The 426,414-nt window shown below is 42.4% G+C and overlaps 3 protein-coding genes across 3 annotated transcripts; 2 read left to right on the forward strand and 1 right to left on the reverse strand.

Annotated features, from left to right (window-relative positions):
• Nucleotides 1–51,057: 51,057 nt before the first annotated feature.
• LOC134528413 (dnaJ homolog subfamily C member 9) lies at nt 51,058–60,213 on the forward strand. Its single transcript, XM_063362013.1, has 5 exons — nt 51,058–51,275; nt 54,638–54,790; nt 56,119–56,226; nt 58,527–58,738; nt 59,516–60,213. Exons 1-5 carry the CDS (start codon nt 51,185–51,187, stop codon nt 59,735–59,737), a joined length of 786 nt encoding a protein of 261 aa, XP_063218083.1. The 5' UTR covers nt 51,058–51,184; the 3' UTR covers nt 59,738–60,213.
• A 9,523-nt stretch (nt 60,214–69,736) lies between these two features.
• Nucleotides 69,737–280,668, reverse strand: LOC134528630 (indian hedgehog protein). The gene is made up of 4 exons (XM_063362386.1): nt 280,366–280,668; nt 98,073–98,334; nt 69,899–70,431; nt 69,737–69,823 (listed from the first exon to the last, which is right to left on the reverse strand). The coding sequence occupies exons 1-4, from the start codon at nt 280,648–280,650 to the stop codon at nt 69,737–69,739; spliced, it is 1,167 nt and encodes a 388-aa protein (XP_063218456.1). The 5' UTR covers nt 280,651–280,668.
• A 205-nt stretch (nt 280,669–280,873) lies between these two features.
• On the forward strand, nt 280,874–298,598 carry LOC134528414 (uncharacterized). The gene is made up of 3 exons (XM_063362014.1): nt 280,874–281,266; nt 285,459–285,631; nt 298,266–298,598. The coding sequence occupies exons 1-3, from the start codon at nt 281,221–281,223 to the stop codon at nt 298,434–298,436; spliced, it is 390 nt and encodes a 129-aa protein (XP_063218084.1). The 5' UTR covers nt 280,874–281,220; the 3' UTR covers nt 298,437–298,598.
• Nucleotides 298,599–426,414: the final 127,816 nt, after the last annotated feature.

Consider the following 426,414-nt stretch of genomic DNA (forward strand, 5'->3'; position numbering starts at 1 on the left):
CTCTGCTGCCGCACTCGGACCAATCAGGCTCCTAGCAGCAGCTGGTGAGGGAGTGTGTCTCCAGGGGGTTGGAGAGGGGGAACAATAAAGCTGAGCCGGTGATGTTTTGTTCGGGGCGACTTGCGAGCCTCGCTCCTTCTCCGAGAGAGAGAGAGAGAGAGAGAGAGAGAGAGAGAGAGAGAGAGAGAGAGAGAGAACCAGGAACAGGGCCGAGACGACGAGCTGCGCCCTCTCGGGAGAACAATGCGCTCGCGCCACTCAGGGGGTCTCTGATAGACGCGAGAGATCTGCAGACACGCGGAGGTCGGAGGTGGGCACGGCGTGTTCCAGAGTTCGGCGCCGGGCTCCGAGACGCCCGCCCCAGACGGGAAGCCTTCTTTTCACAGACGAGAGATCCCAACTCCCGATCGTGCATCTTCGGTTGTTTTTTTTTTTTTTTTTTTGGTTCATTGTTAATAAATATGGCGGTGTTGATAAAAGGATACTAATGGTTAGAGACCGGAAAAATTCGCGGATTCATTCGGCGATAGGCTAGAAGTCAAATGCGTATACCTTTTAGATGATTTTGCTGTTGGCTTACTGTTCATCTGTACGAATCTCTACCAATTATAAATCTCCAAACCAAAGAAGGATCGAATCACAGACAAACCAGCTGAGACGACTTACAAGTCAGCAGCCAAATGAACTGGCGTTATTTGCCCGAGTCGCCTAAACCGCGAATTTTTCCGGTCCATACTAATGGTCAATTAGGTTAGGTTAGCTACATTATAAATACTTTAAAACATTGTGGGCGTTTGATTTGGTTAGGATACCTACATAAAAGATACGGGAAAAAAAAGCATGAACTTCGGGGAACTTCGGGTTTTGGATCTCTCGTCTGTGAAAAGGCTTCCCAAAGGGGCGGGGGTCCGCAGGATCTTGCGAGCCACACTGTATGTCCTGCTGTGAGACCTCTCACCAGTCGCCAGCCATGTTCCTGGCCGTCGCGATCATCACAGGAGCCACGACATCCTCCACGCCGGACTCAACTGCTGCACAGATGACCTCGACGTATCAGAGAGCGCATTGGTAGAGACCGGAAAAATTCGCGGATTCATTTCACGGTATGCTAGAATCCAAACAACTGTATCTTTATATTGCTTCTGTGATTGTCTCACAGTTAGAGACCTGAAAAATTCGCTGATCCATTTCGTGAAATGCTACATTTCAAATAATTATACCTTAGTGCTGCTTCTGCCATTGGTTCACTGCTAATCTGGAGTAATGAGGACCAATTAGAGACCCTCACTCGTAGAAGTTTCGAATCACAGGCTGCCCAGTCGAGACAACTCACAAGTCAACAGCCAATGAACAGTTGGCATTTGCTCGAGTGCGTAGAGGATAGTGGAGTCTACCCTGGAAGTCATTGAACCCGCGAATTTTTCCGGTCTCTACTCACAGTTTATCTGAAGGACTATGAGCCAATGGAAAACCTTCAACCAAAAAAGTATCGAATCGCAAGCGACCTAGTTGACGGGTGTCACGAGTCAATAGCCAATGAGCAGGTGGCATTTGCCTGAGTGCGTAGGGGATTGTGGAGTCTATCCTAGAGGTCGTCGAAAACGCGAATTTTTCCAGTCTCTACTCATTGGATGACACTGAAGTCAGAGAATTCCCACGACTTTAACTTTTAAACTTAAAGCTTTGAAATGTGCAAACATGTAACTCTTTAGTAGCTTGGCTTCTGGGTTTTAGCCGTGTCCTAGGCGAATAATTAACCGACGTTTCGGTCGACATTGCAGTCGCCATCATCAGGGAGCAGTTACCTACTGTAGGTACTGTAGCTACTAAATATGCAATGTCGACCGAAACGTCAGTGAATTATTCGCCTAGGACACGGCTACAACCCAGAAGCCAAGCTACTTCAGACAGTGGGCGTGAAAGCCTGCGAACATTATTTAACTCTTTAAACATAGGCGCACGTAACTAATTGTTTACGATAAAGCCACTTTGCTTAGTCTCCCGTTATAATAAAATCCCCTTACCACCTGATACTATTTTAAAATAAAATTGTTTCTCACACTTAATTCTATAGGACAACTCCAATGTCTACACATGTAGATTTAAGTAATGGTTTGCTATGAGAAAATGAAAAAACTGAACACTTTATGTTTTGGTTTTTCATTTAATTATTTTTAATACTTTGTTCTTGAGTCAGTTGTTATATTTTGTTTAAAAAAATCAAGTCATGAATAAATTTATATTAATGTCATTTAATACACAAAACACACATGTCAAGTTTGTGCGAATGATGTGCTTTCAGTAACACGTGTGTAAACTGGCATTTAATATAGAGTACTTGGAAACACAATTTCTTTATGCCGCTTCGGGCTATAATAAGGAGATAAATTATTGTAGCCTGATAAGTATTACAATAATAGTTCCAAAATAGTCTCCCTGTAGTCTTATGTAACTAAGTTGCTGTGATTTTCTAATTCTTTTTTCTCTTAGAAGGGAGAGATCCGGACCCACAGAAAAACACCCCCCTCCTCCCTTCCCCCGCGTAATTACACTCTGCACTGCAGTGTTTGAAATTCACATTTTAAACTTAAACCCACCGGGGACGGATTTTGTTATAAGTATATGTTTTTCGCATGATGACAAACGTATCATTATCTCAGTACGAACGCCAATTCAATATATTTTTTACATCGTGAAGCCTTCGACATGACCAGATACTGGCGGGTGTTTTCTGAGTGCTAGTCCATCATCTTAAAACCTTTCGAATGAGTATATGAACGTTTTAGGGCCAATGGAAAATTTTAAATAAAAATGGTAAATTTCGGTGAATAAACATTGTTTCGTTGCTAAGTAAGATTATTTATTTTGTATTACACATCATGTGCTAGTGATTTTGTTTTTAAATTTCGCATTTTTTTTAAATTTTTTTTTAAATTTCTGTCATCGAGGAAGTTTGACTACCCCTTGCGTAAGCTTAGATTCTCAAGTGATCCGCTTTAACCTTTGTTTCATGTCTGCGCCTAAGGGTGACCAGGCAAGTGTTGCGTGCGTCGATGTTGTCCTTACTGCGCCCTTGCTTCTGTTTGGGTAGCAATTATAGTAATAACTCGAGGTGGACTGGCCTTAGAAAGAATACCATCTCCGATTGTATAAAACCTACACTATTAAAAATGTTCACCTTATATTACGAAGAAAGATGGTTACAAATTTATCCAGGGATATTCATAAACTAACGGCTATCTTCGTAAATTTACGAAAACTAAGTTTACTTCCTTTGAACACGAATCTAAAAGAATGTTTTGGTATGTTAACAAAATATGTTAACAAAACATTCAAAAAATGATTAGATCTACAGCAAGAACAGTGTTATTTTGTCCACATTTGTTTGGAACAAAACATACAACTCGAAAGTCGAAAAACGGCGTAGTTCTACGAAGATTCAGTTATATGAAATTATGAAGAAGTCTTTCTTTTGAATCAGTTAAATTTTTTAGTTGAAAATTGTGTGTATACTTCTATGATTTTCTTTTCTTTGTTTTTCGATTATTTGAAAAAAATAAATAATTTGACTATAAGGAGCATAAGTATAAAATAGCATTAATGTGTTAGCCAGAAATGTCGAGGGTTTTAACATTCGCTAGGGAACCATAGAGCATCGTGATGTTGGGATATATGATCGCCGCGCTCTGTTTCGAGGAAACTGTGGTCCCAAAATGGCGGCGATCAGCTGTCGTTAAAACTATGAGCGCCATTTTGTTTAGCAGCTGGTGCCGTTAAGCTGTATCTCACGGCACGGGTGGTGCGACGCTGTCGGAAGTGGAAATAAAAAAAAGGGGGGTACTTTACCTCGAGAGAATGAGGCACTTCCTCCCCTCCACACCCCCTCTCTCTCTCTCTCTCTCTCTCTCTTCCCATCTCTCTCTTCCCATCCCTCTCTGTTTCTTCCTCACACACACACACATCACGTCCTACTTCGCTCTCCAATCTCATCCATAGAACCAGGATAAACACGCTGATGATGTGAGAGGATTTAGTTCCGACCCTTTTTTTTTTTATCTTTTTTTACCTTAGTGCTGCTTCTGCGATCAGGCTGAAGCTGTTCATCCGGAGGACTGCAGAGCCAATGGGGAACCCTCAACCAAAGAAGTGACAAACCAAGGGCGTTCCAGTCGAGATACAGTCACAAGTCAGCAGCCAATGAGCAGGCCGCATTTTCCCCAGTATTTAAGATGACTGGGGTGCCTATCTTACATAATTCACCGAACCCGCAAATAAATTACCCTTGTAATTAATAACGAGCAGGATTTTTTTCCAACCGGTTAATAAAATATAAAAAATACATATAAAAGATAAATCGCCGATACAAAACAACTGGACAAACTGAGAGTGCTTACTTCTGCCATATTAAGTGCACCAGCTTTTCAGGAACGATGCCAAGATCATGAAGCTTTACCTAAATTCACAAAAATCCATGAAAACTTCAAGACGTATAGGCTTCGGCCTGAGACGCACCTAGATCCCTCCCTAGCCCGGACCCCTCCAAAATACACTTAGTTTTTATTTAGGTTAAAAAAAATCGCGTGTTTGAAGTCCTGGAAATTCGTCCCCGAATTTATTTCCGCTCGGTAACAAAGTTATCGAACACCAAACGGTCTCGTCGAACAAGGATATTGCTTTTCACACGGACCGAATGCGAACTGCAGATGAAAAGGCTGCCCCTGGTGAATACCATATTGAATTCCAGCGTTGGAATTGTTTCAATTCACGTCCCTGTTTCATGCTGGAAGATTAAAATGAAGGAGGGGGGGGCCTTGTATGCATGTCTAATCAAAAGATTAATCTGTTGCAAAACAAAATGACATTTTAGAGATCTTGCCTATGGCGGGACCTCAAATATTTGCTTTATTTTCCGCGGCCAGTTTGAATACGTATTAAAAACGACATATATTTGGTTCTCGAGTATTTCGAAACGTCCCTTACACGCTCAGCCAATATCGTGCCAACGAGGTCACATGACTAGAGACTGGAAAAATTCGCGAGTACGATGACCTCTAGGATAGACTCCACAATCCCCTACGCACTCAGGCAAATGCCATCTGCTCATTGACTATTGACTCGTGACACCTGTCAACTGGGACGCTTGCGATTCGATACTGTTTTGGTTGAAGGTTTTTCATTGGCTCAAAGTCCTTCATATAAACGGTAAGCCAATCACAGAAGCAATATAAAAATACAGTTGTTTGGATTATAGCATATCGTGAAATGAACCAGCGAATTTTTCCGGTCTCTACACATGACCAATCTCGTGCTACCTGGTCGAAACGTAAGGCCCCCGCCTACCCGGTGTGCAGTGCTTCAGGAAGAACAACGAGATTTGAAAACTACTCCAGATACCCGAGTGGGGGTCTGATTACGATAAACTTTTAAGAATTCCCTGAGGGCCAGAAAAGTAGTTTTCGTTCCGGATTAAGTTTTTAAACTGTATTTTTAGAAGAGTTAAAATGGCTAAAAGGCTTGTTTTCAGAGTAATTTTTTTAGGCCTAAAAACAACCGGTACAGATTCTTGAAAGCACTTAAGGGACTTTCGTTACACCTTTATCTTCATTTCTCCGCCACATGATGTTACGGTCACCGCTCAAATCTCGTAGTTGGCACAATGCACGACGGGAAGAATGAGCTCTTATTATTAGAGACCTGCAAAATTCGCGGTTTCCATCGCCTTCAGGATAGACTGCACATACCCCTGTACACTCGGGAAAATAACGCAAGTTCATTGGCTGCCGACTTGTAAGTCGTCTCAGCTAGTTTGTCTCTGATTCGATCCTTCTTTGGTTGCGAGTTTATAACTGGTTGAGATTCGTCCAGATGAACAGTAAGCCAATAGAAAAATTATGTAAGAGGTATGTGGGTTTGAATTCTAGCCTATCACCGAATGAATCCGCGAATTTTGCAGGTCTCTACTTATTATCCCGTCTGACAAACACAGATAAAGCCCTGAGAAGGCGGGGCCCTTAAACGTCGAAGCCGCCAATGAGCGAACGACTTGACCGCGGGTGTGTACAATGCCGTGGTGTCAGTAACTAGCGCCGATTTTGTAAATGTCAGGCTATGCCGTGGCTGAACTGTTTCGTGGAAATCACCCGTCTCTACGCAGAATAATTACTGGAGAAATATCTCCAACTAGCATTAAATTCTGTAACTTTCCACCTAGGGTCTTCCAGCATTCCTTACTTTTTAATGTTTGTGTGACTGGACCGTCATTAATTTGGCTTGCCTTGTAAGATCTTCGATCATACGTAGAGACTGGAAAATTTCGCGCTTTTGATGACCTCTAGGATAGACTCCACAATCCCCTACGCACTCAGGCAAATGCCACTTTCTCATTGACTATTGACTCGGAACACCTGTCAACTAGGACGCTTGCGATTCGATACTTTTTTGGTAGAAGGTTTTCCATTGGCTCATAGTTAGAGACCTGCAAAATTCGCGGATTCATTCGGTGATAGGCTAGAATTAAAACACATATACCTCTTAGATAATTTTGCCATTGGCTTACTGTTCATCTGGACGAATCTCAACCAGCTATAAACCCTCAACCAAAGAAGGATCGAATCACAGACAAACCAGCTGAGACGACTTACAAGTCGGCAGCCAATGAACTTGCGTTATTTGCCCGAGTGTACAGGGGTATGTGCAGTCTATCCTGAAGGCCATCGAAACCGCGAATTTTGCAGGTCTCTACTCATAGTGCTTCAGATAAACTGTGAGTCAATCACAGAAGCAATATAAAGATACAGTTGTTTGGATTCTAGCATACTGTGAAATGAATCCGCGAATTGTTCCGGTCTCTAATCATACGGAGTACCCTGACTGATGAGGTCGAGTCAGAAGAGGACATGTCTTCTAGCAGATGCGGTGAATAGTGGACAAGTTGTCCGGCGCCCGAGTATTTTTTTCAGAACTGTGTGACGTCTCTAGCTGCGGGAAAAACATAACAGGTTGGCCCAGCGGATTGGCTAGGGGTGGGGGGGATTTATCCCCCTTTCCTCCGGAATCATTAAAATGATATTCCCAACCGCCCCCCCCCCCTCATGGAAAAGAAATTCTACGTACGCTCTAGGGAAATGTATATTTTTTTCTTACGAAAAGATTTCCAAACAAGTGTGTGTTAAAACATTATAATAATAATAATAATAATAATTTATTTCCCCTTTTTTTACACTTTGTTAACAATATTCACTTAATCAACCAGGAAATTTATCACTCACGAAAGCAAGCTTGTATGTGAGTGAATCTAGTCACTTAAAATTGCATGCTATATTATGACGATTGCAAACATTTGTAAATGTATTAATAACTGAGAAATAAATAATATATAAAATGTAACCTAAGAAACCTTACATTATTTTTATAAAGATGAAAGTTAAAAAGAGAAATTTATTACAATTCAAAACGTTGTAGCATCGTCTGAGTTTCGTGTTTGGCTGGGTTTATTTCAGGTACTCGTCGACTGTCAGCACTCCGCAGTCACAGCAAACGCCCGAAGAAGGCAATGGCTTCTCTTGCGAGCGGCAGCCAATCACAAGGAGGAAATCGCTGGTGCGGGTATACCTTGTTGCAGTCTAATAGGCGTTCAGATTTTCTTTTCGCTGAAAATGCCTGCCCCTAGTGATAAGCTGGTGAGGCGCTGTACTGATGTTCGTTTGTTTCATGTGTTATATATAGAGACCGGAAAAATTCGCGGTATTATTTCGCGATAGGCTAGAATTTAAATACGCATACCTTTAAGCTGCTTTTGCTATTGGCTTACTGTTAATTACTGTTAATTTTGAAGACTATGGGCCAATGGGAAATCCTCAACTAAGAAAGTGCCGAATCACAGGCAAATCAGTTCAGACGACTCACAAGTCGGCAGCCAATGAACTTGCGTTATCTGCCCGAGTATGCTGATGACTGTGTATTCTATCCTGAAGGTCATTGAAACTGCGAATTTTTCCATTCCCTAGTTACGTCACGACACTCGCCATCCCAAGTCTGCATGCTCGCTGCAGGGCACACGCGGAGCACAGAGTACTCGGGCTGAGCAGTGTTACCTGAGAGTGGACGACTCGGGCAAGTGGCGACGCCGGCGGAGTGCGAGCTACTGGCGCCTGGACCGCACTGGAGGGAGGGCGTCGCGACGCCGACCCCCCTCCACCCGGCGCATGCGCGCGGCGCGCCTCGCCTGTTGACTCCCGCCCGGGGCGCGGCCACTGACACGCCTGCCAACATCGAGAACTGCCTTTTAAATAAAAATAAAACGTTTGAAATTTCTTAAGCATAGTATCTTAAATGTTATCTTTGAAAGATTTGTGCAATGGGAGTGCATGACTTGATGTAAGCTTTTGGACATACGCCATTGCTAAGCACATGTATGTCTGTAGAAGAAAACTACAAAAAACCCAAAAGACAAAAATACAAATTATGCAAAAAAAAAATTGCTTTTGACAACAGCACAACAGAAATTTTTTTGCTTAATTTGTGTTTTTGTATTTTGGGTTTTTTGTAGTTTTCTTCTACAGACATACATGTGCTTAGCAATGGCGTATGTCCAAAAGCTTACATCAAGTCTGTAACTTAAATAAAAAATGTAATTTCACAAACATTCTTATTTCAGAATTTATTGAATGGTTGTATTAACGTAGTGGCATATTGAACTTGATTGTAAAATATTATACTTTAGAATGATTTTTAGCGATGTTGAATTATCTTGGTAGCAATAAAATAAGAATGTCTGCCATGTGTAAGTGTGATTATTTTTTGCTATATAAACTGAGATTATGGTTTTCAACATTCATACTTTATAGCTATGCAGTTTTTAATCTTTAAAACAAAATATATAAAACATTTAGGCATAATGTTTTGGTTTACTCCGTATTGCAAAATAGGTCATTTTAAAAATTATTTTAGTGAATATTCCCGTCAACAAACGACCACAAACAAAATCAAGGTTGCCAACATTTACTTTAGAAACGTTAACAACTTTTAAGTTGTTGGGTTGCCTATAAATACTGATTTACAAAGAAAATAAGAGCTTTAGTTAAAGCTTTGAGTCGCGACACTATCTTCCTTGCTTTGTTGTCTGGCTTCCACGCACTTTGCTCATGTCTACGAACATGTGTATTTCTCGCGAAATAATCTGATCGCTCATTTGACTGCAAAATATTTGCCGGGCCAATCAGGACGCGTTTTGCTTCAGCAGCTCGTCTTCGCACTTAAGCCATCTGCTAGCGTGGCGTAATTTATGTTTAAAAGATATCAATTTCTCGTTAAGTGTCCGGTGTTTTCAATGATTATATACACGCTAACACGTATTGCCCATAACTAGGGGCAGGCAATTATTGCGAAAAAAATATGAACTCTTATTAGACTGCAACAAGATATACCCGCACCACCTGCTTATTCCATGTGATTGGCGGCCGTTTGTGAGAGAAGTCGTTGCCTTGTTTGACCGAGCCACTCAGGACGCGTTTGCTTCCGCATTTACTCACGCTCATTGGTGTTTGTGACAGTCGACATGACTCCTGAAAGCAACTCACACAATCACGGAACACATACGATGCTGGAGTGTCTTAACTTTCAGCTGGCCTCGGTAATATTTTCGCGAAATATGCATGGCCCTACGCATCAGTCGTCTAGCTTCGACACTCACATGCCGGCAACAGAGGATCAGACTGTACTTGGCTGAACAAACGAGTCCTTGCCGACATGGAACTGAATAAAGTCTGCTGGGTCAATGACCTCTGGCACGGACTTCACAGCAAGTCTGTACTTGAGCGAATGACACCAGGTTATTTGCCGCTCACTTGAGAAGCAACTCAAGTTCGATCATTCTTTGATTGCATCACGTTGGCTCAGAGTAGCGGCGAAGTTAGCTTGGTTTTAATTATGACTAGAGACCGGAAAAATTCGTCGATTCATTCGGCGATAGGCTAGAAGTCAAATACATATACCTTTTAGATGATTTTGCTATTGGCTTACTGTTCATCTGTACGAATCTCAACCAATTATAAACCCTCAACCAAAGAAGGATCGAATCACAGACAAACCAGCTGAGACGACTCACAAGTCAGCAGCCAATGAACTGGCGTTATTTGCCCAAGTGTACAGGGGAATGTGCAGTCTATCCTGAAGGCTATTGAAACCGCAAATTTTTCGGTCCCTAATTATAACTAGGACCATGCATTTTTCGCGAAAATATTTCCAGACCAGCTGTGTGTTAAAACTTTGTAGCATTGTTTGTGATACGTGGTTGGCTGGGGTTATTTCTACTGTCAGCGCACCAATCACAGCCGTCCAGTGCGGAAGCAAACTCGTCCTGAATGGCCCGGCCGAACAGGGCGATGGCTTCTTTTGCAGACAACCGCCAATCATAAGGGAACAATCGCTAACACGGGTATACCTTATTGCAGTCTAATCAGCGATCAGATTATTTCACGAAAAGTACATGCCCCTTATTATAACCTATCGCTAGAGACCGGAAAAATTCGCGGTTTCAATGGTCTTCAGGATAGACTGCACATTCCCCTGTACACTCGGGCAAATAACGCCTGTTCATTGGCTGCTGACTTGTAAGTCGTCTCTGCTGGTTTGTCTGTGATTCGATCCTTCTTTGGTTGAGGGTTTATAATTGGTTGAGTTTCGTCTATATGAACAGTAAGCCAATAGCAAAATCATTTAAAAGGTATATGTATTTGACTTCTAGCCTATCGCCGAATTAATCAGCGAATTTTTACGGTCTCTACCTATCGCACAATGACTCTCCGGATGTTTCATCTCTTTACTTGCTGGCTCCAATTTGGCTAAACATAGTTTCGCTTTAACCTGAGAGAATAAGAATGTCACTATCCTGCATATAAATAACTTAGTCATTTAAAAAAATAATAATCCAAACCATAAATCTCGATAGACTTCAACACACTGGTTTCAGGTCTTCAACGTTTATTTCTTGACAGGCTGTTCCCGCTGCCCATGACCTAACCGCTGATACTGAGCTTTATGTGCTACTGAACATCCGTGATTCGCTTGAAAATAGCCACGATTACATTGGCGCCAACGCCTATTTTTAACTATGCCCTTCCGTGCCAGAAATGAGGATAAACAGTAAACAACACAGCTATTACTTCAGGATACTAATATCCTCACACTTCGCATCCAAGCACTGATTTAAACAACGAAAATGTATAAAATTGGTTTTTTTTTTAGAGTTATTTTCATGTAAGCTACATACAATTTCAAAATTATTTAGATACATGTAGCATGTGGTTATATGTATAACCGCGTCGTTAAATTGTTGGTTTGACGCGAGACTACAAATCCTAACATAAATAAGGCGCCCATAAATATAACTCCATTAAAAATGACCTTGATGAGTTCATGGCATTCAACTCTTCTTCAATGAGATATATTTGTTTTCCTTCTGAGGCATCACGCATCTGTTGGCGATCATCTCATGCTAGCTATTCACATGCGGTCCTTCATAAACACATACACACAACTGTCACAGCTCCCCCATACAGCACACAGAATGTTTCTGCAGCATCACAGAAGTGTGTATGGTTCGTCCATGTGTGGCTCAGAGTTGCATGAACCTAACGCACAAATGACATCCAGAATTTATCGTCTCTCTAATTGCTAGAGACCGGAAAAATTCGCGAATTCATTTCGCGGTAGGTGAAAATTCAAATACCTATATCTTTGGGTTGATTATGCTGTTGGCTCACAGTTTAACTAGAGGACTCTGGGCCAATGAAAGACCATCAGCCAAAGAATCATCAAAACACAAGGCTACCCAGTCGAGACGTATCACAAGTTAACAGCCAATGATCAGGTAGTATTTTCCCCAGCAAGCAGGGATTTTGGAAGCTAGCCTAGAGGTCATTGAATCCGCGAATTTTTCCAGTCCCTACTAATTTCTGGCTCCGACTGGCGTAAAATATTTTCACTTTAGTTTAACTGAACGATTTAAACTGAATGATTTATTTTTAAATGGGATGTGGCTGTGTAATGGACACGGCCGTGTGTTGTACGTGAATACGTGTACGTAACAGGTAATATGTAGGGACCGGAAAAATTCGCGGTTTCAATAGCCTTCAGGATAGACTGCACGTTCCCCTGTACACTTGGGCAAATAACGCCAGTTCATTGGCTGCTGACTTGTGAGTGGTCTCAGCTGGTTTGTCTGTGATTCGATCTTTTTTTGGTTTAGGGTTTATAATTGGTTGAGATTCGTACAGATGAACAGTAATCCAATAGCAAAATCATCTAAAAGGTATATGTATTTGACTTCTAGCCTATCGCCGAATGAATCCGCGAATTTTTCCGGACTCTAGTAATATGTTCTATACAATATATAAAATACGCTATTTTATGTAGGTTATATTCATGTTTGAACAATAAGAAGTCATTCGGGTTTCCATGTTTTGTTTATGATAGCAACTATTTTTTTTATTTTAACACCGTATATAGGTATTAACTGTAGCTATTTTACACTATTTTTTTATTAATTAAATCGATAGATTTTGACGAGAGCTGACGATTGAAACCAAAATGAACGTCGTAGCTTCTCCGAGTCAAAAGTTATACTAAACGGAAATCTCGAAACGCAGCAAAATGACCTCACAATGGCGGCGCTTCCCCCTCCACCGCGAGCGATGCGTCACAGTCCACACTTATCGTAACGAATTCTTTGATCCTTTAGCTATCCAGTGGTGCAATTAAATTCTGGATGGAGATTATAGATATGTAGCTGCAACACCAAACAGTATCCCTCAATTTTGTTATTGCCTCCCACTATGGAAGCAATTTTAAATACGTATTCACGTTAAAAATATTACCATCTAAACGATAAGCTTGTGGTTCGCGGAACAGTTCTGATTTCTCGATGGGACTGTACATAGATACTTGTAGAGTGGATTTGGGTGCGCCTCGGAAAGATCTTGCATGAGGTAAACCGTTCACAAAGGCGTTATTGTGTTTACGCTGGAGTCTTACAGCCACCACATTGAGTCGTAAAACATTCTTTGTCCGTGGAAGAAACACGCCCCGCGGCCATGTAAACAAAGGCGATAGCACTCTGCGCTAGAGTTACGACACGGCTAGGGGAGATACACGTGACATTCTACAGCGATGTTTTAAACTACTTTTTTTCCCAAACAATCTTAAAACGACTGAAGCAATAATTATTTTTTTTAAAAGATCCATTACGCATTATGTTAACTACTGTCTGACCTTTTGACGTGACAACATCTAATAAAACGATGAACGCCAGCTGCACGCACGAAAAAGTGTCCCGTTACGCACATTGTTCCGTTACTCTGTGTCCCGTTACGCTCATTGTTCCGTTACGCTGTGTCCCGCTACGCTCATTGCTCCGTTACGCTGTGTTCTGTTACGCTGTCGGCGAGTGCAGTAATAATAGGTTATGTTACAATTGACTAAAAAATTATGGTGATTCATATAATTGATGATAGATATTTGATTACAATTTATTTATATAAAAACTTGTTCAATTATATTTAAACTGTATAGCTAAACGCCAGTTTTTAAAATTAATTACAAGTCATCTACACGTGAACTGTTTCGTCGACTGTTTATAAAGTGAAGTGAAAAGTTAATGTTGTTTTCATTGCTTATTACAAGAACAATTTTGGCAATAAAGGTTAATTATTCTTGCATTTTAAAAATCTGATTACTAGTACAATTTCAAGTATTTATTATTTTATTATTAAAATGAAAATTATTCAATTTTATTCATAAAAGTATGCAATCATTTCATCAATGTGATGTTATGACGTCACGTTAAACTATCGTTCGTAAACCGACTTTACAGACTACCAACTTTTTTGAAAAGATCCATTACGCATTATGTTAACTACTGTCTGACCTGTTTATTTCACGTTCTGTTTTGGCCGTTCGTTGAACCCCAAATCCGTACTGTGCATTCAAATCATAAAATTGCATACATGCATAGCTGTCCACATATGGAGGTTTTTTGAAGTGCTCGGATAAGCTGGGATTCCATATATCGTAGAAGCATGCATTTTTCGCGAGGTGAATTTCTATAAGGCACATTGTCTTCTGTTACAACACCAATTACAACCATCCAGTGCGGGAGCAAACGCGTCCTAAGTGACTCGGTCGAATAAGGCAATTGTTTCTCACGCGGAAGCCGTCAATTGCAAAGTAAAAACCTCTGTCTGGTGCGGGTAAACATGCCGCTAAGTATATGTATACAGCGTACAATAACATGAAACTATCGGCATTCGTACAAGTACAGCCTATCTGATACAGAACAACTCTGAGTTGAATATCTCTGTCCAGCTGAAACTGATAGATACTTAATTAGAGAACGGACAAAAAAAAATTGCTAATTCATTTCACGATAGGCTGAAATTTAAATACGTGCACCATTCTGCTGATTCAGCCATTTTCCCGTAGTTTAAATGGAGGTCTCTGTGCCAATGAGAGACTGTCAACTAGGGAACTATCGAATCACAAGCTACCCAGTGGAAAAGCCTCACAAGTCAGCAGCCAATGAACACCAGCAGAGTTGGAGGAGACTAGAGTCCATAAAACCCGCAAATGTTTCCAATCTCTGCAGATAATGCATCTTGAGAGTGTGCTGAGGCAGAGTAGTGAGCTCTGTCTGAGCGGATATCACTACGCACCACTCCACCAGTCAGTGACAGAGTTCAGCAACAAGTAACAAAACTGTGTACTGCAGCACTTATTCCTAGGTTTATTTTCACGATAATTTAAACTCCAGTCACTTTCATGTTATAAAAAATATTTCAATTGGGACATATGTGTTTCCACAGCAACTGAAGGGTCCAATCACATTCAGGTCATGCTGGACAGAAGCCAATAAACAAGTGACTCAAGTTCGAGCGAACACAACGCTGTGAAGTCTAGTTTGCAGGTCATTGTACCCGCCATATCTACAAGTCTCTATTAATATATAGTCAAACAGATTGTCCACGAGTTAATGACTAAATAGACTGACTGTAAGTACTTGTTTGCTATGCGTTATAATGTTTGACGCGAATGTACGTCTGTCTGCGATAGGCCGGCCAGTATAGGTGGCCTGCGACAGAGTCGTAAAAATGGCGCGTTTTGGAATGGACATAACGACAGCAGAGCGAATCTTCGAAGTTGGGTTGGGCCACCGGTTATATTACACGTCCCTCGGGTCCGTGGGAGCAGTGATCTACTTCGCTCAGTAAACAGAGAGGAGAGTGTTCAGAGTGTTTGGAAAGGCCATCATGAATAAACCATGAGGCTGTGTTGAAGGAGTTGAAACAATCTGTCTGGAAGGAATATGATCTCACTGGGAAAAGCCTCCATCTAGAGAGAGTGAAAATTTTTTGGAATTTTTTTTGATTTAGTGTTGCGATAAACTTGAAGCATTTGGACCAAACCAATTATCTGACACGTCCACAAACATCTGTATGCATCCATATAAATTCAAAATCGCACGCAGCACATGTCACAACTTTGAGAAAGTCTTCAAAATTTAAAAACCGGTTGTTTTAGCCCAAGCGTGCAGTGCAATTCTATAAAAATTACAGACCTGGCAGAGTTCCAGCGGCCGCCTAGTGCTTCTCCGTGGTTAACTATCCGGCTTTGAAAGGACTTAACTTTTATTATTGAGTTCTACATATCGTCGACGAGCTCGTTGGAGATGGACACTCAGGAGTCACAAACCAAATATGTTTGAGGACGGCATAAACCATCCGGACAAAACCACGGAAAACTGATATCAATATGGCCGCACCTGGACTCAAACCTAGGACTCCGAAGTGCAAGTCCAGTGTCCTGCCATGCGCCATCTTGCTCCGTAGTTCTGTCGGCATGCCCTCGCGCAAAGCTGAGCAGTTTACTGATAGGTCTTTTCACAGATGACCCTGCCCCATACCACGGACATTTTAACTGATTGTTTGTAGGCCTACACATCCAGCTGTCAGCAGTTTATGTAAGCAGTTCCTGTCTGAGCGTCTTATTAAAAGTGAATGATTAAATTTGGCAGTCCCTAATAATAGATTTTGTATAGAGGGGGTATGCTCGTTACTCATTTCCGTAACGGTCTTTGAAGCACGCGGAGTATCGGCAGGTGGTGAGACTCGCTTAGTGTAACTGAGGCCGTAACGGGATATGGGGGCTCACAAAAAAAATTGGTTGCCTGTAAAGTCGGTTTACGGACAATAGTTTAACGTGACAACGTCATAACAAAACATTGATGATATGATTGCATGCTTTTATGAATAAAATTGAATCATTTTTATTGAATTATCACTATTTTGCATGGATACAAAGGAGGAGTGAAATGAAATCTACAATTGAATTGACAAATTTACTTTTATTTGCACTCATTAATTCAAATGTGTTTATTACTTAAACGAAGAGATTATTTTAACTATAACTTTTATACATGTTTGCTATTTAACTTCTTCCAATCTGTGTTATTCTGTTAAGGATAGGACGATGATAGGAAAAGTAGGAAACGAATGGGAGTGTTTCCAGTTTAACGTTCCTCGAAAAAGTCAAATCGATGGTTGTTCCAATCGAGTGGAAGAGAGATAGATGCGGCGCAAGCGTACAATGAGCGTAACGGGACACAGTGTAACGGGACAATATGCGTTACTGGACACTTTTTCGTGCGTGCAGCCGGCGTTCATCAATTTATTAGACGTTGTCACGTCAAAAATACTGTAAATAAAATTTTAAAAAACACAATAATAGAAATTTAAGCACTGCACACCCATGCCTCAGCTGGATGTACTGCGTATTTCGTAACTCTAGTTTTTTAAGATACTAATTTTTTTCTTCTTGATTTTCTAAATGCTGACTGGCGGCCGAGTGCGTCAGTGTAGCCACTCACTAAAAGGGGCACAAAATACAAAGCGGACCTCGAGTCTTAGTGCACAACCCCCCCGCAGGGTAGACTCTTTTCCACTCTGTCCGACCCTTCATCCAGACCATCCCCTGTCTCCTGTATTCTCCTGCACTTGATGCGCGCAGATTTCGCCCTGTATTCCCTGTGTCCGTGCAGGTTTTAGTGTTCAGAGTAAGTCATCGCTAGGGACCGGAAAAACTCGCGGTTTCAATAGCCTTCAGGATAGACTGCACATTCCCCTGTACACTCGGGCAAATAAACACCAGTTCATTGGCTGCTGACTTGTGAGTCGTCTCACAGCTGGTTTAGTCTGTGATTCGATCCTTCTTTGGTTGAGGGTTAACAATTGGTTGAGATTCGTACAGATGAACAGTAAACCAATAGCAAAATCATCTAAAAGGTATATGTATTTGACTTCTAGCCTATCGCCGAATGAATACGCGAATTTTTCCGGTCTCTAGTCATCGCTGCCGTGGGCTGGCCAATCCCCGCACAAAGGACACGACGCATGCGACCCTCTCCCGGCGCGGCTGGGCGTACAGACGCCCCTAGGTCCCTCCCCGGACCCTAACCGGACAAAACTACGGACGCGACCATGATGTAAAGAAGAGGAGGTGAAACCGTGCGCAGGTTTTCCCCCTCCACGCGCTCCCTCGCTACGTCACCTTGGTTGTAGCCAGCGCTCTTCTTCCAGGCGCTTCCCATCCATTTCATCTGCGTCTCGTGCGAACGTAGTTTTATGTGGTTGAAATACGAAATTGTGCAGTGTTCGGATGTCACAATCATTTCAAAAAGACTCGAGATTCTGGCATAAAATATTTTTCTTTTCCAAAAAATGAAGATGTTTGCAATAAGTGGGTGAACGTATGCAAAAGGAAGGACACATTCTTTGTTAGCAGAGGTAAGTTTAAAAAAACGTGATTTTAAGTAGAAATGTCACTTGTATTATAATACGAGTATTTATTTTTAATTTTTTATACGTTTAACTGTAGGTTAATATTAGGTCAAGGAATATATTTCGTGCAAAATACTGAGTTTTTATCTATAATAATAAAGTCTTTCGCGGTAAAAAAGTTATTTATTGAATTAATTTATTAAAAATGAAATTTCAATGAATTAATAAAAACTCAAATCAATTGTTTTTAAAATGTTTGTGTGTTCGGGCATCAGCGAGAACTACAAAATTTATTTCAATTTAACTTTTTTTCTTGTTTTTTATAGAACTAACCTAAACACTAGGTTGTGTAGTATTAATAAAGGGGGAAAATATTTTTTTATTATTATAATATATATTATATAAAAATTACTATCACATTATATAATATGTTGAGTTGATATTAGTCAGCTTAAAAACATTCGACTAATATACAGTATTTGTACCTAAAATTTTTGTAATGCCTGCAAACTGTTTTTTGGTTGAAGATTGTAGAGATATTTGGTTTAATAATATATTTTAAATATATTTTTTAAATATACTTTCTATCATTATTTATCCTTTTGTTTATTGTTTGTAACTAAATAAAATTAAAATTAGTAAATAAATCAAAAGCGCTTATGTTTATGTAAATTACAAATACGTATTCATAGAAACTTTGTTTTGTGTCAGATGCATTTTTTTGGTAATATGTTTGTATTATTCTTTGTCGCCTGCATCCTGAATGTTTATTATATCTATGTTATTAATATTCATAATAAATATTTTCGAAGTATATTCATTCCAATTCCCACTACCATTCTGTGTTTACAAGACCCAATCAACATTTTGAAATGATGAAACAGCAGAAAAATATTGCTTCGTTGATTTTATCATTAATATAAACCCCGTGTTTGGATGTTAATACATATATTTAAACTGTATGTTCTAAATGCATGCTATACAATGTACATAGCAAAGTAATTTTACGCTTCGTGGTAACTCTTACTATTCAAACGATTGTAAATGAACAGTCTGTGCGTGGTATTGCCGTAAGCGCGCTGCGTGTGGACCGGGCGGTGCGACCAAGGTGACGTAGTGCGCAGTGGAGGACGCGTTTGGGCGGCCGGATGGTTTCACCTCCTCTTCTTTACATCATGGACGCGACCATCGCAGAGCGCCGTGGCGCTGCAAGTGTACTCGGCCTCTGCGCTACACCCGGACACTCGCTCGCCTCTCTGTGCCAACCGAATCTGCTCTTGACGTGACAACGTCTAATAAATCGATGAACGCCGGCTGCACGCATGAAAAAGTGTCCCGTAACGCGCATTGTCCCGTAACGCTGTTTCCGTTACGCTCATTGTACGCTTGTGCCGCATCTATCTCTCTTCCACTCGATTGGAACAACCATCGATTTTATTTTTTCGAGGCACATTAAACTTGAAACACTCCCATTCGTTTCCTACTTTTCCTATCATCGTCCTATCCTTAACAGAATAACACAGATTGGAAGAAGTTAAATAGCAAACAATCTAAAAGTTATAGTTAAAATAATATCTCCGTTAAAGTAATAAACATATTTGAATTAATGAGTGCAAATAAAAGTAAATTTATCAATTAAATTGTAGATTTAATTTCACTCCTTCTTTGTATCCGTATAAAATATTGATAATTCAATAAAAATAATTCAATTTTATTCATAAAAGTATGCAATCATTTCATCAATGTTTTGTTATGACGTTGTCACGTTAAACTATCGTCCGTAAACTGACTTTACAGACAACCACTTTTTTTATTTATTATGCTTATTCAGGAAGCTATTCAGGTAACGGTTTACAAATAAACAACCAAACTTCAGTTGAATAGTCTACCGCCACATATCAATGTCATCATGAATAGCAAGTTAATTCAACTGTCTCTTGGCCCGTTTCTAAACGTGTTACAGACACAAATAACACTGGCACGGCCGCACTGATAAATCTTTTCTGCAGCAAGTTTACGAGGAAGCAGTACCCAAACTCCAGTGTTGGAATGGAGCAATTGTAATAAGTAGAGACCTGCAAAATTCGCGGTTTCCATCGCCTTCAGGATAGACTGCACATACCCCTGTACACTCGGGAAAATAACGCAAGTTCATTGGCTGCCGACTTGTAAGTCGTCTCAGCTAGTTTGTCTCTGATTCGATCCTTCTTTGGTTGCGAGTTTATAACTGGTTGAGATTCGTCCAGATGAACAGTAAGCCAATAGAAAAATTATGTAAGAGGTATGTGGGTTTGAATTCTAGCCTATCACCGAATGAATCCGCGAATTTTGCAGGTCTCTAGTAATAAGGTACCCATGTATCCGTTAACTTAGCTAATTGACAGTATTTATGTTCCTACAGTATAAATACCGGTGTAATTAAAATTAATGCTGCTGGATTTTTAAAAAATTGGTTGTCTGTAAAGTCGGATTACGGACGATAGTTTAACGTGACGTCATAACAAAACATTGATGAACTGATTGCATACTTTATGAATAAAATTGAATCATTTTTATTGTAATAATAAAAGAATAAATACTTGAAATTATACTAAGTAATCAGATTATTAAAACGCAAGAATAATGAACCTTTATTGCCGAAATTTTTGTTGTAATAAGCAATGAAAACCACATTATTTTTTCACTTCACTTTATAAACAGTCGAGTTGAAGAGAGATAGATGCGGCGCAAGCGTACAATGAGCGTAACGGGACACAGCGTAACGGAACAATGTGCGTAACGGGACACTTATTCGTGCGTGCAGCTGGCGTTCATTGATTTATTAGACGTTGTCACGTCAAAAATAATAATAGTTTGATATCAAACAAACAACCAATTGTTGTAGCATTACAATAACTTTTTGACGTGATAACGTCTTATAAATCGATGGACGCCGGCTGCACGCACGAAAAAGCAGGACTCATTGTCAAGTTCCGCCTGAGCCCTGCGTGCAAGAACCGGCCAACCACCGTGCGAGAAAATCTTCTATAATATCAAACAGGTTAAATGGGCCTTTTAAAAGCAGCAATTTAAAAAAATTGATTTAACTGTCCAATTTCTTCATTTCAAATTAACAATTTACTGACATTGATTTGATTTCCGTTTATTTCTATAACTAATTGTTCGTGATTATATTTCAACAAATTGTTTAAATTAAATTTGCAAAAACTGTGAATAATATTTGAAAATTAAAAAGTGTGCAATTCTTCATCAATGTTTTCTTATGACGTTATCACGTAAAATTATCGTCCGTAAACCGACTTTACAGACAAACCCCCCCCCCTTTTTTTTTCATTTTTAAAAATAAAAATAAATATGTTCGTGTGTAAACCCTGTGTTAGGATCGTCCGCGTGCAAGGCCCGGTCCAAACAGCACGCACAAGATGGCCGCCACGGGAGCCGGCGGTAAGTCTCGGCGGCTCAGCGCGCGCGGATTGGGACTGGAATTACAGCTAACGAGCCTGATGGAGCCGGGGGGGAAGGGAGGTCTGCCGCTCCGTGTTTGTGGCCGGCTGCGCGTCTCTCTCCTCCCTTTCTGCCTTTACCCCTCGCCCTGCCTCTCTGTGCCAACCGAACCTGCTTTTTTTTACTCTTTCTCGTTCGCCTGCAAACAAAACAAAGCACACTAGAAGCGTGTTTCCCTTTTCCCGAGTGCCTGGAATAGTGTAGGCTGAGCCTAGAGACGCAGTTATGCACTATACGCAGAGGTGCCCCCCCCCCCAACACTATGACTCACCCCCCCCCCTAACCTAATGTTGCCCCCCCCCCCCCCCCGAAAATTTTTATGCCATTTTCTCAATGATTTACTCAATTATTTTATATTATACTTTTTTAGTATTATATTTTATCACATTTTGCATTAATTAAAACTGATTTTCTAATAATAATTTTGGTCATATCAGGTAATATTTCCATCCTGAACCGACAGATGCCAAACTGCTTTTGTTGAGGAAAGTGCGGGGTTGCCAATTTGATTTACAAGATCCCTTTCAATTATCAAAGCACCAGAAACGTATTTTCACATTAGAAGCTATAATTATGTAAATAATATTTTTTTTCTCGTCTTTTAACCCCCCCCCCCCCTGAAATATTAATGACGCAGTCTGCGTCGTTACCCCCCCTTGTGGGCACCCCTGCTATACGTAAAATTCACTAGAATCATATAGCTACACGGTTAAAAAAACTGTATGATTGAAGTTCAGTTATTGAATATAGGTTAAAATAATTATAATACAACAAGAAGACTAGCTAAGTGCTACATTTCGTGTGTGTCATTGTACGAAGGTGGAGAAAAAAAGTTAAGAAATTTCTGGAACGATAAATAAACAATAATTTTTATAGTAAAAAAAAGGTTACTTATGAAACATGACGGAAAGGAAAGATGAACTGAATGAAATGTGAGATAAGTGATGATCGGATAAAGGGATAGAAAAAGGAAAAGATCCTGGTTGATGTTTGGCCAGACCATGAGACCCTTGCCAAGAGGAGAGTTTTATATTGTTGCATTGCTAAGAAAACTATTTTAGTTGGACTACAAATAAATTAGTTTAACTTACTTCGTTGTGGTATGATGAACAAAAATTATTCAATTTTTTATTTCGCCAGCGATTATAAATTTAATTTGTAACTCTTAAAACGTATCTAGTCTTTTGCTATTTAAGAACAACGTGGATACGGAATCACACTAAACTTGACAAATCTTCGTTACGACACAGAATTTCTCACCTCCGAGATCCGCCTGAAATGTAGCAACGTTGCAGGTATGAATGAAGTATCTGAACCTCCCCGGGGCATATCACCCACCCTAGCAAAGCCAACACAGCCTCTCAGCATCGATTACCACCCTGACTGGGCTACGCATGTGAAACCAGATTAAGAGACACCAGCCACAGTGCTCACCCGAATTGAATAGCCATGGACGCCCACCACAGTGCCATGAATGTATATAGTTTAATATTAGAGCCATGTTTATGTACAGTGAAAGACAATTAGTTACTATGAATGTGTGTATAATATATAGTGTAAATATGTTCTAGGTATAGACTCAATACAAAAACATTGAGCTAAAAGAGGCTCCAAAAACATTGCTAAAGTTTTTTTTAAAATTTCCTTTAATTTAAATATATTATTTACGATAACCATATCAGATATATATATATAATCTAAATTAGGTAAAAGAGCACTGAGTGCTGGAATGCCATGTTGTAATAACAATATCTGTAAAGTGTAAAAAGTGTGTCAATAAAAACCTATTTAATTGAAATTGATAGCCACAAAGGGAGTGATGCTGTTACTCTAGTTTCGAAGGTAGGGACTGGATAGTTGGTTTTTGAAATTATAGTTGTATGATCACAGTTTTAAAAAAAAAATTCCCGCCATATTTAAACCTAATGCAAACTAGATATTCTAAAATAAATTATCGCAAAGCTATATGTATTATTATTATTATTATTAAAATTACTGGAATCTTGTATATGACTGAAATCTCACGATCCCGTTTGAAAAGAACATTCTCAACATGAAAGTTTGTATTCACTGCGTCCATCACCTTCTCACTTTTACCGCTACAGCAGCAGAAAGTACCCTCATCAAACGTGACAGTATGTTGAATATCCAGCAATAGCCCTAACGATAAGCACTGTCTTAACTGGCCATGTGACATAAACAAGATTTTTTTTTTTTTTTTTTTTTTTTTTTTTTTTTTTTTTTTTTAAAGAAATCACAAGGCTAGTCGGGAAAGTTTGCTTGTTGCTGACTTGTGAGTCGTCTCGCCTCTTTCGGTGGTAGAGGTTTTCTCATTGGCCCAGTGTCGTCCAGATGAACAGCGATCGGCTTAAAGGTACCTACATATGAAGGGTCATTTCGCGATAGGCTGGAAGCAATGGCGGTTCCAGGAAGACCTCTCGGGCAGGGCTCTCACACACAGGAGGATGCAGTTAATAATCATGGCATTGCCCTTGGGATATTCACAAAATATATCGTCTCAAATACTGAAATTTAGTATTTTCGTACAAATTTTGATTGAAAGAAGAGTTTAGCACACTAACGAAAGTATTTAAGTTAACATTAATATTCCCCACAAAGATATAAGAAGTAAAATTTGGGCTCGGGCGTTCGCCCCCTACGCCCTTCCTCTGGAGCCGCGCTTGGCCGCCTACCTGGGCACACATACGGTGTGCAGAGCTTCAGGAAAAACAACGCGATTTCAAAACTACTCAAGATATCCGCGTGGGGCCTATTTACGAATAGCACTTAAGAGTTCGCTGAGGACCGAAAAGTACTTTTAATTTCGGATTAAGTTTTTAAACTGTATTTTTAGAAGCGTTAAAATGCCTAAAACGCGTGTTTTCAGAGTAATTTTTAGGCATAAAACAGTCAGTACAGATTCTTGAAAGCACTTAAGGGGATTGCATAACACCTTTATCTTCATTTCTCCGCCATATAATGTTACGGTCACCGCTCAAATTTCACAGTTATCCTGTGACGACGAGAAGACTGCGCGCCAGTTCAGAGGCGACACCGCGCTAGAAGCACCAGCGAGTGTCGCGCTTATCATCCCGCCTCACTAACACACGTACACCCCTGACGAGGCGGGCCCCTTAAGGCTGCTCTTGCTAACCAGTTGAGACGACTCACAAACCAGGAGGCTATGAACAGTGCATTATACAGAGGACTGTGTAGTCTGCCCATGATGGGGAAGCTGCAGCCTGAAGCAGGGTGGAGGGATTCGCAGTAACGCCGGCCTCTATGAGGGCTATTCCTGTCCTGGAGGGGGGAGGCGAGACGCCCGGCGCAAATAGCACAGCCCATTATCTGCGCCATTCCGCCTTCCAGCGACAGAGATTACCACAGCCATGCTTCCGGGGCGCCGACACAGCCTGTCGCCTCGCTGGCTCTCCTGATTTACCGCCGGGAAACTTGCAGCTGCAGTTGGTTTTATTTATTTATTTACTTATTCACTTTTTGATCTGTAGATCTCATATGGAGGTAAGAACTCCGGGACATAGAACAAGTCAATTAATACAAATATATACATATATACATATATAAGTACAAACATACTGTACAACCACAAAAATTTTCCATGACAAACAGTACAAAACTGCAATGGCGTGTGTCCAAAAAAAACTGCAACAAATCAAATTTTACAAACATTGTATAACCTTTAAAATTCATCAGGACTTTCAAGTATTCATTGGAATTGGATCACAGTGGCACTAAATATTAGTACACAGTTGTTGTGTACTAAATATTACAGAGTACTGTTACATTTCAAAAGTAAGAAACAGAAAAGTAAAAAAAAGCATGGGTACATAAGAAATGGTATAAACTCAAATCTAAGGCTAAGAGCGAACAGTTAGTTTACAAAACTCAATATTTTTTTCCTCTTTTTGTGAAAGATTTAAATAAGGTTTACCAGAGTTTAGTTTTCTTGTCTGTTATTAGATCAAATAATTCTATCAGAGAGTAGGAAGGATGTTCTAATAGAACTTGTTCCCTGATCGGCTCTCATGTTGCCAACACTTGAAATTCAACGTATATTATTACCGAGCGTGATAAACGAAACAAGAAGTTACATGTAGACATTAATATACAAATCAAGAAGTACAAAAATTCAGCTATATATGGGGGATTTTTTTTTTTGTAAATGTAGATGGTGATGCAAAAACATCATGAATTATGTACATGCTTATTTTGAATCAACACGTTTTGTAAGTCAAGCGTGCAAACTTCCATCCAGCTCGAAATAAAACTGTAGATTTGTATGAGTGATATTTGCTACTGTATAAAATAATGTGCTAAGCTATGTATTTAAAAGTAGTTCTAAAAAGTTCCGGTAGTGGGAATCGAACCCAATAATCAAACTAACGCGTGTAATCAAATATGTAACCCTAGGATTACAACGTATTTTTAAAGTAGATTTTATTTATATTCCGTGACTATGGCAAACATTTGTTTGGCTCGCCTATACGCTTGGTCTCCTATGTTCACAAAAAGCGACACACGGTAGGCTTGTACAGCAGAAACGCGCATGAGCATTAGACTCCAACCTGTTCACGCGCCAAACGAAAAAAAAATTAAAAAAAAAAAGGTTGTCTGTAAAGTCGGTTTACGGACGATAGTTTAACATGACGTCATAAAAAACATTAATGATATGATTGCATACTTTTATGAATAAAATTGAATCATTTTTATTGAATTATCACTATTTTGTATGGATACAAAGAAGGAGTGAAATTAAATTTACAATTTAATTGATAAATTTACTTTTATTTGCACTCATTAATTCAAAAATGTTTATTACGTTAACGAAGAGTTTATTTTAACTATAACTTTTATACATGTTTCTATTTAACTTCTTCCAATCTGTGTTATTCTGTTAAGGATATGACGATGATAGGAAAAGTAGGAAACGAATGGGAGTGTTCCAAGTTTAATGTGCCTCGAAAAAGTCAAATCGATGGTTGTTCCAATCGAGTGGAAGAGAGATAGATGCGGCGCAAGCGTACAATGAGCGTAACGGGACAATGTGCGTTACGGGACACTTTTTCGTTCGTGCAGCCGGCGTTCATCGATTTATTAGACGTTGTCACGTCAAAGAAATATCAAATTGTATATGTAGACATCTTCATGTGCGGTCCACTGACAGTTACATATAAATTTAAACTTGTGGTTTTAAATATTGTATGTACAAAAGAAAAAATTTATAAAATGGATGATGAAAAATAACAAATATTTTTGCAAAACCCCGCGCCCCCGGAGAAACCCCCGGAATGCCCACCGCATGGGGAGCCCTAGAAAAGAAACGGGCTCCCCATTTGGAAGCCACCCTAGAAGGTTTTTTGTTTCCACCCACCGTTTCTTTGGTAGCCTGACTTGTTGCAAGGGAGTGTATTCCTATCAGACAAATGCCACCATTTGCCTGAGACAATCCGCCTTGGAGGAGCCGGGGCGCGAACCCGGGTCCTACAAGTCACAAGGCAGGCGCTCTACCCCAGAGCCAGAGTGGTAGAGCGGTGACCTGCAGTCTTCTTAACAATAACACCGCGGTCACTGCAGTTTGGTTTATCATTCACACGCAGTGGCGTAGCCAGGATTTCTGTATGGGGGGTGTTAAGAAGCATGGCCCCCCGTATTAAAGCGGGTCCGGGGGTCCTCCGCCGGGAAAATTTGGGTTTTAAGGTGTAAAATAGTGTTATTTTAGCAGTTTCCGGTACTTAGATTTAAATATTGTAATGGTAAAATTTTTATTAATTTTAATATGAAATTTGTTTGAGTCATGAATAAGAAATGAATTAAAGATTTGGTTCTAAGGGGGGGGGGGTTGAACCCATAACCCCCCCCCCCCCCACCCTGGCTACGGCCCTGTTCACACGTGCTTACTTTTGGCAGTTGATTTGAGAAGCAATCATGAACCTGTGTGAGCGAGCGTTTTAGTATTCGCCAGTGATGTGTAACATCTAACCTCTGTAACGAGTGAATGTATGTGTCCTCATGTTGCAAATACACTTCTTATACGGAACTCTTGACACGAAATTTAACCTAGAATACTTTAAAATAATGTTGAGCGTGTTAATATATACGCAAAATGTGTTTCCAACTTTATTTCTGGATGCGAATCACATTTAGTTTCCACGCCCGCCGCTAGAATTCGCTGTCGGAGCAGCTACGTCGTACATCAAATCATTCCATTTGTAGAACTAAATTTTAAACCACATAATGTAATAATATATCAATAAAAAATATTACCCACATTGATAAAGATTACTAAGCAGTAAATTTTATGAAGTTTTCCTTACAATCCTCCATAGATGGCAGCACCTGGTTACATATTTCCGTTGAGTTCTCGAAGCTTCGCCTACCAAATGCCGTATGCCGAGAGCTAAGATGTAGACATAAAACAAGCATAGGCTACTTGCCGTTTCATGAGTACATTCTTTTAAAAAAGGAACTGTTTTGGCAGATCAAGATAAAGACAAATTGAAGGTGACGCGATTCTACTTAGGTGCCTGAAATAAATAGCCACATAGATATCCAACATTTTAGAAGCACAAGAAAATGGCAAATAAAAGAACGTTAAACGATTTGGTTTTTGTATAAATACGTGGTACGTGTTATCTCTTTAAATTAACTGTACATTTGATTCCTGTTATAAGTAACATGTACGAGATTATTATGACTATGACAATAAGGGGTTTTAAGCTGTGTAGTAAGCATTTAAATTAATTAAGCATTGGTCCTGAATTTGCAGAAAATGTTTTTATAAGCGTCTTAAAAATTAAGACTTACTTATTTTCTGTTGGAATCTTGGCTGTTTAGGTACTTATCATTTAAATATCTTAAAAATATGTGCGATATTTGTAAAGAAACCTTACTGTTCTCTTACAATAATTTACAATTAAGTGTTTATATTTTGAATGCATATACACAATAAAAAAACGTGTTTATAATCTAGTTCCTAATGTCTGTAATGCTTGAAAGTATTTTAATTTTTATAACACACTTCTGTAGAATATATAGAATTCAAGTTGCAAATTCTACAAAATAAATAGGATATTAGAGTTTTGCGATTTCTAAAAACGGAAATCTCATTATAAGTATAAATTAAACAAAATTATGCTTGTCTAGTTCCCAAATATATTAAATGAGTAAAATTACTTTGAGGTTGTAAGTTCTTGCAATTTTAAAATTTTGCGCATTGTGATACATTTTACACCACAAGAATCCCTCGTACTGAAACGTGTATTTTATACTTTTTACCACAAAAAAAGTATATTGGCATGGAAACAATTTAACAGTGTGTAATGTAAGCATCGTACTGAGCCAATCATGGAGCTGGGCGAAAGGTGCAAAATATACACTTATCCAAACATCAAGAATGTGAACATAGGATATACTCGAGGACATCAATTAATGTAATGATCTACAGGCTCTGCTACCAAGATGCTCCTTTCTAATTTCATAGGAACATAAGGAAGAATTTACAAATGCTATAAAACTTGGCGTCTGGCGCTTACAATAAAATATTTAAATAAAAATGCATGTATTAAGTCTCTTTAGAGCTAACAAACTCCTACAAAATTCAACAGCTAAAGATTAACAGCCAATCTTCAAAGACCAGTAGTGAATGGGAAATTATAATTACGTATACACTAAAAATCTTTATTGCTTGAGCCATAAACAAGCAACAGAAGAGGACACCGTCTCCCCTCCTTCTCTTTACTTTCCCTCCAATGCTCCTCTAGTGCTATGACGTCTTTATTTGTGTGTGTGTATGTGTGTGCCGCCCTCTCTTAGGAACAAGTACGGGTGTTACCCACCTCTTTGGCTCTTTCGTCGTCAGTCTCTGCAGTAATGCGTTTCAGTTAGTGTGATTAACGTAACGGTAAATGCATCTTTAGGGATCACGTCTTTGTCACATTTATGAATAAATATTTTATAGTGCAGCTTGAAAGCATTTGTTGCTCTGAATCTCAAACCTTATCAAAAAAAATTGGTTTTCTGTATAAGTCGGTTTACGGACGATAGTTTAACGTGACAACGTCATAACAAAACATTGATGAAATGATTGCATACATTTATGAATAAAATTGAATCATTTTTATTGAATTATCACTATTTTGTATGGATACACAGAAGGAGTGAAATGAAATCCACAATTTAATTGATAAATTTGCTTTTATTTGCACTCATTAATTCAAATATGTTTATTACTTTAACGAACAGATTATTTTAACTATAACTTTTATACATGTTTGCTATTTAACTTCTTCCAAACTGTGTTATTCTGTTAAGAATAGGACGATGATAGGAAAAGTAGGAAACGAATGGGAGTGTTTCCAGTTTAACGTGCCTCGAAAAAGTCAAATCGATGGTTATTCCAATCGAGTGGAAGAGAGATAGATGCGGCGCAAGCGTACAATGAGCGTAACGGGACACAGCGTAACGGGATAATGTGCGTAACGGGGCACTTTTTCGTGCGTGCAGCCGGTGTTCATCGATGTATTAGACGTTGTCACGTCAAAAATTAAAATTAAAAATCATTTACCGAATGATTTGAAACGTTTTATGTCTTCTTTTGATTTGCTTTAATTCACTGATTCTCCTCACACTGTGCTGTACAAGTAACCGAACTTGACGTTACATCATTGTCTCGTCGTTTGTCGCGGGGACTCCTCGAGTAGTAGCTTTGAATATATATTCAAAGGTAGTAGTGCCGGGACGCTACTCAACAACTATGTACTAATATTTAGTGCCACTATGATCCAATTGCAATGAATACTTGAGAGTCCTGATGAATTTTAAAAGTTAGTCTATGTTTGTCAAATTTGATTTATTGCAGTTTTTTGGACATACGCCATTGCAGTTTTGTACTGTTTGTCATGGAAAAATTCCGAAGATAAAAATAAAATAAAAATATGAAGATAAAAAAATCACAGATAACAAGACTTAATCAGCTGATGTCAGACAAACGGAACCAACGTTGAAACTAAAAAGTAGTATGGACAGCACAAGGACGACAGTACGGGCAAAAATTGTTGAACATATAAATATCATACAGCACATAAATCCGTTGAATTTTACCTTCGGAATTTTTCCTTAACAAACATATCAGATTCCTTTGTGTATGATTCCATAATTAGTCAATCATTAGCATAGCATCCCCAGTGGCTGCAACACATGGCCCCACAAGGGTGGGGCTGGGTGGACCCCTGGGTCCAGGACCCGTTTATTTTTATCTCAGCGTGTGAAAATATATACATACTCCCTGTGGTTATTTTAAAGTAAAATAATTTAATAAATAAAGCTTAGCTTGAACTCATAAAATAGTAACCATGATTTTACCCTGAATTTTCAGTTTAATTAACATTCTATGAAGAGTGTAGGTAAGAAATAACCATGCAATTATAATGTAGCACATGACTGTAAAATTGTAGGGATGGAGGGGGGGGGGGGTCGTTTCCGATCCTGGGTCCAGGACCCGTGATCGAATGTGGAGGCCATGCTGCAACAGCTGGGGGAGGCCACTACCTGGGAAGCATCTACTTCCTCCCAGCCATGTGGTGATGTCGTGTGAACTGTCTCACAGGGTTCATCACTTTAAGCTAGTTTGCCACCTCAGCAATCACTATCGACCATTTTCACATCAGAAAATGGCAGAACATCACATTAACGTGCCTGGACATGAGACAAGTCCCAGGCCCGGCCACTCATAATGGTTCAGTCCAAGTGACTTTAACAGTATCGCCCGCACTGAAGCACTATGCTAGTGAATCTTGAACTTTCCAAAAGGTCAAAAGACACTATTGTGGGCAGCCCGCTCATAACATTGACATTTTTAATTGTGCGATGTTCGCTTCAGTGCACTTTGTAATCACCCACACATAAACTGCACTTTAATGACATTTTTAATCTTGCAACATTTTCTTCAGTGCTCTTATTTAAAATAACCATCGCATCACCTGTGCTTCAGTGACATTTTTAATTACACTTGAGTGTGCTTTGTAACAATCCACTCATTACCTGCATTTAAGTTAAAATAGTTTTTGGTAACATGCACCTCAGTGACCTTTGTAATTACATACAATGTATACTTTCATAGATCTATGGACTCCACCCATTATGCAAGAATCTGTAAGGCTAGCAGGTGCCTTTTGCAGACGGATATTCGCGGAGCACCTGTATGCTATATAATGTGTATGGATCAGCTCCAAACATGCATGCAGAAATGTTCACATCACATAGGATTATTTACGAGTGTTACTGTATAATTAGTATTCTCATTATAGATACAACACTCTGGGGTAACGCTGTTTAGCCAGAACAGTTTTTCCCCAACCCCTGAGTTCACAAAATGTTTCATTGCTCTGGTGCCATTGAATTTCCACCTTAACTGACATCTACAGACAAGCAATGGGCGAAAAGACTACTTAATTATATTATCAAAAGTGCAGACAAACTGATCCCTTAGGCATTATTTTAAAATATAATTAGTGGTTCCACATATCTTTTGATTTCAAATACATTTATGGAACTGAAAGACATCATATTGGTTTCAACATTTTTTATACCTTGATGTCCTGTCATTTCCTACCATGATGTTGTTCCTGTGAATAGTTCCTGAGGGCGCGAACTAGCTTCAACTGATAGGTCCTGCTAGCTCGTTCGCAGGTTCTGGGTGTGACGTCGCCACGTAGGTGGCAGGAAGCAGGTGTATAATTTGCAGAGGTCTCCCCGGCTGTTGCAGCCACCAGGGAAGCGATATTAACTGGTTGTCTAAATACTGAATTATAGCAGCTGTGTTTCTGCTATGATTGTTTTTATTAGTACCTACGAAACATGTACACAACGTCACCTTAAACATGGCTTGTCTTACGACCGAAACCTAGATTCGGCACGACATGTATGCTTGATGTTTGTGACCGGGATAGCTCATTGTAACTAATATTTCTTAAGTGAGGGGCCTCTGGCCTTAAATCATAGTTAGTTGCACAGACACCAGTGATGCGCTGTCCTGAATTGAAAGTGTTTGAAAAAAAGTATTGGCACCAAGGTGACCCTTCTCATACGTGCTTTGACTGCTCACTTACACTACAAAGGAACTTATATACGATGGCTACTTCCACAGTAGCGCACATTGTGGACCAACAAAACTGTAAATAACATGACTGAATAATTAAAACCACCACTCGTAGAGTGGTTAACTAATTATGTAAAATAGAGTGACTAATTGGTGTAGCATTAAACCTAAGTTGGTTAAGATGCCATATGGGCTACAAAAAGATCGAGGCCCGAAATTCGTTGGGTCGTGTTAATTATAAACTTGAATTCATAAAAGGTTAATCTGTGTGTTTGGGAAGGGGGGGGGGGGGTTCTAGCCGTGGAGCCGATGAAAGGTGATGGTACACTCACTCTGTGATGATGAAGATTTATTATGATGATGATGACAGTGTTGCAATGTGAAGGGCTCAATTATGTGTTGACGTGGCCAGCTTCTGTGATCAAGGAAGTCGAACTGCCCAAGCTCATATTCGCAGCCCACCACTAGGAGATAGCTTCTCAAGCAAATATTCTGGATGAAAAAGGAAATGTCAAGCAATGATTTGGGTGTGACCATGCTTATCCAGAAAGTTGTTATATTTATGTACATAATTAATGTGGTAAAAAACTTATCTAAATTAAAATGATTATATAAAGTTACAATTTATTATCAAGTACAGTTATGTCACTGGTTGATTTCCGCTTGGGTGGCAGTCGATTCCTCAGTGGTATCGATCATATATGGTGCTGCACCACTCTACACCTGTGCTGCCCTGGACTCGTTCGCTTTCCCCTCCTTTCAAAAACCTCCATGCACACATGGGCAGCGAGATATTATAACAGCCTGTGCGACCGATGAGTGTCGTCAAAATTTACAATTATTCGATGTTTAGTGTCTTCATTAAGGAAGAGCTCAAACATTAAGAGTCTTTTCATTCACAGAAACAAAGTGTCTGTTGTCATTATTATGACAATTGTAGTTATTTGTGATGCAAGCAAGTCTCCTGCAGAGTGTGGATACATGGTAGACGTCTTTCGGTAGCATCTTTCTTATATATTGTTGTCCGGCGCCAGCTCTTTCGGCAAGAGAACCATCCTACAAAAAGGTGAGCCGTGGACCATTTGGCCCATGTAGCTTATCGAGGAATGTCACCCTGTCTGGTGAATGGTGCTACTAGGTGGAACCCTCACTGACCCATGGTTGCAAGCCCATGTGTACACCCTTAGCTAAATTAGACAATTAGTGGATACTCACTTGGACAGGATAACGATTGGGGGGTAAACAGATCTCACACATCATGAAGTAGTCACATTCAGCTTTAATGCAGCACCTACATGTACTGATGTCCTGTCGCCTTCTATTGCTGATGAAGTTGATGAGTTTTGCCATAGGCGCCAACTAGCAGTTTATACGAGCCTGCATATTGTTCGCTGGTGATTTACTTTAAAGAACTTGCCAAGATCTGCTGGTCACATAAGTGTGGTGCATGCTCGCATGCCTTACGGTGTAAGACAAAGTACTAAGGAGGGGGTTAGTCCCCTCCACCCCTGCTTGGTTCAAAAAGCACATGGCGATATGTGCGCATAGCTTCCGAAAAAAGAAAATAGGATAAAAACAATATTAAGAATTATTGCATTGTCTGGGGACTAGTCCCTAATGTTGTTGAATTAATTAAGAATAAGAGAATTAAAAATATACACCAGATCTCTCTTTGAAAATAAGAATAAGAATTATGACAGAATAACGCCCTGGAAACCTGTATAAGCAAGCTAAAAGGATATGAATTATTATATAATATAAACTGTATTATATTATATAATATATATATATATGTGTGTTAAAAATATAATCATGTGTGCAATAAATATAAATAAACTACTCTTGCAAACCTTATAAAAAGGATTATATCCAGAGTAGTCTTTAAGTAAACATACATAATCTATAATATGATTATTTTCTATAAAGCTACAAGATAATCTGTTGTTGCGGTGTTGCCGGCTACTCAGGGGTTCGATAGAGGGGGTTCGTGCCGCGTGGCCGAGGGATCTAGTCTCACCAGAAACAACAAGTCCAAATGAAGTTTCTGGGTCCTTTATACACATCAATGTATACACTTTACATAGGGCTACCGTGGACCCGCCTGTGGCAATCTCGATTAGGGCATTGCCCGGTTCTGCGCGCTTCTGTTTTGTTAAATACGGGGCATCCCGCCCGTGCCGATATAGACCCTTTCTTACTAGAGACGACGCTAAACACGGCTGATGTAGCCTGATGAAAAATGATGGGGAAAACATCACAAGATCTGTATGTCCCTATTACGGTAAAACTCCACTGACATAGTCTCTAGGATTAAACAAAGAAACAATAACTTGACATCGAACCAAGTGCCTACCTAGCTCCCTACAGGCCGTTATGACGAGGCAACGCCCCTCCTGCCAGTTATGCGTGAGCGGTGCAGTGTAGCTATGGCCGGGAGGGGGGGGGGTGTGTGTAGGGGCCAGTTAGGCGCAGTGGTACCAACGAGTACGACAGTACTTCCCGGCGACGAGGGTGATGTGTTTTCTTTTTCAGCAGACAATTTATGTATCGCAGAAGAGAGACTGAATTTGTATGGATATTTTTACTTTTATTTGAAGGGTCTTGTTCTGATTGTGCACTGGGCGACTTAGGTTCCGCCCCGCCTGCGACACGTCACGAGCTCCGTGGGGGACGGTGAGGGGAGGGGGAGACGTGTAAGGAAGGGTAGCGCCGCGTGCGGGCGGCGGCACGCGGCAATCGCGAGCGAGTCACGGGCCCGGTCGGTCACGGGAGTAAAGAGGTCGCGGTTTATTTCCCAGCGCGGGTAAGCATAGTCATTCAGCGTCGTTGGTCAGGACGAGGATAGGCCTGTTGCTAGATGCGCGGAACTGCGTGGCATCGCCAGTAAAATCTCGGCTGTCATAATTAATTTTGTATACAAATATAGGTTGTGAAAACCGCGATTGGCCCTCGTGGCGCGGGCGTCCTAACAGACAGTCACGAGTCAGACGCGAGAGACACGCCTCGCAACCCACAGAGATTTGGAGCATATCCTGAACATAGTGTAGCCAGTAGACTTCGTGTCAGAGCCAGTAGCGCATTGATTTGCAGTGCGGCACAGATCGGTGTGGCACAGCTCACGGAGCCGGGCTTCCCCCTAAGACGTGCACAGGCGGGGACGGGGTCAGGCCCATGAATCAGGGTCGGTGTGTTAATAAACCAGCAGTCGCCCATTGAACTTGGACGTTGTGATGTCGTGATTCGAGCTGATCCCCTTATTGGTTGTGTAGGTTCTTGGGCTAGCTCAGTTGGGGGTGGGTTTCGGGCCGCGTGTCAGTTAAGAGGATCTAGCCGGCTAATAATGAAACAACATAGGGTTTCGTGGCACTCACTCTTTTTATTGGCCACTATTTGCACTGGCACGGGGCTATCGCAGTTCCCGCCTACGACCGTTCTTAGGTGAGGCCTGACTACACGAGAATTTCCCCTTACACGGCCGCCTATGGGAAGTAGTAGGCGCCGGCGTCGCGGCGCTAACCAATGGCGTTTGTTCCAAACCGGCAGGGCTTTGATTTCTTGCCCTATAGCGACTACCGGCAAGCACTACCTGCGGACACAGTTTCTGAATTGTCCCATTAATATGGCGAGGTCTCGTCCATGACACAATGGTACTATTTTATCCTAGGCAATGCACGACTTTACAAGCGAATAAAGATATATATATACATACATACGAGAGGAAAGGAAAAAATTATGAAACGCTAATAAAAAAAACTAAACTATTTCCAATAAGGCGACCCCTTGGCAATAGTTGGCATACTAATCTCCATAGTTCCGAACTGCCTGACACAACTCGAAGACTGTTGCTGATCTATTCCCCGCGTCACTGTGGTTAAGCCCGGAGGCCTCTATGCTCACCCGTTTCACTCGTCTTGGCGAGAGCTCGCGGCCGTCACGTCTCTGCCCCGCGGTTCTCCAGACGCGACTCCCGACTCTCCTCGCGCCGACCCCCTCCCCGCGCGCATCTCGTCCAGCACCTCACGTCCTCGTGGACGGGAACCCGCGACTTGTTCACCCCGTGCATATTAAAATACATGTTATTTACCCTTCTAATTTAAATTATACATGATGGATGATATTATAGTTTTTACAATAAAAATTATGTCCTGCTGAAAGAAAAGAAAATATACATAAAAAACTACGTCGGAGGGACACTGGTTTATTGAAGGTGGCACCACTGGCTCCCGCACACGCCCGCGCACAGAAGAAGGCGGTGACGCGCCATAACGGCCTGTAGGAGCTAGGGTGGCCTCTGGGTCGACGTCAAATGCCCCCCCCTCCCACAAGGACATTATGCGCGTCAACGTCTCTTAGTCGCATCTGCCGTTGCACTCGTGATCGTGGAAACGGGAGGGTAGGGAGTGTCTTGGCCTCTGGTGTGTATCTTGTGCGGGTGTCTCGCGAAGGGTGGCAGTAAACTCATGACACTGAGTCGGGATCCTGTGTTCGTGTGGTGGCTTGCCTTTGGTAGGTTATTGCACTGAAATTCCCGTAAGTAGGTGGGTACCCGCCGTATCCTCCTAGGTCGGGAGTTTTCCCCAGATTCGCTTCTGGAAAGTGAGGGGCTGAGTGAACGGTTGGGGCCTAATGACCTGCCCTTTCCCCACATCGTTATGGTTGGGATGGCAGACCACCCCGAAGATCCTGGTTCACCTGTCGGGACCCCAATCAGTTCTTCCTCCATCCCCTCTGTGTCCCCCCGTTCGGTTTCTGAGTCTGGTGCGGTGACGGTCATAATGAACGACGAGTCCGCCAGACTCATATTGGGGGGCCAGAGAGGGGTGTCTGGGTCTTCCCCCTCCTCGTCCTCCCCGTCCGTGTCCGGTTCCGTGATGAACTGTATCACGTTTGTGTCGGCGGTCGTTTCGTCTGGTTCCCCAAATGTCCTGGCTGGTTCCATTACGCTCTCTTCTGCCCCTCCTGTCTCCGTTCCTTTCATGGCTGCCCCTGTGTCGGCTGCCGGTCGCGTCTCTGTGACGTCTCCTCGTTCTTTCTGTCCCGCCATGTCCTCGTCCCACCTTCCGTCCATGTCACGGCTGGCTTGGTTTGCGTCGGTGACTGGTGTAGAGGCAGGTCCCTCTCCCCTGTCCGTGTCCCTTGGAGCTTGTCTCTCTCCCGCGGCTAGGCGCAGTTGGTCTCTGTGAATTTTTGCGGGCCTCCCGCTTGGTGTACGTATCTGTGGCCCCCGCCTGTCGCAGAACGGTCCTGGGGCCCGCCCATTTCGGGGCTAGACCTGCACAAAAGTTCTTTGCCCTTGACGACAGAGGATGCTGTCGGACGTACACTTGGTCCCCGGGGTTCAGAGTAGGGGGAGGTCTAGTGGACAGTGGTGTCGTCTGCTGTAGATAGGCCTCCTGTCTCCGCCTAGCCCTCTCCTGCATTCTGGTCAGCTTGGTATTGAGACATTCGCCCCACCCGGCTTCTGTGGCTGCCGCCTCTACCCGGCATTCTCCTGGCAGCGCCAGGTTCCGCCCCATGACCAGCTCCGCCGGCGAGTAGCCCGTGGCGGCACTCGTACGACGCCTCAGACAGTATAAGAGGTTCGGCAAATGGGTATCCCATTTTGAATGGTCCTCTCCCAACCGGAGACAGAGCTGAGCCTTTATCTCTTGGTTCCGTCTCTCGGTTGGGTTGGCCCTCGGGTGATACGTCGGCGTCGTGTGGTGGCTCACCCCCCACCTTCTGCAGGCCTGTTTCCAGCGGGCTCCCGTGAACTGACTTCCGTTTTCCGATAGGAGCACCGCTGGGTACCCGAAACGAGGGGCTACCTCTCCGTCGATCAGCGCTATCAACGTTCCCGACCGGACGTTGGAGACCGGATAGGCCTCGACCCATCTGGTGAACAGGTCTGTTAGTACTACAAGGAAGCGCTTGCCTTTGCTGCTGCGGGGATAGGGCCCCATGATATCTAGAGCTAGTGTGTGGAATGGGTGCTGCGGGCGGCGAGGTCGCTGTTGCTCCTCGCCGTCTGTCCTCCGGGCCTTGCCCTGCTGGCAAGTGTGGCAGCGTCGGACGTATTCCCGGACATCGTGTCCCATGCCGGGCCAGTGGAAGGAGACCCTGATTGCCTCCGCGGTTTGTTCGGCCCCGGGGTGGCCTGCTAGCTGGTGGTCATGGAAATAACCCAGTATGGCCGCGCGGGCCCCCTTCGGGGCGTGAGTCCGCCAAGCGTCCCCACCTCCCGGCACCCACGTCTGCAGGACCCCATCCACGCAGCGCTGGTCCGGTACCACCTGATTCCCGCCTCCACGGCGGCCTTCGAGACGTCGTCCCCCCGCTGAACCCGCTGCACGGCGCTAATCAGCTGGGAGAGAGTGCCCACTGCCTCGGGTTCAGTGACTGGTTCCTCCTGTGTTACCGCGTACAATGCCGCGGGCCCCACATGGTCTCCCGTGACGGGTGCCCGCCCTGACGGAGGAAGCAGATCATCCCACGTGCCCTCGTCCTCAAAGATGATCTCTGGGTTAGGATGTCGTGACAGTTCATCGGCAAGTTGGTTAGTCCTCCCTGGCACGTGTTCCACTGTGAATGCAAATTTTTGGAGGGTCACAGCCCACCGGGTAAATTTACTCTTCCTCCCTTGCATCGAGTTCAACCATTTTAAGCACTGATTGTCCGTCCTAAGAGTAAACTCCCGCCCTTCCAGATGGTGTTGGTACCGCTTGACAGCCCACACCACTGCCAAGCACTCCTGTTCATTCACATCGTAGTTCCGGGCGGCCGGCCCGAATTTGGCGCTGGAATACTCCATCACGCATCGCTCGCCATTGGGTCCGACCTGGTACAACACGGCCCCCATACCTACTTGACTCGCGTCCGTTTGTAGGTACAGGGGTTCGCCCGGCACCAGCTGTGCGAGGGTGTGACTGTCCTTGAACAAGCGCTTGACAGCAGCCAGGGCACGGTCAGCCTCCGCGGTCCACCTGTATTTTGTTTTGGGGGATAGCAAGTCCATCATGGGGGCCATCACCGCTGCGAAGTCCGGTATGAAGGACCGCAGCCAGTTCAGGAGCCCCATGAGTCTTTGCAGCTGTTTTCTCGTCCGTGGAGCCGCCTTGGACGCGATCAGGTCCAGGTGCTCCGGGAGAGGGCGGCACCCCTTCTCACTGACGACATGTCCCAGGAATCTGATCTCCGTTGCCCCGATATGGCACTTGTGCGGGGCGCAGGTCAGCCCGTGTCTGGCCAGCCGTTCGAGGACCAATGGCAGGTGATGCGCATGGTCCTCCCACGTCCGTGACCAGATGATCACGTCGTCCAGATAGGCCATGACGAAGTCGCCCACGAACCCATCCAGGACGCAGACCATCATGGCCTGGAACGTCGAGGGGGCGTCCATCAGCCCAAACGGCATGGCTCGGAACTGAAACCTGCGTCCGTCCGGGGCCGTGAACGCGGTCTTAGGATGGTCTTCCTGCCTGACGGGGACTTGCCAATACCCGGACCTTAGATCGAGTGACGTAAATATTCGGGGGTACCCCAAGCCTGCCAATGCGTCTGCAATGTTTATCAGTGGTGGTGGGGCGGGTATGGTGACAGAGTTCACGGGTTTGAAGTTCACACAGAACCTCAAGGGCCCGTCCTTCTTCTTAGCCATGACGATTTGGCTATTGTACGGAGATTCACTAGCTTCTATTACTCCGTTCCGGAGCATTTCGGTTATCTGTTCCTGCACTACCTGACGGTCTTTGAGTCCAAACTCCCGCGGCTTTACGTATATATGGGACTGTGTGGCTTTGTAGGGATGGCATGTTCCGTCACCGTTGTCCGCCGCAGCATGTCTGTGGCCGCGAACACTAACGGCTGCTGTGACAACACGCCCTCGAACAACCCTGTGTAATTTGGTGGCACGTCGTGAGTGAGGTCTGCCAGCTGGACCTGTGGTGAGGGAGGAACAGGGCCCACCCGGCCCACGCCGTACAGCGTTCGGCGCCCCTGACGGCCCACGTGCAACTTACTGTCCTTGATGTCAATGGCGGCGTTCTCCTGGACCAGCCAAGGCAGGCCCAGGATCAACTCCTCCCGCAGTCCACGCATCACCAGGGCGCTAGTCCGACTGGATAAGTCACGAACACCAATGGTTACCTGTGCGCGTCCAGACGTGGACGCGCTTGTCCCCTCCGTTGCGAGTTGCACCTCGTCCTCGTGTGGCTCCAAGTCCTCGTCCGGCACCAGGTGGGCGGCGACAAAGGAGTGGGTCGCCGCCGTGTCCACCAACGCGTGGACGGGACGGCCGTTCAGGAGCACTGGCACCCGGAGCAGCGCCGCCTGGTCCGCGCCCAGCTGTCCCAGCTGTGCTGGAGGAGCCCCCTGCTCCTCTGGTGGTGACCTGTCCCCTGCTGTTGGACTGCTACTGGCTCCCCCGTCTGCTGTGGCGTCCGTGCTGCGGTTCCCGTGGTGCCTCGTGTCTCTTCCGAGCTGCCCAGTGGGGCTGTCACTTTTGGCGGGCGACGTCCCTGTCTTCCCCTCGTCCATGTGGCTGGTGTCATGGCGGGCGTCGTTGGGCTGACTCGTCCTCGGGCTCGGTGAGGTCTTTTCTGTCATGTTGTCCGGGTTCGTATCTAGGAGGCAGTGGCCGACTCTGTCCCTGCCCCCTATTGTCCGTTTCCCGGATGGCGTCCTTCCCTTTCCATCCTCCTCCACAACTCCGCCTTGGTTGGACACTCCGCGTGCCAGTGATACTCCGAGCTGCGGCAATACTGACACCTGGGTGGACGGTTGTCACTTGTCCGCTGATTCGTACTCCGCTCCTCTGACCGTGTTCTGGTCTCCCGCGTGTGTCCCCCTGTCGTCCTCTGCCCTTGTGGTGTGGTCCCGCCCCTGTATCGGACCAATGTCATTGCATCCTCGGGTGCCACAGTCTCTTGTGACATCACTGGTGTCATCCTCGGCTCCCATCGTGACTCTCTTGCCCAGAGTTCCCTCCTACTTGCTGCCAAGTCCATTTCAGTCTCCCGGGCCAGCTCCACGAACTCGGATACCTCTAGGTCCACGGCCCGTCGCAGAAAAGGGCGTAGCGACGGCAACAACTGTTCGCATATTACGGGCATGACCTCGCTCACTGTTCTCTCCGGCCCCACTCGCCGGTGCAACCGCACCTTCCTATAGATAAATGATTCGGCGCTCTCCCCTGCGGCCTGTGGTACACTGTAGAGTTGTCGCTGACACTCGGCTCGTGCCAGTGGTCCGTTGAACCGCCTCTCTAGTGCTCGCTCGAATTCTCCCCACTCGGATAGATAGTCCCCCGTGTCCGTCCACCATTTCGCCGCCCGGCCCCGTAACTGGCCACACACTCTCGTCACTCAGTCCCTTCGTGGCACTCCCCTAAGCCTGTCCACACACGTGGCTACAAACGCACTCGGATCTTCGTGCGGTTCTCCCGCAAACTCCGGTAATGGGCTAGCCACCTCGACCACTCGCATCACTGTAATCGGATGACCATGACCTATGGGCTCTCTAACGCCCTCGTCGCGGTGACCTGGTAAATGACTCCCCGGTTGTCTGTCATTACTCTCCCCGCTACTCTTCACGTCCGCTAGTCCCCATGGGCATTCGCACGAAAGGTCCTGTCCGTGTCTCCCCCTGAACGGAAGTCCACACCCTACACACGTGTCCATCCCCCTCGCCTTTGTCTCATCCGGTCCCTCCATTTTTCCGGTCGTCACACGGCTTCACTTGGTTATCCGATCCTTCTCGGCTCGGTCGGCGAACTCGCCTCTCGGCGCGCGATAAGCCTCAGCGTGATACCGCGCGAATTCGAGCCCGGCGTGGGTCGCGCCGCCTTATCTCTCTCCCGCGTGAACCTGATCCCGGCGTGGATGCGTCTCCTTTATCTCTTTCCCGCGCCGCTCCTTCCGCCTGCCTCCGCCGCTCCGCCGCGCCAGTCAGCTCCCGCGCCGTTCGCGTGACGTAACTCGCGCTACGTCGCACGTTACTCCAGTCCGTATAATGTCCGTGATGTCCTTTCCGCCCACTTTGTCCGTGTTCTTGGCAACCCGCACTTTGCCCAATTACGCCCTTTGAGACAAAATTTCGAAAGTTTGAAAGTTTTCGAAAAATTTGAAAGTTTTGAAAATTTGAAAGTTTGAAAATGCGTTGCCACCTAGTTGGGCGCCACTTGTCGTGATTCGGGCTGATCCCCTTATTGGTTGTGTAGGTTCTTGGGCTAGCTCAGTTGGGGGTGGGTTTCGGGCCGCGTGGCAGTTAAGAGGATCTAGCCTGCTAATAATGAAACTACATAGGGTTTCGTGGCACTCACTCTTTTTATTGGCCACTATTTGCACTGGCACGGGGCTATCGCAGTTCCCGCCTACGACCGTTCTTAGGTGAGGCCTGACTACACGAGAATTTCCCCTTACACGGCCGCCTATGGGAAGTAGTAGGCGCCGGCGTCGCGGCGCTAACCGATGGCGTTTGTTCCAAACCGGCAGGGCTTTGATTTCTTGCCCTATAGCGACTACCGGCAAGCACTACCTGCGGACACAGTTTCTGAATTGTCCCATTAATATGGCGAGGTCTCGTCCATGACACAATGGTACTATTTTATCCTAGGCAATGCACGACTATACAAGCGAATAAAGATATATATATACATACATACGAGAGGAAAGGAAAAAATTATGAAACGCTAATAAAAAAAAAACTAAACTATTTCCAATAAGGCGACCCCTTGGCAATAGTTGGCATACTAATCTCCATAGTTCCGAACTGCCTGACACAACTCGAAGACTGTTGCTGATCTATTCCCCGCGTCACTGTGGTTAAGCCCGGAGGCCTCTATGCTCACCCGTTTCACTCGTCTTGGCGAGAGCTCGCGGCCGTCACGTCTCTGCCCCGCGGTTCTCCAGACGCGACTCCCGACTCTCCTCGCGCCGACCCCCTCCCCGCGCGCGTCTCGTCCAGCACCTCACGTCCTCGTGGACGGGAACCCGCGACTTGTTCACCCCGTGCATATTAAAATACATGTTATTTACCCTTCTAATTTAAATTATACATGATGGATGATATTATAGTTTTTACAATAAAAATTATGTCCTGCTGAAAGAAAAGAAAATATACATAAAAAACTACGTCGGAGGGACACTGGTTTATTGAAGGTGGCACCACTGGCTCCCGCACACGCCCACGCACAGAAGAAGGCGGTGACGCGCCATAACAGCCTGTAGGAGCTAGGGTGGCCTCTGGGTTGACGTCAGTGATTACGAGCACCAGGTTAGCTTCCCCCGGAGGCCACGAGGCCGGAACCCCCCTCTACCTCGAGCAGTCGGGCAGCTGCACCTTTCCCGGGGAATAGCCTGGACGACGACAAACTTATGTACTGCCGTCGTCCGGGTTCTCGTGTTCGAGATCCGGCGTGGTTCCTAGCGGGAAGGCTGGTTTTTTAACGAAAGTGTGTCCGGGAGGACGCCAGTTTAGCTCTGTGTCTAACCACGAGTTGGGTCGTTGGGTGCGAATGCCCCTGCATGGCCTTCTAGGACCGGCGGCGGTGGACGTTGTTGTAGGAATCCCTGGCTATTGATACGTTATGGGCCCTACACAGCATAACACGTTGATTCCTGACTGGGTTAGGGAAGTTCACACAATAACATACACGTGTTCGGTTTTGCACTGTCGTATACATGTCACGCACAGAGTGTGTGGAGTGGACGTTTAATTAAACGAATAGTTACACTTGCAGTTTACAGTTACACGATGAACATTAAATTTCCCTACAAAAATTACACTAAATTAAACTGGGCGCTCTGATGCGCTGTCACTAATATTAAATCCTCATGCTAGTCGAGGTTAAGAGGGAGGTCGATTGGAGAAGGCCAATCCTGTAAATTGCGAAACGGCGATACCCGGGTCCACCTGTGTGGGCCGCAGCTCGCTATTAAATTTTTTATATAAGTCTTTACATCGTTGTTGCCGGTGCCTGTTCACTCGGCGATTATCCAAAAGTCTTTGGTGGCGGGAGTCGGCCCGTGCCGTATGTTGCACTGCCCCACATAATGCTTTGTGCAGGGAGTTTAAGTTTAAGCGGCGGGTTAGGCCCTACACCGTAAAAAGGACCGGGTGCGCACAGGGAGTATAAGCACAAAAAGGTTTTGAAGAATGACTATAATTAGCAGTAGGTAGTGAATTTCGGTGGAGACGAAAGATCAGGACTCCCCGTGGGACGCACGTCCGCCCCGGTCCGTGAGTCGCTCGGTACTGGCATTTGCCCTTGGCGTGAGGGGAGGCCTCAGCGTCCTCTCGCACCAAAGTTTCTAAAGTTCCATTATTCGTAAATTATTAAATTAACAAGAGATTGAAAGTGGCTCTAAATTCATGCATAAAATAATAAAGATTAACCAAATAACTGATACTCTCTAAGAATTGGATTTAACAAGTTGACATTAATTAAGTTTGAATAATGTGAGTCACACTGGAGACTGTTCGTCACTTGTTGACTGCTCCAGTGGCGAGTTATACACAAAAAATGGGGACGTCATTATTACGTAGCTGTCGCCCGGGTTCTCGTGTTCGAGACTCAGCGGTGTTCCTAGCGGGAAGGCTGTTTTCTTGCAGGGAAACATGTCCGGGAGGGCGCCAGGCTAACTCGGTGATTAGCCACTAGGTGGGTCGTGAGGTACGAACGCCCCTGCGTGGCCCACTATGAACGGCGGCGGTGCTCGTAATGTTAGTGGTCTCTAATGCCTGCTGTACCACTGGCCCTACACAGCATAGGACGCTGATCTCTGACTGGATTGGGGAGGTTCACAAATAACGTACACGGCTTTGCACTGTCGTATACACGTCGCGCACGGAGTGTGCGGAGTGGACGTTTAATTACGCTGGCATTTACACTTGCAATTACAGTCACATGATTTCCCTACATAATACATTATACACTGGGCGATCTGACGCACCGTCACTCAAGTTACGTCCTCACGCCATTCGAGGTTGAGGGAGAGAGTTTGATTGGAGTTGGCCAATCCCGTAATTTGTGAACGGCGACGCGCGGGCCCACCTGTGTAGACCGCGGCTCGCTATTAAATTAATTAAAGTCTTCGATTAGATGTGGCCAGAGCCTGTGCACTCGGCAGTTAACTGAAAGTCTGGTATGGCGGGAGACGGCCCGTGCCGTATATTGCACTGCCCCGCGTAATGCGTTGTGCGGGGCGTGTTATGTTGACGCGGCTGAGATGGGCCCTACACAGGAAAAGGACCGGGCGCACACGGGGAGTATTTAAAAAAGGTTTCGAAGTTTGACTATAGTTACCAGATGGAAGTTCAGTGAAGACAAGGATGCTGGCTCCCCGTGGGACGTGCGTCCGTCCTCGTCCGCGAGTCGCTCTGTACTGGCGTCTGGCCCTGGCGCGAGGGGAGGGGTGAGCAAACTGTCGCGCCAGAGTTTCTAAAGTTCCGTTATTCGTAAAAAATTATATTAATAACAAAATGTAAGTGGTTATAAATTCACACAATAAAACTTAATAATTAACTATATATATATATATATATATATATATATATATATATATATATATATATATATATATCTCTTATATATAAAATTCTCCTGTCACAGTTTTCGTTGCCATACTCCTCCGAAACGGCTTGACCGATTTTGATGAAATTTTTTGTGCTTATCCGGTATCTATGAGAATCGGCCAACATCTATTTTTCATCCCCCTAAATGTTAGGGGTAGTCCACCCCTAAATTTTTTTTTATTTCCAGTTTTTGGTAGGAAATCACCATGGCAACGGCTGTTGCTTTGTTGATGCTTCATTCGTCTCTATGGCAACGGCTATTTCATTGTTAGTGCAGTCCTCATCACCGTTGAAATTTTGCAAGTACTTTAAATATCAAAAATTGCCCTTTTTTTCAAGTATATATATTTTACAGACTTGAAACTTCACAGTAATGTTCCTTATGTTACGCAGGATGACATTTTCAGAAAATTAGATCCCATTGGATGTTAAAACCAGGCAACAGTGGGTACTTTGTCTGCATGAGAACAGGATTTTGCATGTTCATGCCTTCTGCGTCACCATGGCAACGGGCATCGCGCGGCAGTGGCGTACCCTCAAGGAGGGGCATGTATAATGAGCGGCGCAAGAGTGATCTGCATGTAGACTGCCGTAGCGAAGTACGGGTACATCAGTTGTACGTTGCGTGCACGAGTCGGGAAACCATCGGTACATTATACAGCATTGTAATAAATTTTCACTGAATTTTTTTTATTTACCATTACTGTAAATGGGAGATGTGGCTTTATTTTTTTCCATTAGTATAGCCGTGCGTAGCTAGTATATATATATATGACGTCGTCCGACCGACGACCATCCCTAAGCCCGACCTGCAACCGCCAGTATACTCTCCCGCTAACGGAACGCACCCCTGGCCGTGGCCCACCCGAGCCACCGAGCCGAACGGCCAAACCAGACATTATTATTATAAAGCACACTAAATCCGAGTGGACTAGAGACGAACCACACCCATTCCCCCTCAAACAATTAATTACGAATTTTGCGACCTTAAAGTCTCTTCCAGACGCAGTCATTTAGTTTTTAACGTAATGAGGTCAAGCTTGGCGCGGCAGGTGCCTTCGCGCTGACCACAAACCCGCAAGGGAAACTTCGCCAAGTTTAGTGGCGGTGCGTGTACCACCCCAGTGGGCACGGCACCCGCGTAGAAACAATCGCTTACGGGACTGGCCGACTCCAGTCACCCACAAACTCTGTGTGCCACGTCAATTGTGCGCGCCTAATTTTCATTAAGTGTACTTTGTTAACGTAACTTTGCGCCACGTCATTTGGGCGCGCCTAATTTTCATTAAGTGTACTTTGTTAACGTAACTTTGCGCCACGTCATTTGTGCGCGCCTAATTTTCATTAAGTGTACTTTGTTAATGTAACTTTGCGCCACGTCATCTGTGCGCGCCTCTCTTGCATCAAGTGTACTTGACCTGCATACTGTTACCCGAGAAACCAGTGCCACGAAACATTGAACATGTACCGTCCTGCACCCCGCAACGGACAAGTAGCCCTCAGGGGCATGTCTGTGCTCAGTAATTGTATGGTGTGACGTCAATCCCTTGAATAAAGGCACGTTGCTACTACGGCAATCCCACGCATTCTTCTTTAACGTAAATTCCCAAGCAATACCGCCGACGGTTCTAGCGGACCACGCTGGGGCAACGAACCACGAACCCCCATTGGTTAGACACCGAGCTAGCCTGGCGCCCTCCCGGAACATAAAACGTTAACCAGACCAGCCACCCCGCTAGAACTCGCGCCCGGACTCGAACACGAGACCGCAGCCGATGGCATATATATATATATATATATATATATATATATATATATATATATATATACATTAGAAATTAGATGTATCAAGTTTATATGAAATAAGTTTGAATAATCAGAGTCACACTGGAGACTGTTCGTCGCTTGATGACTACTCCAGTGGCGAATGATATATTATAATTTGGGGCGGTTTTAAATAAGTCACATTAAGTCACATACTACGCTATTGAAATCAGGCTGAAGGCCACAAGGGGAGCACTCACAGCTATTTGACTAAAAAACCACACGTTAGTGACCCGGGCACTCCTACGTCGCACTTGTGTTGCACGAGGTTGCTAATTTAAAGTGGCATATTCTTTAATGTGTATTGAATTTACCGTGTACGGGACTCGGTTTGTCTTGCTGATTAAATTAAGGGCGTTGATTATACCTATGTTCCGCGGCGCTCGCCTGACTCGGGTGGGCAATGGCTAGGGGCGCGTTCCGTTAGCGGGGTCGGATACTGGCGGTTGCAGGTCGGGCTTTAGGGTGGCCTTCGGTCGGACGACGTCAACGTCACACACTACTCTAATTAATTTAGGCTGAAGACCGCAATGGGAGCACTCACAAATGTATTACCATAAATTCACACGTGAGTAACCCGGGCACTTGTACATCGCACTTCCCTTGGACGGGGTTTTTAATTAAATGTGATGTTACCATTAAATTATGTTTAATTTAAAATGCACAGGGATCGCGGTGGCTGGTTAATTAGGGCATTGTCTCTGATTATACCTGATGTTCCGGTGCTCGCCTAACATGGGTGGGCCATGGCTAGGGGTGCGTTCCGTTAGCGGGGTCGGATACTGGCGGTTGCAGGTCGGGCTTTAGGGTGGCCTTCGGTCGGACGAGGTCAGTACAATGACTCACGTCCAACCCGATGACTGACAAACTATACGAAACAGAGACTGGGGAGACACATAGGCGTGCGCAAGGTAGGTGCCACAGGTGCCTTGGCACCACCATTAGGGTTAACGTTATTTTATTTTTTACAAGCAGAAATAATACATATTTACAAAAAAAACATATTATTTCCAAAAAAATATGTTTTCAAATCGTGTCGAGTTACAGATATGTGCTCATAACACTATCAGTATATCAATCGAACCAACTATACACACGGAAACAAGCCAGGTGCAATTACTTGTGTTGTACACGCGGGCCGCGGCTGCGAAACTTCTGAAATGTAATACTTCTCCTAGTTCACCTCGAATTACATAGAATGCGCGCTCGGTGTCCACTGTTCACTCCACTCGGCAGGCGCACGGAATAATAGCCGCCGTCCGCCAGGTAGCACTACTGTGCAGTGTTTACTCTAACTGTTTACTCATCAGTTTACTGTTCTAATGAGTACACGAGTACAGCCTGTGTTTGTTACGATGATCACTTTATCATTTATCATTTTATTTTCACTAGTTGACAGGTGTTATGGTTAGTTAATTGCTGTATATATATGTCTGTATGATGTATAAATGGGTGATTAAAATTGAAAAGCCTGATCCCGAAAAGGATTACTCGATGACTTATATGCAGTGGCCGACAAAACATTTTTGTTGTATTCCAAAAGTTAAACTTTTTGCCTACTCTTATTTGTGTATTTTTATTATTTTAATATTTTACATATTTGAGGTATGTTACAAAAACTCCCTTGATTTGTTGATTTTAAAACTTAACATTTGAGAATGTTTTTTCTAGCATTTATTTCGCGTCTTCAGAAAACATGTAAGTACGGTTTTTCAAAGCCACCAGCATGAATTCCGTGCAAACAATTAGTGCAATTTACTTTATGGCTCAACAAAGCTTAAAACTGTAAATAGTTTAATAGTTTTCCTGGCGATTATAACGTTCAAAGCCATAATTTGTCATAAAAAATGTTAAAATTTTTACATCTGTGTATTTAATGTTTTTGTTCGGAAACACCTTAAATAGCACCATTTTGCGCTTTCAAATCCAAATTTTTCCGGGGGAGGACCCCCGGACTTACCCGCTTTAGGCTCGGGTCCGTGAATGACAGGGCTGTTGTGTAATCTGGCACCACCACTACTGAAGTCCTGCACACGCCTATGGGGAGACACATATGAAAACTATGCTAGCGACGGCTAGCTTACAGCTCAATAGTTCACGATTCACAAGACTCGCATTGAAACTTGAACGAAAAATTTATATTTCTAAAACGCGACTGAAACTATGCCTATCTCCCGCACGACACAACTCACGACTACTATTGACGTCGCGCACGGTCAAGTCCTCTTTGAATTCGAACTCTCTCACCACCAGAGTGGAGCGACGCCTCTCCTGTGACCGTAGCCTCTCATGCCAGGAAGACGACTCACTCTCCCACCCCGCCCCGCGCGCCCGCGCGCCCGCGTCTCCCCCCTCCACCGCGAGCCCGCAGGACACGCGGATTGGCCACAGGTGGAGACTTCGGCCTAGGCACCCGGTCAACAATACAACTATAAAAATTAAGTAAAAATTTAAATGAAAATTATTTATAATTAATTAAAAACAAAATATATACAATAAAATAAAAATCAAATCCCTGAAAGAACCACACACACGTCGCACTGCACCACACTCTTGTAGCATCACTATGCAAGAGATGGCGCTGACGAGGCATAACGGCCTGAAGGAGCTGGGGAGACACTTGGGTCGACGTCATTATGATGTTTACTAGTCAGTTAAGGCAAGTCATTGATGGGAGCTCCATGAGCCTAGGTCTGACCTCGATAGTGGGTGGCACAGGACTGAAGCGAGGGTTACAAGGACGCAGCTTCCACTCTGTGGGAGTGTAAGTCGCATCAACACATATCACTAACTTAAATCTTAATATCTGTCAGTTTGTATCTGAGTGTCTGTAATAGAACATATTAATTAAATTTGAGTTTATACTGCAGTTCATATTGTTTAAAAGTTTTCAAGCAAAGTAATTAAATCAGAAGATGGGTGGCGGCTGGCAGTGACGTCACGGAGGCCACTGCAACAGTGGTGGACATTATTAAGACCCAGTCTTTTGCTTACTGCCCTGAGAAATACATCAATCACAAAAAAAAATCACAATATCTCTACAGGGAAAAAAATATTTGTAGCCACTAGCCCCTTTTGACAATTTACTTGTTTATAATTTTACATTATTTGCTTAAAATATACCAAATGTTTGAAACTTATCAAGAATCATAAATCTGAAATCAAGATGGCGTTTTCTGCATCCAGTACTTTTCTAATTTATTATATTGTAGTAATAGTGATTATTAAGTCTTTGTGCTTTCATTCTATGCTTGAATAACAATTATTTGGCGGGTAATCTGTCAGGTGTTTATTCGTAAACATATTTAGGAAGTTGGAAGACAATAAATTTTTAAGTCTGTCAAAATTTCAACTTTGTATAATGTCGTTACTTGAGTTATGTGAAAAATATTTTGGTAGTAAAGATTTATATGATGTACTTGGAATCTCAAAAAGTGCGAGTGCGAAGGAAGGTAAATTCTCACGTTATAATTCTGTTTTTAAAAATTTGAGAGTCTAAAGAAAATGTTCTTCCTGGACTTCATATTAGTGTCCATATTAATGTTCTAAAAGATAAATGTTATCTCTTAGGTTATGATGGATCAAAGTATATGTGCTATTATGTTATTGAATTCACAAAAAAAAAGTTTGTTTGGGATTGATAACGTTGCTTGAGTTTAATTCGTTGAAAAGCAATGTTTTTATTTTCTCTACTTCATATTACAAGTGTTTTTTTATCAAATACAATACAGCAGTGGGTCTTATAAAAAAATACAAAATCAGAAATACTTATATATACAATTTTTACTTGTATAGTTTCATCTAATCATTGTTTTAATCATAATTGTGGTATTTGAATTGCTTTACCGTTAATTTATCGTTTCCTTGGTTTTGTAGGTTAGGTTAACCACATTTAAAAACAAAAAGTTCATTTTCAAACGGTCGGTTAGGTTTGAATGGCTGCATTTCAAATAGGTATTGTATGTATGTCAGCTATAGTAATTATGTTTTAAATATTTAAATGTATTAAATATGTTTTAATGATGGGTAAGGTGCACTTCATCCTCAGGAACAAGTAGGATGGGCAAAACAGGTTCAGCGGCTGGTGAGTAAGGGTAGAAGGGTGCTGGGGCTGCTTGGCAGGACCATGCAGGGGGCAGGTGGGAGGGTAAGGGAGAAGGCATTTGCCACGTTTGTCAGGCCAGTGATGAAGTATGCGGCTGTGATCTGGGACCCTTACCTATAGCTGGAGAAGGTGCAGCGTATAGCAGCGAGGTGGGTGACGGGTATGTGGAAGAGAAGGGAAGGGCAAACGGGGGAAATGCATGGTCCGACTAAGATGATTAAGGAGTTGGGGTGGGAAGCATTACAAAGGAGGAGAAGAGTGGAAATGTTAGTTAGACTGTATAAGATGATAAAGTGAGAGGGGGTCTGGTTGGCAGCGGGGAGCTAGGATACACAGGTGGGTACAAAGGGCGGAAATATCGTGGGTGGAAGCTCCAGAGAGAACGGAGGCGAACGCTTTCCTTGGAAGGAGAAGGAGGGAGTGTAATGGGCTGAAAGAAGGAATGCTATGAGTGAGAGATGCAAAGGATCTTGAGAAGAAACACTAAAAAAAAAGGGGGGGGGGTAAGTGAGTAAAAGGTAGAGGACTTCTTGCTACCGTGTAACAGCCCAACTGCGAGCAGAACCTAACTAATCTAATAAAAATGTATCTGATACAACTCAAGAAAACTTTAATTTTTGCAAGAGTCAGAACCACATGCCAAAATCTAACCACGGTAACATAAGGATCACCAATACTACGGAGTAAGATGACCATGAATACTTTGCCTGGCTCACTAACATTTGTTGGGGAAAAAAATAAGTAATGCCTATACTGTAACTGGTGAAATATTTTTTAACTAGTATGCGATATAACAAATTAACACAGTAACTTATCCGTAAAATCATTTAATTGTGAACCATGAACATTATGTAGTAAAAGAAAAATATATTTTCCTCAAGAACGTGCAACTCTGACAACCATTTTAAAACTGAAATAATATGAAATATATAGTTATAAATTCCAATGGTACCATATTATATACATTAATGAATGTTCTAGTATAATTTTAAAGCTATTTGTTAAACCTACATTTAAAGAAAATTAAAATAATGGGGAAAAAAATTTTTGTATGATACTGTTCACTAAGAAAATGCCATAAAAGCCAGTAGAAAATTATTTTGTAAATTCCAATATGTCATATTAATACTTACTGAGGATAGTCCTTTCAAACCCCAGGATTTAGCTGACTGAAATTCTTTCTTGAGAGTCATCAACTTCCTCTGTCCCTCCACTATTTCTCCTCCTTCATTCTGTGCCTTTCTTCTCTCCTACACTCCTTTAACTATCAGTTCTTTCTACCTTCTCCTTGGTAGCTGTGAGTGTAATTAACTAACTTACTAATACCATTGAAGTCATCAAGCAAAAAAGATATTGAAGTAAGAAAGGCACTCTATTAATGTTTACCGTACTGTGAGTCATATATTTCTGGCTTTTACAAATAAAAAATTTTCAACACCATATATGACAACCAAAAGAAATCTCTAACATGAAGTATGTATTTATAAATACTTTACATAAAATACTGTTTAAAACAAGTCAATATCCACTCTGTCTGCAAACAAATTTAAATTGCATTCTTTATTTTTTATAGATCTAATGATAATGTTTCAGTTAATTTTCATTCTTGTTACTCCATATTCACCTGACTGTCGGGAGTTATCTAAACTGGGTGAGTTCACATTACGAGGGTTCGTAGGTCGTAGCTAAGAAACTTACTGGCACGGGTACTACTACCAGGTTACGACAGCCATTCTTCACACAGCGTAACCCGCCGTGAGGTGGAGGCCTGGTCTCGTACTCGCTTCATTCAGCTGTGAGTATCCGCACTCGCTCCCGCTTCTGCCCGCGATGCTCCCAGTTCCAGTGGGTCCGCCCACTCCAGAGGGGCCGTGTTGTCGCGGCCACCAGATAATTTTGGTTCCTAAGCACTGATGCCTCTTCTGGGTTTCAGTCCCCTGTCGGACTCTCTCGAACTTTACAAGACCATGCTGATTCATCAGCTTCTCACGGGGATGCCTCAACGCTGTTGCCACATGCACGTTGAGAGCGTTACCATCTTCATGTCGTCGTGCAAAACACGTACAGGCTCTACTCAAAGCGTGGTATTGAAGTGGTCGGTGAACTTCGCGCCGCGCAGCGAGCAATGGCGCTCCTTCCCTTCCTCCTTTTCTCCCTCCCTGCGTCTAATGCTGTGCTTGACTTCCCCTCCTGAGGTGTCCGCGCATGCGCGTGGCGCCTTCGGTTTTACTTAAAACTGCGTGTATTGCCTTGATGGCTCTTCTTGTTGGTTAGCAAATCATGTAGATAGGTTGTTATAGCCAGTCGGTGCTGGTATTTACTGAATTCAGTATGTAGGTCAGTTAGTTAATGTTAAAGTATGAGGATCTAACATGAGGCTTTTGCCCACAATTAAAACGAAATGTGTTAATTTAAATACTTGCTGATTTAACTTTTGCATCTTAACTATCCTTGGCTATTATTAATTGGATCACACTTTTGAACACTGTTTACTCAGCTCATAGTATTATATTATTTTTTAAGGATTGTGTTATACGCAGTTCAAGGTTCTCGTGAAATTACTTCACCTGCTGACACTTTCCTATGAAGCTCACGGAAGCCTTCAGTATCATGCGGAGAACTGTGTCACGGTTCCAATCCAGTCACTACTCCAATCTGCGTCTCGGCTCTTGTTTTGAAGACGGCCCTGTGAGCAGGCGTGTGTTGCAGTGCGGAAGGCGTACCACAGGATGTCCCTGCGGGTGCACCCGGACCGGGTGGACGAGGCCCAGAAGGCGGAGGCCACAGAGAAGTTCAAGGTGCTGGGCAAGCTGCACTCCATCCTCAGCGACAAGGAGAAGAGGAGACTGTACGACGACACGGGTGGGTGTTGGCCGCGGGGCTGCGGTCGGGGTTTGTGATGGCCGCGTGGCCAGGCCAGGTTGATCTTCCGCTTCTAGGAAGAGTGGCGCCTAGAAACATGTTCCTCCTTCAACTTAAGTATGGATATTGCGTTTTGTGTCATTACCTACTCGAGACCGAAAAAATTCGCAGATTCATTTCACGATACGATAGAATCCAAACAACTGTACCTTTATATTGCTTCTGTGATTGGCTCACAGTTTGTCTGAAGGACCTTGAGCCAATGGAAAACCCTTCAACAAAAAAAGTATCGTATCGCAAGCGTCCCAGTTGACAGGTGTCACGAGTCAATAGCCAATGAGCAGGCGGCATTTGCCCGAGTGTGTAGGGGATGGTGGAGTCTATCCTGGAGGTCATACAAAGTGCGAATTTTTCCAGTCTCTAGTCATTACTTATATTTTATGACAGTTCTTACAGATTTTGCACCACATAAAAGTTGCAAATTACTTTTTGTTGTTCATTTGTGCGACATGCATTGTAAATGATATCTGCTATTTATAAAAACTTAGACAAATATAACTATATTTTTAAAATTTTTGTTTCCACATTTTGATAATGTGTAATAGTAGTATTTTTTTTGAAATAGCCTATTTATAAAACATATCTGGAATGATAAAAGAAAAATAATCCAAATGGCGTGTTTGGAGCAAGTGCCTCAATTGCTGTCATTTGCCAAACTTAAGTTGACATTAATTTTACTTCGACAATAAAACAACTTAAGCATAAATTACATTAAAAAAATAAAGGTGGGATGTTGATGGCTATTTCATTTTCTGAAAGGTTTTTAAAAAATAATTTGTCAAAAGACTAGAAAACTGACGAACACTAGATCACAGCTTAAGGTGGGAACATAACCAAATTGTGAAACGCTGAAGCACCTTGAACCCGACAGCCAATTGGAAGAGGTTCGCTGCTGGAAGGACGACGTGGCTTTAATCATCTCTGGGAAAACATATACATGTATTTTAACAGATACATTAATATTGAAATAATGAATAATTCTAATGCTACATTTATAACTTTCCCTTAAATTATGAACATATCGCTGGACTGATTCATCACCTCAAACTATATTTTCACCATTCTCTTTTTAAATGACCCCATTTGCCACAGGTTTAGTAAAGAAACACGTACTCGACAAAGGTGTTGAAATTATTAACCATTATAACACTAGAGAAAATTTTTCTCAAGATTTTTGCCACTGCAAATTAATAATAATTATTATTATTAGGTTTTGGAGTAAGATATCATTACAACTTGTACAACAAAATTTAAACTTGGTTTCTCAGGAGATTTGTCGGAGTGTGACGAGACGCGGGACTGGAGCGAGTATTGGACCATCATCTTCCAGAAGATCACGATAGAAGACATCAACAACTACGAGAAGAAGTACAAAGGTATGTATTTTTTTATACACTGTTAAGATTTAATCTACATTTTTTTTTGTTGAAATTGCAGCTTTCTTGCCTTGTTCACAAGATGTGTATTTAGCTTTGCCTACTCCAAAATTATTGGGTTTCTTTTACAATTTTTTTAATAGTATATCATGTTTACATTTGTAAATAAATTATAATTTTTTTATAATTTTACTCACAATATACACAAATATTTTGTTTTCAATTGCAAACATTTATTACTAACTTGTGTATGAACTAAACATAAATGTCATGTTTATGATAACTTGATAACAGACATGCTCGGTTGCAGAGCTGACAGAAGTAATCTAGTCAGTAAGACAAAACTAAACAGGCAAACAACTTTAAACAACTTGACAAAAGCATAATTGGTGAACCCAGTGGGCTTTTGTGAAACGGGTGTAGCTTCTGTGACCCAAAGTCATTTTCTGTCTTCATGCACTCTCACTTTCTTATTGCACTTTACGACATCTAAAAACTACCTAAATGTACAGTGTTTTAGCTATGCTTGATGTGTAACCTACACTTCACAGTTATACATCTTCATTTCGAAGCTTGCTTCCTATCTATACCACTTTCATATTAGAATTTACATATGTGGAATCCATAACGAAATTGCTGCAGTTTGTCATTCTTTGAGACATTTGCTAATACAAGATAATCCTGTTATAGCGAGCACGGTAATAGCGAGAACACAGCTATAATGAGGTCTTTTTGAGGAATTTACAGCGTGATCGCGTGAAGCGCGCCTTGGTTATTTTTCTGCTTTAGCTTCACCCCTCTCGCTCGTCACTAGACATCTTGCCGTTGACACCTGTCACATTCTTCAGCCTTGCAGTCGCCACCTAAGTGCGTGGCTTTAAAAATAGAATCCTGTCCTTTCTTTCTTCCGTTCTTTCTTTCTTTTATCAAACTTCCGCTTGGCTTCATGGCCAAGGTATGCTCGACTCGAATAAACCAAGCCTTTGAATACTATACATATACTTGTACGCATTTCTTATTATTTAGAAAATAGACAAAATCTATTTTTTCTTGCCATTAAACAACAATGCACACTTTTTTTTATATAAATGCTCTTAATTAATTTGTTGGGACATTTTCATTAACGAATAATAACATTGTTTATAACTTTGTTAGGCCAAAAACGTCAGAGCCGTCTTTATGCTTGTTGCTAATTGATCGCGTTAATAATACACAAATATTTATAAACTTGTTTGTAATTATTTCAGTCGTGACACGTTTGCAAAAACGTAACGTTATTTATTTTACTATCGGACAAATAGTAGGCACTACCGTAGTTATTTCCGAATCGCTAGGACAGTTATCTTGTAACTTTTGTTTCAGTCAACTGTTGGGGTATCTGTCCGGGAAGGGGGTGGTGATGGTTTGAGTTTAATCCCAAATTTATTTTCTAAAAAAGTTTACAGGTTTCTTTAAATGAAAAAAGTATAGTTTTCCAGCAACTAATTCGTTTGGGGCGTACGTACGTTGCAGCACTCCTGCTTTTTTGTAAGGAATTAAATCGTCGCGCTATACTAGCGCCACCTGTTAACAACATCCCGAACCAACATGGCCGCCAGCAGACAGCCCGCATCGACAATAGATAGCAGGAAAATGCTGTGTCGGCCGCGGGCCAAGTCGAGTAATCGATTGCGGGCTGAGATGCTATACTTACGTGGCTTGGTAGGGTATTCTGGTTATTTTGACGTGATCGGTGATAGCATCCGTACTTGTGGGGTATCGTTTTAAAGAGAATTCACACATCTGCTCACAGAAATTAAGATTTCGTTAATATAACCTGTTATTTTCCAATTATACAGGTTTAAACACAATTTTTATGCTATTTTCTGTTAATTTTTATTTTTTGGGGGCCGAAATCTGTCCAATTCGGTTATAGCGAGGACACGGTTATAGCGAGGGTCAAACCCGGAACCGTGACACCTCGCTATAACGGGACTCTAGTGTATTATTGTCTTAAATATTGTCATGCCTAGTCCTTTTCATAAAAAAAGATTTTTCCAATACTGATGTTTGAAACTAGACTAGGGCAAAACCAATTCAGGAATACCTACGAATTACTGGAGTACATTGCAAATGCCATGCAAGTATTGAGAATGCCCTGCATGCATTAAACGCACATTAAATAGTAACTGTGATACAATCACCTATGTTCTATGTATTGTTCCACCATATCACACGTGCAATTTCTGAACAAAAGTGGCCCAGCGTAGTGCGCGTGGTGTCCGTTACGTGTGTGACGAACTGCGGTGTCGCGGGCGCAGGCTCGGAGGAGGAGCGGAGCGACCTGAAGAGGGCGTACCTGAACGGCAAGGGAGACATGGACTTCATCTACGAGGCGGTGCCGTTCTCCAGCACGGACGAGGAGCCGCGGCTGCGCGGCATCCTGCAAGAGCTGATCGACGCCGGCGAGGTGCCCGCGTACAGGGTGTTCACCCACGAGCCCGCCCGGAAGAAGGAGCGGCGCAAGAGGAAGGTGAGAGGTCAGGCGGCCTAACGTCACAATAGTCAGAGACCTGAGGCTGCTGAGCGGGTTGACGCGACTGTCTCGTGCAACTCTCTTGTTACGCCCGGATGTTTCGCGAGTGGGAAATGTGGCGGTCATCATTTCTGTTAGTCTGTGGGTTTTCCTCCTGGTACCCACACCGATTCATTCTGACAATACCACCCCGTTCTCATCTTGTCTCCTCTCTCTGTCCCATAGTGACCCGTAAGTCAAGAATATGTTAGGCTCACTTTCATTTTGCGTGTCTCTTGTGGTCTGTCCACTACTAGCATTATACTACATCCTCTGTGATTGGAGACAAGTTTGTTTTACTTTACTTTAAACAATACAACTCACGTTAACTAATTTGGCCTCAGACGGCGAAGAGCTTATTCAGCTCTTCACTGGCCAGATAACAATGTGGTTGTTATCCTGAAAAGCAAGGGGTTTTTTTTTTTACCCATGGGGAAAAAAAATGTACGCTCACTGTAATTTTATGTATTTTCGAATGAAAATTTTTTCTCTTAACACCACCGTGTCTATATTTGGTACTAAGTCTTATCACTTTTGAAGACCTTGTCTGTCGTCATAGTCGCTGCTAGGGCTGGGCCAGTACCAGTGTTTGCTGCTTCTCGATACCTGCATTGTGTAGCTGGTACTCTGTGCTAAACAAGGCCAGGTGCCGTGCCATGCAACAGAGAAGCCGTACTGCCGGCCGTGGTTAGTGTTTGATCCCTGGGCGTCACGTGGTGCGCGGTGTTGCGGCAGATGGAGAAGGAAGCGCGCGAGGCGGCGGAGATGTCACGCGACCTGGGGCTCGGCGAGCGAGACACGGACCTGCAGGCGATGATCCAGACGAGGCACTCGCAGCGCGCGGCCGAGATGGACTCCTTCCTGGACGCGCTCGCTGCCAAGTACGCCGCGCCCAAGGGCAAGGCCGCGCCCAGAGGCAAGGTGACGCCCGACAAGCGGGGCAGGAGGAGCAAGTAGTCTCTCGACACGGTGGCATGCCGGAGAGGCGCGGCCGCCACCCGCACGGACGCGGTCGTCATCACCGAGTGGATTGTTGAACTGCTCTCGTGGACAAGACATTTTTTGATGATGTTCAATATTTTTGTAGCATGTGTTTTGGTGTATTAAATAGGTTCACTGTGTATATAATACAGTGCTCATCTGTAATATAAACAAGGATGTGCCAATCAAATACTCATCAAATCATTAATATTCGATATTCGAGGAAAAAGATTTGAAGAAAGTTATTAGAGGAAATGAAGTAGATTAAAAAAATCAACCCTGATAACCTCTGAAGTTTACTAGTTCAATTTTTTGATATCTATCGTCTTACCACTCCTCAAGATATTGTACTTTTAACATGCAATTATATAAATAAAATTGTAATGTGTATTGTTTCTGGAAATCTGTTTATAAATGAAACATATAAAGCGTTGAATTTGTCACCACCAAAATTGATAATTTTTATTTTTTGTTTATTATTTTATTTGTAGCCCTTGAGTAGTAGATTCGGATTTGAGGGTCGTATACAATGTGCTCTTTGGGATTTGGATTTGAGATTCTGATTTAAGAAGATTGGGATTCAACCCTTCACAAATAAAAAACTTGCCTAATTTCAAAATAGTCATTGCCAGATATATGTGGGACTTCCAGGGTTGAGTTTTAGGTAAGCTGTGAATGTATTATTAGAGACCGGAATACAAATAGTTATACCTCAGTGCTGCCTCTGCTATTGGCTCACAACTCACCTGGATGACGCTGGGCCAATGAGAAACACCCGACCAAAGCTTTATCGAATCACAGGCTGCTACGTTGGGACGCCTCACAAGACAGCAGCCAATGAGTGGGTGACATTTGACCGAGTGTACGTAGAACTGTGGAGTTCATCCTGCAGGCCATTGAACCCGCGAATTTTTCCAGTCCCTATGTATTATATTTCATAAAAAAAATTAAGTTTGTTTAGTGTGTCACAGATAACCCTTTCTCATCAAATTCATGTGATTGCAAAAAGATAAAAATAGCATTTTTTTTAATATATAAATTTTCGAAGAATATTATGTCTAATGTTCTGTTTCTTTTGCAAATTGCTAACAGTCATTCACGTGAATGAACTTTGAACATTTAAAAAATATTTCAGCATTTGCAAATCCAGAAGCTTAGAAGCTTTTTATTTTTCCCCAAAGAATGCCATTTTAACCAGAGTAAGTCGTTATCAGGAAGCAAGGTGGGACTTCATCCATGAGATCCACCTCTGTGTATGGTGTACACTCTGTTTAGTTTGACAAAACTCGTGTGATTTTTATGTGGAAACTACTCATTCTGCGAGTCAGAAACCACAACTTCGGCACCACACTGGGAGCAGTAGTTAGATGTTTAAAAAACAATTTGAATTTTACTAACTTAACTCAAAACAACATATGTAATAATTACCTTGCTCTCCCACCAATGGGACATCCAAAAAGTAAATACCTGTGTCAAGTAAACAAATATGAAGATGACAGTCGAACTAGGGCTCAGCCGCAAATACCTCTAAATATTTTTGTATGCTTACTAAGGAAAGTTAATATTTACGGATCTTTTTATAAACGAAGTAGGCAGAGAAACAATTTCATAATTTTGTAAGCTATAATGATCTAACAATCCTACTAATCATTTTATAATCAAACTAAATCTATTACAAAGCATTAAATTGTGAAAGTCCACAAAATTACTTTTTAAAACTCAAAGATAAATTTTAAAAATAATATAGAACTGAATACAAAGCTAATGACTGGCATTCCTCTCAAAGAAATTACAAAAAAAAATTATTTTAAGTAAAAAAAAAGTTCCAGTTCTGTGTATAAGTACACCATGTGGATACTTCAACACATAGCCGGCATACTGTATGCGGAACCCACTGTTTCTCTTGGTAACGTAATCTCATTCCGAAGTAAGCATAATAGGCTTTTTTACAAAGCCCGTTATTTTTAATCTTTGCTTAAATATTGTATATTGTCCACAAATATACCAAAATACATTTGGATTGTTTTTGCAACTCCGAGGAGCCATAGTTACAGATTTAATAAAACAACCTTTTATTACACTTTTTTTTGCAGTTTAAACCACTATGATTAGTCATAGACTACATAAAACTTTTTTTATACTTATTTTCACAGGGGAAAGGTAGGTTAGTAACAATAGACTATAGGATGGGAATCCTTCATTTCACAGACGAGAGAGCCACACCTGATGTTCCCTGAAGTTCATGCTCGCTTTTTTCCCCCCCGTTCTATCTCATTGTATAAACCGGTGTGGCATTAAATTTTGTGGTCAATTAGGATAGGTTAGCTACATTATAAATACTTTTAAACATTGTGGATGGTTCGTTATATAAGGTAAGTATAGCTACATTAAAAATACTGTAAAATCATTTTATAGTTGCTTAGCAAATAACTTTTTAATGTAGCTATCCAGGGCTAGGAAACCGTTTACATGATTTCACAGTATCTTTAATGTAGCTATCCTAACCAAATCAACCGTCTACAATGTTTTGAAGTATTTATAATGTAGCTAACCTAACCTTTTACAATGAACAAAAAAAACCGAAGATGCACAATGGGGCGTTTGGCTCCCTCGTCTGTGAAAAGAAGGCTTGCCCTATAGGATGATTGGTCATAGAGTATAGAATAGAAATATAGATCATGGAATCAATTTTGAAAAAAAAAAATTGAATTTACCGATCTAACGAACTATTATATATTTATCTATATGCAAAAAGAATGTGACGTGATACGTTAAAACAAAGTTTATATTTGCTATATACATACCAACATCTACATGGTTGTGATAAATTTATTTAAAATCTTTTTCATCGCAGACCTGTGTAATTTATAGTGTTATTTAAATTTTTAATTTGATTGAATCTATACTTCAACTGTATATTTATAAAAAAAAACACTAGTCCTTTTATTATTTTATAACTATTAAATATTTGTATGTAAAATTAAAGTTAATTTTTTATTACCAGGAATCGACCAAAACAACTGAGAAGCGAGATGTTGAACACACAGTCGATAAATCGATATAAACTAAATTGCGATCTATCTTAGAAGTCTAACCTCGATGTTATCGAAAAAGAAAACAACTGTTTTGCAGACGGTAACATCCAACGAAAACAAAGCTACTTTGAAAAGTGCAGTTTCTCCGAAATGACAATAATTATAAGTAAATTACCGTGACTGCAGAAATGTTTAAAACTCATCTGCCGTGAGATACCTAGACTAATTTAAAGATACAGCACAAAAAATTCCAGGTGTTTTTTTAAAAAATCCCTGACTTTTCCCTGACATTTCTCTGACACTCAAAATTCCCTGACAATTCCCGGTTTTCCCGGTCGCTAGACACCCTGTAGGTATATATTAGTTACGCACAGGGCATTCAAGAGAAACTAAGAGCCTGGATGCAAATAATTTTGACTGATTCCTTCCCCATTGCTTAATGTACTAGCTACTGTTTATCAAACCCCACAATTAAAAAAAAATCTTAAGATTGTAAATGTTACTTTAGCTATAACTATAAATGTGATCTGCACATATTACATAACTTGTAAGCTTTCCAACGAACTCTCAGGGTAAACACACACATTAAAAAAATTCTGTACTCTCTGGGGGTTATTCCTCCCCCCCCCCCCCCCCCCCCTTCTGTTAGCTCTGGTTACACGGGAATGTTTAAGATGAAGTCAATTTTAATTTAATTTAATTTAATTTTAGTAACTTGAGAGGCAGCATGGTTTAATTAATGACAAAAATTTAGAAAATATATTTTGCCAACAATATGCATTGCCATAAGTTTTCCAACATCGGAGCTCTTTAAACCAGAGAAACCATTGAAAGTAGTTCAATGCAACAACTTTACACTTTTTTTTTTTATGAAACCAAATAAGGTTAATGGAAGATTCTGACAATTCACTCTCTGAGTTCTAGCGACTCTGGCAAGAATTTGTGTTCTGACATACTTGGAAAATTGTTACGAGACTGAATTTGTGTGAAAAAATGCAACAATCATCCTTACATAAATTTAACCATTTTTTTTCTATTTAACCAAAATCAGGAACAGGTGTAGGATGCCCTAAATATACACAATATTTTTACTAGATCAAGACATTAACAGGGATATTTTCCTCTCCATTAAGACGCCCTGACTATAGAGCAAAATAGTTGGGAGTGACTATACCAGACAACTTTTTTGCAGGCTCAATGACGTGGAAAATGTAGTGTTATCTAGGTTTGTTAAAGGCATGAAATAAAAACACTTTTCATTCACGGAATGGCATTTGTATTTACATTATATAGTTATGTAGAATTTACGTACATGTATTGCCATTTAATTATAATTTAAGACAGTAATTACATAACATTTTTGATTCATACAAAAATACAAACTTATCATCTGACATATTCTACAGACACCTATACATAAAATACAATTACAGGCATTAATGGCAGTGAGTGCCCGCTTGCAAACGTTTGCCTCACCACTTAAGGCACAATACAAAAAGCAAGCAAATACTGTACATTTTAAATTAAACACAAAATTACTATACAATACTGAAGCTTCGGATGGCACAGGTACACCCAAGACAAAGAGCGGGAGAAATAAAGAGCATAAACTAACCAGGCAATGCACAAAGTAATGTTTATTGTAAATGGAAATAAAAAAAATTCTCAATTACAATAGCTAAATAGCTAGCAAAGCTGACACATTCTGTCATAATAGTTTTACTATGTAAGTATACCTTAAAGTGTTTGTGGCTGTATAGTAGCAAATAAAAATCATAAATAAGATTCTATTAGAAATTTTTTTGTACAAGTTACCAGCGCTGATTCAAAGTGAGCAACCAAAAAGTAGTCCCTTGCTCCCTATCATGGTAATTTGTAGCAAATGTTTCAAAGAAAAACATAGAAAATTGGTTAAGCCTGTTTTTGATTTATCTTCAATAGTGTATGGCATTTCAGAATACATATTGTATAACACAGTTTTTTATTACTTTTCTTAAATTTAATGGGGCTACTTTTTTATGACTTATTCCATCTTATGTAAGACCATGTACGTATCTATTTTTACAAGCACAGACCACAAAATTTTGCAAAGTCCTTGGTTATTTTCATCGGACAACTGATTATTTCTAATGTTCTGGATGTATTTGCCCTACTAATGAAGCTAGCAGTATAGCAGCAACTCATTGAACTCAGCTTAACCACCAGGGCACCAACTCAGGTTTTTGAGACAGTCTAGGGGGTCTGGGGGCAAAACGAATTGTCAGGTCTCCTCCCCATTACTTAATATACAATTTTTCAAAACCCCAATTTAAAAAATCTAAACCCTAACAGTAGGTAAAGGTGATCTGCACATTTCACATGACGTATAAGGTTTCCAATGGATTCTATTAGCAATAGACTCATAATTTTTGACACATACATTTAAATAATATTTCAAAACTTGATTAGACTCCCTGGGGCCCTGGCACATCCGGGCCAATCTTTCTCTGTAGCCCTGGCTGAGAGTGTGCAGTAGCCCTGGCTGAGAGTGTGCAGTAGCCCTGGCTGAGAGTGTGCAGTAGCCCTGGCTGAGAGTGTGCAGTAGCCCTGGCTGAGAGTGTGCAGTAGCCCTGGCTGAGAGTGTGCAGTCTCTGGAAGTCAGCAGCTGCAGAAGGAATTCGCAACATTTTGCATACTCTATTTGTATCAATGGAATGTGTGTGGAATGATTCAACTGAGTCCGAGAATTCTAATTTGTGTAGTTTTTGCAAATGTAACTTAAATGCTAACAGGTCTGGAAGAATTCTTCAAGTACTTGACTAAAAAAACAAGTTTTCAAGACACTGAACTAGTAAAGCATTTGTTATGTGTCTACTTTTTCTAATATTTTAAGCAATTAAACTACGGCTCCTAAAGTAATTTCTGTGTAGACTCTTAGCTTTAATAAAAATTTTGTCGCACTTTGTAATAATCCACAATTAAATCACAGAAAAGTATTTTTCTAACAATTAAATGATTCATATTACCTATTACCTTCATATAAATACTCTACAAGATAGTTTACACTTTAAGGCACATTGAGGCATGTAAGGTACATAACTTTGCATCTTCACTTTTTTTTGTATTTTTGCAATTTCAGTTTTTATGCACTTTTCATAACATTTTTATACCTGATGTGTAGTTACAATTTATTGGTAAACAAATCTCACAATAACCACAGCATACAAAAAAAAAACTGCCAACAATTATTTTTCAATGGAAACCCTAATTTCAGTCTATTACGCAAAGCTGCTAAACTTATTTCAAGCCAAGTAACTTATTTTGGCCAAAGTAATTAAACATTTTGTGAATGCACCAAATTATAACTACATTTATAGATTATTTATGTGATTAAATAGGGGTTTAGAAAATTATCATTTTTGTTGGTAAACTGTCTGTTGTTGCATTTGTACAGAGCAGCAACACACGTTGTAAAATATTTTTATTAACAGTATTTATAGGTGTGTGCTTACATATACACAGAACTAACTGAAACATTTTACTTTATTTTACATTTTTATGCTCCAAAACAGTTGTTTATTTTCAGTAGTGCCATGGTTCAACTCCTACATATTGTGTTCTCTATGCAGCATCAAGATGGATATGTACATTTAAAACATATTTTCGAATCTTTATTATTGTTTGTTTAACTTTTGTTTAATGTTTTAAATAACACATTTTTTTTTTAAATGTCTAATTATTATTTAATTCCAAATTTATTGATATTTTTGTTTATTTGAAAAATGTTTGTTTTTTAGGTTACATAGCTACCATTGAAATAATGCCATGGTAACAAAACTTTTTTGAAGGCTTACCTATTGTTGCAATTTTTAAATTATTTAGAAGATTCCCATGATTCATAATGGCAAGTTGAAGTTTAAATTTGTTGCTTGTGAAATCAACTAGTTTATATAGTTTTTGTAGTACGTTCAGGTTGTACTGTAATATTAATTCTTTTCCTAGTAAGCTAAGTGTGTTATGGTAAGGTTAATATCCGATTATATTAACATCTAGGACTGAAACATTTAGAGTCAGTAAGTGATCTTGATTTTGACTAGTGAACTTAGCCATTTTGAACCAACTATTGGTGAGTCAAAAAAATCTGCATACCCAAGCTATCAAGTTTTAAACCATTTAAAGTATCAATACCTACTGTATTGGTTATTAAACTGAAAGTTTTTGAACTTAACTCACATTTAAGTATAATTTGGAAACAGTAATTTTCTTATATCTGGAAACTGATAGTTGGATAAATATGGACGAGGAAGTTAATGGGTGTGGAAAACTATAGGTCCTGAAGGCAGAACATTATGCTAAATCAGAGTTTAGTAAACAAACAAATTTTATTACAATATACGAACTCTGAGAAACTTATTAATTTGTATCACAACCAATTGCCTTATGTTTCCCTCGTGTACAAAACTTTTGTTTTTCAAATTTCCAATCTAACCTATTACAGCTAATTATTATTTTTGATCCACTATATTACCACAGATAGAGATTAAATTATTTCTAGGTAATGTGAATTAAGTGTCATTGTTTTGTTTATTGAGATTGATCTGATTGTATTTTGTATCAAATAGTTGTTATGTATGTCTAATGAATTAACATTTATAGTTTGGTATTATTAAATATTCTTGAGCCCATTATTTTGTTTTTATTTGACATTTATATAACATAATTTGTCTATCTAAAATCCCAATAAAATTTAAAGTTATAGTTTCACTAGAGATTTTTAATGTGGTTAGGGTAATATGTCTTTGTGTGTTGCATGCAATTAGTATGGATTATGCACAAACTGGCTTGTGAATAAATAAACTTATACTAATTTTGTGACATTTATGTCAATACACATAAAAGTTGGTCAAATGTGTGCATAAAAAGTAATGAAGCCTAATTATTTTACTGAATGTTTCACAAGAATATGACAACTTTTACAATGTCTCTTCATGAAAAATAAATTAATATAAATGTGTGTCATATTTGCAGTGGGTGTCTAGTTGTGCTTACAAGAACATGAGAAATTCAAAAAAACATTTTGAACTTCCGAAGGCAACTGTAAAGAATTCAGACAAAATTACCCTAGGACTACTTTTCATGAAGCACTTTCAAAAGTGCAAGTTAATGTTCATGTCAATTTTGCAGGTTGTATCTATGTTAAATTTTACAAAGTTGTGACCATAATATACATACAGAGCTTATTTATACCTGCATTTTATAATAATAGGGATACTGATAAAAACTCTGAAGTTTGGCAATACTAAACTGTATTTAGGTTAATTGTTTTCAAGAGATTTAACTGGTCTTCTGGGCAGCGAACTATCACAACATTAAATGGTTGTAACAAAACTATATGTCTATGCAGTTACAAGATGGCAACATAAACTTTTGTTTCTGTTTGTTTTAACCAACATTTTGAAAAATTTTGCACGGTGTCGATACAAATTTTTAGAATAACTCATAAATTTTCCATGATGGTAAACTGCCGTATTATGTTTTTAAAAATAATAATTGTATTTATATAAACACCTTTAAAATTGTATAAATACTAAATCAAACAAAAAAAGTTTAATTTTTTCCTCAAAAACAAAAAAAAAAACTAATAAAGTTTGAAAAACTATCTGCAAATTGGTTTACTGAAAAAATGCAAACATTATTTATATATTATATTAATTCTCTTTTTAACCAATTACTTGTATTATTGTTTAGAATCCATAAATTTTCTCACAGTTAGCAAGTAGACAATTGTACACCCATGCTGTTTAGAACTTCAACTTTTTAATATGTACACATTTATATAAAATGACTGAAACAAATTCAACAACTTTAGAGAATTTACCAAAATAATATACAACTTATAAGTTAAATTTAAACAAATTCAGTTAGTAATTTTGTTTCCAAAATAAGAAGTAAAAGACATATATTATTCTTTATATAAAGGAACACAAGGCAGTAAATATGAACTCTATATTAAGCTATACTTGGTAGGTACATGTTCTTGGCATCACCATGAATATGCTACAAATTTCAGACACTCATGTGTGTTCAAGCATGTGAAAAACACTTACGGCACGCAAATAGAAAGTATTTTTTAATAATTATTCAAAGTGAACATTTTAGTTATTTGCTTGTGGCAAACAAAATATGCAAATATTTGTCATTATGACATCAATGATGTAATCAAGAAAGTTTTGATATATTTACAAATATTTAATCTATTACAAAATGTTTAAATAACCCTAATAAATATTTTCTTTTTATCAATCTAGCATTGTTCCAAGACAAGAAGAAAAATTGACTTCTGCATTAGGAATTCCTGTGGACTGACATTTTGTAATTTATTTCATTAGCATAACTCTGTAAGTACTTGAGCAGAAGAAGAATATTGTCTTTTTTGGAAAATATTTTTTTAGCTTTTAGCTATGCCGCAAGGTATCAGTCTACTCTCATGTCGCATGTTAGTGATCGGTCCGGAGTCCAGGACTCAAAACTACCCTTTCTCGGAAGCATCACAAACAGTTCATACAAAGTGCAGGGCAACCGAAGGCTTGATGACCGTCGCACACGCTCTGCAGTAAGGCCAACGAAGACGAGCACTGTGGTTTTATATTTTCCTCCAAACAGCAAAAGACCTAAACAGATCTCAGAAGTTAATCATTGGACAGGCCTGAGCTATACTTGGGTTTCGTTAAAGGACGGGAAGAAGAAGTCACCAAGCCTCCTGCACAGCCTGTGCGCAGTGTACACCTGTTTGAAGTCCAAGTCGCTGGTCAGCAGCGAATGCAGGGTAAGTTTCCTGCGCCATTGTCCCGCGGGGGAAGGACCTTGAATATCACGTCAACTAGGTACGAATTATTCTTTAACAAGTAATAATTCAAGTGTTCGTGAACCAGAGTCACATCACTAGGAACGTCCGGCGGCACTACCGGTAGAACATGTCCGCGGGCAGCAGCAGCTGCGCCGTGCGGTAGAGCGCGCGCACGTACCAGTGCACGCCCACCGGGGAGGCGGCGGCGGCGGCGGCCGGGGGCGGGCCCGCGGGGTCACGCCAGCACGCCACGGGCGCCGCCACCACCCGCGCCAGCCTCAGCGCGGCGTCCCGCAGGTTGTAGGCGAGGCGCAGCGGCGCGAGCGCCAGGTGCGCCACGGCCTGGCTGCGCACGACGGCGTAGCACGACGCCAGCACGCCGTCCACGACGAGCGTGCCGTGGCGCGTGAGCGGCGCGTAGACGCCGCGCGCCAGCACGGGCTCCGCGGCCACCACGGCGTCGGGTCGCGGGTCTCCGCCCCCGGGCCCCAGCGCCAGCACCTCGTCGCCGGGCCGGAGCGCGCCGGCGAACACGTGGCAGCCCCCCGGCGCCGCCAGCAGGTGCGCCGGGGTCAGCGTCACGTTGCGGCCCGACGCCGTGGACAGGCGCACGAACTGGCGCCGCGGCGCCGGGTCGCGGTCCAGGAAGGCCAGCACCTCGCTGAACACCGGCTCGCCCGACGCCGCGTGGGCCGCCAGCACGAGCTGGCCCAGGCGCAGCTGGGACAGCGGCGAGGTGCGGCCGCCGGGCAGCGCCACCGTCGCGTCTCCCGGGAAGCAGCCGCCCGACTTGGCCGCCTGCGAGGACTCTGCAACACCGCGCACCCACACTCTGCACACTCTGCACACTCTGCACTCTCTGCACACTCTGCACTCTCTGCACTCTCTGCACACTCTGCACACTCTGCACACTCTGCACACTCTGCACTCTCTGCACACTCTGCCGTGTACTTCATCAGTGGCGGCCGGTTTCAGCTACTCTCTTCAGAATGTCAACATCAGTTACGTACTCAATTTTAATGGCCAGCTGTAAAATGTCACGAAAATAATCATATTTACGAACAAACCTGTGACTTTTCAACTGCTAGATGAAAAAAAGTAAATATCTACTGATTGAATTAGAAGCAAACTAATAACACGCAGGGAAGGTGTCGTGATAATTTGACTGGAATGTCCTTTAAGGAACAGCAATGGCAATATAATGAACCCACTAACCAGGGCCGGCGCGTCCCTATAGGCGAACTAGGCAACCGCCTAGGGGGCCAAGTAGCTGGGGGCGGCGCAGCACGACACATAAATAGATGAAAATGGATTTTTGTAACAGTTTGGAATGCTTATATTGATATAAGTAATTATTTAAAGTCCACGGTGACCTGTTTATGATTTGTATTAAGAAAAAAAGTAAAAAAAAAAACACAAGCCTGCTTACATTTGATTGTTGACAAAATCTTAGGCTTACGTGATGTATTTTGAGGCAAGGAAAAAAATTTTGGGGGGGTGTCCGGCCGGGGGGGTGGGGGGGGCATTAAGGTTTTTTCGCTTAGGGCGCCAATTTACCTTGCACCGGCCCAGCCACTAACATGTGTGACCGAACCTTGACCTGCGGTGGCAACAGGTCCTTCAAGCAGGACTGGAGAACCACTCTGAGCCCTCCAGGACACATCGCCAGGATGTTCCAATGAATGTCGCACCTTCAGTTTGCCTACTGAGCCAACACACTATGTACAATAGCCGCAAAAATACAATCTCTGAATGATTCTTGCAGCGAGGAACATTTCTTTAACGTATTTTTTGACATAATTTTTTTTAAATCTATGGCCGCTAAAAGTGCTATCAACTCAGTAATACTGGCGTTAAATTCGTTGAAATACTCACCTATCCTTATTCAGCTGCCTTAAGTCGTTCAAGCAGGGCTACATAAGGGTTTTCCGCAAGTTTTAATTTAAACCTATGATTTTAAAACTTATTAATAGCTGAAGTCAGGTTCTCGACGTATTACCGCTGGCATTGGCGCAAACTCGGCGGGTGGAATAGGGGGGAGGGGCTCCGAGAATGAAGAAGCCTCTCCCAGTGGAGACAATAGTCACTGTGAAGCACGTAATAATAATAATTGAAGGAAAACGTCTAGAATGTTATAAAGTGTTCCGCTCACTGTACGCATGTGGGCCTGGTGCGATGACACTTGTTGATCTCTAGGGCGCAGATGAGCAGGCTACCTGGTGGGCTGGCGGGCAGAGTGCAGTGACCTAGCTGACCCCGGGTGCCCTCTGGGGCACGAGGGCAGTGTCTCGGCAGCCTTGCTTGTTTCGCGGGAGCTCGGCTTTGTCCCGCCACTGTGTCAGTGTGACAATGGCGGGCCGGGACAACTCGGGGACAACGGGACCCCGGCAGCTAGGCGCGATGGGATTAAGGCGCGGGCCAGCCTCACTTGCCTGGACGGACAGCTGGCACGCCCCCGTTTCCCTTACCCCCCCCTACCACCCCCCCCCCCCCACACACACACACACCTGCACACCACCTCCCATCGACAGCTTGCAATCATCACGGATTTGGTACAAATACCTGTTTACAAAAATTTCGGTGCAATTTTTTGAAATAAATTTTTCACCACTGTAGCCATTAAACACGCATTTTCATAAATTTAAATGATTTAAATCGGTTCGTTAGCTAGCAAGTTATGACATTTTAATGATTTATAAAAATTAAAATTTTTGGTACATTTCATAATGTGGAAAAAGTTTACACGTTATATATTTTTTTTTGGTATCTCAGTGCTTTATTAATTTATTCAAGTTCCTCTGTATGTGAATTTTAAAAAACGAATAAAAATAATATAAAAAATAAATTTTTATTCATTTTTAAAATAAATTTGAAAGAAACTTTTTAAAATCACTTGCCTAAAATTTGCCAACATATATATATATATATATATATATATATATATATATATATATATATATATATATATATACATATTTTAACGTGTATTATATATAAAATTTATATTAGCCATAAAAAATTAGCCAGCAAAACGGGGTTTTCGGTGTTAATTATTCTCTTTTGTGCTCAAGAAAGTGCATCAAACCCGGTCTCACTGATTCTGTTAGTATGAAGAAAAATAGTTTTTCTTTTACTGTGGGCAAATTTTTCATAAACCAAATTTTTCATAAAAATGATTTTTATAACTTGTGCAAATTTATTTTTTAAATTTTTTTTAGAATAAATATCTAGAGGTACATTAAAAAATATACATAACACTGATATACCAGTAAAACTAAACTTTCTAAACTTTTCTAAAATCTATACAATTTTTATAACTTGCACACTAATAAACGGATTCCAATAATTTAACATGATGGAAAATGTGTATACGAATACAGCGTCGGGAAAATTTTAACTAAATAATGCATCAAATATAAGAGAACAGGAACATTTTTAACAATTTTCGTAATGGTCATGCATAGAGACCGGAAAAAATCGCGGATTCCTTTCGAGACAGGCTGGAATCCAAACTCGTTTAGCTTAATGCTGCGTCAGTGATTGGACCGCAATTTACCTGAAGGACTCTGAGCCAATGGCAAACACTCAACAAAAGAAGTATCGAATCATAAGAATCGCAGTAAACAGGTGTCCCGAGTCAATAGCCAATGACCAGGTGATGGTTGCCCGAGTACATAGAGAATCGTGGAGTCTATCCTAGTGGTCATTGAAACCGCGAGTTTTTCCAGTCCCTAATCATGCACCATGGACGGGTACTGTATCAATTGAAATATTTCTCGCCAGAACTTCACTACCAAGAATAAACTATCGTGCAGACGCTCTGTGACAGATGCAATGGACCCTGGTGGGGGGGAGGGGGGAGAATTGAGGGAATGAATACCACTTCTAACCCCTTCCTCCCCTCAAGACAAACCGTTCTCTTCGTAAGGTTACGTTTTCTTCTCTTCACGAGCTTCTGGTTCACCATTGAAACAGCGTGTTCTAGCCTTCCTCACAGTTGGTGACGGGCGAAGGGCACAAACCTTACACTGACGCCTGACAGCTGGCCACATCTCGGGCAGACAACACACGAGCTCCAGCCGGCTCGCACTGCAACCGTCCTGGACACAGCCTCTTTGCTGCTCACTGTCGAGCAACAGATTGTTCCGACCTTCGGCCGGAATTCTCACGGTCCGCTCCCACATAATGCGCCCTAACAGGGTAGGGTGGGAGAAACTTCCAGTTCGATTATTAGAGACCGGAAAACATTCGCGGATTCATTTCACGATATGCTAGAATCCAAACAACTGTACCTTTACATTGCTTATGTGATTGGCTTTCAGTTTATCTGAAGGACTTTGAGCCAATGGAAAACCTTCAACCAAAAAAGTATCGAATCGCAAGCGTCCCAGTCGACGGGTGCCACGAGTCAATAGCCAATGAGCAAGTGGCATTTGCCCGAGTGTGTAGGGGGTTGTGGAGTCTATCCTAGAGGTCATCGAAAGCGCGAATTTTTTCCAGTCTCTATCGATTATACAATCCAGAGCAATAATAATTTAAACAGAAGTGTGAGGGATCGCTCCCTGTTGTTTGATCGGGAAGGTGTTAGAGCTTGAGCCATGACCCCAGAGGATAGGGCTACCCAGCATAGTCGTCTCCTCAGCCCCTTTACCACACTCAGCTGACCAGACAGTTGGCTGTGTCCTGAGCCCTGAGACTTTATCAGCGCTGCCGGCGCCTTCCTTCATCTCCCACGTCGAGTAACAAGACGACTGCGTGTCCCAGGTAAGGTCGCGGGGGTGGCGAGGAGATACCGCAGTGGTTTACCACTGCCTCTCGCAGTGTGGAGGTCAGGAGACGACACAACACACCCTCCTGCACCCGGTAACCAGAGACTTCCCGGCCGAGAACTGAACTGGACCTCCGGCTCCGACGAATGTGCCGATAGCTCGGGCAAGAGGGCGAATTCAGGAACTTAAAAACTCTTGCTCGAACTTATTTATTCATTTAAGTCCTGATTTGTACAATGACGCATTCCTCACAAGCAAAAAAAAATACGTCATTACGTTAGTCTGTTGGTAAGTTTGCTTTCTCTTGTCACTTGCGATGTGAAACATGACGTGAATTAGTATGATCCTTGCATTACGGCACACATGGGCGAAAATGTGTAGGATCTCCGGATATGGAAAAATAAGAGGGGGGATAACGTATTTTATTCCTATTTAAAAAGTTACTGTTTTGAGAGCTCAACCGAGCCCCCTCAGTCATTAGTCGACGTGTGTGGTATTTGCATTGCGTGGACTGAATTGTATGGAGTTGGCTGTATCTAACGACGGAAATTAGAATTCTTACTTCTTAACCACCAAGAGGCGTGGCCAAGCAACACTTCCGCGATGTTTCACGTGTCGCAGTTTGAAGCGGAAAGTAACTTCAACGACCGCGTCACAACAGGCTTTGTCCCGGGATGCGGTGCCTCTTGGGCGGTTATTTACTACCGTTTATGGCACCGCGGCCGAGCGCATGGTTTTACGACACCTCCACCCGGGGGGAGGCCTCTCGGGTTAATTTATGGCGCTTGAGGTAGGTCCCGACTTAATTCATCACATTAGGGCGAGGTTAGAGTCGGTCTCGCGGCGCCCACTGCCCGGCTGGGAGTCCCCGCTGTGGCCGTGTGCCGAGCGGCGCGGCGCCGGCCTGTCCTGCGACACGCCTGCCGCTAGCTCTTCCTCGGGCAGCACCCGCCATGTTGGGAGTCCCCGCTGTGGCCGTGTGCCGAGCGGCGCGGCGCCGGCCTGTCCTGCGACACGCCTGCCGCTAGCTCTTCTTCGGGCCGCACCCGCCATGTTGGGAGTCCCCGCTGTGGCCGTGTGCCGAGCGGCGCGGCGCTGGCCTGTCCTGCGACACGCCTGCCGCTAGCTCTTCTTCGGGCCGCACCCGCCATGTTGGGAGTCCCCGCTGTGGCCGTGTGCCGAGCGGCGCGGCGCTGGCCTGTCCTGCGACACGCCTGCCGCTAGCTCTTCCTCGGGCCGCACCCGCCATGTTGGGAGTCCCCGCTGTGGCCGTGTGCCGAGCGGCGCGGCGCTGGCCTGTCCTGCGACACGCCTGCCGCTAGCTCTTCTTCGGGCCGCACCCGCCATGTTGGGAGTCCCCGCTGTGGCCGTGTGCCGAGCGGCGCAGTGCTGGCCTGTCCTGCGACACGCCTGCCGCTAGCTCTTCCTCGGGCCGCACCCGCCATGTTGGGAGTCCCCGCTGTGGCCGTGTGCCGAGCGGCGCGGCGCCGGCCTGTCCTGCGACACGCCTGCCGCTAGCTCTTCCTCGGGCCGCACCCGCCATGTTGGGAGTCCCCGCTGTGGCCGTGTGCCGAGCGGCGCGGCGCCGGCCTGTCCTGCGACACGCCTGCCGCTAGCTCTTCCTCGGGCCGCACCCGCCATGTTGGGAGTCCCCGCTGTGGCTGTGTGCCGAGCGGCGCAGCGCCGGCCTGTCCTGCGACACGCCTGCCGCTAGCTCTTCTTCGGGCCGCACCCGCCATGTTGGGAGTCCCCGCTGTGGCCGTGTGCCGAGCGGCGCGGCGCCGGCCTGTCCTGCGACACGCCTGCCGCTAGCTCTTCTTCGGGCCGCACCCGCCATGTTGGGAGTCCCCGCTGTGGCCGTGTGCCGAGCGGCGCGGCGCCGGCCTGTCCTGCGACACGCCTGCCGCTAGCTCTTCTTCGGGCCGCACCCGCCATGTTGGGAGTCCCCGCTGTGGCCGTGTGCCGAGCGGCGCGGCGCCGGCCTGTCCTGCGACACGCCTGCCGCTAGCTCTTCCTCGGGCCGCACCCGCAACGCTGGTTGCATGTCTTTGTAAGAAAAAGTACCGAAAATAACGCGAGCTACCAGAACAAATACAAAAAAAAAATATCTAACATTTCATACTCGCCAATGATGTGTAAACATCTAACTCTTGTGTTCTCATACTGCAAATAAACTTATAGTACCAAAATCGAACATTAAATTTAACGTATAATTCTTCAAATAATGCCTAGCATGATAAATATACAAATTTTTTTAACATTATTTCTTGACAATTATCACATGTAGTTTTCGCAACTGCCATATAATTCCCTTCCGCAGTTGCTACGGCGACTATTAAATCATTCGATTTTCAGAGCGAAATGTTAAACCAGATAATAAAACGACTACGATAAAGGTTTTTAAAAAAATTGAATAAAATTTTAAATCCCGGATACGTACCTGAATTTCGGCATGAAATTACAATACTGTCCATCTGGTTAACATTTATCAAACAGTTAACACTTTAAAGTTTCCTTACACGATGGATGACTTTAATTATTAAAGCATAGTTGTACTATTATACTTTTTTGAATACCTAGGTATTCATGGATATTCATTTCCTTATAAATTTAATTTATTTTATTTTAAGTTAAAATAAAGGCTATAGCCCTACATAATATGAAATAATGGATACAATTGACTGAAATAAGTATTTAATAATTTTAAATGAATAAGATAAACAAATAAAATGTATTCATATATATTTGCCTAAAGCACAATTTGAATAATTCAGTAATCTATTTTTTTTTAACTGTCATAAGAAAATATAGAAACTTAAAAAAAAAAAACCTTATAATTTATTAGCCAGGAAAATTGTGTTCGAACGAACATGGCGTCTTTCATTTTGTTGTTTCTCTAAATCATTATGAACGTTGCGCTATGTTTCAGGTATTTTACAAACTAAGTTGCAGTCAAATAGATTCCGGCTTTGGATTTGATTTTCGACAAGGACTTTTATTACAATTCTGTCCATCTTGTTGAAATGTATTAAACATTTAATTCTATAAAGTTTTCGCACACGTTATAAGTTATACTTAAATGGCATTACTAAAAAAAAAAGCGTTAATGCCTGAACATTTTAAAACACACACAATACTAAGCATATGTTTGTACATTTCATTTTGCTTAAACGACTGAAATCAGTCTTCAAATACTTCCTACAAACAAACATTAACCATACTGAGCTGATTCATAATTATTATGCTGTTATGCTGTAATGTTATCAAAAAAATAAAAACAGAAATCCCCAGTGGCGAGATTTGAACTGCGACCCTTTATGTTATCAAGTGCACGCTATACCAATAGGCCTAAGCTATCGGGAAATTTTGAGTTGTGGAAGAATAGTATGTATTATCAACAATGTAAGACCATTTTATAACGTATTGTCAAATATGGAAATACTTTTTTACTATGACTGTTTTATGTAGTTTACCAAATATATTCGAGAGTATTTTCACTATCATAAAGTTTCATTTGGCACAACAATACTTTTAGTATGTACCCTAATTATTTACAAAAGTGACCTTATACGGGTTTATGTTTCCTTACATGGATTCGCCATTTTCGTCCCACATTCCGTTCCATTGTCACGAAATTACTCCCACGATCCACGAAATGGCATACACTGGGAGCTGAGATGTTTTACACTTCAAAAACGTTTATATAAACCAGCTGCTTGAATCTGTGTAAGAATGTGCGAGTGACTGGTTTTAATGTACTAGCGCCTTTTTTTTTTCTGGTTTTCATACTATTTGCTGTATGTTTTATTACTTTCCTTTTTATGTATGTCTATGCTTAATTTTTAATTACTTTACATTAGTTATGGTTGAATCTTTTGTAGTAGTTAATATTTGAACATTAAGTTAAAATTTTAACTTGTTCTCTTAATATTTAGTCAACATCTGCTTATATCATGCTTAATTTTTAATATTCCACTATTTTATGTAATTGCAGAAAAGTGGTTAAGTGTAAGAAAAGGCGTAACGCCTTAACTTCGCCACCAATAAAGACGATAAATAAATAAATAAATAAATAAGAAAAAAAATTACCGTTAAGAATATTTGCTTGACTTTTTACAAACATCAGAGAACTCGTGAAATTATTCCAGTGCCCAAACTACAATACCCAACGTTATAGTAGTTAAGACTCAGTCTCACAATTCACGTTTTTTTTCATTGTTGATTTTTGTGGGGCTTTATCGAAAATATAAACACAATACCAAACTTGCATTTATTGTTCTGCAACAAATATTATAAACATAGATTAGCTAAGTGTAATATTATGTGTGTTAAAAGACACAAGTGTTGCTTGCTGTTTCACACCCGTGACATTGCACTAAGTGAATATCAGTTTAAACATTTTGGCAAAACAACAAATGCAAGGAAGGTATAGAATTAAAAATTTATAAATACGTCCTTAAATAAATAACTGGCGAAAAAAAAATCAACTAAGGGTGTAAGCTGAGCCTCAATGGTTGGTAGTGGGCCCATTTAATTTGTTTTATCTGTTATTGTAAAATAATATAAGATATCAGTGCATGAATCACAAATATTTAAACTAAACGATTCGTGTTATATAGTCAGTAGTAGAGACCGGAAAAATTCTCGGGTTCATTTCATGTATGCTATGATCCAAACAACTGTATCTTTATATTGCTTCTGTGATTGACTCACAGTTTATCTGAAGGACTTTCAGCCAATGAAAAACCTCCAACCAAAAAAGTATCGAATCGCAAGCGTCCCAGTTGACAGGTGTCACGAGTCAATAGCCATAATGAGCAGGAGATATTTTCCTGAGTGTGTAGGGGATTGTGGAGTTTATCCTAGAGGTCATCGAAATCGCGAATTTTTCCAGTCTCTAGTCAGTAGTTAAGACTCATCGCCACAGCTGGGCCGAACGGCACCCTTGTAAAGAGGCAGCGGCGGGATTAGTGTTCATTGTCACGGGACGTCCTACTGCTCTCCAGGAGCTAACTGTACCAGCCAGGGTGACTGACCCGCCTTTCTTTCCAACTGGCCAATAGGGATGCTGCAGTTCAAGGATGAGCGAATATTAATTAAAAAAAAAAATGGGGTGTCCCTGTGTCATGGACACGGCCGTGTGTTGTACGTGAACACGTGTACGTAACAGGTAATATTTTCTATACAAAATATAAAAAAGGTTTTTATTTTATTTTAACACCATATATATTCACTGTAACTATTTCACACTAATGTTTTATATATGCAATCGATAGGTTTTGAAGAAAGCTGACGATTGAAACTTACTTCTCAGAGTAAAAAAATTATACTAAATGGAAATCTCGGAACGCAGCAAAATGACCTCAAAATGAAGTGCGCTTCCCCCTCCACCGCGCGCGATGCGTCACAGTCCTCACTTAGCGTAACAAATTCTTTGATCCTTTAGCTATCCAGTGGTGTAATTAAATTTTGGATGGAGATGATAGATATGTAGCTGCAACACCAAACCTTTGAATATATATACTGTATAGAAGTCGCGAGTGGATAGGATTTACTCTACGTTTTTCAGAAGCGTATGATGAGCAGCTTGGGAACTTCACCGCTGCAGTGCGCTGCCGTAACGCCCTGTATAGTCTTAGTTGTTATTTACACGTTAGAGCGCAGCACTGTCGCCCGCTGTCATTCCCCGCACCCCTCATCCATCATTCACTGCAGCTCAAGGTCGTTCAACGGGAGGGGGAAGGGGTGTTTGAAGAGTTCGACACTTGTTCGCTAGGGACCACCACAAGTCGATGCCCTAGAGATGGTGGCGATTGCGGCGGTGAATTAACCAAGTACCTCAAAACCGTATTAGAAATTTTAACCTGGGCTGGCGACTTCTATACAGTATATATATTCAAAGACCAAACTGTATCCCCCAATTTTGTTATCATTCGTTTTTTGAATTTTCTCCCACCATGGAAGCAATTTTAAAGACGTATTCACGTCAAAACTATTATCCAAAATATTATACAACAATTAATTCTGATTTTAAAAATTCATGCTCATTATGTATGTGTGTAACAGATACAACAATTCATAGAGATGACAATAAAACTCTGCCTACAAATATGGATTTGGTTGCGGGGGCCCAGGAAGGGGGGGGGGGATTGTAGAGGCCCCTCAGGATTTTCGATGAGTGTTAATTGGTGGTCCGAGAGAACACCGGGTCACTGAGGGACAGAGTGCTAAGAAAAAAAAAGGTTGTCTCAATACAGCCACGAAGGCGTATCGACATGTCCCACCTACGAAGTGTCGGCACTGATTTGTATTTTATCATGCTCTGGGGCCATGCCATAAGTGTTAACGCCGACCTCTGTAACATCGGCCTTTGAGTGGACACGAGATGGTTTGGAACTGAATCATAAGCCCGTCTGTCATTTTCGCCAGAATCCAAATAATAATTAATAACTGATATGCTATATTATTCATAAATTGAACCTCCAGCAGCCAAGTTTAACGAGTGGCCTTTTTTTTTAAAAAAAAAATTCGATTGTTTTATTTGTGTCTGATAGCGCAACCACAGTCTTGTGATGTTACTCTGAGTCTGGCCGGGGCAAAGACAAGAACAGTTCGAAGGACGTAACAGCAGTTATACTTCGAGAAGAGCGGGGAACAGGTGACTTATAAGCAATAACACCAGTCGGGTCGGCCCGGGATGACGCGAAGTGTCACAACCACTCCAGTCGGTTCCAGAAAGACTATCAGGGGTATAAAAGCGGCGACGCCGGCCTCCGCGGGAGTTCCAAGAGTTCCAGCAACAGGCGAGTGGAGTGAAGTGCGAGTTAAGCATTTCAATATATATACTGTATAGAAGTCGCGAGTGGATAGGATTTACTCTACGTTTTTCAGGAGTGTATGATGAGCAGCTTGGGAACTTCACCGCTGCAGGGCGCTGCTGTAACGCCCTGTATAGTCTTAGGTTGTTATTTACACGTTAGAGCGCAGCACTGTCGCCCGCTGTCATTCCCCGCACCCCCCACCCATCATTCACTGCAGCTCAAGGTCGTTTAACGGGAGGGGGAAGGGGTGTTTGAAGAGTTCGACACTTGTCCGCTAGGGACCACCACAAGTCGATGCCCTAGAGATGGTGGCGATTGCGGCGGTGAATTAACCAACTACCACAAAACGTATTAGAAATTTTAACCTGGGCTGGCGACTTCTATACAGTATATATATTCAAAGGTTAAGCGAAGAGGGCGCGAGATGCCCCCCCCCCCCCTCCTTTTTGAAAGCGGAGCGTGTGTGTGTGGACAGGTGCGAGGTATGGGGCGAACCACTGTTGAGCCTGGCTCCAGAGAGGAGTGCGAACTGTGGACTAAACAGATATTTAGTGATTTATGAACATACATTACGTGTGGTGATTTAATCAGTAATGTAAAGATTAGTAGTAAATAAAATTGTATAAAAATTAATTGGGCTATCTTACGAACCCGTTTTCCCCACTCGTAACAATATTTTAAGACACTTCTCAGCATAATATAAGATATGTTGTTTACTAAAATATTAGTTGCTGGGATTGGATATCATCCGAATAAAATTAACTAATATGAAACAATTACTCTGAAAGAAAAAAAAAGGTTAAACACGAAGTGATGTACGAACACGATCGTGAGAAAGGTCACGGAAAATGGCAAGAGAATTTCAAACTTCGAAAAATAGAGGGAACCTGTAAAAATTTTAATGGTTACGTTGTACATCGATGGAGAAATATTTAGTGAGGCCCTTCTGGTGTACTACAAGGAAATGTTAGTTAGGTGTACACACCTGACCTCGAACATCATTATGAACTCTGAAAGCCGTACGAAATGCTACCGCCGTCTGGCCGGCGCTATTTATAGCCGATAGGTCGGGTCGCCTCGGGACGTGACCCAGTCACTTAACTTGCACCCTTATGGCAAGAGTTTTTAAGTACGTTACAATGTTTTCCAACTGTACATCTGCCCTCGGACATCGTAACGAATTCTGCCCGCTGTACGTCTGGCCGGCGCTATTTATAGCCGAGTGACCGGGTCGCCTCGGGACGTGACCCGGTCACTTAACTGCCTGCGTCCCCGATGGCAAGAGTTTTTAAGTACGTTACAATGTTTTCCAACTGTACATTTGCCCTCCTCGGACATCGTAATGAATTCTGCCAGCTGTAAGTCTGGCCGGCGCTATTTATAGACGAGTGACCGGGTCGCTTCGGGACGTGACCCGGTCACTTAACTGCCTGCGTCCCTGATGGCAAGAGTTTTTAAGTACGTTACAATGTTTTCCAACTGTACATATGCCCTCCTCGGACATCGTAATGAATTCTGCCAGCTGTACGTCTGGCCGGCGCTATTTATAGCCGAGTGACCGGGTCGCCTCGGGACGTGACCCTGTCACTTAACTGCCTGCGTCCCTGATGGCAAGAGTTTTTAAGTACGTTACAATGTTTTCCAACTGTACATATGCCCTCCACGGACATCGTAATGAATTCTGCCAGCTGTACGTCTGGCCGGCGCTATTTATAGACGAGTGACCGGGTCGCCTCGGGACTTGACCCGGTCACTTAACTGCCTGCGTCCCTGATGGCAAGAGTTTTTAAGTACGTTACAATGTTTTCCAACTGTACATCTGCCCTCCTCGGACATCGTAATGAATTCTGCCAGCTGTACGTCTGGCCGGCGCTATTTATAGCCGAGTGACCGGGTCGCCTCGGGACGTGACCCGGTCACTTAACTGCCTGCGTCCCTGATGGCAAGAGTTTTTAAGTACGTTACATGTTTTCCAACTGTACATCTGCCCTCCTCGGACATCGTAATGAATTCTGCCCGCTGTACGTCTGGCCGGCGCTATTTATAGCCGAGTGACCGGGTCGCCTCGGGACGTGACCCGGTCACCTGACTGCCTCTGTCTCTGATGGCAAGAGTTTTTAAGTACGTTACAAATTTTTCCAACTGTACATCTGCCCTCCTCGGACATCGTAATGAATTCTGCCAGCTGTACGTCTGGCCGGCGCTATTTATAGCCGAGTGACCGGGTCGCCTCGGGACGTGACCCGGTCACTTAACTGCCTGCGTCCCTGATGGCAAGAGTTTTTAAGTACGTTACAATGTTTTCCAACTGTACATCTGCCCTCCTCGGACATCGTAATGAATTCTGCCCGCTGTACGTCTGGCCGGCGCTATTTATAGCCGAGTGACCGGGTCGCCTCGGGACGTGACCCGGTCACCTGACTGCCTCTGTCTCTGATGGCAAGAGTTTTTAAGTACGTTACAAATTTTTCCAACTGTACATCTGCCCTCCTCGGACATCGTAATGAATTCTGCCAGCGATACGTCTGGCCGGCGCTATTTATAGCCGAGTGACCGGGTCGCCTCGGGACGTGACCCGGTCACCTGACTGCCTCTGTCTCTGATGGCAAGAGTTTTTAAGTACGTTACAAATTTTTCCAACTGTACATCTGCCCTCCTCGGACATCGTAATGAATTCTGCCAGCTGTACGTCTGGCCGGCGCTATTTATAGCCGAGTGACCGGGTCGCCTCGGGACGTGACCCGGTCACCTGACTGCCTCTGTCTCTGATGGCAAGAGTTTTTAAGTACGTTACAAATTTTTCCAACTGTACATCTGCCCTCCTCGGACATCGTAATGAATTCTGCCAGCTGTACGTCTGGCCGGCGCTATTTATAGCCGAGTGACCGGGTCGCCTCGGGACGTGACACGGTCACCTGACTGCCTCTATCTATGATGGCAAGAGTTTTTAAGTACGTTACAATGTTTTCCAACTGTTCATCTGCCCTCCTCGGACATCGGAATGAATTCTGCCCGCTGTACGTCTGGCCGGCGCTATTTATAGCCGAGTGACCGGGTCGCCTCGGGACGTGACCCGGTCACCTGACTGCCTCTGTCTCTGATGGCAAGAGTTTTTAAGTACGTTACAAATTTTTCCAACTGTACATCTGCCCTCCTCGGACATCGTAATGAATTCTGCCCGCTGTAGGTACGTCTGGCCGGCGCTATTTATAGCCGAGTGACCGGGTCGCCTCTGGACGTGACCCGGTCACCGGGCTAATTGTCCGCGGGCCTAATGGCTTGCTCGACGCGGCCGTGAGCGGGTGTTCCGCGGCGCGGCTGGTCGCGAGGTGACGCGCCGTGATTTACAGCGCACACAGAGTCCGCCCGGTCGCGGCCGGTCGCACGCTGTATTTATCATCCTCGCAATAAATCTCCGCGCCCCGTGTCACGCTCGCACCTTCGTCGGGACGCGTTTCGCTCGACGTGGGAAAACAATAAACTAAACACGTTAACTGCCGCTTTTCTTTTGAGGTTTCGGTCTTCAGGGCACAGAGGGAATTGAGGCATGTACCGTAACGTAATAAATCTCGGAAAGCACCGCGCAGACGTCAGGGTGGCGGGTCACAACAGCCATCAGCCTGGCTGGGACGTCCGACGCGGTCCCACGCTCATTTGCAGAAACTGTAGGCTGGAATTTAATTATTCGTCACTAACTTGCCATAAGCAAAGCCCACGGGACGTGTCACGTGACTTTGCATCTTTCCGCGGACGTCAAAACTGTTCAAGTTATACTAGTGGGATCAGTTTATGAAAAGCATTTAAGAATACGCTTAGGGAGGATGAATAGTTGTTTCAGTGTATGTATTTCGTTTTTGAACTGTATTTTTAGAAGAGAAAACAGCTAAAACGCGTGTTTTCAGAATAATTTTTTAACCACGAGACATCCGGTACATATTCTTGAAAGCACTTACGGATCTTGCATTAAAAATCTATCTTCATTTCTCTGGCATATGTTATGATTACCGCTCAGATATAATGCGCGCCAGGCCACAGCCTTGCGCTTAGAGGCTATACCGCGCTGTAAGCACCAGCGAGAGTCGCACTAACCATCCCGCCTCACTAACACAAATGCACCGCCCACTAGGCGGGACCCTTCAACAATGTCTTTACTTAGACGACCTCAGGCCAATTGAGAACATGTAGCCGGGGGTGCGGCAGGCAATGAACATTGTTACGAGACACTAGTGTAAAGTTCGTCAGCTAGCCCGCGCGCTTGCATGCGGGTGGGGCGCGGTCCATTACCACTACACGCCTAATCGTATTAGCAACGGCGCCTCTCTCCCCCCTCCTGCACCCCCAACAACGAGAGGGTTCGGCACGTTCCCAGAGCCCCACCTGCGTGTAGTGGCGTGACTAGTACGCCACTGATCTGGTAGCTTCGGGTGTCAAGTCGACCCTGATTTCGCGACACTTCTAAGGGGCGCGAGACCATTCCAGAAGAGGCCTGAGAGGTATGAAAATGGCGACGCCAGCCTCCGAGGCAGTGAGGTGAAGAGGGCGAGCAATAGCAGCCGACGAGAGACTGGCCTCGCGTGCGGAGACTCGTGCATCGGGACTGTGCTGAGTGCGACGGACCAGAGAGCAGTGCGAGGCGGTGTGTTGGGACACAGGTACTTTATGATTACTCGCTATGAGTAGGGACCGGAAAAATTCGCGGATTCATTCGGCGATAGGCTAGAAGACAAATACGTATACCTTTTAGATGATTTTGCTATTGGATTACTGTTCATCTGTACGATTCTCAACCAATTATATACCTCCAACCGAAGAAGGATCGAATCACAGACAAACCAGCTGAGACGACTTACAAGTCAGCAGCCAATGAACTGGCGTTACTTGCCCCAGTGTACAGGGGAATGTGCAGTCTATCCTGAAGGCCGTCGAAACCGCGAATTTTTCCGGTCCCTAGTTATAACTGGGGTGGTGCTTAACTAGGTGCTTCGATGCAGTTAGTTAATGTCTGCAACAAGTATTACTAGAGACCGAAAAAAATTGTAAAATTAAGTTACATAAACACTTGATCTGCTTGCGCTATTGGCTCACTGTTTATCTGGAGGGCCTCTATGCCTATAGTAGGGACATGCATTTTTCATAATAAAATATCATAGCGCCTATTAGACTGCAACAATATATACCAGCACCAACAATTTCTTCCTTGTGATTGGCGGCCGTCTGCGAGAGAGGTCTATGCTTTATTTGACCGACCCACTCAGGACGCGTTAGCTTCTACACTGACTCACTATGATTGGTGCTGTAACAGTAGACATGCACCTGAAAGAATCCCACCTAATCACGGAACACATACGATGCTACAGTGTTTTAACCTTCAACTGGCCTCGGTATCTTTATCGCGAAATTTGCATGGCCCTACCAATGAGGAAACTCTCAACCAAAGGAGTATTGAGTCGCAGGCAAACCAGGTGAGACGACAGCAGTTTCAATGACCTGCAGGATAGAATACACAGTCCTCAGCATACTCGGGCAGATAACGCCAGTTCATTGGCTGCTGACTTGTGAGTCGTCTGAACTGATTTGCCTGTAATTCGGCACTTCCTTGGTTGAGGATTTCTCATCGGCCCGGAGTCGTCAAAATTAACAGTAAGCCAATAGCAAAAGCACCTTAAAGGTATGTGTATTTAAATTCTAGCCTATCGCTATCGCGAAATGAATCCGGTCTCTATAAATTGCTAAGTCCTGTCAAAACTATTTGTTCCAACGAAGTGTTTAGTAGACTACGTTGATCCACGACATGGCTAGTTGTAACGAGCCAGTATTGATCCTAGACGGCGATAGGTGCCCTGGGACGCAAGCAGTGTTCCGCGGCGGACAGAGCGTCCATTGTTATCCGCCCAGGCACACAAAGGAGGAAGAGGTATACCGACGAGAGGGGAGGGGAATTCCCACAAACAACGCAACGCCCTGCACCGATCACGAAGGGGTTCTCCCTTCCCCCTCGCCCAGCAAGTGGACCCCGGGAGAAGACGCCAATAAATCTGACGGGCGCTGGCTCGAGTGCAGCGCAGCCATTGGTCGGCGGGCGCGAACCCGGCAATCTTAGCCTGAGTTATCTCCCGACCGCGCTGCGGGTGTGAGTGCTCTAATTGCCAATCCCGCCGCGCGGGGCAGGCCGGTCGCCGCGCCCTCCCCTCCCTTCCCCTCTCCCCCTTATATCACTCCCCCCCCCCCCCTCCTAGTACTGGCTGTGGTGTCCATGGAGGAAGGAGGCAAGGTCGTGCTTGGAGGACACACGCATGCTCCGGGGTCCGCGCGCCTTTTCGTCGCCATCCTTCCGTACCTGTCGCTGAGCGACACAACAAAGACACTTGCAGTTTTTTTTTTTCAAATCAATTAAGTGCGACGCTCACCTAGCGCACAGTCTTCTCGTCTCGTGCGCAGGGCAGCCTTTGGAAGCGATATCCATGACATCATGTGGCGGGGAAGTGAAGATAAAGGTGCAATGCAAGTCCCTCGAGTGCTTTCAAGTGTCTTTACCGGGCGTTTCGTGTCCAAAACTCATTATGAATGTCCTCGTTTGGGCAATGCTTCACGCTTACAAAAATACAGTTTTAAAACGTTTAAATGGATTTTCTTAAACATACAACGCTCGGATATCATGAGCAGTAATGGTGTGGTGCCCGGGTAGGCGGGGGCCTTAAGTATCTTCGTTACGTCACTTGATACCATTGTGTCCACGCTTTTAACCAGCGGGTTTCTCAACTTAACAAAAAAAAAGTATCTCCGTGTTGCACGAAGGCAGGTATTCAGGTGTGTATGACGAGAATTGTGACTCGTAGGATTACCCACGCATGACTATCCACACTGATTTATTGCAATTGTGTTCTTTTTTAATTAAATTAATTTTGTTCCGTAGAGCGTAGTTAGTGTCTCCTGCGACACAGAGGCCAGACGAGCTTCCCTCAGATGCCGTCACAAGGGAAGTGCAGTTGAAGTGAACATGATTCACCGGAGATTTTCTGTCAGATGCTGTCGCGTGCAAACTCCATCCTAGCAACAGGATGTTAGTGATTCACTTTAAATTTCCACACCACGTTTAAAATTTACATATACCCATACATAGGTATACAGAAGCCAGAATTCAAGCAACCAACTTCAGCTGTAGGTCCACCACGAAAAAAAAACCAGTAGAATGCATTACGACTTATATGTAGAGACCTAAAACTAATTCGCGCATTCATCTCGCGACAGGCTGGAACCCAAATAAGTTTGCCTTTTTACTGCTTCATTGATATGGGCTACAGTTTATAGGAAGTACTCTGTGCCAACGAAAAACCTCCAACAAAAGAAGTATCAAACCACGAGCATATCCCCAGTTGTCGCGCTCCAGCTGCCAGCCTGGTCGGTCGAGCTCCCTCTGCGATACAATCAAGATGCCGAACCCGCACCGAAGGACAGAGGGGGGGGGGGGGAAATACCGCGGCCACAAGCACCTCGAGCAACGCGACCCAAGTCTAGAGGCAGACTTCGGAGCCGATTCGTCGCCGAACCACATGCGGTGCAGCTCGCCTGTCGACTTCTTGGCGAGGAGGTACGAGGGCGACATGCCACAGCACTTCGGTTCTCTGGCGTTCTGCATCGGGCTCTCGTGGGACGGCGATCTGAAGCCGAAACAACTAACACCAGCTGATCGACGAGGAGTACCTCGATCGTCCTGACGAAGAATATCGGCATGAAGGAGTGGTATTCACGATACCTACTTCACCAGGCTCCACCGAAGCACTGACACACCTAACAGAGTCTGGCTACTTGAAGAAACTCTACGAGGTACACGACTCCAGGTACCGCATAGGGAAACTCATCCCGGCCGTCTTCATACCGACAGACCCGGAATTTGAGTACATCCCCTGGGAGATGTACAGCACTGTGGTGGCTTGCGAAGAGAGGGCCCGGGTGCAGCGCAACTTCAACGCTGACCAGTCGTCTCTCTCCAGCGAGACCACGCAGGCCAGCCAGTCCGCTCCAGAGCTGCAGCACTGCAGCACGCAGACGGACCAACCAGCAGGGCTCCGACACACCTCGTGTCAGACGCCCGCCCCAGCAGAGTGGAAACACTCTGGCACACAAACCGCCGTTCTCACGGCAATTAAAGGCACCATCACTGACGTCACAGCACCACAACAACAGCTGCAGACGCCTAGAGCCCGCCCAACGACTCAGGCTGCCCCTGCCAAGAAGAGGGAGGCGGCCACAGCTGCGCGGGAGACACGAGTTCCGCCTGCTGAAGATGGACGCCGGCAGCCTCCGCAACCGAAGAGAGTGCCCCTAGGTCCACACTGGCGATGATGAAATCCCTGTCAGTAGGACGAGAGTCTGCTTGGAATTGCTTCATTAAGCAAATATTCTGAGCCAGCATCCCCAGTTGACACGTGACACGAGTCAGTAGCCAATGGGCAGGTGTAATTCGTCCAGAAGAGACTAATGGAGGTCCTGACTGCCACAGATGCGCCTACTGGAGGTCCTGCCTCCCCCAGAGGCGCAAACTGGAAGTCCTGATTCCCCCTGAAGCGCCTACTGGAGGTCTTATCTCCCCCAGAGGTGCATACAGGAAATCCTGATTCCCCCTGAAGCGCCTACTGTAGGTCCTGACTCCCCCTGAGGCGCCTACTGGAGGTCCTGACTCCCCCAGAGGTGCCTACTGAAGGGCCTGACTCTCCTTGAAGCGCCTACTGGATGTCCTGACCCCCTGAAACGCCTACTGGAGGTCCTATCTCCCCCATAGGTGCCTACTGGAGGTCCTGACTCCCCCTGAAGTGCCTACTGAAAGTCCTGACCCCCTGAAGCGCCTACTGGAGGTCCTGACTCCCCCTGAAACGCCTACTGGAGGTCCTGACTCCCCCAGAGGTGCCTACTGAAGGGCCTGACTCTCCTTGAAGCGCCTACTGGAGGTCCTGACTCCCCCTGAAGCGCCTACTAGAGGTCCTGACTCCCCCAGAGGTGCCTACTGAAGGGCCTGACTCCCTTAAGCGCCTACTGGAGGTCCTCACTCCCCCTGAAGCGCCTACTGGAGGCCCTGACTCCCCCAGAGGTGCCTACTGAAGGGCCTGACTCTCCTTGAAGCGCCTAATGGAGGTCCTGACTCCCCCTGAAGCGCCTACTGGAGGTCCTGACTCCCCCAGAGGTGACTACTGAAGGGCCTGGCTCTCCCTGAAGCGCCTACTGGAGGTCCTCACTCCCCCTGAAGCGCCTACTGGAGGTCCTGACTCCCCCTGAAACGCCTACTGGAGGTCCTGACTCCCCCAGAGGTGCCTACTGAAGGGCCTGACTCTCCCTTAAGCGCCTACTGGAGGTCCTGACTCCCCCAGAGGTGCCTACTGAAGGGCCTGACTCTCCCTTAAGCGCCTACTGGAGGTCCTGACTCCCACTGAAGCGCCTACTGGAGGTCCTGACTCCCCCTGAAACGCCTACTGGAGGTCCTGACTCCCCAGAGGTGCCTACTGAAGGGCCTGACTCTCCTTGAAGCGCCTACTGGAGGTCCTGACTCCCCCTGAAGCGCCTACTGGAGGTCCTGACTCCCCCTGAGGCGCCTACTGGAGGTCCTGACTCCCCCAGAGGTGCCTACTGAAGGGCCTGACTCTCCTTGAAGCGCCTACTGGAGGTCATGACTCACCCTGAAGCGCCTACTGGAGGTCCTGACTCCCCCAGAGGTGCCTACTGAAGGGCCTGACTCTCCTTGAAGCGCCTACTGGAGGTCATGACTCACCCTGAAGCGCCTACTGGAGGTCCTGACTCCCCCTGAGGCGCCTACTGGAGGTCCTGACTCCCCCAGAGGTGCCTATTCGACGTACTAACCCCCCGAGGAGCCTACTGTAGGTCCTGACTCACCCAGTGGTACATAATGGAGGTCCTGACTCCCCCTGAAGCGCCTACTGGAGGTTCTGACTCCCCCTGGAGCGCCTTCTGTAGTTCCTGACTCCCCCAGAGACGTCTACTGAAGGGCCTGACTCCCCCAGAGGTGCCTACTGAAGGGCCTTACTACCCCAGATGTGCAGGGGTTCTGGACGCTTCTAGGGCGCTCCTCTTGTGTACTGGCCAAAGCTGGTTTCAGTGCTCAGGACGTCTATGCCATTCGATTTTAATGGTAACCATAACATTATTTGGCGAGAAATGATGTTAAAGGTGTATGCAAGTCCATTGAATGCTTTCAAGGTACTGCACCAAGCGTTTTATTTCTAATTTTTTTCCTCAAAGCACAACGTTTCAGCAATTTTCACTTTTCTAAAAATACGGTTTAAAACAAAATACGGAAACTGACCTATTCATCCACCCTCAGCGTTTTCTTAAAAGACACCACTCGGATACCCTGTTAGAAATGATAACCTTTAATTTACGAAGACCGTTGGTTAAAGTTATCCAGGGGACTTCTACAATTTGCGGTTATTTTGTAGATTTACGAGTACTAAGTTATTGATTTTGAATATAAATCCTTAAATCCTCAAAATTAATCTCGGTATGCTAGTAAAAAAATTCAACACTATTATTTTTTTTATGAGTGTGTTCACTCTAAATTACAGAACTCGAAAGGCGAAGCATGCCTAGTTTCTATAAAGATTCAACTGAACTGAATTACGAAGAATTCTTTGGTTTATTTGAGGTGAATACGCATGTTGAAGAGTCCTTAAATGTACTGTAACTTCTAAGAGTATATGTTAAACAGTTTTCAAATCGCGTGGTTTTTTTTTTCTGGAGCTCTACACACCCTATTCGCGCCCAGGTATACGTAGCTCTTGACTCGTCGAATGTGTTTGCAATTTGGTTTGTTATAACAGACTTGGCGTGAATGCGTGTGCGTCTTAAAAAACAAACCATGTGACCTAATCGCAGAGGCCACAACAAGAGGCTCGGAGTTTGACTTGTTAAATGTGTCCAAAGGAGTGTCTGAAGGGACTGTACCGCGCCGAGCGCAGGCGGCCGCAGGGCTCTTGGGCGGTTGTTGCCCCGCGAGCCCGCCCTGTGTCTGCATGCTAACTGTCCCGCCATTACCCGGCATTAAGAGCCGCCTATCTGCTGGTATCTGGCCGCCTATCGGCCCGCGAGATCCAGGGGGGTGGAGGGGGGACGAACAAGCTCTCCGCCGAGCGAGGAACCCGGCCGTGATTTACCGACGGCCGCACGGAGACCTCCCCCCCACCCCCTCCCCAGCTGCTGCAGGGACACTCGGGTCCTCCTACACGACAGAGCCCTTGCCCGGCCTGGTACAGTCCGCTCCGCTCGCAACCAGCAGCTCGGCTCCCGGGTTCCCTGGTTGGCCACACAACTTCAACCAAGCGAAGGGATTAATGGCCAAAACAAGAACGAAAGCACCGTCTAACGCCCTTCCTGATTCACATACAATCATAGTAAATGAGCCTCGAAGGACTCAAGCTACTTCACAGTTGCTTGTAAGGAAACAAAGAGGGTTCCATGCAAATAGCTTTATTTTTTCTGATAACAGGTCATAACGCATGCTGCAGCCACATAGATCACATCTGCACAGCAGACACAAAGTAAATCGTATGAACAATTGAAATCTTAAGCCCTCTTCTAAAGAACCTCGGTAGGTAAACTGCTACCCTTGAAGACGGTGACTGCTAGGTCAACCGAAACGTCGCTCTCGCATTTGAACGCGGACAGAACCCAGAAGCCAAGCACCTTCACACTGCGATCCTGATAAAAAAATTTTTGTACGTAGGAAAAAGCGTCGAACGGATGTTACAAACTGCCATATTGCAAAGAAAGATATTCCGGGTCGTTGTCTGGCAACGGCGCGGTTTGATTGGCCGCACTTTCACTGGCACGTGAACCGACTGGACATCTTTGGACGTATCACTAACATAGAAAACCCAGACCTACAAATAAAGTATGAATATATGTACAAGACACAGAAATTGTTAGATATTTTAAAAAAATACATTTCAAGCAAATATGAATTCAGAAAAACTATTTAAAAACTCGGAAAAGCAACTTAAAATAGAAAAAGAAAATGTAACAACTGCAAAATTACTGGTAGGGGACAAAATATTTTGGACGACACAAATAAAACAAAACACAGTACAGTTTGTAGTGGAAGACTTGGTATGAACAATGAGGACACGACAGTCGTAAGACTACTGTGTTCGCCTGTGTGGGTCGTACAGAGCTGTTCATCCATTGTCAGTAGTTTTTTCGTTATTTTATCATCGGTTATTTTATCATGTTTCATCGTCGGTTTATTATTTTGAGCCAATTTTTACTGGTGGTTTTGTAGGGTTTTACTGGCTTCATTCCTTCTTCGGAATCCCACGTGTTTTCACTTATGTAGCCTACTTTTGACATTTGCTACCCTTGGCTTGTCTCCCGTGTCCAGTACAGTCACGGACGGAAAAGGCGAGCGCACTCGTGGAGCAGGAAGACTCAAGTCCCGCACGGGAATGTTCGGCGGCGAGTGTACCTACTCCTGGAGCGCGGGGGCAGAGGGGCGGGGCTACCTGCTGCTCGAAGAAACGATCTTGTACGAAAAACTGCTCAAAGCACAACTCAAAATTAACCTGCACTAATTACTGTCGTTTGCATTTATTATACTAGCACGTTTTATAAACTTTAAGAATTTTTTTTATTTAAAGAACATCTGATGAATACATTTTATTAATAAATACTAAAAAAAAATATAGTACTTATTTTATTATTATTTTCGTTAATTTTATCCTGATATATCATTCTTCCACCCACACTGACAACTTTATGGTGTTTTGGGTTTTGCCATCCAACCAATAAAAAATGGCCAACCTGACTGTTGGTTACCATGGTCAAGAGTATACTCCACTTCAAGGACATTTTGGCGCAGCTCGTGTGTTTGCGTGTTGCCTGAGAGCTAAGGTTATATCCTTCTTTGCTTTATTTCAACCGCTCAATTGTTCTGACCATGTCTGTACATGTTTTTGGTCTCCGTTCAAATGCTGTGCGATATTTCTCGAAGACCTTCTCCTTAATGGCGCTCGCCGCTGGCGAAGACTGCTGTACGAACCTAACCTCGCTGGCAGCTCGCGCCTGACTTCTGGGTAGTTAGCGGGAGCCAACCAAAGAAACTCTACAAGCCTCTGATCGTACAGTTTCTGTTGGTAGGCCATTGGTTCAGAGAACCTTGGAGTGACCCCAACTAACAGAACCACAGTCATTTCGCGCCCTCCTATCACTCCAGGATTCAACTCACCTGTATCATAAATAATCAGTCCGGTTTAGTAAACAAATTCAGAAGAAGCTGTCCACTCTCGGGTCGAAATGCACAACATTGGATAGCTCCTTCTGGTACTTGTTTACTGCTGGCTTAGCTCATCCAGCCCGTGTCAAAACAACTGTAGGCAAGTCACATGGGTAAAGCATTGGTGTCATTGTTTTCAGTCTACTTTTCTGCCGTAAACAATCTGCTAAATCCTCGAGCTCCTACTAGTTTCAGACGTAACAAAAATAAGCGTTTGTAGTTTAAATTGTGAATTTGCTTGCCCGCGGAATTTCCAGGTCAATACGATCTGGGAGGGGGGAGGTATCCGTGTACCTACTTATTCAGTTACCTCTAGGATAGACTTTGCAATCTATGTGTACTCGGGTGAATGCCACCTGTTCATTGGATCCTGACTCGTGAGACGTCTTAACTTGGTTCATCCGTGATTCGGAACTGCCTTAGGCAAGAATTTCTCATAGCTCAGAGTCCCCAGGACGGCGCATAGAACAAGGAGGGATACAGAAGTGCGTCTCTTTAAACAGTGGAAACTGAAACCAATTTTTTTGCGCGACATATAACGCTGTCTGTTGGGTGGGCCCATAACGACTAAAAAAAAAAACTGTTTTATAATGAAAAATATCGTGTTCTTTATAAGTGAGTACGAGATGCAGTATTTCTGGTATGCCACACCACAAAATATGTGGCTACCAAAATTAAGTGAATTAATTTTCATTGGTTTGTTTGCCTGCTGCATTTTATCACAATCGATGTAGCTGTGTTGGTAACATGTTATAAATGCTACCATCTAGCGGGTCGGTCCAAAACTACTTCGCAAACCGAAGCTCGGCAGTTAGCGTGGAGGTGCGACCAGCCGCGAAGTGGCTCAGATCAATCGCTCAATGAAGCAACCCCCAGCAGCCATTGCTGACTGACCAACAGGGATATCATCATCGCCAGTAGCGGACCAGGGGCCGAGAACCCGAACTGGGCATCGAACCCCGAGGTCCCGCTGAATGCGGCCCCCTTACCTCCTGTTTAGTACCTATAAATAATAAGTTTCGACGGGGATTGTTAAACAACTGACTTTGAAAAATTCGCTGCGAAGCTTGGTGACACACAAACGGCCTGAGTTAAATTTAAATTTAGATTTCGAGGGAAATGAATTTATTTTTACGTTGAACTCGTGTGTTGTCCAGCGGGTCGTTACCACAACGCCGAAATACCACAACGCCGAACGTACAATAACGCCGAATGCCAAATTGACCGCAACGCCGACAGCTAGAAAACTGCTGTGTACCACAACGCCTAAATACAGTACCGCCGAAAAATGTTGCTGCGCCACAGGAGCAAAATGAAAAATAACTGAATGAATTTGTGTGTGTTTCTTAAATGTATCTTAACGCCGAAATACCACAACCTAACCTAACCTAGGCTAGCCTAACCTAACATAACCTTACCTAACCTAACCTTTGTGGCAGTCCTGCAATGACAATTTTCGGCATTAATGTATTTCGGCGTTGTGGTACACAACAGTTTTCTAGCTGTCGGCGTTGTAGTCAATTTGTAGAGAACGAAAAAATTCGCGAATTCATTTCGCGGTAGTTGAAAATTCAAATACCTATACCCTTGGGTTGATTATGCTGTTGGCTCACAGTTTAACTAGAGGACTCTGGGCCAATGAGGGACCATCAGCCAAAGAATCATCAAAACACAAGGCTACCCAGTCGAGACGTGTCACAAGTTAACAGCCAATGAACAGGTAGTAAGTATTTTCCCCAGCAAGCAGAGGATTTTGGAAGCTAGCCTAGAGGTCATTGAATCCGCGAATTTTTTCCAGTCCCTATCAATTTGGTATTCGGCGTTATGGATTTCGGCGTTATTGTACGTTCGGCGTTGTGGTATTTCGGCGTTGTGGTGCGTCCCCCTCTCTCGAACTACCGCCGAGCGCGGACCGCTGATTGCGTTCCTCCGGGTGCGCCGGTGGAGGAGGAGTAGGGGAGGAGGGGGCGCGAGATTAGCCTCGGCTCCGGCAAATTGAATTCCGGGCAAGATGGCGGCGCGGCGAGCTAACGACGGCGTCAAGCACAGGAGCCCGCGAACACGTGTTGCGGCGGTTACGATCTCGTCCCGATCAGGGGGGGGGGGGGACGGAGTGGCTCGCGGGGGAACTATAATTAGCCCCGAGCACGTCACGCCCTGGTATTCTCGACCAATCTCCTCCCGGCCCGGCGACACGCTCTCCAGCTTCAAAACTCGCTATCACGGAATTGGGCAGGGGAAAAAAAAATAAATAAACGACCACTGGAGCTGTTTCGCGTGATTTGAAACACGATTAGTTTGCGACCGGGCGCCCCGGGAACAGAGAGCTTTAATTACAAGCTGCCGATAATTTGAGACAGGCTGCAAGCGATTAAAACAAACTATGAAGTCGTACATCAGCGCTTGTTTGATCAGCAGCCTGTAAACTGCGCCGGTACTCGGTGTTTTATTATTAAGAGCCGAGGCTACGAAGCGATTAAGTGTTGAAAAAAAAGATTACGCTACATTTCTTTTTTCAAATTCAAAACTTATTTTTTTATTAGTTAAAGGCACGATAGGGCTATTTTAAACATAAAAATAAAGCGATATTATCTAAGGTTGTAATAATAATGATTAGAAGTGAACCCAAGGGAACGACATCCCTCACCTGAGACATAAGTAGAGACCCGAAAAATTCGCGGGTTCATTTCGTGTTACGCTAAAATAAAAATAATTATACCTTAGTGCTGCTTCTGTCATTGGTTCACTGTTAATCTGGAGGACTGAGGGCCAATTAGGGACCCTCACTCATAGAAGTGTCGAATCACAGGCCACCCAGTCGAGACGACTAACAAGTCAGCAGCCAACGAAACAGTTGGCATTTGCCCGAGTGTGTAGAGGATATTGGAGTCTATCCTGGAGGTCATTGAACCCGCGAATTTTTCGGGTCTCTAGACATAAGACACCTGAATGAACTAAAGGAAAATATAAAAGGATAAGGGTGGGCATGCCCAGACAGGGGGTAGCGTGCTTCTTGCACCGATCAGGGAAACACAAAGATGGGAACTTAAGTCGAGCAGTACAAGTATAACAGCACGGTGTAGTCCAATCATTGGACACTGTGCGAGTCACGTCCAGGTGATCAGGACTCTTGCCGATGACTCCCAAACGGTCGCAAACATGGCCACCGAGCACCCTACCTTAAAACGGTCAGAACCAAATTAAACTAAGCGTTGCACGTCTGAACAAGAGTGCATTAAGCTTAGCAAAAAAAAATGATCCACGAGAGAAAATTCCAAGACTTTAGCTGGGAATCGAACACTGGAGTTTCGAAATCCGATAGTCGTAAATCCTAAAAATTCGACCAAACGGCAGGAGTTTGCCTGTATCTGCGTCTGGCCCTTGGGTGTGTGCAACCTGGAGCCACGTGTCAGGTGGGATGAAGGTAAGGAGATGGTATGGTGAAGGTGAGGTGAAGGTGGGATGATGGTGGAGTGAAGGCATGGAGAAGGTGTGATGACGGTGGAGAGTGAAGGTAAGGAGATGGTATGGTGAAGGTGAGATGATGGCGGAGTGAAGGTACGGTAAAGGCGGTAGCAGGCGCTCACCGGACTTGACGGAGCAGTGAATGTGCGCGCGGCTCTCGTAGTACACCCAGTCGAAGCCCGCCTCGACGGCCAGGCGGGCCAGCATGCCGTACTTGGAGCGGTCGCGGTCCGACGTGGTGATGTCGACGGCGCGACCCTCGTAGTGCAGCGAGTCTGCGGCGTGGTGGGACTCCTCGTCCCAGCCCTCCGTCACCCTCAGTCGCACCCCCGGCCACTGGTTCATCACCGAGATGGCCAGCGTGTTGAGCTTCTCCTTGCACCGCTGCAACAGTCACCACGCATCCCTGTACCTGCGGCCGCCGTATCCACACATCCCTTTACCTGCGGCAGCTGTATCCACACATCCCTGTACCTGCGGCCACTGTATCCACACATCCCTGTACCTGCGGCCACTGTATCCACTCATCCCTGTACCTGCGGCCACTGTATTCACACATCCCTGTACCTGCGGCCACTGTATCCACTCATCCCTGTACCTGCGGCCGCCGTATCCACACATCCCTGTACCTGCGGCCACTGTATCCACACATCCCTGTACCTGCGGCCACTGTATCCACACATCCCTGTACCTGCGGCCACTGTATCCACACATTCCTGTACCTGCGGCCACTGTATCCACACATCCCTGTACCTGCAGCCACTGTATCCACTCATCCCTGTACCTGCGGCCACTGTATCCACACATCCCTGTACCTGCGGCCGCCGTATCCACACATCCCTGTACCTGCGGCCACCGTATCCACACATCCCTGTACCTGCGGCCACTGTATCCACACATCCCTGTACCTGCGGCCACTGTATCCACACATCCCTGTACCTGCGGCCGCCGTATCCACACATCCCTGTACCTGCGGCCACTGTATCCACACATCCCTGTACCTGCAGCCACCGTATCCACACATCCCTGTACCTGCGGCCACTGTATCCACACATCCCTGTACCTGCAGCCACTGTATCCACTCATCCCTGTACCTGCAGCCACTGTATCCACACATCCCTGTACCTGCGGCCGCCGTATCCACACATCCCTGTACCTGCGGCCACCGTATCCACACATCCCTGTACCTGCGGCCACCGTATCCACACATCCCTGTACCTGCGGCCACTGTATCCACACATCCCTGTACCTGCGGCCACTGTATCCACATCCCTGTACCTGCAGCCACTGTATCCACTCATCCCTGTACCTGCGGCCACTGTATCCACACATCCCTGTACCTGCGGCCGCCGTATCCACACATCCCTGTACCTGCGGCCACCGTATCCACACATCCCTGTACCTGCGGCCACTGTATCCACACATCCCTGTACCTGCGGCCACTGTATCCACACATCCCTGTACCTGCAGCCACTGTATCCACTCATCCCTGTACCTGCGGCCACTGTATCCACACATCCCTGTACCTGCGGCCGCCGTATCCACACATCCCTGTACCTGCGGCCACCGTATCCACACATCCCTGTACCTGCGGCCACTGTATCCACACATCCCTGTACCTGCAGCCACTGTATCCACTCATCCCTGTACCTGCGGCCACTGTATCCACACATCCCTGTACCTGCGGCCGCCGTATCCACACATCCCTGTACCTGCGGCCACCGTATCCACACATCCCTGTACCTGCGGCCACTGTATCCACACATCTCTGTACCTGCAGCCACTGTATCCACACATCCCTGTACCTGCGGCCACTGTATCCACACATCCCTGTACCTGCAGCCACTGTATCTACTTTTCCCTGAATCTACGGCCATTTTATCTATACATACCCGTACCTATAGCTATAGTTTCCATTCTTCCCTGTATCTACATCTACAGTAGCCACACTCACCCTATCTACAGCTACATTTGATACACTTCTTAAAGTCTCCATAACTTCACGGTTTTATTTGACTGCCATGACAGACTACAGTCTTTAAATGCTTTCAAGCTGTTTAAGTACCAGTAATTGCTTGGACGATGCATTTATGACGAAAAGCTTTCCAGATCAGCTATGTCTTTAAACCTAGTAGCATATTCCTTGTTTCGTGGTTGGTTGTTTTTAGTCCAGGTACGTCTCTACTGTCAGCACACCAATCACAGTCATCCAGTGCAGAAGCAAACTTGTCCTGAATGGCCCGGCGAACCTTATTGCTAGAGACCCGTAAATTTCGCGGATTCCTCTGGCCTCAGGATAGAATTCAAAGTTATAGGTGTGCTCGACCCAAGTTTACTTTCCCCTTGGTTGATTTCTTAGCGAGAACATTTTTATCCTTGTTATTTGGCACTACCTGATTCGCTTACTTCTCTCCTAGCTGGACATTGTTGGCTCACGGTCGTAGAGGGGCGTGTCCAGATAACTGCGGTCCAATCATGATCACAGTGCGACAGTGTGGAGGTTTGCATTCTAGCTTGCGACTAAATGAATGCGCGCAAATATCCGTGGCTCTACTTATTGCAGCCAAATGAGCGATCTGATAAATAATTTTTTTTCACTTAAAATACATGCAGTTATGAATGGAATCTCCTTCGATACAGGTGGGCGCAGATATAGCGCGGACTGGTTGTGGTTCGGCGAGCGACACAAGAATGCGCCGCTGTCGGCCCAGCATCACCTAGCAGGAGGCCACAAGTGCAGAGCCACGGAGGAAAACACGAGGGAGAGGAACGTGTGTGGCAGCCGCTGCGTCACACCGCGTAAACCCGTCAAGTCGGCAGGACGGCTCGTCTGCCCAGCTAACGAGGCCTGCCCGCGGCGACGTAACGCGGCGGTCGCCCGCTGTAATGGCTCCCCGACATGCATCCCGGCCGCGCGGGAGGCGAGCTCCGCGTATGCAGCGAGCGCTACAGGCGTGTCGTGCGAGTTGCCTGCACCACGGGCGTTTCCCTGGCGTCGTGGTTGAAGCGCGAGTGAATCTGAATCCGACCGACAGAACTCCGACCGCAGGATCACTACATGAAACTATACTATGCTGACTTTTCGGTGTAAAGTCCTTCTCGAAATTGGTATACCTCTTTGAAGTTTGGGGCTGATCAACTTTTTTAATGTAAAAAAAAATAAAGTATTTCGTATACAACACAGAGCTTCTGGAGAATGTTCAATTGAACAAAAGTAGTATACCAATGCCGGTTCTGGTGCAGTTTGTTTCTTATGGGTTAACAATTCGGTGGCTCGGTGGACGTAAGGGTTCGGCCATGTTCAGGCGCGTGCGACGCACGACGCCTATGATCGGGTAAGCTAGAGTGAGCTAGTGTCGCCTGTGAGGCTCACCACCGTCGTCGGCCGCCATGTTTTATATGCCTTGAAAGTTTTTAAATAAGTTTATATTATCTCTGAGGCAGGTGTATTCGAACCCACCACCTTTAGCGTCCCAGCGCGAAGCAGCGCCTTTTTTTTGTAAACCATCGTCAATCATGATAAGTTTTTATATAACTTCTCATTGTACTATTTCTCGATTTTTCTAACACCACAAAATATTGTATACTGGCAGAATTATTAAATTTGTAGTCATTCTGACAGATAAAAAACAAACAAAGCCTAATAACACTAATTATTACTTTACACGCGAAACTATTTGTAACAATCAGTCAGCATTAATAATATGACATTCCATAAATAGGGGCAGGAATTTTTCGCGAAAAAATCTGAACGCCTATCAGACTGCAACAAGGTATACCAGCACCAACAGTTTCTTCCTTGTGATTGGCGGCCGTCTGCGAGAGAAGTCGTTGCCTTGTTTGACCGAGCCACTCAGGACGCGTTTGCTTCCGCACTGACTCACTCTGATTGGTGTTGTAACAACCGACATGCACTTGAAAAAAACTCATCCAATCACGGAACACATACGATGCTACAGTGTTTTAACTTTCAGCTGGCCTCGGTATCCTTTCGCGAAATATGCATGGCCTTATCCATAAACGTATGTGCAATGCTGACAAGAGACTAACTTATTAAAATTAAATCATACAAACAAATGTAACACAAACGGTTGAAACCAAGGTGGCGTATTTTAATTAAATCTCCTTAGAAATTAAAAAAAACATATCAGATAAAGCTCTTGATGAACTACACCAGGAAAATTTATTTCCGCAATTCTCATCCCACATTTTTTCCTTACAAAATAAAATTTTCCCGATACATAAAACAAATTATCATTTAAATTAAAAAGTTGTGTCTGAAATTTTTGCGCTCAATGGCGTGCGACTGGCAACAGAGCACGCCCAAACAAGGAGAGAGCTAACAGCAGAAATCTTTCATTGGAAAGAGACAGTAAATTCCCATTTTAATGCACACTGCAGTCTAAGGATGAGATGCGCTACAGCGACCAATGTTTACACTGTGCATTGTCTTACAGTTCCTTCTCCGAGGTAGGCCTGCCTACACAAGCGATGCGTGCAAACCTCCAATGACTCACATCGTTATTCAAGATATCAAACATTTAAGGCGATATATTTCAGATGTAGACGTCGTATATAAGAAACGCGCCCGTATTGTTGTCGATAACATCGCAATAATCACACAATAGGCACCAACACTGACTTTGTAACAGCACATTTCGATAGTAAGGATATCGGAAAATCATCGATAATTTCACGTACAAAAATATCTATAACGCAAAACATGCTTGTAATACAATTTAATTAGCTTCTGCGAAAAGCAAAAAATATCGATTTCGCAAATACCACAACTACTGCGGTATGCAAAGTGGTTTTTGCCTAATCACGTTCCACCCATTCTGAAAGAGTGGAAAGCTCCTGAACTTTGGTAACGGCCAAGGAGCATGCCGAAGTGGGTTTATTGCGCATTATAAGATGAGTGCAGTCTAGCCTGAAGACGAAAAAAAAATCTCCAAAATTATCGCGGCTCCAGCGATGTGTCGCGAATATCACAACATCAATCCACATATTTCCACCAAGGCAGTACGTAATGAGTAGAGACCTGTAAAATTAGCGGATTTTTTTCGCGATAGGATGGAGTCCAAATACTTTTGACATTATTTTGCTTCAGTGATTGGGCCACAGAAGAATTAGCGAATCACGATCATTCCAGTCAACAGGTGTTACGAGTCGGTAACCAATCAGCAGATGTAATTTGCACGCGTGCATAGAGGATCATGGAGACTATCCTTTAGGGAGTTTAAATCGCGAATTTTACAGGTCTTAGTAATCAGGAATCATGGGGGGGGGGAGGGGAAAGGGAATGCATATCTTCCCTGAAATCTAAAAAAATATATATATCGATCCTACAAACAAAAGGAAAGGATTTTGAAAACAAAGAGCAGGTAAAGTGGTTATCCCCCACTTAAAAAAAAAAATCTGCCTACGCTCTACATTACATTTCCCACCGAGCCAAGAGTCTGAAGGGGGAGGGGTAATGACGGCCCTGGCTGGGAACATGCCGGCTTCAGGCGAGGCGCTGATGCTATCAGCGAGCGGGGCGCCTTGCAGGGGCGTGGTGGACGCGCCGACCTGTCACGTGTGGGTCGTGACTCCACCCCTCCACCCCTCCCCCAGAGCACACATGCACCACGCCTCCCGCACAGGACTCCACGCCCCTGGATTCCGTCACGTGTTCATTGGCCGCTGGCTCGTGGACGTCGCCAGCTGGGGTCGTCTGTCGTTCCGAGTCTTCTGTGCCTGGTCATACCAACTGCGAGATTACAGCTGTGCAGGTCGAGAAAGTTCCGCGGATTCGTTCCGTGATAGGCCGAATTTTCAAATACATACATTTGAGCTGCTTTCGCTATTTGGCCCACTGTCTGTCTGCGACGAATCCGGGCCAATGAGAAACCTTCAACCAAAGAAGTATCCAACTAATCACTAGCGACCGGAAAAAATTAGCGAATTCATTTCGCGGTAGGTGAAAATTCAAATACCTATACCTTTGGGTTGATTATAACTAGAGGACTCTGGGCCAATGAGGGACCATCAGCTAAAGAATCATCAAAACACAAGGCTACCCAGTCGATACGTATCATAAGTTAACAGCCAATGAACAGGTAGTATTTTCCCCAGCAAGCAGAGAATTTTGGAAGCTAGCCTAGAGATCATTAAATCCGCGAATTATTCCAGTCCCTACTAATTACTAAAGACCTGCAAAATTCGCGGATTCATTCGGTGATAGGCTAGAATTCAAACACATATACATCTTAGATAGTTTTGATATTGGCTTACTGTTCATCTGGACGAATCTCAACCAGTTATAAACCCTCAACCAAAGAAGGATCGAATCACAGACAAACCAGCTGAGACGACTTACAAGTCGGCAGCCAATTAACTTGTGTTATTTGCCCGAGTGTACAGGGGTATGTGCCGTCTATCCTGAAGGCCATCGAAACCGCGAATTTTGCAGGTCTCTATACTAATCACTAGAGACCGGAAAAATACGTGAATTAATTTCGCGACAAGCTAAAATACAAATAATTATATCTCAGTGCTGCCTCTGCTATTGGCCCACAACTCACCTGGATGACTCTGGGCCAGTGAGAAACACCCGACCAAAACTTTATCGAATCACAGGCTGCTACGTTGGGACGTCTTACAAGACAGCAGCCAATGAGTGGGTGGCATTTGACCGAGTGTACGCAGAACTATGGAGTTCATCCTGGAAGTCATTGAACCCGCGAATATTTCCGGTCCCTACTAATCACTAATCAATAGGGCCATGCATATTTCGCGAAACGTTACCGAGGCCAGCTGAAAGTTAAAACACTGTAGCATCTTATGTGTTCCGTGATTGGGTGAGCTTCTTTCAGGTACATGTCGATTGTCACACCACCAATCACAGTAATTCAGTGCGGAAGCAATCGCGTCCTGAGTGGCTCGGTCAAACAAGACGACTTCTCTCGCAGACGGCCGCCAATCACAAGGAAGAAACCGCAGGTGCGGGTATATCTTGTTGCAGTCTAACAGGCGTTCAGATTTTTTCGCGAAAAATGCCTGACCCTACTAATTACTAACAAACTTGTAAAGACCACTCGCACGTTGGCAACCTATTTGCCCGACTATACAGAGATCTGTTTATAGTCTACCCTGAAGATCATGGAACCCGGAAATTTTTTTATGTCCCTACTTACAGCAGTAACAGCACAATGGTATAAGAATTTTAATTTTTAACCTATCGTGAAAACGAAACCAACATGAGGAGTTGAAAATTACTGCTGAATATATGAATAGACCATTTATTTTGCGGAGAACTTTCAATACTTGTTAGGCTTCAAATCACTGTGGTCATTTTATTAGTTGTAACAAATTAATGAAACTCGTAGCACACTTGATAGAGACAATAAGAATGCAGTTGCTATACTGTGGACTGTGAAAGGCTTAAAAACAATAACGAAACGTTAAAATAATTAAATAATAATGGAGAAATAAAGACAGTAAAGCTATATTAATGGATAGAGACCGGAAAAATTCGCGGATTCATTCGGCGATAGGCTAAAATACAAATAGTTATACCTCAGTGCTGCCTCTGCCATTGGCTCACAACAAACCTGGATGACTCTGAGCCAATGAGAAACGCCCGACCAAAGCTTTATCGAATCACAGGCTGCTACGTTGGGACGTCTTACAAGACAGCAGCCAATGAGTTGGTGACATTTGACCGAGTTTACGTAGAACTATGGAGTTCATCCTGTAGGTCATTGAACCCGCGAATTTTTCCTGTCCCTATTAATGGATAAAAAAGGACGAAACTAAAACCAAATAAATTACACAAGAAAGATAATATATTATTTATTTAACTACTTTGCTCAGTAAATTATTGTAATATTACAAAAACACAACACATATAATTTGAAAAATTCTTTGTTAAATGATTTTTCTGGGATAGACACAGTCCTCTGTAAACTCGAGCAAAATGTCAACTTAGCTGTTGACTCGTGAGCTGCCCTCCCCCCCACCCCCCGCGTGCAGTAGACTGTGATTCGACACTGCTTTGGTTAAGGGTTTCTCATTGGCCAGAGGCCTACAGGTGAATTTTGTATAAGTACCAGAAACAACACAAAGGTATAATAACTATTTCAAAGTTAGCTTATCCTTCAATAAATCCGCAAATTTTTTCGTGTCTCCAACTTAGAGGTGTGGATAGGTGTATTGCTAGTGACCTGAAAAAAAAATATTTAGGATTCATTTCACGATAGACCGAAATTCAAATAACGTGAACCATTCTGCTGATTCAGCTATTGGCCCGCAGTTTAACTGGAGCTCTCTGAGCCAATGAGAAACTATCAGCCAAAGAAGCATCGCATCACAAGCTACCCAGCGGAGACGTCTCACAAGTCAGCAGCCAATGAACAAGAAAATAAGAGGCCAGAATGTCCTAGAGGTCCTTGAACCCGTGAGTGTTTTTTCGGTATCTATGCAAGTATAAAACGAAAATTATGCAGTCAATAATTACAAAAATCTTTTGCTCACTCCCTGGTTGACAAGAGCAACTGCTAAAAGAATGCAGCTAGCTATCGACAGCAACCACATTTTTACTGGCCAGTTACTGCCAGGCAGAGCTGCACACACTTATCCTATAGAAACGTTGCGAACATGAACAATGTGTGTTGAAGTATAGTTAGCTGCAAAATATCTTTACTTAGGTCGGCAAACCAGAAAATCAAAACGTGCAGAACTTAGTTAAAGGACTACAGCAACTGCCAGAATGGTCACATAATTACGAGTGGAATGTTTGTAAGATATAAGAGTTACGTTTTATTAAAAATATAGACTAGTAAAATACAATGCATATTCAATAATTATTAGAGACCGGAAAAATTCGCGGATTCATTTCACGATATGCTAGAATCCAAACAACTGTACCTTTATATTGCGTCTGTGATTGGCTTACAGTTTATCTGAAGGACTTTGAGCCAATGGAAAACCTTCAACCAAAAAAGTATCGAATCGCAAGCGTCCCAGTTGACGGGTGTCACGAGTCAATAGCCAATGAGCAGGTGGCATTTGCCTGAGTGTGTAGGGGGTTGTGGAGTCTATCCTAGAGGTCATCGAAAGCGCGAATTTTTCCAGTCTCTAATAATTAGGGACACCTGTATTTCGCGAATACATTTCGTGTCTAGGTACATCGCAAAACACCGTAGTTTTTTCTTGTAGTTATTGGCTGTGGTCGGCGAGAGGTGTTTTCCTGCACTTGGCGGGGCCAATGGGAATGTGGATACTGTTCTGCTGCACGCACACGAGTCGCCATTACTCTAAGAAAAAGCTACAGTGTTTTGTGACATACCTTGACACGAAATGTGTTCGCGAAATACAGGTGTCCCTACTAATAATTATACGTAGGGGCACGCTGATTTCGCGAAAAGATTTCGGGACTAGATGAAAGTCAAAACACTGTAGCATGATCTGTGTTTCGTGATTGGGTGAGTTTCTTCCAGGTACATATCGATTGTAACACCAATCACAGTGATTCAGTGCGGAAGCAAACGCGTCCTGAGTGGCTCGGTCAAACAAGGCAACGACTTCTCTCGCAGACGGCCGCCAATCACAAGGAAGAAACCACAGGTGCGGGTATACCTTGTTGCAGTCTAATAAGTGTTCAGATCTTTTCGAGAAATTTGCATGCCCCTAATTATACGATAATTTTTTTTAAAAAAAGCTAATCCAAGATTTGATTTCATGTCACAATCAAAGTACTGACAACAAGATTGACGTAAAATAAACAGTTTAACACATGCTCCTAATTACATTATTTGACAACAAAGATTAAATATTTTGTTATTTTAAAGCTCGAAAAAAATTTTTGTTCACGCAGTTCCCTTTATTTATTAATCGTAATATAAACCTAAATAACGCTTTAAAAAAATGAGTCTTCATATTGTATTGTTTTTTAAGCGTAAGATAAATATATCGTAAAGGTTTTATTTCAATATTACTAAATAAGTAGAGACTGGAAAAATTCCCGATTTCGATGACCTCTAGGATAAACTCCACAACCCCCTACATACTCAGGAAAATATCTCCTGCTCATTATGGCTATTGACTCGTGACACCTGTCAACTGGGACGCTTGCGATTCGATACTTTTTTGGTTGAAGGTTTTCCATTGGCTCAAAGTCCTTCAGATAAACTGTAAGCCAATCACAGACGCAATATAAAGGTACAGTTGTTTGGATTATAGCTAGAGACCGGAAAAATTCGCGGATTCATTCGGCGATAGGCTAGAAGTCAAATACATATACCTTTTAGATGATTTTGCTATTGGCTTACTGTTCATCTGTACGAATCTCAACCAGTTATAAACCCTCAACCAAAGAAGGATCGAATCACAGACAAACCAGCTGAGACGACTCACAAGTCAGCAGCCAGTGAACTGGCGTTATTTGCCCGAGTGTACAGGGGAATGTGCAGTCTATCCTGAAGGCTATTGAAACCGCGAATTTTTCCGGTCTCTATAAATAAGATAGAATTTCCCTGTTGAGCGAAATCACGGAAGAACTGACACAGCAGTTGAGTTGTGAGCATGTGCGGTATTCGAGGGAAGACACTCCACTTCGTCAGCCGCGCGGGAACCTGTTTGGGTTGCCGGGCTCCGCGTCTCCCGCCGTGACGGGCTCCTCTTGCCCGTAATGGCGACTACGACATGCCCTCGACCTGCTCGGCGAGACGCGTGGAGGCTGTTCGACACCGCGGCAACACCGCGGCAACACCGGCAACACGGCTCGCGTGAGACAGGAACGAATGAGCGCGCGTAAACGAGCGTGCCGTACATCCTCGGCGAAAAGGCGCGCACGACAAGGTAAGGGGAAAAAAGAAAAAAATGGGTGCGCGTTGGGAGTTACACTTACTTGTCGTAACAGAAACTTCACGTTAATTTGTCATGAAAACAATTAATACAAAAAATGGGTGCGTGTACTTAGGTACGCGCGTGAGAAGTTATACTTCTTTGGCATCATTAGAAAATAATTTTTAATTGCATGAAAAAATAGTGCGTGGAGTCCCTCCGCGCGGAAGAAGTGAAACTTCGTAATGTGGAAATGAAAATAGGAAGGGGTAGAAATTGATTTTTAGTGAAATCATATTGTATCAAATCAAACTAAAAAAAAAAAAAAAGAAATCAATGTGTAACGATTCATAGATTGATTTTCAGAGAGAGTGAGAGAGAGAGAGAGAGAGAGAGAGAGAGAGAGACATATTGAATGTCTATAAAACTAACTTTTTTTAGAGAGCAGATTTTCATGAAATAGGTAAATCATGAAATCATTCAACGATAAAAGCTGTTTATTTAATTAAGCGGACGGGTTCGCTCCAAGGAGAAAATTGACGCGGCGAGACCTCGTGGACATAGAGAAATGACACACACTCACTATTTATGTGTCTATGAAACATGATTTTTTTTTCTGCAATTTAAATTGTAATATAAAAAAAGGGTATTGAAAATTGAAACAAAAATGGCGACACTACAAACTGTCAGGATCTTTATTTTTTTCTTACTCTCTACTTAGTTCCTTACAATAGCAAAACGTAATGGCTTCTTATAATGATTATATTGTACGTATGACATAAAATTAAGATTTATTTTCTTTCCTTGAGCCGATTTTGATGAAATAAAGCTTTTATTTCTTTCTCTGCTACGCTCAAGTTAACTTGAAAACCCCATTAAAATTCGTATAGTAGTTTTGTATAACACCGCGTACAGACAGTGCTTTCATACCCCCTCCATGGTAGCGTTAAACGTTTAACGCAACCTTGTTGGAAGTCGCATTAGAAGTATAACTTCAATGAAATAAAACAACTTAAGTGAAATTATAAATGATATCGGTAAATTATAAATTCAATCAAAATAAAAACTTTAATTAAATACTCAGTAATCACAATTAATATTAACACATTTGTATAAAAGTTAAAAAAATTAGTAATTTAATAGAGATAAATTATAATCAATAATGAAATTTAAACTAAATTTAAAATGTTTATTCTAAATTATAAAGTTTAACTGTTTATTAAATAATAATGTAATCATTAAAAAAATTGTAAAGAAAATAAATTATACGTACGGTAACATATATCACTTATATAAATACACTTTAAAATGTTTATAAACACAAGTTCTATCACTAATATTCACAAAAAAACAAATTTTTCAATTACATGGAACAGTACTTATTCGGTATCAATCACTAAAATATAATATTTAAAAGCACATATATAATTTGTATTTGTATGTAGCCTTTTTTCTATCCTGTGAAAATTTCGTTGCATGGTACGCGTGCATCGTAAAAATTCAGTCTCATACTTTTTTTCATAATACGCCTAAATAGTAGGTATGTAAATATCGGTCTTGAAACAGGCTTCAAGGCAGAGGTGCCTGAGGTGCCAACCGCCATCTTAAATTGTAACTTCACAGAGGCCATCTTTGATGACCATGACCTTCTAGTTTTCACAACATTGCCAAAAATTACTCAATATTTGCTAAAATTCGTAAAAATTCGCCAAAACGTCCAGTTTTTAGGGGGGGGAAATCTGCTCAATAATCTCAAAAATCTCAAAAATCGGAAACCTTTTCCCTATTTCGGGGGACAATTTCTCGTTTTGAGGGAAAATTTCCCGATGATAAGTGTGACGCTCGCTGGTGTTTCTAGCGCGGCTTTGCCTCTAAGCGCAAGGCTATGAACTGTCTTCTCGACGTGCAGAGGACAACTATTCGATCATTTCTGAAATGTTTTTTTTTCTGAAAACACGCGTTTTAGCCATTTTCATACTTAAAAAAATACCGTTTAAAAACAAAATACGGAAACAGAACTACCATCCGCTCTCAGTGTATTCTTAAATGCTTTTTTGTGAACAGATGACACTCTGATATATTGAGCATTTTTGAAATCGAGTGGTTTCTTCCGTAGCTGTGCACACCTTATGTGCACGCGGGTAGGCCCAGCTCTTAATGACAATTATTATGCACGATGGTCAAATTACATTTTTTAATGAAATTATATATTTTTTAGTTTTGTAGCGAATACGGCTGAAAACAAGATGACGTCTTTCACTTAAATTTCCTTTGAAAGTAAGAACTGAATATTACTGGATGATTATCTTGAGGAAATACAAAATAATTAGCTACATGTACCTAAAAAAAAAAAAAAAAACTCGTTTAAATTTTCATTTTAAAAATTACAAATTTTCCTGTACAATTAAAAAAAAAAAAATTCTTCGTTGCATTATAAAGGTGTGCCCTATGCATGGTGTATAGCCGGCAACAAAGCCGCCGAGACAAGAGCAGCGCTAATGGCGGAACTCGAGCACTGAAAGGAGACAGTAGATGGCCGGCGGGACTTGCGGGGACTTGCGGGGACTTGCGGGGACTTGCGGGGACTTGCGGTGACCCGCCCGCCAATATCCTCCCTGGAAGGAATGCGCGCGGCCAGGCGAGGCCCGCGATGACGATGATGAAAAGCCAGCGGAAAGGGGCGGGTGGGTAGATAGATGGTCGAATAGAGGAGGAGGGGGGGGGGGCGGAGATACTCGTACAAATAAACGAGCAAAAAAAAAAAAAAGAGGCGCATCGCCGCCAGGGGGCGGGCCGAGAAAGAAGGTCGGGAGATGGCCCCGCCCCTCCCGGCGGCCGGGGCGACGTTGCCAAGTCAGCCGGTGACTCCACGTCGCTCTCCCGACTTGTGTACGGTGCCGGCAGGTGTGAGCCGGTCCGTGCAGGGTCTCCACAGTTAGTACTTTCGTACTAGATCTAGTACTTTTATAACTTTTTTAGTGGTTTAGTACAGATCTAGTACATTTTTCTTTAATATAATAATATTATTGTAATTCCAATATGTTTTTTTATTAAGCGTAATTATTTTTAAAAAACTATGGAATGTATGTGTGTGTGGTGTGAAATTTAAGTTTGAGCATTGCAATGTCATAATAACTTCCTAAATTGTTAAAAACCATAACAAATTATAATTTAGTACTTTTTTTTCTAATCTAGTACTTTTTTCTCGCCTAAGTTGGTACGAAATATTTTTTCCTTGTGGAGACCCTGGGTCCGTGTCGAAGCCACCTAGACGTCTTGCGGTTCTCGAGCAGAGCAGGTGATGCCCAGTTTCCGCGTGAACTGCAACTCCCTATAACTGGATACCGGAAAAATTCGCGGGTTCATTTAATGGTACGCTATAATCCAAACAACTGTATCTTTATATTGCTTCTGTGATTCACTCACAGTTTATCTGAAGGACTATGACCCAATGGAAAACCTTCAACCAAAAAAAGTATCGAATCGCAAGCGTCCTCAGTTGACGGGTGTCACGAGTCAATAGCCAATGAGAAAGTGGCATTTGCCTGAGTGTGTAGAGGGTTGTGGAGTCTATCCTAGAGGTCATTGAAATCGCCAATTTTTTTCATTTTCTACTTATAACAGCTCGCGGTGTAACCAGGGCACCCATCAAAATCCACAAACCAAAATGTCTCACTTTGTTCCTGATATGAAACAGGTTTTTTACGAATATCACTGACCAAAAAAAAAAGATATTCCAACAAAAAACAACCCAAACTACTGTCTTTGTCTCAAGGTGCTTACGAATACTTCAATGCCGTGAAAAAACTATTCATGGAGTACCAAAAAAAAAACCAGATGTGACTTACATCGCACTCGGAGGCACACAGATGGAACTGAGCCTCGCAAGTCATGAAATTTTTGTGACACCAGCTTTGCTGCAAACAAGTACAATACGCACATTCGAATTATTGTGTGCGCTATGCAAAAATGAGCCTTTGTCGGTTTCATTTTAATTCCCTGGCCTAATGCAGGTACCTACATTTTCATGACTATTCCCTGTCATAGAGATTCCCTGACGATATTTACAATTCTAGTCAATCCTTTCTACAGTGGATTTTTTTTGGAAGGTTTTGGAAATAATATAAATTTTCGTATAGTATTTAAACAAACCAGTATCTAGGCAATCTATAACCATCGTAAGAATATTGTTATTTGTTTGGAAAACCATATTTACTAAAGCAAGTTAACGTAAACGAATAGCAGTTCTCTGAAAAATTTTTATTGCCTTTATTTTTGTTTTTATAATAATTGCTAACAAGGCTTCCAAAGCAGTTTATTAGTAGTCTTTTTTTATATTGATTAATTGCATTTAAGAAGTATTTTGTATCAGAACATAAGAGCTAAAACCTATTACATTAATTTTTCTAATGTTCTTATACTTTTGGCGGGACATGTACAAACAATCATATGAGCCTATACCATAAGACCCTCTGTTTCCCCCACGGCTGGACACCAGTGTCCGTGCTACGTCTGGTCGAGTCCGTGCCACCTTTGAATATATATATACTGTATAGAAGTCGCGAGTGGATAGGATTTACTCTACGTTTTTCAAAAGCGTACGATGAGCAGCTTGGGAACTTCACCGCTGCAGTGCGCTGCCGTAACGCCCTGTATAGTCTTAGTTGTTATTTACACGTTAGAGCGCAGCACTGTCGCCCGCTGTCATTCCCCGCACCCCTCATCTATCATTCACTGCAGCTCAATGTCGTTCAGTGAGAGGGGGAAGGGGTGTTGGAAGAGTTCGACACTTCTCCGCTAGGGACCACCAGAAGTCGATGCCCTAGAGATGGTGGCGATTGCGGCGGTGAATTAAGCAACTACCTCAAAACCGTGTTAGAAATTTTAACCTGGGCTGGCGACTTCTATACAGTATATATATTCAAAGGTGCCACGGACGTATGGCCGTACGGCCGAGCGGCGGAGCGCAGACACTGCTCGCGAGCGTCGCTGCTGGTGGAAAAGCGGCTCAACGCACTCACGACACGTAACTTGGTCAAATGAAACCAACGTAGAATTCTTTAAAATAATGCCAAACTTGATAAATACACGCAGATTGTGTTTTCAACTAGTACCCACATTTATTGAAACTAATCACACGTAGTTTCCGCAAACTGCCGCTAGAAATCGCTGCCGGAGGAGCTACGTCGACTATTGAACCATTTGAGCAGCAGACTGAAATTTTAAACTATACAATATAACAGCGAAAAAAAGACTCGGGGAAAAAAATACTAAGCCCCGGCTTTTGACCTGATTTTCGACAAGGAAATTTATTAAAATACTGCCCATATTTTTACAAATTCATTAAACAGTTTATACTATAAAGTTTCCCTTTTGGCTTTGTGAACTTCTGTTAGCGCCATCCGCCACAGATGGCAGCACCGTGGTTACACATTTCCGTTCTATGCGACTTCCGTTGCTTTCATAAACTTACTCCTACTAAATGCCTCGTACCTTCCGAGCTAAGAGGTAACACATAAAATAAATTGTAATTTAAATTGAAATATTTTTTTGTAAAAGTACAAATGTTTGTAAAGCTGCAATTTTTTTTTAGTTAAACCCATGTTTTCTGTATGGTTACAATAATGGTATCAGTAGTATTTCCAAAACTTTTTTTTATTTGAAAATAACTTCTGTAAGAACTCATACCATGGTCAGTGGACTCGAGAAGTTGCGCCCACTACCGATAGATAGCACTTAATGTTTAATACGATCCAGACAATTGTATTGTAATTCTTTTGTACTTGTCGCGAGCCATAACCACGTATAACTATGTGTTAGCTACCTGGAATCACTAGTTGTAATAACCAAGTAATGTAAATTACATGATGTAATATTCCCCGGACCATGGTAATTAGATGAATGAAGGAAATTGTCAAAACCACGAGTCAAGGAAAACGAAAAGAGGGTTATATGGTATAGGTTCATATGATTAACGATGGATATAGATTTGCTAGATACTGGTTTGTCTAAATATTATACGATAATTTCTATTATATCCAAAATATTAAAAAAAACATTTGTAGAAAAGATTTACTTAAATTGTAAATATATTTTTTTTTTTAAAAAATAAATTACTTAATAATGTATACATTGGGAACTATAAGATATATTCAATGTAATAAGTGATTTCTACCAGGTGTATTTTGACGTGATAACGTCTTATAAATATATGAACGCCGGCTGCACGCACGAAAAATTGTCACGTTCCGCCTGAGCCGAGCGTGCAAGAACCGGCCAGCCACCGTGCGAGAAAATCTCCTGTAATATCAAACAGGTTGAGGCGGGCTTTTTAACTAATTGTTCGTGATTATATTTAAACAAATTATTTAAATTAAATTTGCAAAAACTGTAAATAATATTTGAAAATTAAAAAGGTATGAAATTTTTCATCAATGTTTTCTTATGACGTTATCGCGTAAAATTATCATCCGTAAACCGACTTTACAGACAACCTCCCCCCCCCCTTTTTTTACCAAGATTTTATCGTATTTAATCTACTGGTGGTTTTAAAATTTTGGTGGGCCCTGTATTTGCATTGCTCTTAATTTGTTACTTATAGGGAGTTGTCTTGAAGAATCGTGCAGTGTAAGCATCTCATGCAGTTCGACCTGTCGGCCCGGTGGCTGAGGTCCTGGCTTCGAGTCGCATCCTGGTCGGGATTCCTTCCTCGTGGAGCAAGTGTGAGCCGGTGAGACTTGCGCAGTTGAACCATGCCGGTTGCCAGTTTCTGGTCGGTGATTTATTCCAGATTATTTGTTGACGTGATAAAGTCTCATAAATCGATGAACGCCGGCTGCACGCACGAAAAAGCATGACTCGTTGTCACGTTCCGCCTGAGCCGAGCGTGCAAGCGAGAGCGCGGAACAAGCAATAGAGAGGCACCGATCGGCTTGTGAGGCATCCATCTCTCTCCCACTCCATCGATCGGCCGATGCGTCCGAGTAGAAGAGAGACAGCGGCAGCACACAACCTATGTACACGCGAACTGTTTTGTCAACTGTTTATGAAGTGAAGTGAAAAGTTAATGTGGTTTGTATGCAATTTTTCCAATGTTTTCTAATGATGTTTTCACGTAAAATTATCGTCCGTAAACCGACTTTACAGACAAACCCCACACCCCCCTCTTTTTTGACATGATTGATTTAAACAATTTACTTAGTAGTCTACATACATGCTTGAGAGACCTGCGTTGTGCACTCTTAAGATAAGAGGGCAAGTGGACATTCAGAACGCGAGAAGAAATGCATAGTGTGGCAACGGCCTTGCTGTAAAGATGGAAGTAGGCGCGCTGCTGTTCGGCTACACCTGCGGAAGGCAGGGACCAGCCATCGCGGCTTCACCTAGTCACGGTGTGACGCAAACACGAACAATCATCTCCCCGACTTTTGCACGACTTTACACACCGAAATTACAAATTTAAAAAAATGGGTGCGTGTACTTAGGTACGCGCGTGAGAAGTTATACTTCTTTGGCATCATTAAAAAATAGTTTTTAATTGCATGCAAAAATAGTGCGTGGAGTCCCTCCGCGCGGAAGAAGTGAAACTTCGTAATGTGGAAATGAAAATAGGAAGGGGTAGAAATTGATTTTTAGTGAAATCATATTGTATCAAATCAAACTAAAAAAATAAAGGAAATAAATTTGTAACGATTCATAGATTGATTTTCAGAGAGAGAGAGAGAGAGAGAGAGAGAGAGAGAGAGAGAGAGAGACCTATTTAATGTCTATAAAACTAACTTTTTTATGAGAGCAGATATTCATGAAATAAATCATGAAATTATTCAACGATAAAAGCTTTTTATTTAACTAAGCGGACGGGTTCGCCCCAAGGAGAAAATTGACGCGGCGAGACCTCGTGGACATAGAGAAATGACACACACTCACTATTTATGTGTCTATGAAACATGATTTTTTTCTGCAATTTAAATTGTAATATACAAAAAGGGTATTGAAAATTGAAACAAATATGGTGACACTACAAACTGTCAGGATCTTTATTTTTTTCTTACTCTGTACTTAGTTCCTTACAATAGCATTCATTATCTCTCTCTCTCTTTCTATTCCCCCTCCCCAGGAGCGTTAAACGTTTAACGTAACCTTGTTGTAAGTCACATTAGAAGTATAACTTCAAAAAAAAAAACAAGTTTGCAATTTTCTGAAAGAAATAAAGACTATCCAGCCTTCGCCATTCCTACAGCTGCACAGATCGGACGTGACCTTGCCATTTAATAGTGAGTTTGACTACACTGAAACACCATCTGTAAAAGAAGAAAATGTTTTTTCACGGTCTTTGTGATGGCAGACCGGAGCACTCACTGCATTCCCCCCGCTGAAACTTCTGTCGCTGGGAAACTTCCATGACTCCGTCATGACTCTCCAACACGTGGTGCAAGTAAGTTTACAAATCACTGCCACAGCGCATTTCATTCTTAGATTGCAGCGTGCATTTAAATGGGCATCTACCGTCTCTTTCCGATGCAAGATTTCTGCCGTTAGCGCTGTCCTTGTTACGGTGTGCTCTGCATTGAGCGCAGAGGTTTCATACAAGACTTTGTAATGTAATGAAAATTTGTTTAATGTATCGGAAAAAATTGTATTTTGTAACGAAAAATGTGGGACGAGAATCGTGGAAATACATTTTTTCAAGATCACCATCTGATAATTTCTATATTTTTTATTATTATTATTTATAATATGTAATTGAAAGAAGCCGACTTGGTTTCAACTTTTTAAGAAGTTTGTCTCTGTTCAACATTGCACATACCTATATTCATGGAATACCTTGTTTTGAATAGTGACTGAATGTTATAAATAGTTTCTCCTGTGAAATAATAATTGGTTTTTAGCATTCAGTTTTTTTTTCTGTCGGAATGACTACAACTGTAATAATACTGTCCGTATACCTATTTAATGGTCTTTAATTAACCAAGGAATAGTATACACGAAAAAAATCTGTTCGTGTACTTATGACGCGCGTTAGAAGTTATAATTACTTGGCGTGATTAAAAACAAACTTTAATTTTGGATGTAAATAATTAATAGAAATAAATCTTTAAAATAACTGGAGTTATGTTGTAAGAACGGTTAGTTAGGTATAATATCAAACCTATTAAAAAAATAATAATAATCTGTATTCAAAATTAATATAAACATATATGTAAAATTAATTATTTAATTTAGTGAAACAATCAAGATGAATTTTATTTGATGATGAAAATAAATTAATATGCTGAATGTTTATTCTAATTTATTAATTGTAACTATTTATTTAATAATATTATGATAATTAAAATGAAAACGAATTATACATGTAGGAACATAATCTATCTTAAATCAATACACTTGATAAAGTTTATAAACACAATTTCTATCACTAATATTCCCAATAAATATAATTTTTTTAATGACATGGACCAGTATTCATTATCAATCACAAAAGTTACAGATTTAAAAGGACATGGTATATACATTTTAAATTCAATCTAGCTTTTTTTTTATCCAGTGAAAATTTCGTTGCACGTTGCACGCGCCACATAAAAATTCACACTCGTCGTTATTTCGCAACGCTCCTGAAGAATTATAACTTGGAAGATATAATGAATGATTAACGATGGCTAGAGACCGGAAAAATTCGCGAATTCATTTCGCGACAAGCTAAAATACAAATAGTTATACCTCAGTGCTGCCTCTGCTATTGGCTCACAACTCACCTGGATGACTCTGGGCCAGTGAGAAACACCCGACCAAAGCTTTATCGAATCACAGGCTGCTACGTTGGGACGTCTCTCAAGACAGCAGCCAATGAGTGGGTGGCATTTGACCGAGTGTACGCAGAACTATGGAGTTCATCCTGGAGGTCATTGAACCCGAGAATTGTTCCGGTCCCTAACGATGGCATCGTGAAGGTAAGACTGGTGGTGTGAAGCCGGGTGGTACGAGCATGCCGCAGAGCTCTTTGCTCTGTGCTCTGTGCTCTGTGCTCTGTGCTGGGCCCAAGCCAGACCGCAGCGCCAGGACAGTGGCCGGGGGTTAGTGGGGGAGGGGGGGTAGGAGAGTTCCTCCCCCCTCCACCCAACAGCGATAACCCGACACCGCGGGCAGCGCGCCGTGAAGGTTAGGTTAGCTACATTATAAATACTTTAAAACATTGTGGACGGTTGATTTGGTTAGGATAGCTACATTAAAGATACTGTGAAATCATGTAAACGGTTTCCTAGCCCTGGACAGCTACATATTAAAGAGTTATTTGCTGAGCAACCATAAAATGATTATACAGTATTTTTAATGTAGCTATACTTACCTAATATAACCAACCGTCCACAATGTTCTAAAGTATTTATAATGTAGCTAACCTATCCTAATCGACCGCAAAATTTAATGCCACACCGGTTTATACAATGAGATAGAACGGAGAAAAAAAAAGCGAGCATGAACTTCGGGGAACTTCGGGTGTGGCTCTCTCGTCTGTGAAATGAAGGCTTCCCCCGAGCCCGGGAACGGCAAACACAACACACGTCGATACATCGCGGCTCTCGACGCATCGCCAAAATCGCGATGGTTCCGATCAACTATCGACCAGGAAATATCGATATTTCAAATACATCGCTCCACTACATTATAGAAACTTTCACCCACTCTTTACTTAATGTAAAATTAATATTTAGGTATAAGTCATATTAAGTTGTTGATGTGTATAAGCTAATATAAAGGAATTTTCCTAATGCAAGTTAGCTCTTTCTCGCAAAAAGTGCATACAGCTAATTTTTTTTTCAGTTTTTTTTTATTAGGTACTCAGTAATACCATTCAACAGTTATTTCTCCATCTTTTCTGTTTAATTTTTAAGTAATTTTTATGGATAGTTATTTTTACAGACTTCTGAAGAATTTAACTGAAAAATAAGCCAACAAACATGTAGAAAAGAGAATAATAAATAATAATAAAAATTGAAAAAATTACTTAAGTTGAATTTGATTTGGCTGGTAAGAGCAAAACCTGCTATGGGTAATTTAGTTATAGTTAAATGAAACTAGCATAAATATATCCCTATTTTTTTTCAAACTTAGAATCACTTCACCCGCCCTTGTGGCGTACTTGACGAATCCGGACGGGTTTAATGGTATCGCCCAAACAGGTTGTTTACATTATGTTTTTCAATAGAAAATTTGTATTGCAAATCCAATGTTTAGTTACAACTATTTTTAACTCTTCATTAGTGTCACACGAATTTACGGCAATTTACTTATGATACTACTTTTTTTTTTCGTTGTTAAAATCAGTAAGAAGGGTGGATGTAATTGTTAGAACTTCTTGATAAACATTAAAAAAAATAATAATAATCCTTTGAAATCAGTGTATAAAAAAATTAGTTACGTATAAGGTAAAAACTGTTGTACATGTATTCACATTTCTTAGCTGTTGTAACAAACATAACCTATAAAACTATTTCTTTCTTCTTCTCAAAATGGCGACGTTTGTTTCTAGCTGGAAGTATGTAGGTGATAACATACTGGTTTCGCATCGCGTGCTTCACTCGCAAGTTCTGGCGGGCCCCGGTGACGTGTCACTTCCGGGACAAGTACGTGCACGTGTGTTTGACGGAGTGTAAGAGTGGTGAGAGGGGGGGGGGAAGTGACGGACGGCGAAGCAGCCGTCAGCCGCGGCCAGCAACACGGGCCGCGCGGCAGATTTATCGCGCCGCAGTGGTCGACCACGGACAGGGCGGCGGGCCTGTGTGGAAGAGGAGGAAGGGGGGTGGCTTGTAGGGCGACAAAGGGCTCGCAGGCCGACTGCTGGGCCGCTACTATGTCACAGGGAACACCGCCGACATGGGTGGTCCCGCCGCGCCGACACAGGGCACTCTAGACGCCCGCGGCCGGTGTGGTGGCTGCACTGCGACTGTTGCGACCAATACCAACCCAGTAGGTGACCACGTCTGCCCTTAGTCACCGCCATGTTGCTCATACGCTCGGATCATCGGCTCAAGTGTCGCTGCATTGTGGAAACAGTATTTTAATAGAAGCGACTGTGTTTAACGACGGAAATTATTATCTACTAACCATCATGAGACGTGGTAAAGCACCATCTCCGCAAATGTTTCGGACGGGTCACAGCACGCCGTTCTCCTTGACGATTCCTAACTCCGTGCCGCTTGCAGTGTTTGTAAACAAACATGCATGATGAGTTGCTTCGGAAGTGACAGCTTGGAAATGGTACCACTGACACTACTTTCCAGAACTGTCACATTTCAGACACGCTGCACGACACAAACTTCCACGTCCTCGATCACTAAAAGAAAATTAACTTTGCAAACTATAATGGCGTTGTTTTCAATAGTTACTGTTAAGCAGTTTCTTTAAAAAATGTAGCACTAATCAAGAGTAAAATAAAACGCCAAAGTAAGGTTGCCTACCCGTTTCAAGGCTGAAAGGTTACAACAGATAAACAGGTAATATGAGTAATTTATCCTAATCAAGTTAACTTATATAATTAGATATAAAAATGTAGATAATTTTGCGAGCACGATGGTAGAGGGTTGCCTTAGCAAAATTAGGCAAATATTAGGGTAATCGTTGCGCTGTTTTAAGTTTCAATAATTCGATAAAAGATTGACCCAAATTGTGTGTGCTATGACTGGCAACACTAGTGCGCATGCTCATTTCTCCACGTACTAGAGTAAGACGCAGAATAACATTACGTTCTTGTAAGCATACCACGCTGATTCTAACCTTTACTTGTGTATTAGGGAGACTACAATACTTGCCAATTCAAATAAAGCATTAGGGTTATGTATTCCACAAGAATAATCTGTAAAGTGCTTCGCACTTTGATGTATGTTTATTTTCAAGGACAATCTGGAAACTAGTTAACGAACAATTTCAAAGTGCACTAAAGTAAATCAAGGGTGCCGCAGCAATAGGTTTTAAGTATCGTTGAACTGCCTTTACAGGAGAACATATGCAATGAGATATTTCATGTTTTGAGTGTTATTACTTAGTGCTGTTTTCATGTCATATGTTAAGTACTTTTTTGGTGTAAGAAAAACATGCATGTTTAAAAAGCAGAAGGAAAAAAACTTTTATTTCAAGAGATGACACTTAACAACGCTTCAAATAATTTTATTCCAAGTCCCCGACCCCAGCGAGGTTGCAACCCTTCTGTCCCTGACCGAATCTTCCTCCTGGACCATCCTGCTTGATTCTTGCACTGTTTAACCCCGCACGAATGAGCCCAAGGTTTTCCCTGTGTCTATGCAGGTTTTACCTGGGCCCAACTTAACTAGTTATAGTCTAGAGTTTAAGATACCAATCGTTGCCGTGGCTAGCCCAACACCCGAACACAGCACACGATGCATGCCTCCCTTCCTGCACGGCTGAAACCCAGCATGACTAATAGGCGCGTAGGCTTCGGCCTGGGACGCACCTAGAGTTGGAACCGGAAAAATTCGCGGATTCAATGACCTCTAGGATAGCCTCAATTATCCTCTGCACTTCTCAAGTAAACACGCGTGTTCATTGGTTACTAAATCGTGAGTCGTCTCCACTGGGTAGCTTGTGATTCGACGCTTCTTTGGTCGATGGTCTCTTAATTGGCCCAGAGAGCTCCAGTTAAACCGCGATCCAATAGCAGAACCAGCAGAATTGTACACATGTTTGAATTTCAGCCTGTCACGAAATGAACCCGCAAATTTTTCCGGTCTCTAAGCTAGAGTCTTCCCTGACCCAGAGACCCCCTCCCTTACAAATACACTGCATCTTAGTTAGGTTAGGCAGATACTACTACTAATGGCTTTGTTGTCGGCACGAACCCGGCGAGGTGAATATTGACAAAATATTTAGCGACGGCCGCGGGGTGGTCCCTCAGGGGTGGGTCAGCGACCCTGTGGTGGCGTGGCCCGGGGGCGGGGGGCGGATGAATGTCAGCGGCGGGGTCGTTCCCCCGGGACGAGCCCCGCTGCCCTTGTTCCGGCCGGCCATTGTGGGGCCGGCTCGTCAGCTCGTCAGCTCGTCAGCTCGTTATACGGCATTAGCGCGGCGGTGCGCGCTGGGGGGACAGCTGCCAGACTCCCGTCAGCCCACCAAGTGGGTGGGGGGGGGGGGGAGCGATTTGTTTTTTTTCCCTCCCCCCTCTAACCTAACTTAAACAAAGTGTATTTGTGTGGGAGGGACCTGGTTTCATAGCCCAGGAAACAAAGGTTTCAACCTGTGAAAAATTTGTCCAAAGCTGAATTTTTGCACAGTGGTAGAGTCGACTATGCTTAATAACATACCGAAAGTTTACCGCTGTAGACCTTGTGCGTATCACTGAAAATTTGCAGTTAAGTCCTAGATGACAGCGACTTGCAGCAGTTCATTAAAATGCTTCCCATTTTCGCACTTTTAACCGTAGACTCTCGATAGCTATATGAAAATAATCTTAAAGCACTACTACTCACATTTATAATGAATAAAGTTCTAAAAGTTAATATTAAAGGTAAGAAAAAAAAATGTTAAATTAATGAAATAAGTTTTTTTACATCAGTCAAGGCAATAAAAAGACAATTCACTTAAAAATAAAGGGTCTTACGCAAATATTTCTTAAACAAAAGTTGTTGTATAGTTCTTAAGCTTTACAGGGACATATCTATCAAAAGTCTAGCTTAATTTATAGGATCACTAGAGACTCCAGAGCTTATCAATGTCGTCTACGCACTACGACAGAGTCACAGCCGCAAGCGCTGTGGCCACTCTCACTCCCACGAAATAGAAGATTTTTAATCTTTGTAAAATTTGCTCCTAACTGAAATTTAAAACAGTGGTAACATTCAAGTTTTCTAGCAACATTTAAAATGTTTACCTCCGCAAACCTTGCGCGGAACACCGAAAACGAGAAGTTAAGTCCTAAATAATACTTTATTGACCACTCAACAATATGGCACTATAACGTAATTACTAAAGTATACTTTCAGAATAGCAAACCAAAACTTACTCAAAACATTATTCTCAATGATTAAATTTAAAAATCTTTCACTACGTTTGACTAAATATGATATTTATTCAATAATATTATAAGAGAGGTGTTCTGAAAAAGAGGGCACAAATGAAAATACGTATAACAAAAACACGTAGAGCCCGATGTGAAAACATTAAATAAAAGTAGTTGCAAAGTTCTTAAACTTTAAATTAGTTTATTTGTTGAGAGCTTGGTACAATGTTACTGACCGCTAAAGCGATCCGAGCCACGTAGTGTATACTACTGCGAGGTTATCGAAGTAGGCTCGGGTCGGGACGAATTTCGCTGTAAAGAAACAAAGGTTTTTAATACATGGAAAATTATCCCAAAGAAGAAACTTTGTGCAGTTGTAGAATGAACGTTTCTTAGTAACATATCAAAAGTTTACCGATGCAAACCTTGTGCGTCACGCCAAAAACGAGCAGTTAAGCCCAAAATGTCAATTTTTTGCAACGATCCACAATAATGGATATTGCAAATGCAGTTTATGGAGTAGACTGACAGTATGGAACCCAAAATAATCTAGAAACATTGCCCTATCTGAGGATAGTGATAAAAAGTACAAAGTTTAAACATCTTTCTATAAAATAGACAATTTAAATCATTAAAGTTAACGAATTCACTTTCGTTCAATTTTTAGGAAATATAAATACATTTTACATAAACTTAAAGAGCCCAAAATGGAAATCGCTTAGAGTAAACGTTGTTGCATATTTATTCATCTTTAAATTGGTATATTTTTTAAGTGTCTCATACAATTAGTCTGACCGCTGAAGCGATCCGAGCCGCGTAGTGTATACTACTGCGATGTTGTCGAAGTAGCCTCGGGTCGGGACGAATTTAGTTGTAAAGAAACAAAGGTTTTTAATACATGGAAAATTATCTTAAAGAAGAAACTTTGTACAGTTGTAGAATGAACGTTTCTTAGTAACATATCAAAAGTTTACCGATGCAAACCTTGTGCGTCACGCCAAAAACGAGCAGTTAAGCCCAAAATGTCAATTTTTTGCAACAATCCACAATAATGGATATTGCAAATGCAGTTTATGGAGTAGACTGACAGTATGTAACCCAAAATAATCTAGAAACATTTCCCTGTCTGAGGATAGTGATAAAAAGTACAAAGTTTAAACATCTTTCTATAAAATAGACAATTTAAATCATTAAAGTTAACGAATTCACTTTCATTCAATTTTTAGGAAATATAAATACATTTTACAGAAACTTAAAGAGCCCAAAATGGAAATCGCTTAGAGTAAACGTTGTTGCATATTTATTCATCTTTAAATTGGTATATTTTTTAAGTGTCTCATACAATTTGTCTGACCGCTGAAGCGATCCGAGCCGCGTAGTGTATACTATTGCGATGTTGTCGAAGTAGGCTCGGGTCGGGACGAATTTCGCTGTAAAGAAACAAAGGTTTTTAATACATGGAAAATTATCTTAAAGAAGAAACTTTGTACAGTTGTAGAATGAACGTTTCTCAATAACATATCAAAAGTTTACCGATGCAAACCTTGTGCGTCACGCCAAAAACGAGCAGTTAAGCCCAAAATGTCAATTTTTTGCAACGATCCACAATAATGGATATTGCAAATGCAGTTTATGGAGTAGACTGACAGTATGGAACCCAAAATAATCTAGAAACATTGCCCTATCTGAGGATAGTAATAAAAAGTACACAATTTTAACATCTTTATATAAAATAGACAATTTAAATCATTAAAGTTGATAAATTCATTTTCATTAAATTTTACGGAAAAGTTAATACATCTTGCATAAATATAAAGAGCCCTACGTGAAAATCGCTTTCAATAAACGTTGTTGCATATTTATTCTTCTTTATATGGGTATATTTGTTAAGGGATTCATACAATTTGTTTGACCCCTGAAGCTATCCGAGCCGTGTAGTGTGTACTACTGTGAGGTTGCCGAAGTCGGCTTGTGGTCGGGACGAATTTCGCTGTTAAGAAACATGGAAAATTATCCCAAAGCAGAAACTTTGTACAGTTGTAGAATAAACGTTTCTTAGTAATATACAAAAAATTAGCGATGATCCCTTGTGATCACACCAATAACGAGCAGTTAAGTCCTAAATGATAATTTCCCAAACGATCCACAAAATTGTGTTTCGTAAATAATTTAATAACTCTATAAATACTTTTTTTAAGTAGGCTCCCAGTATACAGCAAACTTGGTTTGTCCTCAAACGCCATACTACTACGGTAATAGGAATATGAAATCACTACAGACAAGATTTTGTTCCGTTTACTATGGCGAAACCAGAGCTAACCGAGAAATGACCGAACGACCCGGAAAGTTGTGATATTTGACGATATTGCGCGAGTAGCACACCCGTACGTGACTACAGAGAATGGATAGTTTCCTTAACCGTTAGAATTTCTGGTACGAACACCCTCTCACAGGTAGGGTCATAAAATATGGTCAAACTCTTGCAAAAATATCCACCACCGCTCTTTGCCACTAGCAATCCAACGACGTCAGCTAGGCGCAGCACTCAAATACATTAACTTATTTAAAAAAAACTGAATATGTAATGCTACCTATACGTTTTACAACACAACTCGTGTTTTATATATTTTCTGGAAAAAAACCCTATTATTATAGGAATTATGTTGTAAAAGTGAAAAAAAAAAACTTAGAGTACATTTACGATGTATCGTTTTATTCAATTTTTATGTAGTAAACAGATTTTAAAGAAGTAAATATATAATTTTTCATTTTGTCGAATACAGGCTACATTAAAATTTTGCATTGTTCTGATCGAAAATAAAACGATGTATCAGAAATAAAAAAAATTTGTTGCTAAAAAAATAATTTTTAATAATAAAATTTTTGAAACAGAATAAATCCATGCAGATATAAAACCAGAGGTCCTCTAGAGTTTTTCATTTACAAGTTCCAAGCATAAATCGTTTATTGTATCTAAAAACATTCATATAAGAAAAAAATGCATATCTCATTACATGTAACATACACCCTCTCATATGAATTAGCTATGTTTTAAGTAATCCCTAAATAAGACCCAGTTGAATGAGTGTCGCAGTACGCAGTGTGTCGCAATGCCGCGCTGGAACGGCGGTGGCCGTGACAGATCAGTACGGCCGCAGTACACTGCAACGCACGGGCCGCTTTAATGAGCCAACTAATTACGTTAGACTATTTATAAATATACTGTCTTAAAGCTAAAGGTATAACCAAAAACATTTATTTAGACATTTTTCGCATTGGATTCTTCAAATTGGTGTAAATAGTATTTTTATCTGAGTGGCAAAGATAAAAAATTATATGTCATGAATTAATCGCTTAATATCACATCTTTAATATTAACAATTTATGTTTTTTACAACATTAATAGCTGTATTAGAGTCTCAAGATTATTTTGATAGTTTTATGGACAGTCTAAATTAAAAACTGTACAAATGGGTAGCATTTTAATGGACTGATGTAAGTCACTGTCATATAGGACTTAAATGCAAATTTTCGGTGATACGCACAAGGTCTACAGCAGTAAACTTTCGGTATGTTATTAAGCATAGTCAAATCTACAACTGTGCAAAAATTCAGCTTTGGACAAATTTTTCACAGGTTTGTGGCTTTTTAAGTCTTGGTTTCCTGGACTATCAGGGAAGACTCTAGGTGCGTCCCCAGGCCGTAGACCTATACTCCTAGTCCCGCTGGGTGTCAGCCGTGCATAAATGGTAGGATGCATCGTGTGCTTTTGTTCGCGGGATTGGCCATCCATGTCAAACAATTGATGCCATGATCAACTCCCCTACCTAAAAACCCTAGACTGTGACTAGTTAAGTTGGGCCCATGTAAAACCTGCATGCATAGACACGGGGAAAAAACAAACCTTGACTCATCCATGCACGGCATACACACACCCCCATCCCTCCTTCCCATTTGGATAGCTAAACTTTCCTTTCCCATGATTCTTGCATGGGCAAAATATCCGTTATAATCAATTTCGTGGACATAACCCATTGCTGGAACCATGTACTTTACGCGGAAAGATTTCCACGCCAGATGTGCGCTAAAACTTCGTAGCATATTGTCTGTGTTCCGTGTGGTTGGCTGGGTTTATTTCAGGTTCGTATCTTCTGTCAGCGCACCAATCACAGATATCCAGAGCGGAACAGGTGGGGGGGGGGGGGGGGGGGGGACAGGACAACGACTTCTCTTGCATACGGCCGCCAATTACACAGAAACACTCGCTAGCGTGGAGATACCTTATTGCAGTCCAGTGAGCTATCAGATTATTTAGCGAAAAAAAGGGGGGGGGGGTTTGTCTGTAAAGTCGGTTTACGGACGATAATTTAAGTGATAACGTCATAAGAAAACATTGATAAAAAATTGCATACTTTTTAATTTTCAAATATTATTTACAGTTTTTGCAAATTTAATTTAAATAATTTGTTTAAATATAATCACGAAAAATTAGTTAAAAAACCCGCCTTAACCTGTTTTATATTATAGAAGATTTTCTCGCACGGTGGTTGACCGGTTCTTGCACGCTCGGCTCAGGCGAAACGTGACACTTTTTCCGTGCGTGCAGCCCGGCGTTCATCGATTTATAAGACGTTATCACGTCAAAATGTTTGCCCGTGACCATTGCTGGCATGCACTGGTTGCCCTTGAAAAAATAACCACTCAGAATAGAACAAATTTTGACCGACCGCTTTGAAACTCGCTGACTTGCCCGTGCGCTCCGTGCTTGTTGGAGCTCGGAGCGACACGGCAGTGACAGCTGGGTCCTCGGAGTGACAGCGCGGCAAGGAGGCTGGACGGCCCGTCACACCGCGCGTGACAGCTGTACGCCCCGCAGACGGCGAGTGACGCCCCCCCCCCCCTCCTGACCCCAACCATGGAACACGCAGCCGCTACGCGCTCCTAGTGACATGTTCCCACACTCGTCCGGCACCTACTGTCCGCCAGGGTTGCCAACCCGACGGTAATTTTTACATTTGATACACACCTACATTGTTTAGCATAAACAAATATATTTCATTCTTGCGCCTTTTAAAACTAAAGTTGTATTCGTTATTGTTCTCAACTTAGTAGTCTTCCCACTCTTTAGATCTTGTGTAGGTACCATTGCAGATAGGTATGTGGCATTCACAGGTTGGCAAGGCGTAAGTACAAAAATTAGAACTGTCAGTTCGTGAATTGGTAAAATAATCTTTAAATAAATCACGAGATCTTCAAATTCTTAATCACGTGCAGTCATATATTTTGTATTACGATTTAAAATATTTCTACCAATTACTGTATAGTTGAATTCTCAGCAATATCATACAGATTTTAATGTATCATATTTTTTATCCACAGAAGGAGAGATAAATTTAATATGTATCGTATTTGTTAATTATCACTCTTTTAAGCCCAAGTAAACTGGAACTCTAAAATGTTTATGTAAGTTTTTTACTGTGTATATTCAATTAATTCCATTGTTTTATAAAAAAATATTATTGTTGTATGAAACATATTTCTTATGTGGACTAAGATGTTTTACTTTTATAAGAAAACATGTAACTTGATTGGTCACAGACTAATGGCACATTTTTAAGGATGGAGGAAGTGTATGGTAATTGTATGGTAATTTTGTTATTACGGCTCCACAGTCTTCACCAAAAATGTTGTCAACCTTGCTGTCTAATCGCATTCACACAGTCCTGGAGTAGATGTTTTATGTCGCAAAAACGCAAGACTAAATAAACAATTTTTTTGGTTAACAGTTTGTATACCCGTTCTTTCATTGTAACACACTCTTCGCTCAGGCATGTGGCGAAACTGTACTGTTAATACAGGTATTCCCATGAGTAAACGTCAAACCAACAACAGTTGATAGGTAATTTTGTTTTCGAAAGTCTCTATAAATTTATTAAATAATGTGACTACAAGTTTCCATATCGCATTATAATTTTTCTTAAGCAATCCTGAATAACCATAATATTATTAACACACTATATAAATAAAAATGTAAATGTTTCTTTCAAAATCTTAAATCTCCGAAAGTTCTTCATCGATTGCTTTGAAATTTTGAACAACGCTGCATTCGAATACCCGCCTGTTTTCATATGCAGGGGTGGCCATGTCTGCATGCGGGTGAAGCATTTTTTTTTTTTCCTTCGGCTAATTGTTGCGCCATATTGGTTATATGTACGCTCAAAATATTGACCGAAGTGTAGTATTTGCAGTGTGGAAACAGTTTTAAATGACTTTGTTAAAGTCGTTGCGGTTGCTATTCGCAGCTCACTGGACTTTGTTTTGCCCCTGGGTGGGTCTACTCTCGTCCAACATCCACGTGTTACGAGTGGCCTGTCCCCCCGGCAAGACTTCTCAACAAGTTCCGCGCGCCTCGGCCGGGACAATGGAGGGGCGGGGGGTGGTCACGTGACATGGTCATGCGATTACCGCCCCCCTTATTTCTTCTCCTCCGCGGAAGCAGATGCAACTCGAACATTCTGGTCCGTTCTGGGACGAATGGAAAGCGCGATTCAAATTAAATTCAGAGTTCGAACCTTCCTACAGGTTTAACCAGAGGATCTTATAGCCCTAGAATATGTGATTTTTCATGGCACCTGTCACCAAATTGTATTTTTTTTAAACCAAATTTGAGATATTTCTCTAATATAGCAATTACGTAGCGTCGTTCATTCATGTCTTTTCTATAGATAAAAAATAAATTAAAATTTTTAAATAATTTTAAATTCGGGGGTATATATACCCCCGACCTGGGCACAGCAAGCAGAAGCAAGGTAACCAGGGGCCAGTAAGGGGACACAATTGCTCTTCACAACGACTGCTGGCGATGCGCTGAGCATGCCAGAAAGATAAATTAAAGACAAGAGAGAGAAGAGGGGCCTATCTCATTCAACCCTCAACCTCTTTATGATTACCCAAAGAATGGGACGAGAGCCCCTGAAAAGGTTTGTACCTCCCCCGCGCTGAGGGACGAACAAGTGGCGGCGGCAAGAAGAAGCCACGGCGAAGGAGCGGGAGCTCCACGCCTTCAAGAACGTCCTGCCAGACCGCCCGAAGAACGTCACCATGCCCGCGACCACGCGCCGATCACCGGAGTTTTGACTCCGAGTCTCTGTCGACTCTGGAATCTGACAGCCCAGTCGTCGACGGGAGATCCTGGAGTGTTTAGCTGTGGAGACTGGCAAGAGTGGAGAAGGTACTCGTCAGCGACTTGAAGTGTCAACTCGTGTTGAGAGTTGGGGACTCGTTGGGCGAGTTGTTTTTTTTTTTTTAATGAAAAGTTCAGTTTTGGGCCCTTCGGCAGGGTGTCGGTAGCACCGGAAGTTGTAAAATACTCCACGTCCACGTGTCAAATTTTACTCGCTGGGCGAGTAGGAAGTAGCGAGTAAAACGTATGAAGGGACTGCAGAGGGCATACGAGCGTGGGTGCGTGACGAGAAAATCAGTGGTGGTTGGTTTGTGGCAGGCCTGATATGTCAGTGTGTGTATGTGCAAACCGACTGTGACTTTTTGTTCCCCCCTACTACTGACTTTAGACCTTCGAGCATCTGTCGTGTTTCGCTGGTTCTTGGGTGAGAACGCTACGGGATACTTGTTCACGCCAACTGGACTGGGTGTGACAGGGGCGGACATGCTGGCAGATTCTGCAGGACTGCAGGCCCGCGCGCATATAACTCCCTCGGTCTCTAATCCCGTTAGGGCACACCCGAGTTGGAGATAGGATGAATCTTTTACATACACGTCCAAATTCGGAGAACCAAATATTGGGCATAGGTAGGGACACCTGTATTCCGCGAATACATTTCGTGTCAAGGTATTTCACAAAATACTGTAGCTTTTCTCCTGTGGTTATTGACTGAGGTCGGCGAGAGGTGTCGTCCCGCTCTTGACGGGGCCAATGAGAATGTGGTCACCGTACTGCTGCACCTTCACAATTTGCCATGACTCTTAGAGAAAGCTACAGTGTTTTGTGAAATACCTTGACATGAAATGAAATCGCGAAATACAGGTGGCCCTAACTATAAGGCGAGTGTTCGGCTGGCATCGACCCGCTGACACGAGGGGTCTATTTGAAAATGGTTGGGCGTTGATGATTTTGGCCCGCGAAAACATGTTCAACCTTGAGGCGTTTTATACGCATTATAAATATAAGAGTCAATTTTAATATTGTAGATAATTTGTTGGTTTACATATATTTTCTTTATGAGCGAGTTATGTCAATATCAATTTCTTGCAGGTAAATCCTCTTATTGTATTACTCGCTCACCATAGGTATTCTTAATTTTCAATGTGTATTCAGTATTTATTGAGGCTTATGCATAGGCATTTTTCGTGAAAAATAAACCTTAACGCCTATTAGACTGCAACAAGGTATACCAGCACCAACAGTTTCTTCCTTGTGACTGGTGGCCGTCTGCGAGAGAAGTCGTCGCCTTGTTTGACCGAACCACTCGGGACGCGTTTGCTTTCGCACTGAATTACTGCGATTGGTCTTGTAACAATCTACGTGTACCTGAAAGAAAATCACCCAATTACGGAATGCAGACTATGCTATAATGTTTTAGCTTTCAGCTGGCCTCGGGTTCTTTTCGCGAAATATGCATGGTCCTACTCATGCATTGTGAATTTAAGAGATATTAATTATTTTTAACATTACATATTCCCTTTGTAATTCACACTAGAAAATAATGTGTTTCAAGCGCCTTGCATGTGTTGTGTTTAGGGTTAGTTTACAAGTTGTTAATCTTTGTAATTCATTGGTTGATAGCTTCAGACTGTAGGCGACGTTTGATATTTCAAAAAAGAATGACCATGCGTGCAAGACCATTTCAGTGCGCGAGTTTTACATGGTTGCAATAGTTCAATATTTATTTTTTGTTAACAAATTGTGTGACTCTTACAACACAGTGTTTTTTTTTTTTGTGTTCGCTCTAACTCAATCCCTTGTTTCACCTTTTGGGGGGCAACAAAGTTACTGTTTTCAAAAACGGAGTTTCTGTTCGATACTTACTAACCATTGATAGACTTGGTCAAGCACAATTTCTTCGATGTTTTGGGCGGTACCATACGGCGATGGCGAGGTTAAATAGTTACGTCACCTACGTCACAGAGTGCCGTCTCTTGACAATTCCTAACTCCATGTTTATATGCCTGTATCACACCTGTGACAAATGAAAATACAGATAAAAATATAGATATGTTAAAATATATATTTTAATGAATGTTTGTGTGTTCATCTTCTGTTTTGTAAAGATAACTATTAAATATATTGTTATGGTTTTGATCGGGGAGAACTGGGTTCGTAAGGGATAGCCCAATTAAATTTTATTACAGTTTTATTAATTACTAAATTTTACATTAACAATAAATAATTGTACTTTAAAATGTCCGATCACAAATCACTGGAACTTAAAATTGTTTATCCTCAAGTCACTCGATGTCTGTCAAGTTCCGCAGTCCGCACTCCTCACTGGAGCTAGGCTCAACAGTGGTTCGCCCCTTGCCTCGCGCCTGTCCACACACACAGTCTCGCGCCACTCAGTCGCCGCACTCTCACGATCCCGTCGAACTCCGCGTCGCACCACTCTTAGGGGGGGGGGAGGAGGGGTCTCGCGTCTCGACATCCCGGGCCGACACGACATCCGAACAGTCCAGAAGGTTGACGTTCATTCTCGCTACTCCGCGCGGCGGCCCGCGGAATTCCGAAGGCCGTTCAGATAACAGCGTCGAGGCAGGAAGAAGCGCAGGGTGCGGAGGAGGCGGGGGGGGGGTGGTAGCGACGACCCTTGCAATCCGGCCAGTTACGAGTGGCATTCCTTACGTCAGTGTACGACACGTGACACGCAGCGTGGCTTCAGTGGTTGTGCAGGGCCGCCAGCCAGCTCCGCGGTCCTGCGTTCATAACAATATAGTTAGGATGATATCAACGAACATAGATAGAGAAGTAGGCTATAGAGAGATAAATAGTGAGTTATGAAGATATAGATATATAACGAGATAGAGAGCGGGATATGTAGGTACAGAGATTTAGAGAGATATATATTCAATGTATATAGGGAGATATAATGAGGTCTAGATAGAAACATAAATGCACAGAGATAGGGTGATATGGAGAGATTTGGATAGAGGTATATAGATACCTATAGAGAAAAAGAGAGGTATAAATATTCATGTATAGAAATATATAGTGAGATTTATAGAGGGACATATTAAGAGAGATAGCGAGATTATTTGTATATGTGTACCTACCTACTTCAAAAAATTACAAAAAAAAATTGAAAGAGGCATTAGCTAGTTCAAAATACAATCAGAAAGTGTATACTTTCTTTAATATCTGATAATTTGGGACGGGGAAGGGGACTTCTAAAAACTTTTGAAAAATGCATAATATAACTTTAAAATCACAAACCTTTTTTTTATTTTTTAATCTTTTTGATTCATAACATTCGTTATAATTGGCGTATCAATTATTATCAGCTTGGCTTGAGTGCTGGGACCATCTGCATATCACATAATCTGAATGTTGTGTTCTCAGTGGCTAAGGATCTGAAAGCTATTCAGTCGTTCGGTTGCTCTTGGTTTCTGGTTGGTTCAGACTTCTTTGTGACGTTTCAAAACAATTGATAAAATACGTCGCCAAAACACGAGTGCAACTTTTCCGGGTATGGAATTATAGCTACTTACTGTAAATTATAACAAGACATTTAGTCAGGGACATGTATTATTCACGAAAAAATTTCCAGACAAGCTGTGTGTTAAAACTTTGTAGCATCGTTGTGTGTTTCGAGGTTGGCTGGGTTAATTCCAGGTACATGTATAGTGTCAGCACACCAATCACAGTCATTCAGTGCGGAAGCAAGCGCACCCTGAATGGCTCGTCCAAATAAGGCAACGGCTTCTCTTGAAGACGGCCGCCAGTCACAAGGGAACAATCGCTGAAGCCAACACACCTGGAAGTAAACCAGACAACGATCACGTCTAGTTTCTAATAGTGTTAAAACATGCTACAGAATAATGTGTTTAGCCGTGCAACTGACGAATCCACAGCCACAAGACCTCGTTACACCCAATTTCTCGATGTCACCCTGAAATATGTGTATGTATGTATGTATGTGTGTATATATAAATAATTCTCACCAAAAACGGGAAAGAAATTGAAAGATAAATAACGGGCAAAGTGGTTCTTCCCCCCTTTTTTTTCTTCAACTAGCCACCAGAGAAGTGCAAGTGGAACTAACATGGCGCCCAATGTTATCTTTAAAAGATTTGTGCAATGGGAGTGCATGACTTGATGTAAGTTTTTGGACATACGCCATTGCTAAGAACTTTTTCTGTTGAAGAAAAACTAGTAAATAATATTTTTTTTTCGTTCTCTTAGTACATTTTTCTTTGTTTTTCTTTGTTTGTTGACCATATTCCTGTTTCGGAATATTTTGTGGTGTTCATATCCTTGTTGACAACAGCAATTGTTTACTTAATTTTGTGTGTTTTTTTTGTCTTTTTTGGGTATTTTTATTTATTTATTTTATTTATTAGTTTTTCTTCAACAGAAAAAGTTCTTAGCAATGGCGTATGTCCAAAAACTTACATCAAGTCATGGCGCCCAATAGTAACGCAGTTACACCACTCTCTTCCTGATCTTTACAGTTTTCGTTAACTACAATTTTTCGTTACCACTTTTCATTACCCTATGATGAAAGTCGTCGTTAGACTTACCCTGCAGGCTCTAAAGCAGTTTCATTTCAAAAGATCTTGACGGAATACGCCGAAGAATTGCTGTTGGTTCTAAGAAAGAAAGTCGTTGAAGAAGAAAAAAAAAGGTACCTACAAAATTGAACAGCGCGATAATTTTCTCCTCGATTACCTTTTTACAGAATTTTTAAATTACCTTCCAGTTGACAGCAACACACGCGGCCACGCCGACCGCACGGCAGGAAAGATCAAAGACGGAATAAATAAGCGTGTCGGTCGGAAGAACGGGAGGCATGCGCCTAACAAAACAGTTTTTAAGTGGCTGCCTCATGAGACAGGCTTCGGAATCAGCCGAGAATGTAAAGCGAGCCGGGCTCGTATTGACAGTGGGAAAGTGGCGGGATGACTATCGCTTTATCTCGTTATAATATTTACCCTCGGGTGTGTCAAAACCGCTTCCCCCGGAGTACGAAAATAGGTTAAGCACACACAAAGAATATTTTCGCCTTTGGAGAAGGGGGGCAGGGGAAGTTTTTCTTCTTTTTTTTTTTTGTGAGGGCTCTTCCTTATGCCTTTCCCCCCCCCCCCCCCCCTTTTTCCTCGTGGGAGCGCGGTGGGGCGGGACAAGAATGCGTGTTGTACCTTTTACAAGTTGGTAACCCTGGCAGAAAGGTAAATGGTGGAGGGGGCGTCAGGTTTCCGGTGCGACGGTTCACACAGGGCAGGCGGTTGTGTAAACACCGACTCCTCTCAGGCCGGGAGAGAGAGGCTACAACCCCCTCCCCCCCTGCCCGACCCTTTACAACAACTCGACTGACCGCCGACAATCGCCTCTTCAGCGTCGGTGGGGGATGCGCGCGGCACAAAGACCAGCGCCCACGCTGCCTTTTTCAAACGGCTTAACTCATTGTCGGTTTGTTGTTCGCGACAAGCCCTGCTAACCGACCCCCCGCACTCGCCCCCTCCTCCACCGCTACCCGGCTGCAGGCAGAACCACGCGAGGGATCGGCGGAAAAGGCTTTAACGATTTGCACGGATTCATCATTGCCGGCCAATCACAGGTCACGGCGCTCATGGAATATAGAAGCTGTAATCATGTACTTAACACTTACCCTTAATGTACCGTCTCGTTGGTCTAGTCTATTGATACCTGTTTGCACCTGCAGCCAAAGTGGTGTCGTACAAAGCATGTAGTAGCATCCAATACAGAAAGTTTAAAAATTTTTAAAAATATATTCCATTATTATTTTTTTTTTACTCCATTTGGAAGATATTGTCAATTAAAAGCAACATGGGACCTTGAAATAAACTTTATTATTATATAAATTTCTGTTGAAATTTATTCTGACTTTCTTTTGCAAGGCTGCAACCATAATTTTACTTTTAGCCATAACGTTTAGAAGTGAGTAAGTTTGTTTGTCTTACAGATAACATTGCCGTGTTGCAATAGAATGCCTAACAAAAGTTTCAGACCACAGGTTTTTAATATAAAATTATGCTGTTTTTTTTTTTTAGTTATCATTTCATGCAATATTTTGCGAATAGTGCAGACCATGGGACATCTATCTACCCAAAAAAATATTGCGATACAATTAGTTGACAAGATACTTTTATTTTTAATTTTTCGATACTTATTATAAAAACCTACATTTTTAAGTATCGAAACTTTTGTAAACACTAAACCATTTGGTTGATTTCAGTATCAACCGTTTCTCAGTATTTTAAGATTTGTAAAATAATTTTGAAAAATAAAACATAAAAAAATTGTTTACAATAGAAATTATTATTTTTAATTTTGAAAAATATAGGAAAAAAACCTTGAAGTGTATTTGCATGTTTAAATATCAATATAAATGTTGTCGAGTAAGCTAGCGAGACCGTATAGGCATAGCTCATTGTCCAAGCAATCAATTGATTGATTCAAATACAAGTCATTGTATTTTTCTTATATTTTTCCAAATGATATTACACATCTTAAAATACTGGGGAAAATTTGATAATGAAATCAACTAAATGGTTTAGTATTAAAATTTTTTTGATACTTAAAAATGTAGGTTTTTATAATAAGTATCTAAAATTTAAAAAAAAAAATTATATTGTGCCTTGAAAACTAAATGTCGTGTCGCAATGTTTTTTTTTTATGGATAGAAGTCTCGTGGTCTGCACTATTCACAAAAGTACAGTATTTACATCGTTTTACAAATGTGATTTGGACTAAGGCATACTAATAGAACTACCTCAACCAAATACAGTCTATAAGATGTTAAAATATCAATAGTCATGTTGACTTGATGTAAGCTTTTGGACATACGCCATTGCTAAGCACATGTAGGCTATGTCTGTAGAAGAAAACTACAAAAAAACCAAAAGACAAAAACACAAATTAAGCAACAAATTTCTGTTGTCAACAGGATATAAACACCACATAATATTCCATTATAGGAATATGGTCAACAAACAAAGAAAAACAAAGAAAAATGGACTAACAGAACAAAAAACACCCACAAATGATGACAGCACAAAAATATTGAACCCAAAAAAATTCAGCACAACAGTTGAAACGAGACAAAAACACGACAAAACGAAAAGACGAAACAAACAATAGTTTTCCAAAACAGAAACAAGCTACGTTTCGGGAACTGCTATCTGCTCCCGTCCTGAGGCAGAGACGCACATGGTACGAAAACACAGGTGCGACACAATTTATATCTCTAATATTATAATTAAATAAATGGTTTTAATGATATGGACCAGTATTCTATATCAATCACTAAATTATAATTTTTAAAAGCACATGTATAATACTTATTTGTATGCATTCTTTTTTCCACCCTGCGCAAATTTTGTTACGTGATGCGCGTACATAGTACAAATTCACTCTCAAAAAATTTTTCATAACGCGCCTAAATAAGTACATATAACTTCAAAAATGTATAAAATCAAACGCGGCTCCAGGAAAGGAAAAAAATGGGGGATAGGGTGAGCAAAAGCACCTCCCGAGCTCGAATGGTACATATATATTTTTTTTGAGTTTATAATAATGCGTACTTAAATGCTTGCATCTTGCATCAAAAGTTGTATGAAACTATTCAAGTTCAGTATTTGAGAGCATACCTCTGTAAATATTTTTACTCGGCTAATCTCTCACGTGCATCCTTTCATTTTACTATAGACCCTCTCCGAAACAGTCACTGGAGCCCGCCCTGATTGGGCCATTCAAAAAAACGGAACGGAAAATCAACTATACTTAGGGACTGGAAAAATTCGCGGGTTCAATGACCTCCAGGCTAGACTCCACGATCCTGTGCACACTCGGGCAAACGTCGCCTGTTCATTGGCTGCCGACATGTGAGGCGTCTCAATTGGGAGACTCGTGATTCGATACTGCTTTGACTGAGGGTCTATAATTGGCCCACAGTCCTCCAGGTTAACAGCGAACCAATGGCAGAAATTTCATAAAAATACAATTATTTGCTTTCTAGCATATCGCGAAATGAATCCGCGATTTTTTCCGGTCTCTAAATACTGTAGAATGTAAGGGTTGTGATGTTAAGGGCCCCGCCTACCTGGGCACACATACGGTGTGCAGAGCTTCAGGAAAAACAACGCGATTTCAAAACTACTCAAGATATCCGAGTGGGGCCTATTTTCGAATAGCATTTAAGAGTTCGCTGAGGGCCGAAAAGTACTTTTAATTTCGGATTAAGTTTTTAAACTGTATTTTTAGAAGCGTTAAAATGGCTAAAACGCTTGTTTTCAGAGTAACTTTTAGGCATAAAACAATCAGTACAGATTCTTGAAAGCACTTAAGGGACTTGCATAACACCTTTATATTCATTTCTCGGCCATATAATGTTACGGTCACAGCTCAAATCTCACAGTTGTCCTGTGACGACGAGAAGACTGCGCGCCAGTCCAGAGGAGACACCGCGCTAGAAGCACCAGCGAGCGTCGCGCTTACCATCCCGCCTCACTAACACACATGCACCCCTGACGAGGCGGGCCCCTCAACAAGCTGGCGACAGTTACTGCCGCGCGGGTCTCTCCAAGGGAATCACGCCGGCTTGCAACCCTTTGCGGGACTGGACTGTACTGGACTGTACAGTTTCCCCGGCCCGCGACTGTCCCGGTTGTCGATACGTCCTGCCGCGACACGGCGGCGGGCTATCACTCATGCCCAGATGACACAGATAGACGCACGGTAGCCGCTGAGCCTACAAATAGCTGGGCCGTCGGCTCGGCGCAACAGCGGCGCAAGCGACGCTTCTCCGCCCCTCACCGCATTCACACTCGTCACAGTTCACGCCTGCAAACAAGCGCGGTTATATTAGAGTGTATAAGCATTAATGTTTACTTTCGTAGTAATTAACTCACGAAATTAATTAGACTAAACCAATCTAAAAGCAGGTCAAAAGATTTCCCCCCGCCAGGAGTAAAACTATATACACCGGGGCAAGATGGGGAGATGATATGTCCCACCTCCCTTTATATCATTCCCAACAACAAAAGGAAATAATTTTTAATTTTAAATCAAACAGCGGGCAAAGTAGGTCATTTACAACCCCCCCCCCCCTCCCCCAAAAGAACGATATTCAGCGTATACTACTGAATATACAGGATTTATTCTCATACAAACTCACATACAAGCTTGTTTTCGTGTGAGTGCTAAATTTCCTGGTTAATTAAGTGAATGTTGTTAACAAAGTGTAACAGGAAGGGGAAATAAAGTATTATTCTGAGAACTTTTTTTTTTAATGAACACTTCTGTAAGCTGCCCTTGGCCCGTGATGGATAACTGTCTTACTTTCGAATACGGAACAAGCCTGGAGCGGACTGGTCTCGTGAGTCTGTAGTTCTATCAGCCGGTAGACCTGGGGTCGGGGTTTCTTGTCTTTGCCTCGTATCAAGAAATTCCGTGGAAGGAATCTTCTCTGTGCTGTCCGCGTGTTTAACATTCGTCATCCGCTGATTTCGGCTTGATTTCTGCGTTTTTTTTTTTGCGTATATATAATTCTAGTGGTTTCTCTACGGCATGCAGCGAAAAAACCAGCAATGGCGTACGTACGTCCAGGGAAATGCTATTAAAACCAATCATTCCCCCCTCTGCAAGGATCACGTCTGTAGGGGTGTTGGGAGAGAGTGACTTGATGTAAGCTTTTGGACATACGCCATTGCTAAGCACATGTATGTCTGTAGAAGAAAACTACAAAAAACACAAATGACAAAAACACAAATAAAGAAAAAAAATGCTGTTGTCAGGATATAAACACCACACAATACTCCACAACAGGAATATGGTCAACAAAACAAATAAAAAAAACAAAGAAAAATGAACTAACAGAACGAAAAAAAACCCACAAATTATGACAGCACAAAATTACCGAAACCAAAAAATTCAGCACAACAGTTGAAACGAGACAAAGACACAGCAAAACGAAAATACGAAACATCATTTGTGGGTTTTTTTTCGTTCTGTTAGTCCATTTTTCTTTGTTTTTTCTTTGTTTTGTTGACCATATTCCTGTTGTGGAGTATTGTGTGGTGTTTATATCTTGACAACAGCAATTTTTTTGCTTTATTTGTGTTTTTGTCATTTGGTTTTTGTAGTTTTCTTCTACAGACATACATGTGCTTAGCAATGGCGTACGTCCGAAAGCTTACATCAAGTCATGCACTCCCATTGCACAAATCTTTCAGAGATAATGTCGGGAGAGAGTGTTCCGGCGCTTGGTCGCTTCTCCCGCCGAGCCGCCGCGGGTGAATGATGAGCGCGAGGCAACAAACTGCTCTTCCCTCTCGGCGTCCGCAGCCGGCCAGTTGCGGGGTTAGTCGTCTTCCCTGCGTTAATGTCTCCCGCCGCGCACACGTGTCCGCGCGCTGCCTTGCTGCACAGGGGGTGCCGGGTCCTCGACAACAATATTCCTGTCGACCTACTGTCAAAATACTTTCTTACGTGTAATATATTAGTAATATTAGTAATAGAATTTGGACAGGAAAAATTCGCGAGTTCAATGACCTACAGGATGAACTCCATAGTTCTACGTCCACTCGGTCAAATGTCACCAACTCATTGGCTGCTGTCTTGTAAGACGTTCCAACGTAGCAGCCTGTGATTCGATAAAGCTTTGGTCGGGCGTTTCTCATTGGCTCAGAGTCATCCAGGTGAGTTGTGAGCCAATGGCAGAGGCAGCACTGAGGTATAACTATTTGTATTTTAGCCTATCGCGAAATGAATTCGCGAATTTTTCCGGTCTCTATATATTACCTATCGCTATACGGCATTTGGTGGGAGTAATCTAGCGAATGAAACGGAAATGTGTAACCACGGATCTGCCACCTGTGACGGATGGGGCTAACCACTGTTCACAAAGCCAAAGGGAAATGTTTTTTTTTCAGGCTTTCACGGCCATTGTCTGAAGTAGCTTGGCTTCTGGGTTGTAGCCGTGTCCTTGGAGATAAATTCAACCGACGTTTCGGTCGACATTGCAGTCGCCATAATCAGGGAGTAGTTACCTACTGACTGCTCCCTGATGATGGCGACTCCAATGTCGACCGAAACGTTGGTTGAATTTATCGCCAAGGACACGGCTACGACCCAGAAGCCCAGCTACTTAAGCCAAAGGGAAATTTTATAGTATCTATTAGTTGTTTAATGAATTTTCCTAAAAAATGGGCAGTATTTTAGTAACCTTCTTTGCCGAAAATCAGGTCCAAATCCGGGGTTTATTACTTTATCAAGTCTGTTTCGCTTTCATATTGTAGGTAGTTTAAAATTTCAGCCTGCCAATCAAATGATTCAATGGTCGAAGTAGCTGCTGCGGCAGCGAATTCTAGTGGTGGATGCGGATTTACGTGCGATGCGCGTCCGGAAATGAAGTTAAAAACACAATTTGCGTAGATTTATCACGCTCGGCGTTATTTTAAAAGAATTTCTACGTTAAATTTCGTGTCCAAGTTTCGTATTATAAGTAAGTGTATTTGCAACATGAGAACACATGATTTTTCTCGTTACCAAATTTAGATGTTACACGTCTCTGGCGAGTAATGAAAGACTCGCTCACATGTTTTTTATCTCAAAAAATTTTTCAAAAATATCCTTACAAAAATACCTATAAATAAAGTTCTCAATTCTGCATTAAAAATATCTTGTATTGCGTGATACAGTGCTTTACTTGAATACTTCTGCTTTGAAGATTTCCTTTGAATTGCTTTAACAATTTTTTTTCCGCCATAAAATTATGTTTACTGGCTGCTTATTTGTGAGACGTCTCCAACGGTTTTTTTTTTTTGTTTTTTTTTTTTTAAGTGTTTCTCGTACGTCTAGTGTTCTCCAGGTAAACTTTAAGTCAATATCAGCGCGCAAAGGTGTAAGTACCTACTTGAATTATAGCGTTCGCGAATTGAAGCAGAGGATGTTTCCGGTCTGTACCTACAGGTAGGGGAGACCTAAGATACACATAAAGTTCTGCCATTCCCGATTACACCCAAACAATTCACCTTCGGCCAACTTCGGGATTTGATTTATTTTTGTGCAGGAAAAATGAATTCAAATATTAAAAGTGGTCGGTTAGGTTAGCTACATTAAAACACTTTAAAACACTATGGACGGTTAGTTAGGTTAGTATAGCTACATTAAAATAAACAGAGAAATATAAATATATATATAAATAAACCCGAGGTTGGCCGAAGGTGAATTGTTCGGGTGTAATCGGGAATGGCATAACTTTATGTGCATCTTAGGCTTCCCTACAGGTAGAGGTACAGTGGTTGACAACTGGCGGCCCGCGGGCCACATCCGACCGCAGCCTCTTTTCGCACGGCGCGCCCACAGAAACACTTTTAAACCAAGAAATGTTACCACATACACCTGCTGTCGTGCGTTACCCGTCTTTGTTTGCATGATTGTAGAAAATAAAATTGTCAGCTGACAGTGTTTATAAGTCACACAGCATTCTGACAGAAATATAATATATATTTTCAATATTTATAAAATCTATATTGTTCATAATAATTATTTTTTATATATTAAATGTTTTTTTGTGACAATATTTTCTTGAAATACTGTCATTTCGTTACTTTATCACATTCCACATGTAAAGATGCAATGTTAATTTACATCAGATTAGTTGCAAAAGGATATTATTTGGCCCTGAAAAGTGTGAAGTTGGCCAGCACTGCTACGGATCACTGGACCCCACGACATCGACGCAAGGAGACCTGTGCCTACACACTGCAACTAAACAAACCTAGTAATAAATTAAATAACCAGAAGACTAGAGCATTTAAGGCCAGCTGCCTAGTTAAAACTTAAATCACCCCCTTTTTTTTCCTCATTGACAACACGGAGGGCTGGACAACACGTAAAATTAAAGTAAAGTTAAATTCAAACAGGCCAATTTTAAAGTCACCAAGCTTTCGCAGCTTTTATGAGAAACATTCAATTGCGATCTCCGACAAAAAAAAACGTTCTTTGTAGACTCAGAACAGGAGGTTGGGTGGGGCCCGCAGTCCGCGGGCTGGTACTCCTCGCGGGCCTCGGGGTACAATGCCGAGTCAAGGGTACTCATCCCTTGGGTCCGCCGTGGCCAGTCAGCAATGACCGCTCCGTGAAGCATCCGAGGACAGACAGTCCCGCCTCGCGCGAGCACAGGAAGTGTGGACTGATGGCTGGTAGCCGCAGACATGTAACTTAATGTTCACACCTCATAAAATTCATCAATACTCCCCCAGGCATATGATCCCGCTAGGGCGTTATCCTGGTCAGGAGAAAGATGGATCTTTTACATGCCTGACACTGTTACCAGTGCCAAAACATGGGTTCCGAGAACCGGGAAGTGGATTCGGCGTTTCCAATCGCTGCATGTTACTGGAGAGCGCACGGCTAGGTCAAGAGGTTGAGGAGAACCGTCCCGATAGCCGCAGACAGCCGGCCGGCAAAGGGCGGCCTTGCCCGCCGAGGAATGCCAAGGTCGAGGCGGCCTGCTCCCGGCGTGGTACCTTTGAATATATATATGTATACTGTATAGAAGTCGCGAGTGGATAGGATTTACTCTACGTTTTTCAGAAGCGTATGATGAGCAGCTTGGGAACTTCACCGCTGCAGTGCGCTGCCGTAACGCCCTGTATCGTCTTAGTTGTTATTTACACGTTAGAGCGCAGCACTGTCGCCCGCTGTCATTCCCCGCACCCCCCATCAATCATTCACTGCAGCTCAAGGTCGTTCAACGGGAGGGGGAAGGGGTGTTTGAAGAGTTCGACACTTGTTCGCTAGGGACCACCACAAGTCGATGCCCTAGAGATGGTGGCGATTGCGGGGGTGAATTAACCAACTACCTCAAAAACCGTATTAGAAATTTTAACCTGGGCTGGCGACTTCTATGCAGTATATATATTCAAAGGTGGTACGCCGTCGACCTCCGGGGCTGCAGTCAGTCGCGGGCGAGAGAGCAAGAGAGAGAGAGAGAGAGCTAGAGCGATCACGGACTGCAGCGGCGACGACGGCCGGAGTGTCACCGGCTCTCGAGGCAAAGTCGACCCGGTTTAACTCCGCGCAGACCCGCGCAGACCTAGGGACAGGCTGGCATCATCTGACACCCAACCACCGTGAGCCTCCTGGCCTCACTGTTTTTGTTCCTTCATCTGGCCTAGGGGCGGATCCAAATTGATGACAATGGGTCAGGGAAGGGCCAAAATTAAATATTCTAATAAAATTCTAGTACAATTAGAATTGAAATTATTTATTACATTTTTCGTGAGGTTAAAAATCGTCCTGTTATCTATAGCACTGCAGTAAAATTATACTTTAGTAAGTTTGGAAAACTATATATCATTAGTATTAGAAGAAAATCTGAAAAATATAAACGTTCCCCTCCCCCTCTTCCTGGATCCACCAACGTATCTGACAGATGAATAAGCCAATGGGCTGCTCTGTGTAAGATCGGTTTTTAACCTCAAATCCCGAGACCATCTAGCCCTTGCCGTTAACAAATAAAGAGGTTCAACTCACAGCCTCTTCTCGCTTAAAAGCTCATTCACACTCTGCATTCTGACTTTTTTTTCTATTTTATCGTGGTTAGTTTTATTTAAGGACACTTTATGAAATTTAAACACGATACCCCTCTTACATTTGTAATCTCACTTGCGCAAAGATTTACATCCATTTTTATGAACTTGGTGAACATGTGTTGAACATACTGATGACAAAAAAAACTACATGGGAGGTGTAGGTCAAAATGCCAGGAAGAGCCCTTAAATAACTGTGATGATCAAAAATAAAAATTACATCGCGTGTGAACCTTAGCCTTATCGCACTGCAGCAGGGATCCGCAGTTATCTGTCAGTATAAATTACCTACACAGTTGCCAGCACTGCGACGACACACGGTCCACAGGTAACTCAACGCTACCAATCCCCGAACATTCCATTCGTCTCAGTGTCTATCAGGGCATCTTGCAAACTCGAGGTGAGGGCTCTGGGACCAACTGGACCAGGCGTGGCGATCTGAAGCTCGTAGCTGCCTTCAGTCACACTCGCAGACAACAGATACACTTCGTGACTACCTATACTGCGTGAGTGACTGTGCGAATGTGCGAGCGACTGGTATTTAAGTAACGCCATTTCTTTTTTCTTCTTCTGTTATGTTGGTGACGTGGGATGGTTTGAGGAATTGCCTTTATTAATAATTTTTTGGTGGGATTTAGTATCGTTTAACCTTTTTTTTAATGTTCATCAGTGCTCAAGTTTTTTCAACACAACACATTATTAATCGTAAACACAATTATTTTTACGTAATATTCCTTGCCTGGTTTTTTTTAAATATCTAATGTGAACGCCTTACATCTGCCGCCTATAAAGACGTTGAATGAATAGATACAAAAATAAAAAGGAATGTTTTGAGACACACGGCCTAAGCTCACTGAAACCCGACAGAAAGGCGGATTTACCCGCGATAAAAAAAATCCAGCGCCTGTAATCTCGGAGCACGAACAAACGCTGACGTGTTTTCCCAAACACAGCCAGTGCCGGAGTGTCGGTGATGGACCGCGATGGAAGCCTCAGCAGCCAGCGGGGCGCGAGTCACATTCCAGTTGCGGGCCTCTGCTCGTAATCTCCTAATAAAGATGGCATCAGTCGAGCCTCAAGTGAGCGATGGGGTTCGAGTTGGGGTGAGGCCATAAACACCCCTCCAGCGCACACAATGCGCGTAGCAGCGGGTTGTCTTTAAGGCATATTAACTCGTAAAGCCCATGGGTCGGGCAGCTATCGCGGCCGGGCCATCGGCTGATACCACGGGGACCCCTCCAGAGGGGGGGATTAGGTTACCGCGGGTCGTTAGGCAAATACGGCGCGTCACAACACTGTGGGAGGCTGCCCCTACCTGGGTACAGCCCGCCTCGCAACTGAGGACTACAGTGCCGGCTCGCTGTCGCCGGAACAACGTCTTCGACATCTTCAAACCACGTGGAACAACACGCTTAGTGGCGGATCCAGGATTTTGGTTTGGGAGGGGCTTCACCCAGCTGAGGCTAGGCTTTATCAAGGCAAACTCTAAAACAATAGTGAACCCAGATGCTTTTGGAGGGGGCTTGAGCCCCTTAGCCCCCCCCCCCCCCCCCTCTCTCTGGATCCGCTACTGAACACACTGACGGTGTTCCGGGGTCGTTCGTCATTTTTTGGAAGACAACTCAGGAAAATAAACTGTTAAAACTACCGTGAATCAGTGGAATTTCACTGGAAACGCTGAAGCCGCTACACTAATTTACAGTATTTTAAGTGTATTTTACTGTCTTCGAAGATTTTCAAGAAAATCTTTTTTTGTATCTAGTTGTTTTTAAGAATATCTTAGAAAACAAATGTAAAACAATATTAGTATTACCTAATACTTAAATAAAGTTGCCAAAGTTTTTTTTAAATTTTTTTTCCTGATTGTTATAAAGTTCATATTTAACATACAACCGTACGTACACCAAAACGATTTCACATCGTTATATGATAAAAAGTAATCATTTCAGGAAGGATTTCTTTTGAGGCCATGGGAGTGCAAGAATCATGTTAATTACAAATGTGTTGCATCTCTCGACCGTTTTTAGAGTTTAATTTCGTTCAAGCTATAAGCATTCAAATTCTAATCCGTAATTAAAATTCACAATAATTCAGTTTAATCTTATAAAAATTTAAAATCTTTAAACTTGCATGGTTTATATCTCAACAAGAGACGTGAGAAGAATATTGCAGAAATCTTAGGGAATTTCCTGACACGCCCAATTATAAAGCCTGTGTCATTTTCCAGCTTTAGCATGTGTGGCCACTCCGTTAGTGGTTCTCCATATCAAGTTATGCTGTTGTGTTCTGTATCGCCTGCTAAGCTTTTATTTCTTCAGGTAGATCGTTCAGCTACTGAAAAGTGTTTCGTGGTTGGAGACGGCTACTCATAACTGCCTGTGTCCTCATGCTACCCTTTACTGATGGACCAATCCAGAGCGCGCTTGCGTCTGGAAAATACTACGGCACATCAAAAGCACATCTCTTCCTCACAAAACGGTAAGAAATAAAATTGTGTTCTCGGCGTTAGAAATGTTCGCCTGAGAGTGAAGCGAAGACGGAGTATCGTGTAAGTCGCGCGCAGTTCTGACAGATGTTATCCATCCTTATGTTGGCAATATTTAATTCAGCAATTTGCCTCTTCAAGATAGAAGCCCCCTTGGGGGTATGCTTGAAGAATTAATTCTGTAATTCATTTATTCATACATACATATATACAATTCTTCTTGGATTCTAAAATGATTATGATTTTCCGGGGCTATTGCTTGGTCTTCTTAGTTCCCATTTTTTAATAAGTATATTTTATATTTTATATAATAAATATATATACCTAATTAGATTATGTATATTTCAATAAATCTTCTAGGGAGTGGAATATAGAGCTCCCCAGGATTAATCCATGTTATATAGGTATACATAGATTAGAACTAAATGATTATACAATATAAATTGATAGAAAAATTCCACAATGAATGATGTATACAGAGTCAATATTCCTCGTCTTCCTCATCCTCTTCAACTTCATCTGACAGTGAGGCCGGGCGCAAGCCGACAGTTCGGCGAGGTTGAGGTGACTCGCCGAGTACCTGTGAGGCACAGACAAGCCCACAGCTGCAGCCAATCAGGAAAGCGCACCTTCCCCCTTTAGGCGAGAGCGCATAAAGGCAGGATAACATTTTAAGAACCTCAGTAGGTTACTGCTCCCTGATATACGCGGTGACTGCAATGTCGACCGAAACGTCGGTGAATTATTCGTCTTGGGACGCGGCTACAATCCCAGAAGCCAAACAGCTTCAGACAGTAGCCGTGAAAGCCTGCGGACATTATTACTTTACAACTGCGAGAGTTCGCGCGCGAGTGAAGTGGCTCAGTTTCAGCGCGACAGTCCTTTTAACAGTGGGACAGTCGAAACGACTCCATGCGCTCATTTTGCACTGAATTCCATGACCATACCTTCATTGATTCCGAATGAATTCTACAGTTCCGTCAGTCAGCAGGAGCAAGTTTTAAGGAAGTCTTGGTGAGAATAATCTAACAATTCATATTGCTTCTTCGGATTTTGTGGTCTGTGCGCTACCACAGCCAACAAACACCATGGGCGGCGGTGAAGTGACTTGCGCTACAACCTTTATCTTCATTTCTCCGTCATATGTTGTCTTGGTTACCGCTCAGATGTAATAGTTGTCCTATGCACGGTTGCGCGCCAGTCCAGAGGAGACGCCGCGCTAAAAGCACCAGTGAGCGTCGCGCTGACACAACCACAACCATCACTATACTTATACTTATACTTATAATACTTAAAATTGTTTGTTTTGTTTTTGTTTCCAGAAGTGCCGACAGAAGGACCAGACGAAAATGGTACTGCAGTGAACTTAAAAACTTAGTTGTTTTTGTTTTCAAACAGAAAAATTGATAATTTATTAGTGTTAACCTTTTTTTTTGTATTATTTTAATTTGCTCTTATTTTTAATCATGTATAAAATTCAATATATTTTTTCCTGTTTTTAAAATTTTATCTAATTTATAAAAAATGAAACCATCTCTTACCTTAACAATAAAACTTGTTTTTCTTCAGTTCCAACAGGCATTGATGCACTGCAACCTACATCATTTATTGACTCCTTACTGAATCCATGCAATTCATAAAACTGTTCAGGTGTTACGGGGCAATAGTTCTTATATTTTTCATTAGAAAATCTGTTTTTAAGGATGAATTCTCCGTGGCTCACATTTCGTTAAGTAACACCATTTTGGAAGCTTTTCATGACATAATTTTGTAATTATTTCGTCTTATAGATAATCGTAATCAGATTCTGAACTTAGTAAATATTCAGTATACATTGGAGTTATGGCGCTCGTCACTGACACGCAGACGCAGAAGAGCCGCCAAGACTTCCGCTCTCTCTCCATGCACGCAGATGCTGCTTCCCTGTGGCACCCTTAGTCACCCCGATTCACCCTGCGTCGTCCTGTGTCACCCTGCGTTACCCTGTGTCACCCTGCCACCCTATCGCTCTGCGTCACCCTGTTACTCTGCATCACACTACGCCACCCTGATTTGCCCTGCATCACCCTGTGTCACCTTGCGTCATCCTGTGTCACCCTGCGTCACCCTGTGTCACCCTGATTCACCCTACGGGCTCAAATTGCGCCTAGCGTACACAAAAGTGATTACAGAGCCAAGTGTTACGAAAGACGCACATTGCCAATCAAGGCAATCATTTAGTCAAGAGTGAAAATAAAATGTTTATTTTTTTTTTGTTATCGAATGGTTAAGAATTGCTGCAAAAGAAAAGATAAAATTGGTTGTCTGTAAAGTCGGTTTACGAACGATAGTTTAACGTGACAACGTCATAACAAAACATTGATGAAATGATTGCATACTTTTATGAATAAAATTGAATCTTTTTTATTAAATTATCACTATTTTGTATGGATACAAAGAAGCAGTGAAATTAAATCTACAATTTAATTGATAAATTTACTTTTATTTGCACTCATTAATTCAAATATGTTTATTACTTTAACGAAGAGGTTATTTTAACTATAACGTTTATACATGTTTGCTATTTAACTTCTTCCAATCTGTGTTATTCTGTTAAGGATAGGACTATGATAGGAAAAGTAGGAAACGAATGGGAGTGTTTCAAGTTTAATGTGCCTCGAAAAAGTCAAATTGATGGTTGTTCCAATCGAGTGGAAGAGAGATAGATGCGGCGCAAGCGTACAAAAAGCGTAACGGGACACGGCGTAACGGGACAATGTGCGTAACGGGACACCGCGTAACGGGACATGAGCGCAACGGGACACTTTTTCGTGCGTGCAGCCGGCATTCATCGATTTATTAGACGTTGTCACGTCAAAAATAAAAGAAATCGTACACGAATCATTAACTCTGCCTCGGAAGGAACGCAGTACTGTTGTCCATAGGAAAACTAGTCCATGTCACCAGTCGTTCCCGCGGGAAGTACTGAGTTCGTCACTGGAGACACAACACTGCGCGCATGTGCATTGTAGGCGCTCTTAGAGTTGCAGTGTGCTCTATGAGGTAGCATACAGCAATTAGATTTTGATACCTTTTTGAGATTGTGTAGGTGGTTAGTAAGGGGGAGGGGGGAAGTAAGCCGTGTCGCACGCGCGCCGAGTAAAGAATCAAACAGAAACCGTTCTGTGTCATCTCAAATATTTTTAAAAATTTTTTCACTAAGTTAAAACTATGTCCGACGTAGTCACACGCTTCTTACACAAACTGCACGATCAGCAGCCATCTGGCGGTCGCTTACGTGGAAAAAATTTTAAGTCAAAATTGAGGTTACTGTACCATTTGTAAGTATAATAATAGATTTGAAAATAATTTAAAGTGTATATATTTTAAAATATAGTTTTGAATTTAAAAGAGTATTTTCTACTCTGTTAGGGGTGTATGTGTGTCAGTGAGGCGGGATGATAAGCGCGACGCTCGCTGGTGCTTCTAGCGCGGTGTCTCCTCTGGACTGGCGCGCAGTCTTCTCGTCGCCACAGGACAACTACAAAATTTTAGCCGTAATCATACCATTTTATGGTGGAGAAATTAAGAAAGCACCGGAAAGTTATTATGAAGAGAAAAAAAAGGTTGGGGGGGGGGGGGGGGTAGAAATTTTCACTTAATTTACAAAAAAAAAATGCTGGAACAGAACTTCTCATCCGGCCTCAGCGTATTCTTAAATTTATTTATTTATTTAATTTATTTATCGTCTTTATTGGTGGCGAAGTTGAGGCGGTACGCCTTTTCTTACACTTAACCACTTTTCTGCAATTACATCAAATAGTGGAATTTTAAAAATTAAACATGATATAAGCAGATGTTAACTAAATATCAAGAGAACAAATTAAAATTTTAACTTAAAGTTCAAAATTTAACTATAACAAAAAAAAATTCAACCATAACTAATTTTAAAGTAATTTAAAAAGTTAATGTGTTTTCCTTTAACGAGGCGCTACCCAGATATAGCTCTGAGCAGGTCGGAAATGGCGTGGTTGTTTCTTGAAGCCCTGCGCGCCGTGTGTGTGTGTGTGCCCAGGTGCGGGGCGGGGGGCGGCCTTGACGGGACCAGCGAGTGTTTGCAGAAGAAGACTCGAGGATGTCGAGAGCCAGTCCCCGGGGGACTGAATGAAGGCCTTGGGGCCGGGTCCCCCCGGGTGGACACGCCGCGACACCCTGTAGCGGCGAGACGCGATCCTCCTCCTCCCCACGTGTCACGTGACACGGGCATCTGTAACCGGACGCTGGATGTTGATCCATCGGGGGTGTCAGAGGACCAGAAGTGTGTGAGGACCCGCGAACAGGATCTCCCCCCCCCCCCCCCACCTCCTCCGGCATCGAGGGCTTCGTCACGGCGAGTTGGAGGTGTGTGAGATCGGAGCCCCGACCTGTGTGCAGGGGCGTAGCCAGGGGGGGGGGGGGGTTTAGGGGTTCAAACCCCCCCCCCCCTAGCACCAAATATTTAATTAATTTTTTATTCATCACTCAAACAAATTTCATATTAAAATTAATAAAATTTTTACTATTACAATATTTCAATTTAAGAACCGAAAACTGCTAAAATAGCACTATTTTACACCTTAAAATCCAAATTTTCCCGGGGGAGAACCCACGGACCCCCCGCTTTCATACAGGGGGGGGGGGGTCATGCTTCTTAACACCCCCCATACACAAATCCTGGCTACGCCACTGCCTGTGTGTCAACTGCAGGGCCGCCTCGCAACGTAACCGTACTGCTGACGAACAATTATAACTTCATACCATCATCCGACCTAGTCAAGGGTGTAGGCCCTACTTGTTTTAAGTGCGGTGTCTCCTCTGAACTAACTGGCACCGCAGTCTTCTCGTCGTGCACAAGGCCCGAGTATGAACATCTGAACGGGAAACCATATGTCGGAGAAATGAAGATAAAGGTGTATGTAGAGCAAGTCACAACCGCCCGGCGGGAGGGCAACGAGCCAACCAATCGCAGCCACACCTCGCGTGTCCGCCATGGTGTTCGGCGTATTTTGTTAATCTCATAATTTTTATCTAAAACTTTTGTCTGGAACAATTTTTGATTAGACCAACCATTGTTGCGGGGGGTTTGAAAAAAAAAATAAAGGGATAGAATATAAAAACAAATTCATAATTTACTTACCATATACACTATTAAATACGTTTATGTTTTATTGTAACACATAACTCGTAAAAATATATTTTTCCAAACATCCTAAGGAGCAACATGAATAACTAAAATATTCTCACCAAAACTTCAGATCAGTAGGATTCACAAGGGAATCAATAAAGATTGTTATGAAATTGAACGCAAAAATGAGTAGATGGGAATAGTTTCAACTGACTTGCAATCGCAATTAAGTGATTCCAATACTAGGTAGGTATTTTAAAATATTAGTGTGCGCGTGAATTATGACAGAAGGGTATAGCTTCGTCATAAACCGATGTATTCAGTGACTCACACTCCCGTGTGGCGTATGTGGAGACGAAGCCACGGAGTAGAGCGGCGGCGAGGTCGAGGGCTGCAAGACCTCGCACCACGAGGCCCGCCGCGACCCGACACTCGCTGTCTGCGCGCGCCACTCGCTGTCTGCGCGCGACACTCGCTGTCTGCGCGCGCCACTCGCTGTCTGCGCGCGCCACTCGCTGTCTGCGCGCGCCACTCGCTGTCTGCGCGCGCCACTCGCTGTCTGCGCGCGCCACTCGCTGTCTGCGCGCGCCACTCGCTGTCTGCGCGCGCCACTCGCTGTCTGCGCGCGCCACTCGCTGTCTGCGCGCGCCACTCGCTGTCTGCGCGCGACACTCGCTGTCTGCGCGCGACACTCGCTGTCTGCGCGCGACACTCGCTGTCTGCGCGCGCCACTCGCTGTCTGCGCGCGACACTGGCCGTCTGCGCGCGACACTCGCCGTCTGCGCGCGACACTCGCCGTCTGCGCGCGACACTCGCCGTCTGCGCGCGCCACTCGCCGTCTGCGCGCGACACTCGCCGTCTGCGCGCGACACTCGCCGTCTGCGCGCGACACTCGCCGTCTGCGCGCGACACTCGCCGTCTGCGCGCGCCACTCGCCGTCTGCGCGCGACACTCGCCGTCTGCGCGCGCCACTCGCCGTCTGCGCGCGACACTCGCCGTCTGCGCGCGCCACTCGCCGTCTGCGCGCGACACTCGCCGTCTGCGCGCGCCACTCGCCGTCTGCGCGCGCCACTCGCCGTCTGCGCGCGACACTGGCCGTCTGCGCGCGACACTCGCCGTCTGCGCGCGACACTCGCCGTCTGCGCGCGACACTCGCCGTCTGCGCGCGCCACTCGCCGTCTGCGCGCGACACTCGCCGTCTGCGCGCGCCACTCGCCGTCTGCGCGCGCCACTCGCCGTCTGCGCGCGCCACTCGCCGTCTGCGCGCGCCACTCGCCGTCTGCGCGCGACACTCGCCGTCTGCGCGCGACACTCGCCGTCTGCGCGCGCCACTCGCCGTCTGCGCGCGACACTCGCCGTCTGCGCGCGACACTCGCCGTCTGCGCGCGACACTCGCCGTCTGCGCGCGCCACTCGCCGTCTGCGCGCGACACTCGCCGTCTGCGCGCGACACTCGCCGTCTGCGCGCGACACTCGCCGTCTGCGCGCGACACTCGCCGTCTGCGCGCGACACTCGCCGTCTGCGCGCGACACTCGCCGTCTGCGCGCGACACTCGCCGTCTGCGCGCGACACTCGCCGTCTGCGCGCGACACTCGCCGTCTGCGCGCGCCACTCGCCGTCTGCGCGCGACACTCGCCGTCTGCGCGCGACACTCGCCGTCTGCGCGCGCCACTCGCCGTCTGCGCGCGACACTCGCCGTCTGCGCGCGACACTCGCCGTCTGCGCGCGTCTTCCCGGCAAGCGCGGCTCCAGAGGAAGGGAGCATGGGGGCGACAGCCTCTTCCGAGCCCAAATTTTACTTCTTATTTCTTTGTATGGAACGTTAATGTTAACTTAAATACTTTCGTTAATGTGCTAAACTCTTCTTTCAATCAAAATTTGTACGAAAATACTAAATTTCAGTGTTTGAGACGATATATTTAGTGAATATCCCAAGGGAAATGTCATGATTATTAACTGCATCCTCCTGTGTGTGAGAGCCCTGCCCGAGAGGTCTTCCTGGAACCGCCATTGCTTCCTGGAGGCCCGACACCGCGACACTTCCTCCGGCGGGGACGGTCCATTCGGCCACGGGCCGTGCTCCGTGGATGCCGAGAAGGCATTTCATGAAAGTACGGCACGATGGGAGCTCATTTCCAAACTAATCACTCTCCCGTTTTCCACCCACGCTGTATACAGTCTCCTGCTGTCTACAGAAGGACATTCCGAGCGCATCACTCCCTACTCCACCACGTTCATCCACGTAACCAGACACCAGCATTACACCGCAGCCGAAAGGCCAAACAGCCACCCCCTAACACAGACTCCAGAATCATTCACACCCAGTGGCGTAGCCAGGATTTGTGTATGGCGGGTGTTAAGAATATTGCCCCCCCCCCCCCCCTATTAAAGCGGGGGGTCCGGGAAAATTTGGATTTTAAGGTGTAAGATAGTGCTATTTTAGCAGTTTTCGGTACTTAAATTTAAATAGTGTAATGGTAAAATTTTTATTAATTTTAATATTAAATTTGTTTAAGTGATGAATAAGAAATTAATTAAAGATTTGGTGCTAGGGGGGGGGGGGGTTGAACCCCTAAACCCCCCCCCCCCTGGCTACGCCCCTGTTCACATCCAAACACGTCAAACACGAACTCACAGACACAAGACAAGAGGTGATGGGCGGCACCCAGTGAGCCCGCTGGTTCGATGCCACAGGCAGGCACAGACAGGCACAGACAGGCACAGACAGGCACAGACAGGCGGGCGGACCGGGCAGTGGTGACGGTGTTAGTTCCGCGACGCACTGGTCGCCGTCTGTGCTGTCCGCATCAGCAACTGATCCGAGCCGAGTGAAGGCGGAGGGCCAGCTGTCTCAGCCGAGGCCTGTCGCCGGCGGCGGTGCGCCTCTGTGTCAGCGCCAGCTCTTCGCAGGCGACATGTTTTCCGGAACATGTCCGGCTTTCCGCGCCTCCTCCCTCCCTGCATCCGCACCACAAATCAGGGAACAGCTGACAGACGTGTTAGAACAGGCCTATCAAAGCTTCGACACAAGCTTGTCGCCTATCTCAAGGATCCGTGTTGCTTGAAAGCACGCCCCTCCGCCTGCCCGGCTGACGCCAGGCGGGTTTCTCAGGTACACGGGGACAATCCTGGTTGTCCGCGTGCGCTTGCAGACTGTTCAGGCTGATGTACTAGCCTTCTAAGTAACCCGCGTATGGACCGGGGTGCCACCCGTACCTTTGAATATATATACTGTATAGAAGTCGCGAGTGGATAGGATTTACTCTACGTTTTTCAGAAGCGTATGATGAGCAGCTTGGGAACTTCACCGCTGCAGTGCGCTGCCGTAACGCCCATGTATCGTCTTAGTTGTTATTTACACGTTAGAGCGCAGCGCTGTCGCCCGCTGTCATTCCCCGCACCCCCCATCAATCATTCACTGCAGCTCAAGGTCGTTCAACGGGAGGGGGAAGGGGTGTTTGAAGAGTTCGACACTTGTCCGCCAGGGACCACCACAAGTCGATGCCCTAGAGATGGTGGCGATTGCGGCGGTGAATTAACCAAGTACCTCAAAACCGTGTTAGAAATTTTAACCTGGGCGGGCGACTTCTATACAGTATGTATATATTCAAAGCCCGTACTAACCCGGTTAGGGACGGTGAACTACGTCGTCGCAGGTCGTGAGCACCCACCACCGGCTGAGGCTCAATTCGATCGGCGCAGACCTGCGAGCGCCTCCCGCGATACCGCCTCGTGTGCTGGCCCCGCCGTCACGCCACCAGAGGGGCGTCACCCGGGTTCACCCAGAGGCTGCCCCCGACGACCAGGCTGTGCTCGAGGGAGCAACTGGGTTCGCGGTGCGTCAACCCATCGGGACCCCACAACCCCGAGCGACGACGGCAGGGGGAGGTTGGGTCAGACACGCCGACAACTCCCGCGTGAACGGGAGACATCGCGCGATTGGTCCGTGCGCACAGGCAACACGGCCGACAGACATGTCCCTCGTCTACCCATTCACTGCAGACACGTTGTTACAAACATCACAGTCATCATCAATATTCGTACACTCGTAGAACTTTCTCATCAGCTCAGTTGACAGTCTGTATGCAACCGTTAACAAACCTAAAGCCAGCAATCAACCCACAATTAGGGTTACCAGACGTCCGGCAAAAGGAGGACATGTACTCCTTTTTATGTATTTTTTTGCGTCCGGCCGGATTTTCCTTAATGCTCCAAAATGTCCGGCTTTTTTTATAAAGTGAGATAATTCCTGCAGTTACACTCTGAGTAAAGCGCGCGGTGCGCGCTAATGCGCTGTCCGCAGAGTCACCCCACTAGTAAGTAGTTCTATGACAGCTGACAGGTAGCAGCACATGCAGAAGCACGTGTTTTTAATATGCTGTATATGCGTAGTTTGTTTGATTCTTTATACTGAAACTGTATTAAATGCCAAATCATTGTAAAATATCGTATTCCATTGTAATTAATTCATGGCTTTTTAAAATATATATATATATTGTCCTCCTTTTTAGTGAAATGTCCTCCTTTTGCGAGGTGAATGTCCTCCTTTTTTGTTATCAGTGTCTGGTAACCCTACCCACAATCCCGACATACACAGCTCCTCCGCTGCGGTTCACTGGGATCCGAACCCAGGGAACCCGAGTCCCAGTCATGTATTTCCTCCCTGCAATGCTTTTGGAATTTGCCCTCCGCACGGCGCGGGGTTCGAGTCCCGACTGTGACTCCTCAGGGTTCCCCGAACCTCCTGTGAAACCTGACTGCTATCCCCGAGACTAAGAGGTGGTGGGTGCCATTCCCGGCCCGTTGGTTTGAGCCCCTGAGGGCTGTGTTGCCTGATCGAGCAAGTCTGAGCTCTTTAGTAGAGCTGTAGCAAACCGTATGTATTCGGTACTGAGTAACGGGTGCGCCGTCTAGTACCGAGCAACGAAACGTTACACACGGCTGCATTTCGTTACTCGCATATTTCGTATGTTTTACGCATGCGCGCGCATATTCTATGAGTTTACGTTACAAAAAAAAACGTTTGTTTATTAAGTAAAGTATAATTTGGAAATTCGTCGTCCAAGTTTTTTACTGTTTATTAAAGGTATTGTGTGTGTAGACAAAGTTTGAGATTGGCACAGAACCAACGTAAGAAAGCATTTTTTACAAATTAGAAATATGTATGTTTTTGTTTTTTATTAACGCGTATTTTCACGTTGTTTTTTTTTTTGGTTCTTATCTTAAGAGATAAAATAATAAAGCCGCTCTAATGAGATTAAATTGTTTCTTGGTTAACAAAAACTGTTAATCATCAAATATTATTAATTGTTTATATTCTATTTATTATTATTTACGCGGCGTCATACTGTACGCGTACGCAATACGGCTCGATTCGTTGCTGCAACATAACATAGCATGTTATGCGGTATCAGAAGAAAGGAGTAACGTAACGATACGATAGTAACGAGTACTTAATTATTGTTATAGTAACGAATACATACGGGTACGCTTTTTTTTTCGTTACTTTTACACATCTACCTATTAGAGGTCAACAGATAGGGCGCTCCCCTGGCTACAAGGTCAGCGAGACAGGGCCTCCAAGGGAGGGGGGGGAAGTCGCTATCAGGTCGTCGCGCACTTCCTGTCGGCCAGGGCCTTATCGGCGCCCCCCCCCCCTCCCCCCACACCTCAGAGTCACGACCTGGCGGGAGTTCCAGAGGTAGATACGTATATGTTTATTCCTGGGCTCGCCTTCTCTACCTCTGGAACCCAGCTTACCACGCCGTGTACCCAGTAGGGGCGTGGGGTTTACGATCGGGCGCCTCGGAGTCACTATGCGGACACATTGAACATGTGCTGTTAACTTAAACGTTTTACAAGTCAGGTATATTCGTTTAGGAAGACAGTTTTGGTTTGCCGTAACTCGTGTGAAGTTCTTCAGTCACAATCGTGGCTTAAGATCACCAATATATATCTTTCTTATCATTAGAATAAATTTAAAAAGTTTGTGCATTGATTCAACGTGCGACAGAAGTGAAACGTATTGCTTTTAAGTATAGACATAGATAAATTACATATTAGTTTTTTTTAATGACAAGAGATAATAATTGAGAATAGTAAGGATGCGGGTATGATCTCAAAAAAAAAAAAACAGGAATAGACATACACAAGCAGCGTTACGAGAATTCCGTAGCATCACTGCTGCGTCATTTCTACCTCTCCCTTGCCATCTCCCCTTCCGGCCGTTACAACTAGCATACAGCATGCTCCGCTACGTGCCTATCCCCTCCCTTCATTTCCCTTTTTCCTATTCGACCGCTAGGCGCATGCGTTGGAGTGGCGTCGCCGCTGACGCACTCTCCTACTCTACCGGTTCCCCCACCACGTACCTAACTATTACCCTCATCCCATCGGAATTTTCGTAACGCTCGAAAATTGTAGCGCCCTTAGCAAAGAAGTTTCAATTTTTTAAAAAAATGTGAGCTAGTGTTTCAGTACTCGCGAGTGATGTGTAAACATCTGAGGAGATTAATACTTTCTCATATTGCAAATAAAGTTATAGGCTAATACGAAACTTGAACCCGAAATTTAACGTAGAATTCTTAAAAATAATGACAAACGTGATAATATACGATAAGTATTCTTTTTAAGGGGAGGGGGGGGGGAACATTTTCTCCTTTCGGAACCTAACTGTTGTTAGGCTAATTTTTTTATTTATTTCCTACCAATTTTTCTCAAAGTCGGTGCATTTGATGCGCTTCGGGTAGTTTCGGAATTGTTGTGATGCAGTTCGTGAGCTGGTGTAAGCAAGGTGGCTTAAAAGAAGAAAAAAAGGAATGTTAAAGGACTCGTAAAAAATTTATTTTATTTTATTTTCTGATATATTCTTACTTTATATATAGTTTGTAAGACTATTGTATTTCGTGATGTCATGGTGGCCAAGCGGGTAAATGCGTATGTATAAATTTGGACCATTATAAAAGTTAAGCACCATCAAGCATGGATAGTACTTTATTCGGTGACCGCGCTTGCGTTTTCTATAAAACTATTAACATACTCAAACACACACACAAACATACTACTCATGCAAACACACAATAAAAAAACACAAAACAGAAACACCTACACACACAAACTCACACATTCACACGCAGCGCCGTGGATACGCATTTCCCTATACCGAGAACTCAGATGTTTACACTTTAAAAAAGCTGCAGATGTTTGTAGACCATGCCGGCGTGTAAATAGCTGACTCCTCCCACAAAGCCGCATTGATGCGTCAAGGCTTCGCTCCGTCATCAGAGGGTGTTTATGGCGATGAAAAGGTTACCTGCGCCGGTCATCAGGGTTTATTGGACGGCGAGTGTTTGTTTATGACAGGAAGGGACAGCCCGGGGCCTTATTGGCTTGGGGGGGGGGGGGGGGGTGGCTGCCAAACCCTCGCACAACAAACGCCAAACTTTCACACCGCGGCACCTTCATTTACTACAGCTTTCCTGGTGTGTCCCCCCCCCCCCCTACACCCTAGAGCGGGTGATAACCCCGCATCGACACAACTACTACTATCCGCGCTGGGAACGTGACAATCCTTCAGCATAACAACAGTCTGGTTGCCTGTTCATAAGAAATTGCGTTCATCTTGCCAATCATTGTCCGGCAGCAAAATCATTAATTTTTTTTAAAGTGAACACGAATATATGTTAATTATAAAAAAAAATTACCAAGCAGTAATAATTTCGATGAGACGTGTGTTCACGTTGCTATTATAGTTTTACATGTATTTGCATCATGGGATTGGGCCACGGAGGGCCCACCTGGGGCGGAATTTGGGGGGGGGGATAAGAAGCCCCTCACTGAGGATGCTGACTCGCGCTTGCGAAAGCGTGACTGCGAAATGGGTCTCATGTCAAAACTATGTGCTATGGAAAACTTTCTCTCTCTCTCTCTCTCTCTCTCTCTCTCTCTCTCTCTCTCTATATATATATATATATATATATATATATATATAATTTAAGGATTTCTGCTTATTGCATTCATATAGGCCAAATTATGGGGAGTATACAACATACAAGCACCCTATCCAGAGATGAAAATAAAACGGGATAAAATTAGGCCTACAGCCAAATAGACAGGAATATTCTTGAAATAGTTTCATATAAATATTCTTCATGCGTATTAGTTCAAAATATTTTTTTTACGTTGTCAGACATGGAGCATGAATTGGTGTTCCCTGGAAGAGCTTGCGGCGCGCTGCCAACGGAGGGAGTTGCTGCTGATGACGTCACTTCCTCGAAACTCGCAGCTCGATAACGAGCAAAAAAAATTTTTTGCGTGATAACTGCGGGGGAGGGGGGGGGCCTTGCAACCTAAACTACAAACTACAATACAAAACACGGCCAGTGGACAGTTCCCCGACCTCGTCATAACCCCGACCGTTTCCCCTGCACTGCTTTGACCTCCCTCCACGAGACATCCTGCCAGCCCTTGGTCCGCCCCGCAGAAGGGGTGGGACCCCCCCCCCCCCCCCGCACCACCATCCACGAGACATCCTGTCAGCCCTTTGTCTGCCCAGCTTATGGGGTGGGACCCCCCGCGCGGCGGCAAAGACTCGTAAAATGGCGGGTAGCGAAATGTTTAAGCCAATAGAAAAACTTAAGGAAACTTTTATGTTTTCTTAACTGTAAATAATAGAAATAATGCTCATTTTCTTAATAAACGTATCCGGGAACCACAAGGCAGATGGCGGTAGCAGGAACGTTTGCTTGCCTTGATCGTTCCCGCAAGACCTTTTTTTTTTCCAGCAGAGGAGCCGAACCAACAGAAATATCCGGCGCTTAGAAATTGCATGGACGTATACTGCTTGATCGTGCCTACGAGACTTCATTTTGTGAAACAATTTACGTTTGATATATTTTAAAATTAAAATATCAATCAACCACACTAGCAGTTTATATATATATACACACACATACATACACACACACACACACATTATATATATATAACGGTTGTGTATGTAAAAAAGGCTAAGGGCCAATTGAACCACAGTCGTTAAACAATGTTTTATTAACGACTGTTAAATGTTACCTCTCCGTTTTAAACAACGATTAATCTTTTTCATTTCACCACACTTTTCTTGTGTATAACTTTCCTCAGTAAGATAAAATGGTTTATCGTTATTAAGGTTCGTTAGAAACTCAATTACAAGGTACTGGCCATTCTTTTTTGTTTGTATTGAGTTCATAAAAATCTTTAATTTGCAAATAAAATGTTATAGTTGAGAACAAAACTAGATTATTTTAATTTTGTAAACTTACGTTTTATTATGTGCAATTATTTATGTTCATAATAACTTAAGTTTGACAATATCATTGGAGCTGAGATTAGTGACGACTTAGCTGACTATTGTTTGTTACAATAATATCCACTGGAAATGTTCGGCATGGACAGTAAATTTAAGCATAACTTATTTCGTCTAAAAATTACATGAACAAGACTTCAAAATGTTATAACAACTGGAAGTAAATAAATTTGTAACATTCGAGGTGTCAAGCGTGACCTAAATTTTCCTTACAATATCTGGATGACCAAGCTTCGCTCAGAAGAATCTTATTAAATGAATAGCTAATAACTTGCGTCTTCGCTCTAGCAATTATAAGAGGGTTGCTAAAATCTTACAATTTAAAATAGTGTATTATGATTAATTCCCAATATTTGGACTAAATAAACAGACACAATAAATTGTAAGGTGCATAAAAATATATTTTGTAAAATACCTAACCATTTTCGAAGTAGTTATGGGTATGCTATTTTTAATTTTTAGTAAAGATTAGGTATCGGATTTGAGAACATATTTTTTAGACTGATCGAGGATATAGTTTACCTTGATGAAATTACACTTCCTGCCATTTCATGAGGTAGTTAATTAAAAAATATATTTATTAAACTTACATCTATACTATTTCAATTACGATTACGAATCTTTTTCAATGTCACATTCATTTTCTATGGTTGGACCTAAGCTTAGAATAATCAAAGGATATGACATTTAGACAAATACATCCCGTTTTTAAGAATATTTGATGCAATCGCATCTTTCTTTTAAATGTATACATGTATAAAGTTTATTATCGAACTTATTAGTTGAATCTTAGTTTTTTTGTTATTAACTAAGCAGTAGGCCTATATCAAAATGTTTACCAATCTCTTCTTTCCCACTAGGATAGGTACTGATGTAAATATTAAGAATTAAGTAAATATAGCAATATTGGTTAACCAGAAAAAAACCAAACCCAGCTTATGTATTAGATTAAATAAATTTATTACTTTTTAAAAATAATATTAACCTCTGTTAAGACTGACAAGTGATAATTCGGAGAATGTTGAATAACTTAGGTAGCGTAGGTATGGTCATTTATCATTTCCTTAGGCACAAATTTGTGGGATTTGTTCATAGTATATTTTTTTAATATTAAAACGGTAATTGAAATATTTAACCTCTTAAAAAGTTAACTTCTGTAATTTGTAGAAAAGAGTTGATAGTTTTTGCATGCTTGTAAATCCTACCACATAACTTACATTCCGCTTCATTAGCTTTAGGGATACGACTTTTATAAAAAACACAAATTCAAATGGTTTTTCACCCCTTTTGTGGTAGAATGTGGAAAAATGATAAACGTTAAAACCGATATAAAATCATAATAACTCATTTGAAAGTTATTCTTTCTCAGTTTTTAACATCTTAATTTGCTTGAATATATGATTTAGTAGACTACTATTAAAACTAACGTGCCCCGTTTCACGCACTGCCTTTGAGGTCGAATATCTAAAAATGTTTAAAGTATTCCAGATAATAATTTAATAAAGTAATTCATGTGAAGTTGCTTACAGCCAGCTGTATTTGCTAAGGAGATATGAATTTTTCTATATAATAAACATAACTTACTCCCTATTCGCACCAGTAAAAATGAAGGCAAAAAAAACTAAAGAAAAAATCATATGCTTAGTGCTTACCTTTATGTGCTTTTTGTTGATTCTTAATTTCTAATTCTTTTATTTATTAATTTCGAAAGTATTAATTTTTGTCTTTACATGAAACGTCGCCCCTTCCACGTAAGGACGGAATCATACAAATAAGTAAAATAACAATTTTTAATTTATTATCTTACCATTTTATTTACATCTTACTTAGTTACCGAAATTTGATGTTTAAAAACATACTACCTCATTTTCCACGTCATTACAAGATGTATTTTAATAAACGACAAAAAGTAATACGTAAATTCAGATGCAAATTTTTTAGTATCTTACTTCTATTACTTATTCATTTGGAAGCTTTTGTTTTTTATTTAAAAACAACCCTATCCTTTTATCAAACCTAGGGTTTGAATTGCGCAAAATGGTAATGTTGAGTTTGGTGGTTTTTGTATGATTATTATTCGTTCCCAATTTTTTTATTGTGCTTGATTAAGTTTTAAGTTAAAATCATTTTATCCAGCAGATAGACATTCCACTTCTAATGCCAGAACAGACTGGTCAGCCAGTATGATTTCATGGCAGCCATCTTGAATCTACCAACTTGTTATCGTCTGCAAGAGGTTGCAGCCACCATATAAATTAAAATTTTACCCATATCATTGCTTGAATAAACTTTCATCACAAGTAAAACCATTTCAGCGATGGTACGAGTTCAGCTATGTTTGGGCGTGTGCGCTATCGGAATTATTTATAAATGACTCAAAATTCCAAACAATTTCCATATTTCGAGGGAAATATTTCCGTTTCAAGAGAAAATTTCATGTTTATTAATAAATAAAAAAAATAAAAATTCTAAAATCTAAAAAGAAAAAAGGTTTTTCTATTTGAAAGAACCTTATGTCCTAAAAATGGCTTAAAACTCCTGAAAGCAAGCCACTCTGAGCTGCCTCGACATGGACTGTAAGATTGAAATTCTTTAATTTTGACCAAAAATTTGGGGGAAAGACCAAAAATCATCAAAAAATTCGCTTGTTATTTTACTGATTAATTCGAGTGATTCCTGCACGTATTCGATCCTTGCCTTATTCGCAAATGGTAATATCAGGGGAAAAAAGATGTAATAAATTACAAAAAAAAAAAAAAATCCTAAGATATATATTCATCATACACCAACCACCAGTAATGCGCAGATAATTTTAGGTTAAAATATATTTCTCTATTTAAACTTAATATTGAATTACAATGTTAAAGGGAAAATGCAACAAAATTACAAATAAGAAAATGTATTATATTATTTCCACCAGTACAAACAAGGATTACTAGCATTTCTCGAACTCTTCAGTCTTCTTGGAAGGTGGATCGAGTTCTTTGCATGGACTGACATGTATTTTCAAGGCAGTTATATATGACAGTCGATTAAGAAGCAACGTACAATCAGTGGCCAGCAACATACATTTGGTTGTTTATGAACGTCAGATAGGTTTGCCAGACACGTGCATTTAGTCGGGGTTTGGGGTTGGAGGAGCTTTGCATTCTCAGTAATGTTGGAACAACCAGGTATCTTTCCCATTCCCAACAAAGCTGGTCAAAATATGTAAGGAATGGGGATGGGGTGAAAGGCATCGTCTTGTCCCGGCAGGGTACTTAGCAGCGATAACGGATTGAAGGCGCACCTGCATCTGGCTGAGGTTTTTGTCTTCTGCGACAAGCTGCTTCCGGCTCAACTTCTTACACACAAGACATAGTGGCAGCAAATAATCCTGTCTGACTGGAAGCTACAACAATGCTGTCTGGAGTATAGAAGTTATCAGAGATTTCACTCCCAGGCTAAATATAATTTCTTCTCTTTTCCTGAAATAGGGCACCAATGAGCACAAAGAAATGTAGTTTTGTCTGGAACGATATCAGGATCTAAAGTATTTAGAATTATTCGGGTCCAGTTTTTATGTTTCGTTAGTAAATTTCATACTTTTCAATAAAATATCATCTACTTTGTATTTCCGTATCTTGATAAACATGAAATAAATATGAAGTATTTTTTAAAGATTATTTTAGAGACGGGAGGTGGCGTTCGTTGGTGGTATAAAACTATATTAGCTCGTAAAATCGCGATATCAATTTACACAAATGGCCACATTACAGTGCCTTCTTTCACTTGCGTATGTAAATAATACTTTCTAGTATGAACGATTGAATAAAGTCACGTAGAACTGTTAGAACTATAAATATGATCAATTTATTCTTACTTCTCTCCTAATAAGACATGGAACTGGCTGAAAATATAATTACCTACTTTTAATAATGACCAATTATAACTGAATATCTGCAAAGATCACTATGAGTACAAAAAATTTTTTTCATAAAATAAATGAATTTCTTGTAAATTTGAAAAGTGTTCATATAACAGCAGACGAACAATATAACAATAATTCAACATGAATTTGGGCTTGGTTTGATGTTTTTCTAGTTTGTATGTAGCCAATATTTTGATAGCGCATATACATATCGATGCAAAACGCCCACAAAAAATAGTACTGTATGCTAAAAGTTGAAGTGAACGGTTCCTTCTCATAGTTGTAATTTTATAGTTAAGTATAACCTTATAGCCTAGTCGCTTTTATAACGTCGCCCAAAATCTTCCAAGAGGATTGAAGGCGATTACAAAGCACATTAAATGACTTATAACTATAATATTTTGTAAGAGAAAAACGGGACTTTATATGTTTTAAGTTGTGATATGGTATGGTATTCGCTGTTCGTGGTAAAATCGCAATATAAAGTGGTTTTACTTAAACCTATATTATTTATTATTATTTTAATTGTATACAGAAATGAACACTAATTACAAACACGGTTATAGGGTAGCTCACGCAGCTCTCTACCAAAATATTTAAAAACACAAAAATTTAAGTGTGGCTGAGCACCAGAGAAACATCGAAATAATATTTATTTTAATAGAAAAACATTTTTAATATAACATGCAGCTTCTATTCCAACAAGTTGCGTTTAATATTATGTAGAGAAAATGTTATTTTGAAAAGCTAATTCACCATCTTTTTTGTGTGTTGTATGACCTAAATATACAATTAATCGTAATCTTCTAAATAAAAACTGTTCACTAATTTGTTACTTAAATTTACAATTTTAGGTGAAAATAATAAATAAACTAGTATGTATTTTGGATAGTGAAAATGTAGAGAAGGCATTTTTACAAAAATTATCTAATTTTTTTAAATATCCTACGGTTATCAAGAATATTGTTTTTTTATAACGACAGTAATCTACAGTAATTTAGAGGTATTTTTTATAAGTGTAAACATTGTAGTCATGCCGTATTAATTCGATGTATGACATGCTTTGTACGTTTCCATGGTACACAATCTTAATACAAAACAGTTCTTTGTGGATCTCATCAATAATTTTGCACTGAATCTAAGCCAAGCTACACATTTCATTCGAACATGCTAGTATACATACACCGGCCGGTGTTGCCAGTGAAGCTGCACTGCATTTTGCTACGCTGGCTAAGAGTCTAATGTTTGAAAGAAACATAGCTGAAATTAACGTATTTGTACAAAATAAAATCTGTTGCGATCGTGCGTTTTTTAAACTAAGTTTCAGTTTAATGTTCAGCAATAACCATAAAGTATTATCCTAAGAAAGAACAGCAGCGGAAGACTTGCACAACACTGAAAATAAAGTGTCGGTGGGGCGTTGCGGAGTGAAACTGTGGTTTTAGGTACCAAGTAATAGTTCTACTAGAAACCAAATTACTATAACTATATAATAAGTAAAAAAACAAAAAACAAATTTCCATCATGAATATTTTTTCATTTGGAAAGAGTTCAAAACAAAAACTATAGCTGAATACATAGAGGAATTAGTTATAATTTTTTTTTTCTTGTTTTGTATTATGAATATTTAAAATATTTAACATCCTATGAATACTATGATTTTTTATCCACAGTATTCAATATAATATAATGATTGCAAAAAAATATTTATCATTGACATAATCTATTTAAAAAGCACTTGCACATGTTGCACTTTGCCCGACATGCGGGGCATATTGCACCATTGGAAGGGCCACATTTAAACATTATCTAATTCGGAATTTCCAGATTCTAAATCTTCTGTGTCATTATCTGCACAGTCAATACACACAAAAAAAGGATTGTTTTTAGCACAGGACCAATGTGACCACATTTTTCACCTTACATTGTACTCATTCTTCATTATTCTTATATATTTCTCCACAGTTCAGACAGTGAGTGTGTTGTGATGATTCTCCGAAGAATCATCACTGAATTCAAGTTTCCTTTTGATTCTTGTTTTCTTCTTAGATATTTTGATGGGCAGGTTTTACTTTTTTGTTTGTTTTTCTTCTTACTCTCTCTTGCGGCTTTTTTCATTTCCAGCAATGTTTTCTCTGGTGTAGATATCTGTGAGAATTCCACATTTCATTTTTTTCCTATTTCGACTGCATACTTGCCGTGGCCCTGCTTCAGGATACGGGCAAACAGCTTGAGGTGAAAATGTTTGCGTTAAATCTCCATAGTCTGATATTTGGACACCGCTGGGCCCAGGGACGATATCTAGTTGGTGATCACTGCCCGAAAACACTTCATTCACTTCCCTTATTTGACTTATATTTTTTGTATGCCTTCCTCGGGCAGAGTACGATCTGTTACAAAAGAAGCTGCAAAATCACTGTCTTGAAACTTATCAACATTCAGTGGGAAAATGCCTGCAGCTGAAAATCCTGAAGTAATATTACAAGGTGTGAATGATGTCATGAATTCTTCTTTAATCATACTTGGCAAGTCGTAGATATTAAGAGTTTTTCCTGGATTTATTTTTATCCAGGAATCGACTCCCCTGCTATAGAGTTTCTCGAATGGTCTGTAAACACGAATGTCAAGGGGCTGGAGCCGGTGTGAACAGTGTGGTGGAAATGACAAGAGTACTACACCATTGTCTTTACACAAATCCAAAACTGTAACACTAAGGTGAGAGGAATGGTTGTCTAGTAACAACAATAGAAGTGGATCGTCTTTGTTCGGTTTGGTTTAGGCAATAAAATGTTTCATAAATTGCACAAAACTGTCCTCTGTCATCCATCCAGATCCTGTAGCAGCACCAATGCAACCAGCTGGTCCATCTTGTATGAAGTGGTCTTTGAATTTATTTCTTGGCAAGATAATCATAGGAGGAATAAAGGTTCCCTGTGCAATCACCGCTGCAGCAACAGTTACGAGTTCACCACGTTCTGCTGATGTGACTGTTCCCACTTGTTTGACTCCTTTTCCTGCGACAATTTTATTTGGTTTCAGCACAGTAGTTGCTCCAGATTCATAACAGTTCCAAATTTTTGAAGGAAGTAGCCCTGATGGGTGACGTGAGTAAACATCAGAGAGTTTCTTGTAAAATTCATTCATATTATGCTTTTTAAAACTTGTCATCCTGGCTTAGCTAGTTTCTTCCGGTTGTCTTATTGATAGCTCTGGATGTCTTTTCAAAAATCCACACAACCAGTTCACTCCTGCTGTTTCTTTTTCTGCCCAAGATGGGGGCATTTTTAGTCCATATTTTTTATCACAAAGGTACGCAAGTTGTCTCACTTCCTTAGGGGTCAATCCAAACATGATGTCACTGCATCCGACTCGGAAGTGTTGTTCGTTAATACCGCCAAAAAACTGTGTTTTAAGAGATAACAAACTCGGGAAATGTACTAAAGTAGTAAGAAATGGTATTCTATGTGAAAACTGTGACAAATGGTATCACTTCAATAAGTGTCGCAATATAGAGGAAAGAAATATTTCAGAAAATGAGTGGGCCTGTGCCATGTGTGCCACTTGTGTAATACAAATTAATGGATGATGAAGAAAACTACACGGCATCACTGTAGAGGGAGTACAACACAACGCATAACATTTGTGCAACTGTCTCAGACGATAGTGCTACGAAAACGCAGGTGGTCCTTGTCATCCAACTTCTGGAAGAGGTGAGTTCACTACGAGAAGTCATAAATGTACTGCAAATTGAGCTTAAATCTGTCTGACAAAGGTAAAGAAACTGCAGTGAGTCTTCCTTCTCCGTGATTGTGGTCGCAAGTGGTGCGTAAGCGGAAGTTCAGCAAGACAACTTTACCGTGTGATTTTTCCATTCGTGTATCAAATAAGTTTGATGCTCTGAAAAACAGGGCAGAAGAGGCTACCAAACAAGACCACACAATCAAACGCGATTCAGTGAAACACAAAAAGTCAGGTAACATAGTTATCCTTGCTGCCAGTCATGGCAGAGGCATAGCTGGTATGTTGAGTAATGTAATGCCTGAAAAATGTGTATTTGGTATGATTAAACCAGGTGCAAGTATACAAACCGTCCTGGTAAAAAGTGAAAAACTTGGTCATAACGATTCAGCTGTAATCATTGGTGGATCCAATGATGTTTCAAAAATGAAGGTGATAAAGTGATTAATGTGCTGAAACAAAAACAGAAACTTTTTAGTGAAACAAATGTGATATTGTTACAGAACGACCCCCCCCCCCCCTCCCGTCCCGTCCCGATCAACCAACTTGGTCGTGTGTTAATGTAGTAGTAAAGGACATAAATAGGAGTATCAACAATGTTTGTAATTTGTTTAAAAATGTTCAAGTTATAGAAACTAGTACATAAGCTAGGAAATTATTTACCAGGCATGGATTGCACTTGAGCCGCGAAGGTAAACAGAAACTGACTACTCTAATCCATAGCTCTACCAAAACAATGTCAGGTGGGGAGTGCATATCCGAGATTATTCCTTTAAGCTTTACTGTACAGGGGAACTAGAGAATGGAACTGAACTAATAAATAATAAATACAGTAAAGCTCGGTTCTCAAACTCAAACACAAGTACTTTTAAAGTTGATTTTGGTGAGAATGTATTCACACTACCTATAAGTACTGACAATGGTAATAAGTTTTTTTCCGAATAACAGAAGTATTATATTTGAAAGATTTGTGCAATTGGAGTGCATGACTTTATGTAGGCTTGATGTAGCCTACATCAAGTCAACAGAAGTATTAATGTAAAGTCCCGGAATTTAATATCTAGGAATAGCAATACATATGGTACACAAACTAAAGATAATATTCTCAATAAACAAGACAAACACAATGCTTCTAACAAACCTATGCGTCTCATATTGCACCAGAATATGCAGTCACTGAGAAACAAACTCACTGATCTCGATTTGTTATTTAACACTACACTGTTAAAAAGTGAAGCAACTACTCCAAATATTACATGCTTTATTAAACATTGGTTAAATAATGAAGAAATTGCGTTTTACTCAATACCAAATTACACTATGATTTCCAATTATTGTCGAACTGAACCTATAAATGGAGGTAGTTGTATCTATATTCAAATCAAACTTGTATTTGACAGATGAATTATATTATGTATTTATAGGCCACCTGACAGAGACATTGATTCATTTTTTAAACAACTCGATAAAATAATAAACAAAGCATGGAAAACACATTAATACTCTGTGGTGACCTAAACATTGACTTCTTAAAAGAGACTAATGCAAAAAGAAAATAGTGCACATCCTTAATTCATATAACTTAAATAACATGATTAATAAGCACACCAGAATCACTAAACAATCCAGTTCTGCAATAGACTATTTCATTACCAACCTTGACCCAAAATACCTTACAAATAATGTAATGGACTATGGACTCTCAGATCATATGGCTCAGATAGTTAAAGTGCATCAATGACATGTACCTGATAGGAAAAATAAAATAAAATATAGGCGCATTTATAGGCACAATAAAACAATTTTCTTAAATATTTTGGATAAGGAAACTCGATGGATATCGATGAAATGATAACCATTGAACAAAAATTTAAATGCATAACAGAAAAATTAACAATCATCATAAATGCCACATTTCCGTTAAAACACGTTACAACTGACCAAAAACCCAAACCATGGCTAACCAAGGGAATAATTTCATCCAGTAAAAAGCTAAAGAAGACCACACATTTTCAGCAGTATTACAAGGACTACAAAAAAAAATTATAGGAGTGTAATACGACAGGGTAAGAGGATGTATTTACAGAACAGGATAAATCTAAGTGAAAATAAAATGACCACAACATGGAAAATAATCAATTCTGAACTAGGTAGGGACACTAAACTGGCAAAATAAATCAATAAACTAGAAATAAATGGCAAAGTAATACAGGACAGTGAGCAGATTGCTTCAGAATTCAATATGTTTTTCACTAATATTGCTGTACACTAAATTCAACACAAAACAGACAAATAACAGAATCTATTCAAAGTCTGATTCATCATTGTCCCTTTAACAATAAGACCATTTACTTATACCCAACATCAGAAAAAGAAATAATAAAATTTATAAAACAATTAAAAAACTCAAATTCTTCAGATATCTATGGCATATCAAACAAAATGATAAAAGTTTCTGGACATCACATTGCTAAGCAAATATCAAAACTAATGAATGAAGTTTTTCTGGAAGGTATTATACCATACTGTTAGAAAAAAACAAAAAATACTCCCTGTCTATAAAAAAGGAATTACAACAGATGCAGCAAACTATAGGCCTATTAGTTTACTACCAATTTTTGCCAAAATCTTTTAAAAAGTACTTTACAATAGACTATCACTTTTCTTCAGAGACTGCAATATTTTGAACAATAATCAATATGGTTTTCAATAACATAAATCAACATTAAATGCTATACATAATTTCACTAGTAAAGTTATTAACATTTTGGTCTATATTAATGACCTGCCTCTAAACATTCCACAGGCCAACACAGCCGTAACTTATACTGAGAGCTAACATGTTACACATCAGAACATCCAACATCAATTAATGCAAATGAGTCATTGAAGAGAGAAAAAAATTTGCGCTGCGAGGTGAGGTAGAAATCGACAGTGGCAGCCCCAAGTAGCCGAACAATGAAGGCAAGGATGGGATTAGCCTAACTCTCGGCAAGGGAACGAATATCTGAACAAAAATACACGGACAGGTCATGGTCACTAATGTCATGTTTAGATTTACAGGGAATCCAAGAAATAAACCATCCAGCGCTGCGCCTATTTCCTGCCGCTCAAAACAGCTATTAGCCCAGGAAACAAAGAAATAAAAAGGACATATCTGTGAAAAATTTGTGCAAATACGAAATTTTATACATTGGTACAGTTGACTATGCTTAATAACATACCGTTAGTTACTGTTATAGACCTTGTGCGTATCACCGAAAACATGCAATTAAGTTCTATATAACAGCGACTTAAAGCAGTCCCTTAAAATGCTTCCCAATTATGCAGTTTTAAAAGAATTTTTCCAATAACCAATCGGAATAATGTATAAACGCTATTTAACATATTTATGTTAAAAATATTTCGTGTGTTTAGATTAAGGATAGGATTTAATTCAAATTATTTATAAAGTAAGTTTTATATTTAATCTCTACCACCCGAACAGCTAAAAATAAGATTTGCAACGAACTGAAGAGCCCAATGTGAAAAATTTCGGTATAAATATTTTTGCGTATTCTTTAAGCTCTAAGACAGTGTATTGATTGAGAGTCTATCTAAACAGGTTGGTTCACTAGAGTGGACCGAGTTTCGCAGGGGGTTTACACTGCAACGGTTCTAAGCTCTCACGGCCAGCGCGACATTGCGAGACTCATTATTATTCATGGTATTATTCAGGGTCTAGCTAATAACCCGCGTCTTCGCTAGCACATTTTCTGAGTATTAATAAAATCATACTATTAAAAAGCTTACATCCAGCATTATTTTTATAGAGATACTAGCTGACCCGGCGAACTTCGTACCGCCTTAGCGTAGCAATGATGCACTACTTTATTTTGTATAGCTGACCTATCTTAGGTATGAGTACCTATTCAATTTGAACTGGAATCTATAATATCCTCCATATAAAAATGAATCCATAATTCCCTGGTATCACTATAACTGAAAAGGACCTTACTAATTTAATTAAATAAAAAACAAAATATATATTGTCAAAATAGTGTTTATTCCATAGGATTCAATAATTCCACTAATGTTTTTACAAATTGCTATTGAACAACTTGGCATTTTTAAGTAAACAATGAGCTCAATACCACGCGCGCTCTATAAATCAACTAATAGTCTCTGTACACCTCACTGCTTCTCTCTACTCTAATGCTTTTTGATAAACTATATTTTTAGTTTTATGTTCTGGCGCGTAAATAAATAATGTTGATGGTTTTCCGACACGGGAACAGGCGACATATAATTGGCCATGTGAAAAACATGGATTTTCTAGGTTGATGCCACATACACTTAGCGACTGCCCTTGCGATTTATTTATTGACATTGCAAATGCAAGCCGCACTGGAAACTGTAAACGCTTAAAGCTGAATGGCATGTCGTTCGGTATCATAGCGATGCGTGGGATTAAAACATCTTCGCCTTTGTACTTCCCTTTCAAAATTGTGGCTTCGATGACATTGTTCAATAATTTCTTCACCGCAAGCCGGGTGCCATTACACAGACGTGGCTGGTTTATGTTCCGTAACATAATAATTACTGATCCGATTTTTAATTGCAGATTATGAGGTGGTAAGCCGGGTAATTCAAGCGAATTTAAAAATTCTGTTGGATAATTGACAACTTCATCTTCATTAGTAACGGAATCAACTGATTTGTAATTCTTCAATTCGCCAGCTATTTTCTCTTGAATCAGAAAATTCATTTCGTTCACATCAACATTTTTTGCAGCCAATATAATACGTTCGCTTAACCAAACGTGATTTACGTAATTTTGAGCAATGTTTGGGAAAACCATCTCCATGAGTTCGGTCTTTGATTCACAAAAGTTACAAAAATTGGTAGGGAATGTAATGTATCCAGATGATGTATCAACAGCAATATTACCATTACCAATATCGAGCAGCTGTTTGGAAAAAAGTTCTCCAGACTGGTCTCCTTGCAATTCGACTCTTATGTTTATACTCAATTTAAGTGTTTTAATGTATTTCCATAAAATGGACGACTTCAAACATGCATTTAGTTCATCAGCTGGCGTTGAGCGTGGAACAACTGGCAATATTTGTCGAAAATCACCTGCCAATAGTATCATTGCACCACCAAACCGGTTTTTGTTATTTCGTAAATCTTGCATTGAGCGATCTAATGCCTCCAAAGATTTTTTGTGTGCCATCGTGCATTCATCCCAAATGATCAATCTGGTTTGCTGCAGCACTTTGGCCATGGCAGAATTCCTCGAAAGGTTGCAAGTTGGAGTTTCATTTATTTGAAGGTTTAACGGCAACTTGAGAGCTGAATGAACTGTTCGACCGCCTTCCAACAACGTAGCTGCAATACCTGATGAAGCTAGGGCTAGTGCAATTCCATTTTGCGATCGAATCGTGGCCAAAATCAATGATAACAAAAACGTTTTTCCAGTTCCACCAGGAGCATCTAAAAAATAAAATCCACCAGTTCCATCGTTCACTACTTTCATGAGCGTATCGTAGGCATATTTTTGTTGTTGATTTAAAAGGGGAACTGTTATATCAACCATTTCTCGTAATGTTTCAGAATCGTAATGAGCTTCGCGTCTCAATTCTTGATCAAATGAGTCGTGCATTGGGCGATTGGGTGCTATCATTCCTATTTGTGTTAATACTTTGTTGGTAAGCATCAAGCACATGTCCTCAATTAAAATTTATGCTTCATTGTGAATTTCTTCGTTCATTTGTAAATCTGCATTCGATGTTCTAAGACGCATCTGATGCAATATATCTTCCGCCATATGATCTTTGTATTTATGCCATAAATCAGTCGGTGTTGATGGGAAGCATGTAGACAAAATTATAGAAAATAATGTTCGTATTTGTTTAGCATTTGACAAAATCACAGCATCTTCGAGAGTGTGGTCCCAATGAGTGTCATTTTCTAACAATCCCAAATGTTGACAGGCTTCTCTGTATGTGCCACACAATAGACCATTAACAGTTCGCAGATGTTGGAATGATGTTGGACCATGAACATTTACTAACAGTAAACGCAAATAAAAACACTCGTCTTGACTGGGATGGACTGCATAAAGACGGCCTAGTGCATCGGTGGAAAATACTTGTGGATAACCTGGAACTAACTGGCTGTCCTCGTTTACGTCGTTGGAATTTTTTTGATGATTGATTCCAGGTATAATATCTTGGCATTTCGGAGTAAAGTAGCGTTCTGGCAAAATCATCATTCTGGCACATTTCAATGAAGCTGGTTAATGTTGTCGATGGTGGCCTGTCAACTCGTTGTAATACGTTTGCATCTGTAAAATACACCCGTTGACCATTTTCCAAATTTACGGCCAAGTGAACAACAGTAGGGTGTCGTTCATGTATAGGAAACGAAAATATACGCCACATGCCTTCGTTACTACTAACATAGCGACCCATTTGATATTGAGTGACTTCATCATTTGAATTTTCGGCAGCAACTCCGAAGACAGCCATATCACTACCTTTGTTCACACACTTGCAAATGTATTTAATAGATTTTACGGAATGGCAAAATTCGACGTTTATGTGTGCTTTATATGCCTTGCAGAGTAATAGCGAAAACGGAACAACCCAACGATTATCAACTTCAATGTCCTGTCGATTTAATTTGACTATTGTTGACTTTCCATTGTCATCAATGGATCGGCGGCGATAAAGTGGATATCCATCATTTCCAGTAATAGTTTCTGCTACTAATTGTCTTGGGTAGCGTTTTGAACATTTACCTTCAACCATACATGGAGAGTTGGGATTTAATATTCCACATGGACCATGTATCATATTTTTTGTAATAACCTCATGTAACAGTGGGTCTTCATTATAATCGGGAATTTCTGCTGATATCACATGATCAATTTCATTCGGTCTTATCCTCTCAACCAACCAAATGAGGATATGTGCATGTGGTAATCCGCGTTTTTGCCACTCAACTGAGTACATCCAACAGCGCGTCTCGCCGAACACGCAATGCTTAACAATAAAATCCATGAGTGATTTTAATTTCATTTTTAACACCCTTGCAGTGATATCGTGGCGATCAATGGGTGATTGGCTAGTAAATAATTCTTGTTGAATTTCTGTCCACTTTGGATTGCATGTGAATGTGATAAACAAATCTGGTGTGCCATAATGTCGTACATAGCACATAGCATCTTGAGCATATTCATGCATATGACGCGGACTTCCGACGTATGTTGCTGGGAGAATAGTTGTTCTGCCAACATTCTGTGCATTTCCATCAGCATTAATGGCATCCCGAAGATGAATGTATTCCTCGGAACGGAGTTTTGCCTGGTTCAACCTGATAAATGTCAATCGTTCAGTTTCAACTTTCACATACATATCCATAGCGTATTGGTGAAATAGACGCCGACATTTTAAGATGTGATTGTCCTCATTTTCCCGAACCATCATTCTGTATGAATAATAATTCATTGAACTAACTTTTTTGTTCGTGTCAGCACCTGTAAACAATTTTTTGTGTTAATAATATAAATTTTAAGTTAGTAAACATATATTTTAATGTAGTAAACATATTGTTAACAATTTACCTGTAACTGGATTTATCATCTTCATTGAAAAATGATAGCCGTCTTCACCTTGCCAAAATAAGATAGGATATTGTAAGGCATCATATGATCGATGTGTTTCAGACACACGCTGAAGCTGATTGTTCCGCCGATGTAAAACAATGTCTCGGTTTTCTAAATTTTCACCCACGACAACAATAGCCACTTCATCAATTGTTGGCGCATTAAAACGTCCAGCATGTTGTCCTGCAGGCGCCTTATCGGCTCTGATGACAATTTTGTGATTATCTGATGGCATGCGGTCTAATGCAGTTGTGAATAATGCAACTAATTCATTGTGTTGATGGAAAAATGTTTGAAGTTGTTCCACAATGGATCTTTTCACTGAGTTGTTGTGTGCGCAACGCTGATCGACTTCTCTAGCTGAATTGCCCATAAAATATATTTGCAAAAATGTATAGTCTTCATCAGGCATTGGCAATAAGGAACCTGTTCGATGATATATTTGACCCTGAATCTGCAAAAATATAAATATGTATATAGGTTATTGTATAGCAAATTGTAACACCATGTGGCTGGAAAAATATTGCCACAATACTTTACATCATTTTTTCAAATTAAAACTACTTTAAACCTCGACATTGAACAGCCTTCAATGGCAGCTTTAGGTAATAGTCTTTACCAAGTATTGGAACACCTTGCTCATGCCACTATGAAATACAACATGTTATAAAATGTTGCTGATTAAGTCATTTGATTATAGACTATTATTAAGTATTTGACTTATTGCTTACAAAATAAACACATCACTGGCTCAACATATTTTGCACCAGCTACATGGTTGTAAAACTAAAAAAATTGTTTACCATTATACTTACTTACTTTGAAAGTAGGCATAAAATTGTCTCGAATAACTTTTGTTGCTCCAAATGATGTCATTTGAAAGCAATTATTGTACTGCTGGATATGAGACAAAAAATGATAAGAATCTTGGCCAATTCCAGAAACCAATGAATGTAGTGGCTCTGGAGGCGGTACAAATGGCGTGAATTTGACTTGGCCGCTGGCGCAACACAATCCAGGGGCTTCATTTTAAAATTTCAATGCCTTGCAATGTGGACACACAATATTCATTAGTCCAATAGCAACAATTTGCTCTGAACTGTAATCAATTGCCACATTATAACTGAATGCAGCTCTGTGGGGATTAAACACAACATTCCTATCTTGATATCGATTCCGTTCAAGTTCATTTCGCGCTTCGCGTTGCTCATCACTTTGATTTGCTCGTATATTTCTTTGACTTGCCGTATTTCGAGTTCTGCGGCCTAAGCTTGTATGTCTGGTTTGTGGCATTGTTAAAAACGAAAATCCAACTGAAAATAAAAAGCTCTCATACATTTTCTGTATAACCATGTATACCAAATTATAGTATTGTGTAGTCACCAAAAAGTTCTAAAAATCAATATGAAGCTGTGAACTTACCATGATTAACAAACACTTATTAGCAAACAAAAATCTTCTTAGTCTTTAAAACAATTATATGTCAAACGACATAAATTTACATTAAAAAAGTTCAAAAATGAAAATTCAACTGTAAATTAAAGAAAACGGTTGTATTCTTCTTTATAAGTAAGTATATCACACAAAAACAAACATAGAAAATGTTTACATAATGTATTGATTTGTTTTTCTATTTTTAAACTGCAACACAGTAATAACGAATTATGGCATGACAATGGCCTAGGCAGAATGTACACAGCCAGAATAGCCTGCGCCAGCAGCTCTGTACCGAATGTACCGGTACAATATGTAGTAAAACGTTAATGTTGATAAATATTTCCTAAACGATACAGTTTCTTTACATCCTCTTTGAAGATATTTGCAGCAAACATTCTGTCAATTCTATGTCAAACGTCATAAGGTTACTTTAAAAATATTTATATTGTACAAAGTGTTGGGTTAGTTTGGAAATAATTTTATGTATGGTGGTTCAGTATTCTTAAATTTTCTAATTTTCCGTTAAATTTTTTCTTTCATAAGAACCTTCTCGTGACAATAACAAACACAACAAAAAAAGAATTAGTGAAATCGGTTCAGTCATTTACGCGTGATGGCGTGACCAAGGGAAATAGGAATTCATTATTCTTAAATTTTCTAATTTTCCGCACAATTTTCTTAATTTTTTCTTTCATAAGAACCTTCTCCTGACCATAGCAAACACAACAAAAAAAAATTAGTGAAATCGGTCCAGCTGTTCACGCGTGATGCCGTGACCAAGGAAAACGAGTTTCATTTTTATATATATAGATAACGTTTTATGATTAAACATAACTGAACCCTTTTCCCCACGCTTAAAAGACGAAATAAGAAAAAAATTAAATAATAAAATTTGTAACTCAAATTGCTGGTTTTCATTCTTAATTTTTTTCTCTGAGATCCAGAAGATTCTCTCCACATTATTTAGTAATAATACTGTAGGTAGTGATTTTATTTTCTTTTTGGCGTAGCAGTATGACGTTTGAAGAACCAAAAAAAAAAAAAACTAAGTTTGCAGTACATTTCGCTAATAAAAGTGCCGTCGTTTCGAAAAAAAATTTTATATTCATTAATACTTTCCATGAAAATTTTGCCGAAGGCTCGTTGTGAAATTATATGGGGTTTTAAATATTTTATTGTATGTGAGTAAATTATAAGCAATGACTTGGGTAAACAATTAATTTATATGGTGGCAACAACAGTCGACGGACAAATAAAAGAAAAACTACATAAACATTTTTCGAAAGAAGTACAGTGATAACGGCTACAATAGCTAGTCTTTATTCAATATCTACATAAATCTGTATTCAATTAATTGGATTATCCTTTCAGACCTCTTTCACACCCATCACATTTCATTGGGTTTTTTACCGTTTCTATTTTTAATCCCTTTTTATGTCCATATCCTCTTTATATATGACTTAAAATGCGAATATTGTGACTTACCGATTACAGTTTTAATAAAATTAATATTCCAATTACTAAAAAACAAATTTCGTTGAACTTCTATTTTTATATAGGCCAACTAAATGTTTAATCTGGGTGGGTAACGTTTCGTCAAAATGAGGTCATACGAGACGGAAAAACTCATCAATAACAATCAGGTGGGTTAAAAGATATGTCATGACCTGCAAGTGAAAACAACCTTTTGTTTTGCCTATAGTGACTTATAAAACTATCCAGATTTTTTAAACTGCGACAATTTGCTTCATTGGCTGTGATTTATATATCTATATAAATATATATATACATATATATATATATATATATATATATATATATATATATATATAAAAGCCTAGTTGTTTGAACAAGGTTGACACATAACACATGAAAAAAATCCCTTTCGGCGCAGCCTACAAGAGCAGGTAGATTTCAACGTTTATATTTCTTTATGCTGGAAGAAAAGTGACTTATATTCATTTAAACAACATTACCAGAAAAATCATAAATATCCGCTTAGAGACATTTTAAATATTAACAATGGTTTATTAATTAAAATTTTTTTAGAGGTATCTTGTATCTAATATTTACTGTATTTAAATGAATAAGAACAGTTTGAATAGTGATTATAGTACAGAAATTATTAATTTGTTTTTAATCGCACAACATTTTTTATCCCATTGCACCGAGTTCATCTTATAAAAAAATTATTTTCGACCAAAGGTTTTAGATAAAATATAAGGATTTATACACAATTCTAACGGAATTGATAGTGTGCCTACTGAGTAAGATATGGAATTTTTGGTTTTTCAACCCCCCAATTTTTTCCACCCCTTGCAATAATGGTTCGTCGTATAAAAAATTATTTCAGACAAAAATTGTAAATAAAATTAATACTCTTTCAATAAAAAAGATAAGGAATCAATAACGTACATAGTACGGAAATTATTATTATCTTTAAATATTCAAACCCTGTTTTTTCCACACCTTTTACCAATGGTTCGTCTCATCAATAATTGTTTTTGACAAAAGTTTTAGATAAAAATTAAAGGATTTATACACAATTTGAATGGAATTGATATTATTCCTACTGTGGGAGTTATGATTTCTTTTGACAACCCAGATTTTTTCACTTCTTGCAGTTATGATTGGTTGTACAAAAAGTTATCTAAGATAAAATTTTTTGGCATTACTCATAACATTTATTAAACGTTCAAACGGATGTGATACTAATCATACTTTGGGAGTTATTTCGATTTTTCTGTATTTCTTAAAACCTTAGCCATCTCTGCCCATTTGGTCGGATATCGCCCATTAACGAACTCGACCGAGATTTCATTTATCAGTTTGAAAGTTATTTGTGCAAAATTACGACAGTTAGTCTATCGTGACTATAAAAGTTTGAATTGTATATATATAGTAGATATAGATATATAAATATAAAGGCTATATCACTTTTTGAGATGACTATTGTTTTGGGGTCTATGGACCCTAAAACGAAAAGCATTACAAAAATTTTCCGGAAGTCGCACCATGCTAACGGCTACAATAGGTAGTATTTCTTTGAGATCTACCTAACAAGGCAACAAAAAAAAACACGTAGGCCTACCACAAAAAGACGCCAATCATTACTTAAAATAAACATATATTTCATTAAATGTTAAAATAATGCAAACAGTTTTTTTTTTCTTTTTGTAACTATGACTTCATATTTTAATGGTTCAGTTTTGTTCAGTTGGAAAGAATCGATGTCACAAACATAATTTTCATTGTCAATACAGCAGCTTATTAATTGTCCAGTTCTGAGTGTTGTGTAATACTTCTAAATTTGTGGTTTCAAATCTTTAGGGGAATTTGTTAAAAATTTCTTAATAGTAGAGCAAACAGAGAAAACTTTAAAAAGGAATCATGTATTTAAATCTTAGCGCTTTACTTTAAATAATTTTTATCGTCGTGATCATACACGAAATAAATTTGAAAACTGATAAATTTGAAAAAAATATTTCATAAACACTAATACAAAGTTTAATTATTTTAGCTAATACATTTCCAAAACGTGTTGAGCTCTTTTCCTAAATAGAATGATCAACCACAGAGTAGATTTCCAATTTTTATGAAACTAATTCATGCAGTAAACAAAATAGTTGCCTTCATTAGAATTTTTGATCATATTAGAGATGTTTATTTGGATTTAGAAGATATTGATATGATACAAATAGAGCTTGTTGACAAGTAAAAGAATGATTTGTATTTAATTGTTACAAAATATAACCAAAACAATTTCACGCAAAAAAAATTGCGGGGAATAAATAACCTGAACACTTTTAAGTATGTATGTTACTGTATTATCTCGTAACTTATTTACCCGTTAGTTTTCACCAATAGTTGCGGCACTTAAAAAATAATAATTTTCATGAAAAATCAAGCACGTAAGCACATATATAATTGAATGGTGAGAGAACACTAGTATTTGATACAAAAAAATGCGAATTACGCAGATATTATGTTTCATACAGCATTATAATTTAAGTGGAATGCAGTAAATATTTCAAATAAAAGACCAATGATCAAAGACCATAGGAATGCATTTGTAATGTCGCAGGAAGTTTCCTTCACCTCCCACACAGTTATGAGCGCCTAATACCCAGTTCGCCCGAGCACTCCGCATTCGAGTCCCAACCACCGTGCGGGTCCCACCCACCCCTTGGGTCCCCCCCCCCCCCTTCGGGTCCACCACCACCCCTCAGCCAATGGGAGAGTATTTGGCCACTGCCAATGGGAACAGTGATATTTCTGCGGGGCGGACCAAGGGCTGCCAGGAGGTATCGTGGAGGGAGGTCGAAGCAGTGCAGGGGAAACGGTCGGGGTTATGACGAGGTCGGGGAACTGACATAGAGCCCAAAACACGTCACGCAGCCATGCCTCGCTCTGAACTTGGGCCCCGCATCGAGCATTAGGTCGGCCGCACAGCCAAATTCCGTGTCCGCTGATACGAACTGAGCCTTCGTGCGGGAGGACGCAGGAGAGAGAGAGAGAGAGAGAGAGAGAGAGAGAGAGAGAAAGGGGAAAATCCCCGGTGCCGTGTTGAGTTCCCAGAATTTTTGATTTGTAAACATTTCAGCTCTGGGTATATTATACGGCTTTTGGAAAGGAGTAATCTCGTGACAATGCAACGGAAGACCATGCACGGAAATGTCGGACCGAAGTGTAGCAACATAAACCCGTACACAGGGGCGTAGCCGGGGGGGGGGGGGGGGGGAATTTAGGGATTAAACCCCCCCCCCCCTTTAGCACCAAATCATTAATTAATTTCTTATTCATCACTCAAACAAATTTCATATTAAAATTAATAAAAATTTTACCATTACAATATTTAAATTTAAGTACCGAAAACTGCTAAAATAGCACTATTTTACACCTTAAAATCCAAATTTTCCCGGGGGAGGACCCCGGACCCCCCGCTGTAATACGAAGGGGCATGCTTCTTAACACCCCCCATACACAAATCCTGGCTACGCCACTGCCCGTACATGGTCACTTTCGTAGACATCAGGGTACAATCAATACGTATTGGTGTGCCAAATAAAACTTTTTGATAGTGAAACTACCCTGAATATATATGGTAAACAAATAGTTATAGTAAAAAGCAATCTCAAGTTTTAAAATACCTGAGAAAACTGACATTACAATGATTATAATAGATGTCTTTCTAAATTCCCAATTGGTTCAATTGTACAGCGCTAGAGCGCGCGCTTCTTAACTTTAAGAGACGTTCGAATCTCATCACTGGATAATTAATTTATTTTTCTAAATTTTTAGTATCATAATATAATAAATAATATATAATATTGCTGAATCAATTCAATACGGTTAAAGTTTGAGTGTAGGAAGTATTTACAGACTTATTTCAGTCGTTTAAGCAAAAACAAATATACTAATTTATAGGCATACTTAGTGTTAGTATTCTAAAATGTTTCAGGTTTATATTATAAAAATATCATAGGAGTATAACTTCTAACGTGTAAGGAAAATTTATAGTATTGACTGTTTAGTGAATTCTAACAAGATAGTCAGTATTTTTCTAATAGTCTATGGCGTCTGCACGTCAAAGTTAAGCCGAACATGAGATAAATTATATAAAATATGTCATTCAGTCGGTAGAAATAATTTTGTAATTATGAATATAAATTACGTGATTAGATTAAATTATTCATAGCTAATTGCATCTGCAACGGTGACAAAATATTATTTTCTTTTGAGTAAAAAAAAATTACACAATGGCAATGTGCCAATTACGCCGTATTTTTTATATCTGTAATTATATTTAATCGCTCTTTGCAATTGGAATAATGAATGATGAAAACAGGCCTTCATGCACAATAAATGTTAACGTTAACCATCTAACAACCAGTTATTCAATCGGAACCATAACTGCCATGACTGGTATTGGGAAATAACTATTTCAAGTTTATTCGCAACATGAATGTGTGAACACATTAATTTGCTCGTTGCCGAGGTTAGATGTTGACACATCACTAGCGAGTACTAAAAGACTCATTCTTTTTTTACGCATTGAGTGTACCCTGATAGTAGAGTAAAAAATACGAGTATATTGCTAGTAGAATTCATTGGAAACCTGACAAATTCTGTGATACGTGCAGATCGCATATACAGTTATAGCCGGAAACATATACAGGCTTTAGAATTTTTGAGGTTATACTTGTTTAGTCGCGTTATGTAAAAACAAAAAAACGTTGCGCGCACTCCATGCAAAAAATTTTTCACAGCATAAGGAAGGCTACATACAAATAAAAATGATATAGGCCTACATGATTTTAAATCTTATACTAATCCATATCATTAAAAACATATTTTTATTGTGAATATTCGTGATAAATTGTGTTTATAAACTTTTTCACGTGTATTTTTAAGTGTATTTATATAAGCGAGGTTAGGTTATATTTCTTTGTGTGCGTTATGAAAATATTATGAGAATCAATTTTTGCGATGCGCGTGCAGCATGCAACAAATATTCACAGGAAGAAAAAAAATATACATACAAATAAAAATTATATATGTTCTTTTAAATCATATACTTTAGTGATTGATATTGAATACTATTATAATTAATTTAAAAATATATATATTGATTGTGAATATTAGTGATAGAAATAGTGTTTATAACCTTTAACAAGTGTATTTATATTAATTGAGGTTATGTTCCTTTATGTACAATTTATTCGCATTATAAATTATATATAATTAAATTTTTATTACATAATAAAAAACTACAATTAATAAATTAGAATAAATTTTAAGTATTCATGTTTTTTTGTTTTTAAGTAATAGTTATCTTTATAATTACACAAAATTAATTAATTTTATACACACGTTTATAATATTGAAAACTAAGTATTTATTTTAAAATATTAATTGATTTAATTTATACTTTACCAACCGTATTTATAAATATCACTCCAGTCCTTTTATTCTTTTATTTCTATTAACTATTTGCATGTAAAATTAGAGTTAGTTTTTTTTTTAATTTCGTCAAGTAAGTATAACTTATAGCGCGCGTACATAAGCACACGCACCCATTATTATTTTTTTAAATAAGCGTTTTGAAAATATATAACTTACATTAATTAATGGGGAGAGGAGGGCCCGACAAAATTAATTCCCCCGGGCTGTTAGTTTCTCTCGACGGCCCTGGATGCAACTAATGATCTGACGTGCAGTGTAGGTACATCTGCACATCTCGGCATCTTCCATCTGCGTCTATAACAAGATGCGGCGCTGGTCCTCGCGTGTGCTCGCTTGTATTAAAAACAAAATTTTGAATGTAAATTATTCTTTTTTTTTCATTTAACGTCTGAAAAGCGCTTTTAAGAGGTCTTCCAGGCAGGGGGAGTATCCGTGTTGATGAGGCGGGTTGGTACATAAGTGCGACGCTCGCTGGTTCTTCTGGCACGATGTCGCCTCTAAGCGCGAGGCTGTGGACTGGCGCGCAGTCTTCTCGTCGTGCACAGTGCAACTGTGAAATTTGAGCGGTAGCCATGATGATGAAGGTGTTAATGCAAGCAATCCCGTGAGTGGTTCCAAAAATCTGTACCGGGCGTTTCATGTCCCTAACAGGTATTCTGTAATTACGCGTTTGAAGCATTGTCACTCTCCTGATAATACAGAACTACCCATCTGCCCTCTGGTGAGTTCGTAACCGCTTTTCGTTAATAGACAGTGCTCGGATATCTTGCGCAGTTTTCAAATCGCGTGCTCCCAGGTAGATGGGGAACCTTGAGGACTCCGCCTACCCGGGCACACACACGGTGCGCAGAGCTTCAGGAAAAACAACGCGATATTAAAACTGCCTCAAGATATCCGAGTGGGATCTGCTTACGAAAAGCATTTAAGAGTTGGCTGAGGGCCTAAAAGTAATTTTGATTTTGGATTAATTTTTTTAACTGCATTTTTAGAAGAGTTAAAATGGCTAGAACGCATGTTTTCCCAAGTAATTTTTTTAGGCGTAAAACAACCAGTACAGATTCTTGAAAGCACTTAAGAAGCATGCATTACACCTTTATCTTTATATCTCGGCCGTTTAATATTACGGTCACCGCTCAAATTTCACAGTTATCCTGTGACGACGAGAAGACTGCGCGCCAGTCCAGAGGAGACACCGCGCTAGAAGCACCAGCGAGCGTCGCGCTTACCATCCCGCCTCACTAACACACATACACCCCTGACGAGGCGGGCCTCTTAAGGGTGTACGTGTGTTAGTGAGGCAGGATGATTAGCGCGACGCTGGCTGGTATTTCCAGCGCGGTATAGCCTCTAAGCGCAAGGCTCCGAACTGACGCGCAGTCTTCTCGTCGTCACAGGACAACTGTGAAATTTGAGCGGCGAGAGTAACATTATATGGCCGAGAAATGAAGATAAAGGTGTAATGCAAGCCCCTTAAGTGCTTTAAAGAATCTGTACCGGTTGTTTTACGCCGAAAAAATTACTCTGAAAAAAAAATGTGTTTCAGCCATTTTAACTCTTCTAAAAATACGGTTTAAAAACTTGATCCGAATTCAAAAGTACTTTTCGGTCCTAGACGAACTCTTAAATGCTTTTCGCGAGCAGACCCCGCTCGGATATCTTGAGGCAGTTTTAATATCGCGTTGTTTTTCCCTGAAGCTCTGCGCACCGTGTGTGTGTCCGGGTAGGTGGTGACCTGGAAGCATAACCGCATTCTCTCCTGCTGGCCGTATTGCACTGCTGTCGGTACTACTCGAGGGATGAAGAGGCCTGGGGCCGCAGCCAAGGCCACGAGCGTCCAGCGGACTGCAGTGTCGAGGACCGCCGCCCGGCGCGTGACCGATGTCCCCCGCGCGACAACAGCGCCCCGGGTGGGGGGCGGCCCGTGGGAACACCTGCGCGCGGGGCCTGTCCCGGGTGGGGGAAGCCTTCATTTCACCGACGAGAGAGCCGCACCCGAAGTTCCCCGAAGTTCATGCTCGCTTTTTTTTTACGTTCTATCTCATTGTATAAACCGGTGTGGCGTTAAATTTTGCGGTCGATTAGGATAGGTTGGCTACATTATAAATACTTTAAAACATTGTGGATGGTTGGTTAAATTAGGTAAGTATAGAAACATTAAAAATACTGTAAAATCATTTTATGGTTGCTTAGCAAATAACTATTTTAATATGTAGCTATCCAGGGCTAGGAAACCGTTTACATGATTTCACAGTATCTTTAATGTAGCTATCCTAACCGAATCATCCGTCCACAATGTTTTAAAGTATTTATAATGTAGCTAACCTAACATTTTACAATGAACACAAAAAAAAACCGAAGATGCACGATCGGGAGTTTGGCTCTCTCGGCTGTGAAGAGAAGGCTTCCCGGCCCGGTGTGGCTCCGGGCAAGCCGGCAGGCCCTTCGACGGAACCGACAATTACACCTACGTTCGGAACTAGCTAGGTTTTTTTTTCCCTATTATTAACAGCGCAGCATTCGGTGATTGAAGTGGTAATAGTTAGTTTTTGAACGATTAAACAAGTTTTGGTGACGAAAAGTTAAAATATAAAAATTTGTGTTACAAAAAAAAGTGTCTTCTAATTTTATTCTCATTCTTACTCTCAATCTTTATCTTCGCAAAAAAAAATTAAACAAATAATCGTATTGGCGCATGCAAAATCCCAGTATTATTAACTTAAAATACGTTTTATTATTTTCATAACAAACTGAAAGGAATCACGATGGTTATTTAAAGAATATTGGCTCGACAGCCACAGGAACGCAGCAGTCCGGACACAGACTGCGACAATAGATTTCAAATTCCCGGTTCTTTTACTATATCAAAAGTACCGAGAAATTCCCGTTACTTTCGGGACCGGCATTTCCCGGTTCTAAACCCTAGTCCTGGGCAAAGCTAGCAGGTTCAAAGTCCCAGTAACAAATTCTCCTGACGTGACCCACATAAGACAGCAATGGAGCAGTTGCGGGATTGATGGGCGAGGGGATAAAACAGGAGCACCCAGAGACAACCCACCAGCTCCCGTCAACGTCCGCCACGTTTCCAAATTGCCTTGTTTGTACGGCAGGTTCCGGATTGAGATTCCTCTTGAAGAGCCCCGTACACTCTCAGTTCATCTGTCAGGGTTTCCAAGCGCGACGTCTTGTCTGAACGATCAATTGTGTAGCAACAGCGCAGTTCTGTCTCTTCGGTTGCGTGGGACGTTTCAGTATGGCCGCACAGGAAAGAGAAAGAGACTCCTTTCATTTACTCAAACGTACAAATCCCTTCCCGGGTTAAGGGACTATACAGGAGAATACAAACTATAGCAATAACTAGGTACAGGGAAAATTCGCGGGTACAATGACCTACAGGATGAACTCCATAGTTCTACGTACACTCGGTCAAATGTCACCAACTCATTGGCTGCTGTCTTGTAAGACGTCCCAACGTAGCAGCCTGTGATTCGATAAAGCTTTGGTCGGGCGTTTCTCATTGGCTCAGTCATCCAGGTGAGTTTTGAGTCAATAGCAGAGGCAGCACTGAGGTATAACTATTTGTATTTGAGCCTATCGCGAAATGAATTCGCGAATTTTTCCGGTCTCTAGCAATAACTTTATAAAAATGCCTGCCACGTACGATGTAGCCTACTCGTGGAGAAACTAAAATTTAATTGAACCACGTCCTAATCATTTAGTGGAAACAAAAAAAATCAACAATCTTCTTTCATTTTTCCGATGGGAAAACTGGAGAGACCGGATGAAAAACCAAACTCAGTTTAGTCGATAATTCGGTTTATTATCCCGGTAAGGATTCTGGTAAACTGGTGAACAAACTGAGCATGCATATGTGTGGGAACATGACATTCATTTACAGATAGAAAACAGCGCTGCAAGGAGAGCCATGACGTCGGCTGTGTGTAGGGGCGAGAGTCGCGTGTCCCGCCGAGCCCATGTGCACACATGTCGCTCCTACAGCCGCCAGCGCTGCATCACAGAGATGTTGCTCCTGCTAACAGTTGACAGTTCGTGGCTTGCTAACATTCAAGTTTTTATTTTATATATAATCATTAATTATAATAAGTTTGTCTATATTTTTTAAATTTAATGCTGATATTTTTAAGACTATAAATTAGTGTATATTGCAGGGCTGGCTTATTTAAACCCCAATGGTTAAAACCACGGTTTAAATCTGTGGTTTCTTTAAATATAATTACATTTTAATGGAAGGTCTATTTCCACTCTAATGACAACAAATAGTCTGTTCATTAATATTTCTTGTTATTTACGGGAACAAATAATTATATACTAATGAAGATCTTATAATTACACTTACATTGGAGCTGAATAATAAATTGTTTTTATCTTACACGTTTATTACGTTCCAAAGCTCGTATGTAACGGGGGGAAAAAATACAGCACGGGTTAGCTACTCACTCCACAGTCCTCTACACACTCGGGTGAATGCCATCTGCACACTGACTGCTGAGTAGTGAGACGTCCGCAGTGGACTGCGATTTGACTGCGGATCCAGACTCCCCAAGGTTGTATTGTCCCATACTGAAGAGATAGCTTACAACTAGAGACACGGAGGTATCGCGGATTCACTTAAAGACAAGCTGAACCCAAAACACGGGTGTGTTTCTGCGAAGAGTTTTCGCTTGGCAGTGTCCAAACAATTACCAAACACACCGCAACCGAACGGTCGAACCACATTCAAGACCAAAATGTATTCTCTCTACGACAGCCGCCGATGAACCGATGATTAATGATTATACCGTGAAAATTCGCGAATTAATTTCGTGAATGGGCTAAAATGCAAACACACACGCATATACCTTTAAGCTGTTTTTGCTACTGTTCATCTGTATGACTCTGGACCGATGGAAACCCTCGACCGAAGACATATCAAAATCACAGGGAAACCGGTTGAGACGTCAACAGGTCAGCAGCTCTTAAAAGATGACTGTGTAATCTGTCATGTAGGCAGGGCCGGATTTAGGGGTGGTCAACCGGGGTGAAAGCCATGGGGCCTCCACAAACGGAGGGCCCCCACAAATACTTTGATATTCTTTTTTCGCTGTTTTACCTTTACCTACAGTACTTTTTTACACATTGTACATATTATTGTTAAAAATTAACAGAAATATTCATTAACACTAAAATTTAATTTCACATAATTCTTGTCTCCGATTATTTTTATGTATGTTTTTTTTAATACTAAGAGAATCTACTTGATTTCACCATAAATTATTTATTGGAAAACTCGAATAAAAAAAATTGTTCATTTTATTTGGAAAATAATTTCGGGGCCTCCGCTCCTCTGTTGCCCCGAGGCCTCCAGACCTCTAAATCCGGCCCTGCATGTAGGTCATACAAAAAAAAGAAACGAATTTTTCCGGGTCCCTGGTGATTGAAACTCTCCAAAACACAGCGACGTGAAGTCTAGCCTGCAGGTCGTCGGGCTGTTGCGCGGACACAGTTGTGACGGGGAGGGGGTTGTCAGCAGACACTCCCGAGCACCGGCCGTTCCCACGGGTCGCCTGAGTTACGGCGCGAGTCCGCGTCGCGCGTTAGCCACGGTGCCGCGTCTGCCTGCCTCCCCCCCGGGGAGACAATGGACCGCCCCCCGCGGCCGTCGCAACAACCCCGGTCCCGGCCGTCAACTGCCGTCCAGTTGCTTTCAAAACAAACCAACGTGGGAAATACCCATGCGTCTGTGATGTAACTGTAAAACTTTATTCACAAGATTTTACGAGAAAAAAAAAAACATTTACGCGCGTTAGAAGTTATATTTATTTGTAGGGACCGGAAAAATTCGCGGTTTCAATAGCCTTCAGCATAGACTGCACATTCCCCTGTAAACTTGGACAAATAACGCCAGTTCATTTGGCTGCTGACTTGTGAGTCGTCTCAGCTGGTTTGTCTGTGATTCGATCCTTCTTTGGTGGAGGGTTTATAATTGGTTGAGATTCGTACAGATGAACAGTAAGCCAATAGCAAAATCATCTAAAAGGTATATGTATTTGACTTCTAGCCTATCACCGAATGAATCCGCGAATTTTTTCCGGTCTCTACTTATTTGGCTAGTGATTTTTTTTTTTAAATTTCTCACGCTAGTAATTAATAGAATAAAATAATAAAATGACTGGATACAGACTGGATAAATACAATTGTGAGCATAAATTCAATCAAATTAAAAAAAAATTAATAAAACTCAGTATTCAATATTAATATAAACACGTGTATAAAATGAATTAATGAAGTAAAAAGATCTCGATAAATTTAAATTAAAAACGAAATCATCACATTTGCTGAATGTTTATTCTATTTTATTTTATTTTAATTATTTATTAAATAATAACGTTATAATTTATAATGCAATTAATTATACATACCGGAACATAGCCTCACTTATATAATTACACTTGAATAAGTGTTTAGAAACATTTATATCACTAATATTCACAATAAATAAATGATTTTGATGATTTAGACCAATATTCAAAATCAGTCACTAAAGTATAAGATTTAAAAGCGCACATATTATTTTTATTTGTATGTAACCTTTTTTCCATCCTGTGAAAATTTCGTTGCATGGAGTGCGAGCATCGTTTAACTTCACCGTTTTCATTATTTTTCATGACGAGCATAACTACAGACTGAAAACAGACTGGATATGAAGGTTACTTTTTATTATTCTTAGTTTGAAGGGAAATATATAATTTGTTAACATTTTACGCAATATTTTGTACTATAACTCAACGTAAGGTAATATTTGCAGATTATGCTAATAGGCTACATAGAATTACAGCAATGCAATATAGGCAACTAAAAACAAATTGACGCTAGTAGGTTGCGGACGGTGCAGAGAACTCGTTCCCTTGAGCGGGCTCCACGTGGCGGCGTGCGGCTCAGGTTGAACCCCGCCATGCTGCAGGGATAGGCGGGTCATAGTAGTAGGGACCCGCCTGCGCCTGACGCCACCACGAATTGCTGGCGTCTAGTAAGGGTGTATCTGGACAGAGGGCAACACAGCGGGGTTTGAGTTTTATTGTTGTGCACCACGCCACGGGTCATATTCGCAATAAAACTGTGTTATTTATAGTAGTATCATTTTAATTGTGTAAACCAGCATTGTTAAAAACAGTGTTATATGAGTATTGTTTAGCTGTGTAACTAATTTTTTTCCTGGTATAATGCGTTTCGTGATTTAATTTGACAAGGTAATTATTTGTCACGAATTATTTATGAATAACTAAATCACACATTTTATTATAATTATGATCCCACGAGCGTGTAAATATGTTATGCCCAACTAGGAATATGCTAGTTGCAAAGGTCTAAACAAATCCGGTGCGTGGAATGGTAATTGCTTTTATTTTCATTTTTTGGCAATATGGTTATAATGTAAATAATTACCGTGATGAAGGTACGTGCCGTTTAGCTATCACGTCCCGGAGCGGCGGACATGTTATTGTTCATTCATTCGACGGCAGTACATTATCAATGCAGTAATTCAATGTAGCCTATTAACAGAATATGTTGTATTATAACTCAACGTCATAACTACAAAATCAGTCTATTACATTACTCGATCACATATAACCTATACATAATATAAAATTAAACTAACACAAGTTTATTATACTCAATCCTAGCTTTGATATATTTATTAAACTTTTTTTTCTTTAGTAATAATTGTCGTGCGAACTCAGGAATAAAAGCGTTAGAATACTTAAACAAAATATAGGGAATAATACCATTACAAAATATAATTTAAGCACCTGCTTTAAAATTTTGAAGACATGACTCTCATTAAGTTGCGTTAAATATAAATTTTTGTGAGACTCCCGGAAAATGAGTTCCACTATTAAAGCTCCTGTCGTCCTTGGGAGAAGAAAAAAAAAACGTTTTTTTTTTTCAACATCTCTAATCATGCCACTAAAATATGCGACCACCATCTACTCCAAACAGCCTTCTTCCCCGGACAGCAATAAACCGTACACGGAACGGCGAGGGCCCAAGACGCGGACGGAAAAGACGTTTACGCGGGAGTGACTTTAACGAACGATCAGCAGAGTAACACGACGATGCTCGCGCTCACTGCACGGGAATGAATCGGGCGCATAGGCGTGCCTACAGGGGGGGGGGGGGGGGGGCAGGTGGGCCATGCCCCCCCCCCCCCCTAATGTTATCACTCAGATCGACATTTTCTCTAATGCGTTCGTTAATATTCGTATATTCCTGGCACTGTGACATTCAAACTGTTTTTCAGTGTTGCAGCGTGCTAGTTTAACAATATTTTTAAACATGTCATCGTTCTGGAAAAAACAGCCGCCTTAGTTTATTTAAAACACGAGGTCCCTTAAAATGGCCAAGCAAAAAAAAAATTAAGAGATTTGTTAATGTTCTGTTGTCTGAATTGCTGTGTTTACATTCACTAAAAATAAATTCATTTCAAGGTAGATCTGGAACAAGCTATTGGAAAATTCGAGAGGGGAAAATGTGTAAGTACCCTTTAAACATTGTCTATGGAAAAAAAAAACATATTTTCAAGATTGTTAAAATTATACGGATATAAATATTAACTAGTAAACATATCTCGTTGATACTGCACAGAAATATAAACACGGCAATGAGTGGATGTATTTGGGCTATTTAACATTCTAAATTCAGCTTCTGATTTAAGAATTTAGCAGGGCCCCCCTTCCCTAATGGAAATGTCTGGGCACGCCTATGCTGGGGCGGGGCGTGTCCTAGCAGGGTCCACGGACAGGGGGAGGGGTTTGTGGGCAGGTCGCGCCGCCGGCGACAAAGGCACACGTGTCGGGGGAAGTCCGTGCCACGGTGCGGCATTCCATGCGCGCCGGGAACCAAGAGCGCCTGTCGGCAGGTATGAGCGGTGTCACGGCTGCAGTCGATGGTTTTTTGTAAAGGAGATCCATTATTTGGGGCATACCATTGATATAGAGAGGGCACACGCAAAGACCCCAGAAAAGTGGAAGCAGTTTCGGAGGTGCCACGCCCTGCGAACGTCGAGGAGGTAAGGGCGTTTGTGGGCATGGTCAATTATCATCAGAAGTTTATTCCTGGGTCGGCGAGCATGCTGTGTCCTCTATATGCGTTGCAAAAAAAAAAGGGTAAGGTGTTTGGGTGGTCAGTGGCTTGTGAGAAGGCATTTGTAAGGGCAAAGGAAGCGGTACTTTCTCCACAGGACGACACTGGCTCGCACATCGCACGCCTCTACGCCTCTACGCCTCTACGCCACTACACCTCTACGCCACTACGCCTCTACGCCACTACGCCTCTACGCCACTACACCTCTACGCCACTACGCCTCTACGCCACTACGCCTCTACGCCACTACGCCTCTACGCCACTACGCCTCTACGCCACTACGCCTCTACGCCACTACGCCTCTACGCCACTACACCTCTACGCCACTACGCCTCTACGCCACTACGCCTCTACGCCTCTACGCCACTACGCCTCTACGTCTCCCCGTCGGTAACTCTCCCTCTACGGGACTTCAAGCGGCGACCAAATTATAATTAGGTAGATTTCGAAGGAAGACTACGTATTTGTATCTGTTACCGTGGTGCGACTTCCGGAATTTTTTATTCAGTTTTTCGTTCCATGGTACATAGACCCCAAAAACCAACGTCAACTCTAAATTTTATACATGTTTATAGATCAAAATTTTATGGACACGATAACTGCCGCAATGTTTCACAAATCACTTCCAAACCGATACATGAATTCAAGTAGTGGAAAATCTCAGTTGAGTTCGTTAATGGGCAATATCCGACCAAAGGGGAGAAATGGAGAAGGTTTTTTGAAAAACTGAAAAACAAATTACTGTGACTGCCATAATATGACAAATATCACACCCGTTTGAACGTATTATAACTCGTAGGAGTAATACAAAAAACTTTTGTCTAAAATAATATATTTAATATACAACCAACCATAACTGCAAGGGGAAAAAAAACAAGGGTTCGAAGACAAAAATATTCATAACTCCCTTAGTAGGCACACAGTTGAATCCGTTAAAAGTATTAGCAAATGGTATAATTTTTATCTCAAACTTTTGTCTGAATTTTTTTTTGATAGAACAAACCATTGCAGAAAAGGAATAAAAATAGGGTAGAACTAAAAATAAAAAAAAACATAATTTCCTTATCACGTACACTATCCAAGCCATTATTATTTATTGTAAAACCTTAAAATAATATATACCTACAACTTTCGTTCGAAATAAATATTTATACGACCAACCATTATAGCAAGGGGTGAAAAAAAATAAGGACTGAATGACTAAAATATTCATTGTTCCCTGAGTAGACACATTATCAAATCATTTTAAAATAGTTGTAAATTGTATTTTTTTTATCTGAAATTTTTTTTTGATAAAACCAACCATTACAAAAAATGGATGAAAAGAAGGGGTAGAATTAAACAAATTCATAATTTCCGTACCACATGCACTATTAAATCCGTTCTTATTTATTGTAAAACATTAAAATTGTATCTACAATATTCATCCGAAATAATTTTTTAAGCTACCAAAAATTATAGCAAAGGGTGGGGGGAAAAAAGTGTTGAAGGATTTAAAATGTTATAACTCCCTTAGCAGGTACACTATCGAATAAGTTTAAATTATTTGTAAATCTTCTAATTTTTGTGTACAACTGTTGTCTGAAACAATTTATGATAAAACGAACTATTGTAGCAAAGAGATTTAAAAAATCATAATTTACGTATACCTACACTATTAAATCGGTTCTTATTTCCTGTAAAACCTTTAAAAATGATCTAGGCCCTACATCATTGGTTTGAAATAATTTTTATAAGGCCAACAATTATAGCAAGGGGTGGAAAAAAAACAAGGGATGAAGGACAACAAAATTCTTAGCTCCCTTAGTAGGCATGCTATTAAATCCGTTCAAATTGTTTGTAAAACTTAAAAATATATTTAAAAACTTTTACCTAAAACATTTTTTGATACAACCAACCATTGCTGCCAAGGGAAGAATAAACAGGGGTTAAAGAACAAAAAAAATTCATTACATCCTTAGTAAGCACACCATAAAATCTGTTCAGTTTGGTTGTAAATATTATAATTTTAATCTAAAACTTTTGTATGAAACAATTTTTAAAAGACTAGCCCTTTCTGAAAGAGGTTGGATAAAACAGGTGTGAAAATAAAAAAAAATTATGTACCTTGTACACTATTTCATCCGATTTTATTTAATAATTATATTATCTACATCTCGTCTGAAATAATTTTTAAACGACTAATCATTATTGCATGGGGTGGCGGGGTTCGAGTGAGTAACAAATTCATAACTTCCTTAGTAGGCAAAGAATCAAATACTTTCACATTGTTTGTAAACTTTAAAAGCTTGTCTGAGACAATTTTGAATTATTCAACCCTTGTTGCAAAGGATGGGGAAAAAAAGGTTAAAGGCAAAAACAAATACATGACTCCCTTATTACGTAAACTATGGAATATATAAAAATTATTTTAAATTTTCTAAATATATATATACTTTAGTCTGAAACAATTTTTGATAAGACGAACCATTACTGGAAGGGGGTGAAAAAAACAGGATTTGGAACAAAAATAAGAATAAAACTTCCGTACCATATACACTATTGAATCCCTTATCATTTATTTTAACTTCCTTAATTTGGTCTAAGACTTTTGTATAAAATAAATTTTTGTGTAGCCAACCATTACTGCAAGAGGTGAAAATAACAATAGTTGAAAGAAAAAAATCATAACTTTTTTATCATGAATACTATCAAATACGTTATAATTTATTGTAAAAATCCTAATATTATCTTAAACTATTGGGCAGTATAATTATTGATGAGACGAACTAATACAGGAAAATAGGGGGAATTGAAAATAAAAAATATTTAAATTTCCTTACTATCAAATTTTCTTCGAATTTATTTGTTACTTTAGACTTGGTTCAAATAAAAATTTTATGCTCCAACGTTTTAGTACAAGAGATAAAAAATAGTGTTTGATGATCAAAAAAATTCACTACTACCTTAGTAGGCATAATATGAAAACTCTTCCTAAGCTATTGGATGCTAGATGGATTGGGTTAAAAACATTCGAAATGTTTTTTCACTGTATGTAATATGAAAAATTGTACAAAGAGTTTTTGTTTAATGTTCCTGTAATTTATAGATTTCCAGACCAGCTGTGTGCTAAAACTTGTCTTATTTATTTCAGGTACAGTACATATCTACAGTCGGTACACCAATCACAGCCGTCCGGTGCGGAAGCAAACTCGTCCTGAATGGCCCGGCCGAACAGGGCGATGGATTCTCTTGCAGACGGCCGCCAATCACAAGGAAGCAATCGCTAACACAGATATAGCCTACCTTATTGCAGTCTAATCAGCGATAAGATATTTTTCACATAAAATTCATTTCCCTGCCAATAATGCAATAAAGGGAGAAGTTTCGTAAATACGTTCAAATAAAAAAATATATTCAAATTGTCTTTAAAAAAAATTTCCACTTGTCTAGCGATGGTCTGCTAGCCAAGGGTGGTTGCTCGATGAGTAGAGACCTGCAAAATTCGCGGATTCATATCGTGATATGCTACAATTCAAATAATTATACCTTAGCGCTGTTTCTACCACTGGTTCACTACTAATCTGGAGGACTGATTGCCAATTAGAGACCCTCGCTCAAAGAAGTGTCGAATCACAGACACTCGGTCGAGACGACTCACAAGTCAGCAGCCAATGAACAGGTGGCATTTGCCCGAGTGTGTAGAGTGTGATAGAGTCTTTCCTGGAGGTCACTGAATCCGCGAATTTTTCCGGTCTCTATCGATGAGACAGCGGCAGTTCAGGGTGTGCTGCAAACAGCAGTGTAGTCAGCCATCGCAAGGGGCTCGCGGCGAGAACACTGAAGTTGAAAGCTGTACTCTGAGAGCAGTGAGCAAGCCAGTGATGTCTGTGCCGAGCGAGGAGCTAGAACCATGCCCCAGAGGCGAGGCATGGCCTTGCATGCATCACACGGATACGGCGTTTGAAGCCGCATCTCGGTCCAGCCGTTCCTTCGAAGACACACGCAAAACACTTGACTGAAGTGCACTTGCGTCGTCTGCATTGTGGGAACTGTTTTTGATAAAGTTCCGAAGTGACAAGTGTTCGCAGGACACGAAGTACGCTAACCCTTCATTGCATGGCTTAGACCCAGCACGACTTCGGCCTGGGACGCACCTAGAGTCTTCCCTGACCCAGATCCCTCCCACACAAATGCACTTCATCTTAGTTAGGTTAGGAAACAAAAACTCAGACGACCCCGGGGTCCGGACATAACATGCGTCATCGGCGGGCGACGGAGGTACCTGCGCAGCAATGGTCGCCGCTGCACCCGGGTCCAGAGGTGGGTATGAGAAAGGGTGGGGGGGGGGGGGGGGGGGACTTCGTGACTGCAGACCGGCCCGCGGCCCGGCACAAAGAGAAAACAACACCGCAGAGAGAACAACCACTCTCCCCCCCCCCATGCCCCCCCACCACCGCCTGCTCCAAACCACACTCCACAAAATAAAAAAATAAAAAAAAAGGTATCTGGCCCCCTCCAGGCATAAATGACGCCTTGTTGAGATGAAAGTTGCCATGGCGAGGTGAGGCGTACAGTCCCTGGCAAGATGGTGAGCACTCACCTGCCAACACTCTTACATTTCGGGTTTTCCCCCTCCTTCTTCTCCCCCCCCCCCCCCCTCCACCACGGGGGCCCGCCCCCCTCTCCAAGAGGCCCCGGAACACAGGGTGTAGCGCAAGCGCGGTGCCGGCCTCTGGTGGCCTCGCGGGGAACAGCCGCTGGCGCGGGTGCAGCGTGCAGCGGGGTGCAGCGGGGTGCAGCGGGGTGCAGCGGGGTGCAGCAGCTTGCAGCACACTCTGCTGCGCGTTCGGCGAGGCGCCTTGCGTGTTACTACTCAGGTAGTACTTGCCGAACACCGTTCATACAGGTCAGCTGTGGTGTCGGCAATGTGACTGAATTATGCGTGAACGTGTGTGAATTATTATAATAACACGTACTTGTTTTTTTTAAAATTGTTATTGTCATAGCATATTTTTAAACCGTTAAAACTATAGATTGCATTAGATTGATTTAAAAAAAAAATCAATCTCTAATATCTTCATACTTAGGTAAATCGTGTTTATTTTTTGTCATTTTATATTTGCTAGTGGTTTTTATTAAGCTTATCTTTTCGCATGTACCTAGTTAGTAAAGATGTAAAGTGGTTAAGTGTAAGGCAGGGCAGCACGCCTTAACTTCGCCACTTAAAATATGACGATAAATTAAAAATAATAAGTGTCGACATGACCACGTGTCCAACAGATTATTACAATACATTGCCCTTTTTTTTTTAAACGCCACCACCTGGACTGATCCATGTTGAGGTTGTATTAGGGTTTTTTAATTGGGCAGCTCTTTATCTTCATTTCTGTAATCCTTGCATATCATTTATCCTTACTCTACTTGGTTTTCATTCCGGTGGCTGAGAGGGGGCGCACTTCATGTTTCAGTTATATATTATCTTTATCTTTTTCTTGAATATTTTTTTATCGTATATGTATTTATTTCTCCTAAATATATATTCTTTTTTCTTTCTTTGTTCGGACAGACATCGTGCATGAATTTGTCGCGGGTTTTACTAAGGGCATAGGAAAACCCTAACAAGGAGGAAAAAGGGACGTTTGCGGGTGGTTATGAAACTAGTTGCTATGTTAAATTCAATCCAATAACAATTTATTGACAAACTTAATAACACCAAAAGGAATTGCATTGATTCTCAAACTGACATAACCCTTAAACAAGTCGGGTTCTCGTGGAGACGAACTGCTGTGGTAAGTTCCCACTAGAACACAAAACGCACGTCTCGTCTATTCGGGGGAAGCCTGCCCAGCTCACTGTGTTGCAGGTGGTATGCCGTGAAAAGTCAGGGGTACAATACTTTGCAAGTGTACGCAGGTACACACGTTACAAATTCTTCATTCGAAATTTACAGATTTCGTACCATCCCGTTCTCCGACTGATTTCTTGCCTAACCGATATTACACCTTTGAAACTTGCTGATACGTCGTAACTTTCACTTTAAACTTGACTTCTTTAGAGGCAGAGCCAATGTTACCCGTTAAATTACTCAACAGAGCAAATTTATCAACAAAACAATTTTATAACTGTATAATTTTCATTGATTTTAAGGACAATGCCTAAGCTGACTTGGGAAATACTTCAATCGTTTGAGTGTAATGGAAACACTCTCAAGTTACATTTTAACATAGTACATGTTTGTACAGATAATTCAAAGCGTTTTTGGCCATACATACATTTCTACCGTGAAGATTACATATGATTCTAAAGATTACCAGGAAGATTAAAGTCTATAAAAGGTGGCCACCTATTAAATTAAAAATATAATCGATGCTAAATGATAAATTAAACATTAGCTTAAAGTCTTCTTACAAGAAATATAACATCCAAACCTTAGCCGACGTAACACTGTCTAAAATCTGTCCTAGCCCAATCCAAATGTGAAGAGCACGCTTGTCAGTTAGTGCACACCAGCGCGCACGCAGCCGTCAAGATGGCAGAACACATCAGAGGTCATCATCACGTCTACCCTCGGCGAACAGCTGCAATCACCGCCTCGTGCGTCAGCCGGTCCTCGAAGTCAACCCGCCGGTCCTCGAAGTCAACCCGCTGAGCCTATAAGTCAACCCGCCGGTCCTCGAAGTCAACCCGCCGGTCCTCGAAGTCAACCCGCCGGTCCTCGAAGTCAACCCGCTGAGCCTATAAGTCAACCCGCCGGTCCTCGAAGTCAACCCGCCGGTCCTCGAAGTCAACCCGCTGAGCCTATAAGTTAAACCACCGATCCTCGAAGTCAACCCGCCGGTCCTCGAAGTCAACCCACCGGTCCTCGAAGTCGACCCACCGATCCGCGAAGTCAACCCGCTGAGCCTATAATTTAACCCACCGATCCTCGAAGTCAACCCGCCGGTCCTCGAAGTCAACCCACCGGTCCTCGAAGTCAACCCGCCGGTCCTCGAAGTCAACCCGCTGAGCCTATAAGTCAACCCGCCGGTCCTCGAAGTCAACCCGCTGAGCCTATAAGTTAACCCACCGATCCTCGAAGTCAACCCGCCGGTCCTCGAAGTCAACCCGCTGAGCCTATAATTTAACCCACCGATCCTCGAAGTCAACCCGCCGGTCCTCGAAGTCAACCCACCGGTCCTCGAAGTCAACCCGCTGAGCCTATAAGTCAACCCGCCGGTCCTCGAAGTCAACCCGCCGGTCCTCGAAGTCAACCCGCCGGTCCTCGAAGTCAACCCGCTGAGCCTATAAGTTAACCCACCGATCCTCGAAGTCAACCCGCCGGTCCTCGAAGTCAACCCGCTGAGCCTATAATTTAACCCACCGATCCTCGAAGTCAACCCGCCGGTCCTCGAAGTCAACCCGCTGAGCCTATAAGTCAACCCGCCGGTCCTCGAAGTCAACCAACCGGTCCTCGAAGTCAACCCGCCGGTCCTCGAAGTCAACCCGCTGAGCCTATAAGTCAACCCGCTGAGCCTATAAGTCAACCCGCGGTCCTCGAAGTCAACCCGCTGAGCCTATAAGTCAACCCGCCGGTCCTCGAAGTCAACCCGCTGAGCCTATAAGTCAACCCGCCGGTCCTCGAAGTCAACCCGCCGGTCCTCGAAGTCAACCCGCTGAGCCTATAAGTTAACCCACCGATCCTCGAAGTCAACCCGCCGGTCCTCGAAGTCAACCCACCGGTCCTCGAAGTCAACCCGCCGGTCCTCGAAGTCAACCCACCGGTCCTCGAAGTCAACCCGCCGGTCCTCGAAGTCAACCCGCTGAGCCTATAAGTCAACCCGCTGAGCCTATAAGTTAACCCGCGGTCCTCGAAGTCAACCCGCTGAGCCTATAAGTCAACCCGCCGGTCCTCGAAGTCAACCCGCTGAGCCTATAAGTCAACCCGCCGGTCCTCGAAGTCAACCCGCCGGTCCTCGAAGTCAACCCGCTGAGCCTATAAGTTAACCCACCGATCCTCGAAGTCAACCCGCCGGTCCTCGAAGTCAACCCACCGGTCCTCGAAGTCAACCCGCCGGTCCTCGAAGTCAACCCGCTGAGCCTATAAGTCAACCCGCTGAGCCTATAAGTCAACCCGCTGAGCCTATAAGTCAACCCGCCGGTCCTCGAAGTCAACCCGCCGGTCCTCGAAGTCAACCCGCTGAGTCTATAAGTTAACCCGCCGGTCCTCGAAGTCAACCCGCTGAGCCTATAATTTAACCCACCGATCTTCGAAGTCAACCCACCGGTCCTCGAAGTCAACCCACCGGTCCTCGAAGTCAACCCACCGGTCCTCGAAGTCAACCCGCTGAGCATATAAGTTAACCCACCGGTCCTCGGAGTCAACCCGCTGAGCCTATAAGTTAACCCACCGATCCTCGAAGTCAACCCACCGGTCCTCGAAGTCAACCCACTGGTCCTCGAAGTCAACCCGCAAGTCCTCGAAGTCAACCTGCTGAGCCTATAAGTCAACCCACCGGTCCTCGAAGTCAACCCACCGGTCCTCGAAGTCAACCCGCCGGTCCTCGAAGTCAACCCGCCGGTCCTCGAAGTCAACCCGCTGAGCCTATAAGTTAACCCACCGATCCTCGAAGTCAACCCACCGATCCTCGAAGTCAACCCGCCGGTCCTCGAAGTCAACCCGCCGGTCCTCGAAGTCAACCCGCTGAGCCTATAAGTTAACCCACCGATCCTCGAAGTCAACCCACCGATCCTCGAAGTAAACCCGCCGGTCCTCGAAGTCAACCCACCGGTCCTCGAAGTCAACCCACCGGTCCTCGATGTCAACCCACCGGTCCTCGAAGTCAACCCGCCGGTCCTCGAAGTCAACCTGCTGAGCCTATAAGTCAACCCACCGGTCCTCGAAGTCAACCCACCGGTCCTCGAAGTCAACCCGCCGGTCCTCGAAGTCAACCCGCCGGTCCTCGAAGTCAACCCGCTGAGCCTATAAGTTAACCCACCGATCCTCGAAGTCAACCCACCGATCCTCGAAGTCAACCCGCCGGTCCTCGAAGTCAACCCGCCGGTCCTCGAAGTCAACCCGCTGAGCCTATAAGTTAACCCACCGATCCTCGAAGTCAACCCACCGATCCTCGAAGTAAACCCGCCGGTCCTCGAAGTCAACCCACCGGTCCTCGAAGTCAACCCACCGGTCCTCGATGTCAACCCACCGGTCCTCGAAGTCAACCCGCCGGTCCTCGAAGTCAACCCGCTGAGCCTATAAGTCAACCCGCTGGTCCTCGAAGTCAACTTGCCGGTCCTCGAAGTCAACCCGCTGAGCCTATAAGTTAACCCACCGATCTTCGAAGTCAACCCGCCGGTCCTCGAAGTCAACCCGCCGGTCCTCGAAATCAACCCACTGGTCCTCGAAGTCAACCCGCAAGTCCTCGAAGTCAACCCGCTGAGCCTATAAGTCAACCCGCCGGTCCTCGAAGTCAACCCACCGGTCCTCGAAGTCAACCCACCGGTCCTCGAAGTCAACCCACCGGTCCTCGAAGTCAACCCGCTGGTCCTCGAATTCAACCCACCGGTCCTCGAAGTCAACCCGCAAGTCCTCGAAGTCAACCCGCTGAGTCTATTAGTCAACCCGCCGGTCCTCGAAGTCAACCCGCTGAGCCTATAAGTTAACCCACCGATCATCGAAGTCAACCCGCCGGTCCTCGAAGTCAACCCGCCGGTCCTCGAAATCAACCCACCGGTCCTCGAAGTCAACCCGCAAGTCCTCGAAGTCAACCCGCTGAGCCTATAAGTCAACCCGCCGGTCCTCGAAGTCAACCCACCGGTCCTCGAAGTCAACCCACCGGTCCTCGAAGTCAACCCGCCGGTCCTCGAAGTCAACCCGCCGGTCCTCGATGTCAACCCGCCGGTCCTCGAAGTCAACCCGCTGAGCCTATAAGTTAACCCACCGATCCTCGAAGTCAACCCGCCGGTCCTCGAAATCAACCCACCGGCCCTCGAAGTCAACCCGCAAGTCCTTTAAGTCAACCCGCTGAGCCTATAAGTCAACCCGCCGGTCCTCGAAGTCAACCCACCGGTCCTCGAAGTCAACCCGCCGGTCCTCGAAGTCAACCCGCTGGTCCTCGAAATCAACCCACCGGTCCTCGAAGTCAACCCGCAAGTCCTCGAAGTCAACACGCTGAGCCTATTAGTCAACCCGCCGGTCCTCGAAGTTAACCCGCTGAGCCTATAAGTTAACCCACCGATCCTCGAAGTCAACCCGCCGGTCCTCGAAGTCAACCCGCCGGTCCTCGAAGTCCACCCGCCGGTCCTCGAAGTCAACCTCTCGAGCCAGCTCCCCACACGCCGCACACGCCACAGCGACAAGTTCGTGGAACTAGTCTCCACCGAGTTACTTCATTCGCCAATAGGGGTCCAAGGACTAAACGCTTTAAGTTCATAGGCCAAGCCACGTCAATACACACAGATAAATACATAACACACAGAAAATAAGATACACTAAGCAAAAATCCAGAGTATGACAATCAAACAAAGTACGAACCAAAACGGACAATAAAATAACACTGGAGGGTGACGTCATCACTTGTCTTCTTAAATTTTCTTGTTTCAGTTATTCTCACTCTTTACATGTTCAGAGTTTTGTCTGCAAGCAGCTCCTTCTCTTAACAGTAAAAAGAAATTGAAAGCCTGTGACCTTGCTGGCACAGTATAATTGCTCGATAAGAAATATTGGAACAGTTGTCTAGCCGGGAGCGCAAAGAATCCGCGAATAGATTATAAAAAAAATTTATTGGAACTCTAAGCCCGTCAATAAGGCATGCAGAATCCTCTAACAGGTTTCTTGTTCCATCACTAGCACCTTCGAGATCCGTTTGTTACTTCTCGTACGAGATTAAACAAAGATGAAATAGTCTTAACTATGGTTTTAAATGTAACAACGATCACATGCAGCTAAATGAACAGTCGCAATTTCATTTTTTGTGTCGCGATGGGGTCAGGTTTTTAGAACAAAGAAGAAACAACAGACGATCCAACATGGAAGGCAGCAATCCACCGTAAGTGAGCTTGATGCCCAAAGTAAAACACTTTTTCCTATACAGAAAGCCAACCAGAAGAAAGGAAGGCTCTGATAGGCCTACAGCTGCAGCCAATCACGGCTACAACGCAGAAGCCAAACTACTAATTTTTTTCTACATTTGAAAATAGTTCTTTGGCAATAAATATTCTCCAGATAGCTTTTATTCTTGCGTACAAGCGAACAGCTCGCTCTGTAGCCGGGATCGCTGCGGCGCCTTGCTCATGAGGCGAGGGTCGCCAGCAGCCCCAGGCATGAGCAAATTTATGAGCACTGCCCCTCCTGTCCATGTGGCTTGCCACGCTGGTGCTGTGCCAGACATGTTTGTCGCAGAGCGCGTGGCGATAGTGACGGAGTCCTGGTGCTCGCGTCGCAGTGCTGCTACGTACTTGAGGTCTTATGGTGGAATCACAATGCCCCGACGGCCCCGACACGACAGGCCCGACAAGTTCAACAGCCAATGAAATACAAGCTCGCCGTGACGTTAGCCCGACAAAACACGCACCCCGACGGCCCGCAAGGAATAGATTCTATTTCTAATTTCGTCGTGTCGGGCTGCCCGACAGAAAAGAAAACTGCAACGGAAAGGAAACAGTACAGAACTAAATTTCAAAAATATTTACCTACTTGGTAAATATTTTTGCTGAAAAGTGAAATTCCGTTTTACGTGTGGGTGAATTGAAAATTTTGTAGCTTGCCTTAGTCTGTTTGTATAAACATAAACAGATATCATCGTATTTATGGTTAAAGACGTTATTTTAGAATCGTGAAGATTGGATTTAAGAATGGACGAGTTCAGCGAAGATCTTCTAATTAATAAAGTCCAAGCTCATTTCGTTTCTTTTTAATTCTTCGTACAGCTAACATCAGGAGTATTTTTCTGTCCCTCACTGACATATCTTTATCTTGTTTCATTGTAACTATAATAAACTACTCTTTGTTTTACGAATCGCAGACGACTAAATGTTTTTTTTTTCACATCAACTGCCAATAATAAATACATGAGCCTACTTTGTTTTTAGCGCATTCTATAATGCATTTCAATTGAAGTATTTTGCTTGGCACGATTTGCCGAAGGCCAAATTGGAAATCGTCGGGTTATTTTTGTCGTGGTATTGTGACCCTACGCTTTTAAATCTGTCGTGCTGAGATGCTGCACGACAGTTTGTCGGGCCTGTCGTGTCGGACCCGTCGGGACATTGTGATTACAGCTTAAGTGGCTAGGTGATCTCCGGCGGCTCACCAGAGCTGGTTGTGAAAGCCGGGAATCGAACCCGATACCTCCTATACTCAGGGCTGCCGGATGGTATAATTGGATACAAAATGTGTATAATATGATAAGAGAATGTAGTGGATAATAATGTTATGCAGAATCAAATTTGGAAAAGAAATTTCTTTCTTGCATACCCATCGGGGTTTATAAGAAGAAGATAAAAGTTTAAATTAAATAATTCCTATTAAAAATACGATTAGTGTGTGTGTATAATATGGGTATCCCATGTAACCTGTTTGTGTAGCCCATGTCTGTATAATTGGATACAATGAGAAAGGACATATAATGTCTATAATTGTTGTAACAATTCTTAATTTTCATTTTCATTCTTGACTCGTGATACACCTACTATATAGCCTATTGTCTATGTGTGTAAATTTGGGTGTATGACACGAATTTTAGCAAATATAAAAATTTTCATTTCTTCTCTAGATTCAAATTTTACCTGCCAAAGTAATATTTTTTTCCCCCGTCAGGCAAGACTTAGGACTTAAAATTGATAAATCAACGGATATTGAATATTTAATCTTCTCCCTACTCATCGTAAGTCACAGCAATGGAAAATTATCAACTATACTTGTTGCAAACTATTTTTTTTTAACGGTTTTTGGTTGGCTTGTATAATGATATCCGATCATGTGTAATTTCAGAGACCAAGCGGTATGACGCAGGTTGGCTCTACTGGCAGCCCTGCTCCTACTAATCAACCACCCATCCGCGAGACAGCGCGGAGATGCAAGTAGCCGCGAGGGAAGCAAAGCACCGGCAGGCAGGAGGCTTTGAATATATATACTGTATAGAAGTCGCGAGTGGATAGGATTTACTCTACGTTTTTTCAGAAGCGTATGATGAACAGCTTGGGAACTTCACCGCTGCAGTGCGCTGCCGTAACGCCCTGCAACGTCTTAGTTGTTATTTACACGTTTAAAGCGCAGCATTGTCGCCCGCTGTCATTCCCCGCACCCCCCATCAATCATTCACTGCAGCTCAAGGTCGTTCAACGGGAGGGGGAAGAGGTGTTTGAATAGTTCGACACTTGTCCGCTAGGGACCACCACAAGTCGATGCCCTAGAGATGTGTGGCGATTGCGGCGGTGAATTAACCAACTACCTCAAAACCGTATTAGAAATGTTAACCTGGGCTGGCGACTTCTATACAGTATATATATTCAAAGCAGGAGGCGACCCCGGACGCCCGGACGGCTGCGCCTCTGCAGCGACGCCTGTTCTGTGCCTCGCCCACGCGTCGGCCAGGAAGCAGCGGAGGACAGCCGCTGCGGCCTTGAGGGGTCTCCGTGGACCCACGCACAGAGCGCGTCGTAAACTCCATTCCTTGTAAGGGAAAGGGGGGGTAGGGGGGAGGGAAATTCTTTACGGTGTAATTTTATGCACTATTGAACACTCGGGCGTTCGTTTCATCTCCCTTCCTGCTGACTACAAGGCTGGAGGGGGCCCCCTTTACACACTTGTGCAGCTAATTTCAGTGACGCCTGCGACAACTTTACGAGACGATAAATTATGATCTGCCGTAGCGGACGCGCGCGCACGGACTGGAGACAAACCTCTGTGGCTGAACGTAACTAGCGTGAGTCAGGCACGAGACAGCTGGCGAGGAAATAGTTTCAGCGACTCGTTTGGATCTCGTAAAAACACGGGACTACATATGTTTTACAAAAATTAATATTTTTAAATTATAGTTACACATTTATAGTTACACATTTGTGCGAAACATTTATATTATGATAAAAATTGCGAATAACTTAAAGTACTTGCTTGTTCAAATAAAGCGTTAGTTTTACAACTCCTGCAGCTACAGATTGTAAACTTTGCACTTGTAACGGTACAAATTTTTTTTTTCAATATCTAGTTTCAATTTTTTTTTAAATAATATAATATTTATTTTTGTGCCAAACCAACAACGTTAACTATCCTCCCTAACAAATAGCAAGCAAATGAGAAATAGCACAAACGCCCCTACTGATTGTCTACCATAGTCACAGAGGCATTGCAAGACCCTTAATTAAAAAAAAAAAAGGTTTTCTCAAGATTAGCAAAAACAAAAGGACCGAAAAGATTAATCAAATAAAAAGATCAATGTCAAGCAGCCATGGCGTGATCCTGGATCTAAAACGCCAAATTTATCACAAAATAAATTTAAAATTAAAGTAAATTAAACTACATATATCGGCCATCATGTTCTTATAAGATTAACACAAGTCTGGGCGGATTACTCGCTGCACACTCGTAAACTATACTAGTACATAGTTTAAAAAAAAGTAAACCGGAGTCACGAGTCCATTCACTGTGTGCACAACGTAGTTCAGTTAAAACAAAATGACCTCACGTATGCAGCGAACAGTATCCCCACGACTATGAGCTGAGCTGAGCTGAGCACTCGTCAACTCCGGTAAAAACTGATTTCAAATACTTTGGGCTAGTTCATAAGTTCGATGCTTTCAAAATTACAACAAAAAAAATTGGTTGTCTGTAAAGTCGGTTTACGGACGATAGTTGAACGTGACAACGTCATAACAAAACATTGATGAAATGATTGCATACTTTTATGAATAAAATTGAATCATTTTTTTATTTCAATAATAAAAGAATAAATACTTGATATTATACTAGTAATAATATTTTTAAAATGCAAGAATAATTAACCTTTAGTGTCGAAATTGTTGTTGTAATAAGCAATGAAAACCACATTAACTTTTCACTTCACTTTATAAACAGTCGACGAAACAGTTCACGTGTGGATGTAAGTTGTGTGCTGCCGCTGTCTCTCTTCTCCTCGGACGCATAGGCCAATCGAGTGGAAGAGAGATAGATGCGGCGCAAGCGTACAATGAGCGTAACGGGACACAGCGTAACGGAACAATGTGCGTAACGGGACACTTTTTCGTGCGTGCAGCCGGCGTTAATCGATTTATTAGACGTTGTCACGTTAAAAAGTTAATGCACGTGAAATGTTTCAAATAAAGCGCGTCACATAAAAATTTACCAAAATTGCTCAAAAGGCAAACGTCTCAGACTGTACGTTGCACAAAGTCATTTTAAAAATGCCTGCGCAAAATGAGTATAGGCTCATCATTACTGCGCAGTTGCCAGTAATAAGAAGACAAGGGCTGCACAATTGTCGTGGGCCGTAGTTCATACGTTTCCAATCTGCGGCAACAGGCGGCAGCAGTGCCGAAGGAATGTCAGGTGCAATTCTATTGGTGGCCTGGAACGATACGAAGTCGCCACAATCGATTGTGCCATGGCAAGAATGTGTATTATTGGGGTCGCCACACGATAACACCACTTGAGGGCGCTGCCTCATCTCTGTTGATTTTTGATAACGACTAAAACACATATTGGTATTATAAATCTTACTACGAAACGAAGTAATCTAAAATATGAATATATTTTGTTACAAAAAAAAACACTCTATTAAGTATGGAAAGTAAATTCCATAAAATAAAATGCGTTATTTAAAGCAGTGAAATAAAATAATTTGCATTAAAACCCTTTTTGATATAGGTATTTCATGAAGTTTTTGGTCGTAACTTTTAACATAAATGTACCATATTTCATCTGAAATTTCGCAAATAATTCTCTAAGATTTACGCCTGATAAAAATAATATCAAGTATGAAGCCCGTTTAAATTGCGGACATGTCCTCTCGCACTGTGTCGATTCGAGATCATTGTCATGAACACCACTACCACCAGGAATGTCAGTTACCGATGATCTTCTTTCAGCGCCTTAACACAGGATGACACAGAAGATTTGAGTGAACCAGTTGTGAAACGAGATCACGCCTGCACTATAACGGAACAACTGTCCATAAGAGAGGTCCCATAACACGTTCATTATAAAAAAACACTCATTTTTTTAAAAATATTATCCAGGTAGCAAGACGGCATGATATCCATTGAGTGCATTTAAAATTCTTGCCGTTTCATTAAGTCAATAAGAAGTTGAAAAAGTAAGCTGCTTGTCTGGTGTGTCTTCAGCTGAAATAAGACGTTAAGTCCCGTTGTGTTTGACGTTAGTTAGGTATAATCGTGCCGATTCTTGTTTTTCATCGCCCGGGGCAGAAAATGTTATTAGCGCCCCCCCCCCCCCCCCCCTACGTTTTCCCCCACAAACAACAATATACATACCAGGCATAATTTGTTTCGCATCCATTACCTATATTATATGTTAATTTTTAAATTAATTAATGTAGGACAACTTACCAGTGTTTAAGTGAACGTTTTATTTCACGCACTGTATTTAAAGAAACAATATAGTGTTCAAAGTTCAGTAACCAAGAAAAGAAAGATAAAAAAATAAAACACAAAGTTTTTAACTGTGTTAAATTTTTAAATTACAATATTGACAAATTACTTGACAAAGTACAGAAACTAAACTTACTTTTAATGTTGGTTTTCGTAAATCCTATACAAGGTCCATCAAAAAAGGTCATGTATACAGATTAAATTAGGTAATTAGTACATGTAGGTAAACCGCACCGTTTCATTCACTTAGTAAAAAATGTAAATGTTTGTTCGTTCAAAATCTTAAATCTCAGAAAGTTCTTCTTCGATTGCTTTGAAATTTTGAAACAAAGTTGCGTTCAAATACGCACGTGTTTTTATATACCTATGTCAATCTCTAACAGGTAAAAATATATATAAAAATAGATATAGGTAAAAACATAGATTTTTTAATATTTTCGTTGCTATAGAGCGACGTACAGAGGGAGATAGATGAATATGGATATATATAGAGATAGAGAAAGATAAAGAGAGATAAAAAGCGAAAGACAGAGGTAGATACAATTGTAGATAGAGGTCTATAAATAAATGTATACATAGAAAATGACAATTAGAGAGAGACAGAGTGCTTTGTAGATGTGTACCTACTTAAAAACAAATTACAAAAAAAAAAAAAATGATTGAGACATTGCAACGCATACCGAGCTAGTTGTATAGTGTTTTTTTATACTCGCCTTTATTATCAACATTTTCTGTAGTCCACAAATATGTCGGGCCATCCTGCCCGGGGACTGGAATGTTTTTCCTCGTGAGCTGATCCCAGATCACCGGCGAGGCGTCTGTACGAGGGCACTCCCTGTGCCGGTCCCAGAGACGGGTGGTTGTTCTCGTCGACACCAGATTACAGCACCGAGGCGTCAAAGCCCGTGTCCCCCCCCCCCCGTCGTCCTCCTTCCCCTCACGACCTATCCGGCACACACTTCCCCCCTTCTCTCCCACGAAATGAGCTTGTTACCGGGACGATTATACCATCCACTAACTTAACCAGATTTTCCTGGAATCTTCAACGATGCGAGGTCTTTTTTTTTTTTTGTTATTAAAAGTGGTCGTGCGCTGTCAATTTTTTTTTTTTTTTAATGCCCGCTCCTCCATCCCCGCCGCGGTAAGAAGAGAGAGAGAGAGAGAGACAGCGAGCGGCTCCAGTGTATTCCCCCCTCTCTAGACCTCCCCTCCCCCCCTATCTTACCCCGGGATGCCGACTTCACCTGAACGAGTTGCCCAGTCACTCAGCTGTAACGAGCAGGTCGCTGCACGCCGATCCGGGACTCCAGTGGCCTGGCGGTTCACACGTGAGGGAGGCCTCTTCAGCCACGCCGGGCCCCCTGGGCAGCTGTTCCCTCCATGGGCGGATCCAGTCGGACGGGGGCGGGGGGGGGGGGGGGGGGAGGAGTGGCATAGCGGCATTTCCCCCCATCCCCATTGAACTCTGAATAATTTCTGATTTTCCTAAGCATAGTTTCCCAAAATTACTAAAGTATCATTTTACTGCAGTGCTATATATATAATAGGACTTTTTTTTTTTTTAAACCGAAAATCAAATTGCACGCGACTAAATAAGAACCACAAAATTATTATTCAGGTTACAACCCACTGTTAAATACTGAACTTGCTGTTCGGTATTTCAATTCTAAATGAACTAAAATTTATTATTCAAAAAAAGGGGGTTGTCTGTAAGTCGGTTGACGGTAGATAATTTTACGTGATAACGTCATAAGAAAACTTTGCATACTTTTTAATTTTTAAATATTATTTACGATTTTTGCAAATTTAATTTAAATAATTTGTTTAAATATAATCACGAACAATTAGTTAAAAAGGCCGCCTTAACTTGTTTTATATTAAGTGTAGAAGAGATTCCCGCACGGTGGTTGGCCGGTTCTTGCACGCTCGGCTCAGGCGGAACGTGACAATTTTTCGTGCGTGCAGCCGGCGTTCATCGTCAAAAAATATTCTGGATCCGCCCTTGCCTCGAACACTCTACAAGTGTGAAGACGAGAACTATAGGCGACGCGGTCTTCTCGTCGTGTGCACGACAACCAACAGATTTCCAGCGGTGACAGTAACATTATACGGCAGAAGAAATGAAGATAGAAGTGTTGATGCAAGTTCCTTTAGGTGCTTTCAAGAATTTGTACCGAGCGTTTAATGCCTTACGAATTATCCTGAAAACACGCGTTTTAGTCACTTTCACTCTCCTGAAGATATAGTTTAAAAAGCAAAATGCTGAAACAGACACAACTCAGATATCTTGAGCAGCTTTAAAACCTCGTGGATTTTCCTAAACCGCTGCACACAGAGGCCAGGTGTCTTTAAAACAAAAAATGGAAGTACGAAGCCTACAGTATTACTGCGTCGTTTATGTTCGTCGTGTGTGACTTTGATGCATTCGTCTTTGAAGCAAATACACGTATGCATTTGCTGTACTTAGTCTCGCTTTGACTTAATTTCAAAGTTTGCCACACACCGTACGTATGTTCGTAAGAAGTTGATTCGAATGTGCCACGTGAGATGAGGGATTAGCTTAAATTTTTTCCTGAGTCCGTCAGCTTAGCTGTGTACTATCCAACGAGTACTTTCAGCATGAAGCCAGTCAGTGTTTTTGAAAGAATCATTCGTGAATCATTCGCAAGGGCTTCGCCACGGTATTAGATGAATCGAGGGGGGTCGGCGTGTGTGTTCTGGAAATAAGGACCATGCATTACCAGACCTCCAGCCACGCCTATATAGACATTTGTAAAGTTAAAACTATATAGCATATTAAGTTTCTTGCCTCAACAATGGTCGTATTTATATTTTAATTCTCATGCTGTTGGTGAAATAGTAGTTGAAACTGAGACACTAAGAATGATAAGGGCTTTTATAACATCGATAATGTGTAGCTGTGATCCCAATGATACTTTTATTTTTACAGCACAACAGCGATGACTCGAAATTTCCACGTCAGTTTCTTTGTTTCTCGCTGAAGTACCTATATTCACGCAAGTAATGAAATCGCTAAAACCTTTATTTTCCAAATACATATGTACATAAGAATAGTTTTAAAACGTTAAAATATTTAAGGCAGTTGTTAATTGACTTGACATCTCGTCGACACGAAGACAAAGAACAGGAACTCTGAAGAACAGGACCGGCCAGGGCCTGCAGCCAGGATGGCTCGACTGGGACTCGAAGCCGGTCCGCTCGTAGGGGCGACGGAGCAACCTGGAGCGCGTGCAGGTGTCGCCCTTATCGCGAGGGGCCCGCGGCGATTGGTCAGCGCGTTGGAGGTGAAGCCGCCCGCCCATTGGCCCGAGCCTGCGCATCCTGCTGTCCTGCGGCATTCCACGCGCGGGTAAGATGGCCGCCCGCACCCCTCCCCTACCCTCTCCCCCCTTCTTCACCCGTCCTGGTGACGTCACGGCTGCCGGGAGACTCGAGGCTCTTCTGGGACTCGATAAAAAAAAAAATACCCCAATTTCTTAGCTGACAATCCAAATCAGATCCATGTATCACGAACAGGGCCGGCGCGTCCACACAGGCGAACTAGGCAACCGCCCAGGGCGCCAAGTAGCTGGGGGCGGCGCAGCACGACACATAACAGCTGATATAATATGTTTAACGATTATTGAAACTAGATGAAAATGGGTTTTTGTAACAGTTTGGAAAGTTTATATTGATATAAGCAATTATTTAAAGTCCACGGTGACCTGTTTATAATTTGTAATAAGTAAAAAAGTTAAAAAAAAACACAAGCCTGCTTACATTTGATTGTTGACAAAATCTTAGGCTTATGTGATGTATTTTGAGGCAAGGAAAAAAAATTTTTTTGGGGTGTGCAGCTAGGGGGGGGGGGGGCGGACATTAAGGTTTTTCGCCTAGGGCGCCATTTACCTTGCACCGGCCCTGATCACGAAAATGTTTTTTTGTCAAGATAGTCTCAAATAACTACGTAGCTCATTGGTCGGATGAAATATTTCTGGGAGGACGCAGTTACATTTCGCATTTCACGGGTACATTTTCCGTAATGAAAAGGAACCGCGTGCTTATCTGTATTTCTTTCTTTGATTAGAGCAGCGTAACTTATTTGAAACACCACTGTAATTCATTTTAGCGTTCTTTCGTATTCCCGGTTAAACAAACGGTGCAAATTGACGTTCGATAAATCCGGAATAGCTAATCTGAAGATGTCCGTTCCCCGAGGGTTTTGGTTTTGAATATCATTCACCGTAACATGCGGCTGTCTGGAAGAGAAGACACTTCCTTATTTGGCCGAGCCACTCACTAGATACGAGTTTACCTCCGCACAGATTGCCAGTGGCTCGTGTGCAGACAGTCAACGGTAATCCCAAAGAAATCCAGCCAGACGATGTTGTGTTTCAACAGCGAGTATAATTAGTCTCCTCCCCCCCCCCCCCCCCCCCCCCCATGACGACAGTTCCAGTCGTGATCCCTGACAAGGCGTTACGTGATGATAACCTTCTCTGCTCACAGGCGCATATTGGCGACCATAGGCGTACCCAAGGGGAGGGGAGGGGGGGGGGTGTTTTTTGGGGGTTCAAACCCCCTCCGAAATAAAGGCAAGAATATTATGATCACTCGTGTCATTCGAAACTCATTTTCTGAAGTTTCACACCGAGCGACGAGAGGGAACGTCACCAAGCAGTTAACGTAAACAAATTTGAACTGCAGTGGTTGGTTCATGAATGTCCACTGCAACATCCACATCGACCCGGAGAATGTGGTTACTGAATTTGCAAAAAAAAAAAAAAATTGAATTCTTCTGTAAAAAGTTTGTAAGCTTAAAAAAAGTTTATTATAAACAATTATTTTTGGTGTTTATGCAGTTTTTCTTAAAAATCAGAACCCCCCCCCCCCCCAAAAAAAAATTTCTGGAAGAATCACCCCCCCCCCCCCCCCCCCGAAAAATAATCCTGGGTACGCCTATGATGGCGACGCTGCGTGACGTATGCGTGATTCTCGACGTCCCCACCTGAACGATCGCGGATCACTTCATAGTCGCCGCTGGATACGGCATGCCACACGACCTAACATCGAGCAGCCGAGCAGAAGTAAAGGTTTTGACACAACCTAGGGCGTACATCCCTCGTGTGGAAGGGGGGAGGGAGGCATGGCCCCCACAAGGGGTTGTGGGGGGGGGGGGGGGCTGGGTGGAGCCCCGGGTCTGGAGGGGGGTCCGGGCCCAGCCTGATTTTATTTTCATCTCAATGCGTGAAATAAATATACATACTAGCTGTGGTTACTTTAAAGTAAAATAATCTTATCAATAAATCTTATTTTGGACTTATAAAATAGTTACCATATTTATACCCTGCATTTTCTGTTTAAATAAAATTATAAAAAGAGTGTAGGTAAGAAATAACCGTGTAATTATAATGTAGCACGTGACTGTAAAATTGTGGGGGGGGGGGGGATCTCCGATCCTGGGTCCAGGACCCGTGATCGAATGTGGGGGGGGGGGGGGGGAGGGGGGGAGATCTCCCTAAAAGCAAGGAGCCCCTCACTGAAGGAGCCCTCTTGCGCTTGCCAAATTGTAACTGTGAAACGGGGTGGATGAATGTAAACGTCAAAAATAAGTTTTATGGGAAATTTTACTCTATATCATAGAGTTAAAAATATGGGCAGTATACAACAGTAAGACTTGTGTCGGTGAACTTTCAGCAAACGCGGCCTCCCTGTGAATTTCCCCCCCCCCCCCCCCCCCCCCCAAATCCTTGAGAATCCTACGTATTTGCGCCCTTTGGACGCAACCAAACGACGAAGTGGCCTGAGGTGCCAGAGAATAGCTCGAAAGTTACGTCCCTACACTCGCTGTTCCACGGTTTCATAATTAGCGCGCGCGCCGCCAACTATTCCTTGTTCCTCCAAGCTGCCGCATGCGGCTGTGTGCGCTTCTGGCGGCTATGCTGCTCTGCGCGCGACCAGACAAGTTATGCCTCCTCGGCAGAAACCTCCCCCCCCCCCTAGCAAACCACGAGTGCACACACGGTGTGCAGAGCTTCAAGGAAAAACACGCGAATTGAAGACAGCTCATCATATCCGAGTGGCGTCATATTCATAAAAAGCATACAAGAGTGCGCTGAAGGCATGTGAGTAGTACCACTGTTAACGCAGTCGTGTATAAAACAGGGAGGAAGTTTAGATCCTATGCGATCTTCTGAGCTATCTGTACTTACAAGGGCCCTAACTACTCTCTGGACGATCAAGCTGTATATCGCTTATACTTCAAGCTGTTTGGCCGCAACGCATCCAGGTAAGTATTTATGCTGCACGGTGTTTCGCTATTCTATTTCACTTGGGAGCTCGGACCACCTCGACAATGTGTTTTGAGGTTATGTAAGTCTACCTTCGAAACAAGCTCTTTTCCCGGACATGACACTCCTACGCTATTTCATTACACAACGTAACAGTGCACACCAAAACAAAACGGCTAAATTTGCGTGTTTTCAGAATAGTAGTTTCGTGAAATGTCCCGGTACAGATTCTTGAACGTATCAACGGACTTGCATCACACCTCTATCTTCATTTCTCCGCCGTGTTGAGTTGTGTTTGCCGCTGTAGGACGCGCGCTAGAAGCAGCACGACCCGGGAGTGTGTTTGCCCGGCGGGGCTAATGACGCGGCCGAGGGCAACCCGACACCCGGAGGACTGCGCCCGGACTGCACCAATATTGACGAGGACCTAACCCGGGGCGCGGGCCACGGCAAACAAGGCCCACTTCGGCCACCCTCCGCCTCGCCCCTGCGGCCCTAGCGAGCCCCCAGCCACGGCGCGGCCAGCGGACAGAAATAGACTCGACGGTGATCATCAATCAATACGAAATAAAAGCTGGCATTGAGAAATATAGTCACCGTCTTTGTACAAACTCAGCAACTACTACCCATGAAATACTTCCGATAAGGATTTAACAACGCTACGTGAATCGTTGAGAGTAAAATATGAATATATATAAATATTTTTTTACAAAAAAGCCTCTATTTAGCATGGAAAGTACATTATATAAAATAAAAAACATTATTTAAAGTAGTGAGTTCTAGAATTGCGCCGGGGCCTTTATATATTCCCGAGGGCGTCAGGGCAGTGAGTCATGTTCGGAGTGTTCAGTAGGGAGTTCTCCCGCGGCGGAGTTTCCGGGCGATAGTGCCGCGGGTGCGGCAGAATGGCTAAGTCCTTGGACGAAGGTTCCATAGGGCAGGGAGTGAGTGAGTTCAGTGGAGTCGGGGGTTTTCCCGCGGCGGAGTTTCCGGGCGATAAAGTCGCTGGCGCGGCGGAGTCCCAAGCGAAGTTGCGAGCGACGAGTCGAGCAGATCCTCGGCGAAGGGGAAGTGCGTCGGCGGCGGAGTGTGGCGACGGAGTCCCGTGGCGGAGACCCACGAGGGGTGCTACGGCGAGAGTTGCGCCAGAAGTGCGGCCTAGCGAGGTGTGTGGAACGAGTGACTGGGGAATAGACCCCTATAGACAACGGGGTCGTTACAGACGGACACATTCAACAACAGTCTCAAGCAAACTGCTTACGAAATAGAAATATTGGACCAGGTTTAGAACCGGCACAAGAGCACGGTGAGATTTATAGACCTCGTACTCATGAGAGAATGAGGCGTTAATCGCTTGTTTGCCCAAGCGATGTCGGACTGCTGAGAGTTGGAGTGCTGAGCGATGTCGGATTGCTGAGCGATGTCGGAGTGCTGAGAGTTGTCGGAGTGCTGAGCCGTGTCGGATTGCTCATCGATGTCGGAGTGCTGAGCGATGTCGGAGTGCTGAGCGATGTCGGAGTGCTGAGCGATGTCGGGGTGCTGAGCGATGTCGGGGTGCTGAGCGATGTCGGGGTGCTGAGCGATGTCGGAGTGCTGAGCGATGTCCGAGTGCTGAGCGATGTCGGGGTGCTGAGCGATGTCGGAGTGCTGAGCGATGTCGGGGTGCTGAGCGATGTCGGAGTGCTGAGCGATGTCGGAGTGCTGAGCGATGTCGGAGTGCTGAGCGATGTCGGAGTGCTGAGCGATGTCGGGGTGCTGAGCGATGTCGGAGTGCTGAGCGATGTCGGAGTGCTGAGCGATGTCGGGGTGGTGAGCGATGTCGGAGTGCTGAGCGATGTCGGAGTGCTGAGCGATGTCGGAGTGCTGAGCGATGTCGGGGTGCTGAGCGATGTCGGGGTGCTGAGCGATGTCGGGGGTGCTGAGCGATGTCGGGGTGCTGAGCGATGTCGGGGTGCTGAGCGATGTCGGGGTGCTGAGCGATGTCGGAGTGCTGAACGATGTCGGAGTGCTGAACGATGTCGGGGTGCTGAGCGATGTCGGGGTGGTGAGCGATGTCGGAGTGCTGAGCGATGTCGGGGTGCTGAGCGATGTCGGGGTGGTGAGCGATGTCGGGGTGCTGAGCGATGTCGGTGTGCTGAGCGATGTCGGAGTGCTGAGCGATGTCGGGGTGCTGAGCGATGTCGGGGTGCTGAGCGATGTCGGGGTGCTGAGCGATGTCGGGGTGCTGAGCGATGTCGGGGTGCTGAGCGATGTCGGAGTGCTGAACGATGTCGGAGTGCTGAACGATGTCGGGGTGCTGAGCGATGTCGGGGTGGTGAACGATGTCGGGGTGCTGAGCGATGTCGGGGTGGTGAGCGATGTCGGAGTGCTGAGCGATGTCGGGGTGCTGAGCGATGTCGGAGTGCTGAGCGATGTCGGGGTGCTGAGCGATGTCGGAGTGCTGAACGATGTCGGAGTGCTGAACGATGTCGGGGTGCTGAGCGATGTCGGGGTGGTGAGCGATGTCGGAGTGCTGAGCGATGTCGGGGTGGTGAGCGATGTCGGAGTGCTGAGCGATGTCGGGGTGCTGAGCGATGTCGGAGTGCTGAGCGATGTCGGAGTGCTGAGCGATGTCGGGGTGCTGAGCGATGTCGGAGTGCTGAGCGATGTCGGGGTGCTGAGCGATGTCGGGGTGCTGAGCGATGTCGGAGTGCTGAGCGATGTCGGGGTGCTGAGCGATGTCGGGGTGCTGAGCGATGTCGGAGTGCTGAGCGATGTCGGGGTGCTGAGAGCGGCCTTGAGGACTCGGCCCAAGAGCGCACTCCTCCAGATGCTCTCTCCGCACTCACCGTGGAGCCGGAGCGCCTGTCATCGCGCCACCACCTCGCGACGTGACCCCGCCATCAATCCACACTCCACACAGCTCGTTGTTTGCACTTGCACGACCTCGCGCGAGGACTGCCGCCGTGTGTTGCGCCACCTCCTCCTCTGACGTGGGCGCGCGGCGAGGGACAGTTGCGCAACTGCATAGCGCAGTATAGTTTTCATCACCAGGGAAAACATGATTTAGTAACCGCAAGGAAAGTGATTGACATACAGCCCATTACCATTTCGCGTTATGATCCACCGCAAGGCTGCACTTGACAGAAGCATGCGTGGCTGTTTGCTGGCTGTCGCTTCTGCTAAGATAATCAAATGCCTCAGAAAGACGTCTTGTCCAAAAGGATTTCAGTCACTCGAGAATGACAAAGCATAAAGTCTCCAGAGGTAAGTGTTATAGGACCGTGTGTGGGAAACAGCAACCTACTTCAGTTATCTTGGTCTGGGCCCCTTCTAGGCCGGGCAAGCCTCGTCAGCAACGTCCATTTGAGCCGAAGACTGGCCTCGCGTACCTACCTCCACGTGGCGACTGGCGGAAACCTTCTGTCCAGGATGGAGATCGTGAAGATCGAGCAACCAACCTCGGAGTAGGTTTGGGCTGCCCGTGTAGGGGGGGGGGGGGGGGGGGGGTAGGGAGGTGTATAGTCGTCCTAAAAGGGGAGTAGTGCATAAGGGTAACACTCCAACCCTGGAATAACCAACCCGGTTACGAAACCCCTCAAACAATACATTATTGACACTTTGGCTTAAACAATACAAACAATGTTCTGATTGTCGAGGGATAATGGAGAAGGCCAAGGCTATCTGCAAAGTTTCGTAATGCCAGTGGGCAAGGTGAGTCGAGGTCTGTCTAGTCTGTCATGCGTTCATGTTGAGAGAACTGTTCAGGCAAGAGATACGACCAACCTGTCTGGAAGGATTCTTCTGTAGTCATCATAAAATGTAGCTAGCGCCTCTAGAGCATGAGGTTGTTCTACAGGCAAGGTCGTCGTTAAAAGGGTTGGGGCAGGGGTACAGGACGGGGGAAAAAAATCCCCGGGGCCCAAGCTTGGTTGAGGTCCGAAATATTTTTTTAACGGGCGTTTGCCGTGATAAGTAGCATAAAAATTGAAATTATATTGCTAGTAACATTCATTGGTAACCTTACAAGTTATGCAATTTTTTTTTTCTGGATCGTGTTGACAGTTATGGCCACGTTAAATGTATGCCTCCAGTAAACATGTACCGGAAAGGCACGGACCGCTTATAAAATATAGCAGCTTCAAGTCTAGCCAGTACTACTAGACTTATGACAACGATCGTCACGAACTACGCGGAATCTGCCGAAGGTTTCCGAGTCCTTTGTGCCGTGGTTGCTCGGGGATGCCTGCATGTCAGCGAGATCTATAGAGCGTCCCACTCTTACATCGCAGTTTTGAAGTAAATGGGCGATTTGCGGATTGCTCTCTCTTTCTAACAAACGCTATCGTTTCTGCACGCTCTGTTGCCGAATATCATACGTATTTGAAATCGAAGTGATGATATTAATTAATTTATTTACGAAGCTGAAATTACAATTTTATAATGGGTTCGTATCAGGGGATGTGTATTATGTCTTGTTTTAAGTTTAAAAGAAGTGATTTATAACAGATTTATAAGCGTGATTGTTAAAAAAAAAATATAAATTACTAAACGAATTTTAAAAATTCTTCTCGTGCTCTCGGAATTCCAAAGAAGCACATATTCTGTACTTGTTCGTAAAGCGCTAGAGACCTGGCAACAGCGCGCGCCATAAGCCGTGTACTGCAACATAAGCGCGAGACGCAGCAAGCCACACATTCGCCACCACTGTTGGAGAGCACGTGTCTTCTCCGGCGGTCACAGTTCGTTTCCCGTCGGGCTTCTTCGCGCGTTTTCTTCTCCGCATTCGACCCACTGCCGGCGGGACTTTAAGCCCCAGTAGCAACTGTACCTTCACACAGGTGAGCAAACAAATATAACAAATAATCTCACGGAAACGAAATGGCGTGACAGAGCATTTCACGGTGTATCCTAAATTATTTTGCCGTTAAAATTTTTTCGTGATTTGGCACATTATTTTAAAACATAGCTATACCTATAATTGTTGACAAAAGTACAAGTACTCACTTAATGATTTTTATGAACTTAAATATTTAGTTTTCCCAAAACCATAGTGCCATGAGTTTTCCAGGGTTTTAGGAAAACCCAATAATTGTTTTAATAAATAATGTACTAAAAATAAAGAGTTTCAAGACCTAGGCTACATACGAACGGTTCATCTGAAACCACATGGTTTCATTCTTTCAGTATTTGCTACGAAAGACATAAAAATTTGCCTTTAAGTTCATAAAAACCATGAAATAAGGACATGTTTAGAAAAAAAATACCTTTTATAAAAAATGAAATGTGGTTATATCAAGTATTTATTTAAATTATCTTTGAAAGATTTGTGCAATGGGAGTGCATGACTTGATGTAGGCTTTTGGACATACGCCATTGCTAGAGACCCGTGAATTTCGCGGATTCAATGACCTCCAGGATAGACTCCAATATCCTCTACACACTCGGGCAAATGCCAACTGTTCATTGGCTGTTGACTTGTGAGTCGTCTCGACTGGGTGGCCTGTGATTCGACATTTCTATGAGTGAGGGTCTCTAATTGGCAATCAGTCCTCCAAATTAACAGAGAACCAATGACAGAATCAGCACTAAGGTATAATTATTTGATTTTTAGCATAACACGAAATGAATCCGCGAAATTCACGGGTCTCTAGCCATTGCTAAGCACATGTATGTATGTAGAAGAAAACTACAAAAAAAAAAAAAATGACAATTAAGCAAAAAAATCGCTGTTGTCAAGATATAAACACCACACAATACTCCTAACAGGAATATGGTCAACAAACAAAGAAAAAACAAAGAGAAATGGACTAACAGAACAAAAAAACCCACAAATGATGACAGCACAAAAATACCTAACCCAAAAACTTCAGCACAACAGTTGAAACGAGACAAAAACACAGCAAAACGAAAAGATTTTATTTAATTTTTATTTATTTAAAATCATGTGCAAAACATGAATTATTAAAGGCAAAATTGCTTCAGGATAGCACCTCCCTAATAGCTTGACGTGCGAATGGCCACTCCGCGCCGCGGTATCTCGTACTGGCCGGTCCTGCCGCCCGCCAGGTCTCCCCTGGCCAATGAGGGGGCTTAGTTTGTGCCGCCATGATGCACGTCAGAGCGGCCATCTTGTCTGGAGCTTCTGGGTACTTAACGTATTCTGTGGAACAAAGTCCAACTCTACATTACTCATGTTCCGTACTCTTTGCAACGCCTCACCATACTACCTCGCTGGATCAAAGTTAAAAAAAAAAAAAAACACAACACGCCTACCTTTACTTTTGCCGCGTTGTTCAAAGATGGCGCGCGGCACAAAGCCCCGTTCACCAGGACGCGACACGGCGGAAGAGTCGGCGCTACCATAAAGTGTATTTAATTGAGATTAATCAATGCTTGCTGTGGATGCAGCATAGAGTGGGGGGGGGGGGGGGGTCAGGCTAGGCAAGCTCGACACAGCTGTCCCTATTAATCAATCATGCCGGCGTCCTAACCACAGGCCGCAGGTAATTCGACGGCCGTCCATAGTCAGCGACCGGTGCTGCTAGGTACAGCCTGGCCCGAAACACGCTGCACGATCGGTGGACGCCGCTGGCTAAACGACTTCTCGGGTCGACCAACCCTTCAAAGAAAATATATGCGCGGCGACAAGTGGAGATTTCACGGAACCACCCGAAATATACGCTAGATTGCAACATGTCATGCCCACTCCAGCGGGTTCTCTCCCTTGTGATTGGCGGCCGTGGTCAAGAGATGCCATTTCCCTATTCGACCGGGCCACTTCAGGTTGCGGTTTGATTGCGCACTGAAAGGCTGTGATTGGTGTGCCGACAGTAGACGTGCATCTGAGAGAAACTCAACCAATCACGATACTCAGGCAATGCTACAGTGTTTTGACACACAGCTATTTTCTCAAACATTTTCGCGAAAAAAAAAACCACCGTACCTTATTGGTGGAGACCGGAAATAAATTGGCGGATTCATTTCGTGATACGTTGGATTTAAAATACATATAGTTTTAATTTGCTTTTGCTAGGGACCGGAAAAATTCGCTGGTTCAATGACCTGCAGGATGAACTCCATAGTTCTACATACACTCGATCATATATCACTCACTAATTAGCTGCTGTCTTGTGAGGCGTCCCAACGTAGCAGCCTGTGATTCGTATAAAGCTTTGGTCGGGCGTTTCTCATTGGCTCAGAGTCATCCAGGTGAGTTGTGAGCCAATAGCAGAGGCAGCACTGAGGTGTAACTATTTGTATTTTAACATATCGCGAAATTAATTCGCGAATTTTTCCGGTCTCTAGCTTTTGCTATTGGTGCAGTGTTCATCTGAATGACTCTGGGCCAATGAGAAACTTTCGATCAAAGAAGTGTCAAATTACAGAAAACCCAGTTGATACGACTCACAAGTAAGCAGCCAAATGAACTGACGTTGTTTGCCCGAGTATACAGAGGACTGTGTAGTCCAACCTGAAGGTCATCTAAACCGCGAATTTTCCCTAATTATTGGGCTTTATTTGGTAAACGCTAAATTTTTTACAGCAAAAAGAAATATTATACTCAGATGATCATTAAATGATTATAAACAGTGATTTATAATGGTGAAATATATAGATACGGGAAAGATTAGGGTGATTATTTTCGCCATAGGCTGGAATTCGTATGCTTATAAGTTTTTTCTGCATCTGGTTTAGGTTCACGGTTTATATGGAGGACTATGGGATAGGGACCGGAAAAATTAGCCTTTTCAATAGCCTTCAGGATAGACTGCACATTCCCCTGTACACTTGGGCAAATAACGCCAGTTCATTGGCTGCTGACTTGTGAGTCGTTTCAGCTGGTGTGTCTGTTTTCGATCCTTCTTTGGTTGTTAGTTTATAATTGGTTGAGATTAGTACAGATAAACAGTAAGCCAATAGCAAAATCATCTAAAAGGTAGGCTATATGTATTTGACTTCTAGCCTATCGCCGAATGAATCCGCGAATTATTCCGGTCTCTACTATGGGCCAGTGATATAAGCTCAGTCAAAGCAGTATCGAATCACAGGCTACCGCGTTGGGATGTCTAACTAGCCAGCAGACGTTGAAAACGTGACATTTACTTCAGTATACAGATAAATGTGGAGTCTATCTTAGAAGGCATTGAACGTTCGAATCGTTACAGTTCATATATGCACAGATATTGTTAGACTCCAGTACGTGTATATGCGAGCTATTGCTACCTGGTCATTGGGCTGACTGGGTCATCAAAGGCCATGACTTCTTCATGAGCAAGTTCATTACCGACGCACAACAATTTGAATGAACGAATAGGACCAATAAGAATTCAGCAGCTGTGAATTTACTGGTTTATGACTCGCTTCAATGTTATTCTACGAATTGAAGGAGAAATAAAGAGCTACAGTGTTTTGAGATCCAGCCTTGCACGAAAAACTTTCGTGGAATAAAGATAAGATGTGATTTATGACTGTATACTAGGAGGAGTGGGCACATTTGATAATGTAGCTCTGGTATAAGTACACTGTTAAATATCTTCACCGTACGAAGAGTAGGTACTAGTTACAAATTAATTGGATATATTATTTTTAAATTTAAGGATATATATATAATTTACTGGCAGAATATACATACTTTGTTTATAAACTCACAAGAATATTTTTGGTATATTAAAATAACGCTCAAAAACGGTTTCATCTACATGAGACACAACAATTTTCCCGTACACGTACTTGTTTACCTTGTTTAAAACGAAACGCAGAAATCAGAGGCCGGAAGCTGGCGTAGTGTCTATAAAGATCCATAAAATACAAATAGTTATACCTCAGTGCTGCCTCTGCTATTGGCTCACAACTCACCTGCACATTCCCCTGTACTCTTGGGCAAATAACGCCAGTTCATTGGCTGCCGACTTGTAAGTCGTCTCAGCTGGTTTGTCTGTGATTCGACCCTTCTTTGGTTGTGGGTTTATAATTGTTTGAGATTCGTACAGATGAACAGTAAGCCAATAGCAAAATCATCTAAGAGGTATATGTGTTTGAATTCTAGCCTATCACCGAATGAATCCGCAAGTTTTGCAGGTCTCTACCAATCACAAATAATCCATCGTGGAAGCAAAAAAAAAAAAGACAACGACTTCTCTCGCAGACGGCCGCCAATCACAAGGAAGAAACTGTTGGTGCGGCTATACCTTGTTGCAGTCTAATGGGCGTCCAGATTATTTTGCGAAAAATGCCTAAGTTATTCCCTAAGCTTCACTCAGAGTCGCAGACGTGGGACGCCGAGGCGCCTCTTGTCAATATTTTTTCAAAGAAGCTGGAACGTGCGCCATTACTAGAGACCGGAAAAATTCGCGAATTCATTTCGCGACAGGCTAAAATACAAATCGTTATACCTCGGTGCTGCCTCTGCTATTGGTTCACAACTCACCTGGATGACTCTGGGCCAATGAGAAACGCCCGACCAAAGCTTTATCGAATCACAGGCTGCTATAGTCGCCGCACGGTAAGTTCGTTCTTTTGGGAAGAACTGTTGAAAAATGGAACTAAGAATATTTGGTTTACTATTGTGCAATTTGTTTGACAAATAAATAAACAAAATAGGACGACATAATTTATCAAGCTATTACGTTTCCGTACGTGTGTATGAATACTGAAATAATTTGTATTTGTTAATTTTATATGTAAGTTTTTAAACACGCGTGGCAACGATATTTATCGGTATGTTGGCTACACACTTGAAGAAATAGTTCCTTAGTATGTAATTTTGAACAGCTGAAATAACGATAAATATTGCTGAAAATGTTTCACATATGTTTACTTCCAGATCCTGGAGTAATATTGTTTAATATATACGAAAGTTAAGTTATTTTGTTTACAGATGACGTTGCAAGCTGTTGCGGATGAATCATCTACGTAACTGTGTGTCGGCCCGAGCCATGTTGAACGCTTGTTTTTGTTTGCTCAAAACGACTTCTGATTTTCCGAAAACATCCAGTGTATTTGTGTACTAATTAATTTTCTAATTTTAAAGGGTTGTCTTAATTGTAACTTGTAGTGAACTATTGCTTTTACAGTGTAACTTTGTGTTAGTTATTAAGGTTTGTTAGGTTATTAAAATGAATGTAAAGAAGAAGGAGACAGCACGATATTGTCGACGTGGCACGAAGAGTTACGATGTTAATAAATACAGGTCAACTGGAACAGGGTGATGTCGCAGAAATGACAGCATTTCTTCTAGATCTGGGCGTCACGACCGTGAAAAAGTTAGTTACTAATTAACACGTTATGAAAGTATGTGCGTGAAAACGTTCCGTTAGTGTGGGGCGTGTTTGTAAAATAGTGTAAAAGTACCTTCCTCGCAGCTTTCTTGTTTTGAATTTCGGGCAAATTACAAACAGACACGTTCTTATATTTTCGTTTATATATTAGGTAATGTCCCACAAGCAAAACATATTAAATGTAAGGGCATGTACACAGATACTAACCTAACATAACCTATCCTCAACCAACATAATGTAACCTAACCCAACCCAAATGAGGTTTATTTACATGAAATTAGGTTTGGTAAATTTGGGTTAGGTTAGGAAACATAATTGTCAATAATTAGAATGCATTTTAAAAAACTTTAGTAGAAATTCAACTCTACGTAGGTTGTTGTCATGACTTTTTGTTAACACCTGTAACCATAAAAAATACAGCATTTGAATATATGCTCAGGGTAAATGTGCTAATGTATGCTTTTTAATTACAGGTGTTCTGGATAACGTGTTTAGTGATATGTAATTTCTCTGCTGTGTTTATATGTGATTCTTAAACATTAGTTTCATTACAGGATATAAGATAATATTGATGGTAGTGATAATTTATTGCTGAGTTTCGATTTATTTAATATATTTATTTTATTACAGATTCTTAAGTTAATTTTTTTATGGCAACAATTTCTTTTCTGCATTGTACATACTTAAGTGATATAGTTTTTATATGAGACAAACCACATAGACACATAAAAATACACACTTACAGAAATGTTTAATGTATAACTTAGAATTAGAATTTAAAATTTATTCTGCTTGATAGAAAATAATGCCTCTAATTACAAAACACATGTTGGTTAGCCATAACCTTTAACCGATACTTGACTCGGTTCGTAGTGCCAGAAAAGTGTTACTAACTTGGGTAAATATGTAGTTGGGCGGTATTTGCGAAAACAAATGTTAAAAATCCGAAAATACCTTTATTTTATGCTCTTCAACGTCCTCTTTTCATTAAAAGCGGCGGAGATAAGAAATTCCAAATACTTTAGGAGATATAGAAATTTTAATTTTGCAATACAAGACCTGTGGAACCATTCGAGCGACACCATTTTTGTTATTTTGCTGTGTGTTCGTGAATACGCGAATCGTCAATGCGTAATTAATAAAATGGTTGATTAGGTCAGGTCAGTTACATTATTAATACTTTCAAACTAAGCCGACATTAAAAATAATGTGAATTAATTTTAATTATTCTTTAGTTTTAAATTATTTATAATGTAACTGACCTTACCTAACAAACCCGTAACAAAGGATGCACAGTAATAACTCACGTATTTTTTTTGTTACTTATTACTTGCGCAACAATATCAAAATAACAAATAAGACTTTAAAATTAGAAACGTTAAAAACTCACCTAAGTTGGAGGCGGTAATTAAACACCGTTTTAAACAATAAATGAACTAAATAATCACGTATTGGTTCGTTTGAATTCTGGCCTATCACGAACAATCACGTGACATCATTATCCAATAAAAAAAAAGTAGATACTCGTACGTAAACAAGAAACAATGATAATCGCCACATTAATGCACTGGTATTGTGATGAAATTTAAAAATTCGATATCTTCTAAAGTATTTGGAATTTCTTACCTCCGCCGCTTTTAATGAAAAGAGGAAGTTGAAGAGCATACAATAAAGGTATTTTAGGATTTTTAACATTTTTTTTCGCAAATACCGCCCAACTACATATTTACCCTAACTTGTTATTTTCTATTCACAAATGACCTCTCGATGTAATGGCAGTGATGTGCCTGGCACTCACGGCTTTAGGAAACTAACAGTTTACATAGCTACCTCATACTGAATAATTTCTTAAAGTTAAATTCTTCATAAATGATACTGACATAATTTCCATGCTTTCAACCATAGCACTTTGTGATATAGTAATCTCGAAGCAGCAAAATTTCTTTTGTAAAACTTAACATCAATTGTTATAGATATTATGTGAAGACACAGCACCACGCTGGGTTTAAACTCTAAACTATAAAAATTTGCTTAGATTTTTTTATATTTAATATTTGAATTATTAAACATGGTGTTATGACATTTTCTACTGACATTTAACCAATTATAAAAATTGCAGTGTAATTTTATTATCCATTAATTACATCCCTATTTGACAGTTACCCAACCAAAACATTGCCATGTGGTAGTCACATGGTTTTCCACATGGCAATGTTATTGTTGATATTTGGCGGAAGGATACATAGTCACCTTGAAAATAGATCCCAGCTTGAAGCAGGGCTTCCTAAAAGTATGAACTTACCGTGCGGCGACTATACGCTGGGACGTCTCACAAGACAGCAGCCAATGAGTGGGTGACATTTGACCGAGTGTACGTAGAACTATGGAGTTCATCCTGCAGGTCATTGAACCCGCGAATTTTTCCGGTCACTAGCCATTACACACAAAAACCAGGAGCCAATAACAACATTATACAATTTTAAGTGTCCAATCACGTGCGATCCATCCGGAAGGTAAATTTTGGCTGCAGCCAATGTACGATAAGCAGGGACCGAAAACATTCGCGGGTTCAGTGACATCTAGGGATAGACTCCACCGTCCTCTACATATGTAGGAAAATGTATCCCGCTCATGATTCATTGGTAGAGACAGGAAAAATTCGCGGATTCATTTCACGATATGCTATAATCCAAAATAATTGTACCTTTATATTGCTTCTGTGATTGGCTTACAGTTTATCTGAAGGACTTTGAGCCAATGGAAAACTTTCAACCAAAAAAGTATCGAATCGCAAGCGTCCCAGTTGACAGGTGTCACGAGTCAATTGCCAATGAGCAAGTGGCATTTGCCTGAGTGTGTAGGGGGTTGTGGAGTCTATCCTAGAGGTCATCGAAGCGCGAATTTTTCAAGTCTCTATTCATTGGTCGCTTACTGACTTGAGTTTGGTCTTAGGGTTCAGGACACAGCCAACTGTCTGGTTAGCTGAGCGAGGTACGGGGCTGAGGCGGTGACTATGCTGGGATGGTGGCCCCAGCCGCTGGTCATAGCTGTAGCTCTTAATATCCTCCCGATAAAAAAAGAGGGAGTGATCCCTAGCAATTCTAATTAATTTATATTGCTCTGGAATGTAAAAAAAGACCTGGAATTTTTCCCACCCTACCCTGAGAGGGCTCACACGTGGGAGGGAACCGTGAGAATGCCGGCAGTAGGTCGGAACAATCTGACTTGAACCTGATTCGATACTTGTTTTTTTCAGGGTCTCTCTACCAAGACAATTTGCTTCGCGGACCGCAGCTGTCTTTATGGACATCGCTTTTCGCCACTGGATTCTCACAACATTGTAATTATGAGAGTGGAGTAAAACACGAAAATTGTTAACTTTCAGCCGTGTACCATGACAGGGTATATTTTTTACCATGATATCCTACCTATCCTATATGTTGGAATCAAAACACTATTTAGATACTCAAAAACCATTCGACTCTTAGCTGGCTCTAGATGGCAATGGAAAGACCTATACAATTAATGGGAAATTGAAAGTACAAATCTGGTGTATTTCCTAAGCGTTGAACGTTTTCCTAAACAAATCTAGAAGAGACAACATTGACACATTGGAAATACCTTCAGCCAATATAAATTAAAGGCATGGAGGGGAACAATTCACATTATAATGACCTATACAGCCTGCTCAAGTCAGTGAAACGTCTCGCGAGCTCATGTGACGCAAGATACGGACTCAGGAACAGTATTTCTAATAGTTTTCTTGGATGTATTAGAATGTTCTCGGTCTAAGCGACCTTGCTGCCAGGGAGTATACAAGGCCGCCGAGCAGGACGACCGGACACTCAGTACTTCGGGCGTCACCAGGAGACGTTCATAGGCGATCAGCGATGCCAGAAGTCAACCAAGAACAGCTCGATGCCACCACTTGGTTTTGGATTTTATAACAATAACGTACATTTTAACTGTAGACTGTTTTTGATCTGAGCCTAGATAAACTTTACGTATAGTCAATGTTACTTTAGTTTTGAGAAACGATTTAATAATAATTTTTTTTTGGACAATTGCTGCTCAGAAACAATGGCGGCTGTCATCTAACATTAAATTAAATCTTTTAAATAAGTATTTAACGGGTTGTAAAAAATGTTTAAATGTTTCTGACATTAATAAGGAATATATATATTTTTTAAAGTTTATTAACAACATACTCTTGTTTACAACTATGTAGGAGCATCGCAACTTAGGAAGCGACCACAATATCTGGCTTTACTAGTTGTTTTGTGAATTTTGTATGTTATAAAATTGCCGTACATGAATGAATACGACCTTTGTGTTTCTGATTTAAGACCCTGCGTGCCCTAACACCCCAGTAGTTGTGTTCATGGAACACTTGACCATAAACGGGACTCGAACACACGCTCGCCATCGGGTCGTTACCACGACGCCGAAATACCACAACGCTGAACGTACAATAACGCCGAATATCATAACGCCGAATGCCAAATTGACCTCAACGCCGACAGCTAGAAAACTGATGTGTACCACAACGCCGAAATACAGTAACGCCGAAAAATGTTTCTGCGGGGAGGGGGGGGGGGGCACAGGAGCAAAATGAAAAACAACTGAATGAATTTGTGTGCTAACCTTACCTAACCTAACCTAACCTTTGTGGCAGTCCTGCAATGACATTTTTCGGCGTTAATGTATTTCGGCGTTGTGGTAATTCGGCGTTGTGGTACAAAGCAGTTTTCTAGCTGTCGGCGTTGCGGTCAATTTGGCATTCCGTAGGGACACCGGTATTTCGCGAATACATTTCGTGTCAAGGTATTTCACAAAATACTGTAGCTTTTCTCCTGTGGTTATTGGCTGAGGTCGGCGAGAGGTGTCGTCCCGCTCTTGACGGGGCCAATGAGAATGTGGTCACCGTACTGCTGCACCCTCACAATTTGCCCATGACTCTTAGAAAAAGCTACAGTGTTTTGTGAAATACCTTGACATGAAATTAAATCGCGAAATACAGGTGTCCCTAGCGCATTCGGCGTTATGGTTTTCGGCGTTATTGTACGTTCGGCGTTGTGGTGCGTCCCCCTCGCCATCCACGGCGTGTCGCTCTGGACTTGCACACTGCATCTCCCGCGACTGCAGAAGTTCCCCCGGGCGAGCAGAGGACAAGGAGGTGCATTGACGGGCCTCCCGCCACTGGCAGATACCTCGCCTGTCGAGTCAACAGCTCGAGGCGACATGCGCCCGCGCAGCTGCTACCGGCTGCCTCGCCGCTGCGTTCACGCTCGCACCTCCCCAGGCGTACCATCATCACGGTACTCGTGCCACTATTGAGCCAAGTGTGCACAATTGTGGGACTTCAATGGCACGGGAAAGTTAACTGTTTATTTTTTTGGACTAAGTTAATACTAAGATGTTTATATATCGTATATAGAATAGCGTTCCATGTAAATAGCGTTCCAAATGATTCATAATGCATTAAGGCTGAAATATTTTTATTATATTTCATGATTATTTGATTTTAATAATATAAATTTTGACTATTATTTAAGAATTTATATAATTTAAATATCACTGTGTTCTATGACTGATATATAGGCTAACTACTTTTTTGAAAGTTCTTACCATGATAAGTCGACTACTCAAGTCAACAAACAAGGAGCAAGGAGGCAAGGACGTAGAATAAATACTCCAGAAGTGGCCAAATGGAGTGGCTTGAGTTCATTTGATAGGACTTTACGACACACGATCATGCACGGAGGCTTAAGGGTCTTGACCAACCCAATATTCACAGATTTGAACTTTGTCTTATTGATAGGGACCGGAAAAATTCGCGGATTCAATGACCTCTAGGATAGCCTCCATTATCCTCTGCATTTCTCAAGTAAACACGCGTGTTCATTGGGTACTAAATTTGTGAGGCGTCTCCACTTGGTAGCTTGTGATTCGACGCTTCTTTGGTCGATGGTCTCTCATTGGCCCAGAGAGCTCCCGTTAAACCTCGAGCCAATAGCAAAACCAGCAGAATTGTACACATGTTTGAGTTTCAGCCTATCAGGAAATGAATCCGCGAATTTTTCCGGTCTCTACTTATTGTTGTAAAGGGAACTCATGCAACCAACCCTCCACTAGATGTCTCCGTCAGCGGTCACAGAGATGGAGCGGCGATAGTCCTGACGCGCCGTGCTCGGTCGCCTATTGGCCCAGGTCGGGCTGCGGGATCGACCAATCCCCCGCACTGGCCGGGCCCGCGGCGGCGACGAACCAGGCGAGTTTGTGTTCCGAGTCTCCGGGGCCCGGCGGGGAAACCCCACGACGGAGGACAGGATGTGCGCCCGGGGCCCCGCGCACCTGCATTGCTCTGCTGTCTTCACCGGCCCGCTGTTGGCAAGCATGCTTGTCTGCAGGGTCCTCAAGCGGGGCCCCGCGGGGTGGAGTCTGGACACGTTGCTTCTATGTCTTATACTTAGAGACCGGAAAAATTCGCGGATTCATTTCACGACAGCCTGAAATACAAATAGTTATACCTTAGTGCTGTCTCTGCTATTGGCTCACAACTCACCTGGATGACTCCGGGACAGTGAGAAACACTCAACCGTAGCTGTATCGAATCACAGGCCGCTACGTTGGGATACTTTCACAAGACAGCAGCCAATGAGAGGGTGGCATTTGACCGAGTGTACGTAGAACTATGGAGTTCATCCTAGAGGTCATGGAACCCGCGAATTTTTCCGGGCCCTAGAAATCTAGAAACGCAGCAAAATGACCTCAAAATGGCGACGCTTCCCCCTCCACCGCGCGCCATGCGTCACAGTCCTCACATAGCGTAACGAATTATTTGATCCTTCAGCTATCGAGTGGTGTAATTAAATTTTGGATGAAGATGGGTAGCTGCAAGACCAAACTGTATCCCCCAATTTTGTTATCATTCGTTTTTTTTTTGACGTGACAACGTCTTATAAATCGATGAACGCCGGCTGCACGCACGAAAGTGTCCCGTTACGCTGTGTCCCGTTACGCTCATTGTACGCTTGCGCCGCATCTGTCTCTCTTCCACTCGACTGTTCATAAAGTGAAGTGAAAAGTTAATGTGGTTTTCATTGTTTATTACAACAACAAATTCGGCAATAAAGGTTAATTATTCTTACATTTTAAAAATATGATTACTAGTATAATATCAAGTATTTATTCTTTTATTATTGAAATAAAAAAAATTCAATTTTATTCATAAAAGTATGCAATCATTTCATCAATGTTTTGTTATGACGTCAAGTTAAACTATCGTCCGTAAACCGACTTTACAGACAACCAATTTTTTTTTTTAATTGCCTCCCACCATGGAAGCTATTTTAAAGACGTATGCACGTCAGAAATTTCTTGCTGTGCGTAAAATCTACAGGCACTCCTCGTTTCCCGGCGGTGAGTGGCGTGCGGGCGAAGTTAATCGACCACTCAGCAGAGCAAACAGATCCGAGATGCCACTCCGGATCTCTGTCGGCTCCGATCAGATATCGGGTCCGAGCGCGCGGAAGATAAACCCACCGGAAGCCAAATATTGACTCAGATGCGAGAACTTACAGCCCAGGTAAAGAGCACCTTCTCTCACGGGAATGTGGTGATGGTGATAAATAAAAGTGAGACGCAGGCTCGGAAACGCGATCGCTAGAGCCACGGAAATTTCGCGGATTCATTTAGTCGCAAGCTAGAATGCAAACCTCCACACTGTCGCACTGTGTTCATGATTGGACCGCAGTTATCTGGACACGCCCCTCTACGACCGTGAGCCAACGATGTCCAGCTAGGAGAGAAGTAAGCGAATCAGGTAGTGCCAAATAACAAGGATAAAAATGTTCTCGCTAAGAAATCAACCAATGGGAAAGTAAACATGGGTCGAGCACACCTATAACTTTGAATTCTATCCTGAGGCCAGATGAATCCGCGAAATTTCCGTGACTCTAGCGATTGTGTTCATTCGGTGTGTTGTTCGCTGGAGGCAGAAACCAACTAAGTAAATATCACATCAAAGACACGGCCTTCTCTATGCTGAAAACACTGTCACTTGAGGTCAAAATCTAACCGCTGCAAGTGATTCGTCCAGATAATTTATTGAGCTTCTTCAGTATATCTTTTAAATTTGAAGGGTCTGGAGATCTATCACATCTCTTCAGGTATAGGTATCAGCCACAAGGCTTATCAGAGTTGTGGATATTTCTTATTCCATTTATTTAACTTTTAATAAGAAATCATTTGTTGCACCTCGGAAGGAATAACAAGGAGGTTTTTTTTATCAACTTAAGAATGAGTCCAAGAAAACAAATTTATAAAAAAGTCCAAGTCAGACAAACCACCAAACATGAAACCCAGACATTGCATATGCCCTTCTCTTGTTACTCGCGAAAACAGGCAACTGTTAAAAATAATAGAAAATATAAAATTAATGTTTATGCTTATCAGCACTAGCTCAAATACAACTGCTATCTCTTATCTCACAAAAATTATTGGCTGTTGTGATGTGACGCGGTAACAAACATAAAACACATTCCTATCTTACAAAAAATTAATGAAGATAAACAATATATGTCCCTGCGACAGGATGTTTCAATATTTAGATTGAAACTGAGGGAAATATTTCACTGGTGAAGTATTTCAATAAAATAAATAATTATTCCACTTCACGAAAAACGGTTACAACTTTCCAAAATAGTGATTTCAAAGATACTTAACTGTTTCAGCAACACTCTTCTAATCTACGTTTTGATAGTAAATAAATTTGGCTCTAAAATTGCTGATCGCCAAAATATGTATTTTTGGACATTATGAGTGTAGAACGGTGACGGATACGTAGAGAACTGCAAAATTCGCGGATTCAGTGACCTCCAGGATAGACTCTACTACACTCTACACACTCGGGCAAATGCCACCTGTTCATTGGCTGCTGACTTGTGAGTCGTCTCGACCGAGTGTCTGTGATTCGACACTTCTATGAGTGAGGATCTCTAATTGGCCCTCAGTCCTCCAGATTAACAGTGAACCAAAATGGTATAAGCAGCGCTAAGGTATAATTATTTGAATTGTAGCATATCACGAAATGAATCCGCGAATTTGGCATGTCTCTACGGATAAGTATTACCGCTAATAGCCCCCCACTGTACGATACTGTTGCCACGCTCGCCCTGGTTTCACGCACCGACTCTTCTCCCGCGGTGAAGAGCACCAAGACGTCCTCACTGAAGAACTCGGCGGCCAGAGTCCGTCCTCCTGCCCTTCTCGGCGGACGTCTGGACTTCGATGTCGAAGACCCGGGACGCACCACGGAGCCCTGGGTGACGACGGGCGACCTCCACTCGAGACTGGCGTGCAGTCGGTCCAAACATCTTCAGACCTTCAATTCCGGTTTCACCTTCTTCGCCCTCCAGCGACCTGGCGGGTGTCGTTAACAGTCCAAGAACTAGTTTTCTTACTCGGTTGAGACACCACTACTTGTCTTGGGTGTTCGATTTTATAATTGAATAGTTACCCCGAACAGAGATCTAACCGACAAAAATGTGAAAATTGTCTTTTTTTTTTTGTTGAATAGTGATCTATGTATGCAACTAATGTAAAAAGCCCAAATCCTACGTGTGAAATTTTTGTTTCTCTTGAAAAGTTGGCATATCCCAGTGAAAACAATCTAACTGTAGCAAGGGGTTTTTTTTTTTTACAATGTGAATGTGTGGATTAGATCCATATTTTAGGTAACTATTTAATTGTTGACACACTGGTACTTGGGTCACTGTTGCTCGCCGCGCCGTGAACTAGCTCGCCCCTCTTCTCGCTGGTCACTTACTCGCCCAGCGAGTGAAATATGTGTCCACCAACGACGGGTGGTTTTGACATACCTTCCAGCTGTTCTACGGTACTTAAACCCTTCAGATTCCAAAGAGCGAGTTTCCAGATTTCACTCGTTCAGTTTTTACTCGACCATAACAGCGAGTGCGATCTTCTCTTTCCTCGCCGATGAGTTAGCCTTGTCTTGACGACTATCTCTGACTGCTTCGCTCTGGCAACAGAGACCCGGGTGCACAGCTCGCCAGATGTCCGCGAACCGGAGTGAAGCTAGCGAACACCCGGTCACCACGATCGGTGCCTCGTGTTGTTCCTTCGTGCGGTGCCGCACTGCCTGATGGGCTAGGTGCGCCCTCTCGCAACCACTCGACCACGTGTAGCCCGGAAGATGACAGCGCGCCATTTCATTGTGTCACCCATGCAAGGGCTTACCCAGCTCGGAGCGAAAGGGCGACATTTTTCGTAACTCTACCCTTTCATGGTGATGGAGGGTCTAATTGCTTCTTACAGATGACTTGAAGTCTCTGTTTCGTAATTATTTTCCTTCAAGATTTTTAAATACCAACAACCAACCTGCAAAAAAAAAATTATCAGACATTTATTGTTTTTTATATTGTTTCCCTGTGTTTATTTTCCACCTCGGAATAGAAAGGGGTGGTTCTCCCCCACCTTGGATAAGCCCTTGACATCCTGAGTCACGGATAAATGTCAGTGAGGAGGGATTGATAGAGGACGCTCGCTGATGCTTCTACCGCCAAGCGTAAGGGAGTATTTTCAACTCACCTACAGTTTAAAAAACGCAATGCGGAACCGTAACTTCTCATCCGCTTTTCCGTGAACAGAAAGCACTCTGGTGGCGGAAGCGGCAATGGCGTGGGTTTTTTTCTGAAGCTGTGCGCAACGGAGTGCTGTCACAACTTAGAAACACACAAGATAGAATCTTCTAAGTTATGCCTGTTCTAAAGTTGTGTGTTTCTAAGTTATGTGGTTCGGCGTTGCGTGTTCTTAAGTTACGTGTTTCTAAGTTATGACAGTTCTACGTTGTGTGTTTCCAAGTTGTGATATTCTAATTCATGAATATCCACGTTACGACGTTTCTAAGTTGTGTGGGTTTGCGTTGCGCGTTTCTAAGTTATGATTGTTCTAAGTTCTTACTGTTCTAAGTTATGATTGTTCTAAGTTCTTATGGTTCTAAGTTATGTATTTCTACGTTACGACGTTTCTAAGTTATGTGGTTCGGCGTTTGTGTTTCTAAGTTACGTGTTTCTAAGTTATGACAGTTCCACGTTGTGTGTTTATAAGTTGTGATATTTATTAGTTATGACTTTCTACGTTACGACGTTTCTAAGTTGTGTGGTTCTGCATTCAAGTTTATAAGTTGCGTGTTTATAAGTTATGACAGTTCTAAGTTCTGATGGTTCTAAGTTATGACTTTCTACGTTACGACGTTTCTAAGTTGTGTGGATCTGCACTTCAAGTTTATAAGTTATGAAAGTTCTAAGTTCTGATGGTTCTAAGTCATGACTTTCTACGTGACGGCGTTTCTAAGTTGCGTGGTTCCCGTGCGCGCGGGCAGACGCCATCGCGCTGTGTCCCGCGCACGGCGCCTCGGGGGTCCCTCATTGGTATGCATGCCCTGCGCGGACTCCAATTCAGTTTCGGGAAAACACCCCGGTCGTTCGGGCGAACGAGCCTTCCTCCTCGCTCCGCATTTCAAATTTAAAGTGAAAATTGTTTCGCCTCCCCGTGGCCGCAGCTGTTTTGGGGGGGCGGTGGAAGAGAGGGTGAAGGGGGGAAGGGGGGTTGTCCTCCCGCTGCAGACTCCTTGTTAAAGGATTTTTTTTAATGGCGGCCACAGGATGACTCTCTGCCCTCGGGGGCCTGTTCTCCGGGCCGAGCCGCGGCGTTGCCAACCTTCCGAACTGTGTCCAGCACGGCTCTTCTCCCGGACAAGTCCTTCATTGTCCCGCGCACATGCAACCCCGCCCGACCGAGTCCGCGTCTTTCCTCTGCGCTCGTGGACGTTTACCTATGGGCGCAAGTTGCCATGGCTGGCCGGTACCCGCACAAAGCACCCGATGCATGGTTGAAACCCCACACATGATGAGGCACACAGGCTTCTGTCTGAGACGCACTTAGAGGCTTACCTAACCGCTACCTAATAACTAGGGCCCGGAAAAATTCGCGGGTTCCATGACCTTCTAGGATGAACTTTATAGTTCTACGTACACACGGTCAAATGCCACCCTCTCGTTGGCTGCTGCCTTGTGAAGGTGTCCCAACGTAGCGGCCTGTGATTCGATACAGCTACGGTTGAGTGTTTCTCACACTGGCCCGGAGTCATCCAGGTGAGTTGTGAGCCAATAGCAGAGGCAGCACTGAGGTATAACTATTTGAATTTCAGGCTGTCGTGAAATGAATCCGCGAATTTTTCCGGTCTCTACTAATAACAGTCCAAATACATTTAGTTTAAGTTACGTTAGGATACAATATATCGGGGCCGCAGGGTTGAAATTATCACGAGTCGCAACTTTTTTTTTTTTTTTTATAAGTTAGAAATAGTTATTATTTCGCGAACATTTTTCGTGCCGAAAATTTCTTAAAAACACTGCAACTTCTTCTTGGGTGTACAGTTAGGGACGTGTATTGTATTTGCGAAATTATCTGACAACTCACTAGACTGAAACAAGTTATGCCCGTGCTAGCGAGTATTTCCCTGTGATTGGCCGCCGTTAGCAAGGCCCTGTTCGGCCGGGCCATTCAGGATGCGTTTGCTTCCGCACCGGACGGCTGTGATTGGTGTACCGACTGTAGACATGTACCCTGAAATAAACCCAGCCGACCACGGAACACAGACAATGCCACAAAGTTTTAACACACAGCTGGTCTGAACTGAAAATATGTTCGCAGAAAGCGCACACATCTCTACGTATAGTTTACGGAACTTTGTTGACGTGGCGTGGTTATTTTCAAGCACAACACTTCTACAAAAGTACTGCTTTCTGGACTGTCCAGTTAAAAACAGATCGAGTTTCTCCACTATCGTAGACGGTAAAGGTAAACTTGATTAATTTTAATACAGAGTTGTGAAGCCTAACCTGCCCTCTAAATGTCGATAGGCTTACTTCCAGGTTAGACTCCACATAATCTGGCAATTGTCACCAGACTTGTAAAACATTTAGACACTATTCGGTGGAATATTTCTCGTTGGCCTAGAGTCCTCCAGATGGAAGACTCGCAGAGCGGCAGTAAGGTAAGCGTGTTTAAATTTCGTATCTTACAGAAGATTGCGATATTTGGCTATAGATCGGAACTAATCGTGGATTTTATTTCACGATAGGCTAAAATTTAATTAATTATATATATATATATATATATATATATATATATATATTCCGTTAAGATGGTTTTCATTTTGGTCCACAGTTAATTTGGACGACTCTGGGTTAATGAGGAACCCTCAACCAGAAGAATCGAATCGCAGGAAAACCAGGCGAGACGACTCACATGTCAGTAGCCAATGAAACAGGCGTTATTTTGCTGACAGTAAAATGTTGGTCTACTTCGTAGTCTACTTTGAAGGTCATCGAAACCGCAGAATTTTTTTAGTTCCTAGCTATGTATTATGTATTGTGAAACAACTCGGTTAGCCAAAAATTCTTTTTTTTTTTATTTTTTTTTATAGATCAACAACGAACATAATATTCCGTCTATAGTGAAATCTTATGAAAATCCTTTAATTTTTATGTCATGAATATCAAGACACGAAAATACAAATTCGACGATATTTTATTAGAACGTACAAATAAACAAAAATGCCCTAGATCCTGAACCCGAAGACATGGGTAAACAAACCTGGATCCTGATGTCGTCCGGGACAAAACTGAATTTCTTTGGTTTGATGCTGTGTGGTTGGTAGCGTCAAAATCGTTAAGGCCCCCGCCTACCCGGGCACACACACGGTGCGCAGAACATCAGGAAAAACAACGCGATTTTAAAAACCACTCACGATATCCGAGTGGGGGTCTGCTCACGAAAAGCATTTTAAGAGTTCGCTGAGGGCCGAAAAGTACTTTTTTGATTTCGGATTAAGTTTTTGAACTGTATTTTCAGAAGAGTTAAAAATGGCTAAAACGCATGTTTTCAGAGTAATTTTTAGACGTAAAACAACCAGTACAGATTCTTGAAAGCACTTAAGGGACTTGCATTACACCTTTATCTTCATCTCTCCACAATATAATGTTACGGTCACCGCTCAGATCTCACAGTTATCCTGTGACGACGAGAAGACTGCGCGCCAGTCCAGAGGGGACACCGCGCTAGAAGCACCAGCCAGCGTCGCGCTCAAAATCCCGCCTCACTGACACACGTAGTACACCCCCTGACGAGGCGGAGCCCTTAATGGCCGGATTCAAAGAAGGAAGGAAGGGGAGAAATGAGGAACCGTGTTCAAGGCGGGAGTGTGACCTCCGCTCGCTCGAGGTATCCTTGCGCGGGCTGGCAGCGTCTGGTGGGAACCACCTGGTAACCAGGTCCCCGGTACCCTCGGCGGAGGAGGAGGTGGAGGGGAGGGGCCAGAGCAAGATGGAAGCCGCCCTCTCGGGCCGGGCCATAAAACCACCGCAGGTGAACTGGCCGATTACCGCCGGCTCGTCGGCGCGGCCATTGTGGCGACATTCCTCCCCGCGTGGGAAACATTCCCTCATAGCCCGCCGAAACTAACCACGGTACGTATTCACGTTCCTCTCTTGTTTTATTGTTCTCCGTCAAGTAGACATGATGGCAAGGGGCGTGTACTTATCGCAAAATAATCTGATCGCTGATCAGTAGAGACCGGAAAAATTCGCGAATTCATTTCGCGACAGGCTAAAATACAAATAGTTATACCTCGGTGTGCTGCCTCTGCCATTGGCTCACAAATCACCTGGATGACTCTGGGCCAATGAGGAACGCCCGACCAAAGCTTTATCGAATCACAGGCTGCTACGTTGGGACGTCTCACAAGACAGCAGCCAATGAGTGGGTGACATTTGACCGAGTGTACGTAGAAACGTAGAACTATGGAGTTCATCCTGGAGGTCATTTAACCCGCGAATTTTTCCGGTCTCTAGTTATGAGTAGAGACTGGAAAAATTCGCGATTTCGATTACCTCTAGCATAAACTCCACAATCCCCTACACACACTCAGGAAAATGCCTCCTGCTCATTGGCTATTGACTCGTGACACCTGTCAACTGGGACGCTTGCGATTCAATACTTTTTTTTTGGTTGGAGGTTTTTCATTGGCTGAAAGTCCTTCAGATAAACTGTGAGTCAATCACAGAAACCATATAAAGATACAGTTTGGATTACATCATATCATGAAATGAACACGCGAATTTTTCCGGTCTCTAGTTATGCGAGTGGAGTAGGTACTGACAGTAGAAATAAACCGAGCCAACCACGAAACAAAGACAAAGCTACAAAGTTTGAACACACAGCTGGTCTGGAAATCTTTTTCGCGAAAAAATGCACGGCCCTAATGATGGTTCATTCATTACTAGAGACCTGATAATTTTTTTGCGGATTCGCTTCGTGATAGGCTAAAATTCAAATACATATACCTTTCAACTGCTTCCGCTGGTGGCTCGCTGTTTACCTGAGAGGGCTCTGGGCCAATGATAAACCCTCAATCAGAGAAGTTCCTATCACAGACAACCTAAATCAAACGACTCACAAGTAGGTAAGCAACCAGCGTACTGGCATTATTTGCCCGATTACAAAGATAATTGTGTACGTCATTAAACCCACAAATTTTTACAGTCCCAATTTATTGCGAAAATATTTTGCGACAAGACAGTCACTGTAGCTATTTGTACTTTAGATCGAAATAGATATTTTTAAAATGAACTGCAGTGTTTCCTCATTGGCTGAGTTAAAAATTCGGAACGTTCTCATTTCGCCTTTGTAGGAGCCAATCAGGAAGTACATGAAACATGTATGGACTAAGTTTATCAAAGTCTGTAACAGTCAAATCGTCATCTCTAATGACGACATGTAGGGACTGGAAATAATCGCGGTTTCGATTACTTTCAGGATAGACTTCACCGTATTTTCCACTATGTACACTGACTCCTAATCTTTAAAGGTGTTTCAAATAACATGTGGGATCCATTGACAAGGGTCATTCACTTATTCAGTGTAACAATATTTGCAATTTCGACTGTCGGCCAATAATAACGCGAATAACGGAGGTCTTTGTCAATAAGGACTGGAAAAAAAAAACACATGTCCACAGTGCGTGACATACTCAACAATGCGTGACCTGTTCATTGTATACTGACATGTGAGAGTATGTCTTAACTGGAATGCCTGTGATTGGGCACTTATTCGGTTTACGTTTTCTCACAGGCTCACATTCCGTTAGACGCTGCAGGAAAGTAAAAGGTGTTAAGCTGAACTCATGATTAGTAGAGACTGGAAAAATTCGCGCTTTCGATGACCCTTAGGATAGACTCCACAATCCCCTACACACTCGGGCAAATGCCACTTGCTCATTGGCTATTGACTCGTGACACCTGTCAACTGGAACGCTTGCGATTCGATACTTTTTTGGTTGAAGGTTTTCCATTGGCTCAAAGTCCTTCAGATAAATTGTAAGCCAATCACAGAAGCAATATAAAGGTACAGTTGTTTGGATTCTAGCATATCGTGAAATGAATCCGCGAATTTTTCCGGTCTCTAATGATTAGGGACTGGAAAAATTCACAGTTTCGTTTACCTTCAGGATAGACTACACATTCGTCTGTGTACATACTTGGGCAAATAACGCCAGTTCATTGGCTGCTGACTTGTGAGTTGTCTCAACGTGTTTGCCTGTGATTCGGTACTTCCTTGGTTGAGGATTTCTCATTGGCCCAGAGTCGTCCAAATTAACAGTAAGCTAATAGCAAAAACAGCTTGAAGGTATAAGTATTTAAATTCTAGCCTATCGTGAAATGAATCCGCGAATTTTTCCGGTCTCTACTCATGATCCGTCACCTCCCTCCGTTTCCCATCCGTCAGCCAACCACGTGACCTCAAGCCAATCAGAAAGCCAGAAAGGTATTGCCGACAACATGTACTATCTTAAAAGGTTTTAATGTTTGTTTGTTTGTTTAGCTGCTTTCATTAAATGATTTCAACTTCGCTTGAACACATTTTAAAGTTTGATGTTTGATCTACCGAGGTACAAAGTGTAATTAATTACGCGCGGAAAACTTTATATATATATATATCTGAGTGGAAAAAAAGGCGTTTAATAATTTATAAGTAGGGCTACGCATATTTCGCGTAAAGATTCCGAGAGTACCTGGGAGTTTAAACACTGTAGCATCGCCTGTGTTCCGTGATTGAGTGGGTTTCTTTCAGGAACATGTCTACTGTTACACCAATCACAGTAATTCAGTGCGGAAGTAAACGCGTCCTGAGTGGCTCGGTCAAACAAGGGCAACGCCTTCTCTCGCAGACGGCCGCCAATCACGCGGAAGAAACCGCTGGTGCGGGTAAACCTTGTTGCAGTCTAATTAGGATAATAATAATGCTTGTCCCTATTTATAAGTAGCTACCGGAAAAATTCGCGGTTACATTTCGAGATAGGCTAAAATTCAAATACGTATGCATTGGCTTAATTTTTATCTGGACGAATTTGGGCCAATGAGAAGTATCGAATCACAGGCAAACCCGTTTAAAAATAATACTCTCAAGTCAGTAGCCAATAAACTGGCGTCATTTTCTTGAAAATAAAGAGTAACAGGTAGTCCACTCTGAAGGTCATCGAAACAGCGAATTTCTCCAGTCCCAAATTGTAAGTGCTTGATCGTTAGGGACTGGAAAAATTCGCGCTTTCGATGACCTCTAGGATAGACTCCACAACCCCTTTACATACTCAGGCAAATGCCACCTGCTCATTGGCTATTGACTCGTGACACCTGTCCACTGGGACGCTTGCGATTCGATACTTTTTTTGGTTGAAGGTTTTCCATTGGCTCAAAGTCCTTCAGATAAACTGTAAGCCAATCACAGAAGCAATATAAAGGTACAGTTGTTTGGATTCTAGCATAACGTGAAATGAATCCGCGAGTTTTTCCGGTCTCTACTGATCGTCGACCTGATCTACCTGTGCAAGAGAAATTGCCGCCATTGTCCAAGCCTTCTAGTTTAGGGGCGCCGTCGAAACGGGAGAGTGCCCGAGGCCGCGGGGCCCGAGTGCGTCGCGATGTCTCCCTGCGGCCGGCTGCGCCGCGACCTTGACCGCACAGCCGCACGTGCGAGCGCGCTGTTGTCGCGCAGCGCGGTGTAACTCCACACCGCGACCCGAACACCTGGTGGCGCGCAGGGGGACTTGCGGTGGCGGAGAAACCCGAGCCTCGGCGGACACTCGCACCGCTCTTCCGGTCTCTTCGGCCGTGGGGAGGGGGGAGCGTCCGCCCGATATCGCGTTACTGAGTACACGCGGTTTTACCCGAGCGACCTCTGAAAACAAAACAATTGGCTAGAGACCCGAAAAAATTCGCGGGTTCAATGACCTCCAGGATAGACTCCAATATCCTCTACACACTCTGGCAAATGCCAACTGTTCATTGGCTGCTGACTTGTGAGTCGTCTCGACTGGGTGGCCTGTGATTCGAAACTTCTATGAGTGAGGGTCTCTAATTGGCCCCCAGTCCTCCAGATTAACAGTGAACCAATGACAGAAGCCGCACTAAGGTATAATTATTTGAATTTTAGCATAACACGAAATGAACCCCGCGAATTTTTCAGGTCTCTAACCATTGCATATAACATGTTTCCTTGCATTTACGCACGCACCAAACATACGGCAGCCATATTATAATAGTTCTTCCTGCGGCTGGGTGCCGGTTTCGGGAGCCGGGTATCCGCCATCTTGGATTGTGACGTCACGGCCGCCATCTTAGATGACTTCAACATTGAACCCAGCCGCCATTTTGAAATCGAAAGCCTCAATCCTAAACGTTTCATTCCTCGTTATTGTGGAATCGTGAAGTTCCTCACTCCTGAATGTTGCAATTTTCGTTACTGTGACATCACCATCAAGTGCTCACTCCCGAACGTTGAACGTTTCGTTACGGTGGCATCACCATGGAGTCCCCGCTCCTCAGTTACAATTTTCTATTGTTTGTGGGACGCCATTTTGTTTTCGAGAACTTACCGTCATATCTAATTCCACCATGTTGAATAAAAACATCAAGTCCAATTTTTTTTTAGAATTCGTGATTATTATCCAACAAAACCGGGAAAAAAATTAAATTTATAAAAAAAAAGATTTCACTTAAATTAAATTTTTTCTCGCTCTGATATTTATTAATATACATTCAGTTTTACCATACTTTATTAATTACACTTCTATGTCTCGGTAAATTTTTGTATTTAACATCAAACGCTAAAATACAACGACCCGTAGGATGAATTTTGAAGCACTATGCACCCTGATGCCGATATCTGCTTATAACTTAGAGACCGGAAAAAAAATACTCGCGGGAATAGGTACCTACCTCCATGACAGCCTCCACAATCATCTGCTCTTCTCAAGCACATCCGTGTGTTCAATGGTAAAAACCATTTGGCGAATTAGTTTTGCATCGGGCTAGAATTCAAAATCCCTATGTTTGCCCTACCAAAGTTTGTTTTTTCAGTGGCTGATTTCTAAGTGGGGACCTTTTTGCTGTCATTAACACTACCTGATTCACTTACTTCTCTCCTTGCTGGATATCACTGGCTCACGGTCGTAGAGGGGCGTATCAAAGTAACTGCGGTACAATCATGAACAATGTGCAAGTGTATGAAGGTTTGCATTCTAGCTTGCCACCAACTAAATGCGCGAAATTTCCGTACCTCTGTCCGTCGGCTATAGTGACCTGTGAGGCGTCTCGACTGGGTAGCCTCCGATTCGATGTTTCTTTGGTTGATGGTCTCTCATTGGCCAGGATTATTCCATATTAAAAGTGAAGACAGTAGCATAATCAGCTGAATGGTACACGCATTGGAATTTCAGCCTATTGCTAAATGAACGCGTAAATTTTTTTCCGGTCTCTGCTTGTTCGCTACTACGAAACACACCTGGGTTGCGAGTGATTCGGTACATTCATCATTTGTGAAAAAAAATTCGCGAAGTCATTTGACGATAGGCTTAAATTAAAATATGTGTGACATTCTGCTGATTCTCCTATTGGCTCGCAGTTTAACTGGAGCTCTCTGGGACGATTAGAGACTTCATCCAAATAATAAACCAATCACAAGCTACCCAGTAGGGACGCCTCACAAGTTAGCACCAATTGAACGTGTATGTTTGCTTGGCTCTAGGTGAGTACGTGTGTGTGTGTAAACGTGGAGAATTTTTGTTTCTTAACCTAACTTAAACTAAGTGTATTTATTTGGGAGGGATCTGGGTCAGCGAAGGACTCTTAGTGCGTCCCAGGCCGAAGCCTATAAGCCTGGTCATGCTGGGTTTAAGCCGTGCAGGAAGGGTATCACGCATCGTGTGCTTTGTTCGAGGTAGAGACCGGAAAAATTCGCGAATTCATTTCGCGATAGGCTAAAATATAAATAGTTATACCTCAGTGCTGCCTCTGCCATTGGCTCACAACTCATCTGGATGACTCTGGGCCAATGAGAAACACCCAACCAAGGCTTTATACGAATCACAGGCTGCTACGTTGGGCCGTCTCACAAGACAGCAGCCAATGAGTGGGTGACATTTGACCGAGTGTTCGTAGAACTACGGAGTTCATCCTGCAGGTCATTGAACCCGCGAATTTTTCCGGTCCCTAGTTCGAGGATTGGCCAGCCTTGTCAACAATTGATGCCATGATCAACTCCCCTATCTTAAACTCTAGACTGTAACTAGTTAAGTTGGGCCCAGGTGAAACCTGCACAGACACAGGGAAAACCCTGGGCTCATTCATGACGGGTTAAACAGTGCAAGCATTAAGCTTCAGGCGGGTTCAGCACAGGGCGAGAAGGATGGTCCAGGAAGGAAGAGTTGGTCAGGGACAGAAGGGCCGGGGTAGCTTGGGACCTTGCTACTGCTGGTCAGGATTGGTACCACTGGCGCCCCTTCAGGCTGACAGAGCGCGTGTGCTCGCGACTGGATGAGGGGGGGGGGGGGGTAGCGACTCCCAGCCCTTCGAGGGACGCCAGGGCTGGCGGCGGACGGGCGATAACCGCTGACAAAGGGCTGGCGGCTGATTTACGCCGCCGCCGGGGACGGCGCGCCTAGCTCACGGCCCCGAGGCGCCCGCCCCGCCAGGGGTGTGTCTGTGTGTGTATGTCGGCGAGGCGGGACGCTCGCTGGTGCTTCCAGTCTCCTCTGTACCGGCGCGTGGTCTTCTCGTCCGTGCGCGAGACAACTATGGCTCCTGTCATTTTTTTTTTTAAGTTACGAACTATTTTACTCGGGCGTGTGCGCGTTTTTTTTTTTTTTTTTTTTTTTTTTTTTTTTGCGCACAGGTACATCTACGGCTGTGCGGTGCGGGTTCCATATCCGTTGGTGGAACCTGGCGTTCCTCGTTTCCCATTGCCAAGTTTCTAAACCTCTGGATTTTCTTGAATTTCTTTCGCACAGTTCCCTTGTATCCCATTACCAGTTTCTTAACGTCTGGCATTACTTAACTTTACTTCGTCAGTCTCCTTGTCTTTCCTCAGCATTATATATATATAATTTATGTGTGTGTGTGTGTCTTACTCTTTATATTAAAATTCCCTTGCCCCTTGCCATTTTTCAAATCATGATCTGTTACAGAATTCTTCTAGTATATTTTTAAAGTTGTAAATTGTTTCCCTGGTGTATTTCTGAGTTGGGCGTGTGTAAGATTAGTCTGAATTCGACCGACCAACCTCTGCTTCAGGTTCATCACAACAAACACATGGAAACATATATATACGACTGGCGGTAAAAAGTGCTTCCTTGGTATGTTTTATATGTCTTCAAATTTGGAGCTGAAAACCTGTTTATTTTAAATAATAAAGAGAATATTGAAAAAAAACGACCGTCGATAATCTGAATTATGTTTAATTTGTTGAGGTTATGCAACCTCGGCAATTTTTGTCACCGCAGCCAAATAATTTAATGGAAATAATTGGGATTAACGCCTTTATTTTCTACATATAGTTGTGACGTTTTTACTATCTCCAATCATTTCAAAAGAAATAATTTTGCTAAAGCAACAAAAATCGCGGTGATTGTAGAACTTTATTCGAAAGAAGAAAAAAACATTTTGAACATTCAGGATTCCATTTTAAATACTTTCTCTAGTAATTAAAATACAAATGTTGTTTGGCTCCAACTGTAAAAAAAACATCCAGGGTTAGACAAAGTAGGCTAAAAAACGACGAGACAGTTAAAACAATAACAGTAAAGACAGGCAAACAACAAAACCTGGACAACGCAGCAAATATACAAAAACAACGATGAAGATAAACGTATATATTATGGACGCAGTAGCTTGGCTTCTGGGTTGTAGCCGTGTCCTTGGCGAATAATTCACCGACGTTTCGGTCGACATCGCAACTCGCCATCATCAGGGAGCAGTTACTGCAACGTCGATCGAAACGTCGGTGAATTATTCGCCAAGGACACGGATACAACCCAGAGGCCAAGCTACTTTCAGACAACGGCCGTGAAAGCCTGCGAACATTATGTATTATGGACACCGCAAAGACGACAACCCCGGCGAACACAATAGGTTTCATATGGACAGTGGCGTAGCCAGGATTAGTATATGGGGGGGGGGGGGGGTGTTAAGAAGCATGCCCCCCCCCCCCCGTATTAAAACCGGGGGTCCGGGGTCCTCCCCCGGGAAAATTTGGATTTTAAGGTGTAAAATAGTGCTATTATAGCAGTTTTCGGTACTTAAATTTAAATATTGTAATGGTAAAATTTTTATTAATTTTAATATGAAATTTGTTTGAGTGATGAATAAGAAATTAATTAAAGATTTGGTGCTTGGGGGGGGGGGGGGGGTTTGAACCCCTAAACACCCCCCCCCCCCCCTGGCTACGCCCCTGCATATGGGACGTTACAGTGGCGACTTTTCGGGATCCGGCATCTGTTTCCTTCATCAGGTCACATCGCAGGCTGATTTATGCTTGTTATCTGTGGGTTCGCTTTTTTAAATTGCATTCATGGATTCTTCCCCCGACAAGGCAACGGCGGCCTCAGGATGACTTTTCGGGAGGCAGGGCCGGTGCAAGGTAAATTGGCACCCTAGGCGAAAAACACCTTAATGCCCCCCCCCCTCTCCCCCGCCGGACACCCTAAAAAAATTTTCCTTGCCTCAAAATACATCACGTAAGCCGAAGATTTTGTCAAAAATCAAATGTAAGCAGGCTTGTGTTTTTTTTTTTAACTTTTTTACTTATTTAAATCATAAACAGGTCGCCGTGGACTTTTAATAATTACTTATGTCAATATAAACATTCCAAACTGTTAGAAAAATCCATTTTCATCTAGTTTCAATAATCGTTAAACATGTTATATGAGCTGTTGTGTGTCGTGCTGCGCCGCCCCCAGCTACTTGGCGCCCTGGGCGGTTGCCTAGTTAGCCTGTGTGGACGCGCAGGCCCTGTCGGGAGGGGCTATCGCACAAAGAAAGATCGTAGTTGCAAAAAAAAAATGAAAGTGGTCAGATATTGGCCTCGGAATATTATTTACAAATTGCTGGTTTCAAGTACAGAACCTCAGTAGCTCCGTGCAACTTTTGATGAGTTAAAAGTTCAACGTATGATATTAAATATTTAGGTAATCATGAATACACACTAATCAATAAAATCGGTCTCGGGAGGGGCTATCGCCCAAGAGCCGCGCTTGCCGACGAGGAGTGTGAAACTGCAACCAGGGTCTCCACAAGGAAAAATATTTCGTACCAACTTAGGCGAGAAAAAGTACTAGATTAAAAAAAAAAAGTACTAAATTATAATTTGTTATTGTTTTTAACAATTTAGGAAGTTATTATGACATTGCAATGCTCAAACTTTAATATCACACCACACACACATACATTCCATAGTTTTTAAAAAATAATTACGCTTAATAATTAGAGTCCTTGAAATTTCGCGGATTCATCTGGCCTCAGGATAGAATTCAAAGTTATAGGTGTGCTCGACCCATGTTTACTTTCCCATTGGTTGATTTCTTAGCGAGAACATTTTTATCCTTGTTATTTGGCACCACCTGATTCGCTTACTTCTCTCCTAGCTGTACATCGTCGGCTCACGGTCGTAGAGGGGCGTGTCCAGATAACTGCGGTCCGATCATGAAAACAGTGCGACAGTGTGGAGGTTTTGCATTCTAGCTTGCGACTAAATGAATCCGCGATATTTCCGTGGCTCTATTAATAATAAGTAGGGACCGGAAAAATTCGCGGGTTCAATGACCCGCAGGATGAACTCCATAGTTCTACGTACACTCGGTTCAATGCCACGCACTCATTGGCTGCTGTCTTGTGAGACGTCCCAACGTAGCAGCCTGTGATTCGATAAAGCTTTGGTCGGGTGTTTCTCATTGGCCCAGAGTCATCCAGGTGAGTTGTGAGCCAATAGCAGAGGCAGCACTGAGGTATAACTATTTGTATTTTAGCCTATCGCGAAATGAATTCGCGAATTTTTCCGGTCTCTAATAATAAGACATATTAGAGTTACAATAATATTATTATATTAAAGAAAAATGTACTAGATCTGTACTAGACCACTAATAAAGTTATAGAAGTACTAGATCTAGTACCAAAGTTCTAGCTGTGGAGACCCTGACTGCAACGGGCGCATGTCCGAGAAGCGGTGTGCAGTCAGCCGGCCATGCCGTGAAGACACGACGCCGGCTGCCGGGTATCGACACTAGGCGCTGCCTCGGCACACACACGCGCGATAAGGCCTCGCCTCGCCTTGTTTGACTGGGCCCCCGTCAACACCGCGCGCAGCCCGCGAGAGGAACTGATCCGTCGCATCTCTCTCTCCTCGCTGCCTCCGGACCCGCCAACCAGTACACGGCATGCCCTTTCAGTCATTATTTCCTCCAACCGTAACGCAGGGACCGGAAAAAAATTCGCGGGTTCAATGACCCGCAGGATGAAATCCATAGTTCTACGTACACTCGGTCAAATGCCATCCAATCATTGGCCGCTGTCTCGTGAGACGTCCCAACGTAGCAGCCTGTGATTCGTATAAAGCTTTGGTCGAATGTTTCTCATTGGCCCGGAGGTATCCAGGTGAGTTGTGAGCCAATAGCAGAGGCAGCACTGAGGTATAACTATTTGTATTTTAGCCTATCGCGAAATGAATTCGCGAATTTTTCCGGTCTCTAACCATAAGCGATGAAGAAGATAACAAACGGGCGTTTGCCTTCTCTGGAGGGTTTTTTTTTTGACGTGATAACGTCTTATAAATCGATGAACGCCGGCTGCACGCACGAAAAAAGTGTCACTTTCCGCCTGAGCCGAGCGTGCAAGAACCGGCCAACCACCGTGCGAGAAAATCTTCTATAATATCAAATAGGTTAAGGCGGGCTTTTTAACTAATTGTTCGTGATTATATTTAAACAAATCATTAAAATTAAATTTGCAAAAACTGTAAATAATATTTGAAAATTAAAAAGTATGCAATTTTTCATCAATGACTTTACAGACAACCCCCTTTTTTGTGATAAATAAGAACCCCATAAACATTTTCGCGAATTAAAATCACCTCTGGGCTATAGATTCCACAGGCATCTGAAACACTCGTGCAAATGTCGCCAACTCATTAGCTACTGACTTGTGTGGCGTCCCAGCGTAGACGCCTCTGATTCGATACTGCTTTGGTTAGGAGTTTCTCATTGGCCCAGAGTCATTCAGGTACTTACTGAGAGCAAAGTCGTCGATAGGCTAAAAAACTGAGTCTCAGGGAAACTAAGAAACTAAGGTCGGAAAATAAGAAACTAAGGTATAATAAAATATTGGCTCAGGGAAATAAAGGTCTAAGAAACTAAGGTTTCAGGGAAACAAAGAAACTAAGTTCTAACAAACTACGGTCTCAGGGAAACAGAAACTATAGTTTCAGGAAAACTAAGGTCTCGGGTAAACTAGGATCTAAGAAAGTAAGGTTTCAGGGAAACAAAGAAACTAAGTTCTAACAAACTACGGTCTCAGGGAAACAGAAACTATAGTTTCAGGAAAACTAAGGTCTCGGGTAAACTAGGATCTAAGAAAGTAAGGACTCAGGGAAACTAATATATCGGGGGAAATAAGAAACTAAGGTCTAAAAAAACTAAGGTCTCAGGGAACTAAGAAAATAAGGTCTAAGTAACTAATAATTTAGGGAAACTAAGAAAATAAGGTCTAAAAAACTAAGGTAGAAAGGGAAACTAAAGTTTCAGCAATAAAGGACTTAGGTAAACTAAGACTGTCTCAGCTGGTAAAAAAATGTCATGACCCCTCCCCAATACTGGATGTAGCTTAGAACTTTTCCACCCCCACATGCCATAACTGTAAACATCATCTGCGCGAAACGCGTAAATTGTTTAAGTTTTCCGATGAATTTTAGAAGCAAAATAATTGTCTTTTTTTCGTCCTACTATTAAGACCAACACAGAATTATCCCCCTGCCCTCCTTCAGCCAAGTCGTAGGCCCTGATCGTGAGCGCAATAGCAGAAGCAGAAAAAAATATAATAATATTGTACTTTAAGCCCTAGGCGAAATGGGGTACACGTAACTTTTCTAGCATTACACAACCTACATACCAGCGCACACACAGGCCCGTGTGCCAAACCTATCCAACAAGACACGCACCCCAGCCGTCGATTCGAATGATTCTTCACCAGTGTGGGGTGCACCTGAATTACTATGCACTTAGCGAGTTGTGGAAACTTCGGGTTCTGGCCTCGCCCACGCTTACTGCCCCGGATGGCAATGTGATGAATCGGCGGCGGTGACGAAATGGATATCTGGGACTTCCCCGTAGTGTAGCTGTGACGGTGCCGTTCAGCCAATGGAGGGACTGCTATCCATCCGTCAGGCTCCCTGCCGGGTCGAGAGGAGCTGGCGACACCCGTGACGACCTGGTGACGACCTGGTGACGACCTGGTGACGACCTGGTGACGCGCGCCCTCAGCGCCGGCGGTGGGTGACGGATGCCCCGTGTCGGCCCGGCGCGGACTAATGGCCGCCGCGCGACCCCTGCCCTCCAGATCACAGAAGACTTCATCGCCGCGCCGGGAGTCGCCGCTGTAGCAGCACGGCTGTCACCCGGACGACACACCAGTAGGGACCGGAAAAATTCGCGGGTTCGTTGTTTCGCGACAGGCTAAAATACAAATAGTTATACCTCGGTGCTGCCTCTGCCATTGGCTCACAACTCACCTGGATGACTCTGGGCCAATGAGAAACACCCGACCAAAGCTTTATCGAATCACAGGCTGCTACGTTGGGACGTCTCGCGAGACAGCAGCCAATGAGAGGGTGGCATTTGACCGAGTGTACGTAGAACTATGGAGTTCATCCTGCAGGTCATTGAACCCGCTGAATTTTTCCGGTCCCTATTCATAGGGCTATCAAATTATTAGGCTAGATTTCAGACCCTACGTTATTATGTTAACTGTATTGGAATTAGCATTTATTGTTTTTCCGCTCCACTTAATGGGCCATCGGTAATTAAATTTATTATTTTTTTATGTTAATGAATGGGTGGTATCTAGTATCAGGTCAACGTGAAGGAATATCATACGGGATTATAAATTTACCACATTTAAATTCATCATAGTTTATTAAGAAGTATTATAGAAAATAAGAAGAAAAAAATGATAACTTTGATAACTAAAAATTTTATACAAATTTTCCTAGCACGCGACGACCCATTGATACCGATATCTAATTCCAGTAATGTTCAGGGTTAAATTCAATTGCATGAGCCTCTAGCTAATAAATAAGTTATTAGTAAGGAAATAATCCGGCTTAGTTCAGGGGAGGGCAGTTGAAACTCCGTTCTCTTGGACCACTGATCTCGTCCTCAGCTTTCCAGGATATACGAGCAGTCTTGCTGTGAAAGAAAGTCTAAACTACGATCCAGTAGCAATACTGATGACGGCAGCTACTGTTGACGCCATTCCAGGTGTGCTGAAAAATCTTTAGATTGGGCAGGTCTCACCAGTGCACACAGGAACTGCAGCATGAAGATGATCGGAAGTCTTGCAAGGACGGATATTCGCCCGACGCGGTAGTAAAAGTAATTGCGAAATGCGACTCCCTATAGTCTGTATGATGAATAATCAGATTTCCTTCACTTAAGACTTGCAAAAATAACTAATTACGCGGTAGCCACGTATTTTCTTGTCCTCTGCGCGCAATTCCCGAACCCAGGAACTGTCACACGCACAGAGAACGTCCATTCGCTCCGCAGTTCAAAACTTAAGTCCCCCGTTCCTCCTGAAAATGCCGACCAGCGAGCATCTCAGCTAGGAAGAATAATTAAACAACCTCTTTTCTTACCTGGCGAGAATTCAATACTCGAAGACCATAGCTAACAGTATCTACATGATGCGAAGTCAGTAATAAACGGAACAATACATCTCAAATAAATGTTCAACAAAGAAGAATAACATCCCAAATATCTATGTCAACTGATGAACTATGGAATATCTCTGGGTCGTCGCACCATGTACAATTTAGCATTTACATACATTACATAAAAATGTATAGTTACTTTTACTTAGATCATAAAATACAAAGCTAAGATACAACAATAATTATAAACATGTAAACATGTCCAAATGTTTACAGAGCCGCTTCAAGAAAATTTTGATATTTATGACATAACATTATTGTAAATTTTCTTAACTCATACCTTCTTGAAAGAAAGAAAAACATTTGATTACTCTTAAAATTGATAATTGACAAACATAGACAATATTATGCAATTTGTTGGATGTCAGTCTCTTTCATTTTTGAATGTTTTCTAAGCAATCGTGCTTGATTGTAATGTTTGTGGTATTACACATAAAATTACAATTGACATTATCACATATATTACTACCCTTATAACATAACATAACTTATGTTTATGGAGATGATAAACAAAGATGCAAATTTTTTTTTTCAACATCAATTGACAACATGAATCATACATAATACTTTTGTATACAACTGTACCAAGAATAAAATTGATTTGTTACTTAATACTGTTATAGTCTGTTCGGACGTACTTGTTCGCTGACAAAATCACATAATTTACAAAAAGTCGATAAATCTTAACAGATGAAGTTTGTACTTATATGAGTGTAGATCGAAGCACTGTGACCTTAATCACTCGCTAGCGAATTACCATCGAAGTAGCATATCGTATACCAACGATCGTTTTCGCGCACTTCACTCCCTAATGAGGCTGTATTAATTAATGTTAATGTTCACCTATTTCAATGGGTGTCGGTGTAGGTTAATTTGACAATTCCCTATCATTAACAGTTTCTCTTGTCATCTAAGTTTTAAAATTTCATAACATTGCGTCTACAATAAAGTTTGCATCACTAATTCATGTAATATGAATAAAACAACAAATTCATTAAGAACTATGCTCTCTTATATTTACAGTCCTACTATATATATAGGTTGTTTCTAAACAAATTGAAACCGCATTTCTTTTTATTATTTTAAGTATCCCTTATGACTGCATATTAGATAAAGAAAATCAGTTAGTAATTATTTTACCAATAACAATTTCCTATTTTTGTATGACAAGGCGTGCGAAAAATGAAAATCACACTTAAATACCAATAAATGCAACAGCATTCAAGTTCTTGATTTGTAGGTAATATGTCGTGTTGTGTAATGAAAACATGAATAAGGTAAGAAGAAGAGAAAAAGAACGCGATAGAATAAACAGGAGCATGGAGAAGGACATCATACAGATTAGGATAATCTCTTTCAACAATAGAAGTAAACAAATAGAAATCAATATTTTCGCTTTCATTGTTTTGGAGTATATGTTAGAACGAGTGTATAAGGACAACTCTAACAAGTATAAATGAGAGAATAGCGACTAACTCATGGACAAGCAATATACGAGGAGTGCTAGTGGGAAATAATCTCGAGGTACTCATTCCATTGACAGCTAGCAGTTGTTCTTCGTTTGTGGGCCAGCTCTTTAGTTAAATTAGACTTGCAGCAATATCAGTTTCATGGTAGATATCTTGTCCGCTGTGAATTAGGCAATTGGCAGAAAAAAACAAAATTTCGAATCTTCCATAAAATTCTTCATGAAAAAAAAATGTGGCATCGCTCAATACTTAACATTGAAGCTAATCACGTCACACTACCACATTTAGGTGTGGGCAACTAAAATCGACGTAATGCAATCACTGCACGAGATGTCCGCACTGGACTACATTGCTCAGTGGACAAAAATAATAACGTCGACAGCGCGGTGCGCCAAGATGTCCTCACTGGTTTCTATTATCCAGTGAACACAACAAAATAGCCGCTTCCAATGTTTAATCACTTCAGAGATGCAACATACATTTATCCATTCGAAATGCAAATATAATTATTGATCAAATAAACAATTCTGCTTCACCCCTTTCTTCACTTAAAACATAACTACCACCTTGAAACAAACATTCAACGATGTTATAAGTTACTGCAATTCATACTGTTTGTAGCGTCTCAGCTGTGTTAAATTGTAATTTCCAATCACTTCCTCGCTGTCCAAAGCCTTCAAAGTGTAACAGTTCTCGTTGATTATGTCGCTCACTCTAAATGGTCCTTCATACAGGAGAAACAGTTTCTTGGTAACTTGTTGCCATAAATTACTAATAGGATTTGACTTTTTCAGAACGAGATCTCCAATATTAAGTTTGTCATTGCGTGTTCTCTTCTGTCCCCTTCTACGACGTTCCGCGGCGAGGTGAAGGCGCGCTCTGACGAACTCCTCCAACTGCTCTCGCGTTTCTTCTTGCTTATTTGCGTCCTCTTCATTGTCTTCCTTATTCTTGTCAATTATAGGTAATAAAAGTGTGGGTAAGGCCTCCGAACGTTCGTGTGACAAAATTTCATGGGGGGTTAATCCAGTTGCGATCGGAGAAGGGACTACCATCACCGATGCTTACTGGTTTAAAGATGTCTCAGGATTCGTCGCAACAAAATTAGTGTTCTGCTGTGCGACGTTGCTGCGTATTGGTTCAATACCTTGACTATTCGAATAGAAAAAAGTTGGGTTGACAGGTTCTTGTCTCTGGAAGTACCCGGGTTGCTGTAACGATGACGATGGATGATTTTTGCGGAATGAAGGCAATGATGTTGAACTGGCAACGTTGTAAGCTGCGGTGCTTTGTAGTTGGGTAACTTGCAACTGACCAGAGGGATTTGTTTCAGGTGGCAGTCGGTTCCGCGGACTTTGAGAATTCTTACCATAATGTGACTCGCCATGATCATCATAATACTGCGGTGTTTGCAGCTTAGACCGAATGTAGTCTTGCTTAAAATTCCTTGGCGCGCGTCTGCATTCTCCTTGTCGCGGCGACCTGGGAGGCCGTTGAGGCGAAGATGACGGAGTCCTATCGGGTCCCCTAACATCTTCTTCCCGACGTGGTGTAGTCTGATCCCTATTACTGTTATACCTGTTTTGCCAAGCATTCGGATACGGTTGTTTATCAGCACCTTTACGTCGCCAATTACTACGATAGTTACCATTGGTTCCGTTGTCGTGGTACCACTGCTTTTGCCTGTGATTTGTTTTGTTTTGACGCCAAATTAATGTGTTTGCCTGTGGTGTACGATGTATATTCGTAGTGTTCGTGTTGTCATTTCGTCGTACCCACGGTTGGTACAATGGCGGCTGCTTGTTTGGCGGCTGTCGCTCTCCTTCCTCTCGAACATTCGTGTTGGCACGGCTTTGCCTGTCCAAACGATCGTAGGCTAGAAGTTGCTCACGAAAATCAGATATATTTTCAAAGCTTCTGCCGGAAAGATGCAGCTGATAACGCATTGGCAACTGTCCCAAAATCAAAGCTATAAATTCTTCGTCATTCATAACAATGTCCAAGTAACGCGTTCGCTCGAACATGTCACTGAGATGCGCCTCTAATGACCGGCCACGCTTTGGATCGAATTTTTCGCTATGCAGCTGCGCGCGTAGGTTTCCTTGTATTTTCATACTCCAGTGTTGGCGTAGGAATAGTTGGCAAAACTCATTGTACGTTTCTGTGCTGCCTTGGTGAACCTCCCACCAGTAGTACGCAGTACTTTTCAAGCACGAACTCAAACAACGCATTTTCTCTGATTCTGTAAGGTTAAATCGGTTAGCATATTCGTATAATGATTTTAGAAATTTACGAGGGTTTTCATTCGTTTTTGCAGAAAAAGTGGGCATTTCTTCGGCCCAATGACGCGCAGGATGATTAATCGTAGTGGCGGCATCTAAAACTAATATCCCTTGCCCGTTTGCCGTGGTTTGTGTGACGTTTGCCGTGCTTGCCGACTGGTTGTCTGTACGCAACGTCGAAGCCGGAATGTGACGATCGGGTTGTTGTGTTGACGGCGATTCCAATACACATGCGTTAGTATCATGTAAAGATATCCTGTGTGCGAAACTCTCCAAACGTTCGATTTTATTAATTACCGTCTTAAATTCTTGCGTAGTGTCAGTCTCGTGTTGCTGTAGCATTTGCTGTACGTGAGCGAAACGTATTTCCATGCCAGTTGTGGTTTGCGTAATTGTTTCCTCTGCTACCCGCCTAGCTGTGTCCTGGCACACGGTTTCAGCATTCTCTATGGATTGCTGCATGCATTGCATCTGAACTTCGACAGAAGTAAATTTCGCGGTGACTGAATCGCGAAAATTTTGTGCTTCTTCGCGTACATTATGTATTTGTGCAGTGACGTGTTGCGTGAATTCAGAGATCTTATAGTCTACTCTCGCTAATACCTCCGTTTGCATTTTATTTAGGTTTTCGGTTATTTTTGCGCTTTGTTCCGCCGCTTCAGCTCTTTGACGTGTTAATTCCTCTGAAATACTGTTTGTCTGCAATGTTAGTGACGTGTTTAGCTGATTAGAAAGTGTGTTAAATGCACGCATGAAATCATCCATCGTGGTTAAATTCGTTCCCGTCTGTGATGTGTTTTCTACTGCACTAACCGGGTTTTCTTTCTCTTTGGAAAATGGAATTTGTTCTGGGGAATCGATGGCGCTTGCTTGCCCAGTTACTTTATTACTTTGATTATTAGCCAAGTAACACCTAACGGGCGATAAAACCTCGCTGTATGAACTATCACGATTTTCTGTTGAATTATGCTCACATTCCTCGGTGTCGTTTGCGGCTTTGCTTCTGTGGCGTAGAAAGTACGTACCTTCGTCACCTGACATAGCTCCTTCCTCGATGTAGGGACAAGGTAAATGGGAGAAGGAGGACGTTATTAAACAAAATGGCTACCAACTATCCTGAAAATGGCTTAGGACAATCGAGGCCCCGTAGTTGTGCGCCATCTATCAAATTATTAGGCTAGATTTCAGACCCTACGTTATTATGTTAACTGTATTGGAATTAGCATTTATTGTTTTTCCGCTCCACTTAATGGGCCATCGGTAATTAAATTTATTATTTTTTTATGTTAATGAATGGGTGGTATCTAGTATCAGGTCAACGTGAAGGAATATCATACGGGATTATAAATTTACCACATTTAAATTCATCATAGTTTATTAAGAAGTATTATAGAAAATAAGAAGAAAAAAATGATAACTTTGATAACTAAAAATTTTATACAAATTTTCCTAGCACGCGACGACCCATTGATACCGATATCTAATTCCAGTAATGTTCAGGGTTAAATTCAATTGCATGAGCCTCTAGCTAATAAATAAGTTATTAGTAAGGAAATAATCCGGCTTAGTTCAGGGGAGGGCAGTTGAAACTCCGTTCTCTTGGACCACTGATCTCGTCCTCAGCTTTCCAGGATATACGAGCAGTCTTGCTGTGAAAGAAAGTCTAAACTACGATCCAGTAGCAATACTGATGACGGCAGCTACTGTTGACGCCATTCCAGGTGTGCTGAAAAATCTTTAGATTGGGCAGGTCTCACCAGCGCAGACAGGAACTGCAGCATGAAGATGATCGGAAGTCTTGCAAGGACGGATATTCGCCCGACGCGGTAGTAAAAGTAATTGCGAAATGCGACTCCCTATAGTCTGTATGATGAATAATCAGATTTCCTTCACTTAAGACTTGCAAAAATAACTAATTACGCGGTAGCCACGTATCTTCTTGTCCTCTGCGCGCAATTCCCGAACCCAGGAACTGTCACACGCACAGAGAACGTCCATTCGCTCCGCAGTTCAAAACTTAAGTCCCCCGTTCCTCCTGAAAATGCCGACCAGCGAGCATCTCAGCTAGGAAGAATAATTAAACAACCTCTTTTCTTACCTGGCGAGAATTCAATACTCGAAGACCATAGCTAACAGTATCTACATGATGCGAAGTCAGTAATAAACGGAACAATACATCTCAAATAAATGTTCAACAAAGAAGAATAACATCCCAAATATCTATGTCAACTGATGAACTATGGAATATCTCTGGGTCGTCGCACCATGTACAATTTAGCATTTACATACATTACATAAAAATGTATAGTTACTTTTACTTAGATCATAAAATACAAAGCTAAGATACAACAATAATTATAAACATGTAAACATGTCCAAATGTTTACAAGGCATTGAACAAACTGATCAAAAGACATTACTTGAGCACGTCGCATTAAAATGTTAACGTGCTGGGTCCACCGAGTGTTCGGAAGGATACACACACCACGCCTCGAGACGCGAGACGCGGACAGCTAGTCGCCGGCGACTGCTGGCCGTTCAAGCGGCGGCCATCTCGTTTTACGGCGCAGTAACAAAGGCAAAGTTGTGTGGCTCGCGTCCGCGCCGAACGTAAAACATTCCGCGCCGCGACTCTTAATAAATTGTTCAACTCTCGTGCTAGTCACTTTCACCTTCGTTTTAAGTGCGCATGAATAAGGATACATGGGAAAACAAAACAATCACTTGGACGTATAACACTTTCTTAAACGTTGTTCGTAGAGAAGCTTGTTTTGCACGGGAACATTTGACTGTTAGTCAAGAGTTTCTACACAGATTTTTGCGAATACATATCTGTCTACATATTACAATATAAATATATTACAAAAAACAAAGACTATGTGGGTTTTTCATGCAAATGAATAAAAAGTAAGTAGGTATTAATTATACGTTTTATTCAGGAAAATAAGACTTACATAACTGTTTTAGCAGTCGCCCAATAAGGGGGAAAAAAGGGGGGGGGGGGAAATTAAATTGTTTTCGGGGATTACATTTCTTTCTGGTGCTAACATAGTTTCGACTTTGAACTTCACCTTTTATCATCGTCTTATTATATTACAATATTATTAATAAAACATCAATATAGGCAACAATGTAAGAAGCCAAATTTCTTTATGTAGGCTATTTACTTAACTATTAAATAAGTTTTTATTTTTTTTTAATTTTATACTGCTGCAGTATTGTTAGAAAAAACACCATACACTAAACAGATTTTATGTATTTTAAATAAGTGATTAAATTAAATGATAGTTAAAGTTTGCGTTATATTACATAAGATGAGATTTTTCAGAAGAATCTGGTGTATATACTCTGTGCTTCGGCGTGGCTCGCCATAACACGTAGCCTGTGGGTGTTAACGTTCACACGCTGTGGCTATGAACAGTTGCAGGAGTGGAGACAGTGCTTCGCTCTGGTGGGGTCGACCCGCGACACACTCGACTGAAGTCGCCCCCCGCCACCGGTTTATGACGTCATTACGCGCCCCAGAAGCAGGGTGCGTGACGAACTAGGCGCCCGCCGAAGGCAGGATATCTCTCCAACTAGCGTCCAGAGATAAGAACTGGGCAGCGTTCCGATACGTAAACACACACCACTGCAGTTCCTTCGCTCGCTCTATCGTTCCTCTTTGTTAACGAGCCGTGCGGCGTGAATACCGCATGTCTGACGTCTTCACCTCGACAGTTCCGTGTGCTCAACACTGGCTGTGTTTATCATGCGGAGAGTCTTTGAACCTTCGCAATCATTTCCTTCTTCTTTTCTTTCTTTCTAACAACACTGCAATCACGGTTACATTAACGACCTTACAGAATAATTATAAGGACAGTGTTTGCATGCAAGCCAATACTAGGTACATTCAATATTCCGACCCGAGAACAAAAAAAAATCTATGTTTATGTATACAAGTGTACAACTAATACGTAACTAAACAATTTGGAAATATTTTATAAAATAACAGCATTTAGGTTAAGGACGTATTATGTACTAATTATATCATATTTGTTTTGAAACTTATTTATTTCCTTTGCCTTACAATACATGAAAGTCTTCTGGCATTTACGCTAATACACAAATTCACAAAAAAAAAATTTAAAAACATTTTACAGTATTTTAAAAAAAAAATTTGTTGATAAAATTAAAATAATAAAAGTTAGTAGGCCTATTGTTGAAAACTTTTTGGTATCTATAGCTTCAAAAATATTATCAGAGAGAATTTTAAACGTGTTTAATATTTCCTTCTTACACTGAAGAAGTTTGTCATGAATGTGTCCTTTACATAGCAGGAGAGACATCTGGGAATTCCGTTCAGTGTTACGTTTGTCTGTTAGATAACCATCAATAGGAGCAGGTACCGGGTTTTACCGTCAAAACAGCGGGAATATCGAAGCAACATTGCGAGCACACACACATAACCACCGCTATAACGAGAAGGCAAATGTTTGCGAACAACGACTTACATCACCGTCACCTCTGGGTTTAACCGGCACAGGTTAGACACACCATCGTCTTGCGCTCCGAGAGTGATGCCATGTAAACAATGTCTCTATGGATCTGCGGCCGCTCCACGCATAGACCAATGGGAAGCCTAAGATTCAAACCAGTTCATTCCGGGCTGCGTTCGATCATGTTCGGTTTTTTTTCCCCCTTCGGTTTTTTCTCCAACTGTTAGCCTAAAATCAACACGTTGAGGATTTGAATTTTAAATTTCACTTATAGCGTATAATGTGCTGTATTTGGTTAAAAAAAATTGTAAATCTGAAGAAAGGTGTTTAATAAAAAAAAAATATTCCAAAATGTTAGTAGTTAACTAGTAGTATACCATTTTTACAAGTTGTTAGGTTAGGTGTATATATAATAAATTTGTGATAAGTTGAGAATGATAAGTTAGGCTAGGTTAATTACAATTAAAATACTTTTTATTGTAGGCAGTTGATTAGGTTACGTTAGCTACATTAAAAATACTGTAAAATAGTTTTAATGGTTTGTTAGGTATTACTAATTTAAAATGTAGCCAACTTAACGTAACCAATTTCCCTTGTTATTTTAATCCTATAATATTTGTAATTTGGCTAACCTAACTTAACCAACCGTTCACACGATTTCACAGTATTTTTATGTAGCTAATTTAACCAACCGTATACACTATTTTAAGTTATTTTTATGTAGCTTGACAATTCTCTAATTGCGCTGTCATTAAGTCTATGAAGGATGACCTCGACATCCTTCCCACGCGTTTTTTTTTAAACCTAGATAAAACTAAGTGTATTTGGTTGGGGTAGGGTTAGGGAGGGACCTAGGTGTGTCTCAGGCCGAAGCCTATACGCCTAGTCATGCTGGGATTGGCCATGCAGGGAAGGGTCGTATGCATCGTGTACTTTTGTGTGGGGACTGGCCAGCCATGGCTACCGAAGTTGCACGAAATAGTGGCAAACTTCGGTCAACTTCGGAACTGTTCGGGCCTCGGAATGGACAGGTATGAACCTTGGGCTTCCTTAGACCAATGATGACGTTGACAAGGACCGGCCAACCTTCGGAAAAAATTCAAAATCATCCTGGCCAATCTGTATCTTTATTCGTGTTGTTAGTAGGTATCCACAACATACCCCTTCACAACTTCCCCTCCTGTTTAGACGGTTCGGTTTGAGATAGGATCAGAGATTTCCTAACCAGAAATTCGAAATGGGAAGTATAATTTAAAAGTGGCAATTTTTCAACAATGTTATTTGTGGTTGATTTATATTTATTTAGCAGTCGAGTAGTTATCACGCGGGTAAGACGCCGCTGGTGTGTGTGTGTGTGTGTGTGTGTGTATACACATACATATATTTATACTACAGATAAGATATAGACCTATTACGGACTTCTGAGCGTGAGACCAACAAGTCCTCAGAAATAACTGTCAGAATCATTAGATGTTAACAAGGTCATTGGCGTGTGTTAAAAAATGGCATTGACACAAAGACGGTATATTAGGTTAAAGCTGTTAGGTACAAGCAAAGTGGTAATTTATTGCATAGCATAGTTAAATCCACCAGTAAAGAAACATAGCACCAACTGCATTGAAACTATAACATACAAAAGTGATAAGAGAATGTTATTACTCCAACAATGGGATAACTTTGTCCGCTATGACAGCCTCATTGAAAAATTATACGTTTTTTTTTCTTCATTACATTGAATTTATTGGAGGATGCTACTCAGAATAATCTCAAGTTTGTTTTCTAAAACTGAGAGCGTACATTCAATACAGTTTCCTATACAAACGCGTATCTCAAACACTTTGTTAGGTTTAGCGGAGGACATCTTGAAAATAAAAATGTAAAATTTATTACATAATCTATCAAGGAAGCCCATGTAACAAGTTTCTTTTTATCTTTTTTGGGTGTTCAATAACTTATTTTGATGTAAGAATTTTTTTTTAATGTCACTCAGCCTATTATAGCTATAACATCTGTCACGAATAATTTAATTGAAACTCAGTTTTGATCAACATTTATTCATTACAACGGCGCCAGGGAACGCGTCGGTTTTAAGTTCAAACAACAACATAAAAAGGATAAAAAAATGAATAGTTACTCCAAACAAAAAAGTAACTTACGAAAGAAAAGACCTTGGAGGATCTCAGTTTGAAAAATAAACAGGAATAGCTTACACCAACATTATTTATTCATGGTATTGCTTGAGACCACTGTGTTACGTGGGAAGATTATTCGACTGTTTGTTAGAGTTCTATATACTTGGCCAGGTTCGGAACTGACTGGCGGCCCTGCTAGACCACTGGCGTCATGCGCGCATCACGTGGTCTCCACTGACGTAAGGCATGCCACGCGCGCCTGGCCGGATTACAAGGGTCCTCGATAACCCCCCCCCCCCCCCTCCGCTACCTACGCATCGTCCTGCCTCGGCGCCGTTATCTATCGCTGAGCGGCCTTGGGAATTCCGCGGGCCGCCGCGTGAGCAAAGCGACGCTATTCTCGACGCTTCGGGCGCCGATTCGGCTCGTAATGACGCGACTCGTCACAGCTGCTCTCGTCGGTTCGAGAAGGGCTCCACACCCACTAACTAAGCAGCGACGCCGGGCTCTGCGGCAGTTTCGAGCAGATTCCGAGCGAAGGGAAGTGCGACATCGGTGATGAAGGGTGAGAGACCTCTCTAAGAGTGGCGCGAAGTGCGGAGTTCGACTGGATCGTGAGAGAGCGGCGACTGAGTGGCGCGAGACTGTGTGTGTGGACAGGCGCGAGGTAAGCGGCGAACACCTGTTGAGCCTAGCTCCAGTGAGGAGTGCGAACTGCAGAACTTTACAGTCATTGAGTGACTTGAGGATAAACAATTTTAAGTGCCAGTGATTTGAGATCGGATTTTTTTTAAGTACAATTATTAATTATTAATGTAAATATTAGTAATTGGTAAAACTGTAATAAAACTTAATTGGGCTATCACTTACGAACCCAGTTCTCCCCACATTATAAATCGTAACAATACTTTGCACGATTTGTTACATCATTGGTTTTTGTCGTTGTGAACGCTTCTCCGCACTGAACTGGCCAATGAGGATGCTGTTACTGCGCTACTGAACATGCATGATTGGCCATTTGACACTGTTTTTACGAAATACACGTGTGCCTAGTTATCACTGAGAACTGCAAGACAGAAACTCATCATTTAAAATTAAACAGCTCTAATAAGGCTAGTTAATAATTAGGCCTAAATATATATTATTACATGCATGACTGAATCTGAGTAAACAGGCCAGCCAAAGCAATTCTATGTAGTCCACAAAAAAAATTTCATTATTTCATTACACTTATAAACATATAGGTACACACATATATGCATATACACATAAATATTTATTTATTTTTATACTTCAGTTTGGTGCAGTTAAGGTGTGTACGCCTTCTCTTACACATAAACAACGTATAAGTTATAGCTAGAAATCAAATATAAAATTACAAACTAAGAAATTACAAATTACAACAATTACTGATGAATCATCTTCGAATTTAACACGCCATGAACACGCAATACACACACTTGTTCGGCGTGTAGGTATATTTCGTTTCAATTGCGTGTTCGGTGTGTAAATTGCGTGTTTATTGCGTGTTCATTTCATGTCAAGTGTGTGTATTGCGTGTTCATTGAATGTATTGTGTGAGCTTTTCTTTGGTTAAATGCGTGCCGTTTCGTTAAATGGGCGCAGTCAAGACTGCAGCCAAGTCATGATTGGCATTGTGGTTCGGAGATGCCTGGATTTTACGCCTGATATTGAACATCGTGAACTGTTTAAAATGTTTGTTGCTTATCGGCGAATATCACCTCTTGGTCCGGAGACGTTTGGCCTGTGCGCATGATTATGTACTTGAACTAATTAAAATGTTCGCCGAGTATCGACGAAAAATACCTCTTAGCTACTACTGCCTGGATGTTTCTGAACACCTACTGGGCGCCTGGCCGCCAACTGGATATGGCTGTCCACCTACTGGACATGCGTTACTGGCCACTGAAAATACGTGTCTTGCCACCGACTGGGCGTACCTTGCCGCCAATTGGACGTGATAGCCTTTCCATCCGACTGGTCGTGAGTGTCTGGCCAACCGGCTGATGTGTATGGTCACCAACTGGACGTAGCTGTTAATCCACTTGCATTTTGAAATGCGCTGAAAACACATGTCAAGGCATGCGAAGGACTCGCTTTGCCTACTAAGAAGACTGTAGGACATCTAGAAACGTTAGTACTTTGTTTTCTGTGCTTGTAGAATTTCTGTAATGAAAATTTTGTTTGTAATTTTTTTTTTCTCGAACCGGGCTTTTATTGCAATTTTAATCAAACAATCGTTTCTTCATCAGTCAAGGATCGAACCAAGGCTAATTCAGTAAATAAATTGCTGAATTTTTTGATGAAATTCGGAAATTTGTTTTTAAACTTAAAGCTTAAAAATTAAGTTTTCCAAGATGGCCGGGTGCCCTGGCAATAAATGAATACTGCACTCTAGCGGGTAAAATATAAACTATTATGGTGCCAGTGCTATCTAGGAGACGTAAACAATATGTCGGCGGCGGCCTCCAGCAGACGAAAACAAGATGGCCGCCATGACGTCATAATCCAAGATGGTGGAGGTTCTTTTAAGTAAAATTTTATAAATTCATTTTTTTACCAATATTAATTTTTTTTCCTGTTAAAATCGGATAATATCTACATATTTTTAAGATGGCGGACGTAACGAAACGGGCAACGATGACGCTCAAGGTCAAGGTCCTGATATCAGGGGCTTATGGCGGTTTGCGTTTAGGAGTATTAAGCCACATTGGAATTTTCAAGCTCTTGGCATTTTTCACGAATAAAATGGGAAGGTTTCCCTTAAGGGGCCCGCCTCGTCAGGGGTGTATGTGTGTTAGTGAGGCGGAATGATAAGCGCGACGCTCGATGGTATTTCTAGCGCGGTGTCGCCTCTAAGCGCAAGTCTCTGAATTGGCGCGCAGTCTTCTCGTCGTCACAGGATAACTGTGAAATTTGAGCGGTGACCGTAACATTATATTGCGGAGAAATGAAGATAAAGGTGTAATGCAAGTCCCTTAAGTGCTTTTAATAATCTGTACTGGTTGTTTTACGCCAAAAAATTACTCTGAAAACATGCGTTTTAGCCATTTTAACTCTTCTAGAAATACAGTTTAAAAACATTATCCAAAATTAAAAGTACTTTTCGGGCCTCAGCGAACTCTTAAATGCTTTTCGTAAACATGCCCCACTAGGATATCTTGAATAGTTTTGAAATCGCGTTGGTTTTCCTGAAGCTCTGCGCGCCGTCTGTGTGACCAGGTAGGCGGGCCCCTTAAACTGGGAATTTCCCCTCGAAACAGGGAAAATACTAGGAATTTTGAGGAAAATTGACACAAAGATGGCCGTCGTGACGTTACAACCCAAGATGGCTGTTGTCTCCTCCGTCAGAAGCCATTTTCCGGATCGGCTAGTATATAATACTAATCGATACTACATTCCTCCGAGAACCAGGAGATTAACTCGCACCTTGCCCTGACGAAACCTGTCAAGGCACTGATAAAAATAATCCCAGCTAAATATGTTTATTTATTTTAAGCGTTCCACATATGAAGATATAGAGCAGTCAAGATCACGCCCAGGCAGCAAGATTCTTTCAACGAAAACAACAGAAAAGAGAAAATAATAGACATTTGGTTTCGTCAAATGTTTTTCCCATTCTAAAAAAAAAAATTATAAAATTTTAAAGCTTAAAAATAACTGACTTATATTGCAAAATTTAAGGGGGAAAAACATACCTAAGTCATAAAATAGGTTGTCTTTTCCGATGTTATTCGATATAGGTAGGGACCGGAAAAATTCGCGGTTTCAATAGCCTTCAGGATAGACTGCACAGTCCCCTGTACACTTGTGCAAATAACGCCAGTTCATTGGCTGCTGACTTGTGAGTCGTCTCAGCTGGTTTGTCTGTGATTCGATCCTTCTTTGGTGGAGGGTTTATAATTGGTTGAGATTCATCCAGATGAACAGTAAGCCAATAGCAAAATCATCTAAAAGGTATATGTATTTGACTTCTAGCCTATCGCCGAATGATTCCGCGAATTTTTCCGGTCTCTAGATATAGGTCATTAAACACTAACATATATATACTATGTAGGGGCATGTATTTTTCGCGAAATAATCTAATCACTCATTAGACTGCAACAAGGTATGCCCGTGCTAGCGATTGTTCCCTTGTGATTGGCGGCCGTCTGCAAGAGAAGCCATTCCCCTGTTCGGCCGGGCCATTCAGGACGCTTTTGCTTCCGCACCGGATGGCTGTGATTCACGTGCCTGCAGTACACGTGGCACTGAAAGATACCCAACCAATCACAAAACACAGATGTTGCTACAAGAGTTGTCGCGATGAACACGTGGCCCTACTAAATTGGTTTAAAAAGTTTTGACGTACAGCAAATCTCCAACTCTCTTTCCGGCGCCCAAATAGCGTGACGTCAGAAACGGTATAACGGCCAATGCCACCGAGGACTAGACCATGTTCCTGGCAGCAGGGGAGCAACAACTAAATTTCCAAGGGGGGGGGGGCAATATACATTTTTATAAAGAATCATCGATCCCCCTATTGAAGTGGGGGTCCGGGGGGGCTCCCCCGGGAAAATTTGTATTTCAAGGTGGAAAATGGTGCTATTTAAGCAGTTTTATAATCTAAAAATTGATTACACTGCACTTTCTTTTCCTCCGTTTGCCCCCATTTGAAGGTTTCAGAAGGGGGGGGGGGGGCAAAATACTCTTGCCCCCCCCCCTGTTGTTGCGCCCCTGCCTGGCAGTCACATGACAAATGTCGCTCCAACGTGTCTTGTGCGCATGCGCTCACTGCGCTAACACTGCCTTACGTGGCAAACTGCTAATGATTACTAACTAAACTACTAAGCTTGTGGCTAAATCAATCAGGTGATTTTGACCATTTACATTAGGTCATAATTATAGCCAGTCTCTCTCGATTAACTCAGGGCGACAAAAAATATTGATCTGTGATTTTGTTTTTGCCTTAGATACGTCATTTTTGGTTACACTGTATTTCATAAGAAACCTCGGTAAAGGACAATAAATATGAATTTTCATACACAGAACATTACTAAAATCAGACGATGTCAAAAAATAATAATAAAAATATACAGCACAGAAAATTCCATGAAAGAAATTAGTCAAATCTGAAATAAATCTAACCCATTTCAAGAAACATTCAAAGAACGTGAGAAAAGTATTGTCAAGAGTAAATTACCTAATAATTGATTTAAATAAAGCTGTGTTAAAAATTAACACTATATTGAACATAAATATTACAATAGATTTGCCTCAAATGTTACCTAAGGTAACCGTCGCACTAATAGTTTTAAAGATAATGATAATAACTTCACTGGACATAGGCTAGAAAGTAAAGAAAATAAGACATTAAAATTTTACAATTTCGTTTTAAAATAATAAGTAATGCAATGACGTAAATTACTCGCATTCGTTTAAAATCATCAAAGGATACATTTAAAATCCTTGAAGACACTTGTTGAACCCCAACTACATAGCTATAATTTAATAATTAAAATAAATAAAAATTAATATCATACTTTAATATAAAATAATTCAGTTAATTATTTCTGAGATTAAAATGAAATTGGACATGAAATAAATTTCAATATTTATGACATTCCTATAACAGGAGCGAAATGTAAACAAGAACGAAGCGCAATGATAAAAGTTAAGAAGCTGTGTCGGCTGTGGAACAACATTGAACAAATATCTTGCGATGTAGCTACAACAATTTTTCTAGTTATTGTTTTACGATAACATTTACGATCAACTTCCTTCCCCGCAGTAAATATTTTATTACTGTCTTCGACATTTCAAAGTCATTTCTCACCTACAAACAGATGTATTAGAGACAGTGACAGGTACAGGGATTTATCTTAGCAGAGAAAAGTAAAACATGAATAAAATAACTTTTTTTTGTATTACTTACGTCAACAGCAATGGGTTTGGACCGATACATTATCATTCTCAACATGCATCACTCACAGTAACATAGGTACTCCTTTCAGCGAAATCTCGCATTTTTTAAAAATTACGTCAGAGGAGCCACTGATAAAAGAACTACAGACGTTTAAACATGGCCGTAATTTATACGATTCGATTTTATTCAAGTCAGATGCTGGAATAAACACTCACTCCTGTTTTTCACTCCATAGTTCACAGATAAATCAAAACTAGGCAGGCCTACTTTTATCTGATTCAGTTCTGCCCGAACGTAGGTATTTTACCGCCGAACATAATCACAACATTACGTTACTCTGCACGTTTGTAGGTCTAAATTATTTAAAACATTGAAGTTAGATACTAAAATATTACAAAGAGTGATAAATTACAATTGGATACCTAACATTTTTATTAACACAAATCATATTAAATATTTTTAATAAAAAATAAAAAGAATTTGATATTACAAACACTTCATGCTAATATACGTTTACTTTTTTCACTATCTTGGGTGTACTGACAATAGGCTATTAGACGGTCTAATAGCCTATTGTTAGAGACCGAAAAAATTCGCGGATTCATTCGGCGATAGGCTAGAAGTCAAATACATATACTTTTTAGATGATTTTGCTATTGGCTTACTGCTCATCTGGACGAATATCAACCAATTATAAACCTTCCACCAAAGAAGGATCGAATTACAGACAAACCAGCTGAGACGACTCACAAATCAGAGTGTACAGGGGAATGTGCAGTCTATCCTGAAGGCTATTGAAACCGCGAATTTTTCCGGTCCCTACGTATTGTCAGTACACCCAAGAAAGTGAGAAAAGTAAACGTATATTAGCATGAAGTAATTCTTTTTATTTTTTATTAAAAATACTTAATATTATTTGTGTAAATAAAAATGATATGTAGCCAATTGTAATTTATCACTAGTTGTAATATTTTAGTATCTAACTTCGTGTTTGAAATTATTTGGGGTTGTTTACATATCACGTTAGAGAGTGGTTCAATGCAAGAAAAGGCGTAGATACATTAACTGCGTTAAACGAAGCCGAAATAAGAAGTTAACATATATAAGTTTATATGTAACATGTGTATTGGTATATATCCCCCAAAACTATGGATTTAAAAATCTATCATTACTATATTGTTTGTCAAACTGTAGTTCGCTAATGTCACAAACAGTGCTTCTACGGAATAAAAAAAAGCAGTAATTTAGGTTTTTTACGAGCAGAGCATACGTATGACTGTTATTTGTGTCGTAGGGGTAAGACATGACCTTTAAAAACTATTTAGAAATATTCTTTGTATATTAGACATTTATAAAATGGTGCTTATTAATAGTTTGAGTTTATCCAATTATATATTTTAATTGGTTATTATTTAGGTGCGTTCAATATGTTTTATATAAATAGTTGGTTATAGTTTAAGTATTGTTAGTTGATTTTTGCTATCGAAATTAATATTTTAGTAATTTAATCGTGTGTATTTCAATAGTGCGTGCATAGGAGGTACCTATTTGCTTCCAAATTCGAACTGTGGTAGCAATTTTAAATTTTATTTTCGTTTGAATGGTTATTTGTCATGTCTGCACGTTTTATGATGGACTTGATAGAGCCTACGGAAAAAGTGCAATTCTATGCATTTTCTTGTATTTCTATGGTGTTATATTTTAACGTGTTTTAATTTTTCACGAAGGCTTTAGTGCTTTAGATAGATTTCGAAGAAATACTACCTAATGTAGCTGTTACCATGGTGCGATTTCCGGAAAAGAATTTATATGGTTTTTCGTTTCATGATCCATAGACCCCAAAACTAAAGTTTATATCTATTTAGGGCCTATATTTATACATATAAATAACATTTTATGGACACAATAACTGCCGTAATTTTTTCCAAAAATCCCTTCCAAACTAATACAACAAATAAACTCATGGAAAAACTCGGTCGTGTTCGTTAGTGGGTAATATCTGACCAAAGGGGTAGAAATTTGGAAGGTTTTTTGATAAACAGAAAAATCGCTATAACTCCCATAATATGACGAATATCACATCCATTTGAACGTATTATAACTCGTAGGAGTAATAAATACTTTTGTCTAAAAACATTTTTGATACGACCAACCACAACTTCAAATTGTGGAAAAAGAAGGGTTGGAGGACGAAAAAATTCATAACCTATTAGTAGGCACACTATTAAATCTGTTCAAATTGTTCGTGAATGGCATAATTTTTATTTAAAACAAAAATATTTTTTTTTACATTTATTTACATTTATATACATTTATTTATTTACATTTATATAAATTTATTAACATTTATATATATTTATACTATGTAAAATATGTTCAAATTGTTTGTAAACCTTATATATATAATAACAATTATCCTGAAACAATTATTGATTTAACTCACCATTACTGCCAAGGGTGAATAGAGATGGATTAAAATACAAAATAAAAATCTACGTTAGTAATCACACCATTAAACCCGTTGAAATTGTTTGCAAATCTTATAACTTTTATCTTAAATTTATGCCTGAAATATTTTTTGATAAAATGAGCCATTTCTTCTGGATGTTAAAAAAATTGCCAGATTAAAAAATAAATTAATAGAACTTCCGTATCATGTAACTATCAAATTCGTTTTAATATATTGTAAAACCATGAATAATTATCTACAACTTTCGTCTGAAATAATTTTTTATACGAACAACCATTACTGCAAGGGGTGGAATAAACAGGGGTTGAATAACAAAACATTTCATAACACCCTAAGGTAAGCACACTATCAAATCGTTTCAAATTGTTGGGAAACCCTGCAAATATTACCTAAAACCTTTGTCTGAATCAATTTCTGCTACAACCAACTATTGCAAAGGGTGGATAGAGAGAAATTAAAATACAAAAATAAATTCATAATTCCCTTCGTAGGCCCACCATCAAATCCGTTCAAATTGTTTGTGAATCATATAATTTTTATCTAAAAATTTTGTCTGAAACAGTTTTTGATCATACAATCCGTTATTGCAAAGGTTTGGTAAAACATGGAGTTGGAATAAGGAATTAAATATAACTTCCCTATCATGTACGCTATCGAATCCATTCTTATTTTTGTTTAATTTTCTAAATATTATTTAAAACCTTTGTTAGGATAAATTTTTATCTAACCAACCATTACTGCAAGGTGTGGAAATAATAAGGTTTGAAAGTATACTATCAAATCCGTTATAATTTATTGTATAGATCCTAAACTTTATTTAAAACTATGGCTGAAACAATTTTCGATGAATCGTATTATTACCTCAAAATCAGTGGTTGAAGTAAAAAAAAAAAAAAAAAAAAACATCTTATTCTAATCGTGAAAAGGTGTGTATTCTGATTTCTCGTAAAAAGCTCCCCCCCCCCCCCCCCCCCTTTTTTTTTCGAATAAATTCTAGAAAAGTAAGATAGTTCTGGAATTGAGGGAAATTGTGTTGTTTAAAGGTTTCATAGCGAGCTAACTATTAGCAAGAACTTATTAAAATCATGGTAATTTATATATTTCAGATAGGTACGCTAAAACTTTTCGTACTAATACTGTTTAATGTTTTTTTTTCTTCTTTTTTTAATCCCTCAATGTTCTTAACCTTCATTGCCCCTCTCTACTAAAAAAATATTTCAGATTCAGGTAGAAATTAATAACTCTATTTCTCGTGGTAGCCACGAAGCATAAGTAGTAAAAAATAACATTTTCGAACCAATGGTACGTAACAGAATTAAATATAATTAATTTTCCGCCGCCACTGGCATCCAAGTACACGAAATCAAGGCGGTGAAATCCAAATCTGGTGCACACGGCTCTTTTTCAGTGTTATTGTTATTTTTCCACTTTAAGCCGTTAAATATCGGGGACCGCATATTAGGTGGTGCGCAATTTTCGTGCGTATCCTACTTCAATATTCACTCAACAGACTTAAGTCAGAGGGATACACCGTGAATTATTTACGTGTTTATTTCCAAAATTTAAATTTCTTGTATTAAATGAAACGAATTGAAAGCCAACACGTGTAAAATAATAAAATAAAATGAAAAATGATTGTAACTAGTTCCAAATAACAAAACAACTGTAAAATTATTATTTTTAACGTGAACTTTGTTAATAACCGCTAATTAATGAGCAACACAACGCACAATGCCAGCAAATAATATTGTAAAGATGTCTTTTTTGCAGCGTTTACGTGCAGAATGATTTATACTTTGGTGGGGGCTGTATTTAATACTACTTACTGTAGCCTTTAACTTAAGAAATTAAGATTATATTATGTTAGCGTCTCTATCGCGTGCACTCTATTCTGGGAAATTTGGAAATCAATTTTTTGGAAATAACAAAGACCTGAGTGCGCACACAATACAAAAAAAATCCACTAAGGAAAAACTTGCACGTGAATTGATGATCATTTAAAGGTTCAATAATCTTTTTCAATGCACATATTAGCGAACAATGTTGCTGTATTGGAACATTATCCTGTTTGTGATATGAAAATCTCACTGTTAAAAAAAGATGACGCATTTATATAAATATTTTGCCTTTCCGGCATTTAGGCGGGAAATATACACAACTGGTGAAAGAACCTATTTCGAGCCGGGGCTAAGAAGCGTTATGAAAACGTGTTGCATGGCATGATGGGAGTGGGAGAGAGCATAACAATGCCGTATTTTACAACAAATCTACAGACGTCACTTCGCGATTCAAAACTTTATTTGTCTGAGAAACATCACTTACTTCACACATGTTTTGAGGAACATATTTGGGAATGTTTCGGAAAAGTTACATCAATGTCACGTGACATAATTATATACGTCCTTGAAGTATATTTTGCTGAAATGAATCCGCGAAATATTTTTGCCTACAAAATTTTCACTACAAAATTATCAGAATTTAGTTTTAAAAGATCGGCGATAAAATTGTGACTGATTCAAATTAGTTGCAAAAGTTTCACCTTAAGCCTGCTTGCTTCGTGACTTCACGCAAAGTAAGCTTAGCTCTATTTGATTAACTTGCGATATATTTGTTTAGATGTTCAAGCTGGCCTTGAAAGTAAAGTGTTAAAAAGAAACGCACGAAGTAAACCAATTTGAGAAATGCACCTGAAACAATGTCTGCAGTATGGGGATATGGCACTTGGGCCCCTTTGCTCGTACGGATGTTTCCCGCTAGCAACGGAGTGCGATGTGGTGGTAAGACGCTGGGACTCACAATCCGTGGGATCCAGGTTCAAACCCCGTGTCCCAACTTCCTGTGATCTTCTGACAAATGTTTGAAGTGAATGGACTGCAGACAGAAATGCCGCAATGTTTGCCCGAACAGCAAGCTAAAGCCCAGTCTCCTTGAATGAAGTAATAACTGTATCTATAAAGTCCTCGCTCTCAACGAGATGTAGGCTGCAGCCAAAACAAATCAATAATCTATGATTGCCACAGGTTTTTTTTTTCAAAATTTTCCAGCTGAAAGTTATTCGGGTGCGAAGTATATGTTTAGCACCGGCTCAGGATCTTAGTGGACGCGACGAATATGGTTCAGTCGCGCAACACGGTCGACTACGCAGGTGTATAGTTGTTTGAAGACTAGCTTAGTGGTAAAAATATGAGGTGGAATAAACAAATAAATAGGGACCGGAAAAATTCGCGGGTTCAATGACCTGTAGGATGAACTCCATAGTTCTGCATGCAATCGGTCAAATGTCACCCACTCATTGGCTGCTGTCTTGTGAGGCGTCCCAACGTAGCAGCCTGTGATTCGATAAAGCTTTGGTCGGGCGTTCCTCATTGGCCCAGAGTCCTCCAGGTGAGTTGTGAGCCAATAGCAGAGGCAGCACCGAGGTATAACTATTTGTATTTTAGCCTATCGCGAAATGAATTCGCGAATTTTTCCGGTCTCGACAAATAAACCCTTCTGTAGGGGCCAGAAAATTTATAACGCGAGGACGGCAACACCCGGTTGCCGAGTCAGTGCTGCCAACCCCCAGGGGCTGTCCCAGGCTGGGTGGCCAGGGTGACTGCCCCCCGCGCCGGCACTTCCGTCTTAAAGACATGGACGTTATTGGGAAAAAGGAAATTTCGATTTTTTCTTTCCAGCATGCAGTTCAATTATTTTCAATTCATGATTTCGTACAAGTAAATCTTTCTTAGATTATATTGCCTCACATGATATCGCGATTTTACCGGGGGGGGGGGGGGGGGGGGGTTGATCGCAAGTAATTATGAAACCAACCCTGAATAATTTATCAGGAAAGAATAGAAAATTATCTCGGGGATAAATGAGCAAAATCATTGCTGGAATTTTTAAGTTCAAGACTGGCTTGAATAAAACCTTTCTGGAGGGCTGTATGGGGGGGTGGGGAGGGTAAAAACATACATACACCTCTCAGCCAGCCCGGTAACGACCCTCTTCAAAATACTGTGTCCTCTCCCCCTCCACCCCCAGGTAAGAGCAAACCGCCAGGTCCCCGAGAAGACTAAGGTCGCCACTGCCGACCGTCATGACGGGAGGAGTTCGCGCCGGAGCAGCGGAGATCGGTCCCGTCGACGGCTCGTCTCCTCTCGCGAAGAGTTCAAGAACCGAGCGCTGGCGCGAGATGGCGCAGTGGATAGTGCCTTGTCTGGGAGACTCACCTCAGCCTCAGAGGCCCGTGTAAGCTCCTGGAGTGACCTCGGGCAGATGCCACTGGCAGCGGCTGGCTCCAACCCCCCAGTCCCCCACAACCCCCGCTCCAGGGTGCAGAGTAGACTCTGGCAACCCTCCTCCTCTTAACAAGGACCCCCTCCCTCAAAAACAGACCAATAATTGACATAATTCGGCGCCCACGCCCGTCTTTCGTATCGAAACCTAGACACTTAACCCCAAATAAGAAACAAAAAATCTTTTAAAAAAAATTATAAATAAAAAAATAGGCTCAATGCGTTGAAACACGAAGGGAGAGAAGAAGGGTGACCTCACACCGCACAGACCTGGGATCGAACCGACGATCTTCCTCGCCAGAGTATCGAAGAACGAACAAGGTGAAGTCACGAGTCTTTAATTAAAGGACCGTTGAAAATCGAATTACAAAAAATTGTTTCGTAACGAATATTTGTGTTGATCCTGTTGTTACGGAATGCGCGGTCCGGCGGGGACCTACCTGCGTCATGAGGCGGTCGGCGCCCGTGCCCTCCTCGTCCTTGAACACGATGTCCGGGTTGTAGTTGGGCACCAGGTCCCTGAAGCGCGGGTCGGAGCGCTCCACGCGGCCCTCGGCCAGTCCGCTGGCTCCCAGCGTGTTCTCCGACACGTTGGGCACGTGCTGCTTGAACACGAGCGGCGTCAGCTTGCGGGGCCGGCGCGCCCTCCTGGAGCCGCGGCCCGGCCCGCACGCGCCCGCCGCCGCCACTAGCGCCGCCACCAGCAGCCACAGCGCCGGCCTCATCGCCGCCCCCGGGGCATGCCTGCGCCCGCACTCGCTCTCGCTGCCAGGGGGGTCGCGCGTCGACTGGCCCGGCCGGGCTCCCGCGGGCTGTCTCCCCCCTCCATCTCCCCACTCCATCACCCCGTGACGTGGCGGCCGCCCGTTGGCCCGGGGGCGGGGCCTCCCCTCCGCGCACCTGGCCCGGCCTTCCGGCATGCCTTTCCTTCCAAACTATTACCTTTTGTTGTTCGCTGGGATTTGGGGGAGATATTGTACCCCCTTCACCCTCTACCACTGAAGTCATTTGACCGAAATTTTGAAGAAATTACTTTCTGTCTAGTATCTGTTTGGTCTAGTGTCTGTTCGGTCAGTGCCTTTTGGTCTAGTGCCTGTTCGGCCCAGTGCCTCACGGCCTACTGAGTGGTCTCGGGGCTCGGGCGACCACGCAAGGACAGGCCTCGCTGGACCCCGGCTGCACGCTGGCTCAAGGGCAAGAGGTGAGGAGGGAGGGTCGCAGGACACCAAGAGGAAGCGACCAGGACCACCGGGGCTGGAGGAACCGGAACTCTGGAGGCCCGGAAGCCGCGAGGAATGCTCGCTATGCCGCGGAGATTCTACCTGGGGATGACGACGGAAGGTGAGGGTAGAGTTTGTGACCCCGTAAGTTTTGTCACAGATTTGTCAGTACTGAAAAGCAGTACCAATGATTTACGTATCCTTCTGCCTAGCCTAGAGACTCTGACATTTCTTAATCCGTCTGATGTAAGGCTGCAAATTCAAAGCCTTATGCTCGCCCTATTAACGTCTGCTTTTCCACTGGCAGATTTCTAAGTGTGAACCGTTGTGTTCTCACTAATCGGCATTTCCCAATTCGCTTACTTCACTGCTAGCTGGCGTGCTCCTAGAGAGGCGTGTCTAAATAACTTCGGTCCGATCATGAGCACTGAGCAATTGTGTGAAGGTTTTCATTCCGCGAAATTTGGCTCACCTCTACTTCTGCCATTGTTAGGGCCAACTGTGTTTGCAACCAACTTCGTGCAAAGCTTTGTAAGTGACAGTTGGGGGATCGGATAGGTTCCACTGGTAGCCACGCAGCCTACCGCTTTTGAGCACTGTCAAACTGAAACAAGTTACAGCCACAGAATACGTTGCTCATGAATGTGCTCAAGTCCTGAACAATAGACACATGAGCGTTACTATAGATGATTACAGTCACCAAGCGAAATAACAAATTCTCAACCGGTATTATCTTTGTATGTTGAGTATCCGACCAACGAGTGCAATATTCATCAAACAGTATAGTTAGACTGCTAAGCTGAAAATTCCTCCATAATTTCTGAGAAAATTTCTTGTAGGTACATGGTTGTCTAGCCTTGGAAAGCAAAGTATGTCCAATATTTTGTTAATTGGAATATTTATGTGGAATGTGTCAAGATTTTGCAATCTTTCACAGTGGCGGATGTAGGAATTGTTTTCTCGAGAGCGGATTTAAAAATAATTCAGAAAAATTAATTACAAATCAAATTTTAAAACAAGTATGTTAACAACAAGATACTCAACATTCTCAACAGTTTGAAGTTCCAGGTGTTGAAACAGCACAACTTGATTACTCAAATAACATACTGCCTTCTCATAAATCTTTCAACATTTCGGGAAGGGGGGGAGGGGAGGTGATATCCCCCGCTATTTACCCCCACCTTGCGTTCGCCGCTGCTCGTTCGTTTGATTGCCTGCACTCGAACCGGCCGGTCTTTGTTCCTTCGAAACGGGTTGTTCGCAATTTGCTCACACGTCTTCCCTTCTTCTCTCGTGCGAATCCTGAGCTCTCTCGCCACCTGTGATAACTGCTTCACATCCTAGCCTATCGACTGGAAGTAAAACCTCAATAGAGCTATTAGAATGCTCATTTATTGGTGATAGACACAGCACTCATATTCTATTCAAAAGCATTCAACACACGAACATTACGGTGGACTTTTGTTAAATATTCGAAACCGAAGTTGAGGCCGCCTTTATTATTTAAACGTTTCACGCAGCGCGGCTCAGCGGTAGAACATTGCACTCACAATGTGAGAATCCGAGTTTGAACCCCGGTTCTAACCGCCCTTGTTTCGGTTTCCAATGTTTTTTCCGGAATCACTCCAGGCTAGTTCCGGAATGGTTATTTACCACAGGCTTCTTTTTGACGTTATCTTTAAAAGATTTGTGCAATGGGAGTGCATGACTTGATGTAAGTTTTTGGACATACGCCATTGCTAAGAACTTTTTCTGTTGAAGAAAAACTAATAAATAAATAAAAAAATACACAAGAAAGACAAAAAACACACAAAATTAAGCAAACAATTGCTGTTGTCAACAAGAATATAAACACCACAAAATATTCCGAAACAGAAATATGGTCAACAAACAAAGAAAAAACAAAGAAAAAAGTGATAAGTAAACAAAAAACACACAAATGATGACAACACAAAAATATTGAAACCAAAATAATTCAGCACAACAGTTGAAACGAGACAAAAACACGGCAAAACGAAAAGACAAAAAAATACAATAGTTTTACCAAAACAGAAACAAGCGACGTTTCGGGAACTGCTATCTGCTCCCGTCCTCAGGCAGAGACGCACATGGTACGGAAACACAGGTGCGACTCTTCTTCTTTTTTACGTGATAACGTCTTATAAATCGATGAACGCCGGCTGCACGCACGAAAAAGCATGACTCATTGTCACGTTCCGCCTGAACCGAGCGTGCAAGAACCGGCCAACCACCGTGCGAGAAAATCGTCTATAATATCAAACAGGTTAAGGCGGGCTTTTTAACTAATTGTTCGTGATTATATTTAAAAAAATTATTTAAATTAAATTTGCAAAAACTGTAAATAATAGGATGAAAATTAAAAAGTATGCAATTTTTCATCAATATTTTCTTATGATGTCATCACGCATAATTATCGTCCGTAAACCGACTATACAGACAACCCCCTTCTTTTTTTTCCTGCATTAGTTGTGTGTTATCGTCTGTAATGAACTTTCTGTCCTTGATGAGGCCATATTTTCCAAACACCTGGTTTGTAAACTTAACTTATGAAGAAATACGTGTATGAAAGTATAATATATGGTGGGGTCCCGTCTTTCCGACCTGCAGCATGAACTATACTGTATACCTATAGGCCCGCGCGCGCAAGATCAGTAGAACACACTGTGTCCGACATTAAGCTGTCATGGAGTTAGCTATCGCCGGGAGACGGAAGACTCGTAGTTTTAGTCTATATTTTTACCTAGCCGTCGCCGTATTGTCCCATACCTGTTCACGTCCCGATGTCAGTGAGCGAGTGTGAACTAGAATCTCCGTTGCTAAACACGAGTCACTTCCATAAAAGAAAAAAAATACAGTAATTTAAAACGGCTTCCGCAATGCAAATGCAACGCGTCAGCCTGTGTTCTGGGCGTCCAACCAGGAGATGCCACGTCATCACACAAACTTGTGGCCCCTGGCGGCAGTACAGCTGCGGAGGTTGCGCCGCATCTGCAGCTGGCACGCCGAGAGGAACGTTCGTCTGCCTCAATAAAATATTCGTTTGTACATGGGCGAAATAAATATATTTTGTTGATCCAAACAAAAATATTGCAGTATGAAAGATTTTGTTGACCCAAAGAAATGATTTTGACAACTTAACAATAAATACCGTTTGTTGTGTTTTAACAAATGTATTTTTTTCTCCTTAAAATTCGTTTGGCATAATTTTTTTTTTTTTTTGCGGTAAGTAAATATTTGTTTCGCAATATATAAACAAATATATATTTTTGGATTCAAACAAACCTTGGGCAAGTTCTCATATCACTTTGTAAAGCAGAATTTCATTTAAGTAAGAGTTTGATATTTCTTCACTAGCAGTGGCTTACGCAAGGGATTTGGGGGGGGGGGGAGATATATCTACCCCCAACCCCACCGAAAAGAAATTCTGTGTACGCTCTTGTTTACTAATATGTTCTGCATCAGCTATGCTCTAAGCACCTTTCGTATATAATCCCTCAAGCCGTATTTACATCAGCTGATTTCGACAGTTCCGTAGGAAAAATCTTTTTCCAAAATTGGAGTCATGCATGGAAACCAAGAATCTGTCTGTATTCAGCCAGTGTTATCTTCCATCTTATTTGTTTTCCAACTAAATCTTTGTTGTTTCGAATAATGGCTTGGTTGTGGAAATAACCATATTGTTGATAGTGAGAAATGTAGACCTTTAAAATAGTTGTCCAGTTGGACTGCAGTGATTTTTTTGTTTCATAATAAATCATGGGTCTAGTAGTTGTTCCTTTGTGAATTTCGTTGTGGGTAGGTTTTCAAGAGAAATGTGCAGATCTATAAAGATATAGGTAAATAGTGAGTGAATTATTTATTTGCATGAAAAAGAGAGATATAGTCAAGTACGGAGCAGATGGTAACAGCCAAGGACGTTGACTAAATTTATAGGTAAACGATTTATCTTAAAATAAATCATTTCAACATTTTATTATTATAAACATTATCATGCAGACCTTTGTTTATCATTTGAATGTATTTTTTTTCTCTTGCCTTAGTTTTTCTTTGGCCTGTAGTGACAGTGTTGTCTTTCTACAGTGTCTGCATGTGTGAGTGCTCTCCTTTACGCGGACCTACTGCTTGTAGTGCCTTCGTCCACTGTGCGCTTGTGTTGTCTCTATCCTATCTGTAAGTGCATTTGTTTGTTAGTCTTTCTATCGTGCCCACCTTAACAGATTTTTTTTTTAAAACTGTTCTTGGGCATTGTACGAATTCCTACTTAACATTATAAATGCGACACTGGTTTGAAGATGTGCTGGCGGCCGCACACGCTCTCGCTGAAGCCGCCGTCGCCGTCCAGGGTGATGGTGGTGTCGGCCAGCAGTCTCAGCACCAGCCCCACGGTGGTGCGCTCGTTGCAGTCGATGCCCAGCAGACAGCTCTCCTCCACGTCGCGCCGCCCCACGTAGGACACCACCACCAGGTACCTGGTGCGCGCCGCGTGCGCGCTCTCCAGCCGCACCGCCATCTTGAGAGTCTCCTCGGGCCGCAGCAGGTGGTGCTGGATGTCGCCGCCAGGGGCGCTCACCCGCCTACCCGGGCTCACCGAGTCCCTGGAGCTGGCAGGCAGCGCCACTGCCGCGCCCTACCCGCGAAGTAGCATTCGCTCAGGCTCCTGCCAGTCCTGGACGCCTGGTCGCCCTCCTCTGCCGCGGTTCCGCTGGGGGGACGTGGCGGACAGCCCGCAGAGGATGGCGACCCAGGGCGAGGGCGGCGCGGGGGCGGCGGGCGGGGGCAGCACGCATCATGTCTGTTTGTCCTTCTTTCACGCAGCAACGAAGCAACGGATCAACATGAATTTTTTTTTGCACACAGATAGTTTATGGGCCGAAGAGTTACATAGGCTACATATAATTATGAAATTCCATCCCTAAGGTAGTGAAAAAAAAAATTAAATTCAGTTTTATAATGGAAAATCATAGAAGGTCAGTCATATACAAATATAGAGTGAATTTTTGACATTTCTCTATGTTCGCCTCACGGTCATATAGTAAGGTCTGGCAAATTCCCATCATATACTTTTCCGCGAAACCCATCCGCTTAGTGAAGCTCGCGGCGGCTAGCGAACTAAAAGGCGTTAATAACAGTTTTAGTTTTAAAATTTCGTCAATAGACGGCGTTGACCTTGGATTTTTAAAAGCGCTGTCGTTTGGTATGCGTCCGCCACGTCTTGCCTAGGGGTCGCCTGCCTTCCCACAAAGTGAAGCTGAAGATTGGCGTCCCGGTTCTGCTGATGCGTAGCCTCGATGCGCCGAGGTTGTGCAATCGTTGGATCATTAAAATCAAAATTTCCCGGTTTTCAAGTGTATGCCTTACAGACTTGAAACTCGGTAGTGATGTTCCTTATTATTATTATTATTATTATTATTATTATTATTATGTGTTCAGCCCGGGCAGCGCCGGGTACAAGCAAGTAAATATATGTAATGCTAATTATTTGTACGAATGTTAGGCAGGGGTGCCCACAAGGGGGGGTAACGACGCAGACTGCGTCATTAAAATTTCAGGGGGGGGGGGGTGGTTAAAAGACGAGAAAAATGTATATATTATTTACATAATTATAGCTTATAATGTGAAAATACGTTTCTGGTGCTTTGATAATTGAAAGGGATCTTGTAAATCAAATTGGCAACCCCGCACTTTCCTCAACAAAAGCAGTTTGGCATCTGTCGGTTCAGGATGGAAATATTACCTGATATGACCAAAATTATTAATTAGAAAATCAGTTTTAATTAATGCAAAATGTGATAAAATATAATACTAAAAAAGTATAATATTATAAAATAATTGAATAAATCATTGAAAAAATGGCATAAAAAATTTCGGGAGGGGGGGGGCACCTCATTAGGTTAGGAAGGGGGTGGGGGTGAGTCATAGTGTTTGGGGGGGGGGGCACCTCTGTGTTAGGGCAGACGTGAAACGTACATATTTGTTCCCTGGTTCAGACGTAGGCAGATGTTCGGTTGCGACGGCAGGCGGGTCGGTTGGCAGCACTGCGCAGCGGCGGCCGGTGCTGCAGAGGGCTCGGGACAGACGGCGTGGGTGAGGCGTATCGCCGAGGGCAGATAGCGAGGCCCGAGACAGCGCTGTCAGCACCTCCCGCCGCCGCAGAGTTGCCAACCTCTGGGCCTTCGAGCGCGCCACTCGCCCGACCACATCCCGGATCCTCTCACAATACGTTATTTTTAGATTTTTCCTTCAGTGCGTACTTTTATCCCCCCGATATTTTCCTCGGTACTTTTTGATCTCGGTGTTCGGCATTTGGCAGGAGTGATTTCGTGGAAATTGTACGGAAGTCGACGAACGGAAATGTGTCACAAAGATGGCGGACCCCGCACGCGTTTGAACATAAACCCGTACATAGTCACTTTCGTAAAAATCGGGGTTCACATCAAACATATTGGTGTGCAAAACGAAACTTGTTATGATGGTGAAACTATAGGTACCCTGGAATATATTTGGTAAACTAAAATAGTCACAGTACAATGAAATATCAAAATCTAAAATTTCAAAAAAAAATAAAATAAAATGGCATTACAATGATTGTAATGCACATTCTATTTCCGAATTTATAACTGTCATAATAGAAGAGTGATAGAGTGCGTGCTTGTTAACATCAAGAAACGTGGTTCAATGTTCATTGAGAGTTTTTTTTTTAATAACAGATTACTGGATTATGCAATTTGTGCTTTAAGCAAATATATATTAATACGTTTCATATGTTTATTTATTGCTATAATATTATTAAATACATAGCTCTGTCCATTGGATTGAATATGTCATACTAGGTAGGCATATAATACTTTATTTTTACTTAAAATAAAATAAATTACGTTTATTAGGAAATGAATGCCCTTGAATTCACATATGTGTTAAAATATGAAACCTTATAATAGTACAACTAACCTTTAAAACTCTTGCTATATTTTTTAATCATCTAACGAGTGTAGCTATATTCTTTAAAGTATTAACTGTTTGATGAATTTTAACAAGATGTGCAGTATTTTAATAAAATTCATTATCGAAAATCAGGTCTAAAACTGGGGTTTCAATTTTTTCAAGTATTTTTCGCTTTTATGCTAGCAGTTTCTATTGTTTTGTGCTGTTATCTGAGTGGCGATGGTAACAAGCAACGTTTACGATTCAGACAAATAATTCTAGCGATGGGCGCAGGAAGTAAGCGGAGATTAACGTCCAGAAATTTCGTTAGTTGAAAAGCGAACATTTTATTTATCAATAGGTTATATTTATCACGTTCGGCACTATTTTAAAGAATTTTGCGTCAAATTTCGTGTCAAAGTTTCATATTATAAGTTTATTTTCAACCTGAGAGCACATGAATGTGCAATGTTACCGAAGTTGGGAGATCACACATCATTGGCAATTAATGGAAGACTAGCTCACAGTTTATTTAGAAAGGCTATTTATAAAATTCAAACTTGATCTTTCTTGCATTTGTTATAATGCCACAAATATTTCGAAAACATATTCACTTGGTGTAATATCATGGGTATAAAAATAGGTACAAGTCTTCGTAAATATCATCACTTGCGTGACTTTTTACATCCATGATATTATGCACTGTGAGTAATATAGAAACTATTTGTGCAGCAACACTAATGCAAGAGAGGTATCGAGTTAAAAATGTATAAGTAACCATTAAAAAAAGTAACGACGAAAAAAAAAACGAAAAAAAATATGGCGTGTGAGTCCGAGCCGTTTAAAAACATTTCCCATCTCGCTTTTCATCACCGGAAACAATGTCTATTAACAACCAACATAAACTTTATTACTCATACTTTTGACTCGACTCTTTCCAGTACCACGGTACGGTGCACAAGCAATATAAACTCTCTCTTATATGCCTATTAATATATTAACTCCACGATGCAGACTCGTGTTGCCAACCTTAGCGAAAACCCACTAGTTTAAGTGAATTTGAATACTGTATAGCGCGTATTTGTTTCTTTCGGAGATGTCATTGGCGACATATTTTAATAAGAAAAAAATTATGCTTCAATGAAATATCAATTAAATAATAAAATATGCGCCAGTTTTCGTAATATTAACTCTGTATTATCCCCGCAAAAAAATTGGTTGTCTGTAAAGTCGGTTTACGGACGATAGTTTAACGTGACGTCATAACAAAACATTGATGAAATGATTGCATACTTTTATGAATAAAATTGAATCATTTTTATTGAATTACCACTATTTTGTATGGATACAAAGAAGGAGTGAAATGAAATCTACAATTTAATTGATAAATTTACTTTTATTTGCACTCATTAATTCAAATATGTTTATTACTTTAACGAACAGATTATTTTAACTATAACTTTTATACATGTTTGCTATTCAACTTCTTCCAATCTGTGTTATTCTGTTAAGGATAGGACGATGATAGGAAAAGTAGGAAACGATTGGGAGTGTTTCAAGTTTAATATGCCTCGAAAAAGTCAAATCGATGGTTGTTCCAATCGAGTGGAAGAGAGATAGATGCGGCGCAAGCGTACAATGAGCATAACGGGACACAACGTAACGGGACAATGTGCGTTTCGGGACACTTTTTCGTGCGTGCAGCCGGCTTTCATCGATTTATTAGACGTTGTCACGTCAATAATTGATATAACCAGCCTAAAATGTTTAGTTTACTATTAAGTTTTAATAGTTTATATTGTAAATTATATTCTTAGATCACCAATATTAATATATTATTATCTTTATTTTTTTATCCATACTAGGCGCCTCACGCAATTGTTTTATCACTGGTATAGTGTTTAATTCAATTCTGGTGGATTTGTAGGCCTAATCATCATTCAGTAGAGTTTCAGTTTGGAATTGGCAACAGACAAACAAACCACCCCTCCCCCACTCCAACACACACACACATACACACAATTCCACTTGTATTCTTCATCAGGCTGGTCTTCAAACACCTGTGCGTTTTCTGTGCTTCCGTATACTAACCAGTAGACCATACTTGTAAACGTCTTGTGATTCCTAAAGCCTGTAGAAAACAGCTGTAGTTTGGTATAATTTCTGCTTGGGACTTTCATAGCAGACCTTACAAGGGCAACAGTATTGACAATATCAGTACTGGCAGTAAGTCCTCGCACCAACCAGTCTCAAACATTCCCTGCATACACGACCAATATTACTGATAAAACTTTTTTTTTTCCAGAAGAATTCGCTCAGTACCTCGCTTTCTGCCTAGCGACCAGGGCGAATCTCTGCAGGTTTTTTTTCCTGGGTTAGCTCTGGGGCGAGTACTTCCAAAACAATGGAATAAAACGTTGGCCTACAGGTTCCGTAGCTGTTATTTTGATTTTTGTAACTATTCATCAAGCAACACGCGAACGCTGGATGAAGAGATGGTTGAAGAAGAAAAGAAGAAAAATTCTCACCTAGTGCAGCATCACCGTCGTACCGAAGGTCATAGCCGTCGGTCACTTGTTCGCTGGAGACACTGACTCTCGCCTCTACACGGTCATCAACATTAACACGGCCTCCTACCAACCCCCCCCCCCCTTTTTTTCCCCTTTTTTTTACACTTACTAGTATCGATGCCCGGTAAAAAACAACAGAAAACCAGGATTTACTTGACCACTCCGTCAACATCTACCGTCAGTCCAGTTTTTTTTTTTACCTCACACGTCAGTGTTATTCTCAGTATAATAACAAGGTAGATATTGTTAATAATATGGAGCTTGTAAGGCCTGCTTGTAACTTTTAGAGATTGAGAGGTTCTAGTGTTTTGTTTTTTTTTTTTTTTTTTTTTTTAACTCGGCGGGCGCAGTTGTCTCTTGTTTCTTGTCTGATTGGACGGGCGACAGCCCTCGCCTGCACCGGGTGCCGCGAACTGACGACGTAGTGGTGCCTCGATCGCTTGGAGCATACTCCAACGGTTCCCTAGCCTGATGCGGAGTCGACGTGGTGAGCGACGACACAGCTCCGGTGCTAGTTTGGACAGCTAACAGAGGTTTGGATAGGCCTCCACCGAACTACGGGTTCACTGGGTGTTTTGAGGGGTCCAAGCGTGATGTGGGAGATTGGGGAAGGCGCCAGCAGTGCTGATAAAGTCTCAGGGCTCAGGACACAGCCGACTGTCTGGTCAGCTGAGCGAGTTACGGGGCTGAGGCGGTGACTATGCTGGGTTGATGGCCCTAGCCGCTGGTCATTGCCGAAGCTCTAACACCTTCCCGATCAAAAGAAGTGAGAAATCCCTTGACATCTCATGTCTTAATTTTACTTGCTCTGGAATGTTAAAAATTGATCTGCAAGCCGACTCCCGACCTACCCTTGAAGGGCGCATGTTTGGGAGGACAGGTGGAGGGAGCGACCTTAGGTTGGAACACAGATGGCGACCCGGAGACACTCCAGCTGCTCTCACGGCTTCACCGCTTCACTGTCAACACGTTTCTGTGATCGTCACACTGAACACCTTTGCACTTCCGCGATTATATTATAAAGTATTTATTATTTTTGAATGCCACCCATGTCAAATCATCACAGTTGCAAAGACAGCGTTCGGAGTAACGAGCACACAGTGTTTTGTATAAAGTATGGGCAATAACTTATTGTATGAACAAAAGAACAGCTTTTAAGTCGAGAAGTTAACGAATGAAATAAAAAAAAAATTCATTTGCGTTACGGAAATTAATTTGTTTAGCAACGACATGCTAGGAAAAGCGTTTTAAGAGTGTTGATGAAGCAAATATGTTCTGCACCGGTTAATTTTTTTTTCTTCTTGATGTATTTTAAAAATACAAATAATACATAATTTAAAAATAAAGAAATGTCTCTGGCACGTTTACAAAAAGACAATTATAAAAAAAATGCTAATCTTTAGAAAGCAATTTTTGGCGACGACTTTTATTTTCAGTTTGTTTTGTTGGCTACCAAATCGGCGCCGAAGATGGCGCCGAATATGGCTGCCTGCTCGGCTCCGGGCAGCGGTATGATGGGGGGAGGGGGTGGTAGCCGGTGTCGTTACGTCCAGGCAACAGATCGCGCGATAACGAGGCAGCTTATCTGCTGTCCATCGACACGCCTGGTGCCTCGGCGCGCTAGGGGCCACTGGAGCGTGGCGAGTGGCCGGACATCTCGCCCGTAATCGCCTCGTCCTGTTGCCGAGTTGGGAACACGGCCTTTTTTTCTTCTTTTTTTGCACGGTGAGATGGGGTTAAGGAAAAGAAGGATTGTGGGTAGGGGGGGAGAAGAGAGAGAGAGAGGGGGGGGGGGGGAAATTGCCGGAGAAAATTGCCGTTGCGGACTTTATTAGATCGTTCTTTATCACGTGTCCGGTGTCCGGCCGGTTGATTATACCGCCCTGCGACCGCGGCAAACTAGGCTCCAATTTAACGCCATTTTGTCACGAAGCGGCGGCTAATTGCACGGCCGGGCTGGCGCAATCTCCGCGGGCAGGGAGAACGAGAGAGAGAGAGAGAGAAATATTTTATGCATCGTACCGCGGGCCGGTGTGAACAAGGTGGAGGGGGGCGCTCCAACAAGGTAGTTATGGCCGCGGAACATGTTCATCTCGCCGCGGCGAGAAAGTAGAGCGAGCCACGTCTCCTGAAGGGAGGGGGGGTGACGTGGCGGACGTCTCCGCAACGTGACCTCGGCCCCGGGCAAGGCTGCTGGTGCTGACGCGATGGATGAGGGGTGCGGGGAATGACAGCGGGCGACAGTGCTGCGCTCTAACGTGTAAATAACAACTAAGACGATACAGGGCGTTACGGCAGCGCACTGCAGCGGTGAAGTTCCCAAGCTGCTCATCACATACGCTTCTGAAAAACGTAGAGTAAATCCTATCCACTCGCGACTTCTGTACAGTATATATATATATATATATATATATATATATATATATATATATATATATATACACTAAAACATATTTTTAATTTTAATAACAACAACTAAACTAAATTAGTATAAATTAATATTTAATAAATATTTTCTAGCCCTTATACCATTTATTGAAGAGCTTGATTTTAATGAGACAGATACACACACACACACACACACACGGCTCCGGACCGCTTGCAGGGGCCAATGAGGGGAATGTGTATTCCCCCCCCCCCCCCCAAAAAAAACCGAATTACTAAGAAATCCTAAAAAATCTATCATTATTCCCACCACAAAAAGGGACGCTACTGACCACTGTCCGCTTACTCTCTTTCAGCGGTTGTACTTTCGTCGGAAGTCCTGCAGCTGATGGTAAGCGTTCAACCCGGAGGTGCGAATTCTGTAAATGGTTCTAAACAAACAAACAAAAAATGGAGTCTTACTCAAGGGCAGCAGAATAGAGAACGTTTTCATCTGCCAATTCCTTCGCCCACTTACCGCAACCCCCTTCGAACGCCTTTTTTTTTTCCTGTCGACGATCCTGATGGTTGGTACACAGGATGGCGGCGTGACTGTTTCCATGTGAACCGTGGGACGCTTTGCAGCGCTCAGGACAGCTGCCTACTGCAGCCGGGCTGTCGTCTCAGCACAGCGGACCCGAGGCAGGGCGTCTGGCGTCCAACACGTCAGCTCGTTCACACCAGCACGTGGCGCGACAGCCAGCAAACCCACGCACCTGGCGCCCCGAAACCGCTTCCTCACGGGATTCGAACCCACGGACCCGAGTTCACGTTCACCTGTATTCTCCCACCGTGCTTCAGAAACTGCCATCATCGGGTCCTGTACAGGGCCCCCACATGGCCGGTGCTACCGTTGCTATGGCAACGGGGCCCATGGGTCTAGGGGGCCTGCGAAGGAAAGAAAAAAAAAACTTAAAACAAAAAAGTAGACAATTTTAAATAAATCATAGAAAACAATTAAACAGAAAGGCCTAAATTTAGTTACCGATGAAATATTACACCAGAGTAATATCTATTATTCGGAATATGCTGTGCGTACAGAACGTGTCTGAATTTACAACTGTGAGAAACAAAACCACCACCAATTGACGTGACACCATGTTGACAGTGCAGGACACTTACACTCATTTATTTGCCATTATTCAAAATCAATTTACGTTGACAATCGAAACACTGACTTAAAACTAGTTTTAATGTGTTTAAAAATAATTGTGAAAAGGTTAAAAATATATATAACTAAAACAATATACATAAAGGAAAAAAAAACATTTTTTTATCTCTGTTAGAAAAAAAAAGGGGGGGGGCATCATGACTTCTACCAACGGGTCCCAAATAATGATGCGGGGGGTATGGTCCTGTAGTGAAACCCCGGCCAATTATCCAACCAGCACACACCTCAGGGTCACCAAACGTCCGTTCTTTACATAATACATTTAAACCTACTAGCTACTCCCACGACCAGAGGCAGTGGGTACACACGAGTACACACACTGGACACACACCGGACACACACCGGACACACCGTATCACCAACTCAACCATCCTGTCACAGTAGCATGTGAGAGATCTCACGCGGAATGAAAGCAAAGTTTTACAATCAACACCGCCGTGTTTTTAAATGTGTGGACACAAAAAGGAAAAGGAAAAAAAGAATGTAACATCATGACAAGGTTTTATTCTGGCTGCTGGCCACTGTGGTAAATACACAATGGATAAGTTATTTTCTGGTAAAGGCCTTCTGAATGGTATGATATGCCGTTCTTGGAAACATGTAACATCAAAAGGCCAAAATACCATCCATGGCTCACATCAATTGGGGTGTGTCTGGGTGGTTTTCGAGAAAAAAGTAGTGCTCCTGGTACACCCTAACGGGTTCAGTTCTAGGAGGTGGTGGTGGTGAGGTCAGGCCGGGCTTTGCCCGGAGATAACTTGTATCACCAACTGTCAAAAATGCTGGAGTTGACCTGTATAGGACATCCAGCTCATTCTCCATTAGTAGAGCCCGGAAAAATTCGCGGGTTCATTTCACGATATGCTAGAATCCAAACAACTGTATCTTTATATTGCTTCTCTGATTGACTCACAGTTTATCTGAAGGACTTTGAGCCAATGAAAAAACTTCAACCAAAAAGTATCGTCTCGCAAGCATCCCAGTTGACAGGTGTCACGAGTCAATAGCCAATGAGCAGGTGGCATTTGCCTGTGTGTGTAGGGGGTTGTGGAGTCTATCATAGAGGTCATCGAAAGCGTGAATTTTTCAAGTCTCTATCCATTAGTGACCTTCCCGACAGTGCATACATTGAAATTAGCACTACTGGCATATTTTATCGCAATACTGACACTTACCGCTTCTACTTTGTTATAATTCTGGTAATTTATATTATGTTTCTTTTAGCCTTTTGTGGGCCACTTTGGCAAGCCCGCCGCTTAAAGTATCATGGTCGCACCTATAAAAATTGTAATTTAAGATCATGAGGTGATCAGCTGTAATAAAATTAGCAGGTACGTTATCAACCTCAAAATGAGTCACTTCCTATGTAATCTTGTTATTCCAGGCTTTGTGTCCGCTCACCCTGCATCACCAAGAAAAAAAGGGGTTGTCTGTAAAGTCGGTTTACGGACGATAATTTTACGTGATAACGTCATAAGAAAACATTGATAAAAAATTGCATACTTTTTAATTTTCAAAAATTATTTTACAGTTTTTGCAAATTTAATTTAAATAATTTGTTTGAATATAATCACGAACAATTAGTTTAAAACACCGCCTTAACCTGTTTGATATTATAGAAGATTTTCTCGCACGGTTGTTGGCCGGTTCTTGCACGCTCGGCTCAGGTGGAACGTGACAATTTTTCGTGCGTGCAGCCGGCGTTCATCGATTTATAAGACGTTATCAAGTCAAAAAAATTTTTTACCACTTTCTCCAAAACATCTAAAAAAAAATTTCTTAACGAGCGACACCTTGCCCGGTGCTCGGACTTGCTCGATCTGGCAACACCGCACACAGCCACTGCGGGCCTCGAGGTCCGACCACCAGACCCGGGCGTCGAACCACGGGCCGGGTAGACGTACAGGCTTCGGCCTGAGACGCACCTAGATCCCTCCCCATCCCTAACCTTCCCACCCCTCCCAAATACACTTAGTTTTGTCTAGGTTAAAAAAAAAAGTGTGAAGGATAGCGAGGTCGTCCTTCATAGACTTAGTGACAGCGCAATTAGAGAATTGTCAAGCTACATAAAAAATAACTTAAAATAGTGTAGACGGTTGGTTCGGTCGTTAGTTCCATAAAAAAATACTGCGAAATCGTGTGAACGGTTGGTGAACTTATGTAAGCTACATAAAAAAAAAATACCGTGAAATCGTGTGAACGTTTGGTGAAGTTATGTAAGCTAAGTTACATAAACAATTATTGTGAAATCGTGTGAACGGTTGGTGAAGTTAAGTAAGCTACATAAAATAATACCGCGAAATCGTGTGAACGGTTGGTGAAGTTATGTAAGCTACATAAAAAAACCGTGAAATTGAGTGAACGGTTGGTGAAGTTATGTAAGCTACATAAAAAAAAATACCGTGGAATTGTGTGAACGGTTGGTGAAGTTATGTCGCCCCTAACCACTAACCACCAGTGTTGACATTCATTACAGCTAGGTCTTGATGGTTTCGAATTTCACACCCAGCTATCAGGTCTGTTTTGATATTATATATATATATTTTTATTTATTTAGGTATAAAAATATCTTAACTTTAAGTGGGTAATGATAATGATCCAACTTTTTTAAGCAGCAACTTCAGGTACTTGTGTGTTTAGGTGTGTGTGCGTGTGGTTGGCGTATACACTTTTCCTTAATATGTAGAGTTAAATAATACATAGTTATTAAAGTAATAACTTACTGTGTAGTTTACGAAAGTTTAATTTTTTAAATCATAGTTTTTGTTCTTTTTTATATTTTTGTTGTGTATTTTCTGAATAAATGAGACTACCATTTAAGAATACGTTAAACAAATATATATATATATATATATATATATATATATATATATATATATATATATATATGTGTGTGTGTATTAATTATATTTTTTCCGTAGTTTAAGTGTGAACTATTTTCTTAGCTCACTCTTTTTTTTTACGTGTTCACTTCTTGGTTTTACTGGTTAATGTTTATTTTTATTTCGAGATCCAATATCTACATTATTTATTTCTATGGTTTAGTGCAAGACAAGGTGGTACTTGCGCCTTAGCTTCTCCGCGAGTAAAAATAAAACAAATAATTAAAGGATAATAGAGCTGATAGGTAGCATATTGAGGTCTCAGCCGTGAGAACAGTCTAAAGGTTTAGAAAGAGAAAATGGGAAAGGGGGAGGTATTATTTGGACTTGACTGTGTATTGATGAGATGTGTGTAAGTGTCGAGGTGGCGCAGAGACGGCCCGGGCAAGGACGGAGAAGCGCCTCCACGGGACACAGACCAGTGTTGCCACAACTTAGAAACACACAACTTAGAAACACACAATATATAATCTTCTAAGTTATGCCTGTTCTAAAATTGTTGTGTGTGTAAGTTATGCCTGTTCTAAGTTGTGTGTGTCTAAGTTATGCCCGTTCTAAGTTGTGTATTTCTAAGTTATACATGTTCTAAGTTGTGTGTTTCTAAGTTATGCATGTTCTAAGTTATGCATGTTCTAAGTTGTGTGTTTCTAAGTTATGTCTGTTATAATTTGTGTGTGTCTAAGTTATGCCTGTTCTAAGTTGTGTTTCTAAGTTATGCATGTTCTAAGTCGTGTGTTTCTAAGTTATGCAAGCTATAAGTTGTGGTTTCTAAGTTATGCGTGTTCTAAGTTGTGTATTTCTAAGCTTTGCATGTTCTAAGTTGTGTGTTTCTAAGTTATGCATGTTCTAAGTGTCGTGTTTCTAAGTTATGCCTGTTCTAAGTTGTGTATTTCTAAGTTATGCATGTTCTAAGTCGTGTGTTTCTAAGTTATGCAAGCTATAAGTTGTGGTTTCTAAGTTATGCGTGTTCTAAGTTGTGTATTTCTAAGCTTTGCATGTTCTAAGTTGTGTGTTTCTAAGTTATGCATGTTCTAAGTGTCGTGTTTCTAAGTTATGCCTGTTCTAAGTTGTGTATTTCTAAGTTATGCCTGTATTATGTTGTGTGTTTCTAAGTTATGTGTGGTTCCCTAGTGGAGCAAGCTGTGCTGTGCGTGGACGCAGCGCGCGGAAGTGAGGCAAGCCAGCAAGCAGTCTCACGCACGGCGAGATGTCATCTATAGCGCGTCCCACGCTGAGTCTGCAGCTCGGAGCGAGGGGCGCGCACTGTTGCCACATCGCACCTCCCGGCATCCGCGCATTTAAAAATATTATTTTGCACACCATGGTAGTTATAATAAGTTTTTTATAGAGATATTTTTTTTTTCAATTTTCCTATTTGTTTGATTTTTCTAAGAACATAAAATAGTGTCTGTTGACTGCGGTAAAGTTTTCATTCTGTAATAAAATTAATTCACTGCTAAACACCAATCATGAAGCAGTCGGTCACTATTTATAACAAGGCAGTCCGTTAAATTATGTGCTATGCTCAAACACATCTGAATTTTTTTATATTAAATTATATTTTAAAATGTTCTAGACACAAACGGTAGAAACCCAGACAGCTCCTTTCAGCTGCATCTCCTTAGAAGTAATATTTTTTAAATATAATCAGATGATACTCTTGATGAACTAAACAATAAAATGTATTTCCAATAATTTTATTCAAATATTTACAAAAATAATTATTTCAGATAAATAAAACAACTAACCATTTTGAATTGTAAAGTTGTGTCTAAAACTTTTGATTTCTATGGAATATAAATGGCAACAGAGCACACTGAAACAAGGTAATCGCTAATGAGAGAAATTATGCGTTTGAAAGAGAGGGTAAAGGTCCATTTTAATACACGTTGTATTGTAAGGATAAACATTCATGGCCAACGTCACCCTGTCTATGGGCCAGACACACATAAATAAATATTAACAACGATTTTTTTAATGACGTTTTATGGTAGGGTGGCCAATTAAAAAATAAGTAGCGTGTCATTAAGAAAGGAAAAAAATTAAACATAATATTTAGCCTACAAAAATAATAATAAAGTAAATCCGTTTAATTTAGGAACAATTACCACGAAACAATATACAGTTTATTAATTGTACATAAATAATAATTTTCGTATTTCTGTGAGAACACTGCGACTGAATAACAGTGTCACTTGTACAGCGTATCCTACATACAGGCAAACAAAAATGGCTGGTACACGAGAGTACAGCTTATGGTTCTTTATTGAAAGAGTGTTTAAAGACAGACATGCACTGCTCGCCAACGCACGCACGATGGGAATTTATTTATTTATTGCCTTATTTTAAGTGGCTATGTTAAGGTATACCGCTTTGTCTTACACTTAACCACATAAATCTATACTAATTAGGTATATGCAAAATAAACCTGATAAATATTATAACCTAGACTTAACAAAAATTGTCACAAATGCATTTCTTTGGGGGAAGGATCTATCGATTTTTTTTATTTTAAACCTCACCTGGTTTAAACCGAGAACATAAGTGAGTTTTTATTAAAACATTTTTTTTAATTTTGATTCATTAATTTTTTTTATAAATTTTAAAATATTTTCCCGAATTTTATTGCATAAAAATTACGGATTTTAAAGATGGCCGCCGTAACGAAAAGTGCAACGATCTAGAATCCAATATGGTGGACATAACGTAAAGTGTAACGATAACATAATACTCATTCATGATGACGGACATAACGTAACGAGCAACGTTTCTAGAATCCAAGATGGCGGGCATAAAAGAAAAATGCAACGGTATTTTAAAATATTTTTATTTAAATTTGGCTTAATATTTTTTTTTTATAAATTTTAACTTTATTTCTCGTTAAAATCGGATAATAAACAAAGATATTCAAGATGGCTGCCGTTTCGATAATTGCAACAGTTACGTCTTGATGCGATATGGCGGTTCTGTCTCGAATGAGTAGAAATACGAAATTAAGAAAGGAATCGCACGGACCAGATTGAAGAATGCCCTTGTATTGCATTACCGTAGAGACCCGGAAAAATTCGCTGGTTCAATGACCTCCAGGATAGACTCCAATATCCTCTACACACTCGGGCAAACGCCAACTGTTCATTGGCTGCTGACTTGTGAGTCGTCTCAACTGGGTGGCCTGTGATTCGACACTTCTATGAGTGAGGGTCTCGCGGGTTCGTTGCGCGATAGGCTAAAATACAAATAGTTATACCTCAGTGCTGCCTCTGCTATTTGCTCACAACTCACCTGGATGACTCTGGGCCAATGAGAAACACCCGACCAAAGCTTTATCGAATCACAGACCGCTACGTTGGGACGTCTCACAAGACAGCAGCCAATGAGTGGGTGGCGTTTGACCGAGTGTAGGTAGAACTATGGAGTTCATCCTGCAGGTCATTGAACCCGCGAATTTTTCCGGTCCCTACTAATTGGCCCTCATTCTTCCAGATTAACAGTGAACCAATGACAGAAGCAGCACTAAGGTATAATTATTTGAATTTTAGCATAACACGAAATGAACCCGCGAATTTTCCGTGTCTCTAGCATCAGTGAGCCTGCGCGCTCACCACACAGCTAGCAGCGCAGTCGCCTCGTCGACGACGACAGGAGAGACAGCAGTCCGCGAGGTGGGTCGACGTCAGAGGCCCCGACTGCAGTGCGCGCGCGGCTGGTGCGAGGGCGCTAAGGGCGCCTCTTCGCCTCTACTGGTCGGTGCCGCGCCTCTATGGGTACAGCCAGGAAATATTCGCGGGTTTAAATGACCTCCAGGATGAGCTCCACAGTTCTACGTACATTCGGTCAGATGTCACCCGCTCATTGGCTGCTGTCTTGTAAGACGTCCCAACGTAGCAGCCTGTGATTCGATAAAGCTTTGGTCGGGTGTTTCTCATTGGCCCAGAGTCATCCAGGTGAGTTGTGAGCCAATGGCAGAGGCAGCACTGAGGTACAACTATTTGTATTTTAGCCTGTCGCGAAATGAATTCGCGAATTTTGCCGGTCTCTATTTATGGGACTTCAATCGGTCACCTGGACTCTCAAAGATAGAAAAAAAAAAAAAAGGCAGTCAAGGAAACTGTCGACAGAAGTGAAAACTTAAAACTTCATTTCTACGTCAAATGTACGTAAGAAAATGATTTTGATATTATATCAGTATGATGTCAGCATGATATCATTTATCCTTGCATAATTTTTTTCAGTCACAACAGATGTCAGTGGTAAGTCAAAATTACTTAAAAATTCATTACCTAGCTATGACTTGCCAGCGATGTCAGACCTAGGTCATGTGTTCGCTGGGCAATGCACACAGTATACACAAATGAAACTTTTCACGCGGTCGATTTAACTTCACTTACTGCTACTACAGCATGTCAGTGACGCGAACTCTCTCAAGATTTTACCCATCCAAGAAAAGAGTCCAACACGCACATGATGCAGTCGAGTATATACAATGAATGTATTAGTGTATGCATGCGTAGATATACATTTATACAGGCCGGTGCGCGTCGCCAGTCTGGCGCAACACGTCGCTAGCATGTCGGTGACGCGAACCCGTAAGTTTTGCCCATACCAAAAAAATCGCTCAACGCGGGTAAAGAAGTTTCCACTCCAAAAATTCCTGCACTTCCCTATTCCACTAACATCAATAGGTTTAAAAAATCTGATACCGAAAAATTGTCAGTGAAAACACACGGTTTAGCCTTTTTTCATCGTCAAAATATTATATACATACACACACACACACACACACACACGTGTTAGAGACGAAATCATGAAACGCAACTTGACCACAAGTGGAATTGATCAAACGGTTGGTATTTTAGCTTGTACAGTCGAGTTATTATCTTTGAAAGATTTGTGCAATGGGGGTGCATCACTTGACGTAAGATTTTGGACATACGCCATTGCTAATTTGTGTTTTTTTTTTTTTTTTTTCGTTCTATTCTGTTTTGGAAAACTATCGTGTTCGTTTCGTCTTTTCGTTTTGTCGTGTTTTTGTCTCTTTTCAACTGTTGAGCTGAATTTTTTTGGGTTCAATTTTTTTTTTGTGCTGTCATCATTTGTGGTTTTTTTTTGTTCTCTTAGTCCATTTTTCTTTGTTTCTTCTTTGTTTGTTAACCATATTTCTGTTTTGGAATATTCTGTGGTGTATATATCCTGTTGACAACAGCAATCTTTTTGCTTAATTTGTGTTTTTGTCTTTTGGGTATTTTTTTAGTTTTCTTCTACAGACATACATGTGCTTAGCAATGGCGTATGTCCAAAAGCTTACATCAAAAGTCACAGTCCAGTTAAAACACTAGATAGTTCAGGTTGAATACAAATGGCGGTGGTGTTCGTAAAGAGACGCTGATCGGCTCGCTGGGAACCACACATAACTTAGAAAGTCACAACTTAGAACTGTCATAACTTAGAAAACTTGGAAAAATCCACGTAACTTAGAAACACACAACTTAGAAATATCATAACTTAGAAACATACAACGCAGAACCACACAACTTAGAAACGTCATAACATAGAAAGTCACAACTTTGAACTATCACAACTTAGAAACACACAACTTAGAACTGTCATAACGTAGAAAGTCACAACTTAGAACTATCACAACTTAGAAACACACAGCTTAGAACTGTCATAACTTAGAAAGACACAACGCAGAACCACACAACTTAGAAACGTCATAACGTAGAAAGTCACAACTTAGAACTATCACAACTTAGAAACACACAACTGATAACTGTCATAGCTTAGAAACACACAACTTAGAACTGTCATAACTTAGAAACATGTAACTTAGAAACACACAACGCAGAACCACACAACTTAGATACGTTATAATTTAGAAAGTCACAACTTAGAACTATCACAACTTATAAACACACAACTTATAACAGTCATAACTTAGAAACACATAACTTAGAAACACATAACTTAGAAACACGCAACGCAGAACCACACAACTTAGAAACGTCGTAACGTAGAAAGTCATAACTTAGAACTGTCATAAGTTAAAAAATTCTAAGTTGTGTGTTTCTAAGTTATGGCAGTGCTGTGCAGAGGCCCGAGAGAGGTCGCAGGAGTCGTCCTTGGCGTGGGCAGCTCCGCTCCTGCGGGCGACCTTGGCAGGGCGCGGGGCCCTCTGGAGGCGCGCCCGGCGGTGACTTGCAGGAGCCTTGCCTCCTCACTTGCCCTCGTTGCAGTCCGTCGCCCCGCCCCGCCCCGCCCGAAAGCTGGTGCTCCTCGCCCGCCGTGACGCCACGAGTATGTAGGTAACTGTGAAGTCCATCCCACCTAATTTTCTTTTTAATCAAACTTTTTTTTTGTTAGGATAAGAAATCCTGTGGGAACACTGACTACAGATGTACCAGATATCTGGTATGTCTGCCAATACTGCTTGTAGCAGCGCTAACGTAGAGTGGACACAAATTTCGGGGCTGCGCAGTACCGAATTTTCGTGGCCAACATTTAAAGGGCATTCAACCACGTGACACTGGCCAATCAGCATCGAGGGCATATGCAGAAAAAGAAAAGGGAAGGAAACTGACTTCATTTCATGTGAACATTACCAAAGCAACAATTCTTAATGTGCAGTTCATTAAAATGCATGAATTGATATCATAGTCCCATTTCATGGCCACACGGCAAACGAAAAATATGGCGGCGTACAAATAAATACCGTTGCCTTGTTTATGGTCTTTCCTTTTATCAACACCGCCATATTTATTTACAATGAACAAAAAAAAACGAAGATGCACGATCGGACGTTTGGCTCTCTCGTCTGTGAAAAGAAGGATTCCCTACCCGGACATCTTCAGGGGGGAAAAGGGGGTGTGTCTGTGTCGTGGACACGGCCGTGTGTTTCACGTGAATACGTGTACGTAACAGGTAATATTTTCCATACAAAATATTAAATACGCTGTTTTTATATAAGGTAACTCGGGGGAAGATGCCACAGTTAAGGGGTTTTAAACTCACAAATTTCGAATTACACATGAAAAAAAATTTAGCATTAGGATACAATTTTCGTTGTACATTTGTGTATGTCAGAAATGGACGAAAAGTCTCGAAAAAAAATAAATGGAAATAAAAATTAACCAAATGTTAAGGCCCGTATGAGTGGCATGTTCCCCCAATAGTAAGGGTAAGATGCCACTTGATATGGGGGAAAATGCCACCATCTGTAAACTAAACAGTGATATTAAAAATATGAGTGTGTTAAGAAAAAGTAGTTATATTGGTTTTTATAGTAAATATAACATACAGATTTACACAAAATAACACTTTGTTTACAAAACTCTGTTGAAGAACATCATGGCATACCTAACACGTATCACAATGTAAATTTCTGAACTACAATCTTCATGAAACCATTTTCTACATGCAACACATTGGATCCAGTCACACTTAGGACCTTTTTTAGCATAGAAGTACCCATTACATACTGCACAAAAATCATCACTACTATCTAGTTCACTGTCACTCTTACTATCTTGGCAAGTTTCGCCACTAGACGAAGTCGACGAGCTCACTTTCCTCTTTCTGTTTCTTTGGGGAGCACGTTTGATCGTTTTCTCTTTGGCATGTTGTTTCATCTTGTTTTTCATCTTGATATCCTTTTGAAGTTGTGATTTTCGCATGTCCATTAGTCTTGCTGGTGAATTCAAGACCACTGCTGTTTGCTTCTTACGACCGGTTGGCTTAGGCAAAGTAAGAACAGGAACAGGCAATATTTCTTCGAAGGAACTCATGCTGTTATCTTTATTTGTCGAATGTATTGACACATCATTGGCCAAATCAGTTGCCTCGTTTTCAGGAGCATAGGAGCAAGAAGCAGTTGTCGATGCAATAGGCATCGTGACATTTTCTGTAAGAGCAGAAGAATTTTCACTTGTAACAACTTTATCAGCATATGCTGCTGTATTTAGGTTGTTACCAGAAGCATTGTCTGATAGAGCGAAAGCGTGTGCAGGAATTTTTTGCGGGTTGTAAAGATAGATGCCACAAGCAGAAAATCCTGCACTACCATTGCCCATTGTTGCGGTTCGACTCCAAGCTGAATTCAACAATGTTCCAAATTGGAGACGTGTCAGTTTTCTGCCGGGGTTGCTGTAAATCCAAGTGTTTACAGCTTGCTGCCAAAATGTCTTCAAAGATTTGAAAAACGACCGGTCTAAGGGTTGCAGATACTGGGTTGTGTGGCTTGGAAGGCAGATTAGTATTATGTCGTTGTCTGCAGCGAAGTCCAGTACATCAACATCTGAGCAGTGGGAACTATGACCATCCAAAACAAGCAAACACTTTCCTGCTTCCTTTCGAGGCAAAACATGTATTTTTAACCAGTCAAAAAATATCTCAGTATTTACGCAAGCAGACATTTAATTCATTTTGATGTGTGAGCCAGGTGGCAGGCCGTCTTCAAATTCAGGCTTCTTTCTTTTTCCTTTAAAATTGCTGTATGGGGGCAAGAAGATCCCTTCGGCATTGCAACAAGCAATTACGCTGATCGTCTCACCTTTCTCTCCAGGTATAACATGGTGAACATCTCTATTACCTTTGGTAGCTATCACTCGACCTGTTGATTTGAAGACCACACTCGCCCATGTTGTAAATCTTCCTTGGGGCACTGAGAAAGTCATTTTCATCACAAACATGCAAAAGCACTTGAAAATAGTTGTCAACTTATTTACGGGACATTCCAAGTCCACGTGCGATGGAGATACCCTGTGCCTTCCTAAGTGTTACTTCAGGTTGACGTTTCAAAAACAGCTGTAGCCAGTCGTATCCAGCTAATTTCATTTCAGTGTGCTCCTTTAGTAACATTTCCAGCATCAATTCGTCTTTTCAATGTTCTGTAGGCTATGTGATGAAACTGGGACGCATCCCATACTTTCATTTTCCCGTTTTTCACATCTTCAGAAGCAAGAAGTAAGTTTTCTTCCGACCAGGACGCAAGATCCGTTTTCCTCTCGTACCTGCGGGGAATAACCTGTTTGGGAAAAGGTGTAGAATTAAAAGCTTTGCTAAAAAGTAGTTAATACACAGAAATAATATTGTTATCAACATGGAATTATAATACATTATCATGGGGGAAGATGCCACTTGATGTGGCATTTTACCCCACGTATTGGGGTAACACGCCACTGACATTTTTTTTACTCCAATATTCTCAGCGGGAATCGCCACACTTCACTTCAAATGCGTTAAAGAGTGTTGAATCTTCGTATGCCACTAGTTTTATGCATAAATATAAATTAAATTTCTTACGTCTTACGAAATGGTAATAAAATATTATAAGATACGTACTCACCATTCAATATCTTCATATATTTAACCATAAAACGATGAAAAAGGGTCCTACACGCCGTGACTCCTCGTGGCTTCTTGTACACGTTCAGCGCTGTCTCGCTACGCGGTTGGAGCTGATATCTGTGTTTTTGTTCGGAAATACGTCCGCCTCAGGCATCTTCCCCAGACAGGCATCTTCCCCCCGGTTACCTTATGTTAAAATCATGTTTGAACACTAAGAAGTCCTTCGGGTTGCCATGTTTTGTTTCTGATAGCAACTATTTTATTTTTTATTTTTAACACCACATAGGTCTATATTCACTGTAACTAATGTTTTATATGTGCAATCGATAGATTTTGACGAGAGCTGACGATTGAAACTCAAACGAACGTCGTAGCTTCTCCGAGTCATAAGTTATTATACTAAATGGAAATCTCGAAACGCAGCAAAATGACCTCAAAATGGCGGCGTGGCCAGTGTCACGTGGTTGAATGCCCGTTAAATGTTGGCCACGAAAATTCGGTACTGAACAGCCCCGAAATCTGCGTCCATTCTACGTTAGCGCTGCTACAAGCAGTATTGGCAGACATACCAGATATCTGGTACATCTGTAGTCAGTGCTCCCACAGGATTTCTTATCATAACAAAAAAAGTTTGATTAAAAAGAAAATTAGGTGGGATAGACTTCACAGTTATCTACATACTAGTCTAATATGACATGATCCCTAGCTATTGACTTCTCAGGGCGCAGGATTGTTCACGCAGGCAGTACACAGCTTGCGGCCAGTGGAGGGGGCAACCAGGTAGTCAGGAAGTGAGGGTGTCGTCGTGTAATCCATCTGGGTGCAGGATTGTTCACGCAGGCAGTACACAGCTTGCGGCGTGTGGAGGGGGCGACAAGATAGTAAGGAAGTGAGGGTGTCTCATGTGACCCCCCTGGGTGCAGGATTGTTCACGCAAGCAGTACACAGCTTGCGGCATGTGGAGGGGGTGACCAAGTAGTCAGGAAGTGAGGGTGTCTCATGTGACCCCCCTGGGTGCAGGATTGTTCACGCAAGCAGTACACAGCTTGCGTAGTGTGGAGGGGGCGACCAGGTAGTCAGGAAGTGAGTGTATTTCGTGTGAATCCACCTGGGTGCAGGATTGTTCACGCAAGCAGTACACAGCTTGCGGCGTGTGGAGGGGGCGACAAGGTAGTAAGGAAGTGAGGGTGTCTCATGTAACCCCCCTGGGTGCAGGATTGTTCACGCAAGCAGTACACAGCTTGCGGCATGTGGAGGGGATGACCAGGTAGTCAGGAAGTGAGGGTGTCTCATGTGACCCCCCTGGGCGCAGGATTGTTCACGCAGGCAGTACACAGCTTGCGGCGTGTGGAGGGGGCGACCAGGTAGTCAGGAAGTGAGGGTGTCTCATGTGACCCCCCCCCCCTGGGCGCAGGATTGTTCACGCAGGCAGTACACAGCTTGCGGTCTGAGGAGGGGGCGACCAGGTAGTCAGGAAGTGAGGGTGTCTCGTGTGAATCCATCTGGGCGCAGGATTGTTCACGCAGGCAGTACACAGCTTGCGGCCAGTGGAGGGGGCGACCAGGTAGTCAGGAAGTGAGGGTGTCTCGTGTGAATCCATCTAGGCGCAGGATTGTTCACGCAGGCAGTACACAGCTTGCGGCGTGTGGAGGGGGTGACCAGGTAGTCAGGAAGTGAGGGTGTCTCATGTGACCCCCCTGGGCGCAGGATTGTTCACGCAGGCAGTACACAGCTTGCGGCGTGTGGAGGGGGCGACCAGGTAGTCAGGAAGTGAGGGTGTCTCATGTGACCCCCCCCCCTGGGCGCAGGATTGTTCACGCAGGCAGTACACAGCTTGCGGTCTGAGGAGGGGGCGACCAGGTAGTCAGGAAGTGAGGGTGTCTCGTGTGAATCCATCTGGGCGCAGGATTGTTCACGCAGGCAGTACACAGCTTGCGGCCAGTGGAGGGGGCGACCAGGTAGTCAGGAAGTGAGGGTGTCTCGTGTGAATCCATCTAGGCGCAGGATTGTTCACGCAGGCAGTACACAGCTTGCGGCCAGTGGAGGTGGAAGACCAGGTAGTCAGGAAGTGAGGGTGTCTCATGTGACCCCCCCTGGGCGCAGGATTGTTCACGCAGGCAGTACACAGCTTGCGGCCAGTGGAGGGGGAAGACCAGATAGTCAGGAAGTGAGGGTGTCTCGTGTGAATCAATCTGGGCGCAGGATTGTTCACGCATGCAGTACACAGCTTGCGGCCAGTGGAGGGGGCGACCAGGTAGTCAGGAAGTGAGGGTGTCTCGTGTGAATCCATCTAGGCGCAGAATTGTTCACGCAGGCAGTACACAGCTTGCGGCCAGTGGAGGTGGAAGACCAGGTAGTCAGGAAGTGAGGGTGTCTCATGTGACCCCCCCCTGGGCGCAGGATTGTTCACGCAGACAGTACACAGCTTGCGGCCAGTGGAGGGGGCGACCAGGTAGTCAGGAAGTGATGGTGTCTCGTGTGAATCCCCCTGGGCGCAGGATTGTTCACGCAGGCAGTACACAGCTTGCGGCCAGTGGAGGGGGCGACCAGGTAGTCAGGAAGTGAGGGTGTCTCATGTAACCCCCCCCCCCCCCCCCCCCCGGCGCAGGATTGTTCACGCAGGCAGTACACAGCTTGCGGTCAGTGGAGGGGACGACCAGGTAGTCAGGAAGTGAGGGTGTCGTCGTGTGTTCCCCTCTGGCTTGTCGGCCGCCAGTCCTGGCGGGCGGATTCTTTTGACCTCATTGTGCGGTGATCGGCGTGTGTTGTGTCAACCTGTCGACTGTCGGAGTGTCGGAGTGTCGGGGTGTCGGAGTGTCGGCCCACCGAGGCGCGCGGTCTCGGAGGATGGCGTCGCTGGAGCGGTGCGGGGCGGATCGCCGCTGCGGCCCCAAGGAGGTACAGAGGTGACGTATTGCTGCAGCTCGTGCGTGGAGGTTTGTTCGTTCGCGCTGGCCCGTACTTCCTTGTCTTTACTCTCTGTTTTAGCCGCGAGCATTCACGATGTGATTCTGTCGCAATAATAAAAAATTGGTTGTCTGAAAAGTCGGTTTACGGACGATAGTTTAACGTGACAACTTTATAACAAAACATTGATGAAATGGTTGCATACTTTTATGAATAGAATTGAATCATTTTTATTTAAATAATAAATGAATAAATACTTGAAATTATACTAGTAATCTGATTTTAAAAAACAAGAATAATTAGGTAACCTTTATTGCCGAAATTGTTGTTGTAATAAGCAATGAAAACCACATTAACTTTTCACTTCACTTTATAAACAGTCGAGGAAACAGTTCACGTGTGGATGACTTGTAATCAATTTTAAAAACTGGCGTTTAGCTTTAAAGTTTAAATATAATTATAAACAAATGTTCATATAAATAAACTGTATTCAAATATCTATCATCAATTATATGAATCACCATAATTCATTATTCAATTATAACAAAACCTATTATTACTGCACTCGCCGACAGATTCTATTTTTTTTGATGATAAAAGAATAAATACTTGAAATTATACTAGTAATCAGATTTTTAAAATGCAAGAATAATTAACCTTTATTGCCAAAATTGTTGTTGTAATAAGCAATGAAAACCACAGATTAAAATTCGTTGAGAATATTTTACGTTTTTATGTCTTCCAGTGCTGAAAATAATATGCAATTGTGGCCCCGAGCACGAAATTTTATTTATAATTCATTAATAATAATGCCCCTCGTGATAAACAAAGAAAAATATGGATTAACGAGTGCCTGGTTGCCGCGGAAGCGGGTGGATTGGCGCGATTCGTTCGGTTCGCGTCCGTCACCGTAGATTACAGCACCGTAGGGGAATAATATTATTTCGTTTTTATAATATGATTTTATAACAAATACGCATCCCAAATACACCAAACGTATTTATAAGGTGTTACAATATTTTTTAAAATCATTGTGCAAAATATCCCCGTTGTAATTTGAATTATAATGTGTAACTGTAAAACACCATTGTTCGTACAAAAACGTATTTGAGAATTCAACATTACATTTAAATAACCGAACCGATTGTGCTGAAAATCGGTGGACGATCGTTAAATTACATAATATTAATAATTCAAACGACGAAAACATGATTGAAAAGTCAAATCGATGGTTGTTCCAATCGAGTGGAAGTGATTTGCGGCGCAAGCGTACAATGAGCGTAACGGGACACATCGTAGTCGGACAATGTGCGTTACGGGACACTTTTTCGTGCGTGCAGCCGGCGTTCATCGATTTATTAGACGTCACGTCAAAAGCAATTCATGCAAAACCGTACTAGCTAATCACGTTTCAATCGTTATTTCACTTTTTTTTAAGAATACTTAGCTGTCATACTTTTATTGCTCCTTGCAGCATCTGGTAAAAAAGATGTGGTACTTAATCCTGAACAGTGACCTATACTATTGTTTTAAGATCTGCATTTGTAAATAATAGTAAATCTAATGAACTTCTAAACGTTTCAAACATGTCTTAGTTTGACAGCTGAGCTTGATACTCTGAAATCATTTATGATAAAAAATATACTGGTAATTGGTTAGCTAACCTATTTCCTTGTAGAAGAAAAAAAATATTTTATCCAGTTGAATAATGATATTAACTTACATAATAACGCCTCGTGTCAATTTGCTTAAAAAATGCACTTTCGTGGGATTAGCCCGTGCCTTTGGATTAAGTGCTACGTTGTAATATGCAACTTGAGCCAAATGTGACTGACCGAGAATATATCATAGGGGTTTATTTCCGTGTTTAAAGACTGTTTTTTCCTCACCCTTATACTTACTGTCATGTGTGTAGCCCTACTTGACGCTGCAGTATATACGTGTTTTATTTTCTTTCTCACGATGCCTCAAACTAACTAGGCCAGAGGCTAGCCCCCCCCCCCCTTTCCCCCTTTCCCCGACGGCTCGGGGAGTCCGTTTCAGGCCGCACGGCACGACTCGTATATATAATTTATTTTTGCTATGCGAACACTGTGTTTTGAAATGTCTACGTAGACCTGTAAGATAGACTTTATAAGCGTAATTTTATGTTCGATTGAAGTGTATACGGAATACGACGTATGCGCGAGACAGGTGAGGTGTTGGAGATCCAGCTATGTCCAGAGACTGAGGCTACCCATCCCAGCTTAGACCCCACCTTCACACCCTGCCACACTCAGCCGACCAGACAATTGGCTGCTTCCTAAGCCCTTAGACGTTATCAGCACTGCTGGAGGTCGTGCGCTGCAGGTGGACACGCGAATTTTTTAACGCGTCCGTAGTTTGTGGGCTGCTGCTGTTGTGGGCGGGTCCAGTCAGAACAACTCTGTTAATGCCATGTGTTATTTAGGGTGATGCGAGGTGAACTGTTACAACACCTGGAATTACAAAGTTAATGCATGTTGAGTTATGATGTAACAAACAAACCACTTGTTTACGTTAAGTGCAAAAATTGAATTTTTGAAGTTAAAACTTCTATAGGAAGTTTTGGGTAGGGAGCAAATTCATGTAAGTCGTCAACGACATGGTCACGTGAGGTGTTAATTTTTTTATGTTTCAATGATAAAACTTAATTTATTCTATTTTTAAAGATACAAGTTTTTTATTTTATCTTTATTTTCCCAAGGAAATTTTAACGTTATTGTGTGGTACATATTGCGAGTATTAGATATTTTTTAGTAGGTACCTAGTTAAGTTGAGGTTATGTTTTTTCTTTTGTTTATTTATTTACGATGTGAATTTCTTCAAATGTCAGGTTATTGATTTATTAGAAATAATGTTGATTATTTGTAGATTTAAGTTAGTAATTTTTTATTATTTCAATGAAAAAACTTCATTTCTTCTAGTTTTAAAGTTATTATTGGTAGGGGCAAAACTTATGGGTTCGCGTCACCGACATGCTAGTGATAAAATACCAAAATCATTTTCTTGCGTACATTTGAAGTAGAAATGATTTCATATTGCACATTTCAAAACAAAATTATAAGTTTTCACTTCTGTCGACAGTCCCCATAAATGACTTTTTTTTTTTTCATTTTTTCAAATCTCCTCCTCCTCCTCCTCCTCCTCCTCCCTCCCCCCTCCACGAACTCGTCGATGAAGTACTGATGACGTGTCGACTGACGCCCGCAGCGTGGATAATGGATGTCATGTCGTTTGCAAGTTACCGCGAATGCTGACGCAGGCATTTCCCACAAGTCACCTGCCCCCAATCAAAGTTAGTTTATTGACGTTGTCGTCACCGGGAGTCAAAAGCTCATTTTTTCCGCTTCTAGAAGTGTCGAGACTGAATCGACAAAAGGGGGGGGGGGGGGGGGGGGAGAGAGAGAGAGAGAGAGAGAGAGGGGGAGAGAGAAAACTAAGTAGTTTAAAAATTTTCGTTAATGATAATGATCGTCCGACAGACATTCCAAAAAATGAAAGTTCCTCACTTAACACGTGAATTCGTGTTTACAATGTGAATGGTATTCAAATATAATGCCAAACATGGACAGCCACTACAGCACACATGCGGACAAGGTTATACAAAGAAACACACAAAAAAAATAACCTTAGTAGCAACTTTGAATATATATACTGTATAGAAGTCGCCAGCCCAGGTTAAAATTCTAATACGGTTTTGAGGTAGTTGGTTAATTCACCGCCGCAATCGCCACCATCTCTAGGGCATCGACTTGTGGTGGTCCCTAGCGGACAAGTGTCGAACTCTTCAGACACCCCTTCCCCCTCCTGTTGAACGACGTTGAGCTGCAGTGAATATGGGTGGGGGGTGCGGGGAATGACAGCGGACGACAGTGCTGCGCTCTAACGTATAAATAACAACTAAGACGAAACAGGGCGTTACGGCAGCGCACTGCAGCGGTGAAGTTCCCAAGCTGCTCATCATACGCTTCTGAAAAACGTAGAGTAAATCCTATCCGCTCGCGACTTCTATACAGTATATATATTCAAAGGTAGCAACGAAGATCTTAAAACACACTGAGAAGATCGCAAAAATGTGGATATAAAAACAATTCAACTAATGGCAACTGCGAGTAAAGATTAGGGAGATAAATATCTGTCGCGACAGTAACAAAGGAAATTAACGCTATATCTGCAAGGGGAGGAAAAAAATCTAAAAATTTCCCGATTGATACTCGCGCCGTACAACAGGCGAGCCGTTTGCAGCCTCAGTCGAGCTGTGAAGGCGCGGTGTTACAGGCGCTTAGTAATGAAACGTGTTTTGAAGGAACAATAAAAATATTTAACGTAAACGCCATTTGAATAAGGACTTGTAGCGGCTGGATGGCGTCAGAATGCCTGAGAAAGGGTTTTCTAAACCTCTCGAGACGGACCCGCCGGTATAGAAGAATGTGTTTGTTAAGGGAGAAGAATTTTTATCAATAAATTCCTGGTGTTGGTATTCCGTGGGCAGCGGAGGTCCTGTGCAAACAGCAGGCAGGGTGGCGCGAGAGAGCGCTACAGGGCGGCTCGGAAGACGGAGCTACAGTGTGGCTCGGAAACAGCTCCTCTTCCTGGCTTGCTAGCGCTGGACGTTCCCCAGGTAACAAGAGAGACGTGTTGCAAGTTGTAAACACCCCTCGTGTAATACACTCATTTCAGCACGTTACACAGTGCATTCAAACTTCTTGACGTTGATTACGTCTTATAGATCGATGAACGCCGGCTGCACGCACGAAAAAGCACGACTCATTGTCACGTTCCGCGCCTGAACCGAGCGTGCAAGAACCGGCCAACCACCGTGCGAGAAAATTCTTCTTTAATACCAAACAGGTTACGGCGGGCTTTTTAAAAGCTGCAATTTAAAAAAATTTGATTTACTTGTCCAATTTGGTCATTTCAAATTAACAATTTATTGACATTGATTTGATTTCAGTTTATTTATATAACTAATTGTTCGTGATTATATTTAAACAAATCATTTAAATAAATTTGCAAAAACTGTAAATAATATTTTAAAATTAAAAAGTATGCAATTTTTCATGAATGTTTTCTTATGACGTTCTCACGTAAAATTATCGTCCGTAAACCGACTTTACAGACAACCCCCCTCCTTTTTTTCTATCGAAACTGGTATTTTTTTTCTAACGAAAAAAATAATATATGATTGAATGTTTCAACTCATTTCTATGAAGTAGCTACCTATGGAGAGTTTTCGTGAAATGAGTGCAACTATATTGGGGAATGATTAGGGGTGTCTGCAGTATTTTTTATATAATGAATGTAAGCCCACGATCTCATATGCATTTGCACGAAACTATACTATAATTAAACAGTAGAACCCTGCAATAATATTCTTGCTTATATTTTTTTTTTTTACTTACGTATAACATCATATTTGTTAAGTCCCAACATTTCCACCATAATAACAATGTATTTATTTCCTCTGTATAATGTACAGGAATAGTGCATTTCTTGCTTATCATGTTTGCTTTCTTAAATTCAATATATGCAATGAAAGTTTTTTAATACCTAACTATTCCAACACTTATTCCATTTGTGCAGTTTAACACGTTAAATCGTTTACTTTACAATTTACAATCACTGTTATACAATTTGATATAGATTGTTCAAATAGGATTGTATGCAAAAAACAAAATGTAAGTGGCAGAACACTAGCGCTACATGTTAGTGCTGGCTAACGATGTTTATTCAACATATCGAAGGTACGTAACGTTTGCAGTTACATATTTGTTGGCACCCTTGCCTTAAAAAAAATTCTTCCTTTCCTTGCAATTTAGAAAAAGGGGAAGGGGGTTCCTAGATTGCCAACTATTCCGTAATGACAAAAAAAAAGCGTTTTCTATTTATGATAAGAGTTGAATTTATTTCATTCGTAACTAGGAATTTCTCCCCCCCCCCCCCAAAAAAATAGAAACAAGTGTTGGAGTAACGAAGGAATTGGACATAGGCATTTCCACACTAAACATCATTGACACGAATCGTGAGACAATTTTACAGAAATGTGTAAGTGTGTCTGTAAAGACCAATTAAATATAAGCTGGAAGTACAACGCATATGAAGTATAAAGAAAAATTGTAGACTTGGTTAAGTGGTTTTAACATTATATAGTATGTTCGTAAAATAATGTCCAAGTTATAATATTTAATAGTATCAACTGTAAGCGTAGTAGAGATTTGGACCAAGGGCACAATTAAAGAGTAACTGAACCGTTTTAGATAAGAGCATGCGCGGATACTGGTTTGTGGGTTTTCTCGCTTGCAGCGCGAAAGAATGGCTCTTTCCTCATTAAGTAGAGGGCGAACCTGTAAACTTTATTTGGCAACAGGATGGAGACCCTCCCCTTTGGAATCTCTTTGTACGAGAGTGGTTTAACGTCCAAGTCCCTGACCGTTTGATTGGTCGTAATGGTCGAGACAACAGAGCTCTTTTTCGCTGGCCTCCACGTTCAACTGACAACGCCATGCGATTTGGGGCTTTATGAAAGCGCCGCTACCTAATGATCTGCCAGAGTTGAGACACAGAATTGACAAGGCTATTGCTTCAGTTACTCCGGACGTGTTAACAAAAAGTGTGGGAAGAATTGGATTATGGGTTGGATGAGTGCCGTATAACTAAAAGTTCACATATTCACATTTGTAAGAAAAACTAGGTTAGTTTACCTTCAATTTTATGTATAATTTGTTGTAAATAGTCTAAATTAAGTTTGTATGTATAATTTAAACTGGGACATTATTTTATAGACACTCTATATTTGTTTACATAGAGTGATTAGTCCATTGATAAAAATTTCAACAACAGATAAGTGTTAACTTGATATTTCATATGTAAAATTTTCCTGATAATATTTTCCTTTTCTTTTGCTCTCTTTCAAAACGTTATACAGAGTTCTACTGTATAATGCAAATAATTCTTTAAAGAGTTATCCCCTGCAATGCATCCCGGACTACTGTAATAGTAAAATGACTACGTCACCAACTAGGCCAGTGTTATTTATAGACACGCGCTAGTACACAAAGAGACATTTTATGTTCTAACCTCCGTACTAGCCAATCCACTCACACACTCCATTCGTCCGGTGCGTTTGGGAGAAGAAACGCGAGTTCAAGAGAAAGGAAGAAAAAGTGTCTAGCGCTTGGGTCGCTGTTGCACTGAGGCAGCCAGCTTGTTCGACTCGGAGCATTATGTTAGCAGCGGGGCCGCTCAGAGAGCTGGCAGACCGCAAACCCTGATTGAAAACAGTTCCCGCGCGGCGCAACATCGTGCCAACAGCCGCCTACTCGAGGCACGCCGGGCGTCATTAGCCGCGCACATTCCCCTTCGCGCCCTTCGCCCGTCACGTTCCATCACGCTCGCTTTCTCTTTGCATTTCCGCGGGCGCCTTCCTCAGTCTCCGTGGACTGATGCAGAGTTGAGTGGGCTTCCACCCGTCACCTTCCATCACACTCGCTTTCTCTTTGCATTTCAGCGGGTGCCTTTATCAGTCTCTGTGGACTGATGCAGAGTTGCGTACACTTCCACCCGTCACCTTCCATCACACTCGCTTTCTCTTTGCATTTCCGCGGCCGCCTTCCTCAGTCTCTGTGGACTGATGCAGAGTTGCGTGGGCTTCCACCTGTCACCTTCCATCACACTCGCTTTCTCTTTGCATTTCCGCGGGCGCCTTTCTCAGTCTCTGTGGACTGATGCAGAGTTGCGTGGGGTTCCACCCGTCACATTCCATCACACTCGCTTTCTCTTTGCATTTCAGCGGGTGCCTTTATCAGTCTCTGTGGACTGATGCAGAGTTACGTGGGCTTCCACCCGTCACCTTCCATCACACTCGCTTTCTCTTTGCATTTCCGCGGCCGCCTTCCTCAGTCTCTGTGGACTGATGCAGAGTTGCGTGGGCTTCCACCCGTCACCTTCCATCACACTCGCTTTCTCTTTGCATTTCAGCGGGTGCCTTTATCAGTCTCTGTGGACTGATGCAGAGTTGCGTACACTTCCACCCGTCACCTTCCATCACACTCGCTTTCTCTTTGCATTTCCGCGGCCGCCTTCCTCAGTCTCTGTGGACTGATGCAGAGTTGCGTGGGCTTCCACCCGTCACCTTCCATCACACTCGCTTTCTCTTTGCATTTCAGCGGGTGCCTTTATCAGTCTCTGTGGACTGATGCAGAGTTGCGTACACTTCCACCCGTCACCTTCCATCACACTCGCTTTCTCTTTGCATTTCCGCGGCCGCCTTCCTCAGTCTCTGTGGGATGCAGAGTTGCGTGGGCTTCCACCCGTCACCTTCCATCACACTCGCTTTCTCTTTGCATTTCCGCGGCCGCCTTCCTCAGTCTCTGTGGACTGATGCAGAGTTGCGTACACTTCCACCCGTCACCTTCCATCACATTTGCTTTCTCTTTGCATTTCCGCGGTTGCCTTCCACAGGCTCTGTGGACTGATGCAGAGTTGCGTGGGCTTCCACCCGTCACCTTCCATCACACCTAATTTCTCTTTGCATTTCCTTAGGTGCCTCTTTCAGTCTCTGTTGACTGATGCAGAGTTGCGTGGGCTTCCACCCGTCACCTTCCATCACACCTACTTTCTCTTTCCATTTCCGTGGGTGCCTTCATCAGTCTCTGTGGACTGATGCAGAGTTGTGTGGGCTTCCACCTGTCACATTCCATCACACTTCCTTTCTCTTTGCATTTAAGCGGGTACCTTTTGTAGCCTATATAGACTGATGTAGTTATACATGGGCTTCCACCCGTCACCATCCATCACACTTGCTTTCTCTTTGCATTTCAGCGCCTGCCTTTATCAGTCTCTATGGACTAATGTATAGTTGCGTGGGCTTCCACCCGTCACCTTCCATTGCGCTTGCTTTCTCTTTGCATTTCAGCGGGTGCCTTATGAGCCTTTAAGTTTGATGTATAGTTGCGTAGGCTTCCACCCGTCACCTCCATTGCACTTGCTTTCTCTTTGCATTTCAGCGGGTGCATTGCTCAGCCTCTATGGAGTGATGTAGAGTTGCGTGGGGTTCCTCCTTCACCTTCCATATAGCTTACTTTCTCTTTGAATTTTAGCGGGTGCCTTTCATAGCCTCTATATACTCATGTAGGGTTGCCTGGGATCCCACCTGTCCACGGTCAAATAGTTAAGTCTGGCAAATTACCTTAATTCTCTAACATCAGGTAAAGTTTAGGGTTTTTAATTTATTTGGATGCTTTGTAGGGTTTGAGTACATAGAAATAACTTGACATTTTTGCAGCAATTATCAGTGAAAGTTTTAATCTAACAAAGATGCTATTTATCAGATATTTTTTCTTCAATTGTTGAGTCTGCAGCGGGGTGTAGTGGTAACATGTATGGACTGGTAATCTGTGGGCTCGGGTGATATCCTCTAGGTTCGATCTTCTTTTACATTTTCATTTTAATATTTCTCGCAAAAGTATAGGAATTACAGAAATTAAATATATTCAAACAGTTACAAAAACGTATTATTTTACTGGAAGATGGAAAAATCTAATGTTTATTCTAATAATAAATAAAAAGCAGAGTAGATAATTATTTGCTAGAATTTTCGAAATATGTTTATTTTATTCAGAATCTCACCTGATTAAGTAATTTAATACATTTTCAGTTAGAATATGTGCAACGCATTCTATATTCGACGTTTATTTTGGGTCGTCTGCTGGCACGAGTGAGAGTGCAAAGCTGATTACAAAAGATCCAAATTAGCTGGAATAATACAATGTGTGTATTGTAGGACTACGTGCTATTGTCTTACACGAATATGATGAGAAGCTGATAACACAATCAAGTTAAGTTTGATTCTATGCCAGTTCGTGGTATATTGACACAATGGATGCTCGCCAGCTCCAGGTGCGAGGGTTCTGGGTTCGAGTCCCGGGAAAAGAATGACTTTCGATTTGTAACGGTCATCGAAAGTTGCAACTCTTTTAACCGTCACTTAAACTCATAATTAAACGTCCAAACTAAATCATTAAAAGGGGAATGATTGGTTCACTGATAATGAAAAAGTAACAACGAGAACAATCATTTATAAAACAATACCGGTACGAGTTCGATTCCCGGCCGGGCGGGGAATTATTTCTACTTGTGGAAAATTTCCACATATGGGTTCAACACCGGTTGTTGTGTTTTTCGCTTGCACAGCGGAAGGCAACGTGGAACCTTCGTGTGGTTACCCTCACAGCAGTCTGACCACGGCGTTAAACTTAAACCACTAGGCTATGTGTTGTACTACTAATAATACTAAAGCAAGGAGTCAATAGTTACCGAGCGTGTTTGCTCATGAGTTGTGACAATGATTTTTTTTTTGCGTCAATATAGTTTCCAAAACGATACTTCGTCTCACTCTTATGACTGAGGTGATAAATTATATGTATAAATGGTAGTTATTTTCAAGTAATTGCAGACGTTATAATATAACACAGCCTTGCCGGTCGAAGGCTGAAAGAGCTGCTTCACTCAATCACAGCCAGCAAGGTTAACAAGAGTTGCAGACATCAGGAAATTTCATTTTGATGTGGTTTCTCCCCCCCCCCCCCTGACACCGAAGAATCGGGGGGGGGGGGGGAAGAAGGGGGAGGCAAAAAAAAACCAGTTCTGAGTGCGCGAAGGAAACAAAAAACCCCGACCTGGTCGGGAAGAATTGACTCAACAGCCAAGAATGCTAACCACGAGACCAAAATGCTGAAATTATTTAGGTACTAACGAGCAGAGAGTAGAGAGACATCTGTTTCGCGGAAACGCATCGTGTTAGTACGTATATGCATCAAGGTACCGTAATTTTTTCGTATTGCTATAGTTGGTAGAATGTGTGTAAGGGGTAATGTCCCGTTTCAGATAGTCATTTTAGATGCTATTAAAGCTAAAAAGACTGTTTAACTATAGGGGCCTACAGGCTTTTGGAGTGTCTGAACTGTCACAAAATAAATAAATGTATGTATTGTTACGACGCGGCTAGCGAAGAGGCCGGCCAGTCGGCGGGAGAGGCGCGATGCAGTTAGCGCCCGGCCGTCTTCCGGCACGGCATTCCGAATAGCGCGGTAACCTTCTACCTCCCCGTAGGTTCGGCACGTTTCCAGGCGCCTCCCCTCCCCCCCTCCCGCGTTAAGTGGCGTAAATAGGACGCCATTGTTCTCGAAGCTTCGGGTGTAGAGTCGACCCTGATAGACGCGGCACTCCAAATAGCCGCGAGACCTTTCCAGAACGGACCGAGAAGTATATAAACGACGACGGCAGTGAAGTGAAGGGGGCGGATGACCCCTGGGCGTGCGAAGACTGGTGCATCGGAGACCGAAGCATCCGGATGTTGTGTGTGCGGCGGACGAGAGAGTGGTGCCGAGGCGGTGTGTTGGGACAGAGATGAGCGGTAATAGACGAGCAGTAGAGAGAGTGGTGCCGAGGCGGTGTGTTGGGACAGAGGTGAGCGGTAATAGACGAGCAGTAGAGAGAGTCACTGTCGAGCCGAGGCCCAGTGTAAATTGTGGACTTAATGAAAGAGTGTACACTTTGTGGATGATCAGTTAAATTATTGCAAATTTAATTAAAATTGTTAATATTAGTGAATAAACAAAAGTGTATTTAACTAATTAGGCTATACTTTCTGGTGCTATTTTCCCATGCATAATTATAGCTATAACATACTTTTTTAATAATTAGTTGAAAAGGTTACATTTTTAACGTTTTAATTGCTAACAGTGATTATTCATATGTATTTGAAAGATATGTAGCTGGATACTTCATGACATGGGTTAAAATACTTTCAGAATTTTTTATTTTACAGGGCCTTTTGAAATTTTCAATTTGAAGAGATTTTAGACAGCTAAAAAAAAAAAATATTTTAAAAGATTTAAAAAATATATCATGGACTAGCCAGTGAATGACCTAAAAACGTAACACGTAAAACAAAAATAAACTTTAAAAAAAATCAGTTCTAAAACCAATTTGATCAAGTTTATTGACAAGGAAAAGAAATTTAAAAAATAACTTTAGCTGGTAATCACGCAAAAATTGTGTAAAAAATAATAATTTAAATTCGGTGACATCTAAGCCACTCAGAAGTATAAAGGTTTAAATTTTAACAATGTTAAACGTAAGCATAAAATAATGTCCTGGACAGGGACGCAGTAGCTTAACCTAATGTAACTTTATTTTCAGACGAGCCATGGGCGACCATTAGTAAACTAGGTTAAACGTATTCTCATAACCTCACTGGCCCTCTCAAGTTCAGAAAAACACCCTATACCAGTGGTTCCCAAACGTTTTCAGCTGGCAACCCACCTTTCCTTATAGGAATACCTCCACGGTCTATCGGTCCATGGTGGAGTAAAAAACCTTATTTGTATCGTATCCCTTCCTTATGTATATATAATTTTCCATAAAAAATTACAAATATATATGCATTAATATGCTTTTTTTTAAAGATACCGATTGATTATTGATAAACAATTTGTGTTCTGATTTGAAAATGGTTGACAAAATTTAAGCACTGTGTAGTAAAACATTTATTTAACAATAGATAGGTATGTGTTTGCACACAATTCGAATTGTCTCGATTTTTCTTATCTTTTTAGATGGTTTATTCGATGGTTTCTGATAGTTTTAGCATCGAATCGCGACGCACCGTTTGGGAACAGCTGCCCTAAACAATATAAATAGAGACCGGAAAAATTCGCGGGTTAAATGACCTCCAGGATGAACTCCATAGTTCTACGTACACTCGGTCAAATGTCACCCACTCATTGGCTGCTGTCTTGTGAGACGTCCCAACGTAGCAGCCTGTGATTCGATAAAGCTTTGGTCGGGTGTTTCTCATTGGCCCAGAGTCATCCAAGTGAGTTGTGAGCCAATGGCAGAGGCAGCACTGAGGTATAACTATTTGTATTTTAGCCTGTCGCGAAATGAAATTCGCGAATTTTTCCGGTCTCTAAATATAAACAACAACCTGCGACGCATTCACACAGAATGTCGAGTTCCGACAGTCTCGCTCGCCCGGCGACCGGCCAAGTGCGCTTCTGTGCGTTCCCGCTCTGTGCCCTGCGCGCGGCTGCGCACTTGGGCGGTTGTTGCGCCGAGACGTGGCGGCCCCAGCGGTGCAGTCGGCCCGCCATTGGTCCTCCTCAATGAATTACCTCGGCAAGGAGGTTCTTACCTCCCGCGGGCAGGCCTCCCCCCCCTCTCCCTGCCGGCGACCTAGCTCCGGACTGCCTGGGTGCACGGCTCCCAGCCCGTTCACACGGCCGTCTCTGGCAGCCCGGCGCTGGCGGTCTTGCGACGTCAGAGACCGTAGCGCTGCAGCGACCAACAACACCACCACCAACACCACCACCTCCAACAACAACACTAACAACACAACCATCAACAACACCAACCCCACTAACAACACCAACAACACAACCACCAACATCAACACCACTAACAACAACACAACCACCACCAACAACAACACCACCGACAACCACCACCAACACCACCACCAACGACACCACCAACGACACCACTAAAAACACCAACACAACCAACAACACCACCACCAACAACACCAGCACCAACAACAACAACACCACCAACAACACCACCACCGACGACAACAACACCACCAACAACAACACAACCAACACCACCACCAACAACAACAACACCAACACCACCACTAACAACAACACCGCCACCAACACCATCACCAACAACACCACCAACACCAACAACACCACCAACAACCACAACACCAACAACACTACCAACACCACCACCAACAACACCACCAACACCACCACCACCAACAACAACACCAACGACACCACCACCAACAACACCACCACCACCAACACCACCACCACCAACACCACCACCACCAACACCAAAACCAACAACACCACCAACAACACAACCAACAACAACACCACCACCAACACCACCAACAACAGTTAAATCACTTAATTTCTTGAATGTCTTCTCCCGAGGACAGCAGCTGAACAATGTTCGCGAACAGCCGTCTACGAAGAAACATTACCAGGCATTACCGTCGTGTCTTCGCACACATGCACATAGAACAAGACGTCAGTAGAAATTGTTATGCAACCATGTGCTATTCTCACAGAAATAACGAAACAATATTATTTATGTTTTTGTCATCATAGTAAATTTTACTGGGTTAGGATTTTTTTTTTTTGATTTTGTAAAAAAAAAAAAAAACATTTATACCAGAGACATTTTGTTCTCGTTAATTTCTCACATGCCACTGACAGTTTTGATTGGTTGGTTATCCTGCGGAATAACACGAAAACGATTCTTGTAAGAAATGTAATATTTATTCCGCTACGTGTCAGGCCCTCGGATTAGCTTCCAAAACGAAATCTGGGCCACAAAAAAGAGTTAAGTTGGCCATCCCTGTTCTATAAAACACAGCTCTATCGAGTCTAGCCGCCCGGCCTTGCGAAGGTTTGTTTCATAAGTGCTGCCAACCTCGCTGGCGCGTGCCAGCCAATTTCGGAACAGCCTCAAGGTATTCGTCTGGCTGCTTAGAGCCAACCGCTCCACAGCTCTTCAATGCGTTATCTTTACGAATAGCATTCGAGAGCCATTGCACTTGTCCATACAAGTTTCATTTCATGGCTTTGTGTACTTTTAGGACGAAGATAGCTTGGTTTCTGGGTTGTAGCCGTGTCCTTGGCGGATAATTCACCAACGTTTCGGTCTACATTGCAGTCGCCATCATCAGGGAGCAGTCTACAACCCAGAAGCCAAGCTGCTTCAGACAATGACCGTGAAAGCCTGCGCACATAACTCTTAGGACGGTTATAAGTATGAAAATTCTGAAACTTGCATTGTAAGTGGTATAGGGAATCGTAGGAAGCCTTTATACTTAATATTCCAGAATACAATTATAAGGTCAGAACTTAAAGACGCCGGTGCGTAGAGGCGAAGAGAGGCGTGATGCGCGAGCCAATGTCGCCCTTAGTGCCCCCCCGCGCTTTGAGAGCTTCGTGCGTCCGGACAGACGGCTAATTTAATTGATTAAGCCAATTTTTTTCGATCCGTTTCGTTTACATGACCTACTCCCGTCTTCCTTGAAGAGAACATTCCACACACGTTAACACACGTAACGCCTGTTTTGAAAACTCCCGACGTGTGTGAGGAAAGCATTAGCGCGACGAAGTCCACTCGCGGGTTGACAATTCGAAAATTATTTCTGCAATGTGGGTCGTCCAGGTAGTCCTTCATGTGAAACACGTGGCAGTTATTTGGTACGATGATCACAAGGTCGCAGCGGCACGCCGTCACTGAACGCGATTGCTGGTTCGAATCCCGGACGGGGCAGTTACAAGCAAGAACGAGATAGCCAGAGAAACTGGGAAATGCATTGAGTATTTTAGCGGACCAACCCGATGGCTTTGGCGCACAGGCATTGTATGTCCACTTCTAGTTAATTTTGAGTTTCTGTGTTTTTAGAATATTTAGATAGTGTTCAAACGATGTTCGTCATAGCAAAGTGGATGTCCGAAATCTAAGGTGTTATTTCATTCCATCATACACTCAAAGGAGCTCGCGGTTATAACGTCGCGATATCATAAAAATAAGAAAAGTCAGCATTGGATGTTTTTTTTTTTTTGCTCTGAGCCATCTAAATATAACGTTTTTATTGGCAGTGTTGATATTGTAGTACCAAATAGGTAAGGTGATGGTAGGGTCGGGGGGGGGGGGGGCTGGTAGAAAGAAAAAGAACATGTGCGCTGAACTTAGTATTCCGTGAGCTTACTGGGATACAGCTAATTTAATGTACTGACCCGGAAATTTCCTAAAAAATAAAGATGTTCTACTATAGTTAGCTAATATTTATAGCATTAGACTGATTTTTTTAAACTCCAACTACGATTCCGTTTTTCATAACTCAGACGTTAAATCATGTTCAGTATCTTATAGGTTTCAATTTGAACTATTTTTATACTGGCTAGTAATTAGTTTATTTTGTTTGAATTGTATTTTATTTGTAATTTGTTTTCTTTTTTTTTTTGGCTATAAAGGTTAACTTAGTTGCAGACACCGATACATTTTTGTTTGTTTTAATATCACTTTACATGTACTTTCACAACATTAATGAACTAAGTCAATAAAATAGATATAAATAAATAAACTACACGCAGACTGGACTCGATGAGGCTGTGTTTTTTTGATCCTCGTTCGCCCATTTGTTCTCCGTCTGCTGCCCACGAAAACAACCTTCTCAGTCTTGCCCGACCGCTCAATTGCCGTTGGCAGTGTTGCAGGGTTGAAAGACGTCGCGAAACCCACAAGTCAGCAGAGTTAAAATTGTCGTTGGATAAGTTCACAAAATTTCCGGGTCCACTTATTAAGAAAAAAAAGTGGTTGTCTGTAAAGTCGGTTTACGGACGATAGTTTAACGTGACGTCATAACAAAACATTGATGAAATGATTGCATACTTTTATGAATAAAATTGTATCATTTTTATTGAATTATCACTATTTTGTATGGATACAAAGAAGGGGTGAAATGAAATCTACAATTTAATTGATAAATGTACTTTTATTTGCACTCATTAATTCAAATATGTTCATTACTTTAACGAACAGATTATTTTAACTATAACTTTTATACATGTTTGATATTTAACTTCTTCCAATCTGTGTTATTCTGTTAAGGATAGGACGATAATAGAAAAAGTAGGAAATGAATGGGAGTGTTTCAAGTTTTATGTGCCTCAAAAAAGTCAAATCGATGGTTGTTCCAATCGAGTGGAAGAGAGATAGATGCGGCGCAAGCGTACAATGAGCGTAACGAGACAAAGCGTAACGGGACAATGTGCGTAACGGGACAATAAGTCATCCTTTTTCGTGCGTGCAGCCGGCGTTCATCGATTTATTAGACGTTGTCACGTCAAAAATGAAATTTTGGGCATCCACATCCGATATCGACCATCAAAATCATCGAAGTTTTTTTTTATATGGAATGGGTGTCCGTTATAAAGTTAATGTCACTCTGGTTGGATATTGGTTAGCAAAACAAAACGCTAAATGCTAAAAGTGTGTTTAATAACCTATAAGGAACTCACCAGGAAGTATCGCAGAAATATCTTCATTAAGCGAATTTTGTAAATGCTGACAACACATCAGCAAGGAATTATCGTACAACCATTTTATTTTTTTTCTTCTTCTATCAAGATGGTAAAAGGAGGGTGGGGGGTAGTTTTTTTTTTACACCAATTAACAACATGCTTACGATAGCTCGCAACTTGTTACCACCATGGATAATGTGGATGGTTAGGGACAGGTGTTGGGGCCATTCAACTGTTTCTGCAACACTTGGACTTGTTGCAGGACTATGGTTTAAAACACATCAGTCTTTGAATGATTCTTGCAGAAGGAGAGATTTATTAAACGCCACTGCTGGTTACACGGTAATCTTGATAACGGACAAAGAAAAAAGAGTACGTAAATACAAAGAAAACAAGCCGAAATAAATCCGATGTCAAAATTTAAATTACATAGACTGAATTTCGTGGAAGGCATAGGTCAGAAAAAAAAATATGTGTCACAACACAGAAGTTAGTACAAAGTGTGTGTTCGTGTTTTCATCTTTTTGGTTGAGCTTCGTCTGTGTACAGTCCACAGTACAACCAGCAATGGCTAGGGACCGGAAAAAATTCGTGGTTTCACTAGCCTTCAGGATAGACTGCACATACCCCTGTACACTCGGGCAAATAACGCCAGTTCATTGGCTACTGACTTGTGAGTCGTCTCAGCTGGTTTGTCTGTGATTCGATCCTTCTTCGGTTGAAGGTTTATAATTGGTTGAGATTCGTACAGATGAACAGTGAGCCAATAGCAAAATCATCTGAAAGGTATGTGTATTTGACTTCTAGCCTATCGCCAAATGAATCCGCGAATTTTTCCGGTCTCTAGCAATGGCGTATGTCGAAAAAAAAAATAATTTTAAATGGTTTATAATGTCCGGTATGCGGGTGATTGTGTCGCTGAAGTTGCGGTCACTGCTGTCGTCGTGACTGAAGTGTTTTAACATCAGCCGTCGTGTTTTAAATCTGCATGGATGCATCGGACAATATATATTAAAAACTGACAAAGCTATATTCTGGCTGCAGGCACGGCGGCTCAAACAGAATGGATAAGTTGTTTCTGGTTGAGGCAAACGAATGGTGTCTAACCATTCAAAACCATGGCATATGAAACATCTGAGGCCAATCATCCAGATGCCATTAAGACCAGGTGACATCTGGATGGAAAGAAGAAAAGCTAGTGCTCCTGGAATACCCTCACGGGTTCAGACCTAGGAGGTGGAGGTGGTGAGGCTAGGCCGGGCTTCGGCCTGAAACAACTTGCTGTCGTCGGGAGCCCGTCGCAGAGTCTCGCGCTAGCTTCTGCGTCAGCGCCAGGGGCGTATCCAGGGAAGGGGGGGGGGGGTTTCTAGGGGTTGAACCCCCCCCCCCAGCACCAAATCTTTAATTAATTTCTTATTCATCACTCAAACAAATTTCATATTAAAATTAATAAAATTTTTACCATTACAATATTTAAATTTAAGTAAGCTAAAATAGCACTATTTTGCACCTTAAAATCCAAATTTTCCTGGGGGAAGACCCCCGGACCACCCACTTTAATACGGAGAGGGGGGGGCATGCTTCTTAACACCCCCCATATACAAATCCTGGCTACGCCACTGGTCAGCGCCACGGGGCGGCGCCCCTGGGAGACGCGTGGGACATATCCCTCGCCGCTCTTCCCCCCACACACGAGGACTCGCAAGATATCAGCGAGGACAACGTGTTATCGTCCGATAATCCAAGGTTTAAATCAGATTGACAAAGCTTCATATTCTGGCTGCTGGCACGGAAGGTGAAAAACAGAATGGACGAGTTATACTTCTGTTAAAGGCCCAAGAATATGGTAACACAACCGTTCAAAATTTGGCAACAAGAACACCTTAAGGCCAAAAATACACTCTGTACCCCCCGGCAAGGGTACACGAGTGGATCGAACTAAGAAGAAAAGCAGTGCTCCTGGTACACCCCAACGGGTTCAGATCTAGGAGTTGGAGGTGGTGAGGGCCAGGCCGGGCTTTTGGCGGGAATAACTTGTCCGATAAGCCACGTCCACTACGGCTACTACTTCAGGATCATACGTCATTGTGTTGGTGTCAATGGTAATGTAAGCTTATCTGAACACACGTGTTTAAATTTTAAAGAGTTTTTTTTTTAATTTTTGAAATTATGTTTCTTTAGACGCGTTATGGGGAAAAAAAATATCAAAGCGAATTTTTACGATGCGCACGCACCATGCAACGAAAAATTTCACAGAATGAAACAAAAAATTGCCTACTTACAAATAAAAACTACATATGTGCTTTTAAGAAATTGTGTTTATAAACTTTTTCAAAATTATGTACATGAGTGAGGTTATTTTCCCGTATGTATAATTTATTTGAACTATAAAGTATTACGTCAACATTTAATAAATAATTAATAAATTTGAATAAACATTCAGAATATTTAATTATTTTTAATTCCTAATTAAAATTATCTAGATTATTTACCTAAATTAATTATTTTTATACATTATACTGATGATTTATTTAATTTTTTTTTAAATTTTATCTAACTTATATTTTACCAATGGTATTTACAACTTTCCAGTCGTTTTATTATTTTCTTTCTATTAATTATTTTCATGCGAAATTAATGTTACTTTGTTTTTAAGTACGGACAAATAAGTAACACTTATAACGCGCGTATCTATATATATACATTCCCCCGCCTCCCGCCGCTCCAAAGATAAAGAGAGCTGCCGTGTCCACGCGAGGCCGGGTGGGGGAAGCCTTCATTTCACAGACGAGAGAGCCACACCCGAAGTTCATGCTCGCTTTTTTTATCGTTCTATCTCATTGTATAAACCGGTGTGGCATTAAATTTTGCGGTCGATTAGGATAGGTTAGCTACATTATATGTAAATACTTTAAAACATTGTGAATGGTTGGTTATATTAGGTAAGTATAGCTACATTAAAAATACTGTAAAATCATTTTATGGTTACTTAGCAAATAACTTTTTAATATGTAGCTATCCAGGGCTAGGAAACCGTTTACATGATTTCACAATAATCTTTAATGTAGCTATCCTAACCAAATCAACCGTCCACAATGTTTTAAAGTATTTATGATGTAGCTAACCTAACCTAATTGACCATTAGTAGAGACACGTGAATTTCGCGGATTCATTTCGTGTTATGCTAAAATTCAAATAATTATACCTTAGTGCGGCTTCTGCCATTGGTTCACTGTTAATCTGGAGGACTGAGGGCCAATTAGAGACCCTCACTCATAGAAGTGTCGAATCACAGGCCACCCAGTCGAGACGACTCACAAGTCAACAGCCAATGAACAGTTGGCATTTGCCCGAGTGTGTAGAGGATATTTGAGTCTATCCTGGAGGTCATTGAAACCGCGAAATTCACGGGTCTCTAATCATTAGTTATCATGAGTTACAATGAACAAAAAAAAAAAAAACCCGAAGATGCACGATCGAGCGTTTGTCTTTCTCGTCTGTGAAATGAAGGCTTCCCCCACCCGGGTGGAGGTGTGCGCTTGCTCGCCTGCCGCGCGCTCTCCCGGGCCTGCTCCGAACTGCCCCCCGCCCCTCCCTGCCACCCCTCCAGGGGTTTCAAGGTGAACCGCGGCGCGGTGTTGCCGCTTCGCCCCCAGGGACCTCCCTCAAGCCCCGCGCGCGTGCCCTGTGTCCGCGCTTCACCTCGGCGGGCCAGCCTCTGGCGTCATGCGCCGCGACAGACAAGCGTCCAACCGTCCATCACGTTCTAGTGAAGTTCGGTACGTAGCCGGGCATGGCCAACGGATGGAGACCGGAAAAATTCGCGGGTTAAATGACCTCCAGGACGAACTCCATAGTTTTACGCACACTCGGTCAAATGTCCCCCGCTCGTTGGCTGCTGTCTTGTGGGACGTCCCAACGTAGCAGCCTGTGATTCGTATAAAGCTTTGGTCGGGCCGTTTCACATCGGCCCAGAGTCACCCAGGTGAGTTGTGAGCCAATAGCAGAGGCAGCACTGAGGTATAACTATTTGTATTTTAGCCTGTCGCGAAATGAATTCGCGAATTTTTCCGGTCTCTACCAATGGAATATTCAAGTTCGTGTAGCTACTAAATAAAACTCTTAACACCGACTGACAGAAAACGCAGGGAATTTTGCACAGGAGTTACTTATATAAACTAGGTAAGCATTGAGAAAGGATTTTTTTTTTTTAAATATTAATCCATTAAGGGGGTTGAATATGGAGTGAAATTTGTTTGGAAGTTAGTCATTTTTTTAAAGTTTATACATAAGACAGTTTTTCAGCGATTTTGTTAATTCATCACACGGATAGTATTTAATAAATACACAATTAACTTTCAAAAGAACGAAGATTACGTTAATTTCCGGCTTGGAATCCACATGCCTCAAATTTAACTAAAAACCAAATATAGCAGTCAAATCAAATGTAAGTTAATTTAATTATGTGGCTTGGAACACAAACAAACAGCATAGTGTTCATAGAGATTATGATAATAAGTAGGTACTACTAACTATGGTCATTATATAGCGTGACTTTGCGCGGTATCACGGGACGAACTACCAGTCATAGTCTGGAGTTAGGATAGCTGTCCAGTCCTCAATACAGTGCATGCTACGCTTCCTAATCTCCCTAGTGATGCGTCATACAGGCTTCACTCTGAGACACACAGTAATTTCAGTTTTTAGGAATAATTATTTTAGGGAAATATTTCCAGTATTTAACCAGAAATTTTTCTACAGAAATAGAAAGTATTTTCCAACGAGTTACACTTTCACGGAAACATACAAATATGTTTTTATTATTTATTTATCAACAGAATCAAATAAACAAATTTTTAACACACAATGGCTTACTTACCATTTAAGAGTAGTTTAGGAACCATGCTACCCCCTACCCATAGAAAAGAACAAAAAATTGTGTTTTAAACAGTACCTTCCAATCTGCTGAAAATAAATTATTGAATAACGTTTATCAAACCATCTTAAATAATATAAATATATGTAGGTAATAGCAAATAAAGGGAAATTTTCTGTTAAAAATATGTGGTTATATATTATGTTTTTCCGAACGAAAAATTGTCGTACTCATCTCTCTACTTAGAGTATTCCCTAACTTGTATTCTTAACCCAATGCGCTTAGTTTTAGTTAGGTTACGCCAAAATAAAATCACAGCTCTCAGATGGTGGGGGATAAAACCCATTCTTGTCATTGCGCGCGATACCGTTATCAGCGCACGTGAACAATGCAATGCGCACCAGCTTTTGTTAAAACTAAGAGATACGAAGTTGTAAACGGGCGCAGTCGTGTTTAGATTTAAGGGCTCGGTTCAAGGTCACGGTTGTGATTCTGTCCCGCTGGAGAGCGCTAGCAGTCACGATCAGTTGAACACTCGTTATCACAGACATATATTCTTCCCGGGCGCCGCTGTCATCCGGGTAGAAGCGGGGGGACACGATAATTACAACGCGGTGTTGCCAAGCGTTATCTGACCCGTGACGCTCGCACCAAGGGCTATGGGCTACCGAAGACAGGCGGTTCCGCGGTCGCTCTGCTAGCTATCCGAGGGCAGCTAGGCAGTGCCTTCTGCTTCCGAATGGGCCCAAATTGGCGGCTTGTGCTATTTGCTTTCTGGTTTAACCATGGATATATTGAATAGCAGTCCGTGGACCATTTGGCCGGCTGGTAGGAAAGGCAGTCTGGTACGATTAAGGAAAAATTAAATAGAATATTACCTACAAAATTATATTCAAATAAAAAAAACCACAGAACTAAGGGCAAAATCCTAATAATTAAAACAGAATTATTTTTTTGTGTATGCTCAGTTTAAAGTTATTTCCATAAAGGACATATATATATATATATTTCAATGGTTTCGATTTTGGCAAACAATATTTTGATAAGTTAACGTAACTTTTTTTTTTAGTTTCCTGATATCATCTTCCAATCGGTTTTACAATAAATATTTGATACATTCAGCAAAATACGTACCGTTTGTTTGATTCAAATGTTACTATATTTATATAAATTTGAAATTGTACGTTATTAGACTAACACTGGATTGAAAAGAATATATTGTGTGACAAATATAAATTCTTCAGTGCAATCTATACTAATCCAGGCTAATACTTTGTTACCAATAAAAATTTTATATCTTTGAGGCCTATTGACTCGCGTTTTGATTAGGCTGGGACAATATGTTACAAAACGCAAGCAGAATTAATAATAAGTAAACGACATTTTAGCATTTTTTCTACAGTTTATTTTCATCTCGTGGTTCCGGGTTATAAATGTCCAGAACATTTAATGCAATACCTTACTTGACCCAATATTTTTCACCCAAGATATATGTAGTCCGCGATTGCCTTGATACACTTAAGTAGTATAGGAATGGGGCTTCTGGGACATGGCTTCTGGCTGTGGTGCTTGGTGCCGACCGCCATCTTGGATTGTGACGTCACGGCCGCCATCTTGGACTCAAAATTCCTCAAAATTCCTCAAAATTGACTCAAAATTCCTCAAAATTGACTCAAAATGACTCAAAATTTCCCGTTTTAAGAAAAAAATTCCCGTTTTCGAGGGAAAAATTCCCGTTTCGATGGAAAATTAGGATTTCGAAAAACCACAAATGTCTTTTGCCTTAGAAAGAACACAAATTCCTAAAACTGGCTTAAGCATCCTTAACTCAAGCAAGCGTTAAGCCATTTATAGGATTATGACGTCACCGTTGCAATTTTCGTTACGTCCGCCATCTTGAAAATCCACAATTTTTATGTTAGAAAATCGGGAAAAATTTTAAAAATCATTAAAAAATTATTTAATCGAATTAAAAAAATATTAAAAACCACTGTTGCAGTTATCGTTACGGTTGCCATCTTGGATTATATAAATGTTACATATTTCGTTACACCCGCCATCTTGGTTGAGTACCATGTCATTCTTACACTTTACGTTACGACCACCATATTGGATCCTATTAATGTTGCAATTATCGTTATGGTCGCCATCTTTAAATTTGGACGCCATTTTGGAAATCCGTAGTTTTTATGTTAGAAAATCGGGAAAAATTCCAAAATTCATCAAAAAATTAATGTATTTAAATTCTGTATGATTATATCGATGTACGTCCTTGGTTCGATTCCCGACGAGAGTAAACGGTCGATCCTTCCTCCATGAAAGCTACCTAGACTGATCTACCACCACCAGTACCAAGGTTTATATCATCAACTGGTATGACATCATGTCCACCATCTTGTCTTCATCCGCTGGAGTCCACCATCTTGTTTTCGTCTGCTAGAGTGTGCCGATACCATGTAGTATAATTATCTGGTCACCATACTTTTGTCCTCAACTGTTGACATTGATCATTGACCTTGGCCTTTGACCTTGACCTTTAAATTTGACCTTGACCTTGAAATTTGACCTTGACCTTGAAATTTGACCTTGACCTTGAAATTTGACCTTGACCTTGAAATTTGACCTTGACCTTGAAATTTGACCTTGACCTTGAAATTTGACTTTGTCCTTGTCGACCATCATGGATCCGACATTTTATGTTCAGTACATGCTACCAGGACCTACCACCTGCCAGAGTACTCCATCTTGTGTGTGTACTTGTATTATGGAGTACATTTCCATCTGGTTAATTTTATTCTAACCCGCTACAGTGCAGTAATCATTTATTACCGAGGTGCCCCCGCCATCTTGAAATTCGACCGCCATCTTGAAATCATGTAATAATGTAGCTAGAAAAGCGGGAAAAAATCCAAAATTCATTAAATAAATCACTCATTATCTTACATATTGATTCGATCCGCTCCCGTCCTTGGTTCGATACCCGATCGATGCAATAATGTTTAATTTTATGAAAAAATAATAATTTCAATATACCATGTTCATCATTCTTAAAGAGACTTTAAAACCTCTACTAACATCAACCTATCAGACATCAAGACCACCATATTGGAAATTCATAATTGTAATGTTAGAGATTCGTGAAAAAGTTCAAAATTCATTAAATAAATTTGTAATCTATATACTGATTGATTAAATCGACTAAGGTCCTTGGTTCGATCCCTGGCCGATACAAATCAACTTTAATTTTAAAAAAGTACCAGAAAAGTGTAAGGTTCGAGAAATAAAACACCTCAAAGTCTTTTACAAACATAATATTTATTACACAATTTCTATCCTACTACAGAATCACTTGCGAAAGCCAGCAATCTTATAAACATTTAGCCCTGCATAGACGTGCATCGACTACTTCTTAGCTCCAAATGGCTACAAATGCTTCAAAAGGCTCCAAATGCTCCAACAGCTCCAAAAAAAGGCTCCAAATGCTCCAATAACCACCAAATGCTTAACACAGCTCCAAATGGCTCCAAATGCTCCAAATGGCCTCCAAATGCTTGACAGCCTCCAAATGCTTGACTGCTCCAAACGGCTCCAAATGCTCCAAATGTCTCCAAATTGCTTCAAATGCTCCAAACGGCTCCAAATGCTACAAATTGCTCCAAATGTTCCAAACGGCTCCAAATGCTCCAAACAGCTCCAAATGCTCCAAACGGCTCCAAAAGCTCCAAATGTCTCCAAATGCTCCAAACGGCTCCAAATGCTCCAAATGTCTCCAAAAGGCTCCAAATGCTCCAAACGGCTCCAAATTGCTCCAAATGCTCCAAACGGCTCCAAATGCTCCAAATTGCTCCAAATGCTCCAAACGGCTCCAAATGCTCCAAACGGCTCCAAATGTCTCCAAAAGGCTCCAAATGCTCCAAACGGCTCCAAATGCTCCAAATGCTCCAAATGTCTCCAAAAGGCTCCAAATGCTTCAAAAGGCTCCAATTGCTCCAAACGGCCTCCAAATGCTCCAAATGGCTCCAAATGCTCCAAATGGCTCCAAATGCTCCAAATGGCTCCAATTGTTCCAAGAGCTCCATCTTCAATTGATTCCAACTGATTCCAATTACTTTTCTTATCGAACTTGGCATGGTTACTAACATGTCTTTATTAGTATACATTTTGACTGGCAGTGGTAACGTATTTTCACCTTTAAGTTATAAGTTTTATTTAGAAATCAGATTTCGATAAATGATAGATACCATTTGGAAAGAAAATATATTAATTTATCTTCAAGTTTATACACATTTAATTTAAGCCATTATTGTATGTAGCCAGCTTCCCTCAGTTCTTTGAGTATGAAGGATATTTCTTTAATGTTCGAATAGTTTCCTGCACAAAGCGATCCATGTAGTAGTCGTAGCCTGTCAACCAATATGTTAGGATCTTCCCATGAGGTATAATCAAACTCTTCTGCTGCGTTCATCATCCTTGCATGTTTATAATAAATATTATTATCTCTGGTGTCTATCGTTTTAACACCAACCTCAAGGTCACTTTCGTCATCGTGACAGTGATTATCACAAGCTTGATCAGGATAATTTATTTTATTACGTCGTTTCCGTCGTTTTGGTCTCAGACCGCCATCACAGTCTTCGATCTTACCTGCTTTAGGTGCTTCAGTACAGTACTCAATCATGTCAGCCTCAGATGTGTCACCACAATCTTCAATCATGCACGCTTCAGATGATTCATCATAGTCTTCGACCTTGTAAGCTTCAGATGGTTCTCCATCTTTCTCATTTTCATGGAGACGACTAGATATTGGAGTAAATATATTTTCATTTCTAATGTGGTTACAACTTCCTTCGTTTGTTTTAGATTTTAAATTATTATCTTGATCTAGATCAGTAATTTTAGCATTAGCTTTTTCGCCTTCGTTCCTCTTCCGCGATGTTGTAGCCCAGTCTTCGTTATCTTTATTCATCTTAATTGTACAGGTCTTGTAATGTCTATCCAAGTAATATCTTCTACCAAAGGATTTCTGACACTGACTGCAATGAAATGGTTTTTGACAAGGACCCAAATTACACTCGCTTCTCTCATGTCGTTTAGCATTCTTTCTCAAGGTAAACACCTTGCTACAGTATCTACAGTGATGACGTTTCGATACAGCGTCAGATCCTAAATCGGAATTCATATTAGTTACCGAGACTAATGCCAGATGCAAACTAAGAGTTTTAAATTAGATATATTACTTAAATAGAATTTTTTAATTATTTCATCAGCGAGAATTAATTTATCTCATTCAAAGGTACTTTTTGCAAGTAGTTCTGCTTTTCAACACCAGATGTCGCCACATGTTACTTGCAGGTAAATAATATTTAGTTCTTTTATGCGGGATGCGGGATGCTCACTAACGATCGAAATAGAACGATGGCTTCGCTAGACTCCAAGGAGAAGGAAGTTCGTCCATCCTGTTAGTGCTTCTTAGATTTCTCAGAAATTATTTGACTGAGTAATGTTAATTTTTTTTTTAATTTCCGCCTGATAAAAATATTACAAGTAATGATTGAGTAGCAGAAGTTCACTAATTATATGCAACCTTGAATAAAAAATGACATGCTTCATTAAGTAAAAAAATCCTTCATGCAGAGATAAATTCCTCATCAGTAACCAGAAGCACTCGGAGAAAACCATCAGATGTATAGTCAGGAATAATCAGAAGCACCCAGTGAAAACCATCAAAATATTGTCAAGAATAATCAGGAGCACACGGAGAAATCCATCAAAATATTGTCAAGAATAATCAGGAGCACACGGAGAAATCCACCATAATACTGTCAAGAATAAACGGGAGCACACGGAGAAAACGGCCATAATATTGACAAGAATAATCGGAAGCACACGGAGAAAACCGCCACAAGTTTTCTTTGATATCATAAAATTTCAGGAAAAAATAATAAAAAATAAAAATAAATTAATAAAAAATTAAAAAAAATAAAATAAAAAATACATAAAATTCTGGCTTGTACTAGAACTATATCTTTGCTCAACAATGAGAAGTTCACAAGCTAGCAGAATCTGTTTATGTATTTTTTATTTTATTTTTTTAAATTTTTTATTAATTTATTTTTATTTTTTATTATTTTTTCCTGAAATTTTATGATATCAAAGAAAACTTGTGGCGGTTTTCTCCGTGTGCTTCCGATTATTCTTGTCAATATTATGGCGGTTTTCTCCGTGTGCTCCCGTTTATTCTTGACAGTATTATGGTGGATTTCTCCGTGTGCTCCTGATTATTCTTGACAATATTTTGATGGATTTCTCCGTGTGCTCCTGATTATTCTTGACAATATTTTGATGGTTTTCACTGGGTGCTTCTGATTATTCCTGACTATACATCTGATGGTTTTCTCCGAGTGCTTCTGGTTACTGATGAGGAATTTATCTCTGCATGAAGGATTTTTTTACTTAATGAAGCATGTCATTTTTTATTCAAGGTTGCATATAATTAGTGAACTTCTGCTACTCAATCATTACTTGTAATATTTTTATCAGGCGGAAATTAAAAAAAAAAATTATCATTACTCAGTCAAATAATTTCTGAGAAATCTAAGAAGCACTAACAGGATGGACGAACTTCCTTCTCCTTGGAGTCTAGCGAAGCCATCGTTCTATTTCGATCGTTAGTGAGCATCCCGCATCCCGCATAAAAGAACTAAATATTATTTACCTGCAAGTAACATGTGGCGACATCTGTTGTTGAAAAGCAGAACTACTTGCAAAAAGTACCTTTGAATGAGATAAATTAATTCTCGCTGATGAAATAATTAAAAAATTCTATTTAAGTAATATATCTAATTTAAAACTCTTAGTTTGCATCTGGCATTAGTCTCGGTAACTAATATGAATTCCGATTTAGGATCTGACGCTGTATCGAAACGTCATCACTGTAGATACTGTAGCAAGGTGTTTACCTTGAGAAAGAATGCTAAACTACATGAGAGAAGCGAGTGTAATTTGGGTCCTTGTCAAAAACCATTTCATTGCAGTCAGTGTCAGAAATCCTTTGGTAGAAGATATTACTTGGATAGACATTACAAGACCTGTACAATTAAGATGAATAAAGATAACGAAGACTGGGCTACAACATCGCGGAAGAGGAACGAAGGCGAAAAAGCTATTGCTAAAATTACTGATCTAGATCAAGATAATAATTTAAAATCTAAAACAAACGAAGGAAGTTGTAACCACATTAGAAATGAAAATATATTTACTCCAATATCTAGTCGTCTCCATGAAAATGAGAAAGATGGAGAACCATCTGAAGCTTACAAGGTCGAAGACTATGATGAATCATCTGAAGCGTGCATGATTGAAGATTGTGGTGACACATCTGAGGCTGACATGATTGAGTACTGTACTGAAGCACCTAAAGCAGGTAAGATCGAAGACTGTGATGGCGGTCTGAGACCAAAACGACGGAAACGACGTAATAAAATAAATTATCCTGATCAAGCTTGTGATAATCACTGTCACGATGACGAAAGTGACCTTGAGGTTGGTGTTAAAACGATAGACACCAGAGATAATAATATTTATTATAAACATGCAAGGATGATGAACGCAGCAGAAGAGTTTGATTATACCTCATGGGAAGATCCTAACATATTGGTTGACAGGCTACGACTACTACATGGATCGCTTTGTGCAGGAAACTATTCGAACATTAAAGAAATATCCTTCATACTCAAAGAACTGAGGGAAGCTGGCTACATACAATAATGGCTTAAATTAAATGTGTATAAACTTGAAGATAAATTAATATATTTTCTTTCCAAATGGTATCTATCATTTATCGAAATCTGATTTCTAAATAAAACTTATAACTTAAAGGTGCAAAATACGTTACCACTGCCAGTCAAAATGTATACTAATAAAGACATGTTAGTAACCATGCCAAGTTCGATAAGAAAAGTAATTGGAATCAGTTGGAATCAATTGAAGATGGAGCTCTTGGAACAATTGGAGCCTTTTGAAGCATTTGGAGCCTTTTGGAGCTGTTGGAGCCATTTGGAGCATTTGGAGCCATTTGGAGCATTTGGAGCCATTTGGAGCATTTGGAGGCCGTTTGGAGCAATTGGAGCCTTTTGAAGCATTTGGAGCCTTTTGGAGACATTTGGAGCATTTGGAGCATTTGGAGCCGTTTGGAGCATTTGGAGCCTTTTGGAGACATTTGGAGCCGTTTGGAGCATTTGGAGCCGTTTGGAGCATTTGGAGCAATTTGGAGCATTTGGAGCCGTTTGGAGCATTTGGAGCAATTTGGAGCCGTTTGGAGCATTTGGAGCTGTTTGGAGCATTTGGAGCCGTTTGGAACATTTGGAGCAATTTGGAGCATTTGGAGCCGTTTGGAGCATTTGAAGCAATTTGGAGACATTTGGAGCATTTGGAGCCGTTTGGAGCAGTCAAGCATTTGGAGGCTGTCAAGCATTTGGAGGCCATTTGGAGCATTTGGAGCCATTTGGAGCTGTGTTAAGCATTTGGTGGTTATTGGAGCATTTGGAGCCTTTTTTTGGAGCTGTTGGAGCATTTGGAGCCTTTTGAAGCATTTGTAGCCATTTGGAGCTAAGAAGTAGTCGATGCACGTCTATGCAGGGCTAAATGTTTATAAGATTGCTGGCTTTCGCAAGTGATTCTGTAGTAGGATAGAAATTGTGTAATAAATATTATGTTTGTAAAAGACTTTGAGGTGTTTTATTTCTCGAACCTTACACTTTTCTGGTACTTTTTTAAAATTAAAGTTGATTTGTATCGGCCAGGGATCGAACCAAGGACCTTAGTCGATTTAATCAATCAGTATATAGATTACAAATTTATTTAATGAATTTTGAACTTTTTCACGAATCTCTAACATTACAATTATGAATTTCCAATATGGTGGTCTTGATGTCTGATAGGTTGATGTTAGTAGAGGTTTTAAAGTCTCTTTAAGAATGATGAACATGGTATATTGAAATTATTATTTTTTCATAAAATTAAACATTATTGCATCGATCGGGTATCGAACCAAGGACGGGAGCGGATTGAATCAATATGTAAGATAATGAGTGATTTATTTAATGAATTTTGGATTTTTTCCCGCTTTTCTAGCTACATTATTACATGATTTCAAGATGGCGGTCGAATTTCAAGATGGCGGGGGCACCTCGGTAATAAATGATTACTGCACTGTAGCGGGTTAGAATAAAATTAACCAGATGGAAATGTACTCCATAATACAAGTACACACACAAGATGGAGTACTCTGGCAGGTGGTAGGTCCTGGTAGCATGTACTGAACATAAAATGTCGGATCCATGATGGTCGACAAGGACAAAGTCAAATTTCAAGGACAAAGTCAAATTTCAAGGTCAAGGTCAAATTTCAAGGTCAAGGTCAAATTTCAAGGTCAAGGTCAAATTTCAAGGTCAAGGTCAAATTTAAAGGTCAAGGTCAAAGGCCAAGGTCAATGATCAATGTCAACAGTTGAGGACAAAAGTATGGTGACCAGATAATTATACTACATGGTATCGGCACACTCTAGCAGACGAAAACAAGATGGTGGACTCCAGCGGATGAAGACAAGATGGTGGACATGATGTCATACCAGTTGATGATATAAACCTTGGTACTGGTGGTGGTAGATCAGTCTAGGTAGCTTTCATGGAGGAAGGATCGACCGTTTACTCTCGTCGGGAATCGAACCAAGGACGTACATCGATATAATCATACAGAATTTAAATACATTAATTTTTTGATGAATTTTGGAATTTTTCCCGATTTTCTAACATAAAAACTACGGATTTCCAAGATGGCGTCCAAATTTAAAGATGGCGACCATAACGATAATTGCAACATTAATAGGATCCAATATGGTGGTCGTAACGTAAAGTGTAAGAATGACATGGTACTCAACCAAGATGGCGGGTGTAACGAAATATGTAACATTTATATAATCCAAGATGGCAACCGTAACGATAACTGCAACAGTGGTTTTTAATATTTTTTTAATTCGATTAAATAATTTTTTAATGATTTTTAAAATTTTTCCCGATTTTCTAACATAAAAATTGTGGATTTTCAAGATGGCGGACGTAACGAAAATTGCAACGGTGACGTCATAATCCTATAAATGGCTTAACGCTTGCTTGAGTTAAGGATGCTTAAGCCAGTTTTAGGAATTTGTGTTCTTTCTAAGGCAAAAGACATTTGTGGTTTTTCGAAATCCTAATTTTCCATCGAAACGGGAATTTTTCCCTCGAAAACGGGAATTTTTTTCTTAAAACGGGAAATTTTGAGTCATTTTGAGTCAATTTTGAGGAATTTTGAGTCAATTTTGAGGAATTTTGAGGAATTTTGAGTCCAAGATGGCGGCCGTGACGTCACAATCCAAGATGGCGGTCGGCACCAAGCACCACAGCCAGAAGCCATGTCCCAGAAGCCCCATTCCTATACTACTCCCTTACAATCTAGAGCCTCGGCTTATAACTTATATTAGGCACAAAAATATTTCCTTCATTGCTGCGATGAACCTCCCCGTTTTTCACAGTCATTCGAAAGGAAACTTGACATTCGACTACTATAAACGTAAACACTGCTTTATATTAACATAATTCCATGTAAACAATTTAGTATTTATCGAAATATTTAGGTATTAAATGAATAACGCCCAAAAGCACCTCCTTTACTTTGAACCTCGGGAAAATCACGAATTCTACTCATTGAAAACAGAGACTTTACCACTGGAATCGGAACTACACATGCAGGTTTTATTTAATTCCAATAAATGATTGATATAAACTTAACCACACAATGTAATGATTTATTTTCATAGATACTTTCATTTTCTTACTAAATGAATGACTGAATTATTCACAAATATTCAAATACCGTAGTGTCACGTTCATCCGACCTTTTCTTATCCAACATTTCGTATTATCCGACATTTCACAAAATAATAACTATTCTATCGGAAACATAAACGACAATTTGTGTCATAATAATTTTTGTTGATCCCGACTCTAGGTACTGCAACTTATTATTCAGCCATATATATTTTTTTGGTTGTAAAAATGTTTATTAGGTTTGAAATGTATAAAACATAAGCAAATTTTTACGTTTATAATATTTTTATATTATTACTTTTCTGTCGTAGTTTTCCCACTACTATGTCGAAACACACAAGTGAAAACATACAGCTAGTGTGAAAATATACAGCTATAACGAACATTTCTATGCTTCGTTAAAATAAAAGTAGCTTTTTTGTAGTGTTTTTTTTCCTGTGTAGAAAAAAATAATTAAGAAGTTGTGGTTCCCAGATAAAAAGGAAATAGCTTCACACGAATTCTTAATTCACACCTTTTTCCAGCTCTATTTAATTATATTTTAGCTTTTTAGCTAATTGCTTCAACTCTTTCAGCTCTAATAAGTATTGCAGTTGTGTTTTGTATGCGCCGGCTTGAATGTGTGTTATTTTTTGGAGGAAATCGTTATTTTCACTGATCTGACCTGAATAATAAAATTTAGAATACATTTAGATTTTAAATGCTCATGCACATTATAAAATGTTCATAAACTAATTTGATCAGTTAAATAGTTCGCTCATGTTTATCTTTTTCAAATACATGGTGAACACAGCGTGCGCTGTGGATGTAATAAACATTTATTATTTTATTTAACAGTCTGAAATAAAAGATGGAAATATTCAGTTTACCTATCTATTTACAATATTAAATGAGTTGTACAATTTGTCGTGCTTTGCATGTCGTTTAAATGTTCAGTAATTTGAATATATATATATATATATATATATATATATATATATATATATATATATATAAATTAAGAGGTAAAAAAAATCGCTGCTACTAATAACTGTCCAAGCAATGTCACAACGACTCATCCATCTAGTTGCTCACTCAATGGTCCTCAGAAAAGCACTGTTCACCGTAGCTTAAATTGCTAACAGCTCGGCTGTAAGCAGACTATTACCAAGATAACAACTGTACATTGAGTCAGAAGTTCTTTGATGTCGTAATGCACAACATCGCGAAAATTCGCCCGCTAAGAAGTTTGGCACAAATTATACTGAATATTATGGGAGAAAACGTAATTGCAGTTACTAAGTGACCACTTCACTACATAAACCTAAATGAAACTTTTATATATATGTAGTTTCCAGCCTCATGATCCATCTGAATTAACTTACAATTAACTTTGTCCAACGTAGGCCTAATCATTGGCTACAATATCAAAATTATTTTCAAGGGTCTGTCGAAATACCTCAATTTCGTAAATATAGTTTTTAAAGAAAAATAATTTTTTCCTGTTGTTCGAATCAAATACAACCATGTTATAAAAAGAGCAACATAATAACATTGTGCGTATTATAATTGTAGTCATTGGCATGTTGATAGTATTACATTCTCTTGTAAGTAATAAATATTGTTTAACTGATAACAATGTATTAATATCCTACATAGTAATCTTCATTTTAAAACATCCAATATTTCAACTCCATTAATTTCAGCACTGACTAGTTTTAAAAACTTTGATACCTTATTTTATTTTACAGGTTCCCGTGTGCCGGCGGGTTTGTTAGGGCTTGGCGTATCAACTACCTAATATTAGGAACACTACTGCCTAAATTTATTGGCCAATAAATGCAAGACAATGGCCAATAAAGCCGGCGGAATATTTATTACTAATGCCTAAAATTTATTTCAAAATCTCTTATCCATAGTTAGAAGTCCATAGGTTTTGACGTGACAACGTCTAATAAATCGATGAACTCCGGCTGCACGCACGAAAAAGTGTCCTGTAACGCACATTGTCACACTACGGATGTCCCGCTACGGATGTGTCCTGTTATGCTCATTGTACGCATGCGTGGCATCTCTCTTCCAGTCGATTGGAACAACTATCGATTTGACTTTTCAATAATATTTTCATCGTTTGAATTATTAATATTATGTAATTTAACGATCGTTCACCGATTTTCAGCACAATCGGTACGGTTATTAATTTCCCACCTACCACTATAAGAAATAAACATGGCGGACTACATACGTTTTTAAAACTTCCACAACACAAAACAAAATTTTTACGAATATATATATATATATAACATCTGAAACAATAGTTTCTAATATGGCCTCGTGGCCGTGCGGTAAGCATCGATGACTACCAATCCAAAGGTTGACGAATCAAAATTCCGGCCACTGCGATACCTTCACTTTGTACTTGTCAAAATAAATACGGCTCGCGCGACACTACAAAAGTAATAAATTTATTTGAATTAATGAATGCAAATAAAAGTAAATTTATCAATTAAATTGTAGATTTAATTTCACTCCTTTGTATCTATACAATATAGTGTTAATTCAATAAAAATGATTCAATTTTATTCATAAAAGTATGCAGAGATAGATTTTATCATGCAAAATATAGAAAAATTAAAAAAAATTCTTCCTCAAAGAATATAATATTTTTAATGCCTAAATGGTTTGGTTGCAAAAACCTATTACGGCTCAGTCTCAGGCCGAATATGATATTTCATTTTCTTCTGGATCAATCATTTCATCAATGTTTTGTTATAACGTTGTCACGTTAAGCTATCATCCGTAAACCGACTTTACAGACAACCAATTTTTTTGATTGCTTGTCTTCTGCATTCCATATATTTATATTCACGTAGGTCTTGGATTTCTGCGACAAACAAATGCCCTACAACGACGTATGTTCGTCATTGCTTCCATATAAACGTAACTTGTAGGACCCGGGTTCGCGCCCCGGCTCCTCCAAGGCGGATTGCTCAGACAAATGGTGGCATTTGTCTGATAGGAATACAATCCCTTGTAACAAGTGAGGCTTACCCAAGAGGCGATTTGGGTGGAAACAAAAAACCTGCTAAATTGGCTTCCATATGGGAGTACGTTTCTTTATGTGCTCCCATATGGAAGCCAAACTGGTAGGTTTCTCTGGGGTCGTGGAGTTTTGCCAAAAAAAATTTTTTTCATTTTAGATTATAAAATTTTAACGTTTGATGCATTATCGCGTTGGAAAAATATTAACCACTTTTTAAATACCAGACAATGAAATGTAATTTTAAAATAGTTGTATCAAACGTAATAATTCCTTTTACAATTTAATTTTTACGTTACATTGCATTACGATATCTAAATCAAAATCTTATGCACGGAATTTGTAAAATTTATCTGTATATTATTGATTATAAAATCCTTGTATATTTTGATTTTTGTCATATTTTTTTGATAGTTTTAATAGTTTCACCGTATTTTTATGCAATAATTAAGCTTAGATAGTTTCTTGTGAAATTGTTGCTTTTCAACGCTCGCTCTTTACGTCTGCCAGTCCGGGGCGGATGGACAAAAAAATTATATAAAAAAAATTATACAATTTTACAAATATTCATGGCACACCCGGAATTCTGATCCAAATTCCTTCCAAAGGTACATAGCGACTTCAGCTACTGTCACCTGAAATAATACTGTTTAATATTGTATAGAGTGGTCATTTCATGTTGCACATTTAAACGGTATTGCTTGCAATCTTTTAAAAAGGCTTGCTGAATATATAGGCAGGCAAAATAATAAAACTTTAAAATGTGTATTGTATTTCTTGTAAGGCTGCATGTACCATACACAACCTATAAAGCCAATAAAAACATTTTACGAATTAATAATATATTGATTTCCCGCTGGAAATCTTTAGCCCTAGGCCAGTTGTTCACTCCAGAATTATATACTGTACTGACTGTGTTGCTTTAAAAAGCATACTCTAGCCGTGAAACCCATAAAAATCATAAGGACGAGTGGCCGCTATGCGCGTTAGAAGTGATGTATCAATATATGTAAGTGATAGGGGAATAATAATGTCTACGAATGTGTGGAATGTGTGCAAGTATGCAAGTGAGAAAGTAGACAAATGTGCAAGTATTCAATTAAGCGAGTGTGCTATAATGCAAAAATTTCATTGAGCACCTCACTCCTGAGCCCCGTTCCCCTATCCTCCTTCGAGTACGACACTGATGCTGATAGTTACCCTGTAGGCATTACGCTTTTGTTATGCTGATTACAACATCGCGCCTCATCTTACTTTACCAGCTGTAAAAAGGTTACAATTAAATTTTCTTAAAATAATTGTTGCATCATATAAATACATACCATTTACTTTTACGTTTAGATGCTAGCAGAAGCTTTATTCGATTTTTCATGGACTTTCTACGGTGAGATAAAGGTGGCGAGATCTTGGAACACTTACGCCAATTTGTTCCCATGGCTGTAGTGTAGCAACTGGAGAATTGAACCGAGGAACAAAATCACTTGAAGTGCGGGTTCACTGTTTCATAGCCTGTCGCGTGACAGCTGAAGATAAGGGGTGGATGAGGGGGAAATAGGCGAAGTGGCAACTAGGCCGTTCCTTCTCTCTTCCACGCGGCCCTTATCTCTTGTCCGTCGCCGGCGGAGCATGTCATATTACCAGCGTGCATTGCAGCCTATACATCAGGCACTGCCACAAAATACATTTAAAAAATTTTGTATGCTTGTATATTTAACCAGATACATTGTCATAGCCAAGGACTTTTCGTGAGATTGAGATATGACCAACGTTGTTACGAGATGATTAAGGGGGTAGAACATACTGACTGATAATTGTGACAAAATTAAAACTTAATTTTACAATATCAAACTTAAAAATTTAAATTAAATTAAAATTGTTTTCGTAGAAACATGTATGCTTATAATATCTACAATTTGGTGTTTGTTTTAGTTTTCTATTACAATAACTGACGGAATCGCGTGCATTTAAGTTTAACCTGTAAATCCCTATCCCGCCATTCGGCTAGCATGGGAGTGAACCGAGCCCTTAATATGTACGAAGTCTCAAGGACTTACCGTGCTGAACCTGAGCCATATATACTAAGTGATCCGTGTTTTCATAACCTCGACTCAACAACGTGCAAATTATCGCACGTCGTGACACTTGTTTCCGACAGTTCTTCTCGTGAAAATGCTGTTCACTGTCCCATAAAACCCTTAGCCACGGAAGAGAGTTCTGGTACAACCCACCCCCACCCCCCTTCTCGGATATTAGACAATACAACAGCTAATTGTTAATGTGTTTGTTTTAAGGCCCGTCTACGATTGCAATGCCCTAATTATTGTGTCTGGCGGTCACTGATCGCTGATTGGTCCACGTGACCCTCTGACGTCATGGGTATGGTGGGTGATGGTCCGAATATCCTCTCCCTGGTCCGAACACAATGGTCAACCTTCAACTTTTTGTCCCAATCTGTGTCTTTCGATAGCATTTATTATGAACAATCATGCCATTTGTTGTTTACGGTCCCCGTTTAAAAAAGGTATACAGAAAATAACGGACTGGAACAGGGAGCCAAGAATACCGAGAAAAAAATTATTAATTAGTGCTGTCCGTTTGTAACCGACACTTTTCAATGGCCGAAAGCACAAATTCATTTTTTTGGCAACGTGATTATAATTCATTTATTAGCATTTACTTTTGCCTTACCGAATAGCTGAATATTATTTAACTGCCACAGCAGTCATAAGTTAATAAATATTCAGAACAACTGCGTATTCAATATTTAAAATGAATTAAAACAATAAATGAAAACAATAAAAAAACTTATTTTGGTGCTATATATTTACTGCGCTATTTTGACTACTTCATAAATCGGACGTCGGACATCGCAATTGAAGACAGGGCATTTTTCCGTGCGACAATGTGACTTCATTAGGATAAGTACCGCTTAAAGGTTCGGATTGTTGTAGACGGGCTTTTAAAGAATAACAAGAGCTTCAGTTTGAATTTATAAACATAAAAACTAAAAAAAAAAAAAAATATTTTATAGTAGGCCAAGGTGGCAGTACCGCCATTATTGTTCAGCGAATCCCGAAATGAAATCAAGCAGCTCGCCCGCGCTGTTGTCTAGTCGCTCGCCCGTGGCTGTGGCCGCGGCAACACCGCCTGGCCAGGGTTCCCTGCCGCACCGTTCATCGCTATCTCCGGCGCTGCAGTCGGCGGCTGTCTCCCGGCATGCCTCGCGCTCGATCACGTCTTTGCTGTGTCTGCGTTTACTCTGTGTGCTCATCTTGCCTGCCGTCTTGTCCTCACATATGTACAATGGTACAGCGCACACTAAAAAAAAAAGTGAAATTTTATACAAATTATATGTGGAAGCAGTCCCCACCGACGAGACGTTTGTGTAATTTTGCAACTTATTGTATTGATGTATTTTTACTCTTGTATTTAAGTAAAAATACTATCAAAAGTTTAAAAATAAAACAACTGCTATGAGCTTGTAAATATGTGAAATCTGTTGGTGGGTATATTTTTGCTATGTGATACATTAATTTTCATATACATACATGTGAATTTTTACCCCAACTGTCAGTTAATTTTATTTCATCGTAAAGTAAATTCACAGTAGATATTAACTTGTAAATTTGTACTTATTCAGAAAATATTTTGTTTTTGATATGTAAATGGCATTTGGTAGGCGTAATTTCGTTAAAATGAAACGGAATTCGATGAACGGAATCGTGACACAAAGATGGCGAACCCACACGTAGCAAAATATACCTGTATATAGTCACTTTCGCAAACATTAGGGTACATGCAAAACGTATTGGTGTGCCAAATGAAACTTTATGATAGTGAAACTACCCTTGAATATATTTGGTAAACTAAAATAAACATAGTAAAAATTAATTACACGTTTTAAAATAAGTAAGAAACTGGTATTACAATTCTCCTTGCAATACGTCAACGGGCTCGGCAAAAAAGCGGAAGAACGCACACTTGCAAATTAGAGGGACGTGGCTCAAATCTCGCCACTGGAAATTTTTTTTCATCTTATAATGACATTTACTATATTATTGTATAATAATATTGACTCACCGTAATAAGGTTAAGGTTTTTTGTAGTAATTATTTACAGACTTGTTTGGTCAAAACAAAAACAAATATTGTAAAAAAAAATTTTTTTTAATGTCTCTTAAAATAATTTATTAATGCCATAGAAGTATAACTTCTAACGTGTGCGTAAACTTTGAAGTATTAACTGTATAGTGTATAATAATAAAATGGACGATATTTTAATAACATTCCTTGTCGAAAATCAGGTTCAGAGCCAGGGTTTAGGATTTTTTTTTTTTCCTTCAAATCTTTTTCGCGTTTATTTGAGCTGTTTCTAATTGTTTAAAATTTCCGATTGTTTAGCGCTGCTAACTGCTATCTGCGTTTGATGGAGGCAAGAAACGTTATGAATCAGGCAGCGAATTCTAGCGGCCGGCACAGAAAGTATGTGTGTGTGTTTTTGTGATGCGCTTCCAGAAATGTTCACAGACGCGCGCCACCGACGCCCGCACGGAGGTCTCCCCGCGTCAACAATGGCAGCTTACGGCTTTCTCCCAACGGGCAGCCTTATTTTCACAGACGAGAGAGCCAAACGTCCGATCGTGCATCTTCGGTTTTTTTTTTTTTTGGTTCATTGTAAATAAATATGGCGGTGTTGACAAAAGGATACTAATGGTAAATTAGGTTAGGTTAGCTACATTATAAATACGTTAAAACATTGTGGACGGTTGATTTGGTTAGGATAGCTACATTAAAGATACGGAAAAAAACATGAACTTCGGGGAACTTCGCCAATCGGTGGCGACGCGCAGTGGCGCGACCGAGTGGTTCGTGTGAAAAGGGCCCATGTCTCTTACCACTTCCTGTTTGTACCGGGACGACAGTCGCATTGATTCCTCTCGGGAAGACCTAACAACATGTGCACTCGTTTGTAAGTGATTTCGGTGTTTGTCTACACATATGTACACACACGCGCACAAACGCACGCCCCGCGTCACCGTCTTTGACCAACCTAGCCCTTCTTCAAGTGTCGTGCTGAGTTACTTACACCTGTCTTGTCCTCCAACCCGCTTCCTCCTCACTCGCTCGACGAGTAACCGCGTGCAGTCGTCGGCGGGTCGCTAAAAGACACACACGGGCACTCCACTCACCGAGTAGGTAGGCCTACACTCGGATACCGAGGGGCGAGTTTTCGGTAATTTACTCGCTGAGCGAGTTCACGACTCGCGAAGCGAGTTAACCTTCCTGCTGGTCTTCCGAGTTCGCCGTTTGGCGGCTGCTTCCTCTGGTCGTGGGCCGAAACCGTCCTAGTGAATTGCAGAAATGTTTCTTACCCCGCGTCTAGGTTTATCCCCGCCCTTGTCGACTTCTTGTGGCCTTCGGGCAGAGCGACGTCTTCTATCCAGGAGGTGGTGAGGGAAGCCTACGATTCACTCGTCCTTCTGGACACACCCGAATACTCACGTTGGCAAGCCTTCTTTCCACAGACGATAGAGCCGAACCCGAAGTTCCCCGAAGTTCATGCTAGCTTTTTTTTTTCCGTACCACAACAGGTGTATTTATTTGGGGGAAACCGTTTACATGATTTCACAGTATCTTTAATGTAGCTATCCTAACCAAATCAACCGTCCACAATGTTTTAAAATATTTATAATGTAGCTAACGTAACCTAATTGACCATTAGTTATCATGAGTTGTATATTTATTTACAATGAACCAAAAAAAAAAAAACGAAGATGCACGATCGGACGTTTGGCTCTCTCGTCTGTTGAAAGAACGCTTGCCAACGTGAGTATTCGGGTATGTCCAGAAGGACGAGTGAATCGTAGGCTTCCCGAGGTGGTGAAGGCAGCGACGGACACACTCTGGTGGCGGGAGCGGTGAACTCTGCCTGAAGGAGTCCCGAAGGGCGTATATACAGTCGCTCGGCTCCAACGAGTTTCGCTGACTAGAACCACCCAAAACAGTCTTTCGCTGTCTGGCCAGTCTGCTCAGTTCCGGCCTCGTGTGAAGACACTCCTCTTGTCAACTTCCGGCCACATAGGCTATATGACGCGAAACAAGTCTTGAGCCGTTTACCCCTTACGAAAAGACTCTGCGGGCAAATTTGCAAACACGGATGTACGGCGGTTGGTCTACCACAAGGCGCTAACTACTGACCAAAAAAAAAGGAGGGCCAGGAATAAAGTTACACGTGACTGTTTAACTTGTAACAGTATTTTTCACACTTTCCTAAAGCCAAACCGGAGGAAAGTTCTACAATTAGGCCACGCAGTCACCGTCTTGTGACTCCCATGTTATATACCTGTCAGATATGACCTTCAACCAAATATGTTTTATGAAACGTCAATTATCTAAGGTTTGATTTAATATGCGTGAATGTACAATAAAGTTTACTGAAACATGTCCGAGATACGTGACAGATGTTCAAATAGTTTATATTCTCATGAAATCTAGAAGGTGCTAGAATCAGGAGCGCAAATGGGTAGGATTCACGTGGTCTGAGAGTTTAGAGCTTGGATGTATTGTACCCTGCCCTTATTTTGACCCGTATGCATGCGATAAGGACAAAAAAATTGGTTGTCTGTAAAGTAGGTTTACCGACGATAGTTTAACGTGACAACGTCATAACAAAACATTGATGAAATGATTGCATACTTTTATGAATAAAATTGAATCATTTTTATTTTAATAATAAAAGAATAAATACTTGAAATTATACTAGTAATCAGATTTTTAAAATGCAAGAATAATTAACCTTTATTGCCGAAATTGTTGTTGTAATAAGCAATGAAAACCACATTAACTTTTCACTTCACTTTATAAACAGTCGAGTGGAAGAGAGATACATAGATGCGGCGCAAGCGTACGATGAGCGTAACGGGACACAGCGTAACGGAACAATGTGCGTAACGGGACACTTTTTTCGTGCGTGCATCCGGCGTTCATCGATTTATTAGACTTTGTCACGTCAAAAAATATTTGAAATGTAACTGTAGTTTAGACATTATTAAGTTTGTCAGCCCCTTTTCCATGCGTAGTGGAAACTTTGCAAGCGAGCGGGCTGCCTCCTAGGGATCTACGCTCGCGGCCAGAACAAGTGTACACTCAGTAGGGTCTCCGTGCTGGCAGCGGCGACGTGGACAGCACGGCAGCGCGACCCGTGGGAAAACCTTTAAGCAACAATAAATCCCTGTGCCAACACGGCCGGGGCTGCGCGGCGCACACACACGCACGCATGCGCACAACACTTACGAATGCGTGCGCGCCGGACGTGCACGGCGATTGTTTGTCCCGGGCCAGGCGGTGTTTGTGGGAACATAAAAAACAAAAAAAAAATACAAGCCGGGTTGTTTGAGGAAGGAATTAGGCGTGACGCGTTAACCAGGAGTGTCGAGGGGCCTAGACCCGGCGAGTTGGGGGGGGGGGGGGAGGGGCAGCGGAGCTAAGACAAGCCGGCCAGTGACGCGGCGGCAACCCGCGCTCGCAAACAACTTCTCGAAGCTTCTCGAAATGAAGCTTATTTGTAAGTCCTTTGAATATATATACTGTATAGAAGTCGCGAGTGGATAGGATTTACTCTACGTTTTTCAGGAGCGTATGATGAGCAGCTTGGGAACTTCACCGCTGCAGTGCGCTGCCGTAACGCCCTGTATCGTCTTAGGTTGTTATTTACACGTTAGAGCGCAGCACTGTCGCCCGCTGTCATTCCCCGCACCCCCCATCTATCATTCACTGCAGCTCAAGGTCGTTCAACGGGAGGGGGAAGGGGTGTTTGAAGAGTTCGGCACTTGTCCGCTAGGGTCCACCACAAGTCCATGCCCTAGAGATGTGTGGCGATTGCGGCGGTGAATTAACCAACTACCTCAAAACCGTATTAGAAATTTTAACCTGGGCTGGCGACTTCTATACAGTATATATATTCAAAGGTAAGTCTTCCCCGCGGGGGGGGGGGGGGGGGGGGGCATTCGTCCATGATGCCTGTGAGTATTGTGCATGGGCACGCATGTTGATGTGCAAAGCCTCAGACGAAACTGCTCGAGATATACGAGTGACGTCTGATTACGTCTTTTTTTTAAATTTTAATTTAATTTAAAAAAAAGAGGTTGTTGTCTGTAAAGTCGGTTTACGGACGATAATTTTACGTGATAACGTCATATCAAATTTTTTAAATTGCTGGTTTTTAAAAAGCCCGCCTTAACTGTTTGATTTTATAGATTTTCTCGCACGGTGGTCGGCCGGTTCTTGCACGCTCGGCTCAGGCGGAACGTGACAATGAGTCATGCTTTTTCGTGCGTGCAGCCGGCGTTCATCGATTTATAAGACGTTATCAAGTCAAAAAATGTTGACTAATTTGAGCATAGCACATAATTTAATGGGCGGACGAGTAATTCTGTACCCGTGTTTCGTTTTTGAACTGCATTGTCGGAACGCAGAGGCGGATTTAAGGGGGGGGGGGGGGGGGGCTTCAGGGCTGAAGGGCCCCCCCCCCCCCCCAAATCAGAAGCAGAAGTGTTTCAATTTCCGGTTTTTGATGAGTTACTGTTTTTATTCATAACTGGCGAACTGTGCGTAGTTCTTCCTTTATGTAAATAACAATGCTCGACTCGGTTATTATTACCAACATCGACACCGAGCCAAGGATGCCTTATCTGTGGCTTATATGTAAGAGCTATATTAAAAATGCTAAGTTTTACGCTTTTCCTTTCTCTAGTCACACTCCCGCTGTGGTTTAGCAGTTTATCAACACAGCAGCAGAGTGCAGCAGTGATTATGTCCGCGCACTTATTATTTCCTAGCATCCAGTAACTTTTACCATTGTCAAGTTGGGCTGCAACCCTGCAGGGCAACCCTGGCATTGCTCGCGCACTTCTAATTACCCAGCATCTTTCTAGTGACAATTTATGTTGTCAAGTTCAGCTGCAACCCTGAATCAATGACGAGGGTATTTTGACTCATCCTACCTGTGTAAACCATACGGTATTGTGTAATAGTTTACGACGAGGTTTGCAAAACAAACGTAGTATTATTTATAAATACAAATGTATTCGTGTTTTGTGTTTAACGATGTCCAAACGAAAACAGACAGATTTATTATCTTTTGTCAAAAAGAAAAGTACTAATGCTTCTCTTGAAACAGTAGGTTTTAATAAAAGTAATGGTGTAGCTGCAGCAGTTAACGAAGTCGGACAAGAACAAGAACCTTCTACAGCGTATCAACATCGGTGGATCGAAGACCTCCAAGTCCTAAACCTAGCACGTCCAACGAGTTTGCATCAAATTCAGGTACACACATTTTCTATACAGATTCACATGATATTGCCAACTATGTGTGCCAAAGTTAAACCATTTCCTTTGAAGAACTGTACACTGTGATTACAAAACCTTGGACCCCAGATGAATCATATGTTTTCCCACTAAGTGTTGAGTCAGGCCAAAATAGGAAATTCAATTTGAAATGGTTGCATGATTATCCTTGGTTGTCCTATAGTAAAAAAGATGAAGGTGTATACTGCCGAGCGTGTGTTCTTTTTGGCCCGCAAGAAGCAGGGGTAAAAAGAAAATCACCTTTAGGGAAGCTGGTGAAGAAACCTCTTTGCAAATACAAACATGCACTTGAGAGTTTTAAGGAGCACAGTAATAATGAATACCACAGAACAGCTCTCTTCAAAGGTACTGAATTTGTAAAAAAAACATGAAAATCCTGCCCAAAAAATTGATGTGTTGTTAGACTCTGAGGCCAAGAAGAGAGTGGCAGAAAACAGACGACGGCTTATTCCGATTGTAAAAACAATAATTCTATGTGGTAGAGAAAATATTGCGCTTCGTGGACATCGTGATGATGGAGACATGGACTTGGAAGAAGGAAAAAAGAGAGAAGGTTAATTCAGAGCATTGTTACGATTCCGTGTGGATACAGGAGACGAAAATTTGGAATCTCACTTAAAAACAGCCCCAAAGAATGCAACATTCATTAGTAAAACCATCCAAAATGACTTAATCAATTGATGTGGTCAGGTAATTGTTGAGAGTATTGTTGACGAAATAAAGAAGTCCAAATACTTTTCTTTGATTGCTGATGAAACACGAGACAGTAGCTCGGTAGAACAGCTTACTATATGCATACGGTATCTTGATACTGAGTCATGTACGATTAAGGAGATGTTTGTTGGATTTGTTGAAGCCCATGACACGACAGGTGAAGAGTTAACAAAACTCATAGTAGAAAAACTACAGACGCTAGGCCTGGATCTCAGTTGGTTGAGAGGACAGGCGTATGATGGAGGGTCCAACATGTCAGGTAGATTCAAAGGGGTTCAGGCTCGTATCAAAGAATTGAATCCTTTGGCTTTATATGTACACTGTGCGTCACACCAGTTAAATTTGGCATTGTCGCATTCTTGTTCCGAACCAAGTATAAGAAAGGCTACTGGTATAATAGCAGATGTAATTAATTTTGTTAAGGATTCGCCCCAAAGAGTGCAAAAGCTTGGGAAAATCTACATTGAACAACATCCAAACGAGAAAAGGACAAATTACTATCTTTGTGTGAAACACGATTTTTCGAGCGACATGATGTAGTGACACGCTTTCTTGAGATGTTTGATTCAATTGTAGCCTTTTTGACTTTGACAGAAGAAGAAAAACCTTCAACCAAATCAGCAGGACTCTTATTTGCTATTCTCCGATTTGACTTTATTTTAACATTACACATCCTAGGAACAGTTCTTGATATAACAGCAACTTGGTCTCGTGACCTTCAGAGCCCAGATGTTGATCTTCAGTTGTGCTATGCCATGGCAAACACAACCATTAAAATACTACAGCGATATCGTACAGAGAGTTCATTCTACAGTTGCATTTACAAAAAGGCAGTAAATGTAGCAACGCAACACGAAGTTCAAGCGAGATTACCCCGTATTGTGAAGAGGCAAGTTCACAGATCCAATATACAGGAATCTAACCCAGAAGAATACTACAGGAAAAATGTCTTCATTCCATTTCTTGACAACCTGATTAGTGAATTATCAACAAGATTTTCCCCAACACATGCAGACTTGCTTAAGTTGTTTAGCCTTGTTCCAAAATTTTCAGCACAAACTGAGGAAGACGAATTGATCAGCATTTCTCTAAAATACTGTGAGGTCCCAAGTGAAATCAAGCTCAAGAATGAGGTGGCTATGTGGCGTGAGAATTGGAAAGCAAAAAAGGGACAAGCTTTCAGTGCTATTGATGCATATTGCGATCCATCTACAAAATTTTACCCAAGCATAAATCAACTTCTTCACCTGTGGGTCGAGCATGGTTCTTTTCCTCGCCACTGTCATAGCGATGACGCGTCGCCGGTATGACGGCGGAGTTATGACGGCCGCGTGAAATTGCGAGCACGGATCCCATCGTCATATCTCTCCCGTCATCGCTAAGGCGCCTTACCTACGACGGCTTGGCAATCGATAATATGCAGAGGTTGGCAGTGAATTTACAGAAATGATGTGTTTTATTTGGCAGTTGGTGTATCTGCTAGCAATTTACAGCCAATAGAAAACTACCTACACGAAAACAAGATTGTGGACATTCGTAAAACTTAGACATGATGTGACTATCGAATTATATATTTTCCACAACTATATTCAATATTTATATCATTTTTCATTGTACGCCTGTTGGCGTTCCGTAAAGATAAGTTTTACAAACTATTTTTTGCTCAGTAAAACACCCGTCACGTCTCAGTCTCAAAATATAATGAAATCATTTTACATAGCAAAGTCGGTTATAATTATTAAATAGTATATAAGAAGGTTAAGGAGTACATTAGAAACTGTGAAAAGTTGTAGTTTTTAATATCAAAATATTATTTAGCGATCTTGTGAAATGTGTTGCCCGTTATTAATTTTGTTTTCAATGGTCAGTTATTATTACTTAAAATCATATGATGAAAAAAGAATTTCAAAACACTTTTGTGATTCGACGTGAAACATTACAATACTAGACCTGATTTAAACATTATTTGGTAATTTTCGTCACCGTTAAAGTTAATTTGCCGATTTGAAGTTACCGAAACAACTCGGTGTGCTATACGTCCCACTGTTCAAAAAATACTACTGTTATATTTAATTACATTATCCTTAGACTTGTTTATAGCATATTTTCTAGTGCACTACAAGTTTTATTCACACTATTTTGTACCGTAGCATATGTATTGGGTGAATACGCTGATAATATTTATTTAGCATCTTGCAAGCTTGAAACAATATAACACGAAGTCGGTGTTGTTAATTAAATGCCTGAATATAATTTATTACGTAAACTGTAGTTGACAACATTGTGTCTGCATTTTATAACTACCAGAAGAGTATAGGAACTAAAAATACCCTTTAACGGAATTCATTACTTTCTTTTCACATAAGCCGCTCCTCTCACAAATTACAATTTTCGTATGAACTATAAACACGAAACCTCTCAACTCTACGTGAAACACTATTATTCCTACATTGTTACCATTTTATCATACTGAAAGTATTTGAGCGAATCTTAGGTTAATAAAATACGTTTCAATATGCGATACAGCAGGAGCAAACCTAGCCACCAACGAGGGTGGGGAGTAGGCCTAACCTAAAAGTCACTAAATCTTGGGAGGAAATGCTTTGTGTTTAAAATGCGATAAAACGAAGGTTTAAAATAACCATCAGACTACTGTGTATTTATCAGCGGCATTCTTGTGTATTTTCAACCTTATTAATGCATGTATTTTATTTTTACAAGTGATTTTTTTTATTACACGTATGGAAGCTGAAGGGGAAATGAGTTGTTTTTAGAAGTTTAATAAGCCACACCAGTATAGGTGTTTTACACTTAACTTTTATACAGAATAATTAACTAATGTGATGTTATCTTCTATCTAGCCTAGTTGAAATATTACGTTATTTTTTCCTGACCTTTATTTTTTTATTAAGTGATATGACAAAAGTAGGCAGATTGGCAGTTTTCTTAGTATGATATATTTTGGTTAACTGAGTATTGTGCAATTAAAAATAACGAGAAAAAAGAATCAATGTGTCTTATTCACACGAAACATAGAAACTAAGTATTTATTTATGCGGCGTGATTATTATCGGAAACAAGTTGTTTCGAAGTTTGTTCAGACAGAGAAAAACATAACCCTTTTTTAGATACATCGTATAACTCACATACGTAATTTCTCAGTAAATATAATTAAGGCAAAACCTTAAATTTCACGAAAATATATTATTTAACTCATTTAAAAGAATTATTTCCCAGTATTAAATGAAAGTTACACGCGTAGTCGGCTGTATGACGGGGTTATGACTGATAAGCCATTGCGCCTTACGTATGACGGGCATGTCGTAGCTAAGGCGTCTTCCAGAAGGCGAAAAAAGATCCATGCTCGCTTTCAGTAGCGAAGCGTCATACCGATGACGCGTCATCCCTATGACGGGCGAAAAAGAGAACCATGCTCGACCGGCTGCTTTGTGTTTTGCCAGTGACATCTTGCAGTGGAGAAAGGAGTTTCTCTACTATGAAACTTACTAAGTCATACCTTAGAACGACAACGCGCGAAGACCGACTGAATGGCCTCGCTCTTATGAACATTCATAAACATAACATTAAGCTCGAAGTTTCAGCTGTAATCGATATGTTTGCCCGATTGCAACCAAGGAGGCTGCAATTTTTGTACTGTGATGAATAATTTTTTTATGTGAAGTATTGTACACAAGTGAACTTTTCTAAATTCTGTCTAACAACGTTTTTAAAAAATGTTTTATTATTATTATTTACCTGTTTGTATATGCCACTGACATATATGTATATCAAGTATATCTTTAGTTACGCTGATTTTCCGTGTCATGATGTGAAAAATCTTTAAGAAACAAGCAGAATAATGGTATCATAATTAAATAATTTTAAAACAATTTTAATCATAATTTTTTGATACCCGTTTTCCCAGAAAAATTATTACTTTTTCTGCCAGTGATATATTCTACATTGGAGCATGAAAAATGCCCAAATAGCACCATTTTGCACTTTGGAATCCTAATTTTCCCTGGGGAGGACCCCTGGACCCCCCCCCCCCCCCCTTAATTTTCGGAATGGGTGAGAAGCAAAATTCTGATCAAGCCCCCCCCCCCCCCCCCCCCAATCCTAGCTTCTAGATCCGCCCCTGGTCGGAAGCGTGAAAATTGCTGAAACGTGTGTCTTTTGGAATAATTTGCCGGTGGTGGTTCCTGAAAGCACCCCTACTCCGCCAGCTAGTGTTATGGTTCACCGCTCAGATCCCGTGGTTTCCCTACACACGGTTCCAAAGTTATCGTCGGACAAAGTTACATACATAACGTAGCTACATACCAAAACAGATTCACTCTAGCTGATTTGAAGACTTCGCTTAGCTCGGCCAATTAGTCAGAGCAAAAACTTTAATCGTGAATTTTTTTTGCAGACTTTCGTGCAACTATACTTGGCGACAAATGAAGTACAGAACACAAAATGCGCTGCGTACAGTGGGCCTAGAAAGAAAGACTCTTTTGGACCCCTAATGGCTTTAGCCCTTCGGGGTTTTCTGTGCTCTTATACATTTCGAGGTACTTTGTTTGTGGTGTTTTTATACCAAAACAAACAGGGTATTTTTTTCTTATCAAGCCCCGGGACCCCCATGGGCGTGGGCAAACGGATCACGCCGTACACGCAATCAGAAATTTGGCTGACCAGATGGTTAGTTGGCTCAGTAGACTCAGCACTACTGCCGCCGCATGCCGATCTACCACAGAGGGCATGGAGTGGAACGCCCGCTGAGGCAGTGCCTGGTAAAACGACGCGACGTGAATGCACTAGAGCTGTAGCAAACCGTATGTAGGTATTCGGTAGCTACTGAGTAACGGGTGCGCCATCTAGTACCGAGTATCGAAACGTTACTCGCATTTTTCGTAGTGTGGAACAGTTCACTTGTAGTTCTACACTTTACCTATTAAATCAAATTACATTTAGAATGACTTGAACACAAGTCTGGTTCAAAATACGAAGAAAAAAATTAAGAAAAAAAATGCAACTTACGCAGTTTGGTATGTAATGTATAAGTAAGTATGTTTTCTACAAATCTACGAATGTTGCGACGCCGCGACGTCATACTGTACGTACGTACGCAATACGACTCGATTCGTTGCTCTAACATAACATAGCGTGTTATGATTATGAGGTATCAGAAGTAACGAGTGACGTAACGATACGATAGTAACGAGTGCTTAATTGTTATAGTAACGAATACATACGGGTACGCTTTTTTTTCGTTACTTTTACACTTCTGGTGCCTGATAAAACGACGCGATGTGAATGCACCAGCCATGGGGGAGAAACTCTAATTACCGAGTCTGAGACCTAGTTTTTTGAAGTAGATATGGGCCCGTCCGCTAGATAGAAGTTTTCATAATATATTGCTGACATAACTACATTAATTTATTAGGAGAAGTGATGTATAAGCTATTATCAAACCAGTTAAAATTCACTCTATTTAGGTAGCCACTAATTTTGTGGTGTGTAATACGAGTTTTTGCACCTCCTACTCCTTTATTTATTACATGACGGTTTATTACAAAACAGCATTAAGTATTTTCGCATCGATTAAATTAGTTTTGCGCCGCCAAGGAGATAACTTAATGTAACAAAAAAAACGTATTAACTACAAAAAAAACTTTGTATGAGAACCTCTATTCCGATTTTTTTACTTGCTGGTAGTTATGGGCCCGCCCGACAGATAGCGACACGTGTCGCGTGAAACATGGTTTCAGTTTCCACTGCAAGAGTCGCACTTGTTTATTTCCCTCCTTGTTCTGTGGCACCGGCCCAGGCACGCGAGGCGCTCGGAGCGCTCCTGCCGGCCGCCGGGAGAAGCAGAGGCACAAAAAACCGAGCTGTGCAGCGAGGAGGGAGGCATTCCAGAGAGGTCGAGAGACGAGCAAACACAAGCCGCGCGGCCGCCGACACCTGACAGCCATCGCAGCGCCGCTGGCTGCAGAGGTCAGGCAGTCAGGATGCTCTGTGATCACATGCAAGCCTTCTTCTGATTTCTCACAACACATTTCTATTTTTTAACAAAATTTTTACATTTAAGTTCAAATATAAAAAATTTGACAAGGTTTTGCCCGCCTCGTCAGGGGTGTATAGGTGTTGGCAAGGCGGGATGATAAAGCGCGACGCTCGCTGGTGCTTCTAGCGCGGTGTCTCCTGTGGACTGGCGCGCAGTCTTCTCGTCGTCACAGGATAACCATGGGCGTCGCAAGGATATATTTTTTTTTTGGGAAGGGGGGGGGGGGGACTTCAATTGATTTAGTTGTTTGAGGAATATCCATCCCCGGGAAAATTTGGGGTTTGAGGGTGCAAAAATGTGGTTTTTAGGCATTTCCGCCGGTTGCGACGCCCATGGGACAACTGTGAAATTTGAGCGGTGACCGTAACATTATATGGCCGAGAAATAAAGATAAAGGTGTGATTCAAGTCCTTTAGGTGCTTTCAAGAATCTGTACCGGTTGTTTTACGCCTAAACATTTCTCTGAAAACATGCGTTTTAGCCATTTTAACTCTTCTAAAATCACAGTTTAAAAAACTCAATCCCCAGCGAACTCTTAAATGCTTTTCGTAAGCAGACCCCCACTCGGATATCTTGAGTAGTTTTGAAATCGCGTTGTTTTTCCTGAAGCTCTGCGCACCGTGTGTGTGCCCGGGTAGGCGGGGGCCTTTAATATACCATGTCTGTGTTAAAGAAATATATTATTTCCAAATATTAAGAATTTTTTTAAGTTATAGTTTTTTAGGCGCGACATGGAAACATGAAGTGCGTTAATTTTGGCAATGCGCGCGCACCATGCAACGACATTTTCACAGGAAGATGGGTACATACCAAACGTTTTGGTGTGCCAATATGATAGTGAAACTACCCTGGAATATATTTTGATAAACTAATATAGTCATAGTAAAGAGTATATCTAGTTTTTATAACCTAAGAATACTGGTTTACAACAATTATAATAATATTATCATTACAGCCTTCAATCAGGCTTCGTAGTGCACTAGTTAAAGTGCGAGGTTAAAAAGTTAAAGGAACGTGGTTCAAATTTCGGCTATGGATTATTTTTTAATTTTTTAAAAAATTCTGATTACTGGATTATACACATTCTGCTTTGAGCAAAAATATATGAATACATTTATTTGTTCATCGTAGTGATACAATATTAATAAATACAATAGCTCAGTCCATTGAATAGATTATTTCATTCTATGTAGGCGAATATTGATAATCTATTTTTACTTAAAGTAATAATAATTAATTCCGTTTATCAGGAAATGAATTTCCATGAATTCGCATAGGTAAAAAAAATATAATAGTAGAAATATATTTTAATCCTTCATAATTTGTATTAATCTAAGTGTGCGGAAACTTTATAGTATTAATTTTTAAATTAATTTCACCAAGGTAGGGAGTATTTTAATAAATATATTGCCAAAAATCAAGTCCAAGCCGGGGTTCGGTATTTTTCGTTTTTATCGGAGACGTTTCTTTATATAGTGTTATCTCCTGCAGCGACTCGAACAGAGTTGCCAAGGGAGATAGGGTGGGTTTTTATCTTGCGAAGAAACTTAAACAGTTTTGTGTACAAGACGCTTTTATTGGTTATAATATAGCACACGACAAACATGCAAACTTGGTACTGATACGTCGCCGTTTGCTTCAATAGCCGAAACAGGTTAACTGCAAATGGCTGACGATCTCTGTGAACACAAATTACACACTTTTACTTTGATGCAACGAGTACTAAAGCAGAACAAATAATAGCCCTGACATTTAGAGATTATGTTAGCTATGGCAACAAACACTGTAATTTTGTATTCTCTTTACTTTAAATTAATTTACTGATACTTCCAAAATTGCAAACTAAACTTAACTTGACTCAATTACACACAATCTTTATCTGACACACAATTCATAACATACGCTTGACTTATACTTAGACCAACGCCGCGAGTTTGGGTCCGCCCTCCATTTATATAATAAACATTTAAGTCAGATCCCTAGTGGCGCTTTCGCCTACACACTATTGAGGTGCGGCCAACTCGTCGTCTTTATAGTTCCGGTTATCCGGCGTCTCAGTCCTGTCTCTATAAATTTACTACTCTATGTACACAGTCAATTCCGGGTAAGTTCGCCAACGCTGCCTATAAACCCCTCTTCGCCGTATGCGGACGATGTAGATGTCGACTCCCACTCTCGTTGCGCCGACTCGCTCCTTCGCCACTCGCTGAGCGAGTGTCCCTAATCAAAAGTCTGCTCCCTTCACTATTTTCCTTCAGGGGGTATTCGCCCACCCCTGAGGACTTCAAATTTGTTTAGCAGATTTTCTCAAAATTACTCGCCGAGCGAGTTCCTACTCGCATCCTGGCGTGTATTGGTGGCGAGTCGTGGCGTCTGAGGTTAATTCCGTTTCTTCGTAATTTGTCGTCTGCGGCTAAGTCCCGAACCCAAAGTGAAAAAGTTAAAGTTCCACTTACGGCCTTGTTGGAATTCGGCTAAGTCCCACCTCGGCTTCGGACGGAGGTGATAGACTCCGGAGGTGACGGCGCGGCCGCCGCAGGCAGAGTCCGGTTGTTGCCTCTGGATGCAGAGTGACTGTCTCTCGTGGCGGAGCAGCGATCCCTTCTGCCCCGGGTGCGGATTCTTCTAAGTCGGCAGCATCGTGGTGCAGCGAAGTTTCGGACGACGTGGGCGATGGCGGCAGCGTGACGATCTGTTGTCTTCTTGGTAGCGGTGATAAGCCGAAGCCTCTGGCTGGCAGCCAGGCACCTTCTGCTTGCCGCTTGCGAACAAACCCGTATTTATACCCGGCGAACCCAGAGTGATATCATCAAGTGCCAATCAGCACAGACATGAAGTGACATCATCTAGAGCCAATCAGCGCTCACTGCGTTGTTGCTAGGGGCTCGGTCGACTGCGAGCCTCGAGTTTCCTGGGGTCTAGGAGTTATGCAACCTCTTAGACTCCCGTGTATTGCAGTTGTCCTGCCTTTTGGGGAATTCTCGTTAGGTAGGAATTTCCTACCATAACAATAGTATAAGCCTTTGCTCTGCAAATCGAATGATTCGCTAGTCGACGTAGCTGCTCTGGTTTAGAATTATAGCGGCGGGGTGCGTAACTTCGTGTGAGTTGCGTCCAAAAACTTAGTGATTGATATTGAATACTGGTTCATATAATTAAAACAATATTTATTGTGAATATTAGTGATATAAATTTTGTTTATAAACTTTTTCAAGTATATTTATATAATTGAGGTTATGTTACCGTATGCATAATTTATTTAAATTATAAATTATTGTTTAATAAATGATAAAAATAAATAAATAAATAAATAAAAATAAACATTCGGCATAATTATCGACTATAATTATTATTTTTACAAGTATTTTATACACATGTTTAGATTTATATTAATACTGTGTATTTATATAATTAAATTTTTTCCCAGTAAATTTCACAATAGTACAGTGTCTTAAATCATAAAGAAGTATAACTCCTAACACTCGCACATAAATACACACACCTTTTTAAAGTAGTATTGTCGGTGGAGTGGGGAGGGGGGGGGTGTCATGGCGGCGGCAGCGCAGGGGGCCGCGACTCGGCGGACGGGCTGTACCTCGGCGCTCCTCGGGCGCGCTCGGCAGTTTCCGCCGCCTCGCCCGCGCGCGCGCCCGGCCAGTCGGGCGGGGATCGCCGCGCAGGGAGGACCACACCAGTCGAGGCACGCGCTGCCTTCTGGGTGGCTTGGGCCCCTCACGAGCCTCAGGTAGCCTGGGCCGCCTGGCTGCGGTGCCAACAGGGAGGAATGATAGATTCCTTCTTTTTTTTAACCTCTCCCCTCCATTCACGCCCTCCTTTTACCCTCCCTTCGCCCGAGGGGGGAGGGGAGAATCAGCCGAGACATCACACACGCGTCGGCCGTTTTATCTCCGTCACTAATAACAATCCAATTTGTCAATTACGCGCGGGGACCACCCGTATCCTCGGCCTCTCTTGCACCTCGTCCTTCAGGAGCCGGGCAGGACTCCACTGACCACGCCTTCCAGACACCTGCTGGACTTCTGGACAGTCCCACCGCCCGGACACGGGCGTGCTCGTTTCGGCGCTTCTGGCGCGGCATTGCCGAGTGTTCACGCTGGCCAGATTACCTCGCGCACAACACTCGGACACAAGCCTGCTCCTGCGGGTGCTGGATTTCCTGTTTATTCGAGTGCATTATATTGTCAAAGTCTTAATACATATAAATGCAGTGTCCTGATGGGTTTTTTTTTTCCAGTGAACTCTTCACCAAGTCAACCGATTTCGATGAAAATTGGCATTTATGTGTAATTTGTTTTCCAACTTGAGAGATAGGATAGTTTTTATTTCGATTAATGGTCTTAATAATTTATAATTAATAATCAACTGATTATCAATGTTGATTGGTGTTATTAATCAGCCACAGGAACGCGTGGCCGGGTCTGCTAGTTGTAGGTATATATAAAAAAAAAGAGGAAATAAATATTTAAAGTTAATGGGTGCGTGTTCTTATGTACGCGCGTTAGAAGTCATACTTACTTGGCGTAGTAAAAAAATTATAGTAAAAAAACAATTTTTCATTTTGCAAGCAGATAATAAATAGACATAAAATAATAAAAAAGACTTGAGTGTTATTGCAAATACAATTAAAGTATAAATTAAACAAATTAAAATAATAACTACTTAGTATTCAATTTAAACACATGTAAAATGTATTATTTAATTTAGTAAAAAAATCTAGAATTTTTTTTATTATAATTAACATCAATAAATATGAGGAATGTTTATTCTAATTTATTAATTTAAATATCGATTAAGAATTGTAATAATTTATAATGAAAATATTATGCATACGGGAACATAACATCACTTATACAAAAACACTTGAAAACACTTTTGAAAAATTTTATAAACACAATTTCTATCACTTATACACACAAAAATATACGATTTTAATTTTATGAACCATTATTCAATATCAATCACTAAGGGATATGATTTAAAAGTATGTACATGTGTAATTTTTATTTGTACATTGCCATGACCAATGGTCCTTATAGGCTAGGGGTACGAGCAGTGGCGTAGCGTGCCATCTCGGCGCCTGGGGCGGGAGACCCATTTTGCCGCCCCCATTCTATAGGTGCTTAGTTAAAATTAAATTTCACATGCAATGAGGTACCTTTTATTGAAGTTAAAATAGGATGAGTGGTTTTACAAGCGGATTCTACGGGCCTTATGAGCAGCGAAGTCAGAAATAACTTTGTCAAAATCAATATTAGCAGCCAATTCTTGTTCAATCGACAATATAGCCAAGTTTGATAGTCTAGCGGAGCTCATAGTAGATCTGAGGTAATTTTTTATTAGCTTCAACTTCGAAAAACTTCTCTCACAACTTGCAACACTAATCGCCAAAGTCAAATATATACGAATCAAGATGACTATATTTGGAACCGAAATTCCGAGATTCAGTTTTTGAATGAACTGGAGGAGCTCCAGTGGTCCTTTACCACTATTATCTTCCTCTGATTCAGAACAGGCAACAACAACAAACTGCTGAAGACGCTTCCGCTCATCTGAAACTCGTCCTTGTCCATGTCTTCTAATACATGGGAAAGATCACACTCGAACTTGCTGTCCAAAAGTTTCGCTGGCATCAAAAATCCGAACTTGTCCGATATTTCTTGAATTTGCTGGAATCGAGTCGTCATTTCTTGAATGATCTTGTCGAATGATGCGATAATCTCTCGACGGATTTCCTAATCGTGAGACAAAGCTGCATCTTCAGAAGATTCATCGCCATGCATGCGTTTTTTCCTGCGAATTCTTCTCGTTTTGAGTTCGATTCCGAGTTTTTCTCAGAGAGTCTTAGCAAAGTCAATTGCTTCTTGCACGAAACGGTCTCTACTTTCCACTAAGAGGGTTTTCAAAGCGCAGAGTTTCTGAGCACACTTATCCACACTTAGTCCTCGTTGCTGCAGGTAAATCTGTGCGTCATCTACTTCAGGTAGCATGTAATGTAATTTATGTTAATATACTCCATACTTTTTAAACAATAATCAATGTTCAAACAGCTATTAGAGCAATTTTAAGTGTATTATAAAATAAGATTTAATGTACGAGTGTGACTCCGTACTCGCAGACAAACCTAGGTGAATAGGTTTTGCGAGACTAATGTAAGAAATATTGTAACTTTTGTAAACAATAAATAAATAATAATAATAAATAACTGGAGTAATTCTAGGCCATGCATGATTCTAGATGGAGGAATCATATACCTACTTACACTGGAATCACTTCCGCTGCTGCAGGATGCCACCGAAGACGTTAACGTGGCTTTCGAACCAGAACTGGAACTAAAATATTTCAGTAATGCACCTTGAGACTTCTTCGCATCTGCTTCTTTCTTAGCTTTTTTTTTTTTTTTTTGCGGAATTGCCCACCGCTTTCTTTGACTCTTTTCATTTTCAAAAACTAGTTCAAAGATTGGGTAAAGTTCTAAATGTTTAGCTTTAGAAGATTCAACAGTATTTAAAAGTTCGAAACACAATCAAAATGACTTTCGTTCCGTATCCGAAACTCTCGCGAAACAAACATACGAGTAAAGCGTGATTGCGTAACGGTACTTCACGATGCACTAAAACAAACAAAGATCAGTACTGTAGCATGTGTGCTACAGCTGCTACCTTTGATAATGTTTATGTTGGCAGAAATGGTTAACGTATTTTATTAATCTTTCGGATGCCCTGGTAATACGAGTTATTTTGGATTTAAGTTTGTTATATGTTGTTTTAAAAAAGAAATTTGTAATTCTTGTTTAGTCTTATTATTTTTAAGTTTAAGATTTTAAGTTATTAAATTGGTCTGTAAAGTTCGAGGACACTACCGAATATGTTGGTAATCGATGCGCTAGACGGCGCGCGAGCAGAACAGCTGATTGTGTGACGTCAGGTGAGACGGGCAAGCGGAGTCGCCTGGTAGGCCCAGGCGGGCACGCACGTGAAGTAAAACGCGGGTTGGCCATGGTGATGGTTCCACATCGAAGTAACTGTATACGAGTGTTCCTTTTTGAATATGAACGGGGTTAATTTATATAATTTAGAACGCTTTGGTACGATGAACGCGAGTGGTTGGTGAGGCGTGTGTGAATATCGCGAGGATTTTCCAAGGATGAATTATGTGCACCGAAATAAACTCCAAGACGGTATGGCGAAGGATTCGTCATATCCGTACAATTACCTGCAGCTACGGTAACGTATAATGGCAAGGGTTTGCCATTAATAACACTCGTGAGCAAACGAGTGTATTTGGTGACCGGACATCACGACGTCAAAAAGCAAGTAAGTGCCAGCCGTGCCACTGCCCCGTTGACCCCTTTGACCCCTGGTGCGAAACTATAATTTGTGGATCTTTGGGATTTAAATTAACGGACTAATAAAACTGAACCTGGGATTTTACGTTCAGCGTGTTTCACCCAATCCCTGCCAGACCTAGAAGAAAAAAGGCGTCGACCGTTAGAAAATGACTTAACTGAGAAGGGCTTGTAAACCCATACTTTGTAATTTACTAAATTTTTGGTATATTTATTTGCATGTTAAGGTGTGTCAATTTATTGCTAGATTTCGCCAATGTTAATTGGTATTTACAGCGGTGATACGCCCGGTGTGTATCTGTATTTGTATTTGTATTTGTATTAATATGTTCTTATATATTTTTAATGCCTTTTTGGTAATTATATTTAATTTTCGGAGCTCCGAAGTATATGATCAAATTATAATTTTTGGGGGAATTGTTAAAGTATTTTTTTAGTATTATTATATAGCTATTTTTTATAAGTAGTAATAGGGTATGTATTTTATGATGGATGCGCCGATTTGTGATGAAATGAATTTATGATATATATATATATTTATTAAATGTTGTCATATAAATTTTGCGTCTTTTTAACTTGCTGCCTCCTCTCACTGTTCGCAACCTTATTAGTATTTTTTAATCCTGCTATTAGTTTGGGTTTTAATATTTTTTTGGGTTTACCTGCGCTCGCGGTACGGGGCAATATAGGAGTTTTACTGTGTCCCGGTTTGTGGAAGTTGTTTGGTTTTCCCTGGGTTAAGGTCAAACTTTACAGTACAATGCGTAGTACTAAATTCAATGAGTGCGAAAGAGAGGCATCGACAAGGGCCGACGCGTGAAACAAAAGATTTTGTATGAGTAATGAACATAATAAGGAGTGCCGCTCAACTCGGCTCGCGCGCGCCGGGCGGCGCGGCGTGATGCGATGTTGCCGTTCGAATGAAAACAAACAAACGTTATAAAGAGCTCTGTCAATGATTTCACAGTTTTTCTTTTAAATAAATATTAAAAAATAGTTGGTGCGCAAAATTTTAGATAAAAATGTAACATTATAGTGTGTCTGACACATGTAATGAATGAATCATAGATCAGATCTCAACCCGCTATACCGGCGACCCGCCCCCGCGGGCTGCCGCCCGGGGCGGGCCGCCCCATCCGCCCCACCCACGCTACGCCACTGGGTACGAGCATTGCGTCTGCACAGGACCAAATAGGTTCCTAGAGTCTGAGGTGTCGTAGATACTACTACATTTTTTATACACTATATATATATATATATATATATATATATATATATATTAGTATGGCAAATGCGAGAAATGCAAAATATATTAACAACAAAAAATTATTAAAACCATCTGTGATGAATATTTTAGCACAAAGAAGCTCAGAGTGTTAAGTCGGGGTTCTGATGACACGACACTTTGAAAAGCTACAATTTTGTTTCCTAACCTAACTAAAACTCTGTGTGTTTGTTTGGCAGGGGTCTGGGTCAGAGAAGACTCTAGGTGCGTCCCAGGCCGAAGCCTTTAAGCCTGGTCATGCTGGGTTTTAGCCGTGCAGGAAGAGTATCATGCATCGTGTGCTTTGTTCGGGGATTGGCCAGCCACGGCAGCGATTGATGCCATGAACTCCATCTTAAAATTTAGACTATAACTAGTTGCTTTGGGGCACAGGTAAAACCTGCATAGACACAGGGGAAAACCCTGGGCTCATTCGTGCGGGGTTAAACAGTGCTAGTATTAAGCAGGCAGGTTCAGCACAGGACGAGAAGGGTTGGTTGGACAGATAGTTCAAACAAATGCTGGGGTCATGAGCTCGGGCCTAGCGGCCTGCGTTGGTGCTGGACCTTTCGAAAGCGGAACTTCGCAGGTATACAAGACGACGGGGACGCACCACAACGCCGAAATACCACAACGCCGAACGTACAATAACGCCGAATGCCAAATTGACCGCAACGCCGACAGCTAGAAAACTGCTGTGTACCACAAAGCCGAAATACAATAACGCCGAAAAATGTTGCTGCGGGGAGGGAGGGCCACAGGAGCAAACTGAAAAACAACTGAATGAATTTGTGTACCTAACCTAACCTAGGCTAGCCTAACCTAGCCTAACATAACCTAACCTTATCTAACCCAACCTTTATGGTGGCAGTCCTGCAATGACATTTTTCGGCGTTAATGTATTTCGGCGTTGTGGTAATGCGGCGTTGTGGAACACAGCAGTTTTCTAGCTGTCGGCGTTGTAGTCAATTTGGCATTCGGCGTTATGGTTTTCGGCGTTATTGTACGTTCGGCGTTGTGGTATTTCGGCGTTGTGGTAACGACCCCAAGACGACGCCGACCTCCGGCGATATAGGTGGCGATGCAGGGACGAATATAGAGGAGGGGAGGGGGGGGGGGGAACTACTTGACGAGCGATAGCGGGGGGACGAGCGACGGGCCACGTGTGCATCTGGTGACGTCAGCACGAGGCAGAGTGTTGGGACCGAGGTGCGCGGCAGAAGGCGAGAAGCAGAGACTGTCGAGCCGAGCTCCAATGGGGACTTACGAACATTGTGGACAAATATTTATATTGCTGCAATATAAGAATCAGTATTATGATTGGTTAGTAAGTACAAATTTATTTAATTAATTGGGCTATCCTAACGGACCTATTTTTTTTTTCTCGCGCGTAACAAGCACATTATACATCGGCCGTTTTTTTTTTTGCTTTTTTTTTCTTTCTGAGCGTTTGTGTATTCTTCTTTCTTGTTCATTCTTGTGGTTTCTCCATCTCGGTAGCGGTCTAATTAACCGTTATTTGGCATATGATGAAAATATGATATGATCTTATGATTCATAATCATTTGTGGTAGAGAGTTCTTTATCGTTTCTATGTGGCATTCAGTAAAAAGACCCAGCAGTGTCATATATGTCCACACGAATCTTCTCTGTTGCAGGATTGTTCGAAGAAGGCGTGTGTTAGCTCGGTGCTTGTTCCAGGGTGTGTAGCTCGTGGGGGGGGGGGGGGGGGGGGGGGAGTCTGGGGTTCCCCGCGAAGGAAAGAAGAAACAAATTAAATAAAAAAAGTAGATAATTTTAAAATAAATCATAAAAAACAATTAAACAATCGGGCCTAATATCTCAGTTACCGACGAAATATCACACCAGAGTAATATTATTCGGAATAATATGCTGTGCGTACAGAACGTGTCCGAATCCACAACTACTGCGAGAGTAACAAAACCAACACCGACACCCGACGTGACACCATGTTACACTCATTTATTTGCCATACTTCAACATACATTATTTTACGTTGACAATCTAAACACTGACTTAAAACTAGTTTCAATGTGTGTGTTTGAAAAATTAGTTGTGATTAAGGTTAAGAATTAATACAACTAAAACAATATACACGGAAGCCAAAATTTAATTTAAATCTTTTTATTTTAATAAAAGGGAAAGGAGGGGGGGGGGGGGGATCGCCATGACCTCTAGCGACGGGGCCCACAGCACAGCGCGCGAGAGAGAGAGAGAGAGAGAGAGAGAGACGGCGGCGCGGCAGAGATGCGGCCGATAGCCCGCGAGTAGGCGAGGGTCGGTGTAATCGATGGTCGGGTGTCGGGATCCCACGGCCCGCGACACCGCCCCAGGAATGTAGGCCGTCCGCCCCTCTGCCCGCCCCCGCCCCCGCCTCCAGCGTGTGTCCCCGCCGCCGCCGGGACCCTCTGTCGACCTGCCGACGACACTGGTCACACTTCAGGGTGTACACAGTTAGTACTTTCCTACTAGATCTAGTACCTTTATAAGTTTTTTTTTAGTGGTCTAGTACATTTACGCTCAGATCAGTGTACTTTTTTTCTTTAATATAATATTATTACAGTAACTTCCAATATGTTTTATTATTAAGCATAATTTTTTTAAAAAAACTATGGAATGTATGTGTGTGTGGTGTGATATTTAATTTGGAGCATTCCAATGTCATAATAACATCCTAAAATGTTAAAACCATAACAAATTATAATTTAGTACTTTTTTTTTCAAAACTAGTATACTTTTTTCTCGCCTAAATTGGTACGAAATATTTTTTTTCCTTGTGGACACCCTGGCTACATCTCGTCCAGGCGTCTCAACAAGGAGACGGAACACAGAGCGTCAGTGGTGTAGGTATCTGTGTCAGTGAGGCGGGATGATAAGCGCGACGCTCGCTGGTGCTTCTAGCGCGGTGTCTCCTCTGGACTGGCGCGCAGTCTTCTCGTCGTGCACAGGACAACTGTGAGATTTGAGCGGTGACCGTAACATTATATACCGGAGATATGAAGACAAAGATGTAATGCAAGTCCCTTAAGTGCTTTCAAGAATCTGTACCGGTTTTTATTTTACGCCTAATAATTACTCTGAAAATATTCGTTTCAGCCATTTTAATTAACTCTTCTAAAAATACAGATTATAAACTTAATCCGGAATCAAAAGTACTTTTCGGCCCTCAGCGAACTCTTAAATGCTTCTCGTAAGCAGACCCCCACTCGGATATCTTGAGTAGTTTTGAAATCGCGTTGTTTTTCCTGGAGCTCTGCGCACCGTGTGTGTGCCCGGGTATCGGAGCCCAAGGCCATAGTTCACGATTTTTGCGAATTGGCATGTCATTTGATCAAAAGCTGAGCCAGCATGATATAAGTTATAGAGATATCGTATGATATATCTTAAAGAGGAATGTTCGGCCTATTTTTGGGAATATTGTTAAATGCAATAACGTATTTACATAATTTAATAAAAACGTTTGAAAACAAGCTTTTTTAAAGCTTCAGCACCATCAGAAATAGTACGTCTCTACGTGCAATAAAAAGAAACGAGTATTGAAGTTAATGTCCAACAAATCGTCAGGCATTTGGGCATCAACCTGTATAAACAGACTCACTGATAATTTGATATTTTCTTTTAAATTAAATTTTTTGATGTTTGACATGAAAATTTTCTAATAAAAATATTTGTTTTTAAGACGTTCTGGTGTATTATTTTTTGATAAGTCAGTGTCTTGCTTAAAGGAGTAACTTAACTTTGGTATTACAACAATTTAAATCAGAGCAATAGACGAGCTGAATAACCAAAAAACAAACGTTTTCTCCTATACTGCAAGGTTAACGGATAGTTGTCAGTTCCGCTAACAGAGCGCAGTGCAATGCTCGCTCGGTGCGTTGCTCGCCGGCTGTGTAGAGCACGCACTGGCACAGTGATGCCAAGTCGTCCATATTTAGTTTGAAATCTCTGTAGTGGTGACACAGTGCGCGCAATTTGTACTATTATTCACAATGGGCAAGAGGAAAAGGTCTTACCGCAAACATAAGCGTAATAAAAGAGCTTTGTAGGTTTCTGTCTACTGGAGAAGACAGAACAATACTGCAACAGTATCAACAGCAGAAAGCAACCCAAGTGCACAAGAAACTGAATCGCATGAAATTTCATCACAGTAAGTTCTTCTGTTATTTTTAATTAGACTTTATTTATAACACCAAAGTAATGTTTTTTTTTTTTTGCTAATGTAACTTGATAGTAGAAACTGTTGAAAAGCTGTATTCTGATTGGAAACAACATGAAAATAATTAAACGAGTAAATAATTATAAGAAACTGGGGTACATTTTCTCCTTGGAAAAAATGTGAATGGTGCAGGGGCGTAGGAACCGGGGGGGACAGGGGGGACGTGTCCCCCTGAACTTTTTGGGTGGAGGGGACTGTCCCCCCCCCCCCCCAACTTTCTAGACCGTGATATTTTTATTTTGTAATATTATTCTGCCCAACTTTATTTGTAATTTCTTCACTCATCAAATTTTATCATAAGAAACAATAATAATTTTAACATCGATGTATCCAATGGTTAGATACAAAAACTGCTTAAAAAGCGCTATTTTGCACTTTTAAAATCAAATTTTTCGGTGGAGGACCCCCGAACCCCTGTCTTAGTATGAAAGGAATAAGTTTACATGACATCAAAATAATTATAAAATAATGAATTTGTCCCCCCCCCCCCCCAACATTATGAACACAGCTACGCCAATGGAACGGTGGTAATGCGTTTTACTCATGTTATGTAAAAATCTTACCGGTTAAGTTTCACGCTCAATCCTTTCATTGGTAGTCTCGGCGTATCCAGCTCAAAACAAATTGAAGGAAGGGAGTAATTTTCTGGAATTTAACGTCTTTCATGGAGCGAGGAGAATAAAAGACAATAACAAAAAAAGCTATTTAAATAAATATATATTTAAACAATTTCTCTAGTTACAGCATTGTTTCCCTCCCCCTTTTCAAAAATTCATGCCATGCAGGGAAGTTTTGGATCGTCATGTTTTGAACTACAACTTTAAATGTATAATAATTTAAATGGAACGTATTTGTTGGAGTGTTATTTTTTAAAGAAACACAACTCGTTTGAATTAGCTCATTCAAGCAGTTCTGTTTGCCAGTTGCTTTTCAATGATGGCGCCACGCAAAAAGATTAACATAAAGGTTAAAAGGACAAGCGAATGAGGAAAGTACCTACATAATTCTTGTTGGAATTAGTACTTATTTCAAAGGAAAATTCGCTAAATTGAACTCGAAATGTTCAACAAATAAGAGTACCTCGGATAAAGGCTAAACGTGTTGAATAAAAAACGAACCAGCAGTCGTGATACTTCGAAATTACCTATTTAAAATTTGTATTGAGACTTGTAATATATATTTTTTTCACTGTTGGATAATTTTAATTAATGAAAATTAGATCCTGGAAGTAAATTTTTAATTCCCGTTAAGTTTTTAGACCCTTGGCACTACTCTCGGCGTCGACGTACCCCCCCCCCCCCCCTTCCTCCCTCCATTGGTCGAGCGAACGACTCGTTTTGGGGAAGCCTACAACTCACGTAATTTCGGTTCCCTGCAAGAATTTCCGAAGATTTCCGAAGTTTTGCGTTTTGGTATTAACGGGACTTCAGCCGCTTAATCAGAAGTTTCCAATGAAAACAAGCATGTTGTGACTGACCTAACCTAACCTAACCCTTCGATTTTTTTAATTTCAATTTTTGAGAGAAATCCGAAGTTGCACGAACGTGGTAGGGAACCGAAACTATGTGAGTTGTAGGCTTCCCCTCGTTTTGTGTCAACACCGACATGTCCCCCGGCCAGCAGCTTCATGGCCACGGCTTGCGTGGCCGAGGTTCCAAGTCCGTATATAGTCCGTGGTAGAAAACTTGTCCCTAAGTTATTTTGCCTAAGAATATAGGCCTATATAAAAATATTCAATAGCAAAATATGTAATCGTAAGTTAAGTGTATTTTGCATACAATTGTATACAATTTAATGCAAAACTTGAGACTTGATTTTTAACTGTAATCACTTTGTGAAAGAAAAAAAAAAAAAAAAGTAGGTATATCATACACCTACCTCTGTACACCTTTTAGCCTTAAAATATTTGTGTTATTTGAAGTTAATTGAAAAATGTAGTTTAATATTTTTTGTAACATATAGAAATGAAAATGAACAGACAGAATTAGATGATAGTTTGCCACCACTTTTAATTGAAGTTGATCAAGGAAGTTCTTCTTGGGACAACATGAAAGGAAACCGGCTCTTCAATCCTGCATACGTAATTCCCAAAATTCTTAGCCTTCAGAGCAGCCACAAGAAGCAGTGCACTTTGGGTACAATCCACTTCAAAAAAGAAATCAGAAATGGCTTAAATTGTAAGTGGTTCATGGAATGTGATGGCTGCAATCGACAATATGAGATACAGAATGAAGAATGTGATAGCAGTTGACGTCGTACCGACGCTACCCTTAAGCCGGTTTCACCCGATCAGTGGCAGGTTGCCCTTTCGGAGCGCATCCTCTCCAAACCCCGGACGAGTCAAGTGAGAGCTCCGCCACGGGACCTAATTCGATGCATAACTTATAAACATAATATAAGTACAATGATCAGTCCCGTTAATTTCAATCACCACCAACACTTTAATTACTTAGTTAATCAATGCGCATCAGTGTAATTACGTGTAAACAACAGTCGTCCACTGACTTATATTTTCAAACAGTTACTTGCTAGTTTGTCATATATCAAGCCCTCAGCAATTAGTTTCCAGATACTAATTTGTAATTAAGTACCTGGAACGATTTTTTTACTTAAACTTATAGTTGTAAGGTGATATAAGTGTCTTGGCGCGCGGCGCGGGGTGGTGGGGGTAGCCCGGAAGCTACCCCGCGCGGCGGCCATCTTCCGGCAGTCTTCTCCAAGCTCAGGCCCGGGGCGCAACTAACGTTCCGTGAGCGGCCATCATCTTTGAATTCAACGATCACTCATTCTGCCATGTGAGTAATTACCCCAAAACTTCCTTTTATTAGCTGCCCACGTGTCCCCGAGCCCTTTTTCCGCGGATCCGGGACTATCCCGACCGGCTTAAAGAGCATCGAGTGCAACTGCGCCACTGGCTCCACTTGCGGTACTGGCCGTCTCCAGTGAACTTTTTAATTAACATGTCGTGCAAATGCCTGCCGGTATCACGAGCGAATAATTTGTAACGCCAAGCTTCGTAACGCCATCACGCGACCCCCCATGGTAACATACGGCACTGGCCGCCTCCAGTGAACTTTTAACCCGCAAGACTGCCGCGGAGTTAGATCGTAGCGTAATAATTAATTAGTGTTTTCATTGGGTAACCCGGAACTTGTACCGTGTACCAACGTAACTTGTCATTCGTGAGTAACGACTAATAAAGTTACTCAGAAACGTCCCCGTGTGTAATTTCAGTGTTCTTGTAATCCCATCAGCCAGGCATGCAACCCCCTATATTGCTTAGGGCGTATCCAGCACCAACACAGTAAGTTCGTCGTCATCGTAAGCCGACTTATCTAGCGGACCACGCTGGGGCAGAAAGAACCCACGATTCATCTCATGGTCTAGTTCAGGCTAGCCTGGCGCCCACCGGACATTCAATCCACATACACGTCACTGCAACCCGCTAGATATTCCCCCTCAGCTCCCACAGAGAGACGGGCGGCGGCAAATGGCGCCCCTGCGTGGTGCGTGACAAGAAAAACGAAATCAGAAAAATTCGAAAAATTCGCAGGAAAAGTAGGAAATTACGACGGAGAACGACCATTTTTAGAAAGCGAAGGGCGAATAGTCGCGGGCGTGACGTGGAAGGCAGACAAAGGTTTTTCCACCCCCCACCCCCTCAAGATTCAACATTCCAGCAGGACGTGCGACGCGGGCGGGCGACGTCACACTACCCCCACTCCGCGGCGACCGTTTCGCTCTCTGCTTTGTGCGGTGTTCCGGGCATTCCTCCTGCCCACCGTTCGTTCTCGCTCTTCGCTTCACACAGCCGGCGCGGCAGCCCCTTCCACCGACGATTTGGATCGGCGCGCGCAGCTCCAGCTGCCACCATTATCGGCCTCTGTTATATGCGACAGTCCGGGCACCTAGCTCGCGACCCGGCGTAGCGCGCACGCGGACACGCAACAAAACAGGCACGTACAGTGCGTGTCATCACACGGCCACGCATACGAGACGAAAGTTACGTGTTAACACTAGACATCATGTCATACCAGGGCGGCGGATTACCGGCTAATATGGATTTATTAACCGGACCGGAACCCGCCTGGGTACAATTCCTAAGTGGAAAGGGGAAAACGGAACCCACGACACAAGTTAACAACGGACTCACCGCGCCCGGAGCGACGGCTGTTTGCCCAGCGGCAAATCACGCCGAACACGTGCCCCAGTTACAAGACACCACGCGGTACATACCTGACTGGGCCACGGTGTCCACACTCGCACGACCGAGCACTGGCCAGGCGATGTCGCTACCCGAATTCGGAGGGGCCCCACACGAGGACCCAAGCATGTTTCTCGAACAATGCACATCGCGGCTAACGCATAATGGCACACACCCTGCCGAATGGGCGGAGAGGGCCAGCGGGCAGCTACGCGGCGCGGCGCGGACTTGGTGGACCAGGTGGGGGCGCTTCGGAATGCCGTGGTCCGAATTCGCCGACAGCTTTACGCACCGGTTCGATACCGGATGCCCACTCATAGACTGCTCGGCGCAGTTTTATGGGGTTAGACAGCGAGAGGGTGAAGATGCGGAGGCATTCGTAGCCAATAAGATCAGGCTGTTTCGGCGAATTTCGCCTAACCAGGATCCCGCCCAAGCACTGCCAGTCGTGACCAAACTGCTTAGGGACGACCTACAGCCATTCATGCGGCTATACCAAACCACGTCCGTCGTGGACTATGCTCGACAAGCACAGGCCACGGAAAACAACCTCGGCGCCGGGAACCAGCGTCATCAGGCGTCCACGACCCCGCGACGACCTTCGATACTACCCCCACCGCCTCAGGCGACGCAAGATGTTCGCGGGCACGAGGAGCAGTCACGCGGGACAGCCGGACGAGCGCCAGACGTTAGGGTAACCGAAGCCCGGGCCCCCCAGTGCAGGTTAGGTTGCCCGCGCGGCACGTTCCATTGGCACAACGACTGCCCCCGGAGGAACGACTCACCCGGCCCACCGCCACCCACAGCACGACCGGACCCGCCCCCGCAGCGACAGACACCCCCGTTCGCCCCCACCATGTCGGGAAACGGGCCCCGGGGGGACCATTACTGAGTCCCCCGGCCGTGGCACCAGCTGTCCCGCCGAGCGCCCATCAACCCCTACCGACCCTGGGGCAACTGCACAGCCTGCCCGCCGGTCTTATGCGTGTGCTCGTGGAGGTCAACGGACACCCAGCCACCGCACTGATCGACACCGGAGCAAGTGCGGTCTTCGTGCGCCCCAACCTGGTGCCGCCTGGCACAATGCACCCGGAGCAGGGCGAACTACGCCTGGCCACCACCGCCCACACCGGACGGATGATCGGCCGCGCGGATATCAAGGTAAGCCTACGGGAGCTCGACACCAGGGTAAAGGCCATTGTAGTGCAGGATCTGAACGAGGAGGTCGTGCTGGGCATGCCGTGGTTAATTGACCAGGACGCCGTGCTTGAGCTACGTCATGCCCGACTCAACCTGGGCCGGACGGAACGCTACGTGGCTTACGCTATGGGACAGACGCCCGTGCCGGAAGGCACCATCACGACGTTAGCCGACATCCGTCATAATGTCCCTCCACAACACCAGGCCGACATAAACCGAGTGCTGTCGGGACGACCGGGCGTCTTCATGACAACAGGCCCGTTGAGACGCACCACGGTGGCAGAACACCGTATCCCGACCACCTCTGATCAACCAGTGTACGACCCACCACGAGGTTATGGTTTCCACGAACAGCGAGCCATCCGAGAACAAGTCACTGAGATGCTACTGAGCGGCGTTATCGAGCCATCACACAGTGCCTACAACTCCTGTGTCGTTCTGGCCTCCAAGAAGGACGGTACGAACCGGTTCTGCGTCGACTTCCGCCCCCTGAACGCCGTCACTGTTAGTGCCCCGCCCCCTCAAATCAGCGTCGAGGCCGCCGTGGCCGGACTGGGGAAAGCGTGTGTATTCAGCACGCTAGACTTAAAGTCCGGTTACTGGCAGGTGCCGATACGGCGCGAGGACCGGGAAAAAACGGCGTTCACGGTACCCGACGGACGCCGATTCCAGTTCCGAGCCATGCCCTTCGGACTGAAGTGCGCCCCAGCCACCTTCCAGACCATGATGACCAGGGTCCTGGAGGGCTACATCGGGGAGTTCGCCCTGGCATACTTAGATGACGTCATCGTGTTCTCGGAGTCGTGGGAGGACCACTGTCGACATCTGGCGCTGGTGATGGAGAGACTGGCCACCAATCACTTGACCGCTAATCCCGCAAAGTGCCACATTGGGGCGACCGAAGTCGATTTTCTGGGACACATAGTTAGCGAGGACGGCAACAGGCCACAACCGGGTCATCTCCGGCAGATAGCTGAAGCGGAAGTGCCACGCACGCGCAAACGGCTACAGCAATTCGTCGGTCTTATCAACTGGCTGCGAAACTATATACCTAATTTTTCGCAACGGATCGCGCCGCTTACAGACTTGTTGTCGCCCCAGACTCGTTATCGATGGACCCCGCCCGCCCAACTGGCCTTCGACGAGATAAAACAGGAGTTCACCCGATGCCACACACTAGCGCGCATAGACCCTGACCGGCCCTTGGTCCTACAGACCGACGCCAGCGCCCTCGGAACCGGCGCTGTACTGTTCCAGGTCGACGACCAAGGGGAGCGGCAAATAGTGGACTATGCTAGCGCTAAGTTTGGGGCAGCCGAAACACGCTACCACAGCAACGAACAGGAATGTCTCGCCGTCGTGTGGGCGATTAAGAAGTACCGCCCACACCTGGAGGGCCGTCCGTTTACGCTCCGCACGGACAACCGCTGCCTCACCTGGCTGCATACCATGCAGGGGCGGAAGGGGAAACTGATCCGCTGGGCACTGCTCCTACAGTCCTTCGACTTCGTCGTTGAGCACGTGCCCGGCGTCGAGAACCAGCTCCCCGACCTGCTCTCCCGTGAACCCGACACCAGCGAAGGGGTGGTGGATGACCACGACTGGGAAGACGTCCTGCCCCCAGACTACGCCACGGCACGAGGCGCCCAACAACCCGCCTACGCTCAGAACATCGTAGGCGAGGCCACGGACGACGCGCCTCCGAACACGGCCGCCGACGTAGACCGCCGCGTCTTAGAGGCCCAACAGCGATCTCCTGATGCCCACCGCCGTCGGCAATCGGCCGAGAGAGTGGGGCAGACGACCTGGCTCCTCCAAGGGGACAGGATAATGAATAGGTCTCCCGACCCGACGGGAACATGGAGGACCTACGTGCCACCGGAGGCCCGCGAGGCCGTGTTGCTGTTTCACCATGACCACGACCTCGCGGGACATCCGGGGGCAGATCAGACCCACCGGGCCATCGGGCAGTACTACCACTGGCCCGGGGTAGCTCGGGACGTCCGTGAATACATCAAGGGGTGCGAGGTCTGCCAGCAGCGCAAGGCTCGGCGTGGGGACGGGGTGCAACAACAACAACCCCGCCTACCGTCGACGCCATTCCAGACCATCGCCCTCGACGTGATGGGGCCCTACCCGCGCTCACCACGTGGCAAACGGTTCCTGATCGTCATCACGGACATGTTCACCAGGTGGACCGAGGCCTACCCCTGCGGCAACTCCCGGGCGGCAACCATCATCGGCCTACTGACCCGCGAGTTCCTTCCTCGTTGGGGCTACCCCCAATCCGCACTGACGGACAACGGCAGCCAGTTCCTGGGTGCACGTTGGAGGGACTGGTGTCGTGAGGCCCACATCGACCACCACACGACGCCCTCCTACCATCCAAGGGCGAACCCCACTGAGCGCCGGAACCAAGAGCTCAAGATCCAGCTACGACTCCGCCTCGGGGACGATCATGCTCAGTGGGACAGCCACGTCGCCGACGCGCTCTTCTGCGTCCGGAGGCGCGTGAACGCCGCCACCGGCATGACACCTGCGGAGATGGTACAGGGCCACAACCTCCCTCTGCCCGGCGAGTGGGCCACCCACGGCGTCCCCCACCCCGAGGAGCGAGGGGGAGAACGCGACCAACGGCGCACAGCTGAACATGATGCCGCCCGGCAACAGCAGGAACAGTATACCCAACATATCACCCCCCAGACCACCAGGGCACCACCCCCTCTACGGACGGGAGACCTGGTGTTCGTGCGGGTCCACCCGCTGTCCACCGCCCCGCGGAATTACTGCGCCGGACTCGCACCCCGTTGGCGGGGGCCCTACGTTGTCCAACGCCGCGTGGGAGCGACCTCGTACCGGATCAACCTGGGTGGTCGCCATGTCCGGAAAATTCATCGAGACGACCTCCGGCTAGCGGCCGTACCGGGTGCCCCGCCGCCCGATGGAGCGGATGACGACGGCCCAGTGGAACCCCGAGACGACGATGAAACAACTCCGGCCACCATGAGCCCGACGCCGCATGGGATGGGCCCCGCGGACGAGCCCCACCCCAACCCAAATGGAACCCCGGACCAGGCCGTTACCCCTCAAGGGGCTCAACGGGGCACCACGCGCCCCAAGAGGCTCTGCTTCGCCCCCACGACGGCAGGCGAAGAAGGCCACGGAGCTGGGCCCGCGTCTCAGAGGGGCGAGGGGTCGCCTGGCGAGAGAGTAGACCGCCCCCGCCGAAGACGACGCCGCCCTGCTCGGCGTCGGGGCTGTGTCCCCGACCGCGCCCCCGACGGGAATATGACGAGTCCCACAGGCGAAGTCCGCGTGACACGCCCAAGCGACGGCCCGGGAACCAGCACGGACAATCGGCTCGGCACGTCCGGCCCCGGGACGCCAACGCCCGGGACCCCCCCATCCGACCCGGCCACGGTCTTCATGGGCCCCGACGGGGATTCCAGCCGGAGCACGAATAGGCCACGACGGGAGCGCCACCCTCCGACGTGGCTCCAGGACTATGTGCTCGACGACGGCGAGCCAGGCGCCGCAACGCCGCCGCCCGACCCGGCAGCCACTGTCGCGTCGCCCCGCAGCGAACCCGCCGGACGTGAACACTCCCCAAACCGGGAGAGCTCCATCGCCCACGACGTGGCCCTACAAGGGGGAACGGACCGGGATTGGTCAGGCCAGTGTCGAATTACGGAGGCGACGCCGTCGGAGCTCAGGGACCTTGACGGGAACATGTCCGACGCGAACCCCGTCATCACGGAACCAGACGAGCCACTAAGCATTGCTACGGGAAGGCCACGACGGGAGCGCCACCCGCCGACGTGGCTCCAGGACTATGTGCTAGACGACAGCGAGCCGTGCGTCGCGACGCCGCCTCCCGGCCCAGCTGACATCGCAGGGATTGGGGCGGCGTCCCCATGCGCCGCGATGCTGCCTCCCGGCCCCGCTGCCTTCGCAGGGACTGAGGCAGCGTCCCCGTGCGCCACCGCTTCGTTCATCGCGACGCCGCCTCCCGGCCCAGCTGACATCGCAGGGATTGGGGCGGCGTCCCCATGCGCCGCGATGCTGCCTCCCGGCCCCGCTGCCTTCGCAGGGACTGAGGCAGCGTCCCCGTGCGCCACCGCTTCGTTCATCGCGACGCCGCCTCCCGGCCCAGCTGACATCGCAGGGATTGGGGCGGCGTCCCCATGCGCCGCGATGCTGCCTCCCGGCCCCGCTGCCTTCGCAGGGACTGAGGCAGCGTCCCCGTGCGCCAACGCTTCGTTCATCGCGACGCCGCCTCCCGGCCCAGCTGACATCGCAGGGATTGGGGCGGCGTCCCCATGCGCCGCGATGCTGCCTCCCGGCCCCGCTGCCTTCGCAGGGACTGAGGCAGCGTCCCCGTGCGCCACCGCTTCGTTCATCGCGACGCCGCCTCCCGGCCCAGCTGACATCGCAGGGATTGGGGCGGCGTCCCCATGCGCCGCGATGCTGCCTCCCGGCCCCGCTGCCTTCGCAGGGACTGAGGCAGCGTCCCCGTGCGCCAACGCTTCGTTCATCGCGACGCCGCCTCCCGGCCCAGCTGACATCGCAGGGATTGGGGCGGCGTCCCCATGCGCCGCGATGCTGCCTCCCGGCCCCGCTGCCTTCGCAGGGACTGAGGCAGCGTCCCCGTGCGCCACCGCTTCGTTCATCGCGACGCCGCCTCCCGGCCCAGCTGACATCGCAGGGATTGGGGCGGCGTCCCCATGCGCCGCGATGTTGCCTCCCGGCCCCGCTGCCTTCGCAGGGACTGAGGCAGCGTCCCCGTGCGCCAACGCTTCGTTCATCGCGACGCCGCCTCCCGGCCCAGCTGACATCGCAGGGATTGGGGCGGCGTCCCCATGCGCCGCCATATCTATGCAGCACACGTTCAAGTGCTGTATTTGGCTGAAGATACCAAGTGACGTCGGAGACTAATCGGCAAAACCGGGCTTCTCTAGGGGGGGGCGTTTGACGTCGTACCGACGCTACCCTTAAGCCGGTTTCACCCGATCAGTGGCAGGTTGCCCTTTCGGAGCGCATCCTCTCCAAACCCCGGACGAGTCAAGTGAGAGCTCCGCCACGGGACCTAATTCGATGCATAACTTATAAACATAATATAAGTACAATGATCAGTCCCGTTAATTTCAATCACCACCAACACTTTAATTACTTAGTTAATCAATGCGCATCAGTGTAATTACGTGTAAACAACAGTCGTCCACTGACTTATATTTTCAAACAGTTACTTGCTAGTTTGTCATATATCAAGCCCTCAGCAATTAGTTTCCAGATACTAATTTGTAATTAAGTACCTGGAACGATTTTTTTACTTAAACTTATAGTTGTAAGGTGATATAAGTGTCTTGGCGCGCGGCGCGGGGTGGTGGGGGTAGCCCGGAAGCTACCCCGCGCGGCGGCCATCTTCCGGCAGTCTTCTCCAAGCTCAGGCCCGGGGCGCAACTAACGTTCCGTGAGCGGCCATCATCTTTGAATTCAACGATCACTCATTCTGCCATGTGAGTAATTACCCCAAAACTTCCTTTTATTAGCTGCCCACGTGTCCCCGAGCCCTTTTTCCGCGGATCCGGGACTATCCCGACCGGCTTAAAGAGCATCGAGTGCAACTGCGCCACTGGCTCCACTTGCGGTACTGGCCGTCTCCAGTGAACTTTTTAATTAACATGTCGTGCAAATGCCTGCCGGTATCACGAGCGAATAATTTGTAACGCCAAGCTTCGTAACGCCATCACGCGACCCCCCATGGTAACATACGGCACTGGCCGCCTCCAGTGAACTTTTAACCCGCAAGACTGCCGCGGAGTTAGATCGTAGCGTAATAATTAATTAGTGTTTTCATTGGGTAACCCGGAACTTGTACCGTGTACCAACGTAACTTGTCATTCGTGAGTAACGACTAATAAAGTTACTCAGAAACGTCCCCGTGTGTAATTTCAGTGTTCTTGTAATCCCATCAGCCAGGCATGCAACCCCCTATATTGCTTAGGGCGTATCCAGCACCAACACAGTAAGTTCGTCGTCATCGTAAGCCGACTTATCTAGCGGACCACGCTGGGGCAGAAAGAACCCACGATTCATCTCATGGTCTAGTTCAGGCTAGCCTGGCGCCCACCGGACATTCAATCCACATACACGTCACTGCAACCCGCTAGATATTCCCCCTCAGCTCCCACAGAGAGACGGGCGGCGGCACAGTGTACTAAATAGTAAGGGGGCATGGGCTGCTGTGTCATCTGGCATCGGATTCACACAATTAGAAAACATTCTGAGCATTTTAAATGTTCCTTCAATGTCAAAGAACACTTAAATAAAGAAATAAGTATAACTAGATAAGGTACCTAATTAAAAGATTTTAATTTCTTTTACATATTAAATAAAAAAAATTGTTAATCTTAGTACCTACATTACTTTTCACCTCTCATCCATCACAGGTTAATAGTCGCCTAATTTTACGGGGCGTGGTTAAAGGATCTTAAAATACAAATGTTCGATTAGATAAACAATATAAGTAAAGTGACAAAAAGCAAAGGAAATTATTCAATTAGGTACAATATATCATCAAACTACATTTTATAATTAAGGTTTTAGTACAAAATCTAGAAAGTTAATGACTGCACATATAAAGAAAATTAATTCCTACTTATAAGTACATACTTAATAATTGCGTGAATCCTTTTATTGTTGCTTACAAACTAGTGCAACTCAAATATATTTAAAATGTTCTGTATTATTATCCATGCCCGTCAAAACAAATTTCAAAATAAAATAAAACAAAAGTTTCAGTTTAATGAAAAAATTTAAAATCTGATTATGCTAACCTTATTTTAATTACTCGCAAAAATTATATTAAATAATGAACAGTTCAAATTAATTTTTTTTTAATTTTTTTAAAAAGCCCGCCTTTACCTGTTTGATTTTATAGATTTTCTCGCACGGTGGTTGGCCGTTTCTTGCACACTCGGCTCAGGCGGAACATGACAATGAGTCATGCTTTTCGTGCGTGCAGCGGGCGTTCATCGATTTATAAGACGTTATCACATCAAAAAATGTTGACTGATTTGAGCATAGCACATAATTTAATGGAAGGACGAGTAATTCTGTACCCGTGTTTCGTTTTTGAACTGCATTGTCGGAAGCGTGAAAATTGCTGAAACGCGTGTCTTTTGGAATAATTTCCCGATGGTGGTTCCTGAAAGCACCCCCACTCCGCCAGCTAGTGTCATGGTTCACCGCTCAGATCCCGTGATTTCCCTACGCACGGTTCCAAAGTTATCGTCGGACAAAGTTACATACATAACGTAACTACATACCAAAACAGATTCACTTTAGCTGATTTGAAGACTTCGCTTCGCTTGGACAATTAGTCAGGGCAAAAACTTTAAAGGTGAATATTTTGCAGATTTTCGTGCAACTATACTTGGCGACAAATGAAGTACAGAACACAAAATGCGCTGCGTACAGTGGGCCTAGAAAGAAAGAAAGAAAGACTCTTTTTGACCCCTAATGGCTTTAGTCCTCCGGGGTTTTCTGTGCTCTTATACATTTCAAAGTAGGCCTACTTTGTTTGTGGTGTTTTATACCAAAACAAACAGGGTGTTTTTTTTTTCCTTTGATAACCCGGCGCTCTTATCAAGCCCCGGGACCCCCATGGACGATTGGTTGATCCTCGCCTATGTCGGGATGGGTGAGAGAGGGGTCGTGGTGGGGAAGTGCAGCTTCTAACAACTCGTCGGGTTGATCGTTTGTTGGTGTGATGTCCGGGCTAGCTGGGCGGGCGTCGTTTGTGGGACCAGGAGGGGGTGAGTCGCCCGGGCACCTTCTCCTGACTCGCTGGCCGGTGTGACGGGGGGCAGCCCCGACCTTGGTGTTAGACTGCTGCCTGGCGTAGGGGCCCCCGCGTCCCTGGTCACGTCCACGCTGAGTCTGGGATTGGGGACTGGTGGCGGATACGGGGTTGTGGTGACCATTCGTAGGTCGTCCCGATGTACTTTGGCCGGACGGACGCTCGGGGTACGGACGGCGTAGGTGGAGGGCCCTGTCTTCCAGAGGATCTGTCGCGGCGGTGACCACTTCGGGGCTAGCCCATAGCAGAAATTCCTGGCCCCTGCTGAGAGGTGGTGCTGATGCACGTAAACCCACTGCCCTGGGGTGAGGGGGGCTGGTGCATGTGTGGTTGGTGGTGTCTTGTGCGTGAGGAAATGGGCCTGCTTCGCACGCACCTGCTCCCGCATGGCCTCGATTTGCGGCCGTAGCTCATTCCCCCATAAATCCTCTGTGGCTGTGTTTGCTACGCGGCATTCCCCTAGGAGTGCCAGGTTCTGCCCTGCACAAGCTCCGCGGAGGAGTGTCCGGTGACGGCCTTTGTGCGCCGCCGCAGGCAGTACAGGATTTTGGGCAGGTGGACATCCCACTTGGTGTGGTCATCCCCCAGACGCAGCCGGAGTTGGGCCTTTATCTCTTAATTTCGCCTCTGTGGGGTTTGCGTGGGGGTGGTACTTGGGTGTGGTGTTGTGGGTGATGCCCCAGTGATGGCAGTCAGCTCGCCACCGCCTCCCCATAAACTGGCTCCCGTTGTCCGTTAGGAGGACCTTCGGGAATCAGGAGCGTGAATAGACTTCCCCTTCGAGCAAGCTGGTGATTGTCCAGTACCGGTCATTGGACACTGGAAATGCTTCCACCCAGCATGTAAAGAGGTCGGTGACGACCACGAGGAAGCGCTTTCCCCTGGGTGTCCGCGAGTAGGGCCCCATGACGTCCAGGGCCAGGGTATGGAAGGGCTCGTGTGGTATGGCCGTATCATCGTCTACCTTCTCATCTCCGCACACACACAGCCCTCGAATGGCGGCACTGATTCACGGTTTGTGGAATTCCCTGGAAATACCCCACCTAGGGTTGCAGGCTATCCTGAGATTAGCAGTAGTGGCGATGAAGGCGTGTAGCACATCTGGATGCAAGAATCCATCCTCGCAGTGGCATGGGGCCACGAAATGCTGGGCACGGGCGCGGTGGTACCAGAGCACGGGAAACTCACTCGCGACCGCGACACATCCCAGGAACTGATTCGTTAGGAAGTGTCACTGTACGCGTTTGGCATAACGCTGCCCCGCGTGGGCAAAGTTCAATCTCCTGACCGAGGTATTAGAGCGTGAAGCGCGGGCACATCGGCGTGCTGCCCAAAACGATAAGAATTACTTATTAAGAGAAACTGCTCATGACTGAACCACACACACTTAGTTACGGACCGCGCGACACTTCGCACAGTCAATTTAGGGCCGGCCGTGGAGCGGATGAAAACGGATTTAGATTTTTACCTATGGATGCTACATGCTGGTTTTGGCGCGAGAAACGAAGGCTCCATGTGCGCGGAGCTGCCGGCCCTGGTGAGTGCTGGATGGCGACTGACTTCTCTCCCTGGCAATTTCCCGTGGAAAGTTACGGAGCGCGGGAAGTTGGTGACGGCCAGTTTTGTGACACAAAAGCATTTACATCAACATGAATTAATTATTTAAGAATATTTAAGGGCCGGTATTATGACCTCCGGCTAAATCTTCAGGTTAGCTAGCCCTCAGGTTAGGCTAGCCTCCGGTTAACGAACGAGGGGTGTATTATGACCCATACTTAGCCTGCGGTTGGCTAACCGGAACCTGACGAAGTGTGTGGTGTAATAATGGGTGTGTTGGTAATGAAATAAACCAGAATTTGGTAACTTTTGTTGCAAGACAGTTTTTTTTCTGGTAGAATGTTAGTCAGCTGTTTGTTTGTATTGTGATTCGGAATGTTTACAGCTGCAGTAAAGAAATATGCCGCGAACTTTATCTTGCAACAGATATAATTAAATTAACCAAAAACTACTTCGACGTCAAACCTGCTTTGTATTAAACCATAAAATTACAATTTACGATTCAAATCCGTGTGTTTTCAACTTTACTCTTGTATTGAAACTCATGATTTTGTTGGGTTATATAAGCCAAAACTAACGAAGTAATTCTATACAAACAAATAAATAGGGATGACATTTTTGCTAGAGAACACTTATTTCTTTCATAAATTTCTTTCATAATCAAATAATATAGACCCTGTTTCGGGAAAATACTTGTCGATTTTCATTTCACTGGTGTAGGATTCATTTTTGTACTAATAGTTTCGTATCACGTATCCAAATTAATCCGATCCTGATGGAATTAGTTTGTGGTATAGGATGCTTGCTGTTTTAATTTAGTAGGTCGAGAGATCCTAGACATATTCACTGGGGAAATAATTATGATTGTAAAATGTATACAAAAGAAATACATTTTTACATGACCTGACATAATTTGTTTGTATCTTGATATGTTAGGTATTTTGAGTTATGTACAGGATTTTTCAACATTCTAAATTAAAACAGCAAGTCTAATGTAAAACAAGACCAACATATAAAGGGTCATGCCGATAGGATCAAGGGATAAACTTGGATACGGGAAACATAATAATTCCAGTGCTGTTTTCGTTTTGCACTTGCGTGGCAGGTAGATAATAAGTACCTAAATGTTTGTAAGATAGGGAAGGGATAATTGGGTAACATTTATTTTCACATTCAATTGTATTCATTGAATTAGAACCACGTCTGAAGTCGTATGAAGTGCATTTCATTCCCGGCATATGTCCACTGTATTACGAATAAAAATTCACAGATACAACTTCCACGAAAACACGCATTTTATAGGTAATAATAACCCTCTTTTGCAATTTTAAAATTCACTTATTTACACATATTCTTAAGCAGGAACATTTACGTTTATATACATTGCATACGTTTATGTACTTCGTGATCAATTAAAGTCAAATAATAATACACGACTCGACGACTGCAGGGGCGTAGGAACCGGGGGGGACAGGGGGACGTGTCCCCCTGAACATTTTGGGTGGAGGGGACTGTCCCCCCAACTTTCTAGACCGTGATATTTTTATTTTATAATATTATTCTGTCCAACTTTATTTATAATTTCTTCACTCTCAAATTTTATCTTAAGGAAACAATATGACGTCGTACCGACGCTACCCTTAAGCCGGTTTCACCCGATCAGTGGCAGGTTGCCCTTTCGGAGCGCATCCTCTCCAAACCCCGGACGAGTCAAGTGAGAGCTCCGCCACGGGACCTAATTCGATGCATAACTTATAAACATAATATAAGTACAATGATCAGTCCCGTTAATTTCAATCACCACCAACACTTTAATTACTTAGTTAATCAATGCGCATCAGTGTAATTACGTGTAAACAACAGTCGTCCACTGACTTATATTTTCAAACAGTTACTTGCTAGTTTGTCATATATCAAGCCCTCAGCAATTAGTTTCCAGATACTAATTTGTAATTAAGTACCTGGAACGATTTTTTTACTTAAACTTATAGTTGTAAGGTGATATAAGTGTCTTGGCGCGCGGCGCGGGGTGGTGGGGGTAGCCCGGAAGCTACCCCGCGCGGCGGCCATCTTCCGGCAGTCTTCTCCAAGCTCAGGCCCGGGGCGCAACTAACGTTCCGTGAGCGGCCATCATCTTTGAATTCAACGATCACTCATTCTGCCATGTGAGTAATTACCCCAAAACTTCCTTTTATTAGCTGCCCACGTGTCCCCGAGCCCTTTTTCCGCGGATCCGGGACTATCCCGACCGGCTTAAAGAGCATCGAGTGCAACTGCGCCACTGGCTCCACTTGCGGTACTGGCCGTCTCCAGTGAACTTTTTAATTAACATGTCGTGCAAATGCCTGCCGGTATCACGAGCGAATAATTTGTAACGCCAAGCTTCGTAACGCCATCACGCGACCCCCCATGGTAACATACGGCACTGGCCGCCTCCAGTGAACTTTTAACCCGCAAGACTGCCGCGGAGTTAGATCGTAGCGTAATAATTAATTAGTGTTTTCATTGGGTAACCCGGAACTTGTACCGTGTACCAACGTAACTTGTCATTCGTGAGTAACGACTAATAAAGTTACTCAGAAACGTCCCCGTGTGTAATTTCAGTGTTCTTGTAATCCCATCAGCCAGGCATGCAACCCCCTATATTGCTTAGGGCGTATCCAGCACCAACACAGTAAGTTCGTCGTCATCGTAAGCCGACTTATCTAGCGGACCACGCTGGGGCAGAAAGAACCCACGATTCATCTCATGGTCTAGTTCAGGCTAGCCTGGCGCCCACCGGACATTCAATCCACATACACGTCACTGCAACCCGCTAGATATTCCCCCTCAGCTCCCACAGAGAGACGGGCGGCGGCAAATGGCGCCCCTGCGTGGTGCGTGACAAGAAAAACGAAATCAGAAAAATTCGAAAAATTCGCAGGAAAAGTAGGAAATTACGACGGAGAACGACCATTTTTAGAAAGCGAAGGGCGAATAGTCGCGGGCGTGACGTGGAAGGCAGACAAAGGTTTTTCCACCCCCCACCCCCTCAAGATTCAACATTCCAGCAGGACGTGCGACGCGGGCGGGCGACGTCACACTACCCCCACTCCGCGGCGACCGTTTCGCTCTCTGCTTTGTGCGGTGTTCCGGGCATTCCTCCTGCCCACCGTTCGTTCTCGCTCTTCGCTTCACACAGCCGGCGCGGCAGCCCCTTCCACCGACGATTTGGATCGGCGCGCGCAGCTCCAGCTGCCACCATTATCGGCCTCTGTTATATGCGACAGTCCGGGCACCTAGCTCGCGACCCGGCGTAGCGCGCACGCGGACACGCAACAAAACAGGCACGTACAGTGCGTGTCATCACACGGCCACGCATACGAGACGAAAGTTACGTGTTAACACTAGACATCATGTCATACCAGGGCGGCGGATTACCGGCTAATATGGATTTATTAACCGGACCGGAACCCGCCTGGGTACAATTCCTAAGTGGAAAGGGGAAAACGGAACCCACGACACAAGTTAACAACGGACTCACCGCGCCCGGAGCGACGGCTGTTTGCCCAGCGGCAAATCACGCCGAACACGTGCCCCAGTTACAAGACACCACGCGGTACATACCTGACTGGGCCACGGTGTCCACACTCGCACGACCGAGCACTGGCCAGGCGATGTCGCTACCCGAATTCGGAGGGGCCCCACACGAGGACCCAAGCATGTTTCTCGAACAATGCACATCGCGGCTAACGCATAATGGCACACACCCTGCCGAATGGGCGGAGAGGGCCAGCGGGCAGCTACGCGGCGCGGCGCGGACTTGGTGGACCAGGTGGGGGCGCTTCGGAATGCCGTGGTCCGAATTCGCCGACAGCTTTACGCACCGGTTCGATACCGGATGCCCACTCATAGACTGCTCGGCGCAGTTTTATGGGGTTAGACAGCGAGAGGGTGAAGATGCGGAGGCATTCGTAGCCAATAAGATCAGGCTGTTTCGGCGAATTTCGCCTAACCAGGATCCCGCCCAAGCACTGCCAGTCGTGACCAAACTGCTTAGGGACGACCTACAGCCATTCATGCGGCTATACCAAACCACGTCCGTCGTGGACTATGCTCGACAAGCACAGGCCACGGAAAACAACCTCGGCGCCGGGAACCAGCGTCATCAGGCGTCCACGACCCCGCGACGACCTTCGATACTACCCCCACCGCCTCAGGCGACGCAAGATGTTCGCGGGCACGAGGAGCAGTCACGCGGGACAGCCGGACGAGCGCCAGACGTTAGGGTAACCGAAGCCCGGGCCCCCCAGTGCAGGTTAGGTTGCCCGCGCGGCACGTTCCATTGGCACAACGACTGCCCCCGGAGGAACGACTCACCCGGCCCACCGCCACCCACAGCACGACCGGACCCGCCCCCGCAGCGACAGACACCCCCGTTCGCCCCCACCATGTCGGGAAACGGGCCCCGGGGGGACCATTACTGAGTCCCCCGGCCGTGGCACCAGCTGTCCCGCCGAGCGCCCATCAACCCCTACCGACCCTGGGGCAACTGCACAGCCTGCCCGCCGGTCTTATGCGTGTGCTCGTGGAGGTCAACGGACACCCAGCCACCGCACTGATCGACACCGGAGCAAGTGCGGTCTTCGTGCGCCCCAACCTGGTGCCGCCTGGCACAATGCACCCGGAGCAGGGCGAACTACGCCTGGCCACCACCGCCCACACCGGACGGATGATCGGCCGCGCGGATATCAAGGTAAGCCTACGGGAGCTCGACACCAGGGTAAAGGCCATTGTAGTGCAGGATCTGAACGAGGAGGTCGTGCTGGGCATGCCGTGGTTAATTGACCAGGACGCCGTGCTTGAGCTACGTCATGCCCGACTCAACCTGGGCCGGACGGAACGCTACGTGGCTTACGCTATGGGACAGACGCCCGTGCCGGAAGGCACCATCACGACGTTAGCCGACATCCGTCATAATGTCCCTCCACAACACCAGGCCGACATAAACCGAGTGCTGTCGGGACGACCGGGCGTCTTCATGACAACAGGCCCGTTGAGACGCACCACGGTGGCAGAACACCGTATCCCGACCACCTCTGATCAACCAGTGTACGACCCACCACGAGGTTATGGTTTCCACGAACAGCGAGCCATCCGAGAACAAGTCACTGAGATGCTACTGAGCGGCGTTATCGAGCCATCACACAGTGCCTACAACTCCTGTGTCGTTCTGGCCTCCAAGAAGGACGGTACGAACCGGTTCTGCGTCGACTTCCGCCCCCTGAACGCCGTCACTGTTAGTGCCCCGCCCCCTCAAATCAGCGTCGAGGCCGCCGTGGCCGGACTGGGGAAAGCGTGTGTATTCAGCACGCTAGACTTAAAGTCCGGTTACTGGCAGGTGCCGATACGGCGCGAGGACCGGGAAAAAACGGCGTTCACGGTACCCGACGGACGCCGATTCCAGTTCCGAGCCATGCCCTTCGGACTGAAGTGCGCCCCAGCCACCTTCCAGACCATGATGACCAGGGTCCTGGAGGGCTACATCGGGGAGTTCGCCCTGGCATACTTAGATGACGTCATCGTGTTCTCGGAGTCGTGGGAGGACCACTGTCGACATCTGGCGCTGGTGATGGAGAGACTGGCCACCAATCACTTGACCGCTAATCCCGCAAAGTGCCACATTGGGGCGACCGAAGTCGATTTTCTGGGACACATAGTTAGCGAGGACGGCAACAGGCCACAACCGGGTCATCTCCGGCAGATAGCTGCAGCGGAAGTGCCACGCACGCGCAAACGGCTACAGCAATTCGTCGGTCTTATCAACTGGCTGCGAAACTATATACCTAATTTTTCGCAACGGATCGCGCCGCTTACAGACTTGTTGTCGCCCCAGACTCGTTATCGATGGACCCCGCCCGCCCAACTGGCCTTCGACGAGATAAAACAGGAGTTCACCCGATGCCACACACTAGCGCGCATAGACCCTGACCGGCCCTTGGTCCTACAGACCGACGCCAGCGCCCTCGGAACCGGCGCTGTACTGTTCCAGGTCGACGACCAAGGGGAGCGGCAAATAGTGGACTATGCTAGCGCTAAGTTTGGGGCAGCCGAAACACGCTACCACAGCAACGAACAGGAATGTCTCGCCGTCGTGTGGGCGATTAAGAAGTACCGCCCACACCTGGAGGGCCGTCCGTTTACGCTCCGCACGGACAACCGCTGCCTCACCTGGCTGCATACCATGCAGGGGCGGAAGGGGAAACTGATCCGCTGGGCACTGCTCCTACAGTCCTTCGACTTCGTCGTTGAGCACGTGCCCGGCGTCGAGAACCAGCTCCCCGACCTGCTCTCCCGTGAACCCGACACCAGCGAAGGGGTGGTGGATGACCACGACTGGGAAGACGTCCTGCCCCCAGACTACGCCACGGCACGAGGCGCCCAACAACCCGCCTACGCTCAGAACATCGTAGGCGAGGCCACGGACGACGCGCCTCCGAACACGGCCGCCGACGTAGACCGCCGCGTCTTAGAGGCCCAACAGCGATCTCCTGATGCCCACCGCCGTCGGCAATCGGCCGAGAGAGTGGGGCAGACGACCTGGCTCCTCCAAGGGGACAGGATAATGAATAGGTCTCCCGACCCGACGGGAACATGGAGGACCTACGTGCCACCGGAGGCCCGCGAGGCCGTGTTGCTGTTTCACCATGACCACGACCTCGCGGGACATCCGGGGGCAGATCAGACCCACCGGGCCATCGGGCAGTACTACCACTGGCCCGGGGTAGCTCGGGACGTCCGTGAATACATCAAGGGGTGCGAGGTCTGCCAGCAGCGCAAGGCTCGGCGTGGGGACGGGGTGCAACAACAACAACCCCGCCTACCGTCGACGCCATTCCAGACCATCGCCCTCGACGTGATGGGGCCCTACCCGCGCTCACCACGTGGCAAACGGTTCCTGATCGTCATCACGGACATGTTCACCAGGTGGACCGAGGCCTACCCCTGCGGCAACTCCCGGGCGGCAACCATCATCGGCCTACTGACCCGCGAGTTCCTTCCTCGTTGGGGCTACCCCCAATCCGCACTGACGGACAACGGCAGCCAGTTCCTGGGTGCACGTTGGAGGGACTGGTGTCGTGAGGCCCACATCGACCACCACACGACGCCCTCCTACCATCCAAGGGCGAACCCCACTGAGCGCCGGAACCAAGAGCTCAAGATCCAGCTACGACTCCGCCTCGGGGACGATCATGCTCAGTGGGACAGCCACGTCGCCGACGCGCTCTTCTGCGTCCGGAGGCGCGTGAACGCCGCCACCGGCATGACACCTGCGGAGATGGTACAGGGCCACAACCTCCCTCTGCCCGGCGAGTGGGCCACCCACGGCGTCCCCCACCCCGAGGAGCGAGGGGGAGAACGCGACCAACGGCGCACAGCTGAACATGATGCCGCCCGGCAACAGCAGGAACAGTATACCCAACATATCACCCCCCAGACCACCAGGGCACCACCCCCTCTACGGACGGGAGACCTGGTGTTCGTGCGGGTCCACCCGCTGTCCACCGCCCCGCGGAATTACTGCGCCGGACTCGCACCCCGTTGGCGGGGGCCCTACGTTGTCCAACGCCGCGTGGGAGCGACCTCGTACCGGATCAACCTGGGTGGTCGCCATGTCCGGAAAATTCATCGAGACGACCTCCGGCTAGCGGCCGTACCGGGTGCCCCGCCGCCCGATGGAGCGGATGACGACGGCCCAGTGGAACCCCGAGACGACGATGAAACAACTCCGGCCACCATGAGCCCGACGCCGCATGGGATGGGCCCCGCGGACGAGCCCCACCCCAACCCAAATGGAACCCCGGACCAGGCCGTTACCCCTCAAGGGGCTCAACGGGGCACCACGCGCCCCAAGAGGCTCTGCTTCGCCCCCACGACGGCAGGCGAAGAAGGCCACGGAGCTGGGCCCGCGTCTCAGAGGGGCGAGGGGTCGCCTGGCGAGAGAGTAGACCGCCCCCGCCGAAGACGACGCCGCCCTGCTCGGCGTCGGGGCTGTGTCCCCGACCGCGCCCCCGACGGGAATATGACGAGTCCCACAGGCGAAGTCCGCGTGACACGCCCAAGCGACGGCCCGGGAACCAGCACGGACAATCGGCTCGGCACGTCCGGCCCCGGGACGCCAACGCCCGGGACCCCCCCATCCGACCCGGCCACGGTCTTCATGGGCCCCGACGGGGATTCCAGCCGGAGCACGAATAGGCCACGACGGGAGCGCCACCCTCCGACGTGGCTCCAGGACTATGTGCTCGACGACGGCGAGCCAGGCGCCGCAACGCCGCCGCCCGACCCGGCAGCCACTGTCGCGTCGCCCCGCAGCGAACCCGCCGGACGTGAACACTCCCCAAACCGGGAGAGCTCCATCGCCCACGACGTGGCCCTACAAGGGGGAACGGACCGGGATTGGTCAGGCCAGTGTCGAATTACGGAGGCGACGCCGTCGGAGCTCAGGGACCTTGACGGGAACATGTCCGACGCGAACCCCGTCATCACGGAACCAGACGAGCCACTAAGCATTGCTACGGGAAGGCCACGACGGGAGCGCCACCCGCCGACGTGGCTCCAGGACTATGTGCTAGACGACAGCGAGCCGTGCGTCGCGACGCCGCCTCCCGGCCCAGCTGACATCGCAGGGATTGGGGCGGCGTCCCCATGCGCCGCGATGCTGCCTCCCGGCCCCGCTGCCTTCGCAGGGACTGAGGCAGCGTCCCCGTGCGCCACCGCTTCGTTCATCGCGACGCCGCCTCCCGGCCCAGCTGACATCGCAGGGATTGGGGCGGCGTCCCCATGCGCCGCGATGCTGCCTCCCGGCCCCGCTGCCTTCGCAGGGACTGAGGCAGCGTCCCCGTGCGCCACCGCTTCGTTCATCGCGACGCCGCCTCCCGGCCCAGCTGACATCGCAGGGATTGGGGCGGCGTCCCCATGCGCCGCGATGCTGCCTCCCGGCCCCGCTGCCTTCGCAGGGACTGAGGCAGCGTCCCCGTGCGCCAACGCTTCGTTCATCGCGACGCCGCCTCCCGGCCCAGCTGACATCGCAGGGATTGGGGCGGCGTCCCCATGCGCCGCGATGCTGCCTCCCGGCCCCGCTGCCTTCGCAGGGACTGAGGCAGCGTCCCCGTGCGCCACCGCTTCGTTCATCGCGACGCCGCCTCCCGGCCCAGCTGACATCGCAGGGATTGGGGCGGCGTCCCCATGCGCCGCGATGCTGCCTCCCGGCCCCGCTGCCTTCGCAGGGACTGAGGCAGCGTCCCCGTGCGCCAACGCTTCGTTCATCGCGACGCCGCCTCCCGGCCCAGCTGACATCGCAGGGATTGGGGCGGCGTCCCCATGCGCCGCGATGCTGCCTCCCGGCCCCGCTGCCTTCGCAGGGACTGAGGCAGCGTCCCCGTGCGCCACCGCTTCGTTCATCGCGACGCCGCCTCCCGGCCCAGCTGACATCGCAGGGATTGGGGCGGCGTCCCCATGCGCCGCGATGTTGCCTCCCGGCCCCGCTGCCTTCGCAGGGACTGAGGCAGCGTCCCCGTGCGCCAACGCTTCGTTCATCGCGACGCCGCCTCCCGGCCCAGCTGACATCGCAGGGATTGGGGCGGCGTCCCCATGCGCCGCCATATCTATGCAGCACACGTTCAAGTGCTGTATTTGGCTGAAGATACCAAGTGACGTCGGAGACTAATCGGCAAAACCGGGCTTCTCTAGGGGGGGGCGTTTGACGTCGTACCGACGCTACCCTTAAGCCGGTTTCACCCGATCAGTGGCAGGTTGCCCTTTCGGAGCGCATCCTCTCCAAACCCCGGACGAGTCAAGTGAGAGCTCCGCCACGGGACCTAATTCGATGCATAACTTATAAACATAATATAAGTACAATGATCAGTCCCGTTAATTTCAATCACCACCAACACTTTAATTACTTAGTTAATCAATGCGCATCAGTGTAATTACGTGTAAACAACAGTCGTCCACTGACTTATATTTTCAAACAGTTACTTGCTAGTTTGTCATATATCAAGCCCTCAGCAATTAGTTTCCAGATACTAATTTGTAATTAAGTACCTGGAACGATTTTTTTACTTAAACTTATAGTTGTAAGGTGATATAAGTGTCTTGGCGCGCGGCGCGGGGTGGTGGGGGTAGCCCGGAAGCTACCCCGCGCGGCGGCCATCTTCCGGCAGTCTTCTCCAAGCTCAGGCCCGGGGCGCAACTAACGTTCCGTGAGCGGCCATCATCTTTGAATTCAACGATCACTCATTCTGCCATGTGAGTAATTACCCCAAAACTTCCTTTTATTAGCTGCCCACGTGTCCCCGAGCCCTTTTTCCGCGGATCCGGGACTATCCCGACCGGCTTAAAGAGCATCGAGTGCAACTGCGCCACTGGCTCCACTTGCGGTACTGGCCGTCTCCAGTGAACTTTTTAATTAACATGTCGTGCAAATGCCTGCCGGTATCACGAGCGAATAATTTGTAACGCCAAGCTTCGTAACGCCATCACGCGACCCCCCATGGTAACATACGGCACTGGCCGCCTCCAGTGAACTTTTAACCCGCAAGACTGCCGCGGAGTTAGATCGTAGCGTAATAATTAATTAGTGTTTTCATTGGGTAACCCGGAACTTGTACCGTGTACCAACGTAACTTGTCATTCGTGAGTAACGACTAATAAAGTTACTCAGAAACGTCCCCGTGTGTAATTTCAGTGTTCTTGTAATCCCATCAGCCAGGCATGCAACCCCCTATATTGCTTAGGGCGTATCCAGCACCAACACAGTAAGTTCGTCGTCATCGTAAGCCGACTTATCTAGCGGACCACGCTGGGGCAGAAAGAACCCACGATTCATCTCATGGTCTAGTTCAGGCTAGCCTGGCGCCCACCGGACATTCAATCCACATACACGTCACTGCAACCCGCTAGATATTCCCCCTCAGCTCCCACAGAGAGACGGGCGGCGGCAAATACATAATAATTTTAACATCGATGTATCCAATGGTTAGATACAAAAACTGCTTAAAAAGCGCTATTTTGCACTTTTAAAATCAAAATTTTCCGGTGGAGGACCCCCGGACCCCGTCTTAGTAAGAGGGGAATGGGTTTACATGACATCAAAATCATTATTTGTCCCCCCCCCCCCCCCCAACTTTATGAACACAGCTACGCCAATGGAGAATAGAAAAGCGTGACTACACTTTCATGTCATGTAATTTTTAATAAAACTTTGACGAATATGGCGAAGCATTATATATTTAGTAATAAATTATTCCATCGCATCCTGCAAATATTCAATAGAATTCCTCAAACAGTCATCATCACTATCAACAACTAACCTCGCCTGATACATCGCCATTTTATTTTCTGTTGCTTAGCCTCCGGTTAAGCAGCTAGCGGCCGGTTCATCCACCCGCTAGGTTAGCCAGGACTTTAACTGGAAGGTAGATGTTAACAGGGAGTCATAAAACCGAAATAAGAGCTAGCCTGCGGTTAAATTTTAGCCGGAACTTTAGCCGGGGGTCATAAAACCGGCCCTAAGACATAAAAAGTTTTAGTTAATTCTCTTAATTATAATTACATGTGCACTATGTTCAGATTGCGCATTGCCACACCCGGCCGGGCGCTCGCACAACACAGTCGGCCGTGACTGGCGTCACGTCGTTCGGTGCACTGCCCTAACCTACTCTACCTGGCACGCGCGGGCGTATTTGTTACACTTGTCCTAATTCAGGTGTTGAGGACACATAACGGCCTGTGCTCGTAGAGGGAGCACCGATGGCGGCGTCAATATAATATGAAAGTTTTGGAAAATTTCAACTTGAATATATATCATGAATGCCAATCCATTGACAAGTGTATATTTCAAGCAGCAGCAAACTGAACACATGTTTGATTGCTGTTTGCACCAATGTGAACTCAAAGATATTCTCCGGTGGATCTTAATTAAGCATTCGCTACTGCAAGTAGCCGAAGCCTGCTTTAGATACAACATTCCAAATACGGTAAACTGCATTGGTAGAAGTTATCCAACTTGACTGTGAATGTGAATGTGCGACAGTGCATCATTTCTTACCTGGTCCCAATGGTGGTGGTTTTTCTTTTCTCCCATGCCTTAAACTTCCATTATATTTTTCTTTCCGAGACTAAATGTGGACTTGACTCCTGAAAAGCATTACCTGAGGGGCTTGCCAGCATCTGGATATTTGTCAGGCCCATTGAAGCTGTTGAACAATTCATCAACATCAGCTTGTCACTGCAGCTTCTGGAGAAAATTTATCTGTGAGAGAAAACAATTGGAATTATCTCAATAAAAACTTATATTCACAATAGTGTGAAGCAGATGCTTCCCCTTTTCCCCTCTTCGTCCAACCCTGCCTTCTCCTTCCCTGCCTTATTTTCCCCACTCCTGCCTTCTCCTTCTCTGCCCGCCGCTACACCAGCGCTCCTGGTGTCGTAGTTTTCAGTGCTATATAAGCCCGTGTTTTTTAGATCTCGTCGCTGTCTTCACTCATTAGGAGTGTTGGACAGTCCATCGGGCATCGTTATGGTCTTTATCCGCGGCATTCGGCGAAGCTATGTTCAAATTCTACTTAACATTCTTGTTCGTGCATTATTACCGCGTCACTCGGTATACTAGATATGGCCAGTGATATTAGTTATGTTCAGTTTGTGCGTCCCTGTTAGTTCGTCTATTTTCCATGATTAATTTTGCTTCGTCGAGTGTCTTGCTACCTTGTTCATACAAATTATATTTCAATGGCTCACCCCGTTTTCACATATAAGATTGTGTGGAACTCAAGCGATGGCCAGCGGCGCTTCACGTCAAGCCACACTTACACTTGCTAGATGATTTATCTTAAAGTAATTTGTAAGCATTTGTTATGTTAAAGCTGTTAAAACTTGTTTATAATAAAAGTCTATTTTTCCTAGTAAATACTTATCAGACTCCGCAATACTTAGGTTCTATAACCTATTGATTTCATATAGTGACATGTCTACTGGAGTTAGGCCGTGTGTCTAGTGCCTAGGCCTGGCTTCAAGTGGTTTGTTTGAGAAATTTGGTATTCAATTAATAAAAGTAAAAGCTGGAAATTGAATTTGAGCCTGAAAACTAAAGATTAAAGAATTCTTACTATCAGTGGCGTAGCCAGGATTTGTGTATGGGGGGTGTTAAGAAGCAAGTCCCCCCCCCCCCCCCCCCCCGTATTAAAGCGTGGGGCCCCGGGATAATTTGGATTTTAAGGTGTAAAATAGTGCTATTTTAGCAGTTTTCGGTTCTTAAATTTAAATATTGTAATGGTAAAATTTTTATTAATTTTAATATGAAATTTGTTTGAGTGATGAATAAGAAATTAATTAAAGATTTGGTGCTAAGGGGTGGGGGGGTGGGGGGTTGAACCCCTAAACAACCCCTGGCTACGCCCCTGCTTACTATTGCTGTGAAGATTGGTGAAACACAAAGAATGAGAGGTTCTACAGAGCTAGTCGCGTCTAGTCCTGTTGGTGGTTAATGGTGAATTGAAGTGACCCCAAATGTGGTCTCTTCCCACACAAAGACATGCATAATTGCTAAGTAGGTAAGGCCATGGGTGAAAAAATCACACCATATCAAAATTCCTTATTAATTAAGAATTAGTAGCCAATGTGAAAACATTGTCGAATACATAAAGCACAGAATAAACAGAATACGTTTTAAACAAAAGGAGCCTGATCTTTAGCCGGCCCGCCCAGTGTGGCTTTCCGGGAAATGCACCAGTGTCAGAGAGTAATAGTGGTTTGCAGCCTATTTCAAACATTAGTTGTCCACGTGTTGCAGGCTGGTGGACACGCTCCGCCTAGACAAAGCATAGTCTCTCACTGGTACATGTGATGGGAGACGAAATGACTGGTAAAGAGCGTACTCACAGTTTTGGGTTGCAGCAAATTGCTGGTTTATTATAGTGAACAATTACAGAAGTGTGTTTCTACAGTCACACATCACACTTCCTTGCTGGTTATTAAGACACTATGTTGCTATGGATTTTGTCAGTCCAATGAACATTGTTCAGGCACCCGTTGGTAACCGCCATGTAGTTATGTTCCTAATATAATAGGTTAATTTTTCTTGTTCAAGTTATTTGTGATCCTGTAATTTAATATAATTATAAGTAAAACATATATGCCACACAGCATATCAAGTATGAAACAATAAAACCAATACCTATATTATAACAATTAGATAAACAAAAATATATTAAGAAATTTTTCATAAAGCTATATTTGAATTCAATAAAATTACATTTAAAAAAAAAGGTTTGTCAGTGACGAGATTCTAAAAACAGCTACAGATTTACCTTTACATCTTTGTACGAATTATTTTTTCCATCTCAAAGTCCATTATTATTTCGCATTTGGTACAGTATATATATTTCCGTCGTCCGGGTTCTCGTGTTCGAGATCCGGCGTGGTTCCTAGCGGGAAGGCTGGTTTTTTAGTGAACTTGTATCCGAGAGGGCGTCAGGCTAACTCTGTGGCTAACCACGTGTTGGGTCGTTGGGTGCGAATGCCCCTGTGTGGCCCGCTAGGACCGGCGGCGGTGGATGTGGTTGTAGGAATCCCTGGCTATTGATACATTACGGGCCCTACACAGCATAACACACTGATTCCTGACTGGGTTAGGGAACTTCACACAATAACGTACATGGGTTCGGTTTTGTGCTGTCGTATACACGTCGCGCACAGAGTGTGTGGAGTGGACGTTAAACTAAACAGATAGTTACACTTGCATTTTACAGTTACTTGATGCACATTAAATTTCCCTACAAAAATGACACTAAATTGACACTGGGCACTCTGATGCGCTGTCACTAATATTAAATCCTCACGCCCTTCGAGGTTGAGGGGGAGGTCGATTGGAGGTGGCCAATCCCATAAATTGCGAAATGGCAAATACCCGGGTCCACCTGTGTGGGCCGGGGCTCGCTATTAAATTAATTATAAGCCTTTACGTCGTTGTTGACGGTGCCTGTGCACTCAGCGATTATCCAAAAGTCTTTGGTGGCGGGAGTCGGCCCGTGCCATATGCTGCACTGCCCCGCATAATGCTTTGTGCGGGGAGCTTAAATTTAAGTGGCTGGGTTAGGCCCTACACCGTAAAAAAAGGAACGGGTGCGTACGGGGAGTTTAAGCACAAACAGGTTTTGAAGAATGACTATAATTACCAGTAATGAATTTCGGTGAAGACAAAATATGAGGACTCCCCGTGGGACGCAGGTCCGCCCCGGTCCTCGAGTCGCTCGGTACTGGCGTTTGCCCTTGGCATGAGGGAGGCCACAGCGTCCCCTCGCACCAAAGTTTCTAAAGTTCCGTTATTCGGAAATTAATAAATTAACAAGATATTGAAAGTGGCTCTAAATTCATACATTAAATAATAAAAATTAACCTAATACACAGATACTCTCTAGGAATTGGTTTTAACAAGTTGATATTAATTAAGTTTGAATAATGTGAGTCACACTGGAGACTGTTCGTCACTTGTTGACTGCTCCAGTGTCGAGTTATACACAAAAATTGGGGAGGTCATAATTACGTCACACACTACTCTAATTAATTTAGGCTGAAGGCCGCAAGGGGAGCACTCACAAATGTATTAACATAAATTCACACGTGAGTGACCCGGGCACTCCTACGTCGCACTTCCCTTGGACGGGGTTTTTAATTAAAAGTGATGTTAACATTAAATTATGTTTAATTTATAATGCACAGGGATCGCGGTGGCTGGTTAATTAGGGCATGGTCTCTGATTATACCTGTTGTGCCGTTGCTCACCTGACTCGGGTGGGCCATGGCTAGGGGTGCATTCCGTTAGAGGGGTCGGATACTGGCGGTTGCAGGTCGGGCTTTAGGGTGGCCTTCGGTCAGACGATGTCAATATTGAGAAAGTGGCAAACCACAACACAGTCCTCTTTTGCCAGAAGATACAGAGGTTAATATGCTTAACATGGTTTGAAATATATTCACTATTGACAATAATTACATATCACACAGTTTAATCTTGAAGGAAAGTTTGTTCAAAATTGAACTCTCTAATCATTACACTACCGAAGTTCTGAGGAATTTTTGCGAGGGAGATTATGTATTATCAAATGTGTAATGCCAAACTATTAATTTAATTTTAAATGGATTCTGGGCCTCAAGAATGTAGATTTAATAATTCTGTTGGTGATATGTACATTATCAACCATCATTAAACTCATCGTCTTCCACATCCATTGTACTCGTTTTGAAATAGTATGTAAATAAACTGACTTGTCCCAGGCAGAGAGGAGGAGCGGGAGCGGTCCCCGAACAGGGGTCGCTGCCCAAGAGCAGGAGAGATCAGGCAGAGGGGGGGGGGGGGGGGGGGGAGAGAGTGGGAGCGGTCTCCGAGTAGAGGTCGCTGCCCAAGAGCAGGGAGAGGTAGGAAGGGATAGGAGCGGTCCTCTAGAGAGGTCGCTGCCTACCAGGGGAGATAGGGGTAGGAGCGGTCCTCCAGAGAGGTCGCTGCCTAAATAATACTGCTCAAGTATTCTCGCCACTTTTATTGACCCAGAATTACTGGGAAGAGCTTTCTGCCTGGCTTAGCTCAGCCAGGGTAAATATACAATGTATGTACATATTCAGTAGGGAGGGCACATCTGTACCCTTCCTGTGCATACATATTCGAATTACAATACTCTTTACATTCACTTGTATCATTAACAGGTTTCTTGTCACAACACTATATATTTACATATTTGTCCTGAATTAGGCTGGGCAGATAGACAAAGTTACCTTAATTCACATTCCCCTTTGTCTGCCATCTAGGGGCGGGTGGCGAACCAACGTTCGCCACCATAGATTGTGTAGGAGGGGTGGCGCACTTGGGGCTTGTGCTATCATACCAGCCGAGGCCAAAATGGTGGACATGACAATTCGCCCCCCTCCCTCTGTGGCCTTGACTGGGATCGTTGCACATGCCAGGAGTCAGCACGCTGGGCTTCAGTCCCAGGGCTGGCTCCTCTACACTGGCCACTACACTATGTGGAGGATAGACGGTAGCGGGCTGGTCTGCCCAGCCGTTCCCATGGTCGTAGGGTCCTGGAGGTTGTTGTCCTGGTGAAGAGGGGCTAGTAGGTTCCTGGGGTTCGGGGTTTTTGGACAGATCTGTTTTCCGTCTCCATGGCTGCAGGTGAATCCTGTTCTGGGGAAACCATATTCCTCGGTCTGGAAAAGGCTCTTTCTTCCAGTGGCATCTTGCCTTTGAGAGGGCGCCGCTCAGCGGCTGTCTCCATGACTGCATGGTCGATTTCCCCTTTGGGGTTCCTCCTTTCTGGCACCACTGAAAACCACTGCCCGAGTTATTTTGGCTTAGCTTGGTTGTGGCAGAGCGAAGGGAAGGAGTTTCTTGAGGTCTCTGGTCCCCTTGCGTCAACACAACCATAGGTTGGTCTCTGTGTTGTTCAGTGCAGATTCCAGGATTAGGGTTACCACCACTTTGATTAGGGGCATTCAGGTCACCCATTCCTTTGGTGCCCCAGTCAAGAGTCCGGCGGGACGTTCGCCCGAAGTGTATAGTTTGATCTTCAAAGTCCAATATCGCCTGCTGCTGCGTGAGCCAATCTTGGCCCAGCACAAGTTCTTCTCGAAGGTCCTTTGCGACTAAACATGGGATCTCCATCTCCATATCGGCTATGCAGCACTGTACCACAGCATTTCCCAGTAAGGTCATGGTGGATCCCTGGGTGGCAAGCTGTGCCATTTGGGGTTGGGAATTAATAGGGGTCCCTATTATCTGCACCACACTCTCGCGCACATAATTAGTGGTGGCGGCTGAGTCGATAAGAGCCTGAATGGGCTGTGAGTCCAGTTGCACCTTGACTCTTGGCAGTTCTTGTTGTGGGTGGTGCTGTACGCACATAAGGCTCGGGGTCGGTCTACCTTCGAGCCGAGCTTGGGAGTTGAGGTCTTCTACCTTCGGTGTAGGGGTAGGGCTCGTTGGCACCACTCTTTCCCTCCAGGGGTCTACTGTGTTGAGGCTGTTCCTTTCAGACTGTTGGCAGCGGAGCACTGGGCAGTCTTTGTGAAAGTGTTGTTCAGGGCAGTGCCAACACTTCGGCAACCTTTTGTTGGGGGTAGAATATTCTTGTACCAGGGTTGGTGGTGAACAAGGTTTACTTGTTACAGTGCCCCTAGTTTCGAGACAGTCTCGCTGCACGGCAGTGGCTCGAACCATAAGTTCGGATAAATTCTCGGGAGGCGGATGCCGTAGAAATGGCCGTAGGTTGGGCCGCACCAGCTCCAACAAGGTAGGAAGAAATTCATTTGGGTCTCTCCCTGGGTGTAGCCTCTTATAAAGTTTCCTTTTCGGTAGTAAGAAACTTTCGACATCCTCTCCTTCCTTTTGTTTGGTACCATATAATTGGGCAGTAAGCTTTGCGAGTCTTGATTGGCTTCCAAAATGGTTCAGGAAGCCCCCTGTGAACTCTTCCCAGGTGTCATACAGCCCTTCATGGTTATTCCACCATCTAGAGGCTTCCCCAAGTAGTAATGGGCCTATCTGGTCCACCCATTCGGTGGGGTGGATTGCATGTGCCCGTAGGGCTTGCTCCCATTGGTGGACAGATTGCACAGGGTCCTCATGATCCTGCCCTCTAAAGGGCCGAGGTACACTTGCAGATCCTGTACTTGAAGGTAAACTGGGATTCACTCTACACTGGGCGCAGGTAAACGACATCCCAGCAAGGTCCAGTGGTGTATCTTCCCAGCCTAGACAGGCGAGATGGTAGTCGCGATGGCAGGCCTGGCAGGTGACGATGACTAGGGCTGTCTCCGGGCAGTTCGGCGCGAAGCAGCGCCGGGGAGCTGGAACTGTTGGTTTCTTCTCTACCAGAAGTTGTCTGCAGGGCTGGCATATGTGGATATATGCCTGTTCACTGACTTGTTCCACGATACCAAGGCATTGTAGGTGAAACTGGGCATTGCAGCATACACAGGGAATGCTGGGTCCATCCGGTGCACTGCAGCGAGGTGCGGCACAGGATCTAGAAGACATCCTTCAGTTGGGTTGGGCGCCACCAGGTGTTTTCTGCACTCCTGGAAGTGGATGTGGCTCCGGCTGTGCTGATAGCTCTCGTAGAGGCAGGGCGTGGTCCTCAGGTTATCCAAGCTGACTGGCCCCACGTTGGGCGTTAAATTGACTTGTCTCAGGCAGAGAGGAGGAGCGGGAGCGGTCTCCGAACAGGGGTTGCTGCCCAAGAGCAGGGAGAGATCAGGCAGAGGGGGGGGGGGAGAGAGAGTGGGAGCGGTCCCCGAGTAGAGGTCGCTGCCCAAGAGCAGGGAGAGGTAGGAAGGGATAGGAACAGTCCTCCAGAGAGGTCGCTGCCTACCAGGGGAGGTATGGGTAGGAGCGGTCCTTCAGAGAGGTCGCTGCCTAAATAATACTGCTCAAGTATTCTCGTCACTTTTATTGACCCAGAATTACTGGGAAGAGCTTTCTGCCTGGCTTAGCTCAGCCAGGGTAAATATACAATGTATGAACATATTCAGTAGGGAGGGCACATCTGTACCCTTCCTGTGCATACATATTCGAATTACAATACTCTTTACATTCACTTGTATCATTAACAGGTTTCTTGTCACAACACTATATATTTACATATTTGTCCTGAATTAGGCTGGGCAGATAGACAAAGTTACCTTAATTCACATTCCCCTTTGTCTGCCATCTAGGGGCGGGTGGCGAACTAACGTTCGCCACCATAGATTGTGTAGGAGGGGTGGCGCACTTGGGGCTTGTGCTATCATACCAGCCGAGGCCAAAATGGTGGACATTACAAAACATGTCTGGTTAGCACTTGAAAATGTAACCACTGGTCATAAACACTAAACTTATTTAAAACACATATCAAAGTGCTTCAGCACTTCATACAAGATTTATATAAGTTTAAAAATACGAGGTTCACGAGAATCGAATATTTTATACATTGCGATTTAAACAAGCAATTGCTTGAGACATGTCTGCTGTGGTCGTGGCAAAGATGTTCTTATTCGTGTTATTAAGCAAGGTCTCAGCGACTATGAAACATCCTTTTTCGATGGTGTTCTCAATCAACGACTATGATACAAAAGAATGCCCTCTCGGAAATAAGAAATATGGGACTATAATAAGTTAGTCTTCATCAAGATTATACTATTTGCGATAAGTTGAGACAATCTCAAGCAATGTATATGGCCCCCCTATTTATAAATAAACATGCATAATTATAAGAATTTATTGACCAAGGAATGGTTCAATACTAAAATATGAATACCACCCTATGAGTGGTGAACAGTATAGGGACAAGGAAAGAGCGAAACATGGCGTCTGTTCGCAAGTCGTATTCCAGTGTTACAAATAAAAATAAAGTCTTAAAAAATGCAAAATGCGGTAAATGTTACAAGGCTGTGCGAAATGGCATCCTCTGTGAAAATTGTGATTCGTGGTTTCATTTTGGAAAGTGTTGTGAAGTGGAAGAACAGAATATTCCGGAAGATAAATGGCTTTGCACAACATGTGCAGAAGAAAATGGCGATGCAGTGAATAATGGTAATGCAAATCATGGATCGCTTGAGAACTGTGAGTACAAACAAATAATTCAGAGTTTAACAGAGGAGATTGCATCACTGAAAGAAATAGTAAAAATTTTAACAGAAGAACTTTCTACACAAAAATCAGCACTAAAATATCCTGAAAAGACTGATAACACGTGGGTGAACACGACGAAACATAATACGTGTAGACCACCCATCTGCTCTCCACCCAACATCATGCAACTCTCGAATAGGTTTTCAGTCTTTAGAAATTCGCGTGATTTTCCACATCTCTCGGATGTTGCTACAGGTAAACACGGTAACAAGCCTAGTCATCAAACGGATTTTGAGAATGCCATAACCTCGTCCCCAAGAAGGGAAATATCACGTAGTAAGAACATCTCCTGCGAAAAACAAAACACCCGCAAGTTTGAAGATTCAGAAATTTCAGTACCTTGTCAGGCGATCTCTTCGGCAATGGGACAAGCCTCAAAAACTACCTACAACAAAGCAAGAAACACCCACAGGAATAGCATCCACCCCATTACAGCAGTAAAAACGATGGCAAAGTCAACAAAAATAAATGCAACAAAATAAACAAGACTGAACAGCAGAATCGTGTATTAATTGTCGGCGACAGTCATGCCAGAGGCTTATCTGAACTGATATCTGACTACAGTAATAACATCAATGCATTTGGTGTAACTAAACCAGGGGCCCCTCTAAAAGAAGCAATGAAAGGTTTTCTTGAAGATTCAGCATCTGTAAAAAATTATGACTATGTGGTGATAATTGGTGGCTCGAACGATGTGGCCAAAAATCAAGGCATGGAAGCAGTTCATACCCTCAGTGAGTCACTCAAAGCCTTGAGCAACAAAACTATAGTTGTAGTGAGTCTTCCCATTAGATATGATTTAGATAGCTCATCTTGTGTAAATGCTGCTATTAGTGTTACAAATACAAATATTCAAAACTTATGCATGCAGTTCAACAATGTAAAATATGTTGATATAAGTAAATTAGATAGAGCACTACATACTAGGCATGGTCAGCATCTAAACAACAGAGGAAAACAACACATTGCATCATTGATCTACAATCAGTTGTGCAGTATACAAAATAAAGTACATGTCAAACAGTGTACCTTTTTAGATAGATGGGTAATAAGGGAGAATAACAACGATGTGTTAGATAAAGAAAAAATAACCTGTAGGGCTACCTTACTCGATAAGTGGGTGATAAGAAAGAAGTCAAATGAAAATAGTAAACATTTTTTAGGCCGGGAATATGTACAAATGAAACCAGTCAATGCCAGATCTACAACAGACTGACCCCTGAAAGTCATCTCACTATTTTCCATCAAAACATTCGAAGTATTGTAAATAAAGTTGACTTGTTTATTGAAGCCTTAGACATGTTTGAGGTAGAAAATAAGACTAAGGTTAATATAGTATGTCTATCTGAACACCATCTAAAGTCTATTCAAGTTCCACAAATTAGAATTCCAGGATTTAAACTGGTGTCACACTATTGTAGGAATAAATTCTCGGGAGGCGGAGTATGTATCTTTATACAAGACAACATCAAAACCGAAACTGTTAATGTTGATAAATATTGTGCTGAAAAAGATTTTGAATGTACTGTAGCCTTAGTGAAATTACTTTCCAAGAGAGTTCTGATAATTTCTGTTTACAGATCCCCAACAGGAATATTTGAGATATTTTTAAAGCAATTAGAACTGCTGTTATTAAAAAAGATCAGGACAAATATTGAAACTATTATTTGTGGGGATTTTAATATAAACTATTTAGAAGACAGTCATTATAAACAACGTTTAAACTCCTTATTAGGATCCTTTAATCTTACTCCCACTGTTCAGTTTGCCACCAGAATACAATCAACTTCTGCTACTATAATTGACAATATATTTATTGAAAAACAAAATTTGGATAAATATATTGTTATTCCACTGATAAATGCGTTATCTGATCATGATGCTCAGGTTATACAGCTGCACAATATTGAACTTACAATGGAAAAAAGGAATAAACAAAACAAACTTAAAAAAATAAGGGCAATAGATAACATATCAGTAATACATTTTATAGCTGATTTAAAAAAGGAAAACTGGATTAATACATTCACTGATAATGATACAAATTTACAGTTTAATTTATTTCACTCAACCTTCTTAAGGCTTTTTGAAGCAAATTTCCCTCCAAAATTAGTTCAGGTGAGGGAGGGATATCAAAATCTGTGGTTAACCAAAGGCATAAAAACGTCGTGTAAAAGGAAAAGAGAGCTGTATTTGCTTTGCAGGACGTCAAATGACGCTGTACTCAAATCTTACTATAAGAATTATAGCAAAATACTAAGCAGAGTCATTGATAAAGCTAAGCAGTTCCACCTTCAAAATTTAGTATCAAAATCAAAAAACAAGGCTAAAACTACTTGGGATATAATTAAACATATGACTGGTAAAAGTAACAAGCCTAAGTCAAACTACCCTATTACTGTAATAGTAAATGGGAAATCGTTAGTAGAAGCAACAAATGTAGCAAATGCTTTTAACACCTACTTCTTAGAAATAGTTGATATGCTATTCAAAAATCTGTCGACAAAAAATAACCCCATAAAACTTATGCAGCAAACTCTGCCTAGAAAAACGTGTAATTTTGTATTTACCCCCACAACACCTACAGAAATTTGTGAAATTGTACACTCTTTAGCTCCTAAAACTTCTACAGGCTATGATCAAATATCAAGTGTACTACTCAAGAAATGTATCAACAAGATCAGTGCCCCTCTTAGTAACATATTTAATAAATCATTTTCAACAGGTATCTTTCCAGAACGATTAAAATTTACCATTGTTAAACCTCTCCATAAAAAGAATGATGCGAATTTAATGTCAAACTACAGACCCATTTCACTTATATCAACATTTGCTAAGATAATGGAGAAATTAGTACATAAAAGACTCTCTAAATACCTTGAGTCAAATAACCTATTGACTAAAGATCAGTATGGATTTCGCAGTGGTAAATCCATTGATGACGCAGCGTTTAAATTAACATCAATAGTACTAAAATCCCTAGATAAGAGAGAGAAGGCTGTGGGTCTTTTTTGCGACTTAACCAAAGCTTTCGACTGTGTGGACCACAAGATACTTCTAGACAAACTGTATCATTATGGTATTCAAGGCACTGAATTACAATGGTTCACATCCTATCTAACTCAACGATATCAACAAGTAGCCATAACGGATCAAGACAACGGTGAAATATTCTCGGAAGTAGGTGTAAACAAATGTGGTGTCCCACAAGGGTCTATTCTTGGTCCATTGCTTTTTATCTTGTATATAAATGACTTGCCTTGTTATATAGCTGATAAAGCTAATGCAGTTCTCTTTGCTGATGATACCAGCATACTTTTCACTCAAGCTAACCATCAGACTCTAACTAACAATATACATGAAACGCTTCGCAACTTAAAAATATGGTTCGAAGCAAACAAATTAACATTAAATCTAGAAAAAACAGCATTTCTTAAATTTAACACAAGCTACGTGCAGAATAATGACTTGCAAGTTAATTACGGAGTTACAGTCATAAAGGGATGCATGAATACCAAATTCTTAGGTCTTCATTTAGATAGTTGTTTGAATGGGAACACACACATACACAACATTATACCTAAACTAAATGCAGCCTGCTTTTCATTACGTACTTTGGCTCATTATATGAACCTAGAGTCACTTAAGCAAGTATACTATGCATACTTTCATTCAATAATGTCATTTGGTATAATTTTCTGGGCACAATCTTCCCATAGCAAGCACATTTTCATTATACAGAAGAGAGTCATCAGAATTATGACGGGAGCAAAAAAACTGGACTCTTGCAGACCATTATTCAAAAAACTTAACATTCTTACTTTTCCTTCACAATATATATATTCTACAATTAAATTTGTAGTAAAGAATTTTGACTACTTTTTAAAAAGCTCAGATGTGCACACATACAATACCAGAAATAGAAATGACCTCCACTTGCCACTTAACAGACTCAAGCTAAGTCAGAAGGGTGCAATTTTCTCAGGCATAAAACTATTTAATAAGTTACCTGAGAGTCTGAAAGAGCTAAGCAAACAAAATAATAAAAAATTCCAGAAGAACCTTAAAATATTTCTTCTATCTCAGACATTCTATACAGTGGATGAATTTCTCACATACTAACTGTTTGACATTTTATTCTACTTCTTGTAATACAATAACTTTTATCTCACATTTGATATTTAGTATTGTATAATATAATAAGAAGATCCACTATTAAAAAATTAATAAATCTGTCAAATATAATAAAGTCTCAAGCTAAATGTATATGTGAAATGGTGTCTAAATATGTAATCAAATACTATACATACTTTTGTTATTCTTTTGTACATAGATTACTGTATTTATGTATTGCTGTGGGTTTATGTGTAAGCGCTGATCTTAGATATGTTATTTTTTAATGTATATAAAACTGACATGTTCCATATCCCAGAACTCCAGCAGTTTGTAAGGGGTCTACGGAATGAAATGAATAAATAAAATAAAATAAAAGGGATTCGTGGCTGTCTAGGGCATTTCGATATCAAATTGATCATAATATGAGAATTTATAAGTATTGCAACCTAATATTTCTTTATTGTGTGACACCATCGAAACTGCTTCTCCAAGAAATATGTATAGTTTAAGAAATTCTCCCTTCTACTGTTTTAACGAATGCCAATTATGTAGTGGTGTAAATCGATTGAAACTAATATGGCGTTTATTGATTCTTTTCCTTCCCTTTGTTTAAGATTGATGCTAGTATTTGAGATTGTCTACAATTGTTAAAACAAAACCACTAGCCACAGTATTCAAAGCTATAGGTTGGCTATTTGTTCTAAATTACATGGTAAGTGTGTGAAGCATGTTTTAGACAGCTTATTGTTACGCCATATTGGCTAGACCCCCAAAACATTGTCTGCAGTGTTGTGTTTTCGATGAGGAAACAGTTTTAACCAACTTGTTTTCATGGAAGAGGACTTTTTTAACGAAGGAAATTACTTTTTACTTACCATCATCAGAAATTAAGCATTATTTCTGCAATGTTTTGGGTGTAACAATATGGCAATTGCGAGGTTAAAAAGTGACTATTACGTCACAGCATGTTGTCTCCCGACATTTCCTGATTCCATTTTTAAAATAACACTATAAAATTATTGAAGATTAATCAGTAACCATGCTCGTCTTCAAAAAGAAATTTAAAAAAGTTTTCCTCGTGTTGTCTTTTAACATGTTGTGTCGAGATTATTTTTTCTGAAAAGGGGGGAAAATTATTTAGATATAATTTGATTTGTTATGTTGTTGTTACTGGCTATAGTTTGTAAATAAAAATGATACTGTTCAAAGGAATTGTCAAGGCATACCAGAAGCTATTTGTAAGGATTTTTATGAATTAGTTCATTAAATGGTACGCTGTCAAAGTGTTAGCTATATATAATTTACAGATATTAATTTTTTGGTGTTCGTAAATATTTCAGGCTATTAGTAAAGTTAAATTTGTGATGTGAATTTTGTGATGCTAGCAATGGCTGCTAAAAATCTGACTGACAGACCGGAAAGCGAAGAACAACAGCGTCTGAGATTTCAAGTGGAGCTTGAATTCGTCCAGTGCTTAGCAAATCCTAACTACCTGAACTTCTTGGCCCAGCGTGGGTATTTTAAAGAACAAAATTTTATTAATTACTTGAAATACTTGTTGTACTGGAAAGAACCTGACTATGCTCGCTACTTGAAATATCCTATGTGTCTATATTTTCTTGACTTACTTCAGTATGAGCATTTCAGACGGGAAGTTGTGAACGCGCAGTGTACAAGATTTATTGATGACCAGCAAGTGTTGCTTTGGCAACATTACACTCGCAGGCGGACCAGATTGTTGCAGTCGCAAGCAGAACTTAATGCGAACCAGAATCACACTGGGACTGCCAATGGCCAAGCCCAACCGCATAAGCCTTCTTGAATGTATTTATGATTCTGTATGCCATTGTTTTTTGTGTACATACAATTTTTGATAAACATTATTTACTATGTTTGTAGTTTGACTGATTACATTTAACATCCAATTATAATTTGTAAACTTAAAGCAACAAGCCGGTAAAATTATAACATCGAGGCTTTTTCGTTAATAAAATAAGAAAATTCCGAAAATTGTTTTTTCGAACATGAAATACGTTTCTATATTTACCTTGAAAATGTGTTTCTAAATTCCTACTGAGAAATTATTGTTTATAGGTTACGATAGGTAGCCTGGGAAGTGACACGGCTGTCTAAATCATGCTTTATTGTAGCAATGGTTCTGGGGTTATTGATATTTAGTGTGTTTATATTTTGGATTTGGATTTTGTGACTGTATATAAAAATTTAAAAAAAAATTCCCTACTGTGCATCCAAACCCGAGCAAATCATCATTACATGTGTCAAACCCAACAATTTCTTTTTTACGTAATGTTATGCGCTGGTGTACTCGGGCAGCCTACGGCTGTAAAAGAAACGCACATATTTTGTAATCATTACTTACCTGCCACAAAATAAATACATTCAGGATCGGCAATGCAATTAAAATACAAATTAGCGGTGTCATGTCACTGCACAGCCTATGCAATGTTACCTATAAACTAATTTTTCATAAGCCAGTAGGAATTTAGAAACTTGTTTTCAGGGTATATGCAGGAACATCTGTAGTAGGTACTGAAAACACCATTTTCAATATTTTATTATTTTATTTAAGGAAAAGCCACAATTTAAAAATTAGACTGTATGGAATTAATGAAAGTTTCGTAAGATTTTGGTTTGTGCTGATTAAAAGATAATCATCACTTAAAAGTGTGTATTTAAACCCTGACTTGTAATTTTAAAAGAGCATTTTTTTTAAACAAACATTTAAAATGCCTTTTTTGATTCCTAACATGATTTGCAATCATTCTCTAAGAAGGTGTTGTGATACATCCAGTAGTTTACCATCTAATGAGTGGCCAAAGTTAAGTGCATTAAAAATATCTTAAAATTGTGAGGACGTTTGGTGAGTTATGTTAACTACATTAATAATACTGTGGAATGGTAAGGATAATTGATTAGATTGGTAATTCCTAACCAACTATTCAAAAGATTTTACAGTGTTCTAGGTAATTTTGAAGAACGTTTTTTTCAAAATAAATTAAATCAAAATTCCAAAATTCTTTATTACACTTCCTAATATTATTTTTGAATTTTTCTGTAAGAGGGCTTGCAATACTTAAAGTATTTTACCATTTAAACTTGTGTTTAAGTTAGGTTAACTAAATTTTAAACACATTGTGGTAGGCTCTTGTGAAAATCTTCAGATGGGTTATGTTATTTGCATATTAAATACTAAATAGAGTGGACAGTTACTTAAATTAGGTGTGCTTTATTAAAATACTTCAAAATTGTGTAAATGGTTGGTTAGTTTGGAACATAATAAATTCTGTAAAAATGTTCTGTACACTTGTTTAGGAATTGCCTATTTAAAATGTAGCTAACTTAACTTAACCATCTGTACACTTTACAGTATTCTTAATGTATAACCTTACCATTAATTATCTATGTTGGTGGACATTCCAAATGTGTTATATTTCAGTTCTACTAACCATTGTGGTACCATTACACATATTTACTTGTACATGTGTTTGTATTGGTACTAGATGAGTCAAGTGTAGTAATTTATTAATAATAGAAACAGTTTTATATGTTGTTTTACGGTTGTGTACCTAATTACAACTATGAAGAAAGTTTAGTTTAAGTTAATTGCATTTGAATTTATTTAAACTGCTCTAGTTCCATATCACACGTGCAAGTTTATCCCTTGATTCTGATGGCATGATCCTGTATACATTGATCCTGTGGTATTTGAGGCTAGCTTTTTTAATTTAGTAGGGCCTACGTCGCAAGCTTCTGGATGTAAAAACAAAAAAACTTGTGATATACCAATGAATTATGATTGTGACGTTGAATACCAAAGAAAAAATTTCCACAAGAACTGACTAAATTTGTATGCATTGTGATATTCTTTTTTTGTTCAAGATGGAATGAACATAGATATGTGATATAGAATATGGACATAATTTACAATCATTGGCAGTGGATTCATCGGTTTTGTGTCGTTCTATTTTCTCATGAATAATGGCCGGTGAATTTGTGATAACTTTAGGTACCTCGTGGAATTCGTGTTTCCTAGAAGGTTCTAGACAATCACGAATGTCTCTATTTTCTGCTCACAGCAAGATGCATGTGCCTCCCACATGAGTGAGTGTTCAGTTTTAAGTTGTTTTTTTAAATGTAATACCCAGATTCTGTGAATTCGATTCTGATGGCATGATTCTTTATACGTACCTACATTAATCCTGATAGCATGATATTTTAGGAAACTTGTTTTTGGAAAATGGCCTTGAAGTCTGGGAGATGTGTGTTTCAGTAGATGAAAATGTGTAAGTATTTATGTAAAATAATTTCATTACTGTAATATCTTTGTTACAGCAATTTTAATTATATTCCGATCACAATTTTTCTTGCTTTTAATGGCTTTTACAATTTCTCTTGATTCCATGGCCCTGACCACTTGTGAGTTTTTCATAATCCAGTAGGAATTTGATATAGCTCTTTTTAGGGGAAATAAAGGAAACTTCTGTAGTATACAAAAATAACATTTTTTTGAAATTTATTCCCCACTTCCCTGGAAAAGCCACCAGTCTAGGGACTTATCACTTTATCTGGCCAATTGTTTGCACAGTTTCATAGTATTTTTAATGTAGCTAATCCAACCTAACCAACCATGCACATTATTTTAAAGCATTTTAAATGTAGCCATGGCCATCTAGAAAAACTTAGTGCCCGATGTTACTGTGGCCATAACTGTAAATGTGATCTGTGTGTATTGTAGCTTTTAAGATTTATATTATTTCCATTTACAATCTCGAAACCCAACCGGCTTAAAACGGTAAACAAGTGGTAAACTTCTTGAGGGATCACACACGGTGTTGGCTAATGATTCAAAAACCTGCAAGGCAATGGTGAAAAAAAAAATGTTTGAAATTTTTATGTATTTTATTTCAGAAAAGAGACTTTCCTTCAGAATGACAGTATTTTAAACTTAACTAATCTAACCAATCATCCACACTTTTTAAATGAAGCTAAACTAATACAATTGACCACACTCACATCACAGTATTTGTAATATGAAAATCTAACCTAACCATTCCTAAAGATTTGTTGTATCACATCATTTTAGAGAATGTTTGGAAAAAAATTCAGGAAGTAAAAAAAAAAGTATGTTGGAATTTCTTTTTGGAAAAGATCCTTTCCCTTAGAATTACTAACATACTAAAGAAAACAGAAATACATTCTTTGAATTTTGCAAAAAATAAAAAATAAAAACAATGATGTACATTAAATTGGTAGGAGATACTAAAATTTAATATTTCATTATTTCCAAATCACCAAAAGTTGCACAAAGTCGCAAGATCATGCCTATGTATTTATTGCGGTATATTCACTGATGCAGAGTTGCATCCTTTTTATGGATTATGTTAAGGCAGAAATGATACAATTACATAATGAATGGAACATATTTTTATGTACAGGTAAAAAAACTACATGTACTTACTTAAAGTTAAAAAGGATCACAGTAGACTGCTATCCTGCAGATGCCAGCTGCAATATCAACTGGCGTGCTGGTGATATCTTCGCCTCCTTAGCAGTTGGAGCCTTGCTTGCTACATCACAATGCTGTGAGGGAAGATGTTTTGTATTAATTGTAGATGGCAAATAAAATTATTCTTTTGAAGGAGCTGTTACTTTCAACAACCACACCAATTTTCAGTTGTTTTTTTTTGACATAACAACGTCTAATAAATCGATGAATGCTGGCTGCACGCACGAAAAAGTGTCCCACTACGGATGTGTCCCGTTTGCTTATTGTACGCATGCGTGGCATCTCTCTTCTACTCGATTGGAACAACCATCGATTTGACTTTTCAATCATATTTTCGTTGTTTGAATTATTAATATTATGTAATTTAATGATCGTCCACTGATTTTCAGCACAGTCGGTACGGTTATTTAAAAGTAATGTTGAATGTTCAAATACGTTTTGAACCAACAATGGTGTTTTACAGTTACACATAATAATTCAAATTACACCCGGGATCTTTTGCACAATGTTTTAAAAAATATTGTAACACACAAATAAGTTTGGTGTATTTGGGATGCGTATTAGTTATAAAATTGTGTTATAAAAACAAAATAATATTATTTCCCTACCGTGAACAAAGTTTTTATAAATCTGTATATCACATCTGAAACTATTGTACTCAAGTATGGCCTCGTGACCGTGCGGTGAGCATTGGTAACTTCCAACCCTAAGGTTGTCGGTTCGAATTCCGGCAGCTACAAATTTTTTTTTGTACTTGTAAAAATAAATATGGCGCACGCAACATTGTACATTGTACATTTAATTTCACTCCTTTGTATTCATACAAAATAGTGATAATTCAAAAAAATTGATTCAATTTTATTCATAAATGTATGCAGAGGTAGATTTTATCATACAAAAGATAGAATAATTATAAAAATATTCTTCCTCAAAGAATATATATTTTTAATGACTAAATGGTTTGGTTGCAAAAACCTATTACGGCTGTCTCGGGCTGAATATGATATTTCCTTTTATTCTGGATCAATCATTTCATCAATGTTCTGTTATGACGTCACGTTAAACTATCGTCCGTAAACAGACTTTACAGACAACCAATTTTTTTTTCCAAGTTGGTTGTTTATAGCATGTGTGCATAGTAAAGGAATGCTAAAGGTTTTTTTTTATGTTAGACTAGAAACATGAAGAAAAAAATTTACAGAGAAAAAGGTATTTTAGTCCAAAAACAATACTACCTTTGTTAACTGTAAAAAATTGTGATCAGATTTCTTTGGTAGAATGTTGTTTGTCAACTACTCTACCAACACTAGAACACACTACAAGATTTGATTTCTCTCCAACCAGCAGAAGCTGGTAATAGTTGTTCTATATTTGTTTGTAGTGGTGGGTATTAACGGTTTGTTCTGATAGCCTAGATACTATTTTCCTCTAATAACCTCCTTGGTGATTATAATGAGCACTTTGAAAGGATAAGAAAACCACATATAGCTGCCTTGTCACTGTAAGAGGGAGAGTGCAGCTACACGTTTCGTCCATAATTTTAAACATCCACCATTGACCTCACCTGTCCTAGCCAAATGGCAAGCAAAGGGGTGGTTATAATGAAACAGGCATGTGCGAGAGTCATTGGTGCTTGCTCCGCTTATGCTCTAGAAAGCAGTGTGGCACTGATTTGTGACAAAAACATGGAAAAGTTTTTGAAGGCAAATAAAATGGCTGGATAAATGCTGTTTTTTTTTCCTTCTGCTGCCACCTGTTGAAATAATAATAATACCTCTTCCTTTTTTCTGACTCCCTGGTAGAATGAAAATGAAATGGTTGGATAAATGCTATCTTTTTTTCTTGCACTACCACCTGTTGAAATAATACCTCTTCCTTGTTTCTGACTCCCTGGTGGGATATAAATGTAATGGTTGTGTGCCGGCAGCAAGAATACATTATGAGTGTGACGTCATCGCTAAACAAGAATCTTCCCTCTCCTTATTGCCCCCTCCCTGGTGCTCAAAGAATGTGAAGGGTGTACAACGATTTCTTGGTGTTTTGGGTTGCTATGCCCGTTTTGTTAAAGATTTATCTGTTCATGCGGCTCCTTTGAATCTTCTGAAGCGAAAAGGTCAAAAATTCAAGTGGGGTGAAGATCAAGAATCTGCGTTTAAAATTCTCAAGAGTAAGCTCGCCTCTCATATTGCCTGATTTTTCTAAGCGTTTTGCATTGCAAGTGGATGCGTCTTCCTTGGCTCTGGGAGCGGTTTTGGGACAAATGGAAGAGGGTAGGTTGAGGCCCATTGCGTATGCCAGTCAGGCGCTCACAGTTTCTGAGCGCAAGCTTAGTGCTCATGAAAAGGAAGGTCTTGCATGCATTTATGGTATGGAAAGGTTTCAAACCTTTTTGGATTGTTCTGAATTTAATTTATATTCTGACAACCAGGCTCTGACATGGCTCTTGAACCACCCTGATCAACTGGGCAGAATTGTTAGATGGGTGTTGCATCTATCTCGTTTTCGGTAAAAAATTCATCATATTCGTGGAGCTGATAATGTGGTCGCAGATGCACTTTCGCTCATGTTTCAGCCGGAAGAGTACCAGGTTGAACCTGCCGAAGATGTCAAGGTAGCGGAGGTGGCGGCCTTGCGGGTTATTCCGTAAACTTTCGTCAACTTGAAAGAGGCTCAAGCGCAGGACCCTTTTTGTGTAGAATTGCCCAAAAAATTGCTAATGGTGATACTATTTCTTATTGTGTGCATAATGGGCTAGTCTGTTATTCGGGGAAGACAGGACGAGCAAAAAAGCTGCTAGTTCCCTTGTCATTACGATCGGTTGTGTTGAAGTATTTCCATTCCTCTGTGTTTGGAGGACATTTGGGGAGGGCAAAAAACATTGAAGAAGATTGCTTTACATTTTCCATGGCCATCTCTAATTGAGGATGTTAAGAATTATGTGCAGAAATGTTCAGATTGTCAGCTTTGTAAGCCTCCCCGTCAAGCTAACTTGGTCTTGCATGCTGCTAGTTTGCCTGAAGCCCCTTGGCATACTGCGCACGTGGATGTGTTCGGTCCTCTAGTGAGGTTCAAAAAGGGGAATGTGTGCATTTTGATTTTATTAGATATTTTTTCAAAATTTGTGTTTTTGCTTCCTATGAGAAATCTGAAAGCCGCTTCTGTGCTGAAAGTTTTGACATCCCAAGTTTGGAAGCTCTTTGGGGCTCCATGTTTTCTGACTTCGGATTATGCCAAATGTTTTCAGTCGGTGGCATATAAGAATATGTGTTTCCAATGGGCTATTCGACCAATTTTCAGTACTCCATATTTTCCCAAGGGTAACATGGTAGAACAATTTAATCGTAACCTTAAGTCTTGTCTAACAATTTTTTATAATAAGGACCACACCCTCTGGGTTTCAATGCTGCTGAGCATGGGTCTACAGGGTTCCTTCCTTCCCTGCTCTTCCTTGGTAGGCATCTTGCACATCCTCTGCTCAATGAGTGGGGCATCCCTTCTCCTACACTCCCGCTAGATGATGCTTCCCGCGAAGAGCTTTTTGAAAGAGTGGTTTCTAATTTAAAAGGGCTCAAGCGATCGTAGCAAGACGTTATGATGCTTCACATGAACAGCACAGTTTTCACCCAGGAGACTTGGTTTGTTGCAGGAATTATGTGTTGCCTGATGCTGCGGCTAAGGTCAGCAGTAAGCTGATACCTCGTTTTGTTGGTCCATTTGGCATGAAGGTTTTAGGTAAAAATACTGTGTTACTTGTAAATAAAGATAGCAAGGTGTTTAGAAAAGCTCACACTAGTCAGATAAAAATATTTGTTAAGTAGTTTGTGACAATGGTTCTATTTATCTAAAATTAATGCAATTTCGATTGTTGATTTATTATGCAATTTTCACAGGTAATGATATTGTGTATGCTTGAAACATATATAGTCATGAGATTTGTGTATTTCTGTCAGTCTCATGGTTTAGTTTTAACTGGTTAGGTTAGAAAGGTTGTTAGTGTTCATTATCTTGTTGAGATGCTATTTTGATATTTTGTTATTGAATTTTTGGTACGATAGGTAAGCATGCGCTTCTCCCAGTGTTTTCCCCTTGTTTCCAATGCCTATAACCTGATTCCCATTCTTGAAATGGATCGTCGTGCTGTAAGAAGTTTGGCTGTTACATGGAACCGGATGTAAAGGGATGCTGCATCATCGAAGAAGAGGATTTTGGACTCCCTTGCTGCCGACACCATCCTCGTCCACCTCGCACTAATCCACTACTTTGGGTATGTAACTGTATATTTAGTGAGAAAATACATATTTTGTGTGTTTACATATTTAAAAATAAATAACAATTATTTATTACATGTTTATAAGTCAAGTGGAGTTGTTATATTTGGCAGTAATAAACACACTTCCAACTGCCTAAAATATGGTAAATTTTTAAATTGTAGGTGCCACATAAACATGAGAAAAAAATTTAAAAAACTAACTAAATAACCATTAGGTTTTCTATGACAAAACAGTTGCTAAAAAGTTTTTTTGTTATGACTAAATTCCTTTCACGTAATTGCTTGTGTTGTCTGATATTTAAAGATTGAATGTGTTTGTCTGTGCCGTCATTTTGTTGTCTACAATACCTGTTTAGTTTCATCGTTGGGTCCATCTGTTTGACATAAGCTGATTCTATGTGGGTTTATATCATTTCATTTTTCTATTTTGCATTCTTGAATTTTTTTCATGACAGTGCAAAACTGAAGTAGCGTATGTCCAAAACATTGTATTAAATAAAAATTCCCCATTAAACCAAAATCATTTAGAGCAATTAATAATAAATAGAGATAACGCTTGGCACGTTGTCACAGAGCTACAGTCATCACCGAAAAATGTTAGCTTTCCTAATACAAAATTTTTCAATTTATATTACTGAATGAAGGTAGGTGTGCTGTCATTATTGGTTTTAACACACACGGGGTTTCAAGAACAATTTAATCAACAATAAGGTGTTGTATCCATTCTTGAATAGCTAACTAACATGCTTGGAATCACAATTCTAGTGTCTAAATGAACCAATGCGATGGTCTTGACAAGGAACAAAATTGGAGTTAGGAGATGCATTGAATTAGATGGTGTTGGGTTAAAACAGGTATTAATCTTGAAGTATCCAAGAAGCGTATTGGAAGAAAGGGCAAAAACAAGGATGAAACAGTAAGGAGAGGACAACAGGGGGATGCATTCTACAGGCGTGTGAGAGATTTGGTACGAAAGAGGAAGGCGCCATTAAAAGGCAAACAAGTGTTGTACAATACCTACTACGTATGTGCCCATAGACACTTAGGGAGCAGAGACTTGGAATGTAGACAAGTGAAGATGCTGGGAAGATCAGAGCAATAGGTATTCAGTTTACGAGGAGTATGTCGGCAGTTACGAGGAGTGAGATCGTGCAAACAAGAGCAGGAGTACATGACTTGAACGAGATCATGGAAAAGGTATGAATGAGATGGCATGGCCAGGCCCAGAGAATAGGGAAAGAGAGAGGCTGCCTAGGAAAATGATGGAGTAGAAGTCGCAGGAAGAAGACCCCACGGAAGAACAAGGAAGGAGGAGGTGGGTAAAGCAGATAGTTAAAGGAGTGCAGGAGAGCAGCAGAACGGAACAGAGTGAAGGAGGAATGGTGGATGGAAAGAGGAAGACGAAGACTGCTGGCCCGGACGCAGGCTGCAAGCAGTTGGTGATGATGACTTGCTTTTATAACAATTACCATACAATGTTTACATCATTGTTAGTGATCACCATCAAAATGAAATGTGTGTGTTATGCAAGTTGTGGACTACTTGATGTAAGCTTTTGGACATACACCATTGCTAAGCACATGTATGTCTGTAGAAGAAAACTACAAAAAACCCAACAGACAATAAAAAACACAAATTAAGCAAAAAATTGCTGTTGTCAATAGGATATAAACACCACATAATATTCCATAACAGGAATATGGTCAACAAATAAACAAAACAATATTGGGTTCAATATTTTTGTGCTGTCATCATTTGTGCGGGTTTTTTCGTTCTGTTAGTTCATTTTTCTTTGTTTTCCTTTGTTTGTTGACCATATTCCTGTTATGGAATATTATGTGGTGTTTATATCCTATTGACAATAGCAATTTTTTGCTAAATTTGTGTTTTTGTTTATGTCTTTTGGGTTTTTTGTAGTTTTCTTCTACAGACATACATGTGCTTAGCAATGGCGTATGTCCAAAAGCTTACATCAAGTCATGCACTCCCATTGCAAAAATCTTTCAAAGATAATAAGTTGTGGATTACTGCTGTTCTTAATAAGTTGATTTCTTTGTCCTGGAAACCTTTGGTTGTCTCACCAGATGTTCTTATCTTCCAATGCAAACACCAGAAGTGTTGCTTGTAATCATGCTCGAGCGCTCGCACGTTGCACGGTTTTTCACTTTTATGATATATGCTGTAGTTTTAAGGGCTATTCCTGAAGAGTCACCACAATAGCTCTTATGCATTTTATGTTTGGTCACAAATTTTGTCACCAAACATGTACTGAACATTATTTGCAAGCTGTAAATGTCATGCAAGTGATCATATTATGGACATGCTTGACTTTGTACAATCATTAGATTACACTTGGAAAATACCTGCATAGAAACTTCCTGATGAAACATAACATGCAGGAGAGCTACCATACATCTTTTTTTTTTTTTTAAATAAATAGCCTTTAAATAATTATGAGGACAACAAAGCATGTGGGATCAGACATTCACTACTACAGTTATTTTTAAACATAAAACATATTAAATAAGTATGTATAATATTTTAATACAATAACCAAAATGATCAGTAGCCACAGAAGTTGGTTCTTTACAAATATGAAATGTAAAAATATTTTGCAAGCCTAACCAAATAATTTCTGACATTATTAGCAGTAAGTAATTCAGTTTCTGTAAAGCCTAAACAGACTTCATTCACTA

This window comes from Bacillus rossius, chromosome 1, assembly GCF_032445375.1.
Source record: "Bacillus rossius redtenbacheri isolate Brsri chromosome 1, Brsri_v3, whole genome shotgun sequence".
In the NCBI taxonomy this organism is placed as follows: Eukaryota; Metazoa; Arthropoda; class Insecta; order Phasmatodea; family Bacillidae; genus Bacillus; species Bacillus rossius.

What these genes read in the sequence shown, in the direction of transcription:
- LOC134528630 (XM_063362386.1), bottom strand. Translation starts at nt 280,650, where the DNA reads ATGAGGCCGGCGCTGTGGCTGCTGGTGGCGGCGCTAGTGGCGGCGGCG. An exon ending in CCGACCGCCTCATGACGCAG is followed by an intron (nt 98,335 to 280,365) that starts GTAGGTCCCCGC and finishes TGACTGTTGCAG; the next exon opens with CGGTGCAAGGAGAAGCTCAA. An exon ending in TGCGGGACGCCGCGCTGAGG is followed by an intron (nt 69,824 to 69,898) that starts CTGGCGCGGGTG and finishes GCCGCCGCCGCC; the next exon opens with GCCTCCCCGGTGGGCGTGCA.
- LOC134528413 (XM_063362013.1), top strand. Translation starts at nt 51,185, where the DNA reads ATGTCGTTACTTGAGTTATGTGAAAAATATTTTGGTAGTAAAGATTTA. An exon ending in AAGTGCGAGTGCGAAGGAAG is followed by an intron (nt 51,276 to 54,637) that starts GTAAATTCTCAC and finishes CGTGTGTTGCAG; the next exon opens with TGCGGAAGGCGTACCACAGG. An exon ending in GAGACTGTACGACGACACGG is followed by an intron (nt 54,791 to 56,118) that starts GTGGGTGTTGGC and finishes TTGGTTTCTCAG; the next exon opens with GAGATTTGTCGGAGTGTGAC.
- LOC134528414 (XM_063362014.1), top strand. Translation starts at nt 281,221, where the DNA reads ATGCTCGCTATGCCGCGGAGATTCTACCTGGGGATGACGACGGAAG. An exon ending in CCTGGGGATGACGACGGAAG is followed by an intron (nt 281,267 to 285,458) that starts GTGAGGGTAGAG and finishes ACTGGTTTGAAG; the next exon opens with ATGTGCTGGCGGCCGCACAC. An exon ending in ACGTAGGACACCACCACCAG is followed by an intron (nt 285,632 to 298,265) that starts GTACCTGGTGCG and finishes GTGGTTCCCTAG; the next exon opens with TGGAGCAAGCTGTGCTGTGC.